Below are 546,917 nucleotides of genomic sequence, written 5' to 3' on the forward strand. Positions count from 1 at the left end.
TGGGGCACAGTTCAAGTTCGTTGTCCTTCCATTCCCGAAAAGCTCTCTGCGGGAGAGGGGACACCGCTGCTGCTGCTGCTGCTGGGTGGACGTGGAGAGGGCATCTGGGCTGCGCCAAAAGCAGAACAAGGCTGGGGGTGAGGAGCGATTTGTAGTCGGTTACCTGTGCGACCACTCAAGGCCACTGGGTTTCCTGCTTTGTCATTAAAGGGAAAAAAGTCAACGTGGCTGAGAAGTCATCAGCAGCCTTTCTTCCCACACTTGTCAGTGTCACAACCATGATTCACCTCAAGACTGGGCGGCAGCTTCCCTAATTAGCCTTCAGACTCTCCGGACCCACAAGGTTATAAAAAACAACAAAAACTTTTACTTTTATTCGAGTGCACAATCCCTCCCACGACGCCCACTCCCTCCCAGCCAAGGGCCCGCGGGCCGCCCACTTCGCGAGGCAGATCCGGAGCGCCCCAGGCCCCGCATGGCCGAGGCCCAGGTGACCTGGAAAGCTACGGCTGGCGTCGCGCCCCAAACCCTCTCCTGAGGGCGCGCAGGTGACCCCGAGCGTGGGCGCCCTGCTCTCCCCGCGGGTCCAGACGGACTCGCAGACCGGTCGGGGGTCTCCGGGGCACCCAGGTGGGGGCGGCCAGGCCCGAGCCACGACAGCGCCGCCGCGCGGGAGGGCCGAGGCGGGGCCGCGGGTGCAGACGCGGGACGGCAGGGGTCACGGCAGGGGTCCCGCCAGGCTTGCACCCCGCTGCCGGTCTCCGGGCCGCGAGGCTGGGGGCGCCGTCCCCACGAGGTCTGGGCCGGGCGGGCGGCGGGGGCGGTAGCGGCAGCTGCGCGCCGCGGGGGAGGTGCGCGGCGGCGGCCGGCGAGCGGCGCTGAGCGGAGCAGCGCGGCGTCCGCCCCCGCCGAGCGGAGCGGAGCCGAGCGGAGCCGGCGTGCCCGGGCTGGGAGCTGGGAGCGCGCGCCGAGCGAAGGGCCAGAGGCCGCCCGAGGGTCGTGCCCGGGCCGCGCCGGCGTCCAGGTCTCCCGCTTCAGACCCCGGCGGAGGGGAGGCCGGGCGACCACCTGCTGCGGCGCGCCACCGGCTCCTGCGGCTGCGGGTGGGGGTCGAGCGCGCGCCCCGGCCGGAGCAGCCCCGGGCTCGCCGCACCCCGCGGACGGTGCCCTTCCCTGCTGGTCTTCGCGGTGCCCGCTGCGGTTCTGTGCCAGGTACCCGGGGTGGTCTGGAATCGCGTGGCCACTGGGCGTGCGTGGGGAGAAGACGGGGCGGCGCGGGGTGCGCGGGCGGGGGCGGCGCGGACCCGGAGTCGCGCCCCGACGCGGGGCTGGGGGTGGCTGTGGCCGGGGCAGAGCGCACGCAGCCAGCGGCCCTGCGGACCCCGGAGCCGCGCCACCCGTGTGGCGGCCACGTCGGACAGCGCCCGGGCCGGGCCGGTGGGGCAGAGAGGAGCCAGACGCGCTTGTGCCAGTGCCCAAAGTTTCCCTCTGTTCACTTTGGTGGACTTAACTTTGAATTGTGAGGCAAAGCCCAGCAGTTTAAGGCGCTGAGAAAATAGAGGAAGAGTAGAGCTTTATTTGTTAGTGGAGATATTTGTGCCTGGCTCTAAAGGCCATTGCAAGCAGAATAGGGAATACTCACGGACTATCTTCCTTTCGCGTTGATCATCGTTTATTTACCAGGTTTTAGGCTTTGATTATAAGACAATATAGAAAATTCTGGGTCTGATCTAAGAACTGTTCAAAACCTTAATCAACAAATATTTGTTTAACAGAAGCTTCCTAACAGGCAGGGCTTCAATATGAGGCTCACCTGGGATCAGAGAATGGGTAGTTACTCAAATGAGCTAGCATTTGAATTTGAAATGCAAGTCAAAGGGAATGCCCTGTGTGCGTTGGACTTGCTTAGGTACAGGTGGATGACTAGCATGGAGTCACTAATGAACACTTAGTTTTGAACCAGAAAATCCAAGTGGAAGTTGAACAGCTGTGTGATCCTGTTAGCTTCCACCCCACACCTTCCGGAACTATCTTAACAGCATGCTAGTCCCTGGGAGCCTGCAAGCTTCCTTGCATTTACAGACACACATAGCCATGGAAGCTGGTATCCTCCCCTGGAGCACACACCTGGGATGATGGAGTGTGGTGGTCCTTCTAAGAGCCCCTTGACGTTATAAAATTGTGAAGACAAAACTATCTGCAGACAACACTGTGGGGTAGCATCAGGGGGTCCCTGCGTTGGGACCTGGTGGAGAAAGGTTGAGCTGTGCTGGGTTCAGGGCTCAACCCAGCACACTGCTGAGTTGTGTTGGAGCATGAGGCAAGAGGAAAAATCAGGAATACTGGTTCTGTCTTTACTTAAAATTGTGATATTTTGTACATCATAGGTTTTTATTACTTTTGATGATTTAAAATGTTGTATTGAAAAATTTATCTTAGTCTTTGGTAGCCCCTAAATCCACTCTTATTCTGGATTTGCTCAAGTTTCCCAACCTCTCTCAGGAAACCCTCTCCTTTCCTGTTTAATGAATAAATGAAGCACATCACCCACTGTTCTTGCATGTCCAGCTCCCAGCAGCTGCCTGCTGCATGGGAGGGGACATACTAAAGGGTGGCCAACCTGTTCCCATCATCCTTGGGCTTGGTCATCTTGGGCTCATGACAGAATCTGACTGAGTCTCAGTTTGCCACTCAGGGAACTGGAAGTATTGATAGCACTATGGTCTGAATATTTGCGTCCTCCCACAGTTCTTGCATTGAAACCCCAATCTCCAAGGTGATGGTATTATGAGATGTATTATGAGGCTCTTTAAGATTAGTGCCTTGTAGAAGAGGCCCCAGGGAGCTTGTGTGCTTCTTTGGTCATGTGAGGACAAAGCAAGAAGGTGTCGTCTGGGAACCAGGAAACAGCCCTCACCTGACACCCAATCTGCTGGTACCTGGATCTCAAACTTCCAGCCTCTAGAACAGTGAGCAGTAGCTTTCTGTTGTTTAGACACAACCCTGTTTACAGTATCTTATAATAGGAGCCTAATGGGCCAAGACAGCCAGCCACTCTCAGGGATGCTCTCAGCTTTAAGGAGACACTGTGTGAAGGGTACATTTTCCTGGTGGCCTGCTGGGCCTGGATTGACCTGCAAGCTTACAACCACTTCTCTCTCCTCTGGAGGTTAGTCCAGACAGATACTCTATAAATATCACTTTTGTTGCCTGTAGTCCCCACGAACATGTTTGAATCAGAGTAGAGATGTTTCCCGCCCAGGGTTTGTTGTGGAGGAGAGCAGATTTTTTTTTTTTTTTTCCTTAGTGTACTTAACATTGCTGTCCCAAAGTACTTTGGTCCCCTTTTTGGTATACTTGGTCCTAGCTCATGATTCCATTTTTTTAAGCCTGATTCCGGTGATATTCCAGTCACTATCTCGCTTAAGCCACTTGGTCCCCAAGAATAGGTCTCCTCAGGTCACCCCTTGGGGGCTCTTTCTTGCTCTGGGAGGTCTCTGGGCACCTGAAGAAGGTTGTGGTCACATCAGGATGAAGTGAGGGTGTGGCCTCTTGCTGGTCATGGTGTTGTATTACTGTCCTCCACTGGGTCCCTCCTCCCCAGCCCTCTCTATGACACTGAGCTTCCTTCTCTGGTTTCTACTGACTATTGTCCTGCTGGGTGTCTCAGGGGAGACACAGCAGGGAACCTGGTTCCTACAGTGGCCCTCGGGTCTATCCTCTGAGGTCTTTTCAGGGACCCTACTGGGCACCTGAGAACCTACCCAGGGGTAGAGAGCCACACTAGGCTGCCATTCTTGCCATACTGGGTTTTCTCTACCTGGTGTTCCCCCTGGGAATTGGGACAAAAACTCCCCATGCTTTTCAGTCCCCCTCAGCCCCTCAGGTTATTTATGGCTCCTCTTTCTTCTCCAGGTTGGGAGCTGGGTAGTGGGGGCCCAGTCCCTCCAGGTTCATTTCTGCCCAGTACCCGAGGGCTTCCTTCTGCCTGTGGGCCAGGAACGTCTCCCTGTTAGGCTGTACCTCCAGCCCTTGGGCTCCACGTTATGCTCAACAGGGCTGTGGACCCCAGCTTCCAGCCTGCACTGCTGGCGTGCCAAAGGAACTTTATAACGTTTTTATGTTATAAGTGGAGGACTAGGTTCTGGTGTTCTATAGCTCAGCAGGGGGACTATAGTTAACAATAACTGTGTATTTCACTAGAAGAAAGGACTTTGAATGTTCTCAACACAAAGAAATGATCGATGCTTGAGGTGATGGATATGCTAATTAATTGCCCTGATTTCATCAGATCATTGCACACTGTGCACATGTATGGAAATTGCACACTGGGCCCCATAATTATGTTTCAATTAAAAATCACTTAAAATATATTTTATATCAACTATCCCTCTCCCACTCATCTGCCCCTGGAGAAGCCAGGTGCTCCAATGAGGTGGGAAGGAGGCAGAGAAGAGCAAGCTGGGAATAGAGGCAAGAAGGTTCCTTTTCTCCCCCATCTTCCCATTTCTGGGTAGGCTAGCCTGGGGTATGCGCACTGGACTTCTTATTCCCTAAAAAAACAAAACAGCGACAATTACAATAACCCCAAACCAAACAAAATAAAACAAAACACTGGAAAAAGCTGTTTTTAGTTAAAGACTAAAGAACTGCTCTTCAGAGAGGAGAGAACGGAATTGACTCCCCTCTGCACGATACCGAGCTCAGCCCAGTGACGCGGTTTCCTGTGGAGCCTCGTCCTCCACACCAGCATCCCTGGTTTTGCCACTGCTTCTTCAGAGTGATCGGCCAGGTGCTCGGGATTCATGACAAGCAATTGGAGATGGCAGAAAAGCCCATTGCTGCTCAGAGGTCATCTGCTTAGGAGTCACCTGGAGAATCCGCTGAGCCCTCCTGCTGCCTGGAGCTGTGTTCCTGTGTGCCTGGGTTCTGAGGATGATGTGTTCAGAGGAAGCTTCTTGAAGGAGGCGGGGTTAAAGTAGAGTTAACACCCAGCCACATGGACGGTAAGATGAACCAGAGCAGCCCCTGAGAAGGGAAGGGAGACCTGCCCAGGAGCAGCGCTCCGCACCTGCCTGGAGTTTGACTCATCCCTTCCTGAGTCAGGACACCTGGAAACACAGTAAGGTCAGTGTCCCCCGGAGGCAGGACAACAGGGACAGCTAACTTTTTAAATTCCTTTAGTTTCCTTCAGGCTGGGTGGAAATCAGATGAGTTCTTATCAAATTTGGTTATTCTTAGAGCTCTGCATCTGAAAAGTAATTTTAGACTTAAAGTTAGGTAAAGGGTTTTTAAGAGACATTTGTGATTCTGAGAAATTACCCTGAACGTCTTTGTATTGCTTTTAACGTGCTCTGTCCCATCACCCCGAGCTCAGTGCATCATGAACAACGCATGTCACATCAGTGCTGGGTGAATTTAGTAGCAGACTGATGGGAAATGATGGGACAGGTGCATACGTCAAACCTGGACCCCTCCTTACCGGCATCAGCCACTACCCTTGTGTACATTCAAACAGCGTTCCTGGGAAGATTCCTGCAAGCAAGTGTTCTCAAATATTTTTCTTGTGATGAAGATATCTGCAGAAAGAAATTACAAAAAGATCCTGTTGACGGGCGAGGGGAGGAAAGTTGTTTTAGTTGTTCAAGCGTCTTCCTAGCTGTCATGTACGGGATTGTTTTTTATAAAGATAGGCAGTTGAAGAACTTCCAGAAATATCTGCCCTCACCTCGAAGGTCCATGCACCAATCTCTCCATGGTTCCTGCCCCTAAATTCCCATGTCTGTGGGAGGCACGGGAACCCTGAGCTATGGTGCTGTGCACAGGTCTGAGAGACTGACTGCTCTAGGAAGACTGACCCTGAACATGGGATATGGAAATGTCGGGGGGAGGAGGCTTTGCTTTCTTAAAGCAGGTGGCCCAGCTGAGGGGTAGTCGGGCTCCAGCTTCTGCCCTGCTTCCTAGAGACCCTTCCTAGAGACCTTGGGCACCCTTAGAATAGGGGTGGTGGTACCCACATACTCACACACATATACACACACACACATCTCACATTGTGTGAGATGCTGTATCACAGGCATAGAAAATGCTTCATAAATTATTTATAGGATTTCCTCTTTCATTGTCTTTCTTAAAAGGCTGAAGGGTATTTGTCATGATTCTCAATTAGAGCCCCCTCGTAAAGCAGCATATGACAATGAAGGGCCCTTCAGCATTAGAGATGTGCTGGTATTTAGGGAAATGAGTGTGACCACAGTACAGAGTGTTTCTGAGCAGAGAGCGTGGTGGAAGATGTCACAGGGGGAGTGACCTTGATGTAATTTAAATCGTACAGTGGGAAGCAAGGGCCCAGAGGTGGGGAAGGTGAATGCAGGTGGGACAGGGCACAGAGGGCAGAAGACTCGTACGTAGCACCTGCCTCTGGAGTCCAGGGCACTCATGGGTCCCACCTCTCTTTGCCATGACAACCTTCCTCACGAATGTGGTTCCAACCCAACTCATCGAAACCAGTCCTTATAGTGGGGCCACAGAAGGGAAGTATCCTGGGCCAAGGACACCACACACACACACACACACACAGTTTTTCTATTAAAGAGACATGGGATCAGTCTGCCTTGCCAAGCCTGCACTCACCTATGGGCCTGATGAACTGTGGATTCAGTGGACCAGAACTAGAATTGCCAAAGGGTAATTGAATTATGGCTGAATGTTAGGTTCCTCTTATATGTTTAGTCTCATGCATATAAACAGTGACTACTTTTTCTGTATTGTATATGGATTTTTGTGTGTGTGCCAGGGATGGAAACCCATGGCCTCACACGTGCTGGGCAAGCTCCCTGCTACTAAGCTACATCCCCAGCCCTACTGTATGTATCACGAGTATCTGCTACCAAGCTGGGTGTAGTTAAAGCCTTCTGAATATTAGGTATCTCCTGGTCCTCCTAGCCCTTATTATTTATGTTTGATAAATACTTACTCACTGACCTGTACTTAACATATCCTAGGAGACTGACCAGTTGCATTTACCTTCCTTTCCTCTGAATTCAGTGTTTTCAAACAATATAACAGGAGCACATTTAAGAATGACACTAAATTAGTCTCCTAAAATCAGGTTCTAAATAGGGCATAGTGACTCACACACCTGCAATTCAAGCTGCTTGGGAGACTGAGGAAGGAGAATCACAATCACAAGTTCAGTCTGAGCAATTTAGCAAGACCCAGAGTTAGGGGTGGAGCTCAGTGGTAGAGCACTTGTCCAGCATGCATGCACAAGGCCCTGGGTTCAGTTCCTAGTACCGCATAACAACAACAAAACCCAGTTGGTTTCAGATTGGGTATGGTTCTGTGAAGCCATTGATCCATCCAGATGGGTGACCTGAAGTGTTTGGGAACCTTCTGGGAGCAGGTATAGGACTGTTCAGGTTTGTGAAGTTGTTTGTGAACCCACTTTAAGTTCCTGAAGGGTACAGTACTGCGTGCTCAGGGCTGGTTTCTGCTCTTGGCTTCTCAGGAAAGACACGAGCCCACAGAGGACGTTCCCGTATCACAGTCTACAAGCTGCATGAGTCCTGGGCAAGTTGGTCTTAACGTTTTGCTCTTCTTGGTCGGGCTGCAGCTCTGTGGCCAGGGCTAGAGTCGGCACCCAACAGTAGCTGGGGGCACCTGGATGGGCGTAAGCTCAGACTCCCAAAACGTAAGCTCAGACTGGGTCCCTTGATTTCTTTTTGCTATTTGCAGTTGACAGGGGAACTCTACCCAGCCTGAAGAACAGCTCTGTAATCCATCTGCCATTCCAACCCAAGTTCCATACCCGGCTCCCAGTCCTGAGGCCCCGTGGGGTCTTGCTTCAATATATTACTTATTTACCTTTCTCCCCAAAGGAGTTGTACCAAGAACTTTGGGGGGGGGTCTTTCCTGCATAGAAGATTAGTGACTTAGAAGCTGTAATGATAACTCTGCCAGTGGAAGCGAGGAGGGAGAAGGAACGGGGCCTGCTGGTGGGTCAGAGGCCTGGGTCACATGGCCATGCTGTGCATCCCCACGGGGCTTGGTGAGTCACTCCCTGTGACCTGTGATTGTTTCCACAGACACCAGGTTCTGGGTAGTTCTGCATGGTTGCTGGGTGTCAGCACACGCCCATTGGAAGTAGCTTCCTCAGATCCTCACGTAGGAACGCATCCAGCGTGCCCTCTGGGTTGAATGGGATCTCGGTGTATAATTGGCCTTTTGAAGGTTGGGTCTCCATTTCCATAGGCTTGGCCAGTATCATCTTGTTTTCTTCGTGGGGTTCATGAGCAAAGACAGGCCTTTGAGTTGAGGGGTCGTGGTAGGCCAGGCTAATTTGGGGCCATCTTCTGGAACGGAGGTGACTGTGTTTCGTGGGCCCTATGACATTCCAGACGACTCCCTGAGCGGAGGAGGATATTCTTCAGACGGGACCTGGCCAGGCCAGCAAGCAGGGAAGACTCAGAAGAGAGCAAACTGTGCGGAGCCTGCCTCTCAGCCAGCCAGGGCTCCGACCAGACTTGAGATTGGGCTCATTTCCACCAGGCTGCTCCTGGGCCGCACTCTTGCGTGGCATCAGGCCAGGCACTGGCAGAACAGACGGCGTCTGCCATCAGGCAAACCCAGGGCAGAACAGGAGTGGATGTCCCGATAGCATCTAGGGACACATCCTTCCAAACATGTGCTACACTGAACATATGTATATACGTATATGCACAAAAGTATCTGAGGCCGGTCCTCCATAGCTGTGGGCTCTGCATTAGTGAATTCAACCAACCTCAAATCAAAAATATTTGGGAAAAAAAAATTAGAGGCCGTACTGAGCATGTACAGACTTTTCCCTCCACCATTATTCCCTAAACAAGACAGTATAACAGCTATTCACATAGCACTTATGCTGTGTTAGATGTTGTCAATCATCTAGAGATGATTTAAAGTATATATGAGGGCCGGGCCCCTTGGAGCATACCTATAATCCCAGTGACTGGGGAGGCTGAGGCAGGAGGATCACCAAGTTCAAGACCAGCCTCAGCAATTTAACAAGACCCTAAACCACTTAGTAAGACCCTGTCTCAAAAATTAAAAGGGATTGGGGGTACAGTTCAGTGGTAATGTAGCCTAGGTTCAAACCCCAGTATCAAAATAAATAAATAAACAAACTATACAGGAGGATTTGTGTAGGTGTAGGTTCTATGTAAATACTACTTCACTTTATAGAAGAGACTTGGACATCTGAGGGGTTTGGTACTTTTGGGGGTCCTGGGATCAATCAATCTGCATATACTTAGGGATGAGTGTATTTCCTAAAAAGAGGTACTGTGCATGCTGTTTTGTGAACTGCCTTTACAGAATCAATAGATTGTGTCCCTTCTGAATGGTTGGATTATTAGACATTCTTCCTTCACAGCAGTGCTCAGTCTCGCTTTCCGCCATCTCTTCGGTGGCTATTGATTAGGTAGTTATCTACCTTTTGACATTTAGTAACATCATGACAGGAAACGTCCTTGTCTTCGCCTTTTTTGCATGTTAGTCTGATCATTCCTTCCAAGTACTATCTCCAAAGTAGATTCCTGTGTACATACAAGATTCCTCCTTGAATGTGTCCTGCTTGAAAAAATTCTTTTTTTCACGCCAGGGTTTGTTGTTTTTTTTTTCCCATAAAATGATTTGTACAGAGAACTCATGCATCTTGGTCGACAGTATCTGTGTTATGCAAGGATTCACTCTAATTAGTCTCAGCAGAAGAGAATTTTAAGGTAGGACATTCAGGGCTGACAAAACTCTCGGAAGCTTGGCCCTTGGTCTGACATGCAAGAGCTACCCCAGAGTGACACTGCAGAGCTGGTCCCCTGCGGACTCCTTGGTGGTACTGGGCCACACTTCTTTTGCCATCCACCTACTGCATGGAAGGCCGCATATGCCACTCAGCGTCCTCAGAGCTTGGATGAGGGTCTGGGACACAAGCCAAGAGCTGGAAAGTCGGACTCCCAGGAGCCCTGCCTTGGAGGAGAGGCGCGTGGGAGTGGAGGGCGTACCTGGCTGTGTAACCTCCACCTTGAAGGACCCTTTGCTCTCCTGCCCTTTGCTCCCAGGTGGCGTGTGGACGATGGTAAGCCTTCCACTATGAGGAGTGGGTAGAAGGCACGAGTTAAAATGCTGCGAAGTTAATAGCTGGTTGTTTTTTCATGACTCATAATTGATCAGCAGTCAGTTTAGGAACAGTCTTTCTTTTGCCTCTTCCAACAGGCTTCTGTGGATTCAGGTGGCTGTGTAGTTCTGAGCCCCCCTCCCCAGGGGATTACTGCATTTTCCCTGGTTTGGGGGAAGCATTGCTGAGGAGGAATCCTGGAGAGAAGGTGGTTTTAGCAGCTCAGAGCACAGCGGGGGGACTGGGAGGTGCGGGAGAGAGCGGATGGTCACACTCTTCTGACCCCAACAGTGACTGTTAGCCCTCAGGGATGAAATGTTTAAAATGACCCCAAGCTCCATACCTTGCAGGCTCCCGGGAATGGTGGAAGAGGGAGGAGCCTTCTTTGCTCTGGGAACCAGTCTTGAGACAATACAAGTATTGCTTGTATAAGAAACAAAATTTTTTTTTTTTTTAAAAGAGAAAGTAGTAGTGATTGACATGTACCAAAGGACCAAATGATACTGTGGGTTTCTTTTTCTCCTTTTTTGGTGGTGCTGGGGATCAAACCCAGGGCCCCAGGGCACATGCTAGGCAGGCGCTCAACCACTGAGCGACACCCCCAGGCCACGCCTTGGGTTTCTATGGTACCTTCTCTTTATTAATTTAAAGTAGGATTTGATTTATATAGAACAGCTGTTTATATTTAATTTGGGGGTATGCGCTGATTGTGCATTATGAAGTAAACTATAATAATTATTTTACCACCAGCAGCTTTCCTTTCAATACTTCTAACCATATAAAATAAGCTTCCTAAGGGTTTTTTTTTTTTTTTTTTTGCATGCAAGTACTGGATAACCAAGGCTGCCTAATACAAAACCCACCCCTCCCCCAAGATGTACTTTCAAATAATAATAAAGTGGAAGTGTGCCTAGCTAGGAAGCAGCGCCCCAGCTGAGAGAGGCAGTGGTATTTACCACCCGTGGAGTGGGTTTAGCAGTTGAAATAATTTCACCTCCATCATCTCATTTAGTCCTATGCTCGTCCTGTATGTTTAGAAATAAGGAACGAGGCTCAGAGTAGTGAAGTCACTTGGCTGGGTCGCTCAGCAGGCAGAGCTGCACAGCTTTGTTCTCCCCGGGGTGCGGGGGGTGCCCTTGCCCCTCCACTCTCTGAGGAACCATGTGACCGTTCATCTTATTAACTTGGTGACTGTTGGGCCAGCATACAAGGTGTCAAATGGCTTTTCCTCTCACTGTTCTTGTCCCTGTTTTCCACAGAAGCAAACCGAGGCACAGAGAAGTCACAGGACTTGCTTAAGTGACCAGAACAGAGTGGAGCAGGGTCCCTTTCCTTGTCACCTGGTGTTTAATGTCTGTCACTCTGAACTTGGAAGCCCCTGCCTGGGGAGCCTCCCTGTATACCCAGCCAGGGTCCCATTTCATGCAACTGAGAGGCCTTGGACGAATAGCTCCCTGGGCCTGGGGTGTGGGAGGGGGTCCTTATTCCCCTCTCAGTTCCCAGAGCCCTGTCAGCTGCAGTGGCACCTATATTCCCCCTTCCTGTCCCCCACAGTTGCTTTTGGAGGAGTGGTGGGGTGGGAAGGATATGAGCATTGCAGACCTGACCTGGATGCACACCCTGAATGGGTCCTGGCTGTTTGGGGGCCCTTGGGTGAAGCCTTGGCCCACTGTTGTCACTCTCTGGAGGTCATGATGCCTACCCCCAGGATTGGAGAGAAGAAAAGACAGTAGTTTGTAGGCACATGGTGATAGGTCGTAACCAATGTCCAGGAGTCTATTAGAAACACTTTTATTATAACTAGGCCTTATTCTCCCCTGCCTGTATTAACTTTTGGTTAAGGTGTCGCAGTTAAAATAGAGTAAGACTTGGTAGGGTGGAGATGCTGGGCAGTGGATGCTTGGTCTTATGAGATGGGCAGAGTGGAGTGGGGTGGCAGCTATGGCTTAGTGGGGCTGGGCAGGACTCTACTGCTATGGGAGCACATGCTGGAGGCTGGCTTACTTCAGGCCTGTCTCAAAGTAGAGCTCAGGCTGCAAAGCCTCACCTCCCCATTCTGCAGCCGTGGGGCTCTCAGTGTCCCATTCCCCATCTGGAACATGGGAGGGAACTAGTGCTACCTCACAGAGTTGTGTATGAATGAGATGGGGACCAGTGCCTGCCAGGTGCTAGGCACAGTGCTAGGCTCAGAATGAGCATGTGTATCAGTTCATCTTCTATTGCTATTTCAAAATGCCAGAGACTGGGTACTTTATAAAGAAAAAGAGGTTTATTTAGCTCACAGTTCTGGTGGTTCAAGAGCATAGCACTGGCATTTGCTTGGCTCTAGTGAGGGCCTTCTGACCACATCACCACATGGTGTGTGGTATCACAATGGGAGCACATGCAGGAGACAGATCACATGTGAGATGGGAAGCAGGAGAGATTCAGGTGCCAGGCTTCCTCATTAGGACATCTCGCTCTCACAGGAACTAACCAGGGTCCCAGAAGAACAGCCCTAATTCCTACTGAGATGGTGCCCCCCTGTGACCTAATCACCTCCCATTAGGCTCCACCTCTTAAAGGCCCACCCTCTCCACACCCTCTTTGTGGGACATAGTCAGTACCTAAACCACAGCAGCACGTAGTTAGGCCTGGTTTTTAAGTCCTCCTTTGCCTTCTGTAGGAGTGACTGTCACATGGCTACTGTCTGGGAGAGTAAAACCTGAAAGGAGGGAGAAGTAAATGGAAAACAGTTGGCTGAGCATGTGCTATGCTCTGAGCGCAGTTAGGTACTTAAAGAACATAGATTATCATTATGGATTAAAAGAGAAATGATTACCCATGTTTCACGGTGAAGAAACAGAGGCACAGGAAGGTGACAGTGGCTTGCCTGTCCCCAGTAGAGGAGACCTAGGAAGCTGGGAGGTAGGGGTGGTCCCTGAAGCTCCTGAGAGGGTGGCTTCAGGCTGGGGCTTCCCCTCAGATCCTGACGAGGCACTGGGTCAGCGGTCACAAGGCACCAGGGTGGCCGTATCCTGAGACTTTCTGGATTCTTGGGTGATCCCAAGTGAACTGCTCACCATGTGCTGGTGTGATTTTCTGAAGGAGCAGATACTTCCCAAACATCATCTGTTCTTGTTTCGCCCCAATTTCTAAATAAATGCTTCTGTTGGAATAGCATGTTGGTAATACAACAGTTCCTTGCTCTTCTGATGGACATACAGTGTTTGGTACAAAGTTGTAGTTCTGGCTCCTCATTGTCAACCAAACTTCTGGAATTCCCACCAGGTTCTCCTCGAGGGTGTGTTAGTCAGCTGTCTGTCACAATAACAAATATCCGAGGAAACCAACTTATAGAGACAGAAGGTTTATTTTGGCTCACAGTTTTGGAGATTCCAGTCCATAATTGATTGGTTCCTTTTCCCTGGTGGGGGTACCATATGGCAATAGAAAGGAGCATGTGACTGAGCAAAATGGATCACCTCATGGCCAGAAAGCAAAAGAGAGCAAAGAGAAGGCCAAAATCCTATAGTCCTCTCCAAGGCCACACGCCCCAGTGACCTGAAGATCTCCCACTAGGCCTTACCTCTTCCAGATTCCACCACTTCCCATAGCTCCTTCTTTGTTACCTAACCTTTAACACATGAGCCATTGGGGAGACACATATCCAAACAGAAACAAAGGTGTGTGGTGTTTTAAATCTTTATATGATAGTAACTATGTTTTCACAATCCATCAATAAGGAAAAAACCCATCAATAAAAAGACGCTGAGTTTTGAGGTTTGTGTAGATGACATGGTATTTTATGAATCACCTCAGCATCTACACATATCTGACAGTACCTGTGTATGTATGACATAATAGTGATTCCATTTCTGGGCAGTGCTTGCACATCAAGGATTTACAGGTAAAGAATTAAGGACTGGGCTGGGTGGTGACACATACCTGTAATCCCAGGAGCTTGGGATGCTGAGGCAGGAGGATTGTGAGTTCAAAGCCAGCCTCAGAAACTTAGCAAGACCCTTTCTCAAAATAAAATACAAAAAGGGCTGGGGATGTGGCTCAGAGGTTAAGCGCCCCTGGGATCAATCCTCAGTACCAAAAATAAATAAATAAATAAATAAAAGAATTAAGGATCAGTGTTTAGAGGTTTAATATTTTCAATATTTGTGGCCTTAATAGAGAAGTGCTTGTCTATTGTTTGCTTTTTCTCCTGGGTACTTTGCTTGCAATTCCAATAGGTTCCACCAGGGGGTGCCTGGGATCATGATGGTTCTGTTTGTTGAGGCTCCACCCCAGCTATGAGATGAAATATAGTTTTCTTTTTAGTACAAAAATGTTGTATTCAAAAATTAGGATCTTTCAAAGAAATAACGCAAACACAAATTTAAAATATGTAGTACACCAAGATAGCAACTAAACTCCAATGACCACTCATCTCTATTTAATTCTGGATTTTATTTCTTTTATATTTCAAGAATTAAGAGCAATCTCAAGCATTAATCATGGTGTTACTTCCAAACGGATTAAAGTGTGATAGCATTTAGCATTAGAAATAGATTGTCTTGGCCACTAAGGGACCGTGGAGTACCCCAGACCACTCTTTCCCACTGGACCCTCACAGGAGGTTCTGAGACTCCTATGACATGTCCTTCCCCTCATTATCCCAATTTTGCAGGCACCATGGTCTGTACTCACCTATGAGGGCTAACTGGGTGTCAAGCTAATCGGAGAAGGAAATATATAGCCACCAGAAACTCAGGCAGAAGTTTGCCATAGTTTGAATCTGGGATGTCCCCAAAGGCTCATGTATTAAAGGCATGGTCCCCAGTGTAGTGCTGCTGGGAAGTGGTGGAACCTTTAAGAGGTGGAGCCTAGTGGGAGAGCTTTAGGTCATTGGGAGGGGTGTGCTCTCAGTAGGGATGTTGGTACTCTGATCCCTTCCATTTTCTCTCTTTTATACCTGGCCTCCCCTGGTATATACTCCAACTATGATGTACTGTGCGGCCACAGTCTAAAGCAATAGGGCTAATTGGTCATGGACTGAAACCTCCAAAACTGTGATTAAAAGTAAACCTTTCCTCTTTTTAAGTTGATTATCTTGGGTAGTTGTTTTAGTAACAGAAAGCTGACTGCCACAACTACCTTTAAACAAAGGACATCTGATGGATGTTGTAGACCCACTGGTAAAAGTGCACATCTCTTCATTCTGTCCGGCGTTCCTTCACTTTGCAGCCAAAGAGGCCCCTGGAGAGCACACAGTCTAACCGAGGCTGTGGGTCTATTGCCTAAGTGCAGCAAGGTGCTGGGTGAAGGCAGTGGGGTCTCCTAGGGAGGGATGTGTGGGGGCCGAGGTGTAGGCACAGCTCACACTTAAGCTGGATCTTCTCTGGCATCTATCTGGGTACTTGAGGTAGAGCAAGGCTGACCACTGGACAGGGACACACAATGCTGAGGGCCCATTAGAGTTTTGGAGCCGATGAAAGGGTTTTCATTTCTTTTAAAAGGAAAACGTGATCTTTAGGTCCAGGAAAATGTTTTAATATGTCATATTAATATATTCATCTCTATACTGACTCAGATAGGCTTTGATCAGATTTTTTTTTTCCCCCAACAGAGGAAGGACACTTGAGGGCAAAAGTTCCTAGGGCCCAAGGAAGTCATACCATCAACCTGGGTAGGACTGGGACACAGGGTCCTTGTGACCCAGGGAACTGCCTAGGCAGAGTCACAGAGGCAGTAAAGACCCAGTACACGGGGGCTCAGCTGGTGACTTGGCTTCATGGTGCATGGTGGTACAGCCAGAGATGTTCGTACGGTAAAGAGAAATACCCCTTGTTCCTGCAGGCTCAGGACAGAGCTCCAGGCCCACGTGCCTGTGACTTAGGGATTCCAGACAATGGGATACTTGGGAATTTTAGGACCTGTGGAGTGTGGTCCCCTGGTGATGAAATGAGCCTTCCATTTATAACTGTGCTTCCTCGTCTCTCCGTGGGGAGAGTTGCTCACACAGGTTTGCAGAGGGCCTGGCCTCTGAGTGCAAGTGTACCTTTCCTTCTCTTTTTCCTGATGGCCTGGCCCAGCCCCTGAGCAGCCCAGCCTCCCCCTGCAGTCTGACTCAGGAGTCCTGGGTGGGGCTCTCTGGGCCCAGTAAGCTCTGCAGGGGCTTCTGCTGTGCAGCGGGGCTGGGAGGCTCTGTTTTCACCCCAGTGTCTGCGCCTGGATTTCCAAGAACAGGGCTGCCACCTTCCTTCAGGAGGAGGAGCCTGACAGCTTGCTGGGGAGATTCCTGGGCTGGCTGCACCCTCATCTAGTTGCAGAAACATAGACAGTCCTCTGTCCTCAGACTCCCATCTTCCTGGACTGCTCTTCCTTTTGGCTCAGAGTGACAGGGAGGGACGGCCCCTCAACAGCCAGAGTGCACAGTGCTGGCTTCCTGACTCTGGTTTGTCAACACACAGGGCCACAGCCTTGAGCACCATGCTGTGATTTGAGGCAGGACTGAAGTGAGGCCGTGTCTTCCAGCATCACCTGATGGGGACACACGGTCACATGTGTAAATCTCACACGGTAGGTTGGAGTGCATGCTGCTGTGCACGATGCAAACCCAGGGGCTGTCATGGGTTTGTGGAGATAGCATCTGAATGGATCTAGAAGAAGGAGTCCCATTACTACAGGTAGGAGCTGCAGGAGGTATTTCCAGGCAGAAGAAGAGTCCATTGTGCATAGGACCGGCTGGGCCTGATGGGACAGGGGACAGATGGTGTGGAGGGCTGCGTAAGGCAGAGGAGTTTAAAAGTAGACTGAGTGGGGCGCAGTGGTGCCTGACATCTGAAGCGAGAAAATCATGAGGCCAGCCTGGGCAGCATAAGGAGACCCTTGTCTCAAAAAAAGGGAAGAAAGAAAGAAAAATTCTAAATTATAAGCAGGCTGTAGCCAAACTGGGGAAGTCCTGGAGGAGAGTGCTGGTACCCCTTGGTGGTGGTGTTCTGGGGAACTGCAAGGAAGCTGCTGAGTTGAGGCTTTTGGAACCAGCTGTGCCTGGCGTGGTGGAAATTGCAGGAACCATGCCTGAGTGCAAGAAGTGTACCTCCTAGTCTTCTTCCTGCAAGACAGACAGGAAGTGTGCTTGGGAGGTCATTCCACTTGTGATTGTATCAAAGAAGGGACACCTAGGAACGGCACTCAGGAACTGTGAAGGACATTGGCACAGTTTTATTGGGGACACAAAAGAGCCATGGCATAAATGGAGAGATTCAGCATGTTCTATTCAGGGAGGGATCAATATCTTCAATGTTTGCGTTTTCCCCAAATTAATTTATGGATTTAATGCCATTTCCAGCCAGAATCTGGGGGGATCACTTTCCAGATATTAGACCATTATAAACTTTAATAAGTTGGTCAGTTTGATATTGGGGTGAAAATAGATAGCATGTTCATAGAACAATCTAGAAAGTGAAGAAACTATAATTTAATAGACTTAGTTAATTTGAACCACTTGAGAAGACATCAGGTTCCCCACTCAGCTCAAACCCCACAATAAATTACACATGGGTCAAAATTTTAAATGTAAAAAATGAAACCATTAAAGTTCTCAGAGAAAATTCAGGTGAGCACGGAATTACAAGATGAGAAGCCGTCTTTCTACACATGGTGCCAGAGACGGAAGCCACAGGCCAATGTTGTTTTATTTGAACATCACAGGGAAAGTAAACTTCTGTATGTCTAAAGAAAAAAAGAAAGAAAAAAGAAAAACAAAATGAAAGATGATACACTGAGAAAAATGCGTACTACCTGCTACATCAACAGCTCTGATAACCTGTATGAATGATTCTTATTTTGAATGAACTTACAATAAGAAAGTGGATAAAGGATAGGAATTCACGAGAGACTAAATGGCAGTAAATGAAAGACAGTTGTACAGTCATCAAATAGGTGTCTACAAAATTAAGATACGATGTCAATTTTTTATATCAAATCACCACATTTTGGGGGTGTTGTTTGTTTGTGGGGAGGCTGGTGCAAGCTGGGCATGTGTGTCAAGGACTCTCGTTGGACTTTGGGAGGGGAAGATGTAAGCTTTCTGCCAAGCAGTTTGGCAGTCTGTCTCAAAATCTTTAAAAGAGCTCCTTCTTTGATTCTGGTGATTCTGTTTCTAGGAATGTATCCCAAGGCAACAGTTAAACTTGCAGCCAGAGACTCCTGTGCAAGGATGTTCACCACCATGTTATTTATAAAGGGGAGCGTTTGGAGGCCATTGGAACACCCATTCGTGGGAATGACTCACTGCGAGGCCCGAGTGCAGCGGGGCCTTGGGAACAGTTCTGGAGGATGCTTAGTCACACGGGAACTTCATGATCTAGGGCTAAATGGAGAAGGCAGGAAGATGGGGGGCTGGAGCGAGAGGCAGAGGAGGCCCGTGCGGAAGAGGCGGGGGCCAGTGTGCGCTCAGGAGGCAGCAGGAGCTGGGTGTGTTAGAGAACGGCTCGTCCTCGTTTTTTGTTCACGTTGCTTTCCGTGAATTTTGATGGAGCAGACACTGGGTACAAGGTGCTACCATTCAGGCTGTGTTTGGAGAAGACGGAGAGAAGGTTTGGCTAGACTGTACCAAGAAAGGGGGTGCTAGCACTCTGCAGGCTCTCACTCGGGGTAATAGACCTGACGCTCTGCCTTGTGTCCTTAGCCACCCTGGGAGCTGCTGTGTGTGTGTCCCGTGTCCTCCCCACCCAACCCTCCCACCCCCGCTCCTAGTGTATATGAGGGATCAGGAAATCCAAAACCAAACCACAGAAAACACTTAGGATATGGAATTTTTAAAATTAAAAAAAAGGGATGCAAAACTCTTTAAAGAAAAGATTATGCTCTACTTAAAAACAAATAGATATGTGATATGTGTATATGTGTGTGTGTGTGTAGGGAAAAGACTGGAAAGCAGCATGCCCAAGTGGTATTTCTTTTTAGTGCTGGCAGACTCATGAGAAATCTATTTTTTTTTCTTATGAGCAGCCTGGATTACTTATTAAAAAAAAAAAAAACAACAACCTTATTGCCAGGCAAAGTAGTACATGCATGTCACACCGTCATACCCATGGCTCAAGAGGCTGAGGCAGGAAGATCTCAAGTTCGAGGCCAACCTCAGCAATATAGCAAGGCCCTAAGCAACTTAGACCCTGTCTCATAAAAAAAATATATAAAATGAAAAGGGCTGGGGATGTGGCTTAGTGGTTAAGAGTCTCTGGATTCAACCCCCAGTTTGAAAAAAAAAACCAGCTTTATTGTGGAATAATTGATATATAATTTGCATACACTGAAGGTGCTCAGTTTGATAAGTTTTGACATAGGGTACACCTGTGAGACCAACCCTGCAATTAAGATAGTGTACATATCCATAGCCCCAAAGTTCCTTAGCCTCCTCTATTCTCTCCCTTCATCCCCAGTTCTTCTGCAGGGCAATCCCAGACCCTCCTTTGGTCACTATTCTGATTCAGCATTTCCTAGACTTTTGTTGGAATGGAATCATGCAGTGGTGTTCTCTTTAGCTTCTTTCATTCCAGTCATTTTGCCATTCTTCTAGGGAGCTGGGTGTGTCAACTGTTCATTCCTTCTCATTGCTGAGTAGTATTCCAGTGTATGGATGTAGCACAGTTTTCTCAGTCCAAAGAATGACTTAATAAAAATATCCACCTTTTGAAGCATGCCCCAAGTCTGGCTTGGGTCCTGGGTGTTTGTTCTTTTCCATTTGGTCTTCTCTGGAGATTTGGGGGAGGTTCCCCAGGCCTGACAGTGACCCTGAGAACAGCAGACTGGTAAGCCCAGAGGGTGCATGCACCATCATGAGCCAAACACAGAGCTCTGGCAAGCCTTTGAACTCTTGAGTGCAAATAAGGTGTATCCTCATAACCGGAGCTGTGGTGGCAAGGAGGCTTGGTGCTAGTCAGTAGGCATTTTTGAAGAATTGCCCTTGCACTTGGCCTCCAGCAGAGTTCAAGGTATTGCCAAAAGAGCTTGACCTCTCTCACAGATTGGTGTTGACTCACTTTTGTGTACCTCTCCTGTCCTTGCCTGGCACCATGAATGGCTGGCAGCTCCCTCCCCGACCTCCACCAACAGACCGGCCTCTCGGCCCAGCTGTCATGCTGTGCCCAGCCCCCTGTAGCTCTTGTCCTTCACCCGGGTGGAGCTGACAGTCCTCCTTCCTCTGTTCCTGGGTGATTTTTCACGTCTCCCCTGTTTCCTGGATTAGTAAGAACCCAGAAGCTCCTCCAGGGCTCCAGGTGACCCCGGGGCTCTGGACAGAGTCACGTTCTTCCAACCCCAGGCATCCTGGTCCTTACAGGCAGAGTGGCAGCTGTGGCCTGCTCCCCAACCCCATGCCTTGCCTGGGGGTCCCAGGAGGTACCTCCCACATCTCAGGAGTGAGTCTACCTTGATGCTCTGCTCTAGCCACCTGCCAAGGGCCGCTGCCAGGGCCCAAAGAGAACCCTTAGCTACTTCTGGTCCATGTAGAAAGGGGGCAGCCAGGGGCAGCTCCTCTCCAAGGCTCTGTGTCCCCTCGTCCCTGGGCCTGAGTGTCCTGAGGCTGTGGTGTGATGACCTTATCAACACCATGCATGACAGGTCAGACCTAGGCCTTGGGCCAGGCCAGGCATTGGACACTCCCATCCTGGCTGAGCTCCTTCCTCTCATTATTTCCCTACCCTGCACACCCTGTGCCACCCCTTCACCAGAGCTACTTGTCCTTGCAGTGACTATGTCCGTGAGTAGGGCACTGATCTGGGGGCCTAGGTCGGCTCCAGACCATACACACCTGCCACTGGGCACCTGCTGGCTCTGGGCACTGCCCTCTAGGGGCTGAGGCCCTGTGGTGGGAGCAGCCTCCTCTTTCTCCTCTCCCTGGGGCCCTAGATGCCTGGAATGACCCAGGGGCTGGGGGTTGCTGCACATGGTCTGCCCATGGAGAGCTGCTGATCGCACCTGTGCGCAGAGCCTCGGTCCTCAGGCATCTGCTCAAGCCCTTGGCCCAGTGGAAACACCAGGGGAGGGGCCTTTGGTGAGGGCCCTCGTCGTGGACACCAGCGTGTAAAGTCAGCTCTGTGAACCTGGGAACCGGCCCCCGAGGAGGTGGGGGTCTGGGGCTGGACGGGGCCAGGACTCCTCTCCTTCTCGCAGGGGTTCCTAGTTTTTGAAATATCTACCTTGGGGGATGGAAATGAGCAGTCAGCTGGCCTGGCCAGCATCCAGCCGGGTAACCTTAGAGTCACCACCAGCGGGGATCAGACTCAGCTTATGTAACCCGAGGGCCAGGTGTGGGTGAGCCCGGAGCTGCAGGGGGAAGCTCCTGTGGGGCTCGGCCCTCCCGGTCCCCATGTGATGGTGCTGTCCCCTTGCCTGCATCATGGCTGGGGTGCAGCCGGAAGAGAGCTGGGAGGCTGCTGCTTAGCTTGGTGGGGGCCTGGCCTGGGGTGGGGTGGGCGGGCCCTGACAGGTGTCTCAGTGGCTCCTTCCCGTGGCTGAGGACACCCAGTGGTGTAGTAACTCCTGTGTATGCACAGTGGCTTCTGTGCGCCACGTGGGCATGACATCCTTGTCTCCGTGGAAACCTGCTCTGGGTTGCTTCACCTGGGGTAGAGGCGCCCAGGTGACCGGAGTAGATTTTGGTGCCGCTGGCTGAGGAGGTGAGGCTGAGCCTGGCCCTGGAGAAGCCTGACCGGAGTCATTTCACAGAAGCGTCCCCCGGGGGCACTTTGGCTCCCGCCTCCTGGCCCTGGCCTGGCTCCTGACCACGAGTGGGGCACATGGCAAGCTGGTCAGACCACACAGTCAGGTGGTGAGGAAAGCCTGTGTCAAAGAGATGACTTCTTTGTTTTTGTTTTTTGTACCAGGGATTGAACCCGGGTGCTGAACCACTGAGCCGCATCCTCAGCCCTTGTTTTATATTTTATTTAGAGACCAGGTCTCACTGAGTTGTTTAGGGCCTCGCTAAGTTGCTGAGGCTGGCTCTGAACTTGCAATCCTCCTGCTTCAGCCTCCCGAGCCGCTGGGATCACAGGCGTGCGCCACCACAGCCCGGGGTTCCATCCCTGGTACCCAGGACAACAGCAGCAGATCTCAGAAGCAGCCCTGCGAGATGGGTTTTGCTGGTGTGTTTGTTCTGAGGGTCATGGAGGCTCAGAGCATGTCGGTAACTTGTCCCTCCCCGTGCATTGGTTAGGGCTTTCTGCCCCTCAACACCTCGGTTTCTCCTTGAATGCACAGACCCACCTTTGGAGGGAGGTGTGGCCTTTAGTGACTAAGGGAGCAGTCCGTGAGAGCCTGTCTGCCTGACTGCATGCCCGTGGCCTGCGCCCTCAGCCCTGCCTCAGGTGCTCCACGGGCTCTCTGCAGTCCAGTCAGAGCATGTCTTGTGTCTGACCACTCTACATCAGCCCCTTCCCACACTCTCTGCAGGGTCCAGCCTTGGCCCTCCCTGTTCTCCAAACACACCATGCACTGCAGGCCTCCTGCAGGCCTCTCTGCCTGGGGCTGCCCACGGGGCCCACTGGGCCTACCGCCTGCCAGCCACCTGGAGGAAGGTTGGCCGGACTCTTCTCCCTCTGTCACCTCCTGGACAAAAGTGACTGTCCCATGGCTGCTTCCCCTCTAGTGCTCCATTCCTACCTGTCACAAGTGAGTTACACGTGGTCTGCCTCCCCCACAGACTGGCTTCTTGAGGGTGGGGATCACTACACCTCAGGTCCTGGAGACATGCAGAAGGAGGACATACAATAGGTGCTCAGTAGACTGTTTCTGCATCTGGTTGAGTGGAACTGTGAAGACGCAAACTCTCTGTTCCCTTCTGATCTGGTGCTTTTGTGTCTGGGAACTTTGGCAACATTCTCAGACTTCTCCGCGTGCTCAGATGAGTCTCGATGGTGAAGAGGAATCAGGGCTTCTGTTGAAGCCTGGGGTTGAGCTCTGCCATGGTGAACTCTGAGCCTAAGGCTGGGTGTCTGAGTGAGTTCAACATTTGGGCTCATCTACCAGTGTGATTTGGTGGAGGTGGCCATAGGCCTCAAAGCTGCCTCCAGATCCACCGTCAGGGACTGGCTGCTCCCTGGTGCCCATGGGTGCCTTGCAGCCATTCTCTGGGCCCTGCTTCTGGGTGCCTCAGCGTGAGTCAGAGCATGTGCAGCGTGGGCTTGTGCAGGTGGCAGGGAGCCCAGAATTAGCTCAGCTGCACTTGAGCAGGACTGCCGTGGGGAGGGGAGGCTGGGCCAGGCACAGCCCTGAGCTGTGGGGGAGACCAGCTCTCAGGACCCACCACGGGTACCAGGGTGTGCCGGGAAAGCCCACCTTGTGCCTGGCGCATGCCCAGTTGTAGATGAGCAGCGGGCCAACGGAGCAGATTTCATGTAGCCAACTGAGACAGGTTGGGTGCCGGCCAGGCCTGGCCAGGTCGGCCCAGGCGTGGGCAGGGAGGTGTGGGCATCACCGTGCTCAAGTGCTCATGGTCTGGCAGGCTTGGCCAGCTCAGGGTCTTTGCTTGGTCATAGCACACAGTCAGGCAGACTCTGCCTCACCTAAGCCAGGCCAGCACCCTCTGGTGGGCCCCGCCCCCATGTGGCATTCTCCTGCACTTTGCAGAAAGTCCCTTTGTTTTCAAATGGAGAGAATTATTAGCACAGGTACTTAAGTAGATTGCAAAATGTGTTATTCTTCCTGGCACTTTTTCCTGCTTGTCCCTGTCTGTGGCACAGGTGTGTTGCCAAGGATGCCAATGGTCGTCATCTGAGAAAACAGGGAAGTAACCCTTGTCACCCCGCCAGTCGTCAGGACAAAACACAAGGGCCGGCTCCATGCCTTCCGGGGGCGTGGAGGGGCCTGGCACTGGTGAGGCCACGAGTGAGTCAGCTGGATGGCACGGTGAGAGAGTTCATCACAAGTGTGTCGGTGTTCTAGAAAAAAGACGCTTCTAAAGGTTCTGGTATGCGATTGGAGCGTGTGGTGCTACCTCGGGTGGTTCCTGTTGCCATGAGAGACCCCTGGAGAGCACAGCGATTGGTGGGCTGAGGGTTCTGGGGGTTCATTCATGGGAACAGAGCAGTTTGGAAGAAAGCAGAGCCTTCATGGTTCTCAGGGTATACCCAGCCTGGATGCTGAGCCAGGCGCTCTCTGCCGTGGTGCCCTGGTCTGGCGGTCACGGGCGTATGGGTTCAGGAGGCCACGGTGGACTGGCTCTAGCTTTGCCGAGTGGACCCAGTGGGCGACTTGGCCCAGCCTGTCCTGCAGGGGCCGTCTCTTCCTGCCCTGGCACCCACAGTTTAGATCTGGCCTCTTCATTGATCCGTGGACAGGGGAGGATGTTAGCAGAGGTGGACGGGGAACATTTGGACCCTGCACAGGAAGCAGGCGTTGTCATCCATGAGAGCTGGAGCTCAGGGAGAGTGCTTCCGTGGGCCTTGTCCCTCCAGTGCCTGACATGCTGCTTGCACATGGAGGCCCCTCAAGAAAGCTCTGCTCGCCACCCTTCTCATGGGGCCAGGCCCCAGGAGCTGTTGTGTCAGGGACCCTCCCCCCAGTCCAGAAAAACCTTCTCATCTGTTTTTTTTTAAAATTTTTTAGTCGTAGTTGGACACAGTACCTCCATTTTATTTCTTTATTTTTTTTATGATGCTGAGGATCGAACCCAAGCCTCGCACAAGCTAGGCGAGCGCTCTACTGCTGAGCTACAGTCGCCCCCCCCCCCCATTCTTTTCAAAGCACGGTGTGTATCTAAGGTCTTGTTTGACCCCATGGTGTCCGCAGTGAGGTGGGCAAATCCTGTTTGAAGGATGAGATGCCTGAGGCCCTGGAGGCAGAAGGGATGTGCCTGTGCTGGGGACAGAGTCTCAGGCATGGGGTTCCCCTCCCTCAGGCTCAGCACCTTGCCCAGGGCCTGCTGCTCACTCCTGCCTGGCACTGTCCCACCAGGAGAGCTGCCTGCACCCTCTCAACCTTTCTTTGAAAATCAAATTTTTTTTCAGATTTTTCTGATTCTCTGTGCCCAGCGAGTGCCTTGGAACCCGAGCCTCAAAGGTAATTCCAGGCACCTTTGAGCTAAGCTTTATCTGCATCGTTTCTTCCATTCCTCCTGCCAACTGTGAGGGTAGGAACGGTGATTAGCTCCTTAATAGGCCCTTGCTGAGGTCACCCTACAGAAAGGCAAACAGACCTAGGTCTCCTGGCTCTGGCAGCAGGTGTCGGGTGGGGACACCTTAGGTCTGACCCTCGGACCCTCAAGGCTGCTCCTTGTTTGGGGGGTGAGAATGGCTGTCATTGTGGGCAGAGCTGGCTTGGGTTTCGTGGGTCCTTGGAACAGAGGTTTTGGGAATTTCTCAGAATGCATTTCCAGAGAAGGTGCTGCAGTCCGTTCTCCTCGGAGAGCATGTGAGGTGGCCTGACTGGCAAGGGGTTTCTGAAATCTGCTTCCTGCAAGTGGGAGGTGCTGGAGTGGGGCTGGGGAAGGAGCTGAGGTGGAAAGAACACAAATTGGAGGGGAGGGATTGGAAGGATCGTCTAGGGGGTTGTGGAGGTCAGCAGGTGTCACTGTGAAGGAGGCATGCACAAGTTTCCTCCCTCAGGATTAAATTCCCCCTTTCGAAAGCTGCTTCAGCCCTGCCCCCTACTCCTTCATCGTTGACTTCCCCAGCCCTATTGCTGGCCCTCTGCCCCTCCCACTGCTGGGCTTTGTGACTGGGGTCAGGCTCTGTGAGTTCACAGGTGGAAAGGGAGCCAGAAGAAAGAGCAACGTGGCCAGGTGGCTCAGGGTGTGCTCACAGATGGCACGTTCAGTGCCAGGTCCCTGCTCCCCAGGGAGGCATTGCCAGTCTTGGAGTCGGGTTTCAGTGGGCCTTAGAGCTGCAGGTAGGTCAGCAGGAATGTGCTGGAGGGAGGAAATGCCATTGGCCAGCCTGTGCACACGTCCTGCAGCCAGACAGCACCTGGAGTGCACTTCCAGGTTTCAGGAGCAGGGGTTTGATGACAGTTGCTTGGGTCCACATTTCGTGGAAAGATCAAGAACCTCCTCTGAGATCTTTCATCCAATAATCGTGGCTGGCTGCTTTCTCAGACACAGAATAAGGATTTTTCCACACCTGCCCACTTCTTGTAAGCTAGAGCAGTTACATGCAAATCAGAAGAAAATTGAACCAAAATAAAATCTTCTGAACAAATAAGTACCCCTGGAGGAGGAAATCTAATGAAAATATTAGACCAGAAGCTTAAGAATCTGCTGCTGCTTTCTGGGGCTTGGGAATTTCATGGCGTTGCAGAAACCTGACTCTGAAATTTCCTGACAGCTTTCTGCCAGACTCCTGAATCTTCATGGGAGAGTTCTCCAGGGCACCTCCTCCAAGGGAGTTCAGCTTCTGAGATGCTGATTCACTGCGTGAGGCTTAAAATCAGGACACATTTATGCATTCTGTTACTGTGTGCTTGCAGGAAGTGCTTAAGCGTAGGGTTGGGCAAGCCATGTCTTGGACAGGGAGCTCTTTCTGTGTGTAGCCCTCTGAACCTTTAGGATTATTCTGGCTCATTATACAAATGAATATAGGATCTCACTTCAGGCTGAGAAAATAGGTGAGGTATTAATGAAATTCATCTTGGTACATGTGGATTTCAAGTGGAAATTGCGAGGCTCAGTCTACTTCTCAAGTGCAGGTTCCAGCCTTTGTAGATTCTGAATGTTGTTGTATCACCACCGAGGGAGGCAACACCAGAGAGAGGAAGATCATTGGCCGGTGAGCCACCTTGGAAACCCACGTCCTGGTCTGTTGTGCAGGACAAGTGCCAGCTTGTACCAGGAAGGTCAGGGACAGCCCTTTGAGGTATTTATCTGACTGATAGGCATTCAGAGCAAGAGGCTGAGTTGGCTTTGGGTTTTTATTTGGGCTGATAAAATCTTCCTGCTGCTTGTAAGCTGTTAGGTTTACAGGGCCTTTGCAGGCTACAGGGTGAGAGAAGCTGTGGAATCACCTAGCTGCATAGCCAGAGGGACTGCTGGCCTCTCCCCAACCTGGATCTTTCCTTGTGATGCCAGAGGTGGGCATTTGCTAGAAAACACCCTGTTGGAAGATTGACTTGTGAATTAGCCAGCTTTCTCTTACTGTAACAAATACCTGAGTTGATCATCTTACAAAGAGAAAAGGTTTAGCAGTTTGGGAGGTTTCAGTCCAAGATTTGTTGGTTCCATTGCTTTGGGGGTTTTGATAAGGCAGCACATCATGGCAGGGGTACTTGGTAGAGGAAGCCTGTTCACCTCTTAGCTGGGTACAGAAAAGAGATGAAGAGACCAGGATCACACAGTCTCCTTCAAGGGCACACCCCTGGTGATTTCACACCAGGCCTCACCTCTTAAAGTTTCTGCTGTCTCCCAGCAGTGCCAGCCTGGGAGCTAAGCCTTTCACATGTGGGCCTTGGGGGTTCATTTACGATCCAAACTGTAGCAACTTGGAACAGTGTTTGTAGGAGAGGTAGTACGTGACCTGTTCCTGCCCCAGAGCTGAGAATTTGTAAATGTCTTGAAGAGACCTGAGGTGGCCTCTGAATTCTCCAGGCCCCACATTTGGGACCTTCTGTCCTTGTGGCTAGTTTCCCATCCACTGGTTGCAGCTTTGGACATGGAAGGAGCTCCAGGGTATTGCCAGTTCCTGCTGCAGCTGTGGCTGGACTTGGCCAGAAGAGCCATGGGAGGAGGTCCTTCACCCTGATCTGCAAAACTGCATGTTTCCACCTGGCTCCGAGATGAGAGCTGGCCTCCCGCCCCCATGGGCTTATCTGGAGGTACCTTGTCACATTTGCACAGGTGTTCAGCAGGTGTCACATTTTCTGCTTTAAGAGAAACTTCCCCCATGTCTTCTTGTGGTCTTGGGGTGTGTGGTTCATTTTGACAGTCCCTTCTTCACAGCAGCCAGAGTCACCTGTTAAAATGTACTCCGACTTCCAACCCCAGACACTTGGAGTAATGAATACTGGATTTGTTCTCTTCTCCTGCACAAGTACGACATTGGATAAAATACACGAAGCAACAGTTTTCAAGAACAGAACACTGCTCGGCGCGGGTCTTGGAGGCTACTAGAAGCACGTGAGGCGAGCTTCACATTTGCCCTGGATTTCTCTCTGGGATTATCTTCAAGACCAAGGCACAGGGGAAGCAGAGACTGCCAGAGGGCTGAGCAGAGGAAACAGATCAGAACAGGGGTTGCCGGGGCAGCTGGCATTTGTGGAGAAGAGTATACTTGAGAAATATTTGGAGTTTCCACCTGAAGCCTTGTGTACACACCAAGCTGCATTTACACACAGGAAGACGCTTAGAAACTGGTCAGGATACTGGGCAGGGCAGGAGGGTAGGGAGCTGGACAGAGGATCTGTTGGTTGCACCGTCACAGTGCTGGGAGGTCTGACCTGCTAGGGTGAGGAGACCTGAGTGAACACCTTGTTTCCTTGAAACCTCAGAAAGGCCACACCTTAGGAGTAGGATTAGGAACTTGAAATCCCCATAACAAAACCTTATTAGGACCAAGATGCTATGCCAGTCATCTTGCTGTCTGCCTGGGTACAACTCACCACACTCCAGTCAAAGTATTACCCTGCAATGTCCAGCATACGATCAAAGAATCCTAGACATGAGAACAGTGTGACAGTAACACAGAAAAAGGTCAAAAGATACAAACTCAAACACAGCGAATGAACAGATGGTTAGAAATTTCAGCTCAGAAATGGAAGATTAAGAAACAACCAAATGGAAATTCCAGAATTGGAAAATACAATATCTGAAATGAAATATTCACTGGATGGATCTCAGTTGGGACGCTGGCAGTAAACTTACAGACAGACCAATGGAAACCGTTCAAACTGAAGCACAGAGTGAAAGAATGCTGGAAAAGCAATGAACAGAGCCACTGTGATGTAGGAGAGCTAGTAACAGTAGTCTAACAGGTGTCTAATTATACCAGAAGACAAGAGAACGGGATTGGGGTAGAAAAGTACTTGAGGAATTTCCCCTAAACTTGATGAAACAACAATAACAATGAAAAACTCAGTCTTTCAGACCCCAGAATTTCAAGGAACTCCAAGCAGGGTAAACCACCCCCAAATCCACACCTAGGTACATCAGAATTAAATTGCTGAAAATGAGGATAAAAATGAAATATTAAAGCAGCCAGAAGAAAAGGCACATGACATGTCAGAGAATAAAAGTAAAGATACACTTGGCTTCTAATCAAAAAATAGCACACTAGAAAACATGGGACAGCAGCCTTGAAGTTCTGGGAAAATATGTTTCAAAAATAGCTGGGCTCAGTGGTGCATGCCTGTAATCCCAGCAGCTCCGGAGGCTGAGACAGGAGGATTGTGAGTTCAAAGCCAGCCTCAGCAATAGTGAGGTGCTAAATAACTCATGAGACCCTGTCTTTAAATAAAATATAGAATAGGGCTGGGGATGTGGCCAGTGGCCGAATGCCTTGAGTTCAATCCCCGGGAGCCAAAAAAAAAAAAAAAAATGTGTGAAGCAGGAACTTTCATATTGACAAATTGTTTCCTGCAGATCTTCAGTATAAGAACCACTAAAGGAAAATCTTTGGGCTGAGGGAAATGCCACCAGACAGAACATGGAATCATATGAAGGAATGGAAAGTTCCAGAAATGGGAAATAATACGGTAGCTATAAAATAATTTATTTTTTTTACCTTAAAATTTCTTTAAAAGATACCAGTCATTCAAGGCAAAAATAAAAACAGTTTATTGTGCAATTTCTAATATATGTAGCAGTTAAATATACAATAAAGGACAGGGGTAAGGTCAGTGGAAGTACACAGATCAACAGTAGAAAAACATCAATGAAAACCGAAGTCAGTTCTTTAAAAAGATCAACAGAATTGATTAAACCCCTACGACTAATCAAGAAAAAGAGAGCAGAAACTACTTTATGTCAATAAATACCACAAATGAGAAGAAATGGGGATAAGTTTCTTAAAAAATGAATTATTGAAATTGATTCAAGGATTTGAATAACTATTAGATTTGATTTTTTTTAAAATCAATTTTGTAGTTCAGAACTTTCTCACAAAGAAAACTCAAGGTCCAAGTGGCTTCCCTGGTGAATTTTAAGAGAGAGACTTATACAAAATTTTTCACAGAGGAGGAGGAAACCGCTTCCCAAATAATTTAAGTCTTTAAAAATTATTTTATAAATTTAAATGTAACACAGCTAATAATTTTAATTAGCATAATCACAATTTTTTAAAAAAGGAAAAGAAGTTATAGAACAAGATTTCTCACGAGCTTAGGAGCATTAAAAAAAACCCCACAATACTTGCACATAAAATATAGCAATATATAAAAAGAACAAAATATCTCTTGACCAAGTAGTATTTATCTCAGGAATGAAACAGTTTAATATGCAAAGTGAGTGAGTTAAATTAATTTCATTAATTGAATAAAAAATAAAATTCTATGATCTCTGCAGTAGGTGCAAAAAAGCATTTGACAGAATTGGAAACCTGTTTATGACTAAAGATTCTCAGCAATCTAAAAATAGGAGGAGGATTCCTCAACCTGTCAAAGTTCACCTTCCAGCAACTCACAGCTAAAATCATTCTAAACAGCAAAAAGAAAAAGGCTTAAAGTAAGGAAAGAATAAAATTGTCTTCATTTGTAAAAGATCTAATTCCAGGTCCCACAGTGCCTCTTATTCTAGGTGGGACCACATGGATGCTTCAAACTGTGGATAGTACCAAGCCCTACATATACCATGTTATTTCCCATACATATGTATCTATGATAAGGTTTAATTTGTAAATTAGGAACAGTAAGAGATTAGTAACCACAATTTACTGTAGATCTCGGTAAGCTCATTGTATGAATTCTTTCCTTATTAAGTCAAGAACTTTGAACTTTTCATTTAAAGGAAGCAGTTTACCACTTTCTTGGGCATATCTGAATTGTCATGCTTTGGGACCATAGTTAAATAGAATAAGGGTTGTATGAGTATAATCTCTAATACCACAGCAGTCTGTCTGATAACCAAGACGGATACTAATTGACGATCGAGTGTGTAGCATATACACCATGGATAACACTGGAAAGGATGATTCATGTCCTGAGTGGGCTGGAGCAGGATAGTGCAGAATTTCATCACTCTCCTCAGAATGGCACACAATTTAAAACTTCTGAGTTATTTGTTTCAGGAATTATCCATTTCATATTTTGGGGCCACTGTGGCCCTATAGGTAACTGAAACCATGGGAATAAAAGTTGGATAAGGGAGGACTACTGTAATCTACAAAAATGCTGCAAGAAGTAAGTGAATCTGGAGAAAAGCATAGGCTACGTGGTCCATGTGTGAGGGCTCATTGTGTTTCTGTACACCAGCAGGAATATGAACATGAAATTAATATAGAAGTCACATTGTGCTAGCCCGCTGTTCAGAACCCTAGGATATAGCATCCTCCTTGACCCAGAATCAAATCTGAAGTCTTGTTCCAGTGCTCTGAGGCCCTCTTTGGAGTCACCCTCCTCTCTGTCTCCCTTCAGAGCACAAGAATGAGAACTTTGATCTCACTTTCTCCCCCTGCTCTGCTGTTTTGGGGCCTTGGAGTTTACTCTTCTTGTTTGTCTGCACATTCTCCCCCGACATATACCATGACTCGACCCTCAGTTCCTCCAGCTCTGCTCACCCACCCCTTCTCTTCTATAAATCAGTGCCTCTGTTTACCTTGGTTTGGGTGTGTGGTTGGCTGGTTTGTGGCTCGGTTTTGTTTACAGTGCTGGGATTGAACTCAGGGCCTGTGGATGTTGGGGAAGTGCTTTACCACTGAGCTACACCCCCAGACCTAGCTTGCTTGTTAGTGTTTAAGCCCTCACCTCTGCGGGGCACCTTGGATATCTGTTTATTCTCTGTCTCCCTTCAAAGCACAAGAAGGAGAATTTTGTCTTTTGTGGTTGATCAGTGCTGAATCTGCAGTGCCTACAACTTAGTGGTAGAAAATAGATGTTTGTTTTATGAACTATTAAAAGCCACATGAAGTGCCCATAGGAACAATCTGGGGGTAAACCTACAGAAATAAAAGTACTTGGCATGGTAGGATTTAGGTTTGCTTTTTTCTTTTTTAAAAATCTGTGTAATTTTACCATAAAAGAAAATTTTCATCTAAAAATTCTGACATCACCAGGTACGGTGGCGCACACCTGTCATCCCAGCAGCTCAGGAGGCTGAGGCAGAAGAATCACAAGTTCAAATCCAGCCTCAGCAACTTAGTGAGGCCTTAAGCACCTTAGCAAGACCTTGTCTCAAAATGAAAAGGGCTGAGGATGTGGCTCAGGGTTAAGTGACCCTGGATTCAAACCCTGGTACCAAAAAAGAAAAAAGAAAAAGAAAAGAAAAAAGGCTGGGGTGTATCTCAGTGGTAGAGCATTTGCCTAGCATCATATGTAAGGCCCTGGGTTCAATCCCCATTCTGCAAGTGAATGAATGAATGAATGGATCCCACTGTCCTGCTGAGCCGGAGGCAGCACAAAGCACATGTGTAAGAGTGTCACAGAGGCACCCATCGTTTGCAAGGCACACCATCTTTCTGCAAAGTACTTTCCTAGATATTACCACAGGGGCTCTGCAGAGGGCCCAGTGAGCTATAAGTGGATAGGATGGTGAGTTGGAGAGAGCTGGTTACCGGCCCAGGGCTACTCAGACAAGCTATAGCCAGGAGTCCTGTCTTTCCATTGCATCCCATGTTGGGAAACCGTCCCGTGATGGTTTTGCATGGGATCTGTCGGCAAGACAACCCCCAGATTCTGATTTTTATGAGATTCAACATGCTGTTCTGCTTTGTGCACACATGCTTAGGGTGGTGGGTCAAGGAAGAAGACTTTTCTGTTAGCTTCTCAGGATCTGTTTGGGAAGCAGGACCTGTGGGGATAGAGACTGGAACTAGCCCAGCATCAGTCAGGCCTGCGATGGTTATGCATATGAGGAGACCAAGGAAGGGCCCTGCTGGTCCTGGGACCGAGGGCCCCATAGACCCCAACTGCGGGGCTCCAGAATGTGGGTTGGCGAGGAGAGCACGGGGAGTTCATGCACGGGTGATTCTGCTGGGGCCCATTTCATGTCACGTAAACTGCCTGGATGGCCTGGGGGCCCACGCAGGTAAATAGAGGGTCCCCCTCCCTCCCCTGCTTTCTGCATTTGAAATTCTTTTTAATAAACTCTCATTGCTGGGTGAAAAGAGTGGACATTCATATGCAGTATCTCCTTGGACCTTCAAAATGGGCAAGAAAATAAAACCCATCATGTCCATCTCTTCTGATAAAGAAAGAATTATGGCATTGGTTTCCCAAGCTCAATCCCATATTAGGTGGTACCGTTGGGACAGGGATCCAGGTCTTCAAACTCCAAGGCATGGTTGGAGCAGTGGGTAGCTCGGTGGTAGAGCGTTTGCCCAGCACGAGGCGAGTGCCGGGTCTCTTGGGGGCTCCAACAGAGGGACTTACGTGGAACAAATCACCTAGGGGAGTGACTGGGACAAAGAGCCGCACTGCCACCATGAGATCATGAGAACATGCTAATTGCAGTCAGAGGTTTCCTGCAGATTTGTTCCAAGGCAAGGAATGAATGAGGGTGGACCTGGAGCAGGAAAGGGGGAGGAAAAGGAGCTCACGGCAGGGTGCCTGGGAGAAGCGGGCATGTCGGTTCTGTACCATTTTGCTCTCAGGTCTGATGTCCAGGTGGGGCCCGTGTTTTCACAGCTCTCCCTCTGGGGTTCAGTTTACCTTGTCCTCACAGGGTCTGGGGCTGACTGACGGGAGCCCTGAGTATCACTGACACTGGAATGAGAGTGGCCCAGGGTTCCCTTACATGAGGCTTTGCCTCTGGTTTGCAGATGTCATTCTGGGCACCGAGTGCCCAGGGGATCTGCCAGTGATCAGACCAAGGAGCCTCCTCAGATGCAGGTTTAAGAAAGCAGGATGACCACAGCAGCAATTCTTGGGACTTTAGCATTTTGCTGCACTGGGGCTGAAGGATGAGGTTGGAAAGGATGATGTTGTTCTTCATAATTTAGTGTCACATGAGAAATAAAAACATTATGATGACGACCCACTTGGAGAGCCATTAGAGTGGGTGAGGCATGTGAAGAGTGCTCAGTGGACTCTGAGTTTGGGGTTAATCAGAATGTCGAGGATGTTCGTCATTGGCATATTTGTGCTCTAGGAAAAGAAAAGTATTCCTTGATTTACGTGTTTGCGGTAGTTCAAAACGGAAATGTGGCTTCTTTCCACAGGTGGAATTATTTAACAGAGTCAAGCCTGATGTCCGCTCTTATGCCTCACTGAGACTGAAGAAGACTCCTTTGTTTTTGTTTTCCCCCTAGATGAGGTTTTTCTGAGCAGGAGTGGGGAACAAAGTGGATCTTAAAATCAGGGAATTCTTACAAGTGAAGTGTCCTGGAAGTGGGCTTTTGGCAGGCGTGGGACGGCTGGTCCCTCGGTCTACCCAGGTCCGCCCATGAGCTCTCGGTGATGGAGTGAGCAAGCCCCACCACGTAATCCTTGCAGTGAGCCTTGCCGTGGTTTCAGTGTGATTGGAGGGTGTCTTCCAAGAGTTCACGAGCTGGCAGCTTGGTCCTCAGTGTAGTGATGTTAGGGGAGGCCTTGGGACCTTTAAGAGGCGGGGCTTGGTACAAGGTAGTTAGGTCATTGGGGAGGCTGCCCTTGCCCTTGGAAGCAATTTGGTAGTTCTCATGGGGTCTAGGTGAGTTCTCATGAGAATGGGTTGTTATGAAAGAGCAAGAGTAGCCCCTCCTCACTCTCTGGATTCCTTTCTCACCATGTGATCCATCCATCCATCTCTCTCTCTCTCTCTCATGTTCCCACTGTGAAGCCATCCACCATGAGGCCCTCATCAGACATAGAACAAGTGGGGTCATCTGATCTTGGACCTTCAGCCAATTAAATAAGTCTCTCTATATATTGCCTAGCCTCAGGTATTTTGTTATAGGAATAGAAAACTGGGTTGCACGAATCTGCATAGCACCAGTGTAAGCTGAAGCCAGGATGAGCTCCTTGTGGCTTCAGGAAGGAGGGTGTTGGCTCTGCCCCAGGGCTTAGAGGAATTGAGCTCTTCCCTAGGCCTCTGCATCACTGAGATTAAGTTTCTGAAGGGAGTAAGGCTGTCCTCATCCCCATGACCAATGGGAGTCAGCACTCAGACCATGGGAGTGCAGGTCGCCCTCACCTAGTGCCATATGGGGTCTGGAGGGTGCCAGTGCAGCTCTCCAGAGGCCCCCACCCCCCACAAGAGGATGCTGAGCTTCTGAGGTGAGAGAACACTGAACACTGGTTGTAGACGCTGGGCTATTGAGTCCATTTTCCTAACGATATCCAAGAACCTTGGGGTCATGTTTCCTAGGCTCCTTTGTTTGCCTTGGACCAATGGCCTGTGGGTTGGGATATATCCTCTGGATGAGGAGGTGACTAGAGCCTAGAATACTGATCCCATAGGGGAGGGGTGACTCAGGGTCTCAGCGTTCAGGCAGGCTGGCAATTTCTGAGATCTGGCCTTCTCAGGGTCCTTCTGCCTAGGGAGGAGACCCCTAGCTAGTACAGGACCCTTGGTCCTTCTGACCCTTTCCTCCAACTTGAGGGATGGTCAGGCACTGTCAGGATCCAGTGATGTCTGCTTATGCTTGTTTAGAACTGCTTAGAAACCTGGAGTCTGCTTTGTGGATTCAGGTTGGATTCATCCACTCTGAAGACCAGAGCACCGGAGCCTGCTGTTCCCAAGACCCTTCCTGGCACCCACACGCTCAGGAAGCCCATTGATGGTTGTAGATGGCGTGTGAGGCCTGACTGAGTCCTCAAGTGAAGTCTTGGTCCTGTCTTTGGGGAGGTTCTTTTTCAATTTTATTTTCCTGGTTGGGAGTTAGGGGCACCACCTGCCTTCTCCCTGGGCTTGATTCTGGGCCTTGAAGGCCAGAGGAGGTGTGAAGGCGGATGGGGACCCCTCCACCATAGGCTGGGGATGCTCTGAGAGAGGAGAGAGCCCACTCCTGTGTCCATGGCTACATCTGTCCTGCCTCCTGTCATTGACGATGATGTATCCCTTGTGTCACAAGGGTCGACACCTAAATCTCATTGCAGAACCAGGTGTAGTGGTATGTGCCTGTAGTCCCAGCTACCTGGGAGGCTGAGGCAGGAGGATCACTGAGCCCACGAGTTCAAGTGCAGCCTGGGAAATATAACAAATCAAAATCTAGTCTCGTCACATACTGTTCTCAGGTCATGCTGTAGGGTTGGTGGCCTCCCCAGCCACCCCAGGAATTCCATTTGAGGTCCTTGGAACTTCTAACTGGCATTTTTTGACCATTCCAGCACAGGGGCTCATCCATTGTTGAGGTCTCACTTTCCCAGCTTGGGTCCAGTCGTGCCCTGTCGGGCCCTGATTTGTTCCTCCCCTTCTGTCCATGCCCCACTGTGTCACCTGGCCCTCAGGTTCATGCACAACCTATGTGGCTGGGCACAGCTCCTCCTCAGCAAACCATTGTTCACACATATTATTACTGAGTCACGTGATGTACACCCAGACTGGGTCCACCCATTTTGCCCATTCTGGTCTCAGATTCTGGACTCCAATAAAGAGGCCTACCCTTGAGTATTATGTCTGTTTCATGACCTAGGACTTTGAGAAGATGCAAAAGGATTCCTTGAGAACTGCAGACCCCGTAGTCTGATGTGACATCTCCGTGTGAGTGTCCTGTACAAGGTGCTCTGTGGGATGTGCTGTCAGCCCACAGCCCCTGCTCTGAGGCACTTGTGCTTTGGGGTGAGCAGGCACCTGCTGATGGGACAGGACCCTCAGGCCACACGGACTGGCCTCCTGGGATTTCTGCCCTGCCCTCCAGGCCTCTGAGCACTGAACCAAGGAAGGGAGTCATCAGACTAGGATCAGGGTTCTCCCAAGAGCTGGCAAACCTTTGGTGAGAACTAAAATCCTCAGTCCCCTTGTGTAGTGCTGACAGCCTCCTGGCCTCAGCAGGGCCTCCAGAGCACCATTGTGGTCAAGATGGTCACCTTTTATTAAGCTTACTGCTCTGTGGCCAGTCCCTGTACCAACATATTGGCATTGATTTCTCAACACCGCCAAGAGGGACGGGTCCCTTGTCACAGGTGGAAGAAGTTGCAGAACTTGTCCAAAGTCACTGTGCTCAGAGTGGCAGAACTAAGACGGAAGCCCAGCAGAGCCTAGCCCCTGCCCTATGGCCCTGGTCACTTCCGGCCCAGGTGGAGAGAGGGGTTTGGTGCTCGTTTCTGGGTAACTTGATTCCTTCACTGGCCCCCATCACAGGTAGAACTGGGGACCTTCTCCTTAGCAGCTGAGGCTCTGTCCTGGCAGCCACACCTGCGTCCCTGATTGTCCTCGGTGGCTGGCTTGCTCTGCACAACAAGGCTTCGTGGGGGAGGCTGGATTTCTGCCTGGCTGGGCTTGGGTCCTCACATCCATTTGGGATACGAAGGCAGGATGGCGAGAGTGGGCTTGGTTCTCTTGGGAGGGCTCCCCCTCCATATCTGGGGGAGAGTGGACACCGACAGCAGTGGACACCGACAGCCCACCACCTTCCCCGGCACACGTAGGTGACAGTCGGGCCCTGAGTCCATCTCTGCTCTTTTTCTTGCCCACTCCTCGCTATTCCTTTGGGGAGCCAGGGGAGGGGGGCCTCAGAGCAGGCATTGCTGGGTGGGGCTTATGGGGAGACCAGGGCACCCCCTCACTGAACCTCCAGTCCACGGCTGCCTTCCTGCAGAGACTTCCCCACGCTCAGTCTTGCCCGGGACCCTCCGTCCTTAGGCCTGCTCTGGCCTTTCTGCCTGCTCCTCTCCTTTCCTCCCCAGACCACGTGCTTTTGCTGCCAGGTGCTCAGGTGTCCCCCTGCCTGCACTGCCACCACCATCCTTGTCCCTTCACTGGGCCATCCCATCGGACCTTCAGGACTCAGCTGTTGTCCCAAGCCTAGAGCAATCCCCACCACTGGAGCATCCATTTGCCACCTGTCCCTGTCTGCCATTAGGCCAAGCTGTGTCTTCCTCACATGGCCTTGTGTGATTTATTGTGTCTGGCTCCGTCCCGTGCCACTGGGGTGGAAGGGACAGCAAAGCCCAGGCTGGTCAGGATGGCGCTTGGGGGCTCGGTGGTCTTGCTGGGCTCTGAACCACGTGGGTGCTGCAGGCAGATGCAAGGATGGGCAGACTCAGCTCCAGCAAGTCGACCTGAGCCAGCAGCAGGTGCCTCGGGCCCCAGAGTGTGCTCACTGTGGCCAGGTCAGCAGACTGTGGGTGTGTTCTACCTGGCCAAGGTGCACTCTGGCCCTCCCTCCACTGTCTGAATTTCTGTGACATCTGTCATCTGAGCCCCATATCTGTCACTCATGACACCTCTCTGATGCTTTCATATGGTCCCATCTTACCTCCCCATGATCTTGGGGAAGTGAGAACTGGAAGAGAATGCTCCTTTAGCTGATCCTGTAGTCTTGGTATCTGCATCTTTATTATTATTATTATTTTTTAGTTGTAGATGGACACAATGTCTTTTTTGTTTATTTATTTTTAGGCAGTGCTGAGGATTGAACCCAGTGCCTCACATGTGCGAGTCAAGTGCTCTACCACCAGTGCTCTAGCCACAACCCCAATCCCTTGGTATCTGCATCTTTATAGTAGCTAACCCCAGTCTTGACTAATTATGCATGAATTTCCATTTTTGGAATTTTATTTGGCAAACGCTACAGCCATATCCTCTCTAACTGTGCCAGCTCTGGGGGTTCCTGACTCACCCCATCAATGGTGATTTCAACAAAACCTCAGCTAAGGACAGGGAGGAAAGTAAAAATGTGGCCATGGAAATCTCACAGTAGGCTCCACGGCTCCAAGATCATAGGAGACCATCTCCCTTGAGACCACCTGTCCTGTGCACATGCATTTGATGCATGTCTTCTGAATAATTTGTCAAATGAGGGTGCCATCCAGGGTTGCCTTCTAATTCAGATTTCTGTGAACGGCAGAATACATGATTGATGGGCATCTCTCACCCCTTGTTACTTTTATGAAATGGTACGGAAAAGCAGTCACCAACACTTGACCATATCTCCCATGTTGGATTTGCAAACAAAGGTTAATTTTTCTTCCTTTCTTTTCTCTCTCTCTCTCTGTCTCTCTCTCTCTCTCTCTCTCTCTCTCTCTCCCCCTCCCCCCCATCCCCCCCACCCCCCCCTCATGAAGCATCCCTACTTTACAAATTTAAAATGATCAGAAAAATTGATGCCACATAGAATCTTCTGGGCTTGAATGTTTCAGGCAGACCCCTGATCTTGTGCATACTCCTTGACGTGAATTAGGTTTGCTGCTTCAGAGGACCTGTGATGACTGATTTCTTGAGCATTTGTGTAACACGAAATGTAGGTGCCCAGAGGAGCAAGGCGGATGTATACTGAGCAACACTGCCGTTGTTCTCACATTTAATACCAGGGGGGCAGGGGGCAAAGGGTAGAAGAACTGGTACCTGCAACAGCCTGGACGAATCTCAAAAGCATCACACTTAGTGAAAGAAGCCAGTCCCAAAATGTTACATGCTGTACCATTCCATTTCTGTGACATTATCGAAAAGACAGCTTACAAGTGACAGAAAACAGATCTGCAGTTGCCAGGGGTGCTGGAGGGCTGGTATGTGACTACGGAGGAGCAGACAGGGGAGGTGTTTTGGGGGGGGGGTGATGGAACAGTTCTGTACCCACTGCCACTACTCAGGTGAGAGCCACATGACTGTACGTGGGTCAGAATTCAAGAGCTGCACACCAAAAATGGGTTGGATTTACTGAAAATAAAATAAATAATACCAGAAGGGTAAGCAGTGCTGGGATTTGCACACTCACCAGCCTCAGAACCCCTAGAAGCCACCTCCTCTGTGCTGAGGTTTAGTAGCCTCCCCAGCCCGGGGCTGGCTCTGCCATTTTGCCAGTGGTAGCCCACCAGGTTTGGTGTCTGGTGACAGCCGGCTGCCTGGTTCTTAAACATCTGTCTTCTCTATAACCTTCTATGGAGGAAGGTAGGAGGGATCCTGCTGGGGTCTCTTTTATAAGAACCCTAATCTCATTCATGAAGCCTCCACCCTGTGACCTCAATCCCTGCTCCTATTATCATTGCCTTAAGAGTTAGGATTTCAACTTTTGAATTTTGGAGGGGAACACAAACATTCAGACCATAGAAGCCCTTTAACCAAGGGCATCTTCCTGACAGACTTGATCACGTGAGTCGCCTGCTGAAAATCTTGACACGTTCTCATTACCTTTAGGATAGAGTTCTAATACCTTAAGATGGCTCCATAGTCTAGAATATTTAGCTTTGCTCTGCTTATTTATCTAGCTCAGTTCTCGGTCCTCAATCTAGCACTCAGAACTTCAGTGACATTGAACTTCTTACAGAGCTTCATGAGTGTCACCTCTCTCCTGCCTCTGGGCCTTTGCACATGCTGTTCCCTGTGCTTAGAACCTGGCCCCACATCACCACCCTATACCCACCATACAGCATTTTTCTGGGAAATGTTCTGTTTATCTTCCCATACTCATCATAGCTCTCACTTTCATCGGGACTGAGCATTTCTCCTTTCCACTCTTGAAACTACCCTGTTTTTCTGTCTGAGCACCCACCGTCCCATGTTGTAATGGCCCTCAGATCTAGGCTGTATGATCTTTGTAGGTGGGGCCCTCCCTCAGTTGTCACTGTTGAGTCCTCGGCCCCTGGTACAGTGCCTATAACTAGAAAGTGCTGAGGACATGTTTTATCATGAACAGACCGAGGTGTCTGTAAAGTCCCAGAGCCAGTGACCAACAGGATTTGAGTGCCTGACACCTAGGTGCTGCTCCCTGTCCTCTGAATCACTTACCGTCTGGGTAGGAAGGTAATACATGTTGAAATGATTGAATCATTTGCTGAACCAAATGACAGGAACTCCAGATGCTGTCAGGGGACATCAGGGATGCTGAAGGACCTGAGGCTTGGAGGGAAAGTGTCAAGACATTTTTGCTCCAAATCATTCCTTAGCTTTTGTATTAGCTTGTTTGTCACTGTGACCAAAATGCCCGACAAGAACAACTTAGAGGAGGAAAAGTTTATTTCGAGCTCTTGAATCCAGAGATTTAGTCCTTGGTGGGCTGACTTCACCACTTTGGGCCCAAGGTGAGGCCAAGGACTATGGCGGAAGAGAGTGACAGAGGAGCCCTCATGGTGATTGGGGAGCAGAGAGACGGGGAAGGGGCCTCAGGGAAGAGGTACCCTTCCAGGGCATACCCCAGTGACCTACCTCCTCCAACCATGCCCCACCTGCTACGGTCACCACCTGGTCCATTTATACTGGAAGAGACTGATTAGGTCACAGCTCTCTCTGATACTGATATTTATCTGATATTGATATTTATCTGATAATATCTGATATTGCACCTCTGGATATTCATGAACATGGGAGCCTTTGAGGGACGCCTCACATCCAACCACAGCAGCTCTTCCCCCCTGATGTGTAGATGTGCTTCTCACACTGACGGGTTGCTGCCCACGCACCAAAGCTGGGCCGAGGGCCTGCTGCACCCAGCTCCATAGGTGACTTCAGGTAGCCCCAGGTCTTCCTGTCCTAGCCGGGAAACTCATTCACCACTTTTCTTTGTGTCCACTCTGCCTGGTGTCTCTCCCTTCCTTCTGCTTTTGTGTGTGTGGTTGTGTTACTGCGTCTCTGCTCTTGTCAACATTGAAAGATTTCCCAGTTTGTCCCTGTCTGAGCTGACACTCTCCTGCAGAGGGCTTCTGTAGCCAAATCACTTAGAGGGATCAAATCACTTAAATAAAAACATTTAATAACTCGACAAAATTATTATTCAAGCATTTCAACATTTATTATCTTCCTATCCAGACTGGTAAGCCAGCACCTCGATGTCATTCATTCAATTCCCATTGGTCCCTGGCTCTGGGATTTTTCAGACACCTCTGTTCATGATAAAATATGTCCTTGGCACCTTCCTGTGGGGGGCTCTTCCCACTCCACTTTCCTCCCCCACAGCCAAACAGTAGCTTTCCACTTGGAAAATAGTGTCTTCAATCATGTTTTGAGCAGAAATATCACTGCTTGGAACCTGTGAGCCAGGTCCCCTGGGTACAGAGGAGGAATCAGTATTGACCCAGGCAGGGGAGCAGAGGGTGGGCTGTGGGGGCCTTATTGGGAGGAGTGAGCCCATTGCTCTCAGCCCTGGAATCACCTGGGCAGGTGAACACAGCCTGCACCCACTCCCAGGTAATTCAGCTAGTGCTGTCCACAGGAGCCCAGGTGAGCTCAGGTGGATGTGATCCTAAGCATTTGCAGATTCAGAGCCTTAGTTGGGCTCCCTGGGAGGAGATGGGAGGTAGACTCCGGAGACTTTTTCTTTTCTTTTTAATAATTTTTAATTACACAAGTAATTTAAAAAGTAATTACGTAAGTAATTTTAATTATATAAGTAACTAAAAAATACTACAGAAACACATAGATCAAAACTGGTCATTCCTTCCGCAGAGATAAGGTACTGTGTATCCTTTCCCATCTTTCCCATATTTTTACACAACGGGATGTGGAAATGGGCTCCTTCTGCACTCTAGACTGAGGACAGTACTGTGGCACTGGGTGGCCCCCCCAGGCTGGTGGTGTGGCACAGGCAGGCAGGTTGGCCCCAGCCTCCTGTAGCCTGCCGAGGAGGTGGAGTCCCAGGTGGAGATATTTCTTGGAGAATGTTCCTTTCCAGTGTGATTGGAAGTTGGCAGCACCTGGAAGGGTCTCCCTGGACCATTGATGCTACTGCCAAGAGTGGGGTAAGGAGAGGGCTCCCCACAAGGGGACAGGCCAGGGGATAGAGGGTTTCTGGGCTGGCAGGGCAGAGGCCAGGCCTAGGTCTCAGAGACCAGAAAAGCTGTGACTGAGTTCGCTGCAGGTGGCAGGAGCAGGTCCACAGAGTAAATGGGGTGAGAGGGTGGACGGCTGTGTGACTCTAAGGAATCCAGCTGAGCTACAGCCAGTTATAATGTTCATAAATGCAGACATGCCTATGGGGAGGTTACATTTTGTTTGTTTGCACAGAATCTCATTGGTTACACAGCTTGAGCATCCCTAATCCCCAAATCCAGAACACTCCAAAATCCACCGACATCATGTCCAAAGAGGAAAATTCCACACTTCACATCATGTCATAGATTGTACTCAAAATGCAGATGTACTAAAAATATTGAATAAAAATGACCTTCAGGCTATGTGCATAGGAATATATGAAACCAAAGACTTCCTGTTTAGGCTTGGGTCCCAGCCCCAAGAGATCTCGTTATGCCTACGCAGATGTTCCAAAACCTGAAAACATCTGTAATCTGAAACACTTCTGGTTCTAAGCATTTCAAAGAATAATTAGTCTGTACTACATTTGCAAATTTTCTGTAGATTTTTGAAAATTCTGTGATATATTGTATAAGTACTTCGTCAGAAGGTAGACCTGCCTTATTTCTTCTACCCACTCCCTAGTAGTTAAACATTCCCATAGCAAGGGGTACTTATGATATGCCTAATTTTTAATGTAAGTTCGACTTCAAGAACATTACATTCGCTTCTGCACACGTGCCTCTGTGAATATTGCTATTGAATAAACTTCTAGAAGCAGAATTGCTGGGTCAAAAGATAAGAATGTTTAAAATTTTGATAGAAACTGTTAAGTAGGTGCTCAAGAAATGGTGATGATTTTTAAACTCCTATCATGAGCATATGGAAGTACCCGTTTCTCACATCCCAGCAATGATGAGTAGTTTCTACCTTTTTAAATTTCCAGAGACGTCATTGCTACATTCAGGCAATTAGTGAGGTCGCCCCATATTTTTTATACACTTACAGGACATTTGCTATCTTATGAGTTGTTTCTACATACCATTTGCCCACTTTTCCCATTGAATTGTTCCTGAATTTTCAGAAAAGCTCTTTTTAAAGTCAAAGATGTGTGTGTGTGTGTGTGTATGACTTTTATATAAAATATCTTATAAATGTATATTCATATACCCCCACATGTACACACACCCTCTACTGTATATATTGTTAAACTTTAACTCAAATGTTTCAACTATATTGAAAGATTTCACTCTGAAGAAAATGTTTGGAAAAGATAAAATAGAGGGGCTGGGGTTGTGGCTCAGCAGTAGAGTGCTCACCTAGCATGTGCAAGACCCTGGGTTCCATCCTCAGCACCACATAAAAAAATAAATAATAAATAAAACAAAGGTATTGTGCCCAACTACAACTAAAAAATAAATATATTTTCTTAAAAAAGATAAAATAGAAAGTCATCTACTATTAGGACAAGAAAAGATTAAAAAAAAAAAAAAAAGAAAGAAAAGGCTCCTGATTACAGGACCTTCTAAGTTATGTTCAGCTTGGCCAAGTAAGAAGAGCGAGGAGGAGGGGGTCAGGAATCGCATTGGTGAACCTCACTGGATTGCTTGCTTTATTCCCCCCACACTCTGTAAATAATTGAGATAAAATTCAATAATTGAGATACAATTCCTAAAACAAGGTTGTGAACTATCAGCAATATCTAATTCCAGAACATTTATATCATCCAGAAAAGGAACCATGTATCCCCTTCATAGCTTCTTTAAGCATTTGGAACAAGCTTTGCACTGTCTGGGCTTTTCATTGTGGATAGTCTTTAAATTCCTACTTCAGTCTCTTTAGTAACAACTAAGCTGTAGGTCTGTTCATCATTTCTGCTGCTTCTTGAGTTGCTTTTTTTTTTGGGGGGGGGGGTGGCAGTAACTGGGGATTGAACTCAGGGGCACTGGACCACTGAGCCACATCCCCAGCCCTAGTTTGTATTTTATTTAGAGACAGGGTCTCCTGAGTTGCTTAGTGCCTCACTTTTGCTGAAGCTGGCTTTGAACTCGAGATCCTCCTGCCTCAGCCTCCCGATCCGCTGGGATTATAGGCATGTGCCACCGCACCTGGCTTGAGTCGCTTTTGGTGGCTAGATCCTCTCTAGGAACTTGCCTGTTCCATCAAGGTTATCAAGTTTGTTGGTGTACAGTTGTTCAGAATATTTCCTTGTAATTGTTTTTCCTTGTGTAATGTTGGTAGTGATGGCTCTTTTATTCTTGATGTTTTACAATTTGTCTTCTATATATATATTTTTTCTTGGTTAGTCTAATTAGTTTTGTCCATGTTGTTGATTTTTTTTTTTTAAAGAACCAACTTTTGGCTTTGTTGGGTTTCTCCATTTTCCTTATCTCAATTTCATCAATTTCTAATCTCTATTCTTCTCCTTCTGCTTGTTTTCAATTTATCTTGCTCTTGTTCTAATTTTTAAGGTAGAAGGTTTGGCTTTGATTCAAGATCTTTCTTTTTAAATGGAGGCATTTATAACTATACAGTTCCTCATAAGCCCTGTTTCAGTTGTACCCCATAAGTTTTGTTTTTATGTTTTGTTTTATTTGGGCTAGCCTCAAAATGTTTTCTAATTTCTCTTCTGAGTTCTTCAACCCATTGGTTATTTGGGAACATGCTAATTTTCACATATTTGTGAATTCCCAAATTTCCTTGCATTATTGATTTCTAATATAATTCTGTTCTGGTTAGAGAGCATTCCTTATATATTTTAACTATTTTAAAATATATTGAGATTTATTAAAAGATGATCTACCCTGAAGAATGTGTGTTCTGCTGTCACTGGACGAGTGTTCCTTAGATGTCTGTGAAGCCTCATTGGTTTACCATATTGTTCAAGTGTTCTACCTCTTTGTCGATTTTATGTCCACTTTCCATATTAATTGCTGAAACTGTCACTGCTGAATTATCCATTTCTCCCTTCAATTCTGTCAGTTTTGCTTTGTATATCTTGATACAAAACCATTTTATTTTTAAATTTTTAAGATTTTTCTAATTAGTTATACATGACAGCAGAATGCATTTTGACACATCATACATAAATGGAGTACAACTTCTCATTCTTCTGGTCGTACATGATGTAGAATCACACTGGTCATGTAGTCATATATACACATGGGTTGTTAATGCCTGAGTCATTCTCCTATCTTTCCTACACCCATACCCCTTCTCCTTTCTCCCCTCCCCTTTCTCCTCTCCCATCTGCCTAGTCCAAAGTACCTCTATTCTTCCTGAGACACCCTCCTCCACCCTTATTGTGAATTAGCATCCACATAGCAAACATTCGGCCTTTGGTTTATTGGGATTGGCTTATTTTGCTTAGCATATTTTCCAGCTCTTTTCATTTACTGACAAATGCCATAATTTCATTCTTCTTTAAAACTGAGTAATATTTCATTATGTATATGTACCACATTTTCTTTATCCATTAATCTGTTAAAGGGCATCTAGGTTGGTTCCACAGTTTAGCTATTGTGAATTGAGCTGCTATAAACATTGATATGGCTGTGTCACTATAGTATGCTGATTTTAAGTCCTTTGGGTATAAACCAAAGAGTGGGATAGCTGGGTCAAATGTTGGTTCCACTCCAGTTTTTCTGAGGAATCTCCACACTGATTTCCATAGTGGTTGCACCAATTTGCAGTCCCTCCAGCAATATATGAGTGAACCTTTTCCCCCACATCCTTGCCAACATTTAGTGTTGCTTGTATTTTTGATAATTGCCATTCTGACTGGAGTGAGATGAAATCTTAGAGTAGTCTTGATTTGCAATTCTCTAATTGCTAGAGATGTTGAACATATATTTTTTCATATATTTGTTGATTGTATTTCCTCTTCTGTGAAGTGTCTGTTCAGTTCCTTAGCCCATTTTTTGATTGAGTTGTTTGTTCTTTTGGTGTTTTTTGAGTTCTTTATATATCCCGGAGATCATTGCTCTGAGATGCATGTGGTAAAGTTTTTGTTTTGTTTTTTTTCCCATTCTGTGGGCTCTCTATTCACTTTATTGATTGTTTCCTTTGCTGAGAAGAAGCTTTTTAGTTTGAATCCATCCCATTTATTGATTCTTGATTATAATTCTTGTGCTTTAGGAGTCTTGTTAAGGAAGTCAGACCCTAGGCCAACATGGTGACGATTTGGGCCTACTTTTTCTTCTATTAGGCTCAGGGTCTCTGTTCTAGTGCCTAAGTCTTTGATCCACTTTGAATCGATTTTTGTTCAGGGTGAGAGATAGGGGTTTAATTTTATTTTGTTATATATGGATTTCCAGTTTTGCCAGCACCATTTGTTGAAGAGGCTATCTTTTCTCCAATGAATGTGTTTGGCACCTTTGTCTAGTATGAGATAACTGTATTTATGTTGGTTTGTCTCTGCATCCTCTATTCTGTACCATTGGTCTACATGTCTATTTTGGTGCCAGTATCATGCTGTTTTTTTTACTATGGCTCTGTAGTATAGTTTAAGTTCTGGTAATGTGATGCTTCCTGTTTCACTCTGCTTTTAAGGACTGCTTTGGCTATTTTGGGTCTCTTGTTTGTTTTTGAGCACAATTTTTCATATTTCTGGTTGTATACCAAGTATAGTCACATCAATTAATGTCTTCATACCTGTACTTTGGATAATAATGATCATCACATTCCAACATCATTTATAATCCCATGCCCCCTCTCTTCCCCTCCTACCCCTCTGCCCTATCTAGAGTTCGTCTGTTCCTCCCATGTTCTCTCTCCCTATCCCACTATGAATCAGCCTCCTTATAGCAAAGAAAACATTCGGCATTTGTTTTCTGGGGGATTGACTAACTTCACTTAGCATTATCTTCTCTAACTCCATCCATTTACCTGCAAATGCCATGATTCTATTCTCCTTTATTGCTGAGTAATATTCCATTGTGTATATATGTTGGGTCTCTTATTGTTCCAAATTAATTTCATGACCGCTTTTTCTAGTTCTATAAAAAATGTCATTGGAATTTTAATAGGAATTGCATTAAATTTTGGTAGAATGGCCGTTTAATATTTAATTTAAATATTAATTCTGCCTATCCAAGAACAAGGGAGATCTTCCCATCTTCTAAGGTCTTCTTTAATTTCTTTCTTTAGTGTTCTGTAGTTTTCAATGTAGAGGTCTTTCACCTCTTTTGTTAGATTGATTCCCAAGTATTTTATTTTATTTTTTTTGAGGTTGTTGTGAATGGGGCGGTTTTCCTATTTTCTCTTTCAGTAGATTCATCGCTGATGTATAAGAACACGTTTGATTTATAGGTGTTGATTTTATATCCTGCTACTTTGCTGAATTCATTTATTAGAATAAATAAATTAGAATTTTTTTGGATCTTCTAAATATAGAATCATGTCATCAGCAAATAGTGATAGTTTGAGGTCTTCCTTTCCTATTCATAGCCCTTTAATTTCTTTCCTTTGTCTAATTGCTCAGCCTAGAGTTTCAAGGACAACATTGAATAGAACTGGTGAAAAAGGGCATCCTTGTCTTGGAAGCAAAACTGTTTTAGATGCATGTATGTGTATAATTGTAAATCCTGACTGGCTGTCTCCTTTTTTTTTTAAATATATATATATATTTTTAGTTGTAGTTGGACGTAATTCCTTTATTTATTTATATGTGGTGCTGACGATTGAAGCCAGGGCCTCGCACATGGTAGGCGAACATTCTACCGCTGAGCCACAATCCCAGCCCCAGCTGCCCCTTTTATCATATGGTTTTCCTTTATATTACTTTTTGTCTCAGACAATATTTTGCCTGATAGCAACAGAGCTACTCCAGCTACGGTTCTGTTACTGTATCTATAATGTATCTTTTTTTCCATCTTTTTACTTTCAACCTATTAATATTTTTGAATTTAAAGTGTATCTCTTGGGACTGCGGATACAGCTCAGTGGTCAGGTACCTTAGAGTGCTTACCTAGCCTGTGCAAGGCCTTGGGTTCAATCACCAGCACCACAAAATAAATAAATAAAAATAAAACACAAAGTATCTCTTGCAGATAGTATATAGTTAAATTGTTTTGTTCTAGTTATCCTCTCTGTTATTTTTTAATTGGAGTTTTTAATCCATTTTAATTTAATACATTTTATTAAGGTAGAGTGGACGTCCACCGTTCTGCTCTGTGGTTTCTGTATGACTGTTTCTGTTTTGTTTCCCTCCCCCCCTTCCTTCATTGCTAAGCACTCCATGCTTGATAGATATTTTCTGGTATACCATTTTAATTCCCTTGTAATTGCTTCTGTGATTTGTAAATGTATTTTCGTGGTAGTCAGCTTGGGGATTTACATCTTCATTTACATTCTAACTTAAACTACCTATTTTGTATTCATGCCAGCGTGATTTCAATAGTATACAGAACCTTTTATACAGCTCTATTCTCTCTCTCCTTTTCTGTGCTGTTATTATCATTACAAAGCATATCTTTACATATTACATGCTCATTAACACATGTGTAGTTACACACTCACCCAATTGTCTTTTAAATTAGAATTTAAAAAGTGATGAACAAAAATACATGTACATTTTCTTTGATATTTACCTATATAGCCACCTGTCCTAGCACTCTCCATTTTTTATTCACGTAGATTTGAATTACTATCGAGTTTCCTTTAGTTTTTCTGGTAAGGCCAATTTTCTTGTAACAGTTTCTCTACAGTTTTTTTAAAATCTGGGAATATCTTGGTTTGTGTTAATTTTTCCTTCATTTAAAAAAATTGAGGCAAAACCATAAAATTATCCATTTTAAAGCGAGCCATTTCATGGCAAAATTAGTACATCCACAGTGGGGTTCATCTGTCACCTCTGTCTCATTCCAAAACATTTTCTTTACCACTGAAGGAAACTGTGCCTATTAGGCCGGCCATATTTAGTGTTCTTTCTCCAGAGTCTACTTGTTGCGGCACTTTGAATAGTTTATCTGTCTTCCATGAGGTCTTGAGAAGCCGGTGAATGGTCTTATTGAGGATCCTGCGTATGGGATGGGTTGCTCCTATCTTTTGCCTCTAAGATTCTGTTTACCTTTGGCTTTGGCAGTTTGATTATGACTGTCAAAAGCCGTCAGGCCTAGGTATGTATCTTTTTGCCTTTATCATAATTGGAGTTCAGTGAACTCCTCAGATGTGCAGATTCATGTTTTCTTCAAATTTTGCAAGTGTTCAGCTCTTAGTTCTTCAGATGTTCCTTCTGCACCTGTCTGTTCCCTACTGAGCCTGTCAGCATGCGTGTGTTGGTGCATCAGTGGTGGTCCACAGGCCTTTGAGGATTGATTATTTCATCATTACATCTTTCTTTGACTTAGACTGGTTGATCTCATTCGACTTGACTTTAAGCTTACTGAATCTTTCTTCTACCAGTTCAGATAGGTCATTGAGCGCCTTTAGTGATTTTTAAAAATTAATTATTCTAACTCTTCGTCTCCACGATTTTTATTTGGTTCTCTTTTATATTTTGTATCTCTTTGTTTGTATTCTCTATTTCATGAGATGAAATTCAGTTCTGATCAGGAGGGTTTCTCATTGCTTTTGTGGAGGTGTAAATTTTTGGAGGTCTGTATTCTGCCATTTTGGCTGATATCACTTGCTTTGGTTTTATTATTAAAAGTGTTTTTAAATCACGTTGAATGTTTGGTATCTTATTTAAGAAAGCTCCATTTTGCTACTTATTCATTCTGTGTCCTGGGGCAAGTTAAAGAACTCGTCAACCTCAGTTTCATTTCTTTCTTTTTTTTTTCCAGTTTCATTTCTTGATTTTTTTTAGTTGGTTTCCAGGTGAGAGCTCCAGTTTTTACCACCTCTGAGCTTCTGCACTTCTAAAGACCGTATTTTCACCTGCATTTTCTGTTTTGCCTTACACTGTTTTACTGAGTTTAGTTTTCTAGTTCTTACCATGCCCTGCAATCATGTTTTTGTGAGAATTCTTTCATTCTGGATTGTAAACATTCTTCTGATAGCATCTTCCTGGTGCTTGGTTTTTATTCATTCCTGCTGAGAAAATTTAAAAATACAGTTGCTTTGTATTTAACCATAATAAAAGAAAAAACTAGGGAGAAGATGCAGTTGCTCTTCCCACCAACATCCTCCTGCTTCATTTAGCAGCTCCTTGATGTGAAGTTCAAGGAGAGTCTTCGTACAGGGTACATCAAGTCTGAAGTTCAAGTGCCATATTATCTAAGCTGTGTGTCTCATGTATCCTTTATAGTGGCTGAAGAGTTGACCTCAACCACAGATTTCATTTGCTGCCTTGACTAAACCTTCTCTGTAAGCTGTAGCCCCTGAACTTGAACTCTGGCTTCCTTTGGCTGGTCCCATACTCCAGATGCCCGATTGCCACAAGCACACTCTCTCTCATGCCTTGTATCTTTCCATTCCGAGCACCCTCTCACTATCAAGCTGGATAGTGAGCTAAAGCCGACTCAGTGGTCCCTTGTTCCAGGGTTTGAGGAAGGATGCATGCACCTGCCACTCTCTGGAAGACCCAAGTTCATTCTCCAGCTTTCCCAGTGCCTGTAGCTGGGGATCTGTCTTGGTCAGCTTAGGCTGCTGTAATAACAGAGTACCAACCACTGGGTGACTTAGAAACAACAGAAATGTATTTCTCACGGTTCTGGAGGCTTGAAGCTCAAGGCCAGAGTGCTGGCAGATTTAGTGTCTGCTTCCCGGTTTGTGGGTGGTGCCTTCCTGCCATGTCCTCACCTGGCAGAAGGGGTAGGAGGGCTCTTTGGGACAACTTTTATTTGAGTCTAATCCCTTTCATGAGGGCTTCATCTTCATAATCTAATCACATCCCAGTTCCCAACACCTTGGGAATTAGGGTTTCAACAGTGAATTTGGGGGGGTCACAATCAATTTGTTTATGGCAGGATCATAACCATCCTCTCTCCACTGGGGTAGGTGTTAGGGATGGTCGGGATGCCCTGGTGGTGAGGCTAGGCAGGCTGACTGTCCATCACTGGGGAGAGGATGGGGTTCAGGGCCTCCCCTTTTGTACCTGCTTCCAGCCCTGTGCATGGGGTTATGGTCCGTGGCTCCATCCAGCCATTGCTGTATGTGTCCCCTGCCTTGAGCCCTCCCCGCTGGCTCTGTGAGCCGTGCGGTTTCCTTGAGTTGTATGGCAGGTGCAGAGAATTTGCTGCCCATCCTGCTCTTTCTCGGATTCAGTGTCACAGGTCTGTGGCAGGAAGGAACAAGAATTGGTCTTAAGCTTCCAGGGACCCCTTAGCACAGGGTCTAACCCAGCTTCCCCTTTGCACCCTCGCTGGCCTGAGTCTGCAGGGGCACGAGGCACCTGTGGATCTGCTGTCCCAGGTGCCCTCAGCACAGGCGGCTCCCCAGCCACAGATCATCTGCTGTGGGTGGCACTATTTCTGAATCCCAGTGAGTTGGGACGGACGGCCACAGCAGGCCTGCGTGGAGGTGGCGTGGGTGGGTCTCCATGTGCTGCATGTTGAGCGTTGCCAAAAATACCAGCGTGCAATGAGCCCCTCCATTAGTGCGCGCCTCCCTTCCCCATGACATCATCTCATTTGGTCTGAACAGCAGCCTGTGTGACAGGCCTTGTCATCCCCTGTAGAGAGATGAGAAACTTACTGGGCCCATGCTGGTGACACCAGGACTGCAGTGTAGACAACAAGGTGGCACGCTTCTGTCCCACTCAAGCTTAGATTGACCCCTCCACTTGGTTGCTGGGGCTTTGTCATTTCCGGTCAGTCTCACTAGTGGTGCTTTATGTGAGCTTCATGCAAGCACACTCTTTGGTAGTGCAGAACCACTGCTGCCCTTCCTGGAGCGCCTGCTGTGGGCAGGACCCCTGCTGGGCTCCGCAGGAGACTGAGAAGGACAACTTACAGTTTCTTCTCTGCTTTGAGTCCCCTAGTGACTGCCTGCCTATCTTAGTCCCAGCCAGCTTGGTGGTTTTCCCAGCTCTCAGCACACAGCAGGTTGCCTCTGAGTTCTGGGAGGTGGGTACTGGATCCTGGGAATCTGGGTGGAGAAACAACTGCTTGCTCGTCCTCCATGCCTTGAGGTGGTCCACCAGCACATCCACCCTCCTGCCCCTGGGCTGGTCACTCTGGGTTGGCAGGGAGACTTGCCTCATTGTGGGCCCTTTGTGTTTGGCAACCTGCCCAGCCTCGGCCACCCCGAAGCATACATTTCTTTCTGCTGCCTGGCTCCTCCTGGGGCTCAGGACTCCCATGGGAGACATCTGAGGCTTGCTCTCCTAAACCTGCCATCATAGATCCTTCTACCTGAGGATCTTCTTGCCACTACCTGTGTCTACCCAGGTCTGTCTCACTCTAAGGCTCTTCATCCTTTGCCAGATTCTGTCCCACCTGATGAAGAAGGGAGGCTATTTGAACACACTGGGCATGTGCAAGGATTGGGAATTCATGTTTGCTCAGTCTGCTGGTTACTGAGCTGTTCAATGTGACTCTGACAGAAAGGTATCATCATGCTTCTGCCCTGTGAAATCTATAGCAAACAGACCCTCCCTTTACTCATACCACCCTTACAGCTTGCTTCCACCTATTCTAGGTGTAGCTCTTCTGAAAAGACACCAAGCCCCTTTGTCCTACAGATCTATCAATGGAACCAGAGAGTGCATGTCCAGGCAGCTTCCAAGGGTTCAAATGGTTTGATGTCACTCAACCAGCTCCTGTTTGCTCAGGGCATTAGTTGGGACTCTTGCAGGTAAGGTTTGCAAAGACTTGAATATAGCTATTTTTAAAAAAATCCAGTCACAGAAGTTGTGGCTTATATAATTGGAAAGCAGTGGATGTTCAACTTCAGGAATAGCTGGATCCAGGACTCCAGAGTCCCCTCTGTATATTTACTTACCTTTTTTCATCTCAGTGATTTTTCCTCTCTAGACTCAAATCTTCCTAGGCCCAAGAGAAAAGAAATATCTATTTCCACCTGTTCCCAAAAGCCATAAGCCTCACTCTCCTTGACTCACTCACTTATCCTGAAACAGTCACTTGCCAGGGGACAGAGCAGGATTGACTGGCTTATGCCTGGGCCCGTCTGTAGCTCCTGTCTTGGGCTAGACAGTGTGTTAAATTGTGGCCTTGGCAGGTTCATAGCGAATCCCTGAAGGATCACAGTTTCCAGTCCTGCCAGATAAGCGGTCACCTCGGCTCCTCACCATGCATTTTGAGCAGATGCAACCCAAGTCATCTTGACTTCCCCCGATGAGTTCTTGTCTCTAGGAGGCTACATCCCTGGGCTCCCCTTTATATGTCCTTCAGCAACTCAAGTGAAAACCTTTGTTTTGGTGACTGTGTACATTGGACATGGAACTGTGTGCTCCCCATTTTCTGTTTTAGATTCATTGCCCTTATCCCCCGAGACCCTCATCCAGGTTTTGAAGGGTTTGGTGGCCCTTCCCTAGGAACCCCAGGTGATGCAGCCTAGCCATTCCTAGAAGGCAGATGTTCTAACCTAAGCCTGAATCCTAAGAGGCACCTCTCAGAAGTGGGCTCCTTCCCCTCCCCCAGTGGTGCTGTGGGCCCAGCTTCCACCACCAGCTCATAGACCAGGAGGACACTCTTGGCCATGATTGGCCTCCATTGCTGGGTGGCGCAGGTACCAAGCTGGTGGAAGCTGCTTGTCCTGCAGGTGAGCAGGTTTAAGTACATGGGGCATGTTCCCCCCGTACCCCAACTGAAGCCTCCCCTGATGACATGAGGGTCACACCCACAGATCTTGACCTGCCTCTGGAACAGGGGTTCTCTACCCTGGCTTATTCAGAAGTCACTTGGGGCCTTTAAAATTACTGACACCTGCCCCGCCCCACCCCGCCCCAGTCTTGTTGATCTAAAGTGAGTTCTTATATTTCAAGTACAGAGGAATCAGATCTGGGCGGAGTGTGAGAGTGCTTAGATTTAACAAGTGTGCAGGGAGCACTGAGGCTGCGGCTCCCAGAGCCTTCCAGAGGCAGGTTCTTTGAGTGGCAGGGCACTGGCGTTCCCTCCTCGAGGCCTCTGCAGGCGCCTGGTGGCTGGGTACAAAAGCCTGTAACCCGACTCATCATCACGGACTCAAGCTCATCCTGCTGCCTCTGGGTAGAAGCCAGAGCCGCTGCCTCTCCATGCGTGGGATTGTCCACTGGGTTTAAGGCAAGTGTCAAGTCCACCCGTGGGATGTGTCAGCCAGGATCTGCAGGTGGGCTTACCTCTCAGCACCTCAAGCTTAAAAAAGAACACTCAGTACGCTTCCTCCAGCCCTAGCAACCTGAGTGGCAGAGTTGGTGGAAGGAGGTGGAGGTGTCACATTCACCCAGGTGCAGGTCAAGGGCACTGGCCAGATGTTGCAGGAGCCCAGCCCTTCCCTGTCTACCCAGCATTCCTTGCATTCCGGGTGGAGTTGCATCGCCCCGCCCTGGCCTTCAACTAGAGGTTGGACTCCTTGGACGTGGGATCCAGCCCTGTGGGGCTCCTCTCCCCACCTCAGGCCCGAGAGCCAGAGAGAGCCAGAGCCGGAATCCCGTGACTCTCTCTGGAGCAGGCACCTGAAGATACATTCAGACACAGGAGTCCCATTGTCCTGGGGGCTCAGCTGCCAGGAGACCCCGGCTTCCTCCCCCACCCCACCCTGTACCCTTGCTTCTTGTGTGTCCCACCTGCCACCTGGTGACTCTGTCTTTGCCTATCTCCCTCCTTCCTGTGCTGGGGATGGAACCATCTATCACTGAGGTAGACCCCAGCCTGACTCAGTCTTTGATAAATGACCGACACCTGACTCCAATGAACACGATCATGTCTAACTCAGCTTCCATATAAGGGAAAAATGTATATGGCCTATTCAGAACAGTCTCTGGCACGCAGTAGCGTAAGCTGCCATTGTCCTTGTCCTGCTTTGGCTTGCTGCAAGAGTGAGAAACCCCCACCCTTGTTTGCTGGCAGGATCCTGCCCACAGGCAGAGGGGGGAGCACTGGCTGTGGCTCCCTGAGGACTCCGGGACCCTGCCATGGCTGCAGTGACCCTTGCCAATAGGAGGATCACAAGGTTACTGTGTCGCCCTATATGTTTACCTGTGCATTTTATTAAGCACCCACTATGTCCTCAGCACCAGGGCATCTCCAGAAGGCACCAAATTTATTGGTACTATCCTCAAAGACTTCAGAGTCTCCTTGAGGAGGCCAGCCATGACCCACAGGGCAGTGTAAGTGCTGAATGGTGTGGGCCATCTGTAAACTACCCGCCCTATGGAAATATTTAAGAAAATGGGGACTTTGTTGTCTTTTCCAGGTCTTTAAAATACCAAGGCTATCATGATTTAGAATATTAGTTGTCTTCACATAATGAGCCACATGTGTTCCCATACTGCTTCATGTCCTCGCTCTCCAAATGTGATGTCTCGGAATTACAAAAGAGGAAGATATTTCTGTCAAACCAAACCAACCCCCGCATCTGAATCACACAGGGGCACTTTGTTAGAGAATCATACCAAATGGCTCCAATAAAATAAAATCAACTATTTGGGAGATTTTTGTTTTGTTTTGTTTTTCTTTAGATCTTCAGAAGAAAGTTAACACTGAAAAGACTCTAAAGTGAGTCTGGGGCTGGGGCTCAGTGGTAGAGCACTTGCCTGGCATGTGTGAGGCGCTGGGTTCAATCTCCAGCACCACATAAAGGTATTGTGCCCATCTACAACTAAAAATATATATTTTTAAAAGTGACTCCAGGTTTCTTACTTGATGAATATTCTCCTTGGGTTTTATAAACCTCAGCGATGAGACTCACTCATTCATAAAATATTTATTGAGCTCCTTCTGTGTGCGTATTAGGAATACAGAGAGGCAAAGAACCAGTCAGTGTCTGCCCTCAAGGGAGCTAAAAAGTCCAGGAGAGGGATGGATACAAACTAATTGTGGTGGATGAGCAGGCGCTCAGAGGGCGGGTGCAGGGAGAGGAAGCCCTGGGGACCAGGGTGCTGGAACAAGCTGCTGATGTGTGTGGATGAGGCAAAGGGTGCACATTTCCTCAGGACGGGATGTGCAGAGCACTAGGCGTGGCTGTGTGGGGGCAGGTGGCAAGAAGGGCAGACAGGCTTTCTGGGGTATTACCATGGCCATTCATTTTTCTGCATCACAAACATCTGAGGACTAGATTTTGAAAATATATATTGGCCTCAGCTCCAACATGTTTTAGATGTTGGCTAACCACAACATTTTTATATTAAAAAAAAGTTCATGCCAGTTGTAAAGACCTTCATTTTTCAAAGATCGTAAGATGGCATATTAGGTAACAGTCCAAGTCATTTATATTACAATTGAGACCCAAAGAGAAAGTGACTTGTTGCATGTCACTCACCTTGTTAGTAGCTTGTCAGTGGTGAGCCAAGTCTAGAACCCAGTTCTACACATTTATTCTGTTTCTGCTAATGTTGGCAGCAGGCTTTCAGGTGAGTGCAGATCTGAGCAGCTGGCCCTAAGTACTGTACTGAGAGAAATCCGGAGAATTGCTCATAGGATTGATTATTGATGTCTGCCAAGGACAGGTCATTGATGATTAGCAAGTGGGCCCCATGTGGCCATTTGGCCTTATCTTTCCTTGTGGTAAAAATGAAGCATCTCTAAAAACAGAAGCTGTAGTTAGTGAAAACTTGTTAAAAACCAAACTTAGGATGCATTTATTAAGGCTTTTTACATGTATTCTGCTCCAACACATCCTCAGGGCTGTGAACACTAAGCTGAATTCCACATAGCCTGGCCCTCACTAAGCTAATGGCAAAAATCCCTATTCGGGAGGAACTTTCCTTGAACATCAATAGCTTGTAACAAAATGGAAAAGTTAAAAAAAATTAACAGTAGATTTAAGCTGTGTGGTACATTAATACTCGTAGTCTTAACTATTTTTAAGTTAAGTTAAAATGGAAATTAAATTAATGCCTTCTTTAGTCATTAAGCTAGCAAGATGATTTTGGACTTATGGGGGATTAAAATATTACCTGTATTTTTATTCTCAATTTGAAAAACATAGGCAAATAGGTGCGGATATGCAATTTGTTTTCAGTAACTTCATAATTTCCAGAAACCTTCACCTCCATCTCTAAAACCTGAGTGTTCTCCCAGGTCCTGGAGATCAATGGAGCACTCTGGCTTTTGCTCCCAAGCATGGACCAGTTTGCAGGGTCATGGCTTAGCTTGGGGTATTGGCTGATGGAAAATGTAGGAGCTGCCCATGAGGCAGGTGAACAGGAAAAAAGTTCACAGTTATTGACAGCAGACAGTGTCCTGCAGGCCCACGAGGGCAGATTGGTGGCCTCTGTGTAATTTGATTTACAAAGTACCAGCTCACTTACCAGGGACAAGTATTCGATTTCATTAGCTGACTGGTTCCTGACATATTTATTTTTTATAAGTGCAGACACCGGCTCTGTGTGGCACCCCTCTATTTCTGTCCTCTGTGCTGGAGTCTCTTTCTTTAGTCTCTTGCAACCTGCCATCTCCCAGTGTTCCTGATGCCTCCACATTGAATCATCTCTAGCTGTGTGTCTTACTCATCAGGCCACCAGGTTCCCGAGCGCAGTTCTGCACAGAGCCGCCGGCTGATAGAACATTGGATAACAGCCTGCTGTTCCAGGATTGTTCTGTTCTCTCCTGCTCTGGCTGTCAGCTGGGACTGTCCTTCTTCCCCGTCAAAGATAGACAACCTCCTCTCACCTCATAGAGTAACTGATAAGCCTGGCAGCTGTCGCTGTGGGGCTCAGTGTTGGGAGTTGTTGATCTAGCAGAGTGGCACCTTGTAGGAGAGGAGCAGGATCTAGAGGTCAGGGGCCTGTCATCGAGTGGTGCCTTTGCTGCTAATTGGCCATCAGTGGTGTCTCTGTCTACAGCTGTACCTTCATCTGCTGAGTGAGGGACCAGTTCCACACTCTCCTGTGACTTGTGGTGTACATGACTGGGGACCTTGCCACTGTGTAGAGGGACACGGCGCTTTAGGGAATGATGCTTGCATGGCATTCCTGCACCTGTGTGTACAAGCTGCAACTGCCTCTGCAGCACATGGGCCCCATCGGGGAGTGAAATAAAGAACAAGTTGAGTAGCTGACCTGGGCCCCGGGGTATGGTGGGCTGTTTGGGGCAGATGCCTTGCCTTCCTCTTAGGAGTCTCAAGGACAGGGTTGCCTTAATGAGCTTCCCCAGTTGGAAGCAGTGCTGTAGTGGTCAGTGGAAAGGATGAGCTTTTCCTTCCTTTTACCCGTATCTTTGTCACCTGTGACTTGGGCCTATTTCTAAAGGAGCGATGGGGTGACCACCGCAGGCCAACCCCAGGTCAGAACAGCAGGCACTGCTGGCTGAGTCAGCCCTTGTCCAGGGATCTTCCAAGGAGCCCCAGTGGCCCCTCAATTCCACAGCATGGATTTTCTGGAAGGCTTTAGAAGAGGCCAGAACACGGGTCCCATCTTTAGGACCAAGTTCTTGAATGACTTCTCTTGCATCCTGGGAGTTGGGAGGAAGTACCTGGAATCTGATGGGGATTAGCTGCAGGTGGCCGTGGGTGCAGGGCTGCTCCTGACTCCTAGCAAGGGCACTGCCCTGGGGGTTCCTGATGGTCCCCTTCATTATGCTCAACTGGAGAGAACTGTGAGAAACTCTCTGTATAGTGTTGTGTCCTATGGCTGCTCTTTCTGTTTCTTTCTGAGTTTGACTAGAGAACAGTGTAATCCACAGGGCCACTGGGGTCTCTAAAACCTCACTTTGAAATATTAAGCAAGAAAAGGATGTAACTGGCAAGTATCACTTGTAAAAGTTAACCGTGAACAACCCATGCCAGGGGCAGATTTCAGAGCCAGTCAACTCATTTCTAACCACTGGAAACAGACAGTCTAAATGGTCTCAGAACTCACTTGGTCCTTGGGAACCTAATTGTTGCACTTAACTGAGTTTGCAACTGAAAAGAACTTAAGATCAGCAAACCTACCTCTTCTGGAGTTCATCAATTTGAATGTTTAAAATTCTGCATCAAGTTAAAGCACCTTGGGATATCTTTAAAATCCTCCAGTGAGCCAGGGTCACCCTCAGAGGCCTGGGAGGGCTCATGGGCATGCAGGGTGGGGCTCCCCTGGCCTGGATCCTGGAGGGCCTGACAAGCCTCAGTTCTGCATTCCTGTCCCAGTCCACTTGAGCTCCGGGAGCTGTTCCTGTCCTGAAGTCAGAGTGCAAACATTTGCGGTCCCCGTATGTGTGGGGTGTGTGGAGGGAACTCACAGCAGTGGAGCCCAGAGGGGAAGCCATGTTCTGGGAGCAGAAGCTCCCGGTGGGTCCCCAAGCTGCTGGGCTTTGCAATCGTGGGCAAGCTGGCTGCCTTCCTTGCAAGTCAGTGCCCGAAATCTCTACCATGATGGCAGCTCCCCCAGCTCTCTGCTGCTGAGATGGTGCAGGGACCAACCAGGAAGCCAGTGCAAACCTACCTGGGAGAACAGCTGATGCTTCTCCTAGACATGAGCTCTTGTTTCCAGCAGTGGACGGGGCGGGGCCTGACCCTGAAAGTCCCCTCTGTGTGCCAAGCACAGGGTAGAAACCCACACAGAGCCTCCCTGTGGTCCTTACAGCCTCGTCAGGGCTTTCCAGGTAGGAAACTGAGCCTCAGAGACGGCCAGTAACTCAACTCCAAATCCCAGGCCCCGAATCCCCATCTCTTCCTATCACACGGTCTTGTCTTCACAGGAAATTACTGGAACTTCTAATTCTGAGAAAAATACATGTCCAGTCTCAGGAAAGGTAAAAGGCATGAAAAGCACAACAAGGAAGTTTAAAGGCAGTTTGCATCTTAGTGGACCTTCCTCTGTCTCTTCCGTGCACCAAGAAATCTTTGGTGTTTTGTGGTGCCGAGGATGGAACCCAGGGCCTCGAACATGCTAGGCAGCGCCCTACCGCTGAACTACATCCCCAGCCCTGAGAGATGTTTTTCAAAAAAATAAAAATGTGTTCTTACTGCACACGCCATTTCATAGTACGCTCATCACGGAAGGTACCAGGGTAGCATCGCGGGCATCACCTGGAGTTTCTCAGAATTGTAGGGCTCTCTGGCCCCAGCCTAGCCTCTGAAGCAGAGTCTATGGTCATGGGGCTCCACACTCCCTGTTGCAGCCTCTGTTCCTCCTTGCCGAGTATAGTGGGCATCCTCCCATGTCCATAAATCCTTTTTCATCATGTGATTTTTATTTTTTTATTTTTTTGGTACTGGTTTCTAGTGATGCGTGACATTCCCTTGTGTGCCTGTGTGCCGAGTTGAAGGGCCTGTGGAACGTTCCCCAGCTGTTACAGGGGACTGCTGGAATGTCTAAAGCAGCAGAATGAGCATCTTGTAGGCTTTTGATGCACAGACCAGGTTGCCAGCCCAGAAGGGACAGGACTTGATGGGTCCCTAAACCTCAGGCCAGGTTTCTTGAGGGCAGCTGCCATCAAGAGGAGAGACTCACACTTGGCTGGAGTGCAAGCTTTGATTTGAGGGACATATGGTCCACTGAGGTTTTTTAGTGGTTCTTAGACCAGTTGTTGGACCTCTCAGATGCTCCATTTCCTCACCTGCAAAATGGAGAGGTACCATTTGTTTCACTGCTGGTTTTAGTGAACATTAGATGAGAATAAATAGAAGCCACCTAGGACCTGGTACATTCCAATTCCTCTGAATAAAATGAGCCTTGGACGTAAGGAGGTTGCTGCAGTTTAAATGTTCCCACTAAACCTCTAGCGATTAGAGAAATGCAAATCAAAACTATTCTAAGGGCTGGGGTTGTGGCTCAGTGTCAGAGCGCTTGCCTTGAATGTGTGAGGCACTGGGTTCAATCTCAGCACCACATAAAAATAAACAAATAAAATAAAGGTATTTTTTTTAAAGGCTAAGTAGTTTAAAAAAAAAAAGTAAGATTTCAACTCACTCCAGTCAGAATGGCAATTATCAAGAATACAAGCAACAATCAATGTTGGCAAGGATGTGGGGAAAAGGTTCACTCATACACTGCTGGCACTTGCTGGTAAATGGATAGAGCTGGAAAGTATCATGCCAAGCAAAATAAGCCAATCCCGAAGAACCAAAGGCCATCTGTTTTCTCTGCTATGTGGATGCTAATTCCACACTAAGTGGTGGTGGTGGGGTGGCTAGGGAAGAATAGAGGTACTTTAGCAGAGGGGGATGAAGGGAGGGGAGGGGGTGTGGGGGCAGGAAGGATAGTAAAATGAATCAGGCATTATCACCCTACGTGCATATATGATTACATGACCATGTAATCCTACCTCATGTACAACCAGAAGAACGAGAAGTTATGCTCCATTTATGTATGATGTATCAAAATGCATTCTACCGTCATGTATAACTAATTAGAATAAATTGTTTAAAAAGCAAATCTGTTGAAGTTTAATCCCCATTGTGAGGTATTAAGAGGTGAGAACAGGAGACCTACAAGAAATGATGGGGTCATGAGAACTCCGTCCTTATACGTGGATCCATCTATTCATGGATTCCTGGGTTAATGAGTTGACCTTGAGTGGGTCTGTTCTAAAAGCCAGTTTGGTTCTCTTGGATGTACTCCTCTCACCATGTGATGCCCTGTGCCACCTTGGGACTCTACAGAGAGACCTCACCAGCAAGAAGCCCCCTATTAGAGGTAGCCTTTCTCCTCTTGGATCTCACAGCAGAACCATGAGTTAGATAAATAAACCTTTGTTCTTTATAAGTTACTCAGCCTGAATTATAGCAACAGAAAACAGACTAAGACAGAGGTCCTATCACAAAGCTTTAGGTTCGTTTTTTTTTTGCACAAAATATTTTCTGTTGCACATAATTGCAATTTAATAGAGGCACATAGGTGTTATTGGCCTTTTTATCTGGTTTTCTGATGTCCTAGAAGATATATGACTTGGGCATTGCTAAGGACAAAGCACCAAAGAAAAGAAATTCCTGAGTACTTTAGTTAAAATAGAGAAGATGTGTAAAATACGCAAACCATGCCGTGAGAGTGGGCTGGAGGTGGCGGGAGTGGCCTGCGAGGTGCAGGTGTGCCCACGTGTGGAGGTGTGTGTGCTACCATGAGGCCTGAATCTCTTCTGGCTTCGATGCTCTTCAGGGAACCTCGTGTTGCCTGGGCATCCTGCAGTGTCACCACAAGGTTGTCTGTGTCCGTTTAGAGCCATATCTTATGGGGGACAGTGGGCTGCTCTGTATCATCCTAGATGTTGGGCCACCACAGTGACAAAGCAGTGTCGAGGCTTCTAAGAGAGGATAGAACATAACAAGGTGCAGAGGCCACCCCTCCAAGCCAGGCTGGCGGCCTCTGCGCAGGACAGAATTGCCTGTGTGGGTCTGGTAGGGCTTCGCTTGTTCAGCAGGCAGAGAATCCTGCTCCCAGGACTACTCTAGAACAACAGTCCGAGGCCCCGTTCCTGTCCCTTCAGTAATCACTCTGCTGGGTGGGCCGCTGAACTGCCCTAGGAGACAGGAACTCCTACCAGCCTGTTGTCCCTTTCCCTGGGCCAAGTCTGAATGGCTAGCAGCAGAGCTCTCCTGCCAGGGCGGAGGCAGTGGGCCTGCAGATTCCGCCTCCTCTATAAGCTTACGAAGGCAGGTGCATAGAAACCACCTGCACTGTGGAGCTCTCCGAACCCAGCACCTTCCTTTGTCACCATATTCGTTCTGCTTTCTTCTTTAAACTGTAAACCATTCGACTCTGGAACTCTCTATACAGTTGGCATTTTGAAAAGCAGAAAAGCAAGTTAGGACTCTTTTGGAACCATTTCCAGAAGTCTCCAGTGCCGCCTGCCTGCTCCTGGGTTTTAATATTACAGAATCTCACAGGTTGGTTGCCTAGAGCCTTCTGTCATTGTTGTGCATGTTGCCTGGCAACTGCTGACTGGCACAGCGGCCCTCAGACTTGGGATGGACTTGAGTCCCTGGAGTTGCTGCTCACTTGCAGGAAGCTATTATTTTGAAGTGGCAGCCGCAGGTAATCAGAGAGGACGTCACCAGGCCCCTGGCTTTGTCACCTGCAGAGGCTGGGGAGCTGCCAGGCAGGCTCAGTTGGTGATTTCTCTTGGGTGGGCGTGGCCTGTGCAGCTGTCAGGTGTGGTCTCCAGTGGAGAGGGCTGGAAATCCTATCAGGGTCTCAGTGAGCCGTAATAAGCAGGGGCCCGGCTAAAGTAGCCTTTGGATGTCCCCAAGAAGGCAGTTCACAAAACATTTCTAGGACCCAAGGGGACATCATGGGCCTGGCAAAAAATAAACAGAAAACAAACATTAGCAAGTGTGCAGGGGCAGAGACAAGCACGGCCCCTCCCTTGCTGTGGCCCCTGGCTCCGCAGAAAGCAAGTGTGTGTCAGTGGTGGCAGGAGGCACCGTGTGGTATGGGTGCGAGATTGGGAGAGGGGTGTGTTTGGCTCAGAATCTGCTCTGGATTTCCCCAGCAGTGGACCTGGCTCCTTCCCGGGTGGGGTCTGCCCTTTCCCAGGTGGGGAGTGCAGCCCCGCCTCTCAGGGCCTCTGCCTGCTTCCATGGGGAGGTCAGGAAAGCACAGCCCGAGTTGGTTGTTTTCTGTCCTCAGCCATTCAGTGGGGACTCCAGTCACAGGGAAGCAGGTGACACTCCAGACCAACTCCCTGAGGAGTCAGGCCACCCCCACCCCTGCCCTCAGGGCTTGGAGTGGAAGAAGGAAGTGCCAGCGTTTCTCAGATAGCTTTTACTACAGGTGCCTGCTCACCTGCCCAAGGAGCTGGCGGGCTGGGCTCGAGACTGGCTGGGATTGGCTGGAGCCCCGCTTCCTTGTGGCTTGTGGGTGCCACCAGGTCCACTGGAGCTGCCCGGGAAACAGGGGCTGGGGCTCCTGCCCAGCGTCTGGTGGTGTCCCAAGAGCCCTAGGCCCTGGCAGCACCACAGGGAGACCTGCTCTTCTCCCTGCTGCCAGATTCAGGAGGATGAGAGAGGCAGAGGCTCACTCCACCGTCAGGAAGATGGCTGCCTTTTACCAATGCGTCAGGCCCGACCCCAGGTGCGCCCCCTGTGAGCCAAGAGGTGGGGGCTGGGGCTGTAGGGGAGGGGAGGCCGTGCCGCCACTGCCAGGGCCTGGGTGCCCTCATTCTTTGGGGCTGGGGTCTTTGGCATCCACTGTCTCTGGTTCTAGGGTGATTGTGACCCCCCCCTTCCTTACAGACTTTATTCTGTCTCCTTGAATTATGTGAATTCTGGAGCAAAATAATGATTTCCTTTGTTTGCTTTGCGAGGGAGCGAGAGGGAGAGATCCAGGAGGACTGGGTAAACAGAGCGCTGTACTTTCGCTCTCCTGGCTTGCTCCTTGGATCTGCAAGGCATCATTGATATGCTCTGAATGGAAGGAGGGCAGCCAGAGGTCAAAGTAAAAGGACACTGGAAGTATTACTCAAAGCTCAGCACCCAAGGGCTCGTTCCCATCTGACAGACCCAGCCGTGGGTGACACCCTGCTGGAGCTCCTGCCCAGCAGAGGCCAACACCCCTGCACACGGCCATCTGGCCCTGTTATAGGTGACCTTATCCCTGGAAGGTGTGTGGCTCTCGGTGCATCTTAATTCTGTGCCTGGTGGTGCAGAGGGGAGTAGAGCTCTGGCTTGATTTAAACTCATTAGCTCAGCTTAAATAAACAAATCGCATGTCTCCTACCTCAGATGGAAAATCCCAGTATCGCAGCCTCTGTCCATCTGGTGATCGTTACATCTGCCCATCCCTTGGTTAGGTGGATCGTCTTGGAAAATTGATCTTGCATCTTTGGAAGGATCCACCTACCTCTGGGCAGCAGGAGGGGATGCTTGACACTTGGGGCAGGTGGTCCCTCCCCAAGCATCACTTTTTCTTTTGTTACATAGGAGAAGAGACCCAACAGCTCAAGGACTCCTTGTGAACACAGGGCATCTTACTGGGTAAAGTCCTGTGCAGCAAGTCATTATTGTTACTGTTTCCTTTAGCAATTTTATTGTTCTTTTTTTTTAAATCTATAAAACAGGAATTATCTTGATATATATGGACAGAAATAAGGGAGTGTGTTGCCTTAGTAAAGTTACAAAATGAAAAAACAAGCCAGCCCTTGTAAAACTGTCCCTTGGATCCAGGACTCTAGGGTCCCATTGGTTGCGCGTGTATTTAGCCATCGGCACTGGGTACAGCTTGCACCCTGAGATTGAAAGTTCCAAGTTAAGTAGCATCTTTGCAAGATACTCCCCAGCATTGGAATGAATTTATATTTCCCCCAAGAATTATGCAAATAGAATTTCTAAAATAAGGTTGTGGAGTTTGACGCTCCGACACTTAGCTATTTAGCTATTTTTGAAATAATGGTTTTGTAAAAGTCTCTAATAGATTTTTTTAAAACTCTAATAACCTGAAAATGTCTAAACTAATGTTTTTGAAATCTCATATGAAAACATTCACCTCTGGATAGGTGAAAAACAGGATGCTCTCGTGAACACGGTCCTGCATTGCTGCTGAGACGTGGGTTTCATTCAGGTGTGAGAGCGTGTGTGGGTTTGGGTGCCTGCAGGATCACAGACAGATGTGCAGATAGATGAGTTTACACCGTGTTGGAAGCCACGTGCCTTCCTAGTTAGGAAACTTACTTTGTTCATTTATAAGGACTCTGAATACCACTAAATCAACTGTTATATAAGCAAGTTTCAGAAACTAGTATAGTTTATCTTATATAAGATACTATTTATATGCTTATAAACTGTGCTGATGGATGGCTGAGTGAGTGGAAGGAAGTGGTGGTATTACTTTGCAAAAGAAATAGCCCAGGGGCTTGTGGCCTGCTCCTTGTTCTCTCTAGATGCCCTCAGTGTCCCTGTCCTGCACATGGCCAGTGGGGAGCCTCAAGCCTCTAAGCAGAGACCTCCTTTGCTTTCACTTTCCTTTACTCCTTAACTGAGGGGTCTGCAAAGCCCATCAGACTGCAGCTCTGCACAGCTGTTCAGTAGGTGATGTCTAACGGGATGTGGGCAAGACTCAGGAGAACAAATGTGACTTGGTCTAGTGAAGTCTGCCATTGGGGCACTGGAGGGCTGGGTGGACTCGGGAATTGCAGGTGGGAGGTTGATGCCATCTCACCTTTAGCGGGAGGCGATTCTTTCATCTGGCCAGAGTCACTGAGGAGCGCCTGCGGTTCATCCATTCACAGAACAGGGTGTCTTAAGCACGTACCACGTGGCAGTGCTTTGCTGGTACATATTCTCAATTTTCATAGATTATCTTTGATTTTTTTTTTACATATTTAGCAAGAAAGGGATGATTCACTTCTTTAGGTCAAGACTCAGTGTTTTATAAAAAGATAAACCTAAATGGGTGCACACGCCTGTAATCCCAGTGGCTGGGGAAGCTGAGGCAGGAGGATTGCAAGTTCAAGGCCAGCCTCTGCACCTTAGTGAGATCCTGTCTCAAAGTAAAAAATAAAATAGGGTTGAGGATTTAGCTCAGTGGTAACGCATCCTGGGTTCAATCCCCAATACTGAAAAACAAAGCAAAACATTAATTATAAGATACTAGGAAACTTTAAAACTGAGCAACCAATAAGTTCTTTTACTCTTCCTTCTTGTTCTGTTTAAAGCTTGTCACTTATCCTTAGAGTATTCTCTGGTTTCAGCCCTTAGTGTATGAGATTTCTTTGCTTTCTTTTCTTCCGTATAGCCCTGTCTCCTCCTGTCCTTCCTGACAGGTGGGCACAGGAGGGCTGCGTGTGGCTAGGTGTCTGCTTGCAGGGAAGGTGGTCCTCTGGCTCCTTGAGGGAGAGAGGGTGGATCGTGGTGAGATTCTCTGTGGGGTGGGTACAGCAGCAGGTCCCTTGGCTGTTGAGGATAATAATACCATTAAACAGTGAGCTGGCATGGTTTTTGAACAGAGATTTCTCACAGGAACTTTGTGAGCATTACACATTCCATTTGCCTCAATAATGTGAAACTTATTTTTCCAAAAAAAGGAACAGGCAGATCCTGACGTGACTCACTGGAGAACAATAGTTAAGTCATAATTTATTTTCATCTTTTTCCCCAAGAAAAGGAAAAATTGATTAGATGTATGGGGACGTAAGCAGGCATACATCTGTAAAGGGGCACTTGATCAAAGAGTCACACAGACACACACAGAGTTGACAGGCACATCACATTCAGTTGCAAGAGACCCTAATGTGTCGGGGAGGGGCAGGGAACATCATGTTCCAGCAGAGGGGTCAGCATCTCAAAGACCCCTGGCTGGAAGGAGATGGAGTGCCATGAGGGGGACAGGGGCAGGGCTAAGGTGTGTGCTCCTGCTAGTGGTGGCCAGGTCCTCTAGCCTGACGCCTCTTCTTACTGATAGCTGGACCCACCCACCTTTATATTGCTCCCCATTCCCACCTATATCTCCAGGTTTCTATCCAGTGTCATATCCCCCCTCCTGTAATATCTGTTTTAGTGAGTTTGCTAGGAATATGCCTTTACATCATCCTTTTTTTTTTCTTTCCAGATAAAACTCCCCACCCCCAACAACTTTGCTGACGTGTGATTCATATACCATAAAAGTTCACCTGTTTGAAGTATAAGGTCAATGGGTTTAATTGTGCATCTGTGAACACCAACTAATTTTTTTTATGTCAATTGCACATTCTCCAAGTGAGTGAAACTACATGTTACATATGATTCTGGGGTTGGGGATTTAGCTCAGTTGGTAGAGTGCTTGCCTTGCATGCACAAAGCCCTGGGTTCAATCCCCAGCACCATAAAAATAAAAAAACAACAAGATTTGGTAGCAAGCATACTGGGTTATACTGAGGTGTCTCAGACTTCTTTCTGTCATGTCAAACACTGAAAATATCATTGTATACCTCACAAGGATGGACTGGTTACAATTTAACATATAGTGGACATTTTCTTTTTTTAAAGTAACTCTCCAATAACATAAGACTGAATCAAGAAATATTCTTTTAAAAAGTTTTTGGATTTATATTACTAAATTTTGATGTAGCACTTTTGTCTGTGTATTTCTAAACATGGACTGAGCAATAAGTTTTTTTTTTTTTTTTGGTTTGGGGGGAGTTTTTTTGTTTTGTTTTCAATGCACTCAAATTTCTGACTCTCTAAGACACTCTGACTGTCCAATATTAAATTTTACTGAAATCCCTTTTGCCCACTGTGCTGAGAAGCAGTATTCCCACTGCTTGAATTCCAGGCCATGGAGCATCTAGGAATGTAGTCCTCCTCTAGCCCGCCATCTTGAATTTGTCTTGGGGTGTTTAGTGGTTGTTGTTTTCTTGTTTGTTTTTTCCTTTAAAAAAAAAAAACTATCCTTTCCTAATGGTGATATAAGGATTTATAGACTGAGTTGAGACAATCTTCATTTTATTTTAAGATCTGAGATATTTTTTACACAAATGAAGGGCTTATTTGCTTATAACATGTTGATGGCTCCCACCCATAAAACTGTCTTGGTTTATTTCCATGGGTAGGGAAGAAGGATAGTAGGATGAGAGCTCAATTTATTATATGATTTCCAGTCTGTTTAGATAATTTCTGGGGTTTTTTGGAGTCAATTTTGGGTATTTATATTTTTCTGGTTATTTTGGTTATTTGTATTTGATTATTTGTATTTTTGTAAAATCATCGATTTCATGTCAATTTGAAAATTCTATTTTTCCAACTGTATTCTCTGGTGTAGCTATGTTGGGTTTCTCATTTAAAGGGAGTCTGTGATTTCTCTCCTTTCTTTTTTCCTTGTTTTTATTGGTGCATTATAATTATAAATAATGGTGGGGTTTGTTTTTATATATTTGTACACATACTATATATATATATATATATATATATATATATATATATATATATATATATATATATATAAAAATATGATTTATCCAACATAATTCCCAGTACTTCTCTTTTCTCTCCCTTCCTCCCTCCTCCTGGTCCCTTTCCTCTGTTCTGCTGATCTCCCTTTGATTTTTATGAGATCTGCCTTCACCTTTATTTTCCTTTTTTCCTCTCTAGCTTCCATATATGAGATAGTGTATGATCCTTGACCTTCTAAGTTTGGCTTATTTTGTTTAACAGAATGTTCTCAAGTTCCATCAATTTTCCACAAATGACATAATTTCATTTTTCTTTATGGCTGAATAAAACTCCATTGTGTACATACACCACATTTTCTTTCATTCATTTATCCATGGATGGACACCTAGGCTGGTTCTAGTTTGACTATTGAACACAATCTAATTTTAGTACATTTTCATTTCCCCAGAAGGAAACCTTATGCCCATAATAGTCACCTCCCACCCACCCCATACCTTCTCCCAGCACCACACTCCCCAACTCTAGGCTACCTTTAATCTATGTTTCCGTTGGTTCACCTGTTCTGGACATTTCATATAAATAGTATCATATAGTCTTTTTTTTTAATTTATTTTTTTATTGGTTGTTCAAAACATTATAAAGCTCTTGACATATCATATTTCATACATTAGATTCAAGTTGGTTATGAACTCCCAATTTTACCCCAAATACAGATTGCAGAATCACATCGGTTACACATCCACATTTTTACATAATGCCCTATTAGTAACTGTTGGTATCATATAGTCTTGTGACTGGCTTCTTTCACTTTTCATAATGTGTTCAAGGCTCATTCAGATTGTAGCATGTATCAGTACTTTATTCCTTTTTATTGTTGAGTAATATTCCATTGTATTATAGAACACATTTTTTATATATCTATCCATAGATGGACATTTGTGTTATTTCCATTTGGGGTTATTTTGTAAATAATGCTGCTGTAAACATTGCCATACAAGTTTTTGTGTGCACATTTTTCCTTTTTTTATTATGGGAAAATACACGTAACCTAAAATTTATCATCTTAACCATTTTTTAAGTATACAGTTTGGTGGTGTTAGCTACATTTAGGTCATTGTGCAGGTGTGACCACCCTTCCATCTCTAGAACATTTTTCATCTTGCAAAATGGAAACTGTACCCATTTTAAAAAAATATCTCTCCAATCCCTTCTCCCCAGAGTCCCCGGTTGCCACTTTCCACTTTTCTGACTGATTTTGAGGACTTTCAGTGCCTCATAAAAGTGGAATGGTACAGTGTCTGTCTTTTTGTGACTGGTTTATTTCAGTGAGTGTGTTGTCCCTCAGGGTGGTTCATGCTGTAGCATATGTCAGAAGTCTCTTAGAAATCTCTTAAGACTAATAAGCAGGAGTTTGCTTCTGTCACTTTGATATTTGTTTCATAAATGCCTTTTAGCTTTTTATAATCCCTCATTATTTCACACATTACTGATGTGTGTGTGTATGTGCGTGTGTGTGTGTGCACGCACACGCAGTTGATTTTTTTTGGTAGTAAAACGTTTCAAGTCCTTTCTCCTTTCCTTTTGTGAATATTCTATAGCTATTTTCTTTGTTACCATGGGGATTACATTTGACATTCTGATTATAGCACTCTCATTTGGATTTATATCAGCGTACCTTCAGTCACATACAGAAACTCTGCTCCTCTATATTTCTTTCCTTGCTCCTTGTTACTTGTTGATACCACAAAATTGTATCTTTATATACTATATGCTCCCAAAGTATAAATTAAATAATTTCTAAAAATGTATTTTTATCCTAAATAATGTAGAGCACAAAATATGTAGATATAAATCAGTTACAATAATACTAGTTTTTAGAATGGCAATTGCTTTTTTTTTTTTTTAAAGTCATGGTCTCTTAAGTCATTAGAAAACAAAAGGTGGAGTTACAAACCACTGGTATAGAAAACACTAGCTTTTATAACTCCCGCGGATTTACTTTTATTGAGATCTTACTTCTTCATATGACTTCAGGTTCATATGTCTGGTGCCCTTTCACTCCATCCTGCAGAAACCTTTAGTGTTTCTTTCAGAACAGCTCTACTAGTAATAAACTCTCTCAGCTTTGGTTCATCCAGTGATATCTTTATTTCTCCCTCACTGTTGAAGAACAGTTTTGCCAGATATAAGTTTCTTGGTCAGTGTTGTTTTTTTCTTTAATTATTTTGAGCCTACTGCCTCCTGGCTTCCTAAATTTCTGATGAGACTCCTGCTGACAGTGTTATTGAGGATCCCTTGTTTTATCACAAACCATTTCTCTCTTGCTGTTTGCAAGGTTCTTCCTTTGTCTTTGAATAATTTGATTGTCATGTGTCCTGGTGTGGGTTTGTGTTCATCTTACTTGGATTTCATTTACGTCTTTCCTCACATTTGGGAAGTGTTCAGCCATTATCACCTCAAATATTCTCTACCCCTTTTTCTGTTCTCCCAAAATTCCCTCCAAGCAGGTGATGGTGTTCCACAGGGCCCTTATCTTCTGCTCACTTTTCTTCCACATTTTCTTTCTGTCCCTTAGGCTCAATAATTTTCATTGTGCTGTTTTCAAGTTTGCTGATTATTTGGCCTGCTCAACTCTGCCTGGGAATCCCTCTAGGGAATTTCTCATTCCATTATTGTACATTTCATCTCCAGAATTTCTTTTAGCTCTCTTGTTTAGCATTCCTCTATCTCTATTGATGTTTCAGCTTTGTTGATACATCATTTTCTTGACTTTCTATCTGTCTTACTTCAGTTTTACGAGCAGCTTTGAGATGGTTGTTTTAAAGTCTTTGTCTAGTTTATCTGCCATCAGGTCTTTTTCAAAAAACAGTTTCTATGGATTTATTTTTCTTTGAATGTGCCATGCTTTCTTATTCCTTTGTATCCATTGTGATTTTTTGTTGTTGTTCTTGTTGAAAGCAGGACTATTTTAGCCTAATAAGGTGGTAACTTTGGAACTCAGCTTCTTTCCCTTCCCCAGGGTTTGCCGACGTGGGGTGATTTTGTTGTTATTTGTTTTGCTTGTTTGATTGATGGTTGTGGGCTCTTTCTCTGATGATGATGGGTCTAAGGTATAAAATTAAAGCATTTTCAGGTCTGTTCTGCGTCTCTGCCTTCCCCTGGGCATGGACCATGACTTACTAATTTTTGCTGATACGTGGGTGCCTTTGAATGGCCATTCTTTAACGTATGGCTTTCCAGAGGGGCAAAGAGAAATGCAAAGGGTTTGGAGCATGTTACTAGCCCATAAAATCCCCGGTAACCCCTTTGGACATGGAAGGGTCTTGCAACAGTTGGGAGGAGTCCAACAATAGTGGTCCCTACTTCTTTGCACCTTTGGGATCAGAAGCAGCAATTAGAGCCCAGATTCCCAATATCTGAAGAACAGGGTCTCTTTTTGCCCATCTGGCTCTTGCAAGCTGGGTTCAAGCTGCTCCTGGAACACTTACCTGGTTGCCTGCCCTGGGGCTGGGAACTTGGAGCCTGGGTAGATAGGACTGTGCTGCGGTTGGCAAAAATTAGCTGTAAATTACCTGCCAAACCTTCCCCTGGAAGTTTCAGGTCTTCAATAGACACTCCAGAGTTTCAAACAGTGACATCAGACAGATTCTCCCGGTGCAATTGTTGTCTATTTGGGGAAACTGGTTCCTGGTGCTCTTCACTCTACCATCTTCCCAGATTCCTCCATGGACATATGTTTTTATTTCCCTTTGGTAGATCCCTAGGAGTAAAATTGCTGGGCCATATGGCAATTTTATGTTTAACATTCCGAGGAACTGCCAGACTTCTCCCTGGTGGCTACAACATTTACATTTCCACTAGCATTGAATGATGGTTCCACTTTCTTCACAGTCTTTCAAACATTTGTTACTGCCCCTGTCTTAATTATAGCCATTCTAGTAAGTGAAGTAGTAGTATCTCCCTGTGGTTTTGATTTCCAACTTCCTAGTGACTGATGGTGTTGAGCAACTTATTAGCCATGCATCTTGCCTTTGTACAAAGGCAAATGACAAATCCTTTGTCAGTTTTTTAAATAGGGTGTCTTTATTGTTGTTGAGTCATAAGAATTGTTATAAACTCTGGATATTACTCCCTTACCGGATACATGATTGGCAAATATTTCTCTCCTGGTATGTGTGAGTTGTCTTACACTTTCTAGATAGTCCTTGGAAACAAAAGCTTATAATTTTGATGAAGTCAAAACTTATCTATCTTCCCTTTTAGTGTGCCGAGTATCATGTCTGAGGAATTATTGCCTAATCTAAGATCATAGACTTACTCTTATTTTCTTCTCAAGAGTTTTTTGATTTAGTTCTGTGATCCATTTTGAGGTAGCCATGTGAGGCAGGAGTATAGATTGTTTTTGGCAGTTTGATGTCCATGTGTCCCAGCATGATCTGTTGGAAAAAAAAAATCTGTTCTTTCCCCTCTTGAATTGCCTTGGCATCTCTGTTGAGAGTCACCTACCTGTAATAGTATGCATTTATTTCTGGACTGTGATTTCTGTTCTGTTAATCTGTAGGTCTGTCTGTTTATCAGTATGATGCAGTCTTTCTTCAAAAAATGTTTTTATGTAATCATTTTTTTAAATTGGCAGCAACACAGTCTTATTATTCTACTTTGTGGTAATCAAATGGAGAATGTGAGTACTTTACTTTTTTCTTATTTTTTCAAGATTGTTTTGATTATTCTGGGTCCAAACTTATAGAATGATGAGAGACAACTCAAACCAACAATACTATTTGGCTTTTGTATCATTGTCAGGTTTCTGCTTATTTGCTCTAATCATTACTGAAAGTGAACCTCAACTATTGGAGTTCCAACGATTATTGTTGAATCGGGTCTCTTTGTTTTACCAGTTCTTGTTTCAGGTATTTGGGGCTCTGTTTTTAGGTGGTATATGTATTTATAATAAATGCATCTTCCTCTTATAAAATGAATCTGTTTATCTCTAGTAACAGTGCTCTCCTAAAATAATTTTCTTCGGATATTAATGTAGCCATTCCATTGATTATTTCAGGGTGTTGTTTAACATCCATATAGTTATGGTTTTCCCAAATTACTTTCTCTTGTTTATTTTTAATTTCATCCAGTTGTTGTCAGCAAACATACTTCCTTTGATTTCAACCCTTCTAAACCTATTTCAGCTTGTTTTATGGCCGATCGTGGTATATCCTGGAGAATCTTTCTGTGGGCTGTGCTCTGTTATTTATGCAGGGTGCTCTGTAGATTCCTGTTAGGTCTAGTTAGTTTATGCTATTCTTTAAGTCCTTTATATCCTTGTTAAGCATCTGCCTATTTGTTCTATCAAATATTGAAAGAAAGATCAACTGAAGTCTTCAACTATTACTGTTGACTTTTCTATTTCCAACTTCATTTCTATCAGTTTTTGTATCAGGAAGTTTTAGGGCTTTGCTATTACGGGTATGTGTGTGTTTATAAGTGTTATATATTCCTGATGGATTGATCATCTTATCATTACAAACTGTCCCACTTTATCTTTAATAAAATTTTTTACTCTAAGTTTACTTTGTCTGTCATTAATATAGCTACTCTTTTTGGGGGGTTGCTGCTTGTGAGAAACAACATTTTCCCTTATTTTACTTTTAACATGTTTGCATCTGTGAAACTGAATTGAGTCTCTTGTAGACAGTGTATACTTGCATCCTGGTGTTTTGTTGAGTCTGACAGTCTTTCCCTTGTGAGTGATTAGTCCATCTACATTTAGTGTCGTTATTGATATGTTTAGACTTACCAGTACTATTTTGCTTTTTGTCTTCTATATACTTTACAAACACTTGTCCTTCTCTTATTTACCACCTCCCTCTGTCATAAGTATTTATTGTCTAGCATGTGTTTTATTTCCTTATCCACTTTTGCCTGTATTTTCTTCAGTTATTTTTTAGTGGTTGATCCAGGCCTTACAATCTACATCTGAACATATTAGAATCAATTTAGGATTGATTTATTGCACTCCAGGCCCTAGAAAAAGAGTCATGGCTTGCCACACTATGCACTAGGTCATTGGGAAAACTCTTAGGGAACATGTCAGAGTTGAGAGGGGGTGTGGCCCCGGGGGCCTTTATTTGGGTCCAGGGTGGAGTACACAAGCAAGAGGCATGAGGCTGTTTTACTGGTCTATCTGAATGTCACAAAGTCACAGTCAGGGGATGGCAAGAAGGAGAACTTGTTTCAGGGACCAGTCTTACCACACTGGTGCACTTGGTCACCTGGGCTGGATATTCACAGGCTATTTGTGGGGAGGGATGTGGAGCTATCAGAAAAATACGAAGTTTTAAAAAATTCACAGTACATCAGTTCCATTCCTAACTCCCCCTTTTTGTTGTGATTGTGAAATATATTACTTTTCTATATGTTGTAGTCCCAATATTGCAATTTCTGAATATTGTCTTACGCAGTTGCCTTTCATATCAATTTTAAAAAGAGAAGAAATAGTCAATGGTATTTTCTTTAATAACTTCCCACAAAATAACTTTTATTGAGAGACAGCTTTGTTGGATGTAGGATTCTTGGGTGACAGTATTTCCTTTTGTGTCCTTAAATACAACATTCCACTGCCTTCTGCCTTCCATTATTTCTGATGGGAAGTTAGCTGTCAATGTGATGCCCATGCACATGGTATGTCTTCTTCCTCTTGCTGCTTTCAAGTTTTTCTCCTTGTCATTGGCTTTTGCATTTAGACGACGATATTCCTGGTGCAGATCTCTTCGCATTTATTTTACGTGGACATTGTTAAGTTTGTTAGGTGTGTAGATTATTGTTTTTCATCAGATTTGAGAAGTTTTTAACCATTATCCTCAAATATTTTCTCCAGGAAGTCTTTTCTTTCCTTCCCAAACTCTCATTTTGAATATCAGTATACTTAACTATGTCCCAAACGTCTCTGTTCATTTATTTTCTCTTAAGATTGCAAAAATGCACTCTACCATCATATATACCTAATAAGAACAAATGTTTTAAAATAAAAGTAAATAAAGAAAGATTGCGTATTTTTTGTTGATCTGTTTTCAAATTTGATAGTTCTTTATTCTGCCTCCTAGGGAACCCCCAGGAATTATTTTTCCTTTTCATTATGGAATTTTTCAACTCCAGAATTTTCAGCTTGTTCATTTTCAGTCTCTACCCTCTTAGTCATATCCTCTCTTTAGTGAGCCATTGTGATCATGCCTTCTTTTAATTATTTATGTATGACTTTCCATATTTTTTGGAGCACACTTGGTGCTGGTTTGGAGGCTTTGTCTGCTAGTTACGCCTCTGCCCTCCCATGGGCAGTTTCAATGGCGCGTCCTGTCTCTGAGTCAGGCTTTCCTTTCATTTGGGGTGGTTTCACCAAGCTCCTTCCATTGCCATCTTGAAATTCCTGCCTCTCCTCTTTTCTAAGTATTGTTTTTTTTTAATAACCTTGTATTTGATATGAAGCCAAAACTACAGAAAACTCACATAGTATCAGGGATTCTCCATATAACCTTTGGCCAGATTCTCCAATTTTCCTCATTTTGCCCCATGTGTTCTTTGTTTCTCTGAATGTTTATTTGCCTGTATGCTCACATCATTTTATTTTTTTAGACCATTTGACAGTGAGCTAGAGAAATCACATGTACATTTCCTAAGGACAAAAACATACTTTTAAGTACCATAGTTATAATCATCAAAGTTGGAAAATTTTAAATTGACATGTTGCTGTTGAATTCACAGTTCATATTCAACCTTTGTCATTTATCCAAATAATGGCCTTTGTAGCAGTTCCTCATTCAGGAGTCCTGAAGTGCATGTTGCCTCTACTCTGGAATGGTCTCTTGACTTTCCCCCTTGACCTTGACATGATTCTGACAGCAGAGGATTATTATCTTACAGATAATTTCTCATTTGGGTTTGTTTGATATTTTCTTATGACTAGATTATTTTTCATGTGTCATATCAGTATTGGCCACTGTTATATTTTCTTTTGAATATGTATGATCAAATTAATTGCCCAATTTTGGAAGAGGGAAACTTTGATTTTCACTTATTGGTTCCTAGGAATTCTTTAAATGTGATGGATACAAGTTTGTTTCAGATTGTGTTGTTATTTTACAAATATTTTCTCCCTGCCCATGATATCCCTATTCATTTTTTTCTGATATATTTTAATGACCAGAAGTATTTCATTTTGATGAAATGCAAATTATGTTTTTTTCCAATGGGTTTTTAAAGCATGTCTAATACATTTTTGTTTATCCCAAGGTTAAGAAGATGTTTTCTTTTCAAAGCTTTATGTATTTTTAAATTTTACATTTGTATTTATAATTTTGCCGTTTCCCCCCTCTGGGCTTCATCTGGTTTTCTTTGTTCTTTCTATTTTGCCTTATTTTAGGTCAATTAAGTTTTTTTTCTAATTAGAACATTATATTTATACATAATATCTGGGTTCCTTTTGCCATAATTATACACACAAGGAATTGGATTTCAATCCCCATTCCACCTCTCCCTTCCTTCCCTCTCCCTCCCCCTTTTCTCTCTCCTCTACTGATCTTCCTTTCACACCTTTATTCATTTAGTTTTGGTTGGCATTTTCTACCTATACATAAAGGAGATATTCCCTTTGGTAAATTTATATATGTATATAACATGATTTTATTATTTTCTGTATTTTTTAATATTTATTTTTTAGTTGGACATAATATTTTTATTTTATTAATTTATATATGGTGCTGAGGATTGAACTCAGGGCCTAGCATGTGCAAGGCAAGTGCTCTACTGCTGAGCCACAACTCCAGCCCAATTTTCTGTCTTCTATTGTCTTGGACTTTAGTTTGTTTTTCTTTGAGGTGGAGCATAAGTTTATTTATTTGGAATCTCTCTATATTTTTGATGTAAGCATTTAATGCTCTAATATTCCTGTTAGTATTGCTTTCATACTGTCGCAGAGATTTTGATATGTTGTATGATTGTTTTCAGTTCTTTTTAACAATTTCTTGATTTCTCTCATTTCTTCTTTGAGCCATTCTTTATTTAAAACAATATTATTTAATCTCCATGTATTTATGTGGTTTCTATTATTTTTCTTGCTGTTGATTTCTAGTTTCATTCCATTATAGTCTGATAGGATGCGTGGGATTCTATTTTTTTATTTGCTAAGACTAACATTGTGACCTAGAATATGGTCTATTTTGGGTAAGACTCCATTAGCTGCTAAAAAGGAGGTAAATTTTGTTGTTTTGCAGTGAAATATTCTGCACATATCTATTAGGTCAATTTGATTTACAATATTATTTAGGTTGTATATATCTTTATTGATTTTATGCTTTGATGACCTGTCCACTGGGGATACCGGTATGTTGAAGTCACCCAGTATTATGGTTATTGGGGTCTATCTGGGATTTAATGTCAAGGAAAATATATATATATATATATATATATATATATATATATATATTAGAGAGAGAGAGAGAAATTTTTTTAATATTTAGGTGGACACAACATCTTTATTTTTTTATTTATATGTGGTGCTGAGGATCGAACCCAGTGCCTCGCGCATGCCAGGCGAGTGTGCTACCGCTTGAGCCACATCCCCAGCCCCAAGGGATATTTTTAAGGTGCTGATATTTGGGGCATATATATTTACTATCTCTATATCTTCTTGTTGGATTGTTCCCTTTACTAGGATATAATGACCTTCTTTGTCTCTTCTGATTAATTTTTGCTTGAAATCAACTTTGTTAGATATAAGAATAGCTACTTCAGCTTGTTTACAGACTCCATTTGTACGGAATTTTTTTCCCCATTCTTTTTCCTCCAGCCTGTGTGTGTCTTTACCTATGAGATGAGTATCTTGCAGACAGTACATAGTTGGGTCTTGTTTTTTGATCCATTCTGCTAATCTACATCTTTTAATTGAGGAATTGGAACCATTTAAATTCAGTGTTATTATGGATATGTGTTTATGGTTTACTGACATTTTGATTTTTTTGTGTGTTTAATTCTGTCTTTATTTTTCCTTTAGATTACTAGTCTTCTATAGATCATCTATTTGGGAGTTTTGGCATTTGTTTTTGGGTTCCTCTGTTTGCAGTTTATCTTTGAGAAATTGTTGTGGTGCTGGCTTTGTTGTCATAAATTCTTTTAGTTCATCCTTGTCATGAAAGTTTTTATATTCATATTGAATAAGAAGGAGATATTTGCTGGGTATAGCAATCTTGGTTGGCAATTTTTTTCTTTTAGAACTTGGGATCTCTCATTCCGGGCTCTCTTTGCTTTTGTTGTCTGAGAAGTCAGGTGCCGCTGTCTGGCCGGGCACAAATCACGAGCCACTGAAGCAGGAACAAACTTTATTTTTGAACTGCAAGAAAAAACCTCACACACGCTCCTGGGGAATTCTCCCGAATGCCTCGCAGCTCGTCCAGGAACCCCCAGCCGGAAATATCTCTCCCGGAAATCCCTCCTCCTGCACTTCCCCAATGGGGACTCTCGGGGAATCCCCGGAAATCCCCACGAGAACTCCAAAATAGTGTGAGAACTTAAAAGTAGCGGCAGAGGCGGATAGTAATGCCTTGCCTGTCAATCAATACTGTTGGCAAAATGCCAGGGGCCATACAGACTCGGCCGTGGCTCTCAGCAGTCAGGAGTGAGCCTTATTGGTTTGCCTCTAAATATGATCTGATATTTCTCTTTTACAGCTTTTATTATTCTTTCCTTATTTTCTATGTCAGGAATTTTGATTATGATATATCTTCTCATCTGGTTGGGCCTCTGTGGGGTCCTGTATGCCTCCTGCATGTGGATGTCTAACTCTTATTCTGATATTGGGAAACTTTTCTGTGACTATCTCATTGAAAATATTCTTAGTGTCTTAGCTTGTATCTCTATGTTCTCTTCTATCCCAGTGACCCTCAATTTCTGTCTCTTGATGTTATCCCAGAGTTCTTGTATGTTCTGATCATGCTCTAATTTTTTCTTTTAGTGTATTCTGTGTACTCAAATTTATGTATTCTATCTTTAGGGCCTAAGGTTCTGTATCAAGCACTGAGGTTCTATTTTCTACACAACCTGATTTTTGGTGATGCTTTCAAGTGAATTTTTAATTCGATTATTTGTCTTTTGTTTTCAGGAGTCCTGATTGGTTTCTTTTCAGCATTTCTCTTTGTTGAAATGGTTTTTCATCTCTTGTATTTTCTCTCTTAAATCATTCGTTAGATCTTCTTTTAGTTTATTGAACATTTTGATGATCAATTTTTTGAAATCTTCCCCTGGAATTTCATCCTTTTCATATCTGTGGGGTCCTTTGTTGGGAGATTGAATTTTGTGGGGAGATTTTTTTGCCTGCTTCCTTATATTTCAGAGGTCCTGGACTTGCATATCAATTGAGATGGATTCATTTTCCTCTTGTACGCGTGTCCTTATATGTGTATTTTTCTTTTTTCTATTTTTGGTATATGGTAGGTGTAGAGGGGAGGGACCTGACATTCCCCTCTGGTTGTCCCTCCTTGGGGCCTGATTTTTTGGTTTGGGTTTTTTGTCTCCCAAATTCTATGGGTTGAAATAATGTTTAGGCCCAGATGGGGCCGATCATGTGTGGAGTGAGGTTCACTGTTGCTTGGTTGAGGTGGGAGTATTGCTCAGCAGCAGGACCTCTACTCTGTAATCTTGAAGTGTCTCAATCCACCTTCTAACCCCTCTTGGAGGGGTGGGAGCCATGAGTAGCACTAGTGTCAGTTGCAGGTGTACAGTTTTGAGATAAATGTCCAGTGTCTACTTTGAAATCTATAACACTAATTGTCACTCATATAAAAATGGTGGGGTCCACATTTAACATCAGTACCAGTGATACAAAACTGTGGACTAGATCAGGCATCAACATCACGTGCCTACCATATCATCCACTATATGAATAATCACAGGGTAACAAATTCCATAAACTATATAATTCTTATTATTTTGTGGGATTACCATTTCTTAAACACAGGGAAAATAGGATGGGAAAGCCAGAGAAAGTTTAAGATACTTTTAAAAGGTGTTGAAAGGAGGGGAAGTTGGTAGTTAGCAGATGTCAGCTGTGCAGAAGAGGGAATAGAAGATTACAGAAAGAAATAAAGGATATGGAAAAGGAAAAATTGATTGTTAGTGGGGAAAATATTGACAAAGGGGAGATAGAGGGCAAAGAACCCAAGTATGGACAAACCAGCAACTATAAGATCAAAACAGCTTGAACCCATGTATAATTGCACCCCACCTAGGACAAATCAAGGCTAAATAATAAACAGGTGTAGAAGAAAATAAATAATGTGAAACTAAAAATGCACAATTTTATACAATAATCATACAATTATTTTTTTCAAACCTATCTGGGTAGTGAGTCCATATACACTCACGCTCACCAGTAAAAAGTAATACCATATAATGAAATGATGTTCAAAACAAAATTTTTTGATAGTTCAAATTTGGAAAAAATATAAAAAGAATAGATTAAAAATGTATGAAGAACAGAATGAAAAAATAAAGAAGGAAAAAAAATTATAGTAAAATAGACTAAAGAATAAAACATGAAAAATTTTCCAGAGAAACAAAGGACTTGTTTCTGCGGAGGTGGTCAAGACGTTGCCGGGGGTGGATGTGCATCCCTGGTGTTTCTTTTGGGCTTTGAAATACTTGGGTCAAGGACTGGGGGTTACTAAGCGAGGCACCTTGTGTTCCTCCCTTAGCTGCCAGCCTTCGTGGCTAGAGGCAAAGACGGTTTGTAGTAGACCTCAGTTTCCAGTCTCCCGGGAAAACAAGGGCGTAGCACAGTTTGAGTGTTGACAGATGGTGTGCTTCTGTGGCCAGGGCGTTGCAGCATTCTAAATTGGAGATTTCGGTCATTGGTGTTTGGTCTGGATGAACTTTGGAACTCTGTAGGTGGGTTTGGGATTTATTCTACACCCCCTATTGGAGGCAGGGAGAGGATGCCAGTCTCTGCAGAATGTCTGAGACTCTAGAGTGTCTGGTAAATTCCACTTTGAGGGCGTAGGGGAAAACCTCTGCAGGTCTCACCCTAATTGCTATGAGTATGACACATGGGGTGCACGCCCGGCGGTGGAGTTGCTCCTGTGTGGCCCCTGGACCCTGCAGCACCAGCCACAGTGGGCGCTTTCTCCCCTGGGATGCAGAGCCTGCCTGTCCTGGCTGACTTATCTGTGTGCCTATTTCAGAGTCTCTGGTTCTGGCGTGTTCTGGGAAGTGTGGTTAGTTGCAGGAATTCCCCATCTCCTGTCGCGGGGGCAAGGGTGGGTGTTGCAGGCAGCTGAGGTGATGGGACTCCGTGCTTTGCACGGTCCCTGCCCTTTGCTATCCCGCTGTAGCTCTGCTGGCCGCCCACATGGTGCTTCTCTAATGAATTTTTTGTTATGTTTGTGTTTCTGACTTCAGTGACTTTATCATTTAATTTATTTTTTTAACAGTTCAGGGTTAATTTACCCACCTCACTGAAAAGCCTTCTCCCCTCTAAGTTCCGTGTTGAGTGACTGCTGAGATCTGCACCCTTTGCTCTAATCCAGCATGTTCCCTCCCCCTAAATAAGTTTTTTATTGTTCCATTGTAAACTCTCTTCTGGATTTTTAGTTGAACCTTCTCTTTGTAGTGTCTTCTCTAGGGATCACAATATTCACTCTTAAGTTGCTGCTGTCTATTTAGAGTTAGTGTTGTACAGCTTCATGGAAAATGCAACTGTAAAAAATAATATAGTCCTATTTACAACCCCTATCTTTATGGTATTGTCAACACACATTGTAAATTAATATTAAATTTTTCTTTTGGTACCAGGGATTAAACCCAGGGGTGCTTAACCACTGAGCTATGTCCCCAGCCCTTGTAGTATTTTATTTAGAGACAGGATATCACTCAGTTAACTGAGGCTGGTCTTGAACTTGAGATCCTCCTGCCTCAGCCTGCCAAGCCCCTGGGATTACAGGCCTATGCCACCACGCCCACCTAAAATATTTCTTGAAATTGTCATATGCCTTTAAATAAATTTAGAGAAGGAAAGCACTTTTTTATTAACACAAATTAATCACAACCAGTGAGTTCCATTCTTACCATAGCTTTCAACTTCATTCTGATGTCATTTTCCTCCATCTAAAGAACTTCTTTTTGCATTTTCTGTTACAAATTCTTACACTTTTTAATTTTCTAAAAATGTCTGTATCTTTGCCTTTGTTTTTTTTTTAAACATTTATTTTTTAGTTGTTGGTGGACACAATACCTTTATTTTATTCTTATGAGGTGCTGAGGATTTAACCCAGTGCCTCATACATGCTAGCCAAGCACTCTACCTCTGAGCCACAATCCCAGCCCTGCCTTCGTTTTTGAAGGATCCTTTTTGCTGCATATAAAAACTGGGTTGCTGCTGTTGAGTTTCTGTTGTTGTTGTTTTGTTTTGTTTTCAGTGCTTTAGAGATGTTACTCCATTGCTTTCTCTGATCCCTGGTTGGTAATTCATATTATTATTTGAATGTGTATGGTGTATCATTTTCCTCTGGCTGTTGCCAAGATTTACTCCATTGTTGGTTTCCGTACACTAGGTTGTGCCCCACGTTAATTACTCTGAGGTCTATACTCTGCCTTGGTGTGGTTGGTGTGATTTTCTTAGTGTTTTCTAAGATTCTTGGATCTAAAACATTCTTTGCCACCATCATTTTCTGGATATTTTTATTCATCAGTTTTTCAAATATTTTTTTGCCTCTCTCTCTCTCCATCCCTCCCATCTTTCTCCTGCTTCCAGAACTAATTACATATATGTTAGTTCAGCTAATATCGTACCTCTGGCCACTGAGGTTCACGTTTACTTCCCCCACAGTGTTTATTTCTCTCTACTCTTCAAATTGAATTGTTTCTGTTCATCTTTAACTTGATCATTTCCTTTTATGTCTTTAATGTTAAGTCCATCAGAGAATATTTTGTTTCAGAGATTACACTTTTCTTTAAGATTCCCATTTGTTCCTTTCTCATTTTGAACTTCTTCTTCCTCTTTATTCATTACAGCCATATTTTTAAGTTCTCAAATATATATTCCGTAGCTACTTTAAGGTCTTTGTTACTTGAGTATTTGGTTACTCAGGATCATTCCCTTTTGAATAACTTCCTTGACTATGGGTCACAGTTCCCTGTTTCTCTACATAATTAGTACATGTTGATTTGACAGTAGGCATTGTGAATGATACGCTGTAGGAACTCTGGGATCTTATGTTCTCCTCAAGATGGCTGCTTCTATTCTAGCAGGCTGTCAACTTGATTGGACTCGAACTGTGAGCTGTCTCTCCTGCAGCGGGCTGTGCAGAAGTCTCGCTCCTCTTCTTCAGTGTGATAAAGCTGTTGCCTTCAGCCTGGTTCCTTGGAGTCTCCACACATGTGCTTAATTCTGAGAAGCCAAGAATTAGGAGTTTACATGTGCAGATTTTGGTGCTCCTCTCTCTTTCCTGAGACTCTACAATCCTAAACTCTGGAATCCTAAACTCCATCCTTTGACTCTTGCGTGTGCTCCAGCCGCCCCCCCCCTACCCTGCCATAACACACTGATGGGTGAGGTTGCCCAGGTCGGAAACCCTACACATAAAATCTCTCCTACCACACTTCCCTTCTTTCAAGGTGGATGCTCTTCTGATTTCTGCCCACTTTTGGTTGATCATTTCTGCCTTCAGATTATTATTTAATAATAATTTGTCTATGGTTTATCATCAATATCCATAAAAGGATGACTATGATATAGACTACTCCACCATTACCAGAAGCGTAACCCACCTTTAAATGTGAAGGAGATTTTTTCAGAGTTCAGGATTCATGTTGGCAGTCATTTTCTTTCATTGGAGTTTTCTGCTTAAAACACAGTTGCCCCTGAGAGAATGATACCGTTGCTGATGGTGACCTAAAAGATGGTGAGTGTGGAGACCAGGGAGAAGATGATGCAGGACAGAAGCAGAAGCCTCCTGTGGAAGAGGGGGAGGCAGGAAGGCTGGATAGGGAGGTAGGAGGACACCAAATTTAAGTAGGCTTTTACGGTTCTTTTTATTTAAAAAATATATTATTGTATTTGTAGATGGGCAGAATGCCTTTATTTTATTTGTTTATTTTGTATGTGGTGCTAAGGATCAAACCCAGTGCCTCACATGTGCTAGGCATGCGCTCTGCCACTGAGCTATAGCCTCAGCCCTCAGTGGGCTTATGTTAAAACCTAGTTTTCCCTAAGGCTGACCTTACGCAGGGTAGATCACCTCCTCTGAATAAGGGAAAGAGGACCTAAAGGTGACTCTTTCTAGACCTTTCTCCCACTCTCTGAAGTTAGATGAATTGGTATTCAAAAATCTCAAAGGAGGTTTGTGGGTGTGACTCAGTGTCAGAGGACTTGGCTGTCATGCTTATGGCCCTGCTGTCAAGCCTAGCACCACAAAAGCAAAATACCTACATAATACAACCCAAAATCTCCAAGGGCACAATACCCGGTTCACCAATTGTCTTGCTTGTGTTGGGTTCCGGCCCTTTGTTTGGAGACTGTCCTAGGCACTGGGAAGACAGAGATGCTAACAGGCATAGTCAGCCAGGAAGCCCACAGTCTTGGGAGGGAGAGGAACTTTTGCAGCTGCCTGCCCAGGCTCTTGATGACAGGTTTGGGAGGAAAGGTAGAGAAGGTTATGAAAGAATCCACAGGGCTCTGAACATAGCTCCGAAGGAGGTTGCAGAGTTGGGCCACCTGGAGGGTGAACTGCAAAGCTTTCATCCATAATTGCCACACTTGGATGTGTGGAGCTAGCGTACAGGTATTTTTCTTTGCATTGTGTAGGTAAATATAGTGGCTTGGAGTCTTTAAAACACCATATTAAGATCTATTCTCATTCTTCATGGGAACCCACTTTTGTAGGGCTTTTCTGTAGGAGCTCTGCTCTAAGCTGGGGAGGCCCTGTGGACAGAGAGGGAATGGGGTGGCCCCCACATCAAGACTCCTCTGGGTTCTGTGGGTACCCACCTGCACACTGAATGTGCTACATGAACATGCTCTTCAGAGGAGCCTGGAGGGGGCTCAGCATCCTTGGGAGTTAATTAGAACCTCCAAAGAGACCTCTCACATCCAGGTTGAGTTGAAAGAAAGAAGTTTTCCTTTTGGGGTGCATAGAGCTGTCAGAACAACAGGGGCAGGAGGGTGGAGGGCAGATGCTATTTGAGGGGCATAGAGGGGGGCCTGACTTGAACCTCGAGTTCCCATGGGAGGCACTGTCTTGACGGAACAGCCAAAGGAGGGCTGAAAGGTCTTGGCTCCTTGCCATCTTGCTTTCTGATTCTGGTTTTCCTTCTCGCTTGTCCATGACTTTTCCTGGGGTCAGGGAACGTGCATTCAGAAGGGTACAATGGAGGCGGTGTTCCCTTGCCACCGCCATGGGCACTTCCACCTGGCATGCCCACGTTGAAAAGGACCTTTTCTGTCTCTGCACCCTGCAGTCTCACAGGGCAGACCTTCCTCTTGAGTATGTTTTTATCAATTACCCAGAAGTGGTGTGGGTCTATCACGCTGCTAGGATAAGGAGGCTCCGGGGTCAACAGTGCTGTGACTTGTGGTGGCTTCAAAGTGGACCCTATGCACAGGCAGACCGTGTTATTGACACTCACCTGCTGCCAGCCTGGTCAGTCCTGTGTTCTGGTGATGCCTTTGTCCCTGTACAGGAACATCTGGGAAGACTGAGCCACAGTGGTCACGCAGTACTTTGTGCTGTGTTTTGGTCCCATTGAATTCAGATGTCATTATCCCCCTCTTGTACATGAGGGGACTGAGCCCCAGCAGTGGTAGATGTTGGGGACATCCTGACATCCAGGTCTTTGTGCAGTTCCTCTGCATATCATTATGGTATGTTTTAGTCAGCATTTTTGCTGCTGTGAATAAAAGACCTGACCAGAACAATTTTAAGGAAGAAGAGTTTACTCGAGGGCTCACAGTTTCAGAGGTCTCAGTCCCTGCGAGGCTGGCTGCATTCCTCGGGGCTCCAGGGGAGGCTGACCATCATGGTGGAAGAGTGTGGCCAAGGGAAGCAGCTCACGTGGTGGTCAGAGAGCAGAGAGAGAGAGAGACTCCATTGCCAGGTACAAATCTATACCCCAAAGCCCACCTCCTCCAGCCACACCTTCAGTTGCCACCCAGTTAATCCCTATCAGGGGATTAATTCACTAATTGGGTTAAGACCCTCACAACCCAATCATTTCTCCTCTGAACCTTCTTGCTTTGTCTCACATGTGAGCTTCTGGGGGACACCTCACATCCAAACCATAATATGTTATTTGAAGACATTTGGAACAGGAAACATGAGCAGGTACTGAAACTTCCCCAGTGAGGTGGACCCCATTTACTGTCTTTCATTTGTGGGTGGCTTTTGCTTCTGTGAATCTGCCGGCCACCGTGGCATCTGTTGGTGACACAGCCTGCTTGAAGAGGATGGAAGGATCCACATAGGGCAGACTGGGCCCCCTCGACCTCCCCCTGTCCCCTACCTGCTCCCGAGCCCTCTGCCCTGTGTGACTTTATCACAGCCACGTCATTCAACTCAGGGAGAAGCAAGTCTGTAGTGCTCTAGGCTTATGGGATGGAAATGGGGTACTCTCCACATACTCAGCCAGGGAGGGCCATGCACACCTGTCACACACCCCTGCACATCACCACTACCTTCCCAATATCAGCTGTTTTATTTGCCAGAGGTGACTGGACATTTTGCAGATGTCATCATGGTTTCTCCCGAGTTACCCTTTCCCAGTTAGTTGACACATCATGACAGACTCAAACCCCTTCCCTCAGACTGAGATACCCTGTCAGACCCAGTGGATGGTCTCCCAGGGCCTCCCTCAACCCCTCTATTCTGACCTGACCCTGGACAGGGCTACTTGGCAAGAAGAGCCATTTCAGTGGGAGATTCTTCCCCTGGATTTCCCTGCTTCTCTTGAGCTCCTCTGGAGACACTCAGGACTCTCTCCTTACTAGGGCAGCACTGCAGAAGTTGGGTCTCATCTGTTGCTGTGCACCTGCCTGTGCTGGGGACATAGTCGACATGAGCCTTCCGGTTGTCGTCTTCACTACCTTGGCCAGGTTAATAAACTATCTACCGTGGTGTATGTTCTCATCTCCAGAGTGTGAACCCTCAAAGCCCTCGGGGATCTAGTGAGATGATTCAGATAGTAATGTTGCATGCTCAATAAGTCATTTGCATAAATCAGTTGTCATTGTGGTTAACTCCAAATTTAAGCAGCGGAAGGCTCTTGCACTTTTGCTTTCTAGCTCAGTGGCAACCTTGGCAGATGGTACCCAGGGTCGTAGCTGGTGACTCTTAACCAACCCCCACCGTCTTCACTCTCCTTCCTGCTCCTGTGGTTTCCTTCTCCATCATCTTCTGCTCTGAATGCCCCGATAGCCACCCACTCCTCCAACAAACAGTATCACCGAGCAGCAGGACACTTGGACATCAGGCGGCTGCTTACTGACTCTGACATCTTGGGAGCTACGGTCTTTGTGTCAGGTCACAACTGTGACCCTTATAATGATGCTGCTGTTTGCACTCTCTGTCATTTTGATAATGAACATGGTGAAAACAAGGCTCTTCTTTAAAGCCTAAAAACAGTGGTCAAGGATTTGAAAAAGGACTATTTCTGTTCCACCCTCATTTTATACATAATGAGAGCATGATCATGAGTCAGATGGTGAGGTTCCAAGAGAGCTTCTGGCAGAGCTGACATAATACCAGGCGTTTTTATGAAGCCAGATCATATGAAAATTGAGAACCGAAGCTGGTGAAGCTTTTTTCAGCTTTTAAGGAATTGTCTAGGAGGGAGAGCACCATGGTTTGACATTGACATTAAAGGAGACCTAAGTGTTAGCACCAACTCTGGTGCACAGGCTCGTGCGTCTGTTTCCTTTCCTCTACTAAGTATTTTCTTTGTATTTCCTCTCATCATTCTACATTTTGTTCCATGTTCAAGTTGTAGGTGTGAACTGGTTAAGTACCTGAACCTCTCGTTTTAAGTGTGATGATCCAGTCTTTCCTGGTTAGAAATAGGTGTCCAGATAAATGACGAGACAGTACTTGGAGGGACAGTGCACTGTCTCAAGGTCAGCCATAGGAGGCAAGCCCAGTAGCTCAGTACTCTGCAGCAGGAATATGGTCTGGTAAGTGTTGGTTTGATTTCCATGAAGAGTCAGAGGGTTTTTTTATTATTATATTTTAGGAAGATGCCAAATCCATATGGATGAAATGATAATAATGTCTGGTGTGATTTGCTTCAAAACAATCTCATGAGAGGGGGTGGCTGGGGTAAAGATGAAGCAGGGGTTGGCCCTCTGTTAACTTCATCATCTGTATGCAGCCATGAAAATAACCCTTATCAAGAATTTTTAAGATGATATAAGTAAGAAAATCAGGAAGTCCAACGTCCTAGTGTGTGCATGTACATAAAATATTTGTGTGAAAATAAACATTGGAGGGAGATTAAAACATTAATTGTGGTTATCCTTGGTTGGTGGGATTATGTGTGATCTCCATTCTGTTTTCCAGACTTCTTACAGGAAACGTGAAGAAAAACATAACTTCTCAAAATGGGAGAAAAAACACTTTGTATTTTATTTTATTTTATTTTATTGGTTGTTCAAAACATTACAAAGCTCTTGACATATCATATTTCATACATTTGATTCAAGTGGGTTATGAACTCCCATTTTTACGTCGTATACAGATTGCAGAATCACATCAGTTACACATCCACGTTTTTACATATTGCCATACTAGTGACTGTTGTATTCTGCTATCTTTCCTATCCTCTACTATCCCCCCCCTCCCCTCCCATCTTCTATCTCTACCCCATCTACTGTAATTCATTTCTCTCCCTTGATTTTGAAAAAACACTTTTTAAAGAAAGGATCTTAACCTGTATTGTGTAAATGAGTGACGCGTTTGTTTCAGTTATGTTTTCCATTAAACTGCTCAGGTCAGCAATTAGAGACACGCTTATGTGGTGACTTATCTCGTGGCTGTGAGTGTGTTTGGGGCCTGCACTGCCCTCTGCCCTGTGCGCTGTCTTTGCAGGGGTGTGTACAGGCAAGGCCATGGGCAAGAGCAATCACCACTCCCTTTACGTTCATTGGTAACTTCTGCTCAATATGTTCCTTTAACACAAATTTCTGTCTGATTTCAGTGAGCTGGACATGATTTCCACGAGGGTCATGGACATCAAGCTTCGGGAGTCTGCAGAAGGCCTCGGGGAGGACAGCACAGGTAAGGCCCTGGCTTCCCCTGGGAAGGGCCCTTGCTTGGTGCTGGGGCAAGGGAGGAGCCGATTGAAGACGGGGCTGTGTGTGAGAGAGAGCGGCCAGTCCCCCGTGTGCTCAGACATCCTTTGGTCCCCACACTGACTAGGAGCACGTCCACATTATCTGAGGAAACTTGGAGCAGTGCTCCCTTGTGTCTCTGTCAAACATAGGGGCTTTTCATGTCATTTTCTTCTTCCTGGAAGTGAATATGTCCCCATGTTTGACTTAAAAGCAAAAGAAAGGGGCCCAAAGGGAATTATTTGTCACCTAAAATTATCTAACGGTATCTGTAGGAGCCTTTGCAAAGCACGGGATGGCCTCATCATCCAGCAAAAATAATCTCATCAAAAGAAAGCCTTAGATCCCTCTCTTGTGATTTTTATTCTCCTCCAGGATGTGTTTATTATGGCCTTTCCTGAGCTAAATTCCAGGCCCATGATTCATCATCTCAGAGCACCTTCCAAGAGTTATTCAATTAGGTGATTGGCTCACTGCTATCCACAGATTGCTATTTATGTCTTGATGGAGTTGTAAAATTGACATTAAGAAACAAAGATCTCCCCACAATGTACCTTTCCCTGGTAACTATCTGTGTTCCCCTTATCTCATTAACAAAGGCCTCCAGCTGTCTGTCCTTCAAAGTCAAGATGCCAGTAGTGATTTTCTTTGATATAGTTCGGGAAGAATGGCTTCTAATAATAGGAAATCCTATCAGCTAGAGCTTACTATCTCATATGTTATGTGATACATAGATACTTCGTATTCTATATTAGAACCATTCTTCTCTGTCACATTTTAATAGATACCAAATAAACCCAAATATAAGGTGAGTTTTTAAGATTATCCCTGAGGAAAAAAAATGGAGTTTTAAATTTTCTCATATTATGGGGCATTGAATTAGTCCTTATTTTCAATAATAGCATTTGAATAAGTATCATTAATACCATAAGTAACATGTCATTATCCTGAAACTTATCAATAAATTCTAGTATTGAATACTTACAGAGGTCACCATGAAGAATCAATTTTACAAAAGAAGGAGAGAAACTAAGTATTCTTTTATTTTCAAATAGTGATGAGCTTGAGGCCAGGGTTGTGGTTCAGTGGTAGAGCACTTGCTTAGCATGCATGAGGCACCATAGAAAAATAAATAATAAAGGTATTGTGTCCACCTACAACTAAAAAATATTAAAATAATAATAATAATGAGCTTAAGGTAGTAAGAACATTCCTTTCCACCCGTAATTTAAAAATATAGGGCTGGGGATATAGCCCAGTTGGTAGAGTGCTTGCCTCACATGCACAAAGCTCTGGGTTCAATCCCCAGCACCACATACACATACACAAAAAAAAATTTTAATGTAGATAAGAACATTATTCATGTTGTTTTTAAAAGTAAGAAATAATGAGGCCAGAATTAAAAGAAAAATGGTAACCCAGAAAGATAATTGAGCACTTTTGCCCTCAGAACTTATTAATAAGTCTTGGAAATTTTGAATTTCACTATCCTGCCTACATAGGGTGGGATATAAGAGAGGGGGTCAGAAGACAAAGTGCAGCCCCCATACAAGGTGGACCCTCTAATAGAAGACCATCCTTACAATAAGCTGGGAACCCAAGGAGCACAAAATCTGTGAACCATGGATAAACCAACCCTTTTGTGGATTTGCAGCTTGAGTTTGTATCACTCTGCTTTTGAACTTGGTTAATGGTACTCCTAGACCAGGAAGAAACCCGGGTGCTTTGCAGAAGCAATCTTCAGTAAAGGGAAGTGTCTTCTGTCTAGGCTTCAAATTATAACAGAACATAATACTTTCAGTACTAGGACAAGCATATAGTTAGTGATGACCAGGTGTATAGGCAACAGGGCACCATGAACAAGAACCACCATGCTGTGGGTTGAATCCGGCCTCCTAGAATCAACATGCTGAAGTGCCCAGTATGTAACCTTATTAGGTATTTAGTTAAGATGTGTTCATCCTGAAACAGGGTGGGTTCCTAATTCAGTATGAATAATGTCCATATAAAAAGGGGAAATTTGAACACAGACATGTGCATGGTGAGAGTGTAATGTGCACATGAAGGCAAAGATTGGGTGATGCATCTACAAGCTAACGAACACCAAAGATCGCCAGCATACTACTAGAAATTAATTAACAGAAGTGGTGCAGATGTGCCATCACAGCCCTCAGAAGGAACCAAACATGCCAGTACCACCTTGATTTTGGCTTTTCAGCTCCAGAACCATGAGACAATTTGTTTCTGTTAACTCACCCAGTTTGTGGTACTTTGTACAGCAACCTTAGCAAACTAATACATAGCATAAACAAGAAAACTAATATGATAAAGGCATCAGATGTCAGAACTTTCAAATACATATTATAAAACATGATGTGAAAGTTTTGAAAATATCTGGAAGATCCAGGAAACCATAAAAACTAACATGGCACCCAGCCAGTGCAATAAGGCAAGAAAAATAAATTAAAGGCATTGAGATAGAAAGAAGAGATAAAACTGCATTTGCAGATGACCTGATTATCTAAAATATACAAAGTATCCAGAACTGTTAAGTTTAGCATGTTCATAAAATATTAAATCATAATATAAAAAATCAGTTATATTTCTATATACTAGCAATGAACATTTGAAAAATTGAAATCTTGAAAAGTACCATATGTAATAGCATCAAAAATTTAAAATACTTAGGTATATATGTAACTAAAATATATGCAGGATTTGTATACTGAAAGATACAAATAATTGTTTAAAGAAAGTAAAAAATACCTAAATACATGGAGAGATATACCATGTTTATGGATTGAAAGACTCCATGTTGCTAAAATGTTAATTCTCACCAAATTGAGCTGCAAATGGTGTGTTAGTACGTGTAGGTATAGTGCAGTTTTCAAGTCAGCTATGAAAGTCAGGGATACAGTTAGTTTGATACTTTGTTGTAGGAATATCAATCAGTAACTTTTTTCTTTTTCTTTTTTGTTTTATTTTTCAGTTGTGAGAATCAAACCTAGGGCTTTGGGTATACTAGGTACTACTGAGATATAACCCCACACTGTAATAGTGTAATCATTTTTTTATTTCCATGAAGGTTCAGATTTTTTTTTTTATTTAGGAAGAAGCCAACTCTATAGGATTGAAATGAAAATAGTGTGTGAGATGTTTTGCTTCGAAATAACCTACAGGTAGTGGGGAGGAAATGGGTAAATATGAAGCAATCAAAATCCCAGCAGGATTTCTAGGAGTTACTGGCAAGCTGACTCTAAAATTTATACGAAAAGAGAAAGAACTTCAACAGGTAAAACAATTTGGAAAAATAGAAAGTTGGAGGACTCACCACAGTACTTGATTTCAAACTTACTATGAAGCTAATAATCAAGCCGAAACATAGATGTATGGAAATAGATAGAACAAAGTAGAGTCCATAAATAGATCCATATGAAAATGATCAGTTGATTTTTGAGAAAGTTGCAAAGGTGATTCACTAAATAGTGCTAGAACAATTGGACACCCATTTGTAAAAATGAGCATTGATTGATACCTCACAGATTATGAAAAAGTTAACTCAATAGATCCTAGACATAAATGTAAAACTATAAAGTCTTTAAAAGAAAGCTGAAGAGAGAATATTTTTGACCTTAGATTAGGGAAGAGTTCCAAGATATGATGCCTCAGTCCATAAAAGGAAAAAAATCAATAAGTGGAACTTCATCAAAATTGACACTTTTGCTCTGAGAAAGATACTGTTAAGATAAAAATACAAATCAGACTGGGAGAAAATATTTGTAAATCTCACTTGATGAAATATTTACATCCGGCATATATTTGAAATCATCAACATTCATTTTTTTTTACTGTTTTTAAAATAAATTTATTTATTTATTTTAATTAGGTACATATGACAGCAGAATGCATTTTGATTCATTGTACACAATTGCAGCACGACTTTTCATTTCTCTGATTGTACAACGATGTAGCGTCGCATCCTATGTGCAGTCATACATGTACCTAGGGTAATGATGTCCATCACATTCCACCATCTTTTCTGCCCCCATCCCCACTCCCCTCCTCTCCCTCCCCTTTTCCCCATCAAAGTTCCTCCATTTTTTCCCATACCTCCCCCCATTATGGATCAGCATCCACTTATCAGAGAGAACATTCAAAAACAATAAGACAAACCTATTTACAAAATGGGCAGCTCTTAAAAGATGTTTGTATCTAAGAAGAAACACTCAACATCTAGTCATTAGGTAATACAAATTGAAACAGCAACGAAACACGCTACACAACTATTAGAACATCTTGAAAGAAATCCTCTGAGCAGCGCTGGTGAGGAGGCATTGCTGGTAGGAATGTAAGATGGTACAGCCGATCTGGAAAAGATTTTGGCAAATTTCATATAAAGTACATACACTTAGCCTATGACTCAGTAATCCCACTCCCTCATATTTACCAAACAGCAGTGAAAACATGGTTACCCAGAAGCCAGTAGCAAGATTATTCAAAATTGCTAAAAACTGAAAAGAATTCAAGTGTCCTTCAGTGGTTGGATGGTTCAACAAACAGTGTATCCATCCAATGGAATACCACTCAGCAGTGAAGAGGAACAAACTATGAGAAGACATGTAAATATTGCATGAATCTCTAAGTGAAAGAAGCCAGAATCAAAAGGCCACATACTGTCTGACTCACTCTGTTCTGGTTTAGATACGAGGTGTCCCCCAAAAGCTCTATTTTGTCCTTGCTGAGTGGAAGTCTTTCTCTGCTTCCTGGTGTGATGTCTTGAGCTGCTTTCTTCCACCACACTCTTCTGCCATGATGTCACTTGAGCCCTGAGGAAAAGGAACTGAGGAACTGTGTGTGGACTGAGGCCTCCAAAACCGTGAGCCCCCAGATAAACTTTTCCTCCACTGAAATGGTTCTTGTCAGGTGTTTGGTCACAGCAGCAAAAAAGCCAACTAAAACACCCTTGATATGACCTTGAAGAGGCAAGGCTATTGGAACAGAGATCCGTGGACACCAGGGGTTAAATACTGGCGGAAGTTTTAACTACTTGAGGAAATTTGGGGGCGGATGTCCTGTACAGCTCTGCATCTGGATTGTGGGGATAAATATGCAACTCTGTGTGCACTAGGAAGAGTGCGTGTGCCGGGGGTCAAACCCAGGACCTTACAAATGCTAAGCACACACCGTGTGACTGAGCCATGCCCCAGCCTGAAAGAAGGGTTGTTTTTTTTTTTTTTTTTTTAGTTGAAAATATTTTTCTGGAATTGAATTAAAAAAACAAAGATGTCCCAATCTACAGATTTAAAAAAACCCAATGAATCCCAAGAAGACTAAATAAAAGGCAATCCATCCATATAGTATAAAACTGCAGAAAACCAAAGCCCAAACTAACAATCCTAAAAATCAGTCAGCAGAAGAGATTGCTTCTGAAGGTACAAAATACTGATGGCGGACTTCCCAACAGGACAGAACCCACAGCGCCATGCAATAATGGCTTCAGGATATTATTAGAAAAATAACAGTCAGCCTAGACCTCTGAACCCAGGAAAGACAGGGATCAGGACTGAAGGAGAAATAAAGGCATCTTCAAACCAAGGAAACCTGAGTTTGCCACCGTTGGACCCCAGGAAAGCAGATTCGGCAGGAAGCTGCCTTTGGCAGAAGGAACTTCCTGGTGGAAGTCCTGGATGCAAGAAGGACTCAAGGCCAAGGAAGTAATGGTGTCGCAAAGGGGATCGAAGTGTTCTAAGGTCCAATGCATGGTCCTGCGATAGAGCGTGCCCACTCTGCCGGGTAACCACTGCCAGAACAGAAACAAAAGGCAAGGCTTCCAAACTTGTGATGGGAACCGTGCAAACAGTCAGTTAATCCAAGAGAAGACAAGAGTGGAGATTGAGAAAACAGACCAGAGAGGGTAGACTTATTTTGACTGATATATCAGTGATCACCGTGAGGGCAAATGGACCGATGAACTGTCCCACTTCAGTAAGGCTGCCAGAGTGCATTCCTAAAACTCTAAGTATATGAATCTTCAATACAAAGGTTCAGAAAATTAAGGATGGTGAAAGAACAAAAATACACCTTGTGAGCCCTGGGCAGAAAGAAGGCAGAAAAGCCATATTCATATTAGTCAAAATAGCATTTATGGCAAAAAGCCTAACTGAAAAACAAAGAGGGCCATTTTATAAAAGTTTCAATTCCCCAGAAAAATAATGATTTTGCATTTTTATGTATTAAGATAATGTCAAAAAATTATATAAAGTAGAAGTTATAATTAAATAGATAAGAAAATCTATGATCCATAGGTTAGTTTCTTTTACATCTTTTTCTGAAATTGATAGAACAAATATGTATACTATTTTATTAGTAAAGACAAAGTATTTGTACAGGTCTATCAAGGAGAAAAAGGCCTTGTTCTAATCGACCTGTGTTTTAGTCAACTTTTCACTACTGAGACCAGAAGACCTGTCAAGAACAGATTTAAAAGGAGACATTTATTTGGGGGCTCCTGGTTTCAGGGGTCTCAGTCCACAGATGGCCGACTCCATTCCTCGGGGCTAGAGGTGAGGCAGAGCATCAGAGTGGAAGGGTGTGGTGGACGGAAGGGGCTCCAGACACCACACCAGGAATCAGAGAGTGACTGAGCTCAGCTCACAAAATATAAACCCCAAAGCCACATCCCAGTGACCCACCTCCTCCACCCACTCCCCACCTGCCTACAGTTACCACCCAGTTAATCTTTATAAGGGGATTAATTCACTGATTGGGTTAAGGTTTTCATAACCCAATCATTTCTCCCCTAAACTTCTTGAATTGTCTCACACATGAGCTTTTGGGGGACACCTCATCTCTAAGCCATAATAATATGTACAGGGCACGGAAAAAAACACATTATTTGAAAGTATATTAGGATCATATATAAAAATTATTGATACACAAAGTAAGGCCCAATGGATTTGAATGAAGTCAGATCAGAGTACATTATCTGACCACAATGCAGTTAAGCTCAAAATCAACAACAAATAGAAAATCCCCGCATGCATACAATAAAAGAAAGAAAAGAAAAAGAAAATCCCCAAGTACTTGGAAATGTAGATATAATTTTCTAAATAATCCCTACATAGGTCTAAGAAGGCATCATAATGAAAATTAGAAAACATTGTCAACAGTAATGAAAATACTACATTTCATAACATGTGCATGAAACAGATTTAGAAGAAAGTGCTGCCTTAAATGTATGTTTTGTAAAAATAGAGAAAATGTCAAATTAATGTTTATTCATCTGAAGAAGTTTTCTGGAAATAGCAAAATCAACCCAAAGAAAGTTTGCAGAAATAGTAGAGAATAGAAACCAATACAATATAAAATAAATATTCCACAGACAGAATTGACAAGCCAAACTTTGTTGCGGGGACGGGTACTGGGGTTGAAATCAGGGGCACTTGTCCACTGAGCCACACCCCCAGCCCTATTTTGTATTTTATTTAGAGACAGGGTCTCACTGAGTTGCTTAGCACCTTACTTTTGCTGAGGCTGGCTTTGAATTCACGATCCTCATGCCTCAGCCTCCCAAGCTGCCAGGATTTCATGCACCATGGCACCCTGCAAAGCCAAATGTTTTATAAGCAAATAAAATCAACAAACCTCTGGTGCAATTGGTCAAAGAACAAAGAGAAGGCACAGATAATTAACATGAGGCGTGACGAAGCTACAGCACTCCAGAGGAACAGGCAAGGGTGTTAGTAGATATGAAAATTTTGGGGAAAATTGATAAATTCCTAGAAACGTGGCTTAAAGCAGATTCAAGAAGTAGAAACCTGGACTAGTCAGACAGCCATTGAAAAAACTGACCTAGAAAGCTGGCAGAAGAGATAACACATAGAGGGCTGACCATTGTCCTTGCAGTTGTACTCAGGGTCTCCGTAGCCACACTCTTATCCACACCATTCATGCTGTAAGCAGCATTTCTGACCGTCAGCATAGTAGGGCTGTACATTTGTTCAGGCTTTGGGGACATGTACCAATTTGTTGACGAGGTAAAGGCCAAGAGGTGTCCTGACCAAAGGCAGGAAAGTAATCTTTCAAAATGCTGAACCTTCATGAAGAACCATCTGCTGACAACACACATTTGCTACAGAACTTTCTTTCCTTAGGGAGGGGCTTGTTCCATCCCTGCTAGAGTAATCCTAAGGGATTCTCCACCTGGAGACCAGACCTGCAAGCTTCCCAGAGGGGCATTATTACTAACACTACAGAAATATTCTTGTTTTAAAAGGAATTCAGCTTACAAGATTATTTACCAAACGTTTTCAGCTGAATCACTTTAACCAGTGTCCACGACCTATGAGACAGCATCTTGGTGACCTCTGATGTCACCTCCTTCTGTTGGAAGGAGAGGAATGAACTCCGCTGAGCTACTGCGGTGACATCATAGGGTCCTGGGTATGAGAGAATATGTGGGTGACAAGGAAGGTGACCTCAGAGAAGCGAATCATAAAATGTGAAAAAGTATCGCAGATTCTAACAATTCAGGAGATGTGGCCCAATTTGACTCGGCCCTGTCACAGCGTCTTCCAGCATAAGAATGGCCGCCATTGGGTCATTTTTTTTCATCAAGAGTTATTAGCTCATCATGGCGCTCATTATTCCAGAGAGCCTTAGTTTATGTCCAGGATAGATGAAGCATCTGAATGTTTTTTAATAACTTGAGTAAAGGAAACATGGAATACAGACCCAATGAAATATTACTCGTCCACTAAATAGAATCATATCTTATCATTTGCAGCAAAATGGATAATATAGAGACAATCAAGTAAAATAAGTAGATGCAGAAAGATGGGTACTGTATGTTCTCTCTCATATGTGAAAGCTCAAGCTAAAAAAAAAAAATCATTCAAAATGAGTAATAGTAATGACTCCAGCCTTGGGAGGTGGCAGGGAGGAGGGCTGGAGGGAGGCTGGATTACGGCTAATCCAAACACAGACGGAAGAAGTAAATTCTAGGGTTCCACAGCATAGCAATGGGGAGCGGTTATAGTTCACAACGATCTATTATATACTTTATTAATGCCTAGAGGAGACACACTTGAAACTCCAAACACAAAATAATGATAAAGATATGGCAATATTAATTATTCTGATTTTACCAGTATATATTGTATATATTGTATACAATACTACATTGTACCCCCAAAATATGTATGATGATTAAATGACAATTGAAGATGTTTAAAAGTGTTTAGGGAACCTCTGAAAACTTGGAATGGGACCACCATTTGACCCAGCTATCCCACTCCCTGGTCTATACCCAAAGGACTTGAAATCAGCATGCTATGGTAATGTAGCCACATCAACGTTTATAGCAGCTCAATTCCCAATAGCTAAACTATGGAAACAACTTAGATGCCCTTCAACAGATGAATGCATAAAGAAAATGTGTACATATTCACAATGGAATATCATTCAGTCATAAAGAAAAATGAAAGGAGGGTATTTGCCAGTAAATGGATGGAGCTGGAGACTATCATACTAAGTGAAATAAGCCAATCCCCCAAACAAAGGCTGGAATGTTCTCTCTGATGTGTGGATGCTAACACATAATGAAGGGGTAAGGGAGGCTAGGGAAGAATAGAGGTACTTTGGATTAGGCAGAAGAGAGTGAAGGGAAGGCTAGAAGAAGGAATCGGACATTATGACCCTATGTGCATATATGATTCTACATAGTGTACAACTAGAAGAGTGAGAAGTTATACTCCATTTACGTATGAGGTGTCAAGATGCATTCTACTGTCATGTATAACTAATTAGAACAAATTAAAAAAATAAAATATAGGCATCCCCAAAAAATGTTTATGCCTTATTTGATCATTACACACTATACACATGTATTAAATAGCCACACTGCACCCCATAAATTTGCACGATTACAATAATTTTTAAAAAATACCTTGGGTCGGGGCTGGGATTGTGGCTCAGCGGTGGAGTGCTCGCCTAGCATGCTCGGAGCCCTGGGTTTGATCTCAGCACCGCATAAAAACAAATGAATGAAATAAAGGTATTGGGTCCAACTACAACTAAAAAATGAATAAATAAATATTTAAAAAATACCTTGGGTCATCACACAGCCTTCACCTGATCAGAACTTTCGTCGTTGTTGTTTATGAATGTTTTAGACGTTAAACCTTGATTTCGTGTGAGAGGGAAGCTCCTGGGGGTTAAAGATTCCATGATTGTGCTCCAAGGCATTCTTGCCTCATTTACATAAATTTTCTGAATAAACAAACTGATTTTGTTTCCAGGTGTGCAAGGCTGTTACGCCAAGCAAAGGAAGGACTTCCAGAAGCAGGAGGCCGGTGTCAGGCCTGAACCCAGGCTTTCTCTGCTTCACGGGCACCTCGCACACCTGCGCACACCTGCGCACACCTGCGCACAAACACACACTCCTGCTGATTATTACTTTTGCTTACCTCTGTATAGGAAAGAAGAAATCTAAATTCAAAACTTTCAAGAAGTTCTTTGGAAAGAAGAAGAGAAAGGAATCGCCTTCGTCCACGGGGAACAGCACCTGGAAGCAGAACCCAGCCAAGAGCGAGGTCATTGCCATCGAGTCAGGGCCAGTGGGCTATGACTCAGAGGATGAACTTGAGTAAGTTGCTGTCGAGTCCCACGGGGCCTTGCGCTCCGGCTACAGCGGGGACATCTGGGCTCGGCAGAACCGATCCTCTGTCAGAGTCTCAGTACCGTGCTGGGCTCCCGGCCTCCTCCCCTCCTGGACAGCCCAGGAGCAGTTCGTCCACACAAGTTATGTCCTTTGTCTTTCTAAACATGGGATGGAGAAAATGTGTGTAGGGGTGGGGCATGGATAGGAAGCTGCTGTGTGCCAGGTGTATTAAATGTCCATGGTCCACGGGTTCAGTGGCGCATACCTGTAATCCCAGGAGGCTGAGGCAGGAGGATCGAGAGTTCAGAGCCAGCCTCAGCAATGGCGAGGTGCTAAGCAACTCAGTGAGACCCTGTTTGTAAATAAAATACAAAAAAGGGCTGGGGATGTGGCTCAGTGGTTGAGTGCCCCTGAGTTCAATACCTGGTACCACAAAAAAAAAAAAAAGTCCCTGACCCTCATGGGAGAAGAGGTATCATATGCCATCAAATAAATGAGCCAAATAAGCTGGAGAGAAATTTGGAGGCTACCTGACATCCCGAAGCTGAAAGCCAAAGGATCAGGATGTGGACCTTGGTGTAATGTGACTTAAACCCTTTGAGGACCTTGAGGACCATATGAGAAACACGTGGCTCTCTAAACTTGAACTCCAAGCAATCTAATAAGTATGCTTTCTCCGGTCCGAGTCCAGGATGGAGAGAGGAAAGCTTCTTGTTCAGTTTTAGGAAAATCATCTAAAAATAAAATATAAGCATCCAAAAAAAATGTTTAAGGAGATGGAAATGTTAATGCCTTATTTGATCATTGCACACTGTACACATGTATTGAATAGCCACACTGCACCCCATGCATTTGCACAATTACAATAATTTTTAAAAAATACCTTGGGTCGGGGCTGGGACCCAGTGTGGGTGAAAAATTGGGGGAGGTCTAGTGAAGAAATGCTGGTTTTTGTAACTTGTAGTCCATCAAAATACAGCTACCAGGCACATCTTCCCATCCCTCCAGCCGTTATTTCTGTGACTAGAAAGAAACAGGTTGGTTGTTCTGCCCACTTTTATGTTTTCTTTAAAACATTGGCCTCTGATTTGAGGATGAAATTCCTCAGAGAGCATGAACCCACTGGGGGTCTGGGTGGGGGTGGGGGATGTAGCAACGGAGCCGGGGTCCTGGGCCTGAGCCTGCCCATGAGGGTTCCTGTCCCTTCCTAGCTCCAGCTGCTCCCTGTGTGGTTTTATTTATTTATTTTTAAGGTGTAGAAATTAAATTGACCACTTGGTGGCACCAAATGACTGTAGAGGAAAATTTAGATTCTGCTACTTTAATTTTTTTCCAGTGCTGGCAGGGAGCAGGGCTGGCCATGGGTGGTGCCTTGTGCAACGTGAGGAACCCACTGCACACAGGCTCTAGGTCCCATGCCCCAGACCCTGAGGGAGCAAGAGTTACCTCACTGGCCAGCCCCAGGGGCACGCTCACCCCCACCCCACCCACCCCATCTCCTGACAGGAGCAAGCCCTCTGTCCTGTGATTGCAGGCACAGACCTGGGGGTGACCCCTCCTGCCACAGACAGGAGCAGAGCCAGAGGGACGAGCTGGGGGGAAATGACCTGTGCACTTATCACGTCCTCCTCTTAGAAGAAGCCCGAGGAAAGTTGGGGTCAGGCCTTTGGTATCTTTCTATCTCCAGCACGTAGCAGGAAGCTGACTTCAGTTGCTTGCAAGAGTTTGCCAGGATCCAGGACAGGATCCCAACTTTCCTTTAGGGGATGGAGTATGACAAGTGACATTTTTCAAGAGTGGTACTGAGGAGGAGACCAGATCCAGATCTTTAGCTTATGTTCCTTCCTTTCCTGCTTGCCAGTTAGCTGTTACTGCTCCTGGAGTTTTCTAGCGGGTACAGCTAAGAAATTCGTTTGGCTTAAAGAATAATCATTAATTCACTGTTATTTTCATTCAAGTCTTATCTCTTTGATTCTTTGTATTCTCTCTTTTTTTTTTCTATTGGAAATCTTAGCATAGTTACTCATTTTCTTCATCCTGGAATAAAGTCACTGTGTGCTCTATGCACAGGTGGCCTTCCACGAACATTGCTCTACTCTGTTTTGTTTTGTTTTTAGCCCACATTACCACTGATAGAACTACTAGGTGCAATTTGAAATGTTTGTCTTTGTTGTTCGTAGAATTCATCCTGCCCTGGATGTGGAAGCAAAAGTCATTTGGAGGACTGGGGCTGGGGCTCAGTGGTAGAGCGCTTGCCTCACACGTGGGAGGCACTGGGTTCGATCCTCAGCACCACATAAAAATCAACCAATAATTAAAAATATATATCTTAAAAAAAAGGTCATTCAGACACAGAGTTAAAGGCACCTGAAATCCTGCCTTTCTTTTTGTAGATCTGTCAACAACCTGCTATAAAAGTTGGCTCATTTGTTTCTGTTTTCTAGTTTTAGGGATTGCTCTATTTCCCTTCCCTGTCTTTTGTTTTATAGGAAACATTTACAGTTTAAAAGACAAAAATTGTAAAGGCAGGTACCTTTGTATCCTGTTTCTCTATCTAGTTTTCCTTTCCCGCAAAGGAAACCATTCTTCCTCACTTGTGACTTGTCCTTCTGTTTTTATTTACTTTTTTAAAAATATTTTTTTGTTGTTGATAGATCTTTATTTTATCTGTTTTTATGTGGTGCTGAGAATCGAACCAGGTGCCTCACACACACCAGGCAAGTGCGCTACCGCTGAGCCAGAGCCCCAGCCCCTGTTTTTATTTTTTGAAAGCAGAGCATGCACCTGTGTTCTCGTATGTTCCTGTGCATGTCCCTGCCCCCTTCTCCCAGAGCTGGTGTGCCCCGAGTGTGGCTGTGTGCCGCTTACTGTACTTCTGCAGGTTCCTCTGGTGAGCTCATGCAGGGAGAGGATCTTCCTTTCAGTCAGAGGCAGAGTCCTCCTCCTAGGATGCTCCTGGAGTATTCTGTTCAACACCCGGAGGAGCATGTTGGCTGCTTCCCCATCTCACAGACATTGCCGTGGTGAAAGGCCTTGTTCACGTGGCCTCCTGTGTTTGGCTAGGGTGTCTCTTTGGAGACTTCTTCATTCCACTAGTGACACCCGAGTGCAGGTGTTTGGGCAGCGCTGTGGTTTCCAGACAGTGTGGCCATGGGCTGTGCTGCTGGACAGAGATCCAGGTGTGTGGGTGTGAGAGAGAGAGACCTTCGTGTTAGGAGCTGTGCCATTGGCAGAAAGGGACAGTTTTTTCCACTGTGCTGATTCCTTCCTAGAAATGTGAGGACCCCCACCTTCTGGGATCCAGGGTGCCTACTTGCAAGCTTGCCCCTGCAGGCCAGAGAGTGTAATTAAAGGGAAGCATTGCTGACCGACACAGCTTGATCTGCAGTAGGGCAGGGCCACACCTCAGAGCCCTAATGCCCCAGAGAGGACAGGATGCCCCGGGGAAGGGCAGGGGGGGAGTCAGTGTGCACAAGACCAGCGAATGTAGAGGCTGCTTTCCTTCCTTCACCGTAGTCTCCATCATCTCCTTCCACCTATTGTTCAGGCTGCTAGGAAAATCTTACAGCTCATTCCCACATCCTGTGGACATTTTATGAATGTCCCATGGGTTCAGTTCCAAATCAGATCCTTGAGCTCCGGGTTGGGAAAAGGGCCTGGCACGGCGATGGCAGGAGGGCCTGCCACTGATGTTTGGGACGTAAGCACAGAGTGGCAAGGATCGTGCCAGGTGATCAGAAGAGGATGCGGCCATGCAGATGGCAATTCTCACTACAGACAAGCGGGGATGTATGGCGCCTCCAGCCCGCAGGCCCTCAGCCCACTGGGCAACACGGAGGGGCTGCACATTTGCCCCTGAGCCATGCCCTCCTCCTGCCACATAGGTTTCCCCACCCTTCCTCCCTGCAGGCTTGGCATCTCCAACCTCACACCTCAGGTTTTCCACTAATAAAAAGAATTCGCACAGCCTTCAGATCTCTTAGGAAAATTCCCACCTCTGCACAGCTCCTAGGAGTAGCCCGAGGTATTTGACGGTTGAGAGGCAAAAACGGGAACCAAGAGCTACAGACGACACACACAGAGGACTTGTAGGATATGCCCGGTGCGGTTAACCCACACCGCCCCTCTTTCACTCTGGGTCCCCAGGAGTCGGTGAAGGGGGAGGTGGCCAGGGTCTCACAGTCACTTTTTTTATCCCAGGGAGTCCAGGGGCACACTGGGCAGCCGGGCCCTCTCGCACGACAGTATTTTTATTCCTGAGTCGGGACAAGACCCTGCTCGGCCGGTGCGGGTATTTTCCCAAGAAAATGTGTGCGACCGGATTAAAGCCCTCCAGGTGAGCATTTTCCTTGGCAGTGACCCTTGGTTTGGATTGGAAGTCAAATATTTTTTTTTTTTACTATTTTGTTTATTTAGTTGTAGTTGGACACAATACCTCTATTTTATTTTTATGTGGTGCTGAGGATCAAACCCAGGGCCTCACATGTGCTAGGCGAGCGCTCTACTTCTGAGCCACAACCCTAGCCCCTGGATGTCAAATATTAATCCAGAAGTTTTAAAGTGATTTCTGCTTCATTTGTTTGCTATGTTCTAAAGTAATAGGCACATCACAAGTCTCCTAAGACTCACCAAGCTGCTTACCCCTTGATCTTGATGCATTCTGGGTTACAGCTTAGATGTACAATGAGAGAGATGACAAGCTGGGTAGCACACACCTGTAATCCCAGTGGCTTGGGAGGCTGAGGCAGGAGGATCCAGGCCAGCCTCAGTTACTTAGTGAGGCCCTGAGCAACTTAGCAAGACTCTGTTCTCAAAAAAAAAAAAGTAGTTTGAAAAGGGCTGGGGATGTGGCTCAGTGGTTAAGTGCTCCTGGGTTCAATCTCCAGTACCAAAGAAAACCAACCAAGAGAAATGACCACAAGAGCTGGTAGTAGATGCTGTTTCAGCTTAATAACCCCCGCCATGCAAGAGTGTTGATGATATTTCCCAAATGAATTAATTGGAGTAGGGAGATTTGTTGATAAATGTTATTGATGAAAATACTAAGAGCAAATGTTCTTTATTTCAATCTAGTTAAAAATACAATGTCATGTGAAAATGGGGCCTCCACCTCCTCCAGGGGGGCTTCCTACCAAGCGGGCAGAGGATACCGGCATGAGCTCCGAGGATGATGGGCTGCCCCGGAGCCCCCCTGAGATGTCCCTGCTGCACGACGTGGGTCCCGGCATGACCATAAAGGCGAGTGCAACCTGGGCCCTGACCCTCCATCCACGCCAATCATCCAGGGCAGCTGGAGCTCTGGGGGCTCCTGGGGGCAGCCAGGTCACCTGAGCCTGCAGCTGGCCCTTGGGCTGTGTTTATTTTCATTCTTTGAGCAGAAATTCAGGTCTGGTTAGGAGATGTGGTTTGGATGACATATTTTTGTGATGGTGTTCAAACCGATACCTCATCTTTCCTGTCCGTGCAGACAATCAGACCCACAATCTCATTTAAAAGAGGGAGCCGCCTTTCTGTGTGTTCTCTGCTACTGTGACGTTGAGTGGAAAGAAGGGAACAGTGAACATGTACACTGGTCTAAACGCCACGTCCTTGTCTTTGGACCACAAGAGCCTGTTGGTCTAGAATGTGCAGACTGTTACTGGTAAACAGGGCAGCAGAGAAAGTTGGACTGCAGGAGAGTTTATGACCCCAGAGGGGCAGAGAGGGGTGGAGGAGCTGATCCTAATACCCTGCTCCCCATAAAATCCAAGAGGAGGGGCCTGAGCAGGTGAGCTCTTTCTCATGTATAAACACTGTAGCTCGTGCTGCTGCTGCTTTCTGAAAATGGTATTTCACTGTAGTAAGAACGCTTCACACCCACACAGTGCACTCTGACCCGAGTGATAAAGTAGACATTTTACCCGTGTGGATAAGGCTTGCTGTGGAAGGATGAGTTGGAATTATTCCAGGTGTGTTGATGCTTGAAAAGCAGATAAAGGTCAGAGTTCAAGTATTAGGGTCACGCACCCGCCCTGGGATCTTTGGAATGCTCTCGCCCCTGGCTGGCCTAGGAGCTGTTCATGGTGGGGCTGCAGATTCTGTGTTGCTCTCAATTATGTTCAGCAGCTATTTCAGCTTGGATGCCTACGAGTCCACCACAGATCTGATTTTTTTTTTTCTTATGTTTTGTTCTTGTGGAGTTGTGGCTTCCATCACTGATGGGAAATCAGGACTGTGATGTGGCCGCTAAGTCAGCCCCCACGTTGGGGCTGTCGTGGAGCTACCTGGAGAATTATTCCCTCCAGATTCCAGCTCCAGGGTGAGCATGTCCCAGCTCACTCCCAGAGTGGGGTTGGGGGTCCGGAGGCTGCCCACACCTCTTCACCCTCAAGAAGGACTAGAGAATGGCCTGTTTCTGGGCTCTGCCAAGCTGACCCTGTATTTCTTCATACCCTAAAACACTTCCAGGTACAGTTTCATTGTCACCCTCTCAGGAGCAGACGTGACTCTGTCTCAGGCCACGTGGTAGGAGATGGCTTCTTATTCAGCACTGAGTGACTCTCCCTCCTCCCATCCCACGGATCCCTGACTCTCACACTTCCTACTACTTCTCCTCCTTTAGCGAGGACAGGTAGTAAAGAGGAACTGAGCCAGCCCAGTTCCAAACCCACTCACACCATGATGTACAATGCCATGGTCAGCCGCGGGGGGGCCACTCGTGCTGGACCAGGGCTGACCTTGTTTTTCACAGCATCTCTTCTATGGTAGTTAATGCACACACACACACACACACACAAAGTTTCTGAGATTTTTAAAAAATCAATTATTGGATAATATGCACAATCCATAGCTTCATGAAAACCAAAATTTGAGCCTTTAGGATACAAAAGAAAGAAAAGGAAAAGAAAAATGTACTCTTTTCCAGTCATCACGGATCCCAGAGAGTGTTTTGTACACAGTTGGCCGATTGAGAGGAAAAAGATGATGCATCCTTTAGAAATGTGCTTATGTAACGGGATATTTAACATAATGGTGCCTTAAATCCCAAGAGGACGGGATTTGGGGCTGTTTAATTTTATCCTGTATGACACCTTCTCTAAGCCCATGTGCTTGACAAAGCCACTTGAGATTATTGTTAAAGAAAAAAAAAAAAGACTTTGGCAGCAAATATGGACATGGCCACGGAGGTATTTCCTGACAGTGAGTTTTTCAGGAAACATGGAATTATTTTTTAAATTCATTGCAGCGTGCGTGAACACAATGAATGAAACCTTACCTGATGGGGTTTTATATGTCTAACTGGTCATGTTCTAGATTTCCTGGTATTAAGGTTTTACCAAGCTTTATCACCTGTTGGAATCCATGTCCTCAGAGGGCCTGGGGAGGGTCGAGTGAGATCAGATAGATGGGTGCTCCCCCTTCCCAGCAGGGCCAGCAGCTTCTCTTCACCCATTGGCCTGGCCCCACCAGCTTTGCTCCCTGATTGATGGCCGTTCATGTGGGCACTGTCCCCAGCCCATTCCTCAAAATGAGCCCCATTTTGAGGACAAACTTTGGAAAACACCTGTGACCTAAGGTCACCCCTTAAAAAATCTCCTGAACCTCAATGCATTTCCTTTGTGCCACATTCTGCACGACTTAGACTAAGTCCTCTGCTTCCAGAAGCAAGACTGCAGGGAACGTATAGTGATCAGGAGTAGGCAGTGCAGATGACTCTCTGGATGCTGCCAACTCACCCATGAAGACATAAGCCAGCTTCCCCGTCCCAGCCTCCTCCCCAGAGAGACCCCTCCATACCCCACCCCGTGAAGTTACACCACAGATCAAAGGCAGAACTCATGATCCTCCTAGTCATGATGGGATTGGTCTTCCCAGTTCCCGAGAACTTTCAAAATGACAGTGGGGACAAAAATGAGAGTTCTGAGGACAGAAGAGTCCCCTAATGGCAACATGAGCTGTGACATTGGCGCAGGGTTTACATGTGGACAGAAGTCAGGGAAGCTAAACTCCATGCCAAGGTCTCCCAGCCAAGAGGTTAAAGTGAGCTGAAGCTAAAAACCAGCAATACAAGTGCAGACTCACGTAGAGGAGGGACAGGGGCTGTTTGCCCTTTGAAACCTTTGGGCTGTTAGATTTGTAGACCAGTAAGCAAAGGCTCATGTTGCACACATCTTAGCAGCATAACCCATGTAGACTGTACTTCGTGAGGGAGTATGCCATGTTTGATGGGCAGGTATCTTAGGATATTGCCCTTGGTCTTCCAGTGAGTGCCAGAATCCCCTTCCTCCCTGGAAACACCTTCTTTCTTTGCTGACCATCAGTTTTTCCCCACTGAGGTACAATCTATTAATATACTTTTAACTTACCAAGTGGTGACTTAAAGCCAGATTGCCCCAGGAGGTTGCAGAGCTCTCCAAGAATGAACAAAAGTCCAGTGATAGGATGCTGGGTAGGGCCTTGCCCTCCTTCCTGGACAACTTCAGTGCCCTGGCCCCTAAAATCCCAGCTCTCAGCTTCCACAGACAAAAGCAGGAGCTTCTACCCTTGGAGATACGGGCTGGACTGGTCCCTCGGGAAGATAGCTGGGGACGCGGGGGAGAGTGGTCCTGCTCAGGAAGACCTGTTCACAGGCTCTTGCATGGCCTTGGGAAGGAGTGGAAGGTTTCCAGGGTTTGGCCCAACACTTGGAACCCCCAGCCGTTTCACTTTCTAAAGGAGTATCCTGAATGCTCCCTGTCAAGAGCCAACCTGAACAAGTTTCCCTCCCAGGTAAAAGCCCGAGAGTGTGGGAGCACAATGACAGGAGAGCCAGTGTGTCTGTGGGCTGTGCCCAGCCCTGTCGTGTCATGAAGTTAATGTTTGGTGTATTGCTCCTTGTCCCATGAAGGTCTCTTTAGTGTCCTCATCCCGGCCACAGTCTCCAGAGCACACAAACGATGCCACCAACTCCTCCCGGACCTCGGATAGCAGCCTGGCACCTGTGGCTGATTTCAGCTGCCCTCCAGAACTCTCCTCCTGCCTGGACAACTCTGCAGCCAAGCACAAGCTCCTGGTCAAGCCCCGCAACCAGCGGTCCAGCAAAATGAGGCGGCTGTCTTCGGTAGTGGCCTCCTCCTCTGCCCAGGGTCCAGGACGGGTGGGCTGGGCGGCCCTCAGCCCCTACCCTGCCCTCTCCCCCGCTGGGTCACACGCTCCCTCTGAGCACCATCCCTGTCAACGGGACCACACTGCAGGAACTGGAGTTGGTGGTTCATCTTTTTTAACATCAGTCAATGTCCCTCCCTTATATCAAGCCCGTCACAGGTTCACTCACTCGTTCCCCAGACCCTGTCACTCACATGCCGTGTGTGGTGCCACAGCATCTTGGTCCTGGGCTTCTCTTCTCCTTGCTTTCTCGCCCCACACCTGGGTCTCCTTTCTGCTGCTTGAGCTCCTCAAGATGTCCCCAGCCTCAGGTCTTGGTACTGCTGTGTCCCCCTGCCCAAGACGCTCTGTTCCTGGCCAGCTCTGTCTCAGCCTTAGGGGTCTCATCTCGGGATTCCTGTCCCAGAGAGGGTCACCATGTTTCTTTCACTCCTTCGGTGGACTTGCCACACATAGACAGGACCTTTGAAAATGTGTGTGTCCTCTTTGCGACCCTGTCCCCAGCTGTACCTCTGGCCCTTCAAGTGGTGCTAGCCACAGGGCTGGCATTTGGTAAGCCTTCGAGAGGATGACGAGTGGGTGACAGGAGCTGAAACCCTGGAGGGGACACCTGAGCAGCATGAGGACGTAGTTGGCAGCATGGGCCTCTTGCCTCACATAGAACAGGCTCCTCTGTGGTAATGCTGCTTGGGAGAATCGTCTCCTGGTTCCGGAAGCTCAGCTGACTCATGGGGTACTCTGACCTCCTGGTATCTGTGAGTTAGAGGTCAACAGGGTGCCACTGTCCTCTTTGCCTGGAGGAGGTGACAATCAGGGCAAAGGGCCAGCCTGGACACAAGAGAATGACCGTGCTTAGAGAAACACTCACAGACCAACATCCTCTTCCCTCTCCTTCCCTCAAGAATGATGGCGAGGAGTTGATGAAGTGCCCAGGACAAGCTAGGCGCTTCAGCAGGAGACAGCAGGCTGGGCCCACTCAGGACTTCAGGGCTCCCTGGGGAGAGTGGGGTTTCCCTTGGACGTGTGGGAGGCGCTTTGTGAACTCAGGGAAGCAGGATTGACTATGCCAGAAGAGTCAGGTGGGTCACCGCAGACTAACTTGCCAGCTGGGGCCAGAGCGCCAGTGCACATGCTGGGTGTCCAGTACAGTGACAGGGCTGTGCGCCGTGGGGACTTGATGGGTCCAGGGAACTTCAGACCTGCCCATGTTCTTTCAGGGTGGAGTCGTGGGGCCAGGCACAGGGCCAGCTCCCTTCTGGGCTCAGTTCTAGGCTTCATTCCCACGCAGAGGCCTTCTCCTCTGGTAAGGGCACATTTGGCTGGCCACAGCCCTGCCAAGACTTGGTGACAGAGGGAAGCCTGGCCTACTCTCCATATGGAATGCGCCATCCCCTGGCACTGCCCCCTAGGCAGAGCTGAACTTTACTTTTGAACTTGACTTTGTTCTTGAATTTCACTTTGTAGAATAACAGAAAGTTGGATGTACTCAGTTGGGGGAAATATGTAACCAGTCTTCCTGGATTTACCCTCTGATATTTCGGTATCTCCCAGCTGCCTTTCCCCTTCACTGCTGGGTAGGGAGCAGGCCTGGCTATCTCAGGTTCTCAGAGGTGCCCGTATTTTCCCAGTGGTCACCACTGTCCCTCCATTCACTGTTAGGTTACACATTGGAGGCCTTGTCCATCAGTATCCACAGCCCCCTTTGCCCTTTGGTCCTCTGGTCCCTCTTCCCAACCAGGAGGACCTTCCTCATGCCTTGGCCCCTTGTAGGGATCAAGATGCTTCCAGCTGCTTCCTTACTGCTTCAGCTGTGGGAATGAGCTGCACATGGCCCCTCTGCTACCTTTCTGTCCCTGGGCACTTCTGTAGAGGGTCACTGTCCCTTTGGCTTTATGGGCAATGAGTCCTACTTTCCCCTGCTGTTTTGATCCCCCATATCATCCAGGGTCTTTTGCTCCATCACCCCTCCCCCACCAGTGAGCTCAGCCATCCTCAGTGTCTCCACTGTGGCCTCTTCCTGTTCCTGCTGCTGGCCTGGCCTGGCCTTCTCCAGCTGTGTTTCCAGGGGCTGACATCATTTCATATCATGGAGGCTCCTGAATCTTTTGGAGCTTTAGGATAAATGAAAAGGGCTCTTATTTTACAAACCCCATCATGTATAATAAAAACCCAGCTATAAAGACTGTGATATTTACCATGAATTTGAAATACATGTTCAGGCTGACCCCGTTTGCCCCCAGCCCCAGCAGAGGTTGGGAAAGACAAACACGAGTGGTTCCCTCAGCATTCTTTTCTGCCACAGACCACGCTCTGTGTGTGGCTCCACATGCAGAAGAGCTGAGCGCCCATGGATGTTCACACCCACATCTCACTGTTACCAGTGGGTCCTCAGCCAACCCAGTCAGTGCCAAGAGCTGAGAACCTTGTGAACTCCATTTTGATAGGAGCAGTGTGGTTGGATGACTAGCCGCACGTTTCCTGGCTGGCAGAGACACCAAACATAGGACCCAGGTCTTAGAGACTGATGCCTGCTGTCTGCCCCGGGTGCTACAGAGATGATGTGGACACTGCTCTAAGGGGATTCCTTTTTGGCCAGATGAGCTGCTAGCCATAATAGCACTTTGCTGCACACCAAGCAGTTGGTCCCCCATTTCTGCTTGCTTGGGATGTTTCCAGGAGAAAAGCCACTGTAAGGACCCAAGAGGGAGGTGATGAGGAGGTTGCAGAGATGGAGTGGGCGAAACACCCAGGCAGTGCTCTCCTGGGGCTCTCCTCAGCATCCAAGCCTACCTCTGGAGTCCACGCTCCACACCAGTTTTCATCCTGCCCTGTTCCTCCACAGCGGCCCCCCTCGTAGCTGCCAGTGGCTCAGATCTACTCCCCAGCTTTCTGCTAACAGCCTGGCTTCTGTGATAGTTTCAAATCATGGCTCACTTCCCACAGCGATCTCAACAACAGTAGTTTCCTGTAGTATCCAAAGGCCAGGGACATGGCAAAGTTAGGAACTTGCAGCTCTGGATGATCTTCTGTAGGTTTCTTTCTTTCATTGTAGATGGACACAATACTTTTATTTATTTTTATGTTGTGCTGAGGATCAAACCCAGTGACTCACACATGATAGGTAAGCATTCCACCACTGAACCACAACCCCAGCCCATAATCTTCCCTAGGTTTCTTTGTGCATCATCTTTTTAAACCCAGAATAGGATTGTGTGTTTTAGTTATGTATGGTCATAAACAGCCCAATCTTCCTGGGTTTGCTTAGCAAGTGGATGCCAGCTGGGAAATGCTTAAAACTAACACAGGTTGGGGTGTAGCTCAGTGGTAGACCACTTGCCTAGCATGAGCAAGGGCCGGGGTTCAGTCCCTAGCACCACAAAAAATAAAATAAAAAATCTAAAAGAAAAAAACAACAACAAATAACAATAAAACCACAAACATACCCCAGAGTGTCACATTTCAGGACAAGAGCAATGTTTATGCAACGGCCTGAGTGACACTTGAGGTCTGATGTCCTGAGCTTTTTAGAAAGATCAACCTCAGTACCCTCAACCTTTGAGACATTTTTACATATTGCTTTTGAGTGGTTTGTGATTATCTTAATTACATTCTTTTTTCCTGAGACAGGAGGCATGAACTTTTTGACAATCAGGAGGAAGTTAGACTAGAGTCTAGATTCTAGAGACCTTTTAGAACTAAAAAATGCCACAAGGGAGTGTAAGGTTGTCAAGCCAGTAGTGCTTCAGGCGGCCAAAAAGGAGACTCATAAACTATAGGATTACCTAGAGGAGACAAATTTGCTATAGTTCTTGGGGATGGTGGTCCAGCATCTGGGAGGCACAGAGTGGGGGGCAGCATTCAGCCCCCACCTTGGGCACAGTGAGGGGACCTTGGTTAAACTTGAGTAGAGAGTAGGAGACACAGTGTAAGACCACAGAATAAGATTTTAAATTCATCTGAAATTTTTGGATTTTGTTCTATGAGCTGTGGTTAACTGTGGCCATGTTGGACATGATAATGAATCATCTTTGAGGAAACCTTTGAGGGTGCATCCCTGAGGAGAGCTGACATGGGGGACTGACTTAGAGGAGCACAGGGTCATAGAAAGAGCAATAGCTGTCCACCTGGTAGTTACCTGATAGGTTGGACTAGACCAAGATTTTTGACACTCTGAGCTCCTGGTTCTCCAAGTGCAAAAGGGAATGACGGCCCCCTCCTCATTGGGATGAACTGATGACTACGTGAAGTCACAAGTGCATAGCACAGTATGACACACACTGAGTCTCTCTACCTTGCCCTAGACAGTGGCATCTGCTGGTTTTTGGGCTCAGCCATGAGCAGCTAATAGCAACAGTTATTTTGAGGGTGTAATTGCCATTGTTCTGTGGAGGGTCCAGATAGAATAATAAGGAGAGATTAAGAAAAGACAGCTGTGTATGAATTTCAGCTCTGGAGATATACTGCTTTCTCAAAACCATTTTAGGCCTTAAAGAAAACAGTGAAGTCCTGGACTTCCAAATATCTGCTGCAGTGATGGTGTCTTCTCTCCTTTTTCTCCTAGCGGGCCCAGTCTGAATCCCTGTGCGATCTAATAGGCACCCCAGAAGAGGAAGAATATGATGAGAAGCTTTGGCCTCAAGTCAGCACAGAAGAGAACCCCAGCTCTGGACAATATGATCTGATGCTGCATAGAGACCCTGAGCCTCGGGGACTGGTCACCTTGCTGCCACCTGGGGGACCCCGCGCCAGACGTGCCCGCCTACAGCACTGCCCAGCACTCAGTGCTAGCGTTGAGGATGGGCTCTCCCCTGGGGATGATGTCTCAAGCTCCCTAGTGATCCCGGAAGTCATTGAGCCTGTGGCAGTCTCAGCCCCATGCTTGGAGTCCGGATCTCTGCCAGAAAGCTCCCTGCATCCTAGTTCTGACCATGAAATCCAGCGCAGTAAAATCCAGAAGAGGGGCAAAATCCAGGACAGTGAAATCCAGAAGATGGGGAAAATCCAGGACAGTGAAATCCAGAAGGACAGTGAGATCCAGAAGAGGGGTGACATCCAGAAAGACAGTGAAATCCAGAAGGGGGACAAAATCCAGAAGGACAGTGAAATCCAGAAGGGGGGCAAAATCCAGAAGGACAGTGAAATCCAGAAGAGGGGGGAAGTCCAGAAGGACAGTGAAATCCAGAAGGACAGTGAGATCCAGAAGAGGGGTGAAATACAGAAGGACGGTGAAATCCAGAAGAGGGGTGACATCCAGGAGGACAGTGAAATCCAGAAGAGGGGTGACATCCAGGAGGACAGTGAAATCCAGAAGAGGGGTGACATCCAGGAGGACAGTGAAATCCAGAAGGGGGGCAAAATCCAGAAGGACAGTGAAATCCAGGAGGACAGTGAAATCCAGAAGAGGGGTGACATCCAGGAGGACAGTGAAATCCAGAAGAGGGATGACATCCAAGAGGACAGCGAAATCCAGAAAAGGGATGAAATCCTGAAAGACAGTGAAATCCAGAAGATGGAAATCCAGGAGGAGAACAAAATCCAGGAGAGTGAAATCCAGAAAAACAGTGAAATCCAGGATATCGAAATCCAGGAAAGTGAAATCCAGAAGGTCAGTGAAGTCCAAAAGGAGCTACCCATCGCAGGCCCATGTCCCCTAGTCACGGGCACAGCTGAGGAGGAGGTGTGTGCTTCTGGAGAGATGGGAAGTCCACCAGCGCCCTGCGTCTCTGAGAGGAATGTGGCTCCTTCCCAGACTGTCACCACCACCATCACCTTGGAGACACCCTCGGATCCAGAGGGTCCAGGCCAAAGCGTGCAGGAGGAAGAGGGGCCCGCACTGGCAGTGCCAGGACCCAACGGAGCCGCGGGAGAGCCCCCCGCCCTGGCCCCCAGCCCTCCGATGCCCAAGAGCTGCCTGAAGCACAGGGCGGCGAGCGTGGGCCTGGCCGGGTCCCCGGTGCAGGGCGCAGGGCAGTCACCCCCGCGGGAGCGCAGCCCGGGTGCCCCGGACGCAGAGGCCCCGCGCCCAGCCCGCGCCAAGGCTGAGCGGGCGGAGCCCTCCCAGGGGGCCCCCGAGAGGGCAGCGCCGGGGCGGAAAAGCGGGAGAGGTGGCGGGGAGCTGCGCAGCGTGAAGAAGTTCTCGGTGTCCTCGAGCAGGGCGCGGTCACGGCCCAGCGCCGCCAGAGCCCCGGAGCCCGCCGGGGTCCCCGGTCCCCGCCTGCCGCTCCTGAGGAGCAGCGGCCTGGCCTGGAAGAGCGAGGCGGCGCTCGACGACCTCCAGGGGCTCCCTGAGCCCGTCATCGCAAAACCAGACCCTCCGAAGCCAGCAGAGTGCGACCCTCAGGACTCAGGGGACATTGTGGGCGGCCAGGCCCGGCCAAGCAGAAGCCCCCAGAATGCCAAGACCACTCCAAGCGGCGCAGAGGCCGGCCCCGCCGCGCAGGAGCCACCCCCAAGCGAGGACAGAAACCCCTTCCCCGTCAAGCTGCGCTCCACCTCCCTCTCTCTAAAGTACAGAGAGGGCCCTTCCCAGGAGGCAAAAGGCGTCAAGAGGCACAGTGCGGAGGTGCGGTTAGAGAGAGGACTGACTCTGCCCTCCAAAGACGAGCAGGGTCACACGGGGGCCACCCCGGCTCTTCGAGGTGCCAGGTCTCCCACTGGCCAAGGAAAGGGGAAGGCCCGGGCACCTGAGCAGCTCGGCTTCAAGCCACCACTACCCAGGAAGCCACTTCTGCAGAGCTTCACCCTCCCGTACTCCTCTGTGACCCCAGAGGCCAGTCCTGGAGAGCCAGAGAAAGTCACCCCACCTGTGGACTCCAGGAAGGAGAGTAGGATGGCGGAGAAGAAATCACAGCACAGGGGAGCAGGTAAGAGCCCCGGAGGGTGTTGGAGAATTAACAGTGGGAAATCCACATTGGTTGGAATTTCTTGGGGGATGGCCACAAAGTGTGTAAATACGGTAGGTACAAACCTTGATGCAAGGAAAACTGGAAAAAAGAATCACAATTGCTCTTAGTACCCCTGATGTTTGTGTTTGATTAAGAATTGGGCGGCAAGAGGTGTAGATCAGTGGTATAGCCCTTGCCTAAATTTTTTTTGCAAGGCCCTGGGTTCCATCCCCAGCATTGAAAACCAAACCAAAAAAAAAAAAAAAAAAAAGAAAAAGAAAAAAGAAAAAAAAAACACAAACAAAACCAGAAAACCTCTGAATAAGAGTTAGGAATAGAGAAGGACAGATACCAGGATTTTATGAGAATACAGAGAAGTCATATATGTGGATATAATAAGAGCAATGTAAAATGGATTCTTTCTTGGAGATGGTAGGATCCTCAGTGGTCCATCCTCCAAAAGTATCTCCTACTCTGTCTCAGATAACAGGCCCCAAATTCCAAGACATGTGCTCATTTTGATGTAGGTTCTCCCACGGTCTGAGCTACTGCTTGGCTATAAATGGAGCATTTCACTTCTCCACCAGTGAGAGCCCTGACCTTTTCCCCCCAAAGAAGAATTTCTTCCTGTTTTAGAATCAGGCCCTTGTGGCCTGGCCTCACATAGAAAATATCCTTTTCTTCTTTGTTTGTTTGTTTTTGGTACCAGGGATTAAACTTGAGGGCACTCAACCACTGAGCCACATCCCCAGCCCTTTTGTATTTTATTTAGAGACAGGGTCTCACTGAGTTGCTTAGTGCCTCACTTTTGCTGAGGCTGGCTTTGAACTTGGGATCCTCCTGCCTCAGCCTCATGAGCTGCTGGGATTACAGGCATATGCCACCACACCCAACCTGGAAAACACTCTTTTTATGATCGCACTCATAAGTCTTTGTGAAACATAACTTCTCTCAGAAGATCAAGGATCAGTATTTATTTTCTGTCGCAAAAGGGAGATCATGGTAAGATGAGAGCAACACATAAGAATCTTTAAAAGCAAATATCTTTTAAGATAAGAAAGGACAAAATAAATGACTTTTCTCTCTGTTTGACATTTGTCACATTTTATAATGTTTCTGATAAAATGAGAAATCTGTTGGACACAGATATATGCAGTGGAGCTAAATAATCATTCATTGCTGGTTTGTTTTATTAGTGGAAATCCATGTACCAGGAAGCAAAACTACACAATTGGTTCGTATGTGTATGATGGGGACCCTAGAGAGAAGCTTTCCATGGGAAATTCTATTTAACAATGTTTCTGGCTATTTTAAGTGGTACTAGAAGCCCAGGAATCCACTTAAGCACTACTTTAGGGGACAGAGAAGAAACAGAACTCAGTGGCTGTTTTTGGAGAATCCTGCACCCTAAAAGGAAGGTGCATGGCAGGGGGGAACCGTTAGCTCATACAAATTAACACAAATGCAAAAAACACTGTTTTCTGTGTCCCGGCTAGGAAGTTAGAGAAGATGTGAAGTCTAAAACACTGAGTTTCTAACTAAGGTGGCACCCCCAGATTCAAGGAATTCAAAGAACCCCCAGGTGTGAACTGGACCCTGAGCCCCATGGTTCAGCCATAATTTTTGTGTGCTGCTGCTCCATTACAGTAATCAGTGAGGAGCTTGGGGGAGACTCAAGTCACGCTGATGGCCCACTCTGCAGATCTCTAACACGTTATTAAAGTGAATGTAGGGTGAGTCAAAAAGCCATCTTAATGGCAGGGGGTGTTGCTCTGTGCGGGTGAAATCAATATCAGCACCATCCACCTCCAGGGCGAGGAACTGAAAATGCCTCTCAAGGGCTTGCCAAATGAATGGAACTTAAAAACAGGACATTCAGGGACACAGAACTGGAAAAGAAGCACCACAGGGCAGCACTTGGCTCCTTAATTAGGTATGACCTCCTCAGCCAAGGCTGCCAGGTCATCAGCACTATATAAAATGCTCGGGATAGTCTCAGTAGTGACACTTTTTGTGTTTTTTCTTTGACTTGTAAAATGCAATTCAGTATTTCTTTAAGGCTTTGCTTAAATAATAGAATTTTCTTGTCCATCTATGTTTATTAACATTCTCTAAGCCACAGAAGTAATCAAATGAATTCCAAAATGAAAGAAACTAGAATACTTTTATGGGCACAGGTAATGATTTTCATTTTAATGCAAAGAGAAGAAGAGAGGAATCACCCACATTCTGTTAGGAACCATCCTCCCTGGAGGCCATATTTGAGACATAAATCTCAGGATGAGCTGTGGGTGCTGCTGGTCCCACTCCAGACCTTGGGCTCCAGGGCCTGCCTCCTGCAGACCAGGGCAGAATCTCAGGCTCAGTTTCTGAAGCAGCCCCTACAACTTCCCCAGGCAGGATCTGTTTATGGTTTAATTCATTATTATTACTTCTTCCCTCATCGTCATCGCTCCCAAATTATAGCAGCTGGAGGCAATTTGATTCATACAAAACATATAGATAATAAAAGTTTTAATAACAGTGTTCATCTGTTTTCCAGGAAGACCTAATTATTGCTGTTTATTATCTTGTGATGTCAGGTACTTCGCCCACAGCTCCTGGGGCTGCCATCTCCCCAGTGCCCCCTCCAGGGCATGGGCCATAAAGTTAGATTATTGAAGTGTCCCCAGATAGGTACACAGTTCTGCCTTGGGCACTCCAGCAGCTGTGGCTCTAGCACTCCTGTTCATCTTTGTCCTCTTCCTCCTCCTCTTCCTCCTCCTCTCCCTCCTCCTTCTCCTCTCCCTCCTCCTCTCCCTCCTCCTTCTCCTCTCCCTCCTCCTCTCCCTCCTCCTCCTCTCCCTCCTCTTCCTCTCCCTCCTCCTTCTCCTCTCCCTCCTCCTCCCCCTCCCCCTCCTCCTCCTCCCCCTCCTCCTCTCCCTCCTCCTCCTCTTCCTCCTCCTCTTCCTCCTCCTCCTCCTCCTTCTTCTCCTCCTTCTCCTCCTCCTCCTCCTCTTCCTCCTCTTCCTCCTCCTCCTCCTCTTCTTCCTCTTTTCCACATCTTGTGTTCCCTTCTTTGAAGGAATGGAGAAACCCTGTAGGGCAGAAGGGGGGAAGAACACAATGACTGTTTTAATAAACATGAAGCCTGGTTTGCCAAAGGTGCTGATCTGCACAGGGACACCTTGAGTGGTGACTACAAGCCAGGTACTGGGTTTGTGCTCAACAGAGAATACTTGTTTGTAGGCCTGGTTCACAATTTGCTCATCTACATTTTGAGGAAAATGGCTCAGGGTTATCAGCCTTGTTCATTTATGCAGGATATTAAGCATCCTTCTGTTGGACCTATTACAGATCAGGAAGCAGCTTTCTACACACAGGATAAGAACAGAGGAGTTTTAGGCTTGTGTGGAAAACTTGTAACACACACACACAAAAAAAAAATGTATAGGAAAGAAGAATCACTCTGAAGTCTACTCTTCAGATGTCACCTGTCTGCCTTGCCTTCTTATCTTTGTCTGGGTGTGGAGCATGAGGTTAATTTTGCATATTTTGTAGTCACATGTTGGTGTTTTGGAAGGTAGCTCAACACATTGCCATTCTCTCCTGGGACCTTATTTGATAACCAGCAGTGACCTCCAAGCTGAGCTCCAGTCCACTGTTGTAATGTACCCCAGTCCTAGACCCTTTTTAAGAGTCTGATCCTCATTCATTCATGAATTCATTATTTCAGCAAATATTTAGTTTACTCCTGCTACACACAAGCAGTGTCACACAAGCAGTGTGCTCTCCCCCAAAGAGAAAAAACATGAGCATCTTACCTTTAGGAGGCTCCTTCAGGAGGCATCCGCTGGATGCAATAGCAGAGTATAGAGATACCCATCTTGTCTTTGGATGTCAAGGACCTTTTCTAGAAAAAAATGGGCTCAAAGAAACTGTCACCCTTCTCTAAGGACAAAGTTATTTCAGTTATAGTTAAACTCATTTGAGGTTTGAACCCAGGGGTCTTAAACCACTGAACTACATCCCTAGCCCTTTTCAGTTTTTATCTTGAGACATGGTCTCATTAAGTTGCTTAGAGTCTCAGTAAGTTGCTGAGGGAGGCCTAGAACTTGCAATCCTCCTGCCTCACCCTCCTAAGTCACTAGGATTACAGGTGTGCACCACCATGCCCCGTGTAGTCAAGTTCATTTGGATAGGGGTGTGTGTGTGTGTGTGTGTGTGTGTGTGTGTGTGCCTGTGTGCCTGTGCCTCCTTCTCAAAATGCATCCATGTCTCTTGAATTTTAAAATAAAACATGAAACCTATCCTCTCAAAATTTTAAGTGTACAATACAGTATCATTGACTATAGGTACAATGTTGTATAGCAAACCTCTAGAATTTATTCGTCTCACATAACTGAAATTTGACATATGTAATTAGTATTAATTTCCCATTTCCTTCACCCCCAGATGCTGGGAACCACTATTCTGTGTTTTGACTCTATGAGTTTGACTATTTTAGATTCTACATATGAGTGTGAGCATGTGGTATGTATCTTTCTGTGGCCTTTTTCGCTTAGTATAGTGCCTCCAGGGTTCATCTATGTTGTTGCATATGGAAGAATTTCCTTCCTCTTTGAGGCTGAATAATAGTCCATTGAATGTACGTACCACTTCTATTTATCCATTTATCCTCTCTTCTAAAGGACAACATTAGGGAGTAAAACTACTGATCCCTAGACATTAAAATGATAGAAAGTGGGTACTATGAGTAATTCTATGCACATAAATTCAGTCAGTGAGAAGAAAAATGGCCAATTCCTTGAAAGACACAAACTATCAAACTTGCAAAGAAGAAATAGATATCCTAAATAGTCCCATATCTGTTAAAGAAATCAAATCTTTATTTAAAAACTTTCCAGAATAGAAAACTGAAGGCCCAGTTTTACTGTTGATTTCTACCAAACATTTGAGGAATAAATAATACCAATTATATAAAATCTCATGCAGAAATAAAGAAGAGGAAGCAAACACTTCTCAATTTGTTTTGTGAGGCTGATACCAAAATTAAAGACAGTACAGAATACTGTGGACCCATATCCCTCATTGATTTAGATGAAACAAGTCTTTAAAAAATATTATCAAACTGTTTATTCTAACCACATGTGTCAGGAGCATATGAACATCCAAAGGCAAAATTATGAGCCTTGATATAAATCTCACATTATACACAATAATTAATTCAAAGGGGTCATGGCCCTTAACTGCAAAATGAAAACTATGAAACTTTGAAGAAAAAAATAGGAGAAAATCTTGGGGGCCAGGCAAAGAGTTCTTAGATTTGCATGATCTATAAAAGGAAATGTGATAAATTTGACTTAATAAAATTAAAAACATTGTTTAGAAAAAACCTTGTTAAGGAAATAAAAAGATGATCTGTACACTACAACAAATATATGCAGATCACACATCTAGTAAAAGACTACTATCTAGAATACATAAAGTATTCTCAAACTCAACAGTAATAAAAACAAACCAATTAGAAAATGGGCAAAAATAATGAATATCTACCAGAGAAGATATGCATATGTCAGGTAAGCACATGAGAAGGTGTTCAGCTCCATTAGCCATTAGGGAAACACAAAACCTTAATCATTAAGTTATTAAAATAGCCAAAACAAAAAATATCAATATACCATGTGCCAGGGAGGATGTGGAATGGCACTCATTCTGTTACAGTGCATTTCTTTATGTATTGATGATGAGAGTAGAAAATGGTACAGTACATTGGAAAACAATTTGACATCTTCTTTGACACACTTGCCTTGTGACCCAGCAATCCCACCTCTAAGTGTTTATCCTAGCTAAATGAAAAACTCAGTTCCAAAAAAGACATAGGTGAGTGTTTATTACAGCATTTTTCATAATCACCAGAAACTAGCAATAACCCAAATATTGTTCAGCTGGTGAATGAATAAGCAGTGATACATCTGTGCAATGGAATACTATTCAGCAAGAAAAAAGAAATGAACTCTTGATAATGCACAACAACATGCATGAATGCTAACTGTAAATGGAGTCAGTTGCAAAAGATTATAAGCTGAATTAGTCCATTTACATGCAGTCTGGAAGAGGCAAAAATACAGAGGTAGAGAAGAGATCAGTAATTGCCAGGGGCTGGAGGTAAAGACAAGATTTTTTTCTACAAAGATGAAGGACAGGGACTGGGGTCGTGGTTCAGTGGTAGAGCACTTGCCTCACGTGTGTGAGGCACTAGGTTCGATTCTCAGCACAGCATATAAATAAATAAATAAGATAAAGGTCCATCAACAACTAAAAAAAAAAATTTTTAAAAAGATGAAGGACAGGAACATTCTCCAGGATATTGGCACTACCCCGTCCAATTCATGATGGCTGTTACAAGAATCTAAGCATGTGTTGTTAAAACTCAGAACTTCACAACAAAGAAAGTGAATTTTACTGTGTGTAAATTTTAAAATACACAAAAAAGAGATAGTGACCTCCTCTTTACCCCTTTGTAAACTTCCGCAGTCTCCTCAGAGGGAACTGCCACTAACAACCAATATAGACACACGAACCCTCCATTGTTGATCACAAAACACGGTACAGACACTTCTGATATTTCCATTGCATGATGAAGCGAGATGTTCCTTCAGATTGGAGTGAGTGGCCTTGAGCTCATTCTTTGAAGCATCACCTGAGCAGTCACCGCATTCCTTGAGCCAGTCCCCTCCCGACAGGGCGCTGCTCTTGCTTTGAGTTCTGCCCTCTTGTCCACAGTGCTGTGCTTGTCATTTTGTCCATCCCTAGCACCCTCAGTTCTCTGGGATCTATTCCTGAGTGGATTCTCTAGATCACAGGGCATTTGCACGTCTAGTAGGCAACTTCAAATCGCCCTCCATAAGGGCCATACTGTTTCAAGCTTCTTCCTGCCCTGCAGAGACTATCTCCTCTCATCATCACTGGGCAGGGCCAGTCTCTCCCCCAACAGCTGACCTGGTGGAAGAAAAATGTCAGTCATGTTGTACACCCTGGGTAGCAAGTTCCTAGTGGGAAGTGCCTTTACCCTCCCTGCATTCCTGTCCCCATACCAGCCCTCCTCTCCTTGAATCTGACCTCCTTCCAACTCGCTTCTCACTCTCTCTTCGGTGTCATGGATCTAACTGAAACCCGAGTTCTCCACTTCTGCTGCAGGTCCCTGCAGCTGAGAACCCTGTTGCAGCTCCTAATGGTGGGCTGTGCCCTCTAGGGTTGCCGCAGACCCCAGCAGACACTTTCAAATTTCTTCTTTCTGCATCTTCTCCTGCAAATTCAATGAATGGAATCCACAGTTGGGGATGAGTGAGGGTAAGAGCAGCATTTATTCAAGGGTGAACAGAAACAATTCTGCAGGCGAGAGGGGACCTGAGAGGGGACCCGAGAGGGGACTGGAAAGGGGTTGCCGCTTGAGCCTGCTAGTCCAGGGGTCTACGTGGCGTTTGGATGGGTGCTCTAGGTCCAGATTCATGCAGTCAGGGTTTGGGAAAGTACTAACGCTGTTGGTGAACCCTCAAGTCTGGACTTCGTCCAGGTCTGTCCCACTCTGTTTTCTTGCTGCTCACTGAAATCCCAGTTTCCCGGGAGGTTGAAGTTGGTGGGTCATGGGTGCCGGGGTCTTCCAGGCTGCTGTGCTGTGTGGAGCAGGCGTCCACACTGGGCCTAGGCCAAGCCGCAGTGGGGTGACAGGTGGTGTACTCTGGCTGGCCTCGGCCCTGGCTTACTGTGCCTCAGGCCCGCTCTGGCATGGAGGGGTCTGCATAGCTGTGATCTCTGCAGATGCACAGTGCCCAGAACACCTGCTTGGGCTTGGCTAGGGACAGCACCAAGTAGTTGTCCATGAGACTGGGCTTCTACTGTGCTCTTGCCCGCTCAGGACATCGCTTTACCATTATGCTCTGGGGATGTGGGCTTGGCTTCATAACTGTGGAGCTTCCTCTTTAAAAACTCTGCCTCCCCGTCACAGAGCAAAGTTCAAACTTCTTGGTAAGCTACTTAAGGCCTTTTAGATTCTGCCCACTCAGTAATTATTTTGTTTGTTTTTTATTTGGGGGTTTCTTTTGGGGAAGGGGATACCAGGGATTGAACACAGGAGTGCTTAACCACTGAGCCACATCCCCAGCCCTTTTTTTATTTTTTATTTAAAGACAGGGCCTTGCTAAGTTGCTTAGGGCCTTGCTAAGTTGCTGCGGCTGGCTTTGAACTTGCAATCCTCCTGTCTCAGCCTCCTGAGCTACTGGGATTACAGGCAGCGTGTGCCACCACGCCTGCTGACCAGTCAAAATTCTACTGTTCTAAGCTCTTGCCCTCCCCCTCACTCCCTGACTCTCCCCTAGCTTCACGCCTACCCCCAGCTACCGACCTCTGCCACATGGACCACATTTCAGCTCACCCCCAACTCAACTTCTTAGGAATATCTGGGTTTTTTTCCCCTCTGTTGAACACCCTGCCCAGGGTTCCTGTCCTGCAGTGGGGGTCCTCAGGCCACGGGTGCATGACCAGTGCAGGGATGAGAGAGCAAAGCAAGGCAGGAGCTACAGGTGAGACTGAGGACTTGGATCTGGAGGTTTGACTCAGCTATACCCCTCAGGGGCTGGGGGACCCCCAAGCAAATTGAGTTTCTCAACTTCTAAGCCTGAATTTCCTCCTTTGGAAAGTGAGGCTATTAATAATAAGGGAACATAGGACAGCAAGAGCATTTTAACTGAAACATGTGGCAGTTCCATATAGTACCGTCATGCTTTCCTAAGGATGTACCCAAGTGTCCCTATCTCAGCTGCAAAGAACACAGTCTGACTGGGATTCTCCCCATCCTGGTTGTGCTTAAGGTGCCAGTGCATAGGCAGAGCTTGATAGACCCAGAGAATGTGTTGAAGGTCAGTGGCAAGTCAGGAGCCCACCCACCCCAGGAAGGGTGGGGGGTTTGAAACTTCCTTGGAGAGCACAGCTGTAGTTCTGTGAGCCCCTAGGTCAGGAGGCATGGACTAGGGGAACCTCCCTCACCCAGAGTCTCCACAGAGGGCTCCCATGAAACTTCTTGGATAACTGGACAAATGTACCCTTCAATTTGGGCACATGGAGGATTGGTACTGGACTCATGGCTATGGGCCAGACAGGGGTACCTCATGACCCATCTTCTCCCAGAGCCCTGCCTGATGGGCTACCTAGAGGGCAGGGGGACACTGGGGAGCAGAGTCATAGCCAGAAGGACCCAGCCATGGACAGGAACCTTCCAGAGTCAGTTTTGGACATCAGTCAAGCCTGACCAGAACAAAACCCATTGAGAGAGTGGCAGGTGCCAATCACAGGACAGCCCTGACTGTCCTCCCAACTGATTCTCAGTATTGAGAAAGGAACCCCGGCTCAGACACCACGCGTTCAAGAGACAGGAGACGTCACCTGACTGGGCTCGGAGGCCATGAGTTCTCATTACTGATCACAACCAAAGTGACTTCAGTGACTGCTGGGACCTGAGAAGGACTGGGAAGATTCTGGGACTCAAGTTTCCATCTGGGGCAGAGAACATCAGGGTGGAGCGTGTTTTTGCTCTGTCTGGAACCTGCAGATGCAGCCCACCCCCAGGGGGCGGAGGGGCAGTGGCCCCCACTTCAGAGGGGCTACTTCGGCACTTTTTCCAGGGTGGTCATTAACCCTGGGGGGGAGTGATGCCCCTTGTGGACTTGACCCCAAGGTCAGGGGAGGAGGAGGGGGGAAGAGGAGAAAGCAGTGTTGTTGTGACAAGTGGGCAGCTGTCCCAGGCCTCTTGGAGGAGGGCTGAGGACAGAGGGGCCCGAAAGCCAGAGAAAGTGGCAAGAAGTGAAGCCAGAGGTGGTGACTGTGTGGGCACCCACCCTGCACAGCCCTGGGAGTAAACGTCCTGGGGGCCGTACACAAGCAGAGCCTGCAGAGGGGAGTCATCTGTCAGCTCCTTTCTCAGGAAGTGGGCCATATGGCTAGCTGGACACTCTGTCTCAGCCACAAAGGAAACACCCCGGGCTTGCCCTTGAAGGTTCCCAGGAGGGAACATCTGCCCAGTGGCAAGGAGGTTGGCAGTTGGCAATGCTGGCTGCAGAAATCAGGGTCACCTGGGAGCTCACCCCCAGAGGCTGATGGACTGGTCCAAGGGACTACCAGACAAGGCTGTTTTTAAAGGGTCCCGGGTGGTTTTAATGAGTGACCAGTGTTGAGATCCCCTCTTCTAGGGCATTCCTCAAACTAGAAAGTGCTTAAAAATCTGATTAAGTTGCTATTTCTGATTCATCATTTATGCATGATAACAGCCCTGCTGGTCTGAGGACCCCACTTTGAGTGGCCAGGATCCAGAAGTGTGGTATCCACCATGGAGCCACTTGCTACTAGTGTCCATTAGGCTGTTCAAATGTAAATTCAAATTAAATTAAAAATTCACTTCCTTAGTCACACCAGCCACATTTCCAGGGCTCAGGAGCCACGTACGACTAGGCAATAGCACATAAAAACATTTCCATTGTCACAGAAAGTTCTCTTGGATAGTGCCAATGTAGACAGTGTGTTATTTGGGGACTGTCATTAGCAAATAGCATCTTTCTGAGATCCTGCAAGGACATTGCTCTTCTCAAAAATGTCTTGGGAGACAGGTGCAGTGGCACACACCTGTAATCCCAGCAGCTCAGGAGGCTGAAGCAGGAAAATCGCAAGTTCAAAGCCAGCCTCAGCAACTTAGGTGCTCAGCAACTTAGCAAGACCCTGTCTCTAAATAAAAAAATAAAAGAGACTGGGGATGTGGCTCAGTGGCTAAGTGTCCCTGGGTTCAATTCCTGGTACAAAAAAAAAAGTCTTGGGCATTCAAGCACCATTAATTTTACCTCTCTGTCTGTATATCTGATCAGCTTCCCAGAGTCAGATTTACCCACCACTTACACATTCTGTAAATGAGTAAATAATGACACTGGTAATTAACATATACTAAGTGTTTTCTAGGTACCAAGTATCGTGTTAAATGCTTTATATATTAATTTCCAACAGTAATCTTATTTAATGAGCAGGAAATCTGAAGTATGGAAGAAGGAACGTGCCCAGGACACATAGCTAGAAAACTGTGTGGGAGAGTTTGGGGCCACAAGGGGTGGGCTCTGTGGCTCCTGCTCTCTTAAGCTGTGCTGCAGTGGTTCTCAGCTGGGAATGATTTTGTCCTTCAGGGGACGTTTGGCGGTACTTGGAGACAGATTTGATTATCACAATGAGAGAGAGGAGGGGGTGGGGGTTGCCAGCATTTGGTGGGTAGAGATGCTGAACATTCTCCAATGCACAGGACAGTGCCCCAGGACACAAAGCTGCCTAGCCCAGTGTCAGTGGCACCACGGTCAAGTAAGGGACTCTGTTTGCCACTCATGAGTAAGTTATGTGGGGAGGGAGTCGGTGCATAGGAATGTGTGGTCACATCCCTTCATGTGCCATATATATACTGTGTGCTGCAGAGAAGGAAAATCAGGTCAGGTCCTCATGGCCAAGCTTTGTCACATACTGGCCATGTGACCACTTATGACCATTTGGGTCACTTTCTTCTGAGAGATGAAACTGACCCAGTGTCCTTGCATTTGGAGGAGGGTTGTGATGTCATCATGAGTAAGATTCTGCTCTGAAAATAGAGCATTGTTTTGGAAGGGAGAACCCACCCCCTACATGCCTAGGGCTTGGGGACAGAGGGCCCAGGTGTCCAATAGAGGAGGAGAAATCTGAGCTTGGTAGATAAGGACCATCCCTAGATGGCTGTTCCCTCTTGGCCTCCAGACAATTCTCATGGAATTCCAGCTGTTGGAGAGATCCTCAGGTGGGCAGGGAGGGCCAAGGAACCCCAGGGGAGGCGTCTGTGTACATTCCAGTTGCAGGATGAGAGTGCCTTGCGGCAGGATGGTTTCCCCCGCTTTTCATCATTCATCTGCTGGACCCCAGAGGTGCCTTTCCTGCCTCACATCTCCTAAGGCCCCAGTCAGATCACCTGGCAGGGAATGGCGACCACCTGTCTCTGGGCTCAGAGATGGACCTGGCTCACTGCCTTCTGCTGAGAGGCTGGCTTTAAATGCACAGAGAGTGACCCTTGAGAAAATATGCTTTCAGTCCAGCTCCTCCGTTTACCACTTGTTCCTGGGGACATGGGGATTGGGCTTGGCCACTCTGGGGTGTCAGCCAGCCTTGCCATGCCGAGCACTGGGTAGCTGCCCCTGGAGTCAGGAAAAGAACCTGGCAAAGCATCTGCCCTTGGGGTGCCCCCAGTGAGCAGGCCTGCACGTGGGTGACCAGCTTCCAGGACTCGCCCGACACATCCAGATCCAGAAGTGATTCCCACGATGGTTTTTCTTCACAAATGCCTTCTCGATGGATTTCACCTGTGGGCAGCAGAGCCCGGAAACAGTTTGGACTAGAACAATGAACAAGGCCAACCCCAGGCCCCATTTGGAAGAAGACTCGCAGAAAGTCCTCCTATGGACCGTGAGCAAACCCTGGCCCTGGGGCAAGGGCTGACCACTCTACCATGGTGAATATGTCCTTCTCGTGCTGCCCTGAGAGACCTTCCAACTCCCTTGACCTCACTGGGGCCAGTGAGTTACAAACCACGACATGCTGCCTGTGGCACCGTGTTAGGTGGAGCTTCGCAGAGACTGTCCATGGCCCGAGGACTCGTCCTGGCCTTCACCAGCTCTCACCTCTCAGGATATGAACACCTGCCCTGACCATTGAAAGCAACGGTGGCTCTTTTCTTCATTCTGCTGTGTGAGTTTGAAGACCGTGCGTGGGGGGTATGGAGGTCAGGGAGGGTGGGTTTCTGAATCTTGGGGAAGCAGAAGAGTCAAGCAAGGAGCCCCCTGCCTGTGCCTCCTGACCTGGGAGGAGGGAACCGGAGAGGCACAGTTTGGCCCTTGAGTGCAAAGCTGGGAAAGAGGCTGCAGACATGGATGCGGTGACTGTCCTCTTGAGAGCTCCATTTTGCTACGAGGCGGTGTAGTGGGTTTGTGTGGAGAAGCAAATCCCCTGCCCTTGCTGGTCTGTGGAGTCTCCTTTAGGACTGGAAATGGAAGCAGGAGGAGGGAGATGGCCTGGACAAGGGGCAGAGACCCCAGGGTGCACTTGAGACCCGGGGGAAATGAAGGGTCTGTTGACAAGGCAGAGGGCGCCCCTTGTCATCCCTCAGTGTTCTTTGGCACCTAGTCTCCTTGCAGGGTAGAGCAGCTCTGGGCTGCAGAGACGCCTCTGGGTGTGTGGACAGCAGCTGACTCCAAGCCCCTCGTGTGTCCTGACCACCTTAGAGTCGTTTTTCATTGTTGGTTGAGATTCACTTTGTATTGATGGATAATGTACTTACCCAGAGGTACACAGATCCAGAAGTGATCACACAGGCAGCTGAAGGGATTTTAGGGTGAGGTTCCTGGGATCCTCTGGTCACCCTGTCCACCTACCAGTACGTCACACAGTTATAAGTGTGTTTCAGTTCCAAGACGCCTAATTTAAGATGCACTGCTGATCGTTGACATTGAACTTGGGGCACATCACAGCTATTTTGCCCTTCGGAACTCTAAACAGCACTATACTCGGGGCCACTTCAAACAGTGAAAATGCTTCCAAAGCCATCAGAAGGCTCCTCCCATGGAAAAACCAATGTCCAAGAGAGGAGTGTTGGGGAGAAAGAATGGCTTCCCTCAGTGCCAAGGAATGGAGAAGTGGGAGCCCCTGCTCACAGGTCAGCCTCTCAACTGAGGGGCAGAGAGGTCAGGATAGGAATGTGAGGCAAAGGGAGAGACTAAAAAGAGGGAGGAGTATCCTGTCTTTTCTGGGGATGGGCAGAGATCTTCCAGGAACTTGGCTGCCATTTCTTTGCACTACTTTTGTGGTCTGGTGTTTCCGATCATGGTAGCTGGTAGGCGTCCTAGCTTTGAGGGTGGGAAGCAATTCAGCAAGTCTGGGTCAAGTTAACCCCATGTGATTAGCTTGGACTAAACATTTCTCAGATGATCAGCATGTCTACATGCACTGCTGAGGAGAATCTGACCCAGAGGTTAAAGCAACAAAGCAGACAGACAGACAGACAGAAGGCAGACAGAGATGCCAAGCATTTCTATTCCATTTCAGTCGCCCGTTGGACTTCTGCAGGACCCCGTGAAAGCCAGTGTTTTCGGCAGAAGCAGTCTTCAGGTCCCTGAAGAGTAACCTAGGCCACCCTTATCACCATGACCCACATGTCAGAGATGTTATCTACAGCAGAGATGGGGGGGGGACCTATAATGAATTGCCCCACTGTGTGTGGCCTCCAAAATTGGTGATTTTTAAAATCAACGAAGAGCAAGTGAAACCAGAAGGTTTATTTAAGTTTTTCCTCAGTAACAATTCCCCTCTTGTCTTGCTTCATTCTTCAGTCTTGAGGGATTTGGGGTCTATTAGAGGTCATTCGGGAGGCCATCTTGGACCCCACAGGTTTTAGCTGATCTAGTCACAAGGCGCTCCTCATCCATCAACATCCTGTCCTTGGGGCGAAACAGAATTAGAGGTTGAGCAATAACTCAGGAGTTATTGAGTTTCGTCAGGCTGTGTGGCAGTTATACCGAGTGACGAGAACACCAAGCAAAAGCCCCCCAAATGTGCCTTTTAGGCCACAGAGAGGACACTTATGTACAATATAGAGCTAAAACGAAGACAGAGTGCGCTCCTGTTCAGCCTCAGCTGGGCAGGGCCACATCAGGCGAGTCACCAGCCATTATCTACGAGTGGCCACATCACGTGAGTGTTGGCTAGAGGTTCCAAACACACTTGAGCAAGTCTGTGAATTTTCAGTGAGACTCGGAGAACTATTAGGATTGCCTGTTGAACATGAAAAAGAAGGAGCGGTGATAAGTTTAATTGGGAAGCGGAGCTGGTGGGTCATAGCCCTGGCTCCCATCACTGGATGTGGGAGCTTGCTCTATGAGAAACTCCTGCTCGCCCCCCAAATGCCCACGGTTTGGAGAGTGAGCTTCAGGCGAGCAGTGCAAGCCCAAGGTAAGATGGCACAGTTTGGCACGTGCACAGAACTGATGAAGAGCCGCTGTAGACTTTGCCGGTGGGTATTGATCAGTCTGTCTAATCCAGGACAGATGATAGATCAATAAATGCTTTTAAAACCAAAAAAAAAAAAAAAAAAAAAAAAACAAGTGGAAGCTCTTCAAGAAGGAAGCCTGAAATGTGGGTGAGGCCAGGAGTGTCCCCAGGGCCCACGACTGCTCCAGGGGTCCTCTTGGAATCTGTCTGCACATCCCATTCCCACCATGTCAACAGGCCTGTGACTGAGGACCTAGAGGGCAGACAAGGACAGGACCAAACTCTGCCTCTCAAAGCACCGGGTCTTGGTCCACTCCTCTGGCTCCAGCTACTTATGAGAAAAGATGATGACGCCTTCACTTGAGATTGGAAGTCTTAATGGATCCATTCTGGCCTCTTCCATAGACAGTGTTAAAATCCTGGGAATGAGCTGCGCCATATGCATTTTTAAGATGGTGGCCAAGCAGAGAAAGGTTGGTAAGTCTTCACACGGCTCCCTTGAGTTGATGCCTCATGGGAAACATTTTTTGTCTCCCTTTGTTATACTCTTATCTACTTTCTCAATTTGTACAATGTGCACATGTACTTTGCTAAATGAGGCGCAGGAATCTGGCCATCCTGCTGGGTTACCCTAGGGCCAAAGGGCAAGGAACCACAGGGTTTTACATCTGAGGGCTCACTGACTCTCACTCAGAGGACAATTCATGGCAGCTGCCAGCTTCCAGACTCACCTGTGACCCAGGTGTCAGACAGGGCGTGATCCAGAGCACCATCCTGGCCCCAGGTGGGCACTCTAGAAGTCTTAATGAAATCAGACCTTAAGGCTCAATTTTAACAGGCATCCCCCAAAAGGGTTGGGGAGGATAACTATCACCATTCAGTGAGTCATTATTAAGTGATGAAATGCACTGGTCCCAGGTAGGGGTGGTTGAACATCCTTAGAAATGGCTTAACATTGAGGATTTGGGGAATGGTCCATTTTACGTCTTCATGAACATTGATTGCTCCGTCACGATGTGGTCTGGGTCATGATGCTGGCTCTGGACACTGGTACTAGAGTCTTGTGAGAGGAGGAATCTGAAGAGTGACACATGGGTGTGTCTCCTGGGATTATGGGTGAAAACCAGGCTACCATCTTGAGCAGCATGTTACTGCATCAGATCCCACCAGAGTCACCACAACTTACAGCACAGAGGACCCGATGGCTGTCCTAGAGATGGCTCTCCAGGGCGCACTGGTGTGCGCGGGGCCAGGCTTCTCCATGACATGGCAGGGTAGCCTTCAGACCCTGCTGGCACTCACTTGCTGTCTGGCCCATGCTGGGCACAGTGGATGCAGAGATGACCAGAATGAGGCCCCTCCCTTCACGAGGTTTGCAGGCAGACCAGCACCACGCCTGCTGGAACCACTGAATCCTTAGGTATCAGAGGGCCAGCCAGGCTGCCAGACACAGCAAGGAGCTGGGGTACAACCAAGCACCCTGTGGGTTCTTATCAGCACAGGGAACAAGGGCTCCTAAGTCTTACTCTTGGGACTGGAGTAGGATTTGACCAAAGTCTACATCCTTCCTCTGTAGGAGAAATAATAACACCAGAAATAAAAGTAACAACAGCAGAGGTTGTGGGGACAGCGAAGGCCCAGAGCAGACCCAGGTGTCAGGAGCCATGCCAACTGCTTTCCAGGAAGACCTCATGGAATCTTCCAGCAAGGCTGGGAGGTGTAGAGGGTGGGCTGTCTCATGGAATGATATGACCTCCATGCTAGGAGGTGTTGATTCTGCTATTTTCCTCACTAGACACTGAAACCGTGTCTCAGAGGGATTCTTGAATTAGCCTAAGAGCATGTTGCTAACCTGAGGCCTTTAAACGCAGCCGTCTAGCCCCTGGGGCAGGTCATTAGCTGCTTGGTTGCCCTGGCCCCAGGGAAGGAACAGTCCTCATTAGCAGAGCCACTGATCCCAAGCCTGAGGACAGGCTCTCTTGGAAATGAGTGCTTACATATTATACTCTTCAAGAAGAAATCCTAGAGGTAGGGGAGACTGTCCAAAGAGGGAAGGAATTTGGAGAAGAGCAAACTGACCAACTGCTCTTTTGACAAATCTTATCCTAAATAACAACAGGAAAGCATTTTCCTCTTTTCAAACGTTGTTTCCCTGTGACGTGCATCGCCTGGAGTGAGCCTTGGCCATACAGTAGCTTTCTGCACCTCCAGCTCTTGCCTTCCAGAGGTGTCGGTCCACTGTGTTCTAAGACCTGATTGGTGCCTTCCTTCCCTTTGGGGTAGCTGTGAGGGAGACTCTGTCTCTAAGGGCCTCAGCAAAGGGGATCACACAGATCCAGACTTGAAATTGCGGCTCCCTGGTCTGAGAAATGTTCTTGGGATGTTGGTTGCCAACCCCAGCACTCTTGACAGCTTAAACGCCTTGTCACTTGCAGAGGAGAAATTGAGATGTCAGAGGACTTTCGCCAAATCCCCGGGAGATTAAGGCTGTCTGTGTATTGAAGCAGGAAAAGGTAAACAAAGGGATATTTTCAACTGATTTTATCTGACACATCTACATTGTCTAGGATTAAGGACATTCTGAGTGTGTGCAATCTCAGAAGCGACCTTGACCTTGAATGTTCATGCTTCACAGCTGTCACATCATCATAAGGCCTTGGACCCCTGAAGCCTGCCTTATGCTGCACAGCACCTGTGCCTTCATTCCCTTCTCCAGCCCTCCTGGGGTGGACAGTATGCCCCAGACCCCACAGCTCCTGCCCCTAGCTGGGTGCCAATGGCAGGGAGCTGGGGGGTGCAGGCCACAAGAGCCACCTAGATGTACCACAGAGCAGAATGCCTCATCACCTGGCTCTGCTTGTGCTCACCTGGGACAGGTGAGCTTCTGTGAGACTCAGCATTGTAGAAAACGTCTACCCCGTTATCCTCCTCTCAGCTCACCTTAGGTGGTGGCTTTTCTCTGTCCCTCTTGGTGTGCTGCTTCCCCCTGCCCAGGAGCTTGGCCCGGGACAGTCCCCATAAAAGGATCTGGAGGGAATCAGGGCCCCTCTGATCTGTCTGCCTTCCTGACAAGGAAGAAGGTGGGAAAGAAGAAAATATGGAATGTAAGGAAAGGATGGCCCTTGGAGGGGAAGGCAGGAAGCAAGAAGGAAAGAGAGGACAATCGGTGAAAGATTGGCCAGATGCTTGGTGCCACTGTCACTGAGGGTCACCTTATCACACACTGGTACTTCCTGGTGCAGGTACAGGGCCCACTTCCCCTGTGGGAGTGTACATGAACATAGACATGTGAATACACAAACACGTGCACACACACACACACAGTGTATCTATTAACATTGCCGTCCCAGAGACAAGCCACACAACAGGTGGCTTGTCTTGACCTTCTGTGCTTGGAATGGAGTTCTGCCAGCACACTGTCAATATAAGGAAAGAAAACAGTTACCTCTGGTCAAGTTCAACCAAGCTGTGTTGTTTACAAAACTGCAGTTCCCATAAATTCAAACCCAGAGTGAAATCCCCGTTTCTATTATGCTGATGTGGTGTGGATAGGTGCCCCTGATCAGCACGACACAGACCCGGTGAGGCAGAGAGGAGGGTGCGAAGGGCATATTGGGTGCGAATGTGAAGAAATAATAGGATGAGAACAGAAAGGAGCCACCTAAGATAAAAGCAAAAATCCAGAAAGGCAGCTTTGAGGATGCTCTGGAACTCTGGTTGAGAACAAGAGATGAGAAATACAATGTTCAACACACAGCCACCTGCCACCTTCTACCTGAGAGGCAATTACTGGGTTCTCTGGACAAGGCATAAAATATGAAATGACATTGGTATTGTTTTCCACCAAAGAAGGTTATGTTAACAGTTGTTAAAGACCTGAAGAGTCGGGCGTGGTGGCGCTCACCTGTAATCCCAGCACCTTTAGGAGGCTGAGGCAGGAGTATCTCGAGTTCAAAGCCAGCCTCAGCCACTTATAGAGGTCCTCAGCAACTTAGCGAGGCCCTGTCTCAAAATAAAATATAAAAAAAGATTGAGGATGTGGCTCAGTGGCTAAGTGTCTCTGGTTTCAATCCCCAGTACCAGGAAAAAAAAAAAAGACAGGAAAACAATAGTGTGTCTATAGCATCCAAACAAATCAGGAATCAGGGAGTGCACACTGGTCCCAATGATAGCATCCTACTGAAAAAAAATTGTGTCTATTTATGTGTGTATTTTTATCTCCTTCCAGGAAAGATTCCCTAGGAGGAAGTTAGCTTTAAAATCCACATTGACCTTAGAAGGGCAGTTGTATTTAATTTTTTTGTGGCTCACACTGGAGGAACATAATCTCTTTGATTCATCTTTAGAAAGAAAATGAAGTCCCCCTTAAGAAAAGTGTCAGTCCCACCCATGTGCTCCCAGACCTCCTGCCCCTGGCCCCTGCCACCTTGTCAGTGCCATACGGTGGGAGAAGCCAAAGGTGGAGCTGCAGAGGGAGTGGGCGGCCTGCTAACCTGTGCCTCTACCCACAGAAAAGAGTCTGCCAACAGGTCCCGGAGCTGACGGGCAGCCCACGCCACCCTGGATCACCATGGCCCGGCAGAAGCGGCGAGGGCCCCCAGACCAGCCCCTCAACCAGGAAGACAAGCCTGGGGTGCAGATCCTGAAACCAGAAACAGGAAAGCAGACCAAGGCATCCGACAGAGCCCAGGTGCTGAGAGCGAGCGCCTTCTGTTTCTGTGCACTCAGTGGGGAGCAGCTGCGGCTGGGACCGCACATCCTACATGGGCATCCCAGAGACAGGCGGTCACCTGTGATGATTGCCAACATGTGGTCGAGGGTCAGCAAAGCAAAACCAATGATGTGCCAGATTGTAGCCTCCGTGGTGGAGCAGTCTGCCTGCTCTGTGCTTGGGCTGGGCTGTTGGGAATGTGGGGAGGCATGTGCATCACTAGGCAGCGGAGACAGCGCTCTGCTCCTGCCTCCTAGGCAACACAGCTCAGCATCTGGAGAAATGGAAAGGAGGTTAAAATAACTTCTCGCTTAGGCACCCAGCAGCAGTGTCAGCATCTCTGGTTCAGTTCTTTGTGTGGTGATGACAAGGCTGCACGTGCTGCCCGTGGGGCCTCCCTATTCTCACCTGGGGCTGCAGGTCTGGAACCCTGGGTTTACTCTCCCTATTGTGGCTGTGTGAGGAAGGAGCCGAGCTTGCTGCAGGACCTCCTTCCCTTCAAACCTCAGTTGTTCTGGATCTGCGTGCAGGCTGAGGGAATTTATAAAATAAATTAACCAGCCTGGAGCGCGTGGGTTCATACCGAGTGTTGTAAAAGTCACACGACTATTTTCAAACCCAGTTTGTGTTGCGTTTGGCATGGAACCCTGCCATGCAGCATCTGGGCCTGCGGCTGCATATTTGGGACAGGGAAGATGCCACGATGCACATGCGGGTTGGGGTCACTCTGGGCACTAGCGGGAGCTCCAGCGTTCTGATGCTGGACATCAGAGAGTTGTCAAGAGCCAGTGGCACAGTGCATCTCTGGAGAGACGCCTCGCAGCTCACTCCCTTGGGCTGTGTTTGTCCCTCTCTGAGTCCATTCAGCTGAACAGTATGTCCCTTTCTTGTCTCACCCTAGGAACCCGTGAAGCAAGCCGACTTTGTCCGCAGCAAGTCTTTCCTGATGACCCCTGCAAAGCCCACTGTGACCCAGAGGCAGGGGGCAAAGCTCAGTCTCAAGGAGGGTCTGCAACGAGGAATCTCGCTGTCTCATCAGAACTTGGGTATGAGATCCGCACACGTTCCTGAACGCGGTCATTGTCATCCTAGAGGGCTCCTGAAGTTTGGGCCTGCCCTGTCGAATTTCTTGCCATGTTGAGTTTTTTTCATGCAGCTTTTATCAAGATGTAATACCCACTCCAGGAAGCTTGCCCATTCCTGGGGGTGCCATTCAGTGAGGATATGTTTATAGTGGGCCACCCTCACAGAAATCCAGAAATCCCTCACGTTCTAAAGAAAGCTCATGTCTGTTTGCAGCCTCTCTCCACTCACTGATCTTTTCTGTTTTTTTTTGGTCTCCATAGATTTACCTTTGGGGAACATTTCTTATAAAACAGAATCATAAAAGATGTGCCCCTTTACACCTACCTTCTTTCATGGGGCATAGTGCTTTTGAGTTTCATCTCTGTTATAGGGATCCATATTCTTTTTTTTTTTCATGGTGCTAGAGGTTGAACCCAGGGCCTTGTGCATCCAAACACACACTGCACCACTGAGCCACACCTCAGCCCCAGTATTTCTTAAATTTTATTTCTTTGCAATAAAAGTTGTATACCCAAGAGCTGTGTGCAGTGACACACGGCTGTAATCCCAGCTGCTCGGGAGGCCGAAGCAAGAGGATAGAGAATTCAAGGCCAGCCTCAGCAACTTAGTGAGGCCCTAAGCAACTCAGCGAGACCCTGCCTCTAAAAAAATACTTTTAAAAGAGTTGGGGATGTGGTTTAGTGGTTAAGTGCCTCTGGGTTCAATCCCTGGTACCAAAGCGGGGGGGGAAAAAACAAAGTCATAACCACAAGAAATTTACCTTCCTAACTATCTTTGAGGGGCCAATTCAATGGCGTGTGTACCATGTCATGTGTGCAGCCTCCTCCATCTTTCCTACAGTCTTGCTCTAAACATTTTTCTGGCTTTGCTGTGTGGCCAGGACTGTTTAAATCTGCTTCTAAGCCTTTTTATCACATAAATTACATGTTCTACGCCTGCATCGTCTTCACACGTTTACGTATTAATGAATTTCGTGTTTGGGAACACAGCGAAGACTTTGGCATGTATTTAAGGAAATGCAAAAGGCTGAAATGAAAACTCACACTCCCCTCTCGGGTTTCTGTTTATTTTTTCTCCTTTCCAGCGGCTCAGTCTGCGGTGATGACGGAGAAGGAGTTGCATCAGCTGAAGAGAGCCAGTTATGCTAGTGCAGATCAGCCTTCCTGGATGGAACTTGCCAGAAAGAAATCTCAAGCATGGAGCGACATGCCCCAAATCATAAAATAGATCAGTGGCGTGCCGATGGCAAACGTCCACTACCTTGACAGGCCACTTAGTTTAAAACTGCCGATAAATTGTGGTCAACAGACTGTGAAACTCTAGATTGATTTTATCACCACGTCGTGACGATCCCGGGGAAGGGGAAGAAGCCAGGCTCAACAAAGAGGACAAACACACAGCCATAATCCCAGGCCGGAGGGGCCCCCAACAAGAACAACATGGAAGAAGTCCAGGAACCAGCTCCTGTGCCCAGAGGTATGAATGCGAGCCTTTTAGAACTCCCTTAGTAAAGAGGCCTCAGACACGGCAAGCCCAGGACAGAAGCCATCCCAGGAGCCGGTGTGACACCTCCCCTGAGACCAGCCGTGTCTCCGGCCACCGTCTCGCCTGTGGACTGTCTTCTCCTTCTGTGTCACCACCAGGCATGACATGTATGGTAAAACAGGGACGCCATTTCCAAGAGCAGCTATAAAACAACCTGATTTTGTGAAGATAGCCCGTCTGAGAAGGAGAGAAAGGGACATAGCAGGGTTCACGATTCATAGACTGTTTCCAAAAAGTGAATTTTTAAACTTTTCCACTAGGCATCTGTGTCCTTGACCGTTGCACAATTCATTGCCTGTTTAATAAAAGGTTTCAAAGACGCCTCTGTCACATATGGGAATGTTATTTCTACTCCCAGGGGACATCCTCCAACACGGAATTAAATGCAACACAAGGTCTCTCCCTTCCTCCATTTAGCTTCCCAACTGGGTTGGTTGGGGAATTTGATGTTTTTTGAATTTGTTCTCAGCACCCCCCCCCCCAACAAAAATTATGGTGTTCATTTTTAGAAGCCAGAAGATGACATAAGCTTTTCTCTTCTCATCTCTGTGGCACACCACAGTAAAATGTAAAAATTTCTTGAGAAGTTATCATTCATTAGCATCTGATTCCTCTAACCTGCACATTTCTATTAGAAACTGGGTTATCAGTATGTTAGAGATTAGGAACCATGAATGTACAACGTGGAAAAGCCAGGCAGAATCTTAGAATTGTGTCTTGGTGGTTATATAATACCTCTTTTCTTTTTTTTTTTTTTTGAATGGAATATCACTATGTTGCCCGGGCTGGCCTCAAACCCCTGCCTCAAGTGAACTTCATTTTTACTCAGTCTCCCGAGTAGCTGGAACTACAGGCAAATGCCACTGTGCCTGGCTCTTTTTGAAAACAGTTCCAACAAGTTCCTTTGAACAAGCCAATCTCCTTGGAAATTTGTACAGCTGGAATCAGAATTGTAAGATGCCATGACATATTGTAATTTGATTTTATGTATCTTAAGGGCTACTACCTTTGTTGTATCCTTCATCTTCATGAAAATTATTTTTCTAGCTGTTACTACTACATGACTTCATTGAGTCTAACTTTAGTGAAAAAGTCCCGGGACAGTTTTTTTTTTTCCCCCAATCAGATTGATTTATTAATTGCATTCTCTTAGAGGACATCAATACTGAATTCTGTGGTGAATAGGCTCCACACAAGAGCTCCATCTAGCTAGCTTTGCTCCAAAAGCTTAGCATGAATATTTTTAAAAATATTTTTAGTTGTAGATGGACACAATACCTGCATCTTATTTATTTATTTTTATGTGGTGCTGAGGATCGAACCCAGTGCCTCACACGTGCTAGGCAAATGCTCTACCACTGAGCTACAGCCCCAGTCCTTAACATGAATATTTTTAACTGGAAAAAACAAATGAAAATCATGTTGGTTATGATTACCCCAAACTATCATTTCTCCTGTTAGCAGAACATTTCAGATAAGCCATTTTGAGGCAATAGACTTCACTGTAAGATCGAAAGTATTTGGTTCCGTTTTGTTCAGACCAGAAGTTCCTACCCTCTGTGTGTTCCAGGATGTGGTTTAATTTTTCAGGTGCCTGGTGACTTAGAAGGGTGCAGCTTTTTAGGACCCTAGGAGAATTCAAGGGGGGTGGTCTGCAGCTGCTACCACCCTCTGCATGGAGGTAGACATCCTTCTGCAGTAACAAGAGGGGCTAAGACAGGAGCCAAGTCTTGGGGATGACTGGAAGTCTGAAGAGGCATCAGAGATGGTAAAGACCTGCTAGGACTTACCAGCCTTGGTTTTCCTAAGAAGAAAGATGAGCCAGGCACTGCTCTGGGTGCTTCATGGGTCCTCTTCAGAACCCTTTCACAATCCTTCGTGGATCAACACTCACCTCCACATTGGAGCTGAGAAAACCAGGCACATTGAGGTTCAGGTCCTGGTCCAAGATCCCACAGCAGGCAAGCCCCCGGAAAGTGAGGCTAGGCCCCACGCTTCCCAACTCTGCCCTCAAGGGATGTCCCTATCTCTGAAAAGCGCTGGGTGCCAAGGCAGATCTGTGTCCTCAAAGACAGTATAGACAGGGGAGCTCTAACCTTGACCTTGAGGGCTCCTTTGTCCAGGGCACCAGCGTGAACCTCATGTTGTCTGCCTGGTTGATCACCTTCACCCTCATCCTCCGTTTCCTCAGAAGAGCTGGGGAAAGTGCACGGGGTTTTCTGTTTCGTGGGTTTTTAATCACAAGCACCTTCCTGGACTATGTGGCACTTGCTTCCAAAATTCATTCCTCCATTTCATGTAGTTCATAGCTGTGTGGAGGCAATCTGCGGGGGTCCGGGGACATCCCCCAACTAATAGGTTAATCCTGTGGCACACCCATGTCATTTGGCAGGGGACACAATGAATAAACATTCAGTATAAAAGAATCAACAGGGCTGGGGTTGTGGCTCAGCGGTAGAGTGCTTGCCTAGCACAAGCGATGCCCTGTGTTCGATCCTCAGCACCACATAAAAATAAATAAGTAAACTAAAGGTCCTGTGTCCAACTACAACTAAAAAAAGTATTTTTTTTTTAATCAGCAAAAAGCAGAAGTATGTGAAATAATGAGCCTAAAACAAAGGTACTTGTTAGTGCAGAACACCTCCTCGAGACTGGGAGGTCAGGAAAGGGTCTGCAGAGGAGGTGGCCTGATTATAACATCAATGGTGGCTTCCTGGCTGGGTGGAGGTGGAAGGAAGCAGATGGATTCAAAACATATTTTAAAGGCATTATAGATGGGTGCACGTCTATAATCCCAGCAGCTCAGGGAGCTGAGACAGGAGGATTGCAAGTTCAAGGCCAGCCTCAGCAACTTAGTGAGGCCCTAAGCACCTTCGTGAGACCCTGTCTCAAAATAAAAAACTAAGCTGGGGATGTGGCTCAGCAGTAGAGCGCTCGCTAGCACATGCGAGGTGCTGGGTTTGATCCTCAGCACCACATAAAAATAAATAAATAAAATAAAGGAATTGTGTCCAACTACAACTAAATATAAATAAATAAAAGGGCTGGGATGAGAGCATGTAGATTTTGGCCCCAGCTCCTGGGTAAGCGAGGATATGACTTACTAAAATAGCAAAAGAGAATGAAATCCATAGGAAGGAGTCCATCTCAAATTGAGAATCCTATTAAGCATCTGACTGGAAATACCAAGTAGGCAGATCCAGTTACCAAACTGAGAATTATCATTATTTAGATGGGATAGAAATTCAGGGTCTGGAAGAGGAAGAAGAGGGTACCAGGACTGCCTGACCCTAGGCTGTCCAGCATAGGTGGTCTAGAGAGAGGGTCCACAGGAAGGATCTATGAAGCAAGAGAAAGAGCAGGTAAGTGCCAGCAAGAGGAGGTCTGGGGGGAAAGGGAGTAGGTGGTTGTAGGTTGGGGTTTGCTGAGACGGGATCAGCCAGACGAGAACAAGTGTGGCATGGACTCTAGGCATTCAGAAATCGTGGCCTTGGCAAGAGCCCTTGGGGCAGAGTACAGGTAAAATAGACAGAAGCTGCAAATCAGCTGAAACTGACTTCCAAGAAATTTTATGTGACCAAGGGGAATGAAGGGAAGGGAGAGGGGACGGGAGCAGGAAAGACAGAATGAATCGGACAGAACTTTCCCATGTGCATATATGAACACGACCAGGGTAACTCCACCTCATGTTCGGCCACAAGAATGGGATCCTAATTAGAATAAGTTATGCTCCATGTGTGTATAATATGCCAAAATATACTCCACTGTCATGTATACATAAAAAGAACAAATAAAATAAAATGGCTAGGGCTGGGGCTGTAGTTTAGTGGTAAAGCACTTGCCTCGCACGTGTGAGGCACCGGGTTTGATCCTTGGCACCACATAAAAATAAATGAAGATACTGTGTGTTCATCTACAACTAAAATATATATATATATATATATTTAAATTTTTTCCAAAAATGTTGCAATAAAAAAAGGAGATTTTGTGTGAATGAGAACAGAAGTGATGGGAGTCACTGTTGGGCTCTGGCCCACAGAGTTTTGTTTATTTGTTAGAAGGAACAAAACACTGTGGACCACAGAGAGGATTTATATGTAGGTGGGAATAAACTCACGGCAGAGAAGAGAAATAATCTGAGGTTGGTCTTTGCTAGCACAGGTCACCCTCCAGAGATTCAGACCAGGGTGAAAAGCCCTCACTATAGACTTCTCTCCTTGCTCCTGGAATCAGGAGCCCGACATTTTGATCCAGCTGACAAGGGATGACCCACTGCGATGACAACCTGATGATTTGCTTTCCCAGCCTGACAATTTGGCGTGAGTAATAGTGCTGAAGAAAATATATATATATATATTTTCTAATTACTTAGACACAATAGTAGAATGCATTTTGACCCCTCATATATAAATTGAGTATAACTTCTCATTCGTCTGGTTGTACATGATGTAAGTTACACAGGTCGTGTAATCGTATGTGCACATAGGGTAATAATGTCTGATTCATTCTACTTCATTCCTACCCCCACTCCCCTCCCTTCACTCCCCACCGTCTAGTCCAGATTACCTCTATTCTTCCCCCTCCCCCTTATTGTGAATTAGCATCTGCATATCAGAGAAAACATTGGGCCTTTGGTGCTTTAGGATTGGCTTATTTCACTTAGCATGATAGTCTCCAGTTCCATCCATTTACCATCAAATGCCATAACTTCAGTCTTTTCTAAGGCTGAGTAACATTCCATTGTGCATAGATACCACATTATCTTTATTCATTCATCTGTTGAGGGGCGTCTAGGTTGGTTCCACAGTCTAGCTATTGTGAATTGAGCTGCTATGAACATTGATGTGGCTGTGTCCCTGTAGTATGCTGATTTTAAGGACTTTGGGTACAGACTGAGGAGTGGGATGACTGGGTCACGTGGTAGTTCCAGTGCTAAGTTTTCATACCAGGGAGAATGGTAAGGGGACTATGGAGCTCTGCACAGCCCATGACACACTTACTGGGTGTATGGTCTGTCCCCCAGTGATCCCCTTTCACCTTTAAGATTTATGTAAAATCCACTTAGATGGCAGCAGATCCTATGCTTGGGAAGATCCAGAGTTTTCCCCATGATTCCTGGGCCTTCCTTTCCCACAGCCCTCTTTGCACCTGAGAGCTGTGTGTCCTTGACTGTGACTCTCTTTCCCCAGAATGTGGGCCCTTCCACATCAGCAGAATTCTGTGCCCAAATGGCCTTCTTTGTCTTTGTCAAACCTATGAAACATTTGGGTGTGGAGTCACCAGGAAGAGGCCCGTCCCGGGGGACCTGGCTCTCTCCAGCTTCCTGATCCTGTAGCTACAGCCACCTGCAGGATGAATGTCCCTTCTCTCACACTCCTACGCACTCCAAAGTGGCCTAACAGAGAACTTCTTTGGCACAAATGGAGTCATCTCACTGAGGGAATTTGTGATAAAGGAAATTTTCTCCACCTCGTTCAAGCCTATCCTTTGATGAATGCTTAAAGCCACCAGCTATAGGGTCTGTGGTTCCTGGCATGTGCTTGTGACTCCGTTCGTCCCCAATGGTCACACTTCTCAAACATCCATTTCCTAGGACTAGATGTCAGCAGCCCTGAAGACCTTCCCCCTGCTGCTCCAGCCAGGACCCCCTCCCTGGGACTCTGGGACCATGGTCTCTAGCTTGGGCCAGGCCTGAAGAGAGTCCAGCCTTCCCTAAACACACGGTGGGGGGAGGATGCCTGTCTATTGTAGGTGAGAAGTCACTGAGAAGAAAAATCATGGTGCAAAGGAGAAATGTCAAGAATCTGCACTCCATGAGAGGGCTCTAGATTTGCATCTGTTTTTAATGGAAAACTGAGGGAGAAAAAAAACTTGAAGGACAGCATCCTTCATGTTGGCTCCTAAGAGAAAATCAAGATAAAAAATTGTATGGTGGTGATTTTAAATTTAAATTAAGCATTTTAGGCAGTGGTTTTAAAATATGTCCACAAAATTCTTTAACTCTCTCTTCAAAATGTAGAGCCTAATTCCCCCTCCCCTGAGTGTGGGTCAGACTTAGTGCACCCTTCTTTTTTTTGTGGAGGGGAGTACTGGGGATTGAACTCAGGGGCACTTGACCACTGAGCCACATCCCCAGCCCTATTTTGTATTTTATTTAGAGACAGGGCTCACTGAGTTGCTTAGCACTTCGCTTTTGCTGAGGTTGGCTTTGAACTTGCAATCCTCCTGTCTCAGCCTCCCAAGCTGCTGGGATTAGGGTGTGTGCCTCTGTGTCCAGCCCACCCCCACCACTTCTCTCTCTACACACACACACACACACACATACACACACACACACACACATAATATATATAGGCCTTTATTTTGTCGTTTCATTTTATGTGGCTCTGGGGATCAAACTCAGGACCTCACACATGCTAGGCAAGCGCTCTACCACTGAGCTACAACCCCAGCCCCTTGGTGCTTCCTTCTAATTCTAGTATTCTGTTCTTACCCACAGGGTATACACTGTAAGCGCCCCAGTGGATGCCTGAAATCACAGACAGTACTCAGCCCAGATATACTGTTTTTTCCTGTGCACACATACCTGTAATAAGTGTTTATTTTTTCATGTGAAGGAAGCACTTTATGGCATTTCTTTGGCCTCTCCAAGTTGGCAGCCTCACAATTCTTGCACTTTGGAGTCAGTATTAAGTAGAATAAGGGCTATTTGAACAAAAGCACTGTGATACCACAACATTAGAGCTAATAACTGAGATAGTTTATAGGTAACTGGTGGGAGGGTAACATATACAGTGTGTATATGGTGGATGATTCATGTTAAGGGCAGGATAGAGAAAGATGATGAGAGATTGCCTCATGCTATTCACAACAGCATGTGATTTAAAACCTATGGATTGATTATTTCTGGAATTTTCTATTTACTATTTCCAGAAATGTTTTAGTTACTGCAGGTGACTAAAACCATGGATACAGGAACCATAGGTAGTGGGGGACGACTACATAAAATGCCACAGAAGTGATGATGTGTGACATCTGAAGATAGATGATGCGTGATATCACTGCTTTCACATCACCCTTTGGACTGTTTGCTCTGGGGGAAGTCAGTCACCGTATCTTGAGGATGTGCAAGAAGACTGGAGAAGCCCGTGCAACTCATTCACGTGGCTGGCCAGTCGCTGCTGTGACTGAGGCCTCCTGGCACCAGTTCACCGGTCCTGTGAATGAAATGCCTTGGAATTGGCTTCTCCAACCCATGAAGCCATATTGGTTGCAGTCCAGCAGGCATATGGATGGCAGCCTCATGAGAAATGCCAGGTCAGGCTTTCCAGAGAGGCTGCTCCCAAATCCTGACCCAATGACACTGTGGGGTAATAAGTATTTATTAGTATGTTAAACCATTAAGTTTTGAGGCAATTTGTCACAGAGCAACTAACACAGTGGGGTATCATTTGTTTTTCTGGGTCCCAAGGTGGAAAAGCCCTACTTGTTTTTTAAAGTTAATATTTTAGTTCAAGTTAACAACCTGACCACAGCACAGTTTGAGACAATTTTACTTAACACCTCCCAGTCTGGCTTGGGCTGGGTGGTAGAAATGGCTAGAAGCGGACATGGAAGACCTCAGGTCCCCTTGTGCAGTGGAGGGTCGTTCCTGGAAGCAGGTGCCCAGCTGGGACCAGAGCTCCAGCTCAGCTGCAGTCCTCCCTTCCTACCTGGTAGGTGACAACTAGTGAGGTCTGGCTAGTGGCGTGTGTGCAGAAGCGATGGCACCCCGTACACACATCCTTCTGTCTAGAGAGGGTTCAGGAGAGGACAACCAGGATGGCAAACGAGGAATTCTCCCACGGGAGAGACGTCAGAGAAGGGAGGAGATGTCTGGCTCAGAGACACCAAGGGGTAGCAGGAGAGGTGTCTTCATTAGATGTCTGAAGGAGGAAGAAAGAAGTAATTTACTCAGTGTAAACCCACAGGGATCGTTTTAGTCAGCTTTGCATCGCTGTGACCAAAATTCCTGACAAGAACAGGGTAGAGGAGGAAAAGTTATTTTAGCTCACAGTTTGAGAGGCTTAGTTCATGGTGGGCCGACTCTGCAATTCTGGGCTCAAGTGACACAGAACATCATGGTGGAAGGCATGGTGGAGGAAAGCAGCTCAGGACGTGGTAAGTGGGAAGCAGACAGACAGCTCTGCTCATGAGGCTCAAAATATCAACCCCCAAAGTACACCTCCAGTGACCTACTTCCTCCAGTCACCCGCTACCCACCTACGATTAGCACCCAGTAAATCCATCGTAGTGGATTAATCTGCCAATTAGGTTACACCTCTCAAAAACGGATCATTTCACCTCTGAAAATTATCGCATTGTCTCACACATGAGGTTTGGAGGGACACCTCCTATCTAAACCATAACAGGGATCAAACCAGGACCATGAATGAAATCTCAAGAAAAGGACAAGGGAAGAAATGTTTCAAAGGTGGAATTTGTCCAGTGTGGAACAGGATGCCCAGTCACCAGTGAGCTCCCCCACACCCACCGTGAGCAGGCTGAGGGAGGATGACCATCCCTCCAGGATGCTGGGAAGGTCTTTTCCTGCTTGAGAAGTTGGGACTGAATGGCTCCAGGCTCAGGGCTAATCTGTATCCAGAACTGTATGACTCCCAGGATCCTGAAGCAGGGGCATTTTGCAAATTGCTACGAATACTCATGCTTACCAAGAAGAAATCCCTCAGAAATTAATCCAAATAAGCTTTTATGTGGAATGTCACTGCCCCGTGTGCTTTTAAAGTTTCTTATCACCAGAAGGGAGCCATGCAGAACCAGCCAATCCAAAGAAAGGGCCCCAGCTTCCTCTCTACAGATGGAAAGAGTAACAGAGAACTACCTCCCAGCCTCTCCCCCGAACCTTCCAGCTGGTTCTTTTCATATGGAAGGAAATATTTACTTATTCTTGGATAGATGAAAATAATCTCTAGAGAGCAGGCATTTTAGGACCAAATAGCGGAAATAATGCAAGGCACATGCATGCATTTGGGGTAGTGCTCCGCTGCTGGGCAGGGGTTGACATCTGCTCCATGTGCATTGCCTAGCTTCCTTCCTGCCTTCTCCAGTGGGAAATTATCCCCATTAGCATGGAAATAAAGGAGAGATGTGTTTGTGATACCCAGAAGATTATTTAAGACAACCATTGCCGGTTGATTGTTGGAGTGTGCTGTAAGAGCTTGCTTACTAGCCTCTTTCAAGGACACTCTGAAGTATTTGTGGGGAGCCCAGAGGCCTTGTGGCCTGGGTGGTCCCCCCCCCCTTTGCTATTTACATGTGCAGAAAAACGGAAGTTCCACTTTTAGCCTGCTATCTAATAAGGAATAAGTCGCCCCTGGAAGATTCCCCAGGGGGAGGAGAAATCTGGTATTAAACTTAGGCAAATGCAAAATTGCTACTGAAACAAAGAAAATGAGAAGCAAATCAGTAGGGAGTCCTTTAGACAAAATAAACCCTATCTTTCAGCAATGGAAGGCTTCAGTTTAGACCTCTTTCTTCCCAAGGAAGGGGTGAAGATGAGCAGGTTGTTCTCGGTATTGCTCACCCCTGACACTCATCTACCATCTCATCTGTGAGGCTTAGGTGTCCACCAGTTGGGCTGCCCAGGTGCTCATGAGGCCAGAGCAGGAGGCAGAATTGGACACCCATAAAGATGCGGACTTGGCCTCAAATTGCTCTGTCCCCTCAGAGCACTGCCCACTTGAGGTACAGAAAGACTCTTGAGTCCTTGAGGAGTTTACATGTAGCACATGAGGTTGTACCGCTGCACACTGAATTCAAAGTGGCTGAAGCTAGACATGTCCTGGGTGCACAAGGAGCCAGAACTTGCCTGAGTCCTAGGACCTCCTGCTGGTGTGGGCTGCCTCCATGGGACACCTAAGCACTGGTCATAGCAGGTATCTTGAGCTCTTTTCTTTTCTGTAATCTCTTCCCAAGGGGCACTGTGCTTCCAAGCTTTCCAGTATAGATGGTGCCCCTCTCCCCAAATTCATATGTTGAAGTCTCATCTCTCAGGACATCAATATGTGACTGTATTCCAAGACAGAGCCATTAATGAGGTAATTAATATAAAGAAAAGGTCACTTAGATGGGCCCTAATGCCTGGTGTCCTAAGAAGAGATGAGGTCACAGACACAGGGAGAAGATGGCCATCTCAAACCAAGGAGATAGGCATCAGAAGAAATCAACATTGACAGTGCTTTGAGTCTAAATTTAAGCCTCCAGAATTAAAAGAAAATGAATTATGTTGTTTGAAGCCCTGTGGTACTTTGTTAGGGTAGTAGGGCAGCCTGAGAAGATTAATATCTAGCGTAGTCCACATTTAGGGTTGGATTGCCTCTGAACCTGGACTGGGAAAGGTGACCTCTTGGGACTCCCCGACTCGGAGCCTCTGGTGAGCCACAGACAGGCCAGCTTATTGGTTGAGCAAAAGCTTGGATACTCCTGGCAGGAGGTCATTTATTAAGAAAAAGAGAATAAACCCCAGTTTTTCATTCTCCTCTCTTCCCCCAGTTTCCAATAACTTTGGTTTCTGTACCACTCTCTAGTTCTCAGGGCATGGCTTTGGTTCAATCTGCAGAAGGCTCCACTTACAAGGTACCCACCAGCCCTGGCTGTGCCATCCTTTTCTTAGTGTCCCAGTCAGTAGTGGGTATAGGAGCATATCTGGTATGGGGTAGATGCTCAGTTAATGTCTGTTGAATGGATGAATGAGCAAGTATTTACCTACACAAATGGCCACGTAAGGCCAGTCTCCAAGGAAACATCATTCAATCACACAGACACTCCGTTATCATCCATTCCTGCATGTCAGAGTCCACCCAGAGGTTCTTAGAGGAGTGGAGAAGCAGGAGAGGGAAAGGAGGAGGTAGGAGTCAGAATCAGAAATACCTGAGGAGGGGTTGGGGCTGTGGCGCAGTGGTAGAGTGCTTGCCTAGCAGGTGTGAGGCCCTGGGTTTGAGCCTCAGCCCCACATAAAAATTAATAAATTAGATAAAAGTATTTATATACACACACACACACGTGTTCACACACACATACACACATATATGTATATATTTGAAAGAAAGAAATACTAGAGGAGCCTTTGTCAAAATACCTAAGGCTGTTCTGCTGTAAGTCAGACTAAAACTACCTGGCTATAAGTTTAGATTTATCTATTTCTAAACTATAAGTTTAGATTTATCTATTTCTTCTTTCAAATCTGTCAGGTTTTTTTTTCTTGCCTTTTTGTATGCCATATAACTTTGCTGTGGTGATTGGAAGCTGGAAATATTTAATATTTGGAGACAAACCTGCCTTTTCTGCTCCTGGGCCTTTGGAGTGAGTTGTGTTCATCTAATCAGAAGTTGGGATAATTTCAAGTTTCTTGTCCATATGGTTATCTTCAAAATGTTATGGAGCTGGGGTCTTCAGAGAAACTGAGGCAATACAAAGACAACCCCCCTTTCAAACCTCAATTCTTGCAATCAGATCAGGAAGATTTCAGACATGTTGCTCAGAGTAATAGGAATGAGTTTATTGAAGGGATAGGAAAAGGGAAAGAGGACACTCTCAAGGGAGAGGATGGGTCTCCTCAGAGAGGAGAGGGACAGTATGCCTTTCCTACACTCCAGTTTTATTGAAGATCCCAGAGAAGTTTCCAGAGAGTTCCACCCAGGTCCACCTCTTGACTTTTGACTGACAGCAGAGTGACGTCTGACTTTCAAGTTCCCACAGTCATGGCAACTCTAGGTCACCTTGGCCCATGCTGAGCGGCTCTAATTGGATTCTTAACCATACATTCTTACAGATTTTATGGTTAGGGGGAACTCTCTTTATTCCCCAGAGTTTCAGGATCTGGTTACAAAAGGCTCCTCCTTCAGGGTAACTTGGATTCCTCTTATCAACATTATTTTGGTTGGGCCTGCATTTCTTCTGTAGGGAACAGGGAGTTTGCTGAGGAATGTGACATATCCTGTCCACTGAGGCCAGGCAGGGCTGCAGGTAAATTGCTTCTTGGAAAAGAAAGCAGGTGGGCGTCAGCACAGTGGGCCCATGTCATAGAGTTATTCTCTACCATCGTCATCTGTCTGTTCCTTAACAAAAGGACCTCAAGTTCCTTTGTTATCTGCTATTTATGGTGTGGGCTAGTTTGCTAGAGGGTATTTCTGAGTATGTGTTCTTTATTTGGCTTTAAGTCTTTCCAGTGCTCCCCAAACAGAATCTGTGTTTTCTAGCACTCCTGGCTGTATTCCACAATTACTAATGTTTGCTAGCATTGTGGAGGAAGGGGGCAGATGACGCACTCTCCAATGTTCTGATTAAACTTCAAACAGGCAAACATCATGACTCTGGTGACCTTCAGTGTTAGCCCTTCTCTTTTTTTTTTTTTTTTTTAAATCAATGATCTCAATCTACAGGTTTTGTTTCTCTTCATTAAGGTTTTGTTCCATAGGGAAGATAGAGAATGCGGCTCTGGCCAATTGTGGTAGTGACTTCTCTTCCCTCTTCCCAGCCACACCATGGGAAAGCTTTCTCAATATTCTTTTCCAGTTCATGACTGTGAGTACCTGTTGCAATTCCTAGGGGAAAGTTCTTCAACTGTCTCATTAGCCCACATCCAGCATTCAGCAAAGAGTCAAATTTTTCTTAATGAAGCTTTCTGATTACCTTATACAGTGTTCAGTAGCCATTGTCCCAGATAAGCAAATGCTTAGGTCCTGTTTTACTTTGCAACTTCAGTTCTCTGACGAGTACAAAACTGGTCACTAATTTGTAGTTCGTCCTACTATTTTTTTTTTCTTTAATTATAAGAGTGAGATCAACTCTTTCAAGCCCTCTACTTCTCACGGCTGAAAGGGGAAGTCTGCGTTAGCATTTAAATTAGCACAAAGGCCCTAAATAAAATAAATAAACAAGGGTCAGATTTCCAGTTTTTCCTGTTGTTTGTGTCAAAAGCCAGGCACTGGAAAAGTATTTTAGTCAGACAAAAGGTACCTATGTGTCAATTTAATGCCCCAAGATCTAGCTTTCACTTGGCTCCCAACACCCAAAGTCCTAAGTTCTAACCACACAGGGCTCTCGAGCACCTTAGCAGAATCACCTATCAACACATCTGCAGATCTCCAAGACTTTGCTCCACTCCCACACAGGTCACTCAGCTGCTACCTACCCACAAGACAACGCTATCGCCCAGCTCCCCCCACCCCACCAAATGCCCAGCGCTGAAAGCAGACTGCCTCCACCTTGGCTCAACGTTCTCACCATATTAGGTGGGGACAGCTCCCAGATTGGATCTCCAGCAGCCTGGAGAGGTCTTGGATCCCTCCAAGAGCACTACAAACCTATAGGGTAAAAACAATAACACTCCAGACCCACAGAGCTGGAAAGGAAGACACATGAGCAACATGAAAAGACAAGGGAAGAAAGTGCCCCAAACAAATCAAGACACCACATCATTAGAATCACTGGCAGCCACAGCAGGAGAAATGACAGAGAAGGAGTTCAGGATGTACATGGTTAAAATGTTCTGTGAACTCAAGGAAGATATAAGAGAGCAAATACAGACAGTAAAAGATCACTTCGACAAGGAGCCTAATTAAACAAATCCAGGAAGCAAAAGATCACCTCAACAGGGAGATAGAGGTGCTAAAAAACAAACAAACAAAAATCCTTGAAATGAAAGAAACAATAAACCAAATTAAAAGCTCAAACGAAAGCATCACCAACAGAGCGCACCACTTGGAAGATAGGACATGAGACAATGAAGACAAAATATCTAATCTTGAAAAGCACATAGACCACACAGTGGTGATGGTAAGAAACCATGATCACAGCGTTCAAGAAATATGGGTAGCATAAAAAGACCAAATTTAAGAGTTATTGGGATAGAGGAAGGCACAGAGGTCCAAGATCTAGTTTTCGCCTTTTAATCTTCATTGTGGCTTCAAATCCCAATGCAGTGAGTTGTGTTCTCAGAGCAAATGACTGTCAATCAATAAGTTGTAAAAACTAGGCTCCATTTCTATCTTTACCTCCTTCATCTATTGTGTTTTAATATCGTTTATTATTTGATTGTTAAGCAATAACATCTTATTTATAGTCCCTATTTTCTTTGGTTTCTCTTATTTGCATTTCCTTTGATTTATAGGCTTTTTACAAGTTGTCATGAGGAATAAAACAAAAACTGACTTTTGAAAGACCTCCCACAGAGCCAGAGGGAAAAACAGACAGCAAACCAACCTCTCTATTTCAAAATCTTCTCAAGGCTTTTGTGGTGAATAATCCGTTTCCAGAGTCAAATACATTATGATTTGAGATGATGTAAGAATGGAAAGAAATTATATGGGGGTTTGTCTAACCTAGGGTTCAAGTTAACAGTGGTTTGGAAATCAGTTCTGAAAAGTGGGAAGTTTAGACTCTCCCCCCTTGAGGTTTACTTTTTTCTTTTTAATCAAGATAAGGCATATATTACAATTTAAAAGAGTTTGTATTCTATAGCAGGGGTCAGCAAACTTATTTCTGTAAAAGACCAGATAGTAAATATTTTAGGCTTCTGGGCCATGTGGTCTCTGTGAGAATGACCCAACTCTGCATCATTAACACAAAATCAGCTGCACTGGTACAAATGATTGTGACTCTGTTCCAATAAAACTTTATTTACAAAAGCAGGCAGCCAACCCGTGGGCCATGGTTTGCTGACTCCTGAGCTACAGAATGACAATAAATGAAAATCAAAAAGACTTGCATCTTAGACCAGTGTGGTGGGCCACGCCTGTAATCCCAGCAGCTCAGGAGGCTGAGGCAGGTGGGTTACAAGCTCAAAGCCAGCCTCAGCAACTTAGTGAGGCCCTAAGCAACTCAGTGAGACCCTGTCTCTAAATAAAATACAAAAAAAAAAAAAAAAAAGAATGGGGATGTGGCTCAGTGGTTCAATACCCCTGGGTTCAGTCCCAGGTACCAAAAAAAAAAAAAAAAAAAAAAAAAACAACTGGAGGGGGCTGGCCTCCTGAGAGGCTGTCTCATTGTCCAAATTCACCATCTTTAATGGTTGTATTCCACATTGTTTGGGTGGTTACAGCCATCATTCTGGATTATATGCTTGCAGTTCTATTTCTTGATTTATTCCTTTTACATGCTATCTACTGAGTCTTCCTTATGAAACACGAGAAAATTGCCAGACTCTCATTTTCACCTCCCTCCACGACTCCCCAAGATTGGTCTCTTTAGACGTCCGTATTTATAGTGTTTCCGTGTCCCTGAGTTCTTCTGTTGTTTCTTTTTCCATTGACAGGTGATGTGACATGGGGATCTTGTTATTCCTTCATCCCCCTCCATCCTCCCCTGACTACTGCTAGCGCCATTGTTATTTTCACAATACCGTGTTATAATGTTTGCCCTGTTTTGTAAATTAATTAGGTCTTTGGCGTTCTGCCAGAAGTTGGTTCTAAAAATTGCAAACCAAGAAACAGCATTTACAATATTTTAATTATGTAAATATTAGTCATGGCAGAACTAAGTAGTACAATTGGAGAAATAAGTATAATCCACTGGCAGTAAATCTCTCTCCACAGAGAATGTTCCAAGCATTTCGAGCCACGCAAATGCTCTAGCACATACTCAAGATCATGTCCTATTTTAGCTTTCTGTCTTATCCTATCAATAAGCTTCAAGAACTCTCTTTCTGTGCTCCACTTTTTAGGTCGCCCTGCTATTCCACAGAAGCAAAGCCCTGAACAACCCTCGGAGACTTCCACTTCTCAGGTTCTCCTGTCCCTGGGAACCATCGGGGCTTGTCTTGGTTCCCCTCCTAGATGCCGTTGGCTTTCCTCAAGTTTGTCTTGGTTGTCTGTCTTCATGGAACAAAATCAGACTGACTGATCTGAGGAGTGTGCCGTGGGTTCCTCTGCATGTGTGTAGCCTTTTAATCCCAAACTCCTTTTCTAAAATAGGAAGGCCAAGTCCTTGGAGTGGTAGGCTCAATTGTAGGGTGGATAGACCACAAACAGCTACTCTCTCCCATACCCACAAAGCCCAAATAGAGCTGTTATTCTGGAACGGCACACCAATACCCACAGGGGGACCTGGCCCTAACCCACCCACCATGCCATGTCTCTAGAGGGCAGCCAACCTACTTTGGTACTGTTCAGTGTTGGAACTGAGGTAGCTGCCTCGCGCAGCTGCAGGTCCTCAAAGACCTTCATTGAACTAGTCTAATTTCAGTCCCTGTTCTTGTAGAACCCAGGACCAATACTCTGTCTCCAGGTGGGTTTTCTCTCTTGCATCTTCTAAGATGTAGCTTGCTCTGCTATAGGAAGTTCAGCAATGTCATCCCATCCACTTTCCACCTTCCAGAATTACATCAAAATCTGGCCAGTTGCTGGTTCCCTCTGCTGGCCTCAGCTCTCCTGTGGAATTATTCCGTCTTAGACTCCATTCTGCAGCCTTCTTGTAGAATCCCGGGGAGGAGGCCGTCTGTCTGGCCTGCTTTTGTTTTTCTAATCCATCAGCGGGCAACCTAGCACACCTAAAGCTGTGGGGTACATCCTCCTACCAATTGAGATACAAGAGATAGTTTTACCTTTGGAAAAAACTTAAACCAAGTAATACAACTTAGACAATTTTGCAGAAAACAATGATGTATATTTTACCATGGGTTGAAAACAAAGAATTGTACATTTTTCTAAAAAGAGATTTGGGGCTAGGAATACAGCTCAGTAGTAGATCAAATGCTTAGTATGCTCAAGACCCTGGGTTTGATCCCCAACATGAAAATGAAATTTAAAAGAGATTTGCTAGCTTGTAAAGGTCTCCCAGACAGGATTTTAACTGATATCTCCTTCTTCCCCGAAGAGTCAATTACTGGACACATTTCTTCATATTTCGAGGTTTTTGAAAAATGTGATTAATCCATCAGGCAGCATTGTTTTCTCCCTTATTTCTGTATATTGATATTATTGATCCTTTCAACAGCCTGGGAAGCTTTGAGCAATGCCAACAGCCCAAGCTGCACCAGCTAGGAGTAAGCTGACTCACTCCTGGAGCTTTGAGCTCCAACACACACTGGTTCAAGTGATCCCAGGCCTGTTCCCAGAAGAGTCTCTGGGGACTCTCTTTAGGCATCAATCATTTGATGATGGAGTGGTGTTTTCTGAGTCAGACCTGTCAGCCTGAAGGATTGTCCCTTGGGAGAAAAGTCCTCAGCATCTCCATGCAAGTGACAAGTCCCCTTCAAAATGCTGAAGGGGAAGGAGAAGGAGAAGGAGAAGCTGGGTTCGAGGGGCTGGGCATGAAGCACAGAAATAAAAGATGTGAGTCACTGGTTCCAGGAACTGAATATTCTCGATGAAGAATTGTCCAGAGCAGCAGGCACCCATGAAAGCATTTTTTAATTAATTGGATCTCTTTATAAATCCAAAGAATAAATTAAATAAATGAATTGTCCAAGGCCAGTTGATGCATAGTTCATATTTCTTTCAGAAAGAAAGACTTGACTACGGATTTATTGTTGCATTTCTGAAGCCCTGTGATTTTGTGCTGAGGTCTTCTGGGACCCTTGATAACGGCCCTCATTGTTAAGCCTTAGAAGGTATACAGATTTTGTTTTCCACAACATTTACTTATGTCCCCTGCAAAATGCACAAACATGTTGCCAAAAATATTACTTAAAATAGGAAAGGATAAAAAAATGGTATTTTATTCTTTATTTCCTGTAAGTCACCACTTAAATGTCATCTGCAAATTATAATTGCTCAGCTTGCACTTTTATGGCAAGGTTGGATCTGGACATTGAAAACTGTTCCTGGTACTGACGCAGGAACATGCAGGCTGGGATCTTTGTTTTTAGAAGAACTAAAAATATGGATGTTCACTAGCTCAATTGTAATAGGTCAAGGTTTATTTCAGCTACCTTTTGAGAGAAAGAACCACTATGACTACCTGTGATGGTTAATTTTATGTGTCACCTTGCCTGGGCCAGGGGATGCCCACATAGCTGGTTCCACATTATCTCTGGATGCATCTGTGAGAGTTTCTCAGAAGAGATTAGCATTTGGACAGGTAAACTGAGTAAAGATCACTCTCACCAAAGTAGATGGGCATCATCCAATCTATTGAGGACCTGAATAGAACAAGATTACAGAGAAGGGAGGCTTCTCCCCTCTCTGCCTGACCACTTCAGCAGGAACACAGATCTTCTCCCATCCTGGGTGCTCCTGGTTCTCAGGCCTTCAAAGCCCGACTAGAATCTACACCATTCTCTGCTCCAGATCTCAGGCTCTTGGATTAAACCACAGGTTTAATCATGAGTTTCCAGCTTGCAGATGGCAGATCATGAGACTTCTCAGGCTCCATAATCATGTAAACCAATATCTTAAAATAACTCTCTCTCTCTCTCTCTCTCTCTCTCTCTCTACACACACACACACACACACACACACACACACACACACATCCCTGGCTCATGATGGTTCCACAATGACTTTTTGGCCTATGATGGTGTGAATGCAATACTTACACAGTAGAAACTCTACTTCAAATTTTGAATTTTGATCTTTTCCCAGGCTAGTGACATGTGCTGAGCAGCTCCTGGACAGAAGTTGATAACTGTCACGGTAGTATCCTCCTCATCCAGGACTATATTGAATCCCAATGTGCTGTCAGCAGTGCGCCTAGTGGTGAGTGCCACACAGCCACCCTGCTTTCCATATGAGATATTCCCTTATAAAATAGGCTTTGTGCTGGACGAGCTGCCCTATTCTGGCCTAATGTGCATTCTGAGCACAGCTCAGGTAGGCAGGGCTCAGCTGAGCTGTTTGGTGGGTAAGGTTCTTAAATGCATTTCTGATTTGACATTTTCAGCTTACAATGGTTTTATCAGGACATAATCCTATTGTAAGTAGAAATGTATGTGTGTGTGTGTGTGTTTGTGTATGAGTGTGTGAGTGTACATGTGTATGTAAGTGTGCACGTGTATGTATGTCATAGGACTTGGCTATGAGATGCTCCCCAAAAGCTCATGTATGAGACAATGCAAGAAAGTTTAGAGGTGAAATGATTGAGTTATGAGAGCCTTAACTAATTGTGCATTAATCCACTTGACTGGATTAATTGGGTGGTGACCATAGACTGGTAGGGTGCGGCTAGAAGAGCTGGGTCACAGAGGCGTGCCTTTGGGGTTTATATTTGTCCTTGGTGAGAGGAGAAGGCTCTCTCTCTCTTCTTGGTGCCATATCCTGAGCTGCTTTCTTCTACCACACCCTTCCGCCATGATGTTCTTGCTCATCTCAGGCCGGAGCAATGGAGCTAGCCATCTACGAACTGAGACCTCTGAAATCATGAGCCCCCCAAATAAACTTTTCCTATTCTAATTTTCTTGTCAGGTCTTTTTGGTCACAGCAGCTAGAAAGATAACTGAAAGAGCATGCAAGTGTGTGTGTGTGTGTGTATGTGTGTGTATATATATATGTATATATATATATATATATATATATATATATATATATATATATATATATATATATATATATATATTGTTTCTCTGAGCGACCCTGACTAATACACTAATACACCACCTCATAGTGATTTTATTTTTAATGGTACCAGGGATTGAACCCAGTGCTCTTAACCACTGAGTGACATCCCAGCCCTTTTTATTTTTTATTTTGAGATAGGGTCTCACTAAGTTACTTGAGGCCAGCTTTGAACTTGTGATCCTCCTGCCTCAGCCTCCCAAGCCGCTGGGATTACAGGTGTGCACCACTGTGCCTGGCCCAACAGTGATTTCTAATGTCATATTACAAGGACAATAACTAATCTGTCTGTTCTCACACATTTTATTCTGGAGGGACACTGTATTTTCCAATGTATAATGCCCCCTGAACTTCAGAAACAGGAGGGCAAATCAAAGTCAGCAAGAAAATGTGCTCACTGAGAGGTAAAGTCACTTGCAGTTCAGATGGCACAGTGGGGCCATAGGAGCCAGAGGGCGTTCCGGGGAGAATGTCACAATGAGGTGACTTCTACTTTAAAACCAGAATCAGGAAGCAGCCCGAGTGTTTAATTTGATTTGGGAATCGCCTCTGTGGTTCTCAGCCTGTTTAAGGTGGGCCTCTAGCTCAGGAGGAGAGCTATGGGGAGAGAATCAGGATGCCCCTCTCTGCCCTCTGCCAACACACACACACACACAAACACACACACACACACACACAAAAATGTGGTTAACTGTTGTGTTCCAGGATTATTATTTCAAGGCCTCTGAAGTCACCTCTGTCTATAAAACACAGGAGCCCAGGTGGTTATGGACCTTCTCATGACAAGCTTTTAGATTTGTCAAAATCAAACCACAGCCCTGTGCAGTGCTGGAGGAGCCTGCCCCCTACCCTGCCCCCTAGAACCTCTAATTGCTTCCTCCATGGCCCGCAGGGCAGTGCCCAGTGCCAGGCTGGGTGAGACAGAAGGGCAGACCAGGTACCTGGAGCTCCTCAGTCTCCCAGAGCCATTCTCATTCCCAGGCTGCTCTGCAGCCACCTTGATGTAAAGCAAGGAATCCAGCTTAAAAAAAGAACAGGTATAGATATTTTTCTGTTTGATCTGAATAGCTGATACCTGGTTCCAGGAGCCTGACATGTTCTGCTGTGCTTGGCACCTTGCACAGCCCCAGATTGCAAATCTGGAATGAATGTTCTTTCCTGTCACCAATGTTGTAACTCCCCCAAAGGATCCTGGACTTTCTCCAGGAGGCCTGAAGCCAGCAGCTGAATCCCAAAGTCCCTACCTCCCCTTCTCACCAGAGCCGTTCACAAAGCTTCCCTGCAGGGGCCGGTGGGCACCTTGCTGTATGTAGCCAAGCTGTAAATGAGTGCACAATATAAAAATAATAATAAACTGGACTCAGTGAGAGAGAGGTGGGTGGTGTTGGGCCTGTGTTTACCCAAGGTGGGTCTGGGGAAAACTTCATGGACTGGTCAGGCTTTTGAGATCTGTTTTAAATGTAGCAGGAAAAGGTGAGAACAAACTGAAGGAAGAACTGGGCACAAGTCCCTGGCACCCTCTGAAAGTCCTCATGACTCTCTGGGTACACCGCGTACAGCATCCTGGCGGGACTGGCCAGGACTCAGCCCCAGGCGCTTCCAACACCAACAACGGTTGAATTTGTGGGCTCTTTGGCTCAGAAAGCTCATCTTGCAGCATCTTCTGACACATAATTACTGAACATCCACCAAGAGCCAGCTGCTAGGTGCACTGGGGACACACAGAAGTGAGTGATGAGGACGTCCCTGTCCTCGGTGGGCTCTCAGCCTGTAGGGCAGAGGATCTGGATTAGTCCTATGAAGGACAGTGTGGTCCCCTCTCTGCAGTGACTTAACCCAGCAACTTCTGTGAGAGACAGCAGAGGACCCTGCCCAGGGCAGACTGCTGTGGTCTTTTGTCCTCCCAAAATTCATAGGTTGAAATCCACCTCCCAGGTGACTGTATTAAGAAATGAATCCTTCCAAGGTGATTGGGCCATGAGACTAAAGTCCTCACAAATGGCATCAGTGCCCTTAGACAAGGGACTCCAGAGAGCTCTTTCACCCCTTCCACATGTAAGGGTCTAGCTAGAAGGGGCCATCTACAAATCAGAAAGTGAATCCTCACCAGACACCGAATCTGATAGTGCCTCAATCTTGAACTACACAACGGTTGAGAAACTAAATTTTTGTTGTTGATAAGCCACATAGTTTATGGTATTGTATTACAGCGGTCTGGAAGGATCCAAGACTCAGGGAGACTGAGAAATTGATACCAACCTTGAATCTCAAATCATAGTGAGAGTGAGCTGGGGGGAGGTCCATTATGGGAGAGAATTTCAGGAGTTCAAACTTTATCCTGACATCTATTAAAAATCACAAATTTTTTTTTTTTTAAATCTCTAGGACATTACAATCATCCATATGCTAACAACTCCCAACTTCACATCTCCATCCCAGTCCTCAGTTCTGATATCATCTGCCTCCTGAGATCTCTAGGTGTCTGTCCAGTAAGCACCTGCCCAATCTAGACAACTGTCCCACCCCACCCCATGCATCTGCTCCCCCTGTGATAGTGAACCCACAGTTTGGAAATGAGACTGGATTCCCTGCTGGCAGGTGAGAGGAGTTTCTCCTGCACTGATGGCAGGTGGGGTCTGCCTAAGGTAGCAGGCAGGAGGTGGGGAGGAATGGGGGGGTGCTGCAGCTCTTAACGGCGGCCCCACCCTCAGTGTTATACAGAAGACCCCAGCAGCTCATCTTTGATTTCTCCTTTCCAGGTTCTTTTCTTGTGAATTGAAATAATGAAATCCACAGACCAGGATGAGTGAGTGTAAGGGTAGGATTTACTGAAGAATAGGAACAGGACTCTTGCTGTGCAAGAAAGGACCCCATAGCAGGGGTCCACCCAAGTGCAGGTCTAGGGGTTTAATAGCATTCGGTTCACTGCTATGGGCTCAAACTTAATTAGGGTTTGAAAAAAGTACCAGTGCTCCTGGCCCAAATCTATGCTAATTAGGGCTTGAAAATGTACTAATGCTATTGGTTAATTCTTGAGTCCCAACTTTCATTCAAGTCTGCCGGATTCCATTTTCCTTGGCAGGTCGGATGGGGCTGCAGCACTGCATTGAGCAGGCTTCAGCTGCAGGCATCCATACCACGTCAGGCCTGGCTGCGGGAGGATGACAGGTGAGCGAGCACTCCAGGTGCTGGCTCTCTGTGCCTACCTGGTGGGCTCCATGCGGCCTTGGGCAGCTGCTCCACCTCTCCACTGCCATTCCTGAAGGTGTGGAGGGGGAGGGGAATAGAAAGCCTCAGGATGGGGGCTGGTTGCCAGCAGCAGGAACCATGAGAATACAGGGTTAGCACTTTCAGGCCCACCTGGGGGTGGAGGGCCAAGGACTTCATCTATCCTGCCCAAGTAACGGAACCTCCATGAAATGCCATTGGGAGAGTATCCCCCAATGCCAGGGTTTGGAGAGTTTCCAGGTGGAAGAACACACTGAGGTGCTGGTAGAGTGGCCCATCTGGGGAGGGCAGGCCAGCTCCAGAACCCCCACCCCAAAACCCAATGCTCCACACCCTACCTTGTTCCAGAATTGGGTCTTTTATAATAAACTGGAATATATAAGTAAAGCGTTTTCTTGAGTTCTGTGAGCCATTCTAGCAGATTATCATTGTCCCTTGCTACCCCACGGGATAGGTTCCAGGACCCCTCCTCTGCCCGTGGATCCCCAAATCCACAGATGCTCAAGTCTATGCGTATAACCCTGGCCCAACCTCCCGGACACTTTAACCACCTCTAGGTTACTTAAAACACAGAGTACAAGGTGAATGCTGTGTCGATAGTTGTAATATATTGTTAGGGGAAATAATGACAAGAAAAATGTCTGGACACCTTCAGTACAGACACAGCCCCTGCGGTCCTAACCGCATGGTACACGAAGGAGACACCTAGGTGGACAAGCTCCCACAAGTGCCAGAGAGGGCTGGAGGGTTTGAGGTGATGGGAGGCCACAGTTATAGGGCCCGCACTTCATGTCCTTCGTGGGGATTCAGTGTGTGGCAAACTCAAGCTTTGACCTTTGGAACTTCCTGAAAATTTTTTAAATGAATGTTTTTGTGCTATGGTTGGTTGAATCTGTGGAACCTACAGATTTCGGGGGGAGGGGGGGCTACATGGAGCCTGCAGAGGGGGGTGCAGGAATCACCAATTGGTCGTTGATGGGCTAGGAGTGTGGAGGCCCTGTGATTTGTGACTAGACTCTGAAATAGTGGTAGTTTTGTGGGACTGAGCCCTTAACCTGGGTGATCTGATACTAAATCCAGGTAAATAGCCTCAAAATTGGGTTGAACTGTAGGCCATCAAGACACTCAGTATTGGAAGAATTGGTGGTGGGAGAATAAAAAAAAAATACCTCTATACATTCAAAGTCAGGAGTTCGAGCAGAAATTGTTGAAAGTCCCTATTTCACTGGTACATCTCCCCAGGTGCAGGCACCAGGTACCCTGAATCACCCCTCACCCTGATAAACCCAGCCTAATTCCCTCTTAAGATTGGGAGCCATCTTGTCACAAAGGCATGAAAAGTTACTTTCGGCTTTACTATAAATTACTGTTATTTCTAAACTTGCTTGGAATGCCTGCCCGTGCCTTGAACTCACCCATGCCTGGTTTTCCCTGAGCAGATAACAACCCTCTCTGAAACCTTAGTGGCACCTCATAAATTCTGATGTTGGGATCTAAATTCATTTCCTAAGTGCTGAACCATTTAGACCATTAACCTACTACCTGCCTTTGTATTTTGTTTGTCAAAATCCTGTTATCTGTAAGTTCTCAAGACACTCCCCTTTTGCAACTTTTTTGTGCTATAAAACTGCGCTCCTAGAGAGCCAGGATACTGTCTTCTAACCCATGGATTTTGGGAGAGGGATAGTCCCGGCTGGTCGGAATAACAAGCTTGCTTTAATTTGATTTAAATTGGAGTCGGTGGTCTTGTCTTTGTGTTGTGGTTTCACAACCCTCCACATCCAGCAATGCCCAAGGCTGTAGAGTCCACAAGCACAATGGAGGGTAAGCACACTCACTCTCTGTCCACCTCCCCTCTCACCGACCTGGTTCCAGCCTGCTGTAGCTGGATCACTTTGGTAGCCTTCCTGAAGCTGTGTCTGCAGTGTTTAAAACATGCGTTTTGAAAAGATGGGTTTCTGGGCACCGGGCAGTGACAACAGAGATGTGGGACTTTTCCAGGGACCCACTCCTTCACTCGTCTGTGGATGTCACGATGTACAGTGTGCCCCTGCTCCAGGCAGAAACCCAGGAGAGTCTGGGCTGCGAGAACCAAGGCTCATCCCACCAAGGAAATGAGAGTGGGCCCAGAGAGTGCTGGCGTGGCCAGAGGGTGTGGAGGGAGAGGAGGCCAAGCCGGAACTCTGATGGGTGGATGGAGGGGAGGGATTGAGGGAGGACAGTGAACCAGGGGCAGGGAGGGGAAGTCTGTTTCTGCAGGGCTATGGGAGTCAGAGGAGCCTCTCTGGTCACCAGGAGGACAAGGCCAAGGTCAGCAACAAGGAGATGAGAGATTTCCTAGGTGGAAGCCAGACCCATGTGGAGACGGCATGGGAATCGAAGAAGGAGGGCAGGGAGGGGTGTCACCAGCTAGTGGGTACAAGCGCAGGAATTTTTTGAGCCAAGGCACCCATCGCCACCAGCTAAAAATTAAAGGATGGAAACTTACAAATAATATTTAAAAACAAAGTAATAGATACTGAAAACTCATCCTCCTACTTGGCTACATTTTGCTTATAGCTCCAGTCAGGGTTATCGCGGTCCATTGCATCTATGTGGTGGGAATGACCCATAATGAGGCTCATCTGCTGGTCTCTTCCAATCCTCATCTAGTGCTGGCTCAAGAGTAACTTGAAATTGGCTGTATTTACACTGTGGAAATCAGCAAATTGCACAATTCAGAACTTTTTATTTAAAAAATTTATTACTAGAGAGCCAGTTGTTAAGCATTTACCAGCCCACCCCTGAAGGAGCGAGATGGCACAAAGCCATTGTTCTCCCAGCAAACAGAAGGAAAAAAAGGAAGTTTTTTTTTTTTCTGATGACTTCTATTTCTCTCTTACATTGAGGCTAAAGTGTGCAAGAGCCAGTGAAGAAGGCAGCACTGAGGGCTAGATCTGAAGATGCAAGAAAGGATCAGACATGGTCCGGGTCCTTATCTTCTTGCTTTCCTATGAGGGAGACTAAGTGGCCCTGTGGTAGGAAGAAGCTGTTGTGTTCTAATCTACATCAGTGCTTCCCAAACTTCCACCTGCTTACCTATCACCTGGGGATGGTGTTGGACTCCTGGTTCTGAGTCGGTGGGTCTGGGGTAAGACTTGGGGTTTCTAACCAAGTTGCAGGTAATGCTGAGACTTCGATCCAGGATATCAGGGCAGTGCAGTCCTTAGGGGCCATGAGAGGCTGGGCTGGCCTGCATGTCATGAGAGAGGGGACAACGCGTGAGGATGGTGCTGGAGAATTAGTCGGGGCATGCTCAGTCGGGGCCTTAGGGTACAAAAAGAAGCCTGGATATTATTCTAGTGCCACAGTGGGATCTGTTGAAGGATTTTATGCAGACTGAGGGTGGGAGTGGCTTTTATGATCTGCTTTTCCTTTCAAATCACTCTGGCTGCTGCTTGGGTAGGCAAAGTGACAATGGGGGGACCTTCTGGGAAGCTGTCATGGCATGACCTCAGCCAGAGATGACCATGACCGGACAGCATGGTGACCCAGGAGATGGAGAGAAGTGGGCAGATTCCAGATGTGCTTTGAAAATGGATCTGAAAGACTCACTAGTGGGCTGGGCATGGGGAGGGAGGCTCAGGAGGAGTGAGGGAGGCCCCTTGGGGCTTTGTCCTGAATAAGTGAAGGTTTCATGTGACCCTGTACTGAGCTGGAAGAGGAGGTGAGGGGCTGAGCAGGGACGGGTGGAGATGTCCGAGAGAGTTCCATGGGAGTCTGGGTTCAGAGGAGGGTCTTGGCTCCAAACAGGCAGCTGTCCATAGGCACATCTGTGGGGAGGGTAGAGATAGGGAAGAGTGGAAGCCCTAGGAGGGGTCCTGAGGGACGCTTTAGTTAGGGACTGTGTAGAAAGAACAAGAGCTGGGAGCCAGAGGCTGTAGTCATGTGTCCCTCCCTGTGACTTAAGATAGGGGCATCGCCGCAGGGCTGACCACTCAAATAGTTGACATCTTGCTTCTTCTTTTTTTTTTCTTTTTTATTTCTGGCATCATGGAATCACTTTAAAAGAGAAGAGAGGGGGTCAGCTGAGGTCGTGGCTCAGTGGTGCTCACGGTGTCCCTGTGAACCTATTGCTCTAATAATTTATTCATCGTGTCCCACATGATGATATTCCCATTATATGTTTTATTACTATTTTTATTTTTATGATCATATTAGATATTTTTTTTACACATGGGAGCCTTGTGGGACATGTTTGTTTATTAGTTTATAACTGAAAATGAATATTTTATACAGGAACATTTTGAACAGACACAGAATAACTCTTAACCTTGTTTCTTCTTAGGCTAAAATTTTATTATCTCTGTTCCTTGGGCTTCTGAGCACTGTGCAAATGAGGCCTAAGCAATGAGCACCATCAATTATTAATAACCATCAATGAGCACAGAGCTGCTTCTACCCTGAGTGCGTTTCATAACTGGGGATCAGGACAAGGGCTTCTGCTCCTTCCTGGATCTACGGTGCAAAACAGAGCCTGGTGGGACATCAGGGCACCCTGGAACCACAGCTACGGCCCCTGGCCTGCAGCTACCCAAGAAGGGGCACCCTAGGCCTAGGACGCCCTCTTAGATTATAGGATCAGCCCATCATCCAAGAAATTGCTGGCAGGGGCCTGTGATGCTGATGTTCTCCATGAGCTGGGGAAGGAGGCTATGCTTGGAGTTTGTCCCTCTTGCCATCTCTTAGGCTGCATTGTGTCCCCCTGCCACTCATATGTGGAAACCCCAAGGCCCAGTAGCTCAGAATGGGACCATATTTGCAAACTGAGCCTTTGAAAAGGTGATTGAGTTAAAATGAGTTGGACGTTAATCCAAGATGACTGGTGTCCTTAGAAGAAGAAATGCAGACTTATTTTCTTCCCCTCCCCAACCCCCCTTGTTGTGAGTCAGCATCCATAGATCAGAGAGTACATTCGACCTTTGGTTTCTTGGGACTGGCTGACTTGGCTTAGCATGATAGTCTCCAGCTCCACCCATTTACCGGCAAATGCCATAATTTCATTCTTCTTTACAGCTGACTAATATCCCATTGTGTGTGTGTATATAGCACATTTTCTTTACCTAGTCATCTTTTGTAATGAAGGGAAGGGAGGGGGAGGGGAATGGAAAGGACAGTAGAATAAATCAGACCTCACTTTCCTATCTCTGCATTTGAATACACGACCAGGGTAACTCTGCATCACATACAACCACAAGAATAGGAACCTAATTAGAATAAGTTATACTTCGTGTATGTATAATATGCCAAAACACATTCTACCATCATGTACATCTAAAAAGGGGAAGAAAAAAAAAAAAAACAAGAAATGCAGACAGACACGTGCAGAGGGAAGGCCATGTGAGACAAGAGGCCAGGACAGAGGACTGGGGACAGACCAGCCTATGACACCTCAGCTTTCCCACTTCCAGATCACATTTCTGTGGTTGAAGCCGCCCCGTCTCAGCCCTTTCACGGTCTGTCCCTCCACCTGGCCTCCTTCCAAGCAGTCCTGCCAGGATGGCCCTTGTGCGGACCTCATGCCTTTTAAAATATGATCTGAGAAGCCCTGTGGCGGAGAGGGCTGGCAGGAGTGACTAGACAGCTTCATGATCCTCTGATCACAAGATGAGAAGCCCAGTGGAAGGTACTTGGCCTTCTTGAGCAGGAGGAACAGGACACGTTGTCCTGACCCTCTGACCCAAGGCACCCTGCCCTGTCCCCGGTTGTGTCTCCAAGGCCATTCCTTAGCCTCTCAGGCCACACCCAGACTGTCTCCTGAGCCTGGATCACCCCAGACTAATTAAAGAAAGAAACTGTCCTCTTTTTCTTGCAGTAACAGGAGCTGGGAACACCACGGGGGTGGGGGTGAGAGAGAGGCTAAGCAGAGAGACCTCTGCCCCTGCTGGCCCATGCCGGCACCTGACAAAGTGTTCTGATTTTTTAAAGAAAATATTGCACCTGTGTGGATGGAAAGGGCCCAGGGGGAAGCTGGAGGGGGAGCTGTGGCAGCTACCGCCTGTGGGAAAACCCATTTCAGGAAGGGGTCTGCCTCTTAGAGTTTCCTCCCTCTGGTGTCCTCGGCCAGGGGAAGGCCTCTGAAACCCACTCGGCTGAGCCCACCCCTTCACCAAAGGCAAAGCGAGGAGACACAGTCATCAGAGGCTCCTGACAGCCTGGTCAAATCGGCCTGTCCCGGGAGGCAGGAAGAGAGGAAGAGGTCCAGATGGTTTTAGGAGCGAGAGGAAGACTCTAGCTACGTGAAGGAAACCCATTGCTCAGCTGCTTTGCCCTGCGGGGACTGCAGCAGCTGGCTGAGGTCCTCCTCCTCCCAAGTTGTCATCAAGGAAGGGTCTGCCCCCATCCAGCCGTGGAGACCACCGGCTCTGAATTCACCACGCTCAGAGGACTTGATTTATTTTTGGTACTGGGGATTGAACCAGGGGCACTTAACCCTTGAGTCACATCCTCAGGACCTTTTAATGTTTTCATTTTGAGACAGGGTCTCGCTGAGTTGCTTAGGGCCTCACTAAGTGGCTGAGGCTGGCTTTGAACTCACCATCCTCTTGCCTCAGCTTCCTGAGCCACTGGGATCACAGGTGTGCACCACGGCCTCCAGCGCACAGAGGACTCTTGATCCACCTATTCAGAGGGGCCTTGGAGACCAGGGGACAGGTGGAGCCAAGCCAAGAGAGTACTGGGCTTCGTCACATCCCAAGGACCAGCCTGATCTCTGGCCGGGCTCCGCAGGGTTCACCTGTCCTTGCTCAGTCCCCCAAGGCCTTCACCCTCTTCCTCTCTTCTCTGCTATAGAAACTGGGGGAAGAGAAGCCAGAGAAACATTGGAAATTCAGGCACCTGCCATCTTCCCATGGCTAACAGCTGCTAATCGCAATTCTGACAAACATAAACCAGAGATAGACGTAAGCTAAAAAAAAAAAAAAATTAAAGCAGTATTTTAAGTATATATTCTCAGGTAGGAAGGTTAGAAGAGCCAGAGACACCTCCTCAGTACCCCTCAAGTCACCTCCTCAGTACCCTCAAGTCACCTCCTTGAAGCTAAGGACTGCCCTCTTAATTTATCCAGCACCCCACAGATTACACCTTATACAATGTGTTTTTATGTTAGGTGTGGGGCCCACTAGGACCCTCTGTAGTTTTCTTAGTGAACAGCATAGACATGAAGGGACATAAGCCCTCAGGGCTCAGATGTGTTGTCATCCTGATTAGTTATACGAGCTTTGGTTTTTCTCATCCACATCATGGAGTTATCAATACCTACTTTATATGATTATTATAAGTATTAGGTGAAATACTGAATGTCAAGCATATCACACATAGTAGGTGCTCAACTAATGTTTGTTCCTTTCCCCTTCTACTATTTCAGGGAAACTGGTAATTGGGGAACACTTCAATTGCCAGGTATCTTATGACACTATACCTGTGCCTTTGACATCTGAACATAGTAGCCAAAATGAGTATTTATGAAAGCACAAGTATCATGTGAAATCTTTTAGCATGTGATTGTCTGTGACTGGCTCCTTTCCCACTTAGCCCAACGTCTTCAAGACCTGATTTTAAAGTAAATGACACAAGGTCGAAGGTCGACATGCAGCACCTAGCACAGAGTAGGGAGGCTCAATAAATTTTTGTGGAAATGAGATAGAATTTTGGATCCTAAATGATTGTCCTGAGTCATGGAGAAAAGACTCCAGTATGTTCATTGCATTTTTTAAGAAAAGAGAAAAAGCAAATGATAAAGCATTTTGAAAATTTTCCATTCTGCGTAGATAAAACCTGAGATTGGTGATCAGGTGGTCTCAGCTGCTAGGAACCTAGCTTTCCACAGTGGCTTGTTCTCAGGAACAGAGATAGCGAGTGGATATTTTGCTGTCAGTGTATTTACCCCCTCGTGTTTTTGGTGTTTTCAGTCCTAAAGATGGAACAGAGCCTCAGCCAGGCTAAGCAAGTGCTCCACCCCTGAGCCAATCCCCAGTTCTTTTTTTATATATTTTATTTAGAGTCAGGATCTCGCTGAGTTTCTTAGGGCCTTGCTAAGTTGCTGAGGCTGGCTTTGAACTTGTGATCCTCCTGCCTCAGCCTCCCAAGTCACTGGGATTACAAGCGTGGACCATCACACCTCGCCCCATCCCTCTTTTAAAAATGATTATTTTATTTTGAGAGAAGGTCTCTCGCTAGGTTGCCCAGGTTGGCCTCAAATGTACGATCCTCCCAGTCTCCTGAGTCGCTGGGATTATAGGTGTGCACCATTGTGCCCAGAACACTCAGTTTTTATTTGGTTCATTTGTTCACTTTTAAAGGTATGTGAAGCTATCAAACTTCATTGCATGCATCTGTAGTGCTGGCACCTGTCTCCTCTCTGTCTCTCTCCGTCTTCCCTGTTACATTATTAGTAGTAATGTCCACCCTATCCTGGTTGGCTCCTTTTTTCATTTATTCAGTACCCTCTCCTATTATCACAGATGAAAATTTAAGATACACTAGCCCAAGAGTAGTCTTTGAAACCCTCTCTGTATGTTTTCGCTTACCGACCCGGTGATGTGTTTTTCTCATTCATTGAGAGGTGTAAGTTTAAACCCCATGTTGAAGTTAAGATCCATCACATCAACAACAAACTTTGAGTTAACCAAACATAGAGCCAGAAGTTGGAATTTTATGAACCCAACAGGACTGGTTACTCCCATGGCCTTTTTGAAGAGCATTTTCTGTTTTTTCCTGGGAGGGTTAGGCCTTGAGAGGTCTGCCAGGTATGGTGAGGATTAGAGAATCATTTTCACTGTTTATTTTTAGTGATCTTGCTATTTTTCCTAAAGTGACTAGAATCATGGCAATTGTTTAGTTACTTTAAATCCCCAGGGCTGCTGGTATGCTTACACATCTAGTTTAAATAAATAGACAGTAAGTGAGTTTTTTCTCTACTCCCATACTATCTTCTCCAAATTCCGAATTCCAATATCCACTCTCTACACAACCTGGAATCTGCCATTGGCAGTCGTGGTTGTGAACCAGGTTGAACTTGGGATGAGGCACTGTCTCCTAGGTGCACCCCATATGGTCCTGACTTCCCCTGCATTCCCAGGAATTGCTTTCAAGGTGGTATGTGGCCGGGAGGCTGAGGCAAGAGGATCTCAAGTTCAAAGCCAGCCTCAGCGACTTAACAAGGCCCTAAGCAATTCAGTAAGACCCTGTCTCTAATAAAATATAAAAAAGGGCTGGATGTAGCTCAGTGGTTAAGCGCCCCTGGGTTTGATCCCTGGTAACAAAACAAAACACATCAAGACGGCATGTGGCAGCCCAAGGACTCTTGCCTTTCTAGAAGGCTTGTAATTAGCCTCCAGCACGTTGGGCTCTCATCTACAGCCTGAGGTCTAGCTGGTCTAGACCCAGCCCCTCCTTCTAGAAACTTCTCCCTACCCCTACTCCTTTCCAGGCTCCTCCCCCTTGCCCCTTGGTTTCCTGCTTCTCCCATGGGGCTTTGCTTCTGGTTGATTCTAATTGGCAGGCAGCCAGAAACCGCCCCCAGTGGAGGCCGGAAGTCCAGTCTAGGGCAGGTTTCCCTCTTAGGACTGTGGTCAGACCCAGCCTCTTGCCATTTGGGGTGGGACTTCCTCTTTCTTAGAGCTTATTCCCATTTGATGCCCCTCCCAGGGCTGATGAGTTTCCCAGCCTTGGTTCTGTTCCCTTCTCCGGGAAAAGGTCTGACCCACTCCCAATTTTCTACAGCCCTGCATCCCAATTACAAAACTTGGAAAAATCACACCTAGAGTTCCACAGGAAAATAAATAGAAGCCCCCCTATGTGCCAACAATCCATCCATTCCCAATCCACTTCTTTTGAAATGCAGTTGATCATTTGGTTCTGAGACTGGATGATACAAGAATTACTCGTTCATGACAGGGTCCACAACCTCAGACTCCTCCAGAAGGGTGATTCTGTAATACGTATCACACCCACTTAGATACACTTAGACTTGCTCATTCCACTCTCAGGAATTTATCCTAAAGACATCAACAGATGTGTACCAACATTTGTGTGCAAGAATAGTATGTGGAATTTCTATACTGGGAAAATTTGAGATAGTCTAATTGTTCAAAAGCAGGACCACATAAAACATAACATCAATACAGTGAAATATTATACAACCATGAAATTATTTTTGAGGGGCTGGGGATATAGCTCCATTGGTAGAGTGCTTGCCTCACATGCTCAGAGCCCTGGGTTCAATCCCAGCACCACAAAAAAAAAATAGAGAAAAAGAAAAAAAAATGTTTTTGAACAATATATTTAAAATAAAAGAAATTCCAAAAAATTTTTAAAAATCTCTTAAAATTAAGATTATATTGGCAAAGAATGGCATATAATGTTATTTAGGTAATAATGTTATCTCAATTTTGTTAAAAGAAGGAAAATTATTTGCATATAGGTGTGCTTAAAGCAAACATGAAAAATATGGCTATTATGTGTCTCTGGGTGGTAGAATTGCTGGTAATTTTCAAAATGCATTTTTCAGGATTTTATTCGGTATTCTACAACGAATGGAGAATTCTTGGAGTTTGGAATTTAGGGATACAGAGAGAACACTGAACTTCAAAAAAGAAAGCCCAGAGAGGTTGAAATGTTGCACAGCTGGTGAGCAGCCCGCCTTGGTCCTTCCCTGCAGCTTGCTGATTGGCTGATGAAGAAGCCACAGACCCGCCAGACTACTGAGGGGTCAGAAGGCACCACTCCTTTAGGGAGCATGCTCCTTAAAGAAGTTGGTGACTGAGAAGTGACCCCAGTCCATTTTAACAGTAAGAAATGCAACCCTGGGTGGAGCTTTCCGATGCTACTGAGACTGAGGATGTAGGGAGTAGCAGAGTTAGAAAGTTCAAGGGCGACCTGCAGGTGCTTGGAAAACAAGGTACACGTGACTACTCCGCCAGTTTGCACCTCTAGTTCACCTCCCTGGCTTCTCCTCCTCTATAAATATGAAAACCTGGGCCAAGACAGGGCAGCTCGCTTTCTTTTTAAAAAATTTTAAAATAATTTTTATTTATTTGTTCTTTTTAGATATAAATGTATGTACGTAGAATGTATGTTGGCATATCATACACACATGGAGTAAAACTCATACTAATTAGGATTCTATTCTGTTTGTACCTGATGCAGAGTTAGCCTGGTCATGTATTCTAATACAAGGCGAGGAAAGTGATGTCTGATTAATCCCCCTGTCCTTCCTATTCTCCTCCCCTCCCTTCCCTTCACTCCCCTTTGTCTAATCCAATGAACTTCTGTTCTCCCCCTCCCCACCCTCCCTTGTTGTGGGTTAGCATCCACATGTAAGAGAGAACATTTGGCCTTCGGTTTTTGGGGATTGGCTTATTTGACTTAACACGATATTCTCCAGTTACATCCAATTACCAGATGTCATAGTTCCATTCTTCAAAGCGGCCATACTACCAAAAGCACTAACTCTACAGATTGAATGGAATTCCTATTAAAATTCCAATGACGTTTTTTCATAGAAATAGAAAAAGCAGTCATGAAATTCATTTGGAAAAATAAGAGGCCCAGAACAGGCAAAGCCATCCTTATTGAGAAGAGTTAAGCAGGAGGCATCACAATACCAGGCCTTAAACTATACTACAGAACTGTAGTAACAAAAATAGCATGGTATTGTCACCAAAGCAGACATGTAGCCCAATGGCACAGAATAAAAGACACGGAGACAGGCCCACATAAATACAGTTATCTCATACTAGACAAAGGCACTGAAAACATACATTGGAGAAAAGATAGCCTCTTCAATAAATGGTGCTGGGAGAACTGGAAATCCATATGCAGCAAAATGAAATTAGACCCCTCTCTCTCACCCTGCACAAAACTCAACTCAAAGTGGATCAAGGACCAAGGCATTAGACCAGAGACCCTGCACCTAATAGAAGAAAGTGTAGGCCCAACTCACTTTCTCTAAGACTGACCACACTCCTGTTCTCGACTGTGGAACACTTTCCCTTTGTAATGAACCCGTTGCTCTGACCCTCATTCCTAACTCCTGCTTAAGTTCTTTTTTATGACAGGGTCAAGAACCTGGAAGGTTCAGGTGGAGACCTCCTCATGGTGGCACTTTCTTAATCAGCAGGATAATTAGTTATGTGTTGTTTAAAAATGAGGTCACCAAAAAGCAAAATCAAATAACAACACTATAAAAGCCCTTGCCTGTTGGGTTTTTTTTTTTTTTTAACTGTTTCACTCCATTCTTTCTAACCAATATAGAAAAAAAAAAAAGGGAAACTATAACAGTGCTAAAAACTTAAATCCTTTCTGTAACTCTGGAAAGTAAATATTGTTTCCATTTTGAAGGTAAAAACACAAAGTCACAAAAAAAAGTGGGGGAAAAAAAACAAGATGTAAGAGCAAGATGCTGGCTCCAAAGGCATGTCCTTCCCCTTTCTGTGCTGTCCCCAATCGTGTTGACTGATTGATCAGTTATTATTTATTTATTAGAGGCAGGGTCTTACCATGTTGCCCAGGCTGGTCTCAATTGCCTGGACTCAAGCAATCCTCCTGCCTCAGCCTCCCAAGAGGATGTGACTCCAGTTATGTCCCTCCACACCTTGACCTCTTGTGATAGTCTTTTTCTTTTTTGTACCAGGGATTGAATCCAGGGGTGCTCAACCACTGAACTACACCCCCAGTTCTTTTTTATATTTTATTTAGAAACAGGGTCTCACTAAGTTGCTTGGTGCCTCCCTAAGTTGCTGAGGCTGGCTTTGAACTTGCAATCCTCCTGCCTCAGCAGCATGTGCCTCCACAGCCGGCCCCTCATGATATTCTTAAACTGCACATTATTCTGTACTTGGGCTTTCTTATCAGGACAAATTTCCCTTTGGAAACAAAAGATATTCAACATTCTGTAAAAATTTCATTCTAGCTAACTTTTATTAGCTAAGATTTTGCCTCAATCGAACTATTTGAATAACTAAACTATACCAAAAATATTTCCTAAATGGTCTGAATGAAATTGAGTAGCTGCAATCCAAACAAGCTCACATGACACTTTTGCATGTGTCTGGTCATTTTGGCACGGGGATCATTGTAAATGAGCGTGGGCCACACACATCTCAGTGTGATAAGGTTGAAGAAATTGTCCTCTCTCCAGTTCCTCGGAGATGGCACTGGACTTCTGCCTGTGCAGGTCGAGGCCTAACAGGGTGCTGGAAGCCTGGGATGGGAGCTGACCAGGCCTTGAATGCCACCGTGTCACCCCAAGGTGAACGTGGTTTTGAGTCAAACTTTAACCATCCATGTCACCCGGAACTGAGATCCAACTTCTAATTATATTGTGAATATAATCTTGCTATTTGTTTGTACTGGCAGATACCCATGGCCATGTAGCAAAGATCACTGTGTCCTGCCTATCTGTTATCCTCTGACCTAGGAGGAACTGAGCAGGCACACCTGAGTTGGGGAAAACCTAATGTTCACATTTTATGATAAGGAAACAGGTGACCATACTAGTGTCTATTGTATTCTGCTGCCCTTCCTATCCTCTACTATCCCCCCTCTCCTCCCCTCAACAGACACTAGTACGGCAGTATGTAAAAACGTGGATGTGTAACCGATGTGATTCTGCAATCTGTATACGGGGTAAAAATGGGAGTTCCTAATCCACTTGAATCAAATGTATGAAATATGATATGTCAAGAGCTTTGTAATGTTTTGAACAACTAATAATAAAAAATAAATTAAAAAAAAAAAGAAATAGGGGACCAGAGAAGCAATTTGCCCAACATTAAGCAACTTTGAGTACATTCATCTCCCCAAGTTACTTCCTCACGTAACCATTGCACCCTTGATTTGTCCAGGCTCTCAGTGTAAACAATTCCTTGAACTTTGAAGACTTTATCCAAAAAAATAACAAAACATATATCATTTGTTTGTTAAAAAATTATTGTTGAGACAGAGTCTCTATAAGTTGCCCAGGCTGGCCTCAAACTTGAGATTCTCCTGCCTCAGCCTCCAAAGTAGCTGGGATTACAGGTGTGTACCACTGTGCCTGGCTGATATCTCAGTAGTATTTTTATCACCTACATACTTAAATGTTTATTTTTGATATATTGTTAGATAAAATATAGCATTCTAATTAATTTTACCCTTTTTATTTTTTGGTCCTGAGGATTGAACTGAGGAGCACTCGACCACTAAGCCATATCCCCAGTCCTATTTTGTATTTTATTTAGAGACAGGGTCTCACTGAGTTGCTTAGTTTCTCGCCATTGCTAAGGCTGGCTTTAAACTCGAAATCCTCCTGTCCAGCCTCCAGAGTCTCTGGGATTACAGGTGCACCCACCTCGAGCCACTAATTTTATCCTTTTTATTTTTGTCTTGAAGGTGGCTGCTAGAAAACTTTATTAGTTTATTTGTTTATGTTGCAGTGCTGGGGATCGAACCAGGGTCTCATGCATGTGAGGCAAGAGTTCTACTACCGAGTAATACCTCCAACTCATGTTTACTAGAAAATTTTAAACTACAAGCAGGTCTTGAATTATATTTCTGTTGAACAAAAGTGTTTCCAAAGCAGATGTTTCTTCATTACAGGCATACCTGCTCCGACTGAGCCTCTCAGGATTGTGGTCCAGATATTGCATCGTCTCTGTGTTGAAAGTTTATAGCATCCCTGGAGCCAGGTATGGGGGTGCGTACCTGTGCTGCACAGCTACTTGGGAGGCTGAGATCGGAGGATCACAAGTTTGAGGTGAGCCTCAGCAACTTAGCAAGACCCTGTCCCCATTTTTTTTAAAGAGCAGGGGTGCCTAGGGATGTGGCTCAGTGGTTAAGCACCCCTGGGTTCTGTCCCCAGTACAAAATTTAAAAAGGAGAAGGAAGTTTGTGGCAACCCTGCATCAAACCAGGTTATTGGCAACTTAGATGACCATCACAATTTTTTAGCATGAAGGGCTTTTAAAGTTTTCTTGCTTTTGGTTTTGTTTAGTTTGTGATGCTGGGGATCAAACCCAGGGCCTTGCGTATTCTAGGCAAATGTCCTACCACTGAGCCACACCCTAACCCTATAAAATGCTTTTAATTAAAGTATGCACATTGTTTTTTCTAGCTGTCTATTAACAGCTAACAGTCGAGTACAGTGTGAACCTAACTTTGGAGTGTACCAGAAAACAAAAAAACATTTATGAGACTCACTTTACTGCCCTGTTTGCTTTGCTGCAGTGCTCCGGAACTGAGCCCACAATCTCTCTGAGGTTTCTCTGTAGGCAAAGTTTGCAATATGTTCATGTTACTCCCCTCCCCTTTCCACATGAGAACACCCGGCCCACCTCACTTTGGCTTGCATGGTCCAGATACATGAAAAACCCTTGTTCTCTTCCCATCCAGATTCCTCTGCAAGAGGGGTATGATTTTTAGTCATGTGTCACTTGAAATCATATGATATACCGTTTGTAAGTAGCCATGTCAGAAACTGGAAACTGGAGCCCGGATTCTAAAACTACCTCCCCTAAAGCAAAGGGATCAGAGAATGCAGCTATTCATAAGCTCATCCCAGGAACCAGTGAAAAGACAGTGACATTTGGGCAGGAAATGCACACGAGGCCATTCATTCCCATGGAGGCTCGCTGAGCACCAATCTGCTTGTGATATGAATGATTCATGGGGTCCTCCATCCCACCCTGATGTGTTTTTTTTAAAATTTTAATTGTAGATGGACACAATACCTTTATTTATTTTTATGCAGTGCTGAGGATCAAACCTGGTGCCTCCCACATGCAAGGCAAGCTCTCCACCACTGAGCTACAAGCCCACCCCCCGCCCCCACTCTGATATTGAAGGCTGATGTCCAGACAGGACCCATAGTTCCCCTCTCTGACCCCCGAGCTGAGCAGCTGTGTATACAGTTGGTGCCTCATTTTAGAATCCACTCCTCCTCTCTATGGTGAGGGCTCACCCAAGCGGGCTCAGGGCTGGTGATTGGCACTCAATTGGCCACTACGATTAGGTTTCCCTGTCCAACTGCCAGAAGACGGATGAATCCATTCAGCAGTCATCCTTGGGATCATTTATGAAATCCTTGAGTGCTGTTCCTCCATCTACAAGGAATTAATGGTGGCCATGTAATAAGTAGCCTTTTGTTGAATTAACAAAATTGTACTTGAATTTCACATTGTAGGTGTCATGGCCAGAAGTGATCAATTCCTGTAGGGTCCAAACAGTTCTGCTGATGAAGAGGAATGCAAGAGGGAGGTGGGAAGGGGGACTGTGGCTAACTAAAGAGCCCCAGATACTGTGTGATTCACGCAGGTGTTGCAGTGACACCCCTGGTGTTGCACATCCTCACAAAAAGTCAGAGTCCCATTAATATGGAAGTCTCCTGAGTTTCAAAACACTGGGCTGAATACACCTGTCGACTGGTCCAATTCACCCAGGCTGTTTGTAATCTCTTATCTCGCTTGTGTACTTGTACAAGTGGTAGCTTTTCATGGGAGGAAACTCTAACTTCTATTTCTCCCATCTTCCCTTGGGATTCTTCTACCTTCATCCCTCCTTGCATGGTGCAAAGCACTTGCACCAACTGTGATTTTTAAAATTAGATGTGAACTCACCTCCTTGATCACTGTTCTAGATTTTTCTTCCTGTATTTTTTCTTTTTGTTTCTCAAAGTTCTCCAGACTCTAGGAGAACCAGGGGCAGTATGAACAGGAGACACACTGGCCAATGTTGACCACATGTCCTCATTGATTTAAAAATTGTAGCTAAATCTTCCTTCCTGAGTCTCACCTTCTGCATTACTAGGGTATTACCAGCATTGCAGGGAAGTGGGGAGAATTCACATTGGGCTCCAGGTCTCTGTTTTAAGGTGACATGAAAGCAGGTAAATGCACATTAGTTCATCCAGACTGTCTTCTGTGCATTCTTCAGCACAGGTGGCTGAGACCCCCACCCGGCCATGCTCCTGGCTCTTTCTGTCCACCATCTTTGGGACACTGCCTCCATTCAACCAGAGAATGTGTCTTTGATGATAAACTCTGAGGTCCTGGAGAATCCTAGGCTCTTTCTGCGTAGTATCCAAAAATCTTCCAGTAGAATTTAGTTTGATAAATGGCTCTTTTGATGCTAACAGGCAGTTTATTTAATTCTTTGTTTTTAAGTTATTTTCCTGTAATATTGACACACAGATTGGCTCTGTCAATAGGAAGTAGATCCAGATTACTTTTTTTAATTGATAAAACTATCTATTTATGGGTTTAACATGTTTTGATTAACATGTGCAATTTACTCTCTTAGCAATTTTCAAGGATAAGATATGCTGTTATTAACTATAGTCATATGCTATAAAATTGATCTCTTGAACTGATTCCTCCTGTGTAACTGAAATTTTGAATCTTTTTTTTAAATAGGGAGAGAGAGAGAGAGAGAGAGAGAGAGAGAGAATTTTAATATTTATTTATCTTTTTAGTTTTCAGTGGACACAACATCTTTGTTTGTATGTGGTGCTGAGGATCGAACCCGGGCCACACGCACGCCTGGCGAGCGCGCTACCACTTGAGCCACATCCCCAGCCCAATTTTGAATCTTTTGACCAACATCTTCCCATTCCCCACCCAACCCTTCTTCCCTAATCTCCACCCCATGCCTCTACCCTCTACTGACACAAGTTCAATTTTTTAATTTTTTTGGTACCAGGGATTGAACCCAGGGGTGCTTAGCCACTGAGCCATATCCCCCAACTCTTTTTCTCTTTTTTATTTTGTGACAGGATCTCACTAAGTTGCTTAGTTCTTCCCTAAATTGCTGAGGCCAGCCTGGAGCTTGTAATCCTCCTGCCTCAGCCTCCTGAGTCACTGGGATTACAGGTGTGTGCCACCACACCCGACCGAGTTCAACTTTTTTGGATCCCACTTATAATTGAGATTGTGCAGTATTTACCATTCTGTTTCAGGCTTATTCAATTTAGCACACTGTCCTCCGAGTTCATCTACACTATTGCAAATGTCAGGCCTTCCTTCTTCTCTAAGACTGGATAGTGTTTCATTCAGTTTTTTATCCATTCATCCAGTGATTAGATTGCTGCCATATCTTGAAGAGTATGAAAAGTTTTGCTCTAAACAGAGGAGTGTGGGTCTTTTTCAACACACTGATTTTGTTTCCTGTGGATATATACAGAGCAATGGGATGGCTGAATCATATGGTAATTCTCTCTTCAATCTTCTGAGGATCCTCCTACGGTATCTCATAATGACTACACTAATTTACACTACCCCAGCAGCTTAGCAGGGTCCCCTTTGCTCTATGTACGCTACTTCTTTAATGATGCTCAGGAGTCAAATTTTTAGGAATCACAATGTTACTATAATAAATATTAATGCACATTTTTGGGAATTGAAAGAAGACAGCTGAAATTGCGGAGGAAATGGGTTAAGTAACACTGGATGAAGCAATATTTGCTTTCAACCTGTGTATAAACCAAGATGTGAACCGGAAGTCTGCCATTGTTTGTCGGGGGGGGGGGGGAGGGGGGAGGGGGGTCCACTGTGAGCGTACATGACCCTGAGTGCAGGTGGCAGGCTGGGAGATCAGTACCACACATCTTCTGTACTGGTCAACATATGGGAAGAATAAGTTCTATAAACTGCTTTAACTGTTGAAGATAAAACTCATGATAGGAAGGCAGAGTTTTACTGTTGTGGTCTGAGTCTCAGTCACATGTATACAATTCATTCTTTAAAGGTATGTCTGCCTCGTTTTGGAGCTTGTGGGATTTCATTAGATATATGCAGCTAGTGACCCTAATAACGACATTTCAAATTTCTCTCTGGGGAACAGCTTGATCTCCACTCTTTGGGATTTGATGTATTCAGAAATTGTGTCTTATACTTTTTTTTTTTTTTTTGACATTGAGGATTGATCTCAGGGGTACTTTCTTTAAAATATTCTATTTTGAGACAGGGTCTTGCTGAGTTCCTTAGGGCCTTGCTAAGTTGGTGAGGCTGGCTTTGAACTTATGATCCTCTTGCCTCGACCTCCCAAGCTGCTGGGATTATAGGCATGCACCACCGTGCCTGGCTTACATACACATTTTTGCCTCCATATTTTGTCTTGGACAGTACAGAGCTACATTTTGTGGTCTCCCAAGTTGACTGTCTCCAGAGAATACATTCCATGCCTGGGGCGTGTGGTGCTCCTCCAGGACTCTGCAGGATGGGGGTGCACTTCTGTCATCCATGCTTTGTCACTCAGCTTCCTCTAGCACCCCTTAGGTTCCGGTTTAGGGAACACAGCATGGTCTGTATTTTTCAATGAGCTCCTGTCTTTTTGTATTCCGGGTTCTCTGTGTTTCATAGTCTGTAAGTTCAGGTACATATCATAGCTGACAGATGCGGGGCACATGTTTGAAGCATCCCATGTTCTCCTGGGTGCATCTCAAGGGGTATCGTGATCAGGGAGGGCTGATCTGATTCTTCAGAGAGGCTACCCTGGAGAACTGGCCGTACAGGAAAACACGGTCAGGCTACCTGATATTCAATGGTCACAGTCCCCATTCCCTGCAGCAGGGCCTCCCGTTGCTCTATCATCTGGTGCTCCCCGCTTCTTGGCATTGCTTCTCCTTGTGCTCATCTCGTCTTCCTGATGATTCTGGAGCAGGCATTTTGAAAATTTGCCTCCGAGCCCTGATCAACTGGGATGAAGCCGGGCACCTGGCCAGAGCTGGCCGTTCACAATGCCTCTGCCATGCCTCACTCCCAGGCAATAATGGAGTGATTCAAGGGTGGGGTCTGGACCCACACTGGACTAATCAGCCTCTTTGCCTGGGAAGGTACTGTGAGTGTCAGCCCAGTGGACAGAATTCTAACCTGAGACTACATAGACAGAGGCAAGTCCATGATTAGCACGAAGAGTGAGGCCACACTGGAGAGAGGCAGGAGCCAGGGAGAGAGGGCCTCCCAGGGGTGTCTGCACCCACTCCTTCCTGAAGTCATCTTCATCCCTATTCCCGCATGACTTCTAACTGACAACCCTCCTTTTTTTGCTAGTGTTGTTCTAATTGGGTTCCGCCACTTGCAACCAAAGTGGTCCTAATTATTACAGGCGTCACTAAATAAAACAAATAAATTACGTATACACAGCAATTACATTTTATACCAGGGAGGAGTTCATAAAGACTTTTTATAGGCCGGGAGTGGTGGCACACACCACACCTGTAATCCCAGCCACTTGGGAGGCTAAAGCAGGAGAACTGTGAGTTCAAAGCCAGCCTCAGCAATTTGGTGAGGCTCTGAGCAACTTATTGAGACCTTGTCTCAAAATAAAACATAAAAAAGGTTGGGGATGTGGCTCAATTGTTAAGCACCCCTGGATTCAATCCCTAGAACCAAAAAACCAAAAAACAAACAAACAAACAAACAAAAACCCAAAAACCAACAAACAAAAAACAAAAATAAAAACAAAACCTATAATTCTTTTTCCTTGTATGTTTTTGCTGGGGATGGACCCCAGGGCATTGTACATGCAAAGCAGATCAAAGCAGGTGCTCTGTCACTGAGCTGGCCCTCTAGCCCCTGGATGGATATGTTGTCTCCCAGCTGAGGTGGCATCACCATGTGTCATTGCTATAAACACATTATAAAACACATTATACTGTTTACTTGGTCCTACAGCATTACTGATTCGAAGGTGGGGTTGTTTTTCTTTCTTTTTTAAATATATTGAATTTGAGAACCGAGAAAGGATTTGGGTGGTTATAAAAGATGTCTAAAAAAATTATTCCACGTTATTCCCTTCAAAAAATTCAAGATTTAGGATTATTATTATTATTATTATTATTATTATTATTTGGTACCAGGGATTGAACCCATGGGTGCTTAATCACTGAGCCACATCCCCACATTTTTTATATTTTATTCAGAGACAGGGTCTCACTTTGTTGCTTAGGGTCCCACTAAGTTGCTGGGGCTGACTTTGAACTTGAGATCCTCCTGCCTCAGCTTCCTGAGTTGCTGGGATTACCGGTATGCACCACCACACCTGGCTCAAGATTTAGCTTTTACAGATGTTCCTGGACAGTTTTCCAATGCTGTTGCATTCGTTACCCACCAACTGGCAATGCAGATTTCCGGCTACTCCATATTCTCAGCAACACTGGGTTTTGTCGGTCTTTTTGGTCTTACAGCAGTGGACAGTGGCTATGGAGAAGGATCACGCTGTAGTTCCACTTGAAATTTTTGGGGGTTTTTCGGGGGGGTGTACCAGGGATTGAACTCAGGGACACTCAATCACTGAGCCACATCCCCAGCCCTATTTTGTATTTTATGTAGAGACAGGGTCTCACTGAGTTGCTTAGTGCCTAGCTAAGTTGCTGAGGCTAGTTTTGAACTTGAGATATTCCTGCCTCAGCCTCCTGAATTGCTGGGATTACAGGTGTGCACCACTAAGCCTGACTCTACTTGACATTTTTCTTAGGATCAAATAGATTGAGCACCTTTTCAGGAACTGATGACCATTTGAACATCATATTTAATAAAGTGCCTGATCAAGCCTTCCATCCATTTCCTATTGGGCTGATTCCCTCTTATTTATTGATTAAGGTGCACTATTTTTTTTTCTGGATATAAGTCTTTTGTTCTATATTGCAAATATCTTCTCCTGTCCAAGGTTTTTCCCTTTCATTCATTTACCAGTGTCTTTTGGTGAATGGATTTTTTTTGTGTGTGTGTGGTGCTAGGAGTGAACCCAGGGCCTTGTGCATGCAAGGCAAGCTGTTTACCAACTCAGCTATATCCCCAGCCCTGGATTTTTTATTTTAATAAAATAAAAGAAAAATCTTGCCATTTTTTTTCTTTTATGGTGAGGGCTTTTTACATTCTGTTGAATAAATCTTTGCCCTAGAACCATGGAATTTTCTCCCCTGCTTCTAAAACTTTGTTTGAGTGGCCCTGGTTAGGTTATTGGTCTAGCCCCTGGTTCCCCCTACTAATTCTGTGTGACATCTTGTGTGCCCCACATCTACACGCCTGATTATGATTCTAGCTGGAATACCCAACTAGAAAAAAAGTAGTAGCTATGAAACATTGTATTTGGCTGGAAGTACCCAAAACTAGAAAGCAGTGGCTTAAACAAAGTGGGGTGGTGGTACTCATCTTCTGCTGCTGCAACATAGAATCATCTGGAAGTTTTGGAAAACTGCATGTTGAACCTGCACCCCGTATCCATTACATCAGAATCTGTTGAGGTGAGATCTGGGTAGCAATAATTTTAAAGTTCCTCTGGTAAGGCCCATTGGGCTGCCAAAGATGGGAACTATGGATTAGAGGCTCTATTTATTTAATTTTTCACAAAGCAAAAAATCTGTAGTCAGTCAGTTCAGGGCTGGTGTGGCAGCTTCACAGAGCATTAGGGACCCAACCTTCTCCCAGATCTATGCTCTACTTTTCCCTCATAGTCATAAAATGACTGCTAAAGCCTCAGACATCAGATCCACATTCCTCAAATAAGAAGAAGAACCTGGGGTAAAAGCCACACCTAGAAACTTCGGATTAATTATGAATGACAGGAATTTCATCATGTTTTCACTCATCTACAGGGTTAGACTGGGAAATGTATTTGTGTGGTTGAGCATATTGCCATCCCTTGAAAATTAGGGTTCCATTAGTGAGGAAGAGTGGATAATGGTTATTTATAAGAGTGCCTGTCCAACAACAATCAACAGAAGCCCATTAGAGTTCCCCTCTGCCTTAGTCCTTGTGGGCTACTGTAATAAAATATCATAAACTGGATCGTTTATAAACAACAGAAATTTATTTTGCATAGTTTGAGATCCTGGGAAGTCCAAAATCAAGGCATTGGCAGATTCCAGGTCTGGCGACCATCTTTACACTTACGTGTCTTCTTATGATGGGAGGAGTGAGGGATCTCTCTGGGATCTCTTTGATTGATTAATTGATTGATTGACTGATCCGTATTGGCACTGGAGATTGAATCCAGTGACACTTTGGTCCTGTATTACATCTCCAGCCCTATTTTGTATATTATTTAGAGACAGGGTCTCCCTGAGTTGCTTTAGCACCTCACTTTTGCTGAGGCTGGCTTTGAACTTGTGATCCTCCTGCCTCAGCCTCCAGAGCTGTTGGGATTACAGGATGCACTACCATGGCCAGCTTGGGACCTTTTTCATAAGGGCAAGATTCCATTCTTGGGGCTCTACTCCCATGACCTGATCACCTTTCAAAGGTCCCACCTGCATATACCCTCCCCTTAAGTGTTGGGGCTTCCACATAGGAATTTGAAGGGGATGGGAACATTTAGAGCATACCTTCTAGAACCCCTTCAATATACAGTGGAGGAAATTTCTGTCATGCATCTAATTGTAAATTTATTTAAAACAAGAGTGTGTTTTCTGAGGTCAAGGCAAATTAAGCCTTATGTTTACATGTGTCTTACTGAAAATGAGGTCTTCACCTTAAAGAGACATGTTTCTTTTTGTAGTTCACATTTCTTGTTTAAAATTTATAAAGAGGGCTGGGGATGTGGCTCAAGCGGTAGCATGCTCGCCTGGCATGCGGGGGGCACTGGGTTCGATCCTCAGCACCACATAAAAATAAAAAAAAAAGATGTTGTGTCCACCGAAAACTAAAAGATAAATATTAAAAAATTCTCTCTCTCCCTCTCTCTCTCTCTCTCTTAAAAAAATTATAAAGGCCCTTGCAATTTAAAATCATGTTTTTCTGAATGGTATGAAGAAAGAGAAGCAAGAATCTTTGTGGGGTATTTGAGGAAAAATAATCAATGACAGTTTAAAAAGGCAAGCATGTGGGAGTTGGCAACTGATTTGATGTGCAAGAAAAGAAAAGAACAACAGAGCTGAGGCTGAGATGTGGACTGCAGTCATGGTGAGCAAGAGGATGCAATGTGCCACTTAGGAAAGTTGGGAGGATGTATTAGTCTGTTTTCTGTTGCTATAACCAAATACCTGAGGCTGGTAGTGCATAAAGAAAGAGGTTTATTTAGATCACAGTTTTGGAAGCTGAAAGTCGGAGATTAGGTGTTGCCTGTTGTCACAGCAGGAAGGTGTGCAACATGGATCACGTGATTGCCAAAACCCGGGCAGCATCAAGGAAGGACTCTCGCCCCCGAGCCTGCAAGGTAGGCAGACCTGTGACCCACTGGCAGAACAGGCCCAGCGGCCCCGCAGAGGGGCAGAGCCGCCCCCCCACCCCACGCCTGCAAGGTAGGCGGAACTGTGACCACCAACAGAACAGGCCCAGCAGGCCGCCAGTGTGGTAGACACATCGCCCCGGTTGGGGGAGGGACAGAGCCGCCACCAGCACCTGCAAGGTAGATAGACCTGCAACCGACAGACAGAACAGACCCAGCGGCCTGCAGAGGGGCAGAGCCACCGCCCGTGCCTGCAAGGTAGGCGGACCTGCTACCAACCGGCAGAACAGGCCCAGCGGCCTGCTGGTGTGGTAAGCACATTGCCCCAATTGGAGGAGGGGCAGAGCCGCCGCCCGCACCTGCTAGGGAGACTTTGCAACTATACAAGAGCAATATAAATATACAGGGGGAAAATTCAATAACACAACAGTTTCACCAAGTAGAAAGGAACGCGAACAGTATGAAGAGACAAGGAAAGAAAGGACCACAAGCAATGCAGGTCAACTCAACGTTAGAACAGGTAATATCTGCAACAGATGGAATGTCAGATAAAGAATTCAGGATATACATGCTTCAGATGATCTGGAGTCTCAAGGAAGTCATTAGACAGCAAAATCAGACAATGAAAGATCACTTCAACAATGAATTACATAAACAAATCCAAGAAGCAAAAGATCAAATATACAGGGAGATAGAGGTTATAAAAAACAAACAAACAGAAATCCTAGAAATGCAGGAAGCAATAAACCAACTTAAAAACTCAATTGAGAATACTACCAGCAGAGTAGAACACTTAGAAGATAGAACATCAGACAATGAAGACAAAGTATTTCAACTTGAAAAGAACATAGACAGCTCAGCAAGACTGTTAAGAAACCATGAGCAGAACATCCAAGAAATATGGGATAACATAAAGAGACCAAACTTAAGAGTCATTGGGATACAGGAAGGTATATATTCAAACCAAAGGAATGAGCAATCTATTCAATGAAATAATACGAGAAAACTTCCCAGAATTGAAGAATGAGACCGAATCCCAAATCCTAGAAGCCTACAGGACGCCAAATGTGCAAAATCATAAGAGATCCACACCTAGACACATTATAATGAAGATGCCCAACATACAGAATAAGGAGAGAATTTTAAAAGCTACAAGAGAAAGGAAGCAGATTACATTTAGGGGTAAGCCAATCAGGATAACAGCTGATCTTTCAACACAGACTCTGAAAGCTAGAAGATCCTGGAATAACATATTTCAAACACTGAAAGAAAATGGGTTCCAACCAAGAATTGTGTATCCAGTGAAATTAAGCTTCAGGATGGAAGATGAAATTAAAACCTTCCACGATAAACAAAAGTTAAAAGAATTTGCAGCTAGAAAACCATCTCTCCAAAAAATCCTCGGCAAAACATTACAGGAAGAGGAAATGGAAAATAACAATGAAAACCAACAGTGGGAGGTAGTACAGTAAAGGGGGGAAAATAATCAAAGAGGAAAACAAACCATGTTTAGTAACATAAATAAACAAATATGGCTGGAAGAACAACCCATATCTCAATAATAACCCTAAATGTTAATGGCTTAAACTCACCAATTAAGAGACACAGGCTAGTAGAATGGATCACAAAACATGACCCAACAATATGCTGCCTACAGGAGACGCATTTGATAGGAAAAGACATACATAGACTGAAGGTGAAAGGTTGGGAAAAATCATATCACTCATATGGACTTCGTAAACAAGCAGTAGTGTCCATACTCATATCAAATAAAATAGATTTCAAGCCAAAGTTAATCAAAAGGGATAAAGAGGGACACTACATACTGCTCAAGGGAACTATACACCAACAAGACATAACAATCATAAATATATATGCCCCAAACAATGGTGCAGCTATGTTCATCAAACAAACTCTTCTCAAGTTCAAGAGTCTAATAGACCACCATACAATAATCATGGGAGACTTCAACACACCTCTCTCACCACTGGACAGATCTTCCAAACAAAAGTTGAATAAGGAAACTATAGAACTCAATAACACAATTAATAATCTAGACTTAATCGACATATATAGAATATACCACCCAACATCAAGCAGTTACACTTTTTTCTCAGCAGCACATGGATCCTTCTCAAAAATAGATCATATATTATGTCACAGGGCAACTCTTAGACAATATAAAGGAGTAGAGATAATACCATGCATCTTATCTGATCATAATGGAATGAAACTGAAAATCAACGATAAAAGAAGGAAGGAAAAATCATGCATCACTTGGAGAATGAACAATAGGTTACTGAATGATCAATGGGTTATAGAAGACATCAAGGAGGAAATTAAAACATTCTTAGAGATAAATGAAAACACAGACACAACATATCGGAATCTATGGGACACATTGAAAGCAGTTCTAAGAGGAAAATTCATTGCTTGGAGTTCATTCCTTAAAAAAAAGAAAAAACCAACAAATAAATGATCTCATACTTCATCTCAAAATCCTAGAAAAAGAAGAGCAAAACAACAGCAAAAGAAGTAGAAGGCAAGAAATAATTAAAATCAGAGCTGAAATTAATGAAATCGAAAAAAAAGAAACAATTGAAAAAAATTGATAAAACTAAAAGTTGGTTCTTTGAAAAAATAAATAAAATCGACAGACCCTTAGCCATGCTAATGAAGAGAAGAAGAGAGAGAACTCAAATTACTAGCATATGGGATGAAAAAGGCAATATCACAACAGACACTTCAGAAATACAGAAGATAATCAGAAATTATTTTGAATCCTTATACTCCAATAAAATAGAAGATAGTGAAGGCATCGATAAATTTCTTAAGACATATGATCTGCCCAGATTGAGTCAGGAGGATATAGACAACCTAAACAGACCAATATCAATTGAGGAAATAGAAGAAACCATCAAAAGACTACCAACTAAGAAAAGCCCAGGACCGGATGGGTATACAGCAGAGTTTTACAAAACCTTTAAAGAGGAACTAATACCAATACTTTTCAAGCTATTTCAGGAAATAGAAAAAGAGGGAGAACTTCCAAATTCATTCTACGAAACCAACATCACCCTGATTCCTAAACCAGACAAAGACACTTCAAAGAAAGAAAACTACAGACCAATATCTCTAATGAACCTAGATGCAAAAATCCTCAATAAAATTCTGGCGAATCGGATACAAAAACATATCAAAAAAATTGTGCACCATGACCAAGTAGGATTCATCCCTGGGATGCAAGGCTGGTTCAATATACGGAAATCAATAAATGTTATTCACCACATCAATAGACTTAAAAATAAGAACCAAATGATCATCTCGATAGATGCGGAAAAAGCATTCGACAAAGTACAGCATCCCTTTATGTTCAAAACTCTAGAAAAACTAGGGATAACAGGAACATACCTCAATATTGTAAAAGCAATCTATGCTAAGCCTCAGGCTAGCATCATTCTGAATGGAGAAAAATTGAAGGCATTCCCTCTAAAATCTGGAACAAGACAGGGATGCCCTCTCTCACCACTTCTGTTCAACATAGTTCTCGAAACACTGGCCAGAGCAATTAGACAGACGAAAGAAATTAAAGGCATAAAAATAGGAAAAGAAGAACTTAAATTATCACTATTTGCAGGTGACATGATTCTATACCTAGCAGACCCAAAAGGGTCTACAAAGAAACTATTAGAGCTAATAAATGAATTCAGCAAAGTGGCAGGATATAAAATCAACACGCATAAATCAAAGGCATTCCTGTATATCAGCGACAAATCCTCTGAAATGTAAATGAGGACAACCACTCCATTCACAATATCCTCAAAAAAAATAAAATACTTGGGAATCAACCCAACAAAAGAGGTGAAAGACTTATACAATGAAAACTACAGAACCCTAAAGAGAGAAATAGAAGAAGATCTTAGAAGATGGAAAAATATACCCTGTTCATGGATAGGCAGAACTAACATCATCAAAATGGCGATATTACCAAAAGTTCTCTATAGGTTTAATGCAATGCCAATCAAAATCCCAACGGCATTTCTTGTAGAAATAGATAAAGCAATTATGAAATTCATATGGAAAAATAAAAGACCCAGAATAGCAAAAACAACTCTAAGCAGGAAGTGTGAATCAGGCGGTATAGCGATACCAGACCTCAAACTATACTACAGAGCAATAGTAACAAAAACAGCATGGTACTGGTACCAAAACAGGCAGATGGACCAATGGTACAGAATAGAGGACACAGAAACCAATCCACAAAACTACAACTATCTTATATTTGATAAAGGGGCTAAAAGCATGAAATGGAGGAAGGATAGCATCTTCTACAAATGGTGCTGGGAAAACTGGAAATCCATATGCAACAAAATGAAACTGAATCCCTTTCTCTCGCCGAGCACAAAAGTTAACTCAAAACGGATCAAGGAGCTTGATATCAAATCAGAGACACGGCGTCTGATAGAAGAAAAAGTTGGCTACGATCTACATACTGTGGGGTCGGGCTCCAAATTCCTCAATAGGACACCCATAGCACAAGAGTTAATAACTAGAGTCAACAAATGGGACTTACTCAAACTAAAAAGTTTTTTCTCAGCAAAAGAAACAATAAGAGAGGTAAATAGGGAGCCTACATCCTGGGAACAAATCTTTACTCCTCACACTTCAGATAGAGCCCTAATATCCAGAGTATACAACGAACTCAAAAAATTAAACAATAAGAAAACGAATAACCCAATCAACAAATGGGCCAAGGACCTGAACATATACACTTCTCAGAGGAGGACATATAATCAGTCAATAAGTACATGAAAAAATGCTCACCATCTCTAGCAGTCAGAGAAATGCAAATCAAAACCACCCTAAGATACCATCTCACTCGAGTAAGATTGGCAGCCATTATGAAGTCAAACAACAACAAGTGCTGGCGAGGATGTGGGGAAAAGGGTACACTTATACATTGCTGGTGGGACTGCAAATTGGTGCAGCCAATTTGGAAAGCAGTATGGAGATTTCTTGGAAAGCTGGGAATGGAACCACCATTTGACCCAGCTATTCCCCTTCTTGGTCTATTCCCTAAAGACCTAAAAAGAGCATGCTACAGGGACACTGCTACATCGATGTTCATAGCAGCACAATTCACAATAGCAAGACTGTGGAACCAACCTAGATGCCCTTCAATAGACGAATGGATAAAAAAAATGTGGCAGTTATACACAATGGAGTATTACTCTGCATTAAAAAATGACAAAATCATAGAATTTGCAGGGAAATGGATGGCATTAGAACAGATTATGCTAAGTGAAGCTAGCCAATCCCTAAAAAACAAATGCCAAATGTTTTCTTTGATATAAGGGGAGTAACTAAGAACAGAGTTGGGAGGAAGAGCATGAGAAGAAGATTAACATTAAACAGGGATGAGAGGTGGGAGGGAAAAGGAGAGAGAAGGGAAATTGCATGGAAATGGAAGGAGACCCTCAGGGTTATACAAAAGTACGTACAAGAGGAAGTGAGGGGAAAGGGAAAAAAACAAGGGGGAGAAATGAATTACAGTAGATGGGGTAGAGAGAGAAGATGGGAGGGGAGGGGAGGGGAGGGGGGGATAGTAGAGGATAGGAAAGGCAGCAGAACACAACAGACACTAGTATGGCAATATGTAAAACAGTGGATGTGTAACCGATGTGATTCTGCAATTTGTATATGGGGTAAAAATGGGAGTTCATAACCCACTTGAATCAAAGTGTGAAATATGATATGTCAAGAACTGTGTAATGTTTTGAACAACCAACAATAGAAATTAAAGAAAAAAAAAGAATGCAAAAAAAAAAATAAAAAAAATAAAGGTCTTAAAAAAAAAAAAAGGAAGGACTCTCAAGTAGGGGATGGGAGATAAAGAAAAACACAGAGACAAGGACACAGAGATAATTTTATGAAAAGCTGGGGCCAGTGGGAAAACTGTACTCTGATGGAATAACAGTGACCGAGAACTAGCTCACAAGTTTATTACATAGAGTTTGATTATCCGGAAGTTAAACATAGGGGCATGTTGTGAATTGTTGTAAATTGTCAGAGGCTTCTTTGTACACTAAAAAGTTACAGAGCTAGCAACATTTTGTAGCAGCTGTCCTAGAGTGCTAAGAACATTCTGTAATTATCCTGCTGCACCCAGGACACCCATTGTCCTGGGACTTCTGATAACTATTAGCATCAGAGCCAAGAGTCAAAGCTGATAACATCTTCGCCTTTGGCAAGGGATGTTTCCTGGGCTTTGCTTTGCCTCTGTGGCAGGATCAGCTGATGACCAGGGGCTCCTCTGCTCTCCACACATGATGAGAGAGAAAGCCAGTGACAGAGGGGGTCCAGGGTTACTTCTTTTAGAAAAACTCATTGTTATGGAACTAAGCGGGGTCCCACAAGAACTAGGTTAGCGCCTTCTGAGAGTCATGCCCCTAATCATGCAATCACCTCCCACTGGCCCGCTGGGTTCCACCACCTCTTGACACTGCCGCCCTGGGGACCAAGCTTCCCATTTGTGAACTCCTGTGGGGGGGGACACACCCCATGCAAACTGCAGTAGAGGAGAGATGCAATTGAGGGGAGGGGGGAATGATGTGTTTGGTTTTAGAAGGGAAAGGGGATGAGAGCTGGGTCCTCCCATTTTGCACTCTGGGCTAGTTCTGTGTCTGCGCTTTACAGTGTAGACCCCCTGCAGACACTCCTCACATGGAGATGGACCAGTGGGTCGGATTCAGGTGCAGGAACGGGGGCGGAAGAGGGAATAAAGGATGCTCTGGGAGAAAGAGAACAGAGAGGACTCGGCTGAGGACCTGGACTCATCGCCATGGCAGGCAGGAAGAAGGCAGAAAGTCCAGGGAGGTGCAGGGCCCAGCAGCATAGGGGAGACCCAGAAGGGCCCAGCAGAGGATGGTGCTGCTGGGCAGGGCGGGAAATGCAGCCTGAGAACGTGGGATTTGGGAGCTCATGGGTCCCGTGGAAAACCGTCCATTTGGCCATCACAAAGATAAAACTGGAACTCTCCCAGCTCCCCTCCCACCCGCATTTTGGCGCGTCCCACACAGAAGGTTTCCAGTATTGGTGTGCACACGCTCTTCTTCTTATGCAGTTAGGATTCTTCGGCTGACTTTGTTGAACTTCGCATCCTGGGGTCTGGGCCGGATCAGACGTCAGGGAGGCAGGAGCGCTAAGGCACCCCAGCCTGGGAGAACACACCCTCCTGGGCAGGCGGGGGTCACTTCCTGCCCCAGTTGCTCTCTGCTACCCCAAACCCTGCCCATTCACCTCTGGTCCAGTTTGACAGCCCAGTGCTCCCGGGAAGGACCTGCCTTACACCAGGGTCCAGACTGTCGTGAAAACAGGAGCCAAGAGCCGGGGATAAGGAAACCTGCCCCTCTGGCCTCCCTTCCTCGGCTGCTCCAATGTCCCCCAACTCCCCCGTCTCGATCTGCTCCTGTGTGCCTCACTCTAGGACAAGATTTTTTTCCCCAAAAGTATCAAACTGAGGAGGCCCCAGGTTTCAGTTAGCTCCCCTAAAACATGCAAGTTTGCCGTCAATACAGGAGCCCCGCAAGGTGGCTGCTGCTGCATTTCAAATAGGGTTCATTTCCCCCAAACTCATGCAAGAATTTCATCCCCAAAGTTGTACATGAATGGGATTAAGAGAGAGGAAACTTAATCCAACTATGGTGTTAGGCATGGGAGCTGTGGGAAGTGATGCAATTAGATTAGGTTATTAGGGTGACGTCCCCATGATGGAATCCTGGTGGCTTCATGAGAGGGAGAGAGAGATCACATAGAGACACATACACAGTCCTGCTATCATGTGAAGCAGCCCAGTGTGTTCCTCAACAGAGCTTATGCCATACTGTTTGGATCTTACACTTCTAGAACCATGAGCCAAAATAAACCTCTTTTCCTTATAAGGCAGCCTACCTCAGGTGTTTCGTTATAGTAATGAAAAGCTGGCTATTTTTTTTTTTTTACAGATGTGAAAACTGGGCTTCTACAAGTATATTAATAAAACATATAGAACTAATTGGGTATATATTGTATATTTCATTAGTGTAATATGTAGAGTAATATTATACTATATTAACATAATAATGTAAATATATATTAATAAATATATAATCAATGACATTAATATGCAACATGTATTAATAAAATATAAGCCATATTTTCATATCTAACCCAGATACTGAATGGAAAGTCTGGGCTTCTGACCAGGTCTAAGGACTCAATCCACAGGTTCACACTGAGACAATGATAACCAAGGGGCTTTCTCAGAGGTTGGATGCTGAGGTCCCCAAGCCAGATATGGCTAGAAAAGGTGCCCCACCTTGTCCTCCTGCTACCTTAACATAGGGTCAATTAATGTCAGCCTCAAAATTTCAATTTCCTCTGAAAAGGGGGAAGATGTGGCTCATTTGGTTTCTATTCCAGGAGGTGACAAGTGTGTGGAGCCAGGTGGTGGCTGCCCCCTCAGGCCATGACCAGGCCTCCCTCCTGCCTCCCTGACTTGGACAGGCGTGGCGGTCCTCAGCCTGTTGCTCAGACAGGGACTTTCTGACCAAGCTCTTTGCACTCACAGACGGGCTTCTGTCCACCTTGGTGTGATGCATTGTCCTCTTTATGGGCATTCGCTCTTGGCCAAGGGAAAGCCCACACTGGGGTCACGATTCGTAAAAAAGTGCACACATTCAGGCCTTAGAGGACCCCCAAGAAAAGTCTTCTGTTTGGTCTGGGGTGTCTCTGATGTCCTTAATCAAACCCATAAAAATAACTGCCTGCTCTGCATACTGTCCAGTCCCAGCCAGAAACCAGTTATATGTTGGATGTGAAAAGTGCTTTCGTATTTTCCTCACATCCTTTAGCCTCACTATGCAAGTGGAATGGGCTCCAAAAGCCATACGTGAATGCATAAGATGATCGTTGGCTGGGAATCATTTCTCCTGCTCTTGTTTGTAAGATTTAACACCATCCCCTCCCCACTACCCTCCCGCCCCCCCCAAAAAAAAAGCTGTCAGAGTTTTGGGAGAGGTGGTTATTTTGTAAAATGTGCTTTTTGTTTCTTGGCCTACGTGTGGGGCCATTTAGGGGCCAGCCGTGTTTGCACAGTGAACTTCTACCCCTCGGGTGGAAGGTTGTTTTTGCAAGAGACACTCCTGTGGTGTTTTCACATTGCTGCCTCCCTCCCTGTTTTAGCGAGATGAAATGCCGCTAAAACGTGAAAGTCACCAACTGCAGCGCCTTTGCCCGGGCCGTCCATGTTTGAAAGAAATGGACAAAATCTTTAAAGACACCAGTACCCGAATATGTAGCACCACCCCACCATGATGAGAAATTACAACGCACCAAAAAAAAAAAAAAAGTTAAAAATAAGAAAATAAAATAAGGGCCAGAGCCAGCATGGCACAGTTCAAGTCACTGGTACAGAACGTATTTTTGTAGGATTCCAAAGGATTCTCCTGAAGGGATCTAGTCTCGCTTCTCTGGTGGGTCAAGGAGAGATCCACGGAGCTACTTTTCCTGTGCATTTCTCTTTTGATCATGGCCTCCTAAGTGATCAATTAATTAATTAAAAAACATTAATTAAGCACTCATGAGCCAGGCCTCATCAGCACTTTTTTCTGTGCACAGATAGTGTAAGGTCCCCAGGGAGAGAGAGAAAGAGAGAGAGAGAGAGAGAGAGAGAGAGAGAGAGAGAGAGAGAGAGAGAGAAAGAGAGGTGTGGTAAATGGCAGAAAGGGACATGCAAACTCAGGGGACTCTCAGCAGGAGCCCACGCCATGGCTGCAGCCTGTGGGCAGGCAGCGCCTCAGAACCCTCCACCTGACCCAGGTTCTGACAAAGCCTCATCCCAGCTGCCTCTTTCCTGTCTGCCTGCAGCCCTTTCCGTCTCCTCCACCCCCAGCTCCTTGGCATGAAGTTCATTGAGTTCCAGACTCAGCTCTTAGCTGTGATGTGACCTTGGCCAAGCCACTCTCTACTGCCCGGGATGAGAGCTTCGTATGTAAAAGAAGACACTTGACCAGAGAGTCTTTAAAGTCTCTTCCAGCTCCAAGAGTCCTTGATTCCAGGCTTAAGATGTTGGCAGAAAAATTGGTACGACGACTCTCTCTGGAAAACAGAATGGTGATCCCTCAGAAAATCTGGAATGGAACCACCATGTGACCCAGTTATCCCACTCTTTGTCTATACCCAAAGGACTTGAAATTATCATTCTGTAGTAATGCAGCCACATCAATGTTTGTAGCAGATCAATTCATAATAGCTAAACTGTGGAACCAACCTAGATGCCCTTGAGCAGATGAATGGATAAAGAAACTGTGGTATCTACACACAATGGAATATTACTCAGTCATAAAGAAGAATGAAATTATGGTATTTGTCAGAAAATGGGTGGAGCTGGAAAACATCATGCTGAGTAAAATAAGCCAGTTCCAAAAAACAAAAGGCTGAATGGTCTCTCTGATACGTGGATGCCAGCACACAGTGCGGATGGGGGTTGGAGAGATTAGAAGTTCATTGGATCAGACCAAGGGGAATGGATGTGGGGATGGGATTGGGAAAGATAGTAGAATGAATTGGACATAGCTTTCCTGTGTTCATATATGAATACACGACCAGTGTAACTCCACATCATGTAAAACCACAAGAAAGGGATCCTAATTAGAATAAGTCATGCTCCACATGTGTATAATACGTCAAAATGCACTCCACTATCATGTATATCTAAAAAGAACAAATAAAAAAAAAAGATGTTGGGGGCTGGGGCTGTAGCTCTGTGGCAGAGCACTTGCCTAGCATGCATGAGGCACTGGGTTCGATCCTCAGCACCACATAAAAATAAACAAATAAAATAAAGGCATTCTGTCCATCTACAACTATAAAACAATTTTTTTTTTAAAAAGATGTTGGCAGATCTTTCAGCAGTCCTATATAACGATTTATCCTAAAGCAAACATGATGTTGAACTTAGCCTGTTTCCCCTCTCTAAAATGAGCCAGTGTATAAATAAAACAAATGTTTGAGAGCTTTCCAAACATTAGTTTCTGCAAACATCCCAGGACTCCTTCTATATCTGTGCAATGGCTGGTGATAGCCAACATCCTGATAAAATACGTGGACTTCAGCAGACAGCCTGAGCGAACCCCAGCTCAGTTACTTCCCAGTTGGGTGAGTTGATGTGAGTTATTTAACTTCTCTTGCCATGGTCTTCTCATCTGTGAAACAGGAAAACAAACAAACAAACAAACAAACACAAAACAAAAAAACCAGGAGCCTTAACCTTTCAAGGGCATTCTGAAGATCAGATGAATTAAAATGTAATGATGTTCTTAGAGCAAAGCCTGGTAGGGCGGGAACACCCTGGGAATGCTAGCTATTTTTTACTATTATTTCATTCTACAATTACAGAAAAATAGCAGAGGCATTGGGAATAGTTAGGAAAACTAGCTGGAAAAATCCAAAGGGAATGCCCAGCAGGACAGAGCCAGTCCTGCAAGAGATCACAGTTCATCCATCAGACCCCCTTTTTATTACTCATCAAATTTTTCTTTTTTTAATATTTATTTTTTAGTTGCAGCTGGAAACAATACCTTTTATTTTCTTTATATTTATGTGGTGCTGAGGATCGAACCCAGGGCCCCACACATGCTAGGCGAGCACTTTACCGCTGAGCCACAACCCTAGCCCTCAAATTTTTCTTAAGAAAACCAGAATGCGTTGGCTGAACCCTGTAAAATCAGACTCAAACTCACTGTCTCTGCTTCCTTTCATTCACACCCCCAACAAATGGCCACGTGCCTTTAGCCAATAGCACACTGCTGAAGTGGCTCTTGCAAAGATGACCAGTACCAAGTGGGTGGACCCCATAGTTTCTGTGCATGGCTCCATCTCTCTCCATCTTGCCGGTGTCACTAGATCCTTCTCTCTTTTATGGGGGGAGGGGGTACTGGGGATTAGACTCAGGGGCACTCAGTCACTGAGCCACATCCCCAGCCCTATTTTGTATTTTACGTAGAGACAGGGTCTCACTGAGTTGCTTAGTGCCTCGCTGTTGCTGAGGCTGGCTTTGAACTCGTGATCCTCCTGCCTCAGCCACCCGAGCCACTGGGATGACAGGCGTGGTCTTTCCCTTAAGCTCTAGTGCTCATTTCTACTTTGTCCAAAGAGCAACAGAGTGAGCATGAACATGTCTCTGACTGCTGACTTTCAGAGGTCATCTTCCTCCCAACATCGCCATGGGATCACTGCTCTGATTTGGAATGCTGCCATCAGCCGTGACACAATGAAACATAAAGATCATCGGATTATTGGGGGGACTTTTTTTTCACTCTTATCAGATTTTTCTAATAAAAACCCAGTTCTTATTTGAGGTGAGTTCTTTTGGGCACTTTTCTGACACAATTCCAAAACTTCAATGCCACGTGGTGTGCCTTCTCTTCTTATCTGCCCCCTCAGTAGCCCTAAGTCAGCACTGAGGAGCTCCTGCCCAGAGGACCCCACCCTCCCTGTCCTCCCACCCAGGGGCTATCACCAAGACACTCTCCTGACCCACAGCTCTGACCAGGTCATTCTCAAAAGAGCTCAAATTATCAACTGGAATACAGCCCAGTCTCCTTATTTCAGCCCTGACGCGCCCCATCTTCCCATAAATACATAAAAGCACAGAGACTCCCATTTCCATCTTCCCGTGCCACCATTTCCACCTGTACCAAGAGCCTTTCAGCTGTGTGTTTTCAGTGTGTGACAGTCAAGCAGGGTTTGGGCCAAGCACAAGGAAATCATCTAGTAAGTATTTGTTAAACAGGAAAGGAACCGGATATATAATCAAATAGCCGCTATGGCAAATACTGAGGTCCACAAGAAACAGCTTCCTAAGTATTTGTGTCAAGATGATTGCTCTGCCTTCAGTGCTTGGAAGATAAAGAAACCATCTGTGGATATTATTATCATCATTATAATTTAAAAGCATTTTTTTGTTTAAAATTTATTTTTATGCGGCGCTGAGGATTGAATCCAGTGTCTCATACATGCTAGGCAAGCACTGTATCACTGAGCCCCAGCCCCTATTATTATTATTATTATTATTATTATGCCCTACTAGGGGTTGAATTCGGGGCTCTCTGCCACTGAGCAACATCCCCAGTCCTTTTACTTTTTGAGACAGAGTCTTGCTAAGTGGCCCTTGTTGGCCTCCAACCTGCCATCTTTTCTCCTGTGTGACTGGGATGACATGTGTGTGCCACCATGCCAGGCAGGCACATGGACTTATTTACCATGAGGTTGAAGCTTTCATTTGAAAGAAGAAATTACTTAAGGTTTCTGGGTAGAAGAAATGGAAAATCCTTTTGTAGGAGGGTCATGAAACAATGAAATATAAAGATCATCGGATTATTGGGGGGACTTTTTTTTCACTCTTATCAGAATTTTCTAATAAAAACCCAGTTCTTATTTGAGGTGAGTTCTTTTGGGCACTTTCCCGACACAATTCCAATTTATTTTTCTATTAGCTGGGAGCAGTTTTATATTTTTTCATTATAACCCCATGATGCCAAATCCACATCCTGCTAGAAGTTCCCCAATACTTCTGAATATCGCCTTCTCTGTTATTGCTGAATGATGACAAAAATGTGGCCAGTGAGATAGGATTCATGTTCAAAAATAAGAAGAATGATTAAAAAAAAAATAATCTCACATAGATGGTTCCAGTGAATGCTGAATGAGTCTGGGTGATCTGATCATTTTATAATATTTTCATTTTTTTTTGGTAAAATGAATGTAACAGGAATATCATGATATTGATTATTAGAAATAGATAATTTGGGGTCAGACATGGTGGTCCATGTCTGTAATCCCCGCAGTTCAGGAGGCAGGAGGATGGTGAGTTCAAAGCCACCAGCAAATTATGAAAACCCTCATAACTTGGTGAGACCCTGTCTCTAAATAAAATACAAAATAGGGCTGGGGATGTGGCTCAGTGGTGGAGTGCCCCTGGATTCACTCTTTTGGGAGGTTCCTTTAAAAAAAAATGTATTGGTAAGTCTAACCTTATCAGACTTTGTCCTCACAGGCTCTCTGGTGCCTTGATGAGATTTGGAAGTTTGCTCTCTCTACCTCTTCACTGTGTGCTCATTTGTCTTGCATTCAAATTTTAAAATGAAATTAAGTATAATGAAGTTCTTCTTTGTCCAGGGTTTTTGCTTGTAGGAGTGGGGATTGAACCCAGGATCTCATGTGTGACAGGCAAGTGCTCCACCACTAAGCTACATCCCCAGCCCTGCTACATATGGTCTTTTTCTAACTAATGGGGCAGCATAGAACACATAACACACACCATGGAGAATCCAGAAGGCTTTCATTCTAGAATGTTTTCTCGTTTGCATTTGGCTCTGCACATGTGATGCTGTAAGAATTCACCATCCTTCACAAAGAGCTGTGAATTCCTAACGATCCAACACCCTTTCTCAATGCCCAGACCCCTCTATACTGCCCTTGATGATGGCAAGTCTTAAGAGCAGGAACCCAGACAGGAATGAATGTCCTTCAGCCTCATGAACACATTTGTCTGTCTGTCCCTGTCCTGCAAGAGCAGATTCTTCTAGAGTCCCAAAGTAGCTCCAGCAACAGCCTTGCCGTGTCCGGATCCCTCTGTTTGCTTCTCCTCTGATTCTCGGCTTCTTCCCCTGTTGTTGGCTCACTTCTCCCCGCCACCCCACACCAGTACCCACTCCTTTCCTCTCTGCCATTGGCTTCCTCTTGCTTCACTCACGGCTTCTGCATACTCTGTCCTGTGTTTCTGTTCTGCTCTGTCAGTGAATGAGACTGTGCATCAAAGGCCCTCCTAGGTAAGATCTGGGAGTTCTGTTGGTCTTGGTCCAATTCAAACCATCCCTATGGGGCGGGTCCAAAGGGGTATGACTCTGTATCCTGCTAGTGGCTACCTCTGTGATAGCCACACCAGGAGCACACACAGAACTCTATAATCTGTGTGTCTGCGTATGATTTGGTGGATAATAAGGAAATGATACTAAATACATTTGCCTACTTGATGTGAGAAAGCTTCAGATGACTTGGAGTCCACAGGAGGAAAAATAACAGGAACAAAATGTTGTTGGTGTTGAAAGAAAGAATGGAGGAACTATTCAGTTGGTGAAATAATACAGTTCAGGAAATCCCGGTGGACTGGCTGGAGACTGGGTCCAAGCTATGAACCAGCCTGGGGCCCCAAAGAGGACTGGAACCCCGATGGTGTGAGACCTAAGTTCTGCTGGGAAGAGGCCTCTGTTTTGTGACTCGACTGTGTTCAGGTTTTTGGCAACTCTCTAAAAATTCTTCTTCTCTTCTAAAACCAGGAAGGACTTACTGACATCTTCTCAGCTCCAGGATAAGTTGTAAACTTTGCTCCTCGAATGCATTCCCATGCGGAACCAGAGGAAGCTTACTCTTACAGTGTGCATCTTCCATAAGCATTTGTTAAGAGCACAAAACACGTTGCTATCAAAATGCTCTTAAAGATTTTATTTTATTTTTTCCCCAAATCCCAGCTGCTCAGGAGGCTGAAGAAGGAGGATCATGAGTTCAGAGCCAGCCTCCTCTGCAAAAGTGAGAAGCTAAGCAACTCAGTGAGATCCTGTCTCTACATAAAATGCAAAATAGGGCTGGGAATGTGGCTCAGTGGTTGAGTGGCCCTGAGTTTAATCCCTGGTACCAAAACAAACAAACAAAAAACAAAAAGCAAAATAAAACTAGGTTTACCACGCAGTCTGTGGAGATTATCATGGAGTAGTTTATTGATACTTCCGTAGGCTGAGATGTTACTTTTGGACAGCATTCTGGATTTCTTACAGTCCCTGTCTTCCCATATTCCTTACATAGATGTGGACTTGAACAAGTCTATTGAGTGGAGTGTTCATAGTTCTGGAAGGTTCTTTTCTCTGAAGAGGCACTTCTGAAGTGATCTGGCATTTTCAGTTCCCTCTGAGACATTAATATTAGAACTCTCAATCACATCCGGAAGACAGCTTTCTTTCCCCACTCTCCTTTATCCTTTATTAAACCTTGTGATTTTAATCCTAGATCATTGTAAAATTTAAATTAGGAGGCAAACCCAACACAAGAAGCAAATATTTATTGTGTGTCTTTACTAGAGATATATAGCCTGGGTGTACTATAGCTACTCAGTAATTTTTAATTTTTAAAAGACCCATTTTTTTTTCCATTCAAGTTGAAAACATTACAGCGACTATCTAGCTGGCATCATTGACATCAGGCTACCTAATTCATCCTTTTTCCATATATTTTATGTTTGAATATTTTCATACATTTGTTTTTGGTTAAAATAGTCACCTCTGAACACTTCTGCCATCACGTTGCTTCTCTATTCAGGTATCTTCAGAGCTCTCCTCTTACCCACTGCTCACCTGCACCCTCTCCTGCATAGCTCTCCTGGCCTGTCAGGTGTCTGTCCCTGTCCTCCATATTGGTCAGGCCATCCTGCCCAGGTGCCTGGAACACAGAGGAGGCCCTGCCCTCTTTGGGACTCTGTGCTGCTTCTCTTGTAAAGCTTATTTCCCTCTCCCTACAACTGTCCAAATCCTACTCTTGTTCTTTGAGGTTCAGACCCAGTCTTTCCTGTTCACAGGAAGGCTCCCAAGTGCCTTATTGATAAATAAGATCATCCCTGACCTCAAGCAGCCTACAGCTGAGTGCAGGAGGCAGATAAGTCAGCAGATAATGATGCTGGGCTGCCCAGTCTTTTTCACTTAATAAAACACAGAGAAAATAATTATGTTCACCTTGGCATCTGGGGTCTGCTTGTACCCGGAGGCTTCAACAGCTCCAGGTCCCACTCAGCTACTCCAAAAGATGAAAGGCTCTTAAGTGTCTTTCTTCATCCAACCACGATGAGCATAGCATACTAGCTTGGAAACTCAGGGTGATGTGCGAAATTTACCGGTAGGTGCAGGGTCACTGGGGAGTGGGTACTTCTCCCAGGTTTGGGGCAAGGGAGGGCTTCCTGGACAGGTGGGCAACAAGCTTAGTCTTGAAGGATGTTAGCGGGTCAAAGAGGGCAGTGGAGTGGGGTGGAGAGGGAGAGTGCCAGAGGCAATTGCATGTGCCCTGTGTGGAGAGGACAGCATGGCTCAGCTTGAGGGGTGGTTAGAAGGCAGCCCTAGTGGTGAGATGAGGAGGGTCTTGGTTCCTCCAACTGGACTTTGAACTCTTGAGGGTCAAGATCACATTTTTACTACATTTTCACACATTTTTACATTTTAGTTCTGTGTCTTCAGAACTGTTGAGTCCCTAGATGGAGGCTCAATATGGTGTCATTGTTTGGTAGAAAAGTCTCTACCAGTGATACTGTTGTGACAGTAGCCATGAGAGAGAATAGTCTCTTTTTGAAGCAATGCCAGTGTGAGAGATGTTTTCTAGAGTTTGTATGAGTCTCACTTAAGCTGAAAGACCTGAGCCTTATGCTTATCTCGCCCCTTGGATTTCTGGGACAAACTTTTGGTTTAGCTTGAAAGAATGCCCAACTGTGCTTTTTTATTCTGATGTTGGTTGGTATTTACCCCACATTTTCAGTCTCATGCGCTGCCTTTCTGTACTCCAACCTGCCACACTGGGGCTAGCTAGCTACAATTCCTGGGCTCCATCACCAGATGGCTTTCTGTTTGCTTCTGTAAGGGGGAGGCTCCAGCGGGGGATCAGAGGGTAGAGGAAGGAGAGTGACTTCCTGCTTTTGCCTCCCCCTAACAAGTGTGGCAGTTGATGCAGGTGGTTGGCAACAGATGCAGATGGTTGCCAGAGCAGTGGGGGAGGGCAAGCCCTACTTCCTGCTGTCCAGGTTTTTCAGGCTTCCAGAACCAACACATCAAGAGTCCATCCTCAGAGGTGAGCTCAGGGTCACCAGCACAGAAGCTTCTGATCCTTGGGAATCCATCCTGCTTCCTCTTTGTTCTTCAGGTCTCTCTCTCTCTCTCTCTCTCTCTCTCTCTCTCTCTCTCTCTCTCTCTCTCGTTTCCACCCCCCCCCCCACTGGGTTCTTCCAGTCCTCCCAAAACCTTTGCACCCAACCCCCTGTGTGATAGTCACTCTGTCCAAAATACCTAAAATTGTCTTCCTGCTCCTGCTCCCTCTTCTTCCCCCTTCCTTGTTTTCTGCCTCCTCCTCTCCTCTTCTTTCCATCTTCTCTCTTTTTCTCCCTCCCTCCTCTTCAGCTTCCTCCTTCTCTCCTCCTCCTCTTCCTGACTGAAATCCAATACACTTACCTGTAGGGTTAAGTATGTTCAGTTGCCCTAAAAGAATGTAAAAAAAAATCTGAGATTTTCCAAATACCTAGAACCACAGCATTGACGGTCATGGTCCTGGGTATATTAGATGAGTCAAGGTTTTTAATCCTGTTTGAAATGTATTGATAGAGTAGCAGGGTTGGACTCCTTAGGTTGGTTTTATGCATGGATGGATTTCAGATGCATAGCTGTTGATTCAACACCTTTTACAAGTACCAAATTCACAAAGGAAAAACCAACAAAAACAGAATCCAAAGCTCGTAATTCTCTGGCACACTGTTCTCTCCATTATGCCTTCTGAGTATACATCAAATATAATAAAAACAAGTGAATCAGCTTTAATGGTGTAGCTGTCACAGCTTCTTAGTCTGTCTTGGCGGGGACTTTTTCTGTCCCAGCATTGCTGATTGTCCTAACAATGCTTGGGAGAGAGGCTGTTCCCAGCAAGATGGATTCTCTTTTGTTTTAGGGTTTCCTTGAAAAACTTCAGCAATGCCTTGTACGCATTATGCAAACTTCGCTGGCCAAGGCATTTAAATACAATAAGATCTTATGATTCCATCACTGGGGGGCACACAATCTGGCTTTTGTCTGAATAATCCAGTAGGTACATTTATCCCAGTGATATAAATGTGATTTAGGAAAGGCATCTTTCATGAGCCAAGGTGAGAGGAAGGAGAATAAAAATTAAGAATAATTTAGCTCTCTGCTGTTCTTCATCTGTATGGACCTTAATTTCCGTGTAGAGTTGAATTGTAAATGTGGTGGTTGGTTCCATTTGCATTCCCTTTCATTGATTTCTGGGACCGCATGTGCCCTGTCTGATGACAGGAGAGAAATTGTTACTACATCTGAAACATTTTGCAGCTAACAAAGGGTCCACAGACTCTTATGGCCCATCCGGGTCCCAGGTCCACTATAGTTTCTGGATGAAAGTCATTGAAGGCACTGTCTACCAATTAAAATAAGTTGTCTTCTACCACCTCTACATGCATCATTTAAAAAGCCAGGGAGAACCTCCTGAAGTGATGCCTCTTGTAGATTGTATACTTCAAAAAGGTCCCACTAGAGCCTGTAGTGGAAGACTCCAGAATCACATTTATAAATGCTCATAAATGATGCAAGTCTGATTGTTAATGCATGGATGAGGGGCAGAGTAGGAAAGAACTAGAGATCCTGAGCGTGATTTCTTAGAAGCTGATTGATATAGACATGGCCCCACCAGCAACCACTTACCATCGAAGAGATAAATGGCAAAGATTCATTTCCTGTGTGGTATCTGCTTTTAGCTCAAATGTCACTTCCAGGAAGGCTTCCCTGCCCAGAGGATCTGATTAATGACCCCATCCTATCTGCTGTCCCAACATGGTGTACTGTGGTTTAATTACTTACCAATGTCTTCCACTAGTCTGTGAACACTCCATGGTGAGGCACCAGCTGCCTCTGTAATCACAGGCCTCAGAAAAAGTGGATGGAATAATGAAAATGTTGGAAAGGAGAGCTATCACGTGGCAGCTTTGTTGGGGACAGACTATAGAATGGTGAGATTATAGGCAGAACTTCTTGGCAATAATTCCACTGACAGTGTGAAATAAATGTCAGGAGAAAGCAAACCCAGAAACTGCAGAGGTGGAGAAGAAACAAACAAACAAAAAAAGGTGATAGAAGGGAAATCATCATGGAAAAGATAAAACAAGGAGAAAGAAATCTATAGGACTCCATGGGGTTTGGATCGACAGTCTTTGAGTGTTAATTAAACAGATGTAGTTGGAAAAATTCAATATTGTGTACTCTGCAAAAGTAAGATGAATCACCAATTCACACCCACACCTGGGAAGCGTGTATTCCTGAGTATTCTGATTGGTTAGGACACTAGTTGAATTCTACTCTTCCCTGAGCAACAGGGTGAATAGTCTGACACAAGTTTAACCATATGGTCCTTCTGCTGCCTGTTGAAGTAATGACAAAGTATCAAATAGATCCCCAAAGCAAGGCAGTTGTTTTGTTTTTGTTTGCTTTTTGTCCTGGCTGGGAGCTTTGCCACTAACCAGAGCTTAGGAGGAATTTCTGCTCTCTTTCTGAATAAGTCAGCCAGGCTGTAACTGAAGCTTATCTGTCCTCTTTCCTTTCCTTTCTCCTCTTGACATATGTCTCTGACATATGGTTTCAAATCTTCACAAAGAGAGAAAAAAGATGGAGAAGAGGGAGAGAAATACATCTTTTTACTATTCATCCACACAACAAGATTTTGCCCGTTGCCAAAGAAGGAAGAAAGGCAATGGAGTATTATACAGGCTCTGGAATCAAACAGACCTGGATTTGAATTCTGACTTGGCCATTTACTACTTGCCTAAATTACTATTTGCATCTTCCAAATTACTTAATTTCTCAGGGCCTCAGGTTTCTTCCTCTATAAGGATTATGATAGTTACTTGTGCTGTTTGGTCTTTTGGTCAATCCTGGGGAAGTAGCTTGGGAACTTTCTCTCAAAAGGCAATGCTTGGGGCTGGGGCTGGGGCTCAGTGGCAGAGAGCTTGCCTCACACACATGAGGCAGTAGGTTCGATCACCTCATAAAATAAATAAAGATATTGTGTCCAAAAAAAAAAAAAAAAGAGTTTTAAAAAAAGGCAATGCTCTCTTCATCTGCAAGGAGTAGTTTGCTTGTCTGTCATGAAGAGGATGTTCAGAAAACAGCATTTCAAAGATTGAAAAATAATAGACAACATTATTCAGAAGTTTTTATTCGCCAACAAAATTCCTTTACTTTAGTCTCAAGATAACAGTAATTAATAATCAGTTAGGACATGCGTGAGTTTCTTGGCTCTCATGCTCAGGTTTCTCTCCATGACAGTTAAACTATTTTAGAAGTCCGAGGAGACACATGACACCCACTTCCCCTGGTCTCTCACTGATTTAGGGGGAGCACTGCATAGCAAGGCCTAGGATAGTCTACTCCTAGATGTTTTAAGCATGATATATCCAACAATGTGTCAGGTGTATCCTGGAATGATTTGTCTTTATTGTTTACACCCGACATGAAATCTGACACCAACTTGCTAAGTGGCAATGTGTGTGCCATAGAAAATAAGAAACCAGGCTCTACTTCCCTAAGTAGAGAGCAAAGTTGTCATTGGGTGTTATGACTGTTATGCACAAGTCATGTCCACAGTGCTGGAGAGTGGACAAAACCTGTCTGCTCCTCCTCAGTCAGTGGGGAACCATGGGAAGAGGGGCAACTTTTTAAAAGTTGCCTTGCACTTTTAAAACAGTTTAACAGTCATGGAGAGAAACCTAAACATGGGAGAATCAAGAATCCTGAACATGTCAAAGCTGATTATTAATTACTGTTGAGACAAAAATAAAAGAATTATGTTGGAAAATATAAACTCATTCTGATTGATGTTTTCTCTTAGTTTTCAATTTTTGAATTACTGTTTTCTGAAAAGAATCTATTACCTTGGGAGATTGGCACGGACAAGCCTGTCTCCTTGATCTTTTGCCCCTCTACTCCCTGCAAATTATCTTGCAGGGTTGTTGTAAGCTTTATTGTAGCACCAAAGACAACACATCCTTTGTGTTTGAACCGAGATCTATCGCTTACCGGCCTGTGACCTTGGGTAAACTTTTTAAACTTCTCTGTGCTCCAGTTTCCTCATGGGAAAAATGGGAGCTAAAATATGAAAGGATGCAATTAAAGATGTAACATGGTGCTTGGCATATAGTAAGTATCCAAAAGATGGTGTGCCCACGGGTAGTTACTATTAAGTCACGATGCTCACAGACACTACAAAAAAGGAGGGTCAGCCCACCCAGGTTTTTATGGATGATTTCCTATTTGGTTCTAAAATTAACTTCAAACTTCATGAAACGGTGATAGATTAGGGCTCAGGAGAAAGGGGCAAAACTGCGTGGCCTAACGGGAAAACTAGGGGCATGAGCATAGGAATGATATGCATTTAAATCCTAGTCCTGTTTCCTCCTCCTAGGGGTTTAAGTCAATCTTTCCAGTCCCGTCTTCCTCATCGGTAAGTTGGGGACAATGATGTCCCCCGCTGGGGCTGTCAGTGAGATGCCCGGAACCCCAGGGCCTGGAAGCTGTCCCTGGATTAGGGCCGGGACTTGTCCCTGGGAATGCGGACCAGGGATGCGACGGGCGCTGGGGGAAGGGGGTGGAACTCGCGGGCAGCCCGGGGCTGTCGGGTCGCGCGCCGAGGCGGAGGCCGAGCGCTGCCTCGGCCTTTGTTGGCGGCGGAAGCTGCCTCCGCACACGCCGCGGAGAAACCAAAGCCAACTGTGGCGGCGGGGAGTGCGCCGAGCACCGGGAGCGAGGCGCCGCTCGGACCGTGCCGTGACGCCGAGTGCCCGGGGAAAGATCTCACGAGAGTTATATAGGCCGAGCGACGGCGCCCCTAAGTGACAGCCCGGCGGGCCACTGGCGCGGCGGCGGGCGGCCAATGGCTGACGGGGTCGCGGGCTGGGCGGGGCGGGGCGGAGCCGCGGCGGGAGGGCGGGGCGCGGCGGCGGCGGCGGCGGCCACAGCAGCTCTGCCTGCGGCCGCGGCGGGAGCGCCGGCGCCAGCGGCAGGTGAGCGGCTCTGGGCTGCGGAGGCGCGCGGCGGCCTGGCGGCGGGAGCGCAGGGCGGCTGCGCGGAGGGAGCGGGTTGAGGGGCGGCGCCGGCGGCCGGGCTCTGCGGCGCCTGGATTGCGGGAGATCCACCTGCTGGTAACGGAGCCGCGGGCGCCGCGGCCCGGCCGGGAGCTGGTGCGCCGGGAGGTGCTCTCGCCTCTGGCGCGCGGGGCTGGCCGGGGGCGCTGCCTGGGCCTCGGGGGCGCGGCGCGGGCCGGGACGCCTTCCTCGCATTGCCCTGCATCGCGCGGTGCCGCGCGCTCTCCCGGCGGCCCGCCCGGCGCCCCGTGCGTTCTCGGCGCTTGCCGGGCTCCGCGACTTTGGGGGAAAGTAGAGCAAAGTGTGTGGGCTTCCCGAGGGTGGGGAGCGGGAGGGAGGGGCGCCGCGGGGCCGGGGTCCGCTGCCCGCGGGACTGGGAGCCGCCCCGCGTGGCTCCGGGGCAGGGACTGCTCCCGCTGAGGGGACCGGGCGTGCCGCCGCGGTGGCGAATTTGCCGTGAAGTGAGGACCTGGTGGTCCGGGGTGAGAGAGCACCTCCCCCCAGTACCCCAGGCCTCGGCTCCCCGTCCGGACGGGGCCGAGCGGGACCCCGACGCTGGGGCCAGGTGACATCTGGAAGGCGAGCTCTGGTGGCTGGCCCCAGTGCCGCTCGCAGGACCCTGCTTCCCGGAGCCCTCGCGGTGCTCGCCTTCCGCACCGAGAGCCGCGGGCAGGGACCCTGTGCGTCCCCGAGGCTGCTGTGCCTTTTGCTGTCGGATGAGATCTTGATAAAAGGACCGCACAGCCCTTCTTTGGAAGAGAGAAGTCTAAATTTAGAATCAGATAATAGGTGTGGTTGATTTCTTTTGCTGAATGTTTAAAAAAAAATAGGGTGATTAACAGGTTAGTGTGAGATAGGTTTCTTTAACCCGCAAGAGTAAATGTGAAAACGCACTGGACGACGAAATTATGTAAGCTGTATTAAAGAAAAAGATCGGTCCCTTTATAAAGGGAAAACAACACGATTTTAACATAATTGTGGTGGTAAAGTTATCAAAGCTTACGTCATGGTTTTCATTGATTGTGGATATCCGGATTGTGCCTTCTGTTCTTCAGCCACCTCTGTCTGTGGGATGCTGATTAAGGAATATGCCAAACGTTCAGCAAAGTGTTCTCCCAGCCATGGAGCCTGCTAAATATTTCAGTGAACACTTTAAAAGGTTTTGAATCCAGCAGTACAAGACTAACAACGTAAGATTGTTAAGTCTGTTAACCAAACAGATTTTTCATCATGAGGTCAGGAGTTGAAAGTTCCATTCATCTTTGGGAGGCTAGAGAAATGACAAGTAATTTTAGCCACTACCTGTGTGTGTGTGTGTGTGTGTGTGTGTGTGTGTGTGTGATTTAAAGATTCAAATGTGTTAAGTGAGAGAGTATTCAGGTGTTAGATTAAAATGTTTGCAGATGTGGACACTGATAAAAATGTGGGTCACCTGTGTCTGACAAGCCAGCCTGATACTGCCTGTGGTGATTTAAGAGCTTATAGCTCATTAGTTTTGCTCTCATCTGGAGATTTCATTCACTTGTGCTGCGCAGTTAAACTTCATTAGTTTAGAAATCCTAATTAAAAATGTATGACTACATTCTTGCTGAGTGAAAGGCTCTCATATTTTTCTTGTGAAATTTCAGGTCTTATTAGTAAAATTCATTATAAGTATCTTCTTCAAACCTGAGTTTGCTAATTTCTTGAATCCAGTATTTAATTTTCCTTATGTTTTTCATGTATTATGGATAGCATAGTTATAGTCGATTTTAATTTTAGAGTTTGCCTTCACACATTTGTACTGAATTTTATGCAGATTTTTTCCCTACTTAATAAAACGGTATTTTAAAATATCCTTATTCGATGATTCTGTTTCTCTGCTTCTCCACTAGTGAGTGTTTACTCTAATGACCTGTATATTTTTTAGATCTATTACTAGAACAAAATCCTTTCTAAAGTAAAATATGGCTAAGTGCATAGCAACAGAAAGTTGTAAGCATTTTTGTGTAATGTCATACCAGGATGAGAATTCCAAGTTATATAATTCACTCCATTATCACCTCTATTTTTATAATCAGAACTCATTGTTGGGTGCTTATTGATTTCAGACAATTAGATGCTCTATGCAATTTTAAATTATAGGATTTTTTTTTTTTTGCCACAAAGATTTTGATTCTTAGCTGTTCAGTATTAAGTTATCTTGACTATAGAAAGGTCAACACATTTGGTTTAGCAGTGATAACTTTATGTGATAATGTCTTTGTGCTCAGGTAGTAAGAGGAACCAATGGAGTGGGGTTTAGTATTTTTAGAATGATGTATGGAAATAAGAGCTGCTGTCCAAAGCCGGGAAACAGGCATGCTTTGTTGGGAGTTCTGGGGTGGGGAACTAGCCAAAAGCTTCAGGAAGTGAGAAATTTATTAAAAGTTGTATGTTTAGACTTTGAATATTACTGTGAATTTTGCAACTTTTACCACAATGAATCCATATTTGTTCTAGTATATAAAACGTTTTTGAGATTCACACTTACAGTTGGGTAAAATTAACATTTTGGGAAGATCGTCCAGTTTAACCTGAGACTTCCAGTATCCCTGGCTCTTCTCTTTATACTGCTGTGCTACAGGTGGCTGAATTTGAGGGGCAAAGTGTTTGAACTTTGGGATCATACAAATCTAGCTTTTCTCTTTATGTTGATTTCTTTGTGTGTAAAATAGTGTTAATGATGCCCATCTTGTAGGATTTTGTAAAGGTTTAGACCACATAATTGACCCAGCACATAGGAGACATTCAGTGAGTTGTGGTTCTTTTTGTCATTATTAAGTGTACCTGTGACCTTTCTTTACTAGTGGAGATTTCTAGTGGTATTCAGTGATGAGAAGTAGCTGAGGTGGTAGTTCCTGAATTGCCTGCCATGATCTTCCACTAAGAGAATTGCCCCTTGGGTTTGTTAGGCATTTTGGGGGTGCATTAACTCACTCCACTAGAGTATCATTTAGTATATTGCCAAGAGCATCTTTGTGGTCCCCTTGAGGCAACCAGGAGTGGATGCACATCTCAGATTGCCTGACACACCCCTGGGGAATGGGACCGTTTATGTGTACAGAAGACTGAAGGAGTGGCTGTTTGCTTCTATATTTTAATATAGTTAACATTTATTGGGAGCCTATTATGTGCTGGGAACTATGCTTAAGTATTTGTAAGGACCTCATTTCTTTTCATTTTCTCAGCAGTTTTGTTAGATTGGTGGTGATCTCCCAAATTTCCTGAGTTAAAACAATGTGAAGTGATAGGCCCTGGCTGATAGGGTAGGGGCTTGATTGCTGTGTTTTCTAAATGCTAAGTATTGTGAATTTACCACCTAGGAATTGGATTAGTCACTGGGAAGACTGAGGTTATTTTGCGATGATGATGAACAGTAATAATAACTGTAGGCTTTTTACTATTTATGACAATATGTGAAAGACAAGTGCTTTTCTCATTTTATAGGTGAACCTTGGAGAAAGTAATGTCAGACCTGGATCTAGGACCCAGGTCTTTTGACTCTTCTATATTGTTTGTCAGTTTTCACAAATATACGTGTGTGTGTGTGTGTGTGTGTGTGTGTGTGTGTGTTTCTAAATATTTCTTGTTACTGTGCCATAGGAAAACTGGGGAGAGTCAAGATTGTTACTCAGGAGCCATTGTATGATCACTAGAGTCTCCTAAGCCCTGTAACTTCTTCATGTAAATAAGTAACCGGAAGTTTCTTTTCACAGACATAACCAAACCAGTGAAGAAGGAATATCATTTGAAACTTTTTCCTTGGAGGGGAAAGACCATAATTCTGGTATATGAAATGTGTAGTTGGGAGGTAGGACAGCTTAGCCCTGCCAAAAATCCATTCAGAGTGGGATAATCAGTGAAGAAACCTGTGCTCTGCATTATTGAACAAGTTTTCTTTCTCTTCCCCCACTGATAGGGAGAAAACAGCCCAAGACAGGAGCACATGAAGACTGCGAAGAAAATTCTGAGTAGCAATTGTGAATGGTATTCTTGCTAGACACCTTCTGCCTGAGCATCTGAAATGAACCTCTTGCATTGATTGTTTTGATTGGCCTGGAGCCAGGAGTACTGGATTCAGTTGACTTCAGGCTAAAAAGAAAACAGTCTTGGTTGTCATCACAAACATACGAACCAGTGTGATGGTGAAATGAGATGAGGCTCCGAAATGGAACTGTAGCCACTGCTTTAGCATTTATCACGTCGTTCCTCACTTTATCTTGGTATACTACATGGCAAAATGGGAAAGGTAGGGAAAATGTCTGCGGATATGTGTGTGAAATGTGGGGGCTTTTTGCTTTGTAAACGGTGCGCTGATGCTCAAGTTAAATATCCTAGCAACCTGCATTTGCTTGTTCTCTGCTGGCAGTTTCTTTTGACACAGAAATGCAATGTGTTCTTGGACAGAGGAGACAGAATTTCTAATTCCAAAGGGGTTTGTTTTGTTTTCAATGTCTTATAATTGCACTTGGAGAAACAGATACTGATCAGTGGTTTACATTACACATGACAGCCAAGTTGAATAACAAAGACTTTTGTTTGGGTATTTTGTTTTATTTTTTAGCTAATCATCATAAATGTATAATAAGCTTTCTTGTACTGGCTGTTGTGTAGAACACTTAAAAGGACACAATCAGTGCCTTCGTGAAATTTACATGCCAATTATGCTAATGATTTGGTGCTGTGTAGTTAATGATTTAAACCACAGGCCTGGACGGATTGCTGCTTAGGCAAAAGCGTTTAAGAAGCGGGTGAGGAGACATGCTGATTGGAATATTAAAAGTTTTTTATTTAGACTGTTGAACTGTGTTTTAAAGGAAAGTTGTCTGTTCACTGCTAGGAATTGTTATATTCAGGAATAATGAATTTCTACCTTTTCTTTTTTGAAGAGAGAATATTTGGAGTAAATTCCTTTCATTGGCTCCTTTCCTCATATTAATCTAAGGCTGTTGATGGCAAGAAAGATGGAGGTGTTGGGATTTATTTTATTAGTCAAGTTATAATATCATCATCACCTGGGCTATTTGAAGATGCTATTGCTGACATCGTTGTATTGTCTCATGAAGAAATTGAAAAGATTGTTTCTTGACTCAGTTTTTTTTTGGTGTATGTTTGTTTCTGTACATAGATCTCTGTGTGTGCATATATACTTCTGTGGATCTATGTATAAGCAAGTATAGTATTGTTTTCCCAGTGTTTGTCTTTCTCTTATTTGGGGGGATGGACTCTTAGGGGGCAAACAAGAGAAATATTGCTGAAGGAAAGCTCTTTGTGTACAAATACAGACTTTTTAGATTTTAGTTTTTAATTGTACCAAATGAGAAGTATTAATCAGGAAGAATCTTGATTAATCAGATTATTAATCCTTGACATAAACAAAAGAAGTGACTGGCTGTTAAGGGTCTACCTCTGAATAAGAGAATTGACTGTAACAGTAGTAGGTGGGTTTTTTCTTATCAGGAAACTTATCAGTTCAGAGATAGTAATAGAGAAGCTCAACCCTTCTCCCTGTGTCTCATGTAAAACCTCTAAAGTTTTGGAATCTCCAGGCCATTTGTCTTGTTTCTTAGGTAAAGGCATTGGAAGCATTATTATTAGTTTCTTATTAAGCTGTCTGTAGCATCAAAATTAATTCAAAGAATGTAAAGGATCTGTCTCTGTAGTATTAGACACACAGTCTGTTTTCTTTGATCATGGCTCTTTGAACAGCTCTGCATCATCTGTGCCTACTCTTCTGCTGTTTTTCTGCTCAGTGTTTTGTCCGGACTTTGAGGGATCAGCACAGGCCTCCTGTTATGGTTGGGTGAAATCCCCTGTGTTGATTTGCTGTCATTTATGTAACCACTCTTCACTGTTGAGCCCTTGGATTCTTTCTAGATAGTTCAGGCAGTCAGACAGCTTGGATTTTCCAGGGCAGGCCTGCTTTTAGACTAAGAGTTGTTATTTTTTATCATGGGCCTTTTACCTGTACCTCGCCTGTGCCTAGCACTGTATTATATGCTGTGAACATGAAAAGAAAAAAGAAATGACATGTCTTTGAACAGGGACTGGCCCAAAAGAGGCATGAAAACAAGTGTACCATCAGACAGAATTAGATAGAGGCAGTCACAGTGCCTGTCCTGTTCTAAACATTTGTATCTCATTTAATCCTCATAACAACCCTGTAAATATTTTCATGTCTTTTTTGTAGTTGGGAAAACCAAGGCAGAGTGGTTGAGGTACTTAACCAGAGTCATACATTAAGTGGTGGAGAAGTTTGAATTCAGGTAGATGATTTCAGAGCTTAGGCTCTGAGGTATTGGTCTACCACCTAGAAGAGCACAGAGGCTACTAATTCTTCAGGTGTCTCACAGAGGAGGTAGAGTGTAAATGATGAATGTGAAGGGCATGCCAGGCAGAGGAGGGGGCAGTGGACATACCAGATGCAGGCAGCTGCAGGTACATATATATTAGTAAATATATTTAGTAAATATTTGTGCATACAACTACAGGTTCTGAAGGGGGGGGTAGACCAGTTATGCTTTGGAGTCATGAGACACTATACCTGGCACATGGGATTCCTAGGCTGTCTTGAATTCAGTTGGTAATCACAGTACAGTTACTGTCCATTTTAATTTGCCACTTGGAAGAATAAGAACTGACCCATGAGATTGACAGAGGTTGATGAGGATGTCAGGAATCCTGCTAAGGAAGCTGGGCAGGGTACCAGTTTTACCAGGTTACATAGGATTTCTACTTAAAAATAAGGCAGAATTCTAATTTTGTGGGATGGCTAGTTTGGGAGGGTTATAGGTAGGCGTTGTGAGGGTAGGACAAGAATAATTACATGTCTCACTTGCTGGTGGTGGTAGGGATCCTAATGTACCTAATGTGCTTTGGTTGACCACAATCGAGAAACCAGGCAAAACCAATTAAGTAGTCATAGATCCCTGGACCAGGACTGGTATTATATCTGGTATATCTGACCAGTGCTTGGTGGTTAATGCACGTTTAGTAAATATTTGGTAAATGATTCATTCAGCAAAAATGTATTTAAGAAAAATCTCAACAGCTTTATTAAGACATAATTTACATATATACATTACACTTATTTAAAGTGCAAAGTTCAGTGTTTTTTGGTATGCTAACAGATGTCTACATCCATGACCACAGTCAATTTTAGAGCATTTTCATCACCTCAAAAAAGAAATCCTGTCCCCTGTATCTGTCACTGCCCTGGTTCTCATTATCTTGTCTGCCTACCCTAGGCAACCACTAATCCTCCCATCTCTATAGATTTCCCTCTTCTGGACTTTGGTATAAATGAAATTGTATAGTGTGACTGGCTTCTTTCATGCGGCATAATGTTTTCAAGATTCACCCATCTTATGGCATGTATCAGCATCTCATTTCTTATGGATGAGCAGTGTTACCTTATATGGATACACACGGGTCTGTATGCCCAAATGTGTCTGTATATATACTATCTATATAGCTTTTTATCACCAAGACCCAATAACACAAGAAAATAAACTTGTGCGAGGGAAAGATTTACTTTGGCTCATAGTTTCAGAGGTTCAGTCTATGGTCTCTTGGGCCTGTGGAGGTGTTACTATACATTATGGCAGGGGAGTGTGTGGCAGAGGTGGACTGTTAACATTATGGTGGCCAGGAAGCAAAGGTTGTTGGGGTGGGGGAGTGTCCCAAAAGTTCATTTAAGGGGTATGGTCTAATTGCCTTCATTAGACCCTACCTACTAAAGATTCTACCACCTCCCAGTTTGCTTTTTCTCCATCTTTATCTCTTTAGACCTTCAATATGTTGGATGATTTCCATCCATATTGGTGAGAGAGATCATCTTTTCTCAGCTTACCAATTCAAATATTAATCTCTTCTAGAAACACCCTCATAGACATATCCAGAAATGTCTTGCCAGCTATCTGGGCATCCCTTAGCCCAGTCAAGTTGACACATAAAATTGACCATCACATGGTCCTTTAGTGAATTTTTTTTTTTAACTTCTGTTATTGTATTTTGCAACTATAGAATTTCTATTTGGTTCTTTATTAAAATTTGTCTCTTTATTGGTATTCTGTATTCAATCCAATGTTGCCATGCCTTCCTTAACTTCTTTTTTTAATTTTTTAGTTGTAGTTGGACACAATACCTTTATTCCATTCGTTTATTTTTATGTGGTGCTGAGGATCGAACCCAGGGCCCCGTGCATGCTAGGCGAGCGCTCTACCGCTGAGCCACAATCCCAGCCCTTCCTTAACTTCTTTAAGCTTTCCTTGAGTTCTGGAACATACTCTGAAGTCTGCCATCTAGTTGTACTCATAGGTGGTTTCTGTTGCCTCCTTTTATCTGATGAATGAGTTATACTTTGCTGTTTCTTTGCACATCCTGTTTTATTGGCTAATGAATATTTTAGAAAAATACATTTTAGCAACTCTGGATACTGGAATTCTTCTACCCTTGGGCCTTGTTATTTGCTGACTTGTTTAGTGACTGTTGCATTATTTCATAGAAGTTTGCACCCTCCAGGGGGCATTCACAATGCTGTACAACCATTACCTTTGTCTAGTTCCTGCATGTTTTAGGCAATTGATTACTTTATGATGCTATAATGTGCTCCAGATTTGTGTGGTAATTTCTCTACCCCAGCCTGGATGCAATCATTTCTCCAAGCAGCCTCTACTCCTTTTGTCCCATCCTACTGTGCTATCACCACCTCCAGTCCCTCTCCGTGGACAACAAGGAAATGTATGTATGTATACACAAGTCTATCTCTGTCCCTGTCCATCTGTATATTTTTTTTTAAAAAAGCCTAAGCACGTGTTCTTAGCAGTTGCTCAGTTTTTAAGGTAATACTATACTAGCCTCGTCTTTTCCCTCTCACGCCAGTCTCTTGACATCACAAAACACCATCTTCCTATCCTGATATCATTACTAATGCCCAATACATACATAAAGTGGTTTCAGAATTGCTAACCATAACCCAAGTGAAAAGTAAATTTACCAGGGTACTGTTTTTGTACATAGTTATTTTTATATTTTGTCTTGTAAAACATAGTCGACTGCTGTTTTCTAAAGTTACTTGGCCTACTTTTTATCTTAGTCACTTCCTCTTCTCTGGCTTATGTTATTCATTTATAATGCATGCACTTAGGCCCATTTATTACTCTTTGTATTATTTTGGGTTTCCCTAATACCTTGTTTTATTGAATTTATTTACATTTTGAATATGTAAAACATCATCTTCACTGAGTCAGAACTTGGGAGGGGGAGCATACTGAGAGGTATTCCATTTCCATTCTTCCCTCTACCAAGTTTCTGTCTTTCCCTTTCAATATTACAGTGTACTGGTTTATCCTTCCTGGATTTCTTATTGCACAGATTGAGCAGATACCTTTGCATTTCCTCATGTTGTCTTCCTTCTCATTTGAACAGTGGCATGTGGTAGGTGCTTTTATCCATTGCAGTTTTCGCTTAGTATTATGTCCTAGAAATCACTCCATATTCATTCATCAATACCTTTTTTTTTTTAACAGTTGCATAATACTCCATGGTGTAGATGCATTGTAATTTATTCAACCACTCATCTGTTCAGGGCCACTTTGGTTTTTATTCATATTCCCTACATGTGCTTTAGTGCTTATTTATTTATTTTTAATGTTTATTCTAGGCATTGTGCTAGGCCTTGAATAATGGAAATCTAGTTTACGTTTTTTTTTTTTTTTTTAATCTTTTAATGGTCACCTTAATTTCCATGGGAAATCAAGAATTTAATTTTGGAAGAAAACTGTAGTTGCCCTTTATGTTGTAAACATGAAAGTCTGGGGATAGAGTTGATTTGATTAACATTTAGATTTAAATTTATTCAGGAAAAGTAGAGTCATATCTTTTTTGCTAAAGTACATTTTGCTTGCCTGTGAAAGTTAATTTTCAGTTTTTGAAACCAAAGGATAAAAGTTAGGTCAATTTTTTAAAAGCTCTATTCTTTACTTTCCTAACAGGAAGCTAGAAAGTGGCAGCAAATTATAGTCAGTGTTCATTACTTTTAAAGTTTATTTTTCTAGATTAAAAATAGTAAATGGGGGGGCGAGGGTGTGGCTCAGTGGTAGAGTGCTTGCCTAACTAGGTGTGTGAGGCACTGGGTTTGGTCTTCAGCACCACGTAAAAACTAATAAATAAAATAAAGGTATTGTGTCCTTCTACAACCAAAAAAGATTTTAAAAGGTAGTACATGGTCACATGCCAGGTTTTTTTTTCCCCCTCTGCAGTTGTGATGGTACCTTAGAACTTTCTAGCCCAGAGGGTGGGAAGTAGGCATGCAAATCCATTTTCTTTTCAACACATGTAGACATTTAGTGTCTTCAGGACAGTTTCAGTAAATGTTTTAGTTGCATTAAAGAAAAGTGCACAAACCGAAGTGTGCATCTCCTTGTAACGAGCTGCAGTGAGCATCCCAGCACTGCCGGAGTGCACGTTGGTACACAGTTCTTTGGACATTTTCCCTAGAAGTCTCTGGGGCAGCAACTTCTTTTTTTAGAAAAGGGTCTTTCTCATGGGGCTTCTATGCAGAAACCAAATATTAGGCTTTATTTCTTTATTGCAGCTTGTAGTTAGCCTTCCTGCCTGCCTTCTCTCCAACATTCATAAAATGCTGTGTGCCTTGCCCTGAGTGGGGGGAAGGCCAAGAAGACGAAGAGAGAAAACCCACCCTGTGAAGGAGGCCACTGTACAAGAGCAGGATAAGTGACATGAATATTCAGTGCTATTGATGTCATTCCAGAGGGCTGTGATGTCTCTTAGGTTCTGATGAGAGGTTCTGTAAAGGTTTCTCATGAGAAGTGACATCTGAGTTGTTCTAAAGGCTATTAGGAATTAGAGGGAGAAAGGAATCTCTTGCTTAGGAGTTCTCCTGGGAATACCTTGTAATAATAGAGAAGGTAGATGTTGGGTTGAACCAAAGTTTATGAAGGTGACAGCAGATTGAAAAGTGGAAGAGTTTTGCCTGGTGAACTGGAGGTGTGTGACCTGATGGACCACAGAGTTTTGGCCTGGTGGTTCAGAGGCCAAAGTTCACAAAAACAGTGGGGGAGACCAGGCGAGTTAGCAGGGAACAGGGACTGGAAGCTTCTAATTCAGAGAGGATAGGAACTGGAAACTTCTCTCAGTTCTAGGAACTGTTTATTATTTGGTTGTAATAAAGGCAATGAGACCTTAAGGGCTCTGGATGAGTTTGTGGTGGAGAGTGTCTCATCATCTTATTTTTTTTAAAAATATATTTTTAGTTGTAGTTGGACACAATATCTCTATTTTACTTTTTATGTGGTGCTGAGGATCGAACCCAGGGCTTCGCACATGTTAGGTGAGCGCTTTACGGCTGAGCTACAACCCCAGCCCCTCCTCATTTTATTTATCTTAAATTTTTACTTCCTGTAAAAATTCTGTCTTTAGACTGGGTACATTATTATTTTTTTTTTTTTTGGTTGATAACAATACACCACTTACACATGTACATGCACATGTCTTTTCTCTTTTATAGTTTAATTAAAGGTAAAATGTATTCTTTTGAACTTCAATCCTTTAGTCAGTAGACAAAACAAGTACAAATACTGCAGAACTTGTTACCATATTTGTATTTTAACTTTTTCGAAACCGTCAGTACCATGAACTTCATTCCTCATTTCTGATTTTTTCTATGATTATGGTAATTATTACTTTTATACATTTTGGGGAATTTTGAAAATCATAACAAGCTGGGAAAAAAGGGCAGGTGGTCTTCTGAGAACTATGCCAGTCAGGATCAGGATGGTTGGGAGGACTGAGTGGGGCGGGGGACCTGGTTGCTTCTCATCTGAGTCTCTTGTCTGGCTGGGTTCTGTATAGTTTGGTTCTTAAATGTCCCTCAGGGCCCATGTGGTAAAAGCTTAGTCCCCAGCTGGCATTGTTGGGAAGTGGTAGAACTTTAAAGTGGTGAGATGGACCAGGAGGTCTTTGGGTCATCAGGGGTGAGCTGCAGAGGGAACTGTGGGACCCTGACCCTTCTTTCTTGCCTGCATGAGGTGGGCAGATTTGCTCCACCACCTGCTCCTGCCATAATATGGCAGCCATTCGTGGATCAAAACCTAAAATTGCACCAAAGTAAACCCTTCTTCTGTGTAAGTTGATTATTTCTGGTACTTGTAATGGACATCTGGCTAGCACAGGTCTTTGTTCACAATTGAACATGTGTGTTACAAGGCCTTAGAGTTCTTGTTAGACAGATTTGTTGCTTCTATGTGGTGTTTTTCCTTCAGGAATTAGGATTCCTTACTGTCCTCTCGGCCTTCCTTTGCCATGGTAGAGTGTTGCAAGCTCAAGCATTCCTTGTTAGAGTCTTCTGACTCGGACTTCACCTGGAATTTTCTTGGTCTGAGATAAGGGAGCTGGTCTGGAAGCTTGATCATTTTAGGACAGATAATTGAATGTTCTTTTTTTTTTTTTTTTAACTTATATTTTCCCCCTGTTTTTGTTAGGCTTCTTACTTCATCCCAAACCGAGGGATGCTCAAAATTTCCCTTTCCCTCCCATTTTTTGGTATATGCAGACTGATACAAGTTTCTCTGTGTTTTTAAGCACATATGCTTATTAGAGGACAGAAATACTCAAGTATATTGACGTATTCTTATTCAAATTAACAACAAAGCCCCATAGTCTTTGCCTTTTATTTGTATTTCAAGGTTTTTTGATATTTAAATGTTTTGGCACCATTTACAAAATAAATTTGTCCTAGTAAACAAAGTTGTTTTCTTTTTGTATCCACACTGTCACCCTGCGGCTGTGAGGGTCCTCTTAGCCTGCCTTCTTGGTGTGTTTAACATTCACTCACACTATCCAAAGCATCTGTGCTTTCTTGTACTGTTTCTGTGCTTCAGACCCATCCTTCTATTTTCCTACCAGGAAATGTGGGATTAGTCACCCCTAAGAGTCCTAGTTTCTGCCTGTAAGAATTATATTAGAGACCCAAGCTGGGCGCTCTTGAGACTTAGATGGAAACAGTGTTGCTGTAGAAAATGTCATTGGTTGGCTGTTAGCTGAACCATCATGTTGCGATGGGGATGAGGTTTCATTGATCTCTAGGACTTAGCTCTGTGTGATGGAGCCCAGCTCATTCAAGGAGTTAATTCCAGTAGGACTGGAACTCTGGAGGCAAGCTAGCAGCTGGAACTTGTTACTGAGAGGAGAAAGCTGTGTGGGATTGGAAAGGCGTCTGCCAGCTGGTTCATCTCACATGGCAGCAAACAGCCAGCCAGCCAGCCAGCCGGTACTCACCTTGTTCATCCTGGCAAGCTTCTGTGTGGAGAGCCGCTATCTCCAAGCACCCCTCATCTTTTCTTCCCCTGACATTTTGTGTGAGTTATGCAGAAAGAAAGTAAATGTTCCTGAACTGGGGCAGTCCTAGACTGGACACCCCGTGTGTGCCGTTGGTCGGCCCTTCTGTGTGTGCTTTCAGTGAGTCAGCCAAGTTAAGCTTAAGAACATGACCTTCAGGGTTTGTGGCATAAAGAGTCCCCCTTATAGTTGGCATTTATCTCCCAAATCTTTTTTTTTTTTTTTTAAATATTTATTTCTTAGTTTTCGGCGGACACAACATCTTTGTATGTGGTGCTGAGGATCGAACCCGGGCCGCACGCATGCCAGGCGAGCTGGCTACCGCTTGAGCCACATCCCCAGCCCCCCAAATCTTTTATCTGTTTCATTTCCCTCCCTTTTACTTTTAGTAAAGTTGTGCTTGTTTGCAAACAATTTTGCCCAGAAATGTAGGACCCGCGAGACTCGCCTGATCACCTGATGCTGCCGCAGCTTTTTCAGGGAAATGAACCTGCAGTTTCAAAACTGAAGCTAAGCATCCTGCTGGGTGGGAATGATGGGGGATATCATTTGATGACCACCTTTCTGTCCTGGTCACCTTCAGTCCTCTCAGCAGCTCTGGGGTGTAGGCATTAGTCTACCAGTTGCTTTGAAGATGGTCAGGCAGTTGGCCTACCGCTGAAGCACTCGACCTGTTGCTTGGAGAGTGCAGGAAATCTGGTCTGAACCAGGCGCTGTTTACTCCATGGCTCATTCTCCCACATCAGCTCACAGAGGCTGGCATGAACTCCAGTACAGCAGAGCCAGGCTACCAAATGTGTCTCTTTAGAGAAGCTTCTGGAAACCTTCCATTGTCTGCCACCTAATGGGATTTCTTTCTATGCTTTGGTCAAAACTACTTTATTAGTTCATATTTAGTCATAGCACGCTCCCCCCCCCCCCCGCCAGTTTTTATAAAGAAAAAGTAATCAATTTATGTTGCTGTTTATTAAAGGCTACTCAAGTCGTGAGAAATATCAGTGTTCCTTTTAAATTGAAGAGTTTATATTGTTAGTTGCTGGTATTTTTGGAAAAGTTGTGTTAACTTGAGTGATGAAGGGGGATTTTTGTTTCATTACTAAACACAACCATTAAACTGTGTTTAGCAAAATATGTGCCAAAGTTTAGGAAGGATGTAATCTTTTTTCCCTTCCAGTGATACACAGAAAACTGGGTTTTAGGGTTTTTTTTTGGTGGGGGGACTACCCAGGATTGAACCAGGAGTGCTTGTCCACTGAGCCACATCCTTAGGCCTTTTTATATTTTAATTTTAAGACAGGGCCTTGCTAAGTTGCTGCAGCTGGCTTTGAACTTGCAGTCCTCCTGCCTCAGCCTCCCAAGCCACTGGGATTACAGGTGTGTGCCTATTATTTTGGTGCATAAACAATAAACCTGAATCTTGTGGCTTTTGAATAAAATAAAGCACATTGACTGCATCAAATTTAGAAAACCTCACTAGCCTTACATTTATTTTTATCTTGGGCTTGAAAAGGAGCCTGTTGTCAGCCGCACACTCTGCAGTAACCTCAGCACTGAGCGACTCTCAGGGGAGGGAGCTGTGGACTTGATTGATGTTTGGGTCTGTTACAGAGTTGATGAAAATAAATGTGACAGCACAGCACCGTTAGAAGTAGTTAGAGGAGTGTCTGTTCAGCTCCTTAGTTCATTTATTGACAGTTGTTTGTTTTTTTGTTAAGTTTTTTGAGTTCTTTATCTACCCTGGAGATTTGTTCTCTATCTGATGTGTGTGTGGCAAAAATTTGCTCCCCAAATGTAGGCTTTCTCTTCACCTCATTGATTGCTTCTTTTGCTGAGAAAAAGCTTTTTAGTTGAGTTCATCCCATTTATTAATTCTTAATTTTATTTCTTGCGCTTTAGGAGTCTTGTTAAGGAAGTTGGGGCCTAATCTGATATGATGAAGATTTGGGTCTACTCTTTTCTCTGTTAGGCACAGAGTCTCTGGTCTAATTCCTATGTCCTTGACCCAGCTTTGAGTTGAGTTTTGTCCATGGTGAGAGATAGGGTTTAGTTTCATTTTGCTGCATATGGATATCTAGTTCTCCCAGCACTATTTGTTGAAGAGGCTATCTTTTCTCCAAAGTTTTTGGTGCCTTTGTCTAGTATGAGATAACTCCATTTATGTGGGCCTGTCTCCGTGTCTTCTATTCTGGACCATTGGTCTACATGTCTATTTTGGTGCCAATGCCATGCCATTTTTGTTTCTATAGTTTTGTATTATAGTTTAAGGTCTGGTATTTTGATGCCTCCTGCTTCACTCTTCTTGCTAAGAATTGCTTTGGCTATTCTGGGTCTCTTATTTTTCCAAATGAATTTCATGATTGCTTTTTCTATTTCTATAAGGAATAACGATGGAATTTTAATTGGAATCACATTGAACTTTGGGTAGTATAGCTATTTTGCCAGTATTAATTTTGCCTACCCAAGAGCATGGAAGGTCTTTCCATCTTCTAAGGTCTTATTCAATTTCTTTCTCTAGTGTTCTGGAGTTTACATTTTGTTGATTCCCAAGTATTTTATTTTTTATTTTTGAGGTGAATGGGGTAGATTTCTGGAGCTAAACAGACACTTCTCAGAAGAAGATATACATTTGATCAACAAATATATGAAAAAATACTCAACATCTAGTAAATAGAGAAATGCAAATCAAAACTACTCTGATTTCATCTCATACCAGTCAGAATGGTACTCATCAAAAATGCAACAAAGCCGGGCATGGTGGTGCACACTTGTAGTCCTAGCAGCTCAGGACGAGAGGATCACAAGTTCATAGCCAGCCTCAGCAAAAGCAAGGTGCTAAGCAACTCATTGAGACCCTAACCCTAAATAAAATACAAAATAGGGCTGGGGATGTGGCTTAGTGGTTGAGTGCCCTTGAGTTCAATCCCAGTTTAAAAAAAATACAGACAACAATAAGTGTTGTTGAGGATGTGGGGGAAAAGGCACACTCATAATTGCTGGTGGGACTGCAAATTGGTGCAGACAATCTGGAAAGCAGTATGGAGATTTCTTAGAAAACTTGGAATGGAACCATGATTTGACCCAGCTATCCCACTCTTCAGTCTATAGCCAAAGGACTTAAAATCAGCATACTATAGTAATGCAGTCACATCAATGTTTATAGCAGCTCAATTCACAATAGCTAAACTGTGGAAGTAACCTAGATGCCCTTCAATAGATGAATGGATAAAGAAGCTGTGGTATATATACAAAATGGAATATTACTCAGCATTAAAAGAGAATAAAATTATGGCATTTGCAGTTAAATGGCTGGAGTTGGAGAATATCATGCTAAGAGAAGTAAGTCAGTCCCCAAAAACCAAAGGCTGAATGTTCTCTCTGATAAGTGGATCCTGATCCATAATGAGGAAAGGGGCCATGGGAAAAATGGAGGAACTTTGATTGGGCAAAGGGGAGGGAGGGGTTAGGAGGGCCATGGGGACAGGAAAGATGGTGGAACGAGATGGACATCATTACCCTAGGTACATGTACTAGGTAAAACTAGGTACTGCGCATACAGTGCAATGCTACATCATGTATAACCAGAGAAATGAAAAGTTGTGCTGCAATTGTGTACAGTGACTCAGAATGCATTCTGCTGTCTCATATACCTAATTAAAATAAATAAAATTAATGTACAAAAAAAAGTAGAGTGCTTGCCTTGCATGCATTGGGCACTGAGTTTGATCTCAGCACCACATAAATAAATAAAAAATAAAGGTATTGTGTCCATCTACAACTAAAAAATTAAAAAGTAGAGAATGCAGGTGTGCAGTGTGGAACTTCTGTTACTTTGAAACCATTTTCTGAGAGTCGCACTGAGGATCAGGTGTGTCATGAAAGGTGGGGTATTTGGCCTTCTGGCAGTCAACTCACACTTTGAACTACATCCTGGAGAAGATCCAGGAGACTCCAGAGGTTGCACATGACCAGCCTTGTTCTGAAATAGTAGGATTTGGTTGCTTGTCCAAGGGTAAGGCAGGGCTGGTGTAGATGGTGTTCACTGGGATGAAATGTGTTGGGACCTTGTTTCTTTTGTAGCTTACTCTTTCATTTAGAAAAGCCACTGTGGCTCTCTTGAGGCATTTTAAAAATTAAAATTAAAATTTTGTTGTTGATGGAACCCAGCCTTTGTGCATGTTAGGCAAGTGCTCTACTATTGAGCCATATCCATGGCTCTAAATTTTTTTTTTCTCTTATTTTACTGTTGATAACCATGGAGAAATTATAAAAACCAGGAAAAGTTCTGTAAAGCAAATATAGGAAAACAGGGCTCTTTTTTTTTTTTTTTTTTTTCCCTTCTCGATGAAAGAAGGTAGATCCTGCAAATTACAGAGCTTGACATTTGGGACAGATATTCACTGGGAACTTTGTGAGCATGAACGTTTATAAAAAGAAGCAGTGATTATAAGCCGAGTCAAAACAGTGAGATTCTTAAGGGCAGAGACTATGTCCCCATCACACCTCACTTAAGAAAATTTAAGATTATTCAGAAGGTATAGTAAGTAACATAGAAATACCTGTGGTTCCATTACCCAGGTTTTTTCATATTTACTTCTAGAATTTCTCTTCATTTTTAATGAGCAAAGCACAGCAGATCTATTTAACATCCATCACCCAGTGTCCCTTTTTCTTTCCTTCCCTGGTGGAGGCGACCACATCATACCTGTGTAGGATCCCACTCCATTTTATGTGTTACTTTATGGATATGACTGTAGAAATTATATGTGAATGTGTGTATATATGATTTTGTGTGTGTTAAACATTTTACACAAATAGTTTTATACTATAGGTGTGCTATGCCCCAACCCCTGCTGGAATGGAATCCAGGGCCTCACACATCCTAGGCAAGTGCATTCCATTTGAGCCACACCTCAGCCTCCTCCTTTTCAACCCCCTTCACATTGTGGTTTTGGGGAGAGATGTACCCCAGAAGTTCCCATTCTGCTATTTTCTCCAACACCGTTCAATAACCACTTTTTACATCATTTTTTTTCTAGTTGTAGAAGGAGTCTGGTTCAGATCCCACTAGACTGGGTATTGGGTAAAATTTTCATCCTTGTTTATTCAGAAGCTTGTCTTTTGTGGTTTACGTCATGGCAAAAAGGAGTGGACAAGGCTTTTTGTCTCTGTGTAAGTGGTAGATAACATTTAGAACCCTATCAGTATTTCTGTATTATTTTTTCTCATTCTAGTCAATGTCCCCGTCATCTTCATCATTTTTAAGCTTAGTTCTTTGCATCTCATAATAGGAATTTTATTGTTAATTTTCATTACATTCAGGCTAGTCTATGGTCAACGGATCTTTTTTTTTTTCCTCTATAGTTATACTGATCATATAATTTTTTCCCCCCGATTTAGGGCACTTGAGAGCAAAGAGCATACTATTAAAAATTAATGCTGCAGCAGCAGTTGTAAATTGGAACTGTCCTAACCAAAGGTGTACATCGTCATTCTGTTGACTTGGTGAGCCACAGTGGTAGGGAGTGATTGGCCAAGTGTAGAGGGGACAGGAAACCTGGACTTTGCTATGGAATTGGTTCAGTCATGCTGGGAAGTGGAGTGTGCCACGTTCTAGAACCATGATTCAGAGTCCATGTGAACCTCTGTACCTGAGGGAGTGCAGGATCCAGTCAGCAGTCACATGACATGGCTCTTGTTGCAATTAATGCTTTCAGCTGGGAGGGGACGATGTTTCCTGAGGTGGTGGTGAGCACTTTGCAGAGGAAGTTATCTTTTAGTGTGCTGATAAGATGTGGCAGCTTAATAAACCCTATTCTCAAGAGAAATGAGCCTCGCCCCTTCTGGCCCGATTGGACCTAAGAGTCCAGGAGACTTGGTTGTTCCTCTCTGAAAACTAGGATGAAAGATAAAGTAGAAATGGGAGCTCCTCTTGTCCTCTTGTGACTTGCCTTAGGGGAGCTTCCTTCCTATTTGTCAATTGTTTCTTTGGTATGGTCCCTAGAAGCTGATATGCTAAAATGGAGAGGAGTAATTGAACAATGACTATTGGTCAGAGAATTTCAACTATTGCAATAATGGTTTAGGTCTGGAGGGAAATTTACTAATCCCAGTTATGGGATATTAGTGGTTTATTGGCCCTGTGCTCTTTGATTTGTGAGGAGCTTTTCTTCATGTTCCTTTTTCTCTTGAGCTCAGGTAATTTGTCCACTTATTAATATTTGTTGAGGTGCTGTTACCCTGGAGTTGTGGTGGTAAACGTGATAAAGGACATCCTTGCTGTCTTAGAGCTGTTTACAGCGGTCCTGGAGGGGTAGGGGTAGCTTACACGGTGATAGTCGAGCAAGTAGATAGACATCTTTCAGGTTGAAATGGATAGCGACAATGAAGCTGCTTGATGAAGAGGGGGACAGGGACTGTGAAGATGCAGGTGCCATCAGACAGGGTCTTTGAGGAGAACTGAGGCCTCGCTGATGAGAAGCCAGAGAAGCAGAGTGAGGAGGGGACCCAGCAGCTGAGGAGCAGGTATCCCAGCCCTGAGGCAGGAATGAGCATGGCATGTTGAAAGAACATGAAGGAAAGTGTGGACAACCCTGGTGTGAGATGCGCAGGAAGTTTATTGGGGAAGATGGAACGGGGGCTACGGGTCGGAGCACTTTGGCTTTAGAGCACTGGATTCCATGGTGGAAAGTCTTGGAAGTTGTGTACCAGGAACGAGCTCTGATCCAATTTACTTTTTCAGAGTGATCTCTGCTGCTAAGGAGGCAAAGTAGAAATAGGAAGTTCCTCGGGAGGGTTTTTTTCCATTGGGTTAGCCAGGTTGATGTGGGCTAGGCCTCATGGACAGATCCCACCAGAGTCTTGGGGGTAGACCTGACTGCATGTTCTGTTGGATCGGAGAGGAGGTAGCGGGATCAAGGATGGTTCTTAGGTTTTGTCTGAGATGATGGCTGGTGGCACCATTTAAGACTGGGAAAGCTTGGAGAAGAACAGGTTTTAGAGGTGGCCATCTAGAGTTCCAAGATGAATCGAGATGTGAATTTTGGTATAAGTGGCATGTAGATGGAATCCAAAGCCTGGGAGTGGAGGCTTTGGCAGATCAAGTGGAGGGGAGGTAGTGAGGTAGGAAGAACGTTAGGAAACCCATGCTGAAGAAGTGATAGAGGCAAGTGTTCTTTTTGGTATTTCCATGTTTCTAAATTATATTCATAAAGTGCTGCTGCGTTATTGTTTTCAATTTGAGACAGCATGAGTGAACTTCCTATCGCAGATAAGAATGTGCTTTTTGTTCTCTTCGTATTTCTTGTTGATGTTATTGTGAATGAATGAAGTTATCTTTCTTTTGAGCCCAGTATGGTGCTCTCACCTTTCCCTTATTTCCAGTGTTTTATATTCTTGGTGTTAATGGCTGTCTCTTCCTTCCTTTGAATGGTTATGGGTCTTCCCCCTCCCCCCCAGTGGATTCTTCAGATATGTCACCTATCAGTTCTTTCCAATGCCCTAGTGTACCAGATAACATCAGGTTTGTTTTCTTGCCAATGTTTCCTCCTGAAGTTCTGTCCTTGGGCCTGCACTGGAGGTGTTCTTGGCCTCTGGGACCACCCTTCACACTTCCGTGTGTGTGTGTGTGTGTGTGTGTGTGTGAGTGAGAGAGAGAGAGAGAATGAATAAATAAATAAATTCTTTTACACTCTTAAATTCACACTTGGTTGATGGTTGGGTAAAGAATTTTAGGCTGAATGTGTTTCCTCTGAAATTTTCAGACGTGCCTTCCCTGTGTTCTGGCAGCTCTTGTCTTCTAATGGCTATCGAGATGAGTCCTGTATTCTTTGTATCTGACCTCTTCCTGCGCTTGATGAACTTTTGTTCCGTTTTGCAGTGCTGGCAATTGAACCCAGGCTTTCTGCGTTCTAGGCAAGTGCTCTACCACTGAGCTACATCCCCAGCTTTAGAAACTGTAAAAAAATTAATTTATATCCTTTTCTTTTGTCTTTTTTGTATTGACTAGAAACTAGTACATAATGTCGAATAGAAGTGACAAGAGTGGACATCCTTGCCTTGTTTCCATTAAATTCGATGTGAATTTTAGATTTGTTTTAAAAATATAGATACCCTTTATCATGTTGAGGAATTTGCCAGCATGGAACTAGGAAGTTCCTAGTTTGTCACGAATAAGTGTTGGATTACGTCAAATGCCTTTAGTGCATCTTTTTAAAGTTTCATGTGGGTTTTATCTAGTTAGGCAAAAAGCCTGTGTTTATCTCTGTGGAAAGATTTTCATAAAGGATTAACTTTCGGTTTTATCATTAACAAAAATCCATAGATTAAGTGGGGGAAAACTAATGCCATGAAATATCTGTGTATTTAAGTCTTTCTTCCAGCAGAGTTTTGATGTTTTCTGTACTTATTTGTTAGACTTATACCTTTTTTGTGCTAGTGTTAAGTGATACTCTGTTTTTAGCTTGAGATTCCAATTGTTCTTTGTTGGTATAATAGAAAGTGATTGATTTTTGTATTTTAACCTTGTGTCCTACAACCTTGCTATAATTGCTTATTAGTTCTAGGTGGGTTTTCTTCTTGTTGTTGATTCTTCAGGACATTATAGACAAATATGCACAGTTTTCTTTCCCTTTTCAATCTGTACACCTTTTATTTCCTTTTCTTGGTTTTTTTTTTTTTTTTTTTTGCGTTAACCAGAACTTCCAGTACGGTATTAAATAGGAGAGGAGATTGGCTTGCCTTGTTCTGATCTTAGTGGAAAAGCGTCTAATTTCTTATCAACAAGAGTAATAACTGGGGCTGGGATTGTGGCTCAGTGGTAGAGCACTCACCTAGCACGGGGGGGACCCGGGTTCAATCCTCAGCACCACATAAAAATAAAGGCATTGTGTTGTGTCCATCTACACCTAAAAAAAAAAAAAAAAAAAGAAAAAAAATTTAAAAAAGAGTAATAACTGTCATTTGTAGATATTCTTTATCAAGTTAAGGAGCTACCTCTATTCCTATGTTATGGCAAGCCATTACTTTCTTCATATTTTATTTGTACTGTTTTTCTCTCTTCTCTGGATACACTTGACATCATACACTGTGAGGGGCTCTGTTCAGTTTTCTTTGTTCTTTCATTCCTTTCTGTTCTTTGGATTGGATACTTTGTATTAATCTAACTTCCAGGTCATTGACTCTCCCGCTCTTCTGACATCTGAAATCTGCAGTTGAGTATCTCTGCCAGAATTTCCATTTTGTTTTACATTTGCTGTCTCTTTATTTTCCTTGTTCTTTGAGTCAGTTTGATCACACTCTTCTTGTTTCCATGTTCTTTAAACATGGTTTTATTTGGTTCTTCTAACATATTTATAGTAGCTGTTTTGAAGTCGTCTTCTGCTAACTATGGCATCTGGGAACACGAAGAGACTGTTTCTATTGATTGCTGCTTATCTCCCCCGAGTAGAGATCACAGTTCTTTTTTCTCAGTCTATCTTGTAAAGTTTTGTTGACTACTCTGTATTTTAGGTAATACGTTGCTGTGGCACTGGGTTTCTTCTTTGTGCCCCTGAAGAATGTGGTGGTGGTGGTTTTGTTAGCTCATTATTTAGAACTGGAATGAGCTAAATCACCAAAGTCTGTCTCATCTACAGTGTTCGATTTATCTCTGCCCTTTGGTTTTGATTTGTTTTTGTTGTGAAGCTTGGTTTCCTAGAGGGGCTGCCCTGGTGCCTGCACAGCAAGTTCAAGGTCAGCCTGGACAACTTTGTGAGACCTTGTGTCAAAAAGGAGGCCAGGTGGAGGTTGGAGAGAAACCCTAGAAGCCTAGAAGGCTCTGTTCTCTGCGGATGGAGATGTGTGCTGGGCCACAGCCCCACTCCGGACTGTTTCACATCTGCCCCACCTTGAATTTCCTTTGGCTTCCTCTGTTCTCTGTGCGGGATTTATGTGGCCAGGTCTGGGTGGGTCTGCTGTGAATGCATGTATCCTGCTGTCCACCTGGTATTTCAAGAGCTCTGTGAGCTCCTGACAACTGTTTTACTTCCTGGAAATGCCTGCTAAGTGTCTGGCTGGTGTGCCAGCCCCTTGCTGGCCTCAAATAGAGCAGTAGCCCCAAATAGAACACTAGCCTCAGGCTAGCAGAGCGCTGGCCCTTCTTTGCACTTGCCTCTGAGATTGCCACTTGGACTGGCAACACCCCTAAGTCAGATGAGTCCCCTCTGGCAGCATAGTGAAGCTGCTGATTTTTCAAGTCCTGCCCCACCCTGCTGACCTTCTAAGTGACCACAGATGGGGAGGGATGAGGGCAGTCCTGGCAAGACAGTCAGACTTTGTGCTGTTCTTACCAGAAGTTCAGTAGTTTTTATGAATAAATAATTTCAGTCTGTTGAATGCCCTTGGTTGATTTTCAGAGTACCAGAATGTTTGGTTTTGGACTTTCTTGTCAAGCTTTATAGTTGCCTTTTGGGGAGAGGTTTTGTGGGCCTCCTCTCTTATGCCAGAAGTTAGAAGTCCCCTGGGCAGTTTTCAAATGTCGTGTCCCCCCCCCTCCGCAGTGATTCTGGTATTCAGCCAGTCAGTTACACCTAGAATTCCCCAAGCTGTAAATTGTGACATGGCAAAACTTTTGCCATGTGGACTTAAAAAAAACAAGTCACTACTGTCAGTGGTATTATTAAATAAGGGCCTAATTTTAAGACAATACCTAAAGAGGGGCTAGCAGATAGACCTCACCTTTGCCAAGTTGGCCAGAAATCTTTCTTGTTTATGTATTAAAGTTGACAGTTGAAGAGTCCTTGAACTTGGACTCACGTGCAGTTTAGTTGGCTAGCTTCCATTCCCTAAAACAGTCTCCTAATCTAATTTTTCCAGGTTGGAAAGCTTCTTAAGCATGTGCTTTGCTCAGAGGTTGTCTGGAATCTAGGCTTCATGTATTCTTAACTCTGAAAGGAAATTATTCATGGCTGACATATTAGAAGAGACTAAATTGAGAACATTGGGTTATTACAGAACATTAGCTAACTAATTTTTTTTGGTGCTACTTTAGAAAGACTGCCAATCAGATTTTGGAGATTGTCTGATGAAATATGTGGATAAAGGTGTATTGTACTCTTAACCAGTAGTGGGTAAGCATAGCATAAGAAAGAGACAGTTGATCAGTCTTTCCTAATAGATCTAAAGTGCATGGAAGTGTTAAAGTGCTAATGAACTGAAACTGAATCTCATAGCCAAATCAATGTGATTTTTTTTTTTTTTTTTCCAGTACTGGGGATTAAACCCAGAGCCTCAAACCTGGCTCATTTTGGGTATTTTGTTTTTCATTTTTATGGACTAACAGTCCTCAAAGTATATCTTGCTGGATGTGGTGACACACACCTGTAAGCCCAGCTACTTGGGTGGCTGAGGCAGAAGGATCGAAAGTTCAAGGTCAGCCTGGACAACTTTGTGAGACCCTGTCTCAAAAAATAAAAAGGGCTAGGGATGTGGCCCCTGGGTTCAAGCCCCAGAACCAAAAAAAACAGAAGCACACAACCCGCTTCAACCACACCCCAAAACATGACAAAGCACAAAACAAGGTAAAAGGACCTGTGGGGCTCTCTGGACTCTTCTAGGAGGTTTATAAAGTCAAGACTATTTTCATAATAATACTAAGATGTTATTTGGTTATTTGCCTTTTTCAATCTTATAAAAAAATAGCAGAAGCAGATATGAGAATTCAACTCTTTCCTATTAAGCCACACATTAAAAAGAGTTGAGCAAGTGTTACTTTTTTCACTGATTTTTTTTTTTAGAAAATAGTTTTCACACCGTGCTACTTATGTAATTGATTTTAAAATGATTTTTTATTTAAATAAATATTTTGCAAGTCTGTTGATATTTCTAACATGATAAATGTTGATAAATATAATTCACATAAACAAAAGGACTTTGGGGTCCACTAATTTAGAAGGGTGTAAAGGGAATCTGAGTCCAAAAGTGTGAGAACTGTTATCTCCTTTAGAGAATAAGACACCAGGCTGTGCATATTGTATGCTACTTCTTGCTTATCTTGTCACAAATGTTTTTCCCATGTCCTGAGTTTTAGCAGTTCCATAATATTCCATTATATAATTATCATAATTAACTTACCTTTATAAATAATGCTGTGATTGGTTTCATGAACATTTTTGATGAATTTTTAATGACTCTCAAAATGTAAGGTGATTTGCCTCAGCTGACCCCTTGCTACCATTTGCTTGGCCTACTGCAAGGCAATATGAGAACATTCAGTGGGAAGCAAAGAAGAAATACTAAAATATGATTACTGCTATACAGAAAAGAGTTAGCATGCAGATCAGAGACTGCTTATCATCAGAAATACCTGCCTGCAAGGTTGGCCATTGGCTGGTATCTGGGAACTTGGCTGTTTGCTAACACTGATGTGAAACTTGCTGTATGTGATCTGACCGGCTCCTTGTGCCTGTACTATTCCTGCAAGCTGTGTGGTTTATCTGAGCCACTGCTTGCTTTCTTGGAGTCTGGAATTTTGGTATGTGTTAAGTAAAGGTATTTAATATCTGGGTCCAGTTGACCTATTTTATTCTTACAAGTAATTTTACAAATAATAAATAGGATAAAGAGGTAGTGACAAACAACTTTACTATAAATTGTAATTTATAAGAACTTAAACATCACAAAGCCAAAATTTTATTGCACGTATTTCTAGTTTAGTCAAAACTGAAATGGACAGTGTCTTTTGACTAGAGCAAACTGCTTATTAACTGTCATGTGGGAACCTGGAACACATCCTGTTTGTACATTCTAATTCCACATTTCAGCTGCTACATCTCTAATAGGTTCTGGTACATCTAATAGCTCACCATTACTTTTAGTTCTTCTGCACTTGTGTCTCCAAAACACAAAACATTAATTTTTTTTTTTTTTTTGTACCAGGGATTGAACTCAGGGGCACTTGGCCCCTGAGCCACATCCCCAGCCCTATTTTGTATTTTATTTAGAGAAAGGGTCTCACTGAGTTGCTTAACGCCTTGCCATTGCTGAGGCTAACTTTGAACTCACAATCCTCCTGCCTCAGCCTCCTGAGCCGCTGGGATTACAGGCGTGAACCACCGTACCCAGCCAAAACATTAGTTTTGTTTAGGCTTACAGTTTGTCTGCCCCTGAGCCTACCCAGTAAATCTTGTTGTGGATGAAAGAATACCATTGCAAGTCCCTCTAGCCACACAAGATGTTCTGGGTCCTTATGATACACAGTGTGATGAGGCCCTTCTAGTTGATGGATGATGAAAATATCATATTTTCTTTTCCCCTTAAATATTATTAGTTCATTGATTCTTTTTTGTTTGGCTTCCCCACCACCTCGTTATTTGAAAAGAATTACAGAATTATAGGAAGCTGCAGGGTAGTACAGAAAGATCCTGCAACCTTCTCCCATTTCCCCCTGATGGCTACTTCTTGTGATAAGTTAGGTGCAATGTACAGCCTCAATCAGGAAACCAACATGGGTGTTACTGGTGTGGATGGTGCTACGCCATTTTTTTCACATGTGTAGATCTTTGTAACCAGCACCAGACAACCATTACTACACCACAGCCATTTCCCCTCTGCTCCTTTGTCACAGTCACACCCCACCTGCCACCCCTAATTCCAGGTAACCACTGATCTGTTGTTGTCCACAGCTATGATTTTGTCATATTGGAAATGTCTTATTGATGGAACCCTATAGTGTGTGAGAGATGGACATTTTTCACTCAGCATGGTGCCCTTGAGGTCCATCCACACTGTTGGAGTTTTCACTAATTTGTTCTTTTCTGTTGCTGAGTAGGATTCCATTGTATGTGTATCATCCTTTTAGATGGTGTCTATGGTGTATAATTGGATCATATATGTAAGTATTCTTTCCTTTAGACAGCATCTTGCTACATTGTATTGGCTGGCCTTGAACTCCTGGGCTCCAGGGACTCTCCTGTCTCAGCTTCCTGAATAATTGGGACCACAGGTGTGCACCACCACACCCAGCTGTGGCATGTCTTTATATCAGCTCTAACTTTCTCTCTCTCAATTGTTGTAGACCATTTGTTTCTTGTGATTAGTGATATTGTAGATTTAATTAATCTACAATTTTTTTTTTTTTTACCCATTGTGCTCTGTTTTTTCTTTTTCCTGACACTTTGAAAGTTATTTGAACATTTAAAAAATTCCATTTTGAGCTGTGGGGGTGGTGCATGCCTGAAATCCCAATGACTTGAGAGGCAGAGACTGGAGGATTGCAAGTTCAAGGACAGCCTGGGCAGCTTAGTGAGACCCTGTCTCTAAAAATGTATGAATGATTGACAAATGGACAAATGGATAAGTGGACTGGGGATGTAGCTCAATGGTAGAGTGCTCCTGGGTTTGATCCCAGTACCTCACGCATGCTCACACAGATTCCACTTAATTTATCTGTAGGGTTTTTGAGTATATCCTCTGTTGAGATATATTACTAGTGTGTGTGTGTATAATAGTCTACTGGGGTCAACATTTATTAAAGTGAAGTACAGAAGCCTGTCCTTTAAAAGCCTCCTCTTCTTCCCTTAATTTGTGATATAATTGTTTGAAGTATTTCTTCTACACTGAGAACCACACCAGACAATGGTATACTTTTTTGCTTCAACCATCAAATATAATTTGGAAAACTCTAGAGGAAAAGGACATTTCTGTGATCTTTTTTTTTTTTCTTCCTCTTTCAGTTCTTTCTTCCATTTTGATGTTCTGAGATTCTTCCTTTTGTCATTCCTTTTCTGTTTAAGGACTTTTTTAGTCATTTGTTTTGGATAGGTTTGCTGATGACAGGTTTCCTCCTTATGAGGACTTCTTGATTTTTCCTTTTGTTCCTTAAGGATAATTTTGCCATATATGGAATTTGAGGGTTTTTTTCTTTAATACTTGAAAAGTATTGTGTCACTTCCTTTGGTTTCCATGGTTTCTGATGAGAAATCTGCTGTCATTCAATTTATTTTTTTTTCTGGGTAGGTAATGTGTCATTTCTGTTGGATTGCTTTCAAAATTTTCTCTTTGTACCTAGTTTTTTTTTTGAAGTTCAATTATGGCATTTCTTGGCATTGGTTTGAGTTTTTCCTGTTTGGGGTTTGCTTGGCTTCTTGAACCTTTATGTGGGTTAATGTCTTTTGTCCATTTTGGGAAATATTGGCCATCATTTCTTCCAATATTTTCTCTACCCTGCCCTCTTTCTCCTTTCATTCTGGGATGCTGATGGTGGGAATGTTAGGTCTCAGACCATTTTATATTTCTAAAGATCCCTGAGGCCCTGTTACTTTCCTCCCTCAACCTATTTTCTATTCTCTAGATTAATTCCCATTGTCTTCCTTCAGGTTCATTAATTCTTTCCTCTGTCCTATCTGTTCTTGGGCCTGTCCATTAAGGGGTGTTTGTTTCAGTGTAGTTTCTGTTCTAAAATGTTCATTTGTTTCTTTGTGTCTTTTCTTTCTTTGCCTGGTGTTTCTAGTTTTTAGAAACTTACCTGTTGAAGCATTTTTATGATAGCTCCTTTAAGATTCTTATAGAGGGTCTGGAGATCTAGTTCAGTGGCAGAGCGTTTGCCTAGCATGTGCAAGGCTGAGTTTGGTCCTTGGCCCTTAAAACAAAAAAAGATTCTTACTAGATGATTTCAACATCTGAGTTGTCCTGATGTTGGTATCTGTTTATATTTTTTTTTCTCATTTGAGTTGAGGTTTTCCTGTTTTTAGTCTTATAAGTGATTTTTAGTTTTATTCAAGGCATTTGGGGTCTTATAAAACTGAATATTATTTAGCTTATCTGTCTTAGCAGGTCTTTTCTGTCACCATTCTAGGTGGCTAATGTGGGGAGGCATGCCACTGCATTACTGCTAGGTGAGGATGGGATGGACGTTTAGGATTCTTGCATGGCTTCCCTTGATACACAGCAGGGAGGGATCCCTGTCACTCCTGTGCAGGGCAAGAGGTCAATTCCTGCATGGTCCCTGCTGACATTGTGCTGGCTGGGACAGAGAGCGGTGCCCTGTTACTGCTTCCCATGCAGGCTCCTCTGACACCTCATGGTGCCAGAGAGTAGTGAAAGCCCCAGCTCCTCACTCAGACTTTTCTGATACCTCCTAGGAAGTGTGTGTGTATGTGTGTGTGTGTTGGGGGCGCTGTTACCTGGCAAGGGTGGGGATCTAGGCTCCCTTCTTGGCCATTGCTAGTGGGGTGGAGATAGGTCCAGGGCTGCTGCTTCATGGTGTGTGGCTGGTATAGAGCAGTAGTCATCTAGAAGTTTTCTGTCTTGCTCGATTGCCCCTTCCTGAGTTCTTCAGCTGCAGAGATCAGGCTTTTCTGGTGCTTCTTCATGTGTGTCTGTTGGTTCCAGGCTGCTGGTGTCTCTAGCACCTTGTCTAGGATCTGTAAGGCAAAAAGAAACTCGGGGAAGTGAATGCTGTGTTTTTTTTCTCTGCGTCCCAAGAACTCAACTCTTTTCCCTTCTGCCTTCTGCCTTTGTCTTTTTATGTTGGTTTACTATGTAACATCTGGGTTTTTATTTTACTTAGCAAAAAGAATAGAGAGGTGTGGAAATAGAAGTCTGGATCTTGAACAAAATTCTTCTAGGATATTGTCTTCTGAGGACTCATAGTCTAAGATGTGCTTTTAAAAGTTAATTTCACCAACGTGACTAGAGACTACAGTGATAGTACCTGCCTTTCTGCATTCATTTTCTGATTTGTCCAAAAAACTTGTGAAATGTCTTCCTCTGTTACTTTCCTTCTCTTTGCCACCATGGGTATAAAAAGGGAAAATCCTAAAATCTCAGTTGTTTTCAGTGAAGATCACAAAAGACTACAAAGTTACAAAGTTCTTTTACAACATCTTTCTAGGTAAGTGTATCAATCTTGCATTTTATTTCATTAGCATGATTAGGAATAATCGGTTATGAAATAATTATTAGGACAGTGAAATTCCAAAAAGTTTTAAAATAGAGGGAAAAAAGCATTATTGAGATCCCATAATATATCTATATTAGTTACCTGTTGGTGCATAATAAATTAGCACAACTCTAGTGACTTAAAAATGACATGTTGGGCTGGGGTTGTGGCTCAGCAGTAGAGCACTCGCCTTGCACGTGCGAGGCCCTGGGTTCAATCCTCAGCACCACATAAAAATAAACAAGTGAAATAAAGGTATTGTGTCCAACTACAATTAAAAAAATATTTTTTAAAAAATGACATGTACCTATGACCTCATAGTTTCCATGGGCTAGGAATCTAGGCATGGCTTGCCTAGGTCCTCTGCTGAAGAATTCATGTCCAAACTCATCCAGATTGTTGGTTGAATCCATCTTCTTGTCACAGTAGGACTGAGAACCCAGCTTTTTGTTGGCTCTTGGCTGGAAGGAGCTCTGAGCCCTCTGTCACATGGGCCTTCCAGTACAGCTGTTTGCTTCTTGAAGGTACTTTGGGTGAGAATCTCTATCTAGGGAGATGTCTGCTGGCAAGACAGAGTCCCATATAATGAAACCATCCCAGAGGTAGCATCCACCCCCTTTGCTACATTCTGTCAGAGGAGCTAGCTGTAGCTCCTGGGCACTGAGGGCGGGGTTCATGCTGGGCTGTGAGACTGAAGGGATGAGGATCACTGGGTCACCTTAGAATCTGTTTGTTGGAGTATCTTAGATTTATAAAACAGTCTCATGGACTCAAAGGTACTTGAAAGATAAACTGAGTTTTACTCTTTAAAAAGAAAAACATGTTCTCTTTATTCTTTGGAAGACCTCTAAGAAAGACTAAAACTCATGAACCTTAAAAATAGAAGATTTCAAAATAGAACCTGAAGAGCTAAGTGTGGGTGCAGTAGAGACTGATGGCACACTGGGGTCACCAAGGAGTGGGAATAGGGAGCTGTCTTGATACCTGTGTCCTCACCTGGACACATTAACGTGGCCATGCTTGCCTCTTGCATGTGAAGAGCCAGCCGAGCCGGGGACCGGGCTGCAGCCCAGTGTTCTCACTCCCCTCTGTGGACCCGTGTTTACTTTTCTTTTTCAGTCTGGGGCATTTTCAGGCTCACAAGGTCCCTTTCCTAAGACAGCAGTATCTGTTGTATTCCCCTGTTGAAGTGGAGGCCATCGGCCTCAAAGCGCTAGTTGGTATTAGAGGTGGTGTCCAGGAGAATTGGGGTCTGGAGGGGGGCAGCCAAGTGGACTGTTTCAATCACCCAGTTGGAAAAGAGCATCCTCAGCCATTTGAAACAAAACAGGAGACAGGATATTATGGGAGCATGCAGGCGGGGAGTAGAAATAAAAAGAAAGAGGTGAGAGAAGCGAAGTTTGTGGTCAAAAAAGAAAAGTCCAGAAAAGAAACACGGGAGGAGGATTTGAAAATGATATTGCAGAAGGATATTGGAAGGGAAGCGTGGAAATGAAAGAACAGTAACACGAGGTGAGGAGAGGGAAGAACATGAACTAAGTCCTAGGTGTGTAACCGGATCCAGGTGGAAGGCAGGAGGAGCAGCAGCGCTGTGAGGAGGTCCTTCCCCGGTGGAGGGCTGGCCAGTCCTAGGGCTTTGCTTTTGACACCCGGATGGCTCCAACAGAAAGTGAGGGCTGTCTCGATGACTTCTTCATAGGAAAACGTATGGCATTAGATCCTCAGAGTACAAGATGTGTTTTATTTTCCTTGGAGAATATAACAACACTTGCTGAAACAATGGCTGCCAGCAAATTTAAGTGCTTAAGAAAAAGGATTTATGACCATCCGATAATGTTTATTCCAAGCCCCTAAGGTTGTTGAATAAGATCATTGTCAGTATTTTTAAAAGTACTGTTTTGAACATACAGCCAAGTATACGTAAATGTGTGTTATCGAAGTTACACAACTTGTCCCCCGGTCCACCCTCGTTTCACTATGATATTGAAATTTGGGACTTTATGATAAGATTACTGAAAAGAGCCTTCCCCCTTCTCCAGGGAAATCAAAGAAAATGACTGCATTCAGATTAAGAACGTCTTTCTGAGGAAGTGCATCTTGCAGGCATGTGCAGCATTGTCTGACTGGTCTTGAGGTGTTGGGCTTCATAAGGTCACTGGATGGATTTCAACTTATTGAACATGTATCTGGAAGAATTACACTGTTAATTATTAGATTACTTGGGGGATAACTCAGAAATAGGGGCTGTGTTCCAGAAAACTTTTCAATGTTAGCATTCACTAATTAGGATCTTATTTTGCAAGTACAATGAAACCTCATGGAAGGGAACAGATGAATTATACTCGGTGTTTTAATTTAAGTAAAGTATATGGTTCTGTTTAGCTCAGTCCCATTTTCCCTTTTGAGCTTAAAAGGGTCTTTTCAGAATCCATGCTTATGCGGTGTATCCTGCCTGGTATACTCTTAGAAATAGGGCATGACGTTGACAAGTCCACATAACTCTTAGAGAGACCTTTGAAATGTGTGTTCACCGATGCTTTGAGACCATTTCTTCCCCAAATATAATCTTGTAAATTATGGTCCTAGTGGTTTTAATGCCTACTCCCTCACCCTGCCTCTGGGATCTCTTAACACGTGGGCCAGAGGGAAGGATAAAACGGAGGAGCTGGGAGAGGGCAAGCGTGAATTTCTAGGCCACTTCAGAGTGACTCCAGGATAGTATTGGCACCTCTGAGCTTCCCAGCGGGGTGGGGAGGGGGGTGTGCTTGGGCACATCAGCATCACCAGGAGCCAATTTAACACTCTCAGGCCCCACCTCTCACCTCCTCAACTGGTTTCCTGGAGGTAGATTCCAGAATTCAGTGCCTCATCCAGCCCGTCCAGGTGGCTTGCATGTGAGAGGCATGTGAGGCATTGCTCTGTGGTTGTTATATTGCACTCCATTTGTGTATGATGAATTGAAATGCATTCTGCTCTCCTGTACAACTAAGTAGAACAAATAAAAAATTCAAAGAGCCAAAATTTGGTTCCAGTTCCATTCTGTTAGCATCGCCAGTTCAAGTTCTGTCCTTTTGGCCCATTTCATTCGGACCTGCGGACCTGCGTTCTCTCTCTCTGGCCTTTCCAGGCTTTAGTCCTCCTTAACACCTCCTGAATCTGTTTCTTTTATTATTATTATTTTTTCTTTGTTTTAGAGGTTTCCAAGTAGGAAATTGCCCACCATTTCATCCAGGCTCTCTTTTCTATTTTAAATTGGTTGTATAAGAATGATGAATATGAAAATTTTTTAAAGAGTGAAATAAAATGTTTTCCAAAGGCAGTTTCTTTCTGAAAAGTAAAGCTTGTTAAATTTTGGAATCTTATTACTGAAGGAGTTTCTCAATCCTATTTTTTAAAAAAACTTTCTCTGTGTGAAGGAGTTCTGTGCAATATTAAAGGGACAGAGGGATGAACCAGATGACTTATCAACATTCTTTGCAGTATAAGAATTTTATTGTTTAATAAACCCTAAAATTTTAAGAATTAAAAGTGGATTTAATTTTTGGTAATTTTTATGATGGTGCATAGACTCCAGTAGTGTTCCTGTATCTTGCTGCTAAGGTACTGCTTGAAAAAGTACTTGTTAATAGTGTTTGTTAATTATTCATCTGTACCGTTGACCAGTTTTTAAAATTGAGTCTAAGGCTATTAATTAAACTGTTGAACCATATAAAATTGCATGTTTGCCCCTATTTTGGAATGTTTGTATGTTTCAAAACCTTAGGTTCACAAAACATGATTTTTACTTTGGTCATCTGATTTAAATTTTCTACTATTAAAAGCATTCCAAGCCAGGCGTGATGGCACACATCTATAAGGCCAACTACTCAGGAGGCTGAGGCAGGAGGATCTCAGGACTGAGGGCAACTTCGTGAGGCCCTGTCTCCAGATACAAATGAAAAGGGTTGGGTAGGGCTCAGTGGTAGAGCACCACTGGATTCAATTCTGCAGTCCTGCAAGCAAAACAAAACATTGCATTTATACTAAAGAAGAAACAATAAGCAGAACCCAGTAAGAGGTTAGCAAGAGTCTCTTAGTTTCTTGCCATGTCCCCCTACATAAACCAATTGAGATTATTCAAAGAAAAGCAAATATAGGAATCTATATTTAATGTTGAAAATAGGGACTTGTCAAACATATTAATTTGGAGCGATTTTTGTCTATTAAAATTTGAACTAAACTCAAGAACTATGTAGTATTATGGGAAAGATGAGTGGAGAAAATTCTAAGAAATGTCTAGAAATTTCTAGAAAGCTGAGTTGGCTCACTAGATGGAGTATGAACATGCCCTGATTTTGTGGAATACTCTCTGAATATAGAAGAATAGAGTAGAAACAAAAAATGGAGTTTTCTCATAGCTGTAGACTTTGAGCTAAGAACAGCATCTGGACCAGCAAGCTCATGGCCTGGTCCCATGGTCCATGGATCGCTTGGGTTCATGGGCCCAAGGTATCTTCTCTCAAATAATCTACCCAAAGAGGGTCCAGTTCTGCTCCACGCAGGGGAGTTTTTGGAATTAGGGTAGAGATCTTTCTCTACAAATTGGTTTTTCTTCCCACTTGGTGAAACTGGCCTCTCTCTGAGGCTGATTTCAAAATATCAAGAAAATGTGTCCAGATAGAGATTGTCCTCAGACCTGTATCCCTCCCTGTCACCCCAGAGCTGCTCAAAGACCTAATCATTCTGACACCCAGTTCTTCTGCTTGCTTTGAAAACTTCATTAAAATAGAAGAAGGAATGATAAGTTTAAGGATAGTACAAATAACTTCTCTGTATGTTTCACCTGTTGTCTCTGTTACTTTTCTCTCTGTAAAGAGATTTTTTTTTCCAGAATTCTTTGAAAGTGAATTGCTGAAATCATGTTTCTTTTCACCCCTAAACACGCCGGTGTTTATTGCTATTACTTTAGTGTTAAGAACAAGGACATTCTCTTACATTACCAGTACCTGTCAAATTCAGGAAATTTGATGTCCACAAGTATTTTGATTTCTCTGGTCTATAGTGTGTGCCTGTGTTTTCCCGACAGTCTCTTCATACATATTTTTCCTGGTCCAGGATCCAGTCCAGGGCTGTGCTGTGCATTTCATTGTCTGTGTTCTCTTGGGCAGTTTCTTAACCTTTATCTTTGATGATGATGACAGTGTTTCAAGTGCAGGCGATGTTTTTGCTACGTCACACTTTGCTGTGTCTGTAGTATCTTAGAGATTAGATTCAGATTGTGCATTTTTGGCAGGACTGCCACATAATGAGCTGGGTTCCCTGTGCATCACTTCAGGGGTCATCTGACCTCTGTCCTGCTATTGCTGTAGTGAGTTTTGATCACTCCATTAAGATGACATCTTCCAGATTTACCTATTGTTTAAAAAAAAAAAAAGTTTTTCCTTTTATAAAATAGTGAGTGCTTTGCAGAGCATACTTGAGATGATCTAAGTTTTGTTTCCTCATGAGACTCACCTGCTGGTTATTCATCCCCTTTTCAATCTGGCCTGTGTCAGTTGTTGTGGTTGCAAAATGGAGATTTTCCACTGATCGCTGTTCCTTCTACACGTATTAGTTGCTTTCATACATTCAGAAACACTTTCCCCTCATCTGTTGATCTTTATTTCTTCAACGCTGGTATAGACTCAGGGATTCTTACTTAGTAGGTTACAATCTATTACCACCATCACTGTCCCCTGTCTGGCCAGTGGGGGCCTCTCAAGTCACCTCCTGTGCCCCGCCTTTTTTCTCTCTTCTTGGTACAGAGGTTTGAACTCAAGGGCACTCAACTACTAAGCCACGTCCCCAGCCCTGTTTTGTATTTTATTTAGAAATAGGGTCTCACTGAGTTGCTTAGCGCCTTGCTTTTGCTGAGGCTGGCTTTGAACTCATGATCCTTCTGCCTCAGCCTCCCAAGCTGCTGGGATTACAGGTGTGAGCCACGGCACCCTGCATCTCCTGTGCCCTTTTTTTTAAATGTTTATTTTTCAGTTATAGGTGGACACAATGTCTTTATTTTACTTTATGTGGTGCTGAGGATCAAACCCAGTGCCTCACGCATGCTAGGTGAGGGCTGTACCTCTGAACCACAATCCCAGCCCTCTTGTGCCCTTTTGATGTGTCCTGTCATTTTTTCTTTTGTTACTTTCCTTCCTGCTGATGTAAGAATATTCTAGGTTTATCTTAATTAAAGTTACTTCTTCAAAGAATTCTACTTCTTTATATTGGCAAGTGGTGTTAGAGGCCAGTATCTAGGTACTGGTTAAGTCCCATGGGGAAACGTCTAATGCTGCTCATGCCAGAAAGGAATAGCATATGGGACAGCTTCTAAGACCAGTTTACAAACTAGGATTCAGTAAGTCTGTTTCTTCCTGAGTTTATCTGTGGATAAGGCAAAGATTATAATGTTAAATAGAAAACAGCCTTTCTAAGACATGTTTTGGTGTCACAGTAGTGACTTTGGTCTGTCTAGCTGATAGAGAAGTTGAAAACCTTTGTTCTGATTGCTCCTGATTTGAGGAAGGGGTAGAGCTACCATGCCCACACCTTAAACACTGTGCGTGCCACTGGTGATGGGAACGGTGGTCCTTTCCACCATCCTGTTGGCTCATGTGTCCAGTCCTGTCCTCACCTCTCCCTGCTGTGTGCTTTGTCCCTGGGTTCTCCTGTTCATGCTCACTGTTTATCCTCCTTACACACACTTTATTTCCCAGACAATTAAATTTATTTTTTTTAAAGGTTGATGTGGTTTTTTTTATACCTTTATTTTATTTATTTATTTTTATGTGCCTTGCACATGCTAGGCAAGCGCTCTACCACTGAGCCCCAGCCCCGACCAGCTATATTTTTTGATCTCTGATTCTCGCAAATTATTAAAATGAATGACTTTAAACTGGGTTCATTGTACATGTAGCTCATTGAGGTTTTTAGGAATGCGGAATTTGACCAAAGTCTGGCCTAGGGAAATCTTGGCAGGATAGGAAGTATGGAAAATAATGATTATGCTATAAATGCGCTATCTCCATTGTCTCATAGGTATTACCAGCTTTTAACTCATCTCTATCTGGTTGATACAAATGTGGTCGTTATAGTTGTTTGTACCTTTGAGAAGGTGTATTATACTTGGAGTGTTAATTTTAACGACTTTTATCTTTCTCCATCTTTAAATTTCTGAATTTTAAGTAGGGAGTGTTCACAATGTTACAAATAATAAAAGCACAAAATTAGTTCCCATGTTAGCTAGCAAGCCAGGGTTCTTTAATTCTTTAATTTTCTTTAGTTCTTTAATTTTCAGTTCTGTATCAGCGAGTAAATATTTTCTTCCCCCAAACTTGACTTTAATTGAAGTTTTGTTATTACAATTCTGTTTGGAATTTTTTGTTTAGAAGTATACTGATGACTTTTTAATTTTTTTTGCTTTTGCCTCTAGAAAAACTAATTGCTTATCAACGAGAATTTCTTGCTTTAAAAGAACGTCTTCGAATAGCTGAACATCGAATTTCCCAGCGCTCCTCTGAATTGAATAACATTGTCCAGCAGTTCCGGAGTGTAGGGGTCGAAACAAATGGAAGTAAGGATGCGTTGAATAAATTTTCAGGTACATATATATATTTTTTTCATATTATAAAAAGATTGTATTCTCAGATGTTCTGTAGGTATGTTTCAGAAGTTGAGGAGGGCCGTCTGTCCACCAGCATTCATCACCCTTTCAGAGAGAGAAATCAGCACCCAAAACATTCTTATTCTGATAAAATAATTTGTATTAATTGCTAAGTTTGATTTTAAGAAAGTACTGTTAAGTTCAATATCAGTTGTATAAACTTCATTGAACATATTGCATCTTTGAAAACATTCAAATTTAACTTTTTGTTTTTACAAGTATACGTTGTGACTAATGTTTAGCCTGGTTTCTGGAGGAATCTTTGAGCTATTTGGAGCAGTTAGTGGTCTTAAATCTGAATTATAGCAAGGGAGATACATGCTTTTGTAACAGACACTTTTGGGAGTAGCTGACCGTTCTTCTCTGAGGACATGAGGCAGGGGAGATGAGCACAGTTGTCTTTGCTGTGTCCTGCTTTTGTTCTGATGATTAGACTGATGTGTGTTTATAACCAGTTGGCTCCAGATTTGTGTAGACTAACATACTTTCTCATTGAGCTTCTACTATTCTAAAAAGAACTGTGAGTTCCTTTCATCTTTAGATCTATCACCTTAACTTATTTTTAAAAATTTTATGTTCCTTGCTTCCCCTCCTTATGATGAATTTGTCAGTCACGGTAATGCTTAACATTATTGAATGGTATAGATGAAAAATAAACTTTTTATTTTCTTTATCTTTTTACGCATATTTTTCTTCTGAATTATTATTCTTGAGAGTACATTGTGAGCATTTTTACTAACATGAAATATACTTCAAAATGCTATTTTCAGTATGATCAAATACTATATATTTTTAGCTGATCAAATACCATAATATATTAAACATTTTCCTACAATTAATTAAATGTTTTTTTCCTGGGTGTTTTCCCCTAGCTTATAACTCTGTGATGAACATCTTTGTCTATCAATTGATCACATTTCTGGTAGCCCTTAAGTTATTTTTATTAGATTATGACTTTCTAAAAAACAGGATCTATGCTTTGATGACTGTTGATTTTCAAATACATTAGCACCATTCCTGGAATTGGATAGAAAACAACTGAATAGGGCTGGGGCTGTGGCTCAGTGGTAGGATGCTCGCCTCGCACGTTCGAGACCCTGGGTTCAATCCTCAGCATCACATAAAAGTAAATAAGTGAAATAAAGGTGTTGTGTCCAACTACAACTAAAAAATAAATATTAAAAAAACCACTGAATATTTGTTGAGTACATAAAAGCTAAATTATTTTTTAAATTTATTTTTTAAATTTTAATTTATTATATATGACAGCAGAATGCATTACAATTCATATTACACATATAGAACACAATTTTTCTCTGGTTGTACACTAAAAGCTAAATTCTTTAAAGGGAAATTACTGAATAACAGGACAGAATGTTTCTGGGATTTTGATGCTGTTTTAATATTATTGTTTAATCCACTGATTTAATAGGTAGAGATGACATATTGTAGTTTGTAATTGTTTCTTTACCCATAAGACTAAACTTGAATTTCACATATTTGTATTGGCATTTCTTCTGTGAGTTTTTGGTTTTGTCTTATTTTTTTAATGGAGTTGAGGCTACAAGTCCTTCCTGCCAACTTCCTTGTTTAAAGGTTAACACTATACTTTAATGAAAATTTGAAAGTCTTGCATAATGGAAATAAGATTTTATTTTCAGAAAAAATACATAAAAATTTGATAAAGTGTTAATGTGTAACAAAGGTGGAAGTCATCTATCAGTGGTCAGGGTACTTGGCATTGTTACATTTTCCTAAGTCTATGGCACACTGAGTCTGTTCAGTGAGTCTGACTGAGTGCAGAGGTGGGTAATCGGCATCCCACCTGTCCTGGTCCTGTGCCTTGGCTTCATCCACCTATTCATCCATATCCTGACTCTTGTTGGGAAAGTGTCCTTTTCATTTTGAATGGAGACTCATCCATCCACCAAGCTATGAAATTAGGAAAAACCTTTTTAGTTCTAATTCTCATAAATTTTTACTGCTGTTTTTATAAAATCAGCAACTTCTATAAGGTAAGATGTTCTGTGAATTAATAATACTTCTGTGTTTCAGGTAATACCCTAAAGCTGCTAAAGGAGTTAACAAGCAAAAAATCCCTTCAAGTGCCAACTATTTATTATCATTTGCCTCATTTATTGCAAAACGAAGGAAGCCTTCAGCCTGCTGTGCAGATTGGCAATGGAAGAACAGGAGGTATGTTTATTTTCTTACTTCTTAGTCTGGTTGTCCCGCTGGTCTGAATTGTGACTTGGCATGTTATGTTGACCATGAGCAGTCTGGCAGGTCAAAGAAAAAAATTCTTTCTTTATCTGTGCACTTGGGGCTTACACTGGCCAGACGCCATGTTGAAAGAAGTTGGACCCTTTTCTTTGTAGATGAGAATAATATTGCAGAAAAAGATCAAGAGAAATCTAGTTCAGGCAGACAAATGTTTAAACCTTTGTAATTTTTCTGTTTTAAAAACTTGGGAGGTAGAGAGATGACTTTTCCTCTTGTCTTATTTCAACATTAATCGCTCTCATAGTGCTGCCAGGAAGGTGGTTCTTATGTGTGTCCTACTTTTTCTTACCAAGATGTCAGGGGCCAGTCCCTTTTATATAAACTTTCCATGGAATAATAGAAATACTTCAGTTGCTTCTTTTTATAATGTACTCAAAACATAATTTGTGATTTTTTTCTTACTTGGCAGGGCAACCAGAGCTGTTTGGACTACTTACTGCTTTCCTACTTTTATTCCTCCTTTTTGACATTGTTAACCTTTTCTTTGTAGTTTTAATTTATTTTTTAAAGAGATGGGGTCCCACTGTGTTGCGAAGCTGATCTTGAACTCTTGGGCTCCTGCCATCCTCCTGCCTTGGCCTCCTGCCATCCTCCTGCCTTGGCCTCCCAGGAAGCTGGGACTAAGGTGTGTCCTCTACACCCAGCTCTTTGTAGATTTTGGAGTGCAGATTTTGCTCCCTTACAAATCTTAAGTGACAAGATGATTACTTTATGAATATTGAAATTCATTTTTGTGTGAATGTTTTTTGAAAAACTGATTTAGTCCACTCTTGATATAGTAAGAATCTTAAGTATTTTCCTGTCTTTTCTTTTTTGGTCACATTTTTTTCTCATATTGTTTAGTCTGTTACCATAAGCATTTATATTCATCTTGATTTAATTTTATATCTTTCTGTTTTATTAATTGTTTAAAATAACACGTCATCTTCCTGAGGAGGTGTAAACTCTTAAAATACCATGTTCAGACTCACTCACTTTTTCATTTCTTTATTAATTCAAGAAATATTTATTGAGGCCAGGAATTCTGCAGGTGCCAGATATATAAATATGAACAAGACATGTAGGGTACTCTAAATTAATTTTTTAGAATATTGATTGTTCATTATTTTTTGAAGCTGGTACTTACTGTATCTCTCCCTTCAACAGTTTCTATTTGGACAAGATGCCTTAGCCAAAATTGTGGGTTCATTGGTTTAGACTGTATATTTTATTAGTAAGATAAATGAAAATGAAAATAGCAGTGTTTTTAAAGTCATTTAACTTTTCCAAAGTTTCTGACAGGTTCTTTTGTAGTAGCCTGTCCTTTATGAATGTGACGTTCACTTCCTTTTTGGAGGTACTTATTCCATTTTATTTGTTTATACATTTTTATTTCTTTACCATCTTAAATACAATAAAATCTTGTCAGCCAGCTTTCCAACAGCTAGTATTCTTTTTTTTTTTTTGGTATTGGAGATTGAACCCAGGGTGCTCAACCACTGAACTGCATGTCCAGTCCTTTTTAAAATTTTTATCTTGAGCTGATTGTAGTGGCCCATGCTAGTGGCTTGGGAGGCTGAGGCAGGAGGATGGTTAAGTTCAAAGCCAGCCTCAGCAACTTAGTGAGACAGGACTGGGGACTTGGCTCAGTACTTAAACACCCTGGGTTCAATCCCTGGTACCAAAAAAAAAAAAATTCTTGAGATAGGGTCTAGCTAAATTACTGAGACTGGCCTAAAACTTGTTGATCCTCCTGCCTCAGCCTCCTGAGTTGCTGGGATTTACAGGTGTGCACCATCATGGCTGGTTCAGCAGTTAACATTCTTATAAAGCTGACACTAATTTTGAAAGAAAAAGCATACAGCTTGGAATCGGGGGTGGGAATGTGCCCAGATTTACGTGAAAGGAATTTCCTTCCTAAATTCTTAGGCAGTGGTTCTTTTTTTTTTTTTTTTAATTGATTTTATTTTTTAAAATACATGACAGCGGCATGAATTACAATTCTTATTACACATATAGAGCACAATTTTTCATTATCTCTGTCTGTATATAAAGTATGTTCACACCAGTCTTTTAGAGGTTCCAGGAAAGCTATCAGCCTCTGCTTAGAAAAATGCATAGTGAAAAAACAATTTTGTATGTAATTTTTGAGATTTTTAGGTTCTAGGGTTTCATATCTAGGGACTTATATTAAAAACTTCAGTTTTTGAGATCAAATTAAAACTAGTGCTCACTAAAAATTCTGTTCTTCAGTGGTTAGGCTGACAAACTTCCCTTAGCAGCAAAGCCTTCCCCTGGCTGCAGGGGGAGGGCAGTGCTTTGGGTTGCTATTGACCCCTAGGAGAGGGTCAGGGATTCTCGTGTCCAGGACAAATAACTACTCACCCACCTAGCACCACACTTACATCTTCCCACAAAGATTTGTAAAAGCAGGACACAAAAACCAGGTGTGGAAACTACAAATGGGTAGAAGGGCATCATCTTCAACTGGGAGTCCTCCAAAATCTAAGATCAGCACCATGAGTGATTTAATACTAAAAAAAATTTAGTTTATAGAATGGAATATGACTTAAAAACAAAACACAATCAGTGTGCTTTTAGAGGGATGTGAATATAAAACTTACCCATAGAATAATAACTATTATAAAAGAAACAGAAATCTTTGTGTTTTTCATTTCAGTGATTTAAAATTTCCATCAGGAGGTTGATGAAGAGTAGATATATCTGAAGATAAAATTAGTGATCAGGAAGACTGAGCTGTTTGGTTCTTTTAGAAAGTCAAATAAGTACAGAAGAAAAAATTTTTGAGTTGAAGAAGCACCCAGGTCTTCATAATAAGGGCCTATTCAGTGAAGAGCAGGATGATGACAAAAGACTCTTGTTAGGTTATCTACCAAATGGTGCTCCTGGTCAGGAGAGGACCACAGGTAATTCCTTTAAGTATTGGCTGAAGTTAAAGTCCATGAGCACCTCCATGTGCCAGGCACTCTGGTTTATAGAATTCAGCATGGTTCTTGTTTTTGTGGAGCTTTGGCATAGTACAGGATATGTGTGTTGGTCAAATAATCAGTTACACCCTTTAGTGTAACTAAAGTGTATCACCCTTTAGTGATGTAAAGGGTGCTTTGAGAATGTAGAAAAGGGGCATCTCCCCTGATGAAGAGGTTTAGGGAAGTCTCAAAAATACATTTGATCTGAGACTAGTAGAATATATAGTTAACAGGTAAAGGTGGGTATTTCCTGTTGCTGCTGTTAACGGACTACTACACAAACTCAGGGACTTAACACACATTTATAGTCTTACAGTTTTGGAGGGTAGAAATCCTAAATTTAAGGTGTCTGGGGGTGTGTTCCTTCAGAAACCCTGTGTGATCTATCATCCCTTCCCGTGCTGTTCTGGAGTGCACAGGCTGATGGCATTCCTTCATCTTTAAAGCAGAGTGTCTTCACATCTCTCCTTTTGATACCACCTCGCATCCTCTCCCTCGGACCCTTCTGCCTTCCTCTAGTACAACCTCTTTGGTTACCATGAGCACATTTGGTAATCTAGAATAATCCTGTTTCAAGATGCTTAATTTAGTCAAATGTACAAAGTCCCTTTTTCATGTAGGGTAACATATTCACAAGTTTCAGGAATTAGGACATGGACATCTTTGGGAGGCCATCTATTCTACCACAATGGGAAAAAAATGAGAAGTGCACCATAACACTTCCCTGTGACGGAAGGGAGCGTGGAATATCCTAGAAAATGAAAGAAGGCCACTGTAGTTAGTGCAGAGTGAGGGGAAGCACAGGACAATGTGCTGCTAGAGATAGGAGTTCAGGCCCCAAATCACAGGGCTTTTCAGACCCGTTACAGGAGTTTGGTTTTCATCTTAAGAGCAATGTGAAGCAACTAAAGAGTTTTAAGTAGAACTTGACAAGGATGACAAAAAGTCTTAAGACTTAAATCTTGCAAGGTCCCATTTCCTGCAATGGGAAGAATGAAAGTATGGGAAGGAGAGGAGATGTGGGTGACCAGGTAAGAGGCTGTTCTGGGGGTACTGGAGAAGGATGGCCTCAGATTAGGCAGTGGCCAGTGGTTGTAGAGAAGGAAAGAAGATGGGGTTAAGGGCTGTTTGGACTATATGGCAGCATTTAAGAGAAATCATAGTTATGGACTGGATTTGTGGACAAGCCTTAGGTTTCTGGATGGAGCAATGCATGCTGGGTGCATTCACAGAGATAGGAGACAGTAGCAAATGGTTTGCAGCGTTGGTTTGTAAGAGATGCATTAAATATGGATATGTCGAGTTTCAAGGGGAAAGGATATGAAGTGGAGAAGTCACGCAGGCAGGTGAACATTTAAATCTCGGACTCAGTGGAGAAGTCTGAGTTAGGTTTAATTTTAAGGAGTTTTGTTTATGAATAAGTGGTTATTGAAGACATGGATATAAATGAGATCACCTATGGCCCAGGACTGAACCTTCAAAGTTCTCCAGCAGTTAATTTCCAGTGAAAGAAGAGGATAAAGCCAGGGAAGACAGAAAGTACAACTGAGCAGTAGAAGACAAAAAATTGTCATGGAATATAAAGGAAGAAATGGGGGAGTAAATGACTTAAGTCAAACCATAGGGGAAACATGATGGGCTAAAAATATTAAGTAGCAATGAATATTTAAAAAGGAATATAATTTAGTTCAAATAAAGATAGACTAATTGAAGATTGGAAATGCCAAATCAAGATTGTTCTGAAAATGTTCTCAATTTTAAAGGAAATAAATACTAGAATTTGAAAACTTCCCAAGAAAATGGAAGAAAAGTGACATAACAATTGATGTCTCTGTTACATAATAACAGCGCAAGTGGGGGCCTCACCAACCTTATGACTGCATTTCAGAGTGTCTAGTATATGGTCAGTTTTCATGTGCACAATTATTATTTAAATTGGAAATATAGTCCAACCCTTTGGTTCTCTTTCTCTTGGGTTCCTTGATTCTTCTCTCTAAAAGGATGATCTGACTATATTCTTCACTTTGCTGACATATTTCCCCTGAACTCTAACCCGTTAGAATACACACATTTTCTAGATTGTAAGTGATAGAAGATGGTAATGTCAAACAAGAGCAGACTGGGTTATGCTGTGGTATCCAACAACCTCCAAATCTCAGTGGTTTACATAGCAAAGGTTTATTTAAATTTTTGCTGACAGTATATGTCCAGTGTGGTTGATAGGGTTTTGTGCACTCACTGATCACTCAGGGATCCAGGCTGATAGAGCCGTTGCCATCTTGAATATAACTGGCTACCCTGCCAAACAGAAAAGACATCCTGAAGGGTTTCAGACTACAGATACGGTGCTCAGACTGATGACTCTGAACTTTATTCCACCCCAGAAGACCAGGAAAATTGCCTTTATTCTTTACTTTCTTTCTTTCCTTTTTTTTTTTTTTTGTGGTCACTTTTTGAATTATCACTAGCATGGTTTACTCTAATTCTGTAAGTGTGACCAAAATTAGTACTTTCATTTTCAGTGTTTTTTGGAGTCCTAAAACTAAAGAATTTAAATTTCAGCTCAAAAACAGAGTATATTTGGGGAAAATGGCTTAATCTCAAAAACATGCCATTTTAAGCTTAAATAAACCAAAATGTAAGCAAAAACATCCCTAGTCAGTAGGGAATAGACATTTTGCATTATTACTTTATTGTGTGCTCTGGATCAATGTATTTTGCTTTTTCCATAAAGTTTTTGAATTACTTATGAGTTGGCATTGCCTAGGAACACTTCATATCATAGTTGTTACACTCTTAATCTATATTTTAAATATTTAAAATATATTTTTTTTAGATTCTAAGGTTGAGTATATGGAAATTTGCTTCCAAGATAACTCATCCTATGTTTTGGCATCTCAAAGTAACATGATCAAGATAGAAATCTTAATTTGGAGCGCTCTTCCCCTCAAATGTGTTGTTCTGGGTAAAAGATCCCCTTTCCACTTACTGAAGTCATCCTGGATCCCACTTCTTCCTCTCTCTCCTGGTCCCCTGGTGAAAGTCTTCAGACTGCATCCTAAATTCATCTATCTGTTCATTTTCAACTCTTCAGACATCCTAATTCAAACCACCATTTTTTCCTTTAATTAGTGCAGTAACTTCCTAACTGATCTTCCCAAAATACTCTTAAAGTTATGCTTTTACTTTTCATAACATTTGGTAATCTCTAAAGATTACAAGTTGGGTAATGTCACTGCTCAGCTTACAACTTGATAATGGCTTTCTCTTTGTTCTAGGAATTAAGACTGAATTTGTTCCATGTGACCTGACCCTTAACTAATTCTCTGGATCTAGGCTTATTCTACTTTAGATATATTTTTGCTCCTGATGTTTCTTTACTATGTCAAAAGCACTGTGCCTTCCCTGTTGTCCCTCTTCTGGAACGTTCTGCCTCATCATTAATTAACCAGCTCAGTTGAAAGCAGAGAGGCCTTTCATGACCACACTGTCTGTAGAGGCACCCCTCCATTCCTCACGCTGACATTATCACATTTGAGTTTGTGTAGCATGGATTATCCTCTAAGGTTATTATCTCTTTTCCCTCTTCAGCAGTGTAAGTTCTGTGAGGGCAGGGAGCTTATTTTTATATCATTCACTCAGATAATTTGTGCCACAGAACAGGTGCAGTCCCTTAACTCCTTTGTACTTAGTATTCTTACCTGCAAATCATGGTTGTAGACTAGTTGACCCATGTTCTTTAAGCTTCCTTCTAGTTTTAGGATTCTATGAATTCTAAGTATTTTGTAGCATCTCCAATTAATTGTTCCATAATTAAGACTAGATTATTTTTAACATCTGCAAAATACTTCTCTGTTGACTTATAGCACTCAGAATATTACGACTTTAAGATGTGAATTTTAAAAACTTACTTTGAAATGTAGTCACTTCTGTAGTAAATGTGTGTTCCGCAAATCACTGCAGCCTGCAAAGCTATGCAACAGAAAGAGAAGAATGGGATTAGGAAAACAGCACTCAAAACCAGGCAAACATAAAAAAGGTTAAAACCTAATGAAGATGGCAGCACAATTTTGTACATGTTAAGTGATTAAGTGATACATAACTAATATAATATGGAACTCTGCCTGAAAGGGACCTGCAGTTTGCTGCAGGCTATAGAGGGGTTGTAGCTTACAAGTTACCACAAACTGGTGGTGCAAGTTGCGTTATCTGAAATCTGAAGGAACGTGGAACCCCCGGTGTGGATGGGTATGGTTGACAGCATGTGAAGAACTGAGGCAGCTGGTAGAGGTTTGTGGTGTGTGCATTTTGGTACTTTTACAAAGTTTAGTTTCCTGAATTGGTTTAGCCTGGGTACGGTTTTTTTTTTTTTTTTTTTTTAAGTACTGAGATTGAACCCAGACTGCTTAACCACTAAGCCAAATCCCCAGCCCTTTTTTGAGACAGGGTCTCACTAAGTTGCTTGGGGCCCTGCTAAGTTGCTGAGGCTAGCTTTGAACTTATAATCCTCCTGCCTCAGCCTCCCGAGCTGCTGGAGGCAGCAGGCATGCACCATGGTGCCCAGCCTGCATACAGTTGTCTATTATTCACCTATATGAGTGTCTCAGGAGAAGTTGCATATAAGCAAATGTGAAATTCATGCTATGCCCATGTTGATCCCTAATAAATTAATCATGTAGAAATAAATTTGTAATCAAAACAAGCAGTTTAGTAGAATCAACTATAATTTTAGACCTTAAAAATGTTGCACAGATTCCTGTAGCACCCAGCGTTTCCCTATCCCTCATCTCCCCGGCATAACCATGACCATGGTATCATGATCAAACCAGGAAATTAACACCAATGCCACACTATTAGCTAACTTTGGGTCTTATTCAGATTTTGTAATTTTCATTGTTTTTCTTTTCTAAGGTCCAGTCAGGATTTTGTATTTCCTTAAATAGTCATGTTTTCTCAGTCTTTTCCAATCTGGGACAGTTCTTTGTTTTCCATGACCTTGATGCTTTAGAGGACTGGCTGCCTATCTTGTGGACTGACCCCACAATTTGGAATTGTCTGATATTTCTTTTTGGTCAGGTTGAGGTTATTCCTTTTGGCAAGAAAACCACAGAAGTGGTGCTGTTCCCTTCTCAGTGCATCATGGACTTGAAGTTGATATGTAAAACATTAATTTTTAAGGCATGTTTAGTGTTGCTGAGTTTTAGTCGTATAAAATTTTTCTGTTTATACTTTATAGCCATTCATTTTTAATGTGAGGTTGACTCTTATTTTTACCAGTTCTTTGACATTACACACACACACACACACACACTCTCTCTCTCTCTCTCTCTCTTTCTCTCTCTCTCTCTGTCCCACCCCACCCCTTTATGGTTAAGCCATGTGGAACGTATGATAATACAGTATTATAGGTATGTTCTTGTATCCTTTGATTAATTTCTTTCTGAAATTGAAACTGAATCCCTCAATTCCTGTGAATTTGAAGTATTGTATTTTCAAAATGGTAGTATTTTTCTATTATTGTCCTTGTGAAGTCTTTTTATGTAATTACTGTATTGTTTTGTTCCAGTTTCAATAGTAATGGGGATTCCCACAGTGAAGAGAGAAGTTAAATCTTACCTCATAGAAACTCTTCATTCCCTTATTGATAATCTGTATCCTGAAGAGAAGTTGGACTGTGTTATAGTAGTCTTCATAGGAGAGGTAATTATTTGTCATTTTATTTTTTAACATATATAGTCTAAGAGTTAAAACTATAATTGAATATTCAGATATGCTTTATAAACAATTTTTAAAATGTGCTGAGTGAAGCTTAGGTAATATATGCTATCTGGTAAGTTAATGTAAATCTTGTGTGTTGTTTGCTCTAACTTCTTCCCTGCAGTTAAAGCCAGGAATGATAACTTTCATTGTCAGTAGGATAATATTATACACATTGATCATAAAAAAATGAATCCCCATTTCTAGCTCTGAGACCTAAATTGGAGTTGTGAAACTGAAGGAGGGTTTAGCCTAGGCATAACCCCAGCCTAGGCTAACCCCTATGAGGCAGCCATCATATTATTAGAGGAAAATCACTTGAATATACTTCTTCAATTTTAGTCTCCTCAAAAGATTTAGAGAAAGAATCTTTTTTGTCTGATACTACAAGGAACAAGTGCCCTGGAGTAAATATTTCCTTTATTACCATATCAAATTTCAGCCTGGGAAAAGGCTAAGGGTAACATTCACCTAGATGGCTTGCCTAGCATGCATAAGGCCCTGGGTTTGATCCCCACCCCTCCGTCCCCAATAAAAGGTAAGAAAAAAGAAGGTGGGGGGCAGAAGATAGACATAGTATAACTATGTATAGTTCTGGACCTCTGATTCCCACTCCTTCAGGGTTCTCTGTCTCTTTAAATAAAAATGATCTTAATGTTTTCTTAATGAAAAAAGTAATATGCACATTATTTAAAACAATTACGTAAATATGTAATGAAAACTCGCCTCTTACACCTTCATGTGGATAGAACTATAAGTATTTTTAAATGTGTCTTAAAGAATTTTTCCTATGACTTGTGTACACATATATGAGTGGATCATTCTATACATATTTTAATACCGTGAACATCTTTCCATGCTAAAAAGATTAAAAATCACAGCATCATTTTTAAAAACAAAATTTAAATTTTTTTTTTAATTTAGACGGACACAATATCTTTATTTTATTAATTTTTTTATGTGGTGCTAAGGATCGAACCCAGTACCTCATGCATGTGAGGCAAGCGCTTAATCTCTGAGCTACAACCCAAGCCTCATAGCATCATTTTTTAATGGCTAAAAAATACTCCATTGTATGGTTTCAATATGGATTATTTTTAAAAACTTTTTTTAGTTGTAGATGGACACAATACCTTTATTTTATTAATTTTTATGTGGTGCTGAGGATTGAACCCAGTGCCTCACATGTGTTAGGCAAGCACTCTACCACTGAGCTACAGCCCCAGCCCCTCAACATGAGTTATTTGATTGATAGGCCGTTTCTGAGTTTTTGCAGTTATAAGCAGTACTGAAATAAGCACTTCTGTAAATAAATTGTATACTTTTATAGTTACTGACTTGGAACTAATTTATAAATACAGATTGCTCTCAGAATCCATACACATTAAAATATTCATAGATAGCCAGCATACCCTGTAGAAATTAAATCTGTTTATCTCCTTTCCAAAAGTCTGAGAGAGCTATTTCTTTCTTCCTGTAGTTCATACTAGTTTTAAAATATTTTTGTCAATTGGATGGGTTGAAAATAATACTTGACTTTTGTTAATTAGTATTTCTTTACTGAGTGGGATTAAATGTTGGTTTATGAAGTTTTATTTTGGATCATTTGTATGTATAATTATTTTATAAGCTTTGCTTATTTTTTTGGTTGTAAATTATGATTTGTAAGACATTTTCATATATGAAATATTTTCTCATTTGTTACTTGTATTAACTTATGATGTTTTGATCTGTTATAAAAGTTTTCCTTTTTAAGTAAGCAAACTGGCCAATCAAAAAGCAACTTGGTAATAGCTATTAAAATTAAAAACATACACTTTAACCCAACATTTTGCTTCTAAAAACAGACCCAATAGAAACATTTGCAAATACAGAAATACATTCAAGTACATAAACATTTATATAGCTCTTATATGTGTATTAATAAAACAGGTAAGGAAAGTACTCTCCTGTAATATACCGGATACTCTCACTAGCAAATAGCTTGAGAGTTGGGATTATGGACTGATGTCACTTTGTATTGCATACAATTTTATAAAATCAGAATTTACTTACAGTGAGCACATATTAATATTTAATTGCAAAAAAACCTTTAACTGTGAAAGAATCATTCTTACACACTTGAAAAATGATGTTCAGTTTACAGACAGAGCCTAATGTCCTTAGGATTTGAGACCCTCTTACTATCACGATTAATCTGGATTAAGATGCAGTATTATTGGGTTTGGATCCAGAGGGACTGTATCCTGGGCTGGATTCTGCTCCTTTTTCTGCTTTTTTGAGCCTCAGTTTCCTCATCTCTTCAATAAGAGTGATGCTGTTGACTGTTTGGAGCTCATCGTTGTTGCAGAGGCACTGCGAGATCACACAGGGGAAACCTTGTAAACAGAAGAGGCTGTTCAGGCATTGGCAGTGTTCCCGTCTCTGAAGAGTCGTTTCTCCCAAATGCACTGCTTGAAATTCTGCATAGATATATAGACAATCAAGAAAATCTGAACAGAAGAATTAAAGAGTGCACTGAATTGCCTTTAGTCGGTTTAAAATTATTATTAATCACAGTGTTTGATTCCACCTTGATGAGTAGTTCTAAGCTGGGGCCTCAGTAACACTAGGAACAGGTGTGTGCTGTGTGGCTTTGAGGGTGACCTACATGTGGAGTTGTTTCTGGGCCTAGGTTTCCAGGCTCTTCCTGAGCCTGTATTTCCACCTGCCTACCTCACTGTGTTATCTGAATGTTAGTTTTAATCTGTCCAGAGCCAGATTAATCTGACTTTCCCAAACTGCTGCTCTTCCAGGTTTCCCATCTGCTTATGAAAGGATTCTTGTATACGGTGTTAATAGGCCTGTGCTGTGGTTATTCTACTTCCAGCTCATGATACAGATCCACAGGACACGTGTGTCCTCAGTTCTCTTCGTATTATTCCAAACTATTACTGCTGTATTCCCTTTCTTTTTCATCCTTCAACTCCCAGTTTATCCTCTTTTGAAAAACCATCCTGAGTCTCCCATTTGAAATTAATCTAGGATAAATAGGCAGCTTTACCCAGGCAGGCAGGTGAGTAGAAAGACTCTTTGAGACTCTGGCATTTCTCTATTTTATGATTCATTAATTTCTATTATAATATTAATTCTTTCCTCCTGCTTGCTTTTAGTTTTGCTCTCCTTTTGCTTTGAGATAAATTAGGAATTTATATAAAGGCATGAATTCTCTCTGGTCCATTTTAATATTTGAGGAGAAAAATCAAGAATGAAAAACTGGAGATGCACATAGAAAAAGAGTTACTATCATCTTTTCCTCACATGACCCCTAGTTCTTTGTATTCTTTTTCGCTTGAAAGGGAGAAACCATAAGATGCCCCTCTGGGAGAAGAAGAGAGAAAAGTAATTAGTTGCCTTATTCCTTGTTGGTAATTTCACCCTTATTGATCCCTTTGGCATGTGATGAGACATTTATAGAACATACAGAGTGTTAAGCAATACACTGTTGCATTATTTGAAAGTCGCTGACCCATTCTGAACTTGAGAAGGGATTGACAGGAATGCATTCTATCTATCTTAAGGCTCCTTGGTAGGATCCAAGTGTGCTATTCAGATTTTAAGATTGTATCATTCCTGTGTTTATTTTTCCTTAGAGTTTAATTATAATTTTTATATTCTAATATTTTGTAAATCTCATTTTTTGTTGTTTTTATTATATATAGAATATTTCTTATTGTTTTTTTTTTATTTTTCAGATTGATTTATTTGGTCTGTTCTCAACTCTGTCACAGGATTTTATGTTACATTTTCTTAATGCATTATCTTATATTTCATTGTAGTCCATTGTCTACTCTTTTGTGTTTTATATTTCTTTGGGAATTTAGAGAAATTTGAATTTTTTTCACTTGTTTATTTATTAGTGCTTTATAGATATGCATAAAGGTGGAATACACTGTGGTATATTTATGTACGTACATAGTGTAATTTTGTCAGATTCATTATTTCCAAAAGTTTGAATTTTTATTGTAGTCATTACTTTGGTACAAAAGCCTTTTAAAATGTCCTTTGCTCTAATTCTTTACATTGACTTCCACTAAATTGTTTGTTCAGCTTTAAATTCTACACTTCTTTTTTTTTTTTTTAAATTTTTTATTGTTGGTTGTTCAAAACATTACATAGTTCTTGATATATCATATTTCACACTTTGATTCAAGTGGGTTATGAACTCCCATTTTTACCCCGTATACAAATTGCAGAATCACATCAGTTACACATCCATTGATTTACATATTGCCATACTAGTGTCTGTTGTATTCTGCTGCCTTTCCTATCCTCTACTATCCCCCTTCTTATATTGTTTACACCAATTTTATCATGATCATTTTTATTTGTTCTACTTAGTTGTACGTGACAGCAGAATGCATTTCAATTCATCGTACACCAATGGAGTGTAACGTTTCAGTTCTCCGATTGTAAATGGTATAGAGATGCACCATTTATGTCTTCATACATGTACCTAGGGTAATAATGTCCATCTCATTCCACCATCTTTCCTATCCTCATAACTCCTCCCCACTCTCTCCCCTTTGCCCAATCCAAGGTTCCTCCATTCTTTCCATACCATCCCTCATCATAGATCAGCATCCACTAATCAGAGAAAAATGTTCGGCCTTTAGTTTTTTGGGATTGGCTTACTTCACTTAACATAATATTCTCCATCCATTTACCTGCAAATGCCATAAGTACTGTCCTAAGCTCTAAGTGTTATTTAGATTTCTCCAAATGTTTCACTGCTCATGACCTGACACTCTTGAAGATTACTGGCTGTTTTATGGAATGTCTTTCAGTTTGGAATTGTCTGGTGTTTCCTCATCATTGTATTCAGGTTGTATCATAGAAGTGAGGTGGTATTCTTTTTCAGGGCCTTGTGTTAAAGGCTACATGATGTTGACCCGTCTCATTACCGGGAATGTTAGCTGTCATCACTTGATTAAAATGACATCTCCCATTTTTTCTACTGCGAAGATACTCTTTTTCCTGTGTAGTTAGTAGCCTATTTTGGAGGTGATACTTTGAAATCAAGCAGATATCCTATTTCATCATAACTTTTTACCAAGTGAGCAGTCTTATTATTGTGTTTACCAAATGGTGATTTTCTAGTTTCACCATTTAGCTTCCATTTAATAATTAGGAGTCTGTTAAGAGGAGCTCTTCTTTTTATTTTGTCACTTGCATCAGTGTTGAGTTGTACATAATAAGAATAAGCTTTTATTTTGTTGATCAATTATTCCAAGTTTGGTCACTAGCTCGTTTTGAATTGGCGACTCTGTCCTCCTGATATGGCCCCAGCAGTTCCCCTGCTTTCTAGCAGCTTAAGAGTTCTAGGCTAGTCTTGTATTTTCCCTGCACCAGTCCTGAAATCAGCCATTTTTCAAAGGAACCTGATTCTTTTTATTGGAGAATGGATTAAAAAACAAGATCTGGACACTAAGTGCTGGCTGCTGAGAGATCATTGCTTCTGGCCCTTTGAGTGGACAGATGTGTGTCCATCTGTCTGAATATTAGACATCATGATTTCTAATGATACTTGATTCCAGTCTCAGAGTCCATTCTAGTCTCCCCCATCCCCTTAATTTTTCAACTCTTCTCCAACAGTGAGAAACCCAATTCTTTATGACTCAGTGTATCTGTATTCTTTTACATCCCAAGTGGACATACAGTTGTTTTTGTGTTGTTAACCCTACCCCTAGGATAGCACTGCCTAGAGGGAAATATTTGCCTACAGTTCTTTTGTCTTAGCCTTACAGTATCCAGAGTTCTGTTTTCCGGAGTCACTTGGCCTAGTTCTGTCCTTTGCCACCCTCTCAGTGATATTTTCATGCTGTTCTTTGGTCATGGACATTGGTTTGTTACTATCTGTCTCTGTTGTGAGTTTGTAGAGTGTTGTCTGTGCAGCTTCTACTTCAGATTGGTGGATGTTTTTGTTGTGGCTTAAGAGATGCTCTGTTTTTGTGAGTGCTCCATGAGCTCTTGGAGATATGTTACTTGTTCTCAAAATTCAATTATGTGTGCTCTGTTGCATTTATGCTTCATATATCCTTATCTTTTCCCACTTGGTGTGTTGTGGACTCAGGAGTTAAACATCTTCTACTACTGTTTTTGTGTTTCCTGTATTATAGTTTTTTGTTTTATAAATAGTAATGCTATTTTATGCATGGATATTTATAACTTAATTGGCAGTTACACCTGCTGGCATTTTAAAGTGACTTATGCATTATGTTAATTTTGAGGGCCCAAATTCGCCCTTACTGGGTGGCAGTATTATGACCTATGCTTTCCTGGGCTTTGCGTTTGTCTGGTATTCCTTTGTCCTCCCTTTTGTTTCCCTTTCTTTCTAAATCACCTTTTTTTTTTAATGCATCTAGTTTACAGCCTAGAGTTGAATTTTGCTTTGTGATTTAATTAGAACTTGTTTCTCTTCTTCTTCTAGATGAATTTATATATCTGTATGCAGTTATTTGGTCTTAATCCTATCATTTTATGGGATTTTCCCCCCCTATATGTCTTTTATAGGATTTTTCATTGCTTATTTGTTTTGCTTTATTTTGTGTGTTTCATTTTTCTATTTGAGAAAAGTATGTATTTTTATACCAGTGATTACTGTTGTAGCTGTAACTTTATACAGAACCTTTATATAACCCTCTGTTTTCTTAGATGGTATCTATGGCTTCCCGACATGGGAAGCAATAAAACTGGTATTATTTCTTCTTTTCCTTTCCTACCCTACTTCTTCCCTTCTGCCTGATTTATATTGTCTTACGTAGTATTCACCATTGTACTAAGAAATAGGTTTCTCCGCTGTCATCTGGTATGCCTGCTTAGCACCCTTTGACTGCAGATACTACAGATGAGGTGAGTAGCTTTGTCTCTCTGCTGTCCTCTCCATTTCTGCTAGATTTGCTAAGTTTTCCTTATTATTTAGTGTACATGCTGGGCTGGTTCCCTTCTTATGAATCATCATTGAAGGAAATGGGTTTTCAGGCTGCTGTCGTGCCAGAGGATGAGGGGTCAGAGAGTGTTCCAGACTATTTGGTTTATTTGAAACAAAGACTGTCTTCCCTTCTTCCACGGAGCCAGGCTGCTTCCTGTCAATCCAGCTAGTCTGAGTAGTTCTTCTTGTTACCTCTGGATATTAGGACCAAACTAGATCCTTTCAAGCTTAAGGATTTCAGTTATTTTTCAAAAGGAAAATTTTTGTGTTTCTGAGTCTGGCTCTCACGGACAGTGGTCTGTGGTTTCTTTACTCTCCCTCAGCAGGCTAGTCTTTCTAGTCGGACAGCCTGATGCGCTTCCACCCACAGGGTGTGGTTACCTGGGCACTTTTGAACTTTCTTCTACCCTGAAGCACCTGAAGAGCTTGGTAGTCTCAGGGTGGCCTTTGCTGTCATCATATTTCCTCAAGCTCTCCTCATTGCCTGAGACTATTTTTTAATAATGGAAAGAGTTCAGATTTCATTCTAAGAATTCTTTCACTCACTGAATAAATGTTTATTGAAGAGCTAAAATAGGGAAGGTTCTGAAATTTAAAAAAAAAATTAAAACTCTATCAGAATGTAGATGGTGCTCCTGAAGTCTAGCATTGCACAAAAATACTAGTTTTTCTATATCATTGGCTGTATTTTTTTTAAAATTGTGTGTATGCCTTGCTAAAGAGTGCAGTAATTTCACGAAGTTTGTTATGTTGAATAGTCTCATCTTCACCCTCCCATCCAACCCCCCTTTCTTACTGTGAGACTGTTAAGGTCTTTTCAGCCCTAGTGGGCTGGTAGGCAGGTGAGTAGAGAGACTCTCTGAGACTCTGGTATTTCTCTAGTTTATGATTCATTAATTTCTAATATAATATTAATTACTTCTTTCCTCCTGCTTGCTTTTAGTTTTGCTCTCCTTTTGCTAGGTTTTTAAGGTGAATGTTTAGATTGTTGGTTGGAGATCTTTTCTCTAATATAGGCAATTTAAAGCTACAAATTTCCCTCTAAGTTTCATGTTAGCTGCATCTCCAAAGTTTTGATATTATCATGTTTTAATTTTTATTCAGATCAAAAATACTTTGTATATCCCCTTGTAATTTCTTCTTTGACCCAAAAGTTATTTAGAAATGCGCTTTTTAAATTTGTATCTATTTGAGGACTTTCCAAATTTTCCCCTGTTCCTGATTTCTTATTCAACTACATTATGGTGGGAGAGTGTAGTTTGTGTGATTTCAGTCCTTTAACATTTTTCAGTACTTGTTCATTGCCCAGTGTGTGATCTGTTCTGCCAGGTTCCCTGTGCTTAGAAGGAGTGGATTCTGCTGTGGAGGATTCTGTAGAGATTGTGGAGTGATCTTTCTGTAGATGTTGTTGGGTAAAGTTGGTGGACTGTGTTGTTCAAATCTTCTGTATTCTTGCTGGTTATCTTCTAGTTTTTGCTTCTATTCTTCATTTGAAATTATAGATTACTATAATGCATAGGTAGTATTTTGGTCTATAATTTCCCAACAGCTAGATTTTTAAGATGTTTGTGTATGCTTTGGTCATAGATCACACAAATGACTATCGAGAAGAAATCTCGTGTATACATGTTATCCCATAAAATTTGGTGGTGATTCAACAAATATTTTCTGAAAGAGTGGTAAATTGTTAAGCATATGTACAATAAAACAAAACCTCTGCCCATTGTAGCTTACAGAGAAGGACAGAAAAAAAAATTCAAATATGCAGTATGTTAGATGTTAGTATGGCGGAGGATAAATGGGTAAGGAAGAAAGGGAGTGCATGGTCGTCCAGCGTGGGGTTAGCAGGGACACCTGGGCGGAGGCCTGAAGGAGGCAGGAGTGAAACAGTACAGCAGAGGAACTGTTATGCAAAGGCCCCGAGCCAGGGCATTGCTTGGCATGTTTTGCAGAACAGCAAGGAGAGGCCTGAGCGGCTTGGTGGAGGAGGCAGGGGACTCACTAGTAACGGGCAGCCAGAGAAGGACAGGCTGGGCTAGACCACATATGACACTACAGTTCATCTTAAGAACTTCACTTTTGCTGTCAGTGAAGGGCAAGGACAAATTTTGTAAGGGTCAGTGATAAATATTTTAGACTTTGCAGGTCATCCAGTCTCTGTTGGAACTGTTCAACTCTGCCATTTAACATGAAAACAAACCATGGACAGCATGTAAGGGGATGCATGGAGCAGTGTTCCAGTCGGGTTTTACCTTAGGATGCCAGGCCAAGGATCGGCTTTGCCAATCCTTGCTCTAATTAAGATGGAAAGTCCTTCAGGAGTTTTAGTAGAGAAGACACCTAACTTACTAATTTTTTTAAAGGCACTTACAAAATACCTTTTTATTTGTTAATAATTTTAGGCTTAGAAAAAAGTTACAAAAATTATACAGCGTTCCCTTCACTTGTCTCACTTGAAGGCTGACCACTGACGTAGCCATCCTCACCCATCAAAACCAGGACATGAGTGTAATGCTCTTGATTCAACTGCAGCCTTTCATATTGTTCCACCTGCAGACACGTTTCTATTCCAGTATCCATTACAGAGTCCCACACTACACTTAGTGGTTCTGTATCTGTAGGTTTCCTTCAATCCAAGACGACTCCTCTCTTTTTTCTTGTCTTTAGTGAACTTAGGTATTTTTGATGAGCATTGGTAAATTATTTTGCAAAATGTCTCAGTTTGGATTCATCTCATATTTTCTTGTGACTACATTATGATTTTTGGCAAGAGTAATGTGACTACTCTTTTGAAAGGATTCTGCTGGCTACTTTGGTAAGGGCAGAAATGGGAGACCCCTGGGAAAACTTGTCATAATCCAGCTGAGGCTTGAAGTATTCATGGAAGAATCCAGAAATAGTTGATTTATAAGCATATTGAACGGATTTGGTTATGGTTAAAAAAAAAAAAGTGAGCCACTGCTATGGCATCAGGCCTCAGCATCCTAGTTAGCGGCAGGAAAGCTATGCAAATGTACTGCAAATGAAGAAGTAATTTTCTTTTGTCTAGCCCTTGAACTTCCTCTTATTATCTTTCAGCCCTTGACCATTTTAGAAACCTGGCTAACTAAAATAATGTGACATTGTTTGCCTCTGTTGGTGTGTCATGTTTAATTGAAAATAAAAAAAAAATCAAGCATTAGGTGGGTAGTAATAGCTTTTCCTTGGATCCTAGGGAAATAAAATTTATTGTGAGCTGCCAGCACCATTTTGACACATCCCTTTCCTTTGAATCCTGCTGATCTGTCACATGTACACATTATATTTCTGGAATTCTCAGTGGTTCCTTGTTATGTTAAATGACGTCTGTTTCTCAGTGTGGTGGAGTTAGCAATAACTGGACTTATCTTCCTGATGTCAGCAAGTAGAAGGCCGGACAAAGTGGGTGAATCAACTGTTCTCGGACACTGGACAGCAGACTACACAGGATGTGGCTGCCTGAGATAGAGGGAAAGCACCATGATTGTCCCAGTTTTCTGCCTAGAGACATATTTCTCTATCCCAATGAAACATATTTCTGTATGCAGAAGGGGCACCAAACAGAGAAGCTGGAGACTGCAGAGCAGAGGTCCAGAGGGGAGAGTACTACCCAGAAAATGACACCTTTCAGTGTTGGCTGAATCAGGCCACGGCTGGTAAAAGGACAGCCAGGAGTTCCTAGAGTTCAGGGAGCCTGAAATCTGAGCAGCCACAGTGGCAGGTCTTCAGGGTCACTCTTCAGTTTCACACTCTCCCTCCTTCAGAGCCTTTGATGTTCGTTTTGTATATTTAGGTGCTCTGATGTTGGTGCAGATATATTTACAATTGTATGAATTGACCCCCTTATTATAGAATGTTGTTGTAGTTTATTAGTCTTATCTGTCTGATGTAAAAACACATCTCTTCCTTGGTTTCCCTGAGAAATCTTTTTCCGTCCCTGTCAGATTGTGTGTGTCTCCTTAAAAGTGAATTGACTCTCTTGCAGGCAGCATAGAATTGGGTCTTGGTTATTATTTTTTAATCCAGTCAGTCACTGTCTTTTTATTGGAAAATTTAATCCATTTACATGCGAGGTTCTTACTGATAGGTAAGGACTCACTATTTAGTGATTGCCATTTGCTAATCGCTTTCTGGTCGCCTGTAGTGCTTCCTTCCTTTCTTGCTGTTGTCCTCTCTGCTGTGATGTGCTGGTATGCTTTGAATACTTTCTATTTTGGTTGTGTGCTCCCACTGAAGAGCTTTGCTTTGTGAGGCTTACACAGAGCAATTTAAGCCTGCAACAGCCTGTTTCAAGCTGACTGCACACAGCTCTGCCTTTACTCCTCCCCCAACATTTTATGTTTTTTGTATGAAAATTTATATTTTTTCTCAAAGAAGCAACTTTTTGTTTCTTTGATTTTTAATTTTTTTTTGTTTCAATTTAATTCATTTCTGCTCCTGTAAATATGAGTGGTTTTGTGTTTTAACCCTCTTGCTAGGAACAGACTTGCTATATACACTGTCATTGTCTAGAGTATTCTGATTATGGCTCTTTTCCTTAGACCATTGAGTTTTATAATTTTGTATGCTTTGTGGGCTACTTAGAGGTCTTTTGTTATAGCTTAAAAACTCCCTTTACCTAGGGAGTTCCTTAAAGTCGGGTGGTGAACTCCCTTAGTTTGTGTTTGTCAAGGGAAGTTTTTATTTATCTAGTTTTGAAAGACAGCTCTGTTGGGTAAGGTATTCTGGGTTGGTGATTTTTTTCCCTTTCAGTGCTTTGAATATATCATTCTCCTTTCCTGTCCTCCAGGGTTTCTGTGGAGACATCTGGAGATAGTGGTATTGCTTCCCCTAGATGTGGCCTTTCTGCTGTGAGAACTTTGTCTTTGATTTTGATTGCTTGGTGTCTTGCTGAGCTCCTTTTCGGGTTAAATTTATTGGAGAGCTTTGTACTTCCAGTACCTGGTTGTTGGCATCTACCCCCAGATTAGGGGATTTCTCTGCTGTTCATACTTTCTGGCCTTTTTTCCTCTTTCTTTCAGCTTCTGCAGCTCCTGTTACATGCAGATTTGGCCTCTTGAGGTTCTCCTGTAGTTCACATAGACTTCCCGACTTTCTTTTCCTTCCTTTCTTTTCTTTCCCTCCCACCCTCCTTTCCTTCCTCCCTCCCTCTCCTCCTCCCCTCCTTTTCTTCTTTTCTCCTCCATTCCCCCTCCCATTCCCCTCCCCTCCCCCCTCCCTCCCCTCCCCTCCCCCTCCCTCCCCTCCCCCCTCCCTCCCCTCCCCTCCCCCCTCCCTCCCCTCCCCTCCCCTCCCCCCCTCCCTCCCTCCCTTCCTTCCTTCCTTGTTTTTGTTCCTCTGTCCAAGTAATTTCAAATTCTTTTTAACTCACTGATTCTTTTGCTTGATCAAGTCAGTTGTCATAGCTTTCTGTTGAAAATTTTAGTTCACTCATTCTTCATTTCTAGGATTTCTGCTTAATTATTTTAAAAAATTGTTTCTATTCCTTTGTCAAATTTGCTTGTGTATGTATTGCTTTCCAAATTACATTTGGTTTTCTAGCCCTATATTTTTGTGGTTCACTGAATATCAGTCATTTCATACATTGCCATGTCATTAGGGTCTGTTATTGGAGGTCTGTTAGATACACACACACACATAATACATATACATATATATACACACACACACACATATATATACACACACATATATGTATATATATATATGTATATATATGTATATATATATGTATGTGTATATATATGTATATATATGTATATATACATATATATATATATGAGAGAGAGAGAGAGGTGTTATAATTCCCTGCTTGTAATCACTGTGTCCTAGCATTACTTTGTGTACCTTTGAGGAGACAGCTCCCTCTTCTGGCCTGCGCAGGCATTCTTTGGCAGGGCCCATCCTTCACTATTTAGCCTGTGATTCTAGGGGGCCAACTGGTGAAGCTCCTATAGAGGCAGAGCTTCTGTGAGCTCTCTAGTTGGATGTGATCCTGGCATAGTGTGATGGCTTCTGGTCAGGCCAGTCAGAGGATGTCTTCCCTGGTCAGGCATTTCCACTATTTAGGATCTGTAGTTGGGCAGGAATACAGGTTCCAAGGTTAGGCAACATTGCTTTTCTGGATTAGTGGGGTCAGAGGTTATGCTCCTTGGAAATGCATGATTGAGGATTGCTTCCTTATCACAGTGGTGCCATGGAGTGGGCTTTTGGTTGAGTTGAGAGACTGTTTGACCTCCTGGGTCAAATAGCTTTACCCTCTGAGCTTCTCCACAATGTGTAGACCCTATCTAGACAGGATCTTTGGGGCATTTTGGCCAACACTTCACTTCCTGAGTCAAGCAGGTCTAGCCCCATGTTTTTCTGAAATGTCGGAGGTGGGTGTTGGACTTAGGGTCATTGGAGTGGGCTGTGAGGCTGGGCTGGAGGCTGGCCATGTAGGGACGCAAGCTGGGTTGAACTTCCCGCTGTGCTGCTGAAGGCAACCAGTTCAGCTTTGTGGACGGGCTCTGTAGTTGTCTTATAACTCTAGTCACCCAACATGGGTGGTAGAAGCACAGAGGTGCCACCACCAGGGCTCGTGTGCTGGTCACTGTGCTCTTTGCCTCCTTTCCTGGCTCCTGGTGGTCAAGCTGTGCCATATCTCCAGTGTTGCCCACGAGGTGAGACTAGAGTGGGATGCGTCTCTGGATGCTCAGGAAGCTGGATGACTGTCCCTGGTTCTCCTTCCTCAGTAAACACCCTGGGCCCTAGGACGTTCTCTCCATGAGTGCCGTGGTAGTGGTGGGACCATTCTTTCTTATCCTCTGTCCTCAGTTCGGCCGACCAGCAGCATGTCTCATGCTTGTTTTCAAGTAGTAGGGTTTTCAGGTCTGTGGGTAGTTGTTAGTTGAGCTTTCTGTAATGGGGTGAAGCCTGAGGCTTATGATTTTGCCTCCTTGCTGACACCATCTCCTCTGGGCTCATGTTAACATATGTATCCAACTTTTCCATGTGTCTCTAAGAGAAGCTGAGTGACCTAGATCCAGGTATACAACCTGAAATACTTAATTTTTATGCCTTTAACTTTATTCTGTTTTTTAAAAGTAATTCGCAAAATGTATAATCCACCTACTAAAACAGTTGGGCAGCCATCACCTCAGTCAACTTCAGAACATTTTCCTCACCCTATAGAGAAACTCTTAGCCATTACCCAGTCATCCTCCTATTCCCCCAGCTCTAGGCAACCGATAATCTATTTTCTGTCCCTGCAGATACTTGTCTTTGGATATTTCATATAAAAGCAGTTGCACTTTATGTAGTCCTTTGCAACCGGCTTTTCCACTTAGCATGGTGTTTTCAAGGTTCATCTCATTGTAGCATATATCAGCCCAGCTCTTAATTTTACTTAACCAAGACAAACATTTGATTCTAAAGAAAGAGCATTTTTTACTTAAGAATCTGTGTATTCATTTTAGACTCACAGACTTATTATCAGAATTGGGTAGTAATACTACCTTTAAAAAAAATCTATGTGCCTTTAAAAAATATAATCAGGAAAAATTTTTCTCTAAAAGTAAGCAGGCCCTGAGAGCTCAGTGACCACCTGTCTTTGCTGCCAACCAGTGGGAGAGGAGCAAGGAGAGTACCTGGCAGAGACCCGGGTGGCTTGGCCAGATGCTTCTGGGTTGGTCAGAGGTGCGGCTTTCTTCACAGGGGTCCCCAGAAGCCCAGCACATCTTTGCATTGCATGCTTTTCAGTTTTATCATTTAAACTTGTCATCTCTGGGGTCTTAATTTTTCTCCCACTTTTTTTTTCTTTTCATAGAATAGGAAACTTAAATTCAGAGAAGTAACTTCAGATGATACTGTCCAGTAGCACCAGAGGCAAATCTTGACCCTAAGTGTTAAGAAAGACTTTTCCATTTTGGAATCTTGTCAGCAGGCTGCATCTGTCGGTGCCTCTGCCCACTACTTAGGGTCTGGGTGTTTCCAGAGAAGTAGGAATAGTTTCTGTGCCCAGTTTCCTGTTGATCGAGTGTAGGCAATTGGAAAGAATAAACACTTACAAATCTGCTCACTGTATGAAGTATTTAGTGATATTGAATAGCACAATAATACAATAAAATCAGAAATGCAAATCCCTCAAGTTGCCTGAAAATTTAATGTTTTTGCTGCATGTTTTGTCATTTGTCTAATTTTGAGTTCAGTATTAAAAGTTAAATAAAAATATAAAAATATAAAAAGGTCGAATACAAATATGAATTTTGGTATTTTTTTCTTTCCCAGACAGATATTGATTATGTCCACAGTGTTGTGGCCAACCTGGAGAAAGAGTAAGTCCTTCTTTATTAGGAAATGGAAATATTTTAGTTTACTGCTGTCTCTGGCTTTTTGCTAAAAGAAAGCACCTGCCTTGATAGTTAATCTCCCTCTGGAGATCATTGTTCATTAGACCTCCTACCATTGTCTTTTACATTCTCATAAAGCAGGTGTGTTTAAGTTCATTTATCTGCTGGAATAAATTGGTGTATTTCAGTATAGAAGAGATTTGAATGTGGTTTGTGTAACATTATCAAATAAATATTTGTTCATGAAGGCAGTGAAGATAGCCTTAAGAGATTATTTAAGTCTTTCACCCTCGATTAAATAGACAGGCTGCCGGGCATATCTTCATGTAGCATCTCAGGCCTCAGCGCTGAGCTGTGTCTGGCCCCCTGATCCTGCAGTATGCAGGGCACGAACCAGGTAACAGGCGGGAAGCCTGTTATTAGTTTTTACAGTATTGCTTTAGTAGTTTTAATAATGATATCATAAAAACTAGTCTTGACATAGGTTTCTTCGTTGAATTGTATCTGCTTAAAGACCAGAGAAGTTGCAATTATTTGCTAGCTCTCTATTTAAAATAATATGATACTTTGTCCATTGAAATGCTAAACCTGGAGATTTAAAAAATATTACGCATAGTTCAGGATTAAATTTATCATTTGTTAGATTTTCCTCAAGTGCTAAAGTTCTTGACATTCTTTGTAGAAATGCACTTTGATATGTGGACTCCTTAAATGAAGGAACAGGGCAGTAATTAATAACTGGTCTCCCTTCCCCTAGACCAAACGGGCAGGCCTGTGGTGGGCTGGTGCAGTCATTCTGTTGACTTACTTCTTCCTCAATGTGCAGGAAAACCAAGGCCAGAAACAAAGCTCAGTCAAACACTAAGAACATTTGTGCAAAAGCAGGTAGTTACATAAGCATTTTCTGGAGATTTGCAAAAATGAGGAAGAATGCAGATGTGGAGAAATTACATTTGTATACATGCAGACTGATTTAAAACTTCAGAAAAGGATTTCTCCAGCTTAATGCTATTAATGTTTGTGGTTAGGTAATTCTTTGTTGTCAGGGCTGACCTGGGCAGAGTACGTTTGACAGGTATTTTTAATAGTATTTCCCATAGTAATGACAGCCAGAATGCCTCCAGATGTTGCTTGATGTCTCAGGAAGGATAAAATCACCCAAGTTGAGAAGCACCGGCCTGGAGTGACATAATCTATAACCTACAACTTCTGGAAAATTGAAGAACTTTGAATTTTGCACAAGTATATGTATTTAGATGCATACAGAAATTAATCTGTTTTCTTTCCTTTATTTCCCTACTTTCTGTGGGACCTTGATTTTTTTTATTTTTTTAATATTCCAATTGCTGTAGGAATGTAAGACTACAGTTCTCCTGGGCTTTCTGTTACTCTAAGGTTAATGGCATTTTATACTTTTTTTTTTTTTTAAAGCAGTATTAAGAGCAAGAACAACAAAACCCCAAACCTTGTGCTACTAGAAAAACCTGTGTTTTCAGATAAATAAGCTCAGTGATAAGCAGCTTCATTTAGCACATTTTGACCATCACATTATTCCTGCTACACATGTTCTCTGGTGTGTTTTATGTAAAATGTGCTAAATTGGATGTTAAGATAAATAAAATCTCACAGAGCTTCAATAACTGAGCTTACCTTTCTCATGGCAGATTTTCTAAAGAAATCAGTTCTGGCCTGGTGGAAGTAATATCACCCCCTGAAAGCTATTACCCTGACTTGACAAACCTAAAGGAGACGTTTGGAGACTCAAAAGAAAGAGTGAGGTGAGCTGAGTGTCCTTTAAAGTCTTCCATTCTGTGAGTGTGGGAGTTAATAAATGTGGTTTCTGTCAATCAAACCTGCAAAAATTTTAGGGCTGGATTTGCTAACATACTCAAGATCATCTCATGAAGCCTAGGGCAGCTTGTGAGATGTATTCTGGAAGTTTTCTTAGTATGAGCTTTTAGTTTACTGTGTTTTCCTTAAGCTGGCTTTTGGAATCACTTCTGTTATACATTTTTAGTGTGTTTCTATAGGCTGCCAGGAATTCACTGAAAGGTCTAAATATTCTACATTTAATTTTTTAACATTAAATATGTATTTATTTATTTGTACCTGTATTCAATACACATTTTTTAATCTGTACCTGTATGTAAAACACAGTCCTAGGTACCAGAGTTCCCTAAAGTATGATTTATCTAAGGATTAGTTCATCAAGACATTCAGATGTTACTTGAACATTTTATGTGGTCAAGGAGGTTTGGAAAATATTGGATTAAAATTTCTTTTTCTTGGGTTGTGGATGTAGCTCGGTGGTAGAGCACTTGCCTAGTATACGTGATGCCCTGGGTTTGATCCCCAGCATGGTTTAAAAAAAAAAAAAAAAGTTTTCCTCAGCAAATGTTTTTGCTGCTAGATGTTTCAGTGTCTCTAACGTACTAGCATATCTCCAGGAAAGAAATATGTGCACGGTTTTTCCCAAACTCACTTGACCTTTTTTTCTTCAGGACACCTTGAAGATTGGTGTTCTTAGGAATGTATTTGGTGTATTTAATGCTGCATTAGAGAAAAGAGAATTTTCTTTGACTCTTGTATTATAATAGAAAACTTGAGGCTTATACATCTAATCTTACTTTGTGAAATTTCAGTGTGATTCCTAACCTATTTTTGAAACTATTTGTTTCAGATGGAGAACAAAGCAAAACTTAGATTACTGTTTTCTAATGATGTATGCTCAGGAAAAGGGCATATATTACATTCAGGTAAGAGTGGCTTTTCCTTTAATGTTTTTCATGCTTCTAAAGAAGAAGTGTTATCAAGGGTATATATTCATTAAAGCAGGAGGTTTTGGAAGCACAGCCCTACTCAGATCTGTGTAGTCCTAATTATATCTCAGAGAGAGCAGGATCCCCATGGCGGTTGAGGACGTGGGCTCTGGGGTTCCCGAGTGTACCAAGTGTGGCCCCAGCTCCCGTGTGGAGGGGCAACCTCACTATGTCTCTCTTCCTCTGAACTCCATTCCTCCATCTTCTCTCCTCCTTCCTCTCTCCACTGTTACATTTTTTTTGAGTGGTTTCATGGTAGAGTAAATCTTTTTGAAAGCCACAATACAGTTACATTTATATTGAAGATAATAAATTTAAATGCCACCCCCCCCACAAAAAAAAGCATTGTGTCCCTAATGATATTCAAGTAGAAGAATCCTGCACTGTTGTGGGGTTTGTTAACCTGGTAGGCAATAGCAAAGAATTCTGAGAAGCTCTTATTTCTTCAAATTTAATTCTCCTTAATGATAGGTTATTTTCTTTAACCAAAAAGAGAGTTTATTCCTTGTTCAAAATGCAAATACTCTGAAGCATAGCACACTAAACCTAGCTGCTGTTATTTTTTACTGTAAAAGTTTATTAGGTCCTTTCTGGTGAGAAGATTTTGATGAGGACAGCAAGAAGAGGTTCTAGTTCTGGAATCAGAAAGGAAGTGATGGGGGATAGGGGAAGAAGAGAGAAGGAAACAGCATAGCCTCCCATTGGAAGACCTCACATTGGGGTCAGACTTTCTCTTCTTGGACATTTGGCTATAACAGAAGCCTAAGGTCATTAACTTATAGTGAGAAAAGGTTTATTTTGGCTCACGGTTTTGAAGATGCCAGCCCATGGTCAGTTGGCTTTGTTGCTTCTGGGCCGGTGGTAGGAGCACATCACGGTGGGAGCATTGCTCATCTCCTGGCTAGAAATCAAGAGAGAGGGTTCCCCCACGTCCCCACATTACAGGCTCCACAACCACCTCTGAGTAGTGCTTCTCCAGGGATAAACCCCCTTGTGGGGATCTCAAGATCCAAACCATAGCAATCAGCTGCATTCAACATGATTTACTCTTAGTTCACGAAATAAGAACTGTAAAGAATAAATACAGTTAGAATACAACAGTTAGAATACAACAGTGTCTGAGTTTTGTGTGTCAAAACATGACATCCTAGATTTAGAGAAGTCTTAATTTCAAAATAGTAAGGAAAGCATTTCATTTTTGTAAATCCCAATATTATTGTTGAACCTGGCTATTTTGTTCTGTGGCCAATGTATACAATGTACCTTACAGTTAAGAACTTGATATAGGGAACTTTAAAGTGTCCTTATGTTGCTTTTAAAGTTTATTTTTTTCAGTTTAGCTCCTAGGAGAGAATTAATGGAAACTTAATGCCTTTTTTTTTTTTTTTTTGGTGGAGCCTAGGAAGAAAAATTATTTAAGAAATTAAGGGTAGGATGGGGATGAGAGAGAGAGTAGTAAGACAGTGTTTCCTGAGGAGTGGTGAGTAAGCTATGGTGACAGTGGCAGCTATGAGCTTGCGTTGGTTGCCTGCTTCCAGGCTGTCGTTCTTTACGGTTTGTGCTTATACTTATACCATTTAATACAGCCCCTTTTAGTCTGTGGCAAAAACACATAACGTTAATTTACCATCTGCACCTTCCCTGAGAGTGCAGTTCGGTAGTGTGAAGTGTTTTACATTGTTGTGCAACAGATTTCTAGGACCTTTTCACCTTGCAAAGCCTACAGAGACTCTATCCAAAAACATCAGTTACTGTCCTTTCCCCATGTTCCTAGTCACCTCCTGCTACCTGTGGTTCTGTGACTTTGACGGTTCTAGGTCCTCCATGCTAGTGGAGTCACCTGTTGCAGCATGTGGCAGGGAGGACTTCTGTTCTAGAGCTGCATGATGTTCATTGTGTGTTTGAGCCGCATTTTCACGTCAGTTCATCTGTTGGCCTGCTTCCAGCTCTGGTTACTGGGAATGATGCTGTGGTGAACTGGAGTGAGTACCTCTCTCTCCACAATTTGTTGGGATTCTTTTGGCTATATACCTATAAGTGGGTTGATGAGTCATTATTGTGCCATTTCTGATTTTTCGAGGGACCGCCATAGTATTTTCCATGGTGGCTGTGCCAGTTCACATTCCTGCCATCAGCGCACAGGGCTCATTTTCTCTGCCTTCTCACCAGTACTTGTTATTTTCTTCTTGGTCATTCTAATGATGTGGTCGCATCTGGTTGTGGTTTTGATTTTCATTTCCTTCATAATGTATGATGTTGAGCATTAGCTAATGTGCTTGTTTTCCATCTGTGTGATCTTTGAAGAAATATTTATTTAAATCTTTTGTCCATTTTTAACTGGGTTATTTGATTTTTCCTTGTTAACATTCCTTTAAACATTCTGGGTAGTAACCCTTTTTAGAAGATCTGCAAATATTTTTTCCAGTTTGATTGTGGAGTTTCCGCTATGTTGTTTCCTTTGACATACAAAAGTTTCTATTTGCTATAGTCTCATTTCTCCACTTTTGATTTTTTATCTAGACTTTTGAAGCCATATCCAAAGTACAGATGCTAAATCCAGTGCCTAAAGCTTTCCCCTATGTCTTCTAGGAGTTTCATAATTTTAGCTCCTTGGTTGAAGTCCAATCCATTTTGAGTTAATTTTTTTTTGAATATAGTAAAAAGTTTGGGTCCAAATTTATTTGTTTTCATGTGAATATCCAGTTTTCCCAGAATTATTTGTTGAAAGGACTATCTTTTCCTCATTGTATATTCTTGACACCTTTGTGGAAAATTATTTAGCCATGTATGCATTGGTGTATTTCTGGGTTCCCTATTCCATCTAATTGGGGTGTGTGTGTGTGTATGTGTGTGTGTGTGTGTGTGTGTGTGTGTGTGTGTGTGTCTCTACCTACCTACCTAGGTAAGCAGATATGTATCTGTCTTTATGTCAGTACCATGTTGATTTGATCACCATTGCTTTGAAATCGGGAAGAATGAGACTTCCTACTCTGTTCTTTTTCCAGATTGGCTATTTGGGATCCTTTGAGATTCTTTATTTATTCTTTATCTTTTTGAGATTTGTTTTTCTATTTCTGTGAAAAATCTCATGAGAACTTTGGCAGGGATCTTGTAAGGTGTAGATTGTTGTGGGTGGCACGGACATTTTAATACTAAGTCTCACCAACCACGAGTGCCTGGCTGTCTTTGCAGTTATTTTTATCCTCTTTGATTTCTTTTAGTGATGTTTACCAGAGTTTACCAGTAGTTTACCAGAGTTCTTTTACCTCCTTTATTAGGTTTATTCCCAAATGTTTTATCCTTTTTGATGCTTTAGGAAATGGGATGGTTTTTCTTTTTGCGTTGGTCATTGTTGGTAGACAGAAATATGATTTTTGTGTGTTGATTTTGTATCCTGAAACTTCTGAAATCATTTATTTGTATGATTTTTAATCTATTCTTTAGATTTTTCTCTATATAAAATCATTTCATCTGTGGATAATGCTAGGGGTATTTCTTTTCTAATTTGAATGCCTATTTCCTCCTCTTGTCAAAATGGTCTAGCTAGTATGACTAATTGTGATGTGAGAATGGGCTCCCTTTTGGTTCCGATCTTAGAGGGAAAGGTTTTGGTTCTGACCTCAAGGTGTTTGAAAGTGTTCTCTCTGCTTCAGTTCCTTGGGAAAGTTTGAGACAAATTGATGTCAATTCTTTAAATGCTTAGCAGAACTCCTAAGTCAAGTTCTCTGGTCCTAAGCTTTTCTTTGCGGGGAGATATTCTTTTAGATTCATTTATTTTATTTTTCATTATTACTGCTTTAATCTCCTTGTTTTAAGTGTGTTCAACTTTTTATTTCTCCATGGTCAGTCTTGGTAGGGACTTACCTGACGATTCTAGGTTATCCAGTTTGTTGGCATATAATTATTACTGGTCATCTTTATAACCCTTTTACCAGTTGTAATGCCCTCTTTCATTTTTCCTTTCCCCTCTTCTCCCCTTCCTCATCACTTCCCTCCTCATCCTTCCTCTTTTTTTCTCTTTCTCTTCTTTTTTCTGCTTCTCCGCTTCTTCCTGCTTCTCTGCTTCTTCCTTTTCTACTGGCGGGGTCTTGCTCTGCTGCCCAGGCTGTCCGTGAGCTCACAATCCTCCTGCCTCAGCCTCCAAGTAGCTCCCCTTTTCATTACCAATTTTAATTATTTGAGTCTTCATTTTTTTTGTTTAGTCACTCAACCTAGAGTTTTATCCATTTTGTTGATCATTTTTAAAATCCTTGCTGTCTTCTTTTTTGTTTTATTGATTTTTATAATAATATGCGGTGGTTCCCTTCTCATTCCTCTTTGTGTATATCTGTTTTCTTTGTGGTATCACTGCAATCACAAAACCTCTTAAAGTTATAACCTCTTAAAGTTATTTAAACTGATAATTTAACTTCAGTATAAAATTCATACTTCTTTACATCTGTCCCCTTGCCTTTTATTATTCTTTGTCTCAATTACCTCTCTTACATTGCTCATCTGTTAACAATAGATTTGTGATTACATTTATGCTTTTGGTTTTAAAAATTCTGTATAAGATTTAAAATGACTTATGCAACTGTATTACCTTACTACAGGATTCTATATTTGTCTGTATATTTACTTTTGCCAGGGAGCTTTATATTTTTGTAGTGTTTGTTGCTATTTATCATTCTTTCACTTCAAGCTGAAGGACTTTATCAGTAAGACACCTGGTGCTGAACTCACTCAGCTCTTATCTTGGGAAGTCTTAACTTCTCTCTTGCCAGGTATTCTTGTTTCATTGGTAATTTTGGTTTTAGCATTTTGAATATACCATCCTAGTCCCTTCTAGCCTGCAGTGTTTCTTCTCAGAAGTCTTCTGACACTAATAGAAACTCTCTTGTATATGACGGGTCACTTTTCTCATGCTGCGTGGAAGATTTTTTTTTTTTTTTTTGACTTGACTTTTGACAGCTTGATTATGGTAGCGCCATAGTCCTGGAGCTCTACCTAGTGTCTGTCTGTGGTACTGCAGTGTCTGGTGCTAATGGACAGCCTTTGTTCTTGGTCCTTGATGTGGTGCTCTGTTCTACTCCCTGCTTTGATTAAGACAAGATAAAAACTAGTCCCTTGAGATATATATCCAATGTCTTACATTTTTTAGGGATACATCTACTCCTTTCTTGATCCAGGGAGAATCAGAAGTTGAGAGTTCTTTGTAGTCACACGGTACCACGCCCAAGGGACGGCTTTGAATGCACCAATTTTAAATCTGTGTCTGTGTGGGGGAGGAAGCAGACTTGGAGTTCCCTATTCCACTCTCTTGCTGATGTCTAATAACTCTCTTACAGTTACAGGATCAGACTGTACGTACTGATAGCCTGTTTTGTTATTTTTAACATTTGTTAAAATGTAATTTTTAATTATTTCTTGAAGTACCGTTATTCAGATATCATAATTACCTTATTGCTGGTCATTTAGATTGTTTCTAAATTTTCAGCTGTTCCTAATATGAATTCCATAAATTTTCTTAAAATTATTGTGTGTTCCCCAAACTTATGCCTCAGGAAAGAAGAAGTTGCTTTATATTTAGTCTTTACAATCTTAAATTATGCAGAATTCTGTTAATGAGGTCAGATGACCCACCTACAGAGTATTAGTGTTAAAAACATCTTAGCCTAAAAAGTCCTTTGATATGTTAGTTTATGAAGGAAAGAGGTCACCTGGGAACATCTGAAGTATTAGGATGAAGGTCGAGGGAGCAAAGGAATTTATTCTAGACCTTGCTGTGATCCCCTAGGAAAGTGGCTTCATGGTTACAGGAGAGGGGAATGTCATACTCAAGACTTTCAGAGGCTTCCTTTAAAAAGGCAGCAGAGTTGGGCGTTGCTTGGCACTACCAAGGACACACACTCGAGGGGGTCTGGGAATGCCAGCTGTCCTGGTGTTAGGCCTGCAGCTCAGAATGAAGTTTACCATGACACTGTCATTCCTGGTTTCATAAAGTGCTTCGTTGCAGATGACTGGAAGACAGTGTTTTCTGGAAGACTTAGATGGTTCTGGCACTTCATGGGGTGCCGTATTCTCCTGATACCTCACCTGTGAGGTGGCCCCCCTGACAGTGGTGCTGAGGTTGGCAGTGGGCTCTGTGTACCCGCCTCATCCCCAGGAGAAGCTCCCAGGATCCACTTTTCTGAAGGTTTCAGTCTCCACTGGTGATCTCTCCCAGGATTATTTTATTAAAGGTTCCCAAGTGGTAATTTTCTACTTCACTGATGTTCCTTGAAGCCGAGTTTTTCTATAAAGAATTTTCTTTTCTCAGCTATTTGGTTACTTTGAAAAATAGTTCAATAAGAAAAGGCAGAATAAATGCTTGATTCTGTCTATTAATTTTATTCTTACCGATGCTCACATTGGTACACTAGTGTGATAAAGAAGAGCCTCATCGGTTGGCTATTATTTCCTTTCTGTAAGTCCAGGATCTTTGATCACTTCCTTGGCTGGCCCATCTTGCATGTTTCCTTTCCCAGATCAGGAATCGGTCACTTTCAGGTGCCTGCTCCTCTCAAAGGCATGTGATGGCTAAGAACATGATCTGGCACTTGAGATGCTGGTTGCTGTTATGTCTCTGCTTCTAGGACTTGGAGCAAGGAAGAGGGTGTTTTTCAGAGAAAGAAACTGCACAAGTGTGTATTGGTATTTCCAGTTCAGATGTGATTAGAGGGTTTTCATTTAATTTTTTTATACTTCTTTCTTTTCCTCTTACACTGAAAGTCTTAGTTTGTAATAGCATGATTGATCCTCATATATTTTTTGTTGTATAGTGTAAAATGGTTTCTAGAATGATTTCAAAATATTAATATCACTACTAACAATAAGACTTCCAAATGCAGTTTGAACTTTCTTTGTGCTTACTTCCCCATAGAATAAATCATGATGTGTATATATAGTCAAAGTATGGTTTCTGAAAGTCACCTGAGTGGTTCTTTATCCTTTGTGACCGTGGTGCCAACTTGATATGAAACTAGGTCCGTTTGTTTTGGCTTATATTCAGTTTTTAGAATTTTCTTTTTTTTACATAGAGCCTAGCATTTCAAAATCAGAACTTTTATAAAAGAAGGTATGGTCACCAACATCTCACTTTTATCCCTGACTCTTTACCCTGGTTCCTTCCCTCCCCTATGGGTGACCACCACTAGTATTTTTTTTTTTTAAAGAGAGAGAGAGAGAGAATTTTTTTAATATTTATTTTTTAGTTATCGGCGGACACAACATCTTTGTATGTGGTGCTGAGGATCGAACCCGGGCCGCACAGCATGCCAGGCGAGCGCACTACCGCTTGAGCCACATCCCCAGCCCCCACCACTAGTATTTTTTTAAAAATATTTTTTAGTTGTTGATAGACCTTTATTTTATTATATGTGGTGCTGAGAATTGAACCCAGTGCCTCACACATGCCAGGCAAGTGCGCTACCTCTGAGCCAAAGCTCCAGCCCCCACCACAGTTTTTAGTTTCTCATTCTAGCTTTTAAAAATTTAAGCAAGTACGTGTATAGAGCATTCCCCTCTCCAGTATTACATTTGCGTAGTGTAAAAACAGTATTTTGTATCTTGTTTCCTCTGTAAACTCGCAGTCACTAATGAGGCACATCAGTCTTCATGGTGGCTCCTGCCATGAGACATTGATGTCATTGAAGCACTCTGTCCACCAGCAATCTGTCATGGGTCTTCAGAGCAGCAGTATTCTCATTGCCCCCAGACTGCAGGTCACCCAGGTATGCTTCAGCTGGTGTGAAAGGACACTCGCAAAGTCCAAGAACTACACCACACACCAGAATCCCACTCGAGATTTATTGTCAGAGCATGGAGCAAACTGACAAGGCTGTCCCTCTGAGGGGAGCAGAAGTGAGTGTCACTTACAGAGCATCTTTATAGCCTGCAAGAGCAATTTCACAAGCTTGCTTTAGGGGTTATGTCATGGGTTGGGGTGGGGTGGACCCTTTAGTAGGCACATGTTCTGTGGGAGGCCAAGCAGCAGTTCCTCAGGATCTCTAGATAAAATGTCTCCTAAATCAAAACCCAGGATTCCTTAGATAAAAGTGGCTCCCGACCTGAAATGGCAGATCTAATGCCAGTGTTGACCTGATGCCAATAAGGTGACTTCATGATGATACATCCATATGTAGGATACTAAACAACCAACAGAATCAAACTGTTGATCCACAGCTTGGATCTTAGGGAATTGTTCTGAATGAGGAAGCTAGTCTCAGAGGTTACATACTGTGATTCCATTTACATAGTCCTCTTAAGGAGGAGACAGAACTGTGAGGTGGAGAGCAGGCCCTGGGGGCCCAGGTCAGGGAGGCGGCCAGCCGCAGTGGTTATTAAAGGGCCAGAGGGGATCCTTGCCATGCATCTCTTCTGTGTCCTTCCTGCGGGGCATAGCCAGTCAGGCATGAGTGGAGGTGTCTCTTGTTGCCAAAAGCAAGGTTGAATGTCACTTTGCTCTGTGCTTTGCCTGCCTTTCCCTTCAGCCCCTCTGGGCTCCAAGGAAGTAAAGCGCGTCTTTCCTGTTCAATGATGTCCTAGGACTCGTCACAACGTCCACAGCACAACAGAAGCTCAATAAATAGTTGGCAAGCTCATCAATAGCGTACCTTTCCAAACACTATATTTATTCATAGATAGGAAGAAGAAAACCTGCAGTACTGGTAGTACATGAAAAATCAAACACTAAGACAAATATTACTTAGGTAATGAGAAATGATAACTGAAATCAGAAAAGGAAAAATATTCTTAGGCTATTGAAAGGAAAGCGAGGAACTGGGAGACAGGCAGCAAGAAATGAAAGATGGAGACTTGGCAGAGATACGCACAAGAGTTTGTCAGAGCTGACAAATAAAGGCCATCTCTCCATAGACAGAGGCAGCACAAACTTGAGGTTTGGGACTTATATGGGAGGGCTCAGGGATTAGAGCTGGTATGTCCTAATGTGGGCAGTTAAGAATGGGGCTGGTATGAGGGAGTGGTGAGCCTTTCTCAGAAAGGTCCTTGGGTGGGAAAGCCTTAAATGGTGGCTGTCATTTAAGATGGACAGCCACATGCTAATCAAGGACCTTACAGATATCAAATATTTTTGTGGCTTTAATATTTGAGGAAAGGGTAGGTATGCAGCTCAGTTGTAGAGCGCCTGCCCAGCATGCACAAGGCCCTGGTTGAAACCCGAGTCCTGCCAGAAACAGAAACAAAATGAAGTTTGGTAAGAGGAGACTCTGGGGAGGAGGGCTCTACACAGGCCAAGGTCCCCATTTCTGTCTTTTCTCTGGGATTGGCCAACACTCCACACAGAGAGTGCACTGGGCACTGGCAAAGCCCAGGGGAACTAGCACTCTGTGAATTGCCACAGCTCTCAATATTTTGTAGGTGTTTATTAATATAAAAGGAACTTTTAGGGATCTGTTCTACAGGAATGAAATGCACTAACATGCAGGTATAAGCGTAAGTATTGCAGCATTGTGTGGACAACAACCAGGAAACAACCTGAATGTCTGCTTGTGAGCAGGGAAGAGCTGAATAAACCATGAGACACTGTTAAACTAAATGACTTCAGTAGATGTTTATTACTTGGTAAGATACTCATGATGTATTAAGTGAAAAATGTTAGTGTCATGGTATGATCCTTTTTATAAAACTGACGCAAGGGATGGTATGGGAGTCAGCTTTACATTACTGTAACAAATACCAGAGAGACAATCAGCTTACAAAGAGAACAAGTTACTTTTGGCTCACAGTATCAGAAGTTTCAGTCCATGGCAGCTTGGCCCTGTTGCTTTGGGCTTTTGGCAAAGTAGAACATCATGGTGGAAAGTGTACAAAGGAGCAAAATTATTGACCAATGGCAGCCAGAAAGCAGAGTGAGGTAGAGGAGGGGCCAGTGTCCCAATAGTCCCTTCAGGGCACACCCCCAATAACCTGATTCCTTCCACCAGGCACCTCCTAAAGGCCCCACTACCTTCCATGGTGCCATGGACTGGGACCCAAGTCTTCAACACGTGGCCTTTGGGAAGTTAGTAGATCCAAACTTTAGCAGGTGGGAACCTCATATATTGGTTTGTATGTGCATTCAGAAGGTGTCAAATGCATGTCCACTCAACTTTTCACACAGGTTAACTAGCAGGGTAAGGGTAGAGAAGGAAAGCTGCTGGCTTTTCTTTAGCTTCATGACTAAAAGTACTGCAAAACTTATTTTCCTTTGAAAGGGGGAAAAATAGTGTTAAATCTTCAGCATCATAAAAGAACCAAAAGGGACCTGTTGACAGAAAGGGATGGTGATTCCCATAGAATAGGCGTGATTTAGTTGAACCGCAGTGTGTGTGTCTTCCATTTTATTTTCTGAATATGTTTAGTGAAGTCTATTTTTTGTATTTTCATTGTTTTTGACCATTGTTTTCTTGACTTTTCTGATGAAAGTATGCTTGAGTTTTTCCATAATAATGTCCTATCTGAATCTTAATTTTTTGAGTTATTAATATGATTGTTCAATTTTCTCTAGCTTGAAGATGACATTATTGTCAAACAGAATTATTTTAATACTATAAAAAATTTTGCACTCCAACTTTCTTCTGAGGAATGGATGATTCTAGAATTTTCCCAGCTGGGCTTCATTGGTAAGAAAAGTATAAGATTTATCTACTTTTCAGAAAAATAATTGATTCTCAGAATCTTAAACCAATTGCTTTTTTTGATCCTAAAGTTGCTTTTTTCCCCCCTATGGAAATGGATTGTTTTTGAGCATATGTTAGCTTCTTAGTATGAAAAGATGAAAGTCAGCCCCAGACAGAGTTTGGAGTATCCAGAGACCAACACCGTGCCAGCCTCCATCCTAGGAGCATGTCTGATTTCTTCTCCAGACACCCAGCAGTTCCGTTGTCACCCCAGGATTGGCATTCAGAGAGGGTTCCTTTTTAATCACTTTGTTTCTTTCATTAACTGCTTTTAGGTTTAATATTCCTAAATTATCCAACGAAGAGAATATGCTTCAAGTTTCAGACTTGAAGGAAATTTACATGTTTTTAAAAAGTACTCAGAAGAAGACATTTCACTTCCTATGTTATTTTAAAAAGTTAGGTCTTAGAGCCTGGGCCTCTGACCTTGTTGGTCACTCAACTCAGAACTTATTTAAATTCAGAAACATCTTGTGAAGGTTTTATTAAAAGCACAATTGGGATTCCTTTTCATTGTTCTTTTTTTATTTATTGATTTAGATAATTTTCTTTTTACCTAAACCTCTCTTGTTCCTTTCTTTATAGGAAGAATCTTAGTAAGACATGAAAGAAGACTCTGACTTGCTCTTTGACTCCTTTGAGCCAGTAGTGATAGATTTTGTAATAATGTCAGGAGGTCACTACTTCTGTTTATACCCAGGTGACAGCTTGAGCGAGTAGATGCCTAGCTAGAGCGAGTTTGTCTGTTCTTGATGGTGCAAGTGGGAGATAGGGGGATTTGTAGCTGAGAGCACTAGTTTTGATCAATGTACTTAGTGTTCAGATTTCACTTATGATTTTGATAACCTGTTTTTTTATTGCAGCTATTGACTGTAAGTGTCTTTTCAGGTAAAATGTTCCAAGCGCCAGACCTCACTCTGATCGTAGAATTCATATTTATGTTCTATAAGGAGAAACCCATTGATTGGCTCCTGGACCACATTCTCTGGGTCAAAGTCTGTAACCCTGAAAAAGATGCAGTAAGTTAATTCTGCGGGAGGCGGGTGGGAGTTGTGACTCTATTTTGTTCTGAATGAATGTGGCTTTTGTGGGTTTTGGGGAGCCAGATTTGGCCAGTGAGCGGTTGAATGAGGCAGCTGGGAGAAGGCAGTGTTTCCACTGCTTGTGGTCTTTCTCAAATTGGTGAAAATTTCCAATGTTGCGAAGACTTTTAAAATATTGGGAAACCCCATGAAGCAGGGAAGCCTGTCGCAGGACAGTGGCCTTTCTCTGTTCTGTTATTATTGGCTGTTGATACTGATCCCACCTGTCCTGTGGGTGTTTCAGTTTGTCTTCTTATTCTCTGCCAATCCATATTTTCCAAATACTTTGGGGACAAATCAGACTCTATCTGGAATAATGAATAAGATAGAAGTAATACCTATGCCAAAATAATAAGTCAAGGCACTTCTGGTGTCTGACTGCAAGCAACATAGCAGTGTGCTCACCTTTGGGATGGGGGTGGCAGATAAGTAAGTGAATGATAGCTTTTGCTTTAGTCACTCAGACAGCAAATTCTTTCCAAAATTCTTAGTATAAAAAGTAAATAGAGGGCTGGGATTGTAGCTCAGTGGTAGAATGCTTGCCTTGCACTCGTGAGGCCCTGGGTTTGATCCTCAGCACCGCATAAAAATAAATAAAAATAAAGAGATTGTTTCCATCTACAACTAAAAAGGAAAAAAATACATCTATTTCCTTGTCCAATTTGAATCATGCCTCTGGGGGAATAATTCTTCAACTTTTTATGTATTTGGTGTAAGCATAATCAAAATATAAAAATGACAGAATTCTTACCATTTGTAATACATAATGTTGAGTGAATATTCTAAGCCCTGTTGTTAGAGGGTTGCCTTATCATTCATTGTAACAAATTGGCGTTTGTGAAATCTGGCTTCAGGCCGGTGTCCTGGGAGGTTTGATCATCCTGCCTGCAGGTTTTTAGGACTCTGCCTTCTGGGGTCCTTGAGGTATTGTTATGTTCTCTTTGTTTAAAAAACCAAAAGTAAAACCCACAAACAATAAATTCTTAGAGCAAATCATGGACCACAGAGAAGTAGTGGAGTATCTGTGAACTTTCTAACAGTAGTTCAGCATATAAATTGATTTGAACAAACCACTTTTAAGATATAGGCCTTAACTTATATTTTCTGTGTGACTTGCAGGATTTTTTATTATAGGACACAAAGCTGTTCACCATCTTCATCCTCCCAACAGTGTGCCTCTTAGTACTTGCAGATTTTTTATTATATTATCTGAGATTGTGAGGGGAATGGGAATAAAAAACAAGGAGAGAAATGAATAACAGTATATAGGGTAGAGAGAGAAGATGGGAGGGGAGGGGAGGGGGGATAGTAGAGGATAGGAAAGGTAGCAGAATACAACAGTTACTAATATGGCATTATGTAAAAATGTGGATGTGTAACTGATGTGATTCTGCAATCTGTATTTGGGGTAAAAATGGGAGTTCATAACCCACTTGAATCTAATGTATGAAATATGTATGTCAAGAGCTTTGTAATGTTTTGAACAACCAATTAAAAAAAAGAAAAAATAAAGAACACAAATAAAAAATATATATTTGGCAAATTCTTTATTATATTACCTGATTTGAAGATATTTTGGAACCTCCAAAGTTGGTGCATTTTAACCTTCAAAATTAAATCTTTATTGACCTGCCTTGAAGGATGGGTGAAACCAGCCCTCTGCTCTTCCCTTAGCTGGGCTTATTGTTACCATTTTTTTATATTTATTTTTCAATTTTCGGTGGACATAACATCTTTATTTTATTTTTATATGGTGCTGAGGATCAAACCCAGTGCCCCGCGCATACCAGGCCAGCATGCTACCGATTGAGCCACATCCTCAGCCCCTATTGTTGCCATTTTTAAAACCTGGATCGTGGCCTTTTGTCAGGTGTGCAGCAATCTCTTCACACCTCAAAGAGGACCATAAAAATCACATGCCCTGGAATTGTGATTTTAATGTTCTTCTAAAGGACTTCTCATTTTTCCAGATAAAGACAAGGTCTCACTTTATCATGTAACAATAGTACTTTTTTTTTTTTTAATATTTAGAAACATTGTGATAGACAGAAAGCAAACCTACGCATTCGCTTCAGACCATCCCTTTTCCAACACGTTGGTCTGCACTCATCACTGTCGGGAAAAATCCAGAAACTCACGGTTAGTGATTTGATTTGATTTTCTCATGATGTATCATTTGTTGTTCAGTGTATAGCTGGTAATTTTCTGCATGTGTTGTTTAATGGCGTATCTCTTTCCTGCTAGGATAAAGATTACATGAAACCATTACTTCTCAAGATCCATGTCAACCCTCCTGCTGAGGTGTCTACTTCCTTGAAGGTTTACCAAGGACACACACTGGAGAAAACGTACATGGGGGAGGATTTCTTCTGGGCCATCACCCCAATAGCTGGAGACTACATCTTGTTCAAATTTGATAAGCCAGTCAATGTAGAAAGGTCAGCGACTGTTTCTTGTTTTTGATGCAATGAGTGCTTTTTTAAAATAGGAAACTGGACGTGTTGGGCATAATGTTATGAGACTGAGTCTTCTTTAAACATTTCGCTTGGGCGGCTTCCTCCAGCGTGGCTCCTGCAGGGAGGGGAGCTGCTCCCCATCAGGTGGCAGTCTGGTTCTCTGGTTTGTTTTATTGACACCTGCAGAGGGAAGGCACTCCCTGATAGGGTGGCCCCACTAGACCTGTGCTGATGCCGACTGGCTGGCTGGGGCAGGTGAGCCTTGTCCCTGTTCTTCTGTGCCGTTGCCTGGCGTGCCACCCCTAGGTGGCCATGGAGCCCTGTGGCATGGCCTGGTGAGTGTGGAAGGCCAGCTCCTGCTCAGCCTTTGCAGCGCTCTTCCGTGTTTGGGTCTGAAGGTTATCTTGCTGGGCTGTGCTCCTCCTCATCCTTAGGCCGACAGCAGCCTTTGGGGGACTTTTGCTTCTGATCCTGGTGGCATTTCCAGGTTGCTGGCTTCTCTGGCTCTGAGTCTAGAGCGTATTAGTTGAAAGAAAACCTACCGTTCAGCCTGTTGTTCCCTGGCCCCCTGATCCCTCACAGGCTGTCATTCTCTCGCTGCCCTGGTCTTCTCAAGTCTGACAGAGTCGAGGGCTTCAGTTGGGTTTAGAGGGAGGAAGAGGGAAGCTACCTGCATCTCGCCTTCCCAAGTGGAAGTCTCAGCGAGCAATTTGCTTTTGAAATCAGGAAAAGAAAACGTTATTCTATGTATTGTGTTTTTATATATACATCTATATGTTTTCTATATATAATATAATATTTAGCAAATGAAAAAGTGTCCATCAAAAATCTGATAAAGAAATTACATATTGGAGGTTAAATTTCTTTACAGCCAGTATTTTTGCAATAACCCTCTGTCAGGTAATTTTGACCTTACAGTTATGTGGTTGAGAGGACAATATAACGTAGTGACACAGTTCTTCTGGAATTGTGGTGATATGAATTTCCTACTGTGTATGGAGCCCACCGATCCTAGGACAGAGAAAAGGAACCACTCCCTGATCCCTGCAGTGCATTATTTGCTAAGGGGAGGGTTGTAGTCGTCATTATAGAAATGATACATTATAAAAATATTTCCAGATTGCATATGTGTTCCTTATTAAAAAATTTAAAAGTGTGAAGAGTCAGAAAAAAAAAATCCCTACCCCAAAGCCACCATCATGGCTGGGTTGGCACATTGTTTTTATTGGTACTCCTGTATGCTTCTGCTTTGGGTCAGAGTCCATGGGTAATTTTTGTATTGTATATTTTTCTGTTCCAGTCTGTCCTGAGCATTTCAGTGACCACTTAACACCCCATCAATTCCTTCATCCATTGTTAAACTTCTGGTTGGTTTGGAGTTGTTCCGCAGTGAATTGTCACCTGGTGAACATCTCTGACTCAGTCTAAGTCCAGATTACATTCATGTGCTCTTAATGTGGCTGCCCTCGCCCCAGCTTGGGCCTGTTTAGCAGATAGTGAAGGGTCTGTAGTTGTGTGATCAGTGTTCCAAGCCAAGGTGCCTTCTGGAAAAGCATCCCCACCTGCAGCCCCAGCAATGTGGGGTGCCGAGGTGGAAGGATCACTTAAACCCAGGAGTTCATTCTGGACAACAGAGACCTCTCTCTCTCTCTCTCTCTCTCTCTCTCTCTCTCTCTCTCTCTCTCTCTCTCCAACAGAGACCCTGTCTCTCTCTCTCTCTCTCTCTCTCTCTCTCTCTCTCTCTCTCTGTCTCTCACACACACACACACACAGGTCTTTCTCATGGGAAAATGATAGGTATAATTTTAAATATCAGTTGTTATCACAGGTGATTTTTATTTACAAATATCCTTTTGTCAATCCTGTCATCACCTGTAACTTACACCTGGCTGATTATTTTCAACACACAGGTGCTTTCTTGATGGTTCTCATAAACTCCTTGAAATAGTGGAAGGTGGGGATATCTGTAGGAGGTGGAAGAAACTAAGAAAACTAGTGAAAGTCACTCAAGGGATCAGGTCTCTGTGACTGCTAAGCCTAAACTTTTAATCAGTCACTGCAACTCACCCTAAGTTAGGTTTGTATTGAGATATACTTCTTGCTTCCTGTCTGGTCCCATTCCTCCCACACTTACAAATACCCACTATTTAGTTCTGAGAATGTCAGAGCATAAGGATGTCATGCTCACACCAAGTGTGTGTTAGGTTTATCTCAGTATGTCGCGTAATTCATGATTTTTCAAATGTTTGAAATAGTGACACATGATGTTCAGGTGTTTGGAAGAGGCTCTCTTTAGTTTCATTCTCCTAATACTGAAATTATTTGTATTGGCTGTAATTAGTCTTTGAACTTGCCGTGACTAGCACTTTTCCTATGAAAACTTTCTCTAATAACCGACACACATTCTTCTGTCTGCATTTCAGTTATCTTTTCCACAGTGGCAACCAGGAGCATCCAGGAGATATTCTGCTCAACACAACTGTTGAAGTTTTGCCACTTAAGGTACAACAATTCCTTCCTCTCTCCCTTTCCGAAGAGTTGATCCTTTAGCCCTGGTGTGAGGCTGTTCTTGTTAATGAGATGAAAGACACTCCCTGTCTGTAGGACTCCAGTGGGTGGGGATCTAAAATTGTCTTGAAATATGGAGCCCCAGCATATTGGCCCATGTCCTCATTCACAGAGCCTTCGTTTTGTTTTCTGTTGGAAAATAATGTGGACATTTGTTCTAGGGAAAAAAAAGACTGTTTACTTCAGTGTTTACTTGGTGTTTCTATTTTGAGTCTCCAGATACCACTGGGCATTTAAGTACCTGTTGGTGAATATACAAAATTAATTTATTTTTCTGTTAGAAATACCTGGTTTCTTTCAAGTCAACACACGTTCTTGACTGCTGTACAAGATTTAGTGTCTAATTTTCCAGCCATCAATATTTTATATCCAGATTCAGATGATGGGTAAACAAAGCACCTTTACTGATCAGTTTTTTGGTGACTGACACTGCTCTCTGGAGAGAGCTGCGCCCCAAGTGCCACTTGAGTTTGTGAAGACATTTTCATGACTCACGTCTATTTTCAATAGAAGCAATTACTTGTAAATTAATACTTTGGTTTTATTTCAGAGAGAAGGTTTGGAAATAAGCAAAGAAACCAAAGACAAACGATTAGAAGATGGCTATTTCAGAATAGGTAATACCTACTTTAGTACAATGTCTTTTATTTTTCTGAACCTATTCCTAAAGTAATTTCAAACTCTTATTAGCTGTTAAACAACTTAAGATGGCGATTAGCAGTGTGGGTTTGGCATCAAAGGCACCTTCACTGCCCCCCACGGGCCATGTCATTGCTGGTCCTCACTGACAGCGAGTCTGCGGCCACTGCCTCTTGCCCTTTGTCTCTTATTGGTCGAACTCTGCTACTGAGCCTCAGGTCTGTGTGGAGATGGCCAGAGACATTGGGCGGCCATCGCCACCTGTTCTGAGCACCTGTAACACCGGCATTTCTTCACTGGCCATTGCTGTCCTTGTTCATCTGGTTGCTGAACTTCTCCTTTGGAGTCATGCTCTACACCCCCTCTCCCTACCTGAGAGCCCCAAATTGCCCCATCTATGAGGATGCCCTGTGCCCTCTGTGTCTATCTCAGAGCTGGGGCTGTGTTGGTCACCTCAGTGATGGTCCTGACAACAGTGTGGACCTTGGCAGAATCTTCAGTGACTTTCCCCTGTCAGAGTCCTTATCCCCTATCCCCCTTCACTTCCTGTTTCCTTCCTCTTAGTCTTTGTATCTCCAGACCCGAGGCTGCTGTTCCTCCAGTCAGTACCTCCTGCCCTATGTGCAGCCGTGTAGCTGTTTCCTGCAGACCGAGGACACTGCCTCAACTGATCCTTTGTGGTTTCTCCTCCTGATGAATGCCCCCTCACTTCTGTTAGTTTTCTGTAGCTATGACAAAACACCTGTGGAAATCACCTTAGAAAGAGAACATTTTTGTTTGACTCAGTTTTGTAGGTTTCTCTCCATGGTTGGTTGGCCTGTTGCTTTAGGGCCTATGGCGGAGGCATTAGTCATGGTGGGAGTGTGTGATAAGAGAAGCAGGGAGAGAGACTGGGAAATGATGGCTGTCCCAGTGTCCCCTTCAGGGGCACACTCCCTGTGACCTAACTTCCTTCCACTAAGCCCCACCAACTAACTGTCCCATTACCTCCCAGGAATGACAGAGCTGGAGACCAAACCTGGAGCATGTGGGCCTTGGGGGGACACGCAAGGCCCACCTTGCAGCACCCTCCCTCACCAGCTCAGCACTCCTCCTCTGTGTCATACAGCGCCCCGCGCCTCTGCTGTGTGACCCTCTCATAGCTCCTCTCTGTCACCCTGGGGAGAGGGGCAAATTCAGTGGGATCAGTCTGGGTAGCTGCCTATGCTCAGAGGTGTTGTTAAAAACAGTAGATGGTCCACCACATTGTCCCTGTGTCTCCTGTCACTTGGTAGATGCTGATTCAGTGAATGAGGAGACATTTCATTTTAAAACAGTTCCATGCTTCATTAGGCCCCACCAGCTGGTGGCTGCACCACCTCCCAGTGCCACACCACACAGGAAGGGAGAAGGTTGGCCAGTTGGCCTGTAGGTCTGGAGGGCGAGGCCTTCCTCGGGCGCCCCCTAGAGCAGTTACCTGTGGTATACGTCACCCAGCTGAGGAAGGGCTCCCCCTGAAGTGGTATCCCTGTGGTTTTGGCAGGCAGGATGACACTAGTTATCTTCATGCGCGGGCCATCTCTAGACATGTATGCAAAACTAGTTGAGTATCCAAGACATTTTTGACCCCTGTTACCTACCAGTTATTTAATTTTTGAGAGTTGTTCTAGATTATGAAAGCAGCATAGGAAACAGAGACATGTGTATTTAATAGCGCTGCAGAAATTTGAAGACAGTGACCACCTATACCATGAACTCACGTGTACTTAGACTCTGAAGAGAGCTTACGAGTTGTCAAACTGAGGACCTCGTGTAACTGAAAAGCCCCTCAGAAATAAAGAGCGTTTGATATTTGTCATCTGAGTATAAAAAACTCTCCTGTAAGGCGTGCGCTGCAGTGAGTAGTGGTGTGAGGGCCTAACAGACCTTCCCCAAACAGCTGTAGCTGGTGAAATCATTAAAAAAAAGTGTTTAAAACTCAAGATTGTCCTGGGGCGGGGGCGGGGGCGTATGTGAGAAGCTCTTATTCATGGGAATCTACTAAACCTCCAGTGTCCTGGGTCTGCAGTACTGAACCAGGCCCTCTGTCACTTCCCTGCCTGTGCTCATTGGTAGGAGGTCTGCTCTGCCAGGTGCAGCCCAGAGCGCAGGGCTCTCCTGCCAGCTGCTAGGTCAGGGCCGTGGTCTGTTCTCGGATGCCACTGTCATTGTCGCCAACTCTGTTCTAGACGAGAGCAGCTCCAGTCTCTACCCAACCTCCACTCATGGGATAGAGATGGAAGCTCAGACCCAGGCATTTTGGGTAACAAGGTTGGGCCTGGCTGTCACCCTTGTTCGGCCTCCTTGTTCCCGTGAAACCAGGGTTTTGAGAGGAAACGGGATTCCCTCCCTGCTGCTGCCCACAGGAGGGGTCTGCACAAGTGCAGGCAGCGGAAGTGCTGCGCTCTTACTGGCAGGCCACGCCCTCCAGTGTGGCAGAGACCCCGGCAGCTCATCTTCAGTTTCCTCCTCTTTCTGGGTTCCCGTGAATTTGAAGATTGAGTCCACAGAGCAGGAGGACGAGTGTAAGGGCAGGATGCATTGAAGAACAGGAGCAGGACTCCTGCGGTGCCGAGAGGACCCGCCCAGTGTGCCCTCGGTTCACTGCTGCTGGTCCACCTTAATTAGGGGTTGAAAAATGTATCAATGCTGTTGGTCCAAGTTTATGCTAAGTAGGGTTTGGAAAGATAGTAATGCTATTAGCCTTGTGTGCAGCGGCTCCTGCAGCAGATGTCCATACCTTGCCCAGGCCTGGCCACTGAAGGACAACAGTGGGAATGCCTCAGGCCCTGTGCTTTGCGTGATAGTAGGCCATGCTGGCTGTGTGCATCCGGCTGACCCACCCTGGCCCCCACTCTGCTGCTCAGCAGGGACCAGTAGGCCACCCGCATGGCTTGGCAGCCAGAAAGCCACGTCACTAGCACACTGGGAAGTGATCCCAGAATACCAAAGGCTGTCACAGTCAGCACTCCGCTCACAAAGCAGGTGTCACTCTAACTAGAGGGGTGTTCTCCCTGCCGGAGATGGTGGGGGCAGGGTGGGGTGCAGATTTTGCCCTGGTAGAGGCAGACCAGAAGGACAGGGCACTCCTCAGCCTTCCCTCAGGGGCCCAATTTGGAACAGAACTTGGGAAAGTTCAAGGCTAAGGGCGCCATGGACTGTGGTAGAGAAGTGGGTTGTAAAAAAGTGGAGGACGATGGCTATGTGCAGGCCACCCTGGAGCCCAGCTGGACACTCACCAAGGAGAGCCAGGAAAGAGTACAGAGGAGCCCCCTCAGGCGGGAGCCAGTGCCCAGGGTGGCCTGCAGAGGGGCCTGAATCCAGAGGGATCAGACTGCCCGAAGGCATTGTGGGAAATCACAGGGTGTCCACTGGCAGTTGGTGAGCCCCTGCTGGCTACCTGAAGAGGACAGTGGTCTGATGGAAGAAATACTATTTATTTCAGTGGTTCAAGTTCTGAGAAGGCAGAGGAGCCTTCTGCAGAGAAACGGTGGAAGAGGGCAAGGGCCCTGCCAGGGCGGGGCAGGAGGAGCCTACAGACTGCAGGACCTAGCAGTCCTGTGTCCCTTCTAGTGCCAGGAGCCCGGACTCCAGTGCCAGATTCTAGTCACTCTGGTGATCTCCTCCTTCACTTTTTCCTTCTTTCCATCTTTCAGTCTTGTGGATAGTTGGGTTTCAGACAGAGGCTAATTTTGCTGTTTGAAAAGAAGGCTGGCCCATGGTTCCAAAGGCCAGTTTAAAAACCGACTGTGCCTCCTCCTCTCCTGCCTGTTGTACCCAGGGCTTCAGCAGCAGGTCTTGCGGTGCTTGTTCCTTACAGAAGTATTCCACGCACAGATCTGCAAATGCACAGTACATCCTTTAAAATTATGATACGAACATCCCTCTCTAGTGGCCCATGAACTAGAGAGGGATGAATGTCCCCTTGCGTGACATTCATCTGTGTGGTTGCGTTCCTGTGTGGGTTTCCATGGGTGAGCGTGTGGCTCTGTTCTTTCTTTCCATCTTCCTGCTGCTTTGGTCATTAATTTTCTAAAGAAATGAGCTCATCAGGAAATGGTGTTAGATATTGCTTTAGTTAAAATGCTCCAAGTTGCACTGTAGTTTTCAACTCTGAATCCCCTGCCCCGTTCAGTACTCAGTAATCCTTGTATGTCACACATACTCGACCCCCATCCAGCACAAAGTGTAGACAGACTTTTATGAAATAAGCTTATTATTAATTTTTGAATTAATGGTGGACGTGTAAGCTTCCAAGTCCACCATTTACTGTAGCTTACAAGTCCACCATTTACTGTAGGAACCAGCGTAGTCGTCACCTGCCGTGGGTTTGGTGTGCCTTGGCATACTGGTAGTCTGTCAGTCCCTTGCAGGTAGCTCGGCAGTCAGATCTGGCCCACTGTCTGTTTTTGAGTGGCCCATGAACTAAGAATGTTTGTTTTCATTTTTAAGTAGTTAAAAAATAGAATAAAGTGTGACATGCAGAACAAATAAACTTCAGATTTCACCTCCCAGGAAGTCATGCAGAGCACAGCCATGCCATTGCTTGGGTCTGTCTGCGAGTGCCTTGGCCACACTGCGGATGAGTGAGCACGTGCAGCAGCCATGAGGGCCGTGCTTCGCTGGTTGTGCCCCAGCTCGGTGTTCTAGACACCAGGAAGCATTTGTAAACAGTTGCACGTGCCACACCTGTCACCAAAGTGTGTAACTAAAAACAGACTGCCAGTGCTTCCCATGGTGCCAAGACGAGGACGTTCAGCATTGTGCTTTTGAACTCACTGGAATGTGGGGCATCAGGCAAAATTAAGTGGCAGGTCATGGTGGGCATTGTGCTGTGTGTCTCAGACTCAGCCCAGCAGGATTCCCAACTGCCCGGGGAGAGTGTGGTCAAAAAATTAGAAAATTTAAAACAGAATGTCTTATGGCAGAATTTCTTGACAAAATTGAAAAGAAATGATGCTATTACCAAAGTGTTTTCAAGAAGCTTGTTAACCGAGCGAGAAAAACCACTTATCAATTGTGAGTTAATTAAATCATGTCTAATTGCAGCAGCCAAATAAATGTGTGCAGAGAAAATTAACTCATTTACGACAATGAGGTTTTCAGCAAAAACAGCTTCTTAAAGAGTCAAGGACACTGGGAGCAACGTCCTTAGTCAAGAAGCTAAGCTAGGGCTGGATTGTGGCTCAGTGACAGAGCGATGGCCTAGCATGTGTGAGGCACTGGGTTCGATTCTCAGCACTGCATGTAAATAAATAAAGTCCATTGACAACTAAAAAAGTATTTTTAAAAAATCTTAAAAAAAAAAAAACAACAAAGCAAAGCAAGTGGCTTTGAGTGGTTTCCGTGGACCCTGATGGTTGACAGGTGTCCCCAGCACTGCTGAGTTGTTGCTTGGAGTCAAAGTGACTGAAGAGTTGTTCCTCAGGATTAGTCTGTTGGGAACAACCACAGGCAAGAATGTTTTCACACAGTTACGAAAACACAAATCCAGTTCAACCTGAAGTGGAATCTACTAAGTTGTAACAAATGGTGGTTAAAATACGTGGGAGGAGAAGGCTGCTTAGCTGCATTAATTTACAGAGCTCATGGAAATATGTGGTGCCTAAAGTCTGTGGTTATTGATTCTAATATTCACCAGCCAGATACTTTGCAGAAAATATTTGAATCTGTCATGTGTCATTGAGCCAAAGTGTCAGCAGTGAGCTTCATTTGCTCTTACGGATTTGGCCGGGGTCAGTTCTGTGACACTTTGGCAGGCACGGGAACTGAATATTCTGGCTTGTCCTAACTGCAGCAATTCATTGACTCAGCAGTGGGCAAGTTCAACTGCAGTTATTTTGAGCTCAGGACCAAGACTGATATTTTTCCAGAGAAGAACTGCCCTCCACCATCATCATCGCTTTGAAAGTCAGTGTTTGCTGCAGCCTTAATGATGCTTCTTAGGAATTCAGCCAAACTAATGTTGCAGTCAAGTCACTTTGATGACAGTGAACGTTGTTTGAACTCTTAATATCACACTCTTAATGCACTTCTGTGCTTTCAAAAGTTACCATTCACATTTACAGTAGATAGGTTTCCCATACTACAGGTCCAGCAGTGATTTGGGACCTCTGTGTTAGTAAAAAAGAAATTTCTATATTTCAAAATCCTCCTTAGAACACCCATAGTATACAAAAATTATACTTGTTATTATATATTGAATTTCATCAATGAAGAATTTGTGGGAGTTTTTTCTTTTTATATTAGTACCTGCCTCCTTTCCTCAGTTTTCCTGGTGGCTCACAGAGACTGCCCTTTATGGAGAACATTTGCCAGCCCTTGGCTTAAAATGACTTTGACCCTGAAGGAACCATTTTCTCATCACTTGTGAAAGCATGCTGTGTGTTTTTTTTTTTCTTTTGTGAAGGTATTCCTTACAGCAAGAAAAATTTAATAGTGAACATGTCCCCTTGACAGAAGATCCTGGCTTCACTCCTTCTCTAGGAGAGCCATTTCAGCTTGTCATTTCTGGTGGCATTAAAAATCGACACTGTAGATGAGGTGCTCCTTCACAGCCCCTTCCAGACAAGTCCTTGAAAGAACACATGCGCCTTGAGCCCCTGCTCAAGGCCAGCCTGTGTTCTTGACCTGATTCAAACACTGAGGTTTGTTATGCCTGACTTAACCTTGAAGGCAATCAGACGGAGTCACGTAGGTCTTATTTTGGCAAGGTTTTCCAAGTCACAGTTTGCTAAAATGTTGGTGATGCAGGAACACACATTTTGGTTTTGTTTTTTAATTTAAACAAAAGTATAGTTCTACCTAATTAAATAGGTTTCTTCCAATGTCTTTAAGCATACCCTACTTGAAAACTCTTAAAGCTGAGTGAAAGGAGGAGAGTAGGGAAAGACATCCAGGCCCTGACTAGAGACACTGGACAGAAACATTTTGGTGGATTCCTGTCCCGTCTTCAGTCAGGGATGTTTCATGTGTGGCTATCACAGACTGTCCAGCAAATATTGATTTTTGTTTTGAAGGAAAGTTTGAGAACGGTGTCGCGGAGGGAATGGTAGATCCTAGCCTCAACCCCATCTCGGCCTTTCGCCTGTCAGTCATTCAGAACTCTGCTGTTTGGGCCATTCTTAACGAGGTAAGAATACACTAATCAGGGAAACCACTTAGATGCTGAGTTTTTATTAGTTTGATATTTCATGTAAGGCCTTTTTGGAGTTGAGCATTAACTAACTGCCTTATACTTTTCACTATTTTGTGTTTCAGATTCATATTAAAAAAATCACTAATTGATCATCTAAGAAACCAACACGTTTTTTCCTGGTGACTCTGTTAAAGATAGCTAAGCATGTACCTTTTTTTTTTTTTCCAAACTTGAACACTACCTCTGTGAATCTACTGTAGATAAGACGACTGCTGTTTCCACTTGGAAAGCGAATCTCCCGAAGATAATTGTATTATTTGAACTATGCTCTTCTCCAATTTTAACTTGATGCAAACATTTTACAATTATGACAGCCTGTTAATAGGACTTGTACTGTTTTGGTATTATACTAATACATACGAGTTGTACATATTGTTACATTCCTTAAATTTGAGAAAACTAATGTTAAATACATTTTATGAAGGGGGTACTTTTGAAGTTCATTTATTTTACTATTATAGACCCTCTTTTATAGATTATCAGGGATTATATATAAATATATAAATATACATAAAATGTATGGAATTAATTTATTAGAAACACTTAAGGAGTACATATTTTTGTGCAGTAAATTTTTGAATCAATACTTTTTTTGAGAACCAGTTACCTTGCTTTTTTAAGTTCTTTCTATATTTTTCTTTCAAAATGCAAACATTACAAATCAATGCCATTTTTCAAATGCACTGCCATTTAAGATTGATTATAGATGGATTTCTTAACTGAAGTACTTTTATAATCACAGCGATTCTAAACAAAATATTTTCAAAGGCATTTGTCATTCCTTAAAGCCAAGATTTTAAAGACCAACATCCTTCTTGAGGGTTGCTTTACTGTACTGCGTGTGGTATGTAGCCACAGAAAATCAGTCTGAGGACTCTCAGTGTGCGGGTGTGATGGCGCCAACCTGAATCGCCACGGACTCGCTCGCTAAGTCTCTGGTAGGGAAGGTGGCAGACCCTTCCTTCCTTTTTAATCTTTGTCTGTAATCCATGAGTTAGATGCATTCTCTTTTCTTGTTGAACCTTTTATATCTGCTCTCATTTCTGAGTTAGTGTTTTTAGGTAATGCTATTGTATGGGTCATAATGTGTATAATTTTAAAGAAAAACAAAATTATTATATAGATTTGTGGCAAAAGGTAGTATAGCAGTTGTGTTTTCCCAGAATGCTTTATTCTGCTGCATTGTGATCTGACCTGTTTCCAGAAGCATTCATCACCTTCAGCGGCAGTTCCACATCCTATCACTGCGGCCAGCAGAGTGTGTCACCGGCTTCAGCCATCGATGGTCTCCACAGAGTACTTCCCTTTCAAACAGTTAGGAGCTGTCAAGCCAGCCAGGCTACTCCAACCACCTGGGGTTACAGTGTGTGGCAGGTGTGCACAGGTGGATCCCCTGAGCTTTCTGAGTGGCCCTGGCCGAGGCTGAGGGCTGTGAGAGGTCCCACAGCTGGTGACCTCTGGCCTGGACTTTACTGCTGCCCAGTATGTGGGATGCATGGCGTCCAATGCTGCCCTCGCTGTGCCAGATGAAGGGGAAGCTGGGAAATGCCCATCAGGTTCTGTTGTCCCACTCTGTTGTAGAATGTTTAGTTTCCTTGGTCAGCAAACCTACCATGTGGCCCAGGATTTGATGTCACATTTCAGTTGAAGTTTTTAAATTCCCCATCGCAGAGCCTATCAGCAAATTTCTTTCAAAACAGGGACTTGCCTTTTGTTGTAAATGTTGGCACCAGCTTGGCATTCTGAACCACTACTGAAGCAGCTAAAAATCTGTGCAGATGGAGATCCCCAGGGTCCCTGGTTCCTCAGTAGCAACTGGGACTTCAGAAGGAAAGCCAGCCTAGGACAAAGTGCTGTAGCTCCCCGGGCTACTCGTTAGGGCTTCTTGAAGACTCTGGGCCCAGCCAGCACGGCCCCCACCCCAGCCTCTGCTCCTCTCTCCAGTTCCTGGAATCCTTTCCATCATTCACGGAGACTCTCCTTCCTCCCATGGCTTTGTTCCCTGTTTCTACAATGTGTCCGGCACATGGCAGGTGTGGTCGCCTCTGAGCATGTGAACCAGCTGTGCCAGCCTCTCCCCTCCCTCCGCTCCCTTGGCCTTTCACCCTCCCACCGTGCACACGCATCTCCCTGCCTAGTTGTGACTGACGTGTCATCTCTGAGCTCCTGCAGCCAGCCTGCACCTCATTTCCTCTCTGTCTGTCCTTCACTGCAGCAGTGGACTCACCTGGCCTCAGCGTTAGTTGCTCCTCCTTTCCACCAGGTCCTCTGCTAGGCAATTGAGAGCAGTCTTGCTTTCCCTAAGCAAGAATTTATAGTGGTGGTCCTGACGGGTAGCAGAGGGCCAAGAACACTTGGAACCAGAGTACCTGAACTTGACACTGAACCACTTGTACCAAAATAATGAATGGGGAAGATGTCACTAATATGTTAGTCCCACCACCTGACATGGATTGGCATCTGGTGTGTATTCCAGGTTAACTATTCAGACTCCTGAGCAGTGCATGCCTGCCTAGGCACTAGTCACTAGATGCACAGTAGCTTTTTAAATTAATAAAAAATTCAGTTCTGCAGTTGAACTTGCAATGTTTCCAGTGCTTTGTGGCCACATGTGACTAGTGGCTATTACATTGGCCCTAGAGATACAGAACATTTCCATCATTGCAGAAAGTTCTGATGGGCATTACTGTGTGGAGTACAATGTGAACACTTTAGAAACCAGAATTAAAGGATTCTGAGGACAGGGTTAAAAGCAGATGGGCAAACGCTATAATGCAAATGATGAGTATTTGGAGCGAAAAGAGAAAGTCAAGGACCAATTTCTAGCACCTAAGATCCAGGCTTTCTTGGTTTGGATCCAGACGGGATAGACATACATGTATATATTCAACCCTTAGAGACGTCTTTGAACCAAGGTTCTGTACAGCTTTTCAGATCAGCGGCTGAACTAAAAAATTAGAAGGTACAGTTATTTTAAAAGCCATGAGCAAATTTGTAAAGACTTCTTTTAAATCTTTCATAATAACAAAAACCAAAATTGTCTCCCAACAGTACTGTCCCCCAAAGAAGTTTGGTGATATGAAAATAGCATGTTTGGGGAGATCGCTCCGGTTAATAGCAGTGTGTTTAGTAGACAGAATTCTAAGAATTCTCCCTCCCTGGGATCTTGTATTATATCCTCCCCTTTGAGTGTGGGTGGAACTGTATGATCCATGATTATGTAATGTTATGTAGCAAAAGATTATCTGGGGGCGACTAATCCAGTCTCCTGAGTCCTTTAAAAGCAGTTTTCTAAGGCTGGTCGCCCAAGTTAGACTCCAAGCAGAACTCCAACGCTAGGCAACTGAGTGGAGGGGGTCACAGGGGAAGGAATACGGGCAGCCTCCAGGAGCCGGGAGGCTTTGGCTGCCAGCGAAGAAAATGAGATGTACAGCCCTATAGCCACAGGAACTGACTCGGGCCACAAGCTCATACATGGGCGTGGAAATGGATTTGTCTCCACATAAGAACCCAGCCTGGCCAAGCACCTCGATCCCAGCTTTGTGAGACCCTAATCGGAGAACTCAAGTTGAGTCTGCTGTGACTTCTGACCTGCAGAACTGTAGGATAGTAAATGGGTGGAGTTTTAGGTTGCTACATTTGTGGTAGTTGCTGTACAGCAATAGAAAATGAGTATGTCATTTAGAAGAGGTAAGGAGGAGATGACTTCGTAACTGATTGTCTGTAGTAATGCTGGGTATTTCTTGGTTTAAAAAAAAAAAAAAAAAGTGCATGAATAGTCTCTACTAGCAAATTCTAGTCCTGGGCCTCAGCTAGGATGTTTTGTGCCAGAGATCTCAGTCTTTGTTGGAAGTTTGTTGGTAAAATGTAATGTTTTATACAAGAACTGTTAGAACAAGATTGTAGGAATAGAAATGTGAGGAGCCTTTTTTTCTAGGTGAGATATTCATGATTTAGAATAGACTGCTCTGAACCTGTCAGAAGTATACAAAAGAATAAAACAGTGGTATTTCAGGACACCAAATTAAGAGAAAAATAACTCCTTCCTGTATGTAGAGATTACATAATTTATTGTTATGAGGGACTTATTTTTTTTAATCAAAACTTTATTACCTAGCACAGATCAAACCCTATTTGTGCCAACCCCATTTTTGTACTTTGAGAATGTTTTCCAAAATACCTCTCTGCTTTCAAGCCGTTAATTGCAAATGGGGTTCACTTTTAGTTTGGTTTATCCATTAATTTTTGTGCTCATCTTTACTATATTGCCATACCCTTGATTTAAGAATAAGGAAATTAGAAGCTACAAACTTTCAAGATTGCAAATGTGTCATAATCACATCTTTGTGTTAAAAGGAAACTTAGATTTCCAGATCAATCCCTTTATAAAAGCAACTTTTCCAAGCTATGTAGCAGTATTTATAATGTGTAAAATTTAGTTTGATAGTGTGAAATTTTAAATTCTTAATCTTAACAGATATATGCTATGATAACTAGTATGCTTACTTTATTTCTTTAATGCATGTCAACATACAATGCTAAAAAGACTACTAAAGCAGTATTAGGAAAAGCAGCCAAGTGAGGGTTTGTCACCCAAACCTGTGTCATCGTTATATTAAACTCTTCCCACTTTTGGCACCCCCTTCTACGGTTTGGGCACCAATCAGACCATTGTCAAAGAACAGACAGAGGAGAAGCTGGCGCTCTGGGTTGTTGGAACTGAGAGGAAGGAGATGTTAAAGACAGTAGGGTGGGCTAGGGTGCAGCTCCGGGGTAGAGCACTGGCTTGTGTGTGCCAGGTCCCAGGTCCTGCCCCTGGCACTGTAGGGAAAAAAGGCAGTGAAGTGAGCTAGGAAGGAGGCAGAGCATTGTGCCTGCAGTTAATGCTGCAGTCCAATGTCCAGAGCAGCGGTGCTGACGGCTCTGAGTGAGGACTGTGGTGAACGCTGGAATACCCTCAGACGCCAGGCAGGCTCTTTTGTACCGCTCGCTCCTAGGTGTTTCACTGTATTAGTAATTAGCAGCTGTCCCAGAATCAAAGGTTGGTTTGTACCTTACCCTGATTAGCATCCTGTTATTTGTTCAAAGTGCTCGATGTCTGTTCAACTTTGGTAAAAATCTCTTGAAGACATTCTCTCTGAGCCTTAAAAATGGCGGATATCGATAGTACTGTAAGATGCACTGCCAGCAGATTTGATACTTTCATTTCGGTATAGCCAGTGATGTTTTCTAAGGAAGATTTAAAGTCTGCTAAGCCTAACAGTTGTGTTTCCTTCATGGAATGAAGAACTAAGCATGTCTCATTCAGAGCAATTTCCTTGGAAAGGCTGTCTTTGCATTTGGGGATGTTTCTGGAGGCATCCCTTGGAGAAGCTGCCTGAACAATCTCTGCCAGGTTGTACCAGATGTTTTTTTTTTTCTTCCTAAATGTACATATTTTCCTTAATGTCTTCATGTGTTGAACGGTTAATATTTGTAGTAATATTTTAGGTACCTATTGGATTTTTAAAGGAAGAATATTTATTTTCAAGTTGCTGCTATAATTGAAAACCTAATAACTGGTCCTGTTGACTGTGCCTTTCATCACTGTTTCTCTGTGCCACAACTGTTCATGTGTATTTGAAATAAAGAGATTTAAAAAGCTGTGCTGATTCAAGATTCCTTCTAATAAAATTAGCACTGAACCAAGGAGTGGATCCTATGTGTTTTGAAAAGGGTAAAGCCCTGCTGTCAGACCCAGATGGACACTGTTTATACAGGTGTTTGCTTAGCCCCCAGCACTGACTGCCTCAGGCTAGTGTATCATGGGAGTTTGTGCTTTGTGTCCTCCTTTCTCGGCAAGCCACACTGTCAGTGACAACAGGGCCTCTACTACGCAGCTGCACTACAGGTTAAAGAGGCTTGGGGGAGACTGAGGGTAGCCCCTTGTCCAAAATCAATTCATATGAAAGTTATGTATAGCTCCTGGGTGCCCATATTACCACATGCATGCTTTAGTTTAAAAAATATTTATTGAAGGAATGTACTTGAGACCACAGTGTTAGCATATCTCCTCAAATCTGTAAACTTTACACCTTTAAGATATCTACAAAGAGTTTATTTACAAGTTTTACAAGAAATCATCACCTCACCAATACTGTTGACAAAGTCAAGCTGGGTACTGCCACCTTTCTCTTCATTTCACTCGATACTTATAGAAAGAACACAGAGCACGGGTGAAGTTCCAGCCTAGTGCCAGCGACAGCCCATACAGTAGGATCAGAGGTGCAAACGGATAGAGAAGAATTACTGTGTTTTTCAAAAAGGGCAATGCTGGAAGGGAAACAAATCCAAATTATTTCTTAAAAAATTAACATTCCAAAACACAGCTTGCTCTTCAACATGTGGGACCAAAAAGCACGTGATGCGGGTCTGTGGCTCAGTGGTAAGAGCGCTTGCCGGGCACATCTGAGGCACTAGGTTTGATCCTCGGCACCACATTAAAATAAAGGGGGGGTCCTACAACTAAAAATGTTTTTAAAAAGGTACATGGTGCTGTTTGTAGAACTATAAATACTGTTTTGCTACCCTTAGGACTGAGCGAGGGACATTACAAATACTGACCAGGACAGTGACCACCTCAGAAGCCTATCTTAAGGTACTGAGACAGATGATGATGGAGGGGAAAAAAAATCTTAGCCATTTGAAAGTTTCCAGTGCAAAAGCCATTACACCCCCACGGTTCCCAGATATCACTTAGTCTGGGGGCCCCCTCTGCACTCGACTTGGAATGTCTTGCCCACAGGAAGATCCCAGGAGAGCGTTCCCCACATAGGAGGGCCAAGTGTTGCACCACGACACCGACCACAACCTTCCCCAATTATGTGACAATCAGAAGCTTGAATCTGGTCACAAACCCGGCCCTAGAGCAGGGGAAGGACTGGCAGTACCCACACCAGGCAGTGCGGTGAAGGGGATAAGTGATCCTGGCAAATCAGCTGAGAGCTGGGAACAGCTCTATCCAAAGGACCAGTCTGAGGAAAGTAAAAGCTGCTGACAGCAAGGTTCTGACCACCCAAAGAACAGGAAGGGCTAAAATATGTGGGAGCTCTAGATTTTATTTTCCACTGGAGAGCCTTTTTTGGAGGCTGGTACTGGGGGATCAAACTCAGGACCTCAAACATGCTAGTCGAATGCTCCAGCTCTGAACTACATCCCCAGCCTGACCTCCAGCTTGTGACTCTCCTGCTTCCTGAACAACGCACTACCACACCTGGCTCGTAAGAGATAATATGCATGAAGACTAATGTAAGAACGTTATTCATATTAAGAAAACTGAGCTGACAACAGGATTTAAGAGTAAATTGGCAGGCCAGGCACCATGGTGCACACCTGTAATCCCAAGCGGCTCAGGAGGCTGAAGGAAGAGGGTCTCAAGTTCAATGCCAGCCTCAGCAAAAGTGAGCTACTAAACAACTCAAAGAGACGCTATCTCCAGTAAAATACAAAATAGGGCTGGGGATGTGGCTCAGTGGCCAAATGCCCAAGTTCAATCTCTGGTAACAACAACAACAAAAAAAGTAAATTGGCAAACATCCTGAGGTCAATAAAAGTTGGGTCTAATTGTCTGTGATCATCTACAGAACCATACACGATCACAAAAAAAGAAAATGGTGCAAAAAGGTTTTCAACAGCTCCAGTCACAGGCCTGCAAGCCCAGACCCTTCCCCACTCTGCCTTGGTATCAGTGACCTGGAACTGAATATGCAGAAGAGACTGGAGACCAACTCCTGCCAGCAGCTTGGAGATGTCAGCATGATTTAACATGGTGCCAGGAGATTATGAAATTTATCATATACCAGCTAGACCACTTTCTAGCTGGGAGACCACAGACAAGTTAATCTTTCGCAGTTTCCTCACTGGAAAATGGGAACAAGTGAACCTGTATCATCATTGTTATAAAGATTACATAATATACTTGGGGCGGGGCCTGTCAGTGCTCCATAATGGTAAACTGGGAGTATGTGTTACAACTTGCCCCCTCCCTGTCATCTACGCAGGCACCCACCCAATTTCTTACGGTACTTACCACTGTATCCTAGGAAGGTTACATAGATGTAATAGCCAACTGCAATCAGCCATAAGGTATTTCCAACTAAATATCCAATAAATGTGTCTGTTAGGATAACATCTGCCAGGAGAAATGCACAAGTGAGTCTCTTCCCAGTGCACACAGGGAGCATGGGCGACAGCTGAGAAGTGAGTCTTACTTACGGTTGATGAAGAACAGCTGGATGAAATGCAGAATGACCAGGAGCGGGTAGAAGGCATTGAGGTGCACGTCGAAGGCATAGCCCCACTCCACGTCACAGTCTCTGCTTTGTCGCTTTACTAGATACTTGTTGGAGATGAACCTAAAGGGTGAGATTAAGATTCCCTTCATAATACAGTAAAATTAACTCTATTTGCACTTACTGCCTTCTACAGACCAGACGCTGCTCTAGATTCCGGAGCTCAGGGTGAGCTGGCGCGCCAGGCTGTCTAGAGGGAGGACACGGAACACTGGCATCTGTCAGAGGGTGCCATGGAGAAAAGTACAGCAGCAGCAAGGACAGAACACGCGCAAATTTTCTAGTCAAAGTTTATGTTGGGGTAAAGACCAGAGGGCAGTGGTGGCACCTGGCTTCCTGCAGGAAAGGCTAAGAAGGCAGGTGTGCCTGGAGGGATGGGCCAGGAAGGGAAGCCCAAAGAGAAAGCGGAGCCAGATTTCCTGGTGCCTGTGGCCACTCTAAGACGTGGCTTTCAATGTTGGTGGAGAGAGAAGCCATGGGCTGGCAAGCAGGGCCTGGCTGAAGTGTTCCGCAGGTTCTCTGGAGCCAGTCTGAGAACAGACTATAGTGACAAGTCAAGGAGGGAGAGGGAAGGCTGCTGTGGACAAGAGCCCAGAGCAGTAGGAGCAACGGAGGTGGGGGATGCAAGACGCTCTGGACCTGGGAGCGGAGCCCACAGGATTAATGTCGGAGGGGGTCTGAGAAATAAGGAAGAGTCAAGGGGAGCCTGGAGCTGGACTGGGGACGTTGAAGGAGCATGGAGTCCAGAGATGGGCAGGAAGTCCGCAGCTTGGGGGAGAGCGAGGTCGAACTAGAACAGAAGCTTCAGTGTGGGGGGATCTTGACAGCCATGAGCCCGAAGGACATCACCAGGAGAACACCGTGACCAAGGCAAGACTGAGGCCTGTCAACTCTCTATTAAAAGGTGAGGAGGACAGGAAGAGACAAAGAGAAGAGGGCCGGCGGCATGTCCAGCCACAGGAATACGAATTACTCAGCTGTCACTGTTCTCCGCGCGGCCACCAGCTCAGGTAATTGGTGAGTGATTGAAGGGGATAATGTCCACGAAACAAAAAGGGAGCTCTTCAAAGAACAACGCGGGTCATTTGTGGAAATTCAATGTACCTTTTCTATGTGCCAAGGCATTTCAATTCAAGGATACAATTAAGAAAATTCTCTTCCTACAGAGGAGATAAAAATAGAAAATAAAGAAACAGGGAGAACATGGTGCAGTGTAATACACAGTCCCTCACTTAGTCATCTAAAGAGTGGAACCAGAGGCAGGGAAGAGCAGGGAGGTGGTTGCAAGAAGCTGGGTCTTGGGTATCCAAAGCCAGTTAGACAGGAGGCGTGAGCTCTGCTCCACAGCACAGGGGGTGCCTACGGTTCACATCGATTTATTGTACACTTTACAAAGAACTAGGAGTTCAAAGGTTCCCAACACCAAAAATTTAAAAATGTTTAAGGAGCTGGAAATGCTAATTACCTTGATCTGATCATTACACATTGTATATACGTATCCAATCACTGCAGAGAACACCACAAATATGTATAATTAAATAATTTTGAATGAAAAAGACTTTCATGTAATAGCATGTGGCTCACCCCGAGGAGCTCTGTTCCCCTGCTCACCGTCAACGGGATAGAGCTGTTCCTTCAGAGAGCTCCAAGACAACCGTGGCTTCCCCTCCCACCTGCATCAAGGACACCACTCACATCCACATCTTGGGCCAGACTCTGGTCTCCAAGTTTCAAATCAGAATAGAGACCTCAAGCCCACTGACCCTCACTTCCACTAAATACTCCGCATGCCCCCTGAACTCCACGGGCCCCCTGAGCTCCACACACCTGACATGGCATGCTCATTTGCACTTGTCGAAGGCCATCCTGAAGGAGGCTGTGGCCGCCCCATCTCTTTCCTGTCCCCCACCATATCCTGTTTCCATAGGATGCTCTTCAGTCCACCCCACTGTTACCACCACACTACTCTGGGCCCCCTCTGCTCTTCGCAGAGCCCCTGCCAATTCTCTGGCCTTGACCCTTTTCCACCTCCTCGTTCACTGCCAGGGAAGACTTTGCCTAAGCGTGAAACTGACATGATTCCCTCCCTTCCGAGCCCTGAGCTCCACCTCTCTACCCTCCAGTCACACGTGCAGCCTGGGAGAACAGGTCCTCTTTTTTCTGAATGGCATCAAGGTTGACTTCTCTAGTCTCATCTCCTCCCTAGTCACCCTCAGGGTCACTCTCCACCCCAGACCTGGCATGCTGTCTCTCACTTCTGTGCCTCTGCACCTGCAAGTCCAGGTACCAGCGGTCAGAGGTCCCATGTTTCCCCACCCACCACTTCATGCTGGTTCCAGTGGACCTCTGGTAAGGCCGCGGTTACATGGAATCCTTTCTAGTTTTAGTTCCTCACAGGATTCACAGCTCAAACTCTGGTTCTCAAAGATAGTATCTATTTAACTCACACTATGATATAAATTCATATCGAAAGTGCTCAACTGGACAACACCGTTTCTGGGGCCTTCAGAATCTGCATTCAGGGCAGAACACTTGCTATAAACGATTCCTTTGAAAGCCTCATTTCTCAATTTTTTTTTCATAGACTGTACCATTTTCCTGGGTAGCTCTGTAATAAATGTAATTAGTTAGCAATATTAACTATGGCCTCATTTAAAAATTTTACATTAATAGTACAAAGCATTTATTAACTACCTAGTATATACAAAACCTGCACTTTATGAGTCAGAAGTTACAAAGAAAATAAAAGGTTGGTATCACCAAAGGTTCCAGTCTTGGAAGTTTTGTTTAAGATATTAATAGCTACATTAGACTTAGCACTTAAGTACATTCCAAGTGCTTATTATACCACAATCCTCTCAAAAATCTGACAAAACAGGTAATTCATTTTACAAAAGCTGAGACTTGGACTACGCATGACACAAATGGCTGCACTGGCATTTGAACCCAAGTCGCACTGTGACTAAAATGTTCCATCCTGTTTTCCTAATACAGGGGCCACCACTCCATCTTGGTGTCACTTTCCATCAGGTATGTACCTCTAAGGTGAACAAATGGAGCCTCCACAGTAACTGCAAAGCCAAAGTTAATTACTTACCACATTAAAGTTGATATCAGAAGACCAACACCCACACAATCTATGAACACGACCCATAGGAGAAGCTTTATCGTCTCAAAAAATCCCATGTCCAGCACAAAGCCAAATCCTATAGTGGATACTGAAAGAAAGATTCACAAGATTCACTCAGACACTCGCTGGGTACAGGGCACTGGCCTTGGTGTCAGGGTTTGGTCCTTACACGCCCCGCAAAGGCCCATGTACTAAAGGCTCAATTGCCAACCCTGGTGCTACCAGGAGCTGATAGAACCTTCAGGAGGTGGGGCCTAGTGGAAGGAAGTTAGGTCACTGGGAGTGTGCCCTTGAAGGGGAGATTGGGACCCTGGCCCCTTCCTGTTTCCTGGCCATTGGGAGATGAGCAGTTTTACTCTACCATGAACTCCCCACCATGATGTTTTGCTTCAATACAGCAACAGGGTCAAGTGACCATGAATTCATACCTCTGAAACCATGAGCCAAAATAAAAATTCCCTCCTTATAAATTGTTTCTCAAGTATTTTGTTACAGCAATGGAAAGGCGAGTGACAATCTTGGCCTCCAAAGACCCATAGTATAGTGAGACAGAGAGACCAAAACAAAACTCCCAGGATGTGTCATATGTAACTGATGTAGCAACCGGGAACCACCCTGGGCTATAGATAGATAGTTTGTCAAGGTAGGTAGTTTACGGTGACAGGCCAGCATTCCAAACACCACCGGACAGAAAAGGCACTCATGTATTTTAAGTCCAGTTAAAAGTGAAAAACACCCTATCACTTTTGACTGATGCACTTTCATTATACTACTGGAGAACTTAAAAACAGGTTTTCAAGTTCATGTTGGTATTTTGGAACTCTCTGGATTTACTTAATCGTGAAATACCATGTCCAATCCTGACATTCCTTTTCACAGCAAGTTGGAGTTTGGGTATTGGTTCACTATAGTTAAAAGACATGGAGTGAATTTTTCCCCCTGCTCTTCAAGGTCCCAAAGCAGCAATTTAATTTACTCTGGCATTGGACTGAGACCTGTAGAACTAGGAGGAATTAACCTTTCCTGTGATTTTTGAAGGTACAGAAAAAACAGCTTCAGATATCCCCAAATTTGAACCCAAAACACATTATATCAAAGGATCCTTCAAATGATAAGCCTAATCTGAAAAGCTCAATTTGTTCTTCAACTCTATTGCAGAAACTAACACTTACCACAGAGCCAGATACTTAATAAGACCAAGAAAGCAGGGTCATCTCTGGCCCACTGGTCCTTTGTCTGCTTCCGGTAATGAAAGTTCCTATAAACCCTCTGTGGGGAAGTGAACAGGTAGAGCATCTGCCAGGCAGCAAACTCAAAGTCCATCTGGCGAAATCGAAAAAGCCTCCTGAGGTATTTGTAGCGTTTTGCTCCAGCTGTGTGTCTTGCTGCATCCCTGGAATTCAAGACTCCGTTCCCCTGCACTGAGGAATTCACTGAAGTACTTGGTAACATCTTCCTAGATGGAAGAAAACAATTCTTTTACATGCAATATGAAGAAACGTTTGGCTATCAGCACCCCTCTTCTGTGTTATTTGGCAAGGAGGTCACTTTACATTTTCTCTTCCACCCTTCAGAAGGGTCAGGGGTCAAAAGCAACTGGAGTTGGTTCTGAGGCTTGTCTTGAGGCTGGAGAACTGCTGCCCACTTCAGGCCAGGGCAACACTATGGGATTCAGAACCATCTAACACTTATCCAGGGTCCAGGCTGTTCCCACACTTCACCTCACTCGATCCTCAGACAGCCCTCCCAGGTAGCTAATGTTGGCAGAGGGAGAGGCACAGGGAGGTGAACTGACCTCCCTATGAGCACGAAGACAGTGATGGAGCCACGATTGGAACGTAACCACCAAGCCCTTAAGGGAAAACCTTAGTTGAAGCCGATTAGAACGCAACGTTACCGAAGAGGTACAATAGCTTTTCCACACAGGTCCATCAGCGTAAGGCCAGCAAGCTCCTTGTTCGTCAGAATGCGACATAAAAACAAAGCAAATATCCAATCCCTAGCGCTTTACTCCCAGGGCAGTTCAGCAGGAGGCATGACAGCGTGGGAGACCAGTCGGCCAGGCCAAGGCTGGTGAGCGCAGCCCGACGCCCCTACTACGCTTCGTCGGCCTCCAGGACGCGGACAGTGCCCCGCCCCGCCCAGCCCAGCTCTTCTCCATTCGCCCGGGGCCTCGGGTATGGCTGCCAGGTTTAGCAAATAAAGGTACAGACCGCCCAGTTACATTTGAATTTCGAGCAAGGAACGAATTAGGAGTCCCATGCAACATGTCGGACATGCTTATACTAAAAACTCTCTGAGATTCCCATGTAAATGGGCGACTTTGATTTTCTCCAGGAATTCGACCGCGGGCCTAAGGCCCGAGAGGGGCCGGACACAGTCATGGTCACTCCCCAGCCGCCGTGACGCGGGGCCGCGAGCAGCCGGAAGACACGGCCCCCGGCGCGAACAATAGTCGCGCGCGGGCGGAGCAGTCCTCGGGGCTCACCTGGAGCTCTACTGCTGCCTCGGCCCGGAGCCGAGCTACCCGCCACCTCCGCCTAGCAGCCGAGCCCAGCCGCTGCCCGGGCGACTTCCCTTCCGCAACGTAGCCGGCGCTCGGGGCGCGTGTGGTTGACGTCACGAGCGCCCATTTCCGCTACGCATGCGCTGCCCCTCGGGACTCGTAATGTCTTCCGCCCGACCGGGGAAGACCTTCCGGAAGTTGTTGTAGTATCTTCCGGTGCCTTCCGCTTGGGGTGTCGCTCGCACCTAGCCAGGTGATTGGGATTGAGCACCGAGAGGGTCGCGCCGCCGCGGGCGGGAGGCGCCCTCATGCCCCGCTATTACGAGGACAAGCCGGAGGGCGGCGCGTGCACGGGCGTGAAGGAGGACCTGGGCGCCTGTCTGCTGCAGTCGGACTGTGTGCTCCAGGTAGCGCGGCCGGGCGCTCTGGGTGGTGACGGCGCCTGCAACCTGTGGCTGGGCTCGGCGAAGGCCTCCCAGTCGGCCCGCGGTGGCGGTCCTGTCCAGGTTGTAGGGCACAACACCAGCTGCTCCCCGTGGGCAGATCCCCTGAACTCTCAGGACCTCAACTCCCCGCCCGCGTGGGGAGGGAGATACGATGCCCGCCGCTTGGGCTTTTGTAAATAATAAGCGGTTTCGGTTCAGGAAATTTTTTTTGAAGGCTGGTATCCCGCACAGTTCTGGAGACATAGAGGAGACGGGTTTTTTGCTTGCTCGAAATTGTTAAGAGACTTCCATAGTCACGCTGTTCTGGCCAGTAGTTTCTCCTGCCTGTGCTCAGTCGTGCCTGACCCCGTGTTATATTTGTCATGTGTTGGTTTGAATTTGTTTCTGAGTTGAAGTGCTCTGTGTGCCCAGGTGTGAACTTGTAAATGAAGCAGCTCAATATTTTCAACATTTTGTATATTTCCTTACATTCTTCCCTCACAAGTCACCAGTCTTCTCAGTACCACATCTGAGATCAGTGAGACATACAGTGAGCTTCAAAGTTGACCTAGAACCTGGGTTCTGGTTTAGAGCCCAAGTAAAGCCCACAGGTGCTTCTTCCAATGACAGGACCTATGAGAGGGCAATCAGTTGTGTGCAATTATCTTTGCTTTAGGGGATGTCATTTCAGAAAGCTGCCCCCAAATGGACATCTACCCTTTATCAGTGTTTGAGTCACAACTTATATTCTGTTCACTGCTATTTGCAGCCAGTGAGGATCTTAAATCATACCAAATGGCAACTAAAGCTAGAGTTTAAAAGGCAGTAGTGGGGCAAAACATTGAACTTTGCAGGTTCATAACAATCTACTTGGGTGGTGTCCCTGACACCCACTACACACTATTCCTCACCAGGGACTCAAAACCAAGGGAAACTGCTGAGGTCTGTATCAAGTCTGTATGGCCACTTCATAAAGATTTTTGGTTCCTTAGTTTCTGGAGTAAAGAAGTTAATTGATCATATGGCCGATGGGTGGTATAGTCTCTTCTTGCTAATCTTTAACCACCTGCAGCATCTTACGGATGTCAGCAGGAATTCTGACACAAGTGAATATTTAGTTATAGGAGCTGTCAAGGAAGAGAGTCAAGGAAATAAAGGGGCCAGAGAAATTCAGGATAATGATGGTAAGGCTGTAAGTTCCAGGAATCTGGCAAGGAGAAAGCGATTCAAAAGTCATTTCTGGGGTAGACTTAGGGTTTTATGACTCCTGGGAGATCAAAATGGTTGAGGCAACCACAAGGTTGGCTCTTGGGCTCAGCATGTTTGGGAGCACTGGCTGATCTTGAGAGCATTAGGACATAGGGTCAAACATTACAGAGACCCACCATAGTCGCTTAAATAAGGTAGAGAATTCTGGCGTTTGCTCATGTGCCTGTAAGGCCTGGGTGGCTTTTCTGTCTTCCTGGGCCCATACATTCTTGATCTTATGGCTGTGAGTCCTGTGATGGGAGACAGGATGTTACTCTCATAGTCCCAAATTGCCTCGATCCTACATCATCAGGACTTGTAATCTTAGGGAGTAAAAGGGGCAAGCCTCTTTAAAGACCAACCCAGAAGTTTTACACGTTTCCCACACATTCCATGGCTAGGACTTGTCCCATGACCACATCCAGCTGCACAGGTGACTGGAAAACCTACCCCAGCCACATGCTTGATAAAAAGGAAGAATGGATATTGAGGGACAACTAGTCTGTCATTGGGAGTGGAGGGGATGAATGAACGTTTCATCTCTAGTGTATCTAGATGGATCTTTTCACCAGGCAGCCAGCAATGTAAGTTGAAGGCTTGTGAAAATGGTAACGTCTTGGACATGGTTTGAGGAGGCATCAGCTTAGTCTTTTGTCTACCCCCACTTGGTCAGCACCACCCATCTGCACTGCTTCAGAGTTTGGGGAGGAACACAGTGGTGCCAGGAGACTTTGCCACTCACTGATGTAGATGATAGTTGAAATCCAGGATTTAGGGAGACAAGGAGTAAACGTGGCCACGGTTTCTGGGAATAGGTACATAGACATGGTACCCTGTAGCTTTTTCCATAATGGAAACCAGGGGAATGTGACTGTCACTGGCAAACAGGCATTGGGGGAGTGGTTGGAGAGGCAAGATCTGGAGGGTAAATCCCTCTGCAGAGCAGGCGAAATCTGGGTTATCTTCCTGGAGGGAGCCATCTAGCCTACCTCATCAACATCCATGGAAAGTGTTTAGTTAATGGTGTTCTGATTTTAGGGTGCCTAATTCATAATTTTCACCCATAAAGAGATGAAGATCCCAGTTTCTGAGAAGACTTGTGAGGGAAGAATGTAAGGAAATATACAATATTAAAGAGCCTCAAGGAAAACCAGTGTTTTCAAAAACTCAGGAACCCCTCCAAATTAGACAATTTTTTGTCATTCTGTCCCTTCCTCTCTAAGCACCAATAGTCAAAATGAATTAACTATTTACTATGTAACTGTTTTCCTCTTAATATTTTTGAATATAACTATTTTCAGAAGGACAGTTGCTTTGTGAAATTCCTAGGCATTTATACTGTTTTATTTGTCACAGGAAGGAAAATCTCCTCGGCAGTGTTTGAAGGAAGGATACTGCAAAGCTTTGAAGTATTCATTTTTTGAGTGTAAAAGATCAATGGTAAGTGGCTAAAGATTTTTAAAAGCTTATGTTACAAATCAGCTACCTGGAGTGAAATGTGTGAGTGACTTAAGAGTCATCAACAGGTTGCAGTGTGGTATCATTTGGAAAAAAAGGATGTACACGTTTCTTCCTGTGAGTTGAACGTTAGGCCTATCTCCCAAGGGTTCGTGAAAGCCCCCAGCCTTTCTGTCATCCTGTCATGATGCTGATAAATCACTGACCTTCATGAGTTTCTCCAAGTGTGAATCTTGGCAAGTACAGGTGGGTAAAAGTCAGTGGTATTCCCTGTGAACCCAGGTCGTTGGCAGATAGACAGTTAGGGTCTAGGGTGTGTGCCCTTCTGCCTTAGGTGACAGAGAGAAAAATGTCAGTGTCTGTCTGCATTCTGAAGTGGTGGTCGTGGATATTGGCCCAGCACACATTGCTGACCTCTTGGTTCTGGGCCAGCATTCTTTGATCTGAAAGATCCAGAGAGATTTGGATTGGGAACTGAGAGCCTTTTCTTGGAGAGAGACGCATGAAGTTGGAAACTGAAGCATGCCTCCAGAGAAGGCAGCAGCGGGGACTGAGCCTGCTTTTGTTATTGAAGCACACTGCAAGTTCCTTCCCTTTGTCCACAAAGGAAATGAGAGATGAAAGAACTTGAGGACATCGGCCAGCAGATCTGATCCAGGGAGAGGGTGAAGTTAGACTAAATTTGGCCACACTCTGTTTTCCTTTGTCAAGTGTCAGTTTTCTGCCTTTAGGCAGAGGATTTTCTTGCCTTGCCTCACATGGTTTTGTTATCCATATAAAATGCAAGCCTTTGACTTGTGAAGAACTTAAGCATGTTTCAAGCATTGAGGAATCATAAGGAATAGTTAGAGTAGGAGATAACGACGCGTTGTACTCTGGAATCATATGAAATGACTCAACAGTAAACTCCCCAAAATTCCCTGCTGAAAGCTCAGGCTTGGATCTCCAAAAGATTCAGAAATCATAATCCCCCTGCAGAAATTTTTAATCATAGATTAAACAGTGAAAGTGCTTCTGATTGCTGTCAGTTCAAGGCAGAGCTTCAGTTGACACTGGGAAAGACTGTCTAAGGAAGTCTCTAGCAGACTAGTAGATCCTACACCCTCTCTCCAAGACTGTGCCTCCTTGAGTCTTCCACAGTGAGTGGAATCATGTCACTCTTCATGACTGCAATGCCATTATGCAAGCTTGACAAAACCTAATCATTTGAACATAAACTTTAAATAATGGATAGTTTTGCTTAGTTTCAAGACTGAGTTTAAGTCCCACTGAGGGTGAGACAAGAATTTGAATCTGCTGTTTCCTCAGTATGAGCAGCCCAGTCATCCTGATCATGATTCCCAGGTTTAAAGATTTTTATTTCTTTGAAAATATTGTTCTTAGCTACTTTATGTTGTGCTGAGAAGAATGAATGGCTGGCTGTTCCAGGGTGGCTATGTTGGACTCATGGATAAGGCCTATCTCCCAAATAATTCCTTCCTATGGAATTTCTGGGGAATGGTGTTGACTTCCATGCAGCTTCGTTGTATGATTTCAGAACATTTTCTGTAACCACCACGGTTAAGAAGTGGATCTCTGTGAAGCTTAAATCAAATAACATGCTGTCAGCCTAGGAGGTTATGCGCATTACGGATCTGTGATCCCAAGATGACTGTGTCTTAAATGTTTCTTAGGGTTCTGTCCCCTTTTCTCAGTTGGTATTGATTTAAAGATTTCATATAGGGGCTGGGACTGTGGCTCAGTGGTAGAGTGCTTGCCTAGCACATGTGAAGCCCTGGGCTCGATCCTCAGCACCACATAAAATAAATAAATAAAACAGGTATTGTGTCTAACTACAACTGAAAAATAAATATTTAAAAAAAGATTTCATATACATTTGAATATTAACTGAAATAAAACTTAATGAAGGCAGGTTTGCTGAATGTATGTTTAGTTTAAAGAAAGAGATAAATAGAATTTGGATTCTACTCAAGAAGAAAATCACCTTGAAGTGAAACTTGCTTTTTAGTGCCATCTTTATAATTTTTTTTTTTCTTGGTAGCTCTTGACAATTGCCTTTTTTGATTTTATTGGAAACTGGTTCATTTCTCTAATGTGGTGACTGACACCCTTTACCAAAGTTGTGTTTAATTAATTACACCATATCAAATTTGATTAAAATGTTCATTTATTTTCAGTTGGATGCCAGATCAAGATTCAGAGGAAGAAAAGGATATTGATACCATTACGTTGAAAGCAAGATGAAAACACCAAAGGATTTTTCCACAGAAAAGCCACAATAGGAAATAATTTTTGCTACATCTGTTTGGTTGAACCAGTTTTCCCTCCATGGAACGCTGGAGAAATTGGATGAATTTTGGTTTTGAATATGTATAAAGCAAATGCTTCTCTGAATCTAAGTTATTTTTAGAAGATAAGTTTAATTGAACACTTATAGGCCTGGAATATAATGTGTTTTGAGATTTTGCCTAAAGTACAGGAAATGGAAAAACTGTTATTTTCAAACCTGACTCTTTAATCATATTACACCATTTATACATCTGGAAGGGACTAATGTGACACTGGAGGCTGTCCACAAGATGTTTATTGAGAAAGTTTATTTAATCTATCCTATTTAGTTCTAGAATAAATTGGTTCCTTGGAGAAGAAATGCTTTATTTGATTGATTCACTGAGGCTAAAGTAAAACCTCAGAACTTTGAAATCTGCCATAGGGCCTAGCTGGATCCCAAGCCCACACGGTGTTGCAAGGACTCTTCTATCTCTGACTGATTTTCCCTTTCCTGGTTTCATTTTTAGGGTGGCCCTCTCCACATACAGGACCAGTATCAGCTATAAGCTCACATCCTTAAGATCTGTTATTCAAAAAGGAGAGAGTGAATTTCCCTTTCCAAGGACCACAAATCAAATCCTACTAAAGAACTCTGGTCTTCCCTGGGTCACCTGCACTGTGACTGACCACTCCCAGCAGAATCCCAGTGGTGGAATGGCAGGCCTCTTCCCTGAAGGAAAGGGGGATTTTGAGTACACGGAAACAACCGGTGTGTACTGTAGACAGCAGATACAGAAAACATGAAGTGCAAGTTTCAGATTATGGTAATTTTATCAGGATCACTTAATACATAAGAGAGCCAAAACCTTTAAATAAAACTTTAGGTTCACCTAAAGTTGTGAGAATCCCCCAAAATGCCACTGAAGTCTGCTGTGTATGCTGCTTTTCACTGGGGAAGGGAAGGTGGTAGATTTCTTCAGCGACTCCTTATACCTGTTTAAGTGCTACGACTTTCTTGGTTATTGCAGTGCTGGGCTGGGCCTCAAGGCCTTGCAATGAGCTACCCACCCCCCACAGTGCTACAACTTCTATTAAATGTAATTCTGATAAACTCTTTAAGGAGTATTTTATAAAACCTTTGTTGAATAACAGCTTTAATGAAGAAGTTCATATACCACAAAATTCACCTTTACACCATTTCCACTTGGTAGTTTTTAGTGTATGCATAGTGTGTGCAGCCATTATCACTATCTCTTCCAAAACTTTCCACCACTCCAGAGAAACACATACATACCAGTTAGTATCTCCCTTACTCCCCTTCCCTCAGCAACTACTGATACACTGCTGGTCTCCACAAGCTGCTCTATCCAGAACCTGTTATATAAATGGAATTATATAATATGTGGCCTTCCGTGACTTTTTATTCCACTTACCATAATATTTCCAAGGTTCATCTGTGTGCAGCATCTATCTCATCACATCCAGTGGTGCAGGTGGTGCCACATTTTATTTATCCATTCATCAGCTGATGAACTAGGTTGTTTCCATTTTGTGTCACTGTGACTAATGCCGTGAGCATCTCTGAACAAGTTTTGTGTGGACATGTTTCATTTCTCTTTGAGTATATAACTCAGAGTGGAATTACAATATTGTATGAGAACTCCAACTTTAGCATTCTCCCCAGTGGCTGCACTACCCTTTTACATATTCAACAATCTCCACATCATCTCCAACAGTTGTTGCTATTTATTTTGATTACAGCCATTCTACTGAGTATGAAGTAGTATCCAACTGGGATTTTGATTTGCATTTCCCAAATGGCTAATGATTTGGGCATGTTTTCCTGTGTTTATTGGCCATCTGTATGTTAGTCTTCAGAGAAATGTCTATTCAGGTCCTTAGTCCAGTTTTCAGTTGCCTTGTCTTTTTATTGCTGATTTGTAAGAGCTCTTTATACGTATAAATACGAGTCCTTCAAAGATAACTAATTAGCCAATGTCTTTTCCCAGTCTGTGGCTTGCCTTTTCACTTTCTAATTGACACTCTTCAAAGCATGATTTTAACATTGGTGCATCGCAATTTATTTATTATTTTGGTGTATCTAAGAAACACCAAAATAATAGTGGTTTCTTAGATACACCAAAATAAAAAATAAATAAATAAATTGCGATGCACCAATGTGGAATCATATGTCTTTTTTTTTTTTTGGACTGGCTTTCATCATTCAGCAAAATGTTCTCTAGGTTCAGCCACGTTGTAGTGTCAGAATTTTCTCCCGTTTTAAAGCCAAACAATATTCCAAATAATATTCCAGCTCATGTCGATATCACGTGCTCATGTGCTCGTCCATCAGTGGACACCTGCTCGGTCCCACCTTTGAGCTGCTGTGGACATGTGTCCACAGATGTCCCAGGGGCCCTGCTCCAGTGTGGGCACACACCCAGCAGTGGAGGTGCTGGGGCATCAGTGATTGTCTTTGATGTTCTGAGGAACTGCCATGCGTTTTTCCATAGCAGCCATGCCGGTCTCCATTCCTGTCCGCGGCGCATAGGGACTGCAGCTTTATCTTGTTAACACTGACATTTCTGTTCTCTGAATGGTGCCATCCTAGGGGACATGAAGTGGCATCTCACCGTGTTTTGGTTTGCATTTTTCTAATCAGCAATGATGACGACATCGTTTCATGTGCTTGTTGACCCTTTTCCTGTCTTCGGAGAAATGGCCTTAGGTCCCTTTTCCATTTGTAAAATGAGTCATTTCCTTTTTTGGTGTCATGGTGAAGAAATCATTTCCCAATCCAATGAAGCTCTCCCCTTATGTTTTCTAGAAGTTTGAATGGTTTTACCTCTTAAACTTAGGTCTTTACTAGATTTTGTATATGATGTAAGGGTCTAACTTTTATATGATGTAACTTTTTATATGATGTAAGGGTCTTTTTTTTTTTTTTGCACGTGGATATCTAATCTCTCAACATCATTTATTGGAAAGACTGTCCTTTCCCCCATTGAATGGTGTGGCACCCTTGTGGAAAAACATTTGCCCATATATGCCAGGGATAATTTCTGAGCTCATTATTCTATTACATTAGTCTATATCTGTATTTTTGCAGTACCAGAGTCTGAACCCAAAGGTGCTCTACCACTGCCACATCACTACCCTTATTATTATTATTTTTACTTTGAGACAGGGTCTTGCCAAGTTGCTGAAGCTGGCCTTGAACTTGTGATCCTCCTGCCTCAGCCTCCTGATTCGCTGGGATTATAGGTGTGCGCCAGTGCACCAAGCTATATATGTTTTTAAGCTAGCCAGTTTCACACTGTTGTGATTCTTGCAGTTTCGCAGTAAGTTTTGAAATCATATGAAACCTTCAGCTTTGTCCCTTTTCAAGACTGCCCATTTGGGGGCCTTTGGAGGTCCCCTATGGATTTTTCCATTTCTGAAAAAAAAAAAATGCTGATGCGATTTCGATAGGAAGTGCACTGCATCTATGCACAGCAAAGCTGGGCCCTGCGGGAGCTTCTTGCAAGACCAACCCCATAGCAGCTTAAAAGAGAGACATTTTCGGAAACAAGAAAGAAAATGTGACACAAAAACAGGAGTTCATGTTACTCCAGATGGAGCCTTCTGTGAGGGCATGGCTGGAGACGGTGCTGGCCGGAAGGGCCACCCCGGGAGCCCAGCAGTACATCCAGACATGGCCAGGCTGGCCAAGAGGAAGGAGTCACTCTGACCTTAGCAAATTCAAATACAGCATGTGCCTTGTGCCAAAATAATTCCAGGTGGATTAATCTAAAAATTCAATGGAATAAAAAAATACTGGAAATAAGAACAGGTGAATATTGAAAACACCATCTTGAGGCAAGAAAGCCAAGGCAGAAAGCATGAGTAATATCCGAGCATGCATAGACTGGGTCATGCAAGTGCCAGCAAGACACAAGTCCAGGCCCACAGTGCACACAGGCCACACTCCACTTCAGAGGCAAAGATGTGGCTGCCCACCTGTGTCACCTGTAGTGGTGAGTCGGAGACGTGTTTAGAATAAGCATCAAGCAGGACAGGCACACTACTACATAACAGCTTCTGCATACTTCCCCCATAGCAAAGCCAAGACGGCTGACCATCAGGTGTGAAAAATCTGTTACAGGCGACAGACGAGTTGACAAGCGGAGTTGCAAAAACATGAACATCATGAAAGTATAAAAAGTGTCTGATGTTCCCACTAATCCAAGACACAGGCATTGAACGATGTCGTTTCCAGCTTGAATGAGAATAAAGGGGAAAGGCAGCGGCTTCTCTTTCTGGGAGTTTAAATTCTCCTTGCGCAGATGCTTCTGTTACTGGGAGCTTACCTGAGAGACCCCTGAGCTGTGTTCCTAGAAGCAGCTGTGGAGCTGCATGCAGCCATCCTGGTGAGGGAGCAACCACGAGCCACCTGCATTCCAGCAAGTCACACGGCAATGAGCCATGTCTGCCAGCGGGAGGGTGACCGTAACACACACAAGATGTCAAGAAACCTGCTCAAGTCACCAGTCAGTGAGGAGCAGAACCTCGGGCTGTCTGCTGCTGACTTCCAGGCTCTTAACCCCACACCCTGCTGCCTCTCTGCTTCAAATTAAGTGAAAATGAGACTAAAGAATGAGTCTTGTGTGGTACTCAATGCAGTGGCCGGCAACAAGGGTCCTGTACAACGAGTCTTTTCAACACAGGAGAATGAGTCAGGCAAGACCAAGTTCTGTGTTCTTGTCAGTGATTTATTGTCATTCTAAGGACTAGCACATTTACAGCATACATGGCTTCGAATGAGCTAAGAATATATAAAACAGTAACTGTATGTTTATATATTAATACTGCCCAAAACAAATAAATAAAAGTATTTTAATGCACTAAGCTTGGCAAATACAACTGTGTGGGGACAAAACTGTATTATACAATGTTTTTACATCTTCAAAGGAAACTAAAGGCAACTGTGCTGCAGGAGCTCTGACAGAAACCCTGTGACATTTCCAACTGTCCCACATCTGGACATTTCTCTTTCAAGTGGCTCGGGGAGGTGCAGTGGGTGGAATGCTGCTGCGTGGTGACCTGTAATGGCGCCTGCCCCACACAGCCACACTGGGCTCCTCCTCCTCCAGCTGCTGGCACCCTGGCTGTGCAGCGATGCCCCTGGGAGCCAGGCACAGTGCCTCCAGAGAGGATCCTGATGCCTGAATCTCCTTAAGAGTTATGACGACCCATAACATAAAGCAGAACTTGGGAAGAAAATTCACATAAAGGTGCCACATGCAAAACTGCTGACAGATGAGTCAACATTTGCCATAGTCCCTTTATAAATGCAGATAGTTAATGCTCTTTGGACAAAAAGAAGGGCAGAAAACAATATGGGTAACATTTAATTAAAAGAAAAACAAAGTTTTTCAAAAGGTTGAAATGAGAAAGAATGGAACTAAAAACTTACAAATTAAATGAAATGGTGGAGAGGGTGCCTTTGAATAGGGAGTGACACTTAAAGAGGAGAATCTGATGCTAGCTGAATAGCCACCTGTGTGTGGGGGGGGTTGGTGGACAAGAGTTTCTCTGCCACTCTCCCTCCACCATGAACTAGCATCGAGGGAGGGGCAGTCAGCCACAAGCACCCCTCATTAGTGTCCTCCACACACCAGCTCACTTCTCCCTCCCCGCTGGCACCAGGAGACAGTGAGCTCTGTTAGCACCTGACTTCTGAGTAGGAAAGGCCCAGAGGGTCACCCAGTTCCACCCTACCTTATGCCCACTCCTCTGTGTCCCTGCCAAGGACTGGTCCTGCCTGTGCCTCAATGCCCCAGGCCCAGTGACTCTACTGGACATTTCTCAAGGAGACAAGAATATATCTAGACTTCTAGACTTAAGATATTTCCAAGGTGTTTACAAATCATTAGAATCATTAATATGTGCCATATATATTTCTTTTACAGCCTCTTAAATAACATGTAAACATAATCGTAAGAAACAACAGAATCGATAAAACACATAAACTCCTAAAGAAAAACAACTCTGCTAAGTGCAGAAAGACTCATCGTCACCTTTTATAAGATGACAAGACATAATTTCTATGAAATTCCTAAGTTTCCTGGCCCATAAATCCCTTTCAAAATCTCATTTGAGGAGATACTTTCAACTGTTTCTCAATAGTCATCTTACATAACAGAATGAGAAGAGGAAAGTAACAATTATTGCAAACCTAAAAGTAAGACACTTTGTCAGATATTCAGACATGATTGTATTGTCTCGCAGAAGACCTACAGGATATCCCGCAAAATCTGAGAATATTCAGGTATCCACTACTCTACAGTCCCCAATTCCCCACTGGAGTGTTGTTCCTCAGACATCAGACACACCACGTTTAAGGTCCTCAGTTGGGTAATAAAGGGAGATGTGTGCTGTGGGCCCTAGGAGCAGAGACTACAACAGGGACAGTGACAGGGACCTCACTGCTAGCTTCATGTCTCAAGCGACACCTGTTCTGGAGCTTGTGTGGGATGGAGAGAAGAGTGGCCCGAGGTGTGGGCTCCCTGGCAGGGGTGCCCTCATGGAGTTTCACCTCAGGTGGGCTGACTGGTCTTTCGCCTCTGGGTTTTCCAGGTGGGTGGCACAGGTGACTCACTGGAGCCGCCGTCCTCACTGCATGAGAACAACTAGCGTCTTTTCCCGAAAATATGAGTTAACATTTATTTTTCTGCCTGGGGTCTGATTGTTTTACATTCAGATTTTTTAAAAGTAGATTATAATTCAGTGCTCACTTCTAAGTTACTCAGTAGAAAAATAAGTTAGGTGAGCAGTGCCTACATGGGCATCTGAAAAAGTCTTCTGGCATTCCAGACAAACCTAGCTGGAGGCTTACAGGTAGCTGTGGACGCCTGCCAGGTGGTGACAGCTGGAGGCTAATTAACTGGGTGCTGCTCACTATCCCCACTACTGAGCCACACATTACCTCCTATGGACTCCAACGGAAAAAACATGCTCCGTAGACTCTTTAGTGAAATATTTTAAAAACACAAAAATGAAAACCAATCCTTCAGGTCTTCTTGAAGAATTCGTGTGTAACACTAGAGGGTACCCACATTTATCCTGTAACAGCTACTGAGAGGACACCGTGCTCACGTCTCAACTTTGCCGTAAGTCCCTTCGGGAGGCCTGTAATGCCTGGGGAAAGCCTTCAGCTGCAGGGAATTAAATGCATATTTGCGACTTCCAACATTCTTCATTGTATTTTCTCTCCGACAACCCTCACTGAGGAAAAAAACAAGCACAAGAAATGACAGCAGTAAAAAAGGAAAAAAGAAAAGACTTAAACTAAGATGAAATGAATCATTTTCATAGCATTAAAAAAAAGTTAATTTAAATGGGTGCCGGACTCGTCTACGACAAATACACACAGAAGATGGCGGGTTTCTGAACGAGGCAACTAAGAAGCACAGAGATGGATACATGCTGAAAGGGGCTGGGAGTTTTGCATTTCTAATGCAGTGCTGTACCCAAATGGAAGCAATTATTTTTAAGTTAATATCTCATCCTGTATCTCAAGCCTAGTTATCTGGTTCAAAGGCTGTATCACATAGCAAATTAAATGGGACAAGAACTCCTCCTCCTCTTACCAAAGTCTTTAACGAGCTGCACTTCTGCATGTTAACAACAGTCGTAATCATATCAAATGCAACATGCTGATTTTCCCTGCAGAATCAATCCAGTATGTAGCAAAGCCATCTGGCTAAGAAGGCTGTCCTGACACCCACCTCCACCTAGGGGCCAGCTGTTCTAGGGTAAAGGGACCCCACGGGCCATGCACTGCACGGCTATTGGGGCTGGGGCTGTGGCGGAGTGACCCCACTGAGGTCACCTGGTAATACCAGCCGCCTTCTCTGGGTAGACTGCCCTCACTGTGGGCACCTCAGGTGCCAGGGGGAGCCACAGTGCTCTTCCCTAGAGAACTCAGTACCAGAATCATCTTCAGGCTGCTCTTGATGGCAGGTTGTCATGGCAACCCGCTGGCAAAACAGATGGTGCTGGGAGGATGCATGGGCAAGGCAGACTCACATTCTCAGTGGGAGAACTCAGGGGAATTCTCTGGGAAAGGTCCTGGTGCAGACATAAAATTAATAGGCAGAAGCAATTCTGAATGTAAACGGCTTCCCACAGCACAGTGTGACTTGGTACTGTTACCTTGTTCTAACATTGGCAATGAAATCAACTAGTTATCAAGTTTAGTATAAAATCCCCCTTATGAGATGTAAAATTTGCAGTTACAAAGAAACAGTGATTTAAAAAAAATACTTCAAATTGTATGAAGACCATTATGTCATGCATTTAAAAAAATATCAGTGGCAATTGCTCAAGCCTTGTAAGTGAAAAGGACAGTCTCATTATCAAGAACATGTAAAAGAGTTTTTGGTAAGACAGTAATTTTTATTCAAAAGATAAGCTTGAGTATTTTTTTAAAAAGTATCCACCTGATTCTTTTAACTAACATAGTGACTCAGGTGTGCTTCCTTGTCCCAAAGCCTCAAGCCCTCAGCTGGATGTGTGTCATCTAAGCTGAACACTTGGGCCACATGAGCAGGGTCCCCAGAGTAAATAATGATCATGTTTGTATAATATTCAGAAATCACAGAAAAATATAATTCTATTTAAAGCAGAAGCTGTAGGCTCCTACACAGTTAATATCTGTTAACCTTTGGAAGCTCTTACATTAATGGACTATTTCAGATATGGCTTCTCCATTTACATAGAAACATACAAACATCTCAAAAACTGCCTGTCACTAGTAAATGCCAAACTCCCTTGAGGAGCAGGAAGAATAATTTGGGAACTTTTATGTTCTCCTGTATTTACATGTGAAAGGAGCTAACCCCTGGTTTAGCTGGCTGAACAGATTATACATGAAATTATAATCAAGATTATACTGTCATTTCAATTTAGTTATAAATCAAAGTTTTTCTCCCAAGTATTTGCATTTATAAAATCTGGCTGCTGTGGCTGATCTGGTTGACAGTAACATACTGTCAGTGGTCACCTAGTTCCATGAGCTGGCACTAAAGCTGGGGACTGCATATGCTGAGATGATCTGGGATGGATTTTAATTATTCTGAAGCTACGTGATTTTTAAAATCCTACCAGCAAGTTATTAATTTTCAAGGATTTGGATGGAAACCCTACATGACAATTAATTTTAAGGGAACCACTGGCCTCCCTTTCCAGTAGGGATCAGTACCTCAGAACTCATCTGGAGACCTCAGAGCCTCAGCGATTCCACATCAGACATGGGGAGTTGCCTTGTGGAAGGACAGTATGCCCATCTTTTAAGATCTTGGCTTGAACGAGCCCCCAGAATAAACAGTGACAGTCACACTAGTTGAAAGAACTGGCACCATCCAGTGGGAACTGCTTCTGAGTGTGGTTCTCTGATTCCAGAGGGATGACTTAATGCCGAGGTCTGGGTGGCTGGCGCCTAGGATGCCTCAATGCCTCGGCACTGGATTGCTTCTGAAGCATCACCCATGGCAGTGCCTCCTCTGTCCTGAACCAAACCCCATCCCTGCTCCATCCGGCCTGATTCTCACTAAAGCAGAGAAGATTTTGAAATGTATTTGGCCTGATTTCATGAACAAAAAGCCTTAGTGACATTTAAAATTCAGCATAAAAGGAGAGTGTCCCGAAAGAAAACAAGCTAGCTTCCCCTCCTGCCTAGGCTGGTATCATGGTGCTTCCTAGGATCAGTCTTCCATGACTGGAGGCTCCTAGAAGCGACTGGAGGAGACGGAACACCCCATCCTCCCCTCCTTCCATTCTCTCTCTCTTTTAACCCAACAGCCACGCCTGTGCTGGACAGTAAGGTGTTGCTGGCACCATGGCTGGCAAGGATCAGGCCTTGCTGTCCTGGAGGCCCCCTCAGAGGGTTCCTCTGGCCGCCACAGCTCCCCTTTGCTATGAAGTGGGGTTCCGAGAGGAGCCCCTGCAAGGTGCCATAGAGCACCTGGGCTCTGCGGGAGGGAGGGCGCTGTGTGTAGTCAGAGGGCCTCCCTCCTCTCCGCCCGGCCACTAGCTCCACCCTGGAGGTAGGCGTGTGCATGGGCTGCCACCACGGGCATCAGGATGCATCGCCCAGATGGGAACAGGAGGCTGTGGGGGTCCATTTTCTCACTTTCAAATGAAGCAAATAAAATGGCCTTAGAGAGCTGAAGTACATACCTTGAGGCAAAAGAGGGCAAGCATCAAACACCTTCCAGAGAAACACAGACCGGCAGGACACTGCCTAGTGACTAGTGTCAGTGTGCTACAGCACAACACCACCCCTCAGCTGGCAGGCAGTGAACCTTCACTGGAGGATGCAAGGAACCATACTTATTCCAGAGGAGACAAATGAACTCTCCCATGGTGTGACAGAGGTGACACATGTCCTTGGAATCCTGCCAGTGCTGGGGGATCTAGAAAGAAGGGCATCCTTGGGATGTGGCTGTGATAAAGATGGTCTTACACTATATCAGTTGGATTCTGGCCTTTGTACTACTTCTGTGTTTCCTAGTGTGCAACTCCAGGCTGATGCTAATTCAGAGAAGCCCCAGAGTAAGGGCTGGAAGTCTTGGAGAGAGGAGAGAGAGGCCAGCTTCTGTAGTGAACTTTTTTTTTTTTTTGTGCACCAAGGCATTAAGGTTCTGGGAAAGCCAGATTCTCTAATTCAACCCAGTTTTTCCAGAGTGGTAAAAAGAAATCCACTCATAAAACACAGCATATGGGGAAGTGACTACCTCCAGTGTTCCAATGCTGGAGGAGCAAAACCAGAAGCACAATATGATATGAACTGAACAAGAGAGAAGCCACTGTTTCTTACACAGGGCGTGTGGAATTTCCCCAGATTTATGTGGTCACCTTTACAAATGTGATGTCAATCTCCTGCCACACGTTGAACATACTGTTTTAGGGACACTGAATGTTAAAATCAACCAGAAACCACAGTGACCTCTCTTCTCAGCTCCATCTGCCACAATTGACCAAAAGTTAGACTTTCCATTTTTTGGTAGTTTTCCTTTGATTAGTTTTTGTTCATTATTAACCATATTTGATTAGTAAGAGAGAAAAGCTTTCTGAATTTCAATTTGGAATTAAAGATATCATTTTAAAAATGAAAAATGATATCTCAAGAAAAATAAATGTATATGACTTTAATGGCCTTTTGTTATTCTGTGCATGAATTCTTGGAGCCAGTTTTAATGAATTTAAAGAGTCAAGATGAACCTGAGTCTCGTGCCGTACGTAATCTTCATGTGCCTGACTTGGTACAAGGTGTTCTGTGGTCACAGCCTGTTACCCCAATAAAAAATAATAAACACAAGCAAGGAGATGTTAGGATTCTGCAAACTGTTTGCTACTATAATCCAGGGACTACGCTTTGAAATGAAAGCAGAAAGTACATGTCCTATTAAATAGGTTAACTAGATGAGCCAGTTATAAAGCATCTATATATGTCTTTTCATTTTTCTTCAAAAGGAAAGGAAAGTTTTGCAGTACACTTAAAGAATAGTATCAAATATACAAATATTTCCAGACAGAACTCCTTTCTCTTGGAAATAGGGCACATTGAGATGTACAGGTAATAAATAGTTTTACATCAGAGGGTAAGAGATCTGGTACAAGTAATTGCAAACCAGCTAGATTAACGCAGGAACGTTAGGGTACCATTGAGAACATGTTACAAGCACTGAAGACGCTATGTGATTAAATGAACAAGTCCTCTTGATGAAATAATTTGGCAGGTATTTACAGTTGAGAAGACAAAACGTCAAACTGTAAGGCATGAGATATTTCTTGGCAGACCACGCTCTGACACCTTCCTTCTGTCCATTTAGGTACTCGGTGGCTGGACATATTCGGGCACTTTTGTTTTTCTTGTGACTTATTAATTTTTCATAATGATATTCATTTGCAACGCAATTTGGTCACCAGGTATGCTATGCTCAGAAAGAGCCACACAATCAGTAAATTGGGGCTCAGAGCTAATAAAGGAATGGAACAGAGGAGGCTGGGGTCTAGCCTTAAGTCTCGGATGGGCACCAGGCCGCTCAAGTTCTTCTGGGTGACTACCTCCCGTGTTCCAATGCTGTGAAAAGGAAAAAGTTTGGGAGAAAGGAAAAGAAAAAAGGAAAGGACGAAAGAAAAAAGAGACACGTGCGATGGATTTTACCCAAAAGTATGGAACAAAAGAGGAGAACCAAAATATAAAACAAAAGGAAACAATGGAATGGAGCCACAACAAAAAGAAAAAATGATATCAGAGAGGGGATGAAAGGAGGACCAAACAAAAGCAGCACAGTTACGGGAAAAGAAAGGAGAGAAAGAGAAGTGAAAATAAGAAAAAATACTGCAGTTTACTGAAAATAAACACATGTAGGTTGAAACAATGGTTTTCCATGTTCACCCTCTCTCGGTTGGCCAAGCACAGCTCCATGCCGCCCACCATGCCCCACATGCTGCAGACGGGCATTTCTGAGACGCAAGCTGAACATGAAGAACCATGGGGGTTGACCTTCTCACAGATGCCTGAGCATCAGCTGGCACGACACAGCAGGCCAAAGCTGCCTCTTGGTTAACTACACAAACAAAAACCATTTACCCAAGGTTCCAAAGGAGCGTCCTCCCCAGACCCACCCTGTCGCAGGCGAAGCAGTGGCAGAGCCTGAGCGATGGTGCCTCCAGTTTGCACACATCTGTTTTATGTGCTAACTCCTGAGAAGGAAGTCCAATACCACGCTAGAAATTTTATCTTTCCCCCTTTTGTGCTAAAGAAGAAATGTACCGGGGGCTGGAGGTGAAGGAGTAGCTCAGGGGTATAGCACTGGCAAGGTGCTGGGTTCAATCCAAAAACATGAAAAATAAATGCACCGAGATGAGATGGCACCTAGGACACCAGACTCCAGAGCCACAGACACATCCACCAAGTAGCAACAGTACAGAGCCAGAGGCCCCAGGGCAGAGCAGGCAGCCGGGAGCGTCCATCTGGAGATGAGGAGGCCCAGGGCCAGGGCCCCTCCTAAGCTGAGTCCTCTGAGCTTCCCAGGGAGGCCCTGCTGGGATGTGCTGTCCTGGCAGGGAATGCTCTCCCGGCCGGCACTGGCTAGTGGTCTCATTTCCTGCCAGTACAGGCTGCTGGGTCACTGTGGCTGCTCAGGAAGGTCTGCTGTGTAAGGGTTCCAGCCCCAGTGGGCACAGAGGAACACCACTGGTGTGTGCTGTACACTCCCAAGGCTCCAAGAACTGAGTGTGTGACTCTCCTCCCAGCTCTGTGGTCACAGGTACCACACTCAAGGCTTGAATGGGCCCCGGTAGAGTTATTTATGCCACAAAAAGTGGGAAACACTACAGATCAGGTCTTTTTTGGAGAGAGCTTGTCACTGGACGTTTAAGCACAGTGCTGGCCACCACCCTCAGTCTCCAGGAGTCAGTGGGTGTCAGCTTTGCTCCCCCTGCATCCCACTTTCGCATGCCACACTATTCCATCTAGTAAAATGTGAGGGAGGGAGCAAGAGAACCAAAGAGTTCCCTCTACTTAAGGGCACAGAGGTTGTCACTGCCTTCTCAGGGCTCTCAGGTGACCTGTGGGTACTGGTGATCACAGAGCCAGATGCCAGCTAGCAACGCAGCCACTCAGGCTTGCAGTCAGCTAACAGGTACATGTCTCCTCCACAGTGGACGATCAGCAATCAGAGTCAGGCATGGCAGTGTCACTCAGAACAAATGCCTGGGACACTCGCTGCCTGTGAGAGCCTGAGACACTGCAGGGTCAGCGCTCTGTTTTATTTTTAAGACTTCTTAAATAATTATTAAAGTAAGACATGTTCGCTGTAGAGATTTTAGAAAATTCAGAAAAAAATGAAAATTTAAAAAGACGTCTGTCACTGGAAGCAGAGGAAGGTCAAAGGAGTGGCACCCATCCCCTCTGAAGAGGGTCCATCTCTGTTCAGGATCTCAGGTCCCCTCAGGAGTAGAGAGAGGCACCCTGACTACAGTCACTGAAGTGCTGGGAACAAGGGCAGTGATGACAGTTCTCAATGAGGGTGGTGGGTGGGCACCAACCCCGGGCAGAAGTATGACTGGTCTGGGAGCCACTTGCCAACAGGTATCAAAACTACTGAGAATCCTCACAAAGATTTATGCTTTTTAATCTAAAAAATCAATTTGGGGGTTGGGGTTGTGGCTCAGTGGTAGAGCGCTTGTCTGGCATGTGTGAGGCACTGGGTTTGATTCTCAGCACCACATATAAATAAATAAAATAAAGGTCTATCATCAGCAACGAAATATTTTTTAAAATCAACTTGGAAAATGCAGGTAGGAAAATATATAAGGATATTCACTGCACTATTGATTTATAATGCTGTCAAATCATAAGCAGCTTAAATAGTCAATAAAAAATTAGATTTATCATGATGTGTCAAAAGGGATAAGATCTATATTTATTAACCTGAAAAGAATGCTCACAATAATTAAATGAAAAAAAGTAGTCTATAGTCAGGGGTGGTGGCCAGGCCTGTAACACCTGACTCATGAGGCTGAAGCAGGGGGATTGCAAAGCTCAAGACCAGCCTCAGCAACTTAGCAAGACCTTATCTTAAAATAAAATATAAAAAAGGGGGTGGGGATGAGGCTTTGTGGTTAAGTTCCCCCAGGTTCAATCCCCAGTACCAAAAAAAAAAAAAAAAAAAAGTGGGGAGACTGTGCATATAACTGCATTTGTTTTTGCATATGAGTGTATTTGGCTTATGTGTTATTCAGGGACTAATTAACCAAGGTATGCATTAACCAGCTCACACCCGCATGTATGTATGTATGTATCCATCTATCCATCCATCCATCCTAAAGAATGTATCTCAGTTGTTAACATGGCTATTGTTTAATAGTAGGTATAGAGGGTTCTGCAGGCTGTGTGTTTGTGTTTTCTAATTTTCCTACTAGGACTATCAATTACTTATGTGATTAAGAGTTATAGAAATTACTTTGTGTGCTGTAATAGTTGTGATAGCTATCCTGGTCTGGGGATGTAGCTCAGTGGTACAGCATATATGCTTATTAGTGTGCTTAAAGTTTGTGATAGCTATCCTGGTCTGGGGATGTAGCTCAGTGGTATAGTGTATGCTTATTAGTGTGCTTGAAGTCCTGGGTTGAATCCCCAGCACAAAAACCAAAATAAAATAGCTGTCCTGCACGAAAAGCCCCAAGTGGCCTTGGGGTGGGCGGGGTGGCCCTCCCAGGTATAGGGCTTGGCAGGCCCTTAAGTTAAACTGGGTCTCTCTCTGGGGTCACTTTTTCCCTGGTCTCCTGAGACCCTGATGCTCAGATGTAGTCAGAATGGATTGTTGGTTTTGTTGAAATTGTTCACAAGCTCAAAACTGGAGAGCAACAGGCCTAATTTGGGGCTGTAACGACCTACTCAGTAGACCTGACCTGGGCTTGGCCTCCACAGCACAGGGCCCCTGTCTGGCTCTCCCTTGCCTTTCCACTGGCAGAGGACTCCAGCTCCTGTGCCCTCTCCCCACACCCCACAGCTCCTTGAGTGCGGGATGGCTACCAGGCTGTAGCACCAGGTCGCCTTGGATGGACGTGGAGCCTGAAGGACCCTGAAGCTCCTGAACACATGTCCTTGATCAAAAAATTTTTTTTAAAATTTTTTTTAAAGTGCTCCCAAGCAGGGGTTTTCTGAATCTCCACTGCTTCTCCATTGAGGGGCAAGGGATGGAGAGATGGACTGACCTTAACAGAGGCTTAGATGAACTTAGACAAAATGATGCCATTTTTACAAAATGCTGTCCTCAAGAGGCAAGAGCTCATGCATCACTTGTGCATTATTGTGAGAAGGTCAAATGTCAGAAACATACAGAAAGGATAAGAGAATCGAACACTTTAAAGAATTTGGTGAGAGGACAAATGATACAGAACACTCAGTAGAAGTGACCGTTGGAAACGAGACTTTAACAGCATTGGTGACTACATCGAAGGAGACAGGAAAGCCAGGTTTCTTATCCTTTCTTTTGGTATGTGAGGTAGGGCTGCCCAGCAGTGCTTGAAACAAGGCATCGATCAACAGTGGACAGTCTGAGTTCTGGGTTTCATTCTGCAAATACGCCTGCTGCCTCAGAATCAGGACGTCATTAGGGGGACGTGGCCAGGACACACTGACAACTGTCACCATAAAACACTCACTGGACACTTTGCTCATAAAAGCAAACTGTGCCCACCGCTCAAGAGGAAGCAGAGCAAACCAGTGCAACCTGCAGACGTGTCTCTTCACCCAAGTTTGGAAACACATAATGTACATATGGAAGGCACTGAAGATGACCCACTCGGAGGCCAGAGCCACGCACAGGGTCCCCTACAGAAACAGAAGAGGCCTGCAGAGAAAGCACAGGCCCCAAGACCCACCCACAGTCAGGCATGTGGCCTGGGGATGCCACAGGTGTCCCTCCTCCTTAATTGCCCGCCCTTCTGCATTTCAGTGCAGTCCTGCTCAGGAAGACGGCAGCTCCTCCCCATCAACTTATGAGAACAAGAATGCTGCCTGAATTTGACAGGGCCAATGGTTTGACCAATGGTCAAACTCTAGTAGGTGTCCGCGAGTGCGGGCCGGCCAGGCGCGGCTCATCTGCAGCTTACACGGGGAAGGGCGGGCAAGCAGCCCACGGCGGCACTCACCTGCGCATGCACTCCAGGGCCTGCGTGAAGACCTGCGGGGCCATGCCGTGCTCGTGCTGCAGGATCAGGCACTGCTCCAGCGTCACCGACATGGCCGTGCGGTCCTTGGCACTCTTGCAGCTGGTGAACCGGACCCCGTTAAGGCGGCGGCAGATCTGCCAACAGGAAGCAGGCTGTGCTGAGGAGGGGACACTGCAAAGGGGAGCATATCTGCTCCCAAGGGGGCTCCCCACAAGCCTGGCAGGGTAGCTCCATGCCCAGTCCCAGCAACAGGAACCAAGTCACCTGCAAACAGGTGCTGCTTGGAGGCCCTGCTGCCCCAAGGCTCTGTCTTCATGGTGTCTTCCTGTTCCTTGAGTGCTTTCTTCCTGTCCTCTCCCATGGGACATGCCTCCCAAGCCCAGCTTTCCTCCCTCTTGCAGTATTACTGCTCTTCTTCGACCCTCCCAGCTGTCCCCTTCCAAGCCATCCTGGGACCTTCCTGGCATGTCTAGCCCTTTACTGCCAGCCCCCAAGCAGAGAAAGCATTGAAGATGACCACACAGGGGAGGCCAGAGCCACTCACAGGGTCTCTTGTTGCTGGCCAGGTCTCCAGGCCTCGGGAAGGCAGGGACAGACCCATTGGTCTCAGCTCTCCTTTACCCACACAGAGGGGAACAGCCCAGAGAAGCCACTTCCAACCACAGGCCCTTCTCCACTCCCACCTCCCTCAGGGTCCTGGGCACAGGGTCAGACACCAACAGATCCCTCCCAGACTGCTCAGTCACGTGGGTGGAGCATGGCAGCCCCAGACTGGGACAGGTCACTCTGCACCTCTTCTCCCAGTGGGAAGAACACTGAGGGCACTTCCTTTGCACCAGTAGATATAGTCCTAAGTTCACATCCCCAAGTCCAGTCAGCTTTAAAAGAGGAAAGAGGCTTTTTTTCTTTCTAAGTTTATGGCAGACTCTCTTAGCAGTACAACCAGACCTGAGCTGATGAGAGTATTTATACTTTTTATATGAATATTCATACTTCTCAATGAGGAAATATAAATGATTCTATGGGGCTGCCCCAGACTCTCCCAAGAACAATAAGGCACAGTGGGCCCATCTGGGGAGTCAATCAACTGCAAATCAAAAATACCAAAAGAAAAACTGCCTCTATTCTGAACATGAAGACTTTTTTCCTGGTCGTGACCATCTGCACAGTGTTCACACTGTACTCAGTGTCATAAGTCACCTAGAGATGATTCAAAGAGCACAGGAGGATGTGTGCAGGTTCTATGCAAATCCTACACCCTTTATATTATATAGAGACTCAGCAGAGCATCCTTGGATTTTGGTATCTGCAAGGGGCCCTAGAACTGATCCCTCACAGTGCCATGGGATGGCTGTATTTATATGCACATATGTATTAGGTATATTATACATGTGTATACAACTTTGCACCGTATTACTGCCCTAAAATCTGAAAAATCTGTGCATTTCAAAATATCTGGTCACAAGAAGTTTAGATAAGGGCCTGTGACCCTGTACCAGATACCGTACTGTGAGAGCAGGTCTGGCATTTAGTGAAAGATCACCTAAGCTATACAATGGTGGGCTCTCAGTTACCTGTTGAAATCCAGAAAAATATTAGAGTTATCATTGACTGTCCTGAAAACAGTGCTGCCCCTGCCTCTCAAGCCCGCAAAACCACTTGACATAAAAACAGTGAAGCCTTAAGAAACATGTTCAGAGAAAGGCAAATAGTCAAGGTCCTGGTTCAGATGAGACAATCAGGAAAAAAGGCTTCTTTTAAGATTAAAAAAAAAAAAAAAAAAAAAGACCAAAGTGACCCAAAACTAGCAAGGGTAAAACACAAATTTTGAAGTCATAATTGACAAAGTAAGGATGAACTTGAACTTGGTGAGCTCACTACATCCTATAGATTGTTGACTTCATGACTCAAATATGAGGCATAAGCTGGAACTCTAAATAGACTCCAAAACCATTTAAATGGCACTTGGAGAGGCGGTGCATCCAGAGCTGGTGTGCGTGCCCACAATGCACCTGCAGTGCCAGGCTGCTAGCCCAGAGGGCCATCAGCCAGCCCTTGAGCTCTGGCCAAGTCTCCCTTCTATGAACTGAAGGGTCACACCCGACTCAAGGTATTCCAGCTCTTTAGCCAGAGACTCTGCTCATATACAGAAATGAAAAGAAATACGATCCAGAGAAGAGAAGCTCTGGGAAACTTGGTACCTCCCGCTGAGCTCCAGGGCTGGGCGGGTTATGCTGCCACAACCTGAATTAAACTCACAACCTCATCAGAAGTGAACTGAGTGACTAAGTAGGAAACTGCTCTGAGACCTAGACCCAAAGCAGTGACTTGGAACTCCACAAGTAAAGTTTGAAAACATATTTGCAGTGTAAGTACTTGGAGAACTGCGATCAGAATGGCAATACAGGCAAGGACTGTTTAAAGAGAGCTGAGAGTCTATCACGGTCTCTCTTCAAACCCATCACAAGCCAAAGGAGGCGGTGAGGTTGAGCTAGTATGCACTGTGTAGGCTTCTGAAGGTGCTGCCTGCCACCAGCCTGGCTCCATGCCCCCAGGACAGACTGGCTCAAGCTTATCAGTGTCCTGGCAGCCCTAATGCAACCAACTCAAAGGCAACGTTCACCATTTCCCAGAGTCTCAGAGCACATTCAGTTACTTTCTTTGTATCCTTAGGGAGGAATCTGCTCTCTCCACCCTGGTTCAGATTCCCACTGTCATTATTTTTGCTATGACGCTTGGTAGCAGGCGTGGCTATAACCGCTTCCCTATCACAGCAAGTACCTCGGCAGCTTGCCAGAGGATGTCCACGTTCTTATTCTTCCGGGCATGGACGTTCTGACCCAGAAACCGCAGCAGTTCTGGCAGACAGGTCTGACTTCGGGATCGAGGTAGACCTGGAAAGTAAGAGGAGTCTGTGGGAGTGGGAGCCATACCAAGGGTGCTGCTGCCAAGGACGTGGGAAAATGACCAATTCAGAGCCAAAGAAGAAGGGAGGGAGGTGCCGAGCAACTGGACATGGCAAGCCCTTGATTTCTTTCTCTGTGACATTAGTGTCACCTTCAAAAGTGTCTTCATTAGTGTCTCCTCTGAGCTCTCCCAAGGGGCTAGGGAGCAGAAGCTAAGGAACTATGGGGTACTATGGCCCTGGTACCTCTTCCAAGGGAGGTGGTTAGGAAGGAGTGAGGATGGTCCAGGTAATCTCCAGAACCTCTGCCAAGGATGGAGAACCTCTGAGCCAGGGTGTACAGACCACTGCGCAGCCTGGAAACCCTGGGGGAGTCTGGAATGTGCAGCCTTCCCCAGGGGACCTCCACCCACACCTGGAGGAACACATTTCTGAAAGACCTAGGAGCCTCTCCTTGCTCTAACAGCCTCCCCTCCCACCACGGCAGTCCCTTCCAAGGCCCCCTGAACCCAAAGACCTGTCAGATGGCCTCACCTAAGCAGCCTGAGACAGACAAAAATCAAGGAAATTGCAACCATTCCTGAAGGCCCTCTAGGATCTTCACCATTGGGATTACCAAAGACAAACAGCAGAGCTTCAGGTCAGCAGAGCCTCAGATCAACAGAGCCTGAGTAATCAACCAAGTCCATGGCCTCCAGGATCTAACCCCTCCATACCCACACAGCTCTCACCACACCCCAGGGGACCAGGATCCTTTGCTGATTGTTTCCTTTAGGGCATTGGGCAGAACCAGAGAAACAGGAAGAAGCCTCCTGCCTGTGAGAGCTCTGTCTAGGACAGAGGCCTTAGAAGCCCAGAAGATAAGGCTGGCCATAATCACCCCCCACGAGCAGCTGCAGCCTCCGCCTGGCCTCCCAGTGAACAGCTGCCCACCAGCAAACCACAAGGGCTTGGGGGACATTGGGCTGCAGGGGCTCCAGCATCAGCCTTCCCGATCATGATTCTCTCTGAAACAAAAGGGTACCTGGGCAATGCTCCCCAGCTTCCTGCCCTGCTCCTGTGCACCCCACCCTGGCTTTCTTCTTCAGTCCACTTGAACATCTCTGGGGCCTCAGCAACACCACACTGCCAACTCTCCGAAACACAGAGCTCCCCTTCCTAAGACCAAGCTATCTGCTCCCACCTGCTGCCCAGCCTTGGGTGGCCTTGGTCTCTCCTCCCCGCTGACTGTCTTGGTTTCCTGGCTGATGTGCTGAACCCCTAGTCCATGGCCTATCCCCAGTCCCTATGACAGACAGGGTAAGATGCTACCTGGCTTGACATGGCTCCTGGGAGACTCACCCTCCTTCCTCAGGTCCTCATCTCTAGGTGCACGCCAGAGCAGCACCCACCTCCCAGGGCTGCTGTGAGGATCAGATTAGATAATCCACATAGAGCAGGGGAAGAGGGCCAGACATGGCGAGGACCTGATGGATCTATCATTTTTTCTAACTGTGAGCACTGCTGAAAACCATGAGGGCGCCTCAGCAACTGGGTTGAGCCACTCTCTGCCTTAGTGACCGCCGCAGCTGAGTGCCTGGAGGGTCCCTGCACTTAGCTCCATCTGACCCTGGCTGCGGCGCGTTGGGATTACCATGGGGATCTGGGCCACACCGCCTTCTCAAGGTCCTGTGCTCTCTTTCCTGGTGTTCCTGCAGTTTGGGGAGACTCAGGCTACTCCACCTGAACTCAGGCATTTCCTCCATTCCACCCACACCTCTCTCTCCTTCCCTACTTCCCAGGGCACCTCTAACTGGGCTCTCCAGGACCTTGGTCTATGGCTGTCATCCTCTCACGTCTTCCAGCCATTCTCAAGTTCCTTCCTCAGGTGTCAAGCACAGTGCCAACATCCAGGAAGCTGCAGAGGTGTTTCCAACCTCCCCCGCCCTTGTCTTTCCAGGCACTGCCAATCTTTGGGACAGAGGGGTCCATTCCAAGGCATCACCATGTCACCATCCACATGATCCCCCAGACCACTCCTCACCATTCTGACTGTCCTGAGAGGTCACCAGGGACTCCTGTCCACCAGTCCAGAGCCTACCTGCACCCTCTTGCCCTCCCTATCTGGCCGTCCTGTAGAACCCCTTGTTCCCCATTGATATTGGAGCACGTGGCTTCCTCCAGGCCCATTCCCAGACCTGTCCTCATCGGGCCTCTCAGTGAGCTCAGCCAAAGGGCTTCACTGGGGTTCCAATCTGTACTTCCCATGGGCCATATGCCCAGGTCACACACCCAGCCAGGGCCTGAGCGTGGCTCGTCCCTGCCCTCCCACCTCTCCTCCCTGTGGGGGCGTCATTCCTGCTGCTGCTGTCTCTGCAATCTTCACCCAGCGCCAGACTCTGTCTCTCCTTATGCACTATGTTCCTCTCTTGCTCTGAGGTGCTGGCTTCAAACACTCCCTGTGGAACAGATGCTCAGTCTGAAACCTTCCTAAATACTTCCTCCTCTGTGCACACCCATCACGGTACCAGGTAAGACTAAAGAGAGCAAAATGCGATCTCAGCCGATATCTCCCAGTCTCCCAGGCTACCAGCCACCTGTGTCCTCCAATCCAATCAGCACATGGTGAACCAGCTGTCCCCAACCCTGCTTCCCACCTGAGCACCACCCAGCAAATACACATGCCTCCAGCTGGTCCCAAGGTGGTCCCTGGCCACAGTCCCTCCTAACAGGGTGGCATCCTTCACTGCCCAGGCACATGGGAATCAGGGCCTGGCACCCTTTCTTCATCTGGACATAGGCACTAATATGGACTTTTCAGGGCTGCTGTGGACTCAGTAGAGAACTGTGTGCAGGGCTCTCAGCCCATCAGAGACCTGGGAATGTTCACTGATTTACTACCATTTCCCAACTCCAAGACCCACTCAGCCTTCCAACAGAAAGCAACTGGAGCTGGCATCTTCCCAGCCCATGTGTTCTCCCCTCTCTGGGCCCCATTAGAGGAATCTGGCCCACCTCCAGGGCAGGACAGGTCTCCTTTAGTCCAGCGAGGGAGCCCATGGCTGGAGGAGTGCTGCATGAGCAGCAGTGCACTTCAGACAGGTGCAGGTCACACACACTCTCGGGTCTTGACATGCCTCACGCATAGCATGTGCTCAGTGAGTCAGCTGGACTGAATTCAGGAGACTCTCGCATGTAAAGGTTGTACTGTGCCCTGGGTTCCTGAGTTCTGAGTTGCCAGAGCCTTCTCTGTAGCCCTCTCTTCACTGGGAGCAGAGAGAGCTGTCCTCAGCAGAACTTACCTCCAGGGGATGCTACAACAGGAGCCATCTTGCTCTCAAGCACCCAGCAAGGAGTATCTTGCCAGCACCTTACTTTCTAAGTACCATGGAGGAAGGTGTGTGGGCAGCTCAAACAGATTCCCTGGGCTGAGGGGGATGAGTCCTGAGTCCCTCATGCTCTCCCAGCAGGTGCACAGTGTCTACCACCAAATGTAGTCATTAGTGTCAGTGCTTCTGACAGTGTGTGGGAAAGCCCCACGTCATACACACTGGAAGAGAGACACAGCGGCTGCAGTACCAGGAGACTGCATTACCAGTGGGTGGGATCCGAGCTTCCAGCCAGGTGAACAGGCTGCCATGTATGTGACAGGTAAGGAAGGAACAGCTTAGCATGCGCACGCTTGTGCTCTGCGCCCCCGCCTACACACCAGCGAGGTGAGCCTGGTGGTATCAGGAAGGTCAATAAGCAGAGAGAACTCAGACATCCAAAGTGGTGAAATGGCAAGAGGCAGGGCCCATACGAGTGAAGGAATACTCACAATCCTCAGGCAAAACTTCCTTGAACTGTTCAAAGTAGGAATTTAATCGCACCAAACTCTCCACGTTGATAACTTCCTGTAAAGAGGTATCACCAAACCTTGGGAGGTTAAGGGAACACCATTAGTTGGCTCATGTTACTTTTTTCAAAAACATGCAGAATTGCATGAATGTGAACACATTGATTCTTTCTAACATTCCTTGCTCACATCTAAATTCTGAGCCACTCTCCTCCTTCTGAGCATGAAGTCATCTCTATAATGCTGGTGACCAATTTAATACAGTTTGTGGGCAGGAACAGTTTTGTGACTAGGAGGTTATTAGAACCTGACCTGTGCCAAACCCAAGGACTCAAAGGCCTGCTTTGTGTGATGTGGGCACAGCTGTTCAGTGCAGAGTCCTTGTGCCTTCCTGCCCCAGAAGTTAGGAGAGGGGATGGCAGTGAGGTGTGGCTGTAGAGTGAGGACAGCCCTGTACTCTGATCTGAAGTCACTCTGGGTCTGCCGTGGGACACTGTTCTCTGGGCTACCCGAGGCCCTTGCTATCTCCTGGTCACAAAGGGTCGCCTGAGTCCACCGCATGCTGCAAGCACATTTGTGCCCAATGCCTTGGGGAAGAGGGAGGGAACACCACCTGCGAGAAGGCAGTCATTAAGAACTGTGGGCTCTGAAGGCCGAGACCTGGCGTCCCCAGCTCACCCTGCCACTTCCCTGCTGTGTCTTCCCTGAGCATCAGCCCCTTTGAGGCTGTAGGACATCTCTCTGAGGGCAGGTCTCCCTCTCGTGGGTCACAGCCCACCTACCTCTCGAGCCTGTGATGGGCTCTGTTTTCCTCTCTCTACCTGCTCTCTCTGGGGTCACCCACCCCTGGGCCTGCTGACTCCCTTCTCTGTGAACTCTTTCCACAGCTCATAAGTAAGCACGGTGGGCCAGTGCACCAGGCACAAATGAAGGAGCCAAGCCAAGACCCTGCACCTCCACCTCTTCCCTGTCCCCCGTCTCTCCTCCTCCACTTTGCCCTCTGCTGCATCAGCTGGCCCTGCTTCAGCATTTCCAGAAATGGCTCAACAGCTGCTGGGTGCAGGGAACATTCCTGGACACCTGCAGCTGGGGTCCCTGTGAGAGGCCCACTCTCCCGGAGGTGGGCTCCTTTGCCTCTGTACTCTGGCCTCAGAGGGGTCTGCTTCCTGCCCTTGCCTCAGCCCAAGCCCAGCTCGCCATCTGCAGGGAACAGGATGGACACACTGCCTCTCTGACACACCAGTCTGAAAACCAGCATGTCACTGGTCTGCTTGCCTCACTGTCACGCAGCCTGGGGAGAGGCTGTGTCCTTCCACTACCCCCGTCGTCCTCCAGCCAGGCCCTTCTCAGAGCACCTGCATGCCACCTCTGCGGCCCTGATCCATGGTACTGCCCATGCCTGCCTCTATCCAGCAAGCTCATCACATATGTCCCTCACGTGTCCTTCCAGCCATGGCCAGCAAAATGACCCACTTGACATGTTAATCTGATTGTGTCCTCCCCGACTACAAGTCCCGCAGCATTTCCCACATGGCAGAGCACACTTGCTAAGTGGGGGTGACCCAGACCTAGGGTCCATAGGTCTGTGACCACTAGGTACCAAAGGGCCTTCATCCTGGAGACTGAATTCCTTTAATAGCAAGTACTTTAAGATGTCTTTTTAAGTTAAAACACTCATGTCACATGAATGCGAATGGTACACGAGCAAGATGTGCATTTACTAGTGGAAGGCCACACCACATGCCACACAGGCTCGCTCACTCCTTCCACTCCCCACTTGTGCAATGCCAAGGGATTCTGGAGGAGAGTTCACAGGCATGACTCCTGGTTGGGCACAAAGGCCTTTCCCCTCGCCACTGCCAGTCCCTGCCACAGACTGTGCCAGACCCCATGCTGCTTTCTCCCGGCCTTTGCTCAGCCTTTGCTCAGCCTTCCTGGCCCGAGACAAGCTGGTCCCTCCTCTACCTCCTCGTGTAACACCCACTCATATTCAAAACCCACTTCAGGGGCCAGCACTGTAGCTCAGTGGTAGGGCACTTGCCTAGCACACGTAAGGCCTGGGTTTGATTCCCCAGCGCAACAAAAATGCCCACTTCAGTTAAATAAATAATGCCCACGTCAGGCACTGCCCACCTCCTCCTCTGCAAACCCTCTTAGATCATGTTGTGTGACCCGACTCAGGACCCATAACTGCCTGCATTTATCTTCATCATCATCTCCACACCTATCTCTGAGAACAGAGACCACGCATGGGTCATCTTAGGGGAGATGATGACAGTGCTGGGTCAGGGCTAGTGTGAAAGCATCCTGGCTGATGGAAGGGAGGATGAGCTGGGAGCCTGCAGAGGGGCAAGTCCACATTCCACATCATCTCATGATCATTCCAGGCACTCAGGCACTCAGGAGTGTGGCACACACCTCTCAGCCAGCGTCTGCTGCTCGTTGATGCCCACATTGAAGAGGACAGGCTGCACCCGCAACAGCATGCCACTCTGGATCTCCCGGGGCAGGGCGTCAAACAGTGGACCTGGCAGAGGGATCCGCACGTTAAACCCATCGCTGGAAGAGAGCGGAGAGAGGAAGAGCAGGGGTGAGACCCAGGCACTGGAGGGCTGAGCAGGGACCCCAAGCATCCCCCTCGTGAGGCTGTGGGCAGCCCCTCTGGCTCAGTGATGTCCAAACCCCCAGCCAGACCTTTACAGGGGGAAAAATTAACATGGGATACCTTGACCAGTGCTTTTAAGACAGTGAAACAGAATAAATATAAAACAAAGGGAGCATGCATCCCACAAAATAAACATGACTGAAAAAAAGTGCTCTGGATTGAAGAATTCTGAATAAACATTTCTACCGATTTCCTGTGATGACGGGCAGCATGTCAGTTGATGCATTAGAAGTGGCCTGTGTGACTTTAAAGGTCACATTCCTCAAGTCCATGATCCCAAGGCTCATGTCCTCCAGCATTGCCAGCTCCTCACCTAAACATGGGGGGTGGGGAGGAGGCTGTCAGGCAGAAGGGCCTGCCTCTCTCCCCACAGACTGTGCAGAGGAGAGGTGATGAACTCAGGGGTACGGACATGGACAGGGACTCCCTAAGCCCCTTCCCCAATGACTCACTGCTCTGTGAGTCCACAGGGCAGCTGACCCCCATGCCCACACTGCAGGCACAGCTGGGAAACACACTCTTCTGTGGTCAAGCCCAGGATGGTGAAAGGGGAACAGAAGCACACAGAGCTCAGGAGGCAACTCCAGCTCAGAATGGAGAGGAACTGCAGGCAGGCTTTGCTACGGCCACAGCTTCCAGTGCACTGGGCTGGAGGCCTATTAATTGTCCTACAGTTTCAGAGACTAACAAATACCTTTAAAAAAGGGCCCATTTTCATGGCTCAGAAGACATCAAAGGAGAAGAGAGCCCCCCCAGAGCGATCTGGAAGTCAATCTTAACTCTGAACTCTCCTGCCCTTTGACCCCACTCTCCTCCTGGTGATTTAGAGGCTGCAGAACTGGGCTCTCAGTGCCTTCCGTGTCACGGGCATCAGTGCATAAAGGGCTAAGTAGAAACAATTCAGAAACAACCAAGTACTTGGAAGAAGGGCCTGGGGAGAGAACACCATCCATCCTCAACCAAAAGGATCTTCACCACCAATAGCCAGGGACAGGGCGAATGTGCGACTGTTCAGACATCCACCTGGTTCCTGTTACGTGTTCTGAAGGTGTCTGGTTCACTGTAATATCTGGGAAGAAAGGCTGGAACCACCGCTGCCCCGGGGCCCACACTCACCGTAGGTGCTCAGCAGGCTCTCGAACTGCGCCAGCAGCCCGATGGTGTAGAGCTGCCGCAGGAAGCCGTCGTCATGCAGGCAGTTCCTCAGCTTGATGATGAAGCCGCAGATGAGTGCGGTGAGCTGAGGGGCACATGGGGATCGCGTGAGCCCTGGGCCAAGCTCCCGTGTTTCCACCGCAGCACCTCCTGTCCCTCGAGCCGTGGTGCGGATGCCCTGGCTCTGAGACCATAGTGGGCAGAGGCCATGGGTGGGCAGGGCATGTGACACTGGGGGCTTGCTGCACCTTTCACTCCAGAGGTGGGTAGGTTTGGGCCCAGTTTCTGACCTGACCTGCCTGGGTTATTCCTGGGCTGGAAACTTCTAGAAGCCCAGAATCAGTTTCCCATGAAAGGCTCTATCTTCTCAAAGATCCGCACCGACTCTAGAAACTGAGTCAGTCACAACCAAGAACAAAAGTGAAGAAGGTGGCCCTCAGCTTCCTCAGCAGAAGGTGTCTATGGATGAAACAGGCCCTCAGCAAGGGCGGGGACCTGGAGACCCAGCCCACCCATGCTGCTGTTCTGATCTGTCAATTAGATTACTGGCATCTTTAACTTGTGACGCTAACACTTCACTGAAAGATAACAGAAATCATCAGAAAAAGTCCTGCGACAAGCCAGAAGGTGCTGCTGTTTATGAGTGAGAAAACAGACTGCGCTGACAGCGAACAGTCACGTTGCCCTTGCTGCATTCCTTTGGAGGGAAAAAAGAAAAAGATGGCAAGGAGGCCTCTGCTGCCTGCCACCACCTCGGAGCAGAGCCCACTGTCACTGCCAGCCCTTCAGGAGCAACTTGCACTACGGATGGAGCAGGCGTGCTCCGTGCTGAAATCCAGTCTGTTAGACCAGCTTAGAGAACGGCAGGTGGAGAGACACGGCCATGTACGCTGGCACAGTGATGGGAGAAGAAGGAGGGCCTCCCAGGCCTGTTTCTTCTGAGGTGGGAGTGCCCGTGACCTCCCGCAAGGCCCTCCCAGGGCTTACGGTTTGGCAGAAGACCACGTCGCGGCGGTACTGCAGGCTCAGGTAGGAGGCGATGGTGGGGGCGCTGTCCTGCATGAGCAGGAAGACCATGGCCTTCTTAGCCTTGTCGCTCATCATGGCCACGCAGTCTGTGAGGGTGGTCAGCAGTGGGTAAAGAGCCTCGCTCCATTCACCTGGGCACGAGTGAAGGAGTTTTGATTAGAAAAAAGATCTTACAAATTAGTGTCTGTAAATTAGTCGCCCAGCCCCAACCACTGATCTGTCCTCCCCTACCACCCTCAGCCCCTTCTGACCCTCCTGGCCATCTTAACTCTGACCCTCACTCCACTGTCTTTCCAGTAACCTCAACACCAGTTCTACTTGGGTGCTGCTTTTACACGCCTGGTCTAAAACTGTTGGGGACGCCCACCTCAGCACTCAGGACTGCCCTGCTGAGGAAAACAAGAATGCCTCCGGCCCTGAGGCGGCCAGAAAATGATGCTGTTCACAGAGGCCAAATTCCACAGCACCTCGGTTCCTCACCTGGGCTGAGAAAGACACCCAGAGAGGGAATCTGTATCTCACATCTCTTGACCACTGTAGAGACAGTACCCCCGTCCTTCTGGAGCAAAGAACCAATTCTGTGACAGTTCGCCGTGTGTGTAACTGCTGAATTCTCGCCTTCTACACTCTTCCCGCGTCCCCTGCTTTTGTACTCAATTTCTTCCCTGTTCCCCACCTCCCTGCCCAGTGCCAACTATTTCTAGATTAGTTTTCTTTTAGAAATATAAGGAAACTTTGACCCTGGACTGGAACAACTTTTTAAAAATAGAACCTCAAGGGAGAAATCAGGGCTCGGGGCATCTTTGGCTCTTTCTTCCTTCCTGTTTAGAAGGCGTTTGAAAGAGAAGACATGCCCTCATCAGTTATATTTTTAACAGATCACTGAGTCCAGAAATAGTCATGTGCTCATCCCCACTTGGTGAGCCCAGTGCACCAAACAGGCTCAAGGCCCTGGAAGCACCCACCCTTTAGGGCTGAGGCCCCAGGCTGTCACCATGATGCAGAGGGCCATTCTACCTTTGATAAACAGACTTTAGAAGGCAGAGGGAGTGGGATATGGCTGTGCTCTCCCAAACTGTCTGACTAGCACTCTGTTGAGAAACTTACAGATAACACCTGGAATGTGCACAGGAACTTGCCTACACTCCATGTTTGGTTAATGTGGATTAAACGCATATTAACTGCTCAAAGGTTGGGAACTAACTGGAGGCAGGCATGTTGTATGTTGACAAGGATTTATAACCGTAATGGAAACAAAGCAGACTTAAATTTAGAAATCAGCAGCAGAAAGATCTCAGCAAATAAGTCACGGTGACAAAGAACATTGGACTGAGAAGTGGAAAATGTGAGTCGCGGGCCAGGTTTGTGCCGAGCAGTGGTGGGTGGCAGCAAGGCCTCCACCCTCAGCCGCGGGAGCCTCTTCAGTAACACACCAGCAGTGCTAGAGAATGTCTAAGTCTTTCTCCCTCTAGGATTCTCAGACACCAAGTTTTTGTTTCTTTGAAGAACTCTGTTGAACACATGACAACCATACCCAGGACCTAGCAAAAATGACCAATAGAAATCAGGTTTTACTAGCCAAAAAGTTTGAGGAAAGCTAGGTAGTCACAAAAATTATTTTTCACTAAGAAATAAATGTGCTCAGAGCAAATGTTGCCAATTTTGTTTTTCCCGTTATCATACATATATAAGTAATATGCAAATATGATTATTTTAACCAGAAAATACAAGTGGTCTAAGTGGTCTTAATTGACTTCAGATATAAGGGGCTCTTTCAAGTCCACACTCTGCTTTTGCACTTTTTGCTCATTGGGAGGTTCAGCAGGCGTGTTTCTACCCAGATCAAATACAGCTCTCCAGGGACTCCGGCAGGGGACCATGTTGTCCATTTAACATCCACTGTGAGAAGGCACTCGTGCCTCTGGAAACAACATGGCTGGCATGATCCAAGAGTCCTCCAGCCAGGCGCTGTCTGTGTGCTGACTTCCTTTCAGGTCGATCAACTTCAGGAAGCCTGGTATGGAGAGGAGTCTCTGAGTCTCTGGCAGGTTTACATGCCACCCGCTTTCCTGGTCCTCACTGTTCAGGGTGGCCCCGGGACTTTATCCTTGAGGCTCAGTGTAAAGACACCAGCCTTCTGCCTGCTGTGAAGGCAGGCTGAGGACAGAAACCCAGAGACAGAAATAAAGGAGGAGGATGAGGCCTGGGCCCAGGAGAAGCAATGGAAAGAAGGATCAGGGTGGACTGTCTGTCATCTACTAAGGCTCAGTGGCTGTGGTGGATGGCATGGGGTCTAACACCTGCTCAAGAATACACTGACTTTTGGGAAAGAGAAGCTGTGAAGGGGCTGAAAATAAATGCATTGTGACCAATCAATTAGTCCACTGAAGAACAACTTCATATGGGGTTCTGGGTTGCTAATAAGGAGTCACTTATTCATGCTGAGCTTATTCAGGGTGCTGTGTGAACAGACAGGATCCACCAATGAGTGACAGGAAAGGCTCAGTAAAGCTCATCATCATCAGTGTACCGTACTCTAGGGATAAAGTAAGTGTTCTTTCATCTGACATTCACATCCAGTGAAGAATATTCAATTATCAGACTGTAGCTTATTTATGAAGTATAAGAAACAAACAAATAATATTATTTGGGGGCTCATGCACACTCTGGGAAAACCATAAGCCATATCCAGGAATCTCAATATGAACTAGATCAGGGGTCGGCACACCTTTCCTATAAGGGTTGGACAATAAATATTTTAGGCTCTAAAGGACACAGGGTCTCTGTGGCAAGTAACTCAGCTCTGGCATTGCCACACAAAGACAGCCAATGATAATGCATGGGCATCAACAGTGGGCATGAGTCTTTTCCAGTAAAGCATTATATTTATAAGAGCAGGTTGTAGACAGGATTTAGCTCAGAGCTCTAAACTCATGGACTAGTCTGCCGACTCCTGGACTAGAGCCATAGCACTGCATTTTACATGCAAATGCAGCAAAGATTCCATTTCTAGGGCTAATCCCAACAGAGGCCCATAGCTAGGTCTTATAAAATTGGTTTAAAGCTATATCCAGGATGCAGAGTGGTTACGAATGTTGCAACTTTCAGGTGAATACATATTAACTGACTGCTTCTTCAGAGTCAAGCTCAGAAGTCAGGTGAGCACACAGGAAGTATGAGTAATAGGTGTGTAACAAGCCAGGTCACCCACTTCAGAAGCCCATCAACACTCATAGCATTAATCATCTGCAAAGGTTTTAAGATGTAAAAGTTAAAAAAAATGCATGTAGTAGCCTTCCTGAGGCCATAATTCCCTTAGCCCAACCAGTCCCTCACCAATCTTCACAACCAAGAACTACTGAAACATTTTCCCAACTATAGGAGCATAAAGTAGTCTTTGATCACTTAGTCACAAATGCTACCTGAATGTTAAAAAGACATCGGCAGGAGCCTCGAGTGGAAAGCACGTACCTGGGCTGGACTCTTCAGGAGGGGGGCTGCAATCTGCACAGAAATGGAGGGCGACAGGGATGATTAAGGAACGGCACACAGTTCAAACACAAGCAGCTCAATCTTAGAGCAGCTGCATCAGCAGCTTGCAGTAAGGCAGCTAAGGCATAGGAGAAGAGGTCTGGGGCCCGTGCCTCTTCTCTGGAGCCTCGGGCAGGTCACCGCTGCTCCGAGCCCTCTCCAGTGGTGAGCACATGGTTCACCAGCACCAACACTCAGGTGGCTAATACATCAACACCAAATGCTCTTCAGGATGGGTGGACCAACAAGTATACTGTGAAACACATGCCACAGAACAATGAACCCACATCAAAGACACGGTAGTGATGGAGCCCCACGTTAGCTCACAACATCAAATGAGAGAGACTGACCAGCAAATGGAGCTTTCCTGAGTTGGAGCCCACTGCCCTGACTTACTGGGCAAGCCTGTGTTCAAGATCAACTTCTGCAATCCGAAACATTAAGACCCAGGAACGAAGCCAATGTACCAAAAAGAGTCCTAGGCCAGGCTTTCAGATTTCAACTACAGGGAAAAGCTGGGCCATCTGAGCAAGTATCTGATTAGGAGATTCTCCAGGTTTCCAAAGAATACCAATTTTCATTCCATTTCACCCACTCAGTCACACTGGGATGCCCTCATTTCAATTCACATTTCCCATAAAGCCCCTAACATTCCTGGTTAACTGTGCTATCTGAGGGGAAAAAAGTTTGAAAAGGTATCACAGGAGTAAAACTTCATTTAATTTTGTGCCAGAACATGTCAATCAAAGGATGTTCTCAGGATATTAAAATGAGGCAGCTTCAGATTCCCCAAACCAGCCAAAACCAGCTTCTGGGACACTTCTATAACCTGCTGCCAAGTATCCTTCCCCTCCAATCAACTTTGGACATAGCTTCTTAAACTGGCAAAGGGGACAGAAGATATATATATATATATATATATATATATATATATATATATATATATATATATATATATATATATATATATATTTGGTAAAAAAGGACAATGAAGGACCCAGGTCGGGCAGAAAACTGGAATGAACAGTGACAAAGCCTTTCCAAGGGGCAGAGTTGTTCTCCTAGAGTCAATCTGTTGGCATGAACACGACCTGCTCAATGGGCCAAAATGACCACCCCTGTGATTGGAAATGGTGTGAAAAGTCATGACAGCCATGCTCTGGCACTGGGGACACATGGATCTATTCACCAAATACATGGCTCATGGTCTCGTTCTTCCTGGGCTTCCTGACCACACTGGGGTCTGAACAGCTTCCTGGCTACACTGAAGGTTTCTAAGTTCAGGCCCACCCATAGTCACTTTGGGGGCACATGGCTTCCTACACTCTGAGTGCTGATCAGCAGAGTAAGGCTCTCTCAGGTGCATGCTTCACAACAGAGCTGATGCTGATGGCACAATGACAATCAAGACCTGAACAGTGCACAGATGTTCACTTAAATCACTTTATAACTGAATTTAAATGTGTTTAAACTATATCAGATGTGCCTAGAAAAAAGTGACATTTATATTATGGATATACAGTATCTTTTTAAAAAATATTGTTTTAGTACACACGAACACAATATCTTTTTTTTGTTTATTTTTTTAATGTGGTGCAGAGGGTGGAACCCAATGTGTCTCACGTGTATGAGGCAAGTGCTCTGCCACTGAGCCACAACCCCAGCCCTACAGCATCTTATTAAACAAACTAGCTCCTGATTTTTTAAAAAATCCAACAAATTACTCTTTTTATATCTGCAGAAAATTTTAAAATTACAAACAAGATTTTTTGTGTGTGTGTGTGTATGTGTGGGTGTTGCTGGGGATTGAACCCAGGATCTCACGCATGCTAAGGAAGCACTCTACCACTGAGCTACATCCCCAGCTGCTATAAACAAGATAATATTAAAGAGAAGTAATAAACTTTCATAAAATTTTAAAGAGAAACACAATTCACATTTTTAAAAAACCAACAATAAAACAAGACCACAATAGAGACAAATGAACGCCATGACTCAATCACAGGTGTAGGAGGTTGAGGCCACAGTCCCTCATACATGGAAAGGTGAGTGACACAGATACTGTTTAACCAGAGGCCCAACAGGACAGTGCTCTGGAAACAGACTGCAGGTGGATTAAAGAGGCAAGAGCATTGTATACAGAAGAATCTATCAAGAGATGATTCTGCCTTGAATGGAAGGTGTCCAGTTGAGATTAAAGCTCTCATCCCAGGAAGCATAACCCTGGCATGTCTTGGCCTGATTCACGCAGCCTAATGCTCCCCCCCGCCCCCCTCCAAGAGCAAGCTGGGTCTATAGCCAGTTCCTAGCTGCCTGGCCTCAAATCCTTTCCAGCTCTTACAAGAAAGGGTGGAAGACACCTGGGAGGCAGGGACAAGGACCCACTCATTTAGAAAGCATGTGGTCCTCAGCTTTAATGACCTCCTTGGGGCAGAGGGTCTGGACATGCTCTGTGTGTGTGCTTTGAGGTGTGCTGCTCCATAGTACTGTCCCACATCTACTGAAGGCCCCCCTTGGAGGGTTGTGCTGAACAGGCAAACCTAACTCAGCCCCTCAGAGGCCCACAAATGGGGAACTGCCATCTGACTGAGCTACAGGTCCCCAGGAAACGGGCCTCTGCTGGTAAGAGTGCCTACCCAAGAACAGCAGCCTTTGGGCAAATCTTCGGGGCCTGCAGGCCTAGCTCACCCAGCAGTGACCCTGTAATATTCACCTTTCCCTCTGCTCTACTAGCTCCTAAAATGTAATAAACATCATATCAGGAAGGCATTCGCACCTCAGCTTCCTTCAACTTCTCAGGCTGGTTGACAAGCCTGAAAAGCCAGGGAGCCCTAAGCTTACTGTCTGGCAGTGTGACCCAGAAGGCCTGAGAGTCTGCCTTTGACAGATACGCAGACTCACAAGTGGGCTTCTGCTGCATGGAAGGGCCAAAGGGGCCTCTACCCTTCTGCCTGCTGCTTCGTGCACTGGGATGGCCCCTCTGCCTGACAGCCCTCCCTGCAGTCTGCCTGGGGCGGAAATAGAGTCAGAGACACAGACGACAGAACGATGTGGCATGAGGAGGTGGTGTGGGAAGCGTGGATGCATACGCACGTGTGCTCGGGTGAGGATGGCATGCAGCGGTGGGCATGGAGCAGGGGCATGGCGAGCAGGGGGCGTCACAGTGGGGGTCCTCCGGTCTGATCCAGTAGGCATGGCTGTCCCTGTTACCTTTCTTGCTGGTGCAGCTGCCTGCGCAGGGGAGGACGTCCTCACAGCCCGTGCCATGCAGACGCTCCTTCTGCAGCAGCTTGTCCACCCGCTGGATGATGCACTCCAGGCTCTTGTCCACGTTCAGCCACACTTTCTCCTTAAGAACCAAGAGGGCCAGTTAGGGTCAGCTCTCCCACTCGCCCCCGTGCCCAGGCCACCATGTGCATTAGAACATCAACAGCTGAGAAATGGTAAGGTGACTGCTCATTCCCCATGCCTAATCTGCCTTCCAGAGACAGCAATGTCCTATGAGCACTGTGTTGGAAGTTTGAGAGATGATGCTGGTAAATCTACGTAGCACTGCTTTCCAGTGTCACCAGAGGGTCACAGGGTCACAAAAGAGCCAATCTCTTCCCTCCTCCCTCTACAGCAGGCTCCTACAACCACCAGGCACAGAGGACTAAGGTCTACTTCTGATGGAAGGGGATGGAGACAGCTGGTCCTGGGGATGGGGAGCTGGGGAGGAGACAGAGGGCTGGGGTGGTTTGCAGAAGACACACAGAGCACAGGATGCCGGTGCAGAGGACCACAGTGCTGCTTAGTAATAATTCAGTGCTTCACAAAGCAATGCTTCAAATGACGATGATGCTGAACAATGTATCCCTCCCTCAGGAGACACAGACCCTGCTCTCAGGGCCAACTCTTGAGGAACAGCAATGTGACACAACATGTGGGCAGCAGCTCCAGCACCTGAGTTCCCACGTCTCCAAAAATACAGAAGAGGAATGGGTGGGCAGAGATTGATGAAGCTTGGTTGGTCTCAGGCAGCCAGCACCAGAGGCTGCAGTGGGCAGGGAGGGCAGTAAGACCAGAGAAGGCAGGGGCTCAGGGAGAAAACCTATCTCCTCACCAACCTGGGTGGAGACTGGTCCAGCACCCAATAGAGTCCTGCTGCCCATATGCACACAATGGTTTCAAAATAGTCTTTCTCTCTACATCAGGTGGCCCAAGAGCCATGTGAAAGACACCCTAGAGTTGACCCTCTAGGCACAGTAGAGGAGAAGAGACTGGCAACAGGTTCCATAGGTTGCAATCCAAGTTCAGAGGCAGGAAAACAGGCTGTAAACAGCAGACTCACCCATTCCTCCTCGTGCCAGTCCACCTGCAGGGAAGATCTGCTGTTCCTCCCTGTCCACCTGGCCATGAGGGTGTCCTGGTCGTTCCGAAGCATCACCTGCTCCTCCTCTGTCGAGGTGGGGGAAGCCTTGGAGGCGATGTAGTCAGGCCGTGCAGCGTTCAGGCCATGGATCGCATTGGCCAGCAGTTTGCAGTCGCAGACTGTGACCAGCTGCCGGGTCTGCAAGTACACAAGAGCAGAGCTGTGAGGCCTGCCTTCTCATGGAGGAGAGGATGGGCTAAGGCCTAGCCTCTGCTCTCTCCACAGTGCCAAGCAACTAGAGAGCTGCCTCCCCCAGAACGTCTGAGTGCAAAGGTCCCAAACGACTCAGCAGAGCCAAATCTCAGCAAGAACTTCCCATCAAGGATGGAGAACACAAGGAAGACGAGAGGAGACTGACATGTCTTTTCAGACACGCTTTGACCTGTCTCTGAACCTGCCTGTGAGGGGAAGGGCCTTCCAAGAGCCCCGTATCCCAGCTGACTTCCTGGGTTGCCCCTCTAAGGAGTAAGTCCTCAGAGCTCAGGCATTACTTTGATTCAACCATTTGAGACTTTTTGCTTTGCCTCTCAGCATATAAACCCAAGGTCCTGGGCTTGGGCAGCTGGACTATGGCACAGAATTTCTGGTTTTGGAAAATTTTGTACACAATGGGGATTCTGTGGTTCATAGAAATTTTAGAGCCAGGACCACATTTTTCTTTTCCAATGGATCTAATCATCATTTTTGCTGTGTGGACACATGAGAAGAATATAACACATCATCATCAGACAGCAGCTTGCTTGCAGCAAAGCAAGTGTGGGTGAGAATGTGTAATCAGAATGTACACGTATGTGCGCGCACACATGTATTGAGAGGCTGATGAAATCAAAAAGCATCATCCATCAAGGGCTGGGGCTCAGTGGTAGAGTGCTCACCTAGCATGTGCGAGGCCCTGGGTTGGATTCTCAGCACTAGGTATAAATAAATAAAATAAAGCTCCATGGACAACTAAAAAAAAATATTTTTAAAAAAGCAACATCTATCAAAGGGTCTGATATCTCCACTCCTTTGCATGGACCAACATTTACATATTTTGTAATCAGGATCAAGTTATGGTTAATTAGAATGGGCTTACTGGCTACATATAAGCCAAGAGAATCATGTTCTTTTCTTATGTCTGTATATTGGCTTGGTTTCTTTTTAGAAATTTAAGTACAATAGAAACGTGTCTAAAAAAATGCTGATAAGGCAGTCACTAAGAAAGCTGTGGACAGCATCAGCCCCAATAAAATGATTCCATGGACTTGCTGGGAGACACAGCAGCACAAAGCAGCACCCGAGAGTTGTAGGCCCTGGGCTGGCTCTGCCTTTGGCCAGTCCAGCTCTGCGGCCATGAGGAAATCACCAAACCTCCTTAGCATAAGACAGGTCATCCAAAAGTCACTGTCTTTGTGGCACATCTGGGCCATCCTGGGGAGTTCACTGGCTTCCAGAAACCCAAAGACACCCCCCTCTGTAAACACACACATACAACAAGGCAGCCCCTCCTACCTTGTCTGCCAAGATGGCAAGTGTCCTCTCAAGGCCAGTGGCAGACCTGTCCTTGGCCGCCCTTGAGAGCCGCTCTGCATAGTAACTAACTTGGGTTTTCAGGGTGTTGATCTGGGCAATGATCTCCTTGGCTCTGACGACATCCTGTGGTATGTAGATTATGGACTGGCAGCTAGAAGATGTACTAGAAAGGACAAGAACAGATCCTAAGGGGTTCTCTTGAGTCTGAAGAGCATGGCAACAGCATCCTAACCCTGGCCCATAGCTCGCCCTAAAATAAGGAAGTCTGTTACTCAGGGGTATCTTCTTGTGCTATATTAGCTGCAGATGGGCAAAAGGAGATTTTGGCAGGTCCTTTACATCTATGTGTTCAAAGCCTAACATATTAAAATAGGATGGTCTTTTACCTGCATTTGTACCTGTCTGTGTTTCTGCCATGTTATATGTATATGTGTGTACAAACATTGAAACGTCACACCCAGTAATCACCCAAATGATCAGAATCTTTACCTAAGGACTTCGTCCATCAACTTATAAGCAGTTCTTAAGTAGAGACCTGGGGTCCCCTTATGCCAGAATGGGTCAAATTATCACACTGAAGGGAAAGACCACAATTGGCGGTGGACTTTGCCAAAGAAAATAAGACAATAACAACAACAAAAGCCCCAAACCTGCTTTTTCATTTGGCCAATCAGGATGTCTAACTTTTTTTAAGCAGAACCACAGTTCTCCTCCCTCATGTCTGACCCTGGTGAATCCCGAGAAAATTGGGCTTCCTTTCCCTCTTCCCTGCTCCAGAATGTCCTTACTTTGAAAAATAACAGTCCATCAGAGAAAGAGAAAGTGGAGAATGTGCCAAGCCAGAGGCCAGGCCCAGCACCTCAGTGGCTTTGAAAACCTGGTTCTTCCTCCTTCCCACCTCCTCACCCACTATGCAGCATGTCAGTCTGGGGATCTGATGTCAAAGGGCAGCCCCGTTGCTGCTCAGCAGAACCAGAAGCCTCTGAGGGACCAACTCCACACTCCCTAGAGCCTGGGGCTGGGTCAGTATGTTTGTAACACCTAGGTGGCAAGGATGATTCCATGTCTCTTAGCTCAGATCCCAAACAATCCAATGTGATAAGTTTTTCAGACCACCTGGGAAGGCCAAGGAAAATGAGGAGTAATACAAGTAGTCAATATGGAAGTCTCCTAAAATCTGAAGTTGTGAACTCTGGATGCAATGGTGTCCCTTCCCTTCTGGAAAGAGGAACCTGACTGACTGACCCTTCAAGTTCTGAGGGACCAGTTCTCTCTTTTGAGTTCTGGGAACAAGGGATATAGGAGAGGACAGAGGGTACCACACCCTCCCTCACATCCTGGAGATGAGGGATACTGGGGCCTTTTCCAGGGAAAACCAAAAGTGATCATCAAGAAACTACGGCTGCCCCTTCTCTTGCTGGACTATGGGGGTGAACATGCAAGCACTACAAACCAGAGCACCCCAGAAAGAACACCACCACAAGCCCACACACCACAACGAAGAACAATGGATGTGCCAGAAGCCCATGCAGCAGACGGCGACCCAGCCTGTGTGGCACAAGCCATTCCACAGCGCCGCGTGCAGAGACCACCTTCCAATCTGCAATCACTCTTCCAAATGAATAGCTGCCATTTAAGACAATTTGGTCTTGAAAATACGTATCTCAAAATAGAACTTTTAAAAAATTGATGCTTCCCAGGCCCTCAATATTTAGAGTCCACATGTAGTAAGAACTTTACATAGATATACCTTTGTGTGTGTAAGTGGGTGGCTGGGTGCACACACCATCCCAAGGCTGGGAGGAAAACCTTCACTTGTACTCACTGGGCTCCTAAATAGCAGCCCTGGGACTGATGCACAGGAAATACATGGTGAGTGTGAGAAGGGGAACAATTCACAGAGCTGCTGTTCAGGTGCTCAGGAATACATAAACACACGTGCCCCGTTACCTAGTTCTAAAAGCAGGCGGCCACATGAAAGGAAGCCTGGGGTGCAGATGTTTTGCTCCTTTGTGTGAAACATGCCTTAACAGGGAGTCTTAAAGGAAGTGACCTGTCTGTTCTGTTAACTACCCTGGGGTCCCAGAGTGTCCTGGGGCAGCCCCAGTAGGTAACATCCTAGGTGTGGTCCATGGGCCACACATTAGGTCCCCAGCCGTAAGCCACTGACTCAGACCTACCCAGAGAGGGGTTAGGGACTAAAATGAAGATGCCAAAGGAACTTAAGGGTGGACTGTTCTGGTAGGGGCCAGAAATGGCTGGTATGGATGAGTGACAGTCCCTCTGAACATGAAGAGCAAGGCTGTCCCTGTGGAGACTGAACTCCTGAACCCTGCTCATAGTAGAAGGTGGGAGGCTGGGTAGTCTCTGACTGAATTTAGTCAGAAATGCTCGCTACCTGTCTCAGGAATGTCCTGTTTATAGGGAAAAGGAAGGTGGAGAGGTGGGAGTAACCAGGACCAGGTTGGGCTATGGAAGGTCTAGTCTCCTCAGTTAAGAGGAAACGACTAAAGAACTTTCCAGATAACTTCAGTTGGGACTTCCAAAGGGCAACTGAGTTTTTGGCCCACTTGCCCAGCCCTCAGACCTAACCCTGATGTTTCTACCCTCCACCTGTACTGTAGAAAAGGGTGAGGCCCTGGCAGAGAAGGGAAGAGTGGAAGCTACCCTCCCCAAGAGCCCTCCACCCTCCCTCAGTACCCCTGGGAGAAGGGCCTTCCTCAGGGGAAAGCTGGAGAGGCTTCAGTGTGGTGTCCCAAGGACTTCCTACTGTCAGATGCTCCTAGCAGAGCCCCGAAACCTCAGTCAGGGTCCAGCTGTGGCCCAGAGCCTCACAGATCATCTGCTCCAAAGGGGCAGGTGCTCCAGATGGAGCACCAGTGCAAAGGCCCTGTTCCTGTCTGGGATTGAGGCTGTGGAGGAGAACCCTAGGTGTACACTTGGTGGCTTCTGGCTGCCATCTAGGTCTCTAGTGGAAAGAGTCACTCGGTCACAGGTCTGCCCCCTCAAGGGGTAAAACTGACTCAAGTAAGATCCTTTTAAAAGTCTGCACAAATTAATAAGTATATGGAAATGTAAGCTGGATTCATTTGTACAAGAGGTGGGGATGATTTGAAAACTGAAAAGATTCTTGTAAAAGATGGAAAGGGGTTCCCAACCATACCCATGGATCTGGGATCTTCCTCATCCTGGGAGACAAGAACCGGGCCCTGTCTCAGAATGAGGGCAGCACAGGTTTGCTGCCAGGTTGGAAAGGTGAACAGTTCCCTGCAGACTGGCTATTCATCATCAAAGCACATTGCAGTTGGAAGGGAGAGCTCCTCTACAAGGGAGTGAGTTAACTGCAGCCCAGGTGGCACTAAGGGGTGAAGCGGTGCCCTGGCCAGGGCAGGGGACAGCACAGGCTTTCTCTTCGTGAAAGCGAGACCCAAACAGACACTCTCTCCACGACAGAAAACTCACCAACACTCCTCAAAACTGCTAAAGAAAAGAACCAAAATGAAATATTAGCGATTTGTTAGCAAATACCAAATGCCAAATAAAAAATTAAAAAGCCAAGTTAATTTTTTTGTCAGAATACTTAAAATTATTTGTTGAGGCCCCAACTACAGGGACGATAAACTTGTGAGCCCACCATGCTTATTCCTTGAAGCAACTCAAGCCCAGGAGACAGCCTGCTGGGAGCACGGTTGGCCTGCATTAAAGGAAAGCTCATACAACAAAACCCTGCCTACAAGTGACTTTATGACACTGGTAGGAAATTAGATAGAAACTTGTGTTATATATTGGAAAACCCCTGCAGAGCACTTTAGGAAATTAAGTCTGAAGTGAACATGCAGAGTAATCAAGTGTCAACACTTTGACCCTCCTGGGACAGGGATAGCCAGGTAGCCCCCTCTTGACTAGCCACACAGATAAATGGGCGCTCTCCTTCAGGGCCCCACGCCATCTCAGCTCACACGCACACGCTCCACATGGCACATGCAATGGTGCAACAGACACGCTTTCTTGCTGGCTATGCAGAGCTGCAGTGGGCACAGAAGCGTCGTTGTCTTCCTGCTCTCCAAAGGAACACTGGGGACAGTGAATGCTGGGGCAGGTCTGGTCATCTGGTTTGTTTGCAAAAGGAAGAGCCCTTCATGGGGATGAGTCAAAGTCAAGGAGGCTGTGTGAGGCTTCCCAGAGAATGCTGGGCCCCTCGTGCTGACCCCAGGCCTTCCTGGCTTCTCCTTCTCCTATCTCCAGGACAACTCTGCTCCTGGCGGGCCTCAGGCAACTGCGTGTCTGTCTACACGGGGAGTCCTCCCTGTGTACTCTCTTCAGCTTGCTGCTCAGCCAACCAGGCTCATCCACCTCGGTGACACTCAACAGATGTCTCCTGACACCTTTGGTCACTGGCCTAAACTGCCCCACCCCCATCTAGACCATGGTCAATTTTCCCAAGCAGTGTTGTGACTCCTGGCCATGGCAGCAGTTGAGCAACAGCCTATTAGCTCTGGTGTGTGCATAAGCTCTTCTCCCTGTCTTCCCCTGGCCAACTGATGGGACTCTCTGGATGTTCCCTGGGCCTACGCTTCACTTGGCCTCAAACTATCTCAACTGATGACACTCAGACCTTTGATATCACAAGCAGAGGTTTGCCCCAATACTTCATTTCATTCCTCCCACCTCAAAATCCTCTCTGCAACCCCATCCACTCTTCCTGACCCTGCTGGGCTGAACTATATGGTCTGCTCTTCATCTTCTTCAGAAGCCACTCTGTCAGCATTCTCTTCTGTTCCACCTCATTCAGGTGTATCTGCCCTATTGGCCTAACCACATGCTCAAGTCATAATTATTCTCCCCACCTGAGAACTTGGTGCTACTTCCTCATTCTGCAGTCTGTCAAAGATCTCACAAGATTATTTCTATTCAGCATCTCCACTTTTTACACTGTACCTTCAATCCATTTACTCCTGGAGACATTGTGGATGATCACTGAGAAATACCCCTCAGTGTCTAACACGACACCTGGGATTAGGGCTCTCCCCAACCCAGGGTGGATTGCTGCCCCCCCATGTTTCCAACACCCTCTGTGGGCCTGCTCCAGGTACGATTCACCCAAATGGTGCTTGCTGAATTGTCTGCTCCTGGGAAAGCCCCTGAGCTCGACAGGGTCAGGCCCAAATCTGCTAAGCTCTGGTCACCAGTGTCAGCTCAGTTTACTGAAGGCTGGCAGCAAGGCCAGCTCTCTGCCTCAGCTCCTCTCCCCCTGCTGCATATGCTGCATCCACCATGTCCTTGTCTGAAATGCTTTTCCCCATCCTGACTGCCTGGCAATTTCCTACTCAAGACAGTAGCTTCATGAGACCCCTGGATCTTTTCAATACTGGGAATGTTCACCCAGGCTCTCCTCCAGGAAAGGAAACAATGTGCCTCAGACTTTACACTTCTGTGTTCAAGTACCTGGCCTGGGACTCCAAAGGAAGCCAAGTCAGCAGATAGTGCACACAGGCTGCTGCCTGAAGCATCACTCAAAGGTGGATCACAGAATGCTGTTCACTTTGAAGGTCTGGGACCACCAATGCGGTGCCATCACCCACCCAGCTCAGTCTCTCTCTCTCTCTCTCTCTCTCTCTCTCTCTCACACACACACACACACACACACACACACACAGCAGCATAGGGTCCTGCCACGCAAAAGCAGATTGAATGGCTGGATGTTTGTGATTGTATTTAGATTATTATTATTTTTTTAACTGAGAAGCGTCAAACAGCTGTACAAGAACCACAAACCCCTTCCTTCTACTTACTGTTTCTTGGTCTCTTCAAATTTGTGCAGCTTTTTGCGGAGACCTCCTGATTTAAAACCTTGGCAGTGTGCTGCTGGTGCTCCAATGGTGACAATGTCGTAGTTCTGATCTGAATGACAGAAAGCTCACCTCTGTTACTCAGGCTCAGGCCTGTGGACAGCCAGCTACAGAGAGAGGCACACCATCTAGGATGCTGCCCCTGCAACCTTGGTTGCCTTGATTCCACAGCCTGGGGCTTGGGGGGCCTGCAGGAGCACTGCTCCACTGTCTCTGCAAAAGGGCTTCTCTGCTTTGGGTGGGCCACGTGGGGCTGCAGGAAGCTAGCGCAACACTCGTTCTCCCCCTTCCTGGGAAAGGGTGAATGGCGGGCAACTTTCTGCCATGGAAGCACAAAAGGAAGTTGGAGGGAGGAGAGACAGGAGCAAAGGCTCTGGGCTCTTGAACTGGGACCTTCCCAAGGTCCTAGGGAGGTGTTTCTTCTTGGAGTCACCTGGCAGTAGAGCACACAGGGAAACTAGGACAGATGTGGAGTAGCCCAGGGACCAAATATTCAGGGGAAAAAAAAAAATGTAATGTGGTTCAAAAAGAGGGGCCAAAAAGTAGGTACCTGATCCGCCATCGTCTTGAACTCTCATCCTTTGTATATGCAGGTTTGTGGGAACAAATTCTAACTTTTTATCTGCTTTCAAACTGCTTGCTTTAAATGAGGGACCTGAAAAATGGAATATGAGAAAATGAAGGTCACCAGCAGATCATGAAGAGCACGCTGCTGCTGCTGCTGCAGGAAGGCAGGCATATACTGACTGACTTAGAAAACTCTGAGTTGCACACAAGCAAGTTTCGTCTCCAGGTGGTAGGTTGGAGGGCAGCTCACCAGCCAGGAGAACCAGCTTCAGAAAGCTACGGGAGTAAGGAGGACATGCCTTCCACGAATCAGCCTGCAACTCAGAGATCTGAGCCTGTGCCGCACACTGTCAACAACTCCAGGTAAGGCAATGGGTCCATGCCAGAGACCACCTGTTTCAACCCTAGAGACTTTCCCAGCCCAAGATTTTAGAACAACTGGTTTGGCTAGAGTAACACATCTCAATCCTAAAAAGTGATGGCAAGGTCTGCTCATTCCCCCAGGTCCACAGGAGAGCAACAGAGCACAACTGCAGCCTCAGGGGCACACAGCTCACCAGCAACCTGTGTGCCAGGCTCGTTAGGAAGCCTGGTTGATGTTTTATAACCACTCTCCACAATCTTATTTCTCTGATCAGAATCTAGAATCCGTAACTAAGAACCTCATGCCTACCAAACGAAGGGATGACAACTGAAATGATAATCAGAAGAAAAGAAATAAATAGCCCATCTAGTGAAAAACCATGAATTGTACTGTCAGCCTGAGATGGCAGCCCAGCAGCTGTGTGGTTTGCATTCTGTCACAGGAGTTTACTCCCTAGAGTCTGATACTCATGCTGAGCCTCTGGGCCAGCAGCCTGGATGTCCTGGGACCTAAGAGAAATGAAGAACCCAGACCTGATTTTTAACAAGATTCTCAAAGTATCTGGAAGCCACTGACATTTGAGCAGCTCTCTACTCTAGAAAACCCGAGGCTGTGTGGACTCCACTTTCCTGGGTAACACTCATCGAGCATGGGTAAGTGCCTAGGTTTTTTCAGCAAATGCTGCCACTTCTCAGTGATACACTTAGACTTGCTCTTCGGGCTCAGATCCAGCCTATGTACCACCATCTTGTAAGACCTAGGTTTGGCTTTTTTCCACCCAAAGTTGTGGACAGGTTCACATGTTCTTTGCCAAAATTACATAAAGGGCTTATGATTTTTTCCTTTAACCCTAAAATATTATGTAGAGAAGAAGAAGGGAAGAATATGAAGACAGAATAATTTGAAGCAATAAATAGCAAAAAAACAACAAAAAAATTATTTCCAGTCAGAATAAAAGGGAAATGAGTTAAGAACTGCTTTCTAAGTATTTTGAAAATCAAATGGCATCTTTAAAGAATAAAGGGTGTAACGTGGGCTGGGGAAGTAGCTCAGGGGACTGCTTGCCTAGCATGCCTGAGGCCCTGGGTTCAATCCCCAGCACTGCCAGAAAAAAAGAAAAAGAAAAGGAAAAGGCAAGATGTTTGCACTTAGCTTTCTTCTTTGAGTCTTTTGACAACTGCTATGTTCAATGAATATTTAAACAAGAAAATCTACAAAACTGCTTTGCCTCAAAGCAAATAGCCTATATCCTTTTGGTCGCTTCAATGGTATTAGATGAAGAAACTACACAAACCAATAATAGCTTGTAATCTTATCTCCCCTAAATTTCATCCTACAGTCGTTGTATTGGCAGATAAGAGCAGAGAAGGACTTTTCTGTGCAATTCACATTTGTTATTTTAATTAACATCTGAAAAAAAACCCATATGTGAAAGAATTCACACCTACATGAAAATCTATTTTTAAAAACCCACTCAAGAGTGTCAGTGAGTATGTGAGCCACCTGGGTTCCAGGTCTCTGGTGGGGCAAGTGGGAAGTATATGCGCCTGGAGGGGACGGGCCACACCCACCTTTGTACTGATGGAGGTCGCTCAGGTTCTCCTGGTATGTGAGGATCACTGTCTGGTACTGGGTGACGATCTGGCGCCTGAGGCTCTCCCAGCAAGGGGAGAGCTCCCCCAATTCCTCCAGCTCACAGACTCTGCAAGCAAGATACATATTAGGCCATGGGGCTAGCCACAGAATGTGCACAGAAGTAGCACTGGTGCCCAGAGAGGGCCAGGTCAGCGGTCACACTGCCAGTCTAAAGGGCAACCAGGGAGTGGGTGGACAGACGGCTGCATGAAAGGCAGACCCGCTGGCCACAGCAGGAAACAGAGAAGCTTTCATAGGACCTCAGATAACTGCTCAAGGGTTACAACATGAAGGTGGAAAAGACAGGTGTCAAGTGCAGCTCCACTATGGGACACCGCTCAGGCACAGGCAGGACCTGCATGCCATCCTCCACATCAGAGAGTACTGGAGGCATGTGAATAACTGCCAGAGACCATCTCCCCTCAGGGCTATCAGGACAGTCTCCTCATCTCCCAGATTCTGATGAGGTGTAGGCTTTCTAAGCTTCTCGGCTACAGCCTAGGGCTGGCTCCTAGCAGCAGGGCCCAGAGCTCAGCTAGTGCTGCAGCCATGGCCCCTCTGTCTCAAGGTCCTCCTCCCTGGATGTGGGACAAGGACCATGAGGAGCTGGCACCTCGGCATAATCTTCCTTTCACTGCTATGGATATGAGGAACTGTCTGCATCTGAAAGTGGAGCATTGTGTCATTAGCTGGTTGAATCAGACTGCCCTTGCTTGGGCCTCGTCTTCTAGATGTGCTTGAGGGAGGGGATGGGTGAAGGGGAAGAAGGGAAGAAAAAGGGATTGTTATCTTCAGGAAACTCCAACTTGTGTAATAAGCACAAGCTCAAATATAAACTCCTTAGTTCAACGGTAATAACTACATGAGCATAAAAAGCAACACACGAGAAGAATTAAAGAAAAAGGATGACTGTATTAGGAAATGGGACTGAGGAAGGATAAAAGCTAAATCTCTCATCACAGAAAGGTAGTAGCTAATCCCTGAAGACAATTAATGACAAGAGGACTTGAAACACACAGTCAGAAACACAGTACTAAGCACCACACCCACGAAAAGCAACAGCTTCCATAAAGGACATCAGCAGCAGAGGGAAAAGTGAATTTAATAAAAGTTTTTAGGAATCAACTAAGTTATTTGAAGTTACAAAAAAAGTTTTGCCATTTTATCATTAGCAAAATAGCAAAATTAACATACAAGAACACCCAGTGCAGGCAGGACCATGGTGGAACAGCCCTGGTCTGAGGTCATACCTGGGCACAGGGGCTCTGCCGGCCACTATCTTGTGGTATTTTTGCCCTGTGTGGCACATGGCTGCTCTCTATATTCCAGGTGCCAGTTAAACATTGCCACCTCCCCGAGGCCTGCCCTGACCACCCTTTTTCTTGCTCCCTTTTCATGTCTGACACTCACTGACACATCTGGCTCTCCTGCATACTGCTCCCTGTTCTCCATTTCCGACCACACCTGGTGCCCCACTGACCACACTGCCTGACACGCTGCTGCTGCTAACAACACCACAACTCTTGAACTAAAGCACCTGTCCAATGAATGACTGCTTTCCAGGTGTACCACACAGAACAGGAAAGCATGCCATGATTAAAAACTAAAACATGAAAACTGAAGATACATGGGAAAACAGATTGCACCTATGAAAATATATGCAAAGATGGACAAAACTAAGAAAAATTTTAGAAATCAAAATTACTTCTAAAAACGTTCATGCAGAAAGTAAGCAAACTATTAACAGTTGGTGAAAATAGATAAAAGGTATCTGGGCATTCAATGCATTATTCTTGCCATTTTTCTCCAAGTTTGAATTTTTTTTCAAGAAAAAAATTAAAATAGTTGTATTAGAACAATGGGATTCTGGTTGTCTTGTTGTCTTTCATGCTTCTGTTCTATGGTGTTGATAATTAACATCATTTTAGAATAAGGAGTGGAAATGACAGCCTGGGACAGACAGAAGACAAAGTCTGCAGGCCTTAGGACTGATGGAGTATGCCCTGGGATAAGTGGGGCTGAGGGGGCGGGACCCTTGCTCCAGGGAGCCAGAGTGCCTGGACAGGTCCTCCTCAGTCCTGTGGAGGCCCCACCTCTGTGGCCCTAAGCTAGGAAACCACCAGGCAGCTGTTTCAAACTTCCTGAAGGCCAGGAAGAGAAGGAAGAAAAGGGGAGGGCAGGAAGAAGTGCTGAGTTCTGGGCACACTCCGGGTCTTAGACACACCACCGTGTGAAGTCCTGCCCTGGGAGCTGTGATACAGATGAGCAAGCAGAGGCAGAGACTCAGTCCAGTGCACCTTTGCCCACCAAGTCTCGGGAAGGAAGGGACACCATGTAGGTTGACAAGTGGCTGCCCCTCAGTGGGGCCTCACCTGGCCGCGTCTTCTTCCAGCAGGAGCTTCACAAACTGCCGGGGCACGTGTAGGGAAAGCACACTCTCCGCCATCTGCTCCAGGATCCGCAGATGGTTGCCATCGGTGGTAGGGAACCGATACATACGGCAGATGGCGCCCCCGAACACTGAGGTAGAAGGTGGGGGAGGTAGAGGTGGTGGATGAGACCTGCCTCCTGGGTCCTTCCACCCAGGCCCTCGGCGATGCTGATGCTCCCAAGTCCTCTCCTGTTCTTCCAAGGGAGTCACCAAGCCACTGAGCCTCAACGTTCCTCCCCTGTGACAAGCAACCTTTTTGTCCCAGAAAAGGTAACTAACTTTAAAGTGCAAGGGGCTAGAGGTGGGGAATGGCAGTCACTAAACCAATGTGAAACAAGAAAGGGTGAAAGGAGGAAGAGACCCTTCCTCTAGGTATTTCAAACTCTGTGCACTGCTGAAATAATGGCACATTGACGAGCAACAGGCAGGTGACAATCAGGGCCCAAGTAGACAAGAGCACCAACCAAGGAAGCTGTTTACCTGACTTCAGTAAAGTGTCTTTACGCAGTGAGGCATATTTGGATCGGATTCCCAGGGCCTCAGTCAAACTCTCATCAACAGGCAGAACCATCTAAAAACAGGACCAGGAAAGCATGAGACCCGGCCTACTCCAGTGCACTCAGCAGAAAGGGGGACTCCCGCGCCACAGAGAAGCTCTGGAGTGGGCTGCCCATGCCAAGGTCGCTCCCCTCCCCGGGCACCCGGAAAACTCCACGCACACCCTATTTTCCTCAGAGATGCGTCTCCTCACTCACTTCACCTCGGGTTTCAGTGGTGTGGTGTGCAAAACAAAAGGGAAGGACAGGCACATTCTGAATAAGATGAGACACCGTCAGACCTTACAACTAGGACTATGCAGTGTTGGAACTCTTAAATTAGAGCTCTCGTTGAGGGCTCAGGGCTTCTGAGTGAGGGATGGGCAGGAGGGTGCTTGCTGGAGAGGAGTGGGTCCTGAGGAGATGGGGTGTACGAGGTGACTATGGGGTCTGTGTGTGTCTGGGGAGAGTTATTACCAAAATCTAAGGGATGACCTGGTCTCAACAGCCTCTCCTCTCACACTCTCAAGCCGAGTCCTCACTCTCTCCTCCTCCTTGGAGCCATGCCTGGAGGATTTGAGTGTCCTGCGGGGCAGCTGCAAGGAGCAGGCACAGAGGCCCAGCCCCAACACCAACTGACTGGCCCTCCCAGTCCTTCTGAGGGAGAGAAGGAGGTGGCCTACTCACCCTGCCATTGACAGTGTCTACAGACCGGGTCACAGGGGGCCGCTGATCTGACTTCTCCTCCATCTGCCAGCCGATCACGGTGATGTTGCCCACACGATCACTCTCTGCAGACCTGCAATAAGCAGCGTGCTTTGGTGAGGGTTGTCACTGTGTGTCTTTTCTGCTTAAAAGCAAAGTTGAGCCATCCTGAACTTTTCAGGGGTCCTGGGAGTGGCAAGACCCAGCCAGCTGGTTAGTCAGTCACCTGTCACTGCTATGTGCCCCCTCTGGGAGAGACACACAAGGAAACCAGGGGGCACAAGAGAGGGCTGCATCTGATGGGACAGTGTGGATGCGCCTGGTGAAGTAGGAGGGGGCCTCCCTGACGAGAAGCCACCACTGGCCCTGGAGGTCACTGCTCAGGGGTGATAGGGTGCATCTCAGATTCAGGGATAAAGAGTATCTTTTTCTGGCAATGGACCACTTTCTGTTCCTTCCCACCTCACCCTCAAGGCTTCATGAGCACTAGGCCTAGGCTGAGACTCCAGGCAAACTGAGACCACACAGGACTGCCTGAAGGCCCTGCATCCTGAAGTGATGTAGCCCATGCCACCCCAGCCCTGGTTGTCTTTACCAGCAAGGTCCCTCAGGGTGGATGATGGCTGTGCCCATCTGAATCATCCATCAGAGTGCCAGGGACACCTTCGAGCCCCAAGTGTTTCATTTATGATGTCTGAGTCAGTCTGGTTCCAATTTTTATCATATCTAATGACCATTTCCTTTGTGACTTTCTGTCACTGTTCTCATGCCCAGAGAAGTCCTTGAGCTCCTTTTCCAAAGGAAGATGTCCACTTCTCACAACTAACTCTAATCCAACTAGATTTAGTTCTGGCACTTGATCTACCTACATATTTTCCCTCAACAGCAATTTCCCTCACATGAGCTCTAATTTTAACCAATATTCTTCCTTTTCCTGCATTGCGTTCTCCCTACACACCCAGGACTGATGCAGGGCTCTCATCCTGTGGGCAGATTGGACAGCCAATGCTCCCAACACTGTCATTACTTATGGTAGCTTCCAAATGCCTCAAAATTGCAGAGACTTTGTTGAATTTTCTTTGCTATTTTAGATTATTCCCCTAGGCAATATATGTCCAATTTTTACATGATTTTGAATAAAGAACAACATGCCAGGGTTTTGGTGGGAACTGCCCCTAAAATCACTTGGAGAAGGACTGACATCTCGACACTTTTCATCTTCCTGTCTAGGGATGCAGTGGGGGTTTCCCTTTCATTCATTCACTCATTCAACAAACACTTCCTGAGCATAGCCCTGTTCTAGGTGGTTAGAATATCAATGAACAAAGCAGAAAAAAAATCCTCCCTACAGGAGATTATGCTCTACTGCGAAAGGGAAGATGACAGCTACATTTAGTATTATCAGGTCTGGGCCCTCTAGATCTGATACAGCTGTGCTCATATGTCCGACAGACAGCACGCATTTCCATCCTGACCGATTCTCTGATGGGCAGGGTGGTTCATCTTGCCTTACCTCAGCAGAAAATACCACTGGCTCAGACCTGCCTCTGGGGAAGCCAGGGTGTCCTCTCAGAAAAGGAAGTAGGGCCTTTCCCCACCTGTCCCTGGACCCACAATTCCAGAGCCTTTCAAAGGAATAAGAGCAAATACCAACCTTAGTGTTAAGTGTAACCTGTGATGCCTGTCCTGGAGCAGATCTTTGACAACGAATGTTCCAGAGCCAAGTAAATACATCTGAAGAGGCGGAGAGAGAGAGAAGCATAAGTGCACTCATCTGCCTCTGGTCCAGTTGCCACACCCAGGGGAGTGGTGCTGCTTCCCATAGCCATCTCACACTCATCTTAGAAGCCCATGAGGAATGCTCAGAAAGCAATTCCCAAAGACAAATGTGTTAGACATGAGTTGCTTTGTGAGCCAGTAGTGAAATCAATCCTGTGCTCACCACTCACTCAAATGATTACACAACTGTAAAAATGGGGAGAAAATTCCATGAACCATGGCATGTTACTTAACTGTTCCCTGAGATCTATCTTTGACATCATATACAGATAATTTGATTTGTGTCATCTGATTGATAAGAGAGTCTTGAAAGAAGGCAATGCTGCTCAGAAATATAGGATTATTGGTTCCCTAGAAGAAAAAAGAAAACAATCAGAGTTGGATTTTTAAAAAATAATTGTTTTTGAAGTAATCTAACATTTTCAGAATGAGAAACTAACATTTTACTGACTCGGAGTACCTAATGTAATGGCAGCATGAGACCAAAAATGTGCTATCCCAAAGAGGAAAATGCAGTCTGCCGCAGACTGTTAAGATCCAGACACAACAAATAGGCCTGCGGTGCAAGTTGCTACTGTGGGCTCATTTCTAAGGTTCCCACTCAGGAGGAGGAATTTTGTAAAGTGAAACCGTGTGCCACATGCACACCTATTCTCAGTGTCACGGCTTCAGATGTGCTGCACATTTGGACTTACCACTTTGGGCTGTCTCTTTAAGATGTACAAACAGGGAAGAAGAAATGGCTTATTATTTCTAGACTCCTCTGCTTGGAATAATTAAAGCTTGACTTTTAAAAGCTATCTCATTTTAAAAAATATTTATTTTTAGTTGTTGACAGACCCTTATTTTATTTATTCATATGTGGTGCTGAGAATCGAACCCAGTACCTCACACATACCAGGCAAGTGTACTATTGCTGAGCCCCAGCCCAGCCCCAAAGCTATTTTTCTTTTAGGCCCAGCTGCTAGTTTCTAGATCATAGGTGGCTATTTCCTGGCAACATAGCCCGCCCCTCAAGGCGCTACGGCATCCTCTCTCTCAGGCAGTGCGGAACACCATAGCTAAGCTGCTCTGTTTCCTGTTGGCACCTGCTGTGATGCTCTGATGTCGGGCCTCTGGCTGGTTCTCTCTGCAGCTCCAGCTCCAGTCTCTCCATGTCTGCTGGACAGTCCCTCCTGGGGAATCTCCCTCCATCATCCATGGTAAAGCTGTCTCTGACTCTTTCCAAGCAGGCTAAACACCTGTGGGCCTGCTTTGGTGCCTCCTCCATCACTGTCAACCACCCAGCAGCCATGAACTTCTACAAGCTCCACCTCCTGAGCCTCTCTCACATTCATCCCTTCCTTCCACTTCCTCCCTCTGCCAAAGTCAGTTCCTGCATAACTCCCCCAAACACCTGTCCAAATCAGGACACCTGGTCATGTGACTTCCCTGCAGCCCGCAGTGGCTGGCTGTGTGCCACATCACCAACTCTCTGGCCATCCAGTCCTTCTGTCCTTGCCCTCCTTGCCTGAGCCCACACTAAGCAGGATAGCTATTCCCAAACCCACATGATGCTTGTTATCATGCTGCCTTTGCAGAGCTACCACTGAACAAGCTCTTCCACATGAGGACCAGCCACGTGGGCATCACCTGGGCGTCTGTGAGGAACAGAGTCCTGGGCTCCACCCTGGACCTGCTGGGGCAGAATTTCATCCAGCCCCTCTAAGGAAGCTGCTCTGACCCTCAGAGCTAGATAGGTCGCCGTGTCCTGGCTTGCCTCACCGTGCTACTCTACACTGCCCCAAGGTGCTGTGTATGGAGGTGGACCTGTTCCTTTCTGCCTCCCCCCTCACAGGCTGGGAACACCCGAGGACAGGGACTCTGCCCCTGTGTCATTACCTCTCACTGAGCTTGATGTGTGGGCAGTGCTAAAAACCACAACAGTTGACCTAACCTTGGAAACAAGTTTCTAAGAGACTAAAAGAATACTCTAGCTTCCAAAATTTAAAACTGTTTTTATGTAAAATTATGTACTATTATGTCTTTATGTGAAAATGTAAAAATAATGTAAATGCAGTTTAATTTAGTTGGTTATTCTTCACATTCCAAATTAAACCCTATGGAATTTCACACTGCAACTTATGTGATGCATCAATTATCTTAAGGGATTTTGTAAAATTTTTTCAGTACATGCATAAATTAATTTAAAGTAGAGTTAACATATATGGTAGAGCGCTTGCCTGGCACATATGAGGCACTAGGTTTCTTAGCACCACATAAAAAAGAAAGAAAGAAAGGTATTGTGTCTATTTACAACAAAAAAAGTACTTTAAAAAAATTCAAAAGGATATAAAGATAGGCAAGGTGCAGAGGTGCAGGCCTATAATCCCAGCTCACGAGGCTGAGGCAGGAGGATCACAAGTTCAAGGCCTGCCTTGGCAAATTAGCAAGCAAGACCTGTCTCTACTACTAGGATGCAGCCTGGTAGTAGAGCACTTGCCTAGCATGTGCAAGGACCTGGTTCAATCCCCACTACTGTGAAAAACAAAAAATAAAAATAAAAACCAACAAAACTAAGGATATGTGCCAGTAAGAGGACTGATTAATAGACAGAACTCTTCCAAATTTTGATTAACAACCACAATTTTTTTCCTGTAATCCCAACTACTAGGGAGGCTGAGGCCGTAGGACTAAAAGTCAGAAGCCAACCTGGGGAACTTTGTGAGATCCTATCTCAAAATAAAATAAAAAAGGTCAGGGATGAGGCTCAGTGGTACAGTGCTTGCTTAGCATGTATGAGGCCTGAGGTTCAATCCCCAATACCGTCACCTCCTTACCCAAAAAAGAGCACAATTCCAAATTAAACCCTATGGAATTTAAAAGTAGCAGCCAGCTGGAAATGACAAGGAAGAATTAGGCCTTCTTAAGAGGCAATGAACCTTAGAAGATCACTGCTCCAAATACCCATCAAATAGTTAATCAAAAACTGTCAAGGACATGGCAAATGAGTGGAATGAAAAATATCAATGTACTGAAAACTCTGTAAAACCAACAACTCACATAAACACAACTGTAGCTAAGATGCTCGGAAAGGAGCAGTGTCCGGTGAGGCTGTGAATACCATGGCAGCGAATCCCAGGCCCCCAGAACACCCACCTCAATGATCTCTGTCTGTGCATGCTTCGTCCAGAACGCCTGAGGAGGGGTGGTGACGCTCACTGCTACAAAACTATTTGGTTTTCGATCTAGCGATGGCGTATGCAACTCACTGCAAGCTACAGAATCAAGACAGGAAAAAAACAAATTCTTCAAAACCAGGCGCTGGTTAGCTGTATGTTCCAAGCCAAAAGAAAGCAGACGATGACACTCGGGAGGATAAGATGATCACACTGTCACAGGAAAGTGATTTTACAAATTTCAGTCTTTCCCCCTTCCTTTGCCCTTCTCCCGCCCTGCAGGACAGCAGGCCCACAGCTGCAGAGGCAGGTGGTGTTAAAGATGGCTTCCTACGTCCACACAACGGAAAACAGAGCTAGCTCTCTCTCTTGGGGGTCCTCCATATGCCCCCAACAGCTGGCCTTCGATAGTGAACTGAATTCCAACCAAATGACCAAGAAGACACAAGTCTGAAATCTACAACAGGGCTCCACGTGCCTGCATCCTGTGACAGTGTGGCTAACTCTAAGCCCAGCACCCCCCGCATCTTGGTGTGAGCATCAATGTATATTGGGAATAAAATTAAAATTCTATGGCAAAATAAAAAAAAAAAAAAACACTTTATTTTGAAAATGTCATTGTTCATCTATTCTCCTAATAAGACACATTATGTGCAAAATACTCAGTGTAACTTCTCAGAACTAAAGATATCTTGCAGAACCATTTTGGTTGAAAAATATGATGTGCTACGTAGACTGAAGTACACATCTGATAGTACACTCTGAATAGTACACATCTCAGATAATTCTATCACAGAAGTGATCCACAGGAAAAACTTACATCTCATTGAATCTAACATGCTCTCTGACATAAAATGCACTATGAAAGGGGAAAAACAAAACCCACTGTCATTAAACTATGCTATGCCATTGAGAGGAAGTTATTTCCTTAAATTAAAGAGATTTTAAAATGTGAAAAAGGTATATCTTGGATTTGAGAAAATACACAACAAATCAATGTTCAACAGCAGTAAAAATAATTAGCTTTTTTGGTGGGATTCATTTAGAAAAACATAAATGTTCAGCTGCTCCCTTTAAAATTATGAATAGAGAAAAGTAAAATTAACTCAGTTTTTCAAAATGAAAACGTTCTGGAGATAGGTGGTGGTGGCAGGCATATAATTTAATATCATTCAACTGTACACTTTAAAATGTTTAAAATGGTAACATTTATACTATGTGTATTCTGTCACAATGAAAAAATAGAAAGTCTACCTTCAACTCTAATTTAAAAAAACATCCGCATGTCCACAACAGGAGGGACAAATGCAGAGGTAATGCAGAAGGAGGAGAAGGCTTGGGATGAAGACAGTAATACAGACAAAAGAAGCAATAATTAGAAAGAAAGAAAATGATGAAAAGAAAAGTCAGGAAAATACAAAGCAATGGAAGGAGGAGAGGCAAACTTGATGGAGGGGTTGGGGTGGGAGACGCCTTGCTGTGTTTGAGGCGGTTTGGCTGAGAAGGTTTGTTCAAGAGGCCACTTGGAGGAAATTACTGGCTATCATTGTCCTTTGAAAGGATCTAACCATTGCACACAGCCCACACTGCTCTTTAGGGTTCTAATTACACTCTGCCTGCCATTAGCATGGCCACACCAGCTCTTCTGCTGGCACATGCATGTGTGTGCTTTATTTCACACAGCCACTCTTCACTGAGCTATGCCCAGCTTGCCCAGGGCCCTTCTAGTGCTTGGCTTTCCAGTCCTTTCTACACCTGTGAGCTCAACACCTCAGCACTGTTTACACTGCAAGTCTGTGTTCACAACACCTTCTTTCAGCTTTCATGGTCTGAAAATGTCTCTATTTGTACCCAAATCCTTAAGATTATTTTCTCTAGGCAGTTACTTTCTCTAAAACCTTTAAACATTGTGTCTCTGAGTTTCTATTTCTTCTGTTATGAAGTCAACAGTCAGTCTAATTATTGCTAATCTGTGCTTTTGTACATGTTTGTTTGTGTTCTAGCAACTTTACTGATTTTCCCATTGACTTTGGCTTCCGACAGTTTAACTATGATGTATCTAGGGATATTTTATTTTTACTAGTTCTGTGACTTGCTGAATTTTATTAGCTGGGAAAAAATGCTCACCTATTAATACACTTTTTTTAAATTTGGTAGTTTTATTTTTTTCCCACAATTTTTATTGGTGCATTATAGTTGTACATATGGATGGAATTTGTTGTCACATACTTTATATGCATACAAATATATAATATAATTTGTCCAATACATACACTTCTGACCCTTCTCTGTTTCTTCTTGAACACAAACAGATACTCTCACTTTTTTTATACTCTTTTGTTTTTATTGTTGTTGTTTCCATTATTTTCTGTCTCTGGCTTCTTTTGGAAGTTCTCTTCTTGACTTATAATCTAAGACCATCAACTTTCTCTTCAACTGTGTCAATTCTGCTTCTCAGACCCACCCACAGGTTGTTAAACTTGCTGATCTGAATATTCACTTGGTTCTTTTATGGTTTTTCATTCTCTGATGAGGTGTCAATAATGTCTTTATTCTCTTTATTCCCCTTTAACTTAATGTTATGAACTGAATGCCTGTATCCCCTCAAAATTCACATATTAAAATCCTAACCCCAAGATGCTGGTGTCAGGAGGAAGAGCCTTTGGGAGGCCATTAGGCCGCAACAACAGAGTCCTCGTGAGTTGGAATTAGTGCCTTTAAAGAGGAGACATGCTCTCCTTGCTCTGCTCTTTGCTACATGAGGATACAACAAAATGGTCACCTGCAAAGCCAGCAGACAGTGGACCTGCTGGCTCCACAATCTTTGAATCCCCAGCCTCCAGAACTCTGAGAAATAAATTTCTTTTGCTAAAGCCACTCAGTCTCTGCTCTTGTTCCAGCAGCCCAACCTCACTAAAACAGCCAGCAACTTTCACATCCCAAATCTTTGTGGGTCTGTTTCTATTGTTTGTTATTTCTGTTTGTGTTTTTCAAAATTCATGAACTTATGCTGAATATAACTTTTTAAAAATTGTTTATAGGAATGACTTGAGGCCCAAGATGATGCTTTCTTCAGAAAAGACCTGTGATTGCCTCTACCAGGTTCTAAGAAGCACTGACATTCTTAACTTTTGGGAACTGAGTGGACCTGTAGCAAGCGCCTGCTTCTGGTTCCCTTTAATCTAGAAGTACAGTCTTTTCTATTCTAAACCAAAGTGAAAGGAATTTCACCAAGTATCTTTCCCCTTATGGGCCTTAGAAAAATAATTCCCATCACTTTGGTACTGAAGTATCTGAAGCCCTGCTCAGCTTTTTCTTGGGAGTCACTGTGAGCCCTCAAAAAAAAAAAAAAAAAAAAAAAAAAAAAAAACCCAACAACAATACTGTGTCTCCACCTTCAGCTCCATTACAGAGTTATCAGTTTCCTGGAAACATGAATAAGATACTTCTTAGATTTTTGCTCCTTTTTTCTAGATTTTTCTCCATTTTTTCAAGTTGTCCTTAATGGTAGGATTTGGTTTTTCATTGTCATTTAGAAGCATGTTAAGTTTTTTTCTTTATCCTTGGAATTTACAAGTTTCAAAAGGAGACACCTAGCAGTTGGTGAACATTTTGGGTCTTACATCCACCCTTCTTCCAGGAAAAGATTCTTCTGTTACTTCTGGCCTGCGGTTCCTCTTTCTGTCTCTTTTTCTTCTTCTGGGTCTCCTAAGCATTTAATAATACAATGCCAGATATTGTCACATCTCTTCACTCAAAATGCCTGATTCTTGATATTTATTCTTTGAGCTGTGAGATTGTTCCTTTGTTTGTTTTTATGTGTTTGTACTCATTTTTAGTAGTGTACTTTTGATTTTTTTTAAAAAAGATATTTTCTGTAAGATCTACTTCACACACTATAAAATCCACCACCCTCAAGTATACGATTCAGTGGTTGGTAGGGTATTACAGAGTTCTGAAACCATTACCATTATCTAGTTCCTTAACATTATCATCACTTCAAAAGAAAAACAAAACTGCCCATATGGGCTGGGGTTGTGGCTGAGAGGTAGAGCGCTTGCCTAGCATGCACGAGGCCCTGGGTTCGATCCTCAGCACCACATAAATATGTATATATATTATGTCTACCTATAGCTAAAAAATAAATACTAAAAAAAGCTATGGCCATAAACAATCATTTGCCATCCATCCCTCTTCCCCAGCCCTCCAGAAACCACTAATCTCTTCTGTATATATCTATCTATTCTGGACACTTTATATAAATGGGATCACACAGAATGTGGCCTTTTGTCTCTGGCTTCTTCGATCTGGCACGGTTTCAATGCTTACTCCTTCTACAGCCAGTATCAATACTCCACTCCTTTTTAGTGATGAATCATGATCTACTGAATGGGCATACTGCATACCGTTTGTCCATTCATCAATTAAGATATTTTGGTTACTTACACATTTTAGTTATTACAAAATAATGCTATAAACATTTGTATACATGTCTTCACGTGGATGTATCTCTTCATCTCTCACGTTCGAAGGACTTTTTTGCTGGATATAGAATTGTTGGATGACTGGCTTTTCCTTTCAGGAATGGGAATATGTCATCCTACTTCCTTCTGAACACCAGAGTTTGTGATAAGAAATGTTTACTCTTGCTGAAGATCCCTTGTACATAGTAAGTCACCTCTCTTGCTGCTTTTTAAATTCTTTGGCTTTTGATGGTTTAATTATAATGTCTCCAGGTGTGAATCTCTTTGAGCTTATCCAACTTGGAGTTTACTGGGCTTCTTATATGTTTTCCATCAAATGTGGGAAGTTTCTGGCCATGATTTCTTCAAGTATTTTTTCTCTCCCCTCCCCTCTGTCTTTTCCTGGAACTCCATTGAAACCTATGTTGGTACACTTATTTGGTGTTGTCCCACACGGCTCTGACACTCTCTTTATTTTTCTTCTTTTTGCTTTCTGTTCCTCAGACTGAAAAATGCCAATTGACCTGTCTTCTACATTTGCAGTTTCTTTCTCTGTCTGTGGTTGAGCCTTGTTTAATGGATTTTTAATTTCAATTATTATATTTTTGAACTGCAGAAATTCCATTTGGTTCTTTTTACAAATTTCTCTTTGGTTCTTTTCTGCCTTTGCACTGATATTCTCTATTTGGTGAGATACTGTTCTCATGCTTTTAATTAGTTCTTTAGACAGGATTTCCTTCCATTTTTTGAACATATTTAAAATAGTTGATTTAAAACTTTCGTCTAGTAGGTCAAATACCTGTGTTTCCTATAGTCAGTTCCTACTGACTATAGGTTTGTTTTGTTCTGTTAATTTCCCTGTATATGAACCATACTTTCTTGACCTTTTTGCATATCTCAATTCTTTGTTGAAAAATAGATTTAAAAAATCTACTGTGGCAACTCTGGAAATCAGGTCGCTTGCCCTGCCCTCCCCTCCCCAGGGTTTGTTGCTGCTTTTCTGTTGCTACTGATGTTCACCACCTCTGTCACTCACTCAGGGACTTGCCTCATCTAATTCTCTTCCACATGTGGCCACTGTAGCAACTACTATTAAGCTTAGTGGTCAGATAAAACTGGATAGAGATCTCCTTAAATACCAGAAACCACAAACCTCTGATGTGTGGTGCTTTTTTTTTTTAAATATTTATTTATTTTATTTTTAGTTCTCGGCGGACACAACATCTTTGTTGGTATGTGGTGCTGAGTATCGAACCCGGGCCGCACGCATGCCAGGCGAGCGCGCTACCGCTTGAGCCACATCCCCAGCCCTGATGTGTGGTGCTTTTGCTAGAAGTTTCTGTGTGCAGACTGGGTTACATCTTCGGGGTTCAGGAAGGCAGTTTGTAACTGTCTTCACTTCCTGCTTGTGCGGAGCCTCAAGGTCATTGTGAGGAGATAGCTCAGCCTCCTCAGGTCTTTCCTGAGCATGTGCACAGCCCTGCATGTGTGCCAGCTGCCATGAACATGCCAGAGCTTTTCAAAGCTCCTTATGGACATACCATTCCCCAGCTTTCCCTTTAAAGGCTTCTCCCACCCCCAGCTTTTTGTTTGCCTCAACTGTTAGTACAGCCTCAGGCAGCTGCAATGCTTTAAAAAAAAATTACCACTGATTTCCCTACCCACCCTTATGGTGCTGGGAATTGAACCAGGGCCACATGCTAAATAGACACTGAGATATTCTTCAACTCTAGCCACTGATCATTTCTGACATGCTCTCAGGAAAAAAAAAAAAAAAAAAAAAAAAGTTGCTCCCACTAAGGGAATTCTGAGGCCAGATTAAGCCAAGTCTCACAAGTGGGGTTTTTTAGGAGTCTGCCAGACAGGTCAAATGACAACTGCAAATAGAACTTTGTAGGATCTCCAACCTCATTCTGTTCCCTACAGTGATTTCTAGGCTACTGGTTTTCACCATGATTTCAGGTGGCCACAGGATGGGTAGACTGCTGATGGGCTGTGGCTGCTTTCAGAACATAACCTTTCCACAAGTGACATTCTCTCCTAGCCTGATCCCCCCACCCATCCTACCTAAATCTCACCCCGTGCTTAACTACTAGCTCAACTTCCATAGCCTCCTGGAGCTTCCTTTGAGCAGCCCACAGTCCATCTCCTGCTGATCACCACCCATGTCACTCACTCATTTGGATTCACCTCTAATGTGCATGCCTTGTCTCTCTAGCCAGATCATCTGTAATCCCAGCCGAATAAATGTTAAATGCTGAGGCAAACTGGTAAGACACATTGCAAGTGCATATCATTTGACTTAGCAATTCCACATTCAAGAGTTTGCCCTATGAAAATAATCAGCAAAATGTACAAAGAAATCTAAGTATGTTAACTATGGTGGTATGTAGAATGACAAATTAAAAAGCCTAAATGTTCAATAATAGAAACTGGTTACAATAAGGAACACAGCTGAAATAATGAAGCAAACATTCACCTATTCAATGAAAGGATGCCAGTGATAGTTTTCTACACCACAAGGGCATGTCAAGAATACTGGGTGCCATTTCTAAAAACAATTCCATCACCTCTGCCACCAGCTGCACTCATAAATTCCCAAATAGAACTTTGTGAGGGTAGAAAATACACATATATTTGAAAAGAGTTTTAAACGAAAATGCCAACTGATTATCTCTCTCCAGTAGGGTTTCCTTTTCCTCTGAACACTTTCTGTATGGTTTTACAGAAGTGAGCAATTCTTAAACTCTTAATTTATTGACTTTTTTCTTTTAGAAATCAAAGTATTTGCCCACACAAGCACACCACTCCTGTCCACTGTTTTAAAAATTGTGGTGAAATCCACTGAAGATAAAATTCACCCTCCCTTGCTTAAGCTCTTTTCTCCTCTGAATCTAATTAACATAGAGCATTACTGCTCTTGAGCTGCCACATTCAGAAATGTCCCAATTTCTATTACAGAGGATAAGGAGTTTTAATTTAATTATACAATGTTCATCCTTTCTCTCTACTCAATCGTTTCAGCTCAATTTTGTGTTAAACTCACATTCCACAAGATTAAAGTTAAGCATATGCCATTTATCATGAGCCACTTCTCTCCAGTATAGACCCTGTTTCCTGGACACCAAGTCATTTTTTCCTCAACGTATTCCCTCTCTCTTTTGGGTGGAGCACATGCTCTATAACTTCTAGAAAAAGGAAGTGGGGGAAGTCAATTCATCTGTGACTCTGCAGAGCTGAAACAAGTTTTTTCTGCCCTCACATTCCACTCACAGTCTGCTTGGACAGAAAATTCTAGGTTGAAGATATAATTAAAGGTGTTGCTGCCTGTCTGTCTTCAAGTTTCCAATGTGACTCAGGAGTTCCATGTTAGTTTTATTCCTAACTATAAATACAGTTTTTTCCTCCAGAAGTTTTTTGGATCTTCATTTAATTCCTGTGTTCTGAAATTTCACCATGATGCATGCCTTTTTCAATCATTGTTCTCGGTTTTGTGAGGCATTTTAACCTAGAAACACATTCTTCAGTTCTCAGAATTCTTATATTATTTCTTGGTAATTTCCTCCCTTGCATTCTTTTCTATTTTCTCTTTTAAATGTTAGACTTCCTGCATTTGCTCTCTAATTTCCTACTTTCATCTTCTCTCCCATCTCCTACTTTGCTTTTAAAATTTTGTTTTCTGGGAGAATTCTTTGCACATCTACAATTTCTAAACTTTATCTGTCATATTTAAAATGTTAAGGACTGATCTTGTTCATCATTTGCTATTCTTTTTTATCATATCCTGTTGGTGGATACAATACCTTCTCTTGAGAATATAAATTGTAATTTCTTTCATGTTTTCTTCTACTTCTGAACCATCTCTGTTTCTTCCAAGTTCTATTTTTTTCTTTCATTTGTAGGCCTCCCACACAGGTCTTTCATTTTGTTTTAAATAAATTTTGAGCTACAATTTTTAAGTTAAAAGTACCCATTTTAAGTGTACAGTTCATTAAGTTTTGGGAAGCATCCATGCCCATACAATTACACCACTATTAAGATATAGAACACTTCCGTCACCCCAAAAAGGGGTTCCTTCTCTTTTTCCAGTCAGTCCTAACCCCATCCCAACAACCACTAACCTGCTTCCTCTCACTACAAGTCAACCTTCCTTGAGGTTCTTGCGGATGGGACCACAACACATGCAGCTTCTGTGTACTGCTTCCAGCTTTTGTTGTGCACAATGCTTTCAAGATTCGCCCAGGTGCTTATACGTATCAGCCACGCAATCCTTTTCCTTCCTGGATGAGATTCCTCCCATAACTAACTATTTCACAGAGTTGAGTTTCCTGCTGATGGACATCTGAGGTGTCTCCAGTGTAGGCTATTATGAACTGAACCACAGTGAACACTCAAGCACACATCTTTGCATGGACAAATGTCCACATTTTTAAGAATGGGGCACTGAAGGCCAAGTGATGCTGAGTGTGGAGCTGCTCAGCATGCCTGCTTTAGGTTAGGGTCCAGAAAGCAGTATGTCTGTCTCTTTGGGAGGAGTGGATGAGGATGAGAGCAAAGTTGACAAGTGGAAGGAGCTTGTTATTCAGTAAAGTGTTCCACTTACTCCTGGCTTCCTCTGGCTTAGCATCCTATCTCCTCTGGGCTGGTGTACCTGGCCTGGAGCCCCTGCTTCTGAGTTTCTTGAGGAAAAAAATCCTCTAGTCTCTGCCTGGCTGATGGGACTTAAGAGGAACCTGAGCCCAAACTCTGATCTATAACAAGGGGGTATATGGAAATATTCACTGTGCTAGCTAAAACCAAAAGTCTGTGAATAACTTTTGCAATTTGTAAAAAGCAAGAAAGTCCTCCTAAGGTGGTGAGCAGGAGTATGGAATTCCAGCAGGGTTATGGCTGCATCCCCAGATCTCTCACCCCAGAATGTAGCCCAGCACTCAATGTCCACTGCAGACCAGCCAGCAAGTCAAGGCTGGGGAGACCCTCCGAACATGTTAAGGAAGGTAAATCTGAAATGGTAACATTTTCTGAATTTACTATTAATTTAATAATGCTTCACTTTTATTTTTATGAGTTTTGCAATTTGTCCAAGTCTTTTCAGGAGGGGAGGGGAGTTTAACTGCCTTGATCTTCTTGGCTCTCAAATGAACACCAGCAACCCCAAGCAGCACGTGAGGAAACTGGGTCAGCAAGGTCAAGTGGCAGGCTCAAGGACATGCAACTTGTTTGGCACAGTCAGAACTAGAATTCAGGTCACCTGACTCTCCAGAAGTGCCTCTTTAATGTCACATTACCTCCTGGACATCACTGCTGAGCCAACAACCAATGCTGACTATCACCAAGAGCTGGGGGAGAGAGGAGCTCTGGCCCTGGCCCTCGACTCTGTACATTCTAACCCATTTTGGGGGAAGGAGGTTGGGATTAAACCCAGAGGTACTTTACCATTGAACTATCTCCCCAGTCCCTTTTAAAATTTTTATTTTTTATTTTGAGACAGGGTCTCGCTAAGTTGCTGAAGCTGACCTCAAACTTGTGAACCTCTTGTCTCTGCCTCCCAAATTGCTGGGATTACAGATGTGTGCCACTACACCCAGCTCCCACCCACTTTTTCTGACTCTCACTGAGAGGAACAGCAGGCAGATGTCATCATCACCTTCTGCAGTATAGGGAATCGAGGGATATAGAACTAAACTCTTCTGGCCAGGGGCAGAAATTAGAGCCCTAAGCCCAGTTTTCTTACTCCTCCCCTCTCCCAAGAATAGGAGGAGGGGAGAGAGTCTCTGCAGCAGCTCTGAGGCACTCACTTCCCTGTCCCCTGGCCATGCCAGGACTGCCAGAGCACTTCCCAGACAGGAAGTTTCTGAGGAGACCGTAGCCCTGTGGGCCTCTGAGATTCCTTCCAGCCTCATCCTAGAAACACCTCTGCAGAGGTGGCAATAGCAGCAAGTTCTTAGAGACAAACCTGTGCCCGTGGTAGGATTTGTGGTTTTGTTTTTAAGAAACATACTTTTCAAAACAAAACAAGCCGGGCGTGGTGGGGCACACCTGTATTCCCAGCAGCTCAGGAGGCTAAGACAGGAGGATAGAGTTCAAAGCCAGCCTCAGCAACAGCAAGGTGCTAAGCAACTCAATGAGATCCTGTCTTAACACAAAATACAAAATAGGGCTGGGGATATGGCTCAGTGGTCAAGTGTCCCTGAGTTCAATCCCCAGTACCCACCCTGCCCCCCAAAAATTAAAATGATACCTACCTAGGCTGAATTCTAAAATGGGTTCATCTGGATCTTGTATGTTTCCTGAATAGAAATGAAAGAAAAAAATCACCTTTATTAAATCTTTCCTTGCTTTTTTAGATTTAATACAATAAAATCTACCACTCTACTTCTTCCCACACCCAACCCCCAGTTATTATAGGAAATTATTTCTTTGCTTTCTAAACATTTTACTTTTGAGAAGCCTCAGGTTCTAAGACCACAATGCCCCTCCTTCTGGGGTCCACATGCCCACAATGCAGAGGGTTTGTCACAGCCAGGTACGTACTATGGACATTCCTGTATCATCTATTGGCAAATGGGCCCCAAAGAGGCCCACTTAAACTGGAAAAGATGACGATCAGGATCTAGCAGAGCACCTCCCAGGGGGAGGGTTGACTGTCCCTCCCAATTTCCTAGATCAATCATAAGAAAGCCACAGCAGAGCACCCTCCCCATTCTTCCCGTCCATCCTATGCCCAGGAGGCAGGCTTGGACAGTGTGGGCCCTACATGCTGAGAACTCACACCAGGGGCCCTGGGCAGACCCTGCGAGGCTCACCTGCCAGAGACAGGCCCAGCATGTCGGCTGCCACATCAATGGTGGAAGCCCGTTGCATTGCACGGGCCCTTGCGCCATGGCGAGGGCTGTGCTCTCTTGCTGTCATGATGTCATTTGTGAGGATGTGCTTCTTGTTCCTGGGTCAGACCACACCTGATTCCCCAGGAAGCAATGTCACCAAGTCCTAGTCTCCTAAGGTGGCAGAAGCCCTGAGAAATAGAAGCAAACACTGGTAAGAAGCCAGAAGGATGGTGACTGCAAGGCACTATGGAGAAAGAACAAGACCTAACGTGGACAAGAGCAGTAACCAGGGTCCTCTGGCAGATAAAGCACTGGGGTGGCATACCCGCTGCTCTCAGCCCATCTAATTACTACTTTTCCCCTCCACTCCCCCAACACGGTGCACCCATGGATTCCCATAAAGAAAACATGTTCTCTTCAACAGATATGCCACAATAAATGATGTGACTTATGTGCTCATACAAATGGCTTTTGCCACATCCAGTGGCACATGTCTATAACCCCAGATACTCAAGAAGCTGAAGCAGGAAGATCAAAAGTTCAAGGCGAGCCTTGGCAACTTAGTGAGACCCTGTCTCAAAATTAAAAAATAAAAAGGACCAGGGATACAGCTCAGTGCTAGAGCATCCTGGAATCAATCCCCAGTATCACAAAAAATAAAAATAAATAAATAAGGCTTTTGAGATTTTTCTTGTTGCTTTATTATGCTCTCCTATAGGCAAGTCTTACAGATCCTTTATAATCTCCAATCAGTTCACCCCTGCTTGGATAGGGACAAGAGCTGCGTGAGAGGCCTGCAGTCCACGGGCACAGAAGAACTCTGGAGGTACAAAACTCAGGTCTCTAATCTACTTTTCTGCTTCTCTGAGCTAAACAAACTCCTGTGTGTCTTGGTCTCAGGCTCTGTTTCCCACAAAGCACCAAGTGGTAATCCGCGCCTAACTGAAGGGGAAAGTGCTGAGGTGAGATGGCGCAGGGGGAACTGCCGCCACAGGCTGAGTCAGACAGAGACTGCCCTGGTGCAGCACAGGGCTCACACTCCACTCCCAGAAGTAGGTTAAGCAGAGAGAATGGGGTGTCGGGGTTATCCAACCTATGTCCTACAACTCCTGCTGGATCCAGAGGAGCCAATCTTTGTAAGTCAAGATAATGAGGCTAAGTCATAAGGCTGTTAAAAACATCCTCTTGAATGTCTCCACACATCCAGGGAGACGCATCTTCCCACGGGTTTCTATGACTCTGTACCTGAAGGACCTGGGCTTCTTCTCTTGACTCAAATTCAAGTGACTTACTGGACATGTTTGCTTTTGGACCACGTGGCATTTCTTCATAGAAGATCATCCAAATCCATCATCTAAAAACAGAAAAGCAGAAACTTGATGAGCTGATCAATCTGAAGCTCCTGAGAACACAAAGCCTAGAAAAGTGGGGAGCCAAGAGCTACTCCATGTTGTTTGAGCTCTATACCCCAATCTAACTTTTGGCTCAAAAACACAAGTCTTGCTCAAACCTAAAAGAATAAGAAATAAAAAGTGCCCACTCCTTCCCCCAGCTGCCAAGGGGTAATCTGTTGGGGGAGTCTGGGCCTGCCCTTCAGAGCCAAGTGAGCAGTTGAGTGGGTTTAGGAAAAACACGGAGATGTGAATCTGAGTCCGAGCTTTGCTGCTCACAAAACTAGACCCCAGGAGAACCCTTAGAGGCTATGCCTTTTGGCGCTGAAGATAAGACTAGTTGTACATGTCACATAGGGCTGCAGCTGAAAACCAAATAAATATGTGAGAAGAGGACTCCACTGAACCTTCCTCTGCCCCTGCTGCTGTTGCCTGGTTCCCAGAAGGAAGTGCCAGGCCCCACTCAGGACCCAGGGCCCAGCTCATGAGCTACCTGAAAAGTCCCAGGTTCTGGGAAGGGGAAGACAAGAAAAGTGTGCTCAGCCCTCAGGCAGACTGTTTCTGGCCCCTATCTCTTCCACTGGGGATGCCCAGGGGCCCTCAGCTAGGCACCTCAGCAACCTCAGTACAGAGCCTTGGCCTGGCAGGGGAGCCACTGTAGAAATCACTAAGGGAAAGATTCACTGTTTTGTTGGTTTAATCACAGCCAGGCATGCAGGTACAGTCGAAAGGTTTATGGGGGCTGGGAATGAAGCTCAGTGTAGAGGGCTTTCTTAGCATATACAAGGTCCTGAGTTTGATCCCCAGTATCCTGGCCCATCCCCACCCCCACACAAAGGTGTACAAGCCAAAAAAAAATTCAGTACAAACTGTGCAGCTGTACAACTATAGTACTAAAACCTGCATTTTACAGTAATGCTGTTATAAATGAACAAAAATTCACTAATAATGCAAATGGCAAGTGGTATGAACTCATGAAAGATGAATACACATGGTAAATATTCTGGAAAAGAGACCAAACTCTATAATAATGAAAGCAATGCTAAATACACCTATCTTCACCTAAATTAGTGGAGGTTTATCTGTTCATCTAATGAAAACACATGTTGCTAGTGGACCTGGGGGACACTGCACAGGGCTCTCCTATACTCAGGTCACATTTTAAAGTTGTATAAGCATTTCAGAAAACAAATCTTCAAAATTTATAAGTGATAACAATATTTGTAAGTGATACAAGATTTGTAAGCAATAACAAGATTCTTGCCAATAATACAAAATATGTAACGGACTACTGAACAGAGACACCTGTAGCATTACTTCTAATGACAAAGACCAGCTATCAGTATGTATGTTCTGGAGAAACCATAAGATATGCTATTTATTATACAGCTGCTAAAATGATCCTAATAAAGCCCATAAACACATGAGAAGTTTTTCAACCTCATGTGTCATCAGGGAATGCAAAATGAAACCATGAGCTACCCCTGAACACCCACTAGAGGAGCTTCAAGGGAAAGAGTGGGCAGAGCCAAGTGCTGGCAAGGATGTGGGATGGTAACTGCCCCTGACGTAGCTGGTGCAGCAGAAGCAGTGTGGCCACTCTGGAAACCTGGCCATCTCTCTGCAAGCCGTGCATCTGCCTCTCCCATGACCCAAGACACCACTCAGGGTGCAACAGCTAACAGAAATGCACACTTATGTCCACCAAAACAAATGTGTGCAGAACATTTAGAGCAGTGACAGCCTTAACCGATAGTAAGATCCCAGAGATAATCCACACCCTAATCAACAGCAGGATGGAACAACGTGGATGAACTTTGGAGACAGTGTCATGGGGAAAGCCAAGCACACAAAGCTGGCTCTAGGCAGGGCTGCCTGTGTGGGGTGCCCCCAGGCATGGAATCCGTGAGTGAGGAGTCAGCAGAGGGCTTTCCACTGGGAAGGGCTAGTGGGGCTCTGATAACACCCTCTTTCTTGGTTTGGGGTCTGGTTCCCTGAGTGACTACACTGAAGATTCACTGAGCTGTGCATGAGTGGGGTTTTGCACCTCAATAAAAAGTGCATTTAATTCCTCTACTAACTATAATAAAGACAACACAGCATGAACAAACGCTGATGTGGGCTCTGCGTATCAGGTGTGCTTTAATGAACTATTCCACCTGTGCTCTGGTCACAGCTGTTTAAAGAGCAATGACCCAGAGGGAAGGAGCCCCAGGGAGACCACACTGAGACACTGGCCGTGTCTGGGGTGATCTTGGGGTTTGTGTTTTCTGTCTTCCTGTACCTCATCCTTGTGCATCATGGAAGGGTGCACCCTATGCTGACCCACTGGGTGTGACTGTGGTGTGAGGGAAGAGTTCCTGCCTCTTGACCCTTTTCCCAGTGTGCCTCCAACATTCCATCACCTGCCCCACTGCCCTGCTCAGTTTGGGACTGAAGGAGCCAGGGAGACACTTTGAGTGGGACAGCAGAGACACATCACCTAACCGAGGGCCTCATCTGTACCCCACCATCTTGCCAGTCCTTGGGGGCTCCACTTTTATCCCCTTCTCCTCCTCCAGCTGGGTCCCTGCACATTTTTACATTATTATAGGTGTGGTGGTGTCTCTGGAAATAGAAATCCTTCGAGTAGAACATCTACAGACTAATTTTACACTAGATCATGGGTCAGAGAAACTTTTAGGTCAAAAATACTTCAGAAGCCACTTCATAGTTATTTGGGGGCATTTAATTAGAATCTGCAATTGAAGTCACCAAGACCCAGAACGTGAAGCTAATTTGCACAGCTGAACTCGATTTTCCTTCTTGGTCTCATTAACTTCAGATAATTCACCAAGGACTCCTGAATTCCCAAAGCCCATGTTTTCCTTCCCAGCTTCATCTGAAGATCAGACAAAGCTCATTAGGAGGAAGAAAAAAACGGGGCTTAACTCAGGGAGCACAGAGAGAATGTTGGAGTTGTTTGGGGGGCTGAAATTTCTTCTTGGGGGCAAGAAAGCAGCAACTGATCATGAAATTCATGCCCCCTTTCCCCACTCTGGAAATACGGGACCCCTTTCAGCAAGAGAACGCATGTCATCAAATGGAGAGCAAACCCTGAGGTCCCTCCCACCAAGGTCCCCTCTCCTAGGCAATGCTGACAAGGGATCCTGGTGAGTCAGAGTGATGTGGGGCTCCATACAGGGAGTAGGATTCGTTAGTGTTGGCAAGGACTCTCAGAAGCGTCTAAGGAACCAGGCTTGGGAAGGAACTTAGGAATCTCAGGCCATGAAGGAGTCTGAGAGGCCCCTGGACTTCAGTGGCCTTTCAGGGGCTGCTGAGATAGTACTGAGGATGGGGATGAACCATAAGAACTCCACTTTGGTCCATCTTATACACTGGCATTCTTCTGAAAATAATCTTCAAAAGAAGTTGCAAAGATGAGATTGCACAAGTACAGACAGGTGATTTTTCTCAAGGTCACCTGGAGGTGAAGAATGAACTACCAGAATCCACGTAAAGCAAAAAGCCCAAATATGACTGGGGCTCCTCTGCTGCCCCGCCCAGCCCTTTGCTTAACTTGTGGCAGCAAACAAGCCAAGAACCTTCCCTGTGCCCCCACTGTGCACACACAGGCAGAGTACAAACACAGGGACAGACAGGACCATGAAAAGTATGAGAGTCAGTGTGAGTCAGCGGCCCCTGAGGGAGAGCTACTTTAGGAGGTGGAAAGAAGAGGAACTTTCTCTCAAAAGCTGGAATCCAGGATAGCTGATATCACTGCTCGATGAGGTGTCTCACCACTCATGGGCACCCAAAATTACTATTATAACAACCTAAGATGACAAATGTCTCCTTCCTCCAGGAAGCCTTTACTGTAGACAGACCTTACTGACAAGGGTTCCCCTGACAGGGCTAAGCATCTGTACCTCAGGGTACTGCATTTCCTTGAGTGATAGTGGAAGAGCCATCTGGGAACCTTGTGTTTCTCCCATGTCCTCTGGGGTGCCTAGCTCAAGCCTAACCCTGCACCAGGGTGCCTAATGCATACCTGATGCTTAAACAAATCATCAGCCTCTGGGCTCACCTCTCTGGCTCCACCCTCTTTCTCAGGCACAGTGACAGGTCCTTCTCTCTAGTCCCCTTCCAGTTTTGTCAAGCTGTGTGACTGAGTGCAGAAGACGCACCTGCCTACATGTGGATGGTAAAACACTCTTGAGATCTCTTCCCAGCTTGTAGTGGAGTAGGCAGATGATTCCAAGGCCCCAGGGTAACTCAGAGTTACAAGATGGAAGGAAATCAGGTCCTTGAGATCCTATGGAGCACAGCCTCTCGCCTCCTTTTCCCCACATACATACTGGGCTTAAGTTAAGAAAGAAATAAGCCTTTGTGGATGAAGCAGCAATTGATCATGAAACTCATGCCCCCTTTCCCCACTCTGGAGACATGGGACCTCTTTCAGCAAGAGAACACATGTCATCAAATGGATAGCAAACCCTGAGGTTTGGGGGGTTTTGTTACAGCATCCAGAGTTAGTAACCCTGAAATGTCTGCAATACCAGGCACTCAATTAGCCACTCTAATGAAACAAACATGACAATCAGCACTTAAGACTTGAGCACAGCCTGGGAGAAAAGGATGCTTTGTTCTCTGGGTGAAGTATGGCTGATTCAGGATAAAGGAGCACACAGGTGATAGAGGGACCACCAAGAGGCCAGGAAATAGGAAGAACGCAGAGAAATAAAGATCTCACATTAGTAGAAAGTCAACCAGACAAGAGCATTTGCCTCCTACAGGAACCAGGAAAAAACTCAGTTTCTGCTACAATTCTCGCACAATAGAGAACAGGTCTGTGAAGCCCAGGTACCTGGGGTATTCCCACATACCAATCAATTCCACAGCACAGTCTCCAGCGGCACTAGCTGGGAGACCTCTACTCTAATCCAATTTGATCCTGACACCATCTGAAAATGGTGTCAGATCCCACAGGCTGTGGGTTCAGGCCCATAAGACTGCCCCCCCCCACTTCAGATGTCAATCACAAGCACAGATTGTCACCTATACTTCTGACCCACTGGCTATCACCTGGGAGTTCTGACTCTCTTTAGGTTCAATTAATTTGTTACAGCAGCTCCAGAACTCAGAGGAACAGTTACTCATGTTTACTGGTCTACTACTGGTTTATTCTAAAGGCTATTACAAAGGGTACAGGTGAAAGCCAGATGAAGAGATGCACAGAGCAAGGCCTGTGGGAAGGGCTGCCACGTTCCAGGAACCTCCATACATTCAGCCAGCTGGAAGCTCCCAGAAGTCACATCTTCTGGGTGTTCACAGAAACTTCACTGAATAGGCATGACTGATGAAATCATTAGCACTGGTTTTTCAGCTCAGCCACTTCCAACCCTCTAAACACATGACTGGTTCCTGGCAACCCCTCAGGAAGGTGGTTCAGGAGTCCCCAGCCACCAGCTATCTCATTAGCATAGAAAAGACACTTATCACTCTGGAGATTCTAAGAGCTATATTTTGGAATCAGAATTGAAAGAGGAAATCAAATTTCACACCCCCTCTTTAACTTCAGGCCAAGCTCAGGACACCCAGAACACATCTACTGCTTCTCTACCTGCAATGTCCCCTGGGCTAGACCTAGACCCTGAGGTTCCAGACACTCCATGTTATGAGATGGCCTTAGTGCTAAGAGGGAAGTTTCACTGTTGTGGTCCTAGAACTGCTAATCCAACCAAAGCCGAAAAGATGAGCCACTTGCTGCCATGAGGTGTTCCAGATCAGCCTCTATTCCACCCATTCCCTAGGGCCAGAGGGAACTGAGGCTACCCAGGACTCCACCTGGACTTGGACCCATTGGAAGCCCAGCAAATAAGGGTTGACAACAACATGGGTGCAAACTTCACAACACAGGCACAAACCTGGAAGTGGGCATAGGGTGAGTGAAACACCAGTGCCACAGATGAAATGGGTCAGATCCAGACAGCTACAGTGACAGGGATGGGCAAGAGGCACAGGGCAAGGCCCACAGAGAGGAAGAGAACCAAGGTAAGGGTGACCAGAACTCAGAGTCTTCACTCCAGGGAAAGGCAGTGGTGGTCCAGGAGAGGCTCCACATACCCATCTGCCACCACAGCTCATTCTCTGATCCCCGCAAAGGGACAGGTGGCACCCACAGGACCAGGAAAGCCTGGCTTCTGTTCCAGAGCAACAGTCAGTGGTGGCAGAAACCTGCTCTGCCTTACGAGTGGAATGAATGAGCGGCTGAACACCTCTATGCGATAGCTCCAATGGAAACGCAAGCCTTGACAGGGAAGGGTGTGCCGAGAAGAGTGTGCGCCCAGGCGGGAAGACAGTAAAACCCACCCTTCCTTAAGTCCGGCCAACCGAGGAGGCAAGGAGGAGGGTGTTCAGTACAAGAGAAAATCACTGCCATCAGATGAGAATAAAAGCAGGTGGGCTGGGCATGGGTTATGAAAAGCTAAAGGGAGAGCTCTGGGAGGAAGAGGAGGGAAGGACTAGGCCCAGCTAGAAGGCCTGTATTTTAATTTAGCAGATCTGAAGACTCCTTCAACCAATGGCTACTCCCCACCCCTTGCCTCCTCCCTCACTAAAATGCCAGAGAACAGCAGAGGAGGCGGTCTCTTAATCTTCCCCTTTCAAACAGCAGTCATCTGCACAGGGAAGTTCTTAATCTTTGAGGCAAAATCAAACTGCCTCCCGACCATAAAAGGCAAACAATGCCACCTGCCTCAAAGGATCAGGTAATAGTGGAACAATGGCCAGAGGCTCCCAGGACAAGGAAGAGTGGAGAGAAGAGCTGGGGAGGACACAGGAAGGTCTTCATCATGCTCCTCATGTATTATGGCCCAGATCTCACAGGCTCCTAGGACTCCACGGCAAGCTCTTCACACCTGTCCTTCTGCAACCTACACCTTCAGTTCAATCTGCGAAGCATGCCACTTCAGAGTCCTCCTCCCCTAAGGCAGCCTTGCAAGAGTTGTCAACTTCTTCAACCTCAGGCTCCAAATCTGCACAGAAGGAATAATGGATGCCCTGAAGAGAAACACCCAGAACACCCTCAAGGAGCCTGTTGCGAGGTTCTCACCTCTGCTTTTCCTCTCCTCCCCTGAGGACAGCCCTGGGTGCTTTCATACTGGGGGTGCCTTTATACTGGGGGTGCTTTTATACTGGGATTCAATAAGCCTGGAAGGCTTTTGTCCACAGCCAAGTCTGGGTGAGTTCCACCCAACTCTCCAGCCTTCTCTGACTCCTCTAAGCAGAGCTCTTCTCCACAGTCCTCAGCACTTGCTTGTGTTGCAGATTATAGTGACCATGTTTTCCAAAACAAATATTAAACATAAAGGGTATTGCTGAACGGAAGCCCTTCTTGGAGGCACCATGGCTTGTGGAGCAGCCTGGGCATTGGCGTCACACCAGTGGGGAAGACAGCTGACACCTGGTGAAGCACAAACAAGCATATGACCTTCTCCAAGGTCCCGTCCCTGTGCCTGAGTTTCCCCAATCATACAATGAGGACAAAACTCTGTTAGAAGGATGGGTGAGGAGACCCCAGCTCCCTGGGGAAGAAAGTGAGGTGGATGCTCTGATGTTCCAGGCTTTGCATCTATTAAGCAGCTCTCTATGCTGGAGAGGCTTTCTCTGTCCCTCGGCAGAGCTCAGCTCTCTGGCACTTTCTGCTCCCAGTACCTGCACAGGGGAAGAGGACTACAGGGAGGAAAGCTCTGACCAAAGAACTCACCATGCTGCGGAGCATCAGTGCAGCTGCTAGTGCTTAAGAGCAGAAAAGACAGTGCTTTAGAAAATCAAGCAAAGGAAGATAAGAAAGTGCCAGTAATCTGCATCCCTTCTCACCCACAGACACAAACACCTGCCCCCGCTCCCCACCTGCTTGTGCTACCTGGGAGATGATCAACCCTGTACCTCTGGCTTCCCATTTCTCCAGCACTGTTCTCTACCAGTGACAATGGTAACGAGTTTTCACCCAATTTAATAGACATTAACAGGCCTCATTATTTTAATGAACATGGCAACTGAAATAATGACTAAGCCCAGATACTAATGCACATCCCCAGACTCTAATTCAGGGGGCTGGTCACCATGCTGGTCAGCCCAGGTTAGAACTGATGCCCTGAGTGGTCCCCCAAAATTTGTGGGTTGAAACTTAATAGTCAGTATGAAAAGTGTGATCCAGGTGGTGCCTGCCTGTAATCCCAGGTAGGCAGGAGGCTGAGGCAGGAGGATTGCCAGTCTGAGGCCAGCCTTGGCAATTTGGTGAGACCCTGTCTCAAAACAAATAATAATAATAATAAAAGACTGGGGGTGTACCCCTGTGGTACAGAGCCCCAAGTTCAATGCCTAATACCACAAAACCAAAATAAAACAGGTAATCCTTTAGGCGGCCATTAGGTCTGAAAGGCTCCACCCTCTTGGATGGGCCTAGTGCCGTATAAAAGGGCTGAGGGGTACTAGCTAGGCCCTTTTTGCCCTTCTGTCTTCCATATGTGAGGACACAGCAAGAACGCATTCACCAGACCGTGATCTTGAACTTCCTACCCTCTAGAACTGTAATAAATAAATCTTTGTTGTTTATGAACGACCTAGTCTCAGGTACTGTACAGCAGCCCAAACAGAGACATTATTAGATAGGCCAGTGGACATCCTTTAAATGACTGAGCAGAGGACAATTTTCACAAGAGCAGAACGAGCCCAGATGATTTCGCCTTTCTTTCCTGGTCCCAAGCCCCTCTCGTTTTCCCATCTCAGTCAGTGTGGCTCCATCTTTTCCACTGCTCAGAGCAAAAAACAAAATCAGGGCAAGCCTTCTCTGATTCCTCCTCTCATCTGCATCCCAATCCATCACGATTCTGTCAGCTCAACCCTCCCCACAGATATAGACTTCAACCCCCTCAGCACTCGAGCACCCCCGCCTTGGGCTTCTGACCAGTGTCCCTCCTACAGCCCAGTCTATCTACGACAGCAGCAGTAAGGACCCTGAGCCTTCCAGCAGCATCTTCACCCTGCCCAGGCCAGCCTGCCTGCTGGTCAGACCTCACCTGGAAGGCCTTCACACCAACCTCCCCTCTCTGGAACTCTTCTTCCTGGGACAATGGAGAAGCTGCCTCACTTTCTTTGTGTCCTTCCTGAATCTCAACTTCTCCAAGAGGCCTTCAAGGTCAGGTTAGAATTGAAGCCTGGCCCCTAGTGGTCTACCTACAAGCCACAAACCTCCAGGGGATTATCGGTATAGGAAGTAGTTGAAAATAAGACACCCTGAAAAGAGCGCAGTAAAATGCCTGTGCCGAGCAGCACGTGCGCCAAGCCCTGGGTCTGGGTGCTTGCAGTCTGGGTGATGAGAGATGAGTTAAAAATAGCAGATGTGACATTAACCGGGCATCAAGAGCAGCTGTGGTTGGTGTGTGGTCCCCTTGGCCACCTCTGCTATAACAAACCCTCCTACCTCATGCTTCAGCCACTTTTTCTTAAACACCTACACTTTCTTGCTTCTATATCTCATGTTGTTTCTTATGCATAAATTGGTATTTTCTTACACAAACAGTTGAAGGTCCATTATGGAAAATTTAGGAACTCAAGAGACGAACAGGGAAGCTTCATCAGGAGCTATGCCACAAGAAATGTAACAAAAACATATATGGCAGACAATCTGAGGCCACACTGGTGGTGGCCTAACCTCCTCGGGAACCCACCCTTGCTCCTTTCCAGCCAGGGCACCCCCTACTCCTGTGCCAGCACCAGGGGTTCTGGAGGCTTTTCTTGTGGTCAATCAATCTAGTGTTCTCAGACATTCCCCTCTCACTCCCATGCACGAAGCGACACTTGTCATTTGATGAGTTTCCCAATACAACAAAGACAATGAGAACCCTGTGTTGAATGGTGACTGCCTATGGAGTCATCAGGGCTGCCTATGGAGTCCTGGAGACAATGTCCACAGTGTCAGTGCTGTTCTCTCTCCTATGACTGTCAATGGCTTTAACAAGTCTCATTTCTTGCTCCACTGTCAACTCAGCCACTTGAAACCCTCCCACAATTAACTGAAAGTTCGCCTCTATGTTGGCAGGGAAGACCTTCCATTAGTGCCACAGAAATTTACAAATAGGTGTATAAATGGATTGAGGAAACCATCATTATCTACCAACTCCCACATCAATGAGAACACATGGTTTCTGAAAACTGTGAGCCAAAGTGACAAGGACAATGGCTTACCTGTGACCTGTGGGTCAACTTATCTGAGTGAGGGTCCACACCAACCCCTGAAGGAAAGTATCACACATCCAGATGCCCCCCACCAACCCAGGGCACTTACTCAAGCTTGTCCTAGAAGATACAGCTAGAAGTCTACACAATGTAAACCCACCTGGCCTGGGCTCCTCGGTGTCTGGGTGGGGCTCTGAACTCCAGTAACAGGCTAGGTGTGCCCTGTTCTTTGCCTGAGGCAGGTCTTTCTATTCTCTTTTCTTCTTCCACCCAAACCCAAGCCCGGGAAGGCCTGTCCTGGTGGCTGCTTTTACCTCCCTCCACCCAGAGGCCACAGGAAGCTGGACCCTACCTCCACCAGGAGGCCTCCATCTCAAGTTCTGCCTCTCCTCCTTCTCCTTCAGGAGTAGGATGATCACAGCTACTCATGCCTCCTTAGGACAGCACCCCATGCCCCCATTCCTAAGGGGTTCAACAATGAGGCTTTCATGGTAGACAGGTTCTGGAGACTTTTGCTATCGTCATCCAAACAGGTAAGACATTATCTCCTTATCTGCAGTTTCACTTTCCAAGTTTTCAAATGACTAAAACATTAAATGGAAAATTCCAGAAGTAAACAATTCATCAGTTTTAAATTGCATGCCATTCTGAGCAACATGATACAACCTGTCCTACTCCATTCTGTCCAAGAAGTGAATCATCTCTTGGTCCACTGTATCCATACTGTATATGCTACTGACCTGTTAGACATATAGCAGTCATCTCAATTATGAGATCTAATGGTATTGTGGTGCTTGTGTTCAATTAATCTTTCTTGTACTTTCTATTATAATTGTTCTATTTATTATAATACAGCAATTGTCCTATTTTTTGTTGCTTATTATTGTTATCTTTGTGCCTAATTTATAAATTAAACTTCATCAGAGACATGCATGTCTAGGAAAAAACATAGTATATATAGGGTTTGAACTATCCATGTTTTAGGCACTCACTGGGGAGCTTAGAACATATCCCCTGAGGTCAAGGGGGACTACTGCATTAACAGCCAGTACTCCTCTGCTGCACAACAGTGGAGAAACCCAACTCACTCAAATTAGCCTAAGTGGAAGCTCATCCCGTGTGTCCTAAAGATTCTAGACTGACTTAGAAAACTGGAGCAGGAACACAGCTAGTCAAGCCCATCTGAAGTAGGATAGAAAAAAAAAAAAATAAAAGGTAGAGACAAAAGGAAGAATAAGAAAATATAAGCTTAATTTAAAAGCTTTGTTCTAAAGCTCCTCATACCCTCACTTCCCAACCCAGTTCTCTCTCTCAGGCCTATCACTACCAAATTTTTGGGAAATCTGTAAATCTTAAGAATTAACATAAATTCACCCACTTAAAAAAGTTAACTTGTGCACTCTTAATCAGCCCACATAATAATTAAGCAAAGAGAGATGCACTATTTTAAGAAACCTGTAATACAGGGTACTTCCCAATATTATCTACTGATCAAATAATGGAGACCACCTAGGCCTAAAGATCCTGAGAATGACCAGACCTCCATAAACTTATGTCAACCTTCTATACCTTCCATGTCCACTCATCAAGTTTCCTTTAAAAGAGCCCAAGAACTCTAAAGTGTCTCTCACTCCTGAGATAGCCCATGTTCTCCCTTGAACATGTATTCCTTGCTTTCTTAAACCTATATGCCTCTAACTTGTCCTTAAACTAATTTCTCTGATGTCTGTCGAGAACCCCACTCACTCTGAGTTGAGGTCCCCCTGTACAGGAAATTCCTTGGTCCTCCTCAGGTTGCACATGAACTCCAAAGCCAAGAGACAGGCAGCCCTCCTCAGCTCCCCTCTGCTTATCCGTATCAGTCTCCTCACTCACAGATGAGCCAGTCTACGTAGTGGGAAGTTAAGGCAGCCCCCAACTTTAAACTCCCCAGTGTCGTGTAAGCCCCCAGAGAGGCTGACTGAGTGGCTCCTCTCCCAGCCTTCTCCAGGGAAAGTAATCGAAGGGCTCAGCTCAAGCCAGGTACCCATGGCTGGAGGGCTGGGGTCCTACTATAGCACCAGACCTCCCACACTACTTAAGAGTTTGGGTGAAGGAGAGTTCCTACAAAGAGATTGGGGGAATATAGACAGAATCACCTCAGTCCATCTCAACTTTTAGTAGTAGCCAATCGAGACTTACTTACAGCAAGTGTTTCTTAAGATTGCAAAGAGAAAAATGAAAGAAATCCCAGTGTTAAGTAGAAGTTTTTTATACTGTTTAAAATACATTACATAAACACAGAATTAGGAATAAACTCTTCTTTTTTAGAGCTCTTAAACTGCTAAAAGAGACTTATAAATTAATGGCAAGCAAAACCCCAACATAAATGAACTCAGGTTTATATTACTTTAATGTGGCACAGGGGGCTGCTGCATGGGAACCACTGCAGGATCACAGCTTAACTGACTCCAGTTAAGTTAATCAATGTTATACCCCTACTTCACCCCTGCCCTGCATGAGGCCACCCAGAAGCTATCTGGTTAAAACAACTGTGGCTAGCCACTTCCTGAGAGCTGTCAAGCAGGAAGAGGAGCAGGATACAGCTCTACCCTCCCTGGACTATGAACAGGGAGTCAAAGAATCCAAGGTGGTGGATACTTCAGCAAGTCACTTTTCATCTTTTAAATCAAAGAAATTACAGAACAAAATATGGCACAATTCTGAAAAAACACTGGTCCTCTCTCCTTGACACCTGCCCCATCCAGGGGAGGGCTTCTGGAGGTGCCAAACTCAAGGTGGTGCCCACCCTCCTCAAGCCTGGGAAGAGCAGCCATCATTTGCCTTCAGTCTGTTTACAGCATCATACTCCTCCAGGGCTTATCGATGTCTGCTGCTGGTATATGCCAAGGGTCAAATTTCTCCATGTTTCCAACCCATGGGAGACCAAGAGGTATCAAGCCTGCAATGCCTCTGGCTGCTTGCCTGCCTTCCTCTGGCCTCGGTGGGCAGATACACCCTGCCCAGAGACTCCTTGGGTAGTAATCCTCACTGGGGAGGAAGTGTATGTGTGAGCACCATGACACATCCTGCAGATGTCTTCCATGTCTCTTGACGCATTGGTTCTCTTACTGCAGGGCAGGGCAATGAGGATGGAGATTCTTGAGTTAACACCTGGCAGCCAGGTACACTGGGGTAGAGGAGCTCCCTCAAGGTCACAGCTGCGGAGAGAAGTCAGGACCTAAAAACTGGCCTTACTAGTCCAGTCCTCTTTCTCATATGCAAAACAGAGCACATTAATTCAAGTTACAACCAAAAGCTTATAAAAGATGCAATCATTTTCACTTCTGGAGGTTTTTTTTTTTTTTAATTTCACAAACATTTAGTATTTTTTCATAGTGAATATTTTGCAAAAAAGGGGGGAGGTGGTTCTCTCCAAAATTTCAATATGGCTCTTTACCTCTTATACTAATATTAAAACACTATCTGCTATAAAATAATATGAGTTAATAGAATAGAGGAACTATGCTAATTTTTAAACAATTATTTCAACATAAAAGAATAAAACATAATAAAGAGCATATGTTGCTTGGTGCTAATGACATAACATTTTTTAATCATATAGATGAAGCAAAACATACAACATGAACCAGATATTGAAATGGTTTAGAACTAGTCTAAAGACAAATATTTCAGAAAATATGTAGAAATGTAACCACAGATTTGTTATAGGGAGTTAATGCACTTTTTTGGTTTCTCGAAATGAAAATGCGTTCTGATATTAATAATATATATTCTAAAAATTATACAGGAGAAGCAGTTTTCATGTTTTAGTTTTTAAATCAAACTTTTGTCTTTACCACATACAGGATTTTGGGAAACTTAAACTCTCTGAGTGTCAGAATACTAATTTTTAGAATGGGTACAGTAACATCTTAAAGAATTATCATGTTGTTTAGATAATACCTGTAAAGTACTTTCCCTGGCATCTGACACATACTAAGTACTCAATAAAGAGTGGTGAGTACTTTTTCTATTACTAGTACTATTTTTCATTATTTACTACTAATAATCACCCTTCAAATCTAAAAATAAAACAGCTTTAGAAGAATTGAGTATGACTGTAGTCAAAGAATAAAATATTGGATTTCAGAGGTGTTACAGATGATATCCAGACTGTAATCATGGGAGTTTATGGCTACAGTGAAGTAAAGGTAGAGGTCATTGTCAGGAGTTGAGGTTGAGAAACTGTGAGGTGGTCAGAGTTGTTCACCCACATGATGGTTACTTCTTTCTCAGAATAAGGATAAGAGATGAGGTGGAGAAGAAGATTCAGTTGCGAAAGCCTCACTGGATGTAGGAGAATAACTTGGAAGATGATAACATGCCCCATTTGAAGCCTTCCCAGGAACTCCATCCCCCCCTTTTGTCCAGCTCAGGCTAGAATACATCTACCTGGTTCTAACCTACTTTTCCATGCAATAAAGAAATCAGAAAGGGCACAAAGAAAACTGTACTACCATTTCCCAGCAGCACCTCAAAAACAAGTCTTGGGTGCTTGCTAATAACTGCAATCCACAGTAGATTAATGAGGAGGTTAACGTGCTTTTTGACCCCACACTTTGTAATATGGAGAACAGATAAAAATATGGATTCAAATAAATACACAGATATTGACATCATTGAAGCAGCATGACATAAAATAATATTTATACACACAACATTCCTCTGCAAATAGCAAATGTAAAATAAAAGATACTAGCAGATAATTTTGTTTATCTCATGTACCACACAGAGAAGCAGTACTCCTAGCTGTCTCACTAGATGGTATCTCCCTTGGGTTACTTATTAAGACCCTATTTTAACTCAAATTTGAGCTAACCAACTCCCTCACTACAATCTGGCTTTTCCTTTTGGGGTATGTGAGCACACGAGTGCGAGCATGCACATGCATATGTGGTGCCAAGGATGGAACCCAGGACCTCACACATGCCTAGCATGCACTCTATGACTGAGCAGTATCCCCAGCCCTGTGGCATCTCCTTCTTTAAGTATAAAGTCTAATATAGTATGGCTCACCTACAGCTCCAATATTTGAAGTAAAGAGAGCTTTATGCAGATTTTGGCTTTCAATGGAACTCTGCTGACAGTACAAAGATTCAAATCATGGCCATTCCTAAGAACCATTCTAAGACCAGAGACAGAGTTACTTAAAAGGATATGACTTGTTGTAATTTTAAATATAATCCATGCTACTTTTCTCTATGACACAACATAATATTTTTTCCAAAAGTCTTTCAATATTCTATTAACTGGAAAAGGAATAAAAAGTCATTTTATAAAATAGAGACACTCAAGCACTGATCTATTCATAAAGTTCTTACACAGCTGAAGAAGTTTACATCAAATGGACAAAAATTAGTACAGAAAACCTACATAAAGACTTAGAAACATCCACCTCTTAGAAAGCAGGTCAAATGGACTCAAAGACCTCGCTGAATACAAGAAAGTCAATGGGAAATAAAGTAATGCCTTCTCCTGGGAATAAACAGAAACCAGTCCATATAATCAAGAAGTTATTTTTCTTCTTGATCTAAATGCTTGCCTCCATCTGGGCTCAGAGAAAAGCTTTGGTCATTTGAACTGGTTGTCAATCAAGGTCCCCTTCATTTTAGCTTTCTTGGCTTCTAGTTCAGCCAGCTCTTGCAGTCGCCTCTTGCTCATGCCTTTGCGTTCCAGCTGTTTTTCAATCACTTTGGCATTCTGTGCATAGGAGTCAGCAACTTCCCTAGCCTCAATCTCCTCTTCCTCTTCATCAATGGTAGACACGGTGACAGAGCTGAACTTGCCCATGTCTTTGGTCCGTTTGGTCATCATCACCTTCTTTGGAGGCTCTTGTTTCTGAGTATATATATTTGTTTTCCCAAAACCCTGACCAAATTTCACTACTGCTCCATCCACGATGAAGGTCACAGGGGCATTCTTCGGCTGGGACTGGTAGAAGAGCGGTAGTCCACACTTGGCACACTTCTTCCTGTATTGTCGTTCAATGCCTTCAGGCCTCCGAAGATACACAGTCTCCTCATCTTCTGTATTACAAAATTTGTGAGCATGTTTAGCAGCATCAATCACACGGGATCGGTCGCGAGGCCTCATGGGCAACTTCTCTAACTGACAATCCAGCACCAGGACCATCTGGCCACACAAACAGTAGTAGACGTGGAGGGGCTTCTCACCATCATCATATTCCTCGCGATCCCGGGTATCGGAGCAGACAACCGACCGAGACACTACTTTAGGCATAGTCGAGGTTTTCGTTTTTTAAGCACTTTCACATCTATTATTTTTGTCTTATATTATTTATTGGACTATAATTTTCTTCCTTCCACCCCTTTCAGGAACCCCTGGAAGGAAACAGTTCAGATTCAAAACACACTAAATGGTATTTCCCTCTCTTTCCCCGCCCATCATCTTTACAAGTGTCCCCTGTGGTCGCTCAGGCTCTGACCCGATCTCCAGCCTTCATATTAAGCAACACAGATACCAAGAGGAAATGGATCTTCCTGGAGAAGGCAAGAACACTTCAGGATGGGAGCAGCTTCTTTGTATTCTTCATGATTGATTTCCATTTCTTGGGCTGAAACTAAGCTCCTTGAAAACAAAGTCAATGTTTTTGTTCAAAATATTTCAACTAAAATTATTAAAAAAACAAAACTTTTTGAACAGGATTGAGATAAGCCTAGCCAACAATACCAACTTATAGTAAAGTGAAAAGGCAAAAAGAGGAGCCAACACTTAGGTAAGTATTGCACAGAAACAAGATATTTCAGTGGGAAAACAGGATGGGCAATGCACCCCCCACACACCATGAATCAGCAAGCTGCAACTTAAGACAGGGCTTCTACGGTGACAAGCTGGCTCTATGAGCAGGGGCTTCTGTTATTTTTGTACAAGTACTTGCAATTTCCTTCTCTTATGGTTCCCAACAGGTTCCATTCATTTACTGGAAAACATTCTGGTTTGACAAGTGATGATGTATCAAGGTGTTTTGAGAAACAGTCACCATGCTGACCTCAATTCACACTGGTGACACATATTCTACAGTTCAAGAATGAAGCCTACATCCCATTCTTCTTACAAAAACTTCAATGGTCAAGAAGTTTAACAAGGGAAGCACCACAGAGAGTAAACCAGCTCAACACAAGGGCAGTGCAGGCCACATAAAAATGGCAGGCCAGTGGGGGCCTTGCCCAAGGTCAGCCTGCTCATGAGATACAACCATTCCAAAGCCTTTACTAGTACTTAACAGCAAAGTGCACTCTTGACATAGGAGATAAGCTCTCACTAGCTCCCAGAGGGGCTAGTCAGATGCTTGGACCCTAAATGTCCCAAGGGCCCATAACACTGGTCACCAGTGGGTGGCACTATAGGGAAGTGGTGGAACTCTCAGGAGATGGGGCATAGAAGGAAGTTAAATGGTCAGGGGCACACTCTTGAAAGGGACATTAGAAGCCTGACTCCTTCCTGTCTATCTTCCTTCCCAGCTGTCATGTGGTGACCAGGTTTTCTCTACTCCATGCTCCCACTACCAGGTGCTGCCTTACTACAGGCTCAAAAAACAGTAGGGTTCAGTAAACATGAACTGAAACTTAGGAAACCATGAGCCAAGATAAATCTTTCCTTCTTTTAAGTTATTCATTTCAGGTCCTTTGTCACAGAGACAGAAAGCTGACTAACCCACTGACTTGGTACTACTCAAGACCTTTAAGAATGGGAAGCTCCACATTCTAATTTATACTGAAAGCAAAGCCAGGTTTCAGTTTTATTTACTGGAAAGCAAATTACTAATTCAAGACTTGAAATCCAGGCAACCTTCAAAACTCCCTGCTAATGGAGCTTCAGGAAAACAAAGGGAGGATACTTATCTGAAGATGGTCTTAGGCCTATTTGCAAACACTGGTGTCTGCAATGCATAACAGTGTGCAGAATTCCAGCTCCAGCCAAACCCCTTGTTCCTGCTGATCCCTCTGCCATTCTCACCCTGGCACCTTCAGCAGGATAGCACGTGAGCCCGTGAGGCACTGGCAGATTCACTCTATATACATTATTTCTTCCTAGATCACCACTGAAAGAGCAGAACAAATAATAATTTGAAAGTTCCTGTGTTTCAGGTGCCTTGAGTTGGGTAATTCTGATTTATTTTTATCACCACTAAGAAAGCTTATTTTCTAATTCACAAATGTAGAAGTTGGCTTCAAGAGAAAACATATTTTCTAAGTAGCAACAAAATTCCTTAAAGGGCTCCAAATGCAAAGCAACAACCACAGATCAATGAAATGCCAGGAAGACAAAGTTATTTTTGAATCAAGGCAGGAAGCCAGGAGACTAGGAACGACCTGCCCAAGGCCTCCCAGTGGGCACCACCAGCCAATTCTGTTTCTAGCTTCCTCACCAGCAAATCAACATCAAGGAGAGATGTCTTGGTCTTCTAAGTACCTCGGAAATACTGAATCACACATTCTGCATGCTTAACTATATGTAGCTCTCTAGTGAAGTGGTATATTATCTACCTGCTTTAACTGTAAAAATGGAAACCGTTTTAATCATTTATTGATGGGTGGAACACTTTACTAAGGTAAAGTGTTCAAAGAACTTCAGTGCTCCATATTCTTATAAAAAAAGAAAAAGGAGTCAGAGGAGGAGGAGGGGGAAGGAGAACAAACCTCTTGCTCACTTGATCCAAACCGGAAGGATCCTGCCTAATCTACAAGGATTGCAATGAGCATCATTCCTTACCAGCTGAGCAAAGAGTGACCTGTGCTCAGGCCTGGTAAGGCTGGGTCAAGATGCACCTGCTGAAGAACAGACAGGCAACAATTACAACCATCACACAAAGGGAAACTCCCTTAGCCCGGCAGGTCTGCAAGGGTTCCAAAGATCAGTCTGACACCAGCACAACGAAACCTAAAGTCAAGCCATGCTCACCAGCTCTGAAGGATGCATTGGTTCTGCAGATATAAAAAATAAAACTCAAACAACAAAAGAAACTAAAACCACCTGATAACTCAAAAACCCAAGAAATTTCCAGTCCATTAGCAAAAACCTTATACCAGGGCCATATTTTGTCTTGGAGCTAGACTTTCCAAATTACCTCTCCCATGCAGTACAAAAGTGAGATTGTTCCAAAAAGCTGCTAGAACTAGTTTCCCTTTCTTTCACTGTGGCCTTATTCCAGAAAGATTCCTAAGCTGGTTATGTTTCTGAAGAGAATGTGAATGGGTTGGGATATCTGTGTAATCCTAAGAAAAGTGTCAAGAGGTACTTTAGCCATTACTTCTTTTTTCTCAAATATTTGCAGCTGAATTCTGAAATAAAGAGAATGCAATGAGAACAAAGGCCCCCACAAAGTTTCTCCCTGCCACATAGCACATGTAATGCTACTACCACCGAGACAGTGAAAGCTAATTAAAAGCTCTACTTAGGCTTTTTACATTTTATTGTAAATATTCTTGGCAGTTGGGTAGTAAAGGGAACAAAGAAAATATGTTTTCAAAATTCAATTTTCAGATTGTTGCCATCTCTCATTAGAAGAAACCTGCAGAAAAACTAAAAGCTGGAAACCGGCATGAAGCAGGTACATCCTCCGAACCCCTTAAGCCTCCCCTTACCAGCCCACTTCAGGCCCAGCCTCCTTAACACAGGCCAGGACACTGACAGTGCAGCCAGGCAGGGTGGACCTCTGCAGGTGGAATGAGCTCTCTCATCTGGAGAACACAGGTGTCACCTAACACCCTAGACTATGATCTGGCCCTATAAGTGGAGCTCAGTGAGAACTAGGCTCTTGGAGAGAACTGCCTACTCACTGGGCAAGGTGAACACATTCACAACATTCCAGAACGCTGGATGGGGAGGCAGTGGGCACGCTGCATGAAGATGACTGAGGTCGTAAATTAGCCTGAGCTACTGTACACATAGCCAAGGATCCTAACAGCCGTGCAGTTGAAAACCAACAGCACACTCAGTACAGCCGCATAGGGCACATCTACCTACTATCAGTGAGAGGCAGAGAAATGCAATGGACACAAATGACACAAAGTCAGAACACCTAGGCTCTTGGCCTGGTTCAGGTCTTCATTTAGCCATTCAGTCTCAGGCAAATCACCCTCTGGGCACCTCATTGCACCACCTGCCACCCCTCATCCCCATGCCATCCCCACCCACCCAAACTACTGTGCTACACTGGCAAAGTACCCAAAATGATATAAATTATGCTCACTCTATTTTGTCATTTGCTCCTTACAACAAAGCCTGGCCACCACAGAAAATCATTATTCCCAGTCTGAGTGAGGACATTCTGTGCACAACCAACAAGGCTGAGACAAGAAGTTGTCATCTCCCAAAGTTGGCACGGACCCTACAGTACTTTCTGAACTGCAGGCACCCAGGGGGCCATTGCTTCTACCATGACATACTATGGCTCATGAGTTTTTCTTCAAATAAATTTTTAACAAATGTGCTACATGAACTATTTTGATAGCTAAATATTTACTTAACTATTCAAATCTAAAGCTTGCTGCTCTCCTACCAGGGGCAGTGACAAAGATTCTCTGTTGGCCAAACTTTGGATCCTGAACATTCTTCTAGGCCCATCTGTGCACTACCTAATAAGGATCCAGGTTTAGCCAAGAGCCCTGCTTAGGTAGTTTAGCAAGGACCTCCCACCCAGGTTTCTGATCATCATCCATAGCTGATCAAGATCATCATCGCTGACCAAGATCATCATCCCTTACCACCACCACTACTCTAGTACATGACTAGTAACTCTGGCCTATCCTTAGTAAAAAAACTGGTTAGACCAGTTTAGTCAGAATCCCCCTGACCCCTGATGTTCTAAGTAATTTTCCATCCACTGATCCCCACCCTACTCTTTGGCTATATGTTTCTACTTGCCCTCTGTAATTGAAACTGCGCCTAATCTCTCTCCCGAATGCAAGACCCTGTTGTGTCTCTGAACACATTGAGGTAGTCCTTTAAAAAACTGTCCTTACCATGCTTTAACAAGCATCACTGAATGGTTTTTTAATAGCAGACCTGCCCTTTAGGAAACACTGGACCAAGAGAGGGCTCATGGAGCCAGTGTGCCATCTCCATCTTCATCCCCAACCCTCAACCAACTGTCTGACTGTTGGAAAGCCTGACTCTGAATCCACGGCCACTGCCATAAAGTGGGAAAAATAGTCCTACCTACAAGGTTTGCTGGGAGAGGGATGTAGTTCAGTGGTAGAGCGCTTGCCTTAAACCCCTTAGTACCCAAAAAACAAACCAACAGAAGGTTTGTTGAAAATCTCAAATAAGAAAGTGCATGTGAGAGTTTGTAGACCACAACTCACGATGTTAAATTTAATGTTTCTAGGTCTTGCTAAGGGTCAAATGAGATAGGATTTGGGTGGAAGTTAGGATTTAAACCTTAAGTGACACATTATTTCTGAAGAATGATAGCCTGAGGTATGAGCAATGAGATCACCTGCCCAGAAATTATATCTGATCCAGTTGGTGACATCTCCTGTGGTTTTCGCTGGGCCCCACAGGTAGTCACTGGGCACCCCGGTGATATTATGCTGGGCTCTGGGCCCACGTTCCTACCAGACTTGGGTGGGTGGCCTGACACCTCTAACCTTACTATTTCTTTAAACAACAATCTCCTCCTCCTTTCCTCATGAACACTACCGAGAAAGATTTTCTATGTGGAGTCAGAGGATGTGGGAATCTCTCTACTTTCCCCTCAATTTTGCTGTGAACCTAAAAGAGCTCTAAAAAACAACTTTATTAATTAAAGTTTGACACTAATTTGACACTAATTCCAAAGGGGTTTTTAGCTGCCCTGCCCTAGATAGTCAGAAGAAAGTCTCCAAACACATCAGCGATTCAGCCTTTTAAGGTATAAATTCTAGAGTCCGACATTCATCAGATCACTTGGAACAACATTAAGAAAAGCCTTAAAATTTCAAATAAAGTCAAATAGATATAGCACTCTGCAGATCTTAAACAAGGCTGCATGAGAAGATCAAATCTCATATCCAAGGAGTGGAAAACAGAGAAAGCGCAAAGCAGATCTGAAAACACCCATGATGAATCAACACTGCTATAGCAGGGAGAGATGGAAGGGGTCAAAACCCAAAGCAAACCTGGCATTTTGGGAATGGCTGCTAACATTCCATCCTGTTTCTAAGTGCCACTGTGCACATCAGCCAGACCCCATAGCAGGTGGACAGATGGCAAACAGACATGATGGAGCAGAGAGAAGACAACCTCCAAGGCAGCCATTTTTAATTTACTACATCTTCCTGGCTTCCACCTTTACAATTCTGAATGGGGCCGCTTCCCCAGTTGCTCAAGGAGGCAGAAATTGGCAGTCACTCAGGTGGGTATGAGAAAGAACACTGAGTCTCCACTTTTAATGTATGGTAGTCTACTCTGGCTGCCATAACATAATGTGCCTCAGAAACAAGACACTTATTTTCTCATGGTTCTGGAGGCTGGCGAGTCCAAGGTCAAGGTGCCAGCCACTTCAGTTCCTTCTGAGAGCACACTCTTAAGCAAGCGGACTGTGCCTTTTTGCTGTGTCCTCCCGCCAGCTTTTCACTTCGTGTCTTTTCCCTGGTGTCTCTTCTTATAATGACACCAGTCCTACTGGATTAGGACACCACCTTCATGACCTAATTTAACCTTAACTACCTCTTTATATACCCTACCTTCAAGTGTAGTCATACTGGGGGTCAGGCTGTCAACCTATGAATTTGGGGAGGGCACAAGTCAGTCACACCAAGACACCTTGCACATTCTACCTGATACTTTCCATCCAATGCATTGCTCCAGTCTATCACCTGAGCTGGTGCTGCAGCCAGTGGGAGGCTGAGGAGCAGGAGAGCCCAGCATCTGCTCACAGAGGGTGCAGGCCTGCACATCAGATGTGAGGGGTGTAACGGAGGCAGAGGTGGTGTCAAGCACTTCCCTGTCATTATCTCACTGAGTGTTGAGGGTGATGCTTGAAACCCGGTGTTGCAGAGGGAAAAGCGACCCTCAGTAGAACCAGGAACCAGCCCCGAACTCTGTCTCCCTCAGGGCACAGCTCTTGCCTTTCTCCTCACAAGCACATTTAAAAGACACTTTGGAAAAACAGACCCAGAGTAAGTCAGAGATGGCTGAGGGCTCCATCCAGAAACCTGATGAAATTTCTTTTCCAGTAGAATCTTTTAAAAGTGTAAAATGCATCTTAATAAAAGCCCTTTGGGGTGACAAGGGAATAGACTTTTTGATGCTATTTTCCTCTTCATTAATTGGATATTTTCTTTTAAAATTTTTCCATATTTTTAATGATGCGTTTATACACAATGGTGGGATTCACTGTTACATATTTGGAGATGCACACCACATAATATAGATATTTTCTAGTGTAACCTCTCTCTCATTCCTTCACTCACAGGATCCCAGGGAGATACAGAAATAGTACTCCTGTTCAGTTCTAGTGCCACTTCCCCATCTCATCTATTATTGGTATACACAATACATTATAATATATATATATACACACACACATAATATTGTTACACAACCCCAAAACACTGTCATAATTGCTACTCTGTACAATGTTGTCTTTAAAGAAGAGAGGCGAGCAGTACAAGCTACAGAGCTAGTTTACCAGCCTTCTCCACCTTTCCTCCTGAGGACATGGTCACCATGGCGTCCGTCTCCATCCTCAATAGAGGTTTGCTCCATCTGCCTCCATTGTGCTACCAATGCCAGATGCACCTCATTTCTCAATGTTGTATCATCATGCACATCATAATTATGTATGTGTTATTTTCTAAAACCACTTTTTAAAATTGGCTAAAAGAAGAAAGCAAAAAAATTATGCATTTATAATTTCATAGTTACCTTTACTGGCAGTCTTTGTTTTCTCATCTGAATTTAAAATGTCATCTGGGGTCATTTGCTTTCAGCCTAAAGAACCTCCTTTTAGTATTTCCTGTAAGCTAACAACAAATTCTCTAGTTTTTTGTTTTGTTTTTGAAATCTGAAAATGTCTTTAATTCACCTTCATTTTTGAAAGATGTCTTTGCTGGGTAGACATACTAAGGTGGCAGATTTTTGTTGTGTGTTTCTTTCACACTTTGTGCTGTCCCACTGCCTTCTGGGTCCACTGTACCTAATGAGAGGTTAGCCGTTCATTTCTCCCACCTACAGAATGAGTCCTTAGTCTCTTATTGCTTTCAGGATATTCTCCTTGTCTCAACATTTTTACTTTGCTGTGCCTGCAGGTGAATCTTTTGGAGTCTAACCTACTTGGAGTTCACTGAGTTTCCCAGATGTATAGATAAATGTTTTTCACCCATTTTTTGTTTTTTTTTTGGTAGTACCAGGACTGGAATCCAGAAATGCTCTATCACTACATCCCCAACCTTTTTTATTTTAAGACAGCGTCTGCCTAAATTGCTCAGGCTGGCATTAGATTTTGAATCCTCCTACCTGAGCCTCCAGAGTAGCTAGGATTATAGGCATGCACCACTGTGTCTGGCCTATTATTTATTCTAGTATCTTTGCTTGTTGCTTTCATTCTCTCTCTCTTTTCCTCCTAATACTCTTATTACATTTGCTAGTGTGCTTCACTGAATACTACACATCTCTAAGACTGTTCATTTTCTTCTTTCTTTCCCCTGTTATTTGGATTGCATAATCTCTACTATTCTATCTCAAATTCACTGATTCTTTCTTTAGCAATTAACACTACTATTGTGTCCCTCTAGTGAATTCTTATTTCAGTTATTGTAACTTTTTGATTCTATAATTTCCATTTTTTTCAATCAATTCTTTTATTGATACTCCTTATTTGGTGAGATGATGTCCTCATCCTTTACTTCTTTAAGGATGATTCCCTTTAGTTCTTTTTTTAAAAATAATTTTATTTTATTTATTTATATGTGATGCTGAGGATAGAACCCAGGGCCTTGCACGTGTGAGGCGAGCGCTCTACCGCTGAGCCATAACCCCAGCCCCTCCCTTTAGTTCTTTGAATATATTTTAGATTACTTTTGAATCCTTTAAGACTAACATTTCAGTCCTCTATTAGGTCCTTCTGTTACCTGTTAGTCTTCCTGTCTTACTTTCCTCTTTCTTTGCACATCTTCTAATTTCATGTTGAAAATGGCAATGCAGAAACTCTGGACACTGATCCCCTCTCCTCCAGGAGAGGAGATTTGCTTTTGTTTATTTTTTTCAGAAACCTGGCTGGGCTAGTTTGGTGAAACCTATCCCCTGACCTCCACCATGTAGCATGCAACCTCTGAAGCTGCTCCTTGTAGGGCACATCCTTGAGCATATACAACAAATAATCTCTCTGGGTGACAATGGTTATATCTGGGTTCTTCTTGACAGTACTCTCCCTGATCACTCTGTTAGGCTGTCTGCCTCTGACATGACATTACCACACCCAGCTCTTAGGCCCAACTAATTGCTGACTGATTGCTCTGTGCTCTATCTTAGACAAGACTGGGAACATAAATTGCTCTACAATCTAATTAAATACAGGTCTTTTGCAGGGATAGCTTTTGATGTCATTGTATGAAGTTTGTTCTGACTCCAGAATGTCTCTTCTTAGTTGCCTCTTTCCCTGCTTGTATCTTGCTTTGTCTATTGCTTTCATGGAGCTACCAGCATCTTAATTGCTTGCCACCAAAATCAACTAACCAATCAATCCATCCTTCTATATATACTTAATACAAACATACATACATACATACATACATACATACATTTATTTTTTCTTTTAGACCACCCTTAGGCTTAAACTTCCCTGCTCTCTCTTATAAACTGATACCCTTGAGGAGAGCTCCAGAGTTTTCTATTTTTACAGCCTACCTCTTTTACCTGGTCAAAATCTGAACTGCTTCTTTGGAGGTGGGAGCAGAGTAGCCTGCTTCTCTCACCGTAACATTTCTAATTCATAAGCCGGGTGTTGCATGGGGATGGCAGCCTTAGGTTTCTTGGCTGGCAAGACTGGGGTGACAGATGGCATTTGGGGCCTCTGCCCTGTGAGGAGTGGCAGAACACCCTGGTGGAACTCAGCCTTTGTGGCCTGGAGTTCTGGAAGTGGGATGAGAAATGCTGACAGACTGCCACTCTGAGGTGATAACTTTGTCCTTGATAAAAGCGTGGGGGGAAAGCCCTGCCTGCACAACCACACTCCATCATGCTGAGCTGGGCAACAGGCTGGGGTGGGAGGAAAGGAGTGGGTCATGGCTCAGCTGCCACAAACTCCAGAGATTTAGTAGATGTCACAATCAGATATTTCTCCAATTACTATATGCCTTCAGGACACTTTCCAGAGACTTTAATTGGATGTTTTCTTAAAATAATTTTCCCCAGTTACTATTGTTTCACTGAGGAACAGATTCACAGAGCTCCTAACACAACAATCCCAGAAGCAGAGTCCAATAAAATTTATTCCTAATTTCTTTATTCTTGATTGACAAAATATATGAAAAACTCCTTTCAGCCTAATATTCCATGTTAAGGAAGCTGGTATTAACCAGCACAATATGAACTATATATGCTGTGAAGAAACTTCCCCCCTGTAAGAATTAAACCAAGTCTTTAAAAAGATATTATTTTTGTTTAAAAAAAAAAGTTACCTAGACATAAATTCTACTCAGCAAGTAATCTGTAAAATGTAAGGAAAATCTGCCATCATGAGAGATGTGGGATCACAGATCATCACGCAGCTGGGTAAACTAGTCCTACACACATCCTCATAATAAATCCCAACAGGGAGCCCCTCTAAACACAGTGGGCTCACCCGAAAAGGCCAACAAGGTTCTAATCAATATTCAAAGAAAATGTGGTGCTTATCTCTCCCAATTAGCAAGAGGCTCAGGTGTGCAGGCCTGGGCGAAACGGAGTTACCAGCATGCTCTTGAAGGTCACTGAGTGTTGCCCAACCTCCAAGGACAGCAGATGGTATTCTCAGAATCCAGTTGAGAAGGGAATTAGGAATGTGAAGACGCCAGTCAAACACCTCCACCTGATGGGCAGCTGGTAGGGTGGGTGGCTGGGGTCCCTCAGGTTGAAACTCTGGGATAAAGCCACTGACTCATACTATCAGGGGAGGGATCATAGATACTGGCTCCAATGCCAACTCTGACCTGCAGGTGGAAGAACTGGACTAGATCCTGGACACCCTCCAGCTCCAGACCTCTCACCTATAAAATGAGAATCTCCAATAACTTATGAAGTCCAAAGTCAGTATTCAGCAATCTACTGCTACATTTTTTCAGGCAAGAAGACCCAGATGGGCTCTATGTTCCATATGGGTCTCTGTAGATATGAAGCTAATGCCAGAAGGTCCAGGGGTTGTGCTCCTCATGCAGGCCCTGTGGCACCCATTCCAGAGCTAGCGCCTGCCTGTTTCTCCCCTGGGACCTGACTCTGTCCACTTTCATGACCACAACAAACCAGTGAAACCTACAGGGCCCCTGATACCCCTCCAGATTCCTGTCCTCACATGCCTATGAGATCTCCTTGGCCAGCTGAAGGCAGAACAGATTCTGAGTAAAATGGGAATGAATGACAAAGGGCCAGATGTACAGTCCTCCAAGGGACAGCCTATCAAAGGGCCACTCCTTCAGACAACAGAGATGTCACAGTAGGGAAACCTCTGGCAGCTGCTTTGGCCAATGAGATACAATTAGATGGCAATTTTTATAGCAAACCAGGAGAAATATTCTGAAATGGCTTATATTCCTCTCTGACTGTAAGGACTATTCTGAAAATGAAACTCCTAGTTAGAAATAGAGTACAGATCCAATCCTGCCCTATGATAGCTGTGGAGAGGGTCACCTGCCCGAGGCTCCACTGTTGGCTCATTTGCCACATGGGGAAGATGAACATGGCTCAGGAGTAACTGTATACAAAGGGGCCTTTACTTGAGATGCAAGAGGTTGCTTGAGTCCATGTCAAATGCGCTTGGCTTGCTCTTGCTTTTCAGTGTTCACATCTACTTGTTAAGATAGTCTCACTCCACTTGCCATTAGCTTATAGCTTTTAATATTCTTGTCGATTGAAATGCGCGGTCTCCTTCTTGCTGGGGGCCTGGAAACCAAATCTTCCAGACGAGTGTGTGCCTATGCTTTAGAGAGAGCAGCCATCAGGTGAGGGTTGGGCCTGAGGGCACCAGGTTTGCTTTCTGCCCTGGGCCCTCCTTGCTCTGGGTCCGGCTTAGTCATTACTGTGCCACTAGCTCAGGGAGCAGTGCACTTTCAGGGGAGGCAGCTACTGAAAATAGAAACCTTCCTCTAAACCCAGAAAAACCTGCCATCTGACTAGTTACTACCCATAATGTGAAAACCCTCTGGAAAGTTCATCCCCATCCACTTTTGGAAAAACAATTTGTTTTTGATTAACTGGATCTTGGTTACAATTAGATACAGACAGAACTTACTGTTCCTACTATGGTCTGTATGACCCGGTTTGGGTTTATTTAACTTTTTTCCCCTCCATCAATATAAAGAGAAATGACCTGAAATATAAAATAAAATGAAATATAAAATAGGATGAAATATAAAATAAAATGACTTCATTTTATTCCCACACACACACACCATTATTTTTTTTATTATTAAGAAGCTTATTTTAAAAAGCTTATTTTCTTTGGAATGTATTTTGTTTTCAAAGCAAAAAGTTCAAATATTGTAAACTCTTAATTCAGGATGCCAGGTTTAAGCCCCCAGTGTTACCTGGCCTCCCTCAGGCACCACCTCTCCCGCTGCTGTGGCCACTGACTGCAGACTTGTGCAAAACTCTGTTTCACATTCTGACCTGCCCACTTGGAGGCCCTGGGGGTCACAGATGGGTGGAGAGCCCATGACAAGGAGCCATGTTTAAACAGAACAGGAGAGGGAGGAAGGCATCCCCAAAGGGACAAGATGAGGTCAGGACTGAAGCCAACTATGGACACTTCCAAGGCACCTCACATACTGACCAAGTATAGTCCAGCTCCTCACCAGAACCCCAAGCTCCTCTCCACCTCCACACAGGAGCAGGGCTTAGGGTGAAGACACCGTCCTCTCACACACCGTTTTACCTTCACACTGGACGGGAATCCCTGCTCCAGAGCCAAGTGCTGTTTCTGAAACCAGCTTCTCCTTTTAGAGATTCTGGTATGATAAACAGAAAGTCAGAAAAAGGAAACTAGCAGGAAAACCAGTCCCTCGTCAGGAGAGTCTCTGACGCTTCCTGAGAGCATCATGCTGCTCCTGTGTCCGAGCTGCTCTACCTCCAGTCTTCTCCGTCTCAGCAAGATGGCACCGATGCTCTCCAGGGGGATGTGCCAAGAACATGGAGTCTTCCCTTCCTCTATCAGCCCCTCCCTCCCCTCTCTGACCTATTGACATGTCCTGGGGACACACCCAGAACTGGACCACTTCTCCCCAAGGCCTCCGCCACCACATCTCCTGAGGTTACAGTTCTGGATAAGCTCCATCACCCTGGGCCTTCCCAGGCTGTCCACTGCAGCCCAGGAGCATGTGGGTCCTGTAAAGATGTTATTCCATATGGAAGAAAAGGAAAGGCAGTCGGAAGTTTGTGGCTGCACAGGGGAGGATGTATAAACCCCTCATGAAATACTATGTCAAGCAAGGACAAAACCTCAGAGAAAATAAAGATGGCCCCACTCCACCTCCCTCCGGGAAATGATTACACCTCCATAACTTTACAGTAGAAAACACATTTTGTGCTATGCCACAAGCAAGCATCAGGTTGACTTTCCCCTCAAAGTGAGATTGTCAGGGGAGACTGGTAGCTCAGCGTTCCAGCACAGACTCCCCAAGGTGAAAGACCCTGAGCTCCTGGTACCAACGGCGTCAACAGTTGTTGTATAAATGACAGCTCTCACTTGGTGCTTCAGCGACTCAGGGCCCTACAGAGGTCACTCAGCTTGGTGTGGCCATCTCTCCTTTCCAACTGGGGACCGGCTCAGGCCAGGCCCATACTTGGTGTGTGCCTCCCTTGCCAGTGCTGTCCACTAAAGCCTTCCGGTGGGCAATGCCCAAGTCCTTCTCCTGTGGTCTAATCCCACATTTCAATTTCCACCTCCCTGACTCCGAGCTCCCCGTGAAACTCAAGACCACATTCCCTTCAGAACTTGCTTCTTTATTTCCCTTCAGGGTGCCACCTTTCATGGGAGCTCAGATATGTCTGACACTTTCCAACCACCAACAAAAGTTCTCCCCCTCTTTGAGACTTCTCGGCTCTCATTACCCTCATTTTGCTACTCCCACAAGTAGCCAGAGACCAGAGCAGCAGAGTCCTATTGCAGCCTCCTGCTGAAGCCACACACACAGGAAGGTGCACGGAAAGGCAAGGGTCCCAAGTCTTTAGGTGGGATGCGAGGCTTCCCCTCAGTCAAAATACTCCCCACCCCACCCTACCCTATCCCATCTTCCATCTCTCAGTACTTCCTTGAACTTCAGTTTAAAGCAGGCTCTCCAAAGAGCTCCCACTTGTTTCCAGTAGACAGAACACCCTCAGGCATTGATCCTCAGGTTAGCATTTAATCAAGAGCAATTAAAGGACTCCAGAGCAGGACTTCATTCAAGACCACCAGTTGGCTGCGTCTCCACCTGGAGCTGGTGGAAGGGGGCATGGCAGCACCACTACAGGGATAATTCCAGGTATGGAACTCAGAACAAGATGCACACTGCGCTTGCAACTATAAGAATGCCCACAGACCAAGGAGCAGGTATAAAACAGACCGGCAAACAGAGTTTTTCAGTTATTTCTCACCATTGCTATAACTTAAGTATTTTGCTTTTTTGTTTTTAAAGTACTTTTTTTTTTTAGTTGTAGATTTATTTAGTTGTACCTTTATTTATTTATTTTTATGTGGTGCTGAGGATCGAACCCAGTGCCTCACATGTGCCAGGCAAGCGCTCTACCACTGAGCCACAACCCCAGCCCCAGGTACTTTGCGATTGTTACTCAGTTGCTTACATAAAAATCGGAATTACAGTACTGTTAGCCACGTAATGCCCAAATCTTGGTTTCTAAGACTATTCTCCAATAAAAGGGATAAGGATTCTTAGAAGAAATGGCTAAGTCTAGCCTTGGACAGGAAATGTTTGCGATGAGCCTGGAGTCTCTTACAGTATCAAAAAGGAAGAGCTGAAAAACCCACAAAATAACCCACAATGAGGCGGGAATGACAAAGGCACACAGGCATGAAAGAGCTCCTAATGGTCAACGCTAGAAAAATGTGAGCAATGAAATAAATAACAGTACTAGGTGACAACTCAAAATCATGGGTCACGGTGATACAAATGACAATAGATCAATAAGAATAGAGACAAATCTCCTGATTAAGGAGCATTCCAAATAATTGACAGAGGTTGAGTATAATCCCCACCCTTCTATGTGGGTTGTGGATGATGACTTCCTTCCAAAGAATTCAGAATGCAAAGTAGGGGCTGCGCCTTCACAGTTGATATACATAACACTACTGCTGGCCTTAATACTGTCATGGTCATCAAAAACAAGGATATTTTGAGAAACAGTCATAACCAAGACTTGACTAGTAAATGTAATATGGTGGCCTGGATTGGATCCTGGGACTGGAAAAGCACATTAGGCAATAAACTGCTAAAAAAAAAAATAAATAAATAAATAACAACAAAAAAATAAAACACTAACATAAATCTAAATAAAATATGCACTCTAATAATGCAACAATTTTGGTTATGACTAGTGTACAAAGAAGTAGTACTTGACTAGTGTTAAGAAGTTAAAAATTGAGAAAAATGAGCTTAAGGGGATGGAGAAACTGTACTACCTATACAACTTTTCTATAAATTCAAAACGATTCTAAAATTAAGTTTATTTTTAAATAATCCTCACTCTGAATCAACTAGCTTTTCCTTTTTTTCAGCAAGAATGGTAACCCATACTTTATTTCCCATAGTACTTAGCTATCTCTTCCCTTCCTAGGTGCCAATCAAGGCATGTGTGTGGTGTGAGTTGGTGTTTACTTTCAGACTCACCCATGCCCAGTTCCTGCCACTGGTTGAGGTCTCAAGTACAAAACTGCAGGTCAACACTCCAAGTCAAAGCAGGCAAATTCCCCAAACCCATGTCCCAGGAGGAGGCCATTAGCAGTAGAGCAATCAGACATCTAAACAGCAGCCATGGGTGTTTGCAGAACCCTTTGCTTGCCTTATGCAACCAGGCTTCCAGGAATGTTCTATTCCTAGACTCCTTCTGATGTAACTTATCCACAGAAATCCAGCATCACACTAAGAAGCTCTTTGATATGTACTTTTTTCCCCAACCCAGACTGCACGCTCTCTGGGAAACTCTGAGGAACTGCTGTCCCACCTGATCCAGAACCTAGTGGCTGTACCTTTTTAAAGCTATCCAGATGCATCAATGCTTGAGAGGAAAGGGATACAGATTTAGCAAACCCAATATGAAAATCTGATATTCTAATGCTCCAAAACCCAAAACTTTTTGAGCATCACATCAACACTCAACTGGTAAATACTCTGTCAATATTTCAAATCTGCAAAACTCCTAAGACTCTTCTAGTGCCAAGCATTTCAAATAAGGGATAAACAACATGGACACAGGATGATGGAAAAGCACTGAAAGTCGAAGGGTCTCCTCTTTTAGGAGATCATCAAGAAAAAGAAAGGGGACAAAAGAAAAGGAGAAAGAAGGAGGGAGAACAGGGAGCACCAGCCTGGACAAGAAGCAAGATTCTTCTTTCCAGGCACCAGAGAATCCACAGTGGTTTCACAAGGTATCATTGGGACATGTCTGGCCAAGTTTTAAGAGGAACTGCAATGTCTGTGCATTTTCATAAAACTTGGCCTGAGTTATGAATGATACTCCAGGAAAGAACTTCAGTCAGTCAACAGGATCATAGGAGTCCACAGGTTAACCATTCAAAGGATGATGAAGAGTTACCAGAGTCTCATTTAAGACATCAAAATACTTTCACATTTCAAAATACTGAAGTCAACATAATAAAATTACCTGGAGCTGGGTTCCCATCATCAGAAACTTATAGTAGTTGTCCCTAAGTGAGAGCTGGCCCTAAGTGTCAGAGGTACAAGTAGAGACACCCGGATTCAAACTCTGGGCCTTCACTGACCATGTAATCCACCAAGGACAGTAAGCATAGAAATTTTTTAAAGAAACATTGTTACCATAATTCCTTTACTGAAAGTCTATGAAATAAAGGGAGAGAGGAGCCCCACCCACAATCACACCTTAATTAAAACCAATTCTTTTACTTGCATATTTTACATGTATAAGATCAGTGGCTATAAGAGATTTTAGTAACCTGCCTTTTCATCTGAATCTTAGATTGTAAAGACACTTCTTATTGCAACCAGGCAGCATGATTATCACATTGTTAAATTTTAATCTAAAATATGTCTTACAAAGATGGTAATATTCTTTCAGCTTTTCAGCAGCCAGAGGCCAGCAAGGCAACAAGGACCCTGCATGATTAGGATGGTCTCCACTGGCATGAAAGCTAGACCTCTTAGTGGGATGAGATCACACTTTTTAATAACCCAACCATCCCGCAAAACAGATGTGCAACAGCTAGAGTTCACTGGACCATTACAGAAGCCAGGGAAGAATACATGTCAGGTTTGCAACAAGAAACTAACACAAAGAAAAGCCTGGATTAGAAGACTAAGGTCACCGCCCTTGGCAGAATCTCAAACAAGGATGCTCACTGCATTACTGATACCATGAAGGATGTTACACCATAAATTGCAAGAGTTAACAGCAGCCTAAGGCCTGTCAGGGAAATAGTAAATTATGGCTCAGTCATATGGTGAAATACTTTGTAGATAGCTGAAATGGAAATCATTGAGTTTATAACAACTTGACAAGTGAAGAACTAAGATCCTAAGATCTAATATAAATACACAGAAGCACACACATACAAAGTGGGAGAGATCAGAAGAAAATACTACAATGTTAACACTAATGGTGACATATCATGCCTTTCTTTCTCTTCTACTGGACTATGTTTCACTAAACTTTTGTAGAAAGTATTCAGGACTTTAATAACCGGGAAAACATACCTGCACTTAGTTACGTGGCTCCTCCACAAGCTATCCTGTGGTGTTCCCACTTTCTCCTAGGCTATTTCCTCTAAGCTCTCCCTTCAGGGGTCACCTCAAAATACCACCCCACTGCAAACTTGTGGTGCATATCAATACAATCCCCCTAGCCACACGAAAACTGCCACACCCTTGGCTTTTGGCCCTTTAAAAACAGGGACTGGGGCTTGTCCATTCCTGACCACAGGCCAAGGGAAATGAAGCACCAGAGGGCCTAACACACAGGGAGAAGAGAGAGCCAAGAGCAAGCCACCCAGGAGAAGAGGGGGCTGGGAATTCAGAAGACGAGGACCCAGGGGCAACCCGAGAAGAGGGTCAGTTTCAGGAATGAACATGGGAGAGGAACTGAAGCTAGATCCACCCCCAGGGGAGTCATCAGAAGGTGACATGACCTCAAAGGCAGGTGGCCAGGTCTTTCTGGAGAAAGAAATAACCAAAATAACCTAGAATTACAAGGCAGTTACAGGAGTGGAGAAGACAGGGCAATTCTAGTTAGGAGGAAGAACATGCACAGATGGACACCACTCTTATTTAGAGGCCTCTGGCTCTCCTGGAACAACCAGCTATTTCAGTTAATGGCAGCAGGCAGGGGGCATCTGCAAGGGGACAAAGGCTTCTTTATATGAAAACAGAGGCTCAGGCTGCATGGTGAGAGGGCAGAGCAGACTTCACAAGACAACAGGAATGTGGCTGGTCTGCTGGGCACAGCCAATTTTTTCTCCATGGACGGCCACAGATCACCTTCCTGTCCAATCATGGGAGCAGAGAGCCCTCAGAAAGGTGGACAGGAGCCCACTGGGCTACTACCTTTAGGGCAGGCTCCTGGGCAACATAACAAGGTGGATAGCCATAGGGATGCTAGGTGCAGACAGAACCTTCTGAAGGAAGCCAACCCTGAGGCAGAGGTGGACACAGTCCTGCCATCCTTGCCACTGGTGGTGGGGACAGGCCACCCCAGCATCCCACAAATGCCACGACAGCAAGGCAGTGTGTGAGGGAAGCTGATCTGTCAGGACAGCAGCTCCACCCTTCACTTGACCATCCCTATACCGCCTAGGGCAGCTCTGAGGCCACAAGCCCAGTTTGGAGAAATAGCTGTTTCTGACCACAAGTATCACAAGACTGAAACTGAGAATTAAGAAGCAATGCTGGCTTCCTGTCCCCAGCATAAAGTGTGTGAAGAATGGCTTACAAAATATGAAGAATCAAACAGACAGAAATAATAACCAGCAAATTCAGGGTAATGGTAACTTCAGAGAGAGGAAGGGAGGCACGAGTGGTTCCAGCCATGCTGAGAATGAGCTGTCCTGTGCTGTGGGGCATTTCTGCATTCTCCCCATCACCGTCACATGGAGTCTGTCTGATGAACACTGTTGTTATTAAGAGGTACGACAAAGGTCACCCAAAGACCATTTTACTGATATATTTTCAATTACTTTTTTAAGTTTTCAAGAAGCAATGTAACTATAGTACAAAAATTTTAAGGGACAGCTCAGAAACCATGTGTACCTCTGAAAAGGTAGCAGTTTGGATCATGTCCAGGTTTTGTTCAGAAGGCTTGTCCCTGGGTGTCCCACACTTACCCACATCAGCACTAACTCACTGACATCCTATGTGATGAGCCCCTAGGGAGATACTGTCCTTCAGGCAGGTGTGACAAGTGGAGGGACCACCACCCAGCTGTCCATAGGTGATTTATACCTTCTAGGAGAGGTGGTTTCACCTGTCCACTGGTGCCCACCTTTACGATGGCTGCTTTCATTTTTAAATCCCCGCCAGCTTGACTTCCCCGTAAGGAAGACCAGGAATAATCAGCCTGACATCTGTCAAGGCTCTCCTTGGGACTGGCACCAGTAAGGTGAACCCTTATGAACCACACCTAGCCAAAACAATCACAAGTAGCAATTGACTCTGTTGTCCCTCTGGGGTGTGATTTTATCAATGGCTCCAAAGTCTTAGCCCCAAAACATGATAGTGTGAAATCACAGGAATGAAGGTAGAGAGGGCAGGGACCAGGGCACAGGGATTGTTTTAGAGCAAGGGGGCCCAACAGGGTCCCACACATCACCTGCTATACCACTTTCTTTAACACTGTTTAAACTTTTCAAGTACAAACTGTTGAGCTATTGTGCCAGGACAAGAAAGCAAACAGCCCAAGTCTAATATGGCAAACTTGTAATAAAGGGAAAGGGGGAAAGCACTTAAGGAAATCCGTCCCCAGAGGATGTGAAGCCCAGTCAGAGGCACAGGGGTAGGTGGAGAAAACACAGAAGATCAGCTGCCCGACACTCAGTCAGCTGGGCCTCACACTCACCAGCTGCGGCGGTCTCCCTCATCTTCCGGGCTGCTTAGAGTTCTCTCCTGGCACCAGCCTGCTTGCTTACACTGGATCACAATATAACAAATATATTCCCTCCCCATAAATCTACTACTGAGGCTCCATGCAATAAGATCCTTTATATGGAGAAATGCATCACTGAATCTTCATGCCTAAGACACTTCAGATGGGTAGAACCCAAGCCAACCTGAGGCCACACACAATTCCCTAAAGAAACCAGCACAGTTGAGAGGCCCCGGAATTATCCAGGAGCCACTGGTTATCAGAATAAAAACCATGAACACAGAGAGATCCAACTCCAAGAGTAGTACATTTCACATAGGCCAAGTGACCAAGCTGGCAGTGGTAGAGCAAACGCAAGGAGGCTTTGGGGATTAAAGTCCCAGGCTTCTTTCCCCTCAGAACATTCTCAGTGGAAGACAGTTTCACCCCACCTGGGTCACACTAGGTCCACAGTGTTCTTCCCACCCTCGTGTTCACTTCTTGGCCTCTCTACAGGGTGAGGGCTCACCCTAAGGGACCCTGTGACGGATGTACCAGATGCAGAAAGGTCTCATCAGTCTTCTGGTTACATTGTTTTGGTAGAACACCACCTTCAAAGAGTGCTGGAGTGGAACCGTAACTAGCAGGTGAATGTGCAGCAGCCTGGGGAACTTAAGACCAAACCCAGGCACTTCTTCAGTCTCTGGGCCTTGGTTTCTTCATCTGCACACTGGTAGAGAATTGCTGCCTGGTGGCAGGCACAGCTCCCCACAACAGTGGCAGCCTCACCAGTGCTGAGGACAAGACACTGGTGGCACCATGACTCCTTCCTGGGGTTGGAAGGTCTGAGGCATGCAGTAGTTCACACTCACCTGACATTCTCTACAGGCCAGTACTGGGGGACTCTGGCTGGGAGACAGACATTCAGATCCAGGAGCAGAGCTGGCACCACGGCAGGCTGGCTGAACATTTGGTGCCCTGGAGGGCCAGGGCTGGAGATGGGGTACTCTCTGCCTGGTGAGGACTGCTGGCCAGGAATAAGGGACAAAGGGTACAAATGCACAGGAGATGAATGGCTGCCTCAGTCACTGTGTCTTTGTGCACAAGGGCCCACCAATGCCTGGGATCATGCAAGAGTGTAGAGACCCCAAGGACAGCAAACTCCGTTCCAGGTCTCCAGCACAGACAGTGCCGGGAAACCAGTCAGCACTGACATTCCTAACAGGGAAAAATGACCATGGCAGTCCTTCCTACAGTGAAAAGCCTTACGCCACTCATGAGAGCATGACAGAGCACTGGATAAATATCTGGTCACACCACCTCTTGGGGCATGCTTTCTTCCTCTGTAAAACCAAAATGAATAAAATTACCTCATCAGGTAGCCAGTGATTAATAAACTGATCCTTCACAAAGTCTTGCAGCAGGGAAGGCCCAGCATCCATTAAGTGAATCAACCTCCCAGGTGACTCCCACCTGCCCAAGTAGTCAGAGGAGGAGGGCCTTCCAGAGGCTCCAACTGAGTGCCCTGCCGAAATGCAGAAGGCTCTAAGTCTCAGTAGGGCAACACCCTGTAGCCAGCAGGGAGGGCAGCATACTGGGGGCACTGCACTGCTGGAAGAAAGCCACCTCAGGCAGCACTCCCTGGAGACAGCTTCCTGCCCCTGCTGAGCTATCTGGGGATAGTTTCTAAGTCTGAAGAAGACAGCATCCCAGGAGAGGCTTTCTAGGAAGTCCCACTGGGGGCAGTTTTAGATACTAGTACAGCCCAAGGGAGAGCTGACCCTTGAACTCTGGCAGAGAGGCAGAGTACAGGTCAGGCACAAGGGGCTCCAGAGATCATCACATGGGAACCAGCTCAATCCAAGTCAGCTTGCCAGGAACCAAGAAGATGGCTAGGCTCAGACTTCCTCATAAGTGACTGCCCTCTCCAGGGAATAAAACAAATCTGTTGTTATCCTTACACCTCAAATGCCATTTGCAACTGTTATTCATTTCAGTGAAGTTGACACTTGTCAGATGTTTTATGTATCAAAGAACATCAACTGGGACCCCCTCCTCATAAAACTGTCCACACAGTTTCCTGCCATTCAGCCACCCTTTCTGTGTCACAAACACTGTGGGCCACATGCTGTGAGTGAAGTCTGGGCCTCCTGTCAACCTCGAAAAATCCAAGAATACAGTCCACACTGCTGACTCACGCAAAGCAGAGTCAAAACTCTGGTTCCTGTGGCTGGGAAAAGTCGGTTCAAAGCAGTGATAACCATGTCCAGATGCCACCAACCAGTCCATAAACTTAACTGTAAGGCCTCCATATCTAGAACTGGTATGTGATTTTCATGGCAAAAGCCAGCTCCTGGCTTTTATGACACCTTGATCAACTGGTTTGAAGTGAAGTAGCCTTGAGTTAACTCCTGAAGCACACACAGGAGATTCCCTGCCTGAAGCAAGCAGATTCCACCCATTAGGACTGCTGCTTGCCGGATGGGGACACAAGCCCCTCCCTGTGCTCCTAGACTCAACTGACACTAAATACAGCAGCCCAGTCTTTGAAAAGTAATAAAAATAAGGTAATATCTTCAGTGGGTTGTGACTCAGGAATAAACACTCTAGGGCGCCAGGAAGTGTGGTCACCAGACTTGCCTAGGAGCCTGGGGGAAGTGCCCAGGCTCGTATAGCCTCATAGGAAGCCAGAGGACTCATTTAAGTCTCTAGACTATACGTACCTTTTGGACCTCAAACTTCAAATTCTGACTAAAAAAGACTTCTTTTGCCCAGTTGAAAAGTTAGGCCAGTCGACTGATTTCTATAATCCAATCTTTTTACTAAAATATTTCCACTTATACCCCTTCACCAGTGACACCTGGAAGATGGAGAACTCCCTGGGGTTCAGTCCCAAAATCTGTGTTGAAGGAGTCCTCTGAGACACTCATGTAAGCCACTAATGTGGGTGAAGCCATCATAGCCTGCTTCTTAGAAGATGCCTGAAGCTTTACACAATTATTTCAGATTAAGTCCTAATAGTGTGTATAAATCTGGACTCCCTCTTTTCCATCATCAGAAAATAGCACTTAAACAGAAAGTCATAGGTGTGGGCCACTTTCATGTTCCGTGATGACAAAACTGCAGAGTAAGCGAGGACAGATGGGGACAGCTGCACCCTCCTCAGTAGTCCCAAACTTCTACCCTCACCCCTTTCACCCCTACCTTTACACATCTTACCCTCCAGGTGCCCTCTTCTCAGCCACACTGGTAAGCATCAAAAGGGTCTAGAGATCACCACTGCTTGCTGCAAAGAAAGTAGGGGAGTCACAGGCACCTCTATTGACCCGGATGTGGAAGTGGTCTGCTCCTCCCACCTGGACACGAACTGCAGCACAGCTCTGGTGGAAAACCATCTGCCAGGCTGTATGGCTGCCTCAGTACCACGTGCCCTAGACATCCTCAAGCTCCTGGACAAATGACCTGGTCCTCAGACCAACAAGCAAGCTATTAAGGAACTCCGTCAAAGCCCCCTGGACATGGAGTAGTCCTCCTCCTCTCTCCCCAGCCACCTCTCTCCTCATGAGGAGGCCTCTGCCAAGCGCAACATGTGCCAGGGTTGCCTGCGGCTGTCCTGATGGCAGGGAGGATATCATGACTTAAGTACTATGTGGCTAAGACAGAGAAAGGAAACACCTGCAAATTAAGAAGTGCGCGAATTTTAGCTTTAAACACATCCCTCTCAGACAGCAGAGTCTAAAATAGTACCTCCTATTTTAGGGAGACCAAAAGCAGCTCCTAAATCAGCCACTACAGAGACCCTGAGTTTGAGACGAGGACTGCACAACAACAGAAGTTGGGGCAGCAGGGACTGAACAACACGTAACTCCACTCCCGCTCCACTTGAACGATGAGCACACTGAGGCCTGGAGAGCCAACGTGGCTGCTACAGTCCTCCTGGCTCATTCCACTTCTGATCTTCTCCCACAGGAGGGTCCAGCAGTCCAGGTCAAAGAGGCCCCCACCTCTGTCCCCTTGTCCAGCTGAGGTCTACTGGGCAGAACCCACACTGCTTGGTGAAGTAGGCTCTGGATAGGCAGAGGCATGAGGGGTGTTAGGGAGAATACCTTGGCTCGTCAGGCCCTTGAACTCTAGGCTGAGCAAGGACAGTCACTAATAGAGGGATTGAGACAACCACAGTCTTGTTCTCTCACACACAGTATAGTTCCCTTAAGACACCAATGGCTCCCCTGGAGATTAAGGGCAGGAGGGAGGTGATCACCAGCGAATGGGCCAAGACCCACTGTCACTGACACTTGGTTAACTCCCCTAAAGTTAGGCCATGGTCGAGATCTCAGGGAAAGGCAATAGTAAAGCTGTCCCTCTGAACATGGGGCCCAGAGCAGTCACCTGTTACGACCCGAGACTGGCCGTGGTCTCCCCGGTCCATGCAGAAGGATCAGGATGGGCCCACACCTGTTCAGGCACAGGGCCTAGAGTGTGCCTGAAACAGGCAGGCTAGGGAGATGGGGCCTTATGCCTCACCTACCCTCAGGGCAGGGAGTGCAGATTCTCGAGCCAGGCCACTAGATTCCAATTCTGGCTCTGCTACTTACTAGGTTTCACCCAGGCAGGGGTAGTTCCTTTAACCTGCTTCTCCTCAGTCTTCACCTCTGTAAAAGGGGCATCCAGAAGCATATACCTCATGGAGTAGTTACAAAACTAAATGATTTAATCCTATAAATGTACCTGGCACATAGAGGTGTCACAAAAAGCTTTGCTGCTACTATTACCACCACTACAGTTCAGAGCATCTGACAATCCCAGGATCCCAAGACTCTTGTATCCAGTTATAACCAGGGGCTATGGAAGCACAGGCCACACCACTGCATCAAAGACAGCTAGCAAGGGGCTACACATGTCCAGGGATTCAGAAAAATGTACATCAGGAACCAAGGCAGGGATGGAGGCCAACCAACTAAAGCACAAACTTAACCTACTATCCTCACAGGTCAGGAAGAGAATGGGCTAGAGCGCCTTTGAGAATTTCTGGAAGAAGGGAAGCAAGGCAATCTTGACCATTCCTAGGTGACAGTATTCCAGGGATAACCACTTCGGTGACCCAACTCACAAAGAGCAGAGCAAGGACAGTTCTCCAGGACCCACCTCCTAAGACCCAGTGCTGGGCCACAGCACCACAACCTAGAGCATCCCTGGATAGGGGAAGGAAGCCCAGAGTGGGTGGGAGAATGGGAGGTGGGGCCCTTCCCCAGACAGTGTCCACCCAGCAGGAGAGTCCTGCTCTAAGGAACTCCTGAGCTCAACCCTCCTAAGGGACAGTGTTTTAGACTGACTGGAAAGCCAGTCAGGGTTAGTTCAAAAAAAATAATAATAATACACACACACATACATACTGGTTTGTATGTCCTTGAAACACCTGACCCAAAGCTGAGAGTCAACACCTAAAAAGCAAAATTAAAATTCTAGGCACTATTGAAACTCAAAATTTTTAAAAGTGTCTACAATATGATCCTTCATTATCCTGTGCATCCATTCTAACAAAATTCATTAAGTTTTGAGATTAAAAGACCAATTTCAGGTGGTAGTTGTGACTTTTTTATCAAAGAGAAAAATGTGGGTAAAATCTCACCACAAAAATGACTTGCTACCAAAAAAAAGCCATGTGGAGTTGATTTTCCAGATTCTGCCACCAAATTTGGACTTCCTGAGGGTGGATTAAACATTTGTGGATTAGCCTTAGTAAACAAATCAGAGTGCATTTGTGGAATAATTGAAAAATAAAAAGCATTCTTGCTGCACTCCACAGTTATTTGGAATTACTGGCAAACAAGGGGGAACCAAGGATCTGTCCCTCCCCATCATGGGGGTGCTGCTTGCCCCTCCCTGGCCCCACGTGAGGGAAGCACCACTCCAGGGGGCAGTGGGCTACTGAGCTCACCTCTGCTCCACAATGTCCCAGCCACCACAGCTGACCAACAACAGGCTCCTATGACCATTTCTTGTCTTTTTTAGCCTACTGACACTGAAGTACAAAACAACATGAAGTGTAAAAGTTCAATGTCTTGGGCTGGGGTGCAGCCCATGACAAGAACTTGCCTAGCATGTGCAAGGTCCTGGGTTCCATCTCCAGCACCACAGATTTTTTATTAAAAAAAAAAATAATAAGTTTAAAGTGCTGCTAAATTTTATGAATGATTTTAACCAGAATAAATTTATTTTGTACTATATTCTGACTCCTGTGGTGTCACCCATGATGTTGCTTTATCCAAGGCTTGTGCTCTCTCTGACATCTCATCTGTCATCCTAGCTGGCCAAGAGTTGTTTAAACAGTGGAGAAAGAGCTGACTTAGGTACCTGGAAGGCAGCACACAGGGTTTTAGAGTGCTCTCTGAACTTGGAATCTGAGGAGCTAACTCCCTGACTAAAGCCTCTCAGGATGTATCACAAAGTGGTCACCCAGGATGAACATTCTGGTCCATCTACCTTTCCCAGCTCCCTAAGTACCTCACTCATGGGCTGTTTCTTACAGGATCTCACTGGTGCTTCGTGACCAATTTAAACAGCATTTTCTCTGTGAAGCTTCCCTCCCTTTCAGGCAGGATAAATACCCTGTTCCCTCTCTAGAGGAACAGGAAAAAAACCTTTACTACCCTGTAAATCCTTGTCTCCCCTAGTTCCTTAGCAGAAGGGACTATGCCATCTTCACCATTAACCCTTCAGTCCTGAGCACAAAACCGAACCTCTGAAGGAGCCCCAGAATCTCCTCATTCTAGTAAATGATTACATGAGAGGAAAAAACAAATATTGTGTCCCCAGTGCCTGAGAAGGATCTGGTACATAGCAAAATTGTTTTAAAATGTTTTTTTACAATGGCATAGTGTCTCTCTCTCTCTCTCTCTGAAAGAACTTTGACTACAAAACAATGAAGCTAGTAGGGCACGATGACATACAACTGTCATCCTTCCAATGGCTCAGGAGGCTAAGGAGGAGGATTATAAATTCAAAGCCAGCCTCAGAAACTTAGCAAGGCCCTAAGCAACTTAGTGAGATCATGTCTCAAAATACAAAAAAAAAAAAAAAGGGGGGGGGGGGACTGGAAATATGGGGATGTGGCTCAGTAGTTAAGTGACCCTGGGTTCAATCCCTGATTTAAAAAAAAAAAAAAAAAAAATCCCCAAACCACTGAAGCTGATTTTTCTGCACCTCCAGTCAGTGGGCTGATGCTGACATGGAGTCGTGAAAAAGCAAGGCTGCGAGATGCTGGGGTGGAATGGTGCACAGTCCCCCAGGGCAGGGTGGCACACTAAAGGTCCAGAGCTGGGGCAGGAGCCTAGTTTGGTTCTTCTCTATTGCTAGCCAAGCAGGAGACTCTGGGCAGGCCACTTACTGGCTGTGGTCCTCAACATGATGATGCTTGCAGTGGGAAGGGCTGCATGGCACCAGGCAAGGCTCATATAACCCAGGGCTCACAGGTAAAAAGAGGGGTCTCTAAGGCTTTTCCACATTACAAAGAAGGTAACACAATGAAACAAAGAAATAAACCCCCAATCCCAACTACTTCTTTTATGTTTGAATCATGCTTAAGAAAAAACTTAGCCAGGTACAGTGGTGCATGCCTGTAATCCTAGCTACTCAGGAGGATGAGGCAGAAGGATCACAAGTTTGAGGCCAGCCTCAACAACTTAGAGAGACCCTGTCTCAACAAGAATTTTTAAAAGAGCCAGCCAGGGATACAGCTCAGAGGTAGAGAGACTACCTAGACTCAAACTTCAGTACTATTTAAAAAAAAAAAAAATTCTGGTAAGCCTCACCCAGTACCCAGAAGGTTGGGGTACAGCCCTTGCCAGTGGCACTTTGGACAACAAAGCCCTCTCTAGAGGAACCTACAATGCCCTCCTCCCTCCCGCCAGCACAGATATGCACTGCTGTGGCAAGCAGAGGGGATCCCCTCTGAAGGAGAGATGGCCCAGGTGCAAGCAGTTCTGCCCCTGGCTAACTGGATGTTCCAGGCACTCACTGGGCCTGGTTCCCGCCTGTGATGCAGGAGTAACTTAGACCCCTCATCATCATCTCCCGCTGTCCCCAGATGCTGTATGCTGATGACTCAGGGATTCAAAGGCCCACCACAGACCATCATGAGGCCTGGGCTGAGACTGTGGGAGTACAAGTCTCTGCTGTGGCCCCATGCCTCAGGAAGTCATTGTTGGGAGGACAGAGTAAGCCATGAGAAAATGCTACAGAGGGGCAAGGACATTTCTTCAGCAGATGCAGCTGTAGAGGCCTGGTTCCTTGGACATTCACTGGCTATAGGAATGGTCTCTCCACATTGGCTGGCTTCTTCATGCACTCCCCAGAGAGGTGTTACTCCACTCCCAACAGGAGCCCATGGTGCTGGGAGGAACAGCAAAGAGCAGCTGAGACCACGCATGCTATCACCTGGGTATGCTCACACTACTGACCCTCTGCTCTGAACACACTCAGAGGGAACTGTCAGGGACAAGGCTGGGATGAAGCCCAGATGTGCACCTTCTGTCCGCCTCCCCAACCAAGGACCCCACTGAAGACTCATGCTCACCACTTCCAAAGCCCTCCTCAGTCCCCCAGGTCTCCACCCACATGGACAGTCCTGTTTATGGCTCCAGGAGGGGCAGAAATAGGCCTGGCTGAGCGATGAGAAAATGGAAGCACATGAGAGAGCGAAAAAGGGCCTTGCTGGAGTGGACACAACCCAGTAGGCACTCTTGGTTCCTGCACAAAACAACTGACAAGGGCTAGTGGGTCTCAGGTACAAGATCTGAACAGTCAACAGGCTCCCTACAGCCTTCCAAGGAAATCCAAGACTGTTGCTTCCTAAGTCAGTCCTCACCCTGGCACTTGCCTGGCATGCTGCAGAAACAGAGCTCTGTGACCCCAAGCTCCAGGGTGCTGTCTGTGACTTCAGCCTGCTGGGGATTCCCAGGCACTGCTGAGGTCAGGGGGGCTGAGGCAAATCCACTAGTGAGGTCAACAATGTCTTGGGAGTTTTTCACTGTTTCTGAGATTTTCAATAAATAAATAAAAAGGCTTAAGGACCACAAGCTTCAGCACCGTCCATTTAGCAAACACAAACTGAGCTTCTGGGTCTGGTTTTTGAAAGCTCAGCCAAGGCTTTGGCCACTGAGAAGCAGCAGCACAGCCAGGCTCATTCCGATTTACAGCACTAAGGATGGCCACACAGAAATGAGGAGATGCCATAGAAACCTCTTGTGGAACTTAAAACACACTCCCACCTGTTATATATTTTAATTCTACATTTTCTCCTGATGGCTTAGTGAGACTGCCAAGTTTAAAGGGGAAAAATTAAAAAAAAAACTCAAATACTTTTTAACCCCCACAGGATCATCATTCCTTTCTCTGACATGGAAGGAAGGGAAATTAGGAGATGATGTTTCTCACTGAACCCAGGGCTGGGTGTCATTCATGGTGGCTGTACACAATGGAGCCACAGACACACACACGCATACACACCAGACACGTTTACTCACACTATACACACAGGCATGCATACATACCACACACGCTAGCACACATCCACAGCTAAAACTAGTTTAGTATGAGCTCAAAGCAAAGGCTTGGTCCAAACCATTCCAGTTTCTGAAACTAATGGTTCAGCAAGGTATAACAAAAATAAAACAGTAAAATCTTCTTAAAGAAGGGTGGTGAGGTTTCTTTGGCAATGTCCCCCAGATCCTCTTGCAGCGAGCCATAAACCACACCCAATAGGAGGCAGCACCAAGGAAGGGACTACCCCAAAGCCATCATTTTTCCTTCTGATCCTGGCATCAGATTTCTTCCCTTTCCTGAGCCTTCAGTGTCTGGCCATGAAGGAGAAAACTCCCTACACCTGCTTCTGTTGGGCTATTGCCTTCCGGTGGAAGGGCAGGAAGGGCCACTGTGAGACCATACCCTCCCTCGGGCTCAGAACCAGAGACTAATAGGCCTCCCTCCTGCCATGCAGCAGGAACTGGGGGCCACTCAGGGCTCCAGTCAGAAAGGTACCAAGTGAGCTGCTCCTGTGCTCGGTCAGCCTCCATAACCAGCTCGCTCACCTGCACACCTGGACCAGAGCAGGGCAGCAAAAAGTAGGGTTCATCTCAAGAAGCAAAGAAGAGGAGGAAAGCTGGGGAGGAGGGGAAAGTCCTCATGAAAGTCACAAATCCTGTATGCTACAGCCAGCCTGATACTGACCCTGTTGATGCATTAATATCCTTACAGCCTCAGCTTCACGTGTCCCCTTTGTTTAAGAAAAATGTGAACTTAATAAGTAATGCCTTTAAGAAGGTTTTTGGGCTATAAATTCTAAGTTCTTAATAAAAAACAAATTAGCCTTTATTATCAAGAAGAGAGTGGGGTTTCCCTGCAGTGGTCCCCTTAGCTGTCCCCCATCATGCCTAGACACTTGGCTGGCAACACACCCAGGGTGACAGCGGAACGCTACCTGGGCCACTCACAGGATGTCTGCTGCAAGCACTGCCACTTCTCTGTTAAGGGGCCTCTGGAAACAGCTGCGTGGGCACCAAGCCCCATGCAGGGCCTATCCTGTGCCAACACCACAGTTCTAATGCATCCCAAAGAGAACACCCAGACCGCCAGAGCCAAAACTGCTGGGGGAAGTAAGGAGCAAGGGACTTGCTATTTTCAATAGAGTGGATCTTACCCACAAGGTGACGTTTGAGCAAAGGCCTAAAGAAGCTCTGAGAGCAGGTCAGCCGCATGGGCCTCTGGGGGAAGAGATGCCAGGCAGAAGGACCAGCCAGAGCAAACAGCCTGAGGCCAGTTGGGGGGGCTGGGAGAAATGCTCCTTAAGGTCAGGGTAGGGTTGGGACAAAAAGGGTCAGGAGTTTGAGGAGAAATTAGGAAATCATAGCTGAGGTCAGAGTACAAGGGCCAAAGCCTGCCCACAGCCACACCCATTTGTTTACAGTAAGACAATGCCACCATAGCAGAGCTTCTGAGAGCTGTGACAGACTGTGTGGATGGCCCACAGAGCCTGGAAGATAAACTACTTGGCCTTTCAGCTTGAAACAGGACAGTGGAGAAATACACTCATGTGCCAAGTTCTCCCCGTGGCTCACAGGAGCTCAGGGGTCATGAATTCAGACTGGTCAACATGGTTGTACGTTCTCCTCTGGCCATGTGCCACTGCACTGACAGGTGGCTACGACCAGGCTTGTGGCTTTCCTAAGCAAGACCACGAAGGGAGAGGTGCCAGCCTTTTCCTGTCTGCCATAACTGGGCCATGCTGCCATAGGGCCTTCTTTGGTGCCCAGCCCAATGTCTGTGCTTCACCTTCATGGCCTCTGGGAGATGGCAGGGACAGAGGCTCAGCATTTAGTGACTGGATCAGCACAGCTATGAGGTTGGCCAAGACCAGGAGCCTGAGCTCTGAACTTCTAGGCCCACTACTCTCCACCCCAGCTGCACAGAATCACTTAATGAGAGAGGTAACAAAGGCCAATGCTGACCTCAACCCCAGATTACACTAATGAGCCTTTGCAGGGTGCTGATCATGCTTCCATGTTTTTGAAAGTCCCAAGTGGCTGTGATGAGCAGCCAGGGTGAAGACACCTGCAACCCTGCTGGTGTTCCTGCTCTTACCCCCAACCCCAACAATCCCCTTTCCAGCTACTCACCTCTGCCCTGCCAGCTCTGGCTGTCTCTGTTCTGTTCAAAACCATCCCAACCAAGACTTTGGGAGATATCACTTGGGGTCTCTCTTTGGCATGAGCTCTTCATAATTCTCAGCTGGATTCTGGTCCTGCTATGGACCCTGAGGGCTGAGATTGCTAGCCTTCATCCAAAGAGGGTGTTGTTTCCTCTTCACAAACTCAAGTCTCACTGTGTTCAAGATCAACAGAACTATCAAAAAAGAAATGCCACAGGTCTTAGGACCAGAAATGCCACTCTCCAGCCACATGCTATACAGCATTTAGTCAGTTTTGCATTTTATTACCCTTCCTTCCTTTATTAAAAACACCCCCCACCCAACCCATGGCACCTTTAAATTTTCCGTTTTCCTTACTGAGACATCAAAATGGGGTGTCTAAAAATCTCACTTTCTTATTATAAAACCTCATTTCACAATCGTCCCATTAAGACTTAAAGTTACTATGTGTGAAACTAGTCATGGTTCTTGCTACATTAGAAAGTAAGCTAAGCACCATAATTGATAAATCTTTTTAGAACTTAGTTCTTAAATTCCACAAAGGTGAGGTTGAGCTTTTATGTATTTCAACCAACAGGCTTCATTTTGAAAGTCATTAATAAGTTATCTGGGACCTGGGGAACATTTCTTTCCATGTAAAATTATCACTAAGATGGTACTTAAGTATCTATGCTAATAAGCTAATGTCTATTCAACTCATTGGTCCTTTTCTGACTTAAAATAAGAAAAATGCGTCAGACATAGTAGCACACATCTATAATCCCAGCTATTCGGGAGGCTGAGGCAGGAGGATAGCAAGTTTAAGGCCAGCCTGGGCAATTTAGTGAGATTTTATCTCAAAATAAAATTTAAGGGGGGGGATGGGCACTGGGAATGTAGTTCAGGGGTAGAGCACTTGTCTAGCACATGTGAGGCCCTGGGTTCAATCCCCAGTCTGCAAAGAATAAAATAAGAAAAATGTTATTATAATACAAGAAAATATTTCTGTGTGTTTGAATGTGTATATACAGACAAGAAAATCAAGTGTGAACATGTATGGGGTGTACATGCAAAACTCTGCTACTAAAGGAAAAGAAACTTCAAGTTAAGAACACAGAAGTCAATTCATGGAGATTCAGAAGAGACTTCTGAGTGGAGAACTCTGATGCTAGTGGATCTCCACTGACCTGCTATCCTACACAGTAGGTGTCACTGACATTGCTCACAGGTTTTTGTCTTAACTGGTAACCTGGGCAGAGGGAAGGGGTTTAGCAGCTGGAAAGCCAATGGACAGTGTGGGGAGCAGAAAACAGATAAGAGGATAGAGGGGCATGGTTGTCATATGCACAAACTACCAAAAGGAAAGAATGCCGCTCCCTCCCCTTCTCTAAGAAACTCTCAGTTCAGAAGCCGGGGTGTGGTTCCTCAGGACTGACAGAAAACACACACATGTGAAACAAGTATTTAGAAAGAGAGAGATGGAAATAAAACTGTGGGTTTCCATCAAAAACAGACAGACATTGTCACCATGGGTCCTGTCTTCTCACTCCTCTGAGTTTGATGGCTGGTGTATCCTGGGACAAATCCTATTTCCAAAACCATAAATGAAGGCTTTGTGGACAAGGCCTATGAATTGAGTGTGCTCTGCTAGTAACCACCTGGGTGACTTCTCTGAACCTACAGTCAGTCTCTCATTTGTAAAACTGAATGACACACATTTGTCATTCAGGATAGCTGGAGGATTAAATGAAGTAGTGCTCTCTGAGACACAGCAACCAGCACTCAGTGAGGTTTCAAATGCTGGTGACCCGTTATAATCTAAAACAGGGAAAGTCTATCACCTCTTCTGAGATAACCTCAAGGGTTAGCCTCAAACACACAAGAGAAGGTTCCTTCCTAAGCTTCTGTGGGAAAGGGTGGGAGATGGCGCACAGCCAGATGGGCAGGGATTGGCCTGCACACACAGCCAGGGAATCAGAGGGAGAACAAAGGAAATTCAAAACCTGAAGCCCTCCACTGCAGAGACATCAGGGCTGAACCAGGGCAGATACCCCCAACAAAAGCAGGGACTTAGCACACAGACAAGCAAGGAAGAATGTTCTGCTCTCTAGGCAAGGAGATAAGAAGACACGTCAGCTCCTTAGGGGACCTGAAACCCAGCAACTGAGGGACTTCGGCAGCCTGGGGCCAGTGACTGTGGCACTGAAAGAGAAGAAGGATGAGCTGAAGATACAGAACAGATTTTAGAACATGAACTACTATAAATTTTCATTAGGTCATTCATAACATATAAATGCAAATAAATATTTATATATATACATATACATATTCATATATATATATATATATTCCTATTTTAAGACTCCTCCTCCTTCTATTACTTTTTTCCATTCAAATTGTGTAATGATATTTTTAAATCTTTGTCCTCTACTCCCATCCCCCAAAGCAGGAACTGCAAGTTCTGTCGGCTCTCTCCCTCTGCCTACTAGAGGGCCTGGCCCAGAGCAAGGTCCAATAAATAAGTCAACCATGTGCTCCCCCTCCCAAAATCGTCTCTCCTGAAAGTCACCTGGCCTTGCCCATATGACTTCTTGTCAGTGCTTTGCCAAGCCACCATGCTGGGCCATTTCACCTGTGTGATCCTATCTAATTTCCAACATGACCTATAGGTTGTTCTACAGTCAATATACAAATGAGGAGGAGGAGGCTGCCCAAGGCCACTCAGCCATAGTGAAACTACAATTCACTCATTCAACTAGCAAGATACAGGCATAGCACCTGAGCATGACACTCTCATTTTTTTTTTTTTCAAATCAATAAAACAATACAGGAAATAGAGGTTTATCTGTTCATCATGGGAGTTCTCAGCAACATCATCATGGCCCCTAGCCATGAACAGAGCGAGAAAAGAGCTGTAGCCACCACTCAGCCTTCCCAGCCTCAGAGTTCACATTATGCACAGGATAGGCATAGATAGAGAACAGTCTTCATAAGGCTGCTATGAGATGTGACAGGTAAATAATGTCCCTTAAAAAATGTCCACATTCTAATCCCTAGAAGCTGTAAATGTTACCTTTTATGGCAAACTATCCAGATGCTTGAACCCAAGAACTTGAGGTGGGAAGATTATCTTAGATTATCCCGGTAGGCCCTACGTGCCATCACAAACATCTTTATGGAAAAGAGGCTGAGGGAGATTTCAGAGGAGAGAGAGCAAGGTCATATGACAAGAGCAGAGAAAGCAGACTCACAGAAAAAAGATGCTACACAGGTGACTTTGAAGATGGAGGCAGGAGACCACTAGCTAAGGAATACTGGCAGCCACCAGAAGCCAGAAGAGGCTAGGGATGGATTTTCCCCTAAAGCTACCAGGGAGCATGGCTTTGCCAATACCTTGATTCAGCTTACGGAATCGCATTCTGAACGTCTGGCCTCCAGAATGGTTAGAGAATTAATTTTTGTCATTTTAAGTCTCCAAGTTTGTTGTAGCAGCCACAGGAAGCTAACCCAGAAGATGAAATGGGAAGAGGACATGAAGCAATTAGCACACTACCTGGCACATGGTAGGAACTCAAGAAATCCCTATTAGTGAAAGACAGGTCCTGCCATCCTGTCTGGACAACCAGCCCATCTCCCAAAGCTGTGTGGAAACTTATTCTGTATGACCAGTTCTGTGCCCCACTCACAAAAGCACCTTCATGTCTCACTTTATTCTGTCCCAAAAAGGAGTTTCCAAGGCTGCCCACTGACTCTTCACTCATCCCATATAAATGTGATTTTGCCACGGGCATTTGTGTTAAAACAATAAGTACAACTAATTCAAGCATTTCATAGGATGGCCAGTGCTGAGATCTCACAGAGTAGACCTTCCCGACCTCAGGCATAAAGGGCTATGATCAGGACCACCTTACCTGAAGAAACAGCCCAAGCCCTTCTTTCAGCCACAGGCCCTGCAGCTGTCAAAGGAGAAGCTAGTGTCCAGCTCCTGCCCTGCCAGGACCCACACCAGAGAAGGGCAGGTTGGTGAACAGAAGAAGGGCTGGGGTGGCTTGTGTCTGGCCCTCTAAACTGCTTCTCAGCATCTTTTCATGCAAAGAGCTACCCCTGTGCTCTAAGCCCCCTTCTTTAGCCCTTGTCCTGTGCAACCTGCTCTCCATTTTCCTTCTTGAGGGGTGAGTCCAAGTGTCGAAACCCACTACATGCAATAATTCCACTTCCTCCCTGTTCTCGGCCTCCCCCATGCAGACTGCAGCCTCAGCTTCCTCTGGGTTGCTTTGAGGATGAGGCCCTGTGATCCTGATAGCCCTTCTGCCCTTCCCTCTGTCCTCTTCAGTTTCAAAGTCATGGCTGTGCTGTCCCAAGAGCCCTGCCACCCTGACTCCAACCCTCCTCTCCATCCTGCACACAATACAATAACGACTGTCCCTCTAACCAAGCCATAACAGCCCACAGCCACAAAAAGTCCAGGGTGGAGTCCCAAAACCTCAAGAGTATTTCAGAGAAATATGAACAAAAAGAAGTAGCCTGTTCCCTTCCTGGGCGCCACCATCTGCAGGTCCTCTGAGCTGTCTTCTTTGCACCTTTTCTTCTCTGCCCTTTTGCCAGGGCTGGGTTCACTCGATAGAGACCTCGCTCCAAAAGCGGGCTGAGACTATCAGTGCAGGAAGATGGCCATGGGCGTGCACAGAATGAGCCATGGCCAGGAGCAAGAGCCACCTCAGTGTTCCTCAGCCACAGGCATTGCACACAGCAGACCCAGTGGCCTAAAGTCTAAATTCTGCCAGATTTTCACTCCCCCTCAGAGGCTCAGGCCTCCAATCTGTCCTAAATCCCACATGGGGACTTATAGGCATTCTCACAGGTACATGCCTGTGACCTCTCTGTGGGTAGTTATCATCCCTGTTTTCTGGCTCTCCCCAGAGCCAGCTTAGTAATTGAGGCTTCCCTTGTGTCAAAAAAACACCTGCTAGGGGAGTGAATGAGAATGGGCAGGTTTACCCCAAGGAGCTCCTTCACCTCCCAGTCCTGCAGGTGGGACCTCACAGGAGTCCTCTGCCTCCATGACACTGTCTTGTGACATACTTTGACACACTCCACCTGTGATAAACTACTATGCCACCTCAGAGATTGAGAAGCTAAAGACAACCATCCCATGTGATTCTATATGACATGTATTTACAATGCCCTTGTCAAGGTTACTCCCTTCCCCCTCAGAGTACATTGGCCAGAGCAGCTGATAAGCTAGGAGGGCAGAGCCAGAGCCAGTCTCTGCCAGACACCATCACAGCTGGAAGGCTGTGTTCCTGGTCCTGGCTGTCAGAGAGATCCCTCCACAACTATACACACACTCAGACGGCCTGTCCCAAAACCAGGGTCAAAGATGGCCTTGCCAAGCCTCATTCAGATTGCTAGGTGTTAGTTTAAAAGGTCTGTGTGCAAATAGAATGTAAGGCCATATCTGTAAGATGCGTACCTTACAGATAATAATATCTAACCATTAACTGCCCTCAACCATCCAAACAAAATGATAGCAGCCATTTCATAATTGAAATAAATGGGGAGTAGTTTTTCAAGGTCACAAAAGCCCATGCTCTCCTCCTAGCCAGAGCCCAGGCCCTAGAGCAAGCAGGGGCAGGTGATCAGTCACAGCTTTCTTTGAAGAGCTAATAAACATACTGATGCCAGATTGGGAATATAATTGAGTAGCAGAGTGCTTGCCTCACATGCACAAGGCCCTGAGTTCAATCCCCAGCAACACACACACACACACAAAACAAAACAAAACTATTAAACATACTGATGGCAGGCACAGGCTAGAAAGAACCTAACAATATCCAGAGAGCACTGGTTGAGGCATCTATAGCACAGTCTGGCATAGGATGGCATGCAGCTAGACACAAAACTCCTCGTGTTCCAATGATACACAGTCAAGGGAGAAGGTGAGGCGTGTGCAGCGGGCAGCATGACACCCCAGTGAGTATAGTTAATTCATGCATACACGTTTGCTGCCATATGCAGAATAGCCTGGCAAGTACCTGGCACTGGTGTCTCCAGGGAAAGGATATAGGGGGCGGGGGGTTGGGTGGGAGATAAGATTTTACCATATATCCCGCTATACCTTATAATGTTTAAGCCAAAAAAAATATTTGCTTATAAAAATAAAATAGATGGGCTGCGGTTGTGGCTCAGTGGTAGAGCTCTTGCCTAGCACTTGGGAAGCACTGGGTTTGATCCTCAGCACTACATAAAAATAAATAAAATAAAGGTATTGTGTCCATCTACAACTAAAAAATAAAAAACAACAAAATAAAATAGAAAGTTATACAATGTGTCAAATCAAATAAATAAGGCAGGTTTCAAGAACTCTTACCAAGTGACATTAGTGCAAAGTCACTAATAAGAAGGTAGGGATGTCAAGGCCATTTTCTGGGGGCAATACCATGTCCACAGTTGAGATCATCAGAGTCACACCGGTTGCTGGCAGTAACTGCCCTGTCACTGAGCATCCCTTGCTCTCTGTCCTTCCATTCTCCCTTCTCCAACAAGATTCCTTCCACTGTTTTCCACCCCCTGCTACATCACCTCGAGATGACACAGTGAAGTCCATGCTCCAAGTCACACAGTCCTGGGATCTTAGAGATGGAGGGTGGTTTCATGGACTCACAAGGCAATCCCTGCCCCCTTGATCCCTATTCCCAGAGCATCCCTCAAGCGAGAAACAATAGCTTCACTGTTTTATGTCTGCACTGTGCCCACAGCAGAGACCCCCAAAGGTCACAGAAACAGTGAAGTCTCAGAGAGGACGAAGTCCCTGGAGCTGCCCTCAGCTATCAGCTGTTCACTGCAGGGAGAGCCCCAGAGGCAGCCGCAGGAACCTGGAAGGCCAAGGGTTCTTCCTCATAATTGGCACAGCAGTTCCCAGGCAGCTCAGCAACAGTACAGACCATCCTCCCCAGTGCTGGGTTTCCTTTCTAGCACGTCACAGATACGGGTTCACCTCTGACACTGTGGACACCAGGGCACTCTGCCTTTTGGTATACGCTGTATCAATCCTATATCAAGACCCATGCCTGCAGGAATGGACCCTGAGCAGAGATTAGGAATCCAAATCTTGGCCCATAAACCCCCAAAACTGATGTTAGCACAATCCAAGAATCTCTTCAAACCATGAAATGGCCCTGGTCATTTAAAATAAAAGAAATAAGCAAAAGAGAATCAAAACGTTTAAAAAGCCTGAAGACCCTCCAGTGTGCTGAGAATGAAGTCCCAAACCTTACTGAGGGTCTGAGGAGCCTTGAGCCACTGGGTGACATGGCCCTGCCTCTTTGGAGCCTCTCCCCTGAGGTGTCACCCAGCGGTCCTCCCCACCTCTCTTGGAACCCCAGCTTGAGCGACCTCATCCTTCCCAAGGCCTCGTAGTGCTCCCAAAAACCCAAGAGAGGAGGAGGCTGCCTTTGCTGATGGTCCTACCCTTAGAGGTTTCCTTTTATCTTTTGATATTTGTGAATATTTGCATAAGTACATGTATGGAAAGGGGGAGGTCCTTATCGAAGTTGCTTAAATTTAAAAAGCAGGAACAAAAACAAGATTTCCAGACCCTAAGGAATGATACTTTCTGACCCAGAGGAGCAGAAGCAGCCCCAGGTTCCAGGCAGCCGAATAAGAGCTCATGTGCCAAGGACATAAAAGGTCATTGCTGAGAACAGGCTTCTGCCTGTGACAGGCACAGTGGAACAAGGTGACAGTTCTGGTTTTAGCCCCAGAACTCATAGTGGCAACAGCTGTGCCACTAGCGCTGGTCTCAGCTCTCTCCCTTCAGATCGATGGAACACCAGCTTGACTTCTGACAGCAGGCTGTCTTCCCGGAGAGGCCAAGGACCTTCTTGCTACTCATCACAATGACAGACTGGCTTTGTTCACTCATTGACTCAAGAAACACTAATTATACACCTATTTTATGCCTGGTACTGCAGGACACTCTAGAGATACAAAGAAAACTGAGCTATTGTCCCGGCCCTGAAGGACACTTAAGTCTCATAACACCCAGATCCACAATATTCACAGGCCTGTCCCCAGAGAACTCTGGCAAGCTTTACACTGTAAATGCCACTGTGGGATGCCATGCCTGGTAACTCAGAATCTCACACTGGAAGTGACCTGTCCAGGCCCTTCAGGAGCTGGTGTTCAGGAAGAGGAGGAAGTAGTAAGCGGCCTCCCACTCAACATGCTGCCTGCCAGCCACCAATGGGCCACTGGCAGGTTAGTTTGCCCTTATGTTGTTCAGTCTGTTGGCTGCCCAGCACCGAACCCATCCTACTAACAACAGTTTCCAAATCCCACAGGGGAACTGAGCCACCCACCCCTCCTCAGGCCACTCAGTGGGAGGGTAAGGGCGGGCAGGAGACTTAGCCAGGCCCTGGAGTGATGATTTTGCCAACAGCAGGGAGTGCCGGGTAGAGGCAGCACCTGACCAGGTCCACTCAGTCAGTGTGACTCCTTCTCCTGGGCCTGAGCCATATGGCTTTTCTCCCCAAGAAGCACAGTTCTCAAAGGACAAAGCTCTGCCTGAGTGCTCTGTGATCCTAACCTAGTACCATATGTATGCCCTGTGCATGCTCCAATCACACTTGTGGCAAATGTGACACAAAAGTCATAAAAAACCAACAACTTCAGTGTCTCCAGACCTTGGCAGTCACCATCTTGAACACAGATGCTTCCCAACTGCCTACAATGAACATCCCTGATGAGCATGACTAGGACCAGTGACCACACAAAGTGTGCCAAGAGCTAATCTCCACGGTGGGCCAAGCTTTTGAGAAATTCCACCGCCTCTGCACTTTTGTCCCTGCTGCACTCCAGCAGAGGAGGTTTCCCCTTTAAGAGCTTGAGAAGAAACGTGGAAATCAGATTCACTGCCCTCGGCCTCTTTCTGCACATATGCTGCATATTTAGGTATCCGAATAGCCTTTGCTTCCTCTGGAAAAAAATGTACAGCGTCCATTCGCCAGGGCCAAATGTGACCCAGAGCACCTAAGGAAGGGGGAGGAGAGTCCCAAGTAGCACATACCAGCACATCCATGAAAGGTCAGGAAAGGTGTTTCCGCGAAGTGGGAAACTCCTTTAAGTGAAATATTTCACTCTCAAAGATGAAAAGAAGTATCTTCACTGAGAAAGAACTGGCTAGCAAAACAGTCTGGAAGACTATCTCTAGCAAGAATTCATGAGGGGACACCAAGAAAGGTGCTGTGTTTGCTTGTTAGTAGCCACTGTCAGCATGGAGAAAGTAAGAAAGGGCATTTGATGATTTGAGCCTTTTTAAAAATTAAAATTGAAAGAAAAAACTCAAAAGCTGGGATAAACAGTTATTACAGACTAGCAAAATTCTGTCACTAGCTTTGGAAACACAGAAGTTTCCTATCATAAAAGCAGGACTTCAGGGAGTGATTCTCTCTACCAGTATTCTTGAACACATGCACACCGGTATCCATAACACTAGTGGAGTCTGGGTCAGTCTGGAAGCAAAGCATGGCTCTTCCAGGGGGTCTGACTTCCCAGAGCTGCTGGCTTGTCAGGTTGAGTGTATAAAGGGAATGTATGTGCACATGTACAGGTCAGGTGACAGCAACTGTCAGCCTAAACAAATGCTTATTCACAGTGCTTGCTGGCCCAAGGATGGCCCAAACTTCTCCCAGTCCATGCCTGGTCTTGTGTCTCACATCCCTCCACAGCAAAGACTATCTTTTGACTTTAGAACCTGCTAGCATTTATATTATTCTTAAAAGGCAAATGCCCCCAAAATAACACATTCAGTTTTGCTGATATTTACAATAAACTGGGTATTAGATCCTTTCTACCTAACACAGTGGGCAATGGGGTCCCTCTCCTAAATGGAAACTTGGGACAAGGTGGGGTAGAGCAGGACAGAGGTACAGAAAGACCCAGGTACTGTCCTTAGTTCAGCTGGGGAGTTGGCCCTCTGCACACTCAGGGAAGTGGACTGTCAGTGGTGCTCGGAATGAGGAAAAAGGAATCAGCCCTTCCTACCCTGGAGGCCATAAGGAAAAAGCAGTCTCCGTGTGGGCCTCTCCACTCTCGGCCTCTGCTGGCTCAGTGAATCTCATCCCCAGGCCCTAGCCTGGACCATGAACTCTGCCCGAAATCCTCCCAACCCTCCACTTCACTGTGACACATCTCAGGAGTCCAGAAACAACAAGTGGGTTCTTGGTAGAAAGCAGCTCTGGTCTGAGCCTGGGCTGGCTCTGAGAATTTAGATTAGAATTCTCTTAGTTCCATTCTTCAAATGAGGAAATTAAGGCACAAAGGAATCAAATAATCTCTTTCAGGCTCAAAGAAGGTGGTATATGCAGAAGTGAGAATGAAGTTTCTAGTTGGTTGCCCTACCCCACTAGTTTCTAGTTACTGGCATAGGGAAATTGATCCAACCATCTCCCAATCTAGTATGAAAAAGCTCATCTTCCAAAAAAAGATAACAACTTATAGAAAAGAAAGAGCTTGCTGTCTCTGATTCCCCTCTCTTCCCCTCCCTTGTCAGCTCTTGCCAAGGAGCTATGAAGCTGATGTTCCATGAGGAACTCTCAGAAAGTCTGCTTTCCTGGAGCCTGGTGTTTGGAAGGCAGTTTGGGGGTGTGTTTTTGTTTTGTAGTACAGGATGGAACCCACAGTCTCATGCATGCTACACAAGTACTCTGCCACTGAGCTGTACCTCCAGTCCTCGCCTCGTGTTTAGAAGACCCACAGGCTGCTTATACCTCAAGCCATCATCCTGGAGATAAGGTCCTGGAACATGACCTGGGGATGGCACAGCATAAGCTCTGACTGTTCACCTCCAGACTTCAGCAAAGGAAGGACAAATAAATACCTATCTTGACTAAGCCTCTTTTCTCCAGGTTTTTTCTATTATGCGTAGTCATATCTAAACCCAACAATTCTACCATTTCCCACTAAATCCAATGGCACAGAATGTCAGCATCCTATGTGCTGGGAACTGGGAATTCGGAGATTTTAGCCTGGTAATAGTTCCACATTTCCAGAAAGAAACCTTTAAATAAAGCATTTTCAAATTTACCCTGGGCTGTAAGCTAGGGTGAGTACATTCTCAAAAGACCTTTTAACCATAACAAGATTTATTTAGTTGCAAAGTTCCTTTATGAAAGAGTTTCTCCTGATATTATAACCAACAACTATAATCCTGAAACAGCTAACCCATCCTGCATATTCAGTGCAGACAAATCTAGATTATGAGGTAAAAACAGCCCCTGCTTTTATTCATTATAGTTATTCCACTAAGTTAGGTTTATAGTCTAAGCCACAGGCTACTAGTTGCCATGATAAATACGAGTATAATCTTTAATGGTTTACAAAACAGCCAACCTGTGGATATGTAACACAGGTCAAATTGTGGAATGCCCAGTTCCAAGGAGTGAAGCAGCAATTACTTCCCTGGAATTTGATTGTATCTCATCTAATCCTATTGGAAATGAGTCATTATACCTTGTAGCCCTCTTTGCTATCAAGGAGGCTGCTGTGCTAGCTTCTTTAATGAGGATACACCCGCACACCAGACAGGGTAGCTCAGCACCCTGACAGCATCAGGGCTAGGTGCACACAGGGACATGGCCCCGTAGTGAAATGCCAATGTAAAAGGCCAATGTCACCCCACATGAGAGACTGAGTGAGATGAACTTTAAAACCTAGATGCTTTCTACTAACTGAGTTGGTACCAGAATCATTTCCAGGAGGACTGCTGTCACTAAGGAATGCTTTCTCTTTGAGCCAGGTAATCTAACCCCACAAAAGGCCCCTCACTATTTGACTACCCCAGGCTGACTTTCCTTCTATCTTTGACCAAGCAGGTTAATACCTAGCTTGGTAAACATAGTTTACTAGCTAGACCTATTAAGAAATGATTAAATAATTAAGTTGGCACAAATCAAAATATCCCCCAGTGGAGTTATTAAAAATGTGACACGTTTGGAAGGTACCTATAAGGACAATCCCAAAATATCCGCGCTCCCAAAGCAAGACGCCCCTGCTCTTATAGGTCTGCACTGCTTCATAAGAAAGGCACATGACTGAAGAATATGAATGCTTTTAGCCAGATCAGCATACCTGAAATGCATTCAGAGCCTCTTAGGGACTCTTGTTGAAGAGAAAGCATTTATATAGCAATGTGCAGTTGGAGCTCTTATCTGTTCATTCTTTGCAACTTTATACCTATTATTCTTTCTGCAACAAGTCAGTAATGGCTAACAGGAAATAAAATAGATCATCAAAATACCAATGACATTCTTAAAGAAACTGAAAAAAAAAAAAAAACTCCTCTAAAATTTGTATGGAACTGAAAAGACCTCCAAATAGACAAAGTGATCCTTCTTGAGCAAAAAACAAGGTTTAAGTCTGATTTCAAAATATATTAAAAAGCTATAGTAACCAAAAAGCAGAGTACTGGCACAAAAACTGACACACAGACTAATAGAACAGAATAGAAAACCCACATATTTACAGCTGACTGGTTTCCTACAAAGGGTTGGCAAGAACATACTAGAGAAAGGAAAATCTCTTCAAAAACTGGCGCTGAGGAAACTGGATATCCACAGGCAGGGGAAAGACACTAGACCCTCATCTCTCACAATATAAAAAGATCAACTCAAAATGGATCAAAGACTTCCATGTAAAACCCCAAATTATGAAATTACTTGAAGAATACTCAGGACAAATGCCTCAGAACATTAACCTGGGCAAAAAATTGGGGAATACGATCTCAAAAGCAGAGGCAAAAATTGACAAAACTGACAAACCAAAAAGCTTGAGCATAGCAAAGGAAAAAAATCAACCTATAGAATATAAGAAAATATCTGCAAACTGTTTACTGGACAAGGGATTAACACCGGGAATATATAAGGAAGTCAAATAACGTGACAGCAAAAAAACAAATAATCTGACTTAAAAATTGGCACATGATCTGAACAGACATTTCTCAAAAGAGGATGTGCAAATGATCGAGCATATGAAAAAATGCCCAACTTCATTAATCATCAGGAATTGCAAATCAAAACCACAATAAGTTATCATCTCACCCTAATCAGAATAGCTATTATCAAAAAGATTTTTTTTAAAAAATGTGTTGTGGTTCCAGCACTTGGGAGACTGAGGAGGGAGGATCAATTGAGCCTGGGAGTTCAAGACTAGCAAGAGCAACATGGCCACACCTCAAAAATTAAAATGCTGGCAAGGGTGCAGAGAAAGGAGAACTCTCAGGCACTACTGGTAAGAATGTACACTAGTACAGCCATTATGCAAAATACGTGAAGGTTCCTTAGTAAACTAGAAATTGAACTACCATGCGATCCAGCAATCCCACTACTGGTAGTTAAAGGAACTGAAATCAGTATGTCTCAGAGACATCTGCACTTGTAAGTTTACTGCAGCACTATTCAGAAGAGAAGATAGGAAATCAACCTCAGTCTCCATCAACGATGAATGGATAAAGAGAAATCAGTATGCACACACCAATGGAATATTATTCAGGATGAAATTTTATCATCTGAAACAACATAGGACTTGAAGGCATTACATTAAATAAAGTAAGTCAGGCACAGAAAGACAAACACAGCATGTTCTTGCTTATATGTGGAAGCAAAAAAGTTGATCTCAAAGAATTTGAGAATAGAACAGTGATTCCCAGAGGCTGGGAAGAGTGGGAGAGGGGCACAGAAAGAGCATGGTTAACAGGTACAGGGGAGCAATTATATAGGATGAGTCATTTCTAATGTTCCACAGCAAAATAGGATAAGTAAGGATGGTTGGCAATTAATTAAATATTTCAAAACAGCTAGTAGAGAAGATTCTGAATGTTCCAAACACAAACAAATGATAAATGGCTGAGGTGAGAGACAAGCCCATTACTCTGATCACTACACATTGCACATGTTTTGAAATGTCACAACTTACCCCAGGAATACACACAATTATTAAGTCTCCATTACAAAAAAAAGTATAAGAAGAAAATACAACAGGCCAAAAGTAGGAAGAAAGCAGGTCAGAGAGAAAGAGAGGTATGTGGAGATGTCAGGGAAGGGGTGTCAATCTGCCAGTAAGGAGAAATAGTCCAGACCTGAAGCAGAAGATAAATGTGAATAAATTATTAGGGATCAGCACACTGTAGTGAGGTGGTCTCCATCAATCCATGGGAAAATGACAAGGATTTGGACTGCAACATTATATCTACAGGAGACTTGAAGACTGTCTACCAGGGGCCTCAAAGGAGGGATGTGAGGGTGGGGAGCAGGCTGGAGGAGTCTGAGAACAGTTCTGCCTGCTCGGCTCTACCTGGACCAGGAAGAGCTTGGTCTGCATGATTATAGGCAGATCCTATCTCCACTGACACATCCTGGGTCCTCCAGCATCTCTGACACCAAGTAATTTCTTCTACTCTAGGAAGTAACTGCTGAATCACTGCAATGGGGCAAGAAAGTGAAAGGAGAAAGAAGCAAAATTTCCAAGTCAACAGACTGGGGAAGCAGCACTTCCCTAACCAGGCACTGGGTGTGTCAGTCCAGTGCCAGCTAGACCCAGAACACACCGCCTGCACCTTGCAGCACTCAGCCACCATCACACCTCCATTCCCTCCATTCTGCCATCACCATAGGAGAGGAGCCAAGGGGGCAGAAATGGAGGGATTCACCTTAGCTGCAAAACAAGGAAGGAGGACAGTGAAATTCAGCACAACTTCACCAAGTCAATGGCAAGTTGGGCGTAAAACCTGAATGAGACCACTAGCCCTTCCTTCCCACCTAAGGTGGGCACAGTCTACCAGTTTGCTTCCCCCAAACCCAATCCTTGGCCCACCTTCCTCTCCTCTTCCAAACCATGGGAGTAACAATGTTATGAAGATTCTTGGGTATCTGGACATCTCTTAAACCTAGCTCCCTCCTGACTGGGCTCCATCAATCACTCCAGTTCATTACTATTTGATTATCACCCAGTCATGCAATGTGATCATTTCATTTGACATCTGTATATGTAGAACAGTCAAAGCAACGAATAAGAAATGTGCGGTACTCAACATTCCTTCACACACAATCCCAAGTTTTTACACATTAAAAACAACACAACAACAAAAAGTGCCAGTGGAAGCCAGCTGTATCAGTGACCACTTGACAGAAAGCTGGTCCAGATTCCTCCCACCCCCACCCACATCCTGTAACAGCTGTCCCTGTCTCAGCACCTCCTTCTTCTGCAACGTTTATTTCCCCTAGAGGTGCTCTGAGCAGCAGTCAGAGATGGTAAGCACTCCAGCCCACTGAACAACTTAAAATCAGGGCACTGTTAGGGAAAACAGAATCAGCAAGACTCTAAAACTAGTGGGAGGACATAAGCTCCCACCTGCACTGGTCCATTCCACAGTTCACAGATCTCTCTAGCTGACCTCTACCCTCTCGCCCTGGGAGCCAGGCACTTTCCTTTCCCCATTTCACAGATGAGAACTAACTAGGACTCACATCAAGCACCTTTTCTTTCTTTTATAATCCAACTTTCCCCTTCCCAACAAAACCAAACAGATATGCCAAAGACACTACTGCCTTTGCTTTGTGATAGGAACCAGACTGATACCTGCATCAAATAATGTGTCCCCTGCCCAACTCCGAGCCAGCCAAAGTGACTTGGGAACTGTTCTTCATTGCTAAGACAAAGGAACCTAGGAGAAATCACCCAAAATACACCCTATGCAAATAAATGTTTTACATAAAAATAAAGTGCTTGCCCTTCCTATAGAAAATGGATCTGGATATTTGCTATTTTGTTTCCCCCCCCCCCACACACACACACACAAAAACCCTTTTAAATGTTGGTCACACCTTCAAATTGCTTTTGTGAACCACTGCCCATTGAAAAATACTGTGGACCCTTCGCCAGCCAGACTCCTCCTCCAGTGTGCCTCTTCCTCATCATCAGTGTAAAGGTAGAGATCTCAGTGCAAGACTGCTCCTCAACATGGCTTTTATGTACTGAGATGAATTCTTAAACTTTGGAAAGTCAAGAAGATCTAGAAATACCTCAATTCACTAGTTTCAGGAAAAATGTGGGACCGTTTTGATCTCCTAATTTCACCATGGTGGTAGCTACTTTATTTCACCCAAACATAAAGTAGGGGAAAAAAGGGCACAAAGGAGGACACGTATGCAAAGTCAGACAGCATCATCAACCACTGCCGAAAATAGTCACCTGGACTGTGTCCAAACCAACTCCCTAAATATTTCTCAAGTTGCTGTTAACTAGATTGCTCTCTATTTTTCCCAAATGAGCAAGGAGTAAGAGGGCACAGGAACCCTACACATCTGAACATACTCTGCGAATGTCTTGGGAAACTGAGTCAGAAGACCCAGCTTAGAAGGGCCAGTCTGGAAGAAACCATGCCTGCTGGGCCAGACACAGAACCCAGGGCTGGGTGTATTCATGCTGCTTCCTTTGAGTCCCACTGGGAGGGGGAGAACCACATGCAAAGAAGCTACAGAGGCCGCAGACATAGGGGCCAATAAACAGCTGGGTAGATGAGCTGGGGCATACAGCAGGGGAGATCAAGGAAAGCAAAGCTACCTCTGGGTCCTTAAACACTTTCCAGTTCACCCTATGAGCTAACTGCTCAACATCCACTCCTCCTTCTTCCTATTCTGGCTTCAGGAAAGGCCAACCCCATTTCCAGCTGTAGAGTGGGAGTAGTCTTGATTAAAATAAGGGTGCATCAGAATCCAGTGACCCTGCAACAGATTTCTGGGTCCACCCCTCAGTCTCTGATTCAGAAGGTTGGGTCGGGGACACTGCATTCTAACAAGTTCTCATTATTAATGAGAGATGATTAATGATGAGAACTTGCAACTTTTCTGATTCTGCTGGTCTATGCCTAACCAATCAATCCGCAGCACTCTCAAAGCCTCATGCTGCTGGTCTGGAAAGGCACGGGATCCTCTGCTCCTATGAATCAGAGAGAAAGATTGATGTACACAGGGCAAGGGTTGGCTGGTGACCCCACTGGTTTGTCTCCTTCCCTGCTGCTGCTGGAAAGAATCGAGAAATAGTCCCACTGACCTTAACTATTTTGTAAGCATTAGGAGACTAGCCCTATAATGAAACCAGCAGTGATGGCTGGCGAGAGAGGAATCCAGGTTGATGATGAAACTGTAAATCTGCTAATACAGTAGGACTCCAGTGATTGGACAGCTTCCATCAGAGCAGCCCGTGCAGCTGCAGGAAGGCTTTGGCAAGGAATGGGGAGCAAGAAGGGGCAAGGAATTTTTCAGAAGATCTCAGAATCCTATCTAGTAAATTACAACAAGACAAGCCCTATAGGAACCTGAGGTCAGGCAAGTCACAATGTGAGGGAAAGGGTTCTGGGAAGGTTCCTGGGCTGGGAGGAGTGAATGTTTTCTTCCTCTAGAGTCCCCATGCCTCCTCGTGGTGGTTGAGGGCACCCCTCTGTTTTTCTGACCCTATTCCAGAAAATAAATAAAGGACACCTCATCTTTATCATGAGATGATGAGTCCCTGAAATCACCCACATACATATTTATTTGCCTTCCTGCTTTTGAGGCCCTCACCAGGTAGACCTCACAGAACAGCCTCCATATTAAAAGGCCTGCAGTCTCACACCAACCCAGTTAGAGCTACGGGCAAACAGTTAGGGGAGAGGGGAGCAGAGGGTTTGGCTGGGGGACACAAACAGGGCTGCAGCCAAGACAGGACATGAAGAAGGTGGGTGCAGACCAGAAAGAGGAGAGAAGGGCACAGACCCCAGGTCCCCTGGCTTTCCAATCCCCAGTCAGGTTATTACAAAAGGGACAGTTAAGAGATTGAACCTACAAGGAAAAGCTGATCCTAAATTTAACGCTGACACCCCCCCCCCCTTGCTCTAGATCTGAACTCATCATAAAGGCTTCGTTACTGCAGTTATCAGCGTCAGGCATCACTCCAAGTACACAATGTGTACTAGCTCATTTCGTATTACAACAGGACTGCTACCACTACCCACCCAATTTTTTCAGGTGAGAAAATGAGCACAGAAAGATTTAGCTACTTGCCCAAAGTCACAGAGATACTTGAAAAAAATTCAACTTAGGAGTCCACAAAAGTTCTAGGAATAAATTCAGTTTCTGAAAGATGTCTGCTCACTACCCAGGCCTAAGTAAAGAAGCTCCTGATTCATAAAGCAAAGTACTGAAAATAGAAATTGTTGATATTGGAAAGTGTAGATAATTAATCTGCATCCTTCCATTGATAAATAAAGTGAAACATTTATTTTAAAAATCCTATGAAGGAAATTATGTGATTTAATGAAAATGGCACTAGCTCCAGACACTGAGCACTTGAATCCCAGACCAGCCTCTTTCAACTAACCTCAGGTAGGTACCCCAGCCACCCCTCACCTGGGCTTACTTTATGACCCACAGCTTGCCTCTTGACAGGCCCTGGGAGGACCTAACCTGAGCCATGCATTCAGGAGCTGCTCAGAAAACAATAGTCTCTTCTCCTTTAGGTTAAAAAATGTATCACGCTTAAAGGAGCCTTTTAAGGTTGCCAAGAATAAAGTCCAAAATTACAGTAACTTCCACAATCCAGTAAGAACAACCTAGTAAGAAAAAAAAATAGGCAAACGATGTGAACAGGTAATTCACAGAAGCTAAACTATAAATTAGCATGAAAAGGCCTTCAATATTTTTGGCAATTTGGGAAATAAAATTAAAACAGTAATGTCTTCTTTGCCCATTAGACTGGCAAAATTAACAGTTAACAAAATTAACTGGCAAATATATCTAGCCCAGTCAAAGGGAAACAGTTTCACTCACTAATGGAATAAGTACAATCTGATAAAGTCGGCGGGTGGGGGGGGCGGGGGCAATTTGACAAAAATATCAATTTAAAATTACACTCTGTCCCAGAAATTATACTTCTAGGGATCTAGAAGACTGAAATATTTTTGAGCATTAACACTGATATGTTTCAAGGATTCCTCACTGATTTTATAGCAGAAATCTGGAAGCAATCTTAAATGTTCAGTAATAAGAGATGATTAAATAAACTGCACACATGGTACTCTAGAATGTATCTCTACTCCCCACAACACAAAGGAGGACAAACTTCTCATGTCAACATACAGAGATATTAGGAACAGAGCGTTAAATTTGAAAAGCAAATCACAGAAAATTTTGTGTAATGTGACTACACTTGTTTACAATTAAAGCGTTTGTCTACTGACAAGATCCAGAAGCAAGGGCACTTCAGCAGCAATGAGCACACCTAATGCCTGATACACCTGGGTTTTTACACCACTCTATTAAATGGAACTAAGGCTCTTAGGAGAAATGGCTAGGGCAAGGAAAACATAAGCTAAAGTCTTGATTTTGTGCCAGAAAGAAAAGAAATCCTCAAAGAACCATAGGGACATTTCAAAAGGACATACAATCCAGCTGAAAGGGCTCCCCCTGGCCAAATCTGAGACAATTAGAGCAACAAATGAGTAATGGGAGTAACAGTCTATAATCCATTGAATAAAGCAAGAATTCTTAAATCCAGGGATGCAAATCAAGAACTAAATAAGATAGAAAAGTTCCATTCAGTACAATTCCAACTAATAAATGTAGAAGAAAATATGGAATTAGAAAATCACCATCTGTCAACAATCGTAAAAAATGATTCAAACAAGAAGCATCAATGGGTTCTAAAACTAGTAGGTAAAAATATGAGTAACAGTATACTAACATAGTCTCAAATTCTCTCCCTATGAGATACATATTGATTACAACAGGAAAAATGAAAAGTTTTCAATGAGGCAGACACCATCTGAGTCAAATGATCAGAGTTAACAAGGCCAGTGAATGGGATCACGGACAGCATTATCCTAACCGGACACGCTAACAAGACAGCAGCATCAAGCCTGCGCTGTTCCTGCCAGAACTGCATAACCTGAATCTAATCATGAGAAAACCACAGGAAATCCAAATTGAGCAGCATTATCTAGAAAACAGTCAGTAGTCTCCAAATATGTCAACGATATGAAATACAGACTCAGGAACTTCTTCAGACTAAATGAGTTGATAGAGACAATAAATGCAATAAATGAGCTAGGATTTTCTTTTGCTATAAAGGACATTTTGGGGGGCAACTGGTAAGATCTGAATAAAACCTGTATATTAAATAATCGCATTCTATCAATGTGATTTTTAATAATTTCACTGCTGTTATGTAAGAGAATCTCTGTCCTTGTTTTCAGGAAATACACAATAAAGTATTTAGAGGTAAAAGGGCATTAGGTCTGCAACTTACTATTAAACAGTTTGTAAAAAAGTCATACATGGGGGCTAGGGCTGTAGTTCAGTGGTAGAGTGCTTGATAGCAAGGTGAAGCACTGGGCTTGATCCTCAGCACCACATAAAAAATAAATAAGTAAAATAAAGTTATTAAAAAAATTTCAAAAAGAAATCCATGAATATGAGAGAAAGACAAAAGACACAGCAAAATGCCAACATTAGGAGAATCTGGATGAAGGGTACCTAAGAATTCTCATTATTCTTGCAACTTTTCTGAGTGTGCAATCATCAAAATTCAAAAAATAATTTAAGAGAGTAAGGTGTGTATATGCATAGAAATATAGGGGATTTCCTGGGGATTAGGTTCATGGTGACATCTTCCTTAAAAGCACAAAAAATCAGAAAATAATGAAGTAAGCTTGCATAGGGGTTAATACTTATCTCTCCAAAATATGCTCTGCACAATGAAAAAAAAGCTGTTTTTAAAGATCTTTCAAGACCAGCTCATTAATCATGTTCTACAAAAGAAGCACCAACATAATCAAGCCTTCTTCACCACAGATCTGTGCTATTTTTTTTTTCCTCTGAAAGTCAAAGCTTCCTGATACTATGAGTAGTTGAAGATGCTGTGGGGACTTTTCTGGAATATGTAAGCTAAAAAGGAGTTTTTCATTAAAAAGCAAACAGGATAAAACAGACTTGGTAGAATTCTTGAGATGCTAAGCCAAGGGGTAGGAATGGGGGTTAGCTGGTTGCAGTCTACTCTAAGAAGGCTCCCAGGTAGGCAGCTGGCTAAAAGGACTCGTGGGGTCCATAGTTCTCTATCATATACATCCCAATTCTCTGGTGTCCTACTGCTTACAAAAAGCTCTCATGGGTATAATTTATTTCACCATTTCCTTAAAGTGACTTTTTTTTTAAAACTCCAATATTTATTTACCAGCAATACTACAAAATAGCCAGTTTCCAAAACAATAGTATTAACTATAATCTAAGACGTCGGCACTGCACACTGCATCTACTTGGGGACAGAGTTTAACCTGAGCAAATAAATACCCTGAGATGGAAGATACCAAATGAAAAGGAGCTAGAAAGGTAAAGTAGGAAGGTAAGTACAATAAATTATATTGCAGAGCTCAGCATAAACACTGCCCTCCTTTCTCTTTGAATCTGACCAGAATCCATTCCTCTAAGCCCTGTCTTTGAGTCAGACCCTCCCAGTAACTTTGGCTCATTGCTACAGAACATATTTACAAGACACTACAGGGAACAAGGCCTTGGGAGGCTCTGTTCACATGCAACACCACCCTGAGAACAGCATCATTCATGGTCTCCGACACCAATACTCCCACAGAACCGCCATACTGACCTCCCCATGTGGGCACTATTTTTCACTTTCCTTAAAGAAATCAATGAATTGAATCTTCCAGGAGTAAATATTTCAGGGAAAAAAAAAAAAAAAAAAAACAACCAAAGGCCCTAATCTATATCCAAAGACAAACTCCCTGTTAAAAAAAAAAAAAAAAAAAAGGCTGTTTGCAACCAAAGAAAAATTAGGATTAATTCTAGGACAACCAACAACTAATCTATGTGCATTGACCAATACCAAAAGAATCCAGGTTTAAAAACAAACTCAGTAAGAGATTCTGTTTTCACCTTTTAGAGACGAGAACACCAAGATACAGAGTTAGCTAGTAGCAGAACCAGAATTCACACCCAGATCACCTGCTCTGTCCCCATCCCCCACTTGTGTCCCCGCAGTCCACACAATCCACTTGAACAGGGGATGAACCAAGCATAATTTCACTGCAACATCCTAACTGCCAAATCACCCCCCATTCCCTTGTTTTAGATGTCCTAATGGGCAGGTGACAAATCACATTCTATCCCTCCCCAGCCTCCCAACACAAAACACATTCAGAGGCAAAGCAAAAGACAAGATGATGAGCTTTACAACCGCCTATACTTCCTTCTTACCCAGAGGAATATGTTCATGAGCTGTCAACTGGGGCAGGAGGAACCCATCATTATGTAATGTCAGAGGGCAGGCAACAAGGGGCAGGGAAGCCGAGCCTATCAATGCTCCCGTCCTTTGCCCACAAAGATATAAATTTACCTTTGACAATGTGAGTGTCTCAGTTTTCTAGGGCCTACACGTTCAAGACTGGCTTTTCAAAAGACAGCCACAAATTCCTGCAAATCTCTCAGGCCTCAATTAACTGACTAGCAAAGCCAGAAAGGCATAAAATATGAAAAGCAAAGATTAGAGATGTCGAGGACTACAAGTCTGCAGAAAAGGGAGGAGGAGTTGCAAGGATGGAGACCCAATTTCCCACCCTGAGATGCATGTTTATTTTTACCCGGTAATGTTTACACCCGAAACACAGCGAGGCCTTCAGCGTGGGGAGTCACTGGATGCGGCCCCAAGACGAACGAGGCAGGCGCCGCGACACCGGCACGGTGCGCCGCATCCTGCATCCCCAAGCTCCCAGCCGACCCTCCGGAGCCAGGGTCGCCCCTGCTCGGATTGTTCTCAAAAGACGCCACCGCTGGCGAACCGCTAGGCTGTGCGATTTCCATGACAACCACGGGCGCCGTCCGGGTCCGGCTGTCCAGGTACCGGGACTGGACCCCGCGCCCGTTGCCCAGCCCCGGCCTCGGCCCCGCAGACGCCGCGTCGCCCCGGGTCCCGCCCGGCTCACCTACCTGGCGTGCCCCGGCCCGCGGCGCCCGCCGCCCAGCTATGCCCGGTTCTCCGTCAGCCGGGCGCGCGCCCGGCCCCGCTGCAACAGTAGCGGCACCGCCTGACTGAAGTGGCAGGTTTCGAGCCCCACCTCAGGTGCGTATCCCCCTGCCCGCGTCCGCGGCGCCCGCCCCAGCCGCGAAACTGCTGCCCGCGCGCAGCCCAAGCCCGCCGCCGGCGCCGGCACCACCGTAGCTCCGGACGCCGAGCGCGGCCCCGCCCCGGCCCCGCCCCGGCCCCGCCCCCGGCCGCGCAGGCGCACCGCAAGCCTCAGCCGGCCAAAGCCCCGCCCCTGGCTGCTCCAGGCTTCACATATCTCACCCTCCTCTGTACCCGCGTCGCCTGCGAGGAGTTCTTCAACTTCCGGACCCACAGATGGCGTTTTTACCCTCAGCGACACTGAGGCTTTTGAGGCCTGACACGTCGCCGAGGAGTAGGTTCCTGAGAGGAGCCGCGACCCGGCGACGTGCTCAGGCGATTAGCGCGCTCCCGAGGTGCAGATGTGGTGGCTCCCTCTGAGACGTTTAGCAACGTGAACGGTCCAATCAGAAACGTGCAAAAAATAAATAAAATAAAAATCACAGTTCTTGGAAAATACAGATTTGCAAAAAGAAGAGGTTGCTGATATTTGAGTGTGTGTCCTTCCGGAGCTGCCTGGCATATGTGCATAAATGTGCATTTATAGACCCCCAACTGATATCAGTTTCTTCTTCCACGAAATTCTTTTTTCCATAGGAAAACAAAATAGAGCTGTAAAAAGTTTGGGAAGAAATGTTTCACTTTGATACGACTTTAAATCTTAACATTTCTGTTTGAGCAAGGTAAATACTGGACTGAACATAAACAGTTAATTTCTCCTGGAGTCTTTACATTTTTGTTTTGTTTTCCCTCCCCTGATTACTTGAGTCATTACATTTTATCAGGGGGAAAAAAATATTTCTCCTTAAAAACTGTTAAATGAAAACTAATTTTTTAAAATTTTATTTTAGTTGCTGATGGACCTTTTAAAAAATTATTTATTTTATAAGTGGTGCATGAGATTCAAATCCAGTGCCTCACCCATGCTGGGCAAGCACTCTACCACTGGTCCACAACCCCAGCCCCATTTTAATTCAATAAACCAAAATACTTTGCAGTCAGTGTTCACATCTCAGGTATAAAAACAAGTAAGCATTGATAATTTGCCTCAAAAATGAAAGATATTACTCTGTTAGAAATTAAACAAGAATTCTCTGAAATCATTTAGATTTAGGTCTGATCCTCCCCATGCAACCAAAATTCAAATGCATATGATACTCTGCAACAAAAATAAATAAACATAAAACTAACTTTGAATCTTTCTTTTTCAATGTTTTATTTTATTTCTCTTCTGAAATATAACCCACTAACAAAATACTTACCTTTTGTTATTCTAATAAACAGAAGGAAATACTGACAGAACTTTGACCCTAGTACAAAATTAAAGCCAAGAGAATCTAAGGAGCTGGTAGAAATATTTTTTTTCATATTTCATTTTGTAAAATTAGTGTGACCAATATACCTGGTTTTCCTGGGCCAGCCTCAGTTTGTATCTTTTTTTCCAGTAATAATTTTACTGGAAATGCTCCTTTTCACTCTCAAAAGTATTCCAGTTGAAGCATTTTATGGTCAGGCTATTTATAATTCAGTTAAGAGAGTTTTAAATTCAGAAATTTTAAAAAGAAGAAAGAACCTAATTTAAATTCACATTTAAAAATAGAAATCAGTCTAATGTCAACATTCATTCACTTAGCAGAGTAACAAACTCTGAATGAAAATCAGTCTTCCAATAATATTTGTCACTTAATTGTTGTGTAATTCCGAATAACCTTAAAAGATCAGTTGTGTTTCTGGTGTGACATTTCCACTGTAGAATGAACTTATCAAAGGAAAGGGAACCAAGTATGTTAGTTAAGTGCATTAACAAGATGGATAATGAGCAGTGTGCTGGTGGCACAGTATCTCAGTCCTTCAGAAGTTCTCAGCATGGGTGCCCAACCAGTCCTTAGTATTCTCTAGGAGTTTGCTGGAAATGCAAAGTTCCAGACCCCACCCCAGAGCTGTTGAATCAGAATCTCTGAAAGTGGGGCAATCTGTATTTTAATGCAGATTGGGGCAATACTTTCGAGGAGATCTGATGAGCATACGGACCACGGGTACACTCACACACACCATGGGTAAGCTGAGTTAGGTGATCTATATACAATAACTAAGAGCTGAGCAGTGTGATCTGCAGGACTAGGACTGAAGGGAAAGCGAGGAATGAGACACGACACGGGTAAACGAGAAATGACAGACCAGGCAGAGATACACACGAGAGTTCATTTGTCAGAGCTGACAAAGGCCATCTCTCTACAGGAGAGAGAGGCAAAACAGGCTTGGGTTCTGGGATTTTTATAGGGCACACTCAGGAATCAGAGCCAGGCATGTCCTAATGCGGATGGTTAAGGCTTGGGTTGGTATGAGGGAGTGGTGAGCCTTTCTCAGAAAGGCCCTTGGGCAGGAAAGCAAAACTTTTTCCTTAAAATGGCGGCTGTCACTTAAGATGGCAGTCCAGATGCTAATCAAGGGCCTTATAAGGACCATCCTACAAGAGAGTTCCTCTTCAGCACTGAAACATGATGTTTATATGTACATATGGTTTCATTAGACTTTGAACAAGCAATATACAAAGGCTAAGGAAAAGCTATAAATTGCCTGCCTGACAATTGAAGGAATGCACACAGAGCCCCCCATTTAAACACAGGAAGAGGAAATCTTTGATTCCAGCATTTGAGGAAATGTTTGCCTGATCATTTGTGAACAATTGATCTGACGAGCAAAGACTACAAATGACTACAGTGACATATCAGTGGGTACAGATGATAAAGAATATAGATTTCACAGAATTAGCTCAAGGGAGTCACTAAACAAGCAAAAAACAACAAGAACAAACAGTAACAACACATCCTGGGAAAGAAGAATAAATATGATTTCCAGAGTTACCACAGCATAATATTTAAAATGTCTGTTTTTTAAAATAAAAATAAATAAATAAGTTATAAGGCACATATACAGGAAAGGACACAGGCTTAATGGTAGTTGATAGACCATTCCTGAAAAGCACAAATGTTAGACTTACTAGACAAAGATTTTAAATCAGCTATTACGGATACATTCAAAAAATTAATGGAAATCATGTTATGGTTCAAATAGGGAGTGTCCCCCAAGAAAGTTTTGAGGTGAAATGATTGGGTTATGAGAATCTTAACCTAATCAATGCATTAATCTTGTAAAAGGGATTAACTGGGTGGTAGCTGTGGGCAGGTAGAGTGTGGCTGGAAGAGGTAGATCCCTGGGAGCATAGATCCTTCTTCCTCTTCCTCTCCCTTTTCCTCTCCCTCTCTTTCCACCTCTCTCTCTCTCTCTCTTTCCTGAGCATGACCTGAGCAGCTTTCCTCCTCCACATTCTTCTGCCATGATGTTCTGCCTAACCTCAGGCCCTGAGGAATGGAATTGGCCATCTACAGACTAAGACCTATAAAGTCGTCGTGAGCCACAAAATAAACTTTTCCTCTTCTAGAATGTTCTTGTCATATCTTTTGGTCACCGCAGTGAAAAACTGACTAAAACATCATTGTATATAGTATACATTAGTACGCTACTTCTTTTTCTACAAAAGAAAAAAGTAATAGACAAATAGAGGAACAAAAAGGATATATGATACATAGAAAATAAATAATAAAATGACAAACATAAATAAATCCTACCTTATCACAAGCTATATTAAATATAAATGCATTTAATAATGGGATCAAAAGCAGAGATTGACAAAATGTACTTTTTAATCAAGTGTTTTAATTGTAGATGGACACAACACCTTTATTTTGTTTATTTACTTTTTATGTGGTGCTGAGGATCGAACCCAGTGCATTACACATGCTAGGCAAGTGCTCTACCGCTGAGCTACAACACCAGCCCCGAAAAATGTACTTTTAAAAAAATAGATCCAACTACATGCTGTCTGCAGAGATAAACTTTAAATTCAAAAGTATATACAGGCTTGAGGTAAAGTTATGAAATCATGTAAACCATAACCAATAGAGTGCTGAGGATTATACTAATATCAGAAAAAAACAGACTTTTAAAAAGATTGCTAAAGACAAAGACAATGTTTAGTAATAACAATAATAATTGATCAGGAAAACAATAATTGTAAACTATATGCATCCAAAATAAGTCCCAAAAATACATGTAGAAAGTCTGATAGAATTGAAACAAGAAGTGGAAAATGTAATATTTATAATTGAAGATTTCAGTATTCCACTTTAAATAATGGATAAAGCAACAAGCCAGAAGATCATCAAGGAAATTAAAAAACTTGAACAATGCTTTAAACCAACGGGACTTAACATACCTATGGAACGAACACTCCCCCAAACAGGAGCAGAATAGACAAAATGCTCAGTCACATGTGGAATATCATGCAGGAGAGACTATGATAGCCCCTTTAAAAAGTCTCAATAAAAAGAATTGAAGGTGGGCTGGGATTGTGGCTCAGTGGTAGAGCGCTCACCTAGCAAGTGCGAGGTCCTATGTTCGATCCTCAGCACCACATAAAAATAAATAAATAAAATAAAAGTATTGGGTCCAACAACTTCTAAAAAATAAATGTAAAAAAAAAAGAATTGAAGGCTTACAAAATATGTTTTCTGACCACAATGCAATTAAAATTTAAAAATCAACAACAAAAGGACATTTACAATTCATTGGAAATTAAACAACACATTCCTCAAAAGACCAAAGAGTTCAAGAAGAACTCAGAAAGGAAATGAGAATCTATTTTGAGAAAAAAAATTAAAATAAACTTGTACTTCCAGTGTCTCTCCCAGTGCACAATGTCTTGCATGCAGCAAACAATGACACAGTTTTATTGAGCTTGGTGGTTTTCTAATCTGGATCCCTTGCAGAGTTTTTAAAAATTCTGATTGCCCCAGCTGTACCCAAGGCTGGCTAGCTTAACATCTCTGAAGGTGAAGGCCAAGCTTTGGAATTATACAGTTTCCCTGGATGAATTTTCTGTGCAGCCAAGGTTGTGAACCACCGGTACATTACTTTATCCATCTGTTCTTATTGGTAAGTCCTGGCCAAAAACAGTTCACCTCCACTGGAACTGAACTGAATTCAATTTGGCAATTTTGTTTTTTGTTTTGGTACCAGGGATTGAATTTGGGAGCACTCAGCCTCTGAGCCACATTCCCAGCCCTATTTTGTATTTTATTAAGGGTCTCACTGAGTTGCTTAGTGCCTCACTTTTGCTGAGGCAGCTCCTTCTACCTCAGCCTCTGGAGCTGCTGGAATTTCAAGCACGGGCCACCACGTCACACGGCTCAATTTGGCAAATATTTTTGATTCTGCTATCTGCAATCAGGTACATGTGCATGTGTACATAACAAACACAATTTCCATGGAATAATACTTCCAAGAGTGCAGTCTTGTTATTTTCTATTATATCCCCTTACAGCTTGTCATTTGATTGATCTCATGACTCAAGAATGGATTACAGCCCACAATTTAAAAAAAAAATTAAAAGCCTTTAAAGAATCATAGTAACTTTGCAAGGAAAAGGGAAAGTAGTCAGACACCTTCTGCTTGGACCAACGAACCTGACCCAACTCTATTTAGCATAATTGAGCATGTGGTTACATATGTGGTTTCCAGGGTCCCTACCCAACTTCAACGCTCTATGCTTTGACAAGTGAAATGGGTACAATTAAAACCCCTCCATGCTTCTCCATCTCCCTCTCTCTCCCATCTGAGCTCACCCCTGGTTGTCCCACCGCTGCAACAACCAACAGGCCTCTGGATCCCAGGTGCTACTGTGCAGTGACGAGCAGAGTGGGCCATTGGCTCCTGGGGCCGATGGTGGTGCCCTCAGGAACAGGGCAGGTTTGGAAATGGTGCCCGTAAAATTTTAGCATTTACTTATTGGCACAGGAAGTAAAGTATTTCCTTCCATGTTAAAAGGCAGATGTTTCAGATAGCTTTTTTGAGATATAATTGATATAATTTTGAATGAAAACTATACATTTAATGTATACAGTTTGATGAGTTTGCACATATGCATACACCTGTAATACCATCACCATAATCAAGGTAATAAATATATCATTTCCAAAAGGTTCCTGGTGACTCTTTTAAAAAAAAAAAGAAATTTTAATAGTATCAATAGAAAAAAAAGCAAAAGCAGATATTATGAAAAGTTACAAACATCAAATAAGGTTTATTTCTCACATGTTTCAAAGTCCAAGAGCAAAGGGCTCAGAAATCCAAGCTCTTTAAAGCCAGGCCTGCTATGTCACCAAAAACAAGAAGAAAGTAGAACAGGCACATAGAGACACCTATGCCACCTCTACTCAGGCATCACTGGTCAGGGCTAGTCATCTCATCAGCCTGTCTGCAAGGGTGGCTGAGAGGTAGAGATACACCATGTGGGTGAGACAGGGGTGCACCACCATCATCAAAAGCCATCCCACCCACCCAAAGGGACAAACATCAGGCAATGCATTTATTATCAATCATTGAATTGCGAGTCCTTCAACAGGGGCATTCTTACTTTGGCACCCGGACTTAATTACTGGTAACAACGTGCTAAAAGGACCAAACTAGGCCTTGCTGCCAGTCCTGAAAGCTGAGGTTTGCCCAGAGAATGAGATCATCCCTCCCACTGTACTGGTGAGATTTGTCTTTTTTTCTTTTTCTTTCTGATTCCAGGGATTGAACCCAGGGATGCTTAACCACTGAGGCACAAACCCAGCCCCTTTTTATTTTGAGACACAGTCTTTCTAAGCTGCTTAGGGTCTCGAAGTTGCAGAGAGTGGCCTCAAACATGCAATCCTCCTGCCTCAGACTCCCGAGTCACTGGGATTGTAGTTGTACACCACCATGCCCAGCCAGATCTGTCTTTGAATCATAGTCCCCACACAGAGAGAAGCCCTAGGTGGAAATATGTGCACAGCTCAGAGCAATCCTTCCCTTCTATGGGAAGTCATACTGCATATGGGCAGAAGTGCCCTTGGAACGCTTCCCCTTATTATTAGCTGAGCATTTTTTTTGTTGTTCCCAGTCTGGGGACTGGGAAGTCCAAGGTCAAAGGACCCACATTTAATGAGGGCTTTCTTGCTGCAAAGGGATGGGAAACAAAAAATGCAGGGTTTCTTTGCAACTCTTCTTTCCTTCTTCTCAGGTAACCCCGAATCACATCCACAAGATTTCTCGCCTCTAATGCATTTAGGAAAGACGTGAACTGTGCTTAAACTGTGAGAGAGTCCAATATTGCCACCAACCCCGTGAACACTGACTTCTGTTAACAGGATGAATTTTGCATAACCACAGGAAATGGATAGAAGAATCAAATCATTCTGTCAAAGCAGACTCAGTCATCTGGGCCTAAGGTTTACCACGCTGCCCTCAACCATGAAGAGCTGGCAAAGAATGTCTGCATGCTTCAGTGGTATCAGAAGCCACTTACCACGTGTCCTTCGTAAATGACTGGTCTTGGGCAATTTCACTGAGAATATAAGATTTCGAATAACATAAACCCAAATTTAACTTTAATACTTGAAAGTATATATGAAGTTTAAAAGAATTTCAAGGACCATTTTGGAAAATTCTCATTTAACAATTACTACCCTATTGAAACAGAACTTGGAGTATTTCAAAGGAGCTGTCAAAAGAGCATTGAATTCTTCACATTCCACTCTTTCAAGATAGGTGCCTTGTTTTAAAAATCACACCAAAAAAATATAACCCACATCCAAAATACCTAAAGTCATCATAATACTGTTTGGATAACCAATGAGTTTCATGGTTATTGGGCATTTGATTTTTTTTTTTTTTGATAGCAGGGAGGGTACTGGGGATTGAACCCAGGAGTGGTTAACCACTGAGCCATATCCCCTGCTCTTTTTTTTTTTTTTTTAATATTTTATTTAGAGACAGGGTCTCCCTAAGTTGCTTAGGGCCTTTCTAATTTGCAGAGGCTGACCTTGAATTCATGAACCTCCTGCCTCAGCCTCCCAAACCACAGGGATTACAGGCATGTGCCACCACAGCCCAGCGTTACTGGGCATTTGAGGATCATGAACCAGGAAGCAGCCCTCACTAGACACCAAATCTGCGGGCACCTTGATCTTGGACTTTGCACCTTCCAGAATGGTGAGATATAAACTTCAGTTGCTTATGAGCCACTCAGCCAATGGCATTTTATTAGAGCAGCCCCCAAAGACCAAGACGCTGTGTATATATAATAATGTCATTTTAATTTTCTCATGTTTATCTACTTCTCTCTTTTCATGATGCAATTTAGCAAATATAATTGTAAAGAAAAGCAGTAAACCAGAAGACTGGAAGAACAAGGAATAGCAAATGTGCAAGGTCCTCTCTGGCCAGGGCAGAGGTAGGAGGACAAGATCTGTTCACCAAAGTTTTTCAGGGCCCCTGGCCCAGGATTCTGCCCCTCTCATGTCTCTTTTTTTTTCATAAATAATTTGATGACAAATATAAAATATGATTGTGATTTAAAAGAAAACTGGAAGGTATGCATAAGCAAAGGAGAACAAAAAATAATTTGTTTATCGTTCTACCATGAGATAATGGTGTTAAGAATTTAGTATATCATTCCACACTTTTTTCTGCCTATTTTAACTACCTCTCTTAGAATGAAAGAGAGAATGAGATTGAACACAAAAGAACTTTTCAAGGTCACTGTCTTAGTATTGCTGTGTTGCTGGTAGTTTTGCTATAACAGAATACCTGAGACTGGGTACTTTATAAAGAACAGAGGTTTTGCTTGCCAGTTGGTATATGCCTATAATCCCAGTCAGTTGGGAGGCTGAAGTGGAAGGATCACTTCAAGCTTCGGGTTCTAGACCAGCCTGGACAACACAGTGAGATCCTGTCTCAAACAGTAAAAGAGATACAAACAAACCCAAAACCAGAGGCTTATTTTGGGAGTCTGGAAAGCCCAAAGTCCACATCATAGTGAGGGCCTTCTTCCTCTAAGGGGATGTCAAAATAGAGATGTTTGCATCTCCTTCTTATTCTTCTCAACTCCAAGTCTGTGGATTTGCTTTCTTCTCAAAAGAAGTGGACTTTATGACTATATTTTCTAAATAGTGAGGATTTCCGCTGAAAACAGCATCTATCCTAAGAACATCTGGCTAGAGTCGCTGAATAGCATGGAGAGGACAAACCTGTGTTACAGAGACAGAGCTCTATATGGCATAGTATACGTCTGACTTGAAATGCAGAAGTGAATAGGCTCCCCCTCCAAAAAAAAAAAAAAAAAAATTCTTTTTAAGCTGAATCAATTTCTGAAATTAGAATAAATGCATCCCTCTGTGCATCTCAAGCAGCCCCAGGGGGTTCTGGGAATGTGTGCAAAGGGTGTGGGGGGGGGGGTTGTCAAAGTGACTGCAGGTGCTAATGGCATTCAGTGTGATGGGGGATGGAGGCCAGATGCTCATTGTGATGCTGCCCTACCCCAAACAAGGACTGAAAAGCCTGTGACAGGGATCACTGAGAGCCAGCCACTCCTAGGCCCTCTTCCCCCCTGCAGTGAACACAGTCTTAATGTTCTTGGGAAGCATGGGGTCCTTTTTTAAGTGCTAGGATGATGTGGGTCATAGGCCCAATTGCCCCCAGAATTAACTACAAACACACTGGTCAAATCCTCTTTTCTTTTAGCTGAATCAGAGATGGGCAGAACTAGAAGGGCCCTGAGTTAACACCCCTGGCCCTGTCCTAGGGACAGAGAGATGCAGCAGCCCCAAGGCCAATCTGAGAGATGCAGAGCCCCCAAATCCTGAATGCAGTACCTTTGCCAGCAAAACACGCCAAAGTGGTACCATTTGCTCATTTAACTCCTGCGGATCCAAGTGTCTGAGTCTTAGGAAGAGCTAGAGGTGGGGATGAATGCAATACAGATGTTACTGATATGATGCGTAAGCCCATCATATAAAATGGTACAGTATTTGCAGGGCCTGACATACTTCAGATCTCCTCTAGGTTAATTATAATATCTAATGCAATGTAAGTACTATAAAAATAATTGTTACACTATATTGTTTAGGGACTAATGACAAGGGACAAAGTTCAGTACAGACACATTTTTTTTTGTTGTTGTTGTTCCAGATATTTTCTCTGAGGTTGGTTGAATTCACAGAGGCCCAGCTGAGAACATAGAAGGCTGGCAGTCATCTGAGTTGTGCCGGGGACTCCAGCCACTGTTCCACTGTTGAACTGAGTGTGGGAAGCTCAGCACACTATCAATGTTCCAGCACCAGAGCAAAGATTATCTTTAAGTTAATATATTATTTGTTTCTCAATATGAACAATGAAACCAAACATAAAGTCATTCTTTAAAAAAATGGAAAGTAAATTATTCAAATGAAATACATGATTTGAATTCTTTTTTTTTTTTTTTTTAAATATTTATTTATTTTTAGTTATCGGCGGACACAACATCTTTGTTTGTATGTGGTGCTGAGGATCGAACCCGGGCCGCACGCATGACAGGCGAGCGCGCTACCACTTGAGCCACATCCCCAGCCCCCTTTTTTTTTTTTTTATAATAACAACCACCTTTTTTTTAATATTTATTTATTTTTAAGTTTTTTAGGTGGACACAATATCTTTATTTTACATTTTTATGTGGTGCTGAGGATCGAACCCAGTGCCTCATGCATGCTAGGCGAGCACTCTACCACTGAGCCACAACCCCAGCCCCTTGAATTCTTAAGTTACAGTTAGGAACTAAAAATCACTAAGATAACAGGAATGTGTTATAAAAATAGACACTCACTTTGCTTTGGTGGAAATGAAATTTTCTGACAGTTTTAATGCTTCCGTGGCCCATTATCTCTTTTTCTCTAGAAATGGTCACTACATTTGCCAGTGTTTCTTAGGACCTTGTAAACCTTAAGAAGTTTATTTTAAATTCAACACGCTATGTTCTCTACTGGCAGCTGGTCCTGGCAAAGTTAAATAGACAGTGGAGAGCTCAGAAATGAACCCAGTAAATTATTGCGGCAGTTATGCTGCATGCAAGTCTGGTGGGGATCAACAATGACGTCTGATTTTGAATCCATGTCTTTGTTGTTGTGGGAGAGAGAACACAGCAGCCTTGTCTGTCCAGATAAGACAGGGTTGAAAATCACTCCCCTGGGTTGAAAATTGTCACACTGTATAGAGTTAGAACAAGCCCCTCTACTGCCACCTGCTGGGAACACGTCATAATTAATACAAAAAGGTGCATAATGGTGTGCGTGAGCAGGACACCTCTTTAGCTGGGGCCTTACAGGGCAGAGCACAATCAGAGTAGCTTGATGTCTCTTCAGAGATTGTGCTTCCTTTCCAGGGTACAGAGCAGCTGTCCTGGGAAGCAACTGCTTAGTGAAGGGTCACAATTTCCACTCCCTCTTTCCCTGCATCTAGATGTGAAAAGTTTTCACCAATAGAAGTGATAGGTGTCTTCTTTTTAATTTTATTTTACTTATTCCAATTTTTAAATATAACAACAGAATGCAATTCAATTCATATTACACACATAGAGCACAATTTTTCATGTCTCTGGTTGTACACAAGGTAGAGTCACGCCATTCATGTCTTCATACATGTACTTAGGGTAATGATGTCCATCTCATTCTACCATCTTTCCTACAACCATACACCCTTTCTCCCTCCCTTCCTCCCCTTTGCCCTATCTAAAGTTCATTTATTCCTCCTATGCTCCCCCCACAATCCCCATTATGTATCAGCATCCTTATATCAGAGAAAACATTCGGCATTTGGCTTTTTGGGATTGGTTTATTTCACTTAGCATTATATTCTCCAACTCCATCCATTTACCTGCAAATGATGATTTTATTCTCTTTTGATGCTGAGTAATATTCTATTTTGTATATATACCACATTTCCTTTATCCATTCATCTACTGAAGGGCATCTAGGTTGGTTCCACAGTTTAGCTATTGTGATTTATGCTGCTATAAACATTGATGTGCTGCATCCCTGTAGTATGCTGTTTTTAAGTCCTCTGGGTATAAACCAAGGAGTGGGATAGCTGGGTCAAATGGTGGTTCAATTCCAAATTTTCCAAGGAATCTCCATACTGCTTTCCAGTTGGCTGCACCAATTTGCAATCCTACCAGCAATGTATGAGAATGCTTTTCCCCTACAACCTCGCCAACACTTATTGTTTTTTTAATTTCTTAATAGCTGCTATACTGACTGGAGTGAGATGAACTCGTAGTTTTGATTTGCATTTCTCTAATGGCTAGAGATATTGAACATTTTGATAGGTATCTTCTTTAGGCCAAGGTGATTATGAACCAGAGGTACCTCGTTCATCTCCTCAGACCTGTCTGGTAGCTGCCTGTGGAACTCTGAGACCCACAAAAGGGCAATGCCAAAACCCAGGATCTGGGTCCCTGCTAGCCAGGAGCATCCATGCTGCAAGAGTGAGACACCTGTGTTGTGTCAGCATCCGAGATTGGTAGTCCATTGAGGGCAGCAGCTGGTGCGACTTTAGTAAATATGATTTGCTACTGGCTGATGCGTTTCATCAGCTAGCTGCTGACTAGCGGTACCAAACAGCAGCAATTATAGCAACATTAATGGAGGAAATATGAAAAAAATTGAGGCCATTTACATTTCCCTGAAAATTACTAAAAAGATTGTTCTTCCTAAATTTCATAGCAAAGTACCAGTGTAGCTCACACAGAATCCATGAGAATATGGTTTGGAAAACCTTCTGTTGCTGTTTTGTGGAAGGCAACCTTCTGCTTACTCTTTAGGGAAGATAGAACCTAGGGTGATGGGTACAGGTAAGGCCAGAAGGCCTACTGTGGCCGGGCAACTCCCTATCCTTATTTCTTTTTAATATTTATTTTTTAGTTTAAGGTGGACACAACATGTTTATTTTAATGTGGTGCTGAGGATGGAACCCAGTGCCTCACATGTGCTGGGCAATCACTCTACCACTTAAGCCACAACCCCAGCCCTGCCTAGCCTTAATTTTGCAGGTATTTACCTGCTCACCTGATCTAGGTGTAGAACCTCAGGAACTGAAACATCTCCAAAGCTGTCTTTGCTATAAAGATCATCACATTTCATGGGATGAGCTGATGAAAAGGAAGTGACATAGTACACTGGAATCCACATGGGAATTTAAAAGAAAATCCTAGGTCAGTGCTACCACATTAAGGGTCCAAGTATTTACATTCCACCCAATTTTCTGGCTCTTTGGAGCTCAGAATGTAGGTTCTCTTGTCTCTTTCTGGTTAATGGAATTCTCTGGTTATTTGTTCTGCTTTAGTATTATTGTAGGTGCACCTGGGCAGGTTTCGCCTGTTTGATAAATTTGTTAAATATTGAATATGGTTAAATATTCAAGATTAATGGACATGGGGAGGTTGTAGTATAAGTTAATCTTAACTTTTCACCAACACAAACCACCACATTAAGGTGGGTGCCTCAACATGGATGTCTACCTGTCGCTTTGTTATAATTTCTAGGTACCTATCTTAGAAATGTACCAAAGAAAGCTCACTTTCTAATTTCATGAGAGCAAAATCATACCCAGAAACCTCAGAAGAGCACATTACCGACTAAATCAGGTTCCAGTCTTAGGTCTTAAATCATAGACACTAGGGAGTGTCTTTCTAAAAAGAATATTAAATTATAAATTCAAAATCATGAACAAAAGTAAATATTTGAGTGAGAAAAATCATTAAATGTTACCAGTTTAAAAAAATAAAATACCAAAGACATAACAAACTAAAGAACAATACTCTATTGGTATTTTATTGCCATTTTATTAGTCAACTAGCTGATATAACCAGTTTGCTACTTTTGGGGGGGTGGTACTGGGGGTTGAACTTCAGAGCACTTTACCACTAAGCTACATCCCCAGCTTATTTATTTATTAATTTTGAGATAGGGTCTCAGTAAGTTGCTTAGGGCCTTGCTAAATTGCTGAGGCTGGCCTTGAACTTGGGATCCTCCTTCCTCAGCCTCTTGAATTGCTGGATTACAGGCATTACTGTGCCCAGCAGTTTGCTATGTTTCTTTGTCTTGCTATTCCAATCAGGTTTCAACATGAGCTTTCTTGAGGGCAAACCTTGTCGACCCTGTAGGAGAACTAAGGACGCTAGTGGATGAGCTGGGAGCACCCCTTACCTTCGTCTCTGGCTCACAGTCCCCAGCCTCCCCACTGTTCCTGCTACCTCTTAACTCCAATTTGCCCAAATCCTCAGGCTCCAATCTCGGCTCATGATTCTGACCACACCATCTTCCTGTTTCTGTCCCCATGGCTGAGTGCCTTATGGTTGCTGTTTTTTGTCTCAAGCCCTGGAGAGCCTGAACCTGGTTAGCTCAGCTTGGCTTTTGCAGAGAAGCACCGTGCAGGTCTGCATCCCTGTGTAGAGGCCCATCCCAGGTCCAGCCAGCTCTGCTATCAGCCTTCTCTCCTAATGTAAATATTCTGTCAGTGCGTTGTTTGCCATTGATTAGAGTGCTTTGTTACATGGTCAGATCTTTACCATTTGGTGCAGACAGTCTAGGCAAAGGAATAACTGCTAGGAGTTTTGATAAAAGCACTTATTTGTTTGTTTACTCCTCCCAGTGGTGGCCCCAGTAACAGATTCTTGATTCCTCCCATGTCAGAGCGAGCACTTGGTACAGTAAACTGAGTGATTTAGAGACTCCACAGAAGCTGAAGGTGGAGGCCCCGGCTTGTAATCCTAGCAGCTGGGGAGACTGAGACAGGAGGATCGGAAGTTCAAAGACAGCCTCAGCAACTTAGCCAGGCCCTAAGCAACTTATTGAGACCCTGTCTCAAAATAAAAATTATAAAGGGCTGGGATAAAAATTAAAAAGTCTCAGTGGTTAAGTGCACCTGGTACAGAAAGAAAGAAAGAGAGAAGGAAAGAGAGAAAGAGAAAGACTCCGCAGTGTAGTGATTGAAGTCCTCCATTAATGACAATGTACATGAACTTCTGAAACAAGGTTCTCACTTCACAAACCCTGATCTCTTTTTTGGGGGGGGGTGAGGTGGGATACCAGGGATTGGTCTCAGGGAATTCAACCACTGAGCCACATTTTGTATTTTATTTAGAGATAGGTCTCAGTGAGTTACTTAGTGCCTCGCTTTTGCTGAAGCTGGCTTTAAACTCTCGGTCCTCCTGCCTCAGCCATCCCAGCCGTTGGGATTATAGGTATGTGCCTTTCTCATTTACTAGTAATTTACAACTGTACATAATAGTGGGATTCATGATGCCATATCTGTACATGCACATAACATGATTCGATGGATCTCATTTCCCAGTGCCTTCCCTTTCCCTCCTCTCCTCCTTCCCCTGATCTGCTTGCTCTAGGCTATTGATCTTCTTTATGTTATTATTATTATTATTATTATTATTACCATCATCATCATTATTTTAATTAGTGCATTATAATTGAATGTATGCAAGATTCATTGGGGTATATTCGTGCATGGATATAGCATCATTAGTAGATTCCATTCCCCAGTTCTTCCCAGTGCCCTCCCCTCTTCCCTCCCTGTCCATCTGATTCCTCTACTCTGTTTGTCTCCCTTCAATTCCCCCCTGTACCTTCCTTTTTTGTTCCCTTTCTCTCTCTCTCTCTCTCTCTCTCTTTTTAACTTCCATGTCTGAGAGAAAACATCTGATCCTTGATTTTCTGAGTTTGACTAATTTCACTTAGCATAATGTTCTCCAGCTCTGTTCGTTGACCAGCAAATGACATAATATGGTTCTTCCTTATGACTGAGTAAAACTCCATTGTGTATACACACCACATTTTCTTTATCCATTCATCTCTTGATGGGCACCTGGATTGGTTCCATAACTTGGCTAGTGTGAATTGTGCTGCTGTAAACATTCATGTGCAGGTATCACTATAGTAAGACAATTTTGGTTTTTTTGGATAAATATTAAGGGGTGGGATAGCTCGGTCATGGCGGTTCAGTTCCTTGTTTGGGGGGGAGTCTCCATAGTACTTTTCAAAGAGGTTGCACCAATTTGCAGTCCCACCAACAATATATAAGAATATGTAGTTATTCTTATTACGCTGTAGTGATGTAAACTTTTGGGGGAAGCTACTTAACATTCATGCAAAACCTAAGAAGTCCGGCATTTTGTTTCAGTAGCTTCACCTCCAGGAACTCTAAGGTGATTAATCCCTTCAACATCTAGCACATACTTATCAAACACCTATTATGTGCTAGGTCTTATACTGTGGGATTTACCATGATAAGGGGAACCTGATTATTATCTGAATAGAATTTGGTTTAAGAAATAATCAGATGAATGTGCCATAGAAAAATTAACAATGGGCCAGGCTCAGTGGCTCAGAAGTTGAGGCAGAAAGATTGCAAGTTCAAAGCCAGCCTCAGCAATTCAGTGAGTCCCTAAGGAACTTAGTAAGACCCTGTTTCAAAATAAAAATAAATAAATAAATAAAAAGGGCTGGGGATATAGCTCAGTAGTTAAGCATCCCTGCGTTTAATTCCCAGGAACCCATCAACACATGAATGGTTAAAAAAAATATGGTATATTTACAAATAGAATTTTACTCAGTCATAAGGAAGAATGAAATTATGTCATTTCACAAAATTAGAAATGAATAATGGAAACATGAATGATTAAAGACTGACAACTACTGGCAAAAGTAGATTTGTTATGGTTGGAATGTGCCCCCTCTAAATTCATGTGTTGGAAATGTAATCCCCAGTGCAACAATATTGGAGGTGGGGCCTAAGGGGAGGTGTCTAGGTCACAAGGGCTCTGCCCTATACAAAAGTTTGTAGGAGTGGATTCTCTCGATTGCCCCTCTATAATGTGTCCGCCATATTGTGACACAGCACAAAGGCCCTCACCAGGTGCTGGCCCCTCCATGTTGGACTTTTCAGCCTTCAGAACTGTGAGAGAATAAATTTCTCTTCTTTATAAACTACCCAGTTTCAGGTGTTCTGTTACAGGAACACAAAAGGGATGGGAGAATTTGCCCTTTAAGACTATTGGTGGCCAGGTGTCTGGTGCACGCCTGTAATCCCAGTGGCTCTGAAGGCTGAGGCAGGAGGATTGTAAATTCAAAATCAGCCTCAGCAAAAGCAAGGTCCTAAGCAACTCAGGGAGACCCTGACTCTAAATAAAATACAAAATACTGGGGATGTGGTTCAGGAGTCAAGCACCCCTGAGTTCAATCCTCCCAGTATCCCCCCCACCACAAAAGAAGGACTATTGTTGTAGTGTGCATTGATTGTGCACAAAAATCACAAAAGGTTGAAACAAACTGTCTTAAACACTCCTGCTTGCTTTGTAGAGCCTATGGGTGTAGTGTTTAGAATACAAATTCTAAAATCTACATTACTAGTCCTGTGTCCTTGGCATTTTACAGACATTCTCTGAGACTAATAGTTTTTCTACCTGGTTATGAAAATTCAAAAAGACAGATTCACTCATGAAAGGAGTGCCCACCAATACTGGGTACTTCTCTGGGCACTGGAGATATTACAGAGAGCAGAAGAGGGTCCTAGAAGGGGAGATAGGCAAATAGCACCTACCATTAAGACATTTCTCATCTCCTTCAACTTGTTTGGGCTGGTGCATCCCTCAGCATGTGCCATGTCACTCCAATCCTTGCTTTTGTGGTCACATCACCTTCTCTGTAATCTTCTGTATGGGAACCCATTCATAAGGACCCTTGCTACCACATCAGGCCCACCTGGATAATTCAGGATGAATCACTCCATCTCAACGTCTGTGAAGTTTTCATGTCTGCATGATCAGTTGATATTGATACTACATCCCCTCATGGCAGTGATAAAGTGCTGTTGTCAGGCACTTGGCTCCTGTTCTGGGTGTGAATATGTATAATGTGTTAATATGGCTTTACCTTCTGGAGAGAGGAATATCACATAATCTATATAGGTTTTCTGCAATTCTTTTATAAAAAATGATGTCCTTAATTCCTTATTCATTGGTTTATCCATTCATTTATTTATAGGTGTATGGCCTCCTAGAACTTTATATTATACTTTGGGTTATAATAATTCTATTTTTTTTCTTTTGTTGTTCAACTGGTTTCAGTTTTGGCCACTGGGAACTCTTTCAGAGTGTTTGCTATGATGTCCCTTTGACATACTTCCAGCATTTTTTAAAAGCAATTTATGGTTCTGTGAGATGCTCCAGGCTCATCATGTTATTTTCCCTGCCCTAGTTCTAGAATCATCCTCTGTTCTTTTTCTTGGAGAAAGATAATTAGAAACCAAGATCTAGGTGCTCACTACCAGTAAGTACCAATAAGTCCAGGCCATTCAGCAGACAGACAGGAACATATCCATGTTCCTTTGTACGCACACCTACCTACACTTACTCTGCATTAGTCTGTATGTATAAATAAACATGAGTTCATAGTGACATCTCTGATTCCAATATAAGACCACAGGATTCATTCCTGCCTCTTACTCTTACTTTTTTATAAATTTCTCTATGTAATAAACTTCAAACCATTCAAACCCTTCCTTCCTTCCTTCATAGAATGCTTGTCATCTCAGAATACCCCCATATCAAACAAATTTACAACTGGAATTTTGTGTTCATGTAACTTCTTTCTTGTCTCAAGTCTAACTTTCTAATCAAAGCACCATTTATTTAGGTCATCGTTGTACCCTGTGTCCTTCAGTAAGTTTATGTCTTATGTTTGTAATACAGTTAGATTTATATGTCAAAAATCTGTTTTCCATTACAGATTTGCCCTATATCCAGATCCAGTTTTTAAAATTTGCCTTCCTTAAAGTTTACTCTTTGTGATGCACAGTTCTCTGAGTGTGGAGAGATGTGTATCTGTGTATCCCAGGCCCATCACACTAAGCATTCCCCTGCGTGTCCACTTGATAATCAACCATTCGCCATCTCTCAGCTCCTGACAATCATGGGGCTATTTTCAATCCTTATGGTTTTGCCCTTTCCAGAATGTCATATCAATGAAAACTTTTGGCATGAATCAATGACTCATGGATTTTCATTGGCTGATTAGTATTTGATTATATGGATGTACCACTGTTGAATTGTATCATGGTTGCTTCCAGGTTTTTATTATAAATCAAGTTTCTAATAAATATTTGTATGTATGTTTCATATGAATTTGCTTTTAATTCTCTTGGGAAAATACCCAGAAACATGATTGCTGGATCATATGCTAGGTATGCATTTAATTTTGTAAAAACTGTACTAAATTGTCTTACAAAGTGGTTGGGCCAGTTTCCATACCCAGCAGCAATGCATGAGAGTTTTTATGCTTTACATCCATGGCGATATTTAGTGTGGTCAGCTTCTTGGATTTAGCCATTGTTTTAAGTAATTCATAAAGTCTTTGCACAGAAGAGTACACATTTAAAAATCAATTAATGGGGCTGGGGTTGTGGCTCAGTGGTAGAGCGCTCTCCTCGCACATGCGAGACCCTGGGCTCGATCCTCAGCATCACATAAAAAATAATAATTAAGTGAAATAAAGGTGTTGTGTCCAACTACAACTAAAAAATAAATTTAAAAAAGTACTCTGACTTAAAAAATCAATTAATATGTGATGTTAATAATAATGTTAAAGATTAAAAGCCTAAGTCAGAAGGTTCTTTCCATGTGTCTGTGGTGATGGAGGAAATGTATGCTTTTGCATAAAGAATGGTGCCTGGCACACAGGAGGTGTTTAATAAATGATCCTTCCTCTCCAGCCTGCCTTTTCTCAGGCAGTTCTGCTTTCTTAGGAGGGAAAGCTTCATGATACAGGAAAGAAGGTTTGATGCTGTGCTACCAGGAAGCTGTCACTGGAGGGGGGGTCATTTTTTAGGACGCTTGGTCATTACACCTGCTCCAGGTACAGAGAAGGCGGGGCCTCAATTCTGTGGAAGATATTCTGTCAAACTCAAAGCCCTTCCCACCCTTCTCACTTTTCTAGAACTCTCTACTACGCGGGCAACTGAGGAAGATAGGAAAGCAGAAGGAAGGGAAAGGGACTTTTTACTTCCTTTTTGCCCTTCCTTAGACTGTCCAAATTCCTATTTATGAACTTGTCCGAGTTCCTGAACTATCAGTAACAGCCAGCAGTACCCTGTCCTCATAAGTCTGAGTTCAAGCTCTTGGGCCTGCTCCTCTGAGCACCTCTGCCCCTTTGATCTCCAGTCCTGGGGGTGTATAGCTGCTTCTTGCAGCTGCCCCTCCCTGAATAAACTCAGCATCCTCTTCCACTCTTTCAGTCCCCCAGCACATACAGCTAATTCCCTCTATTAAGTTCTCTTTGGTGGAATACCTAGCATGGTTTGCATTTTTCTGATGTCCTTAGATTCTGATATTTAGGTTCTTTGTTGGCTATTAAAAACAGTGCTGCAAAAACAACAACAACAACAACAAAAAAAACAGTGCTGCAGGTGGGTATTGTACCCCACACTTGTAATCCCAGCAATGCAGGAGGCCGAGGCAGGAAGATTGCAAGTTTGGGGCCAGCCTGGCCAACTTAGCAAGACCCTGTCTCAAAACAAAAACCAGAAAGGTCTGGGAATGTAGCTCAGTGGTTGAGGATCCCTGGCCCAATCTCCACAGTACTCCTACAAAACAAAATAAAACAATGCTGCTGTAAACATTTGTACCCGTCTCTGGGGACACATCACTGTCATGTCTCACCTGCCTCTGGATGTTCCTGGCCCCTCCCATCAGTGTATACCACCCCTGCTCATTAGTCCCTATTTTTCTAGGGAAGCCATTGCCCTAGACACATACACTGGGGTTGGAACTTCTTTTATGTCAAGAGCTGAGGCAGGATTCAGGAATCGTTTTTAATCCACATCTTTATTTTTCCTGTGCAAATGTCAATGCAGGCATAATTAATAGTTAAGGCTTTAAAAATATACGCATTTTGAGAAAACATTGCTAGTTACATTTTGCTGATGCTATGAGATTGGATCAACGACCTTTAATAGACCTTCTTATTCATTTTTTAAAAGTTAAAATGGTCAAATGACCCACAGTAAATGGTCAAAGGACCTGCATGAAGAGACCCATGTAAGTCCAAAATACATAATTGAAAATGCAGTACTTTTGGCATGAACTATATTAGGACCCAATTATGTAATATATGGATTATAACATCAGATCACAGAGCCTTCGAAATTTTCAAAGCAAAGTGGGGGATTTTGTCTGATGAGAAGAAGAAAGGAGGAGGAGGGAAGGAGAGAGAGAAGAGAAAGGGAATAGAAAAAGAAAGATTCATCATTGTGTAATTTGCAATGTGTATTCAAGTGAAGGATAGACCACGGAAAGTATAATTTGCAATCACAGAACCAAAATATACAAATCTGTTATAAAATGTTAATGTAGTTATATTTATTGGATTAAAAAAAAAAAAACCCTAGTTTCTGCAATCTGCAAGCTCTCAGCTAGCTATAAGCTTTGCCTTAGGATGGAATTCCAAGAGGGTTTGAGGCTTCCTCAGGTATGAAGGAGCAGTTTGTAAAGATATGGATTATGGGCCTCATCTTCTACAAGTCCCGGTCAACAGCATTTTTGACTTAGGACACCATTCCAACCTCCAAACTAAAAGCCTCTCCCTGAACAGAGCTCTCCTCTTGGAGGTAGGACAGCTCGTCCCGGGGGGTCACATAGCCCTAGCAGCAGGCTATCCCGGCAGTGGCAGTTGGTTCCAATCTCCTTTGGGGACTCCCTGCATCATTCTCACCATGCAATGCACTCTCTTCAGAGTTTGTCTAAATTCCTGTGTCTGCCAAATTTCTCTGAGTCCCTGAATGATCAGTGATGGCCCACAGCATCCTGTCCTCAGAGGTCCCAGTCCTAGGACAAGAACGGAAGCTGTCTTTGAATCCCTTTGGCAAGTGAAAAGGGGACACCGCTCTTCCCCTAAAGAGAAGCTCTATTCTAGGAAGCAGATCCTGGTGTCACTGTGGCTGCATATGCCAAGGAGTCTATTGGTGTCACCGTGGCTGCATCTGCCAGGGAGTCTAGTATTGCTTTGCCAATTTGAAGGGGCCTCCCACAGAATTTGTGCTTGCCACAGAACCACCAAAGGCTGGGGTTTCTAGGGGTCCCAGCAAGCATGTAAAGAGACATCAGACTCAGAAATACATCCTCAGACCATCTCATATAAGATCGAATTTTCGTTTCTGCCTATCTTTTAAGTTTCTTGTTATATTTTATTTTTTTTAAATATTTATTTTTTAGTTAAAGGTGGGCACAATATCTTTATTTTATTATTATTTTATTTTTTATGTGATGCTGAGGATTGAACCCAGTGCCTGACACACGCTAGGCGAGCACTCTACCACTGAGCCCCAGCTTGTTACTTTTCATAATGAGATGGTGATAGAGTGAGGTTGGAGGTGAGGAAAAAGAAAGGGTGACTAAGTAATCTTCCACTTGTAGGAAAATTAGGTTACAAGTCCTAAAAATCTCCTCATGGATTCCACAAAAAAACAAAACAAAACAAAAAATTGGGCCAGCATGTAGCACACACTTGTGGTCCCAGCTACTTGGGAGGCTGAGGCAGGAGGATCACTTGAGGCCAGGACTTCAAGGTCAGCCTGGACAACATAGTGAGAATCTGTCTCAGAAGCAAATTATTACAGTTCCCCATACATACTTGCATGTGCTTGGACTGAGGACACTCCACATTTCCCTGCCCTGCTTGGAATTTCATGAAGATCTTACAGTAACCTGGCACTTCCCTGGAGCTAACATCCTGAGTCCAATTTTCTAGGGAAGAAAACCAAAGCTCTCTCCTGCAGTCACACTGCTTGCAAAGGATGAGCAGAATGCAGGATGAGGAATGCAGCCCCAGCTGAGTCCTCCGCCACACAGCTGCAGACATACAGCGTTGCACAGAGAGTCGGCCCCCATGGAGCAGCTCATTTTCACTACTGTTTGGCCTCTGTCTTTGCAGCCTCATCGGGAGCCTCCGCATCAGACGGGGGGCCGCTCCCACTGCCCTTCACCTGGCTCTCCAGCTGGCTGAGCCGCTGCTTCACCTTCATCTGGTTGGAGTTATACTCCGCCAGGAGCCTCGCAAACCTGGTCTGTAGCATGTCCAGGGAGGACTCCAGGTGCTCCACCTTCTCCTCGATGTCCTTGGGGTCTGCCCCAGCCTTGGCCACATCCTCATCGATCAGGTTGTCCTTCATCAGGATCTGCCGTCCCTTCTCCTCCAGAGCCTTCTTGGCCTCAGGGTATTCAGTGAGGGCCTCCATCAGATCATCCTTGGACAGGCAGAACAAGTCCGAGTAACCGATGCTCCTGATGTTCGCCGTCCTGCGGTTCCCCGACTTGCTTCCCTTGATGTTTAAGATGCTGATCTCCCCAAAGTAACTGCCATCGCTGAGGACCACAAACTGGGTGATCCCATCATCGGCCACCACAGCCAGCTTGCCCTCCTTGATGATGTACATCTCCTTCCCAATGTCCCCCTTCTTGCAGATATAATCCCCAGGGCTGAACACGGTTGGCCGCAGCTTCAGCACCAGCTCCACCAGCAGCCCCGCCTCGCAGTCCTGGAAGATGCGGACCTTCCTTAGGGTGTCCAGGTGCACGTTGATGGCGATCTCGGCTTTCAGCTTGTCTGGAAGGCTCTTCAGCACCTCCTTTTCATCCACCGTCTTCCCGTTGGCCCACAGGTAGTCAAACCAGCGGATAACCCGGGTCTCCAAGTCCTTGGTCACCTTGCGGAACTGCATGTACTGCTTGATGGAGTCAATCTTAGCCTGGAACTCGGCCCTCGAGGCGTTCATGTTCGAGATCATGGAACCCACGTTGCCCACAATGGTGGCAAAAATCAGAACACCCACCAAGAAGTCAATGACCACAAAGAGATACTCCTCGTCTTTCACGGGGGGTGGAGTCTCACCGATGGTGGTCAGGGTCAAGGTGGACCAGTAGAGACTGTAAATGTACTTCCTGGAGAGGCGTGCATGCTCTGGCTTGGAGATATTTGGGTAGACCCAGGAGTCTGTTCCGAAACCGATGAACTTGGAGATGGCAAAGTAGATGCAGGCATTCCAGTGGATAATGACGAGGATGTACAGGACCAAGTTCCCAATCCTGAACACATTGGGGTAGCTGGTCCTCGTCTCTGTGCGGTCAAAGAATTCAAAGAGGCGAGAAAGTCTCAGTAGGCGGTTGAACCTCAGTTCTGGGTAGTTCATGCCCCACTTTATATAAGCCAGGTCTGTGGGGACCAGGGACAATACATCCAGCTTGAACTGCATGGACTTTGTGTAATGTTTCCACAGCCTGCTAGTATCCTGGACCATCAAGCCTTGCTCGAGGAAACCTAAAGAAGAAAAAGAAGGTCACGTGGGCATCAGAGCACCTGGCTTTTTTTGGTCACGGGCAGAGAAAGGTATTTTATATCAGGACTACACACTATGCAGTGACACCTATGTAAGGACAGCAGCTTCCAAGAGCTGTGGGAAACTCACACTCACGGATTTTCTTCCATGATGTTCTAATGCATTCTATATTCTGTTCAGCTTTTCAAAAACCAGATCAGTTGGGCAATGTTGAAAATAGATTGGGTATCATCCATGTTGGCATCCTGACCTTTAGGTTTCCTGTTATATTTTCACCATCAGATGGTGGCAGAGTGAGGTTGGGGAGGGAAAAGAGGAAGGGTGACTACATAATCTTCCATTTCTAAGAAAATCAGGGTACATACAAGTCCTAAAAATCTCCTCATGGATTTCATAAAAAAATAATTGGGCCTGACATGGTAGCACACACCTGTGCTCCAGCTACTTGGGAGGCCGAGGCAGGAAAAGATTATTACATTTTAAAGGATAAATGAAAATTTGTATATATGATTTATATATAATATAATTTTAATACATAATTATATAAATTTTTACTTACATATACATTATTATTAATATATATAAAATTCATAATTATACATGTATTATCTATATACATAAATTTATATAAAATTATATAAATTTTATGTACTATTTATATAATCATATAAACATAAATTTATATATAACCATATTATTTATAAATTATACATGATTATATGAATTTACAATGTGTATAATTTTATGATTTATAAATTTTATATAATTTATTTTATAAATTATATTTTACAAATATTGTATAATATACTTTTTTATAAGTTATATATTATGAATTAATAATTATTATTTATATAATATATAAATTATAATAGTTCATATAAATATATAAAATTTTAAAATACATAAAATTATAAAAATAAAATATAGGACTGGGTTGTGGCTCAGAGGTAGAGCACTTGCCTAGCATGTGTGAGGCACTGGGTTCGATCTCAGCACCACATAAAAATAAAGACACTGCATCCACCTATAATTTAAAAATAAATATTAAAAAATAATAAAATAAAATCTATATGAAATTTAAAATGTACAAAATCATAAATTATATATTTTATGATATATTTTATTTTATAAATCATGCAAAATTTATAAAATTATATATTTTCTACATTTATACATTACTATTTATGTAATTGTATATTATATATAAATATAAATGGGTACATATATGTGTGTATTGATTTTAAAAGGAGCTTTTCTAAGTTAACTTTCAGAGTCAGAGTGAGCTGAAGAGTTCACTGCCTGGGATTGGCTTGAAAATATCCCAGGCAGCAAGAAAAAAGGGACGGGGTGGGGCAGGTGACGGACAGAGGGACAGAGGGTAAGAAGCTGGGAAGTGTGGAACTGGGTGAGGGCCGTAGGGGTCACAATACTGTTCCCTCTGCTTCTGGCTGGGTACACTGGAATATCAATCATAAACATTTAAACACACAGCTCAGATTCTATCAAATCGATTTCACCAGTCTCATGGGGCACAACCTGCCTTTGAGAAACCCTCCCCAGGAGTGGGGTGGCTCCTCCTGGTTGCACATTATAGTCTCCTAAGCTGCTAGAAGTCTGGGATTCGTGTCCAAAGACTCAGACTGGCAGGAGACAGGCTGGATACAGGAGTTAAGAGGCGTTCCGACCAGTGCACTCTATCATGGAACTCGTGACCTGCATTCTTTTAGTTTTCGCTATTTCCAAACATGCACAGGAATAGAGAGAGTAATATAATGGGTGCTTTTGAACTTTGGGTAAGCAGCAGAGTCCCCTATGGGGGGTTCAGTGGGACACAGAGGGCTTGAGCCTGGATGTCTGGGGCACTTCTAACAGGTTCTGGGTGCTGCTGCCACTGGTCCAGGGCCACACTTTGAGGCTAAATGGGGGGTAGGCTGTCACCTCTATTAAAATTGGAAATCAAGTTTATCCACACATAAAGTATGTCCACACATAAAGGACACCCCACCTCCAGCCCCTATTCTTCACATCCTTCTTTTGTCATCCATTCTTCCTTTGGTGTCTTTGGGCGGGTAGGTTCCAGGATCCACCTACCTGTCCTGCCCAAGGATACAAAAATCCTCAGTTGGTTGAGCCCGAGGACACAGAGGGATAGAAGGGCCATTGCACATGTACTTATTGAGTGCCTGGGCTGTCACATAGCATTCCTGTGCCTTGACACGTCTTGACACTTCTTTGAGACCTTTCTCTCAATTCTGATGAGTTTTCCCCTTGGACCATGATCCACAGCCACTTGGTTTCTGTGCTTCCCTCTCCCCCAACTTCCTGATGCACCTGGTGTTGCCCAGGGTGGAACACAGGCATAAGAGTCAACGTCTGAGAGAGGGGTCTTGTTGCACCAAACTTGGCTGAGATCAATGGACAGCCAGCCCAATGGACTGTTCATGGAGCTCTGAGCCTGTGCAAGCTAATGATGTGCAGCAGAGTGGCAGATCCCCAGGGCTGGCAGGTCACCATGTAAGCCTCAAGCCATGCATGGGAGGTCTTCTAAGTGACAGTGCTAGGCACCAGTGTGGGAGCCCGTGTGGCATGACTGGGTAGTGTCTGTGGACTTTGAGCAACTCACACAGTGTCTCTGGCCTTGTTTTCTAAATGAAAAACGGAGACCACCATCCTGCACCTCTTGTCTTGTGCAGTAGTTCCAATGAGAGCATGAGATGTGTTTGGAATGCTTTATAAACTACGAAGACACACAGAGAGAGGTGTGCTTGCTGTGACCTGGTGGTGTTAACATGGACAATTATGGCACAGTTTTTAGTTTAAAAATCTTGAAAGAAATAAGCAGGGCTTTTGCCAGTCTTCCTGTGAATTAGAAAAGGGAGCACAGCTCTGAGCCTGAGGGGTGGTGAGTTTTAGTCCTGGTAGAGGCAGTAGAAGGAGGTCTCATGTCCTTGGCACTGTGCTCTGAAAGCTACTGAGTAACTTTCCCTTTTGCTCCGCTACCAGTCTTGAACAGGCAGAGCTTGGAGGGGTCCTTCCAGATTGAAGTGTGGCCTTCTTGCTTTATAGATGTCCACAGAGACAGCTTGACCTGCTCAAAGCCCTTCAGTTTTCTGGGAGAGCAGAGCCCAGAGCATAGGCATTCTGACCCCTGCTCAGGGTCCATTCCAAGGTTCAGCATAGAGGGACCTGGAATAGCAGCACCCATCTTCATGGTTAAATGGTCCCCAGACCTCCTGGCCTCTCATAGTCAAAGACAGGTAACGTCCAACCTGTTATTCTGGATCTCTCTGAGCATTCCATGTGGTACCCAATATCCCCCTAACCCCAAAGTCTGTGGCCTGGCTCAGAGCAGTCTCCAGGCCTGGGACAGACTCACCTGTCCGAGTGCGTACCAGCATGTCCAAGCCATAAATGACATCTGACGAGTAGTCCAGGACCAACCACAGCATCAGGTGCTCAGACTGGAGCTCATCAAAACAGGCCCTAGACAAACCCAGCATGAGAGATGAGACAGATGGCCACTTGTCAGAACACAGGCCAGGCAGCATCTTCGTACCGTAAACATGGCTCACTTCACGCAGTGACAGTCCTGCTTGCAGGGTTAGAACCCCAGAGTATTAACCCAGGCCTCTGATGAGGAAACAGAGTTTCTTTTTGTTCCTCCAGAACTTGGGATTTGAACCCAGGGCCTTGGACATGCTAGGCAAGTGCTCTACCACCGAGCTGCACCCCAGCTCTAGAGACTCAGGTTTTAGAAAGTTACTGTTCCATGGTCATGGGGCTGCTAAAAAGAGCCAGGGGCTGGGAGCGTGGGTCAGTGGTAGAGGATGCACAAAGTCCTGCTTTGAGCCCATTACCAAAAATGAAGGAGGAATTGAAGACAGAGGAGAAGGAGGAAGAGAGCTGGGATTGACCCCAAAGAGGGACAGTGAGCTATAAAACCCTAACAGGTGCATTTTTTCTAGGCCTCTTGGTAGAGTCAGGTAATGGCGCTAAGGACCTACAACAAAGTGTGACAACTGAGAAACTGACAACTAAACAAGCCAGTGAAGATCTCCTATCTTTTCCTCTTTACACACTCTCTCTCTCACAGAGCCAACACCCCGGAACTCCCCTGCTGACCTCAGAAGAGCAGCAGCCTGTCCCTGAGGCCCTTCCTGTGGCTTGCTCAGCAACCCTCTGAAGAGCAACAGTTCACTCCTGGGTCCTCAGATTCTGACTGACAGGCAGGGAGCAGTGCAGCCCCCTGCTAACTTGCAAGGAGAGGTCTCCACATTCCCTTCTTTGTCCTGCAAACCCTCAGGAGAGCTGATCACTCCTTTCTCAGGCCATCCCAGGACTCCTCTTACACTGGGGTAGCGTCATGATTTGGATTTTAAATGTCCCCAAAGGCTTATGTGTTAAAGACGTGACCGCAGCCTGTGCTGCTCCTGGGAGGTGTGGGACCATTAGCAGATGGGGCCTATGGGAGGAAGGGAGGTCATTGAGGGCATGCTCTTGAAGTGGAGATGGGGACCTGGCCCCCCAATACTTCATGCTGAGGTGAGCAGCTTCCCCCATCACCCACTCCCCATGATATGCTGCTGCTTTGTCACAGGCCCCAAAGCAAAAAATTGCCCATCAAGGGAGAGCTCAGAAGCTGGGTTCAAATAAACCTTTCCTCCTTTTAAGTTGTTTATCTCAGGCTTTTTGTCAAAGTGATAGAAAGATGACTAATGCGTGATCAGAAATGCCACCACGCTGTCTCCCAGAGCAGCAGCTGTCTGTCTTGCAGTCTTGCTCAGGAATGCCTCAAAGCCCACTGTCTAATGTCAGAGGGGAAGGACTTGCCTCTGTGTCCTGGTCTTGCATGCCAGCTCAGCAAAGCCCCAAAGGCACCCCTCACCCTCTCGGGGCTGCATCCTGGTTGGTCCTATCATGCTTTGGAGAGCCCCAAGTCCTTGCTGACTCTCAGAAGTGTAGAGACCTGCCCCTGCATGCTTGTCCTGCAGGCTTGCCTAGGGCCCTCCAGCTGCTCTCAGAAGAGCAGCGTATTCTGCATCCTTGTCCTGCAGGTCTGCTGGGAAGGGCTCCTAGATCCCTGGCTTAACTTGAGAGAGCAGAGTATGGCCCTCCTCCCTGCTCAGGAACTTGCAGCCCACAGACTTTCTCAGAAATACCCCCAACTCTGCCTGCCTGCAGAATAGAGCTGCCAGTCCTGCATCCTCATCTGGTAGCCTGCTCAGGAATGCTCCAAAGGCCCCTATTGAATGTGGCTCCCTCTGGTCCCTCTCCCGGTAGCTCTGCTCAGGAAAGCCTCTGGAGTCCCTTCAGAGGAGCAGTATCTTGTCCCTGTATTTACAAACATCACTTCCTAGGAAAGGTTTAATTTTCCCCTGGTGCTTGGGAAGCACCAATTCAACCCTGCACCTCCCACCTGCAGCTCGCTTAGAAAAGTGCCAAAGCCTGTGCTTCTCTCCAGAAGAGCAACAGCTTCTTTTAAACTTCCCAAAGTACATGCTTGCCTAGGAACACCCTGCAAACCCACATCCACCCTCAAAATAGTAGCAGCTTCAATTCACAATAGCTAAACTATGGAACCAACCTAGGTGCCCTTCAACAGATGAATGGATAAAGAAAATGTGGTTCGTATACAAAGAGCGTCTCAAGCCCAGCTTGTCAGGCAGTTGCTTAGAGCACCCCCATAGTCCTCTTGGAGAACCTCCTGATTTTATAGGTGGAGAAACTGAGGCACCAGAGCTATAAGGTGGCTGTGAGGGGACCAGAACTCTGAGATCCTGAGTGACACTCCATCTTCTGGCCATGGCTGCCCTCACCTGCTCCAGCCCGCCTCGAGTGATGGCCCAGCCCCTGCACCTACCTGCACACAAGCAGACACCAGTTATAGAAGACTGGCACGGCAATAGTGGTCAGCCAGCGGTAGTAGAGGTTGCTGGAGGGATCCATCACAAAGTCTTCCTTCTTCTTTCTGGAAACACACACACTCACAAACAGTTCAGTGTGTTGAAGGGTTGTGGCTTTGGGAGGGTTTTAGAGAACTGAGGGTAATTTCAGGTTGACACTGGACAATGACTATACACATCAGTGTCCTCTCAGTCTCAGGGGGTCACACACGGTGTCCCTGAATGGGAAGACAGGCTGGAATCCAGGGCAGACTTTGGGGTCCTTCCCTCCCAGCTCAACTCCCCAGGAAGCCATGGTTAAACCATAGTCATGACAATGATATTTTGTGTGACATGTGGCAGCGTCCTTGCCCTTCAGGATTCTGGAAATGAAAATGCTGTCTGGCAATGTCACCAAGGACTAGTGAGGGAGCGTTGGGACCGTCCAGGGGAGCTTTGTGTAAGTGCTGATTCCCAGGCCCTCCCATCCCCCCTCCAGAGCTGGGGCCTGGAGATGTGCATTTACACCCCGACTGGGGGTTTCCAAGGAAGCTGCTTTCCTTTGAATATGGAAGCCCAAGAGTATGCCCTTGGGAACCCTCCCTGCTTCCCTCACTGAATTTGTGCTAAAATGAGGTTATTGATTTTATTATTATCATCATCTATTATTCCTAAACTGTGAGGCGAACCACCCCATTCGAGTACACCCCAAGAAATTAGTGGTTCTATCCAAAGTTCTAGAATTTATGATCTTTTTCCATGAGCTCCTGGGAAAGTCGAAGACATCCTGAGACCAGACACATTTTGAGGTCAGTGGTGAAAACCCAAATCCACATACTGAGTTTTAAAGTCATGTATCAAGCTCTGTGCTCTGATGCAAAGGGTGTGACCTGCAAGTTGTTCTCAAAACTTGTCTCTGGACCCACTGAAGGGAACCCAAGAGCAGAAATGAAGCAGAAGTCAGAACAGTTTTGTGAGGCATGTGCAGACAGCCCCTGGCTTAGGTGGTTCAGCTTAATGATTATTTTGACTTTACAATGGTGTCAAAGATATGCATTCAGTAGACACCTGACCTTGAATTTGGATCTTTTCCCAGCTTGGTAATGTGCAATCCAATTCTCTCTCCATGCTGGTTGGTGGCATGGAGCCATAGTGCCTAGTCAGTCACATGATCTCTTATTACCATATATAACAGGCTTTGTGTTGGAGGATTCTGCTCAGCTGTGGGCTAATGTGAGTTCGGAGAGGGCTTAAGGTAGGCAGGGCTGTGGTGGGAGGTTTGATAGGTAAGGTGTATTCAATGCACATTTGACTTGGGATATTTTCAACTTAAGAGTATTTATTGGAATGTTGCCCCAACTCAAGTCAAGGAGCATTTTTAGTGGCAAATCTCAGAGTCAAGTCCTGCAAATGAAGCCAAGTTCAGATGCATATTCAGACATTGCAGGATGGTCCTGCTGGTACACATGGCTTTATTCTCCTTCCTCTTTATCTTTTCTGCTTTCTGGTATGTGTATGATACTGGTGATTGAACCCAGGGTCTATATGCCCAACCCTTTTTAATTTTTATTTTAAGACAGGGTCTTGCTAAGTTGTCCAGGCTGGCTTTGAACTTTTGATCCTTGAATTTTTGCCTCAGCCTCCTGAATAGCTGAGATCACAGGTTTGGGCTACTGCACCTGCCCCACTGCTTCCTCTTCTTTATTGGGTACCTTTTAAGGGTTAGGTAAGGTATTATTCTAAAAGTTATGTAAACTGATGGTTATAAAAGTTTTTCAAGACAGGCATTATTGCCCCATTGCCCAGTTGAAGAAACCAAAGTGAAAGGTAAGAGATTTTGCCTGTTAAAGGGAGAAATCTATAGCAATCACCTTTGGGCCCCTCTGATTTCACTCTTCCACATTCTGGAAGAAGGCATAGTTGAGAAAAATGTCTAGTCATTGAAAAAGACCAGTATGCTTTTATCTGGCATTTGCTAAGAAAATAATTATGCAAATATGCATACAGCAGAGTCATCACAATAATCAAAAAGTGCAAGCAATCTAATCATGCCCTAGAAGATCAGCAATAGAATTCTGTGAGGTTACTTGATGATGTTGTGGAAGAATATGCAGCAATATGGGAAAACTATTCCTAATATTTTCTAAGTTAAAGAGCAGCCAGGTGTGGTGGCACATGACTGTACTCCCAGTGATGAGGGAGGCTGAGGCAGGAGGACTGCAAATTTGAAGCCAGCCTCAGCGATTTAGTGAGGCCTTGTCTCAAAAAAAAAAAAAATAAAAGGCTGGAGATGTAGCTCAATGGTGAAGCGTCCCTGGGTTCTGTCCCCAGTTCCAAAATAAATAAAATAAATAAAAAGCAGACCATAAAAGAGTTTAAATAATAGTGAACTGGTTTTCTTTTGCTGCCAGAACAAATTCCCACACATTTAGTGGTTTAGAAATCCATCATGTAGATCTGTAGGTCAGAAGTCCAGTGTCACTTCCCTAGACTAACATCAAGCAGAGCTGTGATCTGTTTTGCAGGCTGTTTGGGAGAATCTGTTTCCTGATTTTTGTGGACTGTTGGCAGAATTCAGTTCCTTGCAACTGTAGGATGGAGGCCCTTGTTTTCTTGCTGGCTGTGAACTGAGGGCTAGTCCTAGCTTTCAGAGCCTGCTGTGCCCCTTGGTCTGTGGCACTCTTCCTCCATCTCAAAGCCAGTGGTGGTGGCCAGGTTCCACTTACTGAATCTCCCTCCTCCTTCCCTTTCAACTCTGACCTGCTCTTCTACTATGTTTTTTACTTGAAGCACTCATGCGATTATATTGGGCCCCCCTGATAATCCATGATATCCACCCAACTCAAGATTTCTAAATTTAATCACATTTGTAAAGTCACCTTTGCTACATGGGGCAAACTGTTCAGGGATTAGGACAGTAGAGACTTCTTTTTCTCCCCTTCCTTTTTTTTTTTTTTTTTTGAGTGGGGACAGAAGGGCTATTCTGTCTACAATGATCAATATTTATTGAGCATATTTATCAGGCACTGTTTCAACCCTTCACACAGCTGTGTAAGACACTATTACAATCCTTTGAGGTCATGGCTCATAAACCCCAAATCACAAATTATAAGCCAGAAAACTTGACATACGGACTAGTCAAGGTAACTTGCCCAAGGTCACAGAGCTCTTAAGGGACTGAGTTGGAATACAAATGTTGAGTAATTATCTTTGATATATTGTATCTATTTATCTATTCAATATTTGTGCCTAGGAAAAAAAGTTGGAGGGGGCTGGAGCTGGGGCTCAGTGGTGGAGTGCTTGCCTGACATGCCTGAGGCACTGGGTTTGATCCTCAGCACCACATAAAAATAAAATAAAGGTATTGTGTCCACCTACAACTAAAAAAATACATATTTAAAAACAAGTTGGAGGAATATTAATATTTTAAGAGGGGTTCTCACTGATAGCTGGGTTCTGCTGTTAACAGAAAAATGTACTTTGTATGTGCTTATGGGATCTTGTCTTCCAAGTTTTCAGCAATGAATACATGAATAAAATGGTGTTAGCTTACATTTAGATCCTCGGAGGATGCCTCCACACTTGAATCGCAATATTTATATACTAAATAGTATATAAACTGCTTTAAAGACGACCTCACATTAAATAGCGGAGTCCCAGCCAATCACAGCTGGGACTGTGATTGAGCTTCTGTCAATCACCGGAGACCCGCTGATTTGAATAAGGCAAAATGCCCGGCTGTAACCAGGGGCTCTGTCTCCACCTCACTTCCTTTTTCTCTCCATAAATGGCGCTTGATCATGTTACAACCTTCTTAGAATTTGTTTTAGTTTGGGGGTTAATTGTGAATAAAACCCAATTAAGGTCTTTAAGTAATTTTTTCTAATTTTGTCTTTTGCTAGTGGATAATACATTATTCAAATCTTAAGTGAGAAGAGCAGTCACCCATCCTCTGCCTTCTTGAATCTACTGTGATGTGACCCCTGGAGTCTTAACGTGAAATCGACAGCAGAGGGCGCTGCACACAAGCTTATCGAGCGCACCTATCCCTGTGTAGCGTTATTACGCCAGGCTCAGCTTGCTTTGTCCAGGCCTGTCGCCCTGGGATACAGGCCTTTCCTCTGATTCCCAAACTGCAGAGGGTCTAGGAAAGACACAGAGCCATCCAGCTGCATCCACAAATCCACCCAGGACTGCTGAAAAAGAGCCTGAAGTCCTACAAAATGATGCCCAATTTGGAAATAGTTATGGAGACCTAAGGAACTAACTGTGTGATGGAAGAGTGGAGGAAGTGTCCAGGGAGGGTTACTTTCCATATCTTCTGTGCCCAGGTGTCCCCATTTGAGGACAGTTCCCAGTTTCATCCCTTGGTCATTGACTGCAGTGTGGACCCATGAAATTCGCCTATTTGAGAAGATTTAAGAGCCAACCCCATCCACCTCCATCCTTGTCCACGTCTCAGCCCCAGGACACAGGGGCCCAGAGTCTGCTGTTGAATTAGTCTTCTATTGCTGACAGAAAGATTATCACACATTTAGTGGCTTAAACTGCAAGTCCATTATCTTGAAGATGAATGGCCTTGCAGGATCTCGATCCCTGGTTTCCAGCACCCTAAGCTTCTCCCTGCTCAAGAGACTCAAAACCCAGTCTCCCAGGGGGTCTCATGTCAGGTTTGGCCTTAAATTCAATCATACATCACAGCAGCTATTGTGGTGTTGAAATCATTTCATTTTTGTTAATTGACTGTATTTGAGTCTTTGAATTTGATGTTCAAATTTATGCAAACAGAATACATGCTTCCTTTGTGGAAGGAAACAAGAAAACAAATCTGAGTAATGGGAGAAGAGAAAAGTGTTGGCCCGTGTCTCTGTCAGTTGGAAGTCAAGAAACGGGCATTTCTTGATGATGTTGATAGTTCCCCCCTAGCCTTTGGTGAAGAGTCCTTTTGCCCTTGGTATTCCATAAAGAGATGTCCTGTGTGGCTGGAGAGTTGTACACACATGCATTGATGCACCCTGATAATTTTGCACACACACTCACACACACGTACACACACACTCACTCCTGGGGCTCGTGGGTGGCACTTGTGAGAATCACCCTCATCTGCCAGCTCAGCGTCTGTGACAGAAAGAAATCACAGCAGGTCACCCTTTCAAAAGGCTGGTCTCTGGAAATATTTAAATTCCCCCTTTCTCTTCCCCTGATGACACCCTGAGTGTCACTGGCCTGAGTTGGCCTCAAGATGGGGGCATTTCACTGGCACCCAGGAGCTTGAAGTCCTAGAATGGAAAACGCATTCGCACCACTGAGGTGACCGTCGATGCTCTGCCCAGGAACTCCGCTTTTGTACCCTCAGATCGCCACGTAAGAGGTTAGACCTTCAGGAGTTTATCTGACCAGACCCTTTTGCTTTATAGATGAGAAAAATGAAGTCACAGAGATAAAATGACTTCCACAAAGAAGTCATCCAGACCTTGTCCCCTCCCCTCCTAGACAGATGGATTTCCAGCCAAAGGAACAGGATTCTAGAATGTTCTACTGATGCTTGGGGTGGGATTGGGAAGCAGGAGTATTCAAGGGGGAGACAAAGCTGGACCACTAAGGCGGGGAGGGTGGATCCTGGGATTGGAAGGGAAGTGGCTCCGCTGAGCCTGGGTACTCACTCCTCCTTTGTGTTCTTAGAGGCCTCCTTTGTGTTGTTAGAGGCCTCCTTTGTGTTGTTAGAGGCCTCCTTTGAGTTGTTGGAGGCCTCCTTTGAGTTGTTAGAGGCATTGGTGTTGCTTTTGGCCAGGGGCCAGGCACTGCGGGAGGCAGAATCAGTTTCAGTTACTCAGGACCAGTGTCCCCAGGTGATTATTCTAATGCCCCAATTCCCCCTCCCCAGGTCTTCTAGTTCACAGCTTAAAGAACTCAGGACTTCTTTTTATCAGGGACAAAAAAACATTAGGGACTAGTTAGCTCTGGTTAAAGCTTTGGGGGAAGAGAGGGCCCATGCTGGGCTGGGCTGAGCTGAGGTTTTTCCGAATAAATGAGAATTGGTAGGAATTGATGGTTTGAATCTCATCCAACTTCCGGTCTCCAGTCCCTCTGGATTTCCTGTCATTCAATCCTGTAACCAGTTGGTGTGCCAGACACCACAGGCCAGAAATGGACTCTTGGGACCTCTGCCCTCAGGCCCTTCTCAGGTAGGGAGTGGAGCCTTCTGCGTCAGGATGGACACACCCTGCAGCAGCAGCAATACCTGGTCACCCTCACCTGCACAGGTTCTTGGCTGTCAGGACAGTTTTTGACACAGCTAGTCTAAGAAAGTCAGGTTTCCTATCCTGTAGCTGGCCACTGCAGATAGCTCACAGGAGACCACAGGGACTGAGGCCAGTGACTAGTGACACTGCCACCTGTCTCTTAGGGCCTTTGCTTCTATGATGCTGGATTTCTGGCCAAATGGCATTTTGGCTACTTCTCTTGCCCTGCCCAAGCCTCTGTCTTCCCATCTAACACGTGGCCACAATTTCTATTCTGGTTCAGCTCACTTGAAAATCCCCCAAGGAGTGGACGCCCCATCAGCTCCAGGGTACAGGCTTCTATGCCCCAATATCACAAGGCCAAACCCACACAGGGGACTAACACCTATCTCCGCATACACCTTGCTTTGAAGTTGGGACTTGGCGTCCAAAAATTAAAAAGCCTCCTTCTCCAGGAAGCCTCTCTGATTGATCAACTACCACCTTGCCCCATCAATACATCACAGTGGCCCTTCTGATGGCTGACCAGGGATCTGTGGTATACTCAGGATGTGGTCCTTGCCCAACCCTGTGCTCATCTGGTCACACTGGGAAATGAATCAAGATTACAGCATCCATGTCCATTTGCCTAAGGTTGTAGGAATTTGATTTGATCAATTTGTTTAAGGAAGTCTTTGTTTGCTAAAAAGGAATTGACAAACCAGTCTGGCTGGGTTGTTAAGAACCTTCCTTTTGCTCCCCCTCCTCTTCTTCCATATCTCTCTGCCATCCCTCCTGTCTTTCTGTCTTGGCAGTCAGTAGCATGTAGGCTTTACTTATGGAGCATGCTTGGGGTCTGGGATGCCTGGCCCTGGGAACCTGGGACTGACTTGCACATATCCCTGCTAGCACCCAGGTGCCCCGGCCTTCTTCCCATAGCCCAGGGAGCCCACAGGTTTATAGTCCCAGGCCACGTGAGACCTTGTGCCTGAGATCCCTCCCCAGCAGGCGACTTCACATCTGTGCATTCTGCCATCTTTCCCCAGTAGAGGAGATAGAAAGTGGCTGTCCTGTAGCGGTCACCAGCAAGAAATGACCAACCTTGAACTCTCATATTTTATCTTAAGAATGCTTGTACATTTTGCAATCTCCTGTACAATCTGTACTGTAAATATATCCCCTCAAACCCTCAGACACACAAATGTGGATGGAGGTCACAGAGGAGGCTCCAGAAAGATCCAACACATCTCCTGACGCTTGCCACCTTCACTTCCCCAGGGTCCTCCTAGACCCACTGGGGAAGCCCCAAACTGGAGTCCTTCTCACTGATACAAAATCAAATGGCATTGTCTCTAGCAAATTATATAGGAACTATCTGTTCTGTAACAATCTCTCACCCTACAAGTCTTGCATTACCTACAGGCTTCTGCCCAAAGAGAGCTTTGCAACATATTTTAAAGGTTCAACCTTTTTAAACCCTTTTTTCCCCAGAATGCAAGTTCTGGATGAGAATTCACCTGCTTGTGAGGCTAGGGGAGGCCAGGTTCCCCTCTACATCTGAGCTCTCCTCCCTGCAGACTGACTTAGGTATCCTAAAGAGACCCTCTGCTTATTTCCCAGTCTGACCATGTGTCATACAAGATGCTCGGAGGCCCTTGCTTGGCAGATCCTTTTACCAGAAAGCACATACTCTGCCCCAGCCTTCCCCTACCCTTTGCCTCTTACCCTGTCTTGGGACATAGATGAGTCCCCTAAAAAATTAGACCAACTGGTCTAATTAGAAATATATATATAAAATTGTGAGTACAACATAGGTGCCCCCTACAAAGGGTCCTGGTATAAAAGGCCCTTCTTTATAGCAAGATGGGTCACAGGGCAGTCTGGGATGAGGGTCATTGAGGGAGAGCAATTGTCGAGGCCCCTGATGAATGTAGAGGGCTCCATGTAGGAGGGGGTCAGTGGTCAAATGAAGCTGGGCACTTGGGCCCAAGGACTTCCTTTCCTGCAGGACTGCTTGGACTCCCAGTGGAGGATGCCCGAGCTTCCAGCTTTGCTCCTGACAACAGATGTCTTCTTCAAGGGATCTTGCTCCAAGATCAGCAAGGGGCATCCAAGGTGGACCTGTCAAAGCAGACGACTCCTGTTGGCCAGCTGGTGCAGGTGGTTTTTTTCTTACCTTCTCCCTCTGTCTGGTGGCTCCTGGCTGCCCGCCTGTGACTGAGCATTGCTTTCTTGGCTGGACACCTCCTTGAGCTCAGCTCCACGGAAACGGTCCAGAAGAGAGTCAGATCTTTGGTCCTCGCAGCGCGAGTGCCTGGCAGCCCACGTGCGCAGTGAGATGATGAGGCGTGCCAACCTGGAAGGGCCATCAGAGGGCAGCCATCAGAAGAGGAAAGATAGGGAAAGCCCTCTCCCTGGTCTCGAGGACCCTGGAGAAGCAGAGATGACCAGGAGGGTGTGGGTCAGGGGTTCAGGTTTGTATATCCACTAAGCAGGGTCTTTTTTTTCTGGGGGTATTGGGGATTGAACTCAGGGGCACTCAGCTATTGAGGCACGTCCCCAGCCCTATTTTGTATTTTATTTAGAGACAGGGTCTCACTGAGTTGCTTAGTGCCTCGCTAAGTTGCTGAGACTGGCTTTAAACTTGTGATCCTCCTGCCTCAGCTGCCAGAGCTGCTAGAATTACAGGTGTGCACCACTGTGTCCTGCTAAAATCAGTTCTGAGCAACTTGCAACTAAGCCATGAATTGTCACATACCTTGACCTAATCCCACTTTTGTGTCCTTGGCCTAAGGGAATACATTGAAGCATGAAAATATTGCTGATAGCTGCTGCTGTTGACATATTTTGAGGTGCCTGCCTGGCCCTTCTCAGCTCTGGACAGCCCCCTTCCTCTACTCTGTGGAAGGAGTAGGACCAAGGACATGTCCCTTACTCCTGCCTCAGCCAACAGGACTGGGGTTGGACAACTGACCCATAACAAGTCACTCAAGCTTCTGAACAACCCAGAGCCAATCCAGGTTGGGGCTGGCTGTGTCCACTGAAGACTGTATGGTGAAGGCCATTGTGTGAGCTCAGAAAGCCAGAAGTGGGGGAGAGGTGAAGAAAAAAGACCATGACACCGAACAAGAGAGGGAGGAAGAAGGCAGTTGCCTCCCGCACCCCTCCCAGGTGCCCCTTTGATTCCATTTCCAGGACAGTTTGTAGCACTAAGCAGTGGCTGCTCCAGCCCTATCCCAGCCCTACTCCAGCCTTTTAATCTGAGCATACTTGAAAGTCCTCTCTCCCTTGCCATCAAAGAGACTTAAGACAGCATTTGATTAATAAACCAAAAACACCGGAAATCTCTTAACTACAATGAGCTGGTCAATAAATCATGGTAGAGTAGTATTCTCCACAATGAAAAATATGGTAAATAAATGAATGATTTTTTTTGGTGGTAATCTTAAGTAAAAAAGCTACAGAACACATGACTATGTAAAACTGTGGTGCTGTAAAATAATTTGCTGGAAAGAAACAACATATCCCAATGTTTGCTAAGCACCTGTCATGAGTGGGCACCTGGCTCTGAGGCTGCTGTCACCACCCGCGGGGCAGGTACTGTGAGATGAATTTCTAGATGAGGCTTGGAAAGATGAAACGACTTCCTCAAGGTGGTGCAGCTATGACAGCCAGGATACAGAGTGCTACGGAGCTCGGAGTCTTGCTAATCTTTCAAATATTTTTGCAAGGACACTTGCTATAGAGTCTAGACAGACACCGGATAAAACCTGCCAGGGACAACGGTCACCACTGCCTTAATGTACCACTATGTCAACCCAGTGGTCACCTATGGCTGGCTGATTGGCTTTTTTATTTTTTCTGAAATCTTCCAGAATTGAGCAAGTACTTTAACATCGCTTTTTATTAAATCAATTTCAGATAAAGACAGGCTTTTTTTTTTTTCTTCTTAGACTCTTCCTAGCTCAGAACATCTGATCTAAGAGGAAGGAAATTATGACTGAGAGATTTCAGGCTGCTGTGCTTCTGCCCTATTCTCCAAAACTTCAATTTCATTCCCACCCAGTGCGTCTTCCTGAGATGTATCCACCTCCATTCTGCCCCAGCCTCCCCCTTCCCAAGGTGAAGGCTGGTCAGTTACCTGGCAGGTCCCTGGCCAGTGAAGGAGCTTTGCAGGGGTCCAGCAGGTTCTCTGGTCTCCATGGCGATTCCTTGCTTCAGGGCTGTGGGTGTCTCCTCACATGGCAAGTGGCCCCTAGCAAATCAAATATGCAGCAGCTAAATCGATTTCAAGCTTACCCACTTCCTGGACACAGTCAGGAGGGAGATGGACAGAGCCCTGCTGCATGAGGGAAGCCATCCACCATCACGGGTCTGCAGCCCAAGGACTCTCACTTCCATTCACCTCCAGCAGGCCCTGACTTTGGGGAGAAATGCATCTTTTCTTTATAGCAAAACTGGCCAAAGATGGTGGCTCATGTCCAGCCATTGTCCAGAGGCTGGTGAAGGTATAGGGGGGAGATGGCAGCAAACGTTGACACAGTCCCCATCAGAGCATGGGATGGAATGGTGTTGGGGTGGAGTGCCTTCCATCTTGAAGCATAGCTGCTGTTTTTACAGAATGATTCCAGAATGAAGATTTTGGTTCAAACACAACTCTGTGTGCTGAAATCTGACTCTCTAAGACCAGGTCCTCCTGGAAGCCTTCCTAGTGTCCCTCACGTGTACAATCACACTTCCAGGACAGTGTGCTTGTCTGGTAGCCTTTCTGCAGCCCTTTGGATTAAGGGGGAGGTTCCCAGATTTGCATGGCCCTGGCCTAGCCCTCCAGACACACTCAAAATAATTTGTACAGCGCTTTCAAATGCAAATTCACTCACTTGTTTGTCAAACCCTGGCCTCTGTGCCCTGCATTGCATAGGTAGGGGACAGAGATCTCTTCTGTGTAATTCCCGTCCCTGGCAGGTTTTATCCCGGTAAGAAGTATGTGCATAAAGAGGATAGGGGGACCCCTCAGCAGGAGCCTGTTGAACTGCCTGGAATAAGACCAGGAATGTGTTTGGGGGTATTTGTCTTTTGTGTAAAACCTCCTGAGACTGAATTTGGATCAACTTGATGGCGAGTCAGCCAGGCGTCGGCCTCTGGGGATTTGTACTTCATCCTAGGAGCCTTGAGGAGCCCAAGCAAGGCCAATTAATCCCATCACGTGGCCTATTCCAACCTAATCAGCTTTCTTAACAAGGTGGTTGAAGCAGGAGGCAAGAATTAACATCCAGGGGGCAAAGCTGCTGTCTGTCCCCCGTGAGTGATTAGAAGTCAGAGTCCTTGAGTCCCAGATGCTGAGCTGCCCTGCCCCCTCCTTCCAGCAGCATCCCAGTCCTGGAGCTTACCACCATCCTGCCAACTGGCCAAGCCCTTTCTGGACAGCTCTCGGGGCCAGCAGTCTCCTCCCTCCCTGGGCTTTCCCTCAGCAGGGCCACTTTTTCTACAGAAGCTACACAAAGTCAGGCAGCTTAACCTCCTGCAGAGCCACCTGCAATGCCTCTGCCACATCTGGTTTTCCAGGGACAGACCCTCCATCCTCGCCCTGTCTTCACCCACATTCCTCCTTGGGTTCAAGTCTCTCCCCCATCACAGATATTCTCCTGTGAGCATGTTCCTGAGTTCTTGCCTTGGCTGGGCAGGGAGACTGAGGCCACCTTCTATTACTGGGGACAAGCCAGGACGTCTTTGTTGGTTTATGTGCTTTTGGTGGCCTCTGATGGTCACCGCTACTTAGCAGCAGACCAAACCCAATCTTATAACACAGGCTGCTGCTAAAATATCAGCCACCCCTGATTTTCCTTACAACACCATCTCATTTGCAAATGCAATACACCAACCACCAGCCATTTGTCGATGGCTTATTTCTGTCACCACCTACCTCTTAGCATTTAATCCACGCAACACTTTAAGGGAGGGAAGGGAAGTCTAGAGAGGTTAAGTAACTTCCCAAGGTCACAGGCCAAGTGGCAGAGCTGAGATGCCAATGTCATCCCATCCTATTACAAAACCTGCCCTCATCCACTCCCTAAAGGAGCTCATATATGGCACAGATTAAAATATATGGCGCTTTAGTTCCAGAACCCCTGAAGGAATGCTCCCCACCACAGCCCGTAAGAGATCACTCACATCTCGTCTGCCTTCACACCAGAGACCCCTTCGGAGGCCCTGGGCACAGTCCACAAGCCAGTTCCTCTGCCCTCCTGATATTCTGTATGTAGCAAAGGTGGGCTTCACATTCCAAAGCACCTGGGTCAGTTACAGGAGGAGGTGACCGGGGACAAGTGAGTTCATCTCTTGAGTCCTTGAATCTGAGCAACTGGCATGGGGGTTGGGGTAGCACCTGGGCTGGGGCTGGTCACAGCACGGGTGCCCAGAAGTTCCAGAGGCTATCCAGAGGGTGGAGGTGTTCTGTCCTCACCCACTCTAATTCCAAAGCCAGCTCACAACTGGCAGCAGCTGGAGCCACTGCAAGTAGATTGAATGCACAGGGGGCGGCAGAGTAGGGAGCAAGAGGTCTGGATTTGAATCCCTAATCCAGTGCTTTTTAGCAGGCTGTTCTGTGGACTGGTCACTTACCCTCTCTGATCTTAAGCATCCTGCTCTTCATAAAGGAAATAAAGAAAAAAAAAAAACCTGGTAATTTCATGTTGATCTGAGTATTGCTCAAACTCTCAATCCCAGAAAGGACATTTAGCCCTGAAGAACAAGGAGAGCCTTTTAAAATGCAAGTTCAAGGATCCCAGGGGGCCTTTTCTTCATGCATCTATTATGTTTCAGTCAATGAGGGGCCACATATATGACAGCGGTCCTGTAAGATTATAAAGGAGCTGAAAGTTTCTATCGGTTAGGGACATCGTACACTCAATGATCACACAAGTAGGAGGTTGGTAACCTTCACTGTTAAAGGACCCATAGACCATAATTACTTGGTTTCACCAAGCAGATGGAGGGGAATGGAAAGAGAACAGGAATCAAGAGTCTGAGGTGCCTGAGCTGAGATCCCCAAGGAGACATGGGTCCTGAAAAAAGGGAGAAACTTCTAGCAATCAATGCAAGAATGGGGACTAGAACCTTCCAGGGAAATACAGAGGCAGGAGAGTCTGGAGGTCAGGTCCTGTTCTGCCTGGAGCAGGCTGAGGGGTCTGGAGCAAGGGCTTGATAGGGCCTCAGTCTGTAAAATGAGCAAACTTGGTCGGGACAACCCTGAAGCTTCCCTCTGGTATCTCAGAAGCTCGAGGCCCCTGAAGTTTGAAATTGGCCAAGAACAAGGCCAACTACAGCCACATAATGAAGTGATTGTTTTGAAAGATGAGGTGAGATGCTCAACTTTAAGTGTATTTATAGAGAGGCATTTATGATGGTAAGGTGAAGGTTTCCTTTGCCCTTGGTCACTGGGCAGGACAGAGGTTCCCAGGAGAATGGAAACTGGTAATTAACTTCGCACTCTGTGGAGCATGTGGTGTCTTCTTCCGGTGACTTTGGGGACATAAGAGTAAACAGAGGTGACCTTTCAGCACCAGGCTGGAGAATATGGCACTTTATTTCCATTTTCCTCTTCTCAAGCCCTGAGGAACTTGGAATCCGCTGCTATTGGACACATGTGACCAGAAATTGCAGCCAATTCATTTTTAAGTCTTTAGTCCTGGAGAAGCAGGTGGAAAATGGGTTTCTTTAGTGATAATTGCTTTGGGCTCCACTTGGGGAGTAGCATGAAGAAAGCCTCTTTTCTATAGGCCACAGATCCTAGGCCCCAAAGCTCATTCCAAAATAGCTGCACCAGGTGAAGGATGGGGACTTGGGGTGCTCTCTGTTCTCACTGTAATCCTCTGTAGTATATTCTTTGATCTTTTTCTTTTGCATTATCTTTTAAAATGTGCCAAATAGCTCCTAGATAATTGGGTTAACCAAACAGATCTGAATAGCCAAGGAAAACTGTGGACATTTTTATTGCTGGAGTTTTCAGGGTGTAAATATATATATTCTCATTCAAAGGAAGCATTCTCACTCTTCCTTATGACTTTACATTTGGAAAAATAACTCCAATAATTTAAAAAAGAGAAACAGAAAACCGGGCCTCCGATTTGGTGAAGAACATGGGGGCGGGGAAGTCCCAGGGGACAGACATGGTAGCTCCTTCCTCTGGGACACTTAGCCAAGAGCCACACCAACACAGGTTTCAACTGGCTTCTTGGTATCATTAAAGATAATCAGTAATTACTATGTCAGTACACAAAGTCTCAACTGTTTATCTGAAAAAGCTTTCAAAGAGAATTAGAATTTCAGGGCAAAGAGGTGCTGCATTCAAACACCATTTCCTTCCCCCAAAGAGCGATTTGAAGCTTAAAATTTTGTGTGTGGATGTGCCAGAGGCCTTCGTTCAAATTGATTTTATTTGGAGGCCTTGTCTGTGAAGAGAGAGATGCTGATCCTGGCTGGGAAGTTGGGGAAGGATCCTGGGGTTATGCCTCCATCCCGAGGCTGCTCCACCTCTATCCTGAGCAGGTGGTGGCTCTCCTTGATGACTCCAAGGAACATTGTAGAAACTTCTATGGGTCATCCTATTTCTGCTTCCATAAGATAAGAATATATCTCTCCACCCTTAGAGTTGAGAAAGGAGGTCAGGAGGAGGGAGGAAGGCAGGGAAAGGGGAGGTATTGGGGAATTAAACTGATCAAATTATGTTATGTGCATGTACAATATGGCACAATATGTTTAGTTGGAATGCACTAATAAAAAAAAAAAAAGAAGAGTCTCTCTCTCATGAAAGAAGCATTCTTTGTCACTTTCCTTTTGAAATCTCTGTAGTGTTTCCATGGGCTTCTGTATTCACCTGTCAACAAGTTGTTACCATGACCCAAGTGGACCTCAGGAAAACTCAGCCCGTGGTCACGGTGGGAAAACACGACTGGGCACAGGCAGGAAAGACATGTCCAGTTCCAGATGCCTGGCCTTCTGGGGTTATCTGAGGTCTTCTGGGGTTATCTGAAGTCTCCTGGGGTTATCTGGGGCATCCGCGAAGGCCCAGGGTGGGAGGAATCGTTCCTAGGTCTGACAGTGAGGGTTGATTGAGCGCTTCACTACACAGCACGTGCCATGCCAAGAACGTTGCAGTCACTATCTATCTTAACCACAACCCAGACGATCAACACTGGACTGGCTCATACTTCAGATGAGGAAAAGGAGGCTAGACGCAGTTGAGCAACCTGTCATAGCCGGTCAGCTGTACAGATCCTGTTCCAACCCACACTGTGGCATTCCTTCCCACCATCGAGACAGCTTTGCAAATAATCTGAGGCAAGCATGAAACGAAAAGCCCATCTTACCTGCTGAGGCCATTCTCAGCGCGATCAAGGTCTCTGTCCACGGTCTTTGCTGTGAGGTGGGTCAGGGTGGGGCGGGAGTATTGGGTGCTGACCTTAGCCATCTTGCTTGTCGCATTCAGCCCCCAAGGTGGTGGCTAAAATGAGAACACAAAGTGGATATGCCATCAGGATCAGCAAGTAGGCGCAAACCCAGCTCACTACAGACACGGGCCACTCTGTGTGGCTCCCTGAGAATTCTAGTGCATGGGTCCTCTGGTTCACACACGGCTCCTCACACTGTGCTTTAGCAATTCTGGATTCTTCTTTCCCACCTGAGCCATGACAAGTTCTTTCACTCCTTTGCATATTTCTCTACCCCCAAAGAGCTGTTCCGAGTGAAGTGCTAAATGAGCAAATGAATGAATGAACCAACGGTCGAGTAGGAACCTGATGTAACCAAGCCAAACCCCATGGTTCTCTGGGAAAACACAATGTCCCTTTTAACCCTGGCTTTCTCACTTCCTTATTTATATTTTATAAGTTGGCATGTGCTTTAGTAGTTTTCCTGAATCCTATTTTCAAACACAGTGTGAAAAAATAAGTACCAATACTTAACATTCATAAAACCTTTACAAAAATCAATGCTGGGCTCAATACTCATCTAATCCCCGCAATAGCCTCCTGTGCTAGTCAGCTTTTCATTACTGTGTCCAAAGCCCCTGACAAGAGCAACTTAAAGGAGGAAATTTTAATTTTAGCTCATGGTGTCCATCCGTGGTTGGCTGGCTTCATTGCTTTGGGCCTGAGGTCAGGCAGAGCATCAGGGTGGAAGGATGTGGCAGAGGAAAGCTGTCAGCTCAAGGCAGCCGGGAAGTACAGGAAGAAAAGGCCAGGGACAGGATATAGTCCACTAAGGCCTGGCCTCAGGACCTACGTCCTTTGTCCATGCCCCAGCTTGCATGCCTACATTTTCCACCAACTCCTGGCAGTCCATTCAAATGATTAATTCACTAATTGGATGAATCCATTGATGAGGTTAGAGCTCTCATGATCCAATCATTTCCTAGAAATCCCACCCCTGAACATTGTTGCATGGGGGACCAAGCCTTCAACACACGAGATTTTTGGGGGACATTCCAGCTTCAAATCATCATACCTCATGAAGTATTTGAGACTTCTATCCCTATTGACCCAACTAAGACTCAGATCAGCTTGTCTGATCAAACCAATAGATAAAACCTACCAATGTGGCATGTTTTTATGCCAGAGATCAGCCTAGGAACATTTTCCTCTTCAGCAAATGTTGGACGGTAGGTACACCTAGGAGTGAAAGGGAAGAGGAGTTGATGTGGGGGCAAGGCCAGTGTGGTTGGCCAGTTCCATAATTTCTGGAAAACTCTTCCAGCTGGAAGATAAATTCCTGAGGTTGAGTCACTAAAATAGACTAGCACAGACTCTCTGGAGCAGTCATATGGCTTAAGTGTGTCAAATGTCAGTAGAGAGCCCTCTAGAGAAAGATGGCAGTTTCTATAAATAGCCCCAGTGACTCACACTGGAACTGAATTCATTCCACATCCAAAGGAAGGGCAGTGCACGGAGCCCAGGGGACCTCACCAAAGCAGCCTGTGGGTGTGAGCCCTGCTTTGCAAGATCAATGCACACCCTGTTTCTCAAGGGAAGCCGTTGACTCAGCTGGGTCCTGACTCACTTCTGACATTTGATAGCTCAAGTCTAGATTTTTAAATTTTGCATGCCAAAGAAAAATAAGATAAAGTCTATCTTTAAGAATTGGATGGTCTAGTGGGGCAGTGGATACAACAGGGCCCTCCAGGTTATACTGAAGAGCTATGGCTTTACCCTGAAGCCCAGTGGGTATGTGGTCAAATGTGCAAAGGCCATTGTGGCTGCACTAGGGAGGATACACTAAGGGGACTTGAGTGTATGCAAGGTGAGCCATTAAAGTCTGCCGCAGCACCTCAGGGGGAGAGAGAGTAATAACCTAAACTAGGTAACTGTCGCCTGATCTAGGTAGTGAACTGGATAAATTTTAAAAATTAGTAAATGGACATAATTGCATGGGCATGGAATTGATTGGGTATAAGGGATAATGAAGAGGGAGATGCTGGGCATGATATCCTGCCAGCTGGCATGGAGGTAGAGATGCTGCTCACCGACCTAGGTAGGGAAATAGGGAGCAGATTTGTGGAAGAGAAGGATTCCAGTTTGGATGCCTGTGAAAACTTTGGAGCCAACTTATGAAATAATGGTTTTCCATTAAAAGCCATAAACTCTAATTTGTAATGGTCCATTCAATACTTGTTTTTAATTGGTCACTTACTACATGCCAGGGGCTCTGGGTGGGCCACAGAACAATGTGCAGCTGCCCCAAGAAGCAGAGAGTCTAGTGGAGTCCAGGGAAAGTTTTTGGGACTCTGCAGGAAAACCATTACGTCTGTACCCGAGGCACAAACCCTGGTCCCAGGGCCACTGTGTGGCGGTAGCCCTTCTGTCCACTCACAGACTGGCCTCCTGTTGTGGTCATTAGGTGCCTGGCCCAGGGTAGATGCTGGGCAGCACTTTCTCATGTGACCCTCACAACACCTCTGCTCCTCGCTTTGCAAATGAAGAAACTGAGCAGGTGAGTGGTTTCCTGAGGCTGGGCCTGTGCCCTGGCCAGGATGGACCAAAGATCTGACTCCACAACCTTAATAATGGCAAGGAACCAATGTTGCCTCTAGGCCTGGGCAGGAGGGGTCCCGGCCCTGGACCCCACTCTGACCCTCCTCCAGCTACATCCCTCCCGTGAGGCAAGGGGATGTGCCCACCCATAACTCCACCTCCTGCTTCAGAGGATGCTCTGGGTGCCCAGGACTCCCTGAGTCTCTGGATTGTTCTAGACCCTCCTTCTCCTCCTTCCAGGTCTACTTTCCCCAGGGTGGCCCTCAGGTGCACTCCCCTGGGCCCACGGGAGGCCAGGGAGCAGCTGTCTGTGAAGAAGGGGGGAATGGATCTTGGAGATATGGGCAAAGGGTTCACATGCATGGGTGCAAGACCCCTTGCAACATGAGGTGGACCCAGGCAGGACTGGCAAGAGAAGAAGGCAGGTCATGGACAAGCACTCAGGGATTAAATCTCTCTATGTGCCCACATTCTGAGGCTCAAACTAAAAGTTTGAACCTGGCCTCCAAGGCATTATGAAGGTGTATCTGTCAAGATGGGAGGTAAGCATGTTTGATTGAACAGTGTGCCAGCTGGGTCACCTAAGGGTTGCCTCTGGCCCTCTACCTCACATCCTTCCTGCCAGTCTTTCAGTCAGCTGTTGCTATGGCATCCAGCTGCATGCTGGGTACCCTGATAGCATCTTGCCTTACCTTCTGCCCTGGGGCCTCCCTGCTCCCCACAGGGAACACCCTCTTGGACCACATCAGTCATTCTGACTCAAATAGAACCCAGAAGTGTCAGAGTTAGCACCTTCTTGACTCATTGCAGCAGGACTCAGGATGTCCACTGTCCTGGACAGTTAGACCAGGAAGGTCATTCTGAGGCACATTTCATGTGGTTCCTTGAAGGACCCTGGTTGCCCACTGGTGGTCAGTGAGATGATTACATTGGGTCCACTTTCCCTTTTTCCTTCTTTCTTCTTCAGAGACTTCTACTTCTCTTCCTTGGAATCAATCCCTAAATCAACTGCCCACATACACATCCTTGTCCAAGGATTTAGTTTGTTTCGTTTCTTGGGAGAACCCACAGAGCAAAGACCCTGTTGAACTTTTAGATATTTAAACACATGGTAAGTGTGTTGTTTGCATTTCTGACTCAGACCCCCTCAAGGTTTAGGGGTAAACCTGACTTCTCTTTTAATTCTGTGTTCTTTGGGGATTGATCAAAGCAAAATGTACAACATTATGGGGAAATGCCAGTTTAAGAGAACTCATTTTTCTTCCCCAGCTGTACAAGGGGACTTTACCACTAAGCTACATTCCCAGCCCTTTAATTTCTTTCTTTTTTTTCAAATTTTGAGACAGGGTCTTGCTAAGTTGCTGAAGGTCTTGCTAAGTTGCTGAAGCTGACCTTTAACTTGTGATCCTCTGCCTCAGCTTCCTGAGTAGCTTGGAATACAGATGTGCATCACTGCACCTGGCTAAATGATTATCCTTTAAAAAATATGTAAAAAGAACCAGTATCCAAATGTGGTCCATATATTTCGATTGGTTGATATTGGCATTTTTTTAGCTGAAGTTTTCTAAGCCTGTTTCCCTTTATGGAAGATACTTAATTGCTTGTCTTTGTAATTGCCTACAGTTTAGATTTTTTTTCCTAATTCCAACTAAAACAATTTCCTATAAATGGTAATTGCAGCCAGAGGACTGGTCAAATTTGGATTCCACGTTTGTGTTTTGTTAAGACTACTTCATAGGGGGTGTTGTATTCTTACATCAGAAGGCCAATAACATCCAATTATTTCTTTGGGTGATGTTAACAGCCATTGATGATCATTAATTAGATCTGCCATCTCATTAGAGATCGCAAATTCATGCTATTCTATCAGTCATTCATCAATTAGTTGAGATATTCTTAAGAGAACATTTTAGCTCATTAATTACTTGGTTGACTAGTGGTACAGTCCATAGTAGTGAGAGATGCATTTGAGGATACAGAGAAAGATATGCTGAGTCTCAAAAGAACTTAGTCTCAATGAACCATCAGAATTTGAGAAACACACATGAAATGCAAAACAAGCAACTCAAGAGCGACCCAACCCATGTCCTTAGCCCATGTCCTTGGCCCTTGTCCTTGCCTGCAAAAAGTAAAAAGATGTAGGTAATAATGAAGCGCACAGGGAAAGTGACGTGAGATTGTGTGTTTCCACCCTAACTCTACCTCTAATCCCTAGCTACTGTCCTTCCATAAATATGAACACCCCAGAACATGGGATTGCTTCTGGAGATGGCCCACATTCTCCTTTGAATGTGTGTCTTCTTACCTCGATAAATTGTGTCTCTGCCTGGTGTGTTGGTATACTCCTGTAATTTCAGCAACACTGGTGGCTGAGGCAGGAGGATTGTAAGTTTGAGTCTAACCTCAGCAACTTTGTGAGACCCTGTCTCAAAATTAAAAATAAAAAGGACTGGGGTGGGGGCGTGTATCTCAGTGGTAGGGGGGCTCTGGGTTCAATCCCCAGTACCAAAACAAGCAAACAGACAAATAATAAAATCTGTCTCTGACTAGTGCATCTAAGATTCTTTTCCATCATGAGCACCAAGGACCCTGCATTTCCTGAGTGGTGGTCACCCTCTCCAGGAACTCCTCCAGTGGCATAAGCAAGACAGGGTAAATATTCAGTTCTTCCCCCAATTTATTGGTTTTTAAGTCATGACATTGCAAGAGAATATGCAATGACCCTATGTGTTCTCGCATCTCCTGTCCCTGACAAACTCTGGAACAACTTGCACAGGAGGTCAGGAAATCACGATCAGTGATCCTAAAGCTTTGTTGAAAATGAGAACTGCCAGGCAGTGACACCCGCATCCCCACCCCGTGCCCCAGTGAAGCACTTCTGTGTCCTCACTGTGGTCCTCAGCGGCTCCAGGGAGTAGCAGGGATTTTGATTTGCAAATGAGGCCAGGGAGGCTGGCTCTGTCTGACTCCACCTGGTGGTTTGCTTGGTTTCCCATTCCCACCGCAGGAGGCTGAAAATGCTCAGATGTGACTTCAATTTTCAAGAGCAGGAAGAAGATGCCTTCTGCCAGCTATGAAGATGACCTTGAAGTAGACGGCAGGCATGAGTCCAGCAGTGGTTTGTGAGCACTCTAGGAATTGACCTGAGAACTAAGAATGTACCATTTCAAACAATTTCTATTGTCTTTTTTTTCTTCTTTTTCTTTCTTTCTTTCTTCCCTCTTCTCTCTCTCCCCCACTCTTTCTATCTCTCTTTCTTTCTAGTGCTGGAGATTTAACCCAGGGCTTCAAGCATGCTAGGCAAGCACTCTATCACTTCGCTACCCACCCACTCAATTTCCATTTTCTTTACAATGTGACTAAATTGGAGGTCTCCCTGGTGATAAATAACCACAATCTTTACTGAACATTGACCACATGGTACCCATTGTGCTGTGCCCTGGCCCCCAACCCTTTTATGGACTCCTTGACAATATGTCCCAGGCACTGTACCTGAAAGAGGAATTTGGGGATTTTGGAAAAGGGGCCAATATTCTGGGTCTCAAAGGAAGAGCTCAGAACCATTGAAATGCAGAAATCACCCTTGAATCCTGAAATGCAAAAAACATCCACGAACAGAGGCAACCTGCCCATGCCCTTGACCTGTACCCTTGACCCATGCCCTTGTCTGAAAATGTGTAGCCTGAGGACAAAGCACAAGAGCTGGGAAACTGGCATGAAGCTGTGTAACTGCACCCTGACCCCACTTCTAGTTCATCCCTTTTCAAGTCCCTCTATAAATATCAACACCTGACACCAACGGTGGCTGGCCCTCCCTCTGGAGATGGCCTGCATACTCCCTTGAATGTGTATTCCTTGCTTTACCCTCAAGGCCGCTTCTCTTGACATCACCCACATTCTCTCCTGAATATTTATCTACTTTCCTAAACAGACCTCTGTCCATTCCTTTGACTGGCAGCTGCTGAGATTCTTTTATCTCGTGTACGTCAAGAACCCTGCTGGTCCTGCAAGTCCCCCTTCTCTCCAGGAACCGCTTGAATCCTTCATAAATCTCTCTCTTCCCATGACATGGCTGGCCCTCAGGACCAAGAAGATGAAGAATACAGGCTCCTGCCTTTGAGAACACAGAATGGATGGGTGGTGGGTCGGGAAAGTGCTAGAGGTGTTGAGATAGATGATGGTGAGCCATGTGGAGAGGACGGGAGCACCAGATCTACCTCAGTGTCCATGGAGGAGGCCTCCCTGGTGACAAATAGCCACAATCTTTACTGAACATTGACCACATGGTAGCCATTGTGCTGTGACCCTTCAAGACCGTGGAAACTTTGGCGCTCTGGTGTTCATCTCCGATTGTCTTCCTTGTCGAGGGCCTGGGTATCTGTTAGGCCAGGCAGTTCAGAGGGCTCACATGGGTTTTAGTTATTTTTGTACTTTTCTTGTTCCTTTACTTAATCCAAACACCTTGGAGGCAAGAACTATTTCCTTCTATTTAAAAAAATAAAAAGATATTTTTTTCTCTGAATACCCAGCACAAACATATAGTGTAACAGTGTCCACTCATGCTTTGAATAGAGCCTTGCTGCTTTGCCACTGTGACTTATTTTCAAAATGGACCTGCTTCTTTTTCTTCCTCTCTCCCTGCTCCCCACTAATTTCCCCCACTCCCTAATCTCAGGGGAAACAGGATCACCTTTCTTCCCCATCCTAGGCAGAGTTATCGGTCCCTGAGTACACACCCACCATAGGACCAAAGTCATCTAGACTTTGAGGATGGCACCGGAAGGTCTCAGAAATGACTTCTCCCAAATTAATAAGTGAATTACAACTGCAACAGAGAACATGTGGAATCACCTCTTTAAAAGCTCCTTGTTCCTGCTGATAGGCAGAATCACAGCCTCTGGGGCAGGAGTTCCCTGTGTTTCTCCTTTATTAGCAAAGCAATAAAACTTCTTTTTCCTTTTTTCTCAAAACAATGTCCTTGTTATTGGGTTGGCATCAGGAACAAGGACTGAGCTTTTGGTAACAATAGTAGCTAGTAAAGAGTGTGTGGCATAAATGAAGGAGAGTAAATACTGATGAGTATTTACAACAGGACTCGGAGGATGCTGTTGCTAAATAGCACCAACTCTTGACAAGAGCCTGCAGATGCCCAGTGGGTATCTAAAAGCAGGACAAAGCTTGGCATCTCTGCCCTTGTTTTGTATCTGTCTCCTTTATTACCTGGTTAGCCCTCTTCCCACTTCAAGGCTGAAGGCATCAAGATAAATCAATTGAAGTATTTTCAAGGTTTGCAGGGCTGTGCCAGTGCCCGCTTGTACAACATCCTGCCCCAGACTTCCAGGAATGGTGCCTAGGGGTCTCCAGTAATTGCCCTAAACCTGCAGTCACCTTGGATTCCAGGAACAGCAGAGCATCTCAGACAGATCACCCCTTGATGAAATTACCCTCTAAATGGAAGCAATAATGTTTTGACGGGAACCAGGGCTGCCTCACCCTAAGCAGGAGCAATGATTTCACCGGAACTGATTGCTCCCTCAAGTGACCACTACTTCTCCAGAGTCACCTTGCAGAACCAGAACTCAGAGAAGAATGATGAATCCAACGACAGTTTGATCAATACTACGTAATTACTTGTTCCTATCCCCCTGCCCTAATTCTTCCTCTATTTAAACCTAAAGGTCATGTCATTACCCTGGAAGACAGGGCTGAGGGTGAGTCTCTGGTCTTCCTGGTGTAGCTACACTGATTAAAGTTCCTTTCCTGCCTTCTTCACTGTTTGCATCTTTGATTAGCATTTGGGAATGATGGCAGATCCTAATCTATTTAGGGCCTTCACCCTAAAGTGTCGCAATTCATCCATGGGCTGTGCTTGTGAGCTATGAGCATTTGAGCGTATGAGGGGACTGGTCTGGCCTTGTGCGATGATTGGGCTGTGCGAGGCAAGAGAGCCTTTCCTGTCGCTCTGCCTGTGATCCCACACAACACCTGAGATGGGTGTGACTAGCCAAGATGTCGATCAATCTGCTGACCACAAGACATCACCAAGCAAGACTCCACCCTTCGAAATCCTACCCCTTGCCTTATTTGGGTGGAACAATCTATTTATTGAATGTCTTCTCCCCAATAAATAGGGCGGTTTCAGGTGTGCTGTCTCTCTTGCTCCTCTTGCTCTCCGGTGCAGGAGCTGAACCCTGAGGTGACAGATCCAACCCTGACCCCCGACAATGGTATTTTGTGTTTGTGTGGTCTTTTCGTTGCCAGCCCAATTCACACAGAGTGCTCCTGAATCCGTCACCTGCGTGGGCGCGGGCGACACTAACACTTAGGTAACAATCATAAGGGTGACACTGATAATAACAACAGTATTATTACTGAGCACTTCTTCTGCCTGCTCCTGATCTTTCTGTTCAGATCACTTAAAATGCACATTAACTCATTTGCTCTTCACAATGATCCTGTGAATAAGTGACACTGAAAATCATCACCCCACTTATAATGATGCAGAGAGATCAGGTAAACAACACGGGAGGCCAAAACATGCAAAGCCCTGTGCTCTGTACCAAACCATGCTTCTGGGAAAATAAAACAAAAAGCAAAACAACAACACACACACACACACACAAAAATCCTGGTCCCCACTCAGGATGACTAAAATAGTGTTTGTGTCCTGTCCTTTTTGTATTATGGCTTAAACATGAAAACTAGTTCCTGGTCCAATTTATGTCATTCTGAGCCCAGAATGCAGCAGAGACAATAGAGAGGTGGGTAGCCTGCACAGTGTCACAAGTGCAGGGACATCCACAGTTGCCTTTGTCCCTCCTAGCGAGTCTGTGGAGGCTTACTCTCCCTGTTCCATGCTGCCAGAGCAGCTCAGAGAGGTGAGTGACTTGCCCAGGGCCTCACTGGGGTAACTGGCAGAGGCAGGTGGAGTTGGTCTTAGGGCCTGCAGTTGGCCTGCTGCTGCTCAAGGCCAGGTACCAGGTGTGACACAAATGTCACAAGTGTGACACACAGGCTAGACCTGAGACTCTTGGATTTTCCTTGGTGCTTTTAAAATACCATTTCCTTTATACATCTCCTTGATGGTAGGTTTGTGCTTTTAATCAAGAGAATGATGCTGAAGAGATGGACATTGCTGGTCAGCTCTGCCCCGCCATCGGCCTTTACCAGCCAGCACACCGGCCCATGCGGCTGGCGTCTAAGCCTTTGGGAAGCAATAGAGAGGGAGTCCCCTGCCTAGTGGTGTGCCACTTCTTGCCATTTCCCTGGTTGTTGCCCCCCTGATTCTTCTTTCTCCTCTTCCTCTTCCTCTATCACACAGCTCCTTGTGCTCAACTCCAGTGCAATCTGGTTGGCTTGGGCTTCATTGTCAACCTGAACCAACACACGTCACAGGACTGTCCTGATCAGGCTGAGAAGACAGCATCTCCCTCTCTTCTAGAGCTGGTCACTGATTGGAGGGCCAATTCGTCAACCTTGAGGCAGTTCAGCTGGTCCTACAGGGCTGTCTTCAATCAGGGCTATGGCTCCTCCTCCCTGCACAGCAAGGTTCCCCGCCCCCCTCACTATACTGCCACTCTCTGTGCGCTATCAGCCGGGCACTCGGTGATGATGCCATGACTGATTCCCCAAAGCAACATCCTTTAGTTGGGTGACTTTTATGGCATGTGAATTTTATCTTAAAAAAGAAGCAATGTGAAATTTAAAATGAAAACATTTTAAAATGCTTAACTTGCCAGATCTGCTATAAGGAACCCACAAAGTATACTTGTCAAAAAAGGGAGAAATGTCAAGTGGCACATTCGTGCTAATCATGTTGTCATTTTTTTTTTTTTGAGGATTTACACTATGCCAGGCACAGCTCTACAACTTTTTGAATGTATCAACTCATTGAATCCTCACAATCACCCTGTAAGGTAGCACTATTGCTACCCATATTAAGCAGGTGAGCAGACTGAGGAACATGATTCACGCAGCCAGGACCTATCACATTAGCCAGGATTAATCTGATGATGCGTCCTGCAGCCTTAATCCCTTGCCTCTCAAGAAACAAGGCCAACTTCTGGGACCAGTAAGTACCATGGCTTTGTCTATCTGCCCAGGAAAGGCCACAGAGGGTGTCTAAGTGCTAGACAAGGCAGTTGTATCTGGTTGTACCTAGAGGTGAGTTTGAAGGCCATGGGGCAGTGGGAGGTCAGAACCCCATTCTTCCTTCTCTGTGGAGTGGAGTCTAGCCTGTACTAAGCCCAGGAATGTCCCTGAACTTAAATAGGGATGCTGAGTCTGAGTGAGGAGAGTTGTCTTGTTTCCCAAAGAAACCTTCTCATGGCTGTGAACTGGAATACATTCTATTCAACCAGCAAACAGGAGCTTCCTAATGCCAGCTGCAGATTCTCAATTCCTGCCTGAGAAAAAAAAAGAACAGTTCCCAAGAACAGGAAGAGATTTGGGGTTAAAGAAAATGCACTGGAATTGGAACCCAATTATCAATTATGTCTCACCCAGGGAGGCAGAGACCTGTCTCATGCCTAAAATGTGTCATGGTCTAATGTAGGGATGACTCAATTCATGGGACTCTGAGTTTCTCAAATCTGAGTGTATTCAATTTTGAAATTAATGCTTTGTGATACAATTCAGCTGTTTGGTTTGAGATTTCAAGAGGATGAAAGTGCTTTCTTATTCTTGCCAGATCTGTGGAACTGAAAACTCTGTAGCCAATCTCACAGATGCTCTCTCCAGAACTGCCTGTTCTTTCTGCCCTAACACCAGAAAGGCCAGGCCAGAAACCTCTCTACCTCTACAAGGATCTGCTTCACCAATCCTCACTATAAGCACAGGAAATTAGGTGGCATTTTTTTCCTTAAATAACTTTTAGAGTGCCCTTACATGCCACTACAGGTAATAATAAGATGGTCCTATCTAAATTTGAGCACCTGCCATCTGCCAGGTATTGTATTTAGGAGTTTACTTCTATTACTTTATTTAACTCCCAACAAACCCATGAGGTAGGTATATATAAAATAACTATTATTCCAATTTACACGTGAAGAAGCTGACACTCAGAATGATTAAATAACTGGTTAAGAGTGACCTAGTAACAGAGCTGGGGAGTAAAAGCCTGTTTCACTTCAACCCTGACGCTGCATTATTAGAATCCAATATGTGAATCCTATAAAAGGGTTGAAAGAAGTGCTCTGGAGATAAGATGAGGTCCAGGGGGATTCCTGTGAGGGGTGTACCCATGTCCAGGGAAGAGTTTTCCTTGAGGCAAAACTGTCCTGAGTGTCACTGCCCCCCATTGAAGTACCACCAAGCATGCTCTTCTTCCTCTCATCCCTGTCTTGGTTACTGCCATGAATGTCACTCAGAGCCAGTTGATCACTCAATTGAGACTGAATGAGCTTTCAGTCCCCCCAGATCCAGCATCACCAAGTCCAATTAGTTAAACCACTAACTAGCCACTAACTAACCTTTGTCCCCTTTATCTCACTTACTAATTTGCAAACAGACTGAACACTAACCATGTGCTAGGGTCTCTACCTGACAGAGGGTATGTGGTGGTGAACCAGACTGGCAGCTCCTGGCCTCCTTGAGCTGTGCCCCCATCTTTGTCCAGGTTCTTGTCTCTCTCCCTGGGGTCATTAAAATAATACCCTTTGCTCCCCTCCCATCTTCAGTCTCTCATCCAGTGCCGGCACTTAGGAGATGCTCAACCAGTGTGGAATGAGTGAATAAGTGAATGAATGAATCTTCCAGAGTGACTCCAGCGTTTTTGCAAAGACAGTTCTAATCATTGTCTCTCGTCTCAGGAACTTTCAGAGCCTGTTTATTGTCTCCGTCACACAGTCCCCATTTCTTCATATCAGCTTAAACTGGATGTTCTAGCTAAACCAAGTCACCTCCCCTTTCCCTACATGTGTCATGAATTTTCTTCTGTCATCTATCGGAAGAGACAGTGCTCATCAAAATCAATCTGTGCTTCCTCTATTTCCCAAACTCTGTTTCAGGACAGGTGAGGGCTGAGGGACAGGCTCTGGTCAGTGGACTTCTCCCATGATGCAGGACCCCACAAACCCCATGACCTTACGAGTGATGGGCTAAGCCACTGAGGTGTTCCATTCTATGTCAGCTTAGCAGGATCTATTCTCTCAGCCTAGAGAGCTTTCCCCTTTTCTTTGCAATTTGTTTTCAAGTTTCAGGTCCAGGGTGAGCTCCCCTGGGAAGCCCTCCTTGACCAGGAGCCAGTCCCTCCTCTCTCTTTACTCTCAAGGCTATTATCCCCTCCACTTCAGTCTGGAGGATGGGCAAGCTCACAGGTGGTGTAAGGGTTTGTCTCCCACACTGTACCAAGCGATCCCAGAGGCAGGGACTGTGCCTGCTTAATTAAATTAATTCTGTTCCTCCCACTGGACTCAGCTTTGTGCTTTGTACCTAGGAGTAGTCAGTGTGAAACCGAAATGAATTAGGTCAGAGGGGAAACCATTTACCACCAGGCCCCAGGGGATGTAGTAGTGGGGGATAGAGAAAAAGTTTGACCCATCTCAACCTTGAGGCTGTGGTTTGTGGGTTTGCAAGGCTTCAGGTGAGCAGGATGCTCGGGAGAGTGGGGGAAAGGAGGGGAGAGAAGGGAGAGGGAGAAAGGCTCTGGAACCTGGTCATCGCAGGAAACCAGCAGCCACTGAGCTATCCTCAACAACTAGAGAAGAGCCTGCAGCTTCCAACTGTTTACCTCCTGGGTACCATGGCGACTGCTGACTGGTTGCCATAGCAACCCTGGGCTTAGCCAGAAGCAGCAACCAACGGCTAACAGATAGTGAATGAGGACAGAAAAGACATAAAAACAGGCACATCAAAGGCAAGGGCACACGCAGTCCTGGCTGAAGTCCAAGAGAGCGTGATTGAGATCCTGCATCGACTAGTCTGCCACCAGAGAGCCGCTCTTCACTAGCTCCTGACAGTTCTGAGCGGTGGAGGACCCTCTCTGAGGCTGAATAGAGGCTGAAGAGGTAGCATGTGCTCGGGTATTTTGTATAAAGTTGAGCAGAGCGAAGTCCTCTACCCACACCACAGAGCCCGCATCAGCTCAGTGAAATCCCAGCTAAGTCCCCGATCTGGCAGACTTTTCTATAAGAGGGACTTTGGCCTAGAAGACCGAGTGTGGTGACAGTTCACCTCTGCTTTCCTGGCCCCAACTTTCTACCACCCCCCTATCCACTGAGTTCTTACTTATGGGTATGAGCACCTACAAAGTGCTACAAGTGGGGACCCATTCCCAAATATATGAATGCTCATTTTGTTTTATGAATGAAACTGTGTGTGTGTGTGTGGGGGGGTGTTAGTCTATAGAGAATGAGAGGGGGGTCTGGGATGCCCACATTGGGTTGGAGTCTAAACCCAGGTGGCTGGATCTTCCCCAAGGGTTTGAGGAACAAGGGACCTTGCCCCCTCATTTCAATAAAAGATTTGGTGAGGGGTGCCTGCCACAGGCTGTCTAGATTCAGGGAAGAGGCTGCGCTTGCAGAGTGGGGACAGTACTGAGCAAGCAGGTTGAGGTGGCCTGGGGGCTGTACCTGGTTCACAAGCCAACCATGTCCCTCTGCTTTAGTCCCCTTTCTTTCAGGCCACACTGTGTTTAGCTGGAGATAACTATCTTAGAGTGAGGAATCCTAAAGTCCCAACAACAGAATAAAGTATGGAAATTGCATCAGAGAAAAATGCAACAGTCCTACTGAGAACCCTATGCCCACTCTGGGGTGAGCAGAGCACAGGGGTCAGTGGACCCAGCTACCTGGGATGGGTTGGGGGCTGAGCTGCCTGGAAAAGACTGAAGACAGACAGCCAGGAGCCTTTATCTGATTAGTGGATTGCAAAGGATCAGAGGACCTGTTGCCCCTTCCCCCTGCTTGGCACTAAGCCCGAGGCACTTAGGGGCTAAAACTGTGATTATGTTTTATCAATAATAATAATAATAATAATAATAATAATAATAAAATAATAAAGTGCTCACTCATCAAAAGAAATTTAATTCCCTGCCTTCTCTCCAGTTCACCTGTTTGGATCCCCAGCCTGAGTAGGGTCGGGTAGAGGCAGCCCCGCATCCCCCACCCTCTGCTTCACAGGGGTCCCCTTCAAATCGCTGATACAACTGCCCCAGTGCAGCACGGGCCCAGGGACACAGGGCAGGACCCCTGCCTGGAGCAAGGGGATCCAAGCAGCAGTGGAGACCCTTCCCCACTAGCCGGAGTGGAGGCGCCGCTTCTGGGTGCAGTGTCGTGGGAGAGGGTGTCGCCGAGTGGGAGGACTCCTTCCTGACCCCATCGGAGCCAGCCCTGTTCCTTCTGCCTCCTTCTCCGACGGCTCCGCGGGCTCAGCCCAGCGCGGCTACCGGACGTGAGTAAATGGGGGTGCGATGGGCTTGGGGAGCACAGAGGACGGCTTCTTGTCCTTTGTACTGGACTGGAGGGGTGGGGGCGCGGAATATGGGAGCAGAGGCAGGAGCGGCCCCTCGCTTCTGTCCCTTTCTCCCTGACCGATGGGTGGCCGGTTTCAGCACCAGGGGCTGTGGACAGCGGCACTCCGCCCTTGCAAGCCCCCACCCCACTCCCGAGCCTGGAGTTCTTTAATCCAGCTCCCGCCAGAGCCTGCACTCCCAGCACACCTCCCGGCGCCCCAACAACTCCCAGATCCAGATCCCCCACTTCCTTACCCCGGCAAAGTTTGAGCTTCTCTGCAGCGCTCCCGGGTCCGGCAGAGTCTCCTGACTCTGGGCAGCAGCTCCTGGCTCTCTCCCTCCTCGCGCTCTGGTCCCAGGACCCTTCTTTGGGGACAGCGGAAGGAAGGATCTTGTTGCCTCCCCCTCTCTGGGAAAGTCAGATGAGGCTCTGGAGCCTCAAAGGAGGTCTCCGGAGAAGCAGAGGCCACTCATTCATATCTCCATCCCCTCCAAGGGAAAGGGGGCGAGCCAGAAGCAAGAAAGCAACAAAATCCCTCTGTCAACTTTGGAGTCTCTCGTGGCTGCGCGCGGCCACCTTAGACTCCTTCCTCGGATTTTTACCAGTACAGTAATCCACGCGGGATGAGGACACCGCAGACATCCGCGAGTTTGAAGTTTAAAGGTGGAGATGTGTATAATATTTATATATAAATATTAATTTTAGGGAGGATTTGAGAAACTAGTCTTTCTTGGGGATCAAGTGTATTCTCCTTAAAGAGTTTTTATTTTCTTCTATCACACCAGACAACCTTGACTCCCTGAACTGAAAGTCAAAACTCACCAATCCAGCAAATATTCATCATCTTCTACCCCAGTCAAAGGAATTTGAGTTCTTTTTGGAGAAAATAACTTTATTCAATAAAGCCTCCACTTTCCCCCCAAATCACTTTCCCACGGAAGGGGCATGTCTAAGGACACCATCAAGAATGAAGACCTGGGCTGGGGTTGTGGCTCAGAGGTGGAGTGCTCGCCTGGCATGTGCAAGGCCATGGGTTCAATCCTCAGTACCACAAATAAATAAATAAATAAATAAATAAATAAATAAATAAAGGTACTGTGTTCAACTACAACTAAAAAAAAATATTTTAAAAAAAGGATGAAGACCTAATTCCTACTGCCCCCTCCCCCAAGCAGATCCCACAGCAGTCACCACCACAGAACTTCCCTAGGACCTGTAGCCCATAGCATTTCCTGAAAACACCCATTACATTGCTTATTCATGGAGCAGCTTATCTTGAAAAGTCTTAAGACTTCAAGTTCATGCACACTTGAAAGGAAAGATGAAGTACTAGTTTTCACTGAAGCAATAATTAGAGTGACAGGTAAGAGTGTACACACGTGCACGCACACACACACACACACACACACACTCAGGAAGCAAAATCTAGAAAAAAATTTCCCTAAAGAAATGGCAGGCTTATTCAGATGCAACGATTTCTGGTAGTGGGAGAATAAATCAATAGTAGTGGTTAATAAATAAAACAAAGTTGAAGCCACAGAAGTTGGAGGAGTGGTGAATTCTTGTTTTATCATTTGGGCTTCTGGAAAGAACTTGAAATTACTTCAAGATGAGAAAACATAATTTATAGGATTCCATTTTATCAGGACCTTTAGTGTGCTTATTCCAAAGACTCTCAGCCTATCTCAGTTATTATGTGCAATTATTTATAGTCTTCATTGTCAGGAAATGCTTTATTTCCACTAATCCCAGTAATTTATGCTAAAAATTAAAGCTGTTTTATGTTGGTTTGTCTCCAAGGAAAACACTGGAAACAGATGGTTATCTTCTGTTGTCTGGAAACATTTCAGAGTTCCAAAAGAATCTTATATCCTGATGTTGGAGAAAGTAATAACTATGATGAGGTAATTTTAAGGCATCATCCTGAAAAGTGAAAAATCCCCTTGGATTCTGAAACACACACCATTTCTAAAATTTGAGGGAGGAAATATGACCCCACAGAATTAACCGTGAAGTAGAGAAGTACACTGTGTCTGATAAAGTGAGACAGAACATTTGGTTCTGGGTACATAATTGACCCTTAGGAGATGAGGTGTGGGGCAATCGTTACCATTGAAGAACTTTGGGTACCTGAAAGGTAGGAACAGATGAACTGAGACTGGGAATGAGTAGAAAGCATCTGAAGGGGATCTATCTGTGCATTTGACTTCAAAAAAGATCCAAGGACACCAGACCCACTCAGAGGAATGGCCTAGTGCGAAAGGAATAGAAATGTTTCTTTTTGTACTGGGGTTGGAACTTGGAGCACTGTACCACTAAGCTGCAATTCCAGCTCTTTATTTTGTTTACATTCTTTTTTGTACATTATAATCATGCATAATAATGGGATTAATTGTATCATATTTGTACTTGCAGTACTTTGATTAATCTCATCCCCAGGACCTTCCCTTTTCCTTCTTCTATTCTTGCTCTATTCCATCAATCTCCTTTCTAGTCTTATTCTTTTAATTGGTGTATTACAATTATATGTATAACTAAATATACTGTAATGAATCCTGCTTTTTAATATATATATAAACAAATAAAAATATATTTATATATAAATATTAATATATATTTATATTATTATATGTATTACTAAATCTGTTATATATATTATATACTATATATAGTATATAATATATATGGTAATTAAATATACTGTAATGAATCCTGCTTTTATATATATTTATATATATAAATTTATATATATATACATAAAAGCAGGATTCATTACAGTATATTTAATGAATACATAGATTAGCATAATTTGGTAGGTTTTGTTCCCCAGTACTTTCTCAAGCCCTCCCTTCTTCCCTCCCTCTCCCTTCCCTTCCTCTACTCTTTTGGTCTCCTTTCTATTTTCATGAGGTTCCCTTTATGTTGTTCTTTTGTAATTGCTCTCTCTGGCTTCCACATTTGAGAGAAGACATTTCAACCCTTGACTTTCTGAGTCTGACTTACTTCAATTAGCGTAATGTTCTCCAGCTCCATCCATTTACCAGCAAATGACACGTTTCATTATTATTATTTTTTTTTATGGCTGAGTAAAACTCCATTGTGTTGCAGGTGCAGTGTTCACACCTGTAATTCTACTAGCTCAGGAGGCTTAGCAGGAGGATGGTAAGTTGGAGGGAAGCCTCAGCAACTTAGCAAGGCCTTAAGGTACTTAGTGAGACCCTTCTTAAAATAAAAAAAAAAAAAGTGCTGGGAATGTGGCCCAGTAGTTAAGAACCCCTGGGTTCAATCCCCAGAACCAAAAACAAAAACAAAAATACCCATCCCTCCAAAAAACCCAACTCCATTATGTATATACATATATATATATGCCATAGTTTCTTTTATTCATTTATCTGTTGATAGGAACCTAGGTTGGTTCTATATCTTGACTACTGTGAATTGCACTGCTATAAATATTGGTATGCATATATCACTACAGTATGTAGTCCTGTGTTGAGATAAAGTCTCACTAAGTTGCCCAGGCTAGCTTCAAACTGGTGATCCCCCTGCTTCAGCCTCCTGAGTAGCTGGTGACAACAATCTTTTTGTCAAGACGCAGGACACAATCAGTACCAGTTAATCCAAGATGCGTTAGTAAGATGTCCTAACAGGCCCGTGTCACCAGGAGACCAAGCACAGTGATCCTCAGAAACCCAAAGTCATGTGTCAGAATGGACCATGGTGAGAAGGGAGCTGTGGTGAACTTCATACCATCAGAACTTCATACCATTTCCTCTTTCTGACAGGAGAGGTAAGAGGGACCAGGTGAATCTGAAGTTGCTCTGGCCTGAGTCAGGGAATGCTAAGGAGGCGGGGAAAGTTCTGTGGGGAAAAGAGTGGTACCCAGTCCTCAGGAGCTGGGTGAAGTTGGAGAGAGGAACCCTGGTAAGACTAGTTCTGCCCATCCAAGAGCTAGGTGCCAGGGAAATGAAGGGATGGATATTAACTGTGCCCAGGGGGGTTGACTGATCATCAGCACGCATATGTGTGGCTTAGGGGACTCCCACTGATGTTTAGCTTGTTTTGTGAAATTTAGAATTAGTGTGATGGTCTGTATAGTCTCCTGAGATTCGCTTGTATCAATCCACCTTAGGCTAGTGAGATTCAGGATGTTGCGTGTAGCTATTTTTCATTCAATTTCACTGTGTAAATATATAATGTGTTTTTATTCTCTATGCACACTCTATCGGTTGCTCCAAAAAATGGAGAAGGGAGTCAAAATTTTATTCTAATTATGTGAAATCTTCCAATTCCAGACAAATTTTAGGTGTTCAGGGAACCTGATGTTTATACATTAGGGTTGAAAGGCACACAAATTGGGCCCATAGGTGGGTAACAGGACAGCTATTTCTGCTGGGGGCCATATGGTACCCAGGTTAAAGAACACACAATCTGATAAGGAGATAAACCGGACTGCCAGCTGATAAACAGAAATGCCAACAGATAAGCCCAGTTATCAACAAAGCGAGGGGAGTGGGGGCTTGCTTTGGAAGATGGAATAGGTCCTTGGCAAATGGTAAGGCGACTTGTAGGAATGGTTTTTGGGGAAGTGAAATATACACGATGAGGCAGTCGATGTTCAGATGAGAAGAAGGATGCTTTGGAATCTGTGGGAATTCTCTCAGTCAGTGCTTGGATGGGGAGAAGGCCCAGGCTGGGCAGAAGCAGTGGCTTCTCATCTTGAAGGGCCACTTCGACTGCTTCCTTCTCAGGCAAATGGGATGGTGGCATCTCTTCCTCCACCTGTCTGGCAGGTGGAAAGCAGAAGGAAAACAAAATTAACGAATGTGTTTTAAAGGATTAAAAATTCCAGCTGAGGGGCTGGGGGTGTGGCTCAGCGGTAGAGTGTTTGCCTAGCACATGCGAGACCCTGGGTTTGATCCTCAACACCACATATAGATAAATCCAATAAAAGTATTGTGTCCAACTACAACTAAAAAAATAAATATTAAAAAAAATTCCACCCAAATATCATTAAGAGCCTGTAGGGCCATGACTTCTAATCTACCCTGCCCCCTGGGGACCTTCTCTCCACTTTCAAGTCATCCTGACCAGCAGTGGAGAGGTAGAGGGTATCTGAAAGGCCCCAATGTCAGCTCTCCCACTACATCCAAATCTCCAGCATCTGACCATCAATACCTGAATTTCCACCATCAGAACTTCATCTATTTTCAAAATTTCATTCCTTTTAAATTAAAAATAACTCTAGGAGATAGAATGCGGATAAGTATCCCAAAGCCCTTGAATAAGAAAGAGTGATGAGAGCCTTTGATGGTCTTGCAGACCAGCGAGGGTAGGAAGGTGTGGATTCCAGCTCAGGCCCAAATGGTAGTCACTGAACACTCGGTTAAGCTTGGCTCCCATCACAACCAAACCCAGAAAATCACCTGAGCTTTCCTCTAAGCCTGAAGCCTTTGTTCCCACCCACAGAAGGAGAATCACCCCTGCTAATCGTTTAGCTGGCAGATGTGTAGTGCAAGCATGGTGGCTTTAGTGGCTTGTCATGTGAGATGTGATCAGCGGTGCACTTGAGTAGGTGTGACACGCTCTGGGGCTCAGTACTGTGTAGCCCAACATGGTCAGCATGTCCCTGGGTAAACACAGACTGGCATATTTTGATATGGACAGAACAGATAGCAAAGGACACTTAGGAGATGTGGAGACCGAAGGGTGTAAATCAGATTCAAAAAAGGCTCCTGAGAGCCTTCAATGATGAGCAGATCAAACAAAGAAGTAACAGGAACAAAGGGAAATTTCTGCACCAGATTTTAAAAGAAATCAGCCCCCAAGCAGAGGAAGAGGAGAAATGGCTTCTCAGACCTCACTCAGCGTGTGAAGCTGCAGGAAGACCAGTCTCTCTGTTGTGGTGTGAACTGATAAATGCAACCAATAAGAGTGTAAATTATAGGTTATAGATCAATAAAAATATAGATTATAGACATGCAATTTTGATAAGTGAGATAAGACAATTATAAAGCAAGAGCTGTCATAGGCAGGCCTAAGACTCCGTTTTGCTGCCTTCTATAAAAAAATGCTACAAGAGCTGTTTCTGAGAAACTGAAATGAAAGCTGTTTTCTTATAAAAATTGTTTTTCTGTACTTTGTACCCCACAAATTGTGCCCTACTCAGGATGCAGCGGTGGTCATGGTGAGCTGCATCCTGGGTTTGGATGCCCTGTGGGTCTACATGACTTTGAAGTAGATTCTCGCCCCGCTGACCCCAGGCCCAAACTCAGGATGTGACTGTCTAGCACCTGCTGAACACCAGGACTGTGGTCAACTCAACTGCAAAGCTAATGCCTTTTTAGCTTCTGTTTATCGCTGGCTTGCTGGCTGGAAAATTCCAGTCCTGCCTAGAGCCCACAGGTCCCACTTAGTAATGTTTTAATTTCTGTGACTGGCTAGCTTACATGACGATAAGCAAGTCACTGAGTTGTGGTGTCTGTGCTAATGGACCAGGAAGCTGCTGTCCTCCCACAGAGCTTGAGTCTCAATGGTGGGTGACAGTCCCTGTCCAGGTAAATAAAGCTCTCTTTTGATTTGAAGTTAGGTAAGAGAGAGCTTTCTGGAGCAACTCCCCATAACATCTCCAAGAATGGGCAAAAGCTATCGAGAAATAAGGAGGACTGAATAGAAACATAGCTTGCAGGGAAGAGACGAGCCTGCTCAGCCGTTCTCTTTTCGACATACCTGGGTTGTTTTCATTTTACTTACTGCATTGTAGCACAAGCAACATTAAGTTAGAAATCACAGAACTTAAAAAATCAGTCTAATAAATCAATTGTACATTAACAGCTGCCCTCTAATTTTTCTTCACAGATACATGTCATCCTCTTTGACAGTGATAATAACAGTGATGTAATTATAATTTTGTTACTCTGCTTTTAATTAGGTCTCATATCTTAAGAGACTGTCTATCATGCTGCATTCATTTCCAATGATTGTTGATCATGAGCAAATCCTTTATCACTGGCCATGATCATGGCCAAATGGATGATGTAACTAATAGAAAGATTTACACAATTGCTGCATTTTTAGTGTACATTTCAATTATTTCCCATCTCACTCCTTTAAATGACTATCATAAAGACAAGCATAGTATCTTCTTCTATTTTTTTTTTTTTTTTTGGGTGGCAATTTCCTTAGGTTACAGTCTCAGAAATAGGATCATTCCAGGGATAGGAACATCTGAATTCAAGAGAAGTTCTAGCAATTTCTATGAATAGAAATCATTTACCAGTTCCACTACATTTATGTGTTTTATCAGCATCTATTTTATTTTTCAAATTTAATGCATAAACTGTACCCCATTATAATTTTAATTTGCAACTCAATAAGAGGTAGTAAAGTTGAACATTTTCTTATATTTATTCCTTGTATTGCCTCTTTGTGAATCATCTATTCATGTCCTTTGCCCACTTATATTAAAGTTTTGATGTTTTTCCTTTCAATTTTCATGAGCTTTTTGTGCAATACTGACAGACAATTTTTTTTCTGTTTTATTTTATGAAAATATTTCCCCTAGTCTTCTGGCCTTTTTGAGTCCTTTTAATATTCTAGTGATTGCAAACATTTCCCCTTGAGATTCATTCCATTCATTGAAGGCCTTATAATGCACAATTCCACTAAATATATGATGTCTACTCTTTTTTTTTGGTGGTCATATTTGCTTTTATTTGGAATACAATTTAATATTCTTCAATACAATTGAGCTTATTTTGACAGAAGGTCTAGACAATTTTACTTGAAAGCTCTTTAATTTTGAGCAAAGTTCAATTTAGTGTGAGACTTAGGTTCCCTGACTGTTAAAAAAAAAAAATGAATCTACTTCTCACTTTTATTCCAAAATCTTATTTCAGAATTATGGGTGAGTCAAATAATTAATAGCTTAGGGCTAGTCCTCAACCATTCTGGGTCAGCTTATCAATTCATTTTTTCTTATCATTCAAATGCAGTCATGGACATATTTATTTATTTATATTTATTTGTTCTTTTTTAGTTATACATTATAGTAGAATCCATTTTGATATAATTATACAAGCATGGAATATATCTTATTTTAGTTAGAGTCCCATTCTTATGGATATACATGGTGGTGGGATTCACTGTGTAGTTTTCATATGTGTACATGGGAAAATTATGTCAGATTCATTCTGTTGTCTTTCCTTTGCTTATCCCCATGCCCTTCCCTCCATCGCCCATTGTCTAATCTACTGAACTTCTATTCTTTCCCTCACCACCTCTCTTCTGTGGGTTAGCTTCCACATACCAGACAGAACATTTGACCTTTGTTTTTTTGGGATTGGCTTATTTTGCTTAGCATAATAAGTCTCTAGGTCCATTCATTTGCTGGCAAGTGCCCTCATGTCATTCTTCTTTAGGGCTGAGATATATATCTATATATCTATATATCTATATATCTATATCTATATCTATATCTATATCTATCTCACATTTTCTTTATCCGTTCATCTGTTGAGGGCACCTAGATTGGTTCCATAGTTTAGCTATTGTGAATTGTTTATAGCAATTAACATTGATGTGGCTGCGTCACTGTAGTATGTTGATTTTAAATCCTTTGGGTGTGCGCCAAGGAGTGGGATACCTGGGTCAAATCATGGTTCCATTCCAAGTTTTTTGAGGACTTTCCATTCAGCTTCCCGGAGTGGCCGGACCACTTTGCAGTCCCATCAGCAAAGTACAAGTGTCACAATTTCTTTATGTATTTTTTCCTGAGGATGCTGGAGAGGCAGGGAAGGAAGGGCTCTCTTGCTCTTTCTGGTGGTTGTATCATCAGTGAGCAACGCAGGTGTGGGAATGTTCCGTGGTGCTCTGCCGTGGCTATATGGCAGAAGGCACAGTCCCTTGATGACCTCAAGGTTTAAAATCATAGTTTCCTTACCTTCATAGTAGTCCCAGCTCTGCCTGGTGATCATTTTCCTGTAGCTCTTACAACATAGCACCCTGCATGCTGTAGCCTCCTGACTGTACCAGTGCTCCAAATCCCTCTGCTTCCCTGTGTCCCCTTCCCCTGGGTTTGTCTCCTGTGACCTCCTGGAGCTGTGACCCTCTCGACGCCCACACCTGTTCACAGGGGTGCTTCTGCTTCTTCTGCACACCCGTGTGGCCGGCCGCTGGTTGCAGCTCGCTTGACTCCTTTCTGACCTCTGGGCGAGTTAATTCCTGCTTTCTCAGTGACTGCAGAGCAGCTGTGGCCTGAGAGAACCAGGGGACTTCTGTGCCACCCACTGTGTTGCAACTGTCCCTCCTTTAACAAGGTCTAGAGCTGTCCTGGGGAAGTAAGACACAGGATTTAAGCCACAGGAAAAAAGCTATGGGACAGGGAAAGGCGATAAGTCAGCATGGCAGTATAGTTATAGATCAATACAGGCTGATAGGTTAATCTAGATATAGACAAGGTTACATCAGTATAGTTGTGAACAATTGTATTAGGTTGGTCATGTAGACATAAGGCTTATACATATCAGTAGTAAAATGATGAGTAAACGAGATAACTGCAAGCATCAAATAAGTGACTAGTGCTGGGACAGTGGCCATGGAGTCACTGTGGCTATACAAACAAAAAGTGTGGCCGTGGGCACTCCATCTTAGCTGTTCTAGACTCCACCTTAGTTTTTCTGTTATTGCTCCGGTGAAGAGGGAACTGCATGACCCATTTCTGAGAAACAGAAACCAAAGCTGTCTTCTTTTAAAAAAATTGTTTTTCTATACTTTGTGTCCCACAGAATGTACCCAACTCAGGATACGGCGGTGGTCCTGGTGAGCTCCCTCCTGGGTTTGAGTACATTTATGGGTCTACAGGACTTTAAAATAGATCATTGCCCCCGTTCAGCTGAAACTCAGGATACGGTTGTCCAACACTTTTGCAGACCCGGATGCAACTAAGCTAAATGCTTTCTATAGCTTCTGTAACTTACTTGCTTGCTAACTGGAAAATTCCAGTCCTGCTTAGATCCTTCTTAATATTGGTTTGCTTGCATTATGCTGAGAAAAGCCCCTGATCTGTGGTTTTTGTCCTTAAATTCCCAAGACACAGGCCGGGAAATTGCTGCTCTCCCACAGAGCTTCAGTCTCTATGGGTGGGTGACAGTCCCTGGCCAGGTAAATGAAGCTCTCTTTGATTTGAATTCGGATGTAGAGTGTTTTCTGAAGCAGCTCCTGTTAACAGTTTCAGTCTCCTCATTAGATCCAAAGTGATATACACACCATGAACCACTGCATTCTTGATATTTTTCTCTAGAGAACAGGTCAGAATTTTCTTTTTCCAGGGACTGGATAGTAAGTTTTGGGCTTCAGACTGTATGGTTTCTGTCACAAACTTCAAACATCCCTTCATGTAGGAAAAAAAAAAATCGCTGCAAATTAAGAATAGAAGGGAACTTCAACCTGATAAAAGTCATTATAGAAAAGCTTGCTGCTGACATCTTGCCCAATTTGAGACTGAGATGAGGAACAAGTCAGGAATGCTCACTTTGAAGCTGGGGCTGGGGCTCAGTGGTGGTAAGTGCTCACCTGGCACGTGTGAGGCACTGGGTTCAATTCTCAGCATCATGTAAAAATAAAGTAAAGTGAATGGGGTTGTGACTTAGAGGTAGAGCCCTTGCCTACCATGTGTGAGGCACTGGGTTCGATCCTCAGCACCACATAAAAAATAAAATAAAGATATTGTGTCCACCCATAACTAAAAAATAAATATTAAAAAAGGCATTTAAAAAATAAAATAAAGGTATTGTGTCCATCTACAACTAAAAATATATATATTTTTAAAAAAGAATGTTCACTTTCTGCACTCGTGTTCCACATTGCACTGAAAGTGCAATTCCAAGGAAAAGAAAAGCAAGGCATAAAGAGGGCAAAAATATAATAACTGTCATTATTTGCAGAGACCATGGCTATGTATGTAGAAAACACCATGAAATCTGCAAAAAAATCATGAATCTAATAAATGAACTAAACAAGATTGCAGTCTGCAAAGTTAATGGAGAAAACTCAATTGTACTATATTCTAACAACAAACAATAGAAAATGAGTTTTTAAAAATACTATTGACATGCACCAAATACATCAGTTTCTTAGGAATAATTCTAGCACCCTGTGCAAGACCTTATAAAACATTGATAAGAGAAAATTCAAAAGATCTAAATTAATGTGAGATATAAGTAAATAATAAGCTTATTATTATTAATTAACTTACATTAAATAAATGTAAGTTTATCTCAATAATTTAAATATATTTTTCCCCAAAATTGATTTATTCGTTCCATACAGACCCAATCAAAATCTCAACAGCTTTTCTTGAAGAAATTGGATTCTACAATTTTACAGAAATTTAAAGGAGTTAGATTAGACAAAACCATCTTAAAAAGAAAAAAAAAAACAGGGTTTTGTTTTTTTTTCTGATCTCAAGACTCCTGATGAAGCCACCATAATCAAAACTGTCTGCTTTTGTCCTAAGCAACAGGTTAGTGGAACAAAATAGAAATTCTAGGGAAAAAAGTCATCTATGGTCAATTTATTTTTGGTAAAGCTACCAAATTAATTCACTGGAGAAAGGGAATCCATTTTTAAGAAATGGTATCAGAACAAGGTTTCTCAGCTTTATCTCATTCCATGCAGGAAAATTAATTTGGGATGGATAAAAGATATCTAAATTTAAATGCCAGAACCCTAATGCTTCTAGGAACAAAACTCAGTATCTTTCCATGACTTCAAAGTAGGTAAAATTTGCTTAGGACATAGAAATCACCGACCTTTAAAAAACAAAAACGAAGGTCCCAATAAGCTGTACTTAATTAGGATGAAAATTTCTCTTCCTCAAAAGATACCATGAAGAAAATGAAGAAGATGGTCCACAAAATAAATGCTATGTGCACTTCAAAGTTATGCCAATAAAAATAAACCATGATGGACATACAGACAGACTGAGGAACTGTTCCAGATTGGAGGAGACTCAAGATAAATGAAAACTAAATGCTGTGTGGTCTTGATGTGGGACCTTGAATCTAGCAATTTTTTTTTTTTTAAATTTTGCCACCAAGAGACTTGGTGAGTTTTGAACATGGTCCACAGGTTAAATAATCATATTGAATCAGTGTCAATACTGATCTTGATCATTGAACTGCGGCTACGGGGGGAGAAATAGAAAGTCTAGTAGTCCATTTTCAGAATACTGTATTTAGCCTTAAATGTGATATTACTTGGGATGTAAGGTAGGCAGCTGTCAGGGAGAGCAGAATGAAAAGTTAAAAGCAGTTAGCACTGGAGTGTGACAAATTCACAGTCCCTTGACAGACAGGAGGTGACAGGGAAGGGGCTGGCCTAACCAACAGAGGGAGAGGGCAAGATGCATGCAACCCAGGAAGGTCTTCCTGCCACGGGAGAACAAAGGGAGGTGAGGACAACTAAAGGTACATTTCTTTGGATAACCCAAGAGCAGACAGTAAAACCTAGTTCAGGAAGGCTGTACCCGCTATGGAACTCAGTGAGGAACCTGGGGAGGGACCTTGCACACCTGATCTTGCAAGACTGTCAGTAAAAAGCCTCATTTTTGCTATACCTTGTGTCTCTTGGTCTATCATTTGGGTTTGGGCAGGTGAGTTTGTTTCTTGTCCTTGTTTTTAGAATATATTCACTGAAATATTAGAGATAAAGGGATATCATCTGTCAGTCTCAAACAGTTCAGGAACACACACACACACACACACACACACACACACACTCTCACACCACGTGTGCACAACAGACAGAAACAGAGGCTGATGAAACCAACGTGGAAAATATTTGCATCTATGGGCTCTGAGTAAAGGCAATACGTAGATTCTTTGGACAGTTTTTGCAATTTTTCTGAAAGTCTCAAGCTATTTCCAAGTAAATGTTGAAGCAAGAAAATATACAGAAAAGCTCCAGATAAACTATTCACGGTACATGTATCTGACAAAGGACTCATCTGCAAAGTCTATAAAAAATTTATATAAATCAACAATAACAAGACAACTCAATTAACGAATGGGAATAATATTTGAACAGACATTTCACCAAAGAAGATAAATGGATGGAACATTTACACATGAAAAGTGCTCAGTGCCATTAGTAGTCAAAATACTAATTAGAAATTTGAAATGCAAATGAAAGCTACAATGAGATGCTCACACGCATCCATTAGCATGACTAATGTTAAAAAGATTGACAGCACAGAGACCCAGGGAGGATGTGGAACAATGCCTGCCCCAGTAGTAGAAATACAGAGTGGCACAGACAGTTTGGAAAACTATATGGCAGTTTCTTACTATGTTAAATGTATACTTAACACACGAACTAACATTTTCCATCATTTGGTGTTTTTCCCAAGAAAAATGAAAACATATGGCATCAAGATGGTACACAAATGTTCATAGTAGCTTTATTTAGGATCACCCCAAGCTGGAAAGAAACCCAATGTCCATGAATAGGTGCATGGATAAGTAGATGGTGATGGATTCAAACATGGGATACTTCTTGGCAAAGGAGAAGATGACAGATACACGTCCTCATGGACATGTTGAGGTCAATATGCCAGACGTCAAGTGTGCCTGACTACGGTATGTGAAGTTCCAGAGAGGCTAAAATAATCTAGGTTGGGAGAAAATCAGAACATAAGTTGCCTGGGGATCTGGATGGGGGGTTGATAGTAACGGGGTCAGGAAGGAACTTTCTGGAGTGCAGGCAGATATTCTATATCTGGTGGAGAGGGGCAGTGTCACAGGTGTCTGTGGCTGTCAAACTCATGGAGCTGAGTACTTAAGAGGTATGAAGCTTATTGGATGTCAACGCAATACCTCATTACAAATTATATTAGATTTTAAAGTGACTGGGAGTGGGAGTGGGCTGACATTGGGGCATCTTTGATGCCAAGGTGGGGAGGGGAGAATTCATCCCCAAACATTTCCCCTTCCACTCACTCCCTGGCCACCTTCTCTAACTTCAATTGGATTATAAAAGACCTTCTTGTTATGGCAATGCGATGGAAATTTCTAACATTCAAGTGACTTAGACCTAAAAATCTTAGAACCCTCTTTGACTTTTCTTCTTTTTGTAACTCATATCTGCTACAGTAGCAAAATCACCTAACTTTAAAACAAATCCCAATTCTGCTCCGTTTTTGCCACATTCGTTGTTACCTGTGCTAGTCATCCTCATGACTGGAATGGGTCATTGTAATTGTCTCCTACATGGTCCCCTGCTTGCTTTTCCCCTGCCCCTTCACTACCTTCCTTGTTAATCGTCAAACAGCCAGGCACATTTCTGCCCCAGGGTCTTTGCACCTGCTTTTCCTTCTGTCTGGCACAGCTCTCATGGGGCCCCTTCTTCCTTTCTTTTGCATATTCACTCATACATCGCTTTCTCAAGAAAACATTTCCTAAATTCCCTGTTCTGTACCCATCCCCAGATTCTACATCTCCCCTCTTGCTTTATCTTTGTCCATAGCACTGATTTCCATCTGACTGGGCTCATATTTTATTTTCTACCATTCCCACCAGGCTGTAAACACCACAGGACAGATACCTTGCCTCTTTTGATTACTTTCATAACTCCCAGGGCTTAAATTTGAGCATATGGTAGCAACTCTGAAACTGGCCGAATCCACAGGATCCTAGCTTTGCACACTGAGCTCCAGGAGCAAGAGGGAGGGAAGAGTTCGTTCCCATCTGGATGTCAAAATGCCTCGAGCATCCTCACAGTGGTCAGTTTCAGTGGAGGCTGGTCTGGAGCGAGATGGCCCTTCCCCTACCCCGACATCAGCCCTTTTCTCCTTTCTCTTCCTGCAGATGTTCACTGTCCTCTCTCTTTCAGAGCTGGATGTTAAAATTCCCTGGGGAACAGGGATGGGGTCCACCCTCGGTTTGTCCTGGGTGTTTTGGAGAGTGGCTGCTGAGGGGGATCCGGCTGCCTTGCAATGGCACCTAGAATCTCAGGCTCTAGGCTGGGGCCCAGCAGAGAAAGCAAAGGTTCCAGGGAACATGAGTCAAGCCTTCTGGAATGGCTCATGGGTTTATTATGATTCACAAGATCTAGGTGACATTTAGATTATGCAAATATGTCCTGCTGCTCTGAGAGTGGACACAGCGCACACATTTGCAGTGACACGGAATGATGAGCAATACATTTCAGAGAGGAGGGGTGCGTTTTGCATTTCCCTTTCGCTCTTTGTAAAGCGTGGGTTTTGCATTTTTTTTCTCTATTTGAATTCTGACTCGACACCAAGTGGATAGACGAAGGAATTTACTTTGTTTTCTGTGGCTTCTCTCCCTCTCTCCCTCACCTTCTACCTTTTCCTTTCTGTGTTTATCCTTCTTTCTTCCCTTCCTCCCTCATTTTTATTTCTCCTCCCTCTCTGTCCCCAGACACCATGGCTTCTTCTGACCCTTGGGGATGACTGGACTGGATCTTCTTCTGTCCTGAGTGAGCTGGATGCTGGACACTGGGATCTTTTGACCCAATGGTGATGGAAATTAAATAGAGTCTGATGAGTGTGCAGATAAGGCAAATTTTCTTGGGGCTTCCATTTAGAAAAGATAAGAGGACCCCGGTTAGCTCCTTGAATAAAAGAATGGTGCTGGCTTGATTGGTTACCTAAAGGAATGTTCGTTGGCTTCCAGTATACTCAGTCCCAGTTTGGCCTGTGCAAAAGGTAATCTACTGCAGACATTCACAACACATCATGGCACCCTGATCTCAGCCATGCAAAGCTGACTGGTTGGGGGTGGCACACCCCAACCTTCCCAGCCATGACAGGTCAGAGCTGAGGCTCAGAAGTGCACTTGTGACTCACCCCTGTAGTGGTCCCTGTCTCTAGCTCCCACTGTGTGTCCATGGGCACCATGTTTACTAGCAACGCTTATTTTTTTTTTCTCAAAGAAGCATGGAGAGAAGTATCTTGGGAGACACATCTAGAAGGTTCTTTTGGGGTTGCTGGCTACAGTAGGTCTCCTCCCACACTTTCCACCTGGTTCCTCAAATTTGCCCATTGAACAGATATGAAAACCAAGACTCAGAGTGGGAACTGACCAGCCCAAGGTTAAATGGCAAGTCTGATTTGTATTCACCAATGATTGCTTTTTGTGATAAAAATATTTATTATCTTTCTAGCTAGACCTCCTGGGCTGTATGTCCCCTGAGTCCCCTGATACGGTAACTGTCGTGTGGGAGATCAGACCCAGGAAACAAGGTTCGGAGCTTGGCAGGTGGAAGAGGAAGCAAGATGCTGTAAGGATAGTAGACATGCTTTACTCAGTGGTGGCCACAGCCTCCAGCCTCCAGCCTCCAGCCTCAACTTAGCTCCCAGTCGTGCCTCCATGTTGTCCCTAAGTCTTTTCCAAAGACCTTTTTTTTTTTATGCAGGCCAAACAGAGAAGGCCCGCTGCCTGCGGCCAACATGTTACATAGAGGGTGCCTGCTCAAAGTTAATGTTTATGACCTTAAGTGTTTGCACTGAATGAGAGTGTTTCTGGCCTCAACTAACCATAACAGCCAGATCCCAGCCCTGGCTACACACTACACACACAGCCCAGGAGAAGTCTTGGCGAGGGAGCCCAACTACAGCCATTTTGGGCCCAGCCCCGACAGTGACAGAGGACGGTGAACCCAGGTTTACTTTATGTCTCCCACTTATTATCCTCACAGGGCTCCAGGACTTGTCAACTGTCATTTACGGGCACATTAAAGTCTCAGACCTTCACTCTAGGTTGTCTCTTTGTCATGGGAGAAGAGATGTCTCCGGAGAAGTGTCCAAGGAGTCCCCAGAGGGAAGGGAAACTCCAATTCAGGACAACCAATGTTCGTGACAGATGTGACGGAAAAGAATTTTAGCACGAGTCAAGACAAACGTGTAGTCAAAGGTTTCTTTAGTAAATAGATGCACTTTTCAAAAATGGGCCATCTTGAGAGTGAGAAGCCCCTCTCTGGACTGGGGGTACAGTATTTGTACAAGGGTTGTGGCTGGGGGCCAGGGTGGAGGTGGAGCCAGGGTGGGCTAGTTTTCTCTGTGTTTGTGTATTTCCCTCATTTTACAAGGATACAGGCTGAAGACTTGTCACTCAAGATCTACAGCTGTGCCTCCTGCACCTCAGTGGCTCGTGGGCATTTCTTTTTAAACGTCAGTATATATCTCTCCCTTTATTCTAAGTCTCTAATGTACCTCTACTGCATTGCCCCCAAGACCCCGTGCATATCAGAATCTGTGCTGCTCAAGCCCCTTACATAAAGTGGTGTGGTATTTGCATATAACCCATGCACACCTCCAGTACTCATTCAATCATTTCTAGGTAACATGGTACCTAATGCGGTGTGCCGTGTGACTAGTTGTTCTATAGTATTCTTTAGAGAAAAAAGACAAGGAAAAATATGTCTGTATATGTTCAGTACAGATGCCATTTTTTTTTTGTCCTGAAAATCTTCCAGTTGGTTGAACCCACAGATGTGCAACCCACAGACACCACAGTTGTTACCTCAAGTGATTCCTACTTTGCAGGACTCACATGTAAGGATATCATTTTGGATGCCTGGCTGGAGGTGAGTCACTTACATTCAAATACACCCTAGAAGCAGAGAAACATACATGGAGGCCTCTGGTAATGTAGCTAGGTGGTACTTCCAAAAAAATCCCAGAGGAGAAGCCCCACAACACTCCTCAGCAGATCATGTGTAAATCCACAGGATGGCACAGTGACTTTTAAAATGAAAGTGAATTTGTACCACCACGTGAATAGACTTAGCACTACTGAACTGTACATTTTAAAAAGAGAAGATGGTAAATTTTGGCTGGTTGTAGTGGATCACACCTGTAATCCCTGTGGCTCGGGAGGCTGAGGCAGGAGGATTGGGAGTTCAAAGCCAGCCTTGGCAAAAGCAAGGCGCTTAGCAACTCAGTGAGGCCCTGTCTCTAAATAAAATACACAATAGGGTAGGGATGTGGCTCAGTGGTCAAGTGCCCCTGAGTTCAATCCCCAGTAATCATCCCCACCCCCAAAAAAGATGGTAAATTTTGAAATTTTGTTATGTATTTTTTTACCGTAATTAAGAAGAAGCACGCACACACACACACACACACACACACACACACAGCCACTGGTAGCACGGAGCTCCCCAGTCTTTTGCGTCGAAGGTGAAGCTTTGCAGTGACCTGTCCGGCCAGGTTCAGCGGAGGCTCACTGATTCGACTCACCTTGCCTGCTCTTTTAAGCCTTGACAGGAGTGAGCAGAAGCTGTAGCGGCCTCCCCAGAGCTGTCCAGAATGATTCGACATGAATACAGATAATTCATGCAGAAAGCAGACTGCAGGCAGATCACTGCCCTGGGACCAGAAAACCTGTGCCTTGCGAATTGAGTGTCAGTGGGACATCGTGTGTTTTTCCTGAATCTCAGTTGCAGAAAAATAGCAAATGAGGTGTGTCTCTGATGGGCACAAGGTGTAGAAAAAAATACATGAACCAAGAGAGCTGTAGAAAAGAAGGGGACAGAGGGCATTGTACGGCCAACCCCCAGAACACACCCCGCACCGAAAATCTCCAGATCCTTCTCCTCTAAATAAGTTCTAGTGCCCAGAAAAGCACAGGGAGAGGGCCCCTCAGTGAGACATGAGCCCTCTTCAGAGGCTGGGGCTAGAAGGGGATGCAAGCTGTCCCTGTACCCTGAGTGGCCCCAGGGGAGCCCATCCTTGGAACCCGTGGAGCCTAATGTCTCAGGAACCCATGTGAGAGCAGCAGCCCCAGGGTGTAGCAGGGTCCAGACACCACAGGACAGCAACCGCAGGTGCAGTGAGTTGTCTCCTCGAGGGTCTCCCGAAGGCTGCTAAGTTATATCCTTCCTGCAGCCAACTATGCATTCTCCAGGTCAGTCAAACCGGGGCTCTGGGGCAGGGGAAGGAGCTGCTGTTCACAGGCAGAACCTTTCCTACTCAGGGAGCTTCAGCCTGGCCCTTCAGCCCTTCTGCTGATTGACCCAGGCCCATTTAGACCATCTAGGTACTCTCCTCTCCTTATGCCGACTGATTATGGACTGTAATCACAACACCTAGGCTGATGTGTGAAGAACTGGGCACTGTAGCATAACTAAGTTGACACGAGTTGCTACCATGATTTCCCTGATGACCAATGCTGTGGACCAGTTCTTCATGCGCTCATGGCAAATCATATATCTTCTTTTTAAATCTTACCCATTAAAAACATTAGCTAAGAAGCAGAGAAGAAGGGGCCAGGTCCTACTCTCCCCTTCAAGGGATGCTTATCCAAATCATAGCACCTCGTGATCTTATATGTCCATTTACCACTCCATCAGCTGCCCCTTTATGCTACAGTTGCCCTATCTATTCTGTCTATAGGGGAATAAGGACAATTAGAGGAAAAATATTTTCAAAATATTTACCTAGACCCTTACCATTTTAAATGCTGCTAATTCCATTTTGGGGGAATGGGGATACTGGGACTCAAACCCAGGGACACATAACCACTGAGCCACATCCCCAGCCTTTTTAAAATATTTTATTTAGAGACAGGGTCTTGCTGAGTTGCTTAGGGCTGAGGCTGGTTTGAATTTGCAATCTTCCTGCCTCAGCCTCCTGAGCCACACAGTATTACAGGTGTGTGCCACTATGTCTGGCTTTTAATTTCATTTTTAAGATCTGATTTTCTGTTTTAATTTCCCTTCACCCTGAAGAATTTCTTTTAGAATTTCTTGTAATGCATGGTTTTTGATGATAAAATTCTCTTTTTTTACTTTTATCTGAAAATGTCTTTATTTTGCTTTCATGTTTGAGGATATGTTCACCAGATATGTTCATGTTTGAGGATATGTTCACAGAATTTTGAGTTGCAAATTTTTATTCTCTTTTCAACACTAATGATGTTGTTCTGTGGCCTTGGAGCCTCCATATTTGCTGATGAGAGTCCACTGGTTTCAAATGATTTTTCCCTTTTTATATGTTGTGTCTTTTTTTTTTTTTTCTAGCAGCTTTCAAGATTCTCTCTGTTTGGTTTTCAACATTTTGATTATGATGGGATGCTTTTTTACTTATCATTCTGCTAGGGATTGGCTAGAGACTTCTTGAATCTATAAATTTATGTCTTTCAGTAATTTGGGAAATTTTCACTATTTCTCCAAATACTGCCACCCCTCATCCACACTGCCCTTTCTTTCTCTCCTCTCATTTAAAAACTCTAATTACAAAGCATGATAGTTCTTTTTTTAAAAAATATTTTTAGTTGTAGTTGGACACAATACCTTTATTTTATTTATTTATTTTTATGTGGTGCTGGTGCTGAGGATCAAACCCAGGGTCGCACGTGCTAGGCGAGCGCTCTACCACTGAGCCACAACCCCAGCCCGCATGTTAGTTCTTTTGGTATTTCGTCACAGTTTCCCTAAACTCCTGTAGATTTTTTGGGGAAAAAAAATCTTATCTTTCTTCTTCAGTCTGGACATTTTCCATTGATCGATGTCTGATCATGGATTCTTTGTCATTTCTATTCTGCTTTTAAGCTTGTCCAGTGGATTTTTCTAAGTTAAGAAGTTATATTTTCAGCTCTAGAATTTTCAGTTGTTAATTAATTTTTTTTAGTTGTAGATGGACAATAATTTATTTTGTTTATTTATTTTTATGTGGTGCTGAGGATCGAACCTAGTGCCTCACATATGCTAGGCAAGTGCTCTACTGCTGAGACACAACCTCAGGCCCCTCAATTTTTAATATTTTTGTAAATTGTTAAAAGCATGTTTCCCTTGACCTTAAAGACCGTTGTTATAGCTGCTATCAAGTCCTAATCTGAGTCTGACATCTGGGTTATGTCAGGATGGCTTAATTGACTTATGACTTTTTCTCTTGAAACTGTATCACATTTTCCTGGCTATGTAGTTGAGTGATCTAAAATTTTATCCCAGACTTTGTAAATGTTAGGTTTTAGACACTCTGGATTCTGTTACATTCCTCAGAAGAGTTAATATCTTTATTTTAGCAGACAACTAAGCTTGTTGAATTTAAACTGAAAACTCTTGTATCTCCGGAGGCAGTTCAAGTTTGAGTTGAGCTCTTTTAACATTAGCCTATGTGTTCACATTCTGTGTGTGCATATGTGATTAAGGTGTTGGTCAGACACTTGGGCTGAATTTATACGCAAAATTTGTGGTTTCCTGTCTCTAGATCCCTTCTTGCTGATGTTCTCCCTGAACTTTCCAGCAGTTATAATTTCCTTAAACTTCTGTGTTTTCAAGCCAGAAAGACTACAAGTTTTGATTGAGAGGTTAAGCCTCCACGTGGGTACTCATCACGTCTTGCCTTAGCAAGGGCACTTGAGCTAAAGTACATGACAACAGGATCTGTTTGTTTTGGTCACTCTCTAGATTTTCTGGGGAGTATTTTGTCCAAAGTTCATAGTTGTCTGTCAAAGGGTTGTTAGGAGTTTTCTTGAACTTCCCAGAAGTAGAACTTCTTTTGTTGTGTTCCAGTGGAGATACAATTTTTTGCTGGCGGGTTTAAAAAATTTTTTCCTACACTTTTGCATTTTAATGCCTAATTCGAATATATTCTGATCTATATATTTTTTGTTGAGAAGTCATCCATAATCTTATCACTGTTCCCCTGAATGGAATGTATTTTTCTCTTCTGTCTACTTTCAAGATTTTCTGGTTATCTTCATGTAGCAATTGGACTATGATGTGCCCAGGGGCAGTTTTCTTTGTGTTTATCAAACTTAGGATCCTGGAATCTACTAATGTTTTCTGCCACATTGTGCAAGTTTTCAGTCTTGATGTCTCCAAATTTGGGTTTTCCTTTCTCTTTTTCTGCCTCTTTTAAGTCTCCAATTATCCCTGCTTTGACACACTTGGAATCATTTCTTAGGTCTCTGAGGTTCTCTTTACTTTTCTTCAACATTTTTTTTTCTTTTTGTTCTTTGGATTGAGTAATTTTTATGAATCCATCTTCAAACAATTCTTACTTGTTCCAGCTGCCTCTTTTGGAGAATCAACTCTCCTCCAGCTGTTAGGTAGGATTCTGGGGACACCAAGATGGTGGAGACAACAGTAGAAAGAAGCTGCTAGAGAACAGGACAAGGAGACAATCATGCCCTGATTTACAGTCAGTCCCATTACCATGACAACTCCCTCCAGTGAGAACTTATCACCATGACAACTCCAACCACAGGATCTATATTTTAAAATGACCAATGGGAGTAAAGTGGGCAGCTTTCTAAGTAAATTTTCTAAAGTAGCCAATGGGTACAAATGGGGTAAGGTCTTCCATCAGGTCTGTATAGGGAAAAGAAGGCCCCACAGCTCAGGATATAAGACCCTAATTTCCAGACACTGGGGCCTTGAGCATCTCTTTTTCTCTCAGCCCACTCTGCTCTACCTAATGGAGTGCTACCTTCACCTTCAAAAAACCTGTACTTTGCCTGTTACTTCTGTGGGTCTTGCTCAACTCTCTGTTCGTGACACACCAAGGACCTGGACTTCAACTGGACATTCTAATGGTAGCACAGCTTCTCTCTACTCTTGAACATTTACTGTGCCTTTAAATAGTTATAAGAAGTATTTTATCCAGGTCTTAAATTGTTGTGTGTGAAAGGATTTGTGTGACCACTTCCCATTGGTGCATTATTGGGAGTTCTCTTAAGTGAAACTTCAATTTCTGTCATCTGTTCTTATATCTTTGTAGATAGTTCATATCATTTGCCTTATTTTTCCTTAAATTTTTAAGAGCTTTTTTTTTTTTTTTTTGTATTTTAGGGACATTAATCCTGTGTGTGATATATAGTACAAATACTTTCTCCCAGTTTGTCATTTGTCTTTGCTTATGATGTTTTTTAGTAATGCATTCTAAAAAAAAACCACATTTTTATGTTGACAAGGTTAGTGATTTTTTTTTTTTATTGCATCAGGATTTTGAGTCACAGAAAGCCTTTTTCTACATTCATGTTATAGTGGAATTCTCTTATATTTTCTTCTAGCGTTTCCACATTTTTCTTTTTTTGCTTTCTTGTTTTACACTGAGGCCCTGAATCCATTTGGAGTTTATTCTTGCACATGATGTGAGGCATGGATCTGATTTTACTATTTTCTAATGGCTATCAGTTGTTCTAGGGTACCAGTTACTAAAACGTTCCAGTGATTTGAGATGCCGTCTTTATAAATTTCCATATAATTATGGAGTTGAGGTCTTTTTCTGGGCTGTTCATTATTTCATGAGTACATGTATCTTTACTTGTGTGAGTGCCATGCTGTTTTAACAGGAGATCTGTTATAGTGGTTTTATGTTAGCATAAGTCCTTCCTTACGTCTTTTGTTTTACAGTATTTTTCTCAGCTATTTTCATGTGGTTGTTTTTTCATCTCAGCTGTCAACTTTTCAAGTTTCATAAAAGATTCACCATTTCATTTGGAAGATGTTACATTTATAAATGAAATCAGAACTACCATCATCTCCATGAAGTCTAGCCATCCCCTCTAAAAACAAATGATGTTCAAGCCTATTTTTGTGTATTTCAGGAGAGTTTTAAAGTCTTTCGCATAATTCTTTTGTGCATTTCTTGTTTTTTCCAGATACAGACTCTGCTCACCATTCAGAGATTCCATGTTTGTGGATTTACCTACTGGATAAAATATATTTTATCAATGCTCAAGGCACTTTTGCAAATTTTTCACTTCTGAAAAATTTGAGTTGACTCAACACCTTCATTTAACTCCCCCCACCATTAACAATGTGTCTTTTTAATGGTGTATTTAGTGCTCCTTTTTTTTTTTGTATTCTTTGTGATTCTTATTGATTTCACAGTTGAAAATGGCTGAGATGCTGTTTAGTATTCTTAAGAGAAGTCTCTGACATACATTTGGAGAATATTTGTTAGATAAGATTCATTCATGCTTTTAGTGTATTGGGTGTATGTAATTAACAAAATAAATAAGGGGTTTTAAAATCAGAAATACTTATAAAGCAAAGTTATACACTAACTGGTTAATGAAAATATTGTGATCAGAGACCCATATGGTGGCATACCTCTGTAATCCCAGCTACTCAGGAGGCTGAGGCAGGAGGATTAAAAGTTTGAGCCCAACCTGGGCAACTTAGAGAGGCCCTGTCTCAAAATAAAAAATTGAAAAGGCTGGGGAGGTAGGTTGGTGACAAAGCACCCCTGAGTTCAATCCCCAGTACCAGGGGTAGGGGAGAAGAAAACATTATGACCAGAGATTTGCCAGAATCTTGTAGTTCCCCCTGTGGGCAATAATTCAGTATTTAGTGTCTAAAACAATTTTATAGAACATAACTACTGTGAATAATGAGAAGCAACTTTGTTGTTATTGCAATAAGATTTCTCTATCAATAATGTCTTTTAATTGGTCATTCTTTGTGCCTATTAATTCCCATGATTTGTGTATATTGATTTCTGTGTATTAAATTTACATCCTTTTATCTCACTGGATTCTTTTTTTTTTTTTTTTTGAGTACCAGGGTTGAACTCAGGTAGAATTCAAACACTGAGCCACATCCTCAGCCCTGTTTTGTATTTTATTTAGAGACAGGGTCTCATTTGGTTGCTTACCACCTCCCTGTTGCTGAAGCTGGCTTTGAATTCACGATCCTCCTGCCTCAGCCTCCCAAGCCGCTGAGATTACAGTCATGTGCCACTGCATCTGGCTATCTAACTGAATTCTTTTGTGGATTTGTGTTATGATTTGTGTGGATTCTGGATTTGTGTTATGATTCTCTCAGGTTTTTAAGGCATACTCTTTTATCCTGTGCAACTGTATCTTTACTTATTTTCCAGTTCTTATTCCCTAAGTAACTTCTCTTGTTTAATTGTAGGGCTACATCCGTCGACCCTTCCTTTAACAAGGACAATTTTTCATCTGTGTGAACTGGTTTGAGTTGATAATGGACCAGGTCAGTGGGTCATAGAATTCTGGAGTAGAACAAAATATAGAGGTAAGAATGTAGGTGACTTGGTTACTGATCTTTTTTTCTGGATTGAACCCTCAGTCTTGCACAAGTTGGGCAAGTGCTCCACCACTGAGCTACATCCCCAATCCCTTTTGAGACCAGGTCTCATTAAGTTGCTCACGCAGTCCTTGAACTTGTGATCCTCCTGCCTGGGCCTCCCAAGTAGGAGAGGTAGTAGGTCTTAAAGGTGTGCCCTTCTCCCAGCTGTCAGCCTCAAATCTGTTCTGTACTTGGACATCTGATCCTTTCCTCTGGAGAGCATCTCTCTCTTTTTCAAGGACTCACTCTGTGCCCATTCCAGAGACAGTGTCTGTGTGGTTTCAACCACTCTCTACCCCCATGCTTCCGCCCCTGGCTTGTGATTCGTGACAATTATATAGGGAGACCATGAAATCAGAATGTACAGCTAGCATTATTGTTTTTGTTTTAAGAGTGGATTTTATTTCCTTCTTGTGTGTGCCAAAAGTGCAGATTTATTGGTGAAAAATCAAATGTACAGATACCCTGAGGAACACATCGAGGTGGGTGTTCAGGATGGATGGAAATGTGTTAATGCAC

The 546,917-nt window shown here is 44.5% G+C and overlaps 6 protein-coding genes and 1 pseudogene across 19 annotated transcripts; 3 read left to right on the forward strand and 4 right to left on the reverse strand.

Annotated features, from left to right (window-relative positions):
* Positions 1-772: 772 nt before the first annotated feature.
* On the forward strand, positions 773-140,594 carry Cracdl (CRACD like). Of its 3 annotated transcripts, none has more exons than XM_071601287.1 (10): positions 773-796; positions 91,116-91,195; positions 101,725-101,893; positions 106,109-106,244; positions 106,982-107,146; positions 110,775-110,987; positions 115,593-117,894; positions 137,493-137,671; positions 138,594-138,738; positions 139,863-140,594. In XM_071601287.1, the coding sequence occupies exons 2-10, from the start codon at positions 91,126-91,128 to the stop codon at positions 140,003-140,005; spliced, it is 3,522 nt and encodes a 1,173-aa protein (XP_071457388.1). In that variant the 5' UTR covers positions 773-796; positions 91,116-91,125; the 3' UTR covers positions 140,006-140,594. The 3 variants fall into 3 exon arrangements, with proteins under 3 accessions (XP_071457388.1, XP_071457387.1, XP_071457390.1); XM_071601286.1 differs by lacking the exon at positions 773-796 and adding an exon at positions 1,135-1,212; XM_071601289.1 differs by lacking the exon at positions 773-796 and adding an exon at positions 21,178-21,256.
* Positions 140,595-210,132: 69,538 nt separating this feature from the next.
* Positions 210,133-307,688, forward strand: Mgat4a (alpha-1,3-mannosyl-glycoprotein 4-beta-N-acetylglucosaminyltransferase A). Of its 3 annotated transcripts, XM_027950675.2 has the most exons (17): positions 210,994-211,455; positions 214,003-214,073; positions 214,206-214,535; positions 248,008-248,175; positions 250,294-250,434; positions 259,057-259,190; positions 274,504-274,550; positions 276,230-276,343; positions 277,246-277,321; positions 287,913-288,027; positions 288,973-289,103; positions 291,198-291,305; positions 291,411-291,604; positions 294,046-294,124; positions 294,741-294,807; positions 301,867-301,979; positions 302,108-307,688. In XM_027950675.2, the coding sequence occupies exons 3-17, from the start codon at positions 214,442-214,444 to the stop codon at positions 302,132-302,134; spliced, it is 1,608 nt and encodes a 535-aa protein (XP_027806476.1). In that variant the 5' UTR covers positions 210,994-211,455; positions 214,003-214,073; positions 214,206-214,441; the 3' UTR covers positions 302,135-307,688. The 3 variants fall into 3 exon arrangements, with proteins under 3 accessions (XP_071457955.1, XP_027806476.1, XP_071457954.1); XM_071601854.1 differs by lacking the exons at positions 210,994-211,455; positions 214,003-214,073 and adding an exon at positions 210,133-210,184; XM_071601853.1 differs by lacking the exon at positions 210,994-211,455 and having other exon boundaries at positions 213,276-214,073.
* Positions 307,689-308,037: 349 nt separating this feature from the next.
* Positions 308,038-316,107, reverse strand: Unc50 (unc-50 inner nuclear membrane RNA binding protein). 4 transcript variants are annotated; one of them, XM_027950645.2, is made up of 6 exons: positions 315,994-316,107; positions 314,678-314,957; positions 313,473-313,593; positions 310,299-310,438; positions 310,114-310,215; positions 308,038-308,357 (listed from the first exon to the last, which is right to left on the reverse strand). In XM_027950645.2, the coding sequence occupies exons 2-6, from the start codon at positions 314,955-314,957 to the stop codon at positions 308,221-308,223; spliced, it is 780 nt and encodes a 259-aa protein (XP_027806446.1). In that variant the 5' UTR covers positions 315,994-316,107; the 3' UTR covers positions 308,038-308,220. The 4 variants fall into 4 exon arrangements, with proteins under 4 accessions (XP_027806446.1, XP_027806445.1, XP_027806442.2 ...); XM_027950644.2 differs by having other exon boundaries at positions 314,678-314,961; positions 315,994-316,106; XM_027950641.3 differs by lacking the exon at positions 315,994-316,107 and adding an exon at positions 315,403-315,931 and having other exon boundaries at positions 314,678-314,961.
* Positions 316,108-316,208: 101 nt separating this feature from the next.
* Positions 316,209-322,527, forward strand: Coa5 (cytochrome c oxidase assembly factor 5). The gene is made up of 3 exons (XM_027950665.2): positions 316,209-316,418; positions 319,041-319,124; positions 321,320-322,527. The coding sequence occupies exons 1-3, from the start codon at positions 316,320-316,322 to the stop codon at positions 321,359-321,361; spliced, it is 225 nt and encodes a 74-aa protein (XP_027806466.1). The 5' UTR covers positions 316,209-316,319; the 3' UTR covers positions 321,362-322,527.
* A 3,616-nt stretch (positions 322,528-326,143) lies between these two features.
* Inpp4a (inositol polyphosphate-4-phosphatase type I A) lies at positions 326,144-460,483 on the reverse strand. Of its 5 annotated transcripts, none has more exons than XM_071601859.1 (26): positions 460,290-460,483; positions 388,776-388,837; positions 387,463-387,671; positions 386,902-386,946; positions 376,174-376,292; positions 373,270-373,386; positions 372,911-372,990; positions 371,239-371,350; positions 370,496-370,586; positions 369,957-370,104; positions 367,521-367,651; positions 365,569-365,673; positions 364,962-365,070; positions 362,632-362,649; positions 359,149-359,332; positions 357,577-357,795; positions 356,457-356,595; positions 353,187-353,219; positions 349,674-349,846; positions 348,648-348,771; positions 347,718-347,844; positions 347,285-347,425; positions 344,849-344,946; positions 340,926-341,038; positions 338,124-338,278; positions 326,144-328,679 (listed from the first exon to the last, which is right to left on the reverse strand). In XM_071601859.1, the coding sequence occupies exons 3-26, from the start codon at positions 387,566-387,568 to the stop codon at positions 328,547-328,549; spliced, it is 2,820 nt and encodes a 939-aa protein (XP_071457960.1). In that variant the 5' UTR covers positions 387,569-387,671; positions 388,776-388,837; positions 460,290-460,483; the 3' UTR covers positions 326,144-328,546. The 5 variants fall into 5 exon arrangements, with proteins under 5 accessions (XP_071457960.1, XP_071457957.1, XP_071457958.1 ...); XM_071601856.1 differs by having other exon boundaries at positions 356,340-356,595; XM_071601857.1 differs by having other exon boundaries at positions 356,340-356,595; positions 388,729-388,837.
* On the reverse strand, positions 404,336-405,377 carry LOC114104498 (STING ER exit protein pseudogene; annotated as a pseudogene).
* A 22,844-nt stretch (positions 460,484-483,327) lies between the features above and the next one.
* On the reverse strand, positions 483,328-506,327 carry Cnga3 (cyclic nucleotide gated channel subunit alpha 3). 3 transcript variants are annotated; one of them, XM_027950666.2, is made up of 7 exons: positions 506,227-506,327; positions 501,000-501,113; positions 499,035-499,214; positions 494,406-494,414; positions 490,616-490,723; positions 488,132-488,238; positions 483,328-484,736 (listed from the first exon to the last, which is right to left on the reverse strand). In XM_027950666.2, exons 1-7 carry the CDS (start codon positions 506,325-506,327, stop codon positions 483,328-483,330), a joined length of 2,028 nt encoding a protein of 675 aa, XP_027806467.2. The 3 variants fall into 3 exon arrangements, with proteins under 3 accessions (XP_027806467.2, XP_027806468.2, XP_027806469.2); XM_027950667.2 differs by lacking the exon at positions 494,406-494,414; XM_027950668.2 differs by lacking the exons at positions 494,406-494,414; positions 501,000-501,113.
* Between the last annotated feature and the right edge of the window lie 40,590 nt (positions 506,328-546,917).

This window comes from Marmota flaviventris, chromosome 14, assembly GCF_047511675.1.
Source record: "Marmota flaviventris isolate mMarFla1 chromosome 14, mMarFla1.hap1, whole genome shotgun sequence".
NCBI classification, from domain to species: Eukaryota; Metazoa; Chordata; class Mammalia; order Rodentia; family Sciuridae; genus Marmota; species Marmota flaviventris.

What these genes read in the sequence shown, in the direction of transcription:
- Mgat4a (XM_071601854.1), top strand. Translation starts at nt 214,442, where the DNA reads ATGAGGCTCCGAAATGGAACTGTAGCCACTGCTTTAGCATTTATCACG. An exon ending in TACATGGCAAAATGGGAAAG is followed by an intron (nt 214,536 to 248,007) that starts GTAGGGAAAATG and finishes TTTTGCCTCTAG; the next exon opens with AAAAACTAATTGCTTATCAA. An exon ending in TTTGGGCCATTCTTAACGAG is followed by an intron (nt 301,980 to 302,107) that starts GTAAGAATACAC and finishes TTTGTGTTTCAG; the next exon opens with ATTCATATTAAAAAAATCAC.
- Inpp4a (XM_071601856.1), bottom strand. Translation starts at nt 387,568, where the DNA reads ATGACAGCAAGAGAGCACAGCCCTCGCCATGGCGCAAGGGCCCGTGCA. An exon ending in AGGTTACACTTAACACTAAG is followed by an intron (nt 371,351 to 372,910) that starts GTTGGTATTTGC and finishes TGCTTATTGCAG; the next exon opens with GTCTGCAGAGAGTGATCGTG. An exon ending in GAGCCTGCTGAGCACCTACG is followed by an intron (nt 347,845 to 348,647) that starts GTGAGTGTGGGC and finishes CCCCATGTTTAG; the next exon opens with GTGAGGAGCTGGCAATGCTG.
- Cracdl (XM_071601287.1), top strand. Translation starts at nt 91,126, where the DNA reads ATGATTTCCACGAGGGTCATGGACATCAAGCTTCGGGAGTCTGCAGAA. An exon ending in CCTCGGGGAGGACAGCACAG is followed by an intron (nt 91,196 to 101,724) that starts GTAAGGCCCTGG and finishes ACCTCTGTATAG; the next exon opens with GAAAGAAGAAATCTAAATTC. An exon ending in ACCGGATTAAAGCCCTCCAG is followed by an intron (nt 106,245 to 106,981) that starts GTGAGCATTTTC and finishes ATTTCAATCTAG; the next exon opens with TTAAAAATACAATGTCATGT.
- Coa5 (XM_027950665.2), top strand. Translation starts at nt 316,320, where the DNA reads ATGCCCCGCTATTACGAGGACAAGCCGGAGGGCGGCGCGTGCACGGGC. An exon ending in AGTCGGACTGTGTGCTCCAG is followed by an intron (nt 316,419 to 319,040) that starts GTAGCGCGGCCG and finishes TATTTGTCACAG; the next exon opens with GAAGGAAAATCTCCTCGGCA. An exon ending in TTGAGTGTAAAAGATCAATG is followed by an intron (nt 319,125 to 321,319) that starts GTAAGTGGCTAA and finishes ATTTATTTTCAG; the next exon opens with TTGGATGCCAGATCAAGATT.
- Cnga3 (XM_027950666.2), bottom strand. Translation starts at nt 506,327, where the DNA reads ATGGCTAAGGTCAGCACCCAATACTCCCGCCCCACCCTGACCCACCTC. An exon ending in GCTGAGAATGGCCTCAGCAG is followed by an intron (nt 501,114 to 506,226) that starts GTAAGATGGGCT and finishes TTGATTTGCTAG; the next exon opens with GGGCCACTTGCCATGTGAGG. An exon ending in GCTGGTACGCACTCGGACAG is followed by an intron (nt 484,737 to 488,131) that starts GTGAGTCTGTCC and finishes TTTCTTCTTTAG; the next exon opens with GTTTCCTCGAGCAAGGCTTG.
- Unc50 (XM_027950641.3), bottom strand. Translation starts at nt 315,437, where the DNA reads ATGGACCTGTGTGGAAAAGCTATTGTACCTCTTCG. An exon ending in AAAGCTATTGTACCTCTTCG is followed by an intron (nt 314,962 to 315,402) that starts GTAACGTTGCGT and finishes TCTTCCATCTAG; the next exon opens with GAAGATGTTACCAAGTACTT. An exon ending in CTGATATCAACTTTAATGTG is followed by an intron (nt 310,439 to 313,472) that starts GTAAGTAATTAA and finishes CTCACCCTTTAG; the next exon opens with GTTCATCTCCAACAAGTATC.